This window comes from Drosophila ananassae, chromosome XL (genome assembly GCF_017639315.1).
Source record: "Drosophila ananassae strain 14024-0371.13 chromosome XL, ASM1763931v2, whole genome shotgun sequence".
Lineage (NCBI taxonomy): Eukaryota > Metazoa > Arthropoda > Insecta > Diptera > Drosophilidae > Drosophila > Drosophila ananassae.
In genome coordinates, this window is record NC_057931.1 from 10,788,593 (window position 1) to 11,341,186 (window position 552,594).

Consider the following 552,594-nt stretch of genomic DNA (forward strand, 5'->3'; position numbering starts at 1 on the left):
TGTTTGCATAATATTTGGCAATTATTGGAACACACTCACTGACAGCATCGGGCCATCTCCCCGCGACTGGGAGACGCCAGTGTGTCCTGCCAGGAGCTCCTAAGCCGGCTTACCAGCTTTTTTTTTTTTGATTCCCAACTACTATTTTTTATGATTTTTTGGGATGTGGGGAGATTTTGCAGCTTGCCTTTGCCAGGGAAGAAAGTTTCTTGCCCCGAGGGCAGTGCGAATTTCAAATTCCCTTAAATAGGGAAACTGCTCTCGATTCTGACTCCTTTCATTTTCCATATTTTTGGGCAGGGGCGGGTTAAGGTCCTTGGGCCTCAAACTCAAACTCAAACCATTTAGCCTGCGGCGGCGGCGGTGGCAGCTTCTTGTTTGTCAATCAACAATCCGCAAATCCAAAATAAATGAAAAAAGGGAAAACGAATGCGAATTCCATCACAAGGAACCACACTGACGAGGACTAAGGACCAAGGACCGAGGACTGAGGACCGAGCCCCGAGAACGAACAAGGACACAAGCAAAAAAAAAAAATCGCGAATGCATCTGGCAGAAAAATCTGGTCCTGCCCCCGAGCCAGAGACTTCTGGATCCTGAATTTCGAATCCTTTTCAGCCGCAGCACTTCCTTTTTTTTGCGGCCAGCTGTTGATTAACTAACTGCATAATGAAGGAGTGCAAAATAAGGATCGGCATTTGGCAGAAGGACATGCCAGAGGACTACGAATCGGGTTTTATTTTAACAAACAAACTCGTACTTGGAAATTGCAATTCGAAATTTATAAATGAAGGTTAATGAGTATGGAGGAAGGACTTGTTTTTAAAAAGGATTTAACATTAATTGAATATTTCTGATAGTTTTTTATTTTAAGGCTTAAGTCTAGAAAGAAAGCTCTGAGGACTAAGAGTCTTTGAACTGAAACTCACAAGAGTTTGGCTTCTTAAGAATAAAGACATGTATTTCATGATCTATATAAACTTTTTATTAAAAAGCTCACAGTTTTAAATATTTTCCCTAAAACCTAACCCATTTTTTATTCATTTTTTTTTAACCAACCATCTGTGACCATTCTCCACACCCTCTTCAAGAAACAGAAGTGCCCGCCCGCCTACCATTCTTCCTCCATTCATCAAGCATTTGTTGTTATATTTTATCACTTTTACAAGCAATTAATTAAATTTTTATCGATTAACCAAGTGACACGCAACTCAAGGAAGTTACTTATGAAGAAAAGAAAGGGAAGAGCCTCAAAGCCAAGACGGAAACGGGCCAAGAGCCCACAAAAGGGTTAGAAGAAAAAGGGGTGCGACCCGAAAACTGGCGACATTAGGAAATTGGTCTAACGATGCGGGTGAGCACAGCTGGCAGTGAAGCGGAGCGGATGGGGATCCCGGATAGAGAATAGAGAATACAGAATAGTGGGGGTCTAGATCCCGATCCCGATCCCGATCCCAGCAAGTGCAACCAGCAGGGGACACAAGTTATCGGGAAACCCACAACAGACCCTTTTGAATATGAACAATAATAAAAATAATTCAATTATCTATAACATCGCAGTCTAAATGGGCTACAAATTAGGGACAAGCCCACAGGAATGTGCGACCCGATGACAGGTTGGCTGGATCCGAAGGATCTACGAACGAAGGATAACCGGATTAAGCGGGTTCCTTCCGCAACGCACCGCATCGAAGGTCCTTTTGTGCCTTTTACCGCACTCAAATCGAGTTACAGTGCCAAAAGCCGTGTGCGAGGGCGTCAAAGTGTTAACAAGTGTCCTGGTCCTAGTCCTGGTCCTCCTGGTCCTGATCAGTGATGAGAATAAAACTAGCTAGAAGTTGGAGAGATATATGATAGCCGGTACTAAGGACGTTTTTATTGGAATATAAAGAGATATTTTTTGACAGAAATGGGTCTAAAACAGGGATGCCCAGTCCCATTGCTCTCGTTCCTCCTTTGTTGTTGGATTGCTCTGTCATATGGGTAGAGCAAAATCATATACGTGTGCTGCTCCCAGTATAGGCAAGGCAAATTACAATATCAATTTTTCGTAGTTTAATAACACTTAAACAGTTTCAACACTTTTCTGGCATTTTGTTGTTGGATTGCCGAAAACTTTTCACTGCAAAAAATCACTTCTTGTTGTGGTTTTGGACAGAATGGTTGACTGTGGAACGATGCATTTTTTCTTTGCCGAAAATTTTCTTTGCGAGCAGCAATGTATTATATGTAATATAATAATAAGCGGAAACAAAAAAATTAATTTGGAAAGGCATTTTATTAAATGCTATGCTAAAGTATCTGCGTCACAAGCCGATATGGAAGCGCAGTAAAAAAAATTCGAAAAATAATTGAGCATATTGAAAATAATTATAATCCTAAAATTAATTCTCAATTATCCGAAATAATTTTTTTTTTTTTTTCTGTTGAAAATGTTACAAAAATTTTTTTCAGTGATACGATAGAAAAAAAAAAAAAACTATCGCTCATATGTATTTGTGCTTTTGTGCATAGGTATTGGAATTTGCTCTGTCATAAGCAGTGCTTGGGCACCCCTGGTCTAAAAAGACAAGCTAGAAGGAAGCGATAGGATTGTCCGAGTAATGTATGATACCCGGTACTTTTAGGATCTTAAATATAAAAGTAATAAGTTTTATTTAAACTAGAAGAAGGGTAGATAAACCCATACAACTATACAATAGCCATTACTAAAGATCTATGAGTACAAGTACTGGTTTCCCAACTAATTTTATATTCATACTCCTAATTTTTCTCGCAGTGTCTGCTTGCAGTTATTGCCACCTAAAAGCTCATTTATTTCGCATTATTAAACAATTTTCAAAAGGGTGCAAAACGCATTGGTTGGATTACGCCGAGGATGAGGCTTTGCAGTTATGATACGAGTTTAAAATGCAAATGAGGGATGGTTTTAGGGCTTTGCTTCGCTTTGCTAAGGAATATGAATGGAGAGCTGCTAAGAGCTTCTGCATCTAAACATAAAATGTTATTATCCTGCAAACTAGCCGTTTTTCTAGCAGAAACCGAACAGCAGCACTAATAGCCTGGCTGAAAGGTCCTGTCTGGCCTGAGAGGCTGCCAGCTAGGATGGCCAGCTGTTGCCGTGACTCTGACTCCTTTTCCGGCTCATTCTTTCTTTCTGATCCTGGCCGAGGTCCTGTGGGCGTGTGTCTACCTGTCAGCCATTCAACCTGTGTGTCTGTGTTTGTTTTGGTCGCCTGGAAAAGCAAAGCAAATCGGTTGGTCAAGCAACTGTATAAATATCCTTGACTACAACAGGTCGACAGGATAATGGCACGAGCTGGACACTCTGTAAATTGCATGACACGGGACACTGCAGGTGGTACATATTTCATAATATTTCTTTTTCGTGGGAGGTTCTACTAAGAATTAGTTCGGTTTAGTATTGGGTTTTCTTTTTTTTTGTTGGTTTGAAAGTTATTTTTTTCAAATATGTCCTTTGGGCTTTCGGGTTGGAGTTTTATTTTGATTTGTAGAGCTATTTTTGAAGGCGTTAGTCAAGATATAGTATAAAATATGGTTTTTGATTTCTACAAAACTGAAAAAGAAGCTAGGGTTATAATAAAGTTACATAAACTGTAGTATATGATACCCGGTACTGGAATTTTTGACTAAATAACATTTCAAAGTAAGCTTATGGAAAGGAAATATCAATAGCTCTAGTTTTACTCTCAATAAGTATAAAAGACTCTTCTTCTAAGACTCTCAGTCTGTAAAATAACCATCGTTTTCTAAGTATTGTTCATTAAACTCTATAGAAACTATATATCTTTATAAGAAACACTCTACTAGCTCTAAATAGAAAGAGAATGAATTCAAAGTAAGCCATAAGCTTCTATAACTAAACCCTTTTTTGAACCTTTAAGTTTTTAAAACATTCTGAAACATATTATATATTACATCCCAAAAAGAACCTTTTCAAAAATACTTAATATTTGTTTTGTTTTTCAATTTATTTTTTGTTAAAAAAAATATGTTATACTCTTAAACTGATAATAAATATTTGTTTAAAATTAAATAATGGAAAAAAAAGTTGTGGATACAAAAACTACATAACAGCAGCGTCCAAAAAAAAATACAAATAAAAATAGTCTTAGGGCTAGGGTCTCTATGTACATCTAGTGGCTGGGACTTAGGAACTAGTTAAGCGTCATAGTTAAGCGTTTTCCCCCCGTTTGTCAGCGGCTCTTCTCTTCCTCCTCTCAAAGGATGTCCTTTTTCTCCAGGATTCTTTATCTGGTAGTCTTTAAACGTAGATTGAAGAGGGCAAGGCCAGGCCCACTTCGAAGTAGTTGCGCTCGTCGACCTTGTAGCGTTTCAGGGGCGACTCCTTGGCCAGGGTGTCCTTGGCGGCGAAGTGCTCCTCGGCCCGCCCCCTCTTCAGCTTCCTGACGGGCGTCTCCAGGCAGAAGGTGTTGTCCGAAGGACAGGCCGGTGCCGGCTTGGCCATCAAGGGAGTGGGCAGTTGGACCAGGATGTTGTGGGTGATCTTGGCCACTGGAGTGCCGGGCTCGGGAGTGGCGAAGCCGGTTGGGATGGGCACCAGGCCGAAGCTCAGATCGCTGGCAGGATCGTCGCCAGGGGCGTACGAGGGCGACAGGACCTCCACGCGGGCGCACTCGGCGTCTAGCTGCTGCTTCACCAGAGTCCTGCGCCGCAGATTGAAGGTGCTGCGGCGGGGCTTCTTCTTGGCGCTGGAGTCCTTGGACTTGCAGGCCGAGTCCAGGATGGCGTCGATGAGCCGATCCAGGGTCTGGTCGCCCATTTGCGAGGACGTGGTGGCAGGCTGTGGTGTGACAGGACGAGGCGGGGTGATGGTCTTCGGCGCCGGAGCTGGCGGCTCATCCATGGTGGCCACAAAGTCGGCGTCCAGCTTGCGCTTCTTCAGAGTGGCATTGACTCCCGCTGCCGCTCCCGATCCTGCTGCGTTAATGTACCGGGGCTGGCCCAGGAAAGGATCCAAGGGCGCCAGACCCCGCAGGGCCAGGTGCTGGCCGGTGGGCAGAAGGACTCCGTTGGGGGAGTAGTCCTCCGCGAACCGGGGCAAGGTGGTGGCATACCGCACACTCTGCACCCGCTGGACGGCCGGCGACCGGCTCCTGACGGCCAAGGACTCGGGCGTGATGTTGCGGATGTCGCTAAGGGGCGCCAGGACCAGGGGACTGTTGCGCAGCCGCGACACCGGCATGGGCGTGGAGGCGATGTAGTCCGGCACGTTCTCCTTGTTGGCGATGGTGGCACGGCGCTGTCGCCGCTGCCGGCGCTGTTGCCGCCGCTGGCTGGGGCATGCCGCATCCCCGCTCTCCGCCGGCATCTCGTTCAGTCTCTGGGCCGAGGCTGTCCACTTCAGCATGTTGGTTTCTGGTGTCTGTGTCGTTGGTTGGGTTGAACAAAAAAAAAGGATTCTGCAGGACTCTGCTCGGTGTCCGTTCGGAACGGCTCTCGCTGACAAACTGAAGCGGTACGGGGAGCGGGCAGCGTTTTATACCGCTCGCCGAGAGCGGTACGCCACTACGCCGGTACGGAGAGTGTTAGGGGTTGTTGCGCAAGCGCACCCCGGGTAGAAGGACATGCAGGAATAGTTCTCTTTCTAGAGAGGGAGAGAGAGTGAGGGAGAGTCTTCTGATTCTTAGCGAAAATCCTTCAAAGCTAGAGTGTTGTGGCTTCCCAAGGAAGGTGCTTTCTAAGCTTAAGATTTGGCTTTAAAAATTTATAAAAAATATTAAGGATTACTTTAAGCTATTAAGATTATGATATTCTAGAAAGAAAGTCTTTTTTCTTCCACAAGATAGGGTAAAATTTGCCCTATATATTTTTTAATTTTTTATAGAAAACCTACATTAGAATCTATAAAGATTACTTCCCAGTTTCCTGTGACTTGGTAAGCTACACCTCCTCATCCTTTCCCACAGGTTGAACCCCTCCTGGTCATATTATATTTTTCCTAAAAAGAAACACCAACACACCACAAAAAAATGACATCTAGATAGACATCGGCGGGTTATTAAATTTGCTTTCATTCCCCTCACGACTCTGTAGTCCCTACTCCCTAGTCCCTAGTCCCTAGTCCCTAGTCTCTAGTCCCTCGTCCTCAAGGAAATGATCGCAGACCGCTTCCTTTTTGACTCTCCCCCCTCATTTGAATGGCCAACAGCCGAAGAGAAAACAGCAAAAGCAACAGGCTCTACTGGCCACTTGCTGGCCAAAAAAGGCCAAAAAAAAAGGAAGTTAATTAGCCTGGTTGTGGCGTAGATTGAGCAACTTCCTGGCCTGACCTGGCCTGGCCTGGCATGCCTGGCATTTTAGCCACTTGTCGTATCAGTATTAATTGCCGGCTCTTTAGCGGCCACAAATGCACTTTATACTAAGAAGGAGTGAGGGTTATATTCATTTCTGTTAATTGAAAATGTTTGCCACATCCGGAAGGAGTCATTAGAAGAACGTTACAAACGCTGGGAAAGCGGACTTTTGTCCTGCAAGCCTCTAAGCGTCAGTTGGCCAAAAAGTTTGTCCCCCAAAGAGATAGGATCATTATATCACATTATCACTTGGCAGTTGAGCAGTTGATAGGAAGTGTCATTTAAAAAAATTCTATTACCAAAGTAGAGCTGAAAGAGTAATGGTTCCTGGTCTACTATATGATACCCAGTACTTCTATCCTTCCTAGCTCTAGTTCCTGAAGTACTGTCTCCTTCAAAAATTATGAAATGTGAAATATGGAACCAATAACTTGATCTATTTATTGATCTTCGATCCTTGATAACTGCCCACATGTGTCCTGATGACTCTTGACCAGCTGCCGAAGGATATTTATTTTCTTTTTCGGTTTTTTGGTTCACTTGAGTGATCCTCAAGTGAGTGGATCCGAAGGATCTGAGGATACTAAGTGATGTTCAAGTGATCGATCCCATCACTCTGATGCCACAACCGGGCTACCGATCACTCAAAGTGTCCGTGACCAATGTGGCTGATCTAGTTATCTAGTGGATGATCTTATTTCGGAGATATATCCTTTGTGCCGCCATACATCCTTTCCCTTTTTAATCTCTTCATTTGCGATCTTGGCGAAGGATCGCTAACGTGGATCCTATATTTCGCACGTTATCCTTTCTTAGATTGCGGTGAAAGTTGTTTGGTTTTCTGGGTTTTTCCTTTGACTATCTCCCGATCGCCTTTGTCCTGGCTGGCAGGACAATGGGTGCAAAGGGTTAGTTAATTTATTGCCTCGTTCCATCCACCGAAATGCGATCGAGAATGGCGAAAATTTCTCAACTTTTCAACTCTTTTTTTCCCCTTTTTTTTTTTTTGCGAAATGTGATTCGTTTTTTTTGCCATATTTTACTTTCGATTTCGGGACCCTATTCGGGAGATCCTTTTTGTGTCGTTGAGTTATCGCTGTTTACATAGCCGCACAAAAGGATTAAATGCGTTTTTGAGAGAGTTTCCAGAGCAAAAAAAAAGAAAAGTAAAGAAAAGAAAAAGGATTGCCGGGAAAGAGGGGATATTTGGTAGTTTGTTGATTAATTTGATTTAACGAGCAGCCATCTAAACAGGGCGTGCCTCGATTTGTCTTCGACAGCGCATCATATCCTTACCATTACAGAAATTACCATAATCCCACCATTTAGTGCGGTTTTGTCCTGATAAAGGACAACAATTGGAAAGTATAATAAAAAATACACACGAAAACCACTCAAATGCAATTTGTAGTTTTCAACATTTCGTGTGCGACGATTTTACGCTTAATTAACGAGCCCGAAACGAGACCAAGGACTCGACGACACGGCCTCAAGGATCAAGGACTGCCCCGATCCCCGATCCCCGATCCCCGATCGGCTATGCAAATTGCCCTTCGCATGCATTTTTTTTTTTACCACAATCCCCTGGCTATAAGGTCCTGTGTGTGTTTTTTTCCTCTTTTTTTATTGCCAACTCACTCGCTCACTGGCGTCGCCAAGGACCACTTGACTTTCACTCTCTTTTCTCAGCCGGAGAATCAGGAGCAGGAGCAGGATCAGGACCTGGCCGGACCGGACCGGACTGGAGAAAGGGGGAATTGCATTGCTCAATGGCCTGTGCCTCGATTCTCGCCACTTTGGCGTATAAACTTGCAAAAAGCTCTCAGAGGGAATGGCTTTTTGGCGGCATTATGGCCAGAAGTTGGCTGCTTTTTTTAAAGGGGTGTTGGCTTCTTTATTTTAAAAATAAGACAAGGTTTCTTAACCCTAAGATATTATTATTATTTTGATATTTCACATTTTTTCTACAAACTTTCTTAATGTTCTTTGTGGAAGACTTTTCAGAGAGGTTCTATAGCCTCCAGGTAGAAATATAAGGTTTTTAGAATAAAATACCTCTTGAAACCTTTAATTTGTAACTTTAAAAATTTCACTAAAATATTATAGATTGTTTTATTACAAAATTAAGAATTGTTTTTAAGGTTTTTCCTTAAAATATCCATCATTTCTTATGAGAGACTTGAGACTTATATTCTCATAGCTTGCAAGTTGTCGCATATTCTTTATATTATTTATTAAAGTAAAGTAGTAATAATTAAAGACTCTTCTCTCTTTTATTTTATTTTTTTTATACATTTTTTATTCAAAAAAAAAAAGAAAAAGAAATCACTTGAAAATTGTTTGCCGAGTGCCTGTGACACTATAAAGAATTTGTATAGCCACTTGATTCTCTCCGATTGAACCCTTTCGAGTGATCCTTTGCCGAAACGCTTATGGGTATTTTTCGAGGACCTTGTGGCTTAATGTCCTTGCAGGATATGTAGATAGGGCTGATGCTGCCTCTGCTGCTGGTTTATTGTTGTTGCCTGTGATTAATGCGCCCGTGTTGGCATTGTTTGCGGAATTTATCGATATTTGATTTGCTCTGCCGGGATGCAAAAATCCAAAAACTGTATCAAATGCTTGTCGCGCGGCTTTGTTTGCGTTTTGCATAAAATCGTAAAAAAAAAAAGCGGATAGAGAGTAGCGGGGAAAGTGTTTGCGAAAAGGGGAAAGCGGCCAGTGATTGGGAAAGTGGATTTTTTTGGCAAAGGAAATCGGTAAAGCGACTTCATTAACTCTTCAGTGGAGGGATTTGATTTTTTTAATATGTATGAGTTGGCGGGGAGGTTCTCTTTATGATTATTTGGCGAAACCCACAAATGAAACCATTAAATCATAAATGATGCTGCATCTCCGCAAAATGATTAATTGATTTCATACATTTTTTAAGGTTCTATGGTGTGCTTTTTTTTGAAACTAGAAACTGGAAAAAAACGAACCATGAGTTGGCAGAATTGCACAATGCACTTTATGAAATAAAAGGATAAATGGCAATAACGGGCCTCCGGTCTAAGGACCAAGGCCTGAGGCCTGAGGAGTCAGGAATCAGGAATCAGGACTCAGGGGCCCAAATATCATGATGTTTATGCTCATAACTTTCCAACTCAAAAGTCGACCAACTGTCAACTGTCAAATACGAGACAATTTCGAAAAACGAATTCCTGGCAAAAATTGCTAGCTAGGATGGGGAGTGTGTTTTGAGGACGGAAGGAAGGACGAACTGTCAGGGAGGTAGGGAGGTAACCAAAGGTGACCCTGAAAAAAAAAAAAAAACTGAAAACTGAAGGAAGGAGAGCAAACTGGAACACACGAGGCACGGCCAAAAAGGATGCCGTGCCAGGAGATGCCCCGACGTTGTCTCAGCCAGACAGCGAAGACAATGGATGCCATAATGAAGAGCGCACGGATACTACCGATACAGATACAGAGATACACGGACAGAAAGATACAAAGATACTGAAGATACAGATACGCGACGGGAGATGTCTGAAGCATCCAACAAGCAGGAGTAAATTACAACAAAGCCGAAAGGACGAAGACTCCGAAGGCGAAAGGATGCAAAAAGGGGGAAGTGGGCTGGGAGAGAGGGAGAAGGGAACACAACAATTTATTGAAGATTTCGCAATAAGGACAGGGGCAGGGGCTGAAATTATTGCAAATAATTTAGAGCAGAAATTGCAGGGACCAAAAAAAAAAAAAAAAAGATCCTACAGATCCTTCGATCCCTTTTCGGTTTGTTCGTTTGTCGTTTTCTGACCCACCGAAGACCAGACACCAGAGTGTTGCATCCTTCCTGGCATCTCAGCGAACTCCTTTCGCCATTGCCCGCCCTTCGAACATAAATTTGCGACAATTAAAAACAAAGTTAATTAAAATTTATGTGCGACAGTTCTGCACACTCGACCAAGGACGACACAAAAAAAACAGCCAGGACAGTCAGGATCCGGAGATCCCGAAAAAGAAATTAAAAAGAAAAAAAAGAAAGTAGGATCGGGCCCATCCCGTAACTCTAATTGCTGGGTGTGTCCTGCGAAATGGGGAGGCTGTCTCGGCTCTCAATGGCCCACTTAAAAAATTGGCAGTCGGAAAAAGGACGAGTGTCCTGTCCGAATCTGAAGATGAAGTTGTTAAAAATGGGAGGATGTGGTGATTGTTGGTCATCGTTAATGGTCAGCTTGGATGTTTAGGTCCTTGGGATTTGGTTTGTTTATGAATAGGAAGTCCTTCCTTAAAGGATATTGATCTTTTTAAAACATTTACATATTATATCCTTTAAAAAAAAACAATTAAAATGTAAGCTAAGGCGGCTCTTCTCTCCTGCAGAGACAGGTCCTTTGGCGGCGCTTAGCCCTTTGACTGTTCACCGCAACTTGGCGCCTCTGGTTTTACGATCCTGCGGGTGCCCGAATGTCCTTCCTATGCTTGAACAATATTTGCATTAGTGTCCTGCTCTAGTTCTACTTTACGAAGCGGTGTCCTTTGTCCTTGGCTCACGAGCTCTCGAGCCGAACAATGGAGGTCCTGTCAGTCGCTTGATGCCCTGCCGATGCGTGGCCGATCGTTGAGCAGATTTATTGGCCTTTTGGCTTTGTTTAGATCCTGTCGGCTCGGCTCGGGGGGGGGGGAAAAAAATGAAGGAGAACCCCCACTCCTCCACCTTATCCTTCGCATATACCAATGTCACGTTCCACACGCTGTGAGAAGGACTCACAGGACTAAGGAGCTAAAGAGCGTGAAAGTGCCGAACCCCGAAGTCCGTAGTCCGGCAGCCGGAATTCAAATACAACAAAAGGATCCTCTTCTCTGACCACTCACCGCTCCTAGCCGCTCCTCATGTCCTGTCGCAAGATGAGCCAATTTTCCTGCCCGATCCTTGCCCGATCCTTGTGCAAAATTTACCCAAAAAAAAAAAACCTATCCTGGTCACTAAATTAGAGCAACTGTCTTTGGCTTTGGTGGTTGCAGATTGTAGATTGCAGATTGCAGATTCCTTAGATCTTAGTCCTGCAGCTGCAGCAAGTCAACCGATTGGCTGCCAATTTGTTTTGGGTTTTTGGGTCCTAAGCCGCTCGGACGTTGCGCCTATTATCCTTTTACCTTCAGCCGCAGGATGCTCCTCTATCTTCACTTTATTTAAGAAATATTTCAAATATTCTGTGAAGTATTGCGCAACAGTAAGAGTTTCTCAAACTTTTCCCTTTTAGAATTTAGAGTCTGGTACTCTGGAGTGAAAAAGTTTCTTAAAGAAATTAAGGTAATGAGGGGAAAATAACAATTACGAATTAGCCAGCTATGACCCTGAGAACGAATGGAAGCCCAAACCGCAATCATTTCGATAACACGAGTAAGAACTCACCCACACGAAGAAGCAACCCCAGGAAGGATGTCCAGGCATGTCCTTACCCGGTAATTGTCGGAAGTGCAACTACTTAGAGGCTGACTTTAACTCTGCGCTTCAGTGACTCTGTCTTGATGGTCTGGAAGGTCTTCATAGTCTTGAGGTAGTCTTTAAGTTAATTGCTGGCATTTAGAAGGGACACTTCTGGCGATCTGGGACACCAGATAAGGACATCGTACTGACTATATTTCCAGCCTTCGAGCCAGATGTCTGATCCAGAAAAATAGATCCAGTAATAACTATTTATGATCCTCCATAAGCGACTTAGTTGGGATTTGTTTTGTGTTTTTTTTTATGTTCCCGAGGTGTTGGCTCGGGTTATGTAAGCTGGTCAAGCGCATCTTGCGACAAATCCTTTAAACTCCTTTCTCCCCGGGTCCCAACCCCTAACCCTTTTGTGCAATCATAATTGAACTGTCTGTTTTGTGATTTGTCCTGTTCCGGGACGCATCGACTGGGACGACTGGGTGTCAAAATATTTCCTTCCAAGTCGCCCTATAGAAGGTATTATTGGACGGTCTACCTATGCTAATTCCGGGACGGGGCAACACGGATTCTCATGTCCGTAAAATATGATTGCGCCTAATCCTTTTGTCAAGGCGATGACAAATAAATATTTCCACGATGTCATGTCAAAATATCATCATTCGAAGGATTCTGTTTATGTGTTTTTTTAGCTACGGTCATGGATTTTCATTTTTCATTTTTGATTTCCATTTTTTTTTTTTTTGCTTCAGGATTTCGGGAATTTTTTATGCAAATTTCTCTCCGTGGCATCCGAGGGGGTAGCTGCCAGTAGGATCCTGACGTTAAGTCCATTAAGGTGTTACATGGGCAACAATCCGTGTGTCGAGTAATTACGGGCTTGTTAGCTATGGTTGCAACAACATTACTTTCTTTTTTTTTTTTTTAGCTCCTTGCCCAGAGCCTGAGGGTGCGAGGTTTTTTTTTTTCTACTTTCGTCTTGGGTTACGTGGGAAATGTTTCCATTTTTTATGAATTTGGATTTTTTTGCTGGGATGTCGGAACATCAGAATATGACTGAAGGACAATGGATTTGTAGAGAGTGAGATCAGGGAGGGTGGCATGTCGATCGGAAGAAGATCAGTTGTCAATCAAGGTGCCAGGATATTTCCATATCGATGAACGACAGCAGGCTAATTATGCTGCCAGGATGCCCTCTGACTTTCTCCCGATTCGGCTGATTGCATAATTTGAATTTAATAAAGTTTGAATGGGCCTAGAACATGAGAGATCCGACTATCTGAGGAGTATCTATATCATGTTATATCTAAAACGGATGGCAGCCACTTAAAAGGACATCAAATAAATGGACAAATAAAAGCAGGCATCGCAACGCTTCAAATTAAGTCCAAAACATGTAGTGGGAGCTACAAGCACCCCCTCGAAATTAAGAAATTACTGTCCATAGAGCGGCAGAACAAAACTCTCGCATGGCCAATTAAAATGCATTCGTTTTAGGCCTATCAGAGTACTTGCACGCTCGACATTAAACAAATATCAATAAAAACAAAGAGGACTGCTAGGATGATACGCTATCAAGCCGAAAGGACACTGCAGGACTGGAGCGTCATCTGGCATTTTGGTCCGATCGGGATCCGTGTTGGACAATTTAATGCAATTAGTGTGATAGGCGATGGTCAGTGGATGGTATGGATGGTATGGCCTGTAAGTAGGATCTATTGGTATCGGTATTCCATATCGGTAATTACATAATTACAGATACTATACTGCCGAGGAAAGAGAGGGTGTAGTAAGCGTGTGTCCTGGGAGCGGAGGGATGGCAGGACGGCCGCGGCCGGCCACCCTCTCCGAAGGTGGCACATGTCATATGCCACGGTGTTCCGATTCCGATTTCGATTTCACTCGGCTGATTAATGATATTATGTAATCCCATTAGCGGCCTAGGTCTCTCAGCCTCAGCCTCAGCCTCGGCCTCGGGCAGTTGCCAGTTCTCTAATAGAAGAACAAAAAAAAAAAAAAATGTAAAATGCAATCAACCGCAATAATCGCGAAATGCGAAAATCGCAAAAATCGAAAAGCAAAACATTAGCGCCTAATGCGACTTAGCCGGGCCCGAGTCCGGGCCCGGGAACTGGGGTGACGGAATCTGGCAGATCGTCGGAACTGAGCTGGGAGCCCCCCTCCGGCTAATGGAATTCCCAAGAACACCGGAATGGCAATGGAAATGAAATAGAAAATCAAAATGAAAATGGAAAGACAACAACCTACTTCAATGACGATGATGTGTTAATTTCATTTGATTGACATCTGTCCGAGGAGCGGAGGATCCTCCAGCCAAACAGGCAGATTCTTCCTTAAAAAATATGGCAAGAAAGGAAGAAGGAAACTAGTATTATCCCATTTCTACCAGTCTCTTGACTTGTCATGTAAATCTCAAAACTCAAGGATGTTGTTGCGGCTGGCCAAGCATGACGCGACAGTTTCTCGTCTCTCCTTCAGGGGGTTTGTTTTTGGGAGGATCTAGGACATGTCCTGGCACAGGACAATGTCCCGATTGAGCTGTCAACGGGAGTGACGGGACCCAGAATCAAAAGACAACTTTTTTTCGGTCCGAACTTGAAACAGATACTTTTTGGACAAAAAGGAGAGTTCTTCCAATGTCAAAACTTTCTTCTAGAAATCAGAAATGACAGATGCAAAAGTTCGAAACAATCAACGGAGTTGGAATGAGACTATAAAAAAAAGAGCAGTCCAAAGGACAAAAGGGTTGTAATTTAAGACATTTGCCATTCATGACGTTTAAATTTCGCAAATTGCCAAAAATTACTGCATTCGATATGCAGCGAACAAAACGCTGCGAAATATAATTGTGCAATGAGCTGACAACATTTTGCATGCCCTCGGATTTTTCGATTTTTGATTTTGATGGGCTCGACCGACCGACCATCCTAACCCTTGAGAGTCCTTTTGGAGGGGTCCTGGTGCTCTGTCCTTTCCTCTAATCGGTCGGAAAATGCCAGTACTCGGCCTCCCCCTTACCCTTTCGCTCGTCCAATGTCTTGAGGAGTGTGTGAAAAATTGATAGACTTGTCATTCGGTTTCTTTTCAATATTTCCAATTTTTTTTTTGTTTTTTTCGCCAGCGGGGTGGAATCCTGATGTGTCCTGATGCGTCCTCCTCATAAAGTTGCATAAATGTCAGACGACTGTCATGACAACCTCTTGTAAACGCCCCATAATTTTTATTATTAATGGACTCGGCCTGCCATAATCGATCGAGCGGGTATCCCGCTCATGTAGGGGGGGAGGGGGGATAAAGGATATGTCTTCCATCAATCGATTGGCCATGCCAAGGGATACTTTTTGCCCGCAACAGCCTTTGCAGGAAATTGCAAGAGAAGCCATCCCCAAATCGATTTATTTCTTAAGTTATTATTTTATGAATCCTTCGAAAGGGTTGCGGGTTTTTAAGACATGTTGGAACTAATTTTTAGACTCGTGAGTTTTTTATATTAATTAATTTGAAAGGCATAAAATGTTTTCTTTTTTTAACTCGTAATAAATATTTAGATGCAAAAACTAATTTAAACTTTGTAACTATTTTAAAAGTCTGACATTTTCTTAAGTATTATTCAGCTAATATTTATTAAATTTAACTTGTATTTTGATATTAATATTTAATTATTCTTTACAGATAAATTCAAATTCAAACTTAAAGGCCCTTCCGTTAGAGGGCGCCATACAGCGCTCTCTGTTGGTAGAAAGCGGTACCAAGTAAAATACATGTAAAATGTATGTAAAATAAGGGTGGGAACAGATTGGTATGTAAATTTCAAAAAAACGCAACCAAAGTGGTGTTTTATACAAATTTAGTTATTTTTTTGAGGACTTTGAGGATTTCTTACGAAGATTGGGACCAAATTCCGCTACATCCAATGAAAAATTGGCCAATACCACATCAAATACAGTCCATAAAGCCAACAGAGGAGCTCAACTAACATTTAAACTGACTCCAAGGACAAACCAAAAGAGAAACAAGGATATGAGCTGCAGGATCAAGGACGAAGAGCTTTGAATAATTGAAAATCCCTAACAGTATGCAAGGTAAGCCCTACATTTGTCGATTTTGTCAGAATTTAAACTGCATAACTTTGCCAATTCTTGGCCAATCAGAAAACAAATTACATTCCCATTCATAGCTCTTTGAGTACTACTATTCCCTATTAAAACCTGACCAACTAAAATCTGACCCGATTTGCGTAAATTTTCATGATGGTACCCCTTTTAAAATTTTCGAAAATTGGGTCAAATTTCAGATGACCAGATTTTAATTGGGAATGATAGTACTCAAAAAATCCTGATCAAAAAGATATAACATTTATCGATCGGCGAAATATTTATGTTATTATGTTATCATAACCAAGTTATGATCTTTTCAAGTTGTCGCTTGGCCAAAATAGAGGCTTAAAACTGGGGTTTGGGGAGTTTCTTAATCACTACGAGATTTGTTATCCAAAGAATTTTTGTAATTTTAATTTCATCACACTAATCCTGTAATCTTACATTACCAGGGCTGTTTAGTCTGCTGTCCATGTTGAACATGCTGAACAACAGCAATAGGCAGGATCGGACAGCGGCAGCGGCAGATTGGAATACCCTGGCCTTCGAGGACTTCACATCCGAAGCCAGCAACCCAGCCAATGTCATTAACACAGTCGGTTCAGGAGGCCAGGACGCCAGGACGAGGTCCAGAACGAGCGCCTCGTGTTTATCTTTTAGTTTTTAAATGGGTTTGTTTCAGTCCATCCCGCAATTTCGATAAAATATTTCTAGAAATATCAGGAAACAATTTAATCCATATGTGTATATAAGCTAATACTATTCTTAGTCTTAAGAAACCAAATTTTTTAAATAAAGGAACAATGTTTTTTGTTTTTTTTTCTTATACAAGGAGGTATAGCCTTATGGGTCACATGCTCTTGAAGGCGCATTTCTGGTCCGATCTGGCAACGCTGGGCATTTTTGGAATCAACGTTCCAATGTCCATCGAACTGCATCATTAGTTTTTCGAAATCGAACAACTCATTTTCGACCCGATTTTCGAAAAAATGGAAAGGGGTTACATCACGTTTTTTCTCGATTTTGGCTGAAAAATTGATTGTCCGATTTCGGCGATCTTTGGATGCATTTCGACTAATTTTGGGGCGCTGATTCCGAAAATGTACAGCGTTGCCAGATCGGGCCACAAACGGCCGAGATGTGAGCTCACGAAGGCGCATTTCTGGTCCGATCTGGCAACGCTGGGCATTTTTGGAATCAGCGTTCCGATCTCCCTCGAACTGCACACTTAGTTTTTCGAAATCGAACAACTCATTTTCGACCCGATTTTCGAAAAAATGGAAAGGGGTTACATCACGTTTTTTCTCGATTTTGGCTGAAAAATTGATTGTCCGATTTCGGCGATCTTTGGATGCATTTCGACTAATTTTGGGGCGCTGATTCCGAAAATGTACAGCGTTGCCAGATCGGGCCACAAACGGCCGAGATATGAGCTCACGAAGGCGCATTTCTGCTCCGATCTGGCAACGCTGGGCATTTTTGGAATCAGCGTTCCGATCTCCCTCGAACTGCATCATTAGTTTTTCGAAATCGAACAACTCATTTTCGACCCGATTTTCGAAAAAATGGAAAGGGGTTACATCACGTTTTTTCTCGATTTTGGCTGAAAAATTGATTGTCCGATTTCGGCGATCTTTGGATGCATTTCGACTAATTTTGGGGCGCTGATTCCGAAAATGTACAGCGTTGCCAGATCGGGCCACAAACGGCCGAGATATGAGCTCACGAAGGCGCATTTCTGCTCCGATCTGGCAACGCTGGGCATTTTTGGAATCAGCGTTCCGATCTCCCTCGAACTGCATAATTAGTTTTTCGAAATCGAACAACTCATTTTCGACCCGATTTTCGAAAAAATGGAAAGGGGTTACATCACGTTTTTTCTCGATTTTGGCTGAAAAATTGATTGTCCGATTTCGGCGATCTTTGGATGCATTTCGACTAATTTTGGGGCGCTGATTCCGAAAATGTACAGCGTTGCCAGATCGGGCCACAAACGGCCGAGATATGAGCTCACGAAGGCGCATTTCTGGTCCGATCTGGCAACGCTGGGCATTTTTGGAATCAGCGTTCCGATCTCCCTCGAACTGCATAATTAGTTTTTCGAAATCGAACAACTCATTTTCGACCCGATTTTCGAAAAAATGGAAAGGGGTTACATCACGTTTTTTCTCGATTTTGGCTGAAAAATTGATTGTCCGATTTCGGCGATCTTTGGATGCATTTCGACTAATTTTGGGGCGCTGATTCCGAAAATGTACAGCGTTGCCAGATCGGGCCACAAACGGCCGAGATATGAGCTCACGAAGGCGCATTTCTGCTCCGATCTGGCAACGCTGGGCATTTTTGGAATCAGCGTTCCGATCTCCCTCGAACTGCATAATTAGTTTTTCGAAATCGAACAACTCATTTTCGACCCGATTTTCGAAAAAATGGAAAGGGGTTACATCACGTTTTTTCTCGATTTTGGCTGAAAAATTGATTGTCCGATTTCGGCGATCTTTGGATGCATTTCGACTAATTTTGGGGCGCTGATTCCGAAAATGTACAGCGTTGCCAGATCGGGCCACAAACGGCCGAGATATGAGCTCTCGAAGGCGCATTTCTGGCCCGATCTGGCAACGCCGTTTCGTACTTTTAATTTTGTCAAACAAAAAGGTTATTTTTCATTATTTATTTATTTCAATATTTTGTTTTCTTAGGTCTATGAAAAAAATTGGCTTATACATAAGGATTAAATGGTATCCTGGCCTTTCTATAAATACGTTAATAGAAGTAAATGCAGATAGATGGATGTGTAACTGGTGTGGTTGCGAGATGCACTTAAACTAGCACATTTTAAAAATATAACGTAAACACGAGGACTTAAAGTACTTACATGCGAAAGAGAAAAAAATTAGGAGACCCCCGAAAATATTCACAGATAAGCTGACCGAAAAAAAAAGGATATGGTATCATGGTATTCCTTAATAGCTAAGAGGTAGGATGTTTTGGCAAATGGCAGCCGAATCTTGAGACCAATCTTCGCGTTCAACGCAACAAGAGAAGCAGGACTTCGGAACAGGATCAGGATGAGAGTCCCTTCAAGCGGTGGCCACCTTGGCGGTAAAGGCGGCCAGCTGAGCCTTGAGAGCATCGATTTGGCACAGCAGCTCAATGTTCTGGCGCTCGAGGTAGGCAGCCCGGATGGCGATCTCGTCCTCCTTGATCCTGCGGCGATCGCGCGATTTCTTGGCAGCAGCATTGTTCTTGCGCCTCCGCTCGTAGTAGGCGGCGTCCTTAACCTGGCCTCCTGAGCCGGCAGTGTTGGCGGCATTGGCTGCGTTGCCGGCTGTGGCTGAGGTGTTGGCCAAGTTGCCATTGGATGTGGAGCCATTCGATTTGCCCTCAAAGTTTCCAGCCTGGGAATCGCAATCGCTGGACTCCTCGGCAGCTGCCCGATCCTCGCTCTCGCTGTTGTTGTTGGAGGAGCTGCCCTCGTTGACAGATCCGCTCCTGGAATTGGTGCGTCGCATCTTTGGGTTGGTCACGGTGCGCTGTCCTCCGTTGGAGCTGCGGATTTGTTCCAGGACTCGCTTCCTGTACTCGGTGTATCGTTCAACTCGCGGATTGTCGAGCAGCACATCGGTGGCAGCAAAGTTGGCGGCAATCACCAACGGATCCCGGGGGAAGGCCTTGAAGGGGCGGGTGTTCTTGCTCGATTCCCCGCTGCTGCTGGTGGGCGTGGTCGTCTGGCTCTGGGCTGGGATCTGGGCTGGTGGCGATTGAGGATTCTCGAGGACATCGATCTGCATGGTGCTGGCATTGCTGGCAGGACGAGGCGAGGCGTTCGAGGAGGCGGCAGCAGCAGCCGCAGCAGCTGCCGATGCAGCAGCGAAAGTCTGGAGCAAGCTGGCGGTGGCAGTGGCAGAGGCAGTGGGCGTGGCCTTGGCAGCGGTCAGTGGCTCCTGCTTGATGTTGTTGTAGTAGAATGCCGGGTACAGGGAGGCCAACTGCTGTTGCTGCTGCTGCTGTTGCTGTTGCTGCTGGACGTACAAGAGGTTGCTGGTGGGCGAGGCCGAGGGAGAGCCACTGCCGTAGCTGAAGCTGGTCTGGTACGGAGATGGGGTCTTCCTGGGCGTCTCCACGCTGTCACAGCGCCGGGAGAGATCCAAAACCTCGGCCGAGGGAGCAGCCTGTTGCTGCTGCTGCTGTTGCTGTTGCAGTTGCAGCAACTGTTGCTGGTAGGCGTAGGCGGCGTAGAGGTCCATTTTGGGCAGGGCCAGACTGGCGGGCTGCGGCTGCAATTGGCCGGGAGCCGGCAATTGGTGGTGGTGCAGCGGCTGTTGCTGCAACTGGTGGTGGTGTTGGTGGTGCTGCTGCTGCGGCTGGTATTGGTGGTGGTGCATCATTGGCTTGCGATCTGCACAGAGAGAAAAAGGATCAGTTAGCAAACCGAATCGAAAGTCGGAGCGAAGATAGAACTCACCAGTCTTGAGATCGAAGAACTGCCCGGCCATCAGTTTCTCGTGCATTAGCATGTTGAGATATTATTTGTTTTTATTTTGTGTTTTTCGTAAATCCAAACGTTTCTGAGATGTTTCAGAGCCAAAGAATCTTGTATCTGAGTGCGGTGTATCTGTATCTGTATCTGTACGCTGACGATGTCGAACGCAAACTGATTTCCTCTCCGGCGGACCAGCCGCTTTTATACTCTGTCGCGCCGACGCTCCATTCAAAAGAATGGCGGACACGAGCGGCCAGCCGAGCCTACCAGCAGGTAGCCCGAGGGCAAAGGGGTTGACACTAGCCCTGTCTCCCTCTATCCGTCCGACCTCTCGCTTCCGCCATCTTTCTGCCCTGCCCTCAAAGGGTTTTACGAGGGTGCGGTTCGGTTCGGTTCGGTTCGGTGCGATGCGGTCCGGGTTGCTCTTTAGTTTTCGCATTTTTCGCGAAAATCTTTATGCATTGTTCCATCGCCATTTAGCGTAATTTCAAAAACGAAACATAAAAAAGAGTTTTCGAACTTTTTTTTTTCCCATCTTCGTCCTGTTTGTGAGAGCGATTCTTCCGAAAGGATTGGTCTGGCCTGGAAAGGATTCCTGATTTCCGCGACGACCCTAATGAAATGGATGATGGCAGAGAATCATTAAAGAAGGTTGGGAAAATTCATAAAAAATATAACATGAGTTATTATTTTGTTAAAATAAAAGAGGGTTTCTAGAGTATGATATAGGGGTTACCAAAGGCAGAGTAATACTGGAGGACATAGGTTTAAAAAGATATAGTTTTTAAAATTTAAATCAAATGATAAAGGGGTTCTATAGTATTATTAGAAGACTAAGCTAGTAAGCTACATAAATAGTTATAGTCTTCTAACCATATTGTTTAAATCATATTGCTTCTAGAATTTCAAGTTAAAAACTGATTAAAGGATTTAATTTTTTTAGTTAAAACTGGAAGGACTATCATATCTATAAGGTGATTTAACTAGCAAGGATACTAAAGCTATAGATTATAAGATCATAAGACTAGTCTTGGAAAACAGAAACAGTTCTTTAAGAAGCAATAGTTCTTTTAGTTACTAAATAGTTCTATTGAATTTATAGTTTAGAGTATGTACTCTTTAAACCCCCTTTAATAATACATGTCCTGTCTATAATATTTCCATAAACTCCCCCCACTTCTCCTCCTCCTGGGGAATACCAAGAGTTCTAGAACATTTTGCAAGCAAGCTTCCCAGAGCATCAATTAGGCCAAATCATACTTCTGGCTATATCAGCGGGGGAGGATGAGATCCTTCCTAGTTTAGTATGCAATCGAGAGAGAGAGAGGGAGAGAGGGAGACCGTTTAGATAGAGACGGGACTAGGTTTGTTGATGATGGATGCACAATGCTCAAGGGTTGCGAATCCTAAATCCGTTTGTTTGCGCTTTTGTCCCTAAAATCCTTTCGGCTGACCAGCCCATCTTGCGGCCCGAAAACCAAATCCCATGGCTGGGCAGGACATGCAAGGATGTATCTGTTAGAGAACTTAGAGGCGAATCTTTGGCGGACATCGACTTGCACAAAATTAGTGTGCGTGACAAATTATGGAAATTAGGCCGAGTCGGTTAGGCCGGTTTTGGGCCAGCTTCTCAGCTTCTCAGCCCTTTTTCGCTGCCGTAATTCGCATTCCGCTAATGTAGAATGTTTCTTCCCAGAAGTCCTGCATGTCCTGGATAGCTAAGATGCCCTAAATGCCCTGGCAAGGACACTGGTCGTCGGCCATTTGATTCATGACGCCGCCAAGCATCATGGGAGAGAGGATCGTTGCGACAAGTGTCCGTGATGTTTGTTCTCATGTCCTGCACATCCTTTCGCCAAGCCTTCTTGAGTCCTTCCGCCGCTGTGGCGTGGGATCCTTGAGGACTTGTTTAATCTTTGGCCCTAACTGTTTGCCTAACTGTTTCTTGAAAGACGGCCAACGGAAGTGGCCTAGTGACTCTGGGAAGAGTACACTTGGAGTATCCTTTTGATAGTGACTGACATGTCCTTGCCATAAACAATTCATTCACTCACTTTTTACAGCCCACTCCCCATTGAGAGGGCAAATGCTTCGCTGGCAAATAAAAAGAGCTACCGATCCGAGTAATGAGTAAAAAAAACCGCGAACTTATCCGCTAATCCGTGCGCTAATCCAACCGTAAAAATGGTGGATTAAACTAAAATTCCGCCTGATCCTCCCGCACCCACAGAAACCAAGCAGCGTCTGTCCTGTCATTGAGCGGCTCTCGTACCTGAGCCGCAGATCCTTTCTCCTAGACAAGCCCAGATCCTCGATCCTCGATCCTCGATCCTCGCCAGATGCCATAAAAAGTGAGTCGCGAAGCCAAAGAGTTGCCGAATTCGTTGTAAAAACCAGATTCACCGAAAAAACTAGTTGCCAATAATAAAAAATAAATAAATAAAAAAGAGAGTCCTGCTTTGTAAAAAAACAACGTCATAAAGAAGGACTTCAACGGCTGTTGCTTTTTAATGAGCTCGCTCGCTCTCTCGCCGGTCCAAAGATGCAATATTTGTGCAATCCTTTCAGCCGTATGTCCTTGGGCGCGTTTTTTACGGACAGGGCAGGCAGCCAGGTAGTGGCAGGACGAACGGGTTGGCCATAAACCACTGGCCGCCACTCTCTCCCGCCAAACATACATATATGATGGCCATAACCGTGGTATTGCCTAAAAAACGGGGATACTATTTTTATTGCATAATGGACGTTGAAAAAGAGGACACTGGACGCAGGACACTTCGTGTGAAATGGTAGGTGAGCAAGCGCAGCAAGCAGGTCATAATAATGCTGCCGTTTTTTAAGAGGTTTTTAGGAGCGATCATAAAATATTCCAGCAAAAAAAAAACCAAAAAGGATAAGAAAAGAAAAGGGTTCTCCCGCGCCGCCCATTGTGGCCCAAAGAAAATCAGCGACTAATTGACTGAAAGGGGTTTTCGCGTTTATGGCCCAAATGAATAAAAAAAAAAAAAGGGTGAGGCTGTGTCCTGGCCATGTCCTGGCTTCTTGGAAGCACCGTTAACTCCTTTCGCGGTCCTTTGTCCTAATGGGTTACATCTAAGGATTACTTTTTACCAGCCAGCCAGCCAACCAGCCAGCCAGCCAACCAGCCAGCCATTTTGTTTCTTCATTTTTAACTCAAAATAGATTCTATAATCTTTATAGAATTATAGAAAATATGCCGGAAGCCTCTCTCATAACAATGATATTAGTCGATGGCCGCCTAAACCCATCAGATCCTTGGATATCCTGCGATGCTAATGAGGAAGTAAGTGGACGAAGTACAAGGAAGTGAAACGTACAACCGAAAGGGGGATTACACGTGCTCCTCGAACGCACAAAAGGGACGCTCTTCAGGACACTGCTTTTGCTTTTGCCAAGCAGGACGATGCTAAAAAGACTATCCTCATAGTTTAGCTCATAGATCACTTGTTTGTTTTCGTTGGCAAAATATGCAAAAACCATACAGAGAACAGGTATTCGCATTCGGATTCGGATTAGTTCTTAGCCACTTCCTGCAAAACGGAAGTGGCAAAGGACCAAATGGCAAAAGGACCAAATGGCATTCTCCAGACAACGGCCGAGACTAAAAAAGACACAAGTTAAGTACCAGCAATGAGGATGGAAATTGAAATGGAAATGGAAATGGTGCTTCCGTCGTCAAATCCTTTGGCTAATTGTTATCCTATGGCATGGCTCCTAATCCCAGATTCCAGATTTCAGATTCCAGATCCGGCTGCTCAATTATGGCATCTCATTAATTGAGAGACGGCCGAAGAAGGGGATCTCATTGGTCCTTCATTCATGGATAGCTGAGGGCATCTTGCCGAAAGATCTTGCCGAGATTTCCGTATTGCATTTCTTGGCCAAATTAGTGCGGTTTTTATTACCAGACAGGGTCTACGGTCTATGGTCTACGGTCTATGGTCTACGGTCTATGGTCTACGGTCTATGGTCTGTGGTCTGTGGGGATTATATTCCATTCCCCGAGACTCTTCTCCCACAAATCGAATCGAAACAAAGAAAGAAAACTACTCTTCTTTGGCGTCTCGATGTCTCAACTAGAATCGAAAACTTTCTAATCTCAAGTTTGTTTCCAACAAACAAAAGTAATAAATATTGATATTCTTGAAGAGTTGTGCGATAAGCTGGGAAAAGTTCAAGGCTCTGACACAAGATTGTGGACTGTGATGGATGGAGTAAGTAAGTACTGGAAGTGGAAGACCCCCCGGTAGATCCAACAATCGTATAATTCTCGTCAAATCGCCAAACAAAAGCCTCAATGGCCTGAGTGCTATTTAAATGGGCAGTTCTAACTTGCTACTTCCTTACGCCATGGCCATTATGGCTGTTGTCCTGCCAGTCCTTCCTCCTCCATCAGGAGGATCCTCGCTGCGGAAAAAGGGATGTGGATGTGTATGTGGTGTGGGGTGTGTCCGGTCCACGCCCATCTTGGGAAAATGCAAGAAAAACGGTATTTCATGGATGATTTTTGGGTTGTGAGAGAGTGTGTGAGTGTGTGTGGGAAGTACACTGAGAGAAAGTAAAGGAGAAAGAGTTGAAAGAGTAGTGCCTCTGGGTTTAAAGAGGAAAGATATACAACTTCTATGATCTTCTTAACTTTCTTTTCTAACTCCCCTTTTAAAATCCCCTTTTTCTCTCAGTGTCCTGCATCTCATAACTCTACTGTATTATTGAAATCTCTTACTTATTGAACTCCCATTTTGCATGCATCATTCGCTTTGATGAACTGTCAACGTTTAGGCCATTGTTCCCACAGATCACAGATCACAGATCACAGATCTCATGCCTCAGATCTCATAGCTCTGTGTGGCATAGCTGTCATATATTATGGATTCTTTCTGCACCACCGAGAGTACAGTTATGTGCGAGACAATTCTAATAACTCCTCACTGGATAACCCTCATTGCCATTGCCATTGCTTACTTGCCCCTTCATAGCTCACTTAATTTTATGCATTTTAACGTTGATTAGCTGCCACATATCTATTCTGTGGCATTGTCAGAGGAGACTGAGCTGTTGAGGAGAGGGGGATCTGGAGTTAATCAACAGAACCCACATAAAAAGAGTTATGAGCTACCGTTTTTATGGAATCCCAAAAAGGATTCTCTCTCTCAAGCCCACTCGATCGATCAAGCAACCAGGCTCTTCAAATTTTCACACCTTTTCCGATTCGGGAATGTCCTTTTTGGAAGACCGTTCTTTTTGTCCCATTGTCCCAATCGATTGTTCGATTTCGGGGCAAAGCCGCCTACGAAACCCCGTTAGAATGGCCCCTAAACACTCCCGTTACCCGTTATCCGTTATCCTTTAGCCGTTACCCGTTACCCATTCCCGCATTGTCCTGCGGCCGACAAACAATTGCTGTCAAAATGGCATTTCTGGCAGGATTTCAGCCAGTCCTGACGCTCGTCCTGCTCCTCCTCCTGCTCCTGCTCCTACTCCTGCTTCTGATAATTGTGACAATTGTCAGTTCGCACCATCAATGCTATCTGGGAGGATCCAGTCAGGACGAAGATACAATCGATAGATTCAAATCCGGAACTCACAAAAAAAAATAAAAGGTGCTAAGCCAACTCTTTCCTGGGAGCCAGGACACTTGGCAATGGCACTCCTGACTCCTGGCCACTCGTAATATGAGCAGTCCAACAACGAAAAGTCTTCGTCCTGGTTACGCCCATTGTATCCGGATACCGGAACAGGATTCTCTCATCCTGATCCAGAGCCACAATTTGCCTTTTGGCTTGCATGTCCCGTTTTTTTTCTTCGTCCTTTCCAGCTACTCTCCTTGCCATATTTTTTTTTTTTTCACATGAAACTAAAAACTCAATCCATGGGTCCTTGAAGCCATGAGATTAAACGGTCCTTAAGCGGTTTAAGCCTTTTGTGAGCCGAGTTTCGGAGGTGGCATTTGCCGAATGCCATCCCGAACACCATTGTCCTGGAATTCTGGTTACAAAAATTATGGTTTAGCATATCATTTCATAATTTTCATCTTTCATCTTTCATCCTCCATCTCTTTGCTTTTTTGCTTGTATTTTTACTTGCCAATCTCAGCAGTCCTGGAAGTCCTGTCAGTCCTGTCCACTCTTCCTCGAAAAGAAAACACAAACATTTGAAAGCGAAGCTCTCTCTCTCTGCCATCGTCCTGGTAACAGGTGACAGGTACTCGATGGCAGGACTAGCCTTAAGCCTGACTATCTGGCTGCCTCAAGTTAATCTCGCATAATATTGCGTACTCCGGCCGAGGGGATTACCAGCACAAGTGTCCCAATCCCCGAAGGATGCAACAGCAGCGAGAGATCTCCACTGGTAAGCCGGGATCGGAATTGGATTCCGATGACTGCCGGAGTTAAGCTCCCCCCCCCTAGACGGATTGCCACTGAGCCAAGGTCGTTGCGTCAGTTGGCCATAAATATTTAAGGTTTTAAGAGCCAATATTCGAGAGATGGTGTGTTTTAAGCCAGGTTTTAAAAGTGTTTGCCATTAAACAGGGTTTGAAGTGGAAACTGTGGGATAACGTTTGCAATCTTTTAACTTACTATTAATAGGAATATGATGTTCTAACTGCGATAGCTTCAAGGTTCTATCTTAAGGACTCTATAGCAGTATTATAACTCTATCTCTTTAATTAGAAACTCCTACCTAGAAGGTTCTGCTCTTGTGATTGTTATTGTATCTATATCATCATATAGTAGTTATCTTAAACCCTCTCTAGCTCCATAACTCTATAACTCTCTCTATAACTCATTCTAATTATCACATCCCCATATCTCTTACATATCTATCCATTACATGCTAAAATAGCTACTATTACTATGACTCTATATCACTATTATAACTCTATATAACTCCAAGTTTGGATCTCTAACTTCTATTCCTACTCCTCATTATTATTAACTAACTACTTCTAACTCCTATACTCTATAACTCTCTCTATAGCTACAACTATCATAGCCCTAACTATCATAGGAACTAATTTCTTGCTCATATATGCCTCTGTAACTATAACTATAAGCCTCAAACTATGATTACTCTGATGTTGTATCTCTAACTATAATAACTATAGGAGAGTATAGTTATCCTAGATCTATCCCTATTATTGATATTATATCTCCATAACCAACATTAAAAGCCTCAAACTACGATAACTCTAAGGTTTTCTCACCAAGACCATAATTTTATCTTATAATTAACTATTATATAATTATAGTAATAAACCTCCATCCATGATAGCCCTAAAGAAGCCTTTAAAACCCAATTGAAAACCTCGAAAAAATGTGAAAACCCTTCGCCATATTACGCCTCAGCCTCCATTGCCTTGGATTGCGCCATTTTGGTGCGACTACCACTCGTATAACCCTAGTCCTATGACGATTTCTGGGCCAACTATCCGAAACTCCCAAGACCGGCAATAAATTGAAGCGAGAAGCTGCCAGAGGGCAGAGGAGACAGAGGGCAGAGGATGCCCCTTCCCCCATGGAGAGAACCAATCAGAGTTTTGGGAAACCACCACCGTCTGGTGACTTCATTTTGTTGAGGGAAACGGGTTTTCGGTTTCGGGGCCAGAGACTTGATTAATTCCGGCAGATAGAAGATGAAAAAATATATATAATAAAATAAAATATAGCATGGAGTATGGAGTATGGAGTTGAGAGGAGATTGCAGATGAAGGGTTGACATGGGCGAGAGATGGGCTTAGGAAGGGAAAATGTGACAGCTGTTTGCCCGGCCAGATGACCCAGTCCATTGTCCAGTCTCGGGCTGTCTCTTCTTGCATTTAATAAATAAATAAAAGGACGGCCGGCCAGCAGAGGGGGGACTCTCATTATAGCGAAAATAAAAGGGTTTCACATGCGGTGACGGATATACAGATGCCCAGGCGGATGTGGATGTGGATGTGAATGTGGAGTTTTCCTGGCGGTTGCTTAATGATAACAGAGCCGGATGGATGGCGGTGGGTTGACGTTGATTACAAATGGTTGTGGGATTTGTGGGTCAACTGCTGTGGTCACTTTTGGCAATTTCCTTCAACTGCCTCCAACCCCATTCTCCTCCCAAACAGCAGGGTGGTTGGACAGTTGGTGGAGTTTCAAGTCATACCAAATACGAACACCAAGAAAAGAAATAAATCGATTTAAGGAGCAGTCCTTTCTGTCATTGATACTGAAAATATTTTGTCAAGGGAAACTCGAGTAGCTGGCAGTAATATTATAAGATTATCTGTCCATTGTGGCCCTCGGATCGGACCTCAGATCTGTGGCCAGACAAGTGGAAATCAGACAGAGGTCGGGATCAGGTCACTTCCTGTCTTACCCTTCGCCTTTGATTATCCTTTTGTCATGATCGGAAGGCTGTTTGCCAAATAGAGATCACTGGAGCGTGATCAGAAAAGAGTTCTACTCCTCCATCCTTTACATTTTAGATATCCTGGGAATAGCAACTCCTAATGCTGACCCTTTAGAATCAGATCCTTGGGCATCGCATATTGTTTCGCCTGTCAGCGGAGAGAGTAAGAGGACCATTAGTCCTGGGGGCCATTGAGACAATGAGGACAACACTCTCACATATGCCACGCCAACTTAATGATCTTCGGTTCCGGTTAGAGTCCTAGATCGTAGTCCTGGTCCAGGCATCCACAATTTGCCACAAATTTCCATGATTAATTGCCTCGGAATGGCATTTGCATTTCCATTTCCATTTCCATTTCTCCATTAGGTCCATGGCTCATGTTGCGTTTTTGTCCGGCGTGTAATTTGAGGCTCTCGATTCTTCAATGCATAATTAGTAGGCGATCGCCTGACCAGGACTCTGAAACTAAACAGGACTAGCTCTCGCCAGGACCTCTGACTGTGGAATTGTTTCTTGGTGCACGAGCCACACGACTTTCCTTCACTAATTGTCGGCCGAAGCGATTCTGAGGAAATGCCGGAGGAGGAGGAGGAAAGTACGCAGTGTCCTGCCAGGCTTTCTCATCTCTCTGATCCTTTTTGCTCGCAGAAGGAGTGTGCTCTAGGACATCCTCTGACTCATATCCTATAACCAAAGAAGACTAAACTTTAACCAAAAACATAGACACTCCATTACCACACGAGCCAAAAAGGACACTTCCCAGTTAATTGATCAGCGATTACCAAAAACCATCCAAAGAATCCAAAGAATAGTGCCAACTCATGGTTAAGTGGAAGGGCTGTCTAATGAGGTCCTGCTCCTGCTCCTGCTCCTGCCACTCTCCAGTGTCCAGCAGTAGTGTGGTCAGCAGCTGGAAATCGAAGCCACATGTGGCTAGCTCATGCCCATCTCCCAGGTCCCTACTAAAAGGATTCTAGATTCAAACGCTTCCCTATTCCCAGTGCCAGGAAACACAAACAAAAACGCCGAACATCCTTATTAATCTCAAGGGGGCGTCGCCGAACGCCTCACTGAATGGATCAAAGTTCGAAGTCGATACATGGCACTCGGATGTGGATCTAGAATGGGAATGGCGAGTGGCGAGTGGCGAATGGCTGTGGGATTACAGAGTTCCTCTGCTCTGACTCGGAAATGGACAACGCCTAATGCCCAACATATTGCAACTTTATGCCGGGGAATGGCGATCCCAGAGCCCAAATCCTTGCCTTGACTTGCGTTTTTGTTTTTCCACCGCAGAGGACCTCAATGGAACGGATTGCAAGAGGTCCTGTCCAGTCCCTAAAGAAAATATAATAAGTGGGCACGTGTTCCTGCCCGATGGGAGATTGTTATTCTACGACCGACTGGCCTCTGGGCCCCGACGGGCTCGTCTGCGGTTTGTTTTCTCAAATAAATATTTGTTTATGTTTGCCCAAGCGCCAAATTTGTCCTGCCGTCGTCCTCTTCCCGGGAATCTGCACCGCAGTGTGCTCACTCCACCAGAGGATCCTCGCCAGGCGCCAAGGACCTGGCCTGGCCTGGCCTGGCCTCTTAAGCCTTTACAGCTGCCCGGCGGAAGTCCAAATTACTTAAAACCAATACACTTTGGGCAGAAATAAAAAATGTAGACTCATACAGGATCCATTTAGGCTTTGTTTGAGGTATTCCACCCGAGAATCGTATGCAAATTGGTGGAGATGTGGCTGTGGGTAGGGGGCATGTAGGAGAAACCATCACTTTCGAGGGGGGCCTAGAGGAAAATTTCAAAAAATGGGATCGAAAATTTTATTCTGAGATTCTGATGCAGATTGGTGGAGAAGAGTTCTACGAGTCCTTTGGGGTATCCCGCTTTAAGATCCGATGGATATTGCAGAAGATAGAGCCTTCGGAGTGAGCCAAAAATGCTTTTTCAGGTCAACCCCATTTTTTAAGGGGGTCCATCAGAAAAATTTAGAAAAATGGGCTCAAAAATTGTATTTCTAGTTTTTGATGCAGAATTGGGAAGAATTGATCCCAGAAATCGTTTAAGGTATTCCTCTTGAAAATCGGATAAAAATCGGGGAAGTTATGGCCATCGCAGTGGGCCCTATGGGGAAAAATCGCACTTCCAAGAGATCCCATGGGAAAAAATGGGAAAAAATTGAAAATATATTTCGTGTCAGGATTTTGATGTAGAATAGTTGGGAATCAGCGTAGAAATCTTTTAGGACATTCCTCTTAAGGATCGAATCAGAATTGGAGGAGTTATGGCTTTCCCAAGGGGTGAAAAGTCACTCCCCATGCGATTCCCATTTTTTCAAGGGGGTCCATCAGAAAAATTTGAAAAAATGGTATCCAAAAAAATATGTTCAGACTTTAATGCAGATTTATGGAGAATAATTCTAGAAATCGTTTAAGGTATTCCGCTCAGCAATCAAATAAAAATTGACTAAGATACGGCCTTCCCAAGGGGTGAAAAGTCACTCCCCACGGGATCTGCAACTTTTCAAGGGGGTCCATCGGAAAAATTTGAAAAAATGGGATCAAAAATGTTGTTGCAGGATTTTGATGCAGATTGGAGGAAAATAGTTCTACAAGTCTTTAGAGGTATCCCGCTTCCGGATCGGATGGGAATTGAAGAAGATAGAGCCTTCGGAATGCGTCAAAAATGCATTTTCAGGAAGAGACCATTTTTTGAAGGGGTTCCATCAGAAAAATGTCAAAAATGGGATGGAAAAATAGTTTCTGAGATTTTAGAGCAGATTGGAGGAAAAAAGTTCTAAGAGTCCTGCGAAGTATTCCGTTTAAGGATCAGATGAATATTTTCAAAGTTATGGACATGGAACCTCAAAAGAAATCCTTCCCGACATCCTATTCAGGCCAATTTGGAAGCCCGTCTTTGGCAGATATCCTGTAACATCCTGGAAGAAACTCAATAAAGACTTCTCACATAATAGAGCTACCGAGAGCTGAGAGCGGAAAGCGGAAGGAATGATCCAATTCTGTGGGCAATTGCCGGGCTAATTGAGTGAGGTGCAGGGAGCGGTGTGCCTGGCGGGGATTAGACTAATTTTTAAATGGAATTGCAATCGGAGCAGTTCACACATAGAGGCTCTGGAGGGATAGAGGCTCTGGAGATTTGAGATTTGTTGGGAGTGTGGCGGAGGTGAGGATCTTAGTGAAGAAATCCTGGCTGATCGCAAGGATTCTCATTGCAGTTGCAGTTTCTGGCGGTCCTGGTACTGGTCCTGTTTCGCTACGCAGCATGACGAAAGGTAAATTTTGTAAACAATTGTGCTAATTAAGCCAGCCCAATAAAAATCGGCTCACGGAGGTCCTGCCCAAAAGGAGAGGGGAGAGGAGAGCGAGGCACTTGAACTAAATCCGGTAGCTTAAACGAGTTAAAGGAACTTGAACGGAACTTAATCCCATAAATTTGGGAAAAATACAATTTTAATCAGGTTAATTCGTGTGTAGAGCGTTGCATGCAACATGCCGTGCCATGCCGCGTATCCTTCAAGGATCAATGGCAGGTAAAAACAGATAGAGAGAGGCTCGAAGCGAAGCGAAGAAAGCGAAAGGATTAGGCCCGGCCTCTTGGCCATCCGAAGGGGATTTAGCTCAAAATATAGGTGAGCCTGACATGCCCACCGCTCCTGCCCCTGCGACACTTTAATTCTAATCTAGAAAGGACAACGCAGGACACACTGACACACACATACACCTATATGATCGGGGAGCGAGCCCCGGATCAGCGATCAGATTATATATTCTGCTCGTATATTGCCAAATATTCCTGAGACTTCTACTCAGTCTCTTCAAGAGTTCGGTAGAGATTGCAAAAGTTTCACGTAAATCCTCGAGATTAGATGGCTAGATCCTGAGATTTTCCAATTTCCCGGCGCACAGTCCGTCCGTGCGTCCATCCGTCCGTCTATCCGTCCGCTTAGATTAGCCCAATTGTTAGGTCAATTGAGAGATCACTTGAGTAGGCCCGGGGATTTTGATCGGAGGAATCGGGGATCAGTAGCGTCATTGGGCAAGTGGGCCACTAGGTAGCCGCTGGAAAGCCACTGGTCATGCCCACTTAAAGCTAGCCGTGCCTCCGGTGATCCTGCGAAGGTCCTTCAACTAAAATCCTAGTCTCTCAAGCCCTGCTCTCTTGACTTTCGACCCCAATTCGAGGACTAACAGTGAGATTTAAGTTAGTCCTTGATTTTTAAATTAAACAGTCTTCTAAGGACATCCCCCTTTTGATCCTGGCCATACAGGACACGTGCTATTCTCGCGCTTGGCAGGCGCGAAGAGCGTAAAGGATTGCCAATCGATCGTGACGCCCCAAAAGGCACCAGGCACCAGCGGGATTAAGGACATGAGCAAACACATTTCCCCGAAACTCTATCGGGAAATGTCAACAGAAAGAAGGACTGGCGAATCAGATCCTGGCGATCAGTCGCCGATCAGTGATCCTTTTGGGGTTGAAATCAGGATAAATATGAATAAAAACGGAGAATCATGATCGCAAGGGGGGGATCCTGATTGACATTTTGTGCCTTCTCACCTGGCCAGGACGATCGGGGATCGGGGATCGTGGGCCCGTGATTGGAGTGTGCTCTGCACGTGGCCAAGGATCCTGATCGGCGGGAAAGAGATGGCGCGACTGGCACTCGTCCTTTGTGTGGTTAGGCCCGCCCGTCGTTTCTTTTCTCCTCTCCTCTCCTCTCCACTCTGATCTCTTTTTTTTTCGAGGATATCTCGGCTTTGTGCCTTTTTTTCTTCCTTTTTGTTTTTTTGGGCAATCGATTACAAGAAAATTATGATGTTTTCAAAGGATAATCTCGGCTGGAAGATCTTCGGAGATGGTTGGAGATTGTTGTGAGTCCTGGGACACGGGGTTATGCATCATTATTTGGCTCACACTTGACATTTGGAATGTTTGCGAGAGAAAGGACATACAAGGACAACAAGATGCCAATTAGGCATTCGTTCTTTATACTTTTCGCACTGATCCTTGCGAGATTAGTGGGAGAAGAATCTCATCTCCCAGCGGAGCCCATTTTTATGGCGAATCGATTAAGGACTCTCCGCCATTTTGCCGAGAGAGTCGAGAGTTACGAGATATCCATCACGCAAGGGTTGCACAAGGGTTGGAAGGACGATTGTCCTGCCGTCTTAGGGGGTGGCCCAGCACTCACCCCTTTGCCAGCAAGGATATTCTGGACTGGGCGGAACACGTGTCCATGATTAAATAAAATGTTTGGCAATTCGTTTGATGGAAAGTGCAACCCTTCGAGCTGCTGCTCCCATAGTCCTGCCAGGACTAGAAACTAAATAGGAAAGTGACAGCATCGATTGGAGAAGGAGTGAGGGTCCTGGCTATTGACCACAGGACATGCTTAAGCCTTTGGCGGCCAAACTGACCAGCAATTATGAGTCGAAAGGGAGTCCTTCCTACGAGGGTTTGAACTTCCAATGGATACCCTTGATTATCCTTCCCCCAATTCGTTTGAAATTCAAAACTTTTCATCCCGCACTCTTCTTCAATATTTTGCCGATTCATTTTCTGGCCAAAAACCAACAAAAAAAAAAAAAAAGGACGAAAACGTGTGAAAACCTGAGTGATTGTCCAGTTATCTGGCCAGAAAGGACATTCCATTTTTCATTTGCCAAAAATTTTACAGTTAATGCGGAAAACAAAGACTGGCTAATATTCCACAAGAAGGACACGACTGGACGGAATTCAACGGAAGCAGGACGATTATGAGCAGGACTGATGTGTGCTCCCGGACAAAGGACATTATTATTGATAAAAATTATGCACGCTGCGAGCCAGAGGCGAGTCCTGTTGTTGGACAACTTGACTCAGCAGAAAAAAAAAGGAGTAAGATGGTTGCAGGACAAAGGTCCTGCCTGCTTTTCTGTCATAATGGCTCAATCAGGACGGCAGGACTTTTCTTGGCCAAAGGATTCTTGTCGTCTTTTTTTGTTGACACAATGTCTGGCCTGGCCAGAGTCCTTCTGCGGTCAACCGAGGATGTCATGCATCCTGGCGACAACTTTTCCAGCCTCGGCGGCTAACATTAAACAGATCCTGGATCCTGCGACTTGTTTGTCTAACTGTCCTTACAGTTAGAGGTCAAAGGATAACGGTTCGGATTTAACGGTGCTTCCTGCATGGGTCAGTTGTATAGTGGATGTCCTTTTGATTCCCACCGACAAAGGATTCACTTTTAATTATGATATTTCTTCAAAAACTACTAACTTTTAGATCCTTTACAAGGACATACAGTAACCAACTCTAGTAGCTTGTATTTTCTTTGAAAAATATCCTCAATTATCCTGCCAATCCTTGGCCAGAACTGTGAAGAATGGGCTGGGCCGGGGGGCCGCCTCCTTCGGCTAACGATTATTTGGCAGAAAATTGTTCAATTCCGATTTCAAGTTAAAAAGCAGTGTCCTCCAGGACAGGAGAGGATTCTGGCAAAAAGGATTTAGCTGCTAAAGCGTAAAAATGCCGTTAAATCCTTTTTGTGTGCAGGACCTTCTTAGGTAGGAAGTGACGTGACGCCCTGTTGACTTAAGATTACGGCAATCCGGGGGATGAGAGTATCCTTCGAGGATCGAATCCTTCCAGTTCACTTGTCCTTAAGCCGGCTGAGCTGCATAATTTTCCTTAAAAAACAAACAAAAACAAAAACGAGGCATTGTGGCTTTCACAAAAGGCAGTTTATTTCGAAAGGATTCAAAAGGATTCACAAACAGACAAAAAAAAAAGGATTCTTAAAAGTTAGTAAAGCTATTGACTCTTCTTGATGACGTGCGCCAGGTCGTAGACACCGCGCACCGCCTTCAGCTTCACGCCGGGCACGTCCTGGAGGCGACCCACTCGGCACAGGACGATGTTGTGCTCCTGCAGGTTATGCCCGATGCCGGGGACATAGGCCACCATCTCCTTGCCGGTGGAGAGGCGCACCAGGACGCACTTGCGGTTGGCCGAGTTCGGTTTCTTTGGCTTCTTGATGAAGGTCTTCAGGACAACGCCCTTGGCGAAGGGCTTCCCGTCCAGGGGCTGGCGTGGCGGACGAGTCTTGATGTGCGGTCCAGTGCGATGCATCTGCTGGAGCGATGCCATTCCCCTCATGGCGGTCTCATAGCTGTTGTGGATGGCTGGAAGATCGAAGAATACAGGAGCAAGTGCTCTACGGGATTAGAAGTTGTGTCTCTTCGAGGATGATGATGTTTTTTGTGGGATTATTCTGCTAGTCGTAGCTGCTTACTGATTGCACCTCAAACTTCACATAAACTCAATAATGCACGCTAGGATTTGACGAATCCTTGGCGCACATTGTCCTGCCAACTGCAAACGGCACAACTGTACCCCCAGGCCAGGATGGCCAGGAGACAAAGGGTCAAATGTCAGGGTGATCAGTTGGTGATCGACAATGCCCGCTGCTCTCTCCATTGTTGTGGCTAATCCCTGTGAAAATCGGGTGGATGTCCATAGTGTGGCATGCCGTGGCATGCCGTGGCGTGGCGACCAACAATAATTGCAACCAAATGACGCGCATGCGCAAATGTCCACCCAACCAAGCCTTTCTGGCGGACAATGGATGCCCAGTCGTTTTAATTATAGAGATGCCACCAACAGACCCCAGGTAATAATTTCCATATCCGGACGAACAAAGCCCGGCCCAGAAAAACAAAAAAAGAACAATAGCCGAGGCGATCGTCCCACACCTGCGACCCGCTCGCTGGGCGACCTTTTTTGCGGTTGCCAAAAATATTCCTGGCTGCATTTTTGACAGGTTTTCAATTATGTTTTTTCAATTAAAAGCCGAACCATTGGAATCTGTGTGTGTTTTGGCGGCCCTGAGAACGCGACTATGAAAATATTCTCAAGCGGCGGCGGCACCGGAGAGTGCGACGGACACGCGACGCCGACTGGCGAGTGCGTCGAGGATCGAGGGGAAAGGGTTCAGGCCCTTATATCCCTAAACTCATCCATCTCCAATCTCACTTAGAATAACAACTAACCTACCATTTGTTTTGTAAATTCAAAGGGAAAATATGGAAAACTCACTCACCCTGCGCCGTCAACTGTTTCGTAATTCCCAAAGTTTGTCGCAGAAAGTTCATGGTGTTTCCTCTCTTCCTTCTGTGTTTCTCCTAGCTCCAGCTGCTTACTGAGTCCTCTAGTTAGTGCAAATCACTAAATTGCCTCCTTTTAGTGTGTTTTTTTGTTTTAAATCACTGTTTAAATAATAAAACTTCAATTCCAATCGGCCAATGTGAGAAACAGCTGTTGGGCAGCTGTTGCCACCTGGTTCTCTGTTAACAGTTCACTTAACAGCACCGAGGGAGCTGTTGCGCGCTCTGTTAACAGTATGTTGTGCAGCCCTGGCGCGCTTTTTGAATTTGGTTCCATCTTTAAACATGATTTTCGCTTAAAACTTACTGAAAAAAACACTTAATACTAACCCACTCGTATTAATGACACATTTTACTTCTAGGTTTTTTAATCATTTTTAATCCAAAAAACTGGCTTACTTGCGTTTAAAACTGATGCTTAGGCTACTTTAGGATGCTTGCTTTGTGGGTGGTGTGAGAAATACGAGATGTGGGTGAATATTAGTCACAATTCGCGAGAGTTAAGTATGCTTATTAGCTAATATCTTAGCCACTAGTTGAACTAATCCATTCGAGTCGTCGACAATAAATAAATAACACTACAAGTCTAGTTTAGAGCTACGTACAGGACTTATTCGAGCTGCCCCTCCTCCAAGGAGTTGCAATTACAGAACATAATAGTAAATAGTTAATTAATTAATTAGTTAATTAATGTGATTAGTAAAAAAAAAGGATAATTAATAACTCTATTGACTATCAGGCCGGAACTTGCAAGAGTTAAACAGTTCCTCGTGAAATCATTCCTTAAAACTACTCCTAACAACTAGACCTTAAACTAAAGGATTCTAAGAAACTGGAACTGATTCTTAACTGAATAGTATTCGACAGCTCTGCCGGCCTGCTCTACGGATATCCATAATAATACACATCGCCTCCTGCTCTCCTAATCCTAATCTAGCAGGCTGATCCCACTCCTGGCGTCCTTCACACCTCAATGCTGTTGAGGCTGCCGGAGGAGATGTTGTCCGTGTGGCTGCCCAGTCGCGTCCTCTTGATCATCGCCCGGCTCGGCATGGGGGAGCGCTGCACCCGCGGACTGCCCGGCACAATGGGGATACCCACCAGTCCGCCAGGGTGGCCGGGGTGGTGGTGCAGGTGCTGGTGGTGCGGCGGCAGGTTGTTGTTGTTGTTGTGGTTCAGGTTGAGATTGGTGTGGCTGTTGTGCTGGCTGCCGGAGGTGCGACGCTGTCGCCTCAGCGATGGAATCCTCGAGGGCGTGGGAGTGCCCTCCTCCATGTGGTAGCCCCCACCCTGCTGCAGGTGATGCTGTTGCTGTTGCTGGTGGTGGTGCTGGAGCTGTTGGAGTCCTCGGACACTGCGCTCCATCATGGGCGAGGGCTGGTGGTGATGGGCGGGCGCCTGCTGGTAGTACGCGGAGTGTGGCGGCACCGGGGGCGGCTGCTGGTGGTAGTCCAGGCGCTTGTGGAGCAGCGTGGGCGTGCCGGGCGGATGGTAGGGCTGGGCGTGGTGCAGGCCGTTCTGGTGCAGGCCAGAGGTTGCCTAGGAGGAGCACAAATTACAAAATCATTAGCGTGGAATGGAGATCGGGGATGATCTGTGGATGAGTTCGGCATGAGTGACGGCATGTGGACAAAACAATCTAGGCTGGGGGTTGGCTTGGAGCTACTGGGCGCCACCGCCAAGTACTAGAACTTGCCTACAGGCTCTTTTCCGGCCAGCAAGTTCTACTACCCGGCTTCCCGGCTCGGCTTACTTGGCCAGCATTGGCGGCGGCTGGTTTCTTGGGCAGCGGCAGCGGCAGCGGCAGCGGCAGCGGTGGCAGCGGCTTGCTGGGCGCCTCCAGGAGAGACGCCTCCGGACGACCCAGCTCCGGCTTGGGGCTGAGACCCAGCTTGAGACCCTCGTCGCAGGCCTCGAGCGTTTCGCAGGAAGAGGAGGCAGCCGCCGGCCGTGGCGAGTCCTCCTCCCTGTCGTTCTCCTCCTCATCCTCGTCGGTCTGCTGCTCTCTTCGCTCCTCTCCGGACGCCATCTGGTCCTCCATATCAGCGGGAAGACTCCCATTTCCATTTCCATTTCCATTTCCATTCGAAAGTGGAGGCAGAAAGCGCAGCTCCATCACGTTGCGGTTCTGTGGAACGGTGGACGCTCAATTGGCGATTCTCGCAGAGGAGGAGGGCAAGCGAAAGTGACAGAGACAGCAACAGCGGGGGTGGGGGAAAAGAGCGAGAGCGATAGACGGGGTGGGTGGTCGGGTGTTCGGGTGTTCGAGTGGGTGTGGGTGTATCGAGTAATCGAGTAATTTTGACCAACCAACCAGCGAAAGATTTGTTTTCGAACGGGATGAAGCTTGTATGTGAAAGTGGAATATGGCTTCTGTGGAGCACAGATCCAAGGACTCACCTTGTCGGCGGCCGCCTCCTGGGCCAGGGGATTCGGAGTGATGTTCATCCGGGGAATCACGCCGTTCAGACGTCGCACATCTCCGCTCTTGTGGTGTCCTCCCACTCCCAGCACCGCCGAGGTCACAAAGTCGGCTTGAATGTGCTCCAAGTTGGGTTTGTTCTCCTCTGGAAAGGGATACACAGGATAAGTGGATGAGAGAGGAAGGGTATGCCTTGGACACCCACCTTCTGGCTGGGCATTCTTCCGCCTGAGACACAGACACACCACCACCGAGGCTATCAGGAGCAGGAGGCCTCCGCCGGCCGCTCCGGCGATCACCGGGAGAATGGAGTTCTGCTGCTGAACCGTCACCGGAGTGGTGGGCAGGGAGGCAGCTGCCGGATCGCTCAGTTCTGTAAGAGAAGTCCTCGATTATAACAGAGATTCCAGGTCCCGCCAGGACCTCCCTCTCTACTCACGCTTGGTCTTGGTCTGCCGGATGGCACTGAACTCGGAGGCAGCGTCCGCGTTGAAGGACTGCAGCTTGAACTCGTAGGTGGTCCCTGGCTGGAGTTGGTCGATCTTGAAGCTCCGGTTGTGGCCGCCATCCACGGTGGCCTTCAGGTACTCCCCCGCCGACTCCGCCGGCCGGTAGTAGGCGAAGTAGCCATCGATCTGGGAGGTGGCGCCGTCGGCCACCAGCGACCAGTGCAGGAGGACAGCCGACTCGGAGTACGCCTCTACGTCGTGGAGCTCCGGCACCGGCAGGTTGGACTTGGCGGAGCCTCGTTGCAGGAAGAACTTGACGGAGGTGTTGCCCTCCTTGTTGTCGTAGTTGGAGTAGACGGCCACGATCCGGAAGCGGTAGAACCTGTCCGGCAGCAGGCCCATCACCGAGAAGGTGAAGTTCTTGGGCGGATTAACAACCGCATCGTGCTGGTCGTGGCGGTCCCTGTCCCGGCCACGTGGGCGCTTCGTACTCGTCCCGTAGTTGTAGGGAATGTTCTCGCTGGTCGTCTGCCAGGTGTCCCTTGGGATAGTTCCGGTGGCGTCGCCCAGCATCCGGTACTGCACCTTGAAGTAGCCGATGGCCAGTCCGGCGTTTTGGGGAACGCTCCAGCGGAGCATTACGGCGTCGTCCGAGAGGCGGGTGACATTGGGGCGGGACGGTGGCACCATGTTGGCTAGAAAATATATTTTATTGTTTAATTATTTATTTTTAAATTAAAATTAATCCAATCTTTGATAAACTACGGGTTTGAAATTCTCTGAAAGCGGGAAAGTAAGGGACTTCCTATAATAATCACTTTAAAAAAAAACTATGAAGTTTTAAGCTTTTATATTATGATTTTGTGAAACTACATAAAAGTTTCTTTTAAACCACATATAATACTTTAAAATCAATTAAGTTATACTAGAGATATAAGAAGTTAAAAATCAAAACCCTTTCCTTAAAGTGGCAGAACTTTGAAAAGAAAATATAAGTATTTTCTAACGTCTCAAAATACTTCTAAAAACATTTTAAATAAAAAATAACTTATATAACCTTGTAGCAAACATTTTAAAGTTGTTAAATTTTAAAATAACAGTTTAAAAACAACTAAGAAACAAGTTAAATATTTAAAATCAAGTACTTTAACCGATAAAACAAAATACCTAAAAATACCAGCACTCCTAAGTGTGACCAAGCTGAAAATATCGATAAATAACGATAGTCTATCAAAAAATACCAATGAAACTCAGTATTTTTTTCTTGAAAACCTATCGATAGTTCGATAAGAATGCATATTTCGACATCCCTATTTTGAGCCAAAAAGTTGTATTTTTTTTGTGGACAACAAACGTCTCGCGTGTGACCGAATCGAGGAGATATTGTGTGCAACGATTAGCTAAACGGCGACCCCCGACCGCCATGCACACGGATTAATACAAGAGTTCGGCCAGTGAGGGCAGTATTGCGGAATACCAAGTGCAATAATACCCATTAGGTGGCACTCACTCGATGAGTGAGAGTGAGCGAGACCTAGAGCAAGAGCGAGAGGGCTGGGGGTAAAGGCAAGAAGAAGCAGTACCACAAAAACGACTCACACTGACGCCGCACACACACACGTGTGTGTGCGAGTGTGTGTGTGTGAGAGCTGCTGCTGCTGCTGGCTCCTCTGTGTGTGTGTGTGTGTGTGTGTGTATAAGTGATTTTGGGACTCTCTTGTGAGCTCCCAGCTCCACTCGGAGCACTTAGAGCACTCAGAGCTGAGACGGCCACCGGAACATAAACAGAATCGGAGAAAAGACTCAACCTGAACGTCGCCACTTTCCACTCACAACAAATAATAATGTCGGCGCAGGGCGAGGGTAGTGGCGGGGGCGGCAATAGTGCCGGAAGCGGTGGAGGCGGCGCCGGTGGTGGATCATCTGCCGGCGAGGGCGGTAATCCGGGAGGTGGGAGCTCCACCGGTGGCGGCACCACCACCGTGGTGGTCACCAACGGTGGCAGTGGCGGGAACAAGAGCCAACTGCCGCTGACCCCGCGCTTCACCGCCGAGGAGAAGGACGTCCTCTATGGACTGTTCCATCTGCACGAGGAGGTCATCGACATCAAGCACCGGAAGAAGCAGCGCAACAAGTACTCCGTCCGCGAGACCTGGGACAAGATAGTCCGCGACTTCAACTCCCACCCGCACGTCAGTGCCATGCGGAACATCAAGCAGATCCAGAAGTTCTGGCTGAACTCGAGGTGGGACTTCCAGGACCTCCTACTCCACCCATGACTAATCATTATCCTTTTCCCATTGCAGACTCCGGAAACAGTATCCCTATCGGGATGGCACCTCCTCCAATCTCAGCTCTGGCAGCGCCAAGATCAGCTCCGTGTCCGTCTCCGTCTCGGCGGCCGTCAGCCAGCAGCAGCAGCACCACGAGGGCGTCAAGGTGGAGCCGGAGTACCAGATCAGTCCCGACGCCTCCGAGCACAATCCCCAGGCCGATACCTTCGACGAGATCGAGATGGATGCCAACGATGTGAGTGAGATCGATGAGGATCCCATGGACGCCCAGCAGCAGCAGCAGGAGGCTCAGGCCCAGGCCCAGGCCCAAGTCCAAGCCCAGCAGCAGCAGCAACAACAACAGCAACAGCAGTCGGCGGCCGCCGAGATGCAGAAGATGCAGGTCTCGGCGGCGGCAGCGGCAGTGGCGGCGGCGGCCAATGCCACCATGCTGAACACCCACCAGATCAACGTGGACCAGATCAGTGCCGAGAAGCTAACTCTCAACGACCTGCTCCAATTCAAGACGGCGCGGCCGCGCGAGGAGATCATCCTGCAGATCAAGCACCCGGCGGAGGGGACAGGTAAGCTCGGGTCCCACTCGGGAGTGACAACAAAGGTGTCCTATTCATATCAGTCCTCCAACCGACAGCCACGCAGATCCACACGATACCCTCCCAGCCGCAGCAGCACACGATGGCCACCATCACCGCCGGCGGCTACAACCAGCAGATCATCAGCGAGATCAAGCCCCAGCAGATCACCCTGGCCCAGTACCAGGCCCAGCAGCAGCAGCAGGCCCAAGCCCAGGCGCAGGCTCAAGCCCAGGCTCAGGCCCAGGCCCAGGCACAGGCACAGGCCCAGCAACTGGCCCAGCAGCAGCTGGCGGCGCAGCAACAGCAACTGGCCGTCGCCGTCCACCACCAGCAGCAGCAGCAGCAGGTGGCCGTCGCCCAGCAGCAGGCGGTGCAGCAACAGGCGGCGGCCGCCGGCCTCAAGATGCAACTGACCGCCGCCACGCCCACCTTCACGTTCAGCGCCCTGCCCACGGTGACGGCGTCGGCGACAGTCCCTGTTCCGGTGGCCACTGCCACGGCGCCGGCTAATCCCGTGGCCGGGAATGGAGCGGCGGGTGGCGCCAACACCTCCGCGGTGAGCAACACCAGTCTCATCGGCGGAGGGGGCGGAGGTGGCGTGGTGGCCGGAGGATCGGTCACCTCGGCGCAGGACAACTACGAGGAGCGGATGAACTACTTCAAGGTGCGGGAGGCGGAGCTGCGGTGCAAGGAGCAGCAGCTGGCCACCGAGGCGAAGCGCATCGAGCTGAACAAGGCCCAGGACGAGCTGAAGTACATGCGGGAGGTGCATCGGCTGCGGGTCGAGGAGCTCAAGATGAAGATCCGGATACTGCAGAAGGAGGAGGAGCAGCTGCGCAAGTGCTCGGGGTCATGAGACCTGGAGGACATCAGCGATCCGGACGAGGGGGAGGAGGATGAGGAGGAGTCCGGATCCTCCTCTTATCTGGATCGTTTCGGGTCCTCGGGGGGCTTCTAGTTCTAAGTCTTAGAGCCACACATCCTAGATTATAGATTCCCCTCCCACACCCCCACTCCCCCTCTTGATTATCCAGAGATCCTGTGTTTTTTTTTTTTTGTAACTCTTTTTAGGGGCGGGGGCCCGCAGCTGGCGGGGATTAGCGGATAAGCCATCACTAATTGTAAATCACAGATCACACACCGAATTATACACAAATAGAGAGTGGGCGTGGCCACCTAATCCACGACGAGAACTTGGAAGAGGCAGTGTTTGTATTTGGGAGGGGGCTTCCAGGATCTGGGCCACCAGGAGGAGGAAGGAGTGAAATAGAAGCTGGTACTCACCACCCACTCGCATGTACTTCCGCTTGCCCTTGGCCTTGCCGCCGCCGGAGGGCGTGGAGGAGCCTCCTCCAATGGACTCGTGCATCGGTCGGACCGGAACTCCTCCGAGGGGCTTGTCGCCCTCGCCGGTGATCTGCAGGGGAGTGACCTTCAGCATGTTGCCCTCGCTGGTCTGTGGATTGGAGGGATTAGTCATAAGATGAGGAACCATGGATGGCCCACCCGGAACTCACCTCTCCGAGGATGTTCTTGGCGAAGCACTGCACCACTCCGGCGTGGCGCTTCTGGACCCTCTGCAGGTGCAGGCTCCGGTTGTCCACATGGGCCTCCGCATCGCTGGCCGCGTCCTCGCCGTTCAGCAGCCAGTAGATGTCCGGCTGGGGGTTGCCGGAGGCGGAGCACTCCAGCACCAGCCGATCGCCCTCGGTGGTGAGGGTGGAGGCCGGGCCGCGTAGGATCACCGGCCGCTGCAGGACACTCAGCTTGATGATGTGCATGAGGGCGTCGTGGCCGTTGTCCAGGAGGCAGACGTACGAGCCCTGGTCCTCCGGCCGGACGTCGGTGATCTGGAGGCCGTAGGGCAGGATCTTGGTGCGGTTCGGGTTGAGGACGACGTTGGGGCTGCTCCAGACGGCCGTGGGTCGGGGCGATCCGACGCCCGGGCACTCCAGGACGACGGTGTCGCCGGGCCGGGTGGACAGATCCGTTGGCGGGCGCTGGAGGAAGTACGGCGGAGTGCGGTCCGTGTAGTCCACCCGGAGCTCAATGGTCTGGGGCAGGTCCAGTTTCTGGCCGGTGATGGCATTGGTGGCCGCGCACGTGTAGTTGCCGGCGTCCTTGGCCGTCACCGAGTCGAGGATGAGGGCTCCGGCCGGAGCTCCGGAGAGCAGTTCCGTCTGCGGCACCTTCTCCCCGTTGCGGTAGAAGCTCCAGATGGCCGGCGGATTGGAGACGACACTCCCGCACCGTATCAGGATGCAGTTCTTCGGCGCCACACTCCATCGGATGGAGCCGCCCCTGCTCCCGACACTCGTGTCCAAAGCCAGGGTCACCAGGGAGAGGCGGGCCGGCGTGGAGGCCAGGGCTCCGGGTCCGTACCAGGCCACGCACTGGTAGTCGCCCACCGTCTGGGCTCCCACATAGATCCTCAGCCGCCAGACCCGATCCTCGTTGCTGCTGGTCACATTGTAGCCGGCGGCGGGGCGTAGGTAGCGGTAGGGCTCCGAGGAGCCACTCCGCCGGAAGCGCCACTCCAGGCTGTCCGGCTTGAGGTTCAGTTCGCACTCGAAGACCACCTCGTCGTCCTTGGGGGCCACCGCCGACTCGGGGGCGCGTTCAAAGTAGACGCCCAGGGGATCGGAGGAGGAGGCGGAGGAGGAGCTGCCGTCGCTGGCCCGGGTCAAGGTCACCGCCAGGGTCAAGGTCACGGCTAAAATGAGTCTTCTGGCTTCCATTTCTTCAAGGAGATCTGCAATTTCAAGAAGGATTTTGTAGTTTAGCTTACTTTTTACTTAATTATTTGTTAATTTATGAATTAATTAATTAATTTTTTAACTAATTAATTAATTTTAGTTTTAAATAGCTCCCCCTAAGTCGCTCCCCCTTCTCCACAAAGCACTCTGGAATGCGATCACTGCCACTGAGATGTTTTCTTCCCAACTGTACTTGCTGCAACCTGTTGCTGCTTCTTCTCCTTCTCCCTCTTCTTCTTCTCATCCTTCTCCATCTGTTGCCCCTTTTAAAAAGTGGGCGTGGCAACGGAAGCAGCAGCAGCAATGTGCCATTTAAACTGGAGCTGCGGCCGCCGCACGAGAGGAGCGAGCCAAGGACTCGTCGATTGTTAATGGCGTGTCATTATTATGAGCTGCCCGGCCCAGTCCAGGACCAAGGAGGAGGACCAAGAGGAGGACCAAGAGGAGGACCAAGAGGAGGACCAGGAGGAGGTGGGGCTGCCTGGCCAGAACGAGTCCAGTGTCTGGCCTGCGACAGTTTGGGGCTCTGGGGCTCTGGATCTCGGGCTCTGCAGATTTGAAATTTAAACGATGCCACAACACAAAAGCGCGCCCGGAATTCCAAGAAAACGGCCGCCCCAGTCGTTAGGTTCTCCTGCCACCGTCAGTCTCCTGTTATGACCCTGCCCCTGCTACCTGCCCCTGCCACCTGCCCCCCCACTGACGCACATAAATCGCAATGCGGCTCCCATTTGATAGTCATTATTGGGTCCGAGGCGCGTGCAGCTGCCGAGTGGCATGAGTGGCCAGAACTGCTCTTCTTTCCGGCCAAGATTCCTGGCCTTTTTTTAAGGACATCTCTAAGGACCTCTTAGTTAACTAACTTGACTAAAAACATGATTAATTTTTAATAAAAGCCTGGAGAAATTAATAAAAAATAGCTTCTAATCGGTGGCTACTGTCTCCGTTCGAAGAGAGGCAGCACTGTTGCATGTTGGTGTTGCCCCTGCCCCTGCCCCTTGCTATTGCTGCTGCTGCTGGTGGCCACTTGTTAACGCAAGGAGCAAACCGGACTGCCTACACACGACCAACAGGCAACTGGCAACTGGCAACAGGCAACTGGCAACATGGGGCAAGAACAGCAACCAAAACCAGCTCGACTCTGATTTAAAACATCTGACAACAAAAGTAAAGCGCGAAATTGACGCAGGTTTCTTGCCTCCTTGCCTTGCCTCCCCTCTTCGCGCCACTTGCCACTTGTTGCTGCCCCCAGCTCCTGCTTGCTTTCTCGTTGCGTGTCTTGAAAATTAATGCGCATTCCTGCAACAAGCAACAAAAAACTGAGGCAAGAGGCAATGAATGGGTTGCCGAGTTGCAAGAATCCCCATTCCAAGAACAAAAAAAAATAGAGGGCTCTGCAACAGATGCCACAAAATACATTAAAATGCAATGTCAGTCAAGATGCAACTGGCAACTGGCAACTTGCAACTTGTTGCCATTATTGATGAATAGTTTTGAGGAAATATTAACTTGTTTTTGGGGGTTAAGTAGCAAGTGGCAAGAAGGCCAAAGTGGCAGAGACTGTAGAGTGTCTTTGGAATCATCTGTTGTTGCATGTTGCAAGTTGCCAGTGTTGCAAGTTGCTAGTTGCTGATGTCACTGGTGGCACCACCCACTCTTAATGGCCAATAAACACTTCATTAACTGCTTGTGCCACATGTTGCACTTGTTCCTCAGACATCATAGACTCTTCAAGTGGCTACCAGAGGCTGTTTATCATCCCTGTTGCATGTGGCAAGTTGCTAGTTGCCTCCTCCATCACCTCTATCTGATAATGGAACCCCCCTTCCTGCCACTTCCCATCTTGCCACAACTAATTGCTTGTTTGTTTCTCCGAAAGCCCCTCTTGTTGACTCATTTTGGCCAGCTACTCTTGGCCAAAAGCGCCTTAATTAAATGGCAAATAAATATGCAAAGTCTTCCAGAGACAGTCTTCCAGAGACAGTCTTCCAGAGACAGTCTCCCAGAAGAGTCTCCTCCGTCTCTTCTCTGCCCCCATCCCCTAAATGTATTATTTATGAACTCCAATTGTTTTCTCTCAGTGGCTGTTTGTTTTTTTACCACAAAAAAAAAGAAAAAATTAACATAAAACTGTTAGAAGACACTGGGCGTGGCGCTAAGAATTCTTCTTCTCAAAAAAAGAATAGCGGAGGGGCGGAAGAAAACAGAGAATCGAGATCCGAGATCCATAATCTCTTGAAGAGTGTGAGTGGCGGAACGGAAGAGGGGAGTCTTGGTGGCAGTACTGTGGTACGGTGGTTGCTACTCATAGGAGAGTTACTGTAGAGTGTGTGTGTGTGTGTTCTTCCCCCCCCTTATACCCCTCTATACCCCTCTCTATTTTGGCCATTAGCAGAGGCAGTTAACAGCTTGTAAACAAGCAACACCTGCTACAAGCCATTGCCATTGCCATTCCCTGCCATCCAGAGTTCAATAAAACCTGCCACAGAGAGAGTCTAAGAGTCCAAGAGTCCAAGAGCCAGTTCATCATCACCGACTTGGCCATCATTCCGGGCCATCATTAGTTGTTGGCAGAAAAGGAGCAATAGCCATAGAAGAATCACGACACATCACAACAGTAATCCAACTTTTGGGGGGAATTTCAGTTTCCAATCTCCACCTTCTACAGCGATCTCTGGGATTCGACTTCTATTTTTAACCTTTTCTTAAGAATCTTAAGACTGTCCCCTTAGCCAGTCACCACTGTACTGTGGCTTGGCGAAAATTCTTTGGGAATGGAACCTGTTTGGCGGCCCAGTCGCCAGCTGAAATCTTCTTTTGAGCGCGACCGGAACCGGAGTCCAAAAACAAGATGCCACAAGAGGTTCGGCCAGGAGCTCATTCCGGGTAGAAACAAGCGCCCAAAAAGAAAAGGAGGGCCTAGCTATTGAAAGAGACTGTAAGAAAGAGAGTCTCTGGACTTGGTAGATTCTTCGGAAGACCTGGTTCGAAGACTGGCATCCCCCTATTTTCTTCCAGTGGCGCCAGGTGAAGAAACTCGCATGTAAACGAGTTCGAAATCTGCATTCCAGTGAGGCAGCAGGACTGTTGCAAGTCTCCTACCTCTCCACTCTCTCCTCCATGTGGATGCCCCACCTGTTTCTGTTTCTGTTTCTGTTGCAAGAATTGAAATGAAATGCTAGTGCGTGGGCCCTCCGAAAGCGATTTGTAGTAAGGTTCTTCCCGGCCACATGGGTGCGGAATCGAAACTAAACGCCCACTTTGCGACTGCGTGGGCAGAAGACTCGTCTTCTCTGGTAGAGTCAGGACCAAGATTAGCCTTTCAATTCACTTACCTTTCCAGCTCTTTGTGTTTCTCCTTTGGCGTGGGGCAGGGCAGTCCTCAAAGGGGCATCTCTGGGCCAAAAGTCTGAAACGAGAGGAGATTCGAAAGATTCAAAATAGACGACACTCTTAATGAATTTCAAAATAATTGAGGCCTAAAGTGGCACAAAAAAGCTATTCGGCGACAGGCCAAATAGATGTGAGGTCCAAAAATAGACCAGAAGACTGGGGCGGGAGAGAGTCTACAGGCAGGAAGAGGTGCCAGGGTGCCAGGGTGCCAGGGTGCCAGAGACTAAGACTTTAACTATAATCTCTTGTTATTATTTATTTTTTAAAGCCATTAAATTGAGAAGAATTAGGACCTCTCTTCTGTCCTGTCCATTTAAAAAGACATTAAGGCCTTGCTGGAAAGTGGAAATTCTTTGGGAGAAACACCAATTCTTCGTAGAATGGCTAAAAATTATCCGAAAAACCTCATAAATAATAATGATTCGGTTGTGATTCTTTTAATTAATTTACGATTCTTCGGTGGACTCTTCTTCCCGAAAAGAGACACCCACACAGTGATGCCTCCTCCCTCCCCTTCCCCAGTTGTTGGGCCATCATTTTTCAGAGAATTTCTGAAGTCTAGAAGCAGGGCCCCCCCCTCTAGAAGCAAAGCAACAATAAACGAGCGCCACCCCCAAAATAGCCACCGACAGTTGTCATTTTTCATTTTTATTTTTCAGTTTTTCACTTTTTCAGTTTTTCATTTTTCATAAATATTTTTCAATTTCCCAAAAACAGAAATTGGAAGGTCTAAGGTCTAAGAGACTCTACAGAGATGCAAGATTGTTCTGCTTGAGAGTGAGACCCCCCCTTTGAGACACTTGCCACTCGGCAGATCTACTTTCTGGCTTGATTTTTGAATTAAAATTAAAATTCGAATAATCCAAGCCAGAGCTATCATATTTCAGCAAACTGCTGTCGAAGCTGCCCCTGTTGCAGTTGCCTCTGCCACTGTTGCATATCTGGTGGCAATGACTCATTCCCTGGCTGGCAGCTTGCCGCTTTGTCGGTCACTGGTGTGTTGGAAAATAGCATTCGGCATTCGGCATTCGGCCCAAAATGACAGCGAAGCTTTTTTTTCGATACTAGTCTATAGGAGTGTGTGTGGGTGTGAGGGTGGGAGTGTGTGGGCGTGTGGGCGTGCGAAGCATGACAGGCGTTCTCAACTCGGCAGCGCATCGTTCTCACAGATGTGCAACTGCCACTGCCGCAGCTTGCCACTTCTTTTTTCCCTTCTTTTTTTGTCATAATTAATGCCTGAGCCGTGCAGTTTCTCCCTGGGAGCTTGGAGCTGCCTCCCAGGCTCCCTGGCTCCCTTTTCTTGCCACTTCTTGCTATTATTATTAGCAGCTGCCACCACTGCCACCATCGCCGCCGGCAAACGACATTTGAGCTAATTTTCCCGCTGCTCGCATTCCACGGGTGAAAGCCATCGACATCGCCATCGTCATCCAGTCCCAGGCAGTGCCGCATTTACATTTCATTTTACTGCCACACGCTCTCCACCCTGCCACCCTGCCACCCTGCCACCCAGCCACACTCTGCCTCACTACCTCCAAGCCAAATGCCACAAAAAAGGCAAAAAAAAACCAAGCACACATAAAAATATTCCAAACTGAGATCGCCCAACGGCCATCGAACAGGAAGAAAGCCAAGCCAAGGGCTCTCAAACCGAGGGATACCCTGGAATTCCATCAGAAGAGGCCTTACCGGAGGTGGCGCCCTCTATGGAGACTCTAGAAAGAGGTGGCGCCCTCTATAGAGACTTTGAAAAGATAATACCCCTCCCAGAACTCTGAAACAAAAGCAGAAACAGAGACTGTCTCAGACTGATAACTAAACAAATAACGCAACTCAAGCCCTGAAACCCAATCAGGCCAACAAACAGGCCCCATTTTCCTCAAAATCTACAAAAATAAATAAAGAAACCTAATCTTATTCAGAAACAAAACAGACACTTGTTCAGACTCCAGGGTTTCATAATATTTGTTGAGAAAATAAGGAAAATAACATAGATTTTAAAGGGGATTCCAATAGAATCAAAACAAGGCTGTATTACAGTGACGAGAGTACTTAAAAGCACTTATTATGGTGACGAAAGAGCTACTATTATTCCAATATTAACAAAGGATTCCAATATTAGAGTTCAGAAAGAATGAAATATTACAGATCAGAAAGGTATAAGTTTCACTATAGCCTTAGAAAAGTTGTACCAGTGACGAAGGCACTTAAAAAGAGCTGTTAAAATAACTTAAGATCTTCTTAATTAAGAAACTAAAATAATAAAGCAAATATTGAAGATAAGAAAGGAAGAAATTTCGCTTAAAACTTAAAAAAGAAAACAAAGCTAACTGCCAGTGACGAAGGCAGTTAAAACCGCATACTACAGTGACGAAAGAGCTGCTCGAAAGGCAAATAAAAGATAGAGTTCAATATTGAAGGTCTGAAAATCTTTAAAAATCTTCAAGAATCAAGGATATAGATCCTGTAGTTCCCATTCCAGGATATCCAACAAGTCGCAAGTCTCATGCCCCAGAAACCCTACCGATCTGCCTTCAAAAACTTATGCGTTGTCTGATTTGGGGGGGTGGGGGGGGGGGGGGGATAATGCATGGGGCATGTGGCATGTGGCATGTGGCAGGGAGGCGGGGGGGAGGAGTTGGGGGCAGAGTGGCTGGGTGGCTCGAGTCCAGTTTGGAATATCGTTCAATTGGCGCTCTCTCCTTGCTCTCTCCGCCTCCCTGCTCCCCTTTCTGTCTTGTTTTTTAGCCTTTTTTTTGGCTTTTTTTGGCTCTTGGCTTGGCTTATCCATTTTCGATTTCGCAGTCGCTCCCTGGCCCCCCTGGGCCCCCCCTGGGACCCCTGCCTGCCCTCATTTGCATGCCTATTATAAATTTTTCAAATACTTGTCTTGGGCTGCCCTGTTTGTTGTTTTTTGTTGCTTTTTTTAGCCATTTTTTAGTTGTTTTTTAGTTGTTTTTTAGTTGTTTTTTTCGCTTTTTTTTAACTTGGCCCACCATGTTCTGTGATGGCTATCGTTGTCATTGTTGTTTCTTGTTTCTTGTTGCCTTTTTCTTTGCAATTTATTTGATTTTCATTGCATTAAATTGAAGTTGTTGCTGTCTCTGTCTGACAGTCTTCCATCTCTCTCTAGGCTTTTGTTTCTTTTTTTTGTTTTTTTTATTTAGTTTTTTAGTTATTCCCCCCCTTACTAACCCTAACCCTTCTGGCACTTCTCCCTTTCCGATCTTGGAATTTCAATTTTTTGTCCCCCATTTGGGTCTCTTTTGCGCAATTCTTCTGCCTCCCCCAGAAGACTGTCTTCCCTCGGATTCTCCACCTAACAAGCCTGTCGAGCCATTTATCATAAACATTCGTCAGTGGACTCCATCATTAAGATATTTTCGGTTCTGGGGCTTTTCCATTTTCTTTTCTATTTCCATGTCAACCAGAAGACGCGTCTTCTTCTCCGGTCTCCGGAAGAATGCCGGTCTCTTAGGTCATAAGACTATGAGGGTCTTCTTACCTTTTCACTTCAAAATTTAACTAAAATTTAATCAAAAAATAATAAAAAAAAAAAAAGGGAACTAGTTGGTAACTTTCTGGCCAAGTCATGTGGGCGCCCTAATGGCCAGAGATTAGATTTTCCTTTCAGGTTTTTCCTCTAAGACCTCCACCCCTCTCCTCCCCCCTCTTCGGGCCTCTATTTTGGTAACTAATGAGCCTCTTTCGGCCCACAGTCGCCGGCAAATGGCGAAAAATTAATAAGAAATTCATCAGTGGGGAAAATATCAACTAATTTGGCAGCAAACAGGAAGTTCTTCTGCTCCTACACTTGCAAAAATAATATATATATATCTAATAGATATATATCTTGTGGATCTTGTGGATGTGAGCACTTGGTGGCCTGGCAGACAGCCACAAGAGACAGCCCCTGGGTGGCCCCACAATTGGCCCACATTTGGTCTGTCTTTTATAATTTTCTCCTCTTTTCTTTTTTTTTTTGGCATTTTTTGAGGTGTTTTCTTGAATTCTAGTATTAAATGGCCTATAAATAATCCCCCAGTCTTCTCTGGAAGACTGTTCTTTTAAGATATCTTGTTTTTCTGCCAAACAACCGGAAGCAGTTTGTAATTTTAACCTGTTTTTTGGGGTCGAACTTCCCCTTTTTTTAGACACTCTTAGTCACTCTTTTTTTTTTAGTTTTTAAAACATTTTAATTTGCGTCACTATTTAGTCTTGTTTTTGTCTGTTTTTTTGTGTTTTTTAGTGGTTTTGTAATTTAAGAAGCGCGCCAAGTTCTTCGATTACCTGCGGGCCAGACAATGCCCAGAACTCGGCCCGCCTCGGAATCCCCCCTAATATGTTCATTAATTTTAATTATTCATAAATAGTCGGGTGTGAGAAGAACATCGAAAATCGAAGAATAATATTACCAGAAAATAAAGAAATCTTCAAGAAATAAAATCTGAAGACAGAAGGGAGAGGGAGAGGGAGGCCCAGAATTCCAAGCCAAAGAAGCCTCTCAAGAGGTGGAGCTTCTAACGAATAGCTTATACCCTAGAAACCCCAACCAATATCTATCTTTTTTAAACTGTTTCGGATAGTTGGGCTACCCCTGAGATACCCTACCCTCTTTGAAACAAAAAACCCCAGACTACCCACTCATAAGCCCCAATCTCTGGGGGAATGGAACGTGCAGCGGTGTCTCCTTACAGGCCATGTCAGTATATATATCCACAGATACAGATATATATCTCAGATCTCAGTATATATGGTCTGTATATATGTTCTGTCTTTATGTATCTGCCACCAGCGAGTGCATAAATTTCGCCAGTTTCAAGTTCTCTTCTGAAATCCAAGATTCTTCGACGGAGAATGTCTCATTTCTCGATTCTCGATAGACTGGAAGGGTTCTGAGACTCTTTTCCCCTCGATTGGGGGTGTTGAGATCCAAAAATAAACAAAACGTGCACTTGGAACCAAAGCCCAGCACTGAGAGATGCAATTAATTATGCAATTAAGCACGCAACGCTGTTCCAACCATTGTTTTTTATATTTTTTATTATTTTTTATTATTTTGTTGGCTTTTTGTCGCCATAAACATCAGGTTGTACTTATATTTGGACAGTGGTCGGCTCTTGAGATAAAAAAATGGGGTACTTTCTTTAAAAATAGACATTCTGAAGGGGGTTGAACCCGGGTTCCATAAAAAGTAATAGTATTTTTAATAAATATAGTCTTTAAGGTGTTTTTTTTTACAGCAATGTCTACTGTTTTAAGCAAAAAAAACAAAGAAATATATAAAAAATAGGCTTTCTGGACGGGGGTTGAACCCGAGACTCTTAAAAGAGAACAAAAATTTTACGAATCTTCACTGTTCAACCAAAAATTAATAATATTTTAATAATAAATATGAGTTCAAAAGGGGTTTTAACCCGAAAGTTATGAAAAATAATAATAATTTAAATAAAACAAGCTTGTAAACAGTTCCTGTTATAATCTTAAAAAAATACTATTCAAAAAATACTTATTCCAGAAGGGAATAACTCGAAACCTATGAAAAATATTAATAAATATTATAAAAATTATTATTATTATTATTAATAAATATTATAACAGTTCTAGTTATCTAATCTCTACTGTTTCAAACCAAAAACATAGTATTTTATTAAAAAATATGTATTTATTTATTTATTTATTTATAAAGGAATTGCCAACAATTTTAAAGTGCGGGCAATTTTTGCTTTTGTATTAAGCAATAGCTACAATGGCCTTCTGCTTAAGATCTATTTTATAATATGTAACATGTGTGGTGTTCTTAAATTAAGTGTTAATGACTAAGTATTTTAATTAGATTCTATTTACATATTTATGTATATGGAAGTTTCAATTTATATTGTGTGGTACATTTTTATGTTTTTTAGGAATTGTACTGTTTGTTGTATATTATCAAATGAGGTGATTTCAGTTAATGTTTGTTTTAATTTTAGTTTTGATCTCTCTTGCTCGAGGGCAGGACAGTCGATTAATAAGTGTTGTAGGGTTAGTATTGTGTTGCAGTTTGGGCAGATTGGAGGTGGTGTTTTAGTAAGTAAGTGACTGTGGGTTAGGTTGGTGTGTCCTAGTCTAATTCTTAAGAATTTAATTGAGTCGGCTCGAGAGATGTTTTTGCTTGGTTCACTGTCGTGGTTGATGTTTTTGTAGTGTGATGAGGAGTGGTTGAGTATTTCGTATTTGAGGGATTGGGTGTTCCGTTTAATGTGTTTAAGGATGTCTATTTGGTTGAAGTTGTTTTGGATGATAAGAGGGAAATTATGGGCTTTTTTAGCAGTTTCGTCTGCGAATTCGTTACCTATGATCCCGCAGTGTCCTGGGACCCATAGTAGCAGAATTTTATTTTTATTGTCTTTATTTAATATATTCCTTATGGAGGAGGTGTAAAAGTTGTGGTTTTTGATGTTGTCGATTTCTTGTAAAGCTGAGAGGGAATCTGTGCAGATTACAAATTTCCCTCCATGTTTGCTGGCGTAATTGCATGCTTTAAGGATCGCTGATATTTCGGCTGTGTATATGGAGGAGTATTGAGGTAGAATGTGGTGTTCTATAATCTCGTTTTCTGTTGTTACGCTGAATGACACTCCGTCAGCTGATTTCGATCCGTCTGTATACAGGAAATGTCTGTTTGGTAGTGTGTTTTTCAGTTCGTTGAAACGTAGTTGGTAGGTTAAGGGTGGTGTATCTTCCTTGGGTAGAGTGTGAAGTGAAGTGTTTATATTTGTGATGTGGTGCAGCCAGTGAGGGGTCTTTTCCCTTTTGCATGTCAGCGGTGATATGTGTATATTAAGATTTTTTAAATGTTCTATTGTGTTGTGCAGTGAAGACGGGAATTTTGGGGTTTTTTTAGAGTTTATTATTTTGTTGTAAATTTTTTCTATTGGAGAGTTTTTGGAGTTGATTATAATTTTGATATTTTTTTGCGTTGCGTATGTTGTCCTATGTTCTATCGGTAGTATGTTGGCTTCGTATAATAGGTTATTGATTGGGGTTGTGCGGAAGGCGTTTAAGGCGATTCTTATTGCAGAGTGGTAAATCGTTTTAAGCTTGCTTAGTGTCGATTTTGGTGCATTTCCATATAGATGTATGCCGAAGTCAATTTTAGACATTAAAATGGAGTTTACCACGTATATGATTGTGTTTGTGTTGCTGCAGAATTTTTTGCTAGACAGGCATTTGATTACGTCTAGTCTTCTGGATAGTTCCAGAGCTAGGTTATCAATGTGTTTGTTCCATTTGTAATTTTTTGTTATTGTTATGCCAAGTATTTTAAGGGACGTGACATTCTGTAGGGGGGAGTTGTTGGATTGCAGAGTGAAATTGCAGTTTTTCTTTCTACAGATATGCAGGTGCTTGCACTTGCTGGTTGAGAGTGATGCACCAGAGTAGTTGCACCATTGATTGATGTCGTTTAGCAGTGGGTCTATGTTAAGGCTGTTTTGTATTTTACCTAGTTTGTACATTATAGTAAAGTCGTCGGCGTAGGCAGTGAATTCTGTTTTTTTGTGGGTAGCTAGTATTTTGTTGAGTTGGTTAAAGGCTATTGCAAAGAGTATCACTGACAATGGAGATCCTTGCGGTATTCCGTTGTATAGTGGCTGGGGGTTGGAGTAAGATTTGTTTACAAGAACTGTAATTTTTCTGTTGGTGAGGAAGTTTTTTGTATATCTTAGGATCTTTGGGCCAATTTTCCAAGCATTGAGCTCGTCAATGATGCTGTGGATGCCTATCCTGTCGAATGCTTTGGCGAAGTCTAGCGAGATAATCGATGTATGGTTTTTCCTTGAAAGAGATGTAGTTATCTGATAATCTAGAATGGCTAGAGAATCAGAAACCGATTTTCCCTTTCTAAATCCCATTTGACGGTTATCTAGAAGCTTGCCATTTGTGGCTAGCCACCATAGCCGTTTAGCTATTATTTTGTCAAGGACCTTTGATATGCATGGGTTGAGGGAGATGGGTCGGTATGAGTTGACGTCGGTTTTGTTCAGGTTTGCTTTAGGAATGGGTATTATACTGCTTGCCTTGTATTGCTGAGGGATGTGTGATTTGAGTATGTTGTTGAATAGATTCAGAAGTCTATATTGTAGTGTTTTGGATAGGTTTTTTAACATAGGATAGCTTATGCGGTCGCGACCCGGCGTTTTCCCCTTTAGTTGGTTGAGTGCTGCAAGGAGTTCTATGAAAGTTATATCCTTTTCTATTTTAAGAGCTGCAGGTGAGGGGATGTGTGTGTTAAGGATCGGGTTGGATTTCCTTTCTAAGAATATTGCATGGAAATGGCTGTCTCGTGAGGTATTGGACCAGTGGGTGCAGAGGGTGTTAGCTATTTCATTTCGATCTAGTATGCTTTGTGTTGGGTCGTTTGGATTGGTAAGACAGTGGATGTTGTGCCTAGCTTTAAGGCCGCAGAAACGGTTAATTTTAGTCCAAATTTCGCCGATGGGAGAATTTGGGTTAATTTCTGCTGTGAAGTTTTCCATTGACATTTTTTTTCTAATTTTTATTTCCCGCTTAAGTTTAGCGTTGGCTTTTTTGTATGTTAGTATGTTTGTAGTGTTGATGTTTCTCTTAAGTATATTCCAGGCAATTCGTTTTTCGTTTTTTAATTGTTGAAGTGTTTTATCCCACCATGGGACGTTCCTCTTTCTCTTAGAGTGGCGTGATTGGGGAATGGCTTCATTGGCGGCCAGAATTATTATTCTGGTTATATTGGCGGCTTCTTTATTAATATTTGAGCTAGGGGGTTTGTCAGTTGACAGCTTGTCTGCGATATCCTTGAATAGGGGCCAGTTTGCTTTGTTAAGGTTAAATCTTGGTCTTTCAGTGGGATTGTTCATGTTGTGTTCTTCGAATAGGTCGATGTGTATTGGGTAGTGGTCGCTACAGGCCAGGGAGCTATCTGTATGCCATTTGGAGTTCAGATTCAGAGGGGGAGAAGCAAATGCGAGATCTATGTGTGTGAAAGTGTGATGTGTGGTAAAGTGGGTTGCTGAGCCGTTGTTCATTGTTATGAGGGAAGATTGATTTATAAATTTAAATAGTGTGTTACCTCTTTTGTTGTTGTTTATTGAGCCCCAGCTTCTGTGCCAGCTATTGAAGTCTCCAGTTATTAGTAGGGGAGGTTGTAAATTGTCGTATATGTTTCTTAGGTTTTGGATTGTGAAGTTCTTGTTGGGTGGTATGTACGAAGATGTTATGGTGAATTTAATTTTTGAATATATTGTTACTGCTATTGTGTCAAAGTCAAAGGCGTTGATTGGTTCATTATGATGTTGCAATGAGTTGTGGATGAGGAGTGCAACTCCCCCAAATCTGTTTGTGGCAGAGTTTACTTGATAAAGTGTATAATTAATTGGGATAGGTATATTTTGATTACCATGTAGGTGTGTTTCTTGTATGGAGATTATCTTAGGGCTATGGTTTTTTATAATAATTTGTAATTGGTTGTAGTTGTTAATGTATCCGTTCATGTTCCACTGAATTATTTTGAGCATTGTTTAAGAGTTTTTTTTTTTTGGATTTGACTGATTGATAGAACTAATTTGCTGTTTTTTTTTTTTTTTAGAAACCGTCGCTGTCGCTATTAAGTTGGTTCTTGTTTTTATTGTTTTTTTTTTGTTTTTGTTCATTTTTCTCTTTAGATTTTAAGGATTTGGCGAGGGTGTTGTGTTTGTTTGTGTAGATTCTAAGTTTAAGTTCTTCCGATATGGAAGAGTTAAGTGATGAAATCGGGGGTTGAACCCGAGACTCTTAAAAGAGAACAAAAATTTTACGAATCTTCACTGTTCAACCAAAAATTAATAATATTTTAATAATAAATATGAGTTCAAAAGGGGTTTTAACCCGAAAGTTATGAAAAATAATAATAATTTAAATAAAACAAGCTTGTAAACAGTTCCTGTTATAATCTTAAAAAAATACTATTCAAAAAATACTTATTCCAGAAGGGAATAACTCGAAACCTATGAAAAATATTAATAAATATTATAAAAATTATTATTATTATTATTAATAAATATTATAACAGTTCTAGTTATCTAATCTCTACTGTTTCAAACCAAAAACATAGTATTTTATTAAAAAATATGTATTTCAAAAGGCGTTTAAACCCGAAATCTACAAAAATCCACAATAATTTTAATAAATTTCCCTTTCTTTTTCTTTAAACAGTTTCTCTTAAGCAGTCTCTACTGTCAAAAGCACTAGATGGCCAAGAGAGCTCTATTAGCATACTCCTGCCTCTGCCCCAAAGAAGGGGGTGGGGGATGGATGGATGGCGGAATGGCAGTGCCACCACTAGTGGCTTCCTCCTCGTCTCGAGTTGGGTTTCCCATGAAAACTGCAATTGATGCAGAGATTCAGACACGTAGGCGCAATGGGGCGTGGCAGCCAGAAATAAAAATCATACACACAGAGAAAAACAATCTCCCTCCCAGTCTGCCCCCTTTTCTTGGGGGGGAGGGGTTATCTTGTCGCTCCCCCTCCCTCCCTCCTCACCTGTAGCGGCCCGCCTTTTATTTTTTTATTGTCGTGCGACTGCTCTTTCGGGTTTATTGGATCATATTATCTATTTCGGTCTATTTGGGTCTGTTTTTGAGATCGGGGAGGGGCAGTGGCAGCTGAGTCGGTGGAAGGGGGGCTGACTACCGTTATGGGCTTTTAATTAATTGGCGATGGGCGATTTTGGCGATTAATTGAAAGAGAAAGAGAAAGAGAAACAGAGAGGCAATAGATCGGTTTAGTGGAGCGTATCAGTAACTGTACTGTACAGTCTACTCCCCACACTCCACACTCTCTATCCCCCAAGACTCTACACTCTAGACTCCATAGTCTACACTCTCCAGACCCTAGACTCTGTCTGATTGAAACTATTTGCTTGATTTGATGAATGATTGTGAGTTGGAATCGTTTGCTTTTCACATGAAATGCCATAAACCCCAATTTAATTTCTGTTTTTATTTGTTTCGCTTGTTTGTACACAGTGGAGAGTGGAGAGTAGTACTCCCCGACTTTAAGGGATCTGTTATCAGACCCCCCGAATCAACGCACAACAGACCTTGCCTCACGTTCCAAGCAAACAGAACAACAAGATATAGAAATTCCTATTTTTCGGGGTTCATTGGGGTTCATTCATTTCTGGAGAGGCTTAAGATCGTAATCATGGTGTGGAGACAGGAAACTTGTAGACTGGACTTGTAGACTTCCACCACAAAGAAATCCTTTTGCCAAAATCGAATATTTGTTCATCAAACACGGCTGGTAGCTAATATTTGGGGGGAAATAAGTGCTTTTCTAATTTAAATATCTGTAGAATATCATTATAAGTCTTATCTCTTGTTTGCAGAAACTCTACAACAAATATTTAAAGCCTTTTCCTTCCAGATATCAAATATTTCCAGAAAATATTCCATTTTTAATTGGCAGAGTTCCCCAGAGGGCAGAGGGGGGGATCGCTGGTCCGGAAATGTCCCCCCAGGCCTAGCTCCCTGGGAGAGAGAGAGAGCAGGAATCTCAGGATGCCTTGGAATGCAGTTACCATTTCCAGGGAAGAGAGAGAGACTACCTTTGGAGACCGAAGGTGGAGGAACAAAGAGAGAGCCACAAAAGGTCTCTCGGCCAGCATCTTTTTTTATTCCTCTTCTTCTATCTGTGCCTCTGTCTCTGTCTCTGGGTCTGGGTCTGGGACCTTTGGTATGCGCTTCAAGGTCTACTGGAGACAAGGGATAAAGAAAACCGAGAAATGACAAACGTGACTCCATCTCTCTCGCCCTGCCCCCCTGTCCACCGTTCTCCATCCTCCATCCTCCGTCCCTTATGCAAATGCGGATGCCACTGTTTGGCCTGCTCCCCACCTCCCCCCCACCACAGTCCTCTCTTCCCAAAGTGACCTTGCTCTTCTTAGTTCGAGCTCTCCTTCTCTTCCTCTCGGACAGTCTCCACTCGCTCTCTCTAAGTAAGCAGTTAAAAATGTAACTTTCGTCTCATTTTCACGTTACCAGGTAGCTATGACCCCACCTCTCCCCCCTCCACTGGCAGCCGCCTTGGGTCTCTGTGTAGGCGTCCCCCCCCGCCTCTCTTTTGTAGCAGTTGGCTTATGAATGAAATCCGTTTAAGCCCCAACCGCTATAGCGGCTTACCCCGAAACCTAACCTCTACCTAACCCCCTCCCCCCTAGCTATCTTGGCTAACCAATTTCCCGATTTTCCGATTTCCATGAATGAACGTGCACGAGCACGTTGAGAAACGAAGCATTCTTGCGGTGAGGCAGCTGGCTGGCAGACTGGCTTTGCGGTTCATTGATCACAGGCCACCTCCTCTCCTATGCCACCCACTCTCTCTCTCTCTCTCTCTCTCACCCCACTCTCTCTTGTGTTCCAATCGAGTGAGCAAATCGATCCACCAATTAAGGAAAGTCTCCACACAAAAAATTAGATCATTGAGCCTCTTAACCGAAAGTGTTTTTTTTCTCCACAATTACTCTTTGAGACTTTTATGCACTTTTTTGTAACTAGCTTACCCCCCTTTTTTGTAGAGTGTACTGGAAAGGGGGGGAAATACCATTAAGACGTTGATCGATGTCTCAGACTTCTGCTTTCAAATCGGGTGCAAAAGGTTAGGCCCCGACTGGAGTGTGTGCCGATACCGTTACCAGTTACAGTTACAGTTACAGATTTTTGCCAACATAGACTCTCCCCTTAACTCTCCTCCCCCTTTGGAGATTGCTCTTTTGCTAATCACTTCTCTAAACCGGTGCAAGACTTTCAAAAATCCAAACGAAAGAAAAGGAAAGAAAAGAAAAGAAAAGCGAGAGAAAGACAAGAAAATACCTTCCAGCTTCTACATTTCTACACTTTTTTTGATACCCTGGAATAGGTATTACTAGGTATTATATAGATTTTAGACAAAAAATAGGGGTTTCAATCAAAAATCAATCACTTTTTGGACTAAGTAGCTTGGCATCCTACTGTCCCTATCTACAAATTTGTTTCCTTAGGTATCCTACAGTCTCTAGCCCGCTCTACAGCATAGTATAATGTCTTGATACCCTGGAATGTCTATTGCAATCAATATTTTATAAAAAAAAATAAAGATTTCAATCAAAAATAGTCAAAAAAGTGACTTAGAAGTTTCAAATCCTACTGTCCCTATCCATAAAACTACTCTCTACTCTTCTTTAGTCCCTAGTCTTGATACCCTGGAATGTTTTTTAGAAAGTATGACTCAGTATCATCCATATTTTCTACAAAAACTAACATTTTCTATGAAAATTAGCTAAAAAAGTGACTTAGAAGCTTCAAATCCTACTGTCCCTAACTACAATTCTACTCTCTTAGCTCCTAATTGTCCTTTAGTCTTTCATCTTGATACCCTGTAATATCTCATAGAAGTTATGACTCAGTAATTAATTTAAAAAAATTAAATTTTCAATCAAAATTAGATAAAAAAGTGACTTTGCTCTCCAAATCCTACTGTCCCTATTTACAACTTGGCTCCCCGAGGTATCCCCTAGTCTCTAGTCCCCTTCCCCATTACAGTTTCAACTCTTTTTTTTCGAGATGTGGCTTATCATGAACGCTGATCTATGACTCGGAGCTGGCCCGCAAATGAAGCTTTGGATCTCGGAATGGAACGTTCGCATTCGCGTCTCAGTTAGCGTTTCAGTTTTGCGTTCACCTCGCCACCTCGCCTCGCCTCGCCTCGACTCGACTCGCCTCGGCTTCGAACTCATTTTCTAATTGCCCCACGGTGGCCGAGGAATGTCTGTCTATTCATTGGCGGTCTGTGCCACCACCACCACCACCACCACCACCTTCCCCGCCATAACTCTGCCATAGTCTGCTATGGTTTTCTGTTTCTCTATATATTTTTTTTATTTTTTTTTCTCCTGTTTCCACGCAGGTTTAATTACCAGACGACGATTGGAATCTCAGCTCTCACTTCAGTATTTTTGCATCAGCTATCCTAGAAAACATAATCTAACACTCGACTATTTTAATTGAGTTCACAAATGTTCTTCGAACTGAACCCCTGACTCCCAGCGGGCGATCTATAGACCTCTTCCCATTCGCTGACAGCTACGTGCTGAGCTTAGTTACTTCGATTATTCAATAATTTTGAGTGGAGCTTGTGTGGGAAATGAATACATCATCGGCGCCCCAGGCCAGGCCAGGCCAGGGCACTCCAAAAAAGAGAGTGCCTCTAATTAAAAAAAAAAACAGGTGTCTGTGTGGGAAAAAAAGATACATTTTAATCCATCAAGTTTTACTTTCTTGAAGAGCTTATCAATGGAGGATCGGAGAACGACTTGGTTTTCATTCAGATTTTTAGAGTTTTTAAGGGGAGAGATCTCTGACATCCGCAGGAGGATGACTGGATGACTTGGCCTACCTACCTGGCCCATTATTGTCTCTGTCGCTCCTCTACCTGTGTCAGTCTCAGTCTCCGTGTCAGTGTCAGACTCGAGCGCTAAATTGTCGCTTATTAAATGTCCCTCAGCCGGGCGACGAGCCACTTTATCAAAAGACCAGAGCGGACAGAGGGACGGACAGCGGGCGGAGATGAGGCGATAAAGCCGTAGAAGAGACAGCCAGACGAAGGAGGAGGGGGAGGAGGAGAAGTTAAGGAATTCCACGTAACCAACCGTGTCCGTCTGTTGTCGAAAATTATGACTTGTTTTGGGATTCGAGAGCAAATAGCCCACTTCCTGTCTGCCTTTGCTTGCTATCTCTTTTCCCCTTCGATAGCCCTGTCTCTCTCTATCTCTTTGTGGCACTGTCGCGCAGACGCAGAGCACTCTGATTGCTGTCGCCGTCGCCGTCGCCGTCGCCGTCGGCGTCGCTGCTGTTGTTGTCACTCTTGTCCGCTGCTGCTCCCGTTGCTGTCGTCATCGTCACGGCCCGCCGATGTCCCCGCCTGATAAGAGAAGAACAGAGCGGGTCCCAGCGGGGAACATTTATTTATGCACTACTGTCTCCCCCCCACCCCCTCCCCCTTCTGTCACTCCCCCGCCCACTAGTCCCCATCCCACTCACACGCCCACTCGGCGGCTTCTGTTTCCTCCGCAGTCTGCATCTGATTCTCCGAAGAATCTTGGAGATCCGAAGAGCTACAGTTCTGCCTCGGCAGCGGCGATGCCCCAAAAATATTAATTAGGATAGTGGAGACTGGAGAGTGGAGAATAAAGATTGGAGAGTTTCTATCTCCCCGGGATCTCCATATCTCTCCAAAAACCCATCCGATCTTCCAGCGGAGTACCTTTAAGAAATCCTACCTTTAAGAAATTCTTTCCTTCTGGAAGAATTCTCCGCAATTCTGCATCAAAATCTAGAAATACAATTTTTGATCCGATTTTTTTGATCTGATCCTGGAAAGGAATACCTTAAAAGAATTGTGGATGAATTCTCCATTATTGTGCATCAAAACCTAGGATTACATATTTTTTTTAACATTTTTTCAAAAATTTCAAAAAATTTATGGTGGACCCACTTCAAGAACTTCAAGGAGGCTATATCTCGGTCATTATCTAACCGATTCTTCCGAGGAATATCTTAAACGAATTGTAGATCAATTCTCTTCAATTCTGCATCAAAACTTGAAAGTATTTTTTTTGGTCCGATTTTTTCAAATTTTTCTGATGGACCCCCTTGAAAAAATGGGAATCCCATGGGGAGTGACTTTTCACCCCTTGGGAAAGCCATATCTCCTCCAATTCTGATCCGATCCTTAAGAGGAATACCTTAAACGATTTCTACGCTGATTCCCCATTATTCTACATTAAAATCCTGACACGAAATATTTTTTAAATTTTTTCTCATTTTTTCCCATGGGACCCCTTGGAAGTGCGATTTTTCCCCATAGGGCCCACTGCGATGGCCATAACTTCCCCGATTTTGATCCGATTTCCAACAGGAATACCTTAAACGATTTCTGGATCAATTCTCCGCTATTCTGCATCAAAATCTGGAAATACAATTTTTGATCCCATTTTTCTAAATTTTTCTGATGGACCCCCTTAAAAAAAATGGAGTTCTCCCAAAAAAGCACTTCTGACGCCTTCCGAAGGCTCTAATCTCGGTCAAAACCCTTCCGATCCTTAAAAGGAATACCTCTAAGGATTTGTGGATCGATTCTCTTCAATTCTGCATCCTAACCTGAAAATATTTTTTTGGATCCCATTTTTTCAAATTTTTCCAGGGGACCCCCTTCAAAAATGCTGAATGCGATATCTTCCCCAATTCTGATCCGATTTTTAAGCGGAATATCTCAAACGATAGAAGAATTCTCCGCAATTCTACATCAAAATCTAGAATTCTAATTTTCCATCCCATTTTTTCCAATTTTTGTGAAAAAAAGAAGTGGAGAGAGAGATCCTGAAGAGGAATACCCCGCCTTCCCTGGCACAATTTAATCCAAGTTAGAATCTCAATAAATCACAGAAGGTTTTCGGAAGAGACCTTTCTTTATAGACCCTCCCTTGCCCCCTTCCCCTTCTTAGCCATTAGACCCAACTCTCCGACTGGAATGTTCCGAAAAGATGTGGGCGTGGCTGTTCTCAAAAGGCTGAGAACCGAAGAACATACATATGTGATCACATTACGCGGGTACTTCTGGTAATGCGCTTCCGTTTTCATCGTCGGCTCCTCTTCAGAGGGGGATTCTCTTCAGTAAAGGCAGTAAAGGGGGGGGGCTAATATGCCTAGGCCTTGGAAAAGGCGCCGCTTGAAAAAGAGTCCCAATCCGAATCGGAATTCGGGCCAATTCAGTCAGCAATTAGACTTCCGCCGCGGGAAAGGGGCAAGATGCCACAAAAAAAAAAAGGGTTAAAAAATATATATCTTATAGATATGTCTTGTATCTTGTATCTTATAGATATTGTATCTGTTGTGGAGAGTCGGAGAGATCTTCTCCCATTCATGACAGTCTCTGGGCCGTCTCTGGGCCATTCACAAGACGAGTTTCATTCATTCACGCTGATTGCCACCTTTGGGGCTTCCCATCCTCCTGTCCCCCAGTCGCCCCCCCCTTCCTCTGGTGGCAGCCTCCGGTGCTCCAATGATTAGTCTCCGCTAATGAACAGGCGGCGGCAGCTACCAAGCAAAAAAAGCAAAAAAATCTGAAGAAACCCTAAAAAAAAAGGCAGAAAAAAAAATAAAAAGCGAAACAAAGCTGGCACGAAAGCGGCAAACAAACAGAAATCAAATCCAATTTATGTTTTCAACATTAATCATAATTTTTGGAGAGCAGTCCGGGCCGGGCCTGGCGTGAAATAATTTTTATGCGCCGTTTTTACGGAACTAAAATCGGAATTCAAAAAAATATAGAGAAAAAAAAAAATTAAGAGAGAAAAAAACAAGAGGGGTGTCGGTGTCAATGTCTAATTTTTGATGGAAAATGCACTGGCGGTATTTCTGTTTCTCTCATTATTGGATCGTGGAGACTGGAAGGGGGCATGGGAGATGAGATGAGGGGGGTCTGGAGATTGGAAGAACTAGATCAGTAGATCGGGTTTAATGGAGTGCGAGAATCGATTTGGAACGATTTTTGGCCATGAAATTATTGGAGGGAATTATGGAGAGAGATTAGAGATGATAGATCTTTGTAGAGTTCATAGATTAGAGATTTTTGTAGAGATTATAGAACTAACAATCTTTGTAGACATTATATATCTATAGATATTTGTAAAGAAAATAGATCCATAGATCTTTGTAGAGATTCTAGAGATACAAAGATTTAGTAGAGTTTATAGATTAGAGATTTTTGTAGAGATTTTATATCTGTAGATCTTTGTAGAGATTACTATATAGTAGATAGTACTACAAATCTTTGTTGAGTTTATAGAACTATAGATGTTTGTAGAGATATTAGATCTATAGGTCTTTGTAGAGTTTATATATCTGTATATATTTGTAGAGATAGATCTTTGTAGAGATTACTATATAGTAGATGTAGTAGAGATCTAACTGTAGTAGTTTGGAGACTTATTACCAAAACTTCCAAAACAAATAAAGGAAAATGAAAAGGAGCCGAAGAACCTGTTTCAGATCGGTAGCCCAAACAGATCAGATCATCTCGGAAATAGTCCCACAATAGGCCCAGGAGGTGGGGAGATATAGCCCATCATAGGTGGGGTCCTGACAAAAGAGACAGCAAGAGAGACAGACAGAGAGAGGTAGAGAGATGGACCACTTGAAGGGCAATTTTTTGAAATTTATTTTCCATTTATCGCTTTATTTATTCTGGACCTACGGAACCACCTAGGTAGACTCGGTCCGGTCCGGTCCGGTCAGGTCTATCTGCTTATGCGATTAGAGTGCAGGAAAGGAGCTCTCGGGCGAGATGACGCTGGCAAGAATGGCCATTGGGATGGGGATTGGGATTGGAACGATGATGATGATGATGATGATGATGATGATGATGCCTCTTCGGTGTGTTTATTTTTGTTTGGACCCAGAGACCCTTTTGTTCATCTGCCAGAGTGGATGAGAGGCGAAGGAACCGGGTCGGGTCTCAATGGGCCACAATCGAAAGTAATAATGAAATCCCATCAACAGCGGAGACAAAGGCTACGGCTCAAAGGCTCTGCCTCTTCCATTCTGATTCTCATTCTGAATCTTATTCCCATTCTCCCACTCTCTGGGCCCTTCTGGGCCTGCCAGACACTTGCCTTTATTTTTATTGTTGGGCTCTCTCTGGCTTTTCCCCTTCGGGCTCTGATTTATTGTTAGCGGGAAAATGGTCCTCTCTCTGGGATATCCTCTCAGGTAATCTTGTTCTGCTGCAGCTGCTGCAGTTCTCTCTCTCTTTCACCTTTTCGCCAAAAGTCTACAAGAATGTGCGTACAGGTGAGCCTCGCTGGGAGTGACAAGAGAGCACCTCCATGGCTCTCCCTCTCTCCCTCCCATTAAAGTGGAATCCAGGATAGCCTCCACAGTCTCCACTCTCTCTCTATCCACCTCTTGGTTGGTTTTTGTGCTCCCCTTTCCCCCAAAGCCTTGATCGACGGGTTTGTGTCTGTGCTAGATGTGCAACACTTGTTGTTTGTTGCACTGTCGCTGTTGCTGCTGCTGACACATAAAGTAACGGCAATTGGCAATTGGCAATTGGCCAGCGGCCAGTAGCCACTATCCACTAGCCAGTAGCCAGTGGTGGCCAAAAAAGGACATAACCACATCGGCCATCGGGCAAAACTTGTCAACTGGAATCGATCGATATGGCAGTCGGATGGACGGAGTGCTGGACATTTATGGCCAGCACTGACCAGATGAACTACTTTCGAGCCGCCACCGTTTACCGTTAACTAGACTCACCTGTGCAACAGATGCTGATGCGATTTAACAAAAAGGGCTCAGGATCTCCTCTCTCTCGTCTCCTTCTTGTTAGAGCTCTCTCTTCTAATCTCCAATCCTCTCTCTTGTGTTGGCTCGAACGGCTAAACGAACGGTAAACGGTATTTTGATTAGATTTTAATCTCCAAACGCGGCATTCTTGCGATTTTTTTCCCATCCGACGAATATCCAACGAATATCCGACAAATCCGAAACAAAACAAATTGAGTCCAAATAGTCACTGCAGGAAAGCCAAAAACCAAATAAAATAAACCTATTAAAATTTTTATAGCATTTTCAAAGCCTTTCAAACACACACTAACACTAACACTAATACACAGGGGGGGGAGGAGGGGGGATAGCTTTAGTTTTAAATTGAATTTCTGGCTCTTAGTCACATCCGCCTCATTGGCTGGCCGCCTTTTGCGATATTCGATATCCGATCTTTGATTTTTGGGGCTCTTTTTCTTGGGGGAGCAACTAAATATTCCCATTTCCTCGATTTTGGGTCAACTCGAAGATTATTGATGTGCCGCCGGCCATAATTTATTGTTATTAGGTGTTTGTATTTATTTTATTTTTATTTATGTACAATGTGTATTTTTTTTTGTATTTTTGGGAAACGCCGCTTGTCTCAGTTTCGCCGGTTGCCGTTTTAAAAATAAAAACAAACTTGGCACACGCACTTTTCTCGACGCGACCCGCCGAACTGGGGGGAATTTCGAGAATCTTTTCTCTTTAAATCAAACAGAAAACAAAAAAGATATTTGAAACTCACTCACTGGTTTTGAAAATAAATACTTTTTTCAGTCAAACAACACAAGAAAAAAAATAAATAAAGGTAGCAATTAACACGACGAGGGCGCCAAACACTCATTCAATTTCAACTGGCAGGTGAGAGAGAGCACACGACTTCCGCTCGCACGTCCGAATCGCTCGACGGTTCGCAATGAACTGAAATGAGCGCCAGACCACCGGGCTGCCACCGCTGCTGCTGCTGCTGTTGCAGTCCAGCCGGCCGAAGAGGGCCGAGCCCCAGCCGAAGTACACGATGGGCCAAGTACCGACACACCTGGGCCAAATAGTGTCAAGGGGGAGAGGCTGTGACATAATAAGGGTACTTACTCTGATGGGGCATTTATTAAATATTATTTAAATTCTAATTTTAAATACTATTTTTTAGTTTTTTTAATTTTTATATATATTCTCTCAATTTTAAGCTCCCCATTTCCCCCACACCCACTGTATATGGGATCCATCTCGGCTAAAGTGCATTGCCAGAGAGACCAGGAGAGAGCTTCGGAAGCTGAGCGCGCATAGTGCTCCCCATTTCCTTGGTCTCTCTCTCCACCCGGCAGCAGGCACTCTCTGCCCCGTGCCAAGGGCTTCCTTAACAGTTACCCTGTTTCTACAATAGTTCTTTGATAATTTGATAAATAATTCCCACGCTCTCAGCTCTCGCCCACCCCCCAACTCTCCAATATGAGAGCTCCCCATTATTACAGTATTACATCCGAAATGAAACACGTGCCGAAAAATTATTGTTGATTTCCATATATTTTCTGCTTGCTTTTTGTTTTTTTTGCGTTTTATCCACTCAACAGTTTTCGTTCGTTCACAATAGTTGCATTTTATTATTATTTTTTTATATCAATATCAATTTAATATTTAATCCATAACATATGTATGTGTGTGTGTGTTGTGTGTGTGTGAACCAATTTTTCAATTATTTTACACTGGGTTTTCACGAAAAAAAAATAATAATAGTCGTAGTAATAGTTAAAAGCTAGAAACTAAAATTATAATTAAAATGCCTTTACTATTGAGCATTGATTTCTTTTGTTGTTGTTTTTTGTTTGTTGTTCCTGTTTCTGTTGTTGTTGTTGTGTGGTTGCAGTTGTTGGCTAGTATGCGTTGTTGTTGTTGTTGTTGTTTTTTTGTTGTTTGTTTCGAGTTAGTTTAGTTAGTTCTTAAGGTTCTAGATATTGCATTATTGTTACTGTTTCATTTCACTTCTGCATGGCTTTTTTGTTTTTAAAAATTAAAAATAAATGTTTTGGGATATTTCTTGCTACAATCTTTAACTTGGCCTTAAGGATCGAAGAAGCAATTGCCATATAATATTCGATTTTTTGTAGTGGGCTTATCCGTATATTGTATATATAAAAATTCTTTCATTTTTTTGGGTTTTCTTGTGTTTTTTTTTTTAGTGTTATTGTTAATTAATTAAAAAGCTAATTTCGATTGCTGGTGTGTCCTTAGACGACTGGCGGTTCGGTTCCTTCCAGGGGTCCATCGTCACTAAATAAAAGTATTTATAAAAAAAAACATAAAATTAAAATCATAAAACATAAAAAATAAAAAGAAACTTTCCAACTGTCAGAAAGGGGAAATTCTGCTTGCCAGTGTTGGCTAAAACAAGGAGCTGCCAGTGTTGGCTAAAACAAGGATCTGCTAGTGTTGGTTAAAAGCCCTGCTAACTTGCTATTTCAGACTTTGTCTCAACTCGAAGAGCTTTGATTCTCCCACTGATCGGTTTTACGTAGTTTTTGTGTAAAAAAAAAGGATTTTAAATACATGTATTTATGTTTTTTTTGTATACACTTATGTAATATATAGGGATTTCGTATAAACTCTTATATAATTGTTTGTTTAGGGATATCTTCGAGTACTGTACGTTAAAGGACTTCTCTTTAAAGATTTACACGATACGGATTATATAGCTAAAATAATATTCGATTTAGGTGAGATCGGTCCACAAATCAATTACCATACAGTCCTGAAACGCACTGCACTTTCCGTTGATATAATTATCATATATTTTTTGTAATATTCATATACTATATACTTTTTTTTTTCGATAAAGCAGTTTGAGATTCGACTACAATGAGCTAGGGCTTCAGTATCGCAGGATATAGGTTGCACCAGTATTAGTGAGTGTGGGTATAAGGATATGTCCCAAAGGATATGCCTATCTATGCACGAGATATCTAACCGATATATATGTACATATATCGATAGTTATTGTGGCTGTCATCAGACGAATGTCATCGGTTAGCTGTAGAGAGTTGTGTGCCCTGAGCTTGACTTCGAAACGAGAACAATCCAACTAGAAGTGGCTAAGACTAGATATATATATAGATATATAGTTAGATCTGTAACAGTATGTTCGATTCGGTGCTATCTACTTGACTATGACGATGGAAAAAAAAACGCGCGCTCTTACTATCCTATCGTTAGGATCCTTTAGGATCAGGCTTAATGATTAATCCGATTATCTATGTCCTGCGACTCTAACTATACTTTGTATATTATATAACACTATATTCTGCAATGATATGGCACGATTATTCCAATTGTAACACTCCCAATGGCATATGACTAGGTATTCTCTTTGATTTCTGCAGATATGGGAGATATAGGAGAAGCTTATAGCTTTCAACCGATAACCGACAATCGACAATCGATAACTGATCACCGACAACCGATATCTGAGAGCTCTAAAAAGGGTTTCGATAACAGCTAAATAGCAGCTATGTTTATCGAATAGGATAACTGGTACAGTTGCTTCCGTTTAACAAAGCCTATCGATAAAAAAAACAAACAGCTTAGCTGGGAGCTGGGAGCAAACACAAAGAAATCGATAACCCTAGGGACAAGGATACAACAGATCGATAGGCGGGACTGGTGGAGAACTCTGAGAGTTTGGGACGCGGATAAAGGATATGCACGGGGGGCGGTTGATCCAGTTCGTCAAAAAAACTGAGATCAGATGCTTCTCCAAACTCCTGGTACACCAGACTAGAGGCGTCCCACATACTATTCATTCCAGATGGGCGGCATTGGATAGGAAATAGTTATAGAGAGGTAGATTATAGATCATCGGAGACTACTTACATGGGACAGGTGTTGACATTCACCCCATTGATGGCCGCAGGACCCAGGTTTATTTGTCCGGCGGCATCGCCCTCGACGACCACAATGCAACCGTTGAAGTTGTGCGTGTACCGGTTGCCCGTAAACTGTGCAATATCCGGAATGCCACCTAGGAATCCCACAGAGATTAGATCAGTAACTCTAAAAAGAGAGGCTAAGGACTCACCGATGAACACATGACCCGGCAGTTTCATCTCCTTCTTGGAAGTCGGTCGCGTTTCTCCCGAATGCAGGATGCGATCCACCTCCAGGATGGCCGTGTTGTCATTTCGCTTCACAATCACAATATGCCGATTTCCGTCATCCACCCGGGTGTCACTGTTGCGGATCACCGCCTCCTCGCCATCGAGCCGGAGGGAGTACTCCACGTAGCCATCGACCACCGCCAGGGCTATGAAGTCCTGGCCGACAAAGTCCTCGCCGGCCTTCTGGCCCCACCATAGGAGCAAGCCGTTCGGCTGAGTGGTGGAGAAGAGGACAACGGCGGAGGTGAACTGCTGCTCCACCTCGGCACTGAACTGGTTGCGATTGATTTCCAGGTAGCCATTCCCACGGAACGAGGCATTGAAGCCAATTTGGATGTCTGTCAAGGACACAAGTGGATGGATTAGATTCTATAGCTCATCAGGAACTCTAAAGTAAACCTACGTTCTTGGCAGTGCTTGCCACTGAAGCCCACCAGGCAGGAGCACACAGCCTCCTCGTCCTGTTCGCTGCAGGTGCCGCCATTCTCGCAAGGATCACTGGCACAGGGCGCCATGGCATAGGGCTCCAGTTCTCCGCCGCTTCCGCCTCCGGATGGAGTCTCGGCTGGCGATGGTGGCGGTGGCACGGGCAGGTCGTCCGCATCCTCGCTAATCTCGTTCAGCTCGCCACAGTTCTGGATGTTGGCCGCATCTGTGATGTCCGCCAGGAGCTTCACGGACCTCGTCGACTCGTACAGCCTCGAAATGCATCCATCGAAGCCGTCTGTGATGTTCACATCCCGGTTGATCTTCACCGTGGCCCGATCGTAGCCGCCCACGAACAGTGGCGTCTTCAGCGACAGAGTCCTGGCCGCTGCCGGTGCCTTGGCCTTGCGTTCTGGAGCATCACCGACTCGCAGGATGCTCTCGCCCTGGCGGCGCAGCACCTCGATGCGGGTCCAGCGGTGCAGGGGCAGCGGCTCCGACGAGCGCACCACCACCGGTTCCAAACGGGCAGCCGTGTTAATGAGAAGCTCCACATGGCCGCCACGGAGCACCAGGGCCAGGTAATCGCCGCTGGGCAGGCGCGACTCTGCGGCGTACAGGATGACAGAGTCGCGGAGGCTAGAGGGGCGCACGGAGAGGGTGACGTTCACCCGGGTGACACGAGGAGTGCTGTGGGGGGGGAGAGATCAGAAGGATTAATACTTTGCCCATAAAAGTATGCTATAGTTTCCACACTCACCCGTAGGCCGCATAGCTGTTCCTCTTGAAGTTCAGGCTCTGCTCGTTCAGGTGCTCAATGTACTGGCAACGGTCGCCCGTTCGGTTCAAAGGACACAGGCACTCCATGTCCAGTTCCGTGTTCTCGCAACGTCCCGTTCCACAGACTCCCGGCGTGCACTGAGTGCCCTCGACGGAGCAGTCTCGGCCCGTCCAGCCCGGCTGGCAGACACAGGTATAGGCCTGCTCCGATTGGCTCTCCAGGCAGACACCTCCGTTGGAGCAGGGCCTCTGGGCGCAGGGACGGCAGTCGGAGATGCCCTCCTTGAACTTGGCCTCGCGCATGAGCTCCACGGTGCGTCCCTGGAGCGTCAGCCGGCTGATGCAGCCGACGAATCCGGTCTGCTGGGTGACAGCATCGGCGGGCAGGAGCTCCCAGTTGGGCACTCCGCCCAGGTACAGGTCCTCGATCAGGTCCAGTTGCGGGGTCTGGGACAGTGTGGGGAAGGCCACCGGATGCTGTTCGTCCACCTGGATGTAACCATCCCGCCGGGAGCGATGCACACGAACCGTGTGCCACTCGTTGAGGGCCAGCGGCTCCTCCGCTCGCACCAGCAGCGGCTTGCCTCCGAAATCAAACCGGAACTCCGCGTAGCGATCCTTTAGGGACAGGGCTATGTAGTCGCCGCTGCCGCGAGTCTGGCCGTTGAAGAGAAGCAGCCCGTCGCCCGTCTCCGGCCGGAAGGTCAGCTCAAAGTTGAACTTGAAGGAGGAGTCGGGCAGCGTGGGGAAGCTCATGTAGCTGCGCGGCTCCTGGCGGAACTGTGGTATGGCGCCGGTCACCACCAGGATGCTGGGGAAGTCCACGGTCTCGCCATCCCGATAGGAAGCCGTACAGATATAGGTTCCGGCGTCATTGGCCTGAACACCATCCAGGGAGAGTTTGTTCTGGAAAGGATTGGGAGGATTAGAACGAATCTGAAACCAATCCAATACCGATGGCTACCTCAACGAGACTACGTCCGGCCTGAAGTTGTCCGTACTGGCGGGACCAGCGGTAGGTGGGCTGCCGGCTCTCGTCCGCTCCGCACTGGAGGTGCGCATCTCCTCCCACCGGGGCATGGACGATCTTGGAGCTCTTCAGCTCGTGGGGCTGGTCCTCCACGTTCAGCTCATAGCTGGTGGTGTAGAGCTCTCCCTCGTCCGTGCGGCACTTGCACACATACTTTCCAGCATCGGCGGGGGCGACGTCAGTTAGGATCAGGAGGTTGCCCGCTTGCTGCAAGGATCAGGGATCAAGGATCAGAAGGGATTTTAAGAGGGGGGATTCAGAGCCAAGACTTACCCTCACGTTGGGGCCAAGGGGAGCTCCATCGGCCCTCTCCCAGACAACATCCGTGTAGGTGTTCTCCGTGGAGGAGCACTCCACTTCGGTGGACTCGCCGGCCCGAAGGTTGGAGGACTGCTGGTCCACTTTCAGGCGGTATTCTCGAACAGGAGTCCGGGTCGTTGACGGCGGCAGGTAGGTGGGGATGTACGGGGATGGTGGTGGCTCCACAGGACTTCCGCCAGCTGCAATCACCACCGGGAATCACCAGGACAGAGACAGGACACAGGGCGACAAGGCGACAAGGCGACAAGGACGAAGGATCGGATGGTCGGCGGTAACGATCACAATTGAGCGACAAATCACAAGTGCAAGGTGCATGGTAATCCGTAGTGTGTGTGTGTGTGAGAGAGTGTTTCAGTGTGTGCATGTGTGTGTATATATATGTGTGTGTGTTTGTGTGTGAGAGTGTGTGGTGTGGGTGTGTGTGTGTGTGGAGGCATGGTAATGGAAATAAGATAGTAAAAAATACACAGAGAGAGAAAAACAGTTAGCAAAATTACAGTCAAAAATGGAGAATCAAACAGATAGATAGGCACTACTTATCGAACTTATCGATTATCGTTCGAATTTCGATAAATACTTTTAAGTGAGACATTAATTTTAATACAAAAATCAATCATAATTCGATTCGTATTGCCTTTGGTCTTGTTTTAGTTTGTTTTGTTTTAGAATGTCGGGTTCCTAGTTAGACAATACATATACGATATAAGATATACGATATACGATATACACAGAGAGAAACAGATAGAGACAGAGGGGAGATCTAAGTGTTTGGTTGTTTTTTATATCTTTTTTAAGGATGGTGGAGGTGGAACTCTACTTTATGAAGCTACTTTTACTCAAATACTGAAATACTACGGATCGAATCACACAGAATACGTATATATATAGAATGTGAGGTTACGAATGGGGTTTATATTTCTTTTCATATCATCTTTGGGGTTTGAATTCTACAAGTCTAGTTATTTTTGGGGTTTTTCTTTTGGGTTACCACTAAAATTTGGCATGTTTTTCGGTTGTTTTGAGCACAAATATGATCACAAAAAATACATACATACAAAGAGTATCGATAACTACGTTTTTATACAAAATGGCGGTTACTTAACTATCGTTTATCGAATGGTTATGTGAAGTGTGTGTGTGTTGGAGTGTCTGTGAAGCTGTGTGGTTGTGTTATTCACAATAATTTCGATTAACTAACTTGTTAGTGACTCGTTTTAAGCTAACCACATGCACCTTAAAACTATTTTCCACAATACCCGCTCTATTAAAGCTAGTTAGAGCTTTTGTTATCGGTTATCGGATGTCATTTTTACCGTTTCTTAGGTTATACATATTTCTAGAATCTAGAATATCTGTTGTGGTTGTGGTTTCTTTGGTGGAGGTTATATCATTGGCTACTTGGAATACTACTCAAAAAACCCCTTGGAGTGCGAATATCCATATATTTGATCGGCTTTTGTTCGTTGCTGGTTGTTGTTGTGCTGATTGATCGGTTATCGGTTATCGCTGGTCGGTTATCGATAATCGTTTGCGTTCGAGTGCCAATTACAATCGTTCTGGGTGCACCCACGAGCATTACATTAGCGAGGAGGATAGAAAGAGGTTGGTGGTGGAAGGACTCGAAGGAGGATAAGAGGGATACAAAGTGAAGGACTTGGGAATTATAGAACAGAAACCAGAGCGGGTGGGGAGGAGTTGTTTAGAGAAAAGTTGAAGGACCAACCGAAGCTCCTTCTGGCTAGATACGCTAGATGGCGCTTCCTCAGCTTCTTCTGATCCAGACTGCTCCTGACCTCCTGGCCGGTCTTCCGACTCTTCTTCCAGCGCTTGAAGTTTCCCGATCCCTTCTCCGTCCGGGATCCGCTGGCCTTCCCGCCAACGATGCAGTTGAACTCGTCCGAGTGGTCCGTACAGTCGTAGATCCCGTCACACACCATGCTGGCCTTGACGCAGGTGTGCGGATGGGAGACGCACTTGAAGTCCGAGGGCTGGCAGGCGTAGGACACGATCGAAGGACGTGGCGGGCTTCCGGAAGGTCCTTTTCCCGACGCCAGTTTGTTGCTACTACTGCTGCTCTTGAAGTCTGATTTATTTTTGTATTTTTGATGGTTTTTTTTTGTCCACATTATATTGTATTATTTTCATTATGGTTTGGTATATGCGGTATGTTTGTTTTTTGTTTTTTTTTTTCGATATATAGTATAGTAAAAAAAAAACGATTAGAAAAATCTGGCACGCCTTAATCAGCACTGAAGCCCTCTTTTTGGATTAATAATACTCAGTAGCCCCAAGAACCATACTATATTAAGGATCTTCTTAGACTAAAGGGTATTACGAAGCTGTTAACTAGTCGGTAGGGTATTAGAGAACCAGGCATGCTTATTACCAGGATATCGGGTGGAGTGCTCTACTAATCGGGGGTGGAGGACTTTTTACATTAAAGTATTCTTTTATTTGGGATTTCTGGTTGAAATTAACAAAGTTCTAGGACTCTAGGGTTAGGCAGTAAATAATACAGTTTCAAAGATCATTAGTTTTAGATTAAAAAACATTAAAAAAAAAACAAATTAAAAAAAAAAAAATAAGAACGAGGGGTTATATCTTTCAGGTCACATACATATAATATAACCCCATAAACCAAAAAAAAAATGTAAAAATAATAATAATGAAATAAAATGTTATTTAAAGTCAAGAACTAGAACTAGATCTAGACTAGACCTAGGACTAGACTTAGAACTAGATCTGATTGGGATGGGGCCTCGGTGGCCTTGGGGGCTGAAACGCACCACAGATATACAAAACCATGCAGGGCGTGTCTTTCGGGCTGAAGCCGTTCAACCGATTCAAATTAATTCCTAGATTGTAGTAGTATTCGTAGTTTCGTCGTTTTTTTTTCAGTGTATTTTGATATTTTTTTTTTTTTAGCACCATACAATATGTTTGTGTTTCGTGTTTTTTTGTTTTTCGTTTTCAATAAAAGCGCACATATTGCACCACCATATCACATAATACCATTTAAAAACAGTGTTCAAGTCATTTCAAAAATAAAGTTTTTTAAAAAACAATTTTTTCAATTCAACACAAGCGCACATGTAAAAAAGTGGGGGAGAGAGAGAGAGAGAGAAAAGCGTGAGAGAGAAAGAAATAAATATGAAATTAATTAATGTGTATTACTTTCTTTTTCGAAAAAAATATATAATCTAAACTCTTTAGTTTTCGATCCCTAACTGATTTTAACTAACTGATTTGATTCGATGTAAACGGAAACCTGAAAAACAATTATTTACAAATTAATTTGTGCTTGATTTTTGTCGGTGTAGGTGCTTTGTGACAGTCTCCACTGTCACAATACCAAATGGAAACCAGTCTTTTTTCTCAGTGGAGACTGGGACGGTGCAGTGCTTAGATTCTAAATAATAATGACTTGGTATAACACTCATTGAGACACAAAAACACAAACAATTGGTAACCAAAACCATTATGATGAATAATTAAAATATATTATGAGGCATACACCGGGAGAAAATGTCAATAGGAAGCTAAAAAGCCATCACCAATTAAGGGTTTAGGGTGTTAATTAAGAAAATAAAAAAAGGAAAGCCATCCTCGGGGATCCAAGGGTTTCTAAAAAGTTCTAGAAGAGTTTGAAGAGTAGGGTTTTCGATAATTAATAATCGAATTAATCGATTAGGGCTTTAAGCAGACAAGTTTAAAAATTAAATCATAACTCTCTAGAACTCTTGTGGATTTTTTGAAATAAAAAGAATATGTTACAATTGTTTGCTTTACACGTTTCGTAGTGCAAGTAGTTTTTAATGTTAATATTATATTTTATTTCTCACTTTTAGTGATATTACTTAAAGTTATCGTATTAGAAATGTTTTTTGGCAGCCATTTTGGTAAGCTTAAGATTTATCAAGTTTTAAAAAATGGTCGTATCTATACATATGTATATATAGAGTGTGCGTGGGCTTAGGTTTCTACAATTTCAATTTCAATTTCATATAAAAAAAAAAACAGTAGAAAAGAAGAATAATTTGGAATAATAATTAATTTTTAAAACAGATTCGGACTTTGTCGGCATGCAGTGACTGTACACATTTTTTTGGCGGCAACTTTACACAAGAGAGAGCGATCGCCATTTTGTTTTTTGTTTGTTGTTTCTTCTCTTTCCCGTTAATGGCTCCATCACCAAAAGTATGACCCTGCTTGTCTGTCTGCCATTTTGTTATATACAGTGAGTGTGACCGTTGTACCCTGCAACCGTTCTACCCTACAGTGCGTAACATACATATACGAACACTTGTTGGCCCGCTTTTTGTTTCGAGTGTAGAGTAATATGACATTTTTCCGTTTGCGTATTTACAGATTTTTTTCTTTTTTTTTCCTCACTGGGGGTGTGGAATGTATATCTTATGGCCGGTTTTTGTTTTTTTTTTTCGGTTTTTTGTTAACAGATACGAGTACATTGATGTAATTATATATATTTTGTTTTTATATATATATAAAGAGACGTATTCAGGGTGTAGATATATATATATATATATGTATTGAAAGTGGGGGGAATTAGTAAAATCAGCGAACGATCAAACCTGCTTCACAAAGCCTACTCCTCTTGACATTAAACTTTTAATTCTTCCTTCTTTAATCTTAAAAATATTATATTTTTTTTGTGATTTTTTTTTTCTTGGTAATTATTAATTTTTCTCGTAATTTTCTCGTAATTTATGCTCAGGGTTTGGCCTATCAAGGATATTGGTCGAAGAAGTAATGGGGGAGGGATATTTTTTGGAAAGGAAAGTGTTTCTTTTTGGGAATATATTGGAATTTTTTTGTTGGGAGATAGATAGATTACTGCTGCGGATCCGGATCCGGCTCCACCTCTGAGCTGGAGCTGATCGGCGGACCGGACGATTCGTTCGGCTAACCCGGGGGCGATTACTCACTTATGACTTGCAAGTCGACGTAGGTCGGTGGCAGGTGCTGCCTGCTGGCCAGGTCGTAGGTGTTGCAGATGTACCGGCCCTGGTCCTCCGGCCGGAGGGCGGTCAGTACCAGCACCTGGCTGTTGGGGTGGGCGCCACGGGGCAGTTCGCTTCCATCTTCACGGTACCATTGGAACTGCATTTGGTCAGAGGATGGAGGGAGTCAGGTTTCAGAGTCAGGCTTAGAGGGGTTTACTTATTTGTAGGATGTCCTTACTGTCCGTCTGTCTGTCAAAAGATGTCCTTCAAGTCCTCAAACTTAAACTCTAGCACATACTTGCCCCATAAAAGAATGAGAGATCTGAGAACTCACCTGGACATTGGTGCGAACATCGCCGTAGGCTGTGGTGGCGCTGCAGCTCAGCTTGATGCTGTCGCCCTCGCGGTGCTGGTGCACCTGGGAGTGAGGCGCCGGCTTGAAGACCGTCGGCTGGCTGACCACCACCTGGGCGGTCTTGGTGGTGTTGCCGTACTGGTTGGAGGCAGTGCATCGATAGCCGCCAGCATCCGCCGGGGCAATGGAATTGAACTGGAGGACAGTGCCGTCGATCTGAACGGTGTTCGAGAGTGGTCGATTGTTGTCGGTGGCCCAGTGGACGTCCTGCTCCCGGGCATTCTTCACCTGGCAGTCGATATACAGATGGCTACCGATCTCCACACTGCGCGGTATCGGCGGATAGAACACAATCTCGGGCAGGGGCAGGTACACCAGCTCCCGCACCACAAACGATTCAATCTGGCCATAGCCATTGAGTCCGTTGCAGCGGTACTGGCCCAGATTCTCCGGCTGGACGAAGTAGATAGTTAGCTGGTTTTGATCGTTGATGGCGTTGGGGGGCAGTGGTGTGCCGTCGACACGCTCCCAGTGGGGGGTCAGGTGCTGGGAGATGTTGCAGGTGAGGGTGACGTTGGCGCCGAGGCTGGTGGGGAAGCGGAGCTGGCTGCCCTCGTAGGCTCCATGCGGTTCGTAGGGATCCGGGTAGGGATGCGGTTCGTAGGGATCCGGGTTGGTTTCCGAGTCGGGATCGCCTACGAAGAAGGATACAGACTCTATACATATTCCGGATAAGTCGATGGGTGAACTCCCTACCTATTCCGATGTCTCCGCGCTTGGGACGGACATCCACACGAACGGTGGCCTGGTCGGAGCCGGCTTCGTTGGTTCCGGTGCAAGTGTAGAATCCGGCATCCGCCTGGGAGACCCGATAGATCCTCAGGTAGGCGGTGTTGCCGGTGGGACCCTGCTGGTTGCGATCCCTCAGTCCGGTGTGCTGGCTCCACTCGACCACGGGGCTGGGATAGCCGCTGCCCACACAGGTCAGCTGGAGTTCATCGCCCTCGGTGAGGCTGATGGCCTCGTTGCTGGGGGTGATCTGGACAATTGGCGGCTCGAGGACGCGGACGGTGGCAACGCCACTGGCTTCGCCCACCTCGTTCTTGGCCAGACACTGATAGTCACCGGCATCCGACACCAGAATGTCATTAATCCTGCAAGAGACCAAAAGGATAACCAATGGAATGTCATGGCAGCAGCAAGGATACACTTACAAAACGTAGCCAGGAGCCTCGACCTTGTGGCGCGGCGATAGCGGGGTACCATCAACTCGGACCCACTCCACTTGGGGCTCGGGTATGCCCACGGCGGTGCAGTAGAGCGCCAACTGGCCGCCCACCGTCTGGGTCTGCTGGGGCATATCTATCTTAACGCTCGGCGCCTCCCGAGCTGCAAGCAAGCAAACGATGGTGGTGGCACCGATTAGTATTAGGATGAGAGTGTGCGGACCTATCTTATTACCGACTCCACTCTTGTGCACTTGCATGGCAAACGTTAGTCATTAAATAGATTATGTTTTTTGAATTTTAAATTAAAATTAAGAGTAAGTGTGTGTCGGGGAGAGAGACGACAAGAGGAGAAGCAAGAAGTATTGTTAGCTAAAGGACCTCTACTTTAAGGAAGATCTCCAAACTGAAAGCCTAGCATCCTAGTCACATCCTGGACCTGTCAAGACTTACGTTCAATGTCGATATAGGTGCTGGACTGATCGGAGCCGTTGGGGTTCTCGGCTATGCAGGTGTAGAGACCCATGTTCTCCTGGCGAGCACCGTAGATGGTCAGGATGTTGCCGCTGATCCGGACGTTGTTCGCCAGCTGGGCATGCACCTTGGTCCACTTGATGGAGGGATAGGGTGTGCCGTTGGCCTCGCACGTGATGCTGTGGTCGCGTCCCTGGACAATGTGGATCTGTTGCTGCAGCGGCTCAATTACCGGACTAGCTCTGTGGAGGAGTTAAGGAATGAGTTTCAAACAGATACTGCAGGATCGTCCTTCGGACATACCCGTCAGTGATTGGCGGCTGGTCGCGGTTCTCGACATAGACGCGGGCATCCACCGTGAAGTTGCGACGAGTGCGCGGGTCATAGGCCAGGCAGGTGTACACGCCGGAGTCCCGGACAGTGGCCTCCCTCACCTCCAGGTAGTTCTCGTTGATGATGACGTTGCGGGAGCCGGACGAGCTGATCGGATAGCCGTCGTGGTTCCAGTCGTAGCGCAGGCGGGCGTCGCTCGTAGAGGAGCAGGTCAGCCGGATGGGATCGCCAGTGACGCCGTTGAACTCCTCCGGAGTGATGTACAGACGATCGGGAGCCGGTGGGGGATGCGGGGCATTGCTCTGGACATAGACATGGACGTACTTCTCGTCGCGGTTCAGTTCGTTGACGGCCTGGCAGCGATAACGGCCCTCGTCGGACTTCCTCGGGGCATCGAAGATCAGCCTGTTGCCCTGGGTACGGGTGCTGTAGGCATCGGCCTGGCCGTCCACTTGCGTCCAGGTGATGGTCGGAGTGGGATTGCCCTCCACCTCGCAGACGATCTGGTTGGGCTGGTACTCCTCGAAGGTCACCGTCTGGGGCAGGCTGACAATCGTGGCCGGAGAGCGCTGGGCATGAGCTGTGGGGGGAAGATTATTTTAAAATATTATTAACTGGAAAGCGGATATCCTGGAGCTTGAGGATCTATTCTGTACCGTATCTTGCCAGCATGGCCTTGGCATATCCTTTTTTTTTTTTTATAAAAGGCAGCATTTTAAAAAGGGTTTAAGAGTTCAGTTTTCTTTTCTATTTTAAAGAAGGAGATGATCTAGGATCTGAGGTAGTAGACTTACTGGAAATGGTGATGGAAACGGTGTCCTCGAAGACGTGGCTAGTCTCATTGTTGACGGCCTTGCAGATGTAGACACCGGAGTCGTGGATCTGCAGGTTGTGGAGGTAGAGGTCTCCGCCATTCACCTCGTATCCCACGGGCAGGCGGCTGTTCTGCTTGTACCAGTGGACGAACACAGGGGCCTGAAGGACATGCCAAAGGACATTTAGTTGAGGATGATAGAAGACTAGTCTTTCGGGGACAACTTACATTGCTCCAGCGCATGTGACCGCTGCAGGTGAGGGTCAGAGAGCCGCCGACCGGGATAATGGTGATCTGGGGCTTGGCAATCGAGACGATGATCTGGGTGTGGACTGGTTCGTCGACGTCCGGCGAGGGGATCGGACCCGGCTGGGGCTCAGAGGATTCTAGTGGTAGCAATGGGGCGAGATAGAGATTATTCAGCGGAGAGATCACAGTCCCCGCGGCACAGGTGCGTGAGTGAGTGTTGTGTTGTTTTGTGGGTTGTTAGTGACACTGGTTGCGGTTTAATGAAGGTCCTCCGGATCGGGGTGACTCGGAGGCGATTATCTATCCCAACTAAGTCATGGTTTAGGCAACGGACTACGGAGGCAGAGTCAGCTTCTGGATTCCAGAATGGGTTAGGCCACACGGTTGGAGGGTGAACAAATTATACAATTATTTCACAAGGGTCAGTGCGTTTCAGAACCTATCGAACTAATCGATATATATCGGTGGGATATTTTACAAAGAAATCACTGGAAAAGTGATTGATTTTTTATAGAATTTAAAGAACAAAACAATAAGCATGCAAGTGTTAATAAATGTTTCAAGAAAAGTATCAATCAGTATCAGTTTGATTTATCGAAACTATCGAATTATAGTTAGTGATGGCAATAGTTGTGAAACGCACTGCCCAGAGCTAAACAGAAAGACAAGTTTAAGACTTTTGGGAGACCTAAGACCGAAGGCACTATGGGGTTAGTATCTCTAAGTTTCTAATTTTAATTTCTGGTTCTACTTGGGCCAAGGCCACTTATCTTGTGGCTTTGTAGGCTCCGACTTAGGTTGTAATTGAAACAAATAATACCCAATAATACAAAAAAGAGAGCTGAACGCAGAAGGTCAGAGATCGAAGGACCAAAAGCACAAATTCGGCTTCTGTACACAGAAAACAAAAAAGAGTAACAACTACTAATATTTAATATTTTTTTGGGAGAAGTGAGACAAGTAACTAAGACACAGATTATCTAAGCGGAAGATCAGAGACACAGATTCTTAGAGAGTGTAGTGGTAGAGGTTGAGAGTTTTAGGATCTATCCCGGTGGTTAAAGGATTCTTGATCGATTCGACTACGTTTTTGGTTTTAGATCACACAGATACGAGTTAGGATCGCTCTACACACACAGAGACACACATCTTTATACACAGATCTATTTGAGAAAAAACTGGGGGAAATCTATTAGAGTTCTAGAGTTCTAGAGTTTAGGTAGTGCTGGTTTTTATATTTTTTTTTTTTTTTAACGAGTGTGTGTGTGAGACATAGAGATTCAAATAGAGTATTTGAGATTGTCAGAGATATAGAGAGATATAGAGAATAAAAAAAGGTATATCGTGGTGGATCAGATCAGTGGATCAGTTTCGGAGTGGATTGAAGTGGAGTGTCTGGAGCGAACCTCGCGAACGACAGCCGGAGCGCAGCTTGGTTATATTTCCTATGATTCTGTTGCCCTTAATTATCTGGAGGGTGTCATTATACGAGATTGTCTCATTGGGCGCGATATCGAACTGAAAGCCATTGCAACAGAATCCCCTGCTTATATCACATATCTTGGGCGGTTCTTCGTTAATGGGCGATGTGTCTAGAATGTGGATGGATGGAGGGATGTTTGTTGGTTGATTTCGTAATTCGTGATTTTTATCGAGGTTGGTTTTTGTAATTTCGCATTATTTTTTTCATATATGTAGTTATAGTTATAGTTATAGTTATAGGGAGTAACGAAAACAATGTCCGAGAGAGTAAGGAGAAAGTAAATAAAAATAGTTAGGAGCTGATCTAGTCGGTTAAATACCAGACCAAGTAATATCCGCTAAATAGATCAAGATTACAAATAGACTTTACGCTTCTTGGGAGCTTAAAATGGAGAAATTTTGAAGGAAAAACTGAGCGGATATCGGATATAGTCTATAAGGATAGAGGATAGAGGCTCCTGCCGCCTGTTACACACACACACATCTACACGAATACAGTATTCCCCTTGGAGGAGTCACACTTTCTGGGACAGTCGGTAGTATTCCATGTAGCTGGCAGGTATGCAGGATTGGGGCGAGTAATTGGACGAGCCAATGATATATACAGGGAATTGGGGAATCGGGTGGAGGAATAAAAAAAAACGATGGATGGGAGCATGGGAGGAGATTCCTAAGAGGAGAGCTGAACCGATCACTCACCGATCTCCCGGCACTGGTCGCCCTTCCAGCGCGGCCTGCACTGGCACTGGACGTAGTTGCCACTGGTCAGGACGCAGGACACACTGTTGGCAGCATCGCAGGGGCACTGGCGGCAGGCGCCGCTCTGGTCGCGGTAGTGGAGCGGGGCACAGGTCTCGCAGGAGTTGCCGGTGTAGCCGGAGGGGCAGTGGCAGATCTCGATATCGGAGGCGTACTGAGCTCCAGGACCGGCAGGGGTCTGGGAGGCAGTCTCCAGAATCACATTACCAATGGATGTCCTCACCGTGGGCACCATGGGTGTGGCGCGGATGAGAATGTGCTCGAGATTGGTCAGCACGGTCATGAAGTCCTCCCGGGTGGCGGGGCGGGCAGCGCCGCTATCCCGTCGGTGCCACTGCTCATCCTCATTGAGGCGCACAGAGTTCTCCACCTTGTCGGAGTCACCGTCGGGTCGCGACCAAATCAGTTCCAGACCATTGCCGATCAGGAGTACGTCCTGGCCGCGCTCGTACTTGCCGGTGGTGGTTGACTCCACCAGCAGGCTGTACTGCAGGAGACCGCCGTAGGAGAGCAACTGGTTGCCTAGGACACTGCCCTGCAGGCTCCAGTACTTGGGCAGGAAGGAGGTGTGCGAGTAGGTGTACATGTTCTGGGCCACGTCGTAGCTCAGGTTCTGGGTGTCCATGACATCGCCCTGGATGTCGGTGAGCAGGGGCAGGCTGCTGATGAAGTCCACGGGGATCTGTTGGCGGTAGAGCTCCACGGAGCGGCACTGGCTGGTCAGGCCGGAGCAGTAGCACTCCTTGCAGCCCTCCGGATGCTGTTGCGACAGTCCGTACGTGCCGGGACGGCACTGGTCGCACCGATCTCCGACCACATTCTGCTTGCACTGGCAGTAGTTGCCGCGACAGCCGACGGTTCCCTCCGGCTGGCAGTAGACGCTGCACTCGCCGAGGGTCTGGTTACCTGCATCCGGATCCGGTCGTGGTGGCTCATATCCGCCGGAGTCCGGCTGGCAGTCGTAGGGAGTTCCACGTGTGGGATTTCCCACGTAGCCGGGCAGGCAGCGGTCGCAGCTCGGTCCCTCCGTGTTGTGGCCGCAATCCTGGAGAGAAGAGAGAAAGGCTATACCCACGGATGAATGGAGGACTGGAAAGTACTTACCAGACACTCGCCCGTTTCACTGTGACACTGGTTGGAGTGTCCGTTGCACTCGCAGGGCACACAGTAGCCCAGGTAGATACCCTCCTCGGGATCGCGTCGGTAGCCGGGGGCGCAGGTCTCGCAGGAGATGCCCGTGTAGCCGGGCGGGCAGCGGCACTGCTCCACCTCGACGGCTCGCGGTGTGCCCAGGTTGGTGGCGGTGGCGGTGTCAAGGGTGACCTGTTGCAGGGAGCCCTCCTGGGTGCTGGTCGTGTACGTGGCCTTGATGTAGATCGCCTTGATGTCGCTGAGGGCCATCAGGACGTGGGGGCGTTCGGCAAAGTGGCCGTCCGTTCGCTGCCAGGCACTCTCCTTGATCTCCACGGCGTAGGTGTTGGAGACGCTGGGGCTAACCGGTGACTTGCGGTAGTGGATGAGGGTCATGTCCTCGCCACTCCTGATCACCACATCGGGTGCACTGTTGCGCGACATAATGCCGCCGGGCAGGGGGCTATAGCTCAGGGTGTAGCTCAGTTTTCCGCCGTAGGCGGTCAGTTTGTTGCCCAGGAAGCCGGCCGGCAGGCTCCAGTACAGGGTATCCCCACTGTTATCCGCCGATCCGCTGAATCTCAGGCCCTCGGTCGTAACTTGGTTCAGTCTCAGGGCCTGTACGTTCTCCCGACCCGTGTAGCCGCGCACCAACTGGAAGCCATGATCCACGCGGGCGTGTTCGAAGGTGCTGGTCACTTGGTCGCGGGACCAGGTGCTGCTGCTGCAGTCCACGTTCAGGCCGCTGCAGAAGCAATCGATGCAGCCGCCGTAGGTGAAGGAGTTCAGGTGGAAGCTGTTGGCCGCACAGGAGTCGCAGTGCTCGCCCACGACCTTGTCCTTGCACTGGCAGCCACCGTCGGGCAGGATCTTGTAGGTGCCGTCCATGTTGCACGACGACTCCGGGATCTTGCGGCAGGGATCGCCGATGAGGGGATTGCCTTGGTAGCCGGCGGCACAGCTCTCGCACCGACGACCCGTGTATCCTTCGTGGCAGTTGCAGACGACATCTCCGTCCGGCCTCTGCTGGCAGCCGCTGGCGTAGTTGTTGCTGCCGCTCTGGGGGCAGGGGCATTCGCGGCAGGCAACACCGCGTCGCGGATCACCGTACGTACCGGCCGGGCAGGGTTCGGGGGTGAAGGGGACACAGTGTCCCAGCCAGGAGCCACCGGGCTGGCGGGTATAGCCCGGAGCACAGGACTCGCACGAGTCGCCGACATAGCCCGGCGGGCAGGAGCACTTCTCCACGAGGGCGACACTGCCCAGACCCTTGTCAGCCGTTCCGGCGGAGTCCAGGACGATGTTGATCAGCTCCACCTCGCGGGCGGTGCTGTCCAGGTAGCCGAGTCGGATCAGGATGTTGTCCACATTGGCCAGCACCATCATGATCTCCTCGCGAGTGGCGCGGCGACCGTCCGGTTTCTGCCAGCCGCCGGGGACGAAGGGAATGCTGATCTTGTTGCTCTGGCCGGCACTGGTGTGGACGCGATGGGTGAGGGTGTATCGGTTTCCGGTGATGATCACATCCGGTCCATTAACAGGGTTGCCATGGCCCATGTAACTGACCTCGTAGCGCAGATTGCCGCCGTAGGACTTCAGCTGGTTGCCCATGTACTCGGTGGGCAGGGCCAGGTAGGGGGTTTCCCGACCGCCGAACTGGACATTCGAGGCACGGAACTGGACGCCATGGTGCAGGGTGAGCAGATCCTGTCCAGTCGCCTCGTTGATGACGATCTCGCGGTAGGGACTGAGCTCCACGCTGACCACCTGGTGGGAGAGGATCGGCGGCTGGATGGCGTAGGTGAAGAGGTTGGCACTGTTGCAGGACTCGGCCACGCCGAAGCAGAAGCACTTGACGCACTCATCGGCGCTCCGGGCCAGCATGTTGAAGAATCCGTTCTTGCAGACATCGTGGCGGACGGGATTGACGGTCACGATGGTGTCCGGGGTCACGAAGTGAGTGCCGCGGGTGTTGATGATCTCGCAGGAGTAGGCGCCGCTCTCGCTCGGACGCATATCGGGACAGTGGAGGGTGCCGGTGCCGCCCACGCTCTTCGACTCGCACTTCTCGGGCACATGGCCCCAGTTGAGGCGCCACACGATGGTCGGAGTGGGATTGCCGGTGGCCACGCAGGTCAGGTCCAGGGTCTCGCCCTCCAGCAGAGATTTCAGCGGTGGTGGCGGGCGGATGGGATTGGGAGCAGCTGCAAGGGGGTCAAGTATAGACATAGTAAGAGGGGATTCAAGGGGATCTCCTTAGGGTCGAGGGAAGTACTCACCGCAACCAATTTCATCGGTGCCATCCAAACAATCATTGACATCGTCGCACTGGAAGCTCTTGGGGATGCAGTGTCCGCTTCGGCAGCCAAACTCGTTGTAACGGCAGGGGGCGCCACTGGGCTCCGGGTCGCAGGAAGCCTCGTCAGAGTTGTCGCCGCAATCGTTCTCTCCGTCACAGCGCCAGGTGCGGTCCACGCACTTGGAGTTGGCGCACATGAACTGATTGGGCTGGCACTTGCGACCGTGACTGCAGCTCTGCTCGTCCGATCCGTCCGAGCAGTCGGGGGTTCCGTCACAGATTCCGGTCTTGTCGATGCACTCGCCGTTCATGCAGGTGGCCTGGTACTCGGAGCAGGCTGAAGAGGGCCGGAAGAGCAGATCGGTGTTGTCTGTGGCGGCAGGAGGGAGGAATATAACTATTAGTATCATGAATGGAAAGTAATCCCACTTTGCGACCATTCTTACCACGCCAGAGAGCCAAAGCGGCATGGATTTGGGGGCAAAATAGAGCAAAAGAATTATTTTAAAGGGAAACCCATGGTTAGGATCACAAGGCTATAGTCAAGTCCTACCTAGACCGAAGAACTCGAGATCGATGTGAGGCACTGTCCCGTACCGTATTCGATTCGAGCGAACCTCCTCGTACTTGTGTACGCCCCAGGCTGCTTGCAACGATTATTTTTAAACGGAGAACCCCTAATTTCGACCCATTTCGGGATTACGGCAGTACTTACATCGTTCCACGTTCAGGTCGACGGTGACGCGCTGGCCGGGAATGTAGCTGGCGTAGCCGACGGCTTCGCAGACATAGGTGCCGGAATCCTCCACCTGTGGATACAAAAACAGAGATTTAGTCTTCTGGGCAGTACGAAGTCGGAACAAAAAAGGGTTTTCGACCCATTGGCAAAGCTATAACCTAGTCAACTCTTATCCGATCCTTAAAAGGAATACCTTAATCGATTTCTGGATCGATTCCCCGTCATTCTTCATCAAAATCCTGATGCGAAATATTTTTTCAATTTTTTTCTAATTTTTCCCCATAGGACCCCTTAAAAAGTGGGCTTTCCCCCATAGGGCTCACGGAGATGGCTATATCTCCTCCAATTTTGATTTGATCCTTGAAAGGAACACCTTAATCGATTTCTAAATTAATTTTCCATGATTTTGTGCCCTTTTCTATACCCTACAACACCCTATTATAAGGTTTAAAGCTTTAAGACTTGTACTCACTCGAATATTGGGAATCTCGAGACGTCCGTTGCGATCGGTGAAGCCAGGAGGCAGGGGGCGTCCGCCAGGACGAGACCACTTGACCTTGGCGCGGGCAGGACCTTCATCTCGGCAGCGGAAGATGACCTCGCGACCTGTGCGATTCACACAAAGTTCCATTAAGAATGCGATTCAAAGAAGGAGTAAAGTTGGGCGAGCAAATAGGGATATCGGTACGGGTACGGGTTCTATAGGCTTTACAAGGATTCTAAATGCAATAAATATTTAATTAAATTATTGAGAAGGTGGAAAGGATTGCGTGATTCGAATTTCGACATAATGTACAACTCCACTCCGAGCCAATAGATCGTTGCTGTGGTTCGTGCAATTCGCAGTGCTGGGGACTTATCCAGGTGCTGGTCGAGGAGTACTCTCTACTACATTATGCATAAAGTGAGTGTTGTTAGGCCAACTTACCCTCCCTAATATATCCTGGGTTTATTTTTATTTATTTTGTTTTATATAATTGGGTTTGATTTTGAGTTTTTTTTTTTGGTTGGGTTAAGCATTAACGAGAACAGAGAACGGCAATTAGGATTGTCCAAAAAAGTATTTAAAAAGTAAATATATATAACAGAATAACAGAGTTATATTGCTTTGTTACTGAACAGATCGCGAACAGATTTCTTTGGAAGTTGAAAAGCATATTAAGGTGGATTAGTTTGGAATACTTACTCTCCTTGATGATCTGGCTGTCGGGATAGGTCTTCAGGTTCAATTTATTGGATCCACGTCCGGTACCGGGATCAGCAGCTGATGGAGGAATAATTATTAAATATTACTAATCTTTTAAAAAAGATATAGAATATATTAATAGGGTGATATCGACTTGTAAGAGATGTGTTTTGTCAGCCATAGCCCTTAGTCTCTCTGTTAGTTAGTAACTACTTTCTGGGGGGTTGGGGAAGAAAAGCCAAACGGTGTGGTAGACGGTTATTTTTTGTTCTTTTGATTGGTGGCTCGTTGGGTCTCTCTGGGCCACTTACGATCGATTTCGTTGCTGACCGACTGACCGCAGTCTGTTTCGTCACTGCTATCGTAAGGACAGTCGATTCGTCCATTACAGCGTAGCCCCAAGGATATGCAGGGCCCATTGTCGCACCTGAACGCAGTGGGCGGGCAGATGATCCGCAGCGGTGGTGCCGGCGGGGTCGTAATGGTCGTTCCCACAGTCGTTGTGGTTAGAGTGGTGATGATGGTGGGGCTACTCGTCGGCACTGGATGATAACCTTATATATGTGGCATATACATAAGCGAGCGAATGATGATATGATGATGGTTACATAGATCAAGGGGGTTTTGGGTTCAAAAGTCATAAGCAAATCAGCAAAGTGAACAATATCTTCCTTAAAAATGAATAACTTCGAAAAATGAACAGCTTTCAAATGAATAGTTTTGGAAAATGAACACTTTCCGAAAAAGATAAGATGAACTCTGTAAACTACAAAGCAAAATGGATTCTTTTTCGAAAATGAACAACCTTCAAATGATTACCAAAATGAATTCAAGTTTAAAGTGTTCACTTTTGAGTTCATTTATCAAAATGAATCCCTCTATTTTGTTCACTTTTTCGTCATAAATGAATAACTTTGGAAAATGAACAGCTCTTAAATGAATAGTTTCAAAATGAACACTTTCCGAAAATGAAAAGATGAACTCTGTAAGCTACCAAGTAAAATGAATCACTTTCGAAAATGAACAACCTTAAAATGAATACCGAAATGAACTCGAGTGTAAAGTGTTCACTTTTGAGTTCATTTATGAAAATGAATCCCTCTATTTTGTTCACTTTTTCCCTACAATTAAAAGCCCCTCCTCTCCGTGGTTACTTACCGCAGTTGTATTCATCGGAACTGTCCATGCAATCGGTGCGTCCATTGCAGCGGGCTGTCGAGCTTACGCACTGACCACTGTTGCAGCGGAACTGGCTGGGCAGGCATTCGTGGGAGCCACCGCAGTTGAGTTCATCGGTTCCGTCCCGGCACTGGGTGATGCCATCGCAGACGGAATGTTCGGGGACACAGTCACCGTTCTGGCAACGGAACTGATTGGAGGCGCAACCTAGGGTTAAAAGGGTGAAGCAAGCTTGTTAAAAAATGAACAAATAGGGTTTCTGGGAAACTGCTAAAATTTCTGAAATATAAAGGACTTCAATTTTGTTCTATAGGATAACCAAAAAACAGTGCTTTTTATATTTAAAGCATGCAGGTAATGTTATAGTAAAAAAAAAGTTATAGTATACCAATAAACTAGATCTATAGCTGCTATAAAAAAAAATAATAATAATAACAAAACCCAAATGTAAACTAAGCTGTTTATTAACCAATGCAGTTCTGCTCATCGGAAAAGTCACGACAGTCGTAGTATCCATCACAGTGCTGGGTGGTATTAATGCAGAACTGGAAATCAAAGCAGAGGAATTCGTGATCCTTGCACTGGATGCCAGTACCTATATATACCAGGTATATAGTGTTTATTACGATATTTTAGATGTGTGTTGGTGCACATAGAAAAAAGAAATGATACAAAACGGATTGCATAATGAAAGCAAAGTGAAAGGAGCGGTGAGAGAGAGAAGAGAGAAAGGTGAGAAGAGAAAGTATTAGAGCAAATGAAAAAGCATTACGAAATATATATACGATATTATATATACAACGACACTCAAGTGTGGCAAGTAGTGGCTGAAAAGTGCTTCAAAAATCAAGAGAGAGTGAAAAGTAATCCCCCAAAAAATAGATCCTTTCCTGGAACAATATCCTTCCCATGGAGTAATGAAGTTATGGTGACGAAAGACTTACAGTTGGCCTCATCGGAACCATCCTCGCAGTGATTCCGACGATCGCAGCGCTCACTCTCCGAGTAGCACCTGCCGCTGGGGCACTTGTGCTGCGGACAGGGCAGTCCAACCGGATACAGATGCGATGATCCCGATCCGGGATACGAATGGGAGGAACAGTCCATTTCGTCACTGTGATCCGAGCAGTCGATATGCCCATTGCATCTGACGGAGCGATTCAGGCACGAAGCATCGCAGAAGAACTGATCGGCCGTGCAATCGCCGGGGGTTAGTACGTTCGTGGCTATATATCCGATCCGGATACCGATTATGGCCATATCATGGCGTTATGCATTGATGGTATTTTGGTGTTTTGGTGGTGGCGTGTGGTATGTTTTGTGTTTGTAGCAAGGTTGTGGTGGCGAGAAAGAGAGACAAGAGAGCTGGATGAAAAGGCTGCTTGGCATTCTCGAGCTTAAGCATTATCTGATGGAACTTATGGATCATACAAACCTGCTTCCCGACGGAGAGTCTTACATGCTATGGCTTAGTTTATGATAGGAGGTATGGAGAATATGTTACAGTAACCATTACTAAATAAATTACCATTGCTGAGGCAGATCTCATCGGATCCATCAGCGCAATCTTCGATATCATTGCAGTATAACCTGGAATCGATGCACTCGAGATTATCGCACTGCCATTCGTTTGGCTGGCAACTTTTGGATGGCTTGAACGGTTTTGGATATGATGGTAGTGTTGGTAGTGGTGGTAGTGGTTGTGTTGTCGGTTGTGGGGCAGTGTTCACTGTATATCCATGTGATGGTGATGGTTCGTGTGTGTAATGGATGTTACAAACAATCAAAAATGGAACGACAAGACAAAACAAACGATCAACGAACGAATGCTGGTGGGAGTTAATAGCACAAGCGGTAGGAAGAGATAGAGATGGGAAAGCGAAGGATTCTAGATCTAGAGAAGATATCACACTATCGGCTATCGGAAGAGACAAGGACGCTTGTTTCGATTAATCGATTGTTTGGTTTACCCCGACAGTAGATCTCGTCGCTGCCATCGCGACAATCGCGCTTCCCGTCGCATCGAATCTTCCAGTCGACGCAACTGCCATCGCAGTATATCGTCCCAAACGGACAGTATCTTTTCTTTGCTTGAAATCACAATAAAAAAAAGGATATTTTTGCAATAAATATGAACAGGAACTAGATCGAATTCTACGCCAGCGGAAGTGAGATAACCCATTCTAGTTCTACTAGAAATATTTTCAAAATCAAGCGACCCATCAAGCAAAGCATCAAAACTACCAAATGGAATGGGGGTTTCGGGTGGGTTTCGGGAGGTATCCTTGGGGTGGTTTAGTGGTTGGATGGATCTTACCGCAGAGACGCTCGTCGCTGCCGTCGGCGCAGTCGGCATTGCCGTCGCAGCGCTGATTGGCTGTCACACACTCGCCCGTGTTGCAACTTGTCGATGAGTATCGGTTAGCGATGGGCGCGTGAAATGTTTTTAAAAGTTGGTGGTGTTGTTGTTGATTGTGGTGGTGGTGGTGGTGGTGTTGTTGGTGTTGGTGGTGATGTGGTGGATGTAGATGTATGTTTTTGTTTGTGGGGATCCAAAGACATGGAAGAGGAGAGAAGATGATTATGATACGAAAGGATTTAAGAGGGATTTTGGTGGGATTTTGGTGGGGTTATCGATTATATATCGATAATTTCGATAGGTCTTCGATAGGTTAGAATTTATGAAATATGGAATTAATGGTTAGGGTGGATAATGGATAATGGATAATGGCTTACAGATAGGCGTCGTCGCGGCAGAAGTGACAGTCGCGCTCGTCTCTGCCGTCGTGGCAATCGGTTATACCGTTACACAGCTGTTCGCGTGGCAGGCAGTACTCGTCGCACTCGAACTCGTTCTTTAGACAATGGTCTGTGGAATGGTGTTTTTTGGCGAGTAAATATGTGGGCGAGAGTAGGATATCGAGAGAGAGAGTTGGGTGAGCGAGTAGTAGTAGTGGTGATGGATGTTGGATGGACTGAGTTTTTGGGGATTGGGGATTAAGGTGTGTTTCCGATCGATTGTCATCGCGCGATTGATTTGATTGAGGTTAGCACCTGGATCCATGGGGGGGTTAGGCCCGTTCGATCGGGGTCTTTACCTGTATAGGCCGGGCAATCAAGCTCGTCCATTTCATCGTCACAGTCCAATTTGCCATCGCATTTCTTCTCAATTGGCAGGCATCGACCGTAGTCGCATTCAAACTGTAGGATATCGCATTCATTCAGCGGATTGTTGTCCGGGTCGGAGTCTGTGTGGGTGTGCATTTTGTGTATGTGTGTGTGTGTGTAGGTGTGTGGGTGTGTGGGTGTGTGAGTGTGTTTTTGGTGTATGAAATATTGGAAAAATATAAGATAAATGATCAGGAGATTGAGATAGTTCAGCGTATAGATGCCATGACGATAGGAATTATAGTGAAGCCTTTGAAGGATCTCTTTTGAAAAACTCCAAGTTCTATTCAACTGAAAAGTAAGATGATCTGGCAACTCTTCTCTCGTAAGTCAGTGTGGCCAAATCAATATATTTTCAGAAAATAAAATGTGGCTTTTAAAAAGAGTCCTTTTTAGGCTCGACTAGAACTCATAGATGGTCTAGATGGATAGAGGGAGCGGTACCATAATCTACGTAGTTGTCGGGGGGGCAGTTATCTTCGTCGGCGCCGTCGGCGCAGTCAACAATTCCATTGCAGTACTTGTAGCCCTCGATGCAGCTGCCATCGCCGCACTGGGTCTGATGTTTCATACACTCAACCCCCAGACGGCTCTTATTGAACCTGCCATGGCCAGCTGGGGTGGGTTCAGGATTGGGATCAGAATCGGAGGCGAGGGATTCAGATTCAGTGTCAGATTCAGGGATATGATGAAGATTTTCGGGATATAGATTGTATTGGTTTTTGTTTTTAAGCAGGATCGGGCGCAGAGAGAGAACAAAATAGAAAGTACAGTTAGCAACAAAAGTTGATAGAATTGGGTGGCGGGGGTCCTGGGAGCAGGATATATAGGAGTTTCGGGGGTAAGGCACTAGCTGTTAGCAGTTCAACCAATTAGCAAAGGCTACCTACGAATCTAGGTTAGATTTTGAACTCAAACTCAAAACTTAAAACTATGTCTATGACTAGGTTTAATAAATTTGACCAAATAGCTGGGTGTTATGGTGTATAGTATGTAGTAGCTTGATCGGGGGAGGAGTAGTCGTGTGTGATCGATAGATAGATAGAGATGGTACTTACGGCAAGCACTCTCGTCACTGCCGTCGAGGCAATGCGATTTGCCATCGCAAACTTTCTCCTTTTCAATGCAACGTCCCCCTCGCAGGCATTTGAACTGGGGAAAGCATGAAAATGGGTTTTGGGTCTGAGTGTAAATGGATGGTGAGGAAGGAGGTGGGAGGATCTTAAGTGCTTTTTAGGTATCAATGAACTAATCTCTGTACAATTATCAATCGATTATATCGATAAGTCTTTGAAAATCAATCTAAAAAGCACTTTTATCGAGGTGTGATTGGATGAGGTAGGAGTGTGGTGGTGCTGCCGGAGGTCTCACCATATCGCCACTGCAGTTGCAGAGCTCATAGTCCTCGTCTTCGTTGTGGTCGCAATCGAGGTGGCCATCGCAGACGCTCTCAATCGGAATGCAGTCGCGATTGTGGCACGCGAATTCAGTGTTTTCGAGGCAGATTCCTCCGCCCCCCACCGATGACGATGAGGATGAGGATGATGATGATGAGTTGTCTAAATGGGTGGTAGTTGTTGTTGTTGTTTTGGGTTGATAGGTGGGTACAACAATAACAACAATATATACATAATAAGTAAAAAACACAAGCCATAAAAATAGAACGAAAAAAAGAAATAGAAACGACAATATAAGCAATGTGTTTGTATATACAGGTGAGTCCTTTTGGGGGGTAATATCAATTAAAAATGAATATAAATTAAATTCTTAACTAGCTTGGGGTGGTCTATGGATGGTTATGACTAAAGTAGGTTTCTATGTTCCAAACATGGCATGCACTTCCGCTTTCTAAATACCCGTATCGTAACCTAAAACTATATATAGGGGGTTACCCAATTACCCGATTACCTGGTAATCATTTATGCTACCTGGTATTTTGTGGGGAAATGCAAATTCTCTCTTTCTTTAACCTCCAATTGTATTAGTTTTAGTTTTTATTTGCATTTCCCTCTGATACCAGCAAGCATTTAAGATTTTTCACCCTTTACCCTGAAATGTATGCTACACTTTTTGGCATTCGCTCAAAGGACACCTACTCAGTACGCCAACTGTGGTTATTGGGTTAGTCGTTGTGGTTTCAATGGGTGGATACGATGGTTGGGTCGCTGCTGGTCGCCTTGGTGGTGCTTCCGTGGTTGTCCTGCCGGTTGTCGTTGTGGGTGGGGCTCTAGTCGAGGTGGTTCGTCGATTCAACGCGTCGGGTATGTCCCAGGGGGAGAGGGTTGTGACCTTTGGCGGTCGCCGGGTGGACACCGGACGTACATACTGCTCACAGCCCATCTCGTCACTCAGATCGTTGCAGTGGTAGGAATTGTCGCACCGGAGATGCAGGGGAATGCATACGTTCGTGGTGGTGCAGCGGAACTGATCCGGCTGGCAGGGATTCTTGGCATTGGCCTTGTGGTATGTGTTTTGGGGAATGTAGTCGCCCTCGTCCTCCACGTGGATCCAGTTGGACGGCGGACGAGCGATCGGAATACCAACACGATCTACTTCACCAGATTGTGCTGTTCATCGTTTTCGGTTTTTTTTTAAGGACATTTACGCGGACAGGACGATATAATACGATAACAGGAGGTACCACATGCATACCACGGTCGGGGGGTTAAGAATAGTAGTAGTTTTTTTGTATAATACATGCAATTTGGGTTTAGTTTTTTTCAGCCGTCGTTCATCATCGTGGTTGTAGTTCGTGGTGGTTGGGTAGTTCCGGATATTCGATTCCAAGACGGGTTGACGTGCAGTTAATCGATTAATTTTGGTTTAAACATTCGATAACCACAACCAGGGGGATTTTTATTTTTGGTTTTTTGGGTTGGCGGGGAAAAAGAAAATAAAAATTCATCGAGTTAAAAATAAAGTTTGAATAAATCAATTTTTTACCAACACAAAATACACGTTTTTTTTTTCGATAGATGGCTATCGCACACAAAGCGATAACATGAAGTAACGGCACAGGAAGAGCAAGTAGAGAGAGAGAGAGAGAGGCAGGGAGATTATAAGAAAAGGACAAAAAATTAGCGACCAACACCAATTAATACATTTAATTACCCACGAGAAGCGAAAAAGCGAAAAAAAAGCACAAGAGAATAGAACACAGAAGAAGACAAAACCAATCGATATCTTTTGACAATCGAAATCGAACGAAGCGCGCTTACCGCAGGCCAATTCATCGCTGTTATCGTTGCAATCGTAAATGTTATCGCACACCTGACGCATCGGAATGCACTCGCCGGAGTTGCACTGAAAGTCATTGTTGCGACACTGCCCATCGTAGTTATCGCCACCTGACGACGACGATCGATCGATAGTTATCGATAGCACGCGTTTTGTTAGTCTTTCCATGATAATCGATATACGAGCATGATGTAATGATGAAGTGATCAAGTTTCTACTGACTTACCTTTGCTTTGGAGAAACCAGAGCAATAATAAGGGTCTATTTTTTTTTTGGGGGATAACTACTCACCATCGCAATAGCGTTCATCGGATATGTCCTCGGGACAATCGATGTTGCCGTTGCAGAGCAGTTCCTTGGCAATACAAGTGCCATCGTCGCATTGCCATTTGTCGTACAGACAGGCTGCATTCCCCAACAAGAGAAGCAATTAAATAAAGGAAAAGAAAATGTAAAGTTAGAGGTGGACGATTGCTGGTTATCGAACACCTACGACAGCCCTCCTCGTCGGAGCGATCGTGCGGACAATCGGCTCGACCGTCACACCGATGAACTATCGATATGCAGCTGAGGTCGCGGCAGGTGAACTTGCCCTTGGGGCACGAATAGCGTAGCTTGGGCACAACTGTACCCCAGAAGCAGCAATGTGATTGGAAGGGTTAAGAGAGAAAGAGAGTTACTTTCTAGCACAAAACTATCGATATTTTCGATTGTTTTTGTGCTCTAGAGATGGGCAGATGAGATGGGATGATGGGAACCGTTACTCACTTCCGTCGCAGTGCTCCTCGTCGTCGCCTCCGGTGCAGTCTATGCGACCGTCACAGGTCTGGCTAACACTAATACAGCGCGTACCGTCGCTGCACTGATACTCCATAGCACTGCATGCGGTGGCTGTTAGTATTTGGTTTTAGTTAGTTGTTGATTATTATTTAGTTGGTAGTTGGTAGTTGGTAGATGTTGAGATTGTTGTTGTTCGGGGTTAGCATGGTTTTGGGGGGGTTAAACAAGAGAAAAATGGGTTAGTCCATGGGATATAACTTTCGGTTTTGTTGCCCTGTTTCGGTTCTTAATTCTAAGTCTTATTCACTAAGTAAGCCACTTAAGAGTCTAGATTAAGCGTAGCATTTAAATATAGTTACTAGATACTGGGTATTAGCACTGTCTATGTTCTAGGTACTCTACTAGAATTCGGTTCAAGATGTCAAAGGATATAGTTGTTTTTATAAAAAAAAAAGTCGCCACTTACGGCAATCCTCGCTCTCGTCCTCGCCATCGGGACAGTCCACCTTGTAGTCGCAACGCCTCCTCTCGTCAATGCACTGTCCATTGTTGCATCTGAACTCGTTCGAGGCACATTCTGCAAATAAAAAATGAATGGAATACATTTTAGAGATCCACCTTCGTGTGACAGGACTATGGATGGGCCTGCAATTAGATGACAAGCACCGTACCGGATGCAGTTTAACAAGCACTTCCGTCAAGTCCGTCCCCCGTCAATCCCAACTTGAAAGCAAAAGTTTGTTAGGTGTTTGGTTGTATTTTGTGTGACAGAATATCCCGAAAAACCCATTCCTCATCCAACATCCCAACATCCCAGCATCATCGTTAGCCACAGTTTCCTGTGCATGTTTTGGATGATGGCCCTTTGAACCCTTTTTTTTTTTCGGACTCTCCGACTCTCTCCGCTTAATATTTCATACACAGCTTTGGCTGTGAAATTTTCTACAAAATATATATATTTGGATAATTTTAAAAGTGACACAAGAAGAGGGATTTGATTACAAGAAAGTACAGAGCAAGTACACACCGAGGGATAGATAACAAAGTGTTTTTATTTTCCGCTAAAGAGCCGCGAGCTCTGGGGGCTAATTAAAAGCAAAGAAAGTCAAGCAGGGCTGTAATCAGAGGAGCTTAAAGGAAAAGCCAATTCGGGAGCCAAACAATTAGCGGACTTTGTTCGCCCCACCAGTCTTTAAGACATCGAGAATTACATAATTGTTTACCCCCTTTTTTTTTGTGTCTCTCCCCCCCCAACAGTCAACAATTGGTCGCCGGCATTTGAAGAAAAAAAAAAAGTTAATGCCGTGAAACTGCAGTGAAATCGGTAAAGTTTTCGCCAATTTTTTGGGCAATTTTCAACACGAAGACCTGGCTAGGTTTCTTGGCTAAAATTTGACAATTTCATTGCGGACAGACGGACAGGAGGACAGGAGGACAGGCGGACACACGGACAGGCAGAGAGTCAGACTATGGCGCCTCAAGACGATTTGCAAATATGATTGTTGTTTCTACGGCAGCTCCTCGCTTATTGACATTAAAGATTCAAAATAATAGTGGCATAAGGATTTCGGGATGTTTCTCGGGATGTTACAAGACAGCCAAAACACACACAAAAGCTTTGGCTTCCAAATGCCAAAGGTTGTTGGTTCTCCAATTATTTGGCCAGACGTGTGATCCTAATCCTTTTGACGGCCCCAAAAAAAAAGGTGAAAAAAAAAATGATAATCCTCTAGATGGAAAACAAGTTTTTTGCCTCCTCAGTTCTATTTTTTTTTTTGATGAAGGTGGAAATTGAATTAGGCTAGCAGAAGCTTAAGTTTTCTCCACTTTCTACTCGGGGGGGAAATTAAATAATTTTTTTAAAGTTGCAATGTTCTTGCAACAGCTTGTTGCACTTTCTTGCCTCACTCGGGAGTGTCGGATTGTTTTTTGCAAACGCCTTGAAACTGGAACCAGAGTGACTTGCACTTGAACTTAAAGCAAAAAACTGAATGCAGGTATTCGGAAAACAAAAACCTGGGAAGACTCTCGGGGTCGGGTCGAGTCGAGTCGAATCGAATCGAGTCGAGTCGGGAAAGGAAAGTCAAAAAATTCGAGCCGATAATTGATACATTGGGGGCATGGGGCGTTGATGCCACAGCACATGGGGCATGGAAAATGCAAAAAGCCACAAACAAACAAGTTAAGCGATGGGAAAATGGGTTTGAGGTTTTTTTCGAGAGGGTAGTGGGTGGTAGTCTGATTCCACTGACAGCTTCAAACACCATCATCGCCCTCCTGAGTACCGTGTAATGTGTGGGGTTAAGATACAATTTTTCACTTTGCCGCTGCGAACAAGCTGCGAACACAAATTGTATAAAAAATTCAGATGAGTTGTTGTTCTCTGTTGTCGTTTAAGAGCAATTTTTAGCGACGATGAAGAATAAAAAGTGTTCTTTGATTTGATTATTGCTCGTTAGCGTTGAGCCAAGGGCGCTTCATCTTCGAGTTTATCTCATCAATGGGGGGTCCTTACATCGAATGGGCAGAGGGGAGGGTTGCCATCGAATCATTAACTCGCTTTATTCTCCAAGCAAAGTGCTTTCTAACTTAAAGTATATGAGATCCAAGCTTAAAGTATGATTTCTGGCCAAAAAACAAAAAAAATAAACAAGACTATTGCCATGCAAAAGTGTTATTACCTAAACCTTCCTTCCACTTAATTACGAAAACTATCAGCGATAAACATTCATTTGGCTTTTACTGTCAATGACAAATCGATTTCCGTCGGAAAAGGGTTCAGAACGGGTTCAGTCTGGAGGCGGAAATGTCCCTTTTCCTGATTCAGATCCCAGATCTAAGTCTGGCATAGCATACACGGCGTATGCGTGATATCCCATATGCCTAATTGCTTGTAAATGGGAAATTACATGTCGGAAATGAGCCAGACCAACTTTAGTTTGTACTTTTTTTGTCAAAATATTAAGCCACAAATACAAAACCACTTTCTAAATCAATCCCAATGCCATCAAATGTCTAACAACCATCATTCATGATCATATTCATCATCATATTCGTTTAGTTATTAGTCCCAGTTCCTAGTCCCCAAAACTAACTCATACCATCATTTTAGAGAATGCATGTCAAGTGGCAGAGACACAGAGTCTGGCTTGATTGATAGCTCGATTCATATTCAGATTCATATTCATATTCATGTGCTGTTCAGTGCTCCCAGTTCGGCTTTTTTTCGGCTAAGTAAACAGACTACCAAACTGGCAACTGGCAACTGGCAACTTGCAACAGACTCGACGTCAAAATGGCAGCTTAACACGAAGCTCATGAATATGCACACACTCTCAAACACACACACTCACTCATACTCATACTCGTACTCGTACTCGTTCTATATAGTATATATCTCCAATAGACCCATCCGATCGACCCTTAACCGCTTGCTGCAGCGCGTTATTTAATGAGTCATTAGCTCGGCTGGTTGCGGCGATATGTGCAAGGGGGTCGGAGGTCGGAGAGCTCATAAAGGTTGTGCCCCAGAGTGTTTAGTTTCGGTTGCAACTTTACTCCACGGGCGATGCGATGCAACGTCGAAGAAAGACAGGGGAAACCGTGTCAAAAACCAGTGACAGTTGTCAGTGAAGACACTGAGAGAAAAGTGGGGGGTAGATATTACTCTTTTATGAATTTAATTCAAAGGAGAGGTTCTGAAGAATAAAATTTAGTAAGGTCTTGCCTGGATAGAGACAGATTTATAATTTTTAGAATTTTTCATCAGAAATCTTATTTTTATTCAAGTTTTTGTCTCACAGAATTCTTAGTTGGGAATTATAGAGCACAAATTCATAAAATAATGAGTTTTTGGTAAAATATTGTTAATTATTTAATTATTTAAATGTTTATTATCCTTTTTTTATGATTTTCTAACCAAAAATCTTAAAATAACTCAAGATTGTCCCAATTTGTCCTAAAATCTTACTAGTTGAGAAATGTAAGCAAGTAATTAAGAAGATCTTTATTTTAGTTTAGTTTTTAAGTTTAATTTTCTGCTAAAATAATTATAAAAATCATTTTTTTAGTAAAAACAGACACTATAATTTGTTTTTTCTTTTTTTAAGAATATTTTCCAAGACCTACTCCTAGTTTTTCTCAGTGCTTAAGGCCTCTATGCTGCAAGGGGGCGACAATTATGTGGCGTCTGCAGTTTTAAGTGCGCCTTTGCATGTGACTTTGTTTGCTCAAGCTCAAGCAGCGCCCTTCTTTACCTACTAGAGTCCACCCCTCTTATTTTTTTTTTTTTTGAATTTTTCTGCTCGACGATGGCCCATTGGACCACCCCCTTTTTCGACGCTTCTCCAATCTATTCCACATTTCACTTATTCATTTCGAAACCGTAAACACACTATGAAAATGTCGCATAAATAATATCTCACAAAACAAAAGCCAAGAAGGCCAGAAAACTGAGCAAAACCGTCGACAACTTGTTGGCCAAAAAAAAAAAATACGAAAAAAAAACAAGTAACAACAAAGGGGGGGGCGGTTCTGGCGAAAAAAAAAATACCTGCGGAATCGATGAAATTGTTTGACGTTGGCATGTGTGCCTGCCACGCCTCCTTGTGTCCTGTCGGCCCGCCCCGCCCAGCCCCCATCCTGTCTGCGGGTTAAAGTTTTTCCACTGATTTGTCGCATTCCGGGCGCAATGTGACAAACGTTAATTTTTGTGGCTTGTTTTGCATAAACTTTTGCTGTAAGACATATCTTTCCTTGAAACCCTCTGAACCCTCTCCCCCCCCTTCAAGGAGGCGTGGCAGGACGAGGGCACACTGCGTTGTCATTGCGTGCGTCGTCTTAGTTACTTTGGCAATTTATGGCAAATTAAATAAATTTATCATTTGCCAGGCCAGGTCGGAGGGATACAGAATTGCTACAATATACAATATTTTTCCCCTTTCAGCCCGAAAGTATGCAAGGAAGAAAACACTGCATTTGTGGTTCTGGAAAATCTGGAAAATCTTCATAATAACAGCCCAGGTATGAGTGTCCAAAAAATCAAGGTAATGAAGAAATTAACTTTTCTAGAATATTCCTGGAGGAAAATCAAACCGAATACCAGATGACACCTAGTACTAGCTTCTCTCATTCGTCCTTCGTCCTTCTGCCTTCTGCTCATCCTTTTAATCTTCTTTTGTCGCATGTTGCAAGTTGGTAGTTGCTGGTTGCAAGTTGCCAGTTGCCAGTTACCAGTCACCAGTCACCAGTTGCCGCCTTCTTGGTCCTGCCACAAAGTAAAAGTGTCAGCGCGTGCCAGGCACCATCGACAAAGGACAAAGGATAAAAAGGACATAGCCAGAGAGAGAGAGAGGAAACCGAAAACCAAACGACTCAAAAAATAAAAATAACGAATCCAAAAAACGAATTGCAAGTTTTTCCAAACTCTCAACTCCCAACTCCGTTTCGTTTGCGTTTTCTGACTTGGTTTGGTTCTCTGTTGCAAGTTTCTTAAATACTTTTGTGTGGCAAGGAGTGTGGCAGGGTGCGATGGATGTTGAGGGGTGGTGGGGAGACAACCACAAACACCACCAATAGCTGAAACCACAACAACAAGCAACGACCGCAAAACCAAGCCGCAAAATGTCGGTGGCAAGAATAACAACCAAATCGGCGGGCAGCAATTAATGGCACTTTTGGTTGCTAAATTGGCTAAAAAGGCTTTAAAATAATTATGAAAAAAATAGAAATTGTGGTTGAGAATAAGGTTTTTAGAGAAAGAAATAGGATTTCCTTTAAATTTTCATTAAAAAAGTTCACTTACAGACTATATTATAGAAGGAGAGTCTTCCAAGTAGGTGACGAAAGGACACTACGAGTGTTTTAAATATAATTCCTATCCATTTTTGATTAAAAAAGCTCTCTCATCTTCTTTTTTGTTAAAAAATAGCACTTAGTTTATAATTATTCTTAAAATATAAAAGATATCTTAAAGACGCTGCCGTACAATGTACCGCTTATAAAAATATACATAGTTAAATAAGAATATTAAATTTTAAAACCATACTCTTCTAAAAATATCCCCTACATTGTAGAGAGGAAATGTCAACAAAGCACCCAGTGAGCACCTAGTTCCTACAACCCACTAGTAGCTGGTAGCTAGTAGCTAGTTTGTTTGCACAACATGTCGTATGCGTGATTTGAGTGACCTCCTCTCCCAGTCCGGACTGTCTTTTGGTTTATGAGTTGATTTTGCAGGTGAAACGATGGCATATAAAATGCAATGCAAATATATGTAAATACATTAAATTCTTGTGCTCTTTTTTTTTTCCAACAATTTATTTTTATTTAATTTTCAAGTCTTGAAGGGGCGACGGCAGGGAACAGAAACCGAAACAGAAACCCCCGACTGGGGCAGTTGCAATGTCGTCGCTATCTTGTGATATATCGCTGAGCAATTAAATGTTATCGGGCCAGCGAGACGTCAGGCACATGCCGCTCTGCCTGATATATACATACAAATATATATATATATATATGTATATCTCTGTACCATCCCATAGTGTATGTAGGGATGTAGGGAAAGGAGTCAGTCATAAGTAGGAAAATTGAAGCGACACGGTCAATCCAAAAATTGTCATTAATCATCGCGGTTCTGGACACGCAACCAGGCCAGACCAGATGGATGAATGGATTGGGTTGGGAGGGGGGAGGGAAAAAGTGTCGCGACATAACCATAATAACCATTTTGTGGCCAAATATTTGCTGGCTTCTATGATTGGAACAGGACACGCTTCTGTTTCAGTTGTCCAGCCCAGCAAACTCCATCCCATCCACAAATTGAAGTTCATTGCCAAATTTCAAATGCAATGGATGGTGGGTTGGGGATGGTATGCAAATGCCCCAAAAATGTTGCATGCCCCTGCGAACTTCCAGCTGCCACTGATCGATGGCCAAATGCTTGGATGAGATTTGTGGCCCCCAAAAATAATGATGATGTTGTTTTGCTTTTAAACTTGCAACGATTTCAATCAGAACCTAAATTGAAATACATGGGCTATGGGCTATGGGCTATGGGCTATAGGATATGGTCTATGGATGGGGTTTCCTTTTCTTTTTTTTTTTTTATCAAAAATAAACCCTAACTCGGAAATGACTAACTTTATAAAATTAATCTATAAAAGTGATTCAGGCAGAGTCGCGTAATCGTTTAAATAAATATTAATGAATGACCCACCGACTCGTGGCATATTCAAATTCCTTCGAACATCATTCGATTGGAATGCATCCATAAATTCAATTCTCCGGCTTCCATAAAAGAAGAATTGGCCGCCTCGGTCCATCTCAGATCTGTTCTGATTCTCCAGATTCTACACCCATTTTCTCCCATTCCTCTATAAGTCTATAAGGAATATTAATGGACCTACATTTTTGTAAGCAATTCATTCAGATTTCTTCTGTCGGCGGCACTTTTCATGTCACCTCTCTATCGCTCCCTCTATCTATCTTATCTGCTGTCTCTTTCTAACCGATTGATGTCGTCTCTTTCTAGAGCTATATATCGTTCTCGATCGTCATACTTATGGCATCAGCTGTCGGCCGATGATGTCAAGCTGCCTGTAATAGCAATTACAAATCGTTCAAATGCATTTATTTTCAGTCTACAGTTCGACACTTAAAGAAAAGATTCTTTATTTTTTAAGGTGTTAAAAAAATAATAAAAAAAAAGGTAAGAGTTTGAGATTAAAAGCTATTTTATTGAGAAAGTCTAAGATATTTTTTAAGAGAAATAAATAAATAAACTAAGCTTCTTCCTTAGAGTTTCAAACTCTTTCTTGAAAACCATAAAAATTGTCATTTTTTCCCCTCTAGCTATTATAATCTTGAAATTTTTTCCAGTGCATGAATCATTATAGCATCCAGCGCTATTTTTTCCATAAACGTTTATCGTTTTGGATGCTCGATTAAAATTCTTTACGTCATTTACGATAACGAAGTGCTCTAGGCCAGTACTTTTTGCCATTTCTGTTTGTTTTTTGTTTTTTTTTTTGTTTTTTTGCCGCAGATTTTTGCATTGCTGATAAAGTTTCATAAAAAAGCAAACAGCTCATGCCCAGTAACCCAGTGAATAGGAGTATCTTTGCATCTTGGCAGTCAAGTGGGTGCAGTCGATGCAATTTGTGGGCATTATCGACCCGGCTAATACCCTCCCTGATGCCTGATGCCTGATGGCTCAGAATCGTTCTGGGACTCATTAGGCAGGTGTGATCGCAAAATTGATCAATAATTTGAATGGGTTGGGTGGCTATGAATAATGAATAATGAATATTTAGGAATTCTTCACTCTTTAGAGAGCAGATAAGTGCTTTCATTTTTTTGCAAATTGATTTCCTTTTTCGAAATTCAAATGCCTGAAGCCGGATGGATGGATGGATGGATAGGCCCATCTATGTATCTGGCGGATACATTATGCGGTATCTAAGCCGCATCTGCAGTCTGCTCGTAAATTCACTTTTGCTGTCCGTTGTCGTGCGATTGTCGGTTGTTTGCTGTCCGTGTGTCCGCATGTCCCCGTGTCCGCTTGTCCCCGTGTCCGCTTGTCCCCGTGTCCGCTTGTCCGCCGTTGTCACTGTCGTTGTCATGCTAGTCTGTCACCGTCTCTGGCATTTGCATAGAGAGCCAGAAAATAAAACTATAATACATAAATAAATTTACAAGATACTGCTCGAGTGGGAACAAAATTTAATAAATAAGTTATATTTGTAGAGTGCACGTGCCAAACACTTCACTTAAGACAGTTACTAAAGTGCAGATGCAATTGCAATTAATAGCATGCATTAGATACACTGTCAGAAATATATATATATTTTTAAATATATAAATAATAGATATGTGATATCCGATATCCGATCAAGGCCAAGGCCTGTTTGTCACTCTCTCGTCACTCAAACACACAAATTATTTATTGTAATTGCAGTGGAGTGCATAAATTTGCCTAATGCCTTGCATGTATCTTTAAGATACAACACTCGTCGAGAGTCAGTCACCGCGGGCAGCTGTCAGCATAGGAATTAAGTCACGTATTTAATCAGCTAAACAGATTTTTTTTTTGCATTTTTTTTTTTTTTTTTGCGGAAAGAATGAAAAGATTGTTGCCTTCTCGGGCAACAAAGTCTTGACTTTTCTTAGCAGTCTGCCTGACTGCCTTGGCTGGCTGGCCATTTTCCATTTCCCATTTTCCGATCTACTTCTATGATTTTCTTTATTTTTTCAAATATCAAATCTCATTGCAACAAAAAAAAAAAAATAGGAAAATACAAAATAGAAGCAAAGTTCTTTCGTATAATCTGCAGTTTCGCTCTTGACATTTCGCACGCGCTCTCAACAAGCAAATTACGTGCCTTGGAAAATGGTGAAAAGTGGGTGGAAAAGCCTTTTATAAAAAATGGAGGGATGGAGGAGAAGGAGGAGGAGGGTGTCTATGGAGGCTGAAGGTGGGTTTTCTGCCCAATGGCATTTAGACGTTTTGACATTTTTGTTAATGGCATAAGCATCAAATTACATGCGAGTCAGAGAAGAATCTCTATGTGCCGTTGGCCAGTGAAGGGTTTTCCACAACAACAATAAGAATAAGAGTAACTGTAACAACAACAACATGAGTTACTGAAACAACAACAAAGGCTCAAAAGAAAAAAAACCCAAAGGCTAGAAAGAAAAACTTTAATCCGAGGCAAGCGGATGGCAAACAATTCGAGCAAACAAGTGTAGAAGTTAACCCTGAAAAAATACTGAAAAAATAATAAAAATAACTAGAACTTGAGAGCTTGTTGCACACACACACACACACACACACACACACATACACATTTTCAGATACTTAGATACAAAGCCCTCTCAGATACTATTTGCAGTTTGCAGTTTACAGTGCTGCTCAAACTGTAAATGGAAAACTCGGCTCTAATTGTTCTCCAAGACGCTTACATCAGCGCATGAGCATTCAGCTTGCAACACACCCTCTACCCCCCCCCCCCTGCCCCTTAACCATGCTACCCCCCTTTATCCCCTCTATCCCCTCTATCCCCCCCCAATAGCCTCAGTGAGCATTTATTTATTCAAGAACCTCTAGAGCTCCGCATCTTGGCAGATCTTGTTTCATTTTTGCTTTCTGGCTTTCAGGAAGCATTCGGGCCAGGCAACCAGAAAACTTGCTAAAAAGGGATGGTAGTCAAGGGGAGGAGTGGACAGCGGGGAGAGAGGGTGACAAAGGGGCAAGTGTGTGTGGCACATTGTACTAAAAATAAACATTTCTCAATTCATTCTTCAAGCAATTGCAGGAAGCAAACGGCGGCAATGCCGAGCAAATAACAAATCCCGAATTGAAAATGTTGATTTTTTTTTTTCGGGACAATGGCAGCGACACTTGAATGCCCTGCAGGTACACTGCGCGTCATGGCTTTAAGGATGGCTATAAATAAAGGGTTTTTGGGGGATAAAGTACGGCAAGTCGGGAATAAAGGTGGAAGAGCTTATAATTTGTAGGTCTTCTTAAATTTTATTATTTCTAGATTACAGATGTCTTCCTTATAGATAGTTCTTTTTAAACTATTCAGAGATCTATTCCTTATAGACAGTATTCCTTAAGAACCCTGTGGCTTAGTAAGGAATAAAGGAAGAAAAGCTTATACCTCAGACTATATCTTTTTAAAATATTTATGTACATTTTTCTTATAGATGGTATTCTTCAAGAACTTATATCTTAGTCTATAACTTGTAGTTCTTCTTAATAGTTCTTCTATTTATAGATAGTATTTTTTAAGAACCTGAGGCCTAGTTAGCTTTTCCAGCCGAATCCTACTGAATTATTTTTTAAAAAGGGTTTTGAGGAAAAAGTAAGGAATAAAAGAAGAAAAGCTCATACTTTAGACCACACTTTGTAGTTATAGATCCCTTCCTTTAAACTCTTCCGTTGCTAATGAATCATTTTTATAAATTACATCATATTGTAATCAAGTTTCCGCCTTAATTCAGGTCAAGCCATAAATTCCAGCCGCGGAATCTGCAGGCTGCACTTATCGCAAAAATAAATATTATTCATAGAAGAGTTCATAGTGGCGTTACTATATAGTAGCTATATAGCTCTATCTGTAACAGCATCAGTAGCTATGTATATCTGTAGCTATATCAGTACATGACGAAATACTTAAATCTGACTCAGTCTCAGGCTTGCTGATTAATTTCTTTACAAAAAAAAATATAAAATATTATCATGAAGCTATGACTTTGTCTGATGGTTTAATTGTTTGTTTGTTTGTTTAACTGTTTGTTTGTTGGATGTTGGCTGCTGATGTTGCAGCTTCACTGCCAATGGTCTCAGGTTGCAACAGTTAATGAAGTCAAGGATGACATTGCTGCAATTGTATGAAAAGTACTGTACAGTAGTCTTGGCCACGTTAACAGTTTTACAGTTTTCATTTCTCTCTCGGTCTTGGTTATTGTTCCAAACGTTGTGGAAGTGGAGAGTGGCATCATTCGGTTCCTGGTATATCAAATATCAAATATCAGAGGCTATTACAAGACACATCTTTCTCCCACTGACCGTGACCAGAGGCCTAGAAACCAGAAAAAACAGTTATGGGCCTGGCAGTTGCTTTTGATTTTGATTTTGAAATACATATAATGGAGCATTTTGAAGGCCTCTGTCCTTTAGGCCACATATATATGTAGATGTACTTCCTCAATATCAATCTCAATATCAAGTGTTTGCAAAATCATGTCAAGTGCTGGCTTTGAGAGTGAACATTGTTGTGTTCTCTTCGCGCGGCTGCCTAAATTAAGATGTTTGTGCAAATTAATTGGTCGCTGGCATCATTATTACAGCAGCGACAAACAATTAGCCTAGATTTCCTCAACTCAACTCGACTGAAATCAACTCGACTCAGTACAGAACTTGAGTCAACTGGCCACTTTGCCACCATCACCACCTCCATAACAACAACAATCTCTGCCTTCCCCCATCATCTATATATATTTTGTGGTGGCATGCAACATCATCAGCTGCATTCCATTCCATTTCATTTCTCTCTGTTATATATACTATGCCCACTATACACACCATATATTTCATTCCTCGATATCAAGAAGCTGGCAATTGTTGTCACTTGAGTGGCAATTAAATGAAAATGCTACTGGGTACTGGATACTGGTACTGGAGATGGGGTCTGCGATTCGGACTCATACTCATACTCATACTCAGTCCGATTGAAATAAATTGCCATCGAATCAAATCGAATCGATTAATATTGCTTGCAACATTGTGTTGCATATTCATTGAGGGGACTTGCTTTGGCTTTTGTTTGTCTTGTCTTGTCTCTTTTTTTATCGAGTTATTTAATGCATTTTTATTTAATGCTATTATTAATTCAATTTATTAAAAATATTATTTAATAGGAATGCTTTTTGGGTTCAGGGAGAGAGGGATAAACGGTTGAGATCTTTATAGATCTGTCTGAATAGTCTTGGATGGTAGTATTTTGAGTTAAAAGATCATTATTCTTCAAAATATTCATAGGTGGTACTTTTCAGGTTAATGAAGATAGGGATAAGAGGACTAGATCATTATAGATCTGTCTGAAACTTTATAGATAGTAGTATTTTGGGTTAAAAGATAGTAATGCGGAAGTATAGGACTCTGTATGAGATTATTCTCAAAAAACATTCATAGGTGGTACTTTTAGAGTAAAGAAAAGAAGGATAAATGGATAAGATCTTTATAGATCTGTCTGAAATTGTTCTAGATAGTAGTATTATGAGTTAAAAGACAAAAATACAGTCGAATAAGGCCTTAGCAGATCTTTTCTTCAAAATATTCATTGGTGGTACTTTTCAGGTTAGTAAAGATAGGGGTAAGATGACTAGATCTTTGTAGATCTGTCTGACAATTCATAGATAGTAGTATTATGAGTTAAAAGATAGAATTCGACTCTGTAGATCATTATTCTCCAAAATACTCATGGGTTTGGCCTTCCAGGACCTCCCACATCACAATCATCTAGTATTTTAGACCTAAAACCCCCTTTTTAGACCCTCCATAACCCCTTTAGATCCAAAACTTACCAATATAGTTGACATAGGTGCCTCGGGCTTCGAGTCTTTGTGGGGTTTGTAGGGCGATCAGGGCCGCCAGCAGCCAGAAGGCTGCCCTCAGGCGCCTTCCCATCGCGGATGCGAATACACGGATTCGAATGCGGATGCGAAATGCGGATGCGGATGCGGTATGCGGATGCGCGAGCTAAGATGAAAAGCTACGAAAAGAATGGAGAGGAAAATGCTCTATCTCAAGACTATATATTTTTTTCTATTTTTTTTATAATTTTTTTTCTATTTTTTTAAGCAGCTTTTGGAATTCACAAAAATATCTGTTTCTGTTTCTGTTTCTATTTTCACTTCACGAGGTGGCGCATAAAAATCTCAGCAGGACACACGCTGGCAAGGACACGCTGGGAGGGAGGCGTGTGGCGAGTGAAGAGTAAAGAGTAAAGAGTAAAGAGTGGCGAGTGGCGACACTTCCGCTGGCAAACTGAACGCATTAACAACAACAATAATAACAACAAGAGGCAACAAAAAGAAGGATACTTTAACAAACATTTCCGTTACAAATGAAAGCAATGAAGAGGCCACCCACACAGTACACAGTGTGACCCTGCCGTCATGACCCAAACATGACCCAACCGCCCATTGAAAAAAAGACACGCCCAGCCATCCCATCCCATCCCATCCCGTCCACTCCGGACTTCCGCCTTTGTCTATGCTAGCACAGATACACTTATAAAAAAGGATACTAGTTTAAGGTTTTCAATTAAATTTAAAAAAATATATTCTCAAAAAAAACTAAGAAAACCTAACCTCAAAAGTTAACCTAACCTAAAAAATACATTTTTAAAGAGAAAACTCTTCTCTCAGTGTCCTGCCTCCAAAAAATAGAGCAATTTTTGTTGCTAGTCCTGGTGGCATTAAGTGTTTGCTTAATTTTAAATAACGCAACCCACCACTCGAGTGGCATATCCTTGCTGGAGGACACCCGCCAGGAGCAGGCGTTCATCAGCATTCAATTGTTGGCATTTTGGTGTTTGGCTTTTCGTTCTTTGGCTACAAATGTGTTCTATTTCCATACAGATATCCCATAATTCCATGCCTTTTGTTAACCTTTTTTTTTATATTTTGTTTAAATTATTTATAAGACACGACTTGGCACCACCACCCTTGACTATATAGATTTCGATCTCACGAGTACAGTATCCCCCCAAAAATAAAAAAAAAACGTGACCAATTAATAAACATTTGGATTTTAATTAAGAATTATTTCAAAGAAAATAATTCTTATTTTTTTCACTTCGAGTAAGAGAAAACCTCGGAATAAATTACAACAAATTGGTTGGCTAAATTCTAAATAAATTTTTGTATCCAACAGCCGGACGACCGACTGCCGTGAGACCTAATGAACTTGAACTTGAGATACAAAAAAGTATATTATATATCAAAAGATACACAATATACATATTATATTTTTTTTTTTCTCTATAAGAAGTATAAGATCTACAAAAAGTGCCAAGTCGAGTGAAAGGTTTTTATTTCTGTTGAAGATTTATTTTATTTTTATTTTTTGTTGTATTTTAGTTTGCTACGATCGACTGGCTTTTATCCGTATCTTTGAGATACGCGCCTAAAAGCTTTGTTGTTTATGCGGTTTTGGCAAGATGCCTGCATTTTTCAATTATTATACAGGCTTTTTAGCTGGCTTTTGTTGGCAATTTAGTTGTTGCTTTTTCGTTGTTTGTTAAGTATGTTTCAATTAACCGAAGCATTAAAGGAATGCTTTTAGCCGCGGCATCTTGGCCAAGTTTCCGGTTACCCAACATGTTACGCATAATAATAATAATTGGCAACAAAATGCAGCGTCAGTGGTGGGCTGGCCAGGCCAGGCTAACAAAATATTTTAAACACTAATGAGATGCATCCCAGCAGCCTCCATTCAAAACTGAAATCTATAGAATATCCATAGCCTCCCCAGAGGCTCTGGTTCGGGCAAAGGAGTCGTCTCTCCTCCCTCTTAATGACGAGTTTTTAGAAACTCAAATTGCGGCCAAGTTATCTATTTAGTTGCGGCATATTAACAGTCATTAAAATTAATGATGCATGTTAGTCCTTTTCAGATAAGATCCTCGCCAAGTCTTTTAAAAAAAGTGGCCGAAATAGATAGCTAAGGTTTTAGGGCTTTTTAGTTGGTAATTGTTTGAGGATTTTATTTTGAAAAAATATTTAAGAAAAAGATTCTAACATTTTTACAAGGATAACTGCTGTCTTTGAAGTAAGTTACTGGAAGGACTTGGTTCTTAAATAAGATTTCTTTAAGAAATATAAAGAAAACAAAGAAAACTGCTGTCTGTGAAGATAGTTACTAAAAGGACTTTGGTTAAAAAAATTATAAGAAAAGAAAACTTAGCAAACTGCTGACTTTTAAGGAAGTAATTTATAGTACACCATATTTTTTTATAAAATATAATACAACTAGACCCCTTTTTCTACCAAAATATAGTCCGAAAATCCTCCATTACTCTCCTAAATATCATTTTCTATTTATTTCCTTGAAAACCCCTTTTATTTTCAAATATTTCATTCAACAAACCACCAAGTTATAGCAAGTAGTCTCAAATAATATCCTCACTCAATGAATTACACAAAAATAAGTATACAAAAAAGAAGTGCCTAGTTTGCAGAAAAAATCAATTGCAGTTGTGTGTTTCCCACAAAAGTCGAAAACACCATGGAAGACGATCTCCGCCGGGGGCGATCCTGACATTTTGGAAGAATCGAGCGGTGTGTTTTGGCCATATTTTGTCGAGGCAAGCAAATTGCATTTCACAGACAGCTGCAGGAATTTTAAATTCCACAAAAAAAAAAAAAAGAAAAGAAAAGAAAAGAAACTCTAAAGACAAAAATAGTCTTCTGCCATATTTGGTTTGTTATTTTTGTTTTTCCAGAGCCGGAACGGATGGATATTTGTCAGCGACACCTTGGAATAAATAGGCATATATATATATATATATATCTCCCTCTGATATACATCTATTTTTGAAACTAATCGAGAAAATATCAAGAGGGCGGCAAGTCGGAGATCAAGTGAGCAATCAGTGTCAGAAATTCCACTGTTTGTTTTGCCTCAACAAGATTTATTTGCTCTTGCCTTGGCTCTTGGCTCTTGGCTCTAACCAAGAAATGCGATGACTTTTTAGCAAAGTTTACCTTTAGCTTCTCGTCTAGTCGTCTTCTGATTGAGATTTACGACCTGGCAACAGGCAACCGGCAACCGGCAACAGGCGCACAATGAGTGCCACAATCGGTTGTTGCATTCTGTGGCAGCAACCTCAAACCCAAACCTCAAGCTGGCAAATGCGACCGCAACATGTCAGCCGGTCTAAATTAATAACCAATCGCAATGCAAACATTTGGCCTATAACCTAATACCTCCCCCAGCTATAATTCTTTAACAATAATGAGTGAGTGATTCGGGCAAACATATTCGAATGATTTAAGTGCTTTGTTTTCCTCTCCAGGCGGTTGCAATTTCCCAGCGATCGTGTGCTTCAAGAATTTTTCACTCGAATTCGATGGGAATTTGTTTTTTGAAAGAAAATCCAAAGCTATGGAAGGCCAAGGCTACTAATATGCCAAAAAAACGCCAGAAAAGCAAGTAGTTAAGTTACATTTTTTTTATATTTTTTATGGTTTTGGAGATCATTTTCTCTAGAAATTCCTAAACAAAAATGGTTCTACAAAGAAAAAAGATTATAGCCACTAGTTTTTCATGCTTTCAAGGCTTTAAAACTGTATAATATATTAAATATTTAAATAAAACCAAGGCTGGGGGATAAAATTTCTATAGAAACACTTTTTAAATAACACTTTTGAAGAAGCCACAAAAATTCAATACTTCACAAACCCTAATCCTTACAGACCTTAAATCGCACCAAGAACTTCAACATTTAAAAAAAAAAAGTCGCTAAAAACTAAAAGAAAATGAAACATAAAAATTATTTGAAAAAACACAAAACTGCTTATTCAAAAAAACACTTCAAAGATCACTTAGAGCGATTATTTATCGGAGAAAAGTAAAGATCTTTTACAGATCTATTAATCAAACCCTCAAAAAGCCAGCAAACCCTGCCAATTTCAAAGCAAAAACACTCTAATCTTTACGATTAAGAGACAGATACTAAACACTAAACATTGCATTTTTTAAGGCCACTTGAAAGATAAGTAATTGTTTAGTTTCTTTGTGAATTTTTTTATAAAAACGAGATCACAATGCGGATCCTGCTGCTGCACATTAAAAAACAGAAATTGCACAACCAAAAGCTGCTCAAGTTTCCAATATTTTTTAGACACAGTTTTTGGAATAAAAAAAATATTAAACAACAAAAAAAAAAAATATTACACAAAACACTTTTCACTTTATTTACTTTTAGGGATATATTTTTTAAGAGAATTTTTTTAAAAGAATTGTTGAGAGGAATAGGACTAAATGGTAAGTGACTTCGGTTGGGGCCTGTATGTTTCTGAATCTGAACACCCGCCAACGTATCGCACACGCAAACGCTTCACGTTGAACTGACGCAGCTCAATCCGGCAGATACAGATACCACTGTGGATACAGATACTTTTCTGGCAGCCTGGCAGCGAACTTCGACTCGCTTTTCCCCCAGCTGGGCACGCGCCAACGCTTCGGCTCCCCAGCCGACGACAGCCCCCGCCGACGGAATCACATTGGTGACGGCATCCGCCGGATTCGTATAAGCTCGGTTTTGTAACCCGAAAATACACACACACTCGGGGACGAGAGCTTCGATAGCCAACCAGACTTCATTGCTGGCCAAGAAGGCGCTGTGTTGCCGCAGGTTCGTCTTGTTGCCAACAACATGTTGCTGGCCAGCTCGGAAATAAGCCGAAAATCAATGCGCTTGCGTCAGAACCTCAAAGCTGGGGGGCTTTACTTTGTTTAGATACATTTTATAAGAAACTGTATAGGTTCCTCATGAAATAAATCTTAAAAAGGCTAAAAAATATCATGAAAAGAAGGCTTGCCCTTGAACTTGTCAAGGCTAGAACCTGTTGAGAATTATAGCTTGGGGAAAGTTAAATAAAATATTTCATTTCTAGCAAACCGTGTATAAAAATAGTAACTATTATTAAAAGATACTAAAAATATTAATTTTTGTATGGCTAAAAAATATTTAAAGCCTAATAACCATCATACCTTACAAGTACAGGGTATTAATATTTTAATAAGAAGCCCAAAAATATAATATTTCAAGAAATGAGATAAAATTTCAAGCAAGATAATGCCACAAAAAAATATTCAAATAAAGGGGAAACCCAAGAATTTAAACATTTCTTGAAAGAAAATAATTTATATATTTTTTAAACCCATAAAAACTAATAACCTAATTACATAATATGTAATTTAAATAATTTTCAAGTGCCATAAAAAACCCAAAACCAAAAACAACCCAAAAGGAAGTGCCCGGATTTTCACTTTTTTCCCCAAAAACAAAAAAAGCTCATCAGACATGCACAGTCCCCAGAAGGGGGTGGATAAACTAAGGAAAATAGGGGGTCCAAGTGGGCTAGGTTAGCATTGTTTACATTTATGATTTTTTATGATTTCCTTCCAAAAACCAATAGAGTCTATACGAATGGCCATTAAGTTGGCCAAGAAATGTTTAAATAAATCCTAAAAATTATTGCATGTTGGGGTTTTTTTTATTTAAAATTCTAAAACATAAAATTAACTAAGTTTTTAGTTAAACAATAGTTTAGAATTTATGTTGACTTCAGTGATGATTTATTAAAAAATGCCTAGAGACAGTAGCTAAAAATAATACCTTTTTTTTTAAACCTAAACTGAAGGCGAAAAAATTACTTAAATAATTAAATAGGTGATCGTAAATTAGAGAGGTTTAATGTGGAAGAGACACTGAGAAAAAAGAGGTCTAAGTTAAGGCAGTAAATTATATTTTTTATTAAAAGTGGGAATAAGTATTTTCTTTTTGAAATATGAATGTAAGTTTAAGAAGTATCTCTAGCTTCTTCTATTTAATTTTTTTCCTATAACCTTTATAGGGTATTATGTCATTCGTTACCCCTTATTTCCTCTAAATTTCTGCATATCCTATATAGCATCTTCCTCTGCCTTTGTTTGTTTGTTTATTTCGTATTTCTTGGCTTAATTTTCGCCCCTTTTTGGCGTTTGGCGATGGGAGCTGGTCGCTGGTCGCTGGGCGAGAAAAGAAAAGCGTTGGCTGGCAAATTCAATTTGCATATGTGTCTCTGGTTGTTGTTTTTTTACTTTTTCCACACTTTCCTTGTCTATGCAATTTTCTACATATATATTTTTCCAAGTGTATGTGTGTGCGGTTGGTGGGCGAACATTGAAATCCGCTGCCATTTAACACAGTTCAGGCAACTGAAGCTGCTAATTGACTCGAGCCACTTTTTATTTTTTTCCCATTTTTGTTTTTTTAACATTTTTTGCTTGTCGTCTTTTTGGCCAAAAAATTTAATCAAGCCAGCACACAACCAAAAGCCACAAAACAATTGTAAAATAGCGGAAAAAAAAAACACTGAGAAGCATGTCCATAAATTCGAAATGCAACTTTTGAATACCGAATTACAAATTACAGAAAATGAGGGCAAAAGGGTCTCGGCGGAGTAATTACATTTCCCAACAACCTCCTCCTCGTATTCTCAATAGAGTGTGTATCATAAATATATACACACTCCACTTGCATAATGATAAAAACAGAAAAAAAGCCTCACAATTTTAGTTCTCGGCTTCAAGTGCAAAAGCACACCCAGCTTCCGTTTTCCATTTCCATTGACGCACTTTCGAAACCCAGCGGCATATTGCCGGTTTCACATTTCAGAGCGACACAAAAAACAAAAAAGCACGAACTAAAGGGCATATATACTATACCCAGATCTTAAATGCATAGAATTAGAATAACAGTTAAAGAAAAGGGTATCATTTGAGCATGAATTTGAAAAGATTTGAGATCAAAAGCACAAGGAGATAGTATTTAAATGTTTTGAGGTCTGAGATCTAAGAGGTAAGAGTACTTATCATAGACTTTATAAAGTTAGTTATAGAACTTAAGTATTTATAATATATAAATATATAATTATAACTTTCTCTAAACTCTAGAGCTCTAAAAACACAACACATAAAATCAAACTTAACCTAAAAGTTTTTTTTTGGATAAATATCAAAACTAGAATATTAAAATAGAGGTTGTTATTTAAGAGCTCTATTTAAGCTATTTATTTTGTATTTCTTGAAAGTCTTTATCCATTCTTAGAAGAAGTTACAAGTACCTATGGGAATAACTAACTAATAAACTAACCTAAAAAATATTTATCGATAGAGTTTCCCCGTTAATCGATTTGTTTTAGATAAAGCTATATCACAGCTATAAAATAGAGTATGATATTTTAGAGTTATTATTTCTTAAAAATATTTATTTAAAAATCAAAAACTATATAATATAGTCCCTGCTAATTAATATCTATAAAGAAATACAACCCAGTCTCCATTCCAAACCATTCCAAATACACATTCTATATCATCATTCTATTTTAGCATCCCCCTCGCATTAGATGCCCAGGAGTCGAGTGTTGAAAATTCATTAAATTTCCAAGGACACAACTTTCGGGCCATGGTGGGTGGGTGGATGGGTGGATGGATGGGTGGTTGGGTGGTTTGGTGATTCCTTTCGGATTCATTTTTTTTTTCCCCCACCAGCCACACACACGCAGTGTGGGTGGTGTGAGGAGGTGGCAACCTCTGACATTGCATTTAATCTCGTTGACAGCACTTAACACGCCCCCAAGTAGTAAAACTGGCAACTCTCGACTGTGAACTGGATATAAGGAGTCAGGATTTTGGCTTTTTTTGTGGGGTTGCCCCAGCCTGGAATACTCTACTTTAGTGAGTTTTTTTTTTGTTTTTTTTTTTTTGTTTTTTTGGTGCAGCAAGTGGGAAGCGGATTATTTAAGTTTATAATACGCTTAGGGGTAATTTTAATCTGTTGCAAATTGTTTTTGCCGTTACACACGCTGTCAGACCCCAAATCACCATCTATATAGCATATTTTTTTGCTCTCCACAGCGTTGCATACTTTTGTGGCATATTTCATAGATATTGTAATCTGGTTTTTGTTTTTTTCCCCCTCTCTTCTCTTGTACAGAAGTGTGTGTGTGTGTCTTTGGGGGCAGGAACAGAGGACAGAGCCAGAAGGTTGTGGGTTTTTGGCTTTTTCGAAGGGAGGAATGGGTTTTGTAATTTCACTTTTTTTGTTCATCTCGCTTTTGGGTTTTTGTTGTCTCTGCTACTATTTGCATTTATGTTTTGTGTTTTTGGTGCAATTTGCCCAGCATGAGGTTGGGGTTGAATTGTGTGGGAAATTGTCAATTTCTTAAAGACGGAGGTTGTATGTCTTTTCAGATACTTTTTAGAGAAGTTTTGAGAGGAAATGAGCAAAAGAAGACATTATTAAACAAGATGGCGGATGGAGAGATAGCATGGTCACACTATTTGCCAAGTGTTTTCCAGCACTGAACCTCTTAAGAAGCTATTATTTCCAGCCATAGTCTAAAAGAGGATTATTCAAGGCTTGTATGTCCTTTCAGATACTTTGTAGAGAAGTTTTGGTTGGAAATGAGCAATAGCTCAAGGATATAGAGCATGGTCACACTATTTATTAAGTATTATCCAACACTGAACCTCTTAAGAAGCTATTATTCCCAGCAATAGCCTACAATTAGAATAATTTCACGTTTCATCAATTATTGAACGCTTCATTAATACAAATTGCTTCCTCGAATCGAAACGGAATGTACAATTTTGTGGCAAATGACGATTGTTGTTCGATTGTTGCATTCCAATTCCAATTCCAATTCCAATTCGAAATTATTTAACCCAATTGAATGCCCAAGCGAACTTAATTCAAGTTGAAAGAATACAACGAGAGCCGAAACGCATAAATAAAATTATGAAAAGATATTACAAAGAGCATTCTGGCGAAAGCTATAGCTATTATAGCTATGCCACTCAATGGAAATATTCTCGTTTATCGGGCCAATTAATATTGGGAATTTATATTCTGGCCATTACAGTGCCCCCAGACTACAAATACACTTCTAATGTTGGGGCATGAGATCAGCCGATCGCCAAATGTGGCGATGATTCCACTTCACCAACAACCCAAAACGAAAAGAAAATCAAAGACACTAGATATGTACATAAATATCAAAACAGAAAATTGAACTCAAATCACATAAAATATAATAACGCACTTAAAGCACTTTAAATAATAAAAATCAAATTAAAATAACTCACCCTGGGGAGGTTCTGGGTCTGGTTTTGTCTCCTGGTAGACGGATTGACATCCTGCCTCATCGGTCTGATCCTCGCAATCGTATCGATTATCGCATCGCAAGCTCAACGGCAGACACTTGTTATCGCACTTGAACTCAGAATCGTTGCAAACTAAGTGCCAAGTAATCGAGTTGATCGAAAAAAAGGAAAAAAAGCAAACCAGAAACGATATTTTAAACGAAAATTAAAGGAATATTGCAAGCCAAATGATATGAAAATGAAATGAAATAAATGCTTAATGGTTGTGGCTCTTCGGGCTTCGAAAATGTGACTAAATTACTGTCTATCGATAACTATCGATTGTCTAGATAACTAACACCGATTATAGCTCAGAGAGATGCTTGTTTTTTTGTTGATTCTTCAAGTTATTGAAAATGTTTATGTGCTATAGTATTACTATCGATTGTCTAGATAACTAACACCGATTATCGATAACTATCGATTTTTTAGATAACTAACACCAATCAGAAGCAGCCATGAGTTATGCATTTAATTGAAATGAAACGATCGCTTCAATCGCTGGTCTATGATCAGGAATATCCTGTTGTTTTTTTTTTTGTTTTTTGTTACCCTGACTTTCGGTGGGACAATTGTCTTCGTCCTCGCCATCGGGACAGTCCCTGGTGCCATCGCAGATCACTTCGTCGCAGACAATGCGGCCGCTTTGGTGGCAGGTGAAGGTGGCATCGCCTCGGCAATTGGAGAACTCCTCAGAGCCAGAGCCTTCGTATCCGATGCTTGGGCTTGTGGTCTCCTGGATCGACTTGTTGATGCCCAGACCGTCTTCCACTTCCGATTCAGCTGCATAACCACAAAGGCGAGGTATTAGGACGGTATAACACCAAAGGATCGCACGAAAACGCAGAGGACACAGAGACTTTACACAGACAGAGAGGATATAGAAGGACAATCACAGAGATGGAGACAGAGTGGTGAGGGTGAGGGGTTTAGAGGCTTTAGAACCATTCTTCCAAATTGATGATTGACACACACAAGTCGCACAAGTCACACAGCTGACAGTCAGTTGACATTTAAGATTCTAGCTCTGATCCCAACCAGATCAGAGATTAGAGATCAGCGATCAGAGATCAGAGCTTTATGGTCTTGTTACTTATCGGTGGCTTTTTATTTCATGATTTGTCGGTTTAGGAGTAAGTCTTTCGATTCCTGTTCCCGGGGGGACCAACCTTCGCAGAACCTCTCGTCCGAACCGTCGAGGCAATCCGCCACATTGTTGCACGTCTTGTAGCACATGATGTGCTGGCCGTTGTCGCAAATGAAGGAGTATCCTGTGCACGAAGGACGTCTATTCTGGACAGGGGACTGTGCCGTCGTCGTTGTCGTTGATGTTGTCTCCGGCTCGGAGACCTCGAAGACTCTGGAAGTTGTGGACACTTCCGCCTCCTCGCTGTCCTCGTGCAGATTCAGATTAATGATCGGACGCCCTCCGGAGAAGGAGGCACGCGACTCCACAACTCCATACGGAGGGGATGACTCGGAGGGGCACGAACTCTCATCGGAACCGTCCAGGCAATCACTGACTCCGTTGCAGATCCTGTCGCACATCACGTACTGGCCGTTGCTGCACATGAAGTAGTTGTTGGTGCACGAATGTCCTGTTTCCTGTCGCTGGGTTGTGGTCGTGGTTGTGGGCTCCGGCGGCGACACGTCCGGTTGCAGGTTCAGGTTGAAGATCCTAGTACCGCTGGTCAGGTCGACACGCGGCTGCACATCAAAGACACTGGGAGTGGAGGGAGGAGCTACCGGCACATCGGTGGCCAGATTCAGGTTCGGGATACGCTTCGCCCCGTCAAAGGACACGCGTGGTTCGGCCGCGGCAGCACTACCCTCCGGAGTTTGTGCTTTTTTTTGGGGGGTTTTCGGAAACAAAAAGTTTTGGAAATAGAGTATCTCAAGACTAGCAATCGATGGGATGTCCTTGGAGGTCTGGGATACCAATTCCAAGACCTTCAAGGGTATCCCGATCGCTGCTGCAATCCTGGAAATACTTTTTGGGGGGGGAATGGTGTTTGCGGGAATGGGTTGTCATGGGAATAGTTTCTACAAGCAGCGTCTCACACCAAAATGTGGCAATAGCAGTTATTGGAAAGAGAAAGGATCTACTGATTGGGACACCCATTTGGCCTTAACTTACCCTGGACATCTTCGAAGGCGAAGTTCTCATCGGCGAAGGCGCCCAGATTCTCGATTCGGTTGAAGTTGGTCAGCTGGTCGAGGAACTTGTTCCGGAAGTCGGTGATCCGCTCGGGAATCTGCAGCTTCAGCAGGACATTCACCTTAAAGGAGTCATCCGTGGGGCTGGAATGTAAAATATTGAAATATTATCCAAGAAATTTTACTGAGAATCAAGATATCTTACTCGGCTCGCACCAGGATACTGCGGATGTCCAGTTCGTCCACCAAGTTCGGGTAGGTGCGATCGAAGAAGGATCGAAGATCGTCCTCCAGGGACTTCTGGAGCTGAAGGTAAGCATCGCTTTCGGGATCGTTGAAGTCCACCTGATAGGGCTCGTTCAAGGTGAAGGATACACGGTCTAGGGATAAGAAATACGATAAAAAAAGACTAGATCTAGTGGTAGTATGGACTCACAGCTCAAATACTCCTGCTCCTGGTCCACCTCGGCGCCGGAGCCCTCGGTCTCGTCGAAGGAGTAGCGCTTGAAGGGTCCGTGGGCGAGCCTCTTGGCCTGCTGATCCTGACGCTGGCGCTGCTTGATCTCCTGGCGCTGGCGGGTCTCCAGCTGGCGCTGCTCCTTGGCCTGGCGACGGCGCTCCTTCTGCCGTTCTATGGACCCTCGGCGGCTGCGGGACTGCTCCTTCTGCTGCTCCTCGCCGCCAAAGAGACGGGACAGGGAGCGTCGGACACGATGGACGCTCTGGGAGAACCAGCTGCCGCTGGGTGACTCTTCCAAAGCTTGTTCGCCGTCCAAATCGAGTTCCGAGTCGAGATTGAAGTCGTCCTTGGTGACCAGGGGGGCAGTGTCGCTGTTCGACTGCAGGGAGGCCTCATCGGCCAGCATAAAGTCCATATCATCATCAATAACATTTGCAATTTGCTGTGAAAAATAAAAAAAATATTAATAATTAGAATAATTATAATTTAATTTAAAGAAAAAGCCTAAAAAGCTCTTTTTTTCTATTTTCCTGAACAAAAAATAAGCATTTTCGTGGTTGTGGTCTTGGCTAAGCAGAGTCACAGTTGTGCGGAAACTGTGAATAGGATAGCTTTTCACCACAGTGCTTCCAAAACTGTCACTGTTGGGGCACTGTTGGCTGGCATTTTAACGGAAAAGTGAGTTTCTTAAGAGACTTATGTCTTTTATTATTATTATTATTAATTATTCTTGTAAAAAATAGTATGAGTAAAGAATATAAGCCCAAACCCTTGCCTCTTCAGCTCCCTTTGTTTTATTTTTAGACACATTTTCCCATTGAGCTTTGATTTCAAGTGTCAGTTTCGAATTCTTCTGTAGATTTCTTCGGGGGAAGCGAGTACCGGAGTAGACGCACGTCATATATTTATTTATTGTTCCCTCTGGCTGATAAAAGGCATTTGTCCGCGTGTTGTCCCCCCCCCCCCCCCTGCCCCACGCTGCCCGCTGCCACCCGATCATATCTTGCCACAAAATTGATGTTCGATGTGCTCTCTTTCTTTCCAGCCCTCCGGGGAAGTCTTTCTTCGGAGGTGCTTTTCTCCCTCCCCCCACCATCACCTCCATCACTCCACGCCCAACAATTACAATTTCCATGTGTGCCTGTGTGGGAATATGGAATATATATATGTACATATATATATGGAATGTGGGCCAAATGTGCATGGCCCGAGCCACTCTTCCATCCTCTTATCGAAATACTTCGATAAACTAAAAAGATAGTGCCAGAGACACGGGAATGCAGCCACAAAATGCTTCTATCTTTACTTTATTAACTCGATTTTTACAATGAATTTCAATTAAATGAACACTGATTCAGATAAAGCTGGAAAAATGGGGTTTAAATCTAATTAGGAGCTTGTCAAGACAATAAATTTTGGGGGTTAGCTTTTAAATAATATTTTTCTCCTTAAACCATCATTCGAGAAGTTAATTCAAAGTTTTGGTGACGAATTCTCCTCAACTTTGTTATTTTAAAGATGTTGTTGCTAAAAAATATTAAATAATATACAGAAAAGATAATTAAAACACTCTTTTCCTTGAAAAACAAAAATCTAAAGTTTTTTTAAACTTTTTGTGACGAATTCCTTGACATTTTTTGCATGTTTTCTATCACTTTGTGTTTTGAAACTTATAAGATACATAAACATTTACTAAATAATACAAAATCTCTCTAACAAAAAAACTCTTTCCCATCAAAATCGAAAGATAAACAAACTTTTTGTGACGAATTCTCATCCTTAATGGCTTTAAAACATATTAGATGAATAAATATTACTAAATAATAATCGAAAAAGCCAAACTAAGTTTAAAAACCGTAAAAAATACTCTTTAAAAAACTCTTTCCCTACAAAATCGAAAAGTTGAGGAAACTTTTTTGTAACGAATCCATCTACATTGTTTTGATTTCCGGTATTTTGTTTCCAGTAACAATTTCTTGTTGACTTCGTGCTGTCTACAAAGTGTCTGTCGCTTTTATGGCCTTGTTGGGTCACGTAAATGGACTTTGAAATTGTTACCCTCCTGCTCCTACTCTCTATTTATTTTTTCTTTTTTTGGCAAGTTTTTTGGCAGACAGTTTGTGTTATACATAATAATAATATTTTCCTGCCATCGATAGGCCATCAATATTGATTTGTTTTTCATGATATTTCTGTGCTAATTGCTGATGATCCTTTTCAGTTAATTTCTTGCCAAAATGGGTGGGGAGAGAAGAAAAATAGAATCTGTTTTTGGAGGTTGCATGCTGGCATGCTTGACACAGATTCCGTGGCGTTTATTGTGATTACTCGGAGCTGTCCGCTAATGTATGCAAACAGCATGGCCGGACACTGCAGAGCTTCTAAAACTGTGCCACCGTACTGTGCAGCCGTAGCCGCCCACATCGATTTCTGTATGCAATTTAGTGGCGAAATGAATTATTACGCATACGCAACGTATTACAGACACACACACACAGGCCTAACATCGTGTTAAATAAATATTAGGATGAACGAGAAACAAACACGAAATGTTATTTATGTGCCCCACCAATTAGATGACAACGTCATGTCCTTGAACCCATTTTTTCCCCCGAGATGCAACTGCATCTGTCAGATTTATTCGTTTGCCAAAAAAAAAAAATATAAGAAAAAAAGAAAGAATTCCTACAATTGTCTCAACTTGTTGCTCATTTTGTGAAGCCCAAGTGGGTCATCCACCCTTAACCCTCCACAGCCAGAAAAAAATAAGGAAAAAAAATCAAAAACCACATGCGTGTATCGAAACCCCCTACTCCTTTTTCTGGCTCATTTCCTGAAAGACAAATTACAGACAGAAAGACACTCCCCGACCCCCTGTTTCTGAGGGGGGGGGCAGTCATAAATTTGGCGAACATATGTGTGCCGGCAATTTATTTTCATCTACGTTCAAAAATCGCAGACATCGAGCCAATTCTCGCTAAATCGATCCCGGCCGAAATTGGACTTGTGGCCGGGCCGGGCCGGGACGGGCCAGCCGAAGGGGGGGCGACAGTCTCACAAAGCGAAAGAAAAAGTTATTGACTGACTGACTGACTGAGAGACTGTCCGACTGTCCGACTGACAAACTGACTAACTGCAGACAATTTGTGGCCTCCAGGCACGGCAGACAGTGGGCGGCCAGCTGGCCCAGGGCGTGGCTTTCTAAAGACCATAAAAAAAAGGTAAAAATTTAAAAAGAAAAACAAAAGGCAGCGAAAATTATTAAAAAAAAATAGGCCACGGAAATTATGACTCTAGTTTTTTTAAGAACTTAAAAAATATATATATTTTAAGCTACAAGAGGGTATAAGAAGATGATCTATAAAATCTTAACTGATCTTAGTTCCAATGATCTCTAGTTTCCATTTCAAAGTAATAAAAATAAATAATATTTATCATAAAAACAATCAAATAATAAAAAAATCCTTAAAAGCCTACAAAAAAATCTAAAATTTAAGTTTCTTAAAAAATCACCCCCTTTAATAACCCCTCTAACAAAAATAATAATTTTCACAAAAATTAAATCACAACCCCCCCTAAAGAAAGTGCAGCCCAAACACATACCAAAAATCACATTTGGCCGAAAAGCCAAACTTTTGTCTGTTGGCCACAATTATCAACGGAAAAGCCCAAAAAAAAAGGCAAAAAAAATGCCAGAGAGTGAAAGAGACAGAGTAGAAGACAATGAAAGAGACAGGAGAAGGAAATTGGGGGTAGAAACATGTGGAAATTTGATTAAAAAGTAGCTTCAAGGTAATTGCCAGGCCAGAGCCGCCAGACGGGAGGTCTAAAAAGTTCTCGTTTTAAAACAAATGCCAGAAAAAAAAAACTGCATTTTTTTTTTGAAGGGAAGTGACATCTAGGCATATGGAATCTGGAAATCTGAAAATCAGAAAATCTGGAAATCTTCAGGGGCTATCTGGGTCTCTAGAGCAAGTGCAAAGCAATTGACGCCACACGACTGTAGAAACTATGAGAAGTAATCCTACGGCAAGAAGATTACACGATTGCCCGTCAATCATCATTGTGCCGAGGCTTGAGATATATATCTATATACTGTACTGGATATATATATATTATCATATATATCCAGGCAACTGTTGGGCGAACTGATCTGGGCAATGGAGGAACTCTCAGCAGGAAATATTTAGCGCGCATTTTGCATTTTTCACAATTTGTTTTCTTAATTAAACTGCAAGTCTTGGCTCTGCAATTTGCCTTTTGATTTAATTAGTTTCTCCAGACTATCCATCCATCTATCTATCTATCTATGTATCTATTTGGTGGTATGTATGCCTTCTATAATATTTATTCTAAAAGATCTAAACAAATAATTCAATTTAGCTTGGCTTTCCGGCTTGCCGCCCCTTTTTGTTTTCTGTTGAACTCTGGCACCTGTTTTTTATTCTCACAAGCCAATAAAATAAAAAAAAAAATAGACAAAAAAAAGTAAACCACATGTGGGTGGCACTAACAATGACAAGGAAATTAAATTTCCACAAAACAATAAACAGAAAGGGGGAATAAAAAAAGAAAATAAGAGAAAAGTTGAGAAGAAAATGATACTTCTTACTTGTTACTCGTTGCTAGTTACTAGTTATTAGCTACTAGTTTCTAGTTACTAGTCACGAGACACTTTGGGGTACTAGTTAGTAGATACTAGTTACTAGTTACTTGTTACTAGTCACTAGTTATTAGTTGTTAGTTTCTAGGAGACAAAGTCTACTCTTTCTTCAAACTTTCCATTTAATTTAAATAAAAAATAAATATTTATTCTCTTGCCCATCATACCCCTTGGTTGGATATCGAACTCCATACCTATTAGCCATCGAAACAAAGCCCCCACACTGACACCTGCTTGAGCTGTGATTTGTGGCCCGAATGACCACAAAAGAGGGCCCCAAACAGAAGTCAAAGTTCAGTCAGAGTTGACAATGTGCTGGATGGCTAATATTTATGTTTTGTTTTGTTGCACAAACTCATTTAAATGTGGAAGCCACTCCAAGGTTGGCACGTCCATCAGTGGCGAGAAGTGAGGCACGCCCGGCGACTGTTGATCCTGGGCGCTTTGATGTCCTTCTGCCACCGCTTCTGGATGCCGCTCACGTTTTGGCAATTTCTCATAAAACAAACGACCATTAACGCCTTTAAGTTGTCGGCGGCAGCATATCTGCCCCCTGCCCCATGCCCCTGCCTCTTGCCGCTCCACCCACCCACTTTATGATTCTCTGACATGGCTGCGACTTGAGACTTGAGGCTCTCGCTTCTGGCCTGGTTGACTCGGTTCGTGCCTCATATTAAGTTGTCAGCCAGCTCTTGTCCTTCTCCCAAAAAAATCAAGGAAAAGAAAGAAAAGAATATAAAAACCACAAGAAGAATGTATCTCCCAACATCTCCCAGGAAGTGCAGTTACTTTGTTGTTGCCATTCCTAAGCCCCGTTTAATGGCCACATTTTTTCGAGGCACTTGGAGAAAAGAATATATTATTCTTAAATACTATATATGTACACTTTATAACATCTTTAAGTTTCTCTCTCTGTATTATATATTTTATTCTATATCTATTACTATACCTCATCATAGTTCTAGATCTATAACATACTAATATTACTATTCATGTTTTCTGAAAAAGAGGCTGACCTTTTTCAAAAAGATTGAGAATTACTAAGAACTAGTTACTCAGATACTAGTTACTTGTTACTAGATACTTTTTACTAGTTACTAGTTACCAAGTTACTAGATACTAGTTATCAAGTTACTAGCTACTAGTTACCACGTTACTAGTTACTAGTTACCAAGTTACAAAGTACTAGTTACCAAGTTACTAGTTTCTAGTTCACAAGTTACTAGTTACTAGTTACCAAGTTACTAGCTACTAGTTACAAGTTACTAGTTACTAGTTATTAATTATTAAGTTACTAGCTACTAGTTACCAAGTTACTAGTTGCTAGTTACTAGTTACCAAGTTACTAGTTACTAGCAACTAGTTATCAAGTTACTAGCTACTAGTTACCAAATTATAAATTACTAATTTACCAGTTACTAGTTACTAGTTTCTTATTAAAATATTGTAATATAGTTTCTATAAAGCATATAGATCTATGATATATTATACCTATAACATCTTTATAACAGAAACCCATTACAAACTTCCTTAAAACTCTATTAATTTCTGTCTCTATAAGACTCTCTCTCTTGAAGATTATTCCCACAACATTTTTGTAATAAAATCTCCCAACTAAAAACCCTTCAAAATTTCTCTCTGTGTAACAAAAACGAGTGACGAGTGCCTGGGACAGATTGCAGGGAAACTATCGATGCAGCATCCTGTGGCAATAGCAGAGCCGCCACTCCTGCCACTGGCACTGCCACTGGCAGCAGGACTCCTGCCATCATCGCCAGACCACTGACACAACAAAGCCAATTTGCGTGCGTAATTTGTGGCACTTAGAAGCTACGTGACAATGATGAGGCAGGCGGGAGAGAGTCGAGCAAGGGCCACAGTGCCACTGCCACTTGCAGGGCAGGTGCCTCCGCCTGTCATTTGTCTGCATTAGTGGCCCAAAGTGGCCCCAAAAAAATAATAAAAGAATAATATTTGAAAAAAAAAATAGGAAAAAAGAAGAGCAAGCCCCTAACATGATACTTCATCAATTTGCATTAAAAACTAGGTGCTCTTCCCGCCCACCTGACCAACTGGCCCATAATTAATGTCTCTAATTAGCTAACAAATTTCTGAGGAAATTCGGAAAAACAAATATCCATATTTTTCGAAAATATTAATGGGCTAAACCATAAAAAATTATGGTAAAATGTTTAATATTTTTTTTTGTAATATAGTTTCTGGCACTCTATATAGTATGGCGAGGTTATTACGATGATTGTTGGCCACTTTTATGGGCCATGTTTTGTATGTTTTTATGATTCTCGGGCCTCTCGGGCTTTTCGGGCCAGCGTGCCTTCCTGCTCTTCTGTAATAATCTCAATTCTGAGCCATAATAACCCCTTTGGTATCAAATTTAATAGCCACGTGCTGGTATTATTCATATTTTTACAGAAGAACGTATTTATAGTGATGACTTCAAAGTCAGAGCACTGAAAGTGTCAGAAGATCCAACTCCCAACACCAAAAATCATATATTTTAAAGAAATATTTGTTGATTGTCAGTTGATTTGTTTTAATTGAAATAAATTGCTTTCCAGACTCTATATATATACTCTTTATATATAGTATAGTTCTAGTTCTAGTTCCAGTTCTGGCATATATACTTTTTGTTCTTGTTGCCCGATTATGAAAGAAATCGGCCCCAACACATGTATTTTTGTATTTTTGTATTTTTGTATGAAAATGCGTATCTGGTCTTTCGGTTTTTCTGCTCGAGGAAGTGAATTCCGATTTTCAATGACTTGAACTTCTATAAAAAGCATTTACGCAATTTCTTCATCGGCTTTCCGTTCTGCTCCCCCGCCCTATTTTGTTGCTATTATTTATAGTGGTTCCACCGCCCGATAACACTCGGCCCACAGCGATACTCCCTCCACGGCTCTACGACTCTACTGCCCCCTGGCCCTGCCCCTGCCCGAGGCGCCCCATTCAGCCCCCCGCCCACTGATAGCGCCCGATTATTGAATGAATATTAATTAATAGCCTCCGAGGCATTCGAATTAACTAACTGCTGGCAGTTCTTGCCACTTAAAGTCCAATAATGAGCAGGGTGGGGGCTACGGAGTGAGATTTCAGGGCTTCTCTGGGGGGAACATATAAAAAAAATCTAAAAAATATTTTGCTGCTAGATTTTAACTAAAATTTGAAGGAAATCGATGCAGAAAGCGAATAAGGTATTCCGCTTGTGATTCAGATAAAAACTATGGAAGATATAGCCATCTCCGTGGGCCCCATGGGGGAAAACCCACTTTCCAAGGGGATCCATGGGGAAAAATGTGAAAAAAATTAAAAAAATATTTTGTTTCAGGATTTTGATGCAGATCGATGGGGAATCGATCCCGAAATCGTTTAAGGTATTTCGCCTTAGGATCGGATCAGAATTGGGGAAGATATAGCCATCGCAGTGGGCCATATAGCGGAAAACCCACTTTTCAAGGGGATCCATGGGGAAAAATGAGAAAAAAATTGAAAAAATATTGGGTTCCGGGATTTTGACGCAGATCGATCCAGAAATCGTTTAAGGTATTCCCCTTAAGGATCGGATCATTTTTAGGAAAGATATAGCCATCTCTGTGTGCTATAAGGAGGTCAACCCCTTTCCGGATAACAACTGGGGGAGATGGAGATACCCCTTTCCTGAAAAGTCGAAAATTGGCCTTCTCTCCTAATTAAGAGATGGGTTTCGCGATGGCTATTCTGGGCTCCCTGGCGGGTTAATGAGGCCTCCGGCCGAGAGACTGGCCCGCTTAACCCTCCATGGCCGGCGAGGTAGCTCCTTGGGCGGATGAGGAGGAGCAGCTCCTGGTTTTTTGGCTCTCGCCTCCCGACTGAAACCTGAGCTCAATTAGAAGCGGCAAGTTCAGAGCCAGTTTGGCTTCCTGTTGCCAGTTGGAAAGGATGGTGGGATGGATGGTGGCCAGAAGGATGGTTGGAGAGCTTCGACAACAATTTCTATTTGACCAACAAAAACGAAAACAACAATATGTGGCAGGAACGGCAAGCAAGCCAGGCAGCCATCCAGCCATCTAGCCAGGCAGCCTTTTTGCAAAATATCAGTTAAAGTTTCTGTGTCGGCAGAACATTTTTGCGGCCACGTGTGTTTTCAGTTTTAATTTATCTAAACTTTTGCAAGTTTTGACTGTCTGCCTCGACCTCTCCCTCCCTTCCCTCCCTTCCTCGTCCCTGCCTCTTGCCACAATTTGCAATCTGACCTTTTAACCCTTTTCGTGAGACGATGTGCTGGCTGCGACCTTGTAACCACAGCAACACAGCACATCAGTCTGGAACAACTGACGGAAAGCCGTTCCGTGATGATGGAGGGGAGATATATTTTTTAGAGAAAATGCAGCCACTATCCATCATCATTTGCTGGCATTTAAATGCCACTATTCAACCGAATAACTATAATTATTCAGATGCTAAAGATTTATGGTCGAGAGATCGAGAGAGATGTTCATGCAACAGGTTTGCTTCTTGCCTACTTTGTAGGGCAAATATTTTTAAAATATTTCATAAATAGACTTAACCTGGATGACAGTTATCTTCTTTTGAGAATCAGGCTCTGCAAAGATTTATCTAACAGACAGTCTGGCGGACAGGCGGACAAGGCAAACCTACGCGTTAGTTTATGAATTTTAGCGAGTAGCGATAACAGTTATCTTCTGTTTCAGAATCAGACTCTTTAAACTCTATATTTTCAGGAATTTCAGGGTTCTGCAAAGATTTATCCAACGGACAGTGTGGCGGACAGGCGGACAAGGCACACTTACTCGTTAGATTATAAACCACAGCGAGTAGCGAGTAACCAACAAGTAGGACAGAGTTATCGTAAAGAAAACCCATCTGACAGCCATTTCCATACTCCCAGCCATCGGCAGCGATAAGTTATAGAAGATAACTGCTAGTCAGTCACTGATTTGGTGGAAATATTCATTATTCACTCGCCTGACTGCTCAAGGAGCCGAGCAGACAATTATTCTCGGTAGCTTATCGAACTGTCGTCTCCGAGAGTCAGAAAGGGGCATTTTTTCAGACATCAGTCACCGGACTCGAGGGGGCACTGTGTCATTTGCATTCGAGCTAAAAAAAAAAAGCAGCCAGGGAGCTGGAGTTGCAGCAAGATGATGTCATAGACCGCCTAGTCATGATATCACTATGCCATGGCCGTAAAAAAATAAATCATTTTCGCCACCGGCGCTAAGAGTGCAATCACCCAATCACTATCATCGCTTAGAAATCTTCAATCCCCAAATCCCATGGGCCATTTATCAAAGTTCGGCCATCAAGATGTTAACATCGAAATTACACAGTCATAAAAAATATAAAAAAAAAAATAAACTCAACTCAAGCCCAAGGAGCAGAAACCGGTGGACCAACTTTTGTGCAAGAGGCTTACTGTTTTGGGGGAAAAAATAAAATAAAAAGAAGAAAACCCCACCCACTAACTCAGTGCCCCTGGCGCTCTGTAGTGGCAGAGGCAGTCTTCCAGTCTCCCACTGCAGTGGTTGCAGCTCGGAGCGTGTTTAATTGCGTGCAATTTGTTTTAGCGACTCCGCGGCGGCTACTAAGAGCCAGACAGCTGACACAGTGAAGCCTGACAGGGAGGGAACTCAGGGGATTAATATTTATTAAGTTATATTGAAGATCTTGGCCTTAAACTTGTTATAAGAGGGGTCTACAAGGCTCTTACTAGACTTAACTAGATCTTTAAAAGATATATTTATAAAAAGTCTATAATATTTCTTATAGAACTGTTTCTTATAGAGTCATACCTTAATAATTATGTATAATAAGCTATATCTTTGTAATAGAACTATAGTAGAACTCTTATAGAACCTCTAAAACTTTATTTTTTTAAGAATACGGGGCCTATATGACTTATACCCTCTATGATAGATGATTTCTTCACTTAAGATCAGAGTTCCTATAGAGATGCTACCAATTTTTAATAGTTATAACTCTACAATTCTTTATAGAACTTCTAAAACTATTAAAATTATAGAGAAAAATAATAATAATTAGCCTCTTAAATCCCTTAAATACCACTCTTCACTGTACTTGTGAATCTGCAGTGTCTATGTGGGCCAGGCTATATGTTACAGCCACTCACAATGGCAGAGGGTCGCATGAACATTTTCGGTTTTGCATTTCAGTAACTCATTAGGCACGCACAGACGGGCGAGCGACGAGCGGCGAGAGGCGAGCGGCGAGCGGCGAGAGGCGAGTGACGAATGGCGTCTTGTAGGTCAGCTTTGGGCGAGACTGCTTCACAGTTCAGTCGCTTTTCATAGAGTTTAATGGCATTATTTCAATACCCTAACAGAAAGTTAGACTTATTAGCTCAAATGTGATTAGTTTACCAACTTTTAAGCCAAAAATTCCACTAATAGAGTGTTTGGAAGTCAGTTCTCGTTATACTTCCTGCTTGTTTCTGTTTCTGTTTCTGTTTCGCTACTTGGACTTTAAACTCAATTACCTGAGCAACCGAAGGGGGGAGTACGCACAAATCACTCTTTATTTAAGTTTATTTCTCTTTTTTTAATTTGGTGTGACCAGCTTCCTTATGGGACAGGGAGAGGGCATAGCATGCACGTGTGCCATTAATGCTTCGATGCTTCCATTTAGAAATAATATTTATGACGAAGGCGGCTCCCAGCAATTAACATTTAAGACGTATTTTTTTTCTATATATATTTTTTTTTTTAAATATTTAAATTGGCTTAAAGAGAGAGAGAGAGCTAGAGAGGTAGAGAGCTAGAGAGCTAGACCTGGGCCATATCTATAAATCAAATATTGACGCAGGCCGCCGGTTGAGTTATCATATCGTATCGTATCGTAGCCGGCACACCGACCTCCGATCGGGCTTATCGCCTTACCCAGATATGTATTACCTCATCGGCCACTAATCGGCCAAAAGCACCAAAAAGGTGCCTCGTCCCCAAGGCTCCAAGTATTCAGAAGGCGTCTTAGGCTGAGGAAGAAACATAAATTATCCGGTCTAGTCTTCTCTCCCCCCAGAAGACAGTCTCCAGTATTTTTTTTTTTTGTCTGAGCCCAGGCAGTTGGGACGTGTTTGGCGCACCAAGTGGGCGCGGTTCGATATGCAAAGCACGTTGGTTGGATTTCAGAGACGCCCCCGACTCCCCCAACTCCCAGGGAGGGATCATAATGACACTAATGTGGATCAGATAAGGTCTGATTTCCCCAGAAATCGAGGTGTCTTTTATGGCAGGCCATAGATCTCCGTTTTTGGATGGAAAGTTAGACCGAAAATGGGAGCATATATCTGGGTATTCCCAACCCATATCGGCTGCCACAAGAATCAGCTTCATTATGAGACTGAGACTGAGACTGAGGCTGAGACTGAGACTGGGACAAAGTGGATGGCCTCCTGGATGACCTCAAGTGCGGCATCCACAGCACAAAAACAGTAACAGTAACAGTAACAGAATGGCAACTTGCAACAAAGGCAACCTCTGACCCCCTCTCGCTCGCTCCCACTATCAACCGATGCAGTTGTCATCAAGTGCAACGTCATCCTGCTTATTAAAGGTATTACAACAAGGAGGGAGGGCGGTAGCAGAGCCCTGTTCTGTGCCACAGAGAATGCCACAGAGAGTGCCACACTAGACAACAAGTAAACGTAATTACAGCCCAGTCTCTGCCACAGTCTCTGCCACAGTCTCTGCCGGCGACTCTGCCTCAGTCTCTGCCGCAGTCTCTGTCAGCGTAAAAATCTCTTAAGATTTTCACTTAAAAAAATACAGTACAAGTAAAAAAAATTAACATTTTTTTAAGAGAGTTTTCAATTATTGTTTTTAATCCCTTTTTTTTATACCCTTGCAGAGGGTATTATAATTTTGGTCAAAAGTGTGCAACGCAGTGAAGGAGACATCTCCGACCCTATAAAGTATATATATTCTTGATCAGGATCACCTCCTGAGTCGATATGAGCATGTCCGTCTGTCCGTCTGTCCGTCTGTCCGTCTGTCCGTCGGTCCGTCTGTCCGTCTGTCCGTCTGTCCGTCTGTCTGTTTCTACGCAAACTAGTCTCTCAGTTTTAAAGCTATCGAGTTGAAACTTTGCACACACCCTTCTTTCCTTTGCAGGCAGTATATAAGTCGGAACGGCCGGGATCGGTCGACTATATCCTATAGCTGCCATATAACTGATTGATCGGAAATGCCATAACTTTGGTGTTTTTTAAGTTAGAGGGTTGGGAGTTTCTACACATGTTATATTTGACCAAAATATCTTATGTACAAAATTTCGTAAGGATCGGCCGACTATATCCTATAGCTGTCATAGAACGATCGAAATTGGCATAACTTTGGTGTTTTTTAAGTTAGAAAGATGGGATTTGGTACAGATTCTATTTTGGGGAAAACAATCTGATCTGCCAATTTTCATAAGGATCGGCCGACTATAAACGATCCGCTATATATCTAATAAAATAAGATGGGTGGCGCCACCTAGCGGACTGCGACTGAACTGCAAGGGTATATCAACTTCGGCTCCGCCCGAAGTTAGCTTTCCTTTCTTGTTTAGTATTAAAATATAAAATATTAAAAAAATAACAAGTTAAGTTACTAATTTTATAATTTAAAACCTTAAAAAGTATTTAGAAAAGTTTTTTAAGCAATTTATAATATTTTAAAAGATTAAAACAAATATTTTCATTCATTTTTGAAATTCTAGGAAACAATTTTTGAAAAAAAGGCCTTAATTCTTTTTCAAAATTTAACTTAAAAATGTGAAAAATATCCAAAACAAACTCCTAACATATATTTAAAATACTATACAAAAAAAAACTACTAAAATAAGTCTTCAATAATTTTCAAAAGTAAGTTTCCAAAAAGGGTTTTGAAAATTTTTGAAAATTAAACTTTTCCTAAAATGTCACCTAAAAGCCTATTTTTCTTAAAAAAAAATTATATAAAATTATAAAAAGTAAGCCAAAAAAGGTCTAATATGAAATCTCTTTAATATTTTATTCTCTTTGAAGTACAGCCCATTTTTCTCAGTGCCTTTCTATTTGTTGTGGCTGTAGGCCTTCTACGCTTTGTCACAAAAAACAAAAAATAAAGGCAGGAGGCAACTACTTGACAGTGCGGCTTGTTGATTCCTTCTCTTCTCGACTGGGGGCCAGGTATGTAGGGGGGGCTCAAGGGGCAAGCCAAAGGGGCATGCAATGGGGCAAGTAGATGGGCGGGGAGGCCCAGGCCCAAGACGACAGCGACAACAACAACCGACTCGACTCGCATTGCTGCACATTTTAGGCGGCAGTCGAACAAAAAGGTTACTTCTTCCATGATTCCAACACTTGAACTGCATTAGCGTAAGCTGCGACACACCTACAAAGGGTATTCTACAAAAATCTGGTCTCTATATGGTGGCATGTGGCATGTGGCATGTATGAGGGGGAGTGGGGAGTGGGGAGTGGTGTATGGGGCCATCCATCATATTTGGGTCTAGAAGTCAGAGACACCAGCTGACAATACATCAGTGGCTGTCAAACTGTCGATGAGACCCAAAAAAGATGCCTCAGTCACCTTGCCCCTCTTGCCACCTTGCCCCCCTTGCCACCCTTGCCACCATTGCCCCTCTTGCCCCCAACTTATCCATCTATATATCATATATACTATATAGTATCATAAACACCAGTTCTATGACCCAAAAGCAACAAGTTATAGGGAAAACATTTAAAAAAAAACGTAAATGTTCCTACTTGTTGTGTTTTTTATGCAAATTTCGGAGAAAAAATGGCTTGTTTTTTGTTCGTTTTTTACACTTAACTACTGCTTAAAGTAATGAGCTTTTTAACTAGACAGTTTCGAGGTTGAAAAGTCATCAAAAAAATGGAAATCATTAACAGGGAACTATACGAGTGGCAAATTATGCGAAAAAACAAGTATTTTTAGGTTTTAAATTCAGCTTTAAAGTTTAAATAAATAGCTAGAATAAAATAATAATTGAAAAATTTATCAATTTTTTGTTTTAATTTTTTCATAAAAAATTATGTTTAAAAAATAAAAAATGTAAAGTTTCAAAATACTTATAGGCTTTAAAGTAAGCTCTGTTTTCTCAAGAAATTTGTCTATTTTAAGTCTTAATTACTTAAAATTACTTAAAGAACTTACTATTTTTGTTGAAAAATTTGTCAAAAAAATAATAATTGAAACAGTTTCCAACTCTTTATTTTTAAAACCCTAAAAAAGCCCCAAAGTAAGCTCTGTTTTCTCAAGAAATGTGTCTATTTTGAGTCCAAATAATATCCAAATGTGTCTGTCTATTATTTTCTGTCATCCATGGGCCTATCTGCTCCTAACATCTTGTTGCCAACAAAAAAAAAGACAAAAAAAAAAAAGGTGGCCACTGGCCATGTCCCCTGTCTGAGAGTTTAAGAGCCAAGGTCAGGTTTCTTTACTCTTTTTTGGTAAAAAAAAAAATAAAAGAAAAATAAAAAAAATACTAAAAATAGATTTAAAAAAAATAGACAAAATCACAGGCTGTCTGAAAGTTTATTTTGTTTTGGGTTTTTTGTTTCTACTATTATTTTTTTAAATTTAATTTTATTTTTTTTTCCATTTTATTTTTATTGTTTTTTTTGGCGGCACGTTTCAACAGCAGAAGCTAAACAAAAATAACAACAAACACTCGAAACAAAAACAGGAAATAAATCAAGTTTGGTGAAGAAGCTTTTTTTTTTTGGCCAAAAGTCGAGTTGTTTCTGTTTCTGAGGCCGGACGGGCAGCGACAGCGACAAATATTTGTCTCTTGACAGCTAATGGGCTCATTTGGAGATCGCCAGAAATCGGTAGATATATATATACATATATATGCACAAGTCTGTATATATAGACAGCCGGTCGGTCTGATGGTCCAAGCGTCAAGCAGTCTGTTTACCTTTCAGCTCGCAGCTCTCGAATTTTGCATTTTTTTTTTAATTTTTTTCCATCACACATACCTGTAAAAAAAAGAGAAAAAAATATGTTTTTTTAATTGAATTATTAATTCATAAATCTACTAAAAAAAAGGGGTAAGGGGTAATTATAAGAGAACTTGTTTCTATTTCTTTAAAAAAATATATAATCTTAAATATCATAAAGAGAAACACTATCCTAGCAAAATATTTGTCATTATTTCAGTTTATTGGATCAGAAAACCGAAAAACGATCCAAGTAGCCAAGAAGCTAATGAACTTGGCCACAAAATGCTGATTCTAGATGAAAAATAAAACAGAAAACGGGCATAATAATGTGCATTGGATACCACACCAGAATCGTATTCCAAAAAAAGAGTCAAGTTTTTGATTTTTTTTTTATCAAGAAAATAAAATCAAGAAAAATTTCTAAGAGGCTTAGTCAGGTGGTCAGGTTATAGACATGACTTTAAGGCCAAAAAATAAGATACAATTGTATCTAGAAGTAACTAGAAGTATCTCACTTATAATATACCATATAATACTCTATAAATAGTTGCCCCGATTCAAAATCCCTCCATGGAACCTCCATGGAACCTCCATGGAACCTCACTCATATCAGTTAGTGGAGTATTGGCCTTATCGACTTGGCAACAACATCATGAGAGCATGAAACTGCAATAGAAACAACAATAACAATAAGAAGAAAAAACTATGCCACCTTGTAGGTGATTTCTATATCTTATCTGCCATTCTAGACTATTTCTTTTCTTTCTCCTTTCCAGTTTTGACTTGACTTTAGACATTTTTCTTTAATTGACTTTTCCACTCCACTGCCCCAAAGCCGAAAAGGCCGGTAATTAGCCGAAAATTGTTAACAAAAAATTAAAAAAAAAAAAAAAAACAAGAAAACGATAAAACAAATTCGATGAAATATCAATAAAGTAGCTGACACGAGGGAATAATAATAAAATAAAACAAAAAAGAGATAAAATACATTAATATTTTATGCCATTTTAGTAGGAAGTTTCGAACATCGAACCACGAACCTCCAAACACTCTTCAATTATGTCACATTATTGACTTTCCAGCTGCGATCGAGATTGGGTTATCGCCCGACTATGTTCTCAAGATCATAATTATACGACCTAATTGGGTTTATGGTTGTAATCTGAGGTGATTAGGACTAGGGCTAGGGCTTATAGAAGGGGTATAGCTTGAAAAGGTAGTAGTACCAGGTATTAGAATAATTTTTAAAAACGATTACAGAACCTAAACTCTTTTTTTTATAGGAGAATCTTTGCAGAAGGAGTAGCAGTACCGGGTATCATATACCTAAGAAGCTCTCTTGTCTCTCATAACTAATTACTATAAGAATTAGACAACCTTTTCTAAATTATTTTCACTAAAAATCAGCTACAACAGCTACTAGCAGTACCAGGTATCATATAGTACAGATATATGTATTATACAGAGTAGTACCGGGTATCATATACTCCTTTTTTAACTTCAAACAGACTGCACAAGATACTATAGATCTTAAACGATAAAAAGAGCTATAAGAGAGGGTAGTACCGGGTATCATATACCCAAAAATTAGCTATTAACAACTATTAGAAGTACCAGGTATCATATATTCCTCTCTATACCCCAAAAAAGAGTGTCTTGGAGGCAATAGATACCCCAGAAATTCCTCCACAAAGGCCATGACAAATGCCTCCAAAATTTTAGCTTCGATTTCAATAAAATAAGCATAGCGATCGCGATAGCTTGGCGTTGAAAATCAAAGTGTTTGCCATGCTTTTTGGTTTCTTTTTGGTTTTTTTTGTTGGGAATCGAAGCGTATTTAAGCATAAATATATGCAGGTCGCGTAAGGCAATGGCAAATTAAGGGAATTTGCATAATTATGCATCAATTTTTGAGTATTTCTGTTGGCTGGCTTGTTTGATTGCTGCTCTTATGCTTTGTTTACTAATTAATTGGCTCGACTTGATCGCCACTTTGCGACTTCCAAAAACAAAAAAACAATTTCAAGAAATGGAGAAAAGAAATGAATTCGAGAAGCACTGCCTCAAGTCTTGACTCCAAACAATTAATTTAAATTGAAATGATGTGAAATAAGCAATAAAAATTTAACTTTCTGGACTGCCTCCTTTTAATTTATTTTAATTCCCGAGAAGGCCTCTCCTCGTCATGCTCCAAATAATGATCATGATGATGATGCAACCAGGGGGAGGACCCCCATTCTGATGTCATCTATATAAGCCGCAGCCCATTTGGGGCTCTGCTTCTGATATTTATTAAAAGATTATTAAAGTCTCTTCCTCCCAAAAAAAAAACCTACTGATTGATCTGCAATAGAAAGTCAATTCCTTTAATTGGAAGCAAATATACCAGAATATCTGTTTTATAATTCCCATCCCAAAAACCAGTTTATTTCAATTTCTACAAGTTCTATAATGTGTCATGCCTGGAATACCCAATGAGTAGACCAATCCCTATAGATTCTAGCAGAATACTAAACTGTAGACAGCGCCCCCTATACTTTATGATCACTTTTTCGCATAAAATACTTAAAACTTAAGTGCAATTTTAAAGAAAAAATAAAAAAGAGACTTGTTTATGGCGTCATTTTGAGTTTATTTCAGACAGTTGGGATGATGACACAAGACCTATATATATAATATACTATATATATAGTATATCTTCTGTAATATCTGGCTCTCTGGTACATATTTGTAGACACCCACACACTGGCAGTGCATTTTGCAATAACTAGGAATGTTAATAGGTTCTATTTCTCTTTCTATTTTAAACACTTTACGCAATAAAGCCAAACAATAATTGCTCTAGATATATATGTATATACTCTCTATATACTATATACTATATACTATATAGGGCTGTACTACAGACTCTCGTCTAGTCATCCCACAGAGCCATGCCATGCAAATATTAAATTACAAAAAAAAAATATGACAGACTGTTGGAGTGAGAACTGAAAAGAACTCTACTTTAGCTCTGTTTAGTCTGCTAGTAATAATAATAAAAAATAAAAAATATATACCTATATTTTGAAATAGATATCTTGCCATTATTGCTCAGAAATAGCTTCCTTCTGCCACCTGCCTTCAAATCACCATCGAGGGTGGAATGAACTTTAATGAAAACCAATTTGAAAAACGAGAACTAAGGGGGGCAGCTCATCGTGCCTGCCGTTTTAAAGGGTTTCCATTTTCACATTCCTTCCTCAATTATCCAGTCACAAGTCTCACTAACTTGTTCATTTCATCAGCAATTATGGAATATTTTCGAGAATAGTCATTTTTTTCAAGGTTTTTAATTGCTTTTTTAATCCTTTTTTTAGGGGTTTTAGATTACTGTTTTAGGGGGTAATTAAGAGTCTGTTGTAAAGAGTGTACTTTGAGAGAGATTACTATAAATGTACTGTACTATATTCTATACTCGAGACTACTTTACGTTCTATAATTTCTGTTTAAAAAATATTTTAAAAAATAGTAACCTTTTTTTGAGGGTTTCTATAAGATATACTATACTAATACTAATAATATACTAACTAATACTAACTATTACTATACTAATATATAAAAAAACTAATAATAGAATACCTTCCTATAATGTTTCTAGAATTTTGGAGAAAAAAACACCAAAAAATATATATTTTTTTAGGGGATTCGAACTCTACACTATCAGAATTACTATTTCTATGGTAGTTTAGACTGTTTCTTTAAGAAAAGTTCATTGTAGACTCTATTATTTAATAATTATTAAAAAAATAACAATAATATTAAGAAATAATAGATCTCCACTAGAGGGTTTCGAACCTTAGACTCTTAGAGCCTTAAGACCTACTAACTATAATACCTAGAATACTACTAACAGATCTAATACGTAATGCTAGGTACTACATACATATAAATATAATATTACTAATTCTAGTACTAGTACTAAGAAAATCTTCAAACCTATAATTTAATAATTATTTTTAAAAAATTTATAGATCTGCTTTGGTGAGTTTCCAACCTAAGACTCCTAAGATCTACTACTAACAGACCTATTTGTACTAAAAAATACTTATATACTAATACTAATACTACTACTACTACTAATACTAATTCTAGTACTAGCACTAAAACTAAGAAAAACTTCAAGACTATAATTTAATTAAAAATAATTAAAAATAATTTAATAAACAAAAAAATAAAAAAAATGTTAATGAAACCCCTCTTAGAGTATCGAACCCTAGCCCACCAGACTCTCCACTCTCCACTTTCCACACTCCACTCCCCACTAGCTGCCCAGCTCCCATCTCCCATCTCCCACTGCCCTTCTCCCGAACTTCAAATTCAAATGGTCTCCGGTCTCTGGTCGCTGGTGTCTCTGGTGTCTTGTCGCCTTCTATTAATAGCCATTTGCCTCATCTCTGCCCCATGTCTCTGCCCCATCTCTCTGCCACATTCCCGATGCATGGCTGGTGACTACGTCACTGGTTGGACGCGGGCCAGGGTGGCATGGATCCCGGGATCCAAGATCGCTAAAGAAGAAGATACGCATCCTACTGGGTGATATGGCCTAATGACTAATGGCTGCCCGGAAGTTATGGGCCAGGCCAATTGACAAAGTCAAGGGGGGTGCAGAAGAGGGGGGGTAACCAGACACTTTAGAGTCGCACCTCGCACCTCGCGTATAAACAGTTTTAAGTGTGCCAGTTCGTCCCTGCCCCTGTCCCTGTCCCTGCCCCTGATGCAGTTTCCCCCCTTTTTTTTTTTCTCAAATACCAACCCCCCCCTTACTGTCTGAACTTGAGCTCAAGTGGGTCTAGAAGGGGGGGTGGTGGTGGGGGGTAGCAGTCAGCCTCAATGCAATATTTAAACAAATGCTCGCATGACTCTTCCACAGAAAATTGCATGTGATCGGTGGGTCGGTCGGTCGGCTGGCTACTCTACTCGTTGAAATGCGAATGTCTGAGATACAGATACATATCCCACAGATACACAGATACACTAAAGGGGGATAGAGAGAAGGAGACATCACATGTGTGATCGAGGGTCCAACATCTTGTGTCCATATGTTGCACAAACAAACAAAATCGAAACAGAAACAGAGACCGTCCAAGTTGAGAGAAAACAAGAAGGGGAATGTGCCAACGAATGTGTCTTCTTCTCCTTCTTCTTCTTAAATACAACAACAACAACATAAATCCCCCAAAAAAATAATCAAAAAATACAACAAAAGCTGTGTCGGATTTTCGGTTTTTTTCGGTTGTTTTAATTTTTTTTTTTTTCATTTTTTTTTATTGTTTGGTTTGCAGTTGCCGTTGATGATGCAAATATTTTGACAGTTTGTTTGACAGGCAGGGGGGAGGGGGAGGGGATATGGGGAAGGGGTAGGGAAGGGGCAGAGAGTACTTGGGGCATCAGGGGTACTTGAGGCTAGGAGCCAATCTCCGGGAGATATGAGACATACGTTCGAACCGGAAAAGAAAACTTCTTCCCACTCTCTACTACACTACTCCTCCCTTTTTGGAAAAAGAAAACTTTTAGGGGAAAGATACCATATTATAACATCTGGATAGGGTTTTTTGGGGAAATATTATCCAAAATATGGTGCTACTAGTACCACTACTATCCATAGTACGGAATAAATTAGTAAAGTATCCATAATAAAGTATAGAACAGTATTACTTTGATGAGGTTTCTAAGATATCATCATATTATCATATTATAACATCTGGATAGGGTTTTTTAGGGAAATAATATCCAAAACATAGCACTACTATCCATTAAATAGTACTACTACCCATAGTATAGGGATATAGTATAGGGACAAAGATATCATCACAATATTATAACATCTGGATAGAGTTTTTGAAGAAATTATAGTACTTCTATCCAAAATATATCCAAAAACATGGTCACACTAGTAATTACTACTATCCCTAGTACTATACTTAGTACAGTGTTAGTTTGATGAGGTTAGAAGGATATCATTATAGCAATATTATAACATCTGGATGGAGTTTTTTGGGGAAATAATATCCATAAGTACTACTAGTAAGTACTACAAGCCAGAGAATAGTATTATATTCATAATATAGTACAGTAATATAGTACAGAACAGTATAACTTTGATAGAGATCCTAAGATATCATCATATATCATCCTATTATAACATCTAGATAGAGTTTTTTGGATAAATAATATCCATAAGTACTCCATAGTGCGGAATAACATAGTATAGTATCCATATTATAGTATAGAACAGTATTTGTTAGATGAAGTTCCTAAGATATCATTATATTGTCATCATATTATAACACCTAGATAGAGTTTTTAGAGCAGTAGTATCCAAAAAAAAGTACTCCCAACCATAATACACCATAGTTCAGAATATTTATAGTAATAGTACAGTATGTTCTCAGTTAGATGGGGTTAGTGAGACTCCATCTATAAGAAAAACCATCCTGCACCTGAAAAGAGAGAGCGAAATAATACTCATACGCCGGATGGTACCAGGGATGGTATTATCGGCTCTGTCAGTGACCTCCTTAGGGAGTTACTTCTGGAAAGTGTATGTACTCCTCCTCCACCATACATATATAGTATAGTATGTATGTATGGTATAGTCCACCACCAGCCCAGATAAGGCCCGGCCAGGCGATATACGACCGGGCAGGCGACACAATTCCGAATCGACCTCATTTACGCAACTTCCGATGTGATAAAAAGTGTACCACATCCCCGGATCAGATCGGAATTGGTCGGAATAAACAACAGATCGGTCTATATAGAACCTCTAGAAGTTTTGATTTCAAAAATTTTTAAATTAAGAAATTATTTGATTGCAGTGACAGGGGCAGGGGCATCGTCTGTGTCATTAACACTCTGATAAGGAGGCGGCTATCTGGGAGCTCCATTATGATCCCCGATCATGGTCCGGCCCGGGACAATTAGAAACTGGAACTGGGACAATTGGCGAAACAACAATCGCCATCTAAAATATATATATTTTATTTTTTTGGGAAGAAAGGAAATTAATTCAACGACTTGAAGGCACTTTTTGAAGTGTGATGATAACCCCGGAGGATGACCTGCAGCTGGCCGAGATTTGGTTTATGGTCGGGCGGTGGCCCCAAATCCGGTCTTTGCAACAGATCTCCCCGAAAATAAAATACATTTTTTATGCTAATTCGGGTGCTGCTATGGTGTGTGTGTGTGTGTATGTGCCACATATGTGTGTCATGGAAGAAATAGTTCAAGTTCGTCGGGTTGTGTCATCCGAGGGGAGAGTGGGTCTCTTTTGATTGGAAGATTGAAGAGGGAAGAGGGAGTCTTCGGAAATAAATGGAAAATAAATGATTAGGTGATTAATGGGCCTATGGGGCTCTAGGTCTATGGGTTTAAGAGGTTTTTGGTTGAAAAGTTTTCCATTTTTTATTATTATTACTATTTTATTATTATTATTATGATAACTATTAAGAATATTATTATTTTCAGATGATTTCTTTAAAAAAGAGAGTCTTCTCTATAAGGAATAAGATTCTACAAAGGTTCTAGATCATCTTCCAGCTCTCTTCTATCTCTTTTTTAGTTCTAAACCTAATATTAATATTATTTAAATTTTATTTCTTAGTTTTTTAAACTAAAACCCTTTTAGAAACACCACAACTCTCATAAGAAAGAACTCCCAGAACTCTTCAAACTCACCTTGGCATCGGTCAGCGGGGCATGACACAAGTTCAGGACTAGGGCCACGGCCAGGACACGCAGCAGCAGTTGCAGCCATCCCGACTGACTCCTTCGGCCGGAGGAGATCGAGGACGAAATCGCGATCGCGGATGCCGGCGGCGTTTGGGATCCCGGCGATCCCATTTTCGTGACGAACGTTGCGGGATGCTGTGGTTTGGGGGGGTGGTGGTGGTGCTGGTTACTGGGGGGGTGGTGGTGGTGCAAGGTGGTAGGAAGGGGTATTCGGTTATCTTCTTCTTTTTATTTTATTTTTTTTTTTTTTGTATATTTTTTTTTTTTGGTATTTGGTTTCTTTTGGCAGCTTTTTTTTAGGTTAGGTACTTGGTGAAGGCAGTTTTCGGTTCGTATTTGAGTTTTGGGTTTTTTTTTTGAACGGCTGGCAGGTTGTGGTTACGGTTATGGCACTGCACAGAGAGAAAAGTGGAGCGAGTTGTGAAATAATTGCAAGGACAATGAGTCATATGATCTATTAACCACACTAAGGTCCACTCTAATGTCCTAACAACTTCTTCTCCGTGCAGGGACCAACAAAAAAAAAAAACAGAAGAAGGAAAGAAAAGAAAAGAGAAGAGAAGTGAAGATTTGGAAGAAACACAAAAAAGAGAAGCTTTTTTTTCAAACATCAGCGAAAAGTTTCCTGAATCAGAACTCTTCCTCTGATTCTCTATATTCTCTGTGAAACCCGAGGCTTGCAACTGAAGATGAGACGAGCGCAGATTCTTCTGCAGAAGAATTCCCTTCCCGACACTGTCTAACGGTAATCAGGGCACTTCTCGCTAATCCCCCATCCTTTTTGAATCCTCCATTTTATTTATTCTTCTTCTTCATCTTCTTTTCCTTTTCCTTTCCAGGCGACACTTCTCATCAAAATTATTCTTTTTTGAACACGCGCGCTTTTTTTTTTTTTTTCAAAAATCACTCATACGGATGATCGTAAAAAAAAAACAAAAAAAAAAGGATAAGAAAGTAGCGGTTTTTTTTTTAAATAATTATTATTTTTATTTCAGATCCGTTATGAACTTTGGGTTTATCCTTTGAGAAAGGAGTTTCCAGCACTTGGTGTGGGTGGAGAGAGAGAGAGAGCACTTAAAAAAAATATTCGAGCGGTATAGAGTCTGGTGTGGAGAGTCGGTGTCGGTGAATCGGTGGCCAGGAGAACGTACCGTGGACTGTGCGACCGCCTCGGACGATGGCGCGCAACCGAATAAAAAAGTCCAAGAACCGTGCTGCGGTGCCGCCTGGCTCTGTCGCTGCCGATGCCGATGCCGCTGCCTCGGTCGCTGCCTGATGCCCGATGCCCGATGCCTCTGCCCGACACACGAGGAAACCCGAATCCGATACGAAAAAGCACAAAACTTTTGCGTGCTCTTGTTGTTATTGTAATTTTTATTGTTATTGTTATTGCTGTTGCCGACCTAACGGCGCTTAAGTGACTCGCCACTGCACCCAAGCTCAAGCCTCTTGCGTCGATGCAGCTCCCACTCTCTCTCCCCATTACAGTTACTCTCTCCTGTGGTGGAGCTTCCCCTCCCATTGCGTAGGTGTTGACTTACGCAAAGTTAGGCGCGCCTGCTCTCTCGCGAGAAGGATGCCCAGCTTCGGTTCCCCCTCTGTAGGTCAAATGGCGAGTGCCATTTTCAGTCCATTGCTGTTGTTGTTGCTGCGTTAGCCGGTTCCAGACAGTTCCAGTCTGCTCCACTCACTCTCCCTAGAGCCATTAACCGTTTTTCTCTTTTTTTTATTTCGCACTTTTTCTTAAAAGTATTTTGCATTTAGACACTTGAAAAAAAAAAGGACACAACAAAAGGATTTTTTTAATATTTAAAAATGTTTTTATACAAATAATTATAAAATTAAAAGATAATAAATATATATTTTACTTAGATTAATATTTTTTTAATACAATTTTTATAATTTATAAATAAAAATATATTTCTTAAACTCTTTATATAAAAACCCCTCTGCATACCAAAAATCAAACCTCAAACTCCCTTAACTCCCGAGATCTGAAAGATTATATATATAGGTCCTTAGGAACCGAAAAGGCATCCCAAAGGAGATCCAAAAAATACTAAAGAATGTGCAGCTGTGACTTGCTTTTCACTTTCCTCCCCGATCTGATCCGATCCGATCTGAATCCAAGAATACTTGTATTTTCTTGGTATTTCTCGGTATGCCGAAACTTCATGCTCCGGGTGGGTAGTGGGCGGTATCCGGGACAGGTGTGAAGTGCCCAGGGCGGAGGCGCCCAGGTGAAGAAGCATGCTGGCGCTGCAAAAAGCATGCTTTTTGGCAAAGCATTCGCTTGCTTCGGTTTGCTTAAGTTTCTCATTTGATTTCTTGCTTCTTGCTATTACAAATAAACACTAAATACTACAAATATTTTTTCTAAATTCATATTTATTTAACATACTTTAGGTCTTGAGTCTTTTTCTTTGCTTTTTTTGAAATTTTGAAAAATATTAAGTATACGCAGTGTTGAATCTTTCTGATTTTAAAATTTTATATGCTTTTTTACCTTAAAAGATAAGATAAGCTTTAGTTTAATTCATAATTTAATTAATAATTTAAATTTTAAATGATTTTTTTTGATTATTTTGCTTGAAAATGGTGTGAAGAACAGGGCGTATACTTAATATTTTAAGAAAAGTGACTAAAAAAGAAAATATTTAAAAAAAAATCAAAATAAATAGCTAATTATGATATATTTTGAATATTAATCCCTTAAGACCCTTGGTCACCTATGACCTTCGGACCCCCCCCTGCTCCCCATCCCCCTCCCCTGGCCCTTCCTTCGCCAAGCAGGCTTCCCATTGGCGCCTGACCCAATGACATCCAAGTACGACGCATGCGTTGGCCTGGAATTCCGGACTTGGAGCGGTTCGGGGGCCAATTGTCGACCAATGGACACGTTGCGATTTTTTTTTGGACCACCCCTCTCCTCACCCTGTTCCCCCACCTTCACCGCCGTTGAGCTGCACTGATAGCTGCCCCCCTTTACCCTTCTGATGGGGCACAGCTTCCGTTTGCTGATAAGACGCTCCAAGATGCTAAAAATAAAGGAAAAAAAAAATCCCACACTCAAACAAAAACTGACTTAATTAGAGTCCATTAAGAAACGGACAAACATATGTCAAGGAAATGGGTCTAATACAGAGAAAGAAATTAAGAGGACTATAATTAAGACAGAAATTAATAAAATATATAAAAGATTTCCTAAGCAGACTTCCATAAAGTTATCTATAAAACTTCTATAATATTTTCTATTTAGTATATATTTTCTCTCAGTGCATATATTTAAATGGTGGATCTGTACCGTTCCTACCGCTAATAAACAAATTTTTTGGAGGGTCAAAGGTGAGGCAGCTTATCAGGCACTGCCCGGCTAGGAAATTGGAACAAATTCGGAAATAATTATCAATCGCAAGACGATTTCAGCCAGAAGACACTCGAAAAAAAAGGTTATCGATCGGTTATCTACCGAGAACGAGAAAAAAAACCCCAACAAAAAGAAACTATTTTTTCTTTTAAATGATCGAAACTCACCACAATCGTGGTGGTATGGTGAGTATGGACTGTTAGCCGCATTCTTGGAAAGCTGCTGCAAAAGTTTGAGAGTCACTTGACCGAAAGCGGTCGAAAGCTTTCAGCCAAGTCAACAAAAGCTGCTAGGAAAAGCTTCTCAGAAAGCTTAAAAAGGAAACATCTAATTGGATATTTAATATCTATGTTTATGTCGATGTGTCCAAGTTAATTGCTAGCCACGTAACACGATTAGTCTAATGGCATAATGGCGGCAGCACAGGACCTGGCCAAAAGCAGATTAATTTTTATGTAACCATTTGATGGAATCCGATTACTGATAATCATAAATTATTTATAAAATAATCTAAAGAGATCTATTATCTAGATTATATTTTATTTCAAATATTTTATTTTTATGTTTTAAAAGTTTTTAAAAGTCATTTGTCATTATCCTTTCTAGCTGCCGTTTCCCCCCTTCCGCCATTTTGTGTCGCCATTTATCTTGTTCTGTTTCCGGTACTAAATGTTTACCGTTATACACTCTCTTACACACCCCATCCAGTCACGTGTTTTTCATTGGCAACTTGTTGGCTTTCCATGAAAAAAAAATAAAAATAAAAAGTGAAAAAGGAAGGAAAAAAATTGTAAAATAATATCCATCCTGGTACGTGAGGCTTTTCTTTAATTTTCATATACAAACATATGTATATTTATAAACACACACACTTATACACGCTCTGTTGGGCGCCATTTTCGTAATTGAAAACTAATTGTTGTTGTGAATAATTTAGACTTCCATTGTTGTGCGGATTGTTTCTATTTTTATGGCACAGCCTTGCCAAGCAGGTCAACAACTGTTTTCTATTTTCGTTCCAATACAATTGACAAATTAGCAACCCGACCGAGTACCAGGTACTCCCCACTAATTACTGTTAAATCGGAGAATCCTTTGGCTTCAACACACCCATCACATTCGAATAATTAGTGGTTTGTCGGTTACATAATACTTTAGCAGGAATTTCTGAAAGAAGAATAAATAATTAGGTCCTTAAGGGGATTACTGGAGAGTAAATACGAGCTTGTCCGCGTGTCCGTCTGTCCGTTAGTTTACTTAGAAGCTTGTAAGTTTCTTCATTTCATAGATATCTTCTGGAAATTTGGCACATAGACTCCTCTTCTTGTAAGTCTTATTATATGTTAAAATGGTCCAGATCGACCAACTATATCCCTTCCGAAAAATAACTTGATCTTGTCCGCGTGTCCGTCTGTCCGTTAGTTTCTTTAAGAGCCTGCTAGTCCCTCAATTTTAAAGCTATCCTCTAAAGATTTCGGACATAGACTTCTCTCTCTGCCTCCAGATCATCCAACTATATCCCGTAGCTGCCATATAACTGAATACTCCAATTATATATGTCAATAGTTTCCCCCCTTTTCATTTAAGAAATTCCTGGAAATTCGGTTACGTGGAAACCCTTGAAAGAGTTCTACTTTCGCCCCCTCAATCTGAGAAAGCCGAACAAGTGGCAGGTAACAAGTTGCCATAAGTTGCAAGATGCAAGTAGCAAGTTGCAAATTGCCGCTTGCATAAGACATCGGGGATTGAAGCCTCGATATCACCTTCGAAGGAATCAAAAGAAAAGTTAAATCGTTCTTAAGATTCTATTTTATGTTTCAGCAATTGTCGTCATAACATGGTCTGTCCCTCGACTTCTTTTCGGAGCTAGGGACTAAGGACTTTTCGCTTTTTTTGCCAAAATGTTTGCTAATTGTTTGGCTTGGTTTTCTTTGGCTAAGATTTGGCTTTTAGCTTAATTAAGGTAGCTCCTACCTGGAGGCTTTTCATTCGAGGCTTGTGCCGCCAGTCCCCGTTGTCATCAATACGGACTCGAAATAAAATTTCCTTTAATTTCGTTTCAAATTAATTAAATTGACCTCCTTGGAGGCGGCTTCTTGGGCTTCTTGGAGGGGGGGATGCTGTATAAAAACGACAGTGTAAAGCCGCTAAAGGGTCAACGTTTAAGATTGGAATAGAAGGTTAAGGTGTTTTTGGTTAAAAATTTGTGGAATTGGAATTGAAAATTTTTGGGCAGAAGCTACTCTCTGTTTCAAGGCCTTCTACTAATCTAAATACTAATATTAGTACTAAATACTAATCCTTTATCTAAAAATAATCTACCTTTAGTTAGGGATTATGAGCTATTTTTCAATTAAAATATAATCCAAGAACTAATTCATATTCATATTCCTTCATTTGTTTATTTTTTTAACAATTTAAATTGCCGCTTAAAAACGTTTTAATTGAATTCAATTAATTAATTATAGCAATCTGATATAGATAGATTTTTTTTTTAAGATTTTTTTATTTCAAATAAAAAACAAAAAACAAAAAGAAATACAAACAAAAAGAGCTGGCCAACAAAAGAAGGCCGTTGCCCGGCTTAATCATGAATAATTTCTGTTCGTTTCATTATTTTTTTTATTATTATTTATTTTTGTTCTTTTTCGTGTTGCATATTTGTTCTGGCCCCCCTAAATAGAGATCACCCTCTATTGTTTATGTTTATTTGCTGCTCGGTAATTAAAAGGCAATCAAAAGTCAAATAGACTCTCGGACTCTTTGCCACCTGGACCACGCCCCCTTTGCCTCATAGCCCGCCTCTCTGGCCCTGTTTCGGCTTCGGCTTCGGCTTCTGGACTTGTCAACCACTGTTTTTAGCCCAAAAAATAAGAGAAACCGGCATCGGATAAAATAAAAACATTTTTTTTTTTCGCGCTGCCAGCTCATAAATGCTCGGGAAAAATCTAAACAAAGCTGAAAAAGCACCAACAGGGCAATAAAAAATTGATTTTCCCTCCCCCGGACCTCTTTTGGATTTTGTTTAAACAAATTTTGTTGCCAAACCCGGCACAACTGACAGTCGTAAAAGTTTTGGATACTGGGGGGTTATAGAGGCGGTACAGGCGGTAGAGGACCTAGAGGTTAGGGATCGAAACTCATATACCCTGGGAATAGTTTTTATTCAAAATAGATTTTAATCAAAAATAATTTTCAGAAAATATAGTTCTATTTAAAAAATTAGATAATTAACAGAGTATTTTTTATGGTTTTTTTTATAAAAAGTTTATTTTAGGATTAAAGAGCTTTTTTTAGAAGAGTTTCTACCATTATAATGACTAGAATTTTGCATTCTAAGGCTTTATCTTAAGATTTTTATTAAGGATCATTGAATTTTTGTTAAGAAATTTGATTTAAATATTTAAAATTTATTTTTTACAAAAGAGTTCAAACTATAAATCAAACTGAAACAAAAAAATTTAGAAAACTAACTAGATCTTTGAAATCTTTTAAAATTTCTTTATAGAGTTTCTAGATAAAATATTAATATTTCTTTGGCTTAACTTATAAAGTCTCTTTTAAACTTAATTAAAATAAAATATAAACATAAAAATTATATATTTTAAAGGCAAAAAACCTGCATTATACCTTCCTCTACCAAAATCCCAGGGAATCACAAAGAAGTGAACACACTTGAAGCATAAAACTTGCGCAAATTGCTCTGAACTGAGAAATGGTGCAATTTCGGGAGGGCCAAGGGTACCAAGGGGTGGCCCACTAAAAGGGGTTCTTAAATCTGCAATTTGGTCAAAAAAATAAAAAAAAAAAGCAACTCCTCCAGCTGACAAAACAAAATATGAAAGAATATAAAAGTTTTCAGCGAAAAAAAATTAAAAACCTTAAAGATAGAAAGATATTTTAACTAGAAATGACCTCTAAATCGTAATGACCTTGAAGATTTGCTTTTAATTTGGTCAGAACGCCCCCCCCCCCCCGCCCCTGCCGAGCAATTAAAGTCCTCAAGATGGCAACTTCAATACAAAAGTTGGTAAGTAGTTCTATATCTCTTTTGTTGTAGTTGCCAGAAGGAAGGAGGAGGAAATTCAGATGCAATTGTTGCAGATGAAGAAGCCGTGTGTCCCCGTTTCGTTTCCGTTTCCGTTCTGGTCCTGGTCCTGGTCTTGGTCCTTCGTCCTGAACTCCACTCCTGGACGGCACTCAGTCAATTTAACGCTTCATTTGCACAAGTTTTTTCCTTTATTTTGCTACTACAACTACTACTATTATTTTCTTTTTTATTTTCCTCCTTTTCGAAATGGACAAAAGGGAAAAGCATTCAAGGCAAACAAAATGTGGCACAAAATGTGGCAAGGTGGCAAGGTGGCAAGGTGGCAAGGTGGCAAGGTGGCAAGGATGGCGGGCTAGCGGGATGGCAGGATGCTGCGAAGAAAACTAAGGAAATTGCAGGAAAATCTTCTCAACCAGGTGCCGGTGAGTGGCACTTAAAAATTAAAATCAGCATAAAGCTCAGCGAGGGCAATCGAAATAAATCGTAATATACTTTCGTAATAAAATGGAAAAAAAGCACTTCTTTGCATTTTTACAAAATAACGGATTATTTCGGAGTTAGAGATGGAAGAGTATTAGTATTCCTTTATCGATAAGCGATAGTTTTCTCTTAGTGTTCGATGATAACTGCTCTGACAGGCCAAGACTACAGATTCTGATTATTATAATGCCATTCAAAATAACAACAAAAAGTTACTTTACTTATCCACCTGAAGGTGAATAGCTGTTACCAGCTGTGCTTAAGCCTTTTGTTTAAAGGACAATAAAGAAACAGATGTTCTTTATGTCCATCACTATTAGAGCCTGACAAGTCTAATAAGTTTATCGAAATTATCGAAAGATAAAGAGACTTCCCTCCCTTTTCATTTAATATTCGCCTAGAGCGTGTTTCTTTTCCTTTGACATTTTCACATAGTTATATATACATATATATGTTTATTTAATTTCTTACTTATTTGCTTTTTCCATTTGCTGTAATTTATGCCCCAGAAGAAAGCAGAAAACCAGAAAAGTGGGGGCGGACTGTCATAGTCATAGTCGAGGTTGTATCTTTATATATATTATTTTTTATTGCCCCACTCTACTATCATTATAAATGCTAATGCACTTGATGTTGCTTGTGGTTGCTGCTGTTGCATGTTTCTGTCGCCTGCGGCTTACCTTTGTTCCTGTCAAAAAATTTCCCAGAACTTTTACTGTCTCTGTTGCTGTCGTTGATGCAACATGTTGCTGTTTTGTGGCTCATGCCATTGTATTATCTCACCTTTGATAAACACGTGTATAATGTAATTCCTTTACGTTTTGTTTTTGTTTTCAAAGCTCATTATAACAGATTCTATATATATATATATAGACCGGATGTTGCTGCAGTACTTAAGTTGCAGTTTCGATTTCGCCTCCAGTTGCCGGTCGCCTATCAACGCCGCCTGATCGTCGATCGTCGCACGTTCTATATAATCGCCTCTCTCTATATATAATATAGTCCGGAAAAGTAGAAAACATAGTTTGCCAAACAAACGACGTGGACTTGAGCGATAAGCACTCTAATCTTTTATTATAGTATTGTTTCTTAATTGCTTTTTAAAGTCTGAAAATTCAGGGACGCACTAAAATTAATCGAAATTTTTAATTATTTTTTTAGACCTATACTTTATATTTGTGAATCGATTACAAACAAAAAACCGAAAGTGCTGCCTGAAAAATTGATTTATTTCCATAACAGATACTATTTAAGATCTCTCTAAAAAAATATCTCTGGAAAATGTCTGGTAAACATATCGCTTCGAGTCTGGGCCCTTCGAGGGCGCCTCTTCCTCCTTCTGATTTATGAATTTGGCCAATTTTTGTTTGGCCAAAACAAACATAAATGTCCGGGAAAGAGTGCTGCATTTGATTTATGAACGTGAGAGGCCCTACTTTCCGAGTAGGTCACTCAGCTGGTCAGTCATTCAATCCCTCATTCCGTAAATCACTCATTCCGTCCATCCTATCCCTTTAGTGACTATAATTAAACACTGGCCCGGGCCAATGTTGGCTTAGTTTTATTGCAAATTTTTTGTTACTTCTGTTTGTTTGTTCTCTAGAAATGGTAATGCAAGTGGAAGGGTTCTTATTCGAAGGATTCAATCTTAAAATACCATATATCTTACATTTAATACTAAATATTTGAGTTAGAGATGGCCTGAATGTGTATTATTAATCGATTTTTATCGATAAGTATTGCTTTTAAATGTTTTTCTTGGAAAATGATTTGAAAGTTGATTAAATCTTAGTTTTTATTTCAATAACTTCTCTTTAATTTATTTATTATTTATAATAATCCCTCATAATATCACTCATCCGCCTGGTATACCCCTCATTTTTAAAATACCCTCTATACTGGACTGGCAAATGAACAAAGGCAGCACTACGAACGCCGACAACAAGCCCAAATGATACGAGATGAAAGATTTGAGAACAAACGAACGAGACGAAACGTAACGGGACAGAGGAAGAGAAGGGGCGACGAGCGACTACAGACGAGAGACGAGAGACGAGAGGAGACGAAGCGAGACGAGACTAGATGAACGAATCAAAACGTGACTAGGCCAATGTTGACGACTGACGTTGGTTTGTTGCTGCTGCTACCGCTGCTGCTGATGCTGATGCTGCTGCTGATGCTGCTGCTGCTGATGCTGCTTCAGCTGCTGCCGTTTCTGCTACGTTGACGTTCGCGCAACTCCGTGCTTATGACAGCAAATTGAAGCGCCGTTTTAGAGTGTGTTGTAGGGGCCACACATATGCCTAAATATAGCGAGCCATCTTAGCCGTATTCATGATGCAGGCCAACGGTCACGTGCTCCGGCATCTTTTCACAGTAAACTGCGTTGCACCAGGGGCCAACCATAATTCACGGCCAAGGCTTAAAAGGATATATTAGGCTGATGATTACAAAAATTTTAATTTCAAAAAAATTAGTTGCCTATCTTTAAGGGCAAGATTAGGAAAAAGGATTAATTTTCTTAGAAACATAATTAATAATGGAAATTATAAAAAAAGTAGGATATAAAGTACTTAAAGATATAATTATTATAATATTTAAAACATTTAAGAATTTTTTTGAATTTTTTTTCAATAAATTACTATACTTCTTGGATGACATGGCGTATACATAATATATTTTTTAAAGAGGTTTTAGACTTTCTCCCAATTCTTACTAATATTACTCTAATTTACTATCAAATAAAACAAAAAACAAGAACACCCAGCATCCTAACCCTCCAACAGTGCGTATACGTAATATCAAGAACCATCATCTGCATCACGTATACGCACTGTTGTACCAATGAAAACAAACAAATATCAAGTATACGCCTGGGAAATCCTCCAACTAAACCCTTTTTTTTTGCAGTGCAAGTACACTACGCACTTCCACCTTTTATTGCATGTTTGTTTTCCTGTTTTTTACTGAAAAAGTTGTTTTTTTTTTTTTGGGTTGGAAAGAAATGCGTTTTAGGGAAGAAAGAAGAGCATCTTTGTTTAAGGTTTTTGTGACGATTGGAGAAGGACACATGTGCGTGTGTGTGTTTCGCCGGTAACGGGAATTTATTTTCACTTTTATTTTACTGCTGGCAAGAGTCGGCAGTAAACAGTAAACAAACAGGCAAACAAACAACGGTGAATGCACAAAACAACGGGAGTGTGAGAGAGCAAAGACAGGGTCTATGTTACCTCCCACCCAGAGAGCAGGAGCCCCATACAGAGAGAGTGAGAGAGAGAGGCGTGGGAGCATGCAGCTAAGCTGTCGCTTTTGACCGTTAAACGCCTGCAGTTGCACTCACACGCTAACATACACACACACACCACCCACATACATATGTACGTACATAGCTGGCCCACTCACCCACATTAGCCGAACACTCGTTCGTTTCGTTTACCGTTCGGGCGAGTCGTTGGGCAGGATAAGTTGCTCAGATGCTCGCAAGATTCTGTCATAACGGCTTCGGCTCTCGTGGCGCACGCCTCGCACGCTTTCCCAGCAGAGCAGCAGCAGCAGCAGCAGCAGTAGCATCAGCCGCCGCCGCCGCCGCAGCAGCAGCCCCCGCATTATTCGTGCCGTTTTTCAAAAACGTTTTTTTCAAAAAAAAAAATTGCAAAAAAAAAAAATAAAAACTAAACAACCTAATTTTGTTACTTTTTTTCTGTGTTTTGTACGCGAGTTCCGGGTCATGTTATGGCTTTTGTATATTAAAAAAATCTGCCTAAAAAATCAAAAATCTTATAAACCAAACCAAAAACATCCAAAGACCACAAAGTTTTGAAACAAAAAAAGAAAAAAGAGGAAAAACAGCAGGTGAAAAACGGAGGCAGGTGAGTGTCAATTAATCGAAAAAAGAACAAATAATTTTTTCAGTGTTTGAAAGATAAAGAATTCTCGTATTTGTTTAAATATTACGCGATAATTGTCTGGCTATCGTACACTTTTATCAACGCTGGGGTTTGTTTATATGGAAAGTTTTATAAATTTCATAAACAAGATGCATAAATATTGTTTATGGTGAGAATTATTCTTTTTAAGGTTATAACTTATAACCTCAAATATTATGAGATGTTTTATGAGAGATTTTGGTCTTTGGATTAGATATAAGTTTTCGTAATAAGTTATATATTATTTTATAAACAAAAACTGTAACATTTAAATACTAAATAAAATACTAAAAATACTAAGCCACTTATCTAAAAACTACTGTGTTTTCTTTTTTATCTTTTTTATTTGTCTTCCTAAAACTTTGTTTAACCCTTATCTTGATAACAGGGTCAAGTTTGACCCTGTTCTCATACCAAAGGTAACCTTTTTTAATTGAGTCTTAATTAAGAGACCTTATCCTTGGTATATTTGGTAGTTTAAAGTTTAAACCAACATTGATAATAGATAATTAAATCTGTCGGCTTAATTAAATCTTTGCTTAAATATTAAATTATTACTAATATTTTAAAGAATACTTGAAAAAAGTAACTTAAAAAACCATTTTTTGGAAAACATATTTCTTAAAAACAGTCTATTGTTGTCCTTTTCTGCCTAAAATTCTGTTCAAACATGTTGTTAAAGTTAAAAAATGTACGATTTTTAAACATTTTTTGAAAGATTTTAGAAAGTTATTATTTTTTTAAAGTATTCTTCATAAAAATGTCATAAAAGGTTAATTAAAAGGTGAATTAAAGTATGGAGACCATTATCCTTAAATAGACCTATAGTTGTCCCTTTCTTGCAAAAAATTATGTTCAAACTTGTTGTTAAAATTAAAAAAAAAGAAACTAAAAGTAAGATTTGGAAGTTTATTCAAGAAGGATGTCAGAAAACTAAAATTTTTTTTTTTTAAATTCCTTATTTTTATAAAATTCTTAAAAGCGTCCTAGGGTTGTCCTTTTCTAGCATTATTTATTTTCAAACTTGTTGCGCAGCCTGGATCCAAGTTGCGCAATCGAAGAGAGAAAAATAAAATACTACATCTGTTAGAAAATAAATATTTATGAAAAGAAAGAAAGAATAAATGATTTAAGTAGATTTAAGTAAGCAGTGTAGAATTCTTAATAATCTCAATTATAAATTCTGAAGCGTCAGCGGAATGTCTAGAATCTAGATCGAATCATTCGAGGTCCAAATATTTACTCACATGTCGTAGTTGGAATAACTTCTCTATTGTATGGTAAACACGCTGTCATCATATTCTTCCTGCTTACTTATTTTGATTTTTCTTTTATTTTTATCTTTTTTCTTTTTTTTTTTTGGCAAACAAAAATATTTTTCGGAAAAGAATTGCATTCTTTTGAAGAATAGAGGAAAAGTTCCAGTCGGGAAGGGGGCAAGGAAGCGACATTTTGTATTTATATTTCAAGAGCACTAGCCAGAACTAATCCCCTCGGAAAATAAAGGGGGAGGAAATCTGGTGGGTTCGTGAGCTCGTTAGCATTATCCAAAGTGTGCTGTGTGTCGTGAAGTGTTTTTCTACTATTTTGTGTCGTATGGGGTCGTGTCGTGTGACTTTAAACGGCCCTGACTCTCAGTTTCGCACTCTCTAATGAACTGTGCTGTTCTGCATGTCCTTTATGGCCAGGACCAGTCAGGACCAGTCAGGACCAGCCAGGACAACCACCAGATCAATGCCACCTGCCCGCCATCCGCCATCCGCCACCTTTCCATCTCATTATCGGCCAGTCCTGCGGCCAACTTAAACGTTCTTGTAATCAAATTGTGCCACTTGCGGCCCACAACTCTGACCTTTCCACCACCAGACTACTACTATTCCGGCCAAACTTTCAAGTTTTCACAATTCACTTGATCCTTTCGCATCAAGGACATACTTATTTGTTTATAAAATCAAGAGTTTTAAGTGCTTTTTGGTTGAATATTTTCCTAATAAAGGTAATTTATGGATAATATTTTATAGTTTTTGTTGAAAAATCGAAACTTTCAACCTTATAGTACCAGTGTAGATGTCCTGGCAGCCAAAAATCTTCTCCCTTTGGGATGTCAAATGTCCTGGCTTGGTGTCAAAGGAGGAATCAATTGAGGTTGTAGGATGCGGTTGCAATTGCACTTCCAGTGGCATTTGGTTCGACGCTCTGACACACACGGCGTATACGCAACTTTCCGCAAACAGCCAAGGTGCGCTGGCCCCAAAATAGGTTTATCAGCCAGTTTCTAAACAAAACACAACAGCGGAGCATAAACAAAACCCCCAACAATCTAAACAAAGGACAGTAGACACTCGGCTGGTGAACCGAGCCAAACAAGAGCCTCTTCAAATAAAAGCCTATTAGAGGCTTTTCGCATTACAGGGCAGGAGCTCTAAGGACACTTGTTTCTCGGCAATGATATATTTATTTTTGTATTCCGATGTCTTGTATTTCGAGTCCCGAACTAGATTTTGAAGACTTTGAAAAAAGAGTTCTAAGAGGGGAGATTGGAACTACTATGGTGATTCTGGGAGATTCACATTTTTTGGTGGCAAATCAAATCAAATTACACGGGGCTACCCCCTTGATATCCTTCTCAGCCTGTATCCTTGGAGGCTCATTTCTAAATCGATGAAACACATTACATTTTCGATTTTTTCCGGATTGGTCATAATTGTTTCCATCAGTTACTCAAATAACAATTGTTACATCAAAAACCCCCAAAAAAAACGACAGCCTCAACACGAGTCCTGTGATCCTGGGGGGGACAAGGAGTACTCCTATATCCGTTTCCAGCGCAACTAACTAATTACTCCTGGATTCGTTCAGCTTTTGCTCAGCTTTTGTAATGCTCCTCCTTGTGCCAGGAGTAGCATTTTTGTTTTTTTTTTTTGCTTTCTGCCAGCCTGCTTGCATGCCAGGACGAAAAGGATGAGTACAAACGCGTGACCAAAAAAGCCCTATTCGAGAGAGACTAAATTCCTCAAATTGTCGAGCCAAATTGCGATTGGAATGTATCCTGGGGCTACAGAACTCCAAACTTCAATTGATATTTTCATCCTTTTAATTATTTTTTTTTATTTTTCATCTTTAAAATATAATAATGCATTTCTCTTTTAATTTATTTGCACATTTTTGTAGTTGTTCTTTGTTGTTTTTAAAATTAAATTTGTGTGTATTTTTTTTATGCAAATTCAAACTTTGTTTACTTCGATGCGATTCGATTGGGGAGAAATTCAATTATGGTTTGAAAATATGCCCTGGAAAGGGGATTTTTTATAAAGCAACTGTTATTTTTACGCTGTATACATATTTTAGATTTATTTTTTAAGGTTTCTATATAAGTTTTATGTAATTTTAGTTTGTGTTTTATTTTTATTTTTTTTTAAAGGCAGAAAATGATTTTTTAAACCTTTTCTTAAGGTTCTAATTTAACTCTTCTACTCTTATATTTTTTTTAATACCCTAACTTTATCTTTTCATATATTTCTTATAAAATTGAATATTCATTTTTAGTAATAAGCTGTAATTCCTATTAATAACTCTTCTATTTATACACCCCATGGTTATATAATGGGTATCTGATACCCATCACACCTAATGACAATAGCCCGCAGCCCGCAATAGTCGAGTGGAAATTCTACGAATTTATTCTCGATATTGGTACTTTTGTTGGTGTGTGCATTTAGCGCCGAACTTGATACATATGGAACAAAAAAAATAACAATTTATTGGCATCAGCGAACAGCGGAAAAAATCGCATAAAACCATAGCCAGAGGGAGGCTATGAAAGTGAAATATTTATAAAAAAAATATACTGAGAGGGAGAAAGTGAGGGTGTATATATTGTTGAAACAATAAATCAATTATATAGTTTGTTTCTGGCATTTCTTTTTATAAATACATCCAATATGAATAACATGGGAAGTACAGACATGGAAAAACGGTACCCATTTCGGGCAGAGTTTATTTTTAATCAACAGGCAGGAGGCAGGATGCCATATGTCCGCAGGAGTGCGATAGGAATGGGGCGGGGAGACCTCAATTGACGTCAAATTGTTTCACAAAAAATGACGAATTCAAAAAAAGAAGACTCTGTTTTAAAACGTTTATATTTCTCTTGAGTCTAGAGTCTAGAGTCCAGAGATTTAATCGGAAATTGATTTTTTTTTATAATTTTTTGTCAAAAAAATAAATATGTAACTTCCGTTGTGGCAGTCATTAAATTTTAAAAATATATCTTAAATATTTACTGGAATGATAACAGATTTTTTAATAAAATTTAATCATAGATATTTGAATTTAAAGCCTCAAAATTTATTTTAAAAGTTTGTTTATAAAGCTTCACCCTGAAAAGTATGCTATCAAATTTTATCCTCTCGCTCCCTTAAAGAGAAACAGCTTAGCCAAGATCGGGAAATATTTCATTCGGCTAATACCCTGGAACTAAAAAAGCGCTCGATGGAATTTCCATTTCGGCCCACTCGTCGTCAACGGATTAAAGCCCATTTATGATGAATCGCAAATTAAAACGCGACTTGGCCCGTTAAAATCCTTTCGTTTGCGAGTTGTAAGAGTTAACTGTCAATGGGGCTCAGACACACACACTCATCCATACACCTATACAGATACACGTTCATAAAAGGATGTCAAACACCCAACGGTTCGTTTTAACCATTTCTCCCCCGTTTTTTTTTTTTTTTTGTCGAATATCCAAGTGTTAATGTGTGTTTGTCTGAGTGTGCTGGTATGTGTGTCAGGCTCTCGAAACATGTTCTAGTTGTTGTTCCCAATGTCTGGTTGTGTGTCTCATGTGTGTGTGGGTTTTTGTTGTGGCGAAATTCTCAACTAAATCGGCTTAGTGGCAATGCACAACACACATTCCGCCACGGAGGCTAGAGATGTCCCTTTAGGTCTATATCCTGTAAGGAATTATCTCAGAAGATATATATCTTAACTAAAAATAGGTAGTTTAGCTCCAAAAATCTTAAAAATCTATCAAAAATATCGATATTCTATCGATTTTATCAAATAATTACTTGATTTGGTACTGTTTTCTTATCCAAAACCATTGTTTAATGATCTTGGCATCACAAATGTCATAAAAACTATATTTTATTTTATATATTCTTAATTTATAGCTTTGAAGAATTATCGATAATTATCGATTTTGAAAAATATCTTGTATTTCAGTAGCCCTCTTGACATTTTTCAACGAAAAATTGACTTCCTAGCTGTATTATTTTTAAAAAATATATATTTCTGGAACCATCTCTATTAAGAATTATCGCCCAAGATGTCTTTTGCGCCAGCTGATGGGATAAAGTGGGCGTGGCAATGGAGCGTTGCCTCTTAAATTTATTTGCGCATTTGAGCGCATTTAAAACGGAATTCGACGCCAACGGCGATTGAGCGGTTCACTGAGTGTATAAATGTGTGAGGGAGTGAGTGTATGGGTGTATAGGTGTATAAGTGCATAAGTGTAGGTGTAATAGTGTGTGTGTGTAATGGCATCTGTGTGAGAAAGTGGGTGAGAAAGCCTTGCACCTCTGACTAGTCGACGTGACTTCCATAATCCTTGCACTTGCCATACACCGTTAAAAATTATTTAAAAATAACAAAAAATTAAGAAGAATATACAAAAATAGAATATACAAAATGTTATAATTTCTGGGCAATAATTTTCTAGGCATTTTCATTTGGAAACATGTGTTTTTATTCACCTGAAGGCATTAAATCATTTTAATTCATAAACAATTTTCGGCCATAAAACTTTTGTGTTTGAAATTAACACAAAAATACCTTGAATTTAATAGCTTTTAAATTCTAAATAAAAAGTAAGATATATCTATGATTTCCGGTTGTGCTATAATATTTATTTAGAGTTATTAGATATGAAATTTTCTGAGTGCATGTCAAATTGTGATAAACTTGGTGGCGTTATCCATTATGTTTTGCACTTTTTTATTTGATTTTTTTTTTTTTCATTTTTGAAGATTTTATTATTGATTTTTTTTTTCAGAAAATATATATACATATGTATAAAGACGGAGCGTAACACTCAGACGTGGCATGCCACATGACATGTAGCACATTATTATGGCATACTTTTTTATATTTTTTGGCCCAGAATTTTACTGCATCAGCCGTAGGCTAACAATGAGTGGTAAGAGGAAGAAAACGCAGCAGCAGCATCAGCAGCAGAAGAAGAAGATGAAACTGTCCTAGTCCTTTGGCTTCCCCCATATCCTTATTCTTCTTCTTCTTCTTGTGCTTCTTGTTCAACGCATCCTTATGTGACATTACATTGCTTGGCTTTGTGTACGCCAGCGGGCATATAAATACACTCATTCCTGCACTTGGACACTGAAAGAAAATCTAGTTTAGTTTATGGTTTTTAATAAAAAAAATTAAATAAACTTTAATCTTAAATTTTTTGGTTTTTAATTAAAATTGCTTAAGTTTTAGCCTTTAAAACTATTAAACTTCCATTTTTAACACTTTTTGCCTTATAATTCCCAAGTTGTTCTGTCTTAAAAGCCTATAAAATCTTAAAACCTTTAAATTTCTTACTTTAAAGATTAAGTACAGAGTCTAAAATGTTAAATCTTAAAAACTATTATCTTTTTCTTAAGAAAAAACAACTAAAACTCATACTAGTTTAAAAGTTTTATGCAAATTACCTTATAATTCCCAACTAGTTCAAGCATTTCAATTTATAACTAGGCAATTAGAGCTTCATAGCTTATATTTAATTTATTTTAAATAACCAACCTTAAACCAATTTCTCTCAGTGCTGTGCATTTGAAGTTGTAACCAACTTATGGTTCAGATTTTAAAGCCCACTCATCCAAAGTTGGCAACCAATCGAAAAGAAATTTAATCGAGTAACTAACCAATCCACTTGCTACTTCTGCCACTGCCATAGTGCCACACTGCCACAGTGCCTCAGAGCTCTGTCGAATAAAAACTTGCTCACTTTTCCAGCCATTGCTGGCCTGCGTTGTCAATTTCATTTGGCTGCCATGGCAATTATTTCTCGAGACTTTCTAATTGAATCGACGCCATTAGAGGAAGACCCCATGCCCCGGAAACCCCCATGCTCCTGAAACCCCATTAAGGGTTGCCCTCATTCGTCTTTATGATCCTTAATTTATGCACATCTCAGTTGTCCTTGCACATGGCATGCATAACATAATTGGCAAATTGCAATTGCCAGGACCACAAAGACAGCGACTACAAATGTCAAATGAAAGTTGCTGTCAGGACCACCATATCCTTAGACCCCTACACACACACTATATAGTATCTATGAAGTGTATATATAATTTACTGTGCGACTTCTGGCTGATTCTGCAAATGAGCTAAGAAGGCAATTAGACACTTTCGTTGCTTCATTGCCAGGACGAATTTAAAGAGTTTTCGTTTTCCAAAATCCTGGGAAAGCCATTTCCGACAACCGCAAAGCAGACTGAGAGCCATAAGTTTCAAATTGGTCGCATCCCTAGGGGGGGACTAAACTTTTTTCTAAGCTTCAGTGGTGGCGATGTGGGAGAGAGTCACTGTGGGAGTGATAGAGGTCCTCCAAAAATATGTGGTATATGCTGAAAAGTATGCTATAAGATTTTGTCAATTTTTTTAATGACAGAAATCTAATGTAATAACTTAAAAATGCAATATCCTTTATCCTGGAGGTTTAAAACACAACTCTTTCTGCTTAAGCGCCAAAAACTATGCTATGAATTTTTTAAAATTAGTTTCTTAACAAAATAAAAGCAATATTATTAAATTTAACCACTACAACTTAACCCCCCCTTAAGCACCACCACTATTTACAACGTTTTCCTTATTTTTGAATGAAAATTGAAGCGGTGCAGTGACACGGAAGGCAATGCGAATTTCAGTCAGAGGATAGGCAGAAGGACTCTCTCCAGTCTCTTGGGCAGCACAAGCCGCTAATTTCACTTAACTTGCTGCAAATTTGCATACGACAGGTGCCACAAGGCGCAAGGCGCAAGGCACAAGGCACAAGGCAGCACAAGCCAGTGCATCACTTTAGGCCACTCATAACCAATTCCCTTTGGGTCGCCAACTATAAACCAAGTTTTCAACTTAATTTGGCAACATATTTTTAAGGGCCCTAAGCCGGCTGAAGCCAAAAAAAAAAATTACCCAAAATGTTGGCAGACCTCAAATTTGTTCCCTCTTTTTTGGGGGGTGGCACTTGACTTTGCGACATAGTATCATGTTGTAAACAAGATATTAAAAGCAATTGAAACGAGCACACAATGTGTTTAATTTTTGATACCATTTGACTTGAAATAAAATGAAAACATTGACCTTTTTGTTTGACGGACAAAAGGTAGAAGGAATTTGTGTTGAAATAAACTGAAAAAGCAATAAATATTAGATAAACAGAAACAAGACGTTAGGAAAGGTTAAATACCGGAATTATAACATTTCGTAGCCTGCTTTTAGGCGATATGGCATGGAAATAAAGAGAATATAGAGTAGGACTTGGGACCCATTCAATTATGATTACTCGACTTCCATATATATTATTCTTCAATAAATAAAATATATATAGCTTGAAACACTCAAATTTTATAGCATACTATTGTGCGTTTATGGTCTGTAAGTCCTCAAACCACGAAATCATTACAAAATATCACTAATAACAAAGCTTGGACTCTGGGGGACTTTGAATAAATATCATTCCCGCCAAAAAGCATGCTGTAAAAATTTGATAGCACACTTTTCGCCGCTTTTATGAGTGAAAACTTTATGGTCGCGCAGAAGCCGCATACTTTATAGTTGTTAAACAAATCTAACGTTTAATTATCCTGTCTGCTAATAGAAAGGATGTTCCTTTGAATATTTAACAAGATGACAGTGGGAAAAAAATGGATGGGAGGCCGGGAAAAGAATGCCAAACAGCTGGATGTTGAGTAAACGTAGAAAGTTAATTAAATGCCAAAAGGCGAATGGGGCAAAAAGCTTTAAGAATGCCCCAGACACACACACACACACACTATTGCATAACGCGGTCAGCTATGAATCTGTGTGAGGTTTAAAGTTTTTTTTTTTTTTTTTTATAAAGCAAGGTCGTGAGTTTTGATGGCAGCAGGCCTAGTTGGTCGGCTTCTGTTGCCAAACCAGAAGAGAATATCAGCCATTTTTTTTTTCAGGATATGCTTGTGAAATAGAAAAGCAGAAGGCAGACCCAACAAGGACATAGGCAAGGCAGAAAAAAAAAAAGAAAGTCGGCCAACCGCCGTTGGTCATTTTGGCGGCCAGCGAAAATACAAATAATAATTAAAAACTTTACCCATGGTATCGGAGAAGGCGGTGGGCGGTGAATCACAAAAAAAAAAAATTAAAATAAAAATAAAAATAGTGGCCGAGTGAAAAGTGAAAAGAGTTGAGTTGGAAAACTTTCACCCAAAACCCCCGATGGTGAGTCGATGGTTCTCCGGTTCGGCCTGCCACTTCTGGCCACAAAACTTCTCAATAGCCAATTTCTGGCATCCAATTGCGATGGCCGAGATGGACTCTGGGCTTCCAAGTGGACTTGGCCACTAACCAGTAAGGTATCCGCCCAACTTGTATGCGTTGGGAAATAAATGGAAAAGTAATAGAATCCAATAAAGCCGATTCAATTTATAGCCGCGAACGGTTAAGGTAAGGAAAAGTAGAAAAGAAATCGTTACAAAATCACAACAACAAAAAAAAATAGAAAGCGAATAGAGAATGCAATGAGAAAAAAAGCCAAGAAAGAATGCAAATAAAACAGGAATCTAAGAAGGGGGATTGAGGAAAGGGAAGAAAATAAAAAATTGCCAAGCATTTCAAGTTACTTTCTGGGCCATTTTTATTAGCACATTTCTTTATCGAGTTAGGGCACTCTAAAAAATTAAAGGGAGATCTAGATCTAGAGATGCTTAACATTTTTATCGAAATATCGATAGTTATCTGAGATCATATTTCTTTAGAATTTATCAAAGAATATAAATAGATTAATAATTAATAATAGGGTCTTTTAAAATCACTTTTTCATATCATCCATCTCTAATTCCTTAAAATATTTACTCAAACATTTTTCTTCAATTTTATATTCATTTCACCTTCTGTAAGATGTAATGTAAGAGAAAAAAGCAATTGATTTATGCATTTTACATATATGGTATATTGCTTTTCCCTTTCCAGCCATCTCTTTCTCTGGCTATCTTCCTGTCTCTTTCTTGTATGCTAGAGAAGTACCGTTTCAAGATCAAGGTCATACTTTTTTTCTCTCCCCCCCTCCCCACTTACATGGCCACATATGCTACTGATTTTTGTATTTTCAACTACAGGCTCATTTATAAGTAGAACAAGTGATGCGTTCAGCCGCCGCCGCTTCATATGCAAATCTCAGTCTTTGCATACTTTATCCCTCTATCCCTTTCTCGGTCTACTGTCCCTTTTTAGAGCGTTGGCGAGAGCTGAATATTCTAAGCATATGCAAACACACACAAACACGGACACAAGAACAAACATGCATGGACATGATGGCGGAAGCGTCCTTGTCTTTCTTGAAGCTGCCCTGCTTCTTATCTCTTTTTGATAGTTTTTTGTCTCTTTTCTTCTTCTATCCTGATTAACATAAATGGCGGACAATACCAAAATCTCGATAGGTTTCGATAGGTTTTTAATAGGGATGGAAGTTATTCTAAAATGTCGTTTTATTCGATACATTTTTTAAGGATGAAAGTTATTAGGCTTTTTAGGATCTTTCTCTATATTGAATTTTATTATTTTGATTTTTTCTTGCTTTTTCTCGGTACTTGTCCCACTGTACCAGTTCAAGCAAAACTTAAGATATTGCGATTACAGTAGACTCCGGGTATAAGATTTCATTGCCGCATTGTCTTGTCTTGCTCTTCCCTGCCCCGGCCACGCCCCCTCTGGGCAACAGTGGGCAGTAAAAAAGCGTGGCAGCCCCACCTACCTCCTCCCCTTCTTTGTTTTGTTTTTTTGTTTGTTTTTTGTTTTTTTGTTGTGGATTGCGTAGCCGGAACAATGCAACAGTTTTGGCCTGGCCGAGACTGGCAAACAAAGCCAGCCATAATAATAACAACAATAATACACATAATAAGAAGAAAGCCTCCTCTTCCATCTCCCTTGCTCCCCCCTCCCCTGGTGGCGTCCCTTTCCCTCCCGGGCATTTAGAACAATGTGGGCGCCTGGGCACGCCTCTTAACGTTGTCTGATTTTTCCGAGGCCTTTGTCTTTTCTTTTTGAAAAAGCATCAGCAGCAGCAGAAAAAAAAAATATTAAAAAAGTGCAAGGCGCAGCAGAAACATTAGCCGTGTAATTTTTTTTTTTTTTAAGCCAGGCTATTGTTTATATTTTTTTAAGTGTAATGGAGATACTAAAGTCAATTGAGGTGTTTGTGGGAAATATTAAATTTAGGTATGATATTTAATATTTAATATTTAATATTTAAAATGGAAGAAATATGTATAAGAATGCATAGAATAAATGCACGCTTTTAAGAAATCTTTAATCTGGTTTTAATAAAATTTAATAGGATAAAAATATCCTTATAAGAAATATTTAACCTCATTTAAGAAAATCCCCCAAACATCCCCAACCATCCCCCAATTGAAATGGTTTTGTGGAATGTGGCAAGTGTAATGAATTAAATGAAATGCCATCAAAAACCCCTGAGAATGAGGCACAATTAAGGAAAATGCCAGATGGTAATTGAAATCATTTAGGGGAAATCTATTTTAATTAGAACACACAGATTTCCATAAATGGAGGCATAAAAAAAGAAGAGAGAAAGAAGGACGCGTAATTGATTATCTGATTGATGAAATCGATATGACATAAAAATCAAGCAATAATCTACCAATGATTTCATTTAATGTTTATATATATATTTATTTATTTATATTTGTTTTTATTGTGATTATGTCAGGAGAGAAAATCGATTGATTGCGACCCGTATTCGTATTCGCATTCGCATTCAGATTTAATTTGTTTTGCGGTCACCATTGCGTATGCGTAATATATTTTACGAGCCACATTAATCATACGCCATGTGGTGCGGGCTCTGATGCTACGATAACAACAACTATCAACTAACCACTGCAGTTAAATTAATTAGAATGCAAAGTTAATCGAAGGGCATAGAATTTACAGAATGGAATAAATTTTTAATTAATTCGGAAAAACAGATCCCGGCTATCCGGCGATCTTGAATTTAATTCATTTATACATAGCAAGTGCCTTTTATTCAGTTTAATTAAAGTATGGCTCGTTTAATATGCAAATAATTAGCGCCTGTCATGTCGGCAATAAGCCCTCGAGTTACCATGGCCTTGTGGGTTAATCCTGCAGATATTATTCTTGCCAGCGAGTTGAATGTTGGCCGCCAAAAAAAAAGGCGGTAAAAAAAGCAAAGGCCAAAGAACAGAAAACAAAGAGTTTCCATCTTGACTGCGGTCTGGTCCAAAAACCACGGCAAACCAAACGCAGGACCAAAAAGTTATGCTAATCCTGGAATACACTAAGAAAAATATTGTTTTCAAAAAAAAAAGTAATAATAAAAGAGTAAGACTAAGGAAAATAAATTATACTACCAATTGTCAGATATTTTTTTTTTATTTTCCAATAAAAATCTACAACCTTATCCTTGAAATTTCTCTCAGTGTAGTCAACACAATAGGCAGCAGACAGCGAAAAAGCGAGAATTCAACCGGAAAGCCGAAAAACCGGAGAACTGAAACCAAAAACCGGATAACACAACACACAGTTGTTGTTGTTTTTGTAGTAAAAGCAAATGGTGCAAAATGCAATTGCAACTGCAACTGCAACAGGAACAGCAACAGTAGAGCCAGAGAATCAACAACAGCCGCCACCAAACGCAGCAAAGTATGCTACAATTTCTCGTGAATAGTTGTGAAGGGATGCCCAGTAAGCTGCTTGGCCAAAAACTCAAAGGGAATGCAAAAAAAGGCCAAGAGGGGGCAGCCACTTAGTAGAGGTCACACACACACACACACACACACACTACTACTACACATGTGTGTAGTTACAGTTACAAAATGGCAGAAGGCGTAATGCAAAAATGCGAAATGTTATGCGAAAATTTATGTAAATGTGGGCGGGCGGCAGTGGCAATTAGCAAACCGTAAACGCAGTCAGCTGTTACTACAGATAAAAAAACAAGTAATTTAAATATTAGATAAAAGGAAGGACTAACCAGATTAGTAGCAAAACCTAAAGAAATAATAATAAATTATTTATAAAAAAATTATAATAAAAATCATGAATTATTCTTGGAATCCTTAACACTTGACCTTGACACTTAACCCATGGCAACCTGAGATTCTTAGAGGCTCATCAGTAGGCTCTCAATTAAGGCCCCCTCCCCCCACAACCACTGTCAGCCACTGGGCACTCCACTCAATTGGCTTAATCCCCACCTGACAGCGGGGTCAGCCAGCAGAAGTCACACCACCACGTCCGCTTCCCCTTTGATCTGTAATCCGGATTTCATTACACTTTCACCGTCCACTGGGTGGGTTTCACTTTGACAGCAGCTGTCAGTGGCTTAAGTCCGCCAAAAAAAAAAAAATCAGAATATAAAATAAAAGTTAAACAATATGCAACTGTCGACTTTCAATTCAATGCTAACTTCGAGTCCTGCCTGCAGCCTTCGTCCTGCCTTCATCCTGTTGCCTTCCTCCTATTTCCGGTTGCTGCTGACAGGCGCGGATATTGAAGTCGTAGAAGCTCAACTCCGACTCGACTTTTGGCCATTAACATTCAATTGCAATGGCAGTTGCAGTTGCCGGTAGCCTTCGAGGTCGCACTCTCCTTCTCCGCCATCGGTTCTGATTGAATTCGTATTTTTAAACTGTCGAAGGTAAACACAAGCAATGCAAGGTAAACAGCACAAAATTCTCAGGAAATTTAATGAGAATTCAACTACAAATCGTTAAAGGCATCCCCCGCAAGAATTGGATGGAAATTGGGGCAGATATAGCCATCTCCTTGGGCCCTATGGGGGAAACCCACTTTTCAAGGGGTTCCATGGGGAAAAATGAAGAAAAAATTGAAAAAATATTTTGTTCCGGGATTTTGACGCAGAATGTCGAGGAATCCATCAAGAATTCGCTTAAGGTATTCCGCTCGAGAATCGGATCAGAATTGGGGAAGATATAGCCATCTCTGTGGGCCATAGGGGGTAAAACCCACTTTTCAAGGGGATCCATGGGGAAAAATAAGGAAAAAATTTTAAAAATATTTTGTTCCGGGATTTTGATGCAGATCGATGGGGAATCGATCCAGAAATCGTTTAAGGTATTCCGCTTGAGAATCAAATAAAAAACCATGGAGATATGCATTTTTTCTCAGTGCAGGTAAGCCGAAGTGGGTTTTTATTTTCCAACCAAATCGTAGCATTTTGACAGGCTCTTACAGATGAAGTCGAGACAGCAGGCTTTAGTTTGAGATATAAGAAGTGAAAAGTTCATTGTTCTATGAAAGGGGTATCCCCTCCAAGGCTGAAATTGAAATTCTTAAAGCCCGAGCCCGACGCGTGGAAGGAAGCGGGAAACCCAAAGCCAAGAGCACATTAGTTGCAAAAAGTGGCGCCTGCTTTTTGTCGCAACCACTTAGGGACTTGCAACAGTTTTATGAATACTTCCGCTTGCCTCTTTGTGGCACGGGCAAAAAAAAAACGTAATAATCAAAAGATGGAAATGTGGCACGATGCATGAGTGGCAGCTGTGGCTGTGGCGGCCAAAAGGACCAAAAGGACCTCGCCAGACTCTCGTTGTATAACAAAAATAAAATCGAACTGAACCCGCCGCACATTCTGGCAATGAATTTTATTTATTGTGTTTGAGGAGATTATGCAATAAGAATCCCTTCGACATGGACACTGACAGCTAAATGCCAATGGAATGGAAAAAAACAACAATAGACCAGGTCGAGGGGGTAGCCTGAGGGGGTTGGGTTTTTCAAAATCAAAGGAATAATATATATACTTTCCATGGAGCATAATAACAATATAATTATACAAATTGTATGGCGAACAATTAGGAGCGAATCATTATTTTTATGTCATTCGAAACGCTAAACAAGCGACTGTTTACGACGACAACAGATACACAGATACAGATACATTCACAGTCTACAGATACAGATACTAATACCCAGATACCCAGATACTCAGATAGATGAGCTAGAAGGCGGGGAAGCTGAAAAACAGGCGACCACAACAATCAGCCAACGAACCAAAACAAGAGTTGCACGTCTTACGCTGGCAGTTCGCCAACTGTATAGAAATACACTGAAAGAAAAATTTAAATCTCTTTAACATCGATAATTTTTATTATAGTTCAAAATTCAGATCAAAAAATAATAATCCTTGATAGAATGAAGCCATCTAGTCCGTAATTAATAAATCTGCTCTTCGCCATCGCCCGATTCCTCCTCTTCACCGGATGCCTCTCCGGACTCCTCCTCGGATGCCTCCTCTTCCCTCTTGGGCCGGGACGGTAAAGGATACAAGTTATCCTCTTCCTTGCCCTCATCGTCCATGTCGAATCCTGGAACTTTGCTAGGGACTGGTTGGATCTTCTTGGGTTTTTTCGGCTTGGAGGGACTGGGAATCGAATAATATGGATCGTCCAGGAAGACGCTGTCATCATGGTCCTCCATGTACTTGGCTTCACATAGTTTCTGCATTTGGTCACTGGCTTTGTCTGATTTCTTACTGGATTTTAGCTTCTTGACTTTTTTATTGACAGGATTCATTGTAACTGATCGGATTGAACGTCTTTCTAGATTGGAACAGCGGTACGAAGTGAGACGGTTACGATTCAAACGATAGGAACCTAAAACTAAAGGGTTACTGGGTTGAAAATATGTTTAAAAATCATTTAAAAGCAAAAAACAGAAAAGTGTGACCTTGCTAGAGCAAGATTTTAGGCTTATAGTGTGCCCAAAGCCGATTAGGCTTTCACTTTGCTGATTAAAAAGAAAAGTAACCAATCCTGCCTTAAAAAACGCTTTAAAAATCACTTTAAAGTCAAAAACAGAAAAGTGTGACCTTGCTATAAGAACCTTTAAGCTCTCTAGTGTGCCCAAAGCCGCTTTATCTCACAAGTGTGACCATAATAATAAGGAAAATTAAAGAAAAACTCTCACATTTTCTTTCACTCTGCTGATTGAACAGAAAAAGAAGCAAAGCAGCGCACATCCTGTTGCCCTGTTGTCAAGGTCCTGCCTCTGACTTTTGCCGGGCTAACGAGTAAGGAATTTCCCAGAGACAGGAGCAGGGGCGCCGACAAATATGGGGGGGAAAAAAATGAGAAGGGATGTGGAAGAGTGGCTGGCTGGTGCAGCCAATTTGGGGCCAGGCCTGGGGCCAGTTGGGGTGAAACGAGAGCAAATAGCCCACGAACCTTGACTCCCACCAGTACAGTGCGTTTCACAACCATCTAAACAGGACTGCTGGGGGTTGGTTGGTTGGTCCGATCAACAGGTGCTTTTGCCAATTTGTTGTGGAACTTATATAAGTCATACAGTTGCCTGATTATTGAGTAATGGAATGGCGTTTATGCAAGCCACTTAGTTTGCATAACTGGCCAGGATAATGTATTCCACAAATCAATAGAAAATATTTTACATTAAAGGACATCCAAGTTAGTTTAGTTTATTTTTAGGGGAGAATGTAGAACCTTGACTTTGAATTGGCAGTGTGTTGGATGAAACCTGGTATGTCCTAGAACCAGGACGAACTGGCACGATGACTGTAACTGGCACTGCCCCCGAATTGGCCACCGAATTCCGACTACCAACTGACAGTGAGCCGGCCCAGGCACCGGCACCGGCACCGTTTCGATATTGATTTATGGAGTGTCAATCTGGCAAATTGCACAACAGCACCAGGAAAATCAGGAAAAGCTGTCGAAAAACTGTGAAAGCCAATGCAACAGGGCAGTTTCCGGATGAAATACTCCGGAGAAGAGAAGCCTCCCCCATTTCTCGGGGAAAAAACATTAAAACAATTCATTGACGAGCTGTCAAAATCTGTTTCGAGCTGTCAAATGGATTTCAATACAAAAAATATAAATATATACATAGTATATACATTATATAGTTCCTCTAAAGAAGGACATAATATTCAAGCAAAGAACCAAGAGTATTTATTCATTGGATTTCTACTGTTATTGTCCTTGAGGCTTGCGGTTATTCAGTTATTCAATTACAAGTGTCCCTGACCAAGACATTTTTGTCCCAAAAAAAAAGAGAAGAGAAAACAAAAGTCTAAAGGAAGCAGAGCAACATTCCAAGGGATTCCATGGAATCGAGCCCTGCAGTCGAGGATACGAGGAGAGCAAACGAGGTGGTCTCAATGCCAAATTGTATAAGCAGCTGCAGTGGCTCAGCCAAGCGGCAAATGTCCTGCGGTGACAAAAGCAAAGCACAACCCGGCACCTCAGCACCACCTCAGCAGTGCCACTACACACAAAGTGTATCCACCAGCAGCCACCACCCGTCCAGGTCCATCCAGGGCCACCCACCCAACTATAGAAACCACCAACCATCGACATCGCCCGCTGAGAGTTCTTAAAGTTTCCTTTTTATTATTTTTTTTGGGGGTCAGAAAAAAAGGTGAAAAGGTTATTCAAGTTGTTTCTGTTTTAAGGGGGGAATTCTCTTTTTATATATTTATTTTTTAAATTAATATTTAAGTTATTCATTTTAAAACTTATTCTTAAGAGAACTCCAAGTCTCCAAAAGGAAACTCTTTAAAGTTTTTATTTTAGTCTTTAATATTCTTATTTAATACCAAAGATTAAAGATAATTTAATAAGTCTATTATATATATTTTTAATATTATATTTATAGCTTTAATTATTAACTTTAAATTCCCTATTTTAGCGCTTTAATTTTAAATCTTTTCTTTCTTTTTGAAATATTTGCCAAACTTTGAATTGAAAAAGCCTTTGTTAAGTCCTTAATTGGTTTCAACTTTGAATGAAACAGTGTGTTTCATAACTATAAAATGAAAAAGAAATATTATAAAATTAAAAATATACATTTTAAGGAATTAAATTTCAATAAAAATTGTATAATATTAAAAATAAATAAGAAACAAAGCTATACTTCAAGCGAAAAAATATTTTTTAGAGAAACTATTCTTGGATTTAATATAAAATTCTCTTATTTATACCTTTTAATATTTAATATTTATTTTATTTTATATTTTTTATAATATATTAAACTATAAATGACTGTCATTTCACTGTTGTTGGGGCAATTCTTTGGCTGCACTTACAAAAGAAAGGAAAGCCGCAGTGAAAAGTCTCTTCTGGCTTGTCAAATAGCGCGAAAACTTTTCAAATGTCGGCAGTCGGCAGTCGGCAGTCGGCGGGTAGGCTCGCTCTCTAGCTACCCAATTTTCACCCCATTTTCTTACAATTTTCCACACATTTTCCCCACATTCTGTACTTTACTACCCCTCTAGACCCTTGGGCCTTTTGTTAGCATTTTGGTTTCTATGAATGGTGTGGAGAGAGAGCTCTTGAATTTCCTTCTTTTTTTCATAATTTTTTTCATTTTTTTGGTTATAATTACGCGGGCCAACGCCTTTCTATACAAAATTTACTCTATATATATTTAAGAAAATCTGGCAATCGATGTCAGTGATTTCGAAAGAGAATTAAGAATTTAAATCCATATAAATACTTTACAGAATATCGATGGCAATGACAACTTATTTGGGGCATTCCGAGGCGTGTTAATAATTGAATTTTCTTTGCCGGGCCGGGCCGGGCCGTCCATAGCCCTGGTGTTCGTAAGTAAGAAGGTTGATTAATTATTAAAGTGACCTCAGGGCTCGGAATTGTAAACAAACGGGTAAATATTAATTGGGAAAATATATGCCAAGGACATAAATATTAAGATTGATTTTTCAACTATTTTTTTGGGGTTTTAAAGGGGAATTTCTAGAGAGGTTTCTAGAGAGAGTCTTGTCCGATTTATATTTTATTTTAAACTTCTAATAATTCCATTTTAAATATTGAAAAAAAATATATCTTATAAATTAATATTTTTAGCTATAAACATAACTTTATTATTAAAATACTGCCTTTAAGAAACTAAAAATCAAAAGCTAGCTTTTACTTTTCCACTTTCTTTTAATTTCAAAATGTAATAAAAATCTTGTAATATTTTTTGTTAAATTCTTAATATTTTTAATTAATTTGTTAGCTATTCTGTAGGCCTTAAAGTCCAAAAGCCAACTGGCTGCTGACTGCCATCCTCTTGCCAACACATTTAAGCCGCCAAGTGACCCAAATCAGTGCCTGCCTTCTGGCTGGGAATCCTTTCGGATAAGGAAGACGCAGGGCCGGGATGGAGACAGCCGCGGCTAAAACCAGTTGGTTAGAATCCTGCCACGCCCTCCTTAACCCTTTCCCCCGCCCCCTTTTGGCCCGGTTTCGAGTGGCTTAGCGCTTAGTTGGCTTAATTACGAACGCGTCCTGGAACGGGCCGCTGCACCGATAAGTATCGATTTAAATCGGCAAAGCGAGAGCCTTGCCAAGGATATCCATACTAAATAAGCTGCATTATGCAGGCAATACACTGGCAAAAAATATATATTTTTTAGATATTTTTAAAGTAATTTTTTAAGAGACTTCCTAAGGCTTAAATAAGTATATAGTTTATGTTTGTTTTTATTGAAATCCAAGCCAAGATAAGGTATCTTTTGTCCGGTGTATACTTATCCTTATGCAACATAATTATGGAGTCCTGCGACCAGGACACTCGGCATGCCCTGGGCTAGAGCAGAAGGACCTGCCAGACTTGTATGCATTTGAAATTTAAATCCTTCGGAAATTATATAAAAAATGCACTCAAAGGCAACATTTCTGGCAAGTGGTCCTTTTCAACCTCTGGGCAACTTGTTTACGCAATATCCTTCGTCCTTCGCAGCAAGAACAACAAACAAAGAGAAAGTCTTTCACCTTTCAACCAAAAAAGAAGAAAATAATAATTTCTAATGTCAATATTATTGGTAGAACATGGAGAGAAGACTTGAAAAGGGATATTAAATCGAAATTGAAAGAAAGGACATGCCGGGAATAGAGTATCCTGTACATTATGGTTTTTAAATCAATCCCCCATTGGCAATAAAAAGCTTATGCCACTTACAGACCATTGATAGAATTCTCTCTCGAATCATCTCGGATATCTGTGGGAATAATCCCCAACCGATATACGTGGGAGGTTCGCTTCAAAAAGGCCAATAATGCGAAAAAACAGAGATATATTTCCATAAACAATGGGGAATCGTGTATGGCGATGTCTCTATTTCTGTTGCCATTGTTCGATAAGCTTTCAATTAAATCGTGACCCCGCCGGAGGACTGAGAAAGGATAACAAGGAGGGAGGTGCATCAGGAGCAGGAAACAGGAAATCAGTATCACCAGTATCAGTTTCAATTTCCCAGCAACCTCACAAGTGTTAGGCTAATATTGTGTGGTTTATAAATAGAGATTCCCTAGAGAGACCTTTTGAAGGGGCTTAGATAGTCCTTTGATAGTCGTCCTTTTCTTTTTTCAAAGGCTATTAGTTAGTAAGGGGGTTAGATTAAATTAAAAATAGTTCATAAAGTATATATATATTTTTAAAACAATTCTAACAATTTTATTCTAAAAAAAATATAGTAAAAAATTCTCTCCCACTCTTATATTATATTTCCCTTTGACTCTTATACTATTTTAGAATGCAGACATTGGCAATATGACGCTACTGTCGAGCATCCTCGATTCCGGCGGAAGTGTATCCGTTCAGCGTCTCACCCGCTTGCTGCGTCAGTCCAGCACATCCTCATCCGCCTCCGGCCCATCCCTGGCCTCAGACTCCATCAGCTCCATGGTGGAGGCGACATCCTTGCGAGTGCCCAGTCTGGGCCACGATCTGTCCACCACAACAGAGACGAATGTCATCATCGATCGGGTGACCAATGTGGCCAAAATGGCGCTGGAGGCCACGGTGATGGATGTCCTGCCCGATCCCGAGCCGGACCAGGTCCTTACCGGTGTGAATGCCAGTTCCCACTGGAATATGAATATGACCCTGTCCTCGGCATCGGCCACCAACTATGAGAACTGTTCCGCATTATTTGCAAACTACACCCTGCCACAGACAGGTAAGTGTCCTGAGATCTTTACGTCAAATTCGAATTAGTTTCAGAAACGGATCTGATAAGCGACAAAATCATACTGGGAATAGATTCCCATTTTCCGGACATTTTATTAATTTACAAAAATAGAAAAAAAAAACCAAAAATAAGGGCCAAATTTTAGAGTTTCTGATCCGGAAAAAAAGCGACACTGCGAGAATGGCAAATATGTTGCGATGGATTATGAGATTCTCGGTGAAGAATCCGTCTGGCGGCCGGCCAGAGATGTTGGTGCGTGCCCGGGTCTTCCAGCTTCCGGTTCAGAATCAAACTGTTGTTGCCAGCACGCTACTTGGTCCTGATCGGTCAACAGTGTCCAGGTCCTTGACAGAAGGGGAATTCTTTGAAGAGCCCAATGTCTACTCGGCGGTCGCCATCAATAGTTCACGGGATGTACTTTCCATCTCCAGTGTCACCGAGTGTTCCACGAAACCACCACCACCACCACCACCCGCCATAAAATGTTCAGGAATTGAATGAAATATAAATTATTTTTTTTTTGTTAAAATAAAAATATTTTTAAATAAAAAATGATTTTAAGAAATAATAAATAGGATAATATATCCTTTTAGGTCTCTATTGCAATTGGACCTGGGACACTCTACTCTGCTGGCCACCCACTCCGGCCGGTGTCCTCGCCCGGATGAACTGTCCTGGCGGCTATCATGGCGTTGATACCCGAAGTAAGTATCCTCAAATTATCCTTTCCGCCACACAACAACACCACTGATCTGTTAATAATCCATGTTAATATAACATATAACTGGCGGTTACAAATTATTACGGATCATTAGATACGAATCCCTTCAAGTGCTGACCTGGCAGGACAATTACTTGATTTCGTATTCATTGAAAGGACGTCAATATTTACATGCATGACGGCGTCACGTTCATTCAACCAAAGTCCTGCCACTTATAAGGGGGGAGGGAGGAGGGCAGCCAGTCAGGACGAAACTGGGCCAGGGAGGCGGTCGTGTCCTGGCATAGCCATGGATCCTCTGGCTCTGGCTCGGGAAAAAAGGCTTACAAATCGATTGCTTAATTACGTTTTGGAGCTGGGAGGTCGCGACTCGGGGGACCCATCAGGACCTCCCCATCAGGACCTCTCCCCCCCACAAAATGAGTTAACCCGCTAATAGTAGCGCTTTCCAAGGGAAATTCCTATTTAATAACCAATGCCCCAAACACTGAGAGAAATAAGTTAGAAGGATAAGTTAGTAGGTGTAGCTAAGAACCTCTCTTTACTTTATTTTATAATTAATATCATTTCTTCCAGTGCACAATTACCCTGACCTCATTTCAATTGTCAGTTTGCAGTCCGGCCCGGACGGGGTCGGATCGTCCTAGCCCCAAGCCCCTAGCCCCTAGGCCCTAGCCCCTAGCCCCTAGGCCCCACCCCCTCAATAGCCATAATTACACTTGTCCGCCCGGGTGATGGTCGTCCTTTTAATCCATTTTCGTGTCTTTTTTTTTAAGAGTTTGCAAATCGAAAATGCGAACTGGATGGCCGATGGGGCAGCCGGCCAAATGCCACCGAACCGAGTCCGGCGGGATGGACCGATTACGGGCCGTGCTACAAGCCGGAGGTGATTCGTCTCATGCAGTCCATGGGCAGCAAGGACATCGATGTAAGGACATCTATCTGACTCATCTAGAAACTCTTTAAATCTCCCAAGTTTTCCCCCCAAATAGATCTATATAGATATTGCCAGAAGAACTCGTACCCTGGAGATTGTGGGTCTGTGGGTCTCACTCTTCGCTCTGGTCATCTCGCTCCTAATCTTCTGCACCTTTCGATCCCTGAGGAACAACAGGACCAAGATCCACAAGAACCTCTTTGTGGCCATGGTGCTCCAGGTGATCGTACGGCTGACTCTCTATCTGGATCAGTATCGGAGGGGCAACAAGGAGGCGGCCACCAATACGAGTCTATCGGCTATAGAGAATACGGTGGGTCTCCAAGAACTAGATCCTTAAAACAGACAGATCCTTAATATATATCTCTCCCCCTGACAGCCCTATCTGTGTGAGGCCTCGTATGTCCTTTTGGAGTACGCCAGGACCGCCATGTTCATGTGGATGTTTATCGAAGGACTCTATCTCCACAATATGGTCACGGTAGCCGTTTTCCAGGGCAGCTTCCCCCTCAAGTTCTTCTCCCGCCTGGGCTGGTGTGTCCCCATCCTGATGACCTTTGTGTGGGCCAGGTGCACCGTCATGTACATGGACACCTCGATGGGCGAGTGTCTGTGGAACTATAATCTCACGCCCTATTACTGGATCCTCGAAGGACCAAGACTAGCCGTCATTTTGGTTAGTAAGACTATCCATTCTTAGGAGGATTATTTCAATTATTATTATCCTTTTTGGTAGCTGAATTTTTGTTTCCTGGTTAATATCATTCGAGTCCTGGTCGTCAAATTGAGGCAATCGCAGGCCAGTGACATTGAGCAGACCAGAAAGGCGGTTCGGGCCGCCATTGTCCTTCTGCCTCTGCTGGGAATCACCAATCTTCTCCACCAACTGGCTCCCCTCAAAACGGCCACCAACTTTGCAGTCTGGTCCTATGGAACTCACTTTCTCACCTCCTTCCAAGGATTCTTCATAGCGCTCATCTATTGTTTTCTCAACGGAGAGGTAAGTCAAGGATTCAAAACAGGATTATTTAATTTTATATAATTTTTTTAAAATCCTTTCCAGGTCCGTGCTGTTTTGCTGAAGAGTCTGGCCACTCAGATGTCCGTACGTGGCCATCCGGAATGGGTTCCCAAGCGAGCCTCCATGTATTCCGGTGCCTACAACACAGCCCCGGATACGGATGCGGTTATCCAACAGCCTGGCGAGAATCCTGCAACTGGAAAAAGGTAAACTTCCAAGGATATCAATCTCTTCAAAGGGATAACTAGTATTCTCTTCCCATAACTAGAATATCCCCTCCAAACAAAAGGCTAAATGGTAGAAAGGCCAGTGGTGCCAGTATAGTGATGATCCATGAACCCCAACAACGTAATCGACTCTTGCCACGCCTCCACAGTCAGCGGAAGGGCCGAGACAAGGCCAAGGATAGGGATTTCCACTTTCTTTTAATTTCAAAATGTAATAAAAATCTTGTAATATTTTTTGTTAAATTCTTAATATTTTTAATTAATTTGTTAGCTATTCTGTAGGCCTTAAAGTCCAAAAGCCAACTGGCTGCTGACTGCCATCCTCTTGCCAACACATTTAAGCCGCCAAGTGACCCAAATCAGTGCCTGCCTTCTGGCTGGGAATCCTTTCGGATAAGGAAGACGCAGGGCCGGGATGGAGACAGCCGCGGCTAAAACCAGTTGGTTAGAATCCTGCCACGCCCTCCTTAACCCTTTCCCCCGCCCCCTTTTGGCCCGGTTTCGAGTGGCTTAGCGCTTAGTTGGCTTAATTACGAACGCGTCCTGGAACGGGCCGCTGCACCGATAAGTATCGATTTAAATCGGCAAAGCGAGAGCCTTGCCAAGGATATCCATACTAAATAAGCTGCATTATGCAGGCAATACACTGGCAAAAAATATATATTTTTTAGATATTTTTAAAGTAATTTTTTAAGAGACTTCCTAAGGCTTAAATAAGTATATAGTTTATGTTTGTTTTTATTGAAATCCAAGCCAAGATAAGGTATCTTTTGTCCGGTGTATACTTATCCTTATGCAACATAATTATGGAGTCCTGCGACCAGGACACTCGGCATGCCCTGGGCTAGAGCAGAAGGACCTGCCAGACTTGTATGCATTTGAAATTTAAATCCTTCGGAAATTATATAAAAAATGCACTCAAAGGCAACATTTCTGGCAAGTGGTCCTTTTCAACCTCTGGGCAACTTGTTTACGCAATATCCTTCGTCCTTCGCAGCAAGAACAACAAACAAAGAGAAAGTCTTTCACCTTTCAACCAAAAAAGAAGAAAATAATAATTTCTAATGTCAATATTATTGGTAGAACATGGAGAGAAGACTTGAAAAGGGATATTAAATCGAAATTGAAAGAAAGGACATGCCGGGAATAGAGTATCCTGTACATTATGGTTTTTAAATCAATCCCCCATTGGCAATAAAAAGCTTATGCCACTTACAGACCATTGATAGAATTCTCTCTCGAATCATCTCGGATATCTGTGGGAATAATCCCCAACCGATATACGTGGGAGGTTCGCTTCAAAAAGGCCAATAATGCGAAAAAACAGAGATATATTTCCATAAACAATGGGGAATCGTGTATGGCGATGTCTCTATTTCTGTTGCCATTGTTCGATAAGCTTTCAATTAAATCGTGACCCCGCCGGAGGACTGAGAAAGGATAACAAGGAGGGAGGTGCATCAGGAGCAGGAAACAGGAAATCAGTATCACCAGTATCAGTTTCAATTTCCCAGCAACCTCACAAGTGTTAGGCTAATATTGTGTGGTTTATAAATAGAGATTCCCTAGAGAGACCTTTTGAAGGGGCTTAGATAGTCCTTTGATAGTCGTCCTTTTCTTTTTTCAAAGGCTATTAGTTAGTAAGGGGGTTAGATTAAATTAAAAATAGTTCATAAAGTATATATATATTTTTAAAACAATTCTAACAATTTTATTCTAAAAAAAATATAGTAAAAAATTCTCTCCCACTCTTATATTATATTTCCCTTTGACTCTTATACTATTTTAGAATGCAGACATTGGCAATATGACGCTACTGTCGAGCATCCTCGATTCCGGCGGAAGTGTATCCGTTCAGCGTCTCACCCGCTTGCTGCGTCAGTCCAGCACATCCTCATCCGCCTCCGGCCCATCCCTGGCCTCAGACTCCATCAGCTCCATGGTGGAGGCGACATCCTTGCGAGTGCCCAGTCTGGGCCACGATCTGTCCACCACAACAGAGACGAATGTCATCATCGATCGGGTGACCAATGTGGCCAAAATGGCGCTGGAGGCCACGGTGATGGATGTCCTGCCCGATCCCGAGCCGGACCAGGTCCTTACCGGTGTGAATGCCAGTTCCCACTGGAATATGAATATGACCCTGTCCTCGGCATCGGCCACCAACTATGAGAACTGTTCCGCATTATTTGCAAACTACACCCTGCCACAGACAGGTAAGTGTCCTGAGATCTTTACGTCAAATTCGAATTAGTTTCAGAAACGGATCTGATAAGCGACAAAATCATACTGGGAATAGATTCCCATTTTCCGGACATTTTATTAATTTACAAAAATAGAAAAAAAAAACCAAAAATAAGGGCCAAATTTTAGAGTTTCTGATCCGGAAAAAAAGCGACACTGCGAGAATGGCAAATATGTTGCGATGGATTATGAGATTCTCGGTGAAGAATCCGTCTGGCGGCCGGCCAGAGATGTTGGTGCGTGCCCGGGTCTTCCAGCTTCCGGTTCAGAATCAAACTGTTGTTGCCAGCACGCTACTTGGTCCTGATCGGTCAACAGTGTCCAGGTCCTTGACAGAAGGGGAATTCTTTGAAGAGCCCAATGTCTACTCGGCGGTCGCCATCAATAGTTCACGGGATGTACTTTCCATCTCCAGTGTCACCGAGTGTTCCACGAAACCACCACCACCACCACCACCCGCCATAAAATGTTCAGGAATTGAATGAAATATAAATTATTTTTTTTTTGTTAAAATAAAAATATTTTTAAATAAAAAATGATTTTAAGAAATAATAAATAGGATAATATATCCTTTTAGGTCTCTATTGCAATTGGACCTGGGACACTCTACTCTGCTGGCCACCCACTCCGGCCGGTGTCCTCGCCCGGATGAACTGTCCTGGCGGCTATCATGGCGTTGATACCCGAAGTAAGTATCCTCAAATTATCCTTTCCGCCACACAACAACACCACTGATCTGTTAATAATCCATGTTAATATAACATATAACTGGCGGTTACAAATTATTACGGATCATTAGATACGAATCCCTTCAAGTGCTGACCTGGCAGGACAATTACTTGATTTCGTATTCATTGAAAGGACGTCAATATTTACATGCATGACGGCGTCACGTTCATTCAACCAAAGTCCTGCCACTTATAAGGGGGGAGGGAGGAGGGCAGCCAGTCAGGACGAAACTGGGCCAGGGAGGCGGTCGTGTCCTGGCATAGCCATGGATCCTCTGGCTCTGGCTCGGGAAAAAAGGCTTACAAATCGATTGCTTAATTACGTTTTGGAGCTGGGAGGTCGCGACTCGGGGGACCCATCAGGACCTCCCCATCAGGACCTCTCCCCCCCACAAAATGAGTTAACCCGCTAATAGTAGCGCTTTCCAAGGGAAATTCCTATTTAATAACCAATGCCCCAAACACTGAGAGAAATAAGTTAGAAGGATAAGTTAGTAGGTGTAGCTAAGAACCTCTCTTTACTTTATTTTATAATTAATATCATTTCTTCCAGTGCACAATTACCCTGACCTCATTTCAATTGTCAGTTTGCAGTCCGGCCCGGACGGGGTCGGATCGTCCTAGCCCCAAGCCCCTAGCCCCTAGGCCCTAGCCCCTAGCCCCTAGGCCCCACCCCCTCAATAGCCATAATTACACTTGTCCGCCCGGGTGATGGTCGTCCTTTTAATCCATTTTCGTGTCTTTTTTTTTAAGAGTTTGCAAATCGAAAATGCGAACTGGATGGCCGATGGGGCAGCCGGCCAAATGCCACCGAACCGAGTCCGGCGGGATGGACCGATTACGGGCCGTGCTACAAGCCGGAGGTGATTCGTCTCATGCAGTCCATGGGCAGCAAGGACATCGATGTAAGGACATCTATCTGACTCATCTAGAAACTCTTTAAATCTCCCAAGTTTTCCCCCCAAATAGATCTATATAGATATTGCCAGAAGAACTCGTACCCTGGAGATTGTGGGTCTGTGGGTCTCACTCTTCGCTCTGGTCATCTCGCTCCTAATCTTCTGCACCTTTCGATCCCTGAGGAACAACAGGACCAAGATCCACAAGAACCTCTTTGTGGCCATGGTGCTCCAGGTGATCGTACGGCTGACTCTCTATCTGGATCAGTATCGGAGGGGCAACAAGGAGGCGGCCACCAATACGAGTCTATCGGCTATAGAGAATACGGTGGGTCTCCAAGAACTAGATCCTTAAAACAGACAGATCCTTAATATATATCTCTCCCCCTGACAGCCCTATCTGTGTGAGGCCTCGTATGTCCTTTTGGAGTACGCCAGGACCGCCATGTTCATGTGGATGTTTATCGAAGGACTCTATCTCCACAATATGGTCACGGTAGCCGTTTTCCAGGGCAGCTTCCCCCTCAAGTTCTTCTCCCGCCTGGGCTGGTGTGTCCCCATCCTGATGACCTTTGTGTGGGCCAGGTGCACCGTCATGTACATGGACACCTCGATGGGCGAGTGTCTGTGGAACTATAATCTCACGCCCTATTACTGGATCCTCGAAGGACCAAGACTAGCCGTCATTTTGGTTAGTAAGACTATCCATTCTTAGGAGGATTATTTCAATTATTATTATCCTTTTTGGTAGCTGAATTTTTGTTTCCTGGTTAATATCATTCGAGTCCTGGTCGTCAAATTGAGGCAATCGCAGGCCAGTGACATTGAGCAGACCAGAAAGGCGGTTCGGGCCGCCATTGTCCTTCTGCCTCTGCTGGGAATCACCAATCTTCTCCACCAACTGGCTCCCCTCAAAACGGCCACCAACTTTGCAGTCTGGTCCTATGGAACTCACTTTCTCACCTCCTTCCAAGGATTCTTCATAGCGCTCATCTATTGTTTTCTCAACGGAGAGGTAAGTCAAGGATTCAAAACAGGATTATTTAATTTTATATAATTTTTTTAAAATCCTTTCCAGGTCCGTGCTGTTTTGCTGAAGAGTCTGGCCACTCAGATGTCCGTACGTGGCCATCCGGAATGGGTTCCCAAGCGAGCCTCCATGTATTCCGGTGCCTACAACACAGCCCCGGATACGGATGCGGTTATCCAACAGCCTGGCGAGAATCCTGCAACTGGAAAAAGGTAAACTTCCAAGGATATCAATCTCTTCAAAGGGATAACTAGTATTCTCTTCCCATAACTAGAATATCCCCTCCAAACAAAAGGCTAAATGGTAGAAAGGCCAGTGGTGCCAGTATAGTGATGATCCATGAACCCCAACAACGTAATCGACTCTTGCCACGCCTCCACAGTCAGCGGAAGGGCCGAGACAAGGCCAAGGATAGGGATATGGAAAATGACAAGGATCGTAAGAGATCGGATGATAGGCAGCTGGAGGAGACGGAAGCTGATCCGGGAACGATACGGATACACAGCAAGGATACGGAGAGAGCTAGCCGGAATCGTGGCTCCAAGTGGATGATGGACATCATCTGCTTCCGGGGTCAAAAGGTACTTAGAGTACCGTCAGCGTCATCCGTGCCACCCGAGTCAGTTGTATTTGAGTTGTCAGAGCAGTAGCCCAAAAAAAAAACCAAAAAACCAAAAAAAAACTAGACGTAGACGTAGCTGTAGCCGTAGAAGTAGCTATCGCCAAAAAAAAGCCACCAAAACTCCACAGTAGCCAGCACTAGAAACCACCATAGCCTCCAATCCCTCCTCTTCAAAAAAAAAGGTCCTTAAACCCCCCAACATTCTCTCCCCCTCTGTATAAAGCTTTTGTGTACATATATCCCCAAAAAAAAAAATAAAAGATCATCTAGGACAGATCTGATTATATCCGGCTTAGTTTCCCCGCCAAAAAAAAAAAGAAAATTATTTGAAAAACCCCCAAAATTAATTACTTTTATTATCTGCTGACAATTAAATCTTTACTTAGCGCATCACTCTGTTCTGGACACACAAATACTTTCAGAAAAATCAAAAAAAAAAAAAACAAACATAAAATAATAATATTAAAACAATAATTTGAAAACACTAGCACACGGTTTACAAACTTGATAAAATTTTCCAGCAAAACTTGAGCGGCATGTTCTTCTTCTACTTTTAAACTTAGTACATTACTTTGTAGTGTGACCAAATCACACTGGATTATCCAGCCAGTGTGTCCCTTTTCGTTTTGTAAGCTCACCTGTTTTGCTGACTTATTTATTTAGTTTTTAATCATTAAACTTATTATTTAACTTATGTTTTTAGTTTATATTTTATTAAGAAGGCTTTAAAAAGTACATCTAATGTACACATTTATTTTTGTATTATAATTAAAAGAAAGAAATGAACATTGAAACTGTGTTAATTATTATTTTGTGTATGATTTTGGAGCCTGGTCACACTGCCAGTCACGTTCGATCACGTTCACAGTCACTGCATTGAATTTTTACTAGCTGCGCTTTGTTTTGCAACGAAAACTTTGCCACGATTGCTAAAATAACAAAAACTAATGGGGTGCACAGTGAGAGACATTAAGTAAATATATGTTTTCCGGTTTATCTTCCGACACCCCTTTCCAACACTGAAAATGCGGCCTCCCCTTGGATATCTTTTTCTCTTCTCTTTTCTCTTCTCCCCTTGTTCCGGTGTCCTCTTTTTTTTTGTTCGTGTCGATTGCAGGACAAATGTGTGATGCCAGGTCCTCAAAAGCCACAGCAGATATTTATGACGTCACAGCTGCCGCCGACGTCAAAGCTGGCAGCCATTACAACAACATCATTAAGCACAACAACAATAGCTGCAACAACGACAACTATCGCAACCATAGCAGCAGCAGCATCCGTTAAAACAACAACAACAATATCGACGATAACTAAATCGAAAGCTAAAGCCAAGGCGATCACTAAAAATCCTCGAACGCCCAAAGCTTAACCTAAAAAAAAAGATTAGAAGAAAAAGAGTGCTAGCTATCTGTCTCACTTCCGCTCCAACTAAACAGCAACCACAACTACAACAGCATCATTGCTATCCCTCTTGCTCATAGAGAGGGCACAACTGTACTAAAAATACTATAAATACTAAAAAAGCTGGAAGTGGGCACATTTTTTTTGCCTCTAGGAAAACATATACAATATATGAGTATTTTTTATATTTCAAAAACACTTCATAACTTTTTTTTCGGCATAATGAAATGTATAAAATGAATGTATTGCATCTAATGATGGAGTAAATGTTAAAAGTGTATTTTTTTTTGTATAAAATAAGCTCAATATTCATATATATATGTGAAAGTTATTTACATAAAAAAAAAAATATTTACAAACTTGGTATTTACACAAAAACAACAACAAAAAAAAGAGAAAAAGAAATGAAAAAGAATGAAAAGAAACCTGATAGAAAAGTTGGTATTAAGATCGTATATTGGATATACATGGGATATATATAGGGAATATATAGGGATATAATTGTATACACAGGCAAAGAGAGTACAAAGCACTTGGAATGGAACGATAAAAACAAATTAAAAGCTAAAAAAAAAATAAAGAACGTATCATAATCAACTGATTAGTGATCAATATTCACTTATCCTTTAAGCTTACTGTGCATTTTCAATGGAATGTATATGTATATGTACATATAATGTGTGTGTGAAACTCTATATATTATATATCTTAAGTTGTATTTATTATACCCTTGCAGAGGGTATTATAATTTTGGTCAAAAGTGTGCAACGCAGTGAAGGAGACATCTCCGACCCTATAAAGTATATATATTCTTGATCAGGATCACCTCCTGAGTCGATATGAGCATGTCCGTCTGTCCGTCTGTCCGTCTGTCCGTCTGTCCGTCGGTCCGTCTGTCCGTCTGTCCGTCTGTCCGTTTCTACGCAAACTAGTCTCTCAGTTTTAAAGCTATCGAGTTGAAACTTTGCACACACCCTTCTTTCCTTTGCAGGCAGTATATAAGTCGGAACGGCCGGGATCGGTCGACTATATCCTATAGCTGCCATATAACTGATTGATCGGAAATGCCATAACTTTGGTGTTTTTTAAGTTAGAGGGTTGGGACTTTCCACACATGTTATATTTGACCAAAATATCTTGTGTGCAAAATTTCATAAGGATCGGCCGACTATATCCTATAGCTGTCATAGAACGATCGAAATTGGCATAACTTTGGTGTTTTTTAAGTTAGAAAGATGGGATTTGGTACAGATTACTCTTTTGGCAAAATAATTCGATATGCCAAATTTCATAAGGATCGGCCAACTATATACGATCCGCTACATATCTAATAATATAAGATGCGTGGCGCCACCTAGCGGACTGCGAGTGAACTGCAAGGGTATATAAACTTCGGCTCCGCTCGAAGTTAGCTTTCCTTTCTTGTTTTTAATTAAATCGCTTCAAGCAATTTTTCTTCAACTAAGAATGCAAGCCGAATTTAATCAATGAAACTAAAAGTATCTACACACACACACACACAGAACACCTTGGTAAATGGCAAACTATTACGTGTATAAGGCTAAATGGAAATTGAATAAACATGATTTTGTATGCTAAACCACATCTATCTGTTATCTATCTTTTTTTCTCATCATCTGGATTAAGATCAGGTTCTGCGGTTCTGCAAAAATCACAATTAACATGCAAAAAAAGCGTTGTGGCTGCGAAACGGCACGTGCCAGTCGTGGAGGGTCTCGACTTTGGTATCGGGGAATTGGCAATTAAGGCCTTAAGCGGCTTAAACGGGCATTTTAATGGCCCATCAACAAAAGCCATAACAATTTGAGAGCCAAATATGGGGGGAAAGCTATCCAAAAAGGTGGGAGAATCATACGCTCTTATTGTTAAGTTATTAGCATTATGGAATAGCTATTCATCATGGCCACACTGCTCTTCCAGTGTGACCTTGGCTCTTATAAAATCAAATAATATGCATGCCACACTAACTTTTCTTGTTTCAATCAATCTACTTAAGTGATTTCAATTATCACCAAATTAAGTCACTTGATTGGTGATAAACAGAATTATATGAATATTGATGATCTATTTAAGATTCTTATGGAATTAAATAGATTAGAAGCCCTAAAATATTCATAAATTTCTCAGGGAATGTTTACAATAAATACTTTCAGCAAAGAAGAATTTCCTGACCTACGTATACTTAATATTAAGAACCTATTCTTTCTCCCAGTGTACAAAAATCACACATAGACATGCTAGACAATTGAAACCACAGATCTTAAAAAAAAATCAACAATATAATAAAAAAACACATTTGACGACACAAGACAGCGATCACATAAAGGTTATGGATTCTATTTCCAACATCCGGATCACAAATTGAAACCGAAACGACAAATACAACAACGACAGTGGATGGAAGAGTAGTGGGGTGTAATACAAAGGTCAAAGGTCAGAGGTAGCAGTGTTGGATAATGTATTGGTTTATGGGTATGTCTAAAAGAGCAGATCCTCATCACCGTCCTCGTCCAGGATGTTCTGCACTTCCTTGGTTTCCGTGATCTGTCCCAGACGTCTTTGTTCCTCGCGTTTCTTGTCGGCGAGCTTCCGGGCCTCTCGTTTCTTGTCCTGGATCTTCTTCAGCCTGTAGAACTCCTCCCGTTCCAGTTCATCCAGCTCACTGATGATGTATTCAATGGTCCGATTTATCCTTGGTATGATGACTATTTTAAAGAGATATTTATAATTAAAGAGTAGTATTTAATTATTAAAGAACTAACCATGCTCTATGGCATTGACTCTCCGATTGGTGACCTTGATCACGTCGTCCAGGGTCACAAAGGAGGTCTGGAGCGAGGCCAGCTCGACCAGAAGCCTCACGGCACTCTGGTAGTTCTTTTTCAACTTGGCCAGTTGCTGACCGCCACGGGCCAGGCCGGCCAGCTCGTAGGTGTCCACACCATCTGTATAGGGTTCGAAGACCGGCAACGTAACCCCAGCCACGTTATCCTTTTTGGTCCTTATCTTAATCTGGGCTTTGGTCACATTCTGCAGGACAATCTGATTGATGTCGCCGGTGGTGAACTTGACCTCGGCAAGGGAGAAGGCAGCCTCCTTCATGACCTGACCCATCAGGGTTTTGGTCTAAGAGAAGGGTTTTCTATTATATTTTATTTTTATTTTATTTATTTAAGAACTCACTTCAATTATTTTGCCCAAAATTAAACGAAAACGCATTTGTAGAGCATCGGCCTTTTTCTTGAGGAGGCCATGTCCCTTTGTGGCACCAGCCAGACGGGATTTCATCAATGTCTGAGCTCTAAATAGAACATAATTGGATCCTTTATAAAAGGATATACATAGATGGTACTACTCACCCCCGTGAGGGAAATATGGGCAGACGATCTTTAGCTGCCATTTTTTAATCAAAAAAACAAAATAAACAGCCACTAAACAATCAAAAAAAAATCAAAATAATTATAAATACAACCGAGTCCACGCCAACCGAGTTGAAACTATAAATAACAACAACAAAATATTTACTAAATCTATATAGATATATATCTTATAGATGCGACACTGGGGGAAATACAATTTTAGACAACGATTCCGAGGAAGACGACGCAAAATAAACGACGACCTGTCGCGGCGACAACACGACAACAAACTGGGCCAACGAATCTTCAAAACATATATATGCTATTGGAGGCAAGTTCTCCGATCGGATCGGATCGGATTGGATCGGGTTGGGGGGAGGGGGCGCCTCGGAGGCGCTATATTCGGGTGGTTTGGATGAAGAGCTGGCTGATTCGTTTCGACTCGTCTCTGGCCACTCAGCTGATCTGCTACAGCTGTGGAGGGTATATATATTTAATACAGGGTATTAATAATTTATAGAAGAGTATGATCTATCCAGGGGTTATCCAAAAATATATAAGGGTTAGGGGTATAGGTGGGTTATGGGGGGATATTATAAGAGTACTCTTTGAAGGTCTATATGATATAATAAAATATTTAAATGGGCCTTTAAACAAATAATTATTTAATAAATAGTATAAACTCTCTTTTAATCATAAATTTTAAATATGTATATAAAAAATTGTTTTATAAATTATTTAAGCAAAAACTAATAGGTATTTCAAAAGTCTTTATATTAAAAAAAAACAAGAAAACCTCTCAAAAATGATCTCAGAAAATGTTTTATCCAACAACCAATTGAAAACTGACTAAACACTCAAGTATTATCTTTTAATTGGATTAGAAAAACATAAATAAATTAAGCTCTTAACAAAAATAGGATAACAAAAACCAGAATAAATTAAGGCCAATTAGTTAAAAACCCTTTAGAGTTTCAGGGAAAAATGACATCATAATAAACTCTTTTTTTTAACAATATTTTCAATTGTTTTTGAAATAATAGACTCTTTTTTTTATCTTTATGGATCAGGGAATCTATAACATATCACTTGGAATATATACACTCTCATATCACTTGGAAAACTTTGTCAATAATTTATTATGTATTATTTTATTTAAAATTCCCCAATGTAATGACAAATTATTGGAACTATGTTAGTTTTAAAGACTTCTCTCTACACTTGAGAAAATATATAATATCTAAGATATTTCCAAGGATAACAGATCCTGAGCTTAGATCCTGTCCCAACCCATTCAAGGTCAGTTTAATCGAAAAGAAAAGATCGATAGTTTCGCGGTGCTGACAACTTGATCGTTTAGTTTTCGATAGCCCAGATTGAATTCAATTGATGGTGATTGCCAACAATAACGCACAACAATCTTTTTTTTCTATTTTATTATTTTTCGGACAATAGTTGCCACACGCGGCCAGCTCCGGCACTGACTTTGAAATACCTTTGTGAAGCCTCGAATTCGGGGCATATGGCGCCATTCCGCCCCACCAGGGCGGTGTCACGCAATTTGAATATGCCTCTTTTGTCGTCATGTGGCATGATTTGAAATTACGCATGTTATAGCTGAGAGAAAAATTTTGTATTTAGTTCTAAAATATGATAATATAACAAGTATTAAAACAACACCTCAATTTTCTATAATTTTTAAAGGAAAACCTATTTTTTTTTACAAATTAAAAGTCTGAAAATGTAAACACTTATATTTTCGTTGCCTACTTTTATGGGCTGCAAGGAGTAGGATGGTAATGGAGAGGCGAATTTTACCGTTCTTTTGCATATAATCATGTTGCAGAAGATTTCTTAATTTAGTCGCAATTTAAAAAAATAATTAAAATTATTAATTTAAAAAAACAGCGCCCTCCTCCTCGATTCTCATAGGTTGCACTTAAGCTGGCCTGAAAATTCGGAAAATAATTATTTTTTTTTTTAATTTTATTGTTGTTGTAAAATGTTTTTGTTGTAATATTTTTTATTTTAAAAACAGCGCCCTCCTCCTCGATTCTCATAGGTTGCACTTAAGCTGGCCCGAAAATTCGGAAAATAATTTTTTTTTTTTTTAATTTTATTGTTGTAATTTTTATTGTTTTAATATTTTGTTGTTGTAATATGTTTTTGTTGTAATTGTTTTTGTTGTAATTGTTTTTGTTGTATTTTTTTTGCAATTTAAAAAAAAAATTTTTTTTAATTTTTTTTTTGAATTTTTTTTTTTACAAATTTTTTTTTTTAATTTTTTTTTTGTTATGACTGCCATATAGCCAGCTTCTGTTCCACCCACAACTAACTTACCTTTCTTATTATTATTATTTATTTATTTTTTTTATTTTTAAACAAAGAAAAGAAACATTGCGTGGCCACTGGCCAGAGGCACGTGTCCACCCCATATGGCCACAGCCCACTGGCCACCAAGTACAGTTATTAATTAAAGTAATGAATATGCAAGCCAGTGGGTTAGACACCCGAGGTGGAAGGTCGGAATTTCAATAGACCTTTTAGTTTTTTTGTCAAACAGTTTATTTGTCTAGACACTAAAAAATTTATCAAGGCTATCGATCTATAAATTAATTGCAGGTCTTTATGAGTTATAAGTGCAGATAAAATTAAATTTTTATTTTTGTTTTTATTCCTCTTCCAAAAAGGAAGTCTTTATAGAGAAGACGTGACAAACTAGCTTATAAAATTCAATAAATACTAGACAAACAGTCTGTTAGAAGTCTGTTGCCCTTATATACTCATCGAAAGAGCTATCATCGGAATATATAATCAAGAGCATGTATGCTTTTATATTCATATTACATCTATATATTAATACAATTTGTCGGAGAATTCTCCCTTCTTTTTTGAATAGGACACGTCCTGGTCGTTGAGTAAGTTATGCCAAAAGTCAAAATCTATACAAGTGTGAGTGAACATGGCACTTGAAAAAATTTTATATAATTTAAAAATTAATTTTTTCTCTAAAAATATTTTTTCTATAAATTTAAAAACATATTTTAAAGTCAAAAATAAAGTTTAATTAATGAATTATAAATTAATTAATAATTATTAACAGTGTCCTGTTTATGTCAGTAAGGACATGCGCCGAATCTAACCTCACAATTATGGAATCAACAGTTGGTCTGCCAGGACAACAAAGGAAAGCCCACTGTGGGGGAGGAAAACCTCTTCATTTTACTCTGCCAGCAATTGTACGAACGTATTGGCATTTGGTATCTGGTATTTGGCATAAGTCACTGCCAGGCAATCGCTTAAAACACACACACATATACACTCTATACCTTGGTATTAGTATTAGTGTGTTCTAAGGATGTATGTGTGTATATTGCGTATACGCAGTGTGTTGATGGGGCGGCATTTTGCCACTCAACTTCCTTTCATTGTTGGCCCCAAACCAGAAACGGCAGAATTTTTCTCATGCTTCGGCTGGGAGGATACACGAGTCTATACACTGAAAAAAAAATCTAAAATATTTTATTAAAAAATATAGAAAAATTTAAAAATATTTTCAACAAAATGAATAGTTTTTTTTTTATAGAAATTTATTTTATTTCAGAAATTTTTATAAAAATAATAATTATTTTCTTGAGTGTAGAAACTGGGATGCTGGTCCTGTTGCTTGGTGCCTGGTGCCTGTGTCGCCTCCTTTTTGTTCTCCAGTCGCAGTTCGCATCTGGCAGCGCCCGCAAGTAGGTTACACATTTTTTCCCCAAGGTTTCCCCCGAAAAGCGAAGGAAAACAAACAATCCTAGTGCCTGTTGCCCTCAAAAAAAACAGGATTCCAGTAACTATTAGCCTGGCCAGAAGTTCATCCATTTGGCAATAATCTCCGGAGTAAGTGTTCCACGAAACTACAACCAGAAACGACATTGTAGTCGATATATGACGGGCGTTTTTATGTCCTTATAACCTTTGTCATTTCACGCGGATTAAGTGGTGGGTGGGGGGGGTTGCCTCCCGGGGTAGGTGTGTCAAGGGGGCGTGTCATTAGGCCATCATCACAAGAGGTAAGTGTGTGTGCGAGTGCAGTTAAAGTGAAAGTAAGTGAAAGGGAGCAGCGTAGCAGGTTGCTGCTTTCCCTAATTGAGTTACAGAAAAAAAATATATAAGGGTGTCCTTGTGATGCTCGTGCTTTGGAAATTTAATTTTTTATATGAAATTTATCATTTAATTATTATTTAGAATTTTAAATTAGTTTGTGCCTCCATAAAGTTCAACGAAATGACTTTAAAGTAACTTTTAATGAGTTTTTAAAGAAAGCAACAGGCGGTTGTGGATACAATTTTGAACTATTTCTTTGTTTTTTCAACAAATCATAATTTTTTTAAATTAAAAACATAAAAAATACATTAAAAACTAATATTTTTAACAGAATTCCTATCCTTTTTTCTCAAATAAGTGCCTTGAAGCTTTAAAAAGTACTATATCCTACTTCCAATCTTTGATAAAAAGTACTTATAAATATTTTTAAAAAATATATTTAAAGGAAACCCTTTATAAACATAATAATAAATAAATATCCTTTATTTATCTGTTCCAGATCTCATCCAAAACCCGCTCCAGCATCAGAAACGCCTCCGAAAATCGCAACGCCGCCATGGAGTACAAGCTGATCGGCCCGGAGCACTACAAACAGGTCCTGGAGCATCTCCGCAAGAGCTTCTTCGCCGACGAGCCGCTCAACAAGGCTGCTGGACTGTGCCAGAACGGATGCAGCAACCCCGAGCTGGAGGATCACTGCCTGGAGGCCCTGCAGGATCGGATGAGTCTAATGGCCGTGGACGAGAAGGCTAGCCAGGATGGAAAGTGCAAGATTGCCGGAGTGGTGCTTAATGGCATCCTGCGTGCTGGGGACACGTCCAAAGCTCTGGAGAAGCTCGAAGAGACCTGTGATGCGGACTTCCGGAAGATCTTTGAGCTGCTGCACCGTCACAACCTCAAGTACAATCTCTTCGAGCACTTCGACGTGGACGCCATGTTCGATGTCCGAATCCTGTCCGTGGACTCCGGCTACAGAGGCCAGGGCATAGCCAATGAACTGGTCCGTCAGTCGGTGGCGGTGGCCAAGAAAAACGGCTTCCGTCTCCTAAAGGCCGACGCCACTGGCATCTTCTCGCAGAAGATATTCCGCTCCCACGGATTCGAGGTCTTCGCAGAACAGCCCTACGACAAGTATACGGATGCGGATGGGAAGATCATTCTGCCAGTGGAGGCGCCGCACATCAAGCTACAGCTGCTCTACAAACGGATCTGTAACGAGGGTAAGGACAGGGAGCAGGCCCAGTAAAGAGACACACACTCTGCAGCGACTGGACTCTGGTTGGAACAATAATCTTTTGTATTTTCTACATACAGAACAGAATTGTATATTTTACGCATAATCTTATTGGAATGTAGTAGTCAAGGGTGGGTCGATTCGAAAACCAAACTCGAAACATAATTTCTAAAACGGCGGAAGGATCAAAAAACATTCAGCTTATAAGCTATGAACTAATGGAATTGATACAGGATTGTCCGTCCGTCTGTCCGTAATTATTTTCAGTCTATATAATATTATTACAAGCAGTAACATTGAACACATATTTTTGGAACGTTAAGGACAATAATTTTGAATATATAATAATACATTTTAAATTTGGCATTTTTATAAAAAAAAAAAAAAAGAAAACAAATATCCAGTCCTTCCACCAACCAGAAACCTAATGATAAAATCGATCGACCTACTCTCATTTGGACAGCTGCCTGGCTGCTTTATATAAGTCGTTTGTAATTGTCATTCTTTGTTTTTTTTTTCGTTATGGGGACCAACTGCTAGCAATACTCTAATAAAGTGCACTGTTGTGCCAAAGTTAACCAAGCAGCAAGAGCAGTTCTCATTCCACATTCCATCCCATCGACACCGCATCTCTGATACACACACACACCTCCATCTAACAAACTAATATCACAAAGCGCAGATTCCAATCCTCCTGGTATCCTTCTCTGGCAACCTGGCGACTGGCAGGTACTATATTTTGCTGGGAGGCCTGGGCTAGACGAGCTCTCTCCTGTTACAATTGCTTCTACAGCTTAATCCGTTGTGGGTGCTTTTTTCTCGTAGATGAAGATGATGTCCTCGTCGGTGCCGTAAGCACGCCTGGCCGTGTCCATCGAGTCCACCAGACAGCGACAAATGTCTGAGGAGAAAAAAAATATTAAAATCAATGAGAGAGGGTGGAGGAGAATGTGCTTTTCCAATACTCACGACCGTCGTGCACCTCGGGATTGTGGTAGAAGAGCTTCTTGGCGGCCATGTCGTAGCCACAAAGGACCACATAGTGACCAGCATAGCTTTTTTTGAGATCCGGCAAGCGTGTGTTTCGGGCAATACAATTTATATGAAAACAGCTTTTTTTTTGTTCGATGGAAGGATTAGGAGGCGTGGCATGCATAAGGATGGGAATGTTCGGATATAAAAAAAAAGGGTAGCTTACCCAAACTTTTCCAGGACATTACGCTTGCACACTTCACAGGTCAGCAAGGAGGCATTGGTCAGCAGGATAACCGGACCGTGACGTGCCAGATGACGCAGGATGACCTCCATACCGACTGTGCGCTGCTCTACCCGAAGGCCATGCGCCCGGGCGTCCTTGAACTTGCGCGTGACGCGACGCTCGTCCTTGTCGATGATCTTGGAGTAGTAGGTGTGCTGGGCGTAGTTCGGATCGATGCCCAGTGTTTGGGTGAAGTATTCGTGGCGCACCTGGTAGCGCAGCAGCAGGTAGCATAGGTCAATTGTCCAAGTACTTGATCCAAAGCCCTCATCATTGCACACGGCCTCGAAATTGTTCAGGAACTCCTCGCGCTGCTGCGTTCCCAGGACCATAATAATACAGGATAGGCCGCAGTCCCAGTTATAACGCTGCTGGTAGTGCGTCAGATTGTAGTGCTTGCTCGGCGGCAGACCGTTCATCCTTGCGGTTGTATCCTTGGGCCCGAGGTCCTGTACCAGCTGATGCTGTGTTAATTTTGACGTCCTGTTGGTGGAATGTTTTTATTTTTCCCTATGGCTGTTGTTTTGTGTAGAGCAGTGTGACCGTAGGCGAAGCAGCTGAGAAATCCTGAATGTATTGAAGCTTAGACACTTTATTTAAGTTTATAAACTAAGCTTTTTTTTAAAACATGATAAGAAAAGGTTTTAATTTTTAAGTTTCAAAATTTTAAACAACTTTGAAACCCATTTTATCGAAACTTCAAATCGATAGGACTATCAATTGCAGTTGGTAACATTCCATGGAAACTTTTAGCAAGAGTTTCTATCGATAGGCTGCATAAAACCTTTTAAAATTGCACAAAATTGTTCCTAAAACTATTTAATATTCAACAAAATTCGTTTTTTAAATGATTAAATGCATTACGCGCTTTGGTATTTTATAGCCACGTCAGTAACGGTCTCATTAGCGTGGACACGCGTGTCTGGATTTTAGCTACCGCGCCCAAACGGCCACACTTGCGCTGCAATTTATTTTATTTTCACGTGTGGCAGGAAACGCGAGCCCCCAAAAACCACCAAACCAAACAAACCGATCAGGTTAGGCGGTGCCAAACAAGACGACGGCATCACACTTAAAATAAATCGAGCCAATAATCAAAACTTTTGGGCCAGGATACCGCCATTAGCGTTCCTCCGGCCGGAAGAAGAAGAAGCACGTGTGCGGCGCGGCAAGGGTGAAATTTTGTGCAAGAAAAATCGCAACAAAATCCGGAGCCACCAGAAGTGCAATCTATAATCTATAGAAGTATAAAGGAAATAGAAGAAGATGGTGCCAATTGGAGCCGTGCATGGCGGCCATCCCGGCGTAGTGCATCCGCCGCCGCAGCCAATGCCAACGGCGCCCACCGGCCCCAACTCATTGCAGCCAAGTTCGGTGGCGGCCGGCGTCAATACTAGCGCCAACACCAGCGTCTCCTCCAACAAGGGATCTCTGTCGGTGAAGCCCAACTACACGCTCAAGTTCACGCTCGCCGGCCACACCAAGGCGGTGTCGGCTGTGAAGTTCAGTCCCAACGGCGAATGGCTCGCCAGTTCATGTAAGTATCCAGTGCATCTATTCCCACACATACACGACCATCTAATAATTTAAAACTACTTCTAGCCGCCGATAAACTGATTAAAATCTGGGGCGCCTACGATGGAAAGTTTGAGAAGACCATTTCGGGCCACAAGCTGGGCATCAGCGATGTGGCATGGAGCTCTGATTCCCGGCTGCTGGTCAGCGGCAGCGACGACAAAACCCTGAAGGTCTGGGAGCTCAGCACTGGCAAGAGCCTGAAAACCCTAAAGGGTCACAGCAACTACGTCTTCTGCTGTAATTTCAACCCGCAATCGAACCTGATCGTGTCGGGCAGCTTCGACGAGAGCGTTCGCATCTGGGATGTACGCACGGGCAAGTGCCTGAAGACCCTGCCCGCCCACTCTGATCCAGTGTCGGCGGTGCACTTCAACCGCGACGGCTCACTGATTGTGAGCAGCAGCTACGATGGATTGTGCCGCATCTGGGACACCGCCAGTGGACAGTGCCTGAAGACCCTCATCGACGACGACAACCCGCCAGTTAGCTTTGTAAAGTTTTCGCCAAATGGCAAGTACATTCTGGCGGCCACGCTGGACAACACCCTGAAGCTGTGGGACTACTCCAAGGGCAAGTGCCTGAAGACGTATACCGGACACAAGAACGAGAAGTACTGCATTTTCGCCAACTTTTCGGTTACGGGCGGCAAGGTAAGTTATCGGGGAACCCCCTATCTTTCCAAGTTTAAGCTTAATTGTGTGTAATGGCGATTGCAGTGGATTGTGAGTGGAAGCGAGGACAACATGGTGTATATTTGGAATCTGCAGAGCAAGGAGGTGGTGCAGAAGCTACAGGGACACACAGACACCGTTCTGTGCACCGCCTGCCATCCCACTGAGAACATAATTGCCTCGGCGGCGCTCGAGAACGACAAGACCATAAAGTTGTGGAAGTCGGACACATAGATGATCGCTGGTATCCAGCTGTATAGATGATGAAACGGAACAGGAGGAGAGTAATAAGCAGCCGTAGCAGCTAAAAACTAAAACTAAAAACACACATACATTTCTTGAATAATCTAATTTTAACGAAAAAAGTTCTAATTTAATTTAATCCTTTTTTTTTATATATTCATATTTAATCGTCACACTCTTTAAGTCAAAGTCTTATCCTTTAATCACAATTTAAAAACTCACATTCTAAGACAAACGTTGGGCATGCCTTGCCTTATATACATACACACTATAAATGGTAAAAAAAAACACACAAAAAAAACTTAAAAACAAAAAAAAAAGTAAAAAGTAAATAATGTATAAATAAATATATTTATTAGCCTAATACATTGGCCACAAAGTTAAGAAGAATTCCCCGAAAAACAAGAAAACAAATATTTCTTTTGTAACCTTTGCCACAAAACACCCCGCCCTCAAAATTGATGATCTTTTGGTGTCGTGAAAACTAAATTTAAGAAAACTCACACACAAAAAAAAATGTTTTTCTGGTTCGCAAGCCGGAGTACAAGAAAGAATATATATAAAATACGAAAAATGTAAATTTAAAATAAATGATATGTCCTTAATAACGCTTAGCTTGCCAGTGGTAAGTGAGCGTTTTGCGAGGGGAGTCACATATTTGTAACAATTTAAAGTGTTTTTATTTTCTTTATGGTAAATAATTTTTTGTGGAAAATATCTTAGATTTAAAATTTTAATGGTCTTCAGTGCTTATTTTCAAATCTCCCTCTTAATCGCAATTTTAAAAATACTTTTATCGAATGTTAATCAACACTAGTTATCGATAAATAACGCGCTAAGAACAAAATTGAGCGCCAACTGGGCACATTGCTGGGCAGCAGCGGTTAAAATATTAATCAGAAAAAAGTCGACTAAAACGCTGTGACGGTCAATCGCTTGGGGCTGAATCTGCATTCTAAGCCAAGATGTGCGCGCGTATCAACGACAACACAAACGCCCAGTCCTCATAGTGAATTGGCAATTGCATTTTTTGATTACCAACCGCCACACACTTACACCACACTCACCCACACATCGCCACTGTCACACGCGTAGTGAAAAATTGCAATAAAAAAAAAAAAAAAAGGCGTCTACAAGGAAATAGCCGTGTGGGAAAATCGATAGATTTTCAGCCGCCGTTTAAATTGTGTTGGTTCCCAGCATATTAATTCATTGTGCTTTCAAACGATCTGTCGGTTTAAGTTGATATATTCTCATAATATATATATAATTTTTTTTTTTTTTGCTGGTGCAAAGTACGCTCTCCGAAATTGGCAAGAGCGGTCGGTCAACCGGTGAAGAGAGGTGAAAAAAAAAAGAAAACGAAAAAAAAAGTGTAAAAACGGGGGGGAGCCGATATGAGGAAAAATTAGCAAAGCACTACATTTATATATGTATATTTGATACAAATATCGCAAATATTAATGAACCTGCTACTGCGGCGGCGGCTACGGCTACGGCGGCACCACAAACAACAAAAACAAAACAAACAGCATTGACAAAAATTTCTAATACGAAAAAATACAAAAATAAACCAAACAAATCGGCGCCGCTGGCAACAAGAAGAGTGAGTGAGTGAGCGAGTGGCCTGGCCTGGCCCAAAGGAACCCCCAGAAGAGAGAAGAGAGCGAGTCTTAACACGCGGGAGAGAGCGGCTAAGAGAGGAGCGGCAAGAGAGAAGAAGCGCATCTTGAGCGCGCGTCATCGATATATATCTTCTTCTATATCTTCAATTGTTTACGGCGGCAGCAGCGACAGAGGCAGAGGCAGCGCCAGCGGCACACCCAACACGCCCAAAAGGGAATAGGGAAAACAGAGAGAAGCCCCCAAAAAGGAAAAACAGGCAACTTCCTTCCTTCTCTAATCGTACTTCCCCACTCCGGCTGGCATGGAGAGCATGGTAAGTGGATCGAACAAATCCAGTTAACGGAACACGCCACACACCCCCCTACCACCCTACCACCCACCATCCACTACCCAAACCCCATTCCCCACCCCCTTTTGGCTTGTCTACGCCCTTGGACTGCCCATTAGCACATTTCGCCGATTGTTGTTCTTTTTGTTGTTGTCCTGGCTCGCATTGTCTGATCCGAACAGTGGAGGTCATCCCACTAAGGCCAGCCAAAAAATAAAAATTCAATGATCTTCTAATAGGCACTATACATTTTCAAGATTTTTCGAAAATTTAAACAAGAGAGAGATAAGTGAGAGATTTTGAATTATTTTAGAAGTTTATGAATAGTTTTATTTCTTAAAAGTATTTTTTTTAATTTAATAGTTTTTAAATTACTATTTTGCAGTTTTTACATAATATAAATTTCTCTTAAAAAAGAAAACTATTCAACAACGTGATTTTAACTATAACTTTTTCATTTTTACTATGACTTTTATACTTTTTTAACTTAAATTTTATAGTTTTGTATGCATTTAAATAAATTTTTCTTCATTTTTAAGTTTAACAATTGTTTTGTTTCTTTAAAATGTATATTTTTAGTTGAAAAAGGTATAGTTTTAGTTGAAAATTATTTAAAAAATTACATTTTTAGTTGAAAAGTGTATAGTTTTTGAAATAATATATATATTTTTTGTTTAGATACTTGTTTAATCATGTTAGTTATTATTAATTCATGTCTTATCTTGTCAAATCGTAAAAAAAACTTGAAAATAGTATAAAAATAAAAAAATAACTAGCTAATCTTACCAATAACCTCTCCCTTTAAGGACCTCTTTTAGATTTTAAATATATGTATATCCTCTAATTCTCCTAAAAAAATCCCATCTCCCTGCCCATTGCTGTATGTTTTTTGAGCGCAGATCGCGTGTTTGTTTTCCATTGTTGGTTTATTTTGCATCTCTTTTGCTCTTGCTGTGTGTGGGTCGGCGGCAATTGTGACCTGCTAACTGTTAACTTGGAAAGTTACTCGCAATCTCGTGACTTTCGACTGCATTTAACATTCCCAGCTAGAGCGGGCTAATGTCCTTGGGCAGGAGGGGGGTTTCCCCAAGTGACCCCTTTTTTTCGGCCCGGCACACCCCAGGCACTCTTCCGGCACTCCCTACTCCCTACTCCCAGTCCCAGTCCCAGTCCCAGTACAGTTTCAACAAAGAAGGGAAAACCAACATCTTGTCACAGGATGTTTGCATTTGTTCGAAAGGCATTTTATTTATTTTGTTATATTTTCGTTTGTAAACATGTTGTTACAAAGAAGAATTCTTTCTTTGTCAGATTGTGAAGAATTACATTCGCCTTAGTGAGTAATTAATATTTCTTAATAATTTTCTTGGATTTCTTAACTTTTCTTTTATTTCTTTAATCCCCCGGAGCAGTGTATATATAAAATATTTTATGATTTATTTTTCGTGGAGCTCTGGGCCGGCGGCGCTTATCTGCCAGAACAGAAAACAGAAACAGCGGATGCACAGATACAGATACAGATACAGATACAGATACAGTGGGTGTTTGCTCAACCCACTCTGATAAGGGTGTTAGTCCCCCCAATCAGTCTGGCCTGCTTGGCACCTCTAACTAATGTCCTTTTTTCGGGACAATTATTATTGATTATATAATCACGGAGTAGGACAGTGGTGGTGCTTCATAAAGATTCCTATCCTACCCCATGATCCATGACGACACTTCTTGGAAAGAGATATCAGGGTCTATGAGTACACATGCTCTGGAATTAGTCATCCTGCCAGGGCACTCTAATATAAAAATAAAAAATAAAAAATATTATATAATAATATGTATATATTAGAAGCTCAAGTATTGATAAAGAAAAGAGAGCTATTTATGAAAGAAACTTTTGATAAAAATGATTATTCTTTCGTCAGAATCAGAGTCATTGTGAGTACCTCTTTAAAGTTCATTACTGGGTTGGGTTAGAGTACTGGTTCTATTTAAAGGGTACTCGGAGTACTGGTAACTGGTAACTGGTGTACTTGCTCGGGTGCTGATTGCGTTCTACGCTTGATAACGTATTTAATTTATTATTACAAACACATATACAAACACACACTTCCAGATAGACAGGTACACAGGTACACATGAGTTGTATTATTATTATAGACCTGGTACTCTGGTAGTAGTGGTGGTGCCTTCGACCTGGACGACCACCAGTTTCTACGGAGCTTAGTGTACCGGCGACCGTCTTCGGAGTTCGAAGCACGAGAGGAAAATTACAAAAAAAAAAATAGATATATATATAAAAATAATAATAAAAGAATTACAAAAAAAAAAATCAAATCAAAATCAAAATAAACGTGCCGCGAATATCTAATCCCCGAAAACAAATCATCATGGACTGGTAATGATGAGAAGGAAAAGTCACCTTCCCAAGTGATTCATTAACCGGAATAATAATAATAATAATTATTATATCATTTGCATATAATAGATATAGTTTTTTTTTTTTGGAGTGTAGGGATTTCCCATTCATATTATGCCGCCGTGCTTTGCCCCGATGGACTTTGACATTGAGTGTCGAATGCCAGACTTGCCTTAATTGACTTCTAGGCCAGAGTACGTGCTAATTAATGGACAGTTGTGGAACTAAAAGGGTACGGATTATGAACCTACAGTCTAACCTATTCCCAGGGACTTTTAGTTCTCAAGTGGATGTGTTATGTGAGAGAGTCAGGTGAGTCAGTAAGTGCTCGCAACGATTAGATTTCACTCCAACTGGGACTGCACTTTAAAAGTTCCATCCAGTTTCCCCCCAGTAACAAATCATTATCGCTACGAAATAGTTTCTAAATCTGAGCTCTGGATAAGATTAATGGCTAGATGAGCTGACTGCCTGGCTTTCCCTTTAATTAAATGATCATGTATTGTTTACACTTTCGATCTTCAATGCGAATCCGAATCCAAAGCCAGAGTAGACTGCAATCGCTCGAGCGTTGCATTCATTTTCTCACAAAATAATAGCAAAAAAACAGCAAAAATTAAAACAAACAAAAGACTGACGAGGCAGTGGATCTGTCTATCCGATTTGTGTTGTTTATATAAGAGAGTTTTGGATTTGGACCGGTTATCGCCACCGATCCAAGTTCATTACGCCCCCAACAAAAAAAAAAAAAAAACGCCCGTCGAGAGCGAGTCACTTATCAGAGGCTTTAGTCGCTCTGCTTTTAAAACAAAAAATTAATAATATTATTTTGTTGGAATTGTCGTTGAACCTATACCAGGACTGTGATTCATTCAAAATTGAAATCTTGATCGGGAATACGGGAAGGGGAATGGGTAGCAGCTCCTCCTCCTCCTCTGCCACCTCCTCCTCCTCTTTGCACTTGGCAGCTGATAAGGCGACAGAGTCAATGGCATCTTATTAGTCATGCCATTCCGGTGATGGCCGGTCTGGGCTGGGATTAACATAAACTAAGAGGGAGGCGACTAGGGGGAGAAGATAAATCCAACCTGTCGTCTATATAAAGTCCCTGCCGGCGGTCTCTCTCTGGATATCTCTAGGATTTCGCATTTCTTGAAGGCCGTCGCTTATCGGCGGCCAGATTGTAAATACTGTACTCGTTCGAACCTACGCAAGTTGCCATAAAAATATTCGTCTCCACGTGAATGGCCTGGCCTGGCCTGGCCCGGGCCCTCTTATCGAAGACGGCAAGCGGATGGAGTACGGTGGAAACCCTCTATCAGACTCTTTAGAGAGCAGTTTCAACATTTTTTTGGGCTATAGCCTAGGGGATTATTTAAAAAACAAGCTAAAAAAGTGTTTCTTAAACAAATCTTGGACTTATAGGAAAGAGAACATCTGGTAGAAGACCTTAGAAGCTATAATTTAGTGCATAGAGTGTAATAAAAATTCGATTATTTCGATAACGAGGGTTTCATGGCATTAAATTTCAAGTTAAAAACTGTTTTTTAAACAAATCTTAACCTCAGAGGCCAAAAAACACTAAAATCACTATTATAAAAAGTATAATTTATACCATAAAGAGTATAAACCCATTCGATTACTTCGATAACCAGTGTTTAATGATATTAATTTACATATGGAAGCAGTTTCTTAAACAAATTTTAGACTCTGTGAAGAAAATGCATCTAAAACTGTCATAAAAGTTATAATTTATTAAACAAAAGCCATTAAAACACTTTATATAGTTTAAAACAATTCGATTATTTCGATAACCAGTGATTATTGGCATTAGTTTTTATCTAGAGACTGTCTTGTAAACAAATCTTAGACTCTGTGAAGAATATATATCAATATCTCTACTATAAAAGTTATAATTCTTACAGAAAACTATCAAGATGAGTATACAAAAGTTCGATTATTTCGATAACCAGTGATTTATGGCATTAGTCTTCGAGTTAAAAACTGTCTTGTAGAGAAATCTTAGACTTAGTTGAGAAAATACATTAAAAACTCTATCCTAAAAGGTATAACTCTTACAAAAACCCATTAAAACACTCTATAGAGTATACAATAGCTCGATTATTTCGATAACTATTGATTAACGGCATTAGTTTTCAACTAAAGGCTGTCTTTTAAAGAAATCTTAGACTCTTTGGAGAATATATATCAATATCTCTACTATAAAAGTTATAATTCTTACAGAAACCTATCAAAAAGAGTATACAAAAGTTCGATTATTTCGATAACCAGTGATTAGTGGCATTAGTGTGCTCGTTAAAAAGTGCAAGTAAACAACTGTTGGAGTCGTGTTTCTGTTTGTAGCTCGTTGTTGGGCAGAGCCCTTTGCTGTTTCTGTTCTGTTCTGTTTATCTGATATCGATAAACGATATCTTCGATATCAAGTTTGTTTCCTGCTTAATGGGCTAGAAGAACACCCCACCGCCTTCAGAGCGATAAGGTTCGCGGCAATAAACATTTTACTGTGCCACTCGAGAGGCACTTGGCACATGGGTTCAAAAGTGTTCTACAAACAGTTTCTAATAAAAATATAGTATTTATTCCAGAGCACAACTATTCAAGAGAAATAAAACATTCCATTGATTCCTAATACTCAATTGGTGCTATCGATGATGGCCAGTCCCAGTCCCAGTCCCAGTCCCCAGACCCAATCCCAATGGGGGTTGTGGACTAAATCGATATTATATGGGTGGTGTCGCCCTGGAAATGGGGCATGTATGAAGTAATCTTTATGCCAGCGATTGGAATACGCCCGTATTTTGAATCCCAACCCCCAAGACCAATAATTTCCCACTCCCCTGGCAGACTTTTTTTGATGGAAAATTTCTTGAATATTATAGGGGATTATTATGTGGTTAGTAAGACTATTAAATATGCCTCCTATTAGTAGCTAACTAATTCTTATATGTCTCATTTTTATTTCTAAATAATAATTCTAATCTAACTAGCTTAGTCATAAAAATAAATTCAGAGTGTCAGAGCTTGAATAAAAAAAATATTTAATTGCTAGAGAATCTATTCGAAAGATCAGTGGCCATTTCGGGGACAAAAAAAAGTGTAATAATATTAATAGAGAGGGAGACCTTTGAACTCTGGCAATTGGCGGAGCAATTATACGCTTCAGATGGGAGGGAGGGGGACTTATATGATCGATATTCCAAGCACGCGATGCTAATGATCCGACAAGTTCTAATTAAATCATGTAACTTAAAAAAAAAAGGTCATCAGTCAACTGATAAAAATATTAATTAATTTCCATTTCTCTTTCTGTTTTTTTTTTTTTTAGAAATGTCTGACCCGGAATCAGAGCTGAGAGTCTCAAATGCCAGCGAAGACCAGCGGGAGCAGCAGCCGTATCCTAGTCCAGCATCATCGAGGAGTAGGAGCCCAGGAAGATAGCTCTAAATTGTTTTTTTTTTATAGATAAAAAAAAAACCGAAATACCAGGGCCCAGTTATCAAGAAAGTGACTGGGTCAACTTCCGCTCAAAAAATAATAATAAAAAATAAATAAGAAACTGACTCACCAAAAACGAACGATCGAACGAACGAACAAAGATCCCGCACACTATCCAAGTTCTACTTAAGCGAGAAACTAAAATCTTAATTCTTACATCTTAAATCTTAATTAATTAAAATCGCAATCAGGATGAACTCCACCACAAAGCATCTGCTGCACTGCACACTGCTCATCACTGTGATAGTTACCTTCGAAGTATTCTCCGGCGGTATTAAGATCGACGAGAACTCGTTCACGATCGTCGATCCATGGACTGAATACGGCCAGGTGGCCACGGTTCTGCTGTACTTACTCCGCTTTCTCACCCTCCTCACCCTGCCCCAGGTTCTCTTTAATTTCTGCGGCCTGGTCTTCTACAATGCCTTCCCCGAGAAGGTCGTCCTCAAGGGTAGCCCTCTCCTAGCGCCCTTTATCTGCATCCGTGTCGTCACTCGGGGCGATTTTCCCGATCTGGTCAAGACGAATGTCCTGCGGAATATGAACACATGTCTGGACACCGGCTTGGAGAACTTTCTCATCGAAGTGGTGACCGATAAGGCGGTACACTTGGCCCAGCATCGTCGCATCCGAGAGATCGTTGTGCCCAAGGAGTACAAGACACGTACGGGCGCCCTCTTCAAGTCCCGGGCTTTGCAATACTGTCTCGAGGATAATGTGAATGTCCTGAACGACAACGATTGGATTGTTCATTTGGACGAGGAGACACTGCTCACCGAGAACTCTGTGAGGGGCATCATCAACTTTGTCCTGGACGGGAAGCATCCGTTCGGTCAGGGACTGATCACGTACGCCAACGAGAATGTGGTCAACTGGCTGACCACCCTGGCGGACAGCTTCCGGGTATCCGACGACATGGGCAAGCTCCGGCTGCAGTTCAAGCTCTTCCACAAGCCGCTCTTCAGCTGGAAGGGCAGCTACGTGGTCACCCAGGTGAGTTAAAATCAGGATTTTAGGATCAATAGTCTAATATCTCTCTTCATCCGACAGGTGGCAGCTGAACGTTCGGTGTCCTTTGACAATGGTATCGATGGATCTGTGGCCGAGGACTGCTTCTTTGCGATGCGCGCCTTCAGCCAGGGCTACACCTTCAACTTTATCGATGGGGAGATGTACGAGAAGTCGCCGTTCACCATGCTGGACTTCCTGCAGCAGAGAAAGCGCTGGCTCCAGGGCATCCTCCTGGTCGTCCACTCCAAGATGATACCCTTCAAGCACAAGCTACTGCTCGGCATCAGCGTCTACTCGTGGGTGACCATGCCCTTCTCCACATCGAACATTATATTCGCCGCCGTCTATCCCATACCGTGTCCCAATCTGGTTGATTTTGTGTGCGCCTTTATAGCGGCCATTAACATCTATATGTATGTGTTTGGGGTGATCAAGTCGTTTTCGTTATATCGATTTGGATTATTCCGATTCCTGGCCTGTGTGCTGGGGGCGGTGTGTACGATACCCGTGAACGTGGTGATCGAGAATGTGGCGGTGATTTGGGGTCTGGTGGGCAAGAAGCACAAGTTCTATGTCGTGCAGAAGGATGTGAGGGTCCTGGAGACGGTCTAGACTGTCTGGTCTACTGTCCAGGAGTGGAGAGCATCAAGTCATCAATAAAAAGCCATCGTAGCATCCTCAGCAAAACCAAAAAATCCAAAAACAAACAAACAAAAATGCAAATATCGCACAATTTCTGGCAAGGTTCAGTGTTGTCCTGTCACTATTCTGATTTATTTTATTTGTACATTTTTTTTCTAATAATAAGAGCCCACTCAAACACACCACAAATGCACACACACGCACCATACCACACACACCCATATCCCATATGATATTGTTGTTTCATCCATTTCATTCTAAAATAATTGCCAAAAAAAAAAAACGAAAAACTAAGAATTATAAATTAAATTCAAAAAATTAAGAACAAATATTTTAGACAAGATCTATGAAAGAAATGCACACACCACACACACACACACGCACATACACTCAAAAAAAAATACGAAAAAAACAACAACAATTAGGGAAATCACATACACAGAAAGAAAAATAAGAAAGAAAAAATATTAAAACGAGAAAAACGAAAAGTCTCCATTATGTGTAATTTTCATTAAATATATATATAATTTTTTTGTATAGTCTGTAGTGAAAGAATTGCGCTATATATTTATAAACAAACAAAAACAATTAAAAAATATAAATATTGTATGTATATTGAGTAGAACTATTATGTATTATTATTACGATTATTTAAACTTTGTACATTAATGTATTGTAAATTGATAATCTGTTAAAACAAAAAAAAACAAACAAACAAACAAAAACAAACATACACAAACAAAAAATGAAAAACTAAAAATTAAAATTTAAAAAATTAATTATCATTCACACCAAAATACACTGCAAGAAACACAAGATAAAAAGTTAAGCGGAACATAATGAGAAAATTAGAAGAAGAAAAAAAAAGAATTCTAGACTTTATGTACTTACAAGCGCAAAATATCGATGTACTTGTACAAAATATCATTCACACAGGTCCTTGAAAAAAAGACTATCCTTGGTCCTTGAGTCCTTGAGAGGATCGACTGCGTCCGGGTTGAAAATAATTTTTTTTTTGGCCACCGGCGGCTGTCTGGTCCGGCTCCTTCGTTCTTCGACAACTGTGGTGTGAATGATATGATCGTGATTAGCGGTAGGAGGTCCTGGCCTTTTTCCGGGCACCCATCGAATTTCTTTGTCCTTTTTTTTTTTTTAAAATATATATTTTTTTTTTAGTTCTGTTCTAAATGTATATTATTTTTTTGTTTGTTTCTCTTTGTCATTCTGTTTACTGTTATTGGTGCTTTAAGAACCTCGCCCATCCCACGCCCTCAAGAAATACAAAAAAAAATAATAATATCCTTCGGTAAAAAACGAAGAACGTGAGTCCTGAGACACCACACACCCCCCTCACCTACACACACAACACATTAAACTGTTATGAAAAAAGAACCAAATACAAAAACAATAAAAATAAAATGTCAAAAATATAATTTCCAGTGTAGTCTATAACTGGGGGTGGGGTCCAGGGAGTCCTTAACATCATCTTTTCCCACAGGACCTTCTTGAAAAGTGGGTTTTCCCCCATAGGGCCCACTGCGATGGCTATATCTTCCCCAATTCTGATCCGATCCTCAAGCGGGACACCTTCAACGATTTCTGGATCGATTCCCCACCGATCTGCATCAAAATCCTGACACAAAATATTTTTTCAATTTTTTCATTTTTCCCCTTGGATCCCCTTGAAAAGTGGATTTTCCCCCCTATGGCCCACTGCGATGGCTATATCTTCCCCAATTCTGATCCGATCCTCAAGCGGGACACCTTCAACGATTTCTGGATCGATTCCCCGTCGATCTGCATCAAAAAATCCTGAAGCGAAATATTTTTTACATTTTTATATAATTTTTCCCTTTGGAGCACCCGAATAAAAGAATTTATTTATATTTCTCTAATTCTCTACTTTATTACGGATTTAAACGTAAAAACAAAACTATTTTAGGGGAAATGGACGTGCACTTATTTCTATTTAATGTCAATAGCTGGTATAATAATATAGTTTTATTTATAAATTTAAAAAAACCTTAAGCTACGAGGGAACAGACCCATTAAAAAGATAAATCAACAATAAAAGGGGGACAGGCTTCTATGCCCATCTCGCTCGTTGCCGTGCCGATAGCTTCTCCGAGTCGGAGTCATCCTGAACCCTATTTGGAATGAAAGAACAGCTACCTGGAATGAACGTTTGTCGAAGGTTTATTGCTCATATCTGACCTAAAAAGGATCTAGGGACATAACGCAAAGCGAACCGGAACGCAAGAAACAAAACGGTGGGTGTGGATTTGGGTGAAGGATGTAGTGGGTGGTGGTGGATGGTGGGTGATGGGTGGTTGGGGCCGATTTGGGAAATGTAGGTTCGTCCAGCGTCATCCGGTCCATCAGAAGAACTTCCGCCTGGGCGTGGAGAAGGCCAATCCCGACATCCTGCAAATTGGAAACATAGACTTGACTTGATATCGAACAGTATTACTGACTCGTTCCCACCTGGCCAGTTTCGGACCGGTTGTATCATCCGTCGCTGGATTGGAGCTGCTCAAGGGCTGACCCGGACCACCATTGGCTGCCGCCGACTGCTCCATGCCTGCGCCCTTGTTGGCCTCATCCGATGGCAACGATGTGGATGACGACGTGGATGGTAGCGGCGGCGATGCAAAATTCTCCTTGCCCGACTGTTCGTCCGACTTGGGATCTTCGGAGGACTCCGCCACGATTGCATCCACCTCCGGCTCCTCACGGATTTCGCTCTTGAGCACCGGAGCATCGCCCTGGCCGTTCTCTCGCGGTGAATTATTGGGATTCATGCAATGGCCCTTGCAAACACAGCCCACATAGCAGCCCTTTTCGGCGCCATAGCATCCGCAGCGCTTGGAGTTGCACCTGGTGCGGCACTTGCAGTATAGAGTACGTCTACCCTCCTCGGCGGACGCCGCAGATGCTGGCGTTGTGGAGTTAATGGACTGCATGGAACCATTATTGCCATCCTGGGGCAGACCCGATCCCGAGGCATCCCGATCGACGGTGTTGTTGCGGTTCCTCGACTGCGATGATCTCTGAAGGAAGAGGGGTAAGAACAATTAGCTTAGGATTACAATAACTCCCATCCCTGACAGCCTGAAACCATACGTCACCTTGGCTTTGGTTGGCACCCAGTCCGGATCGCTGCTAACGTCGCTTAGCTCCAGGGTTTCCGACATTAGGACCACACTGTCGTCAAGAACATCGGTCAAAATCACTTCCGGCTCCTTTGGCTTCTTCTTGGCGGTCATTTTCGAGCGCAGGGCTTCCAGTTCCTGCTGCAATGCCTCCCGGCTGCTAATCAGCTCGTCCAAGAACTGTTGACGCTGCTGTTCCTGCTCCTGTGCCTGCTCCTCCGCCTGGCCAGCCGGCCGCTGGTTGGCTGCCCGCAACAGAACGGCCACCTTCTCCTCGTAGTTCCGTTGCTGATTGAGCATCTGCTCCTCGTGCTTGGCCTCGGCCAGTCGGAGGCGTTTGGTGGCTGCGTCCTGGTGCTGTTGCGCCTCCAGCAGCTGTGCCCGCTGCTCGTCCATCAGGGTGCGCTGCTCATTGATGCTGGCCGCCTGCTGGCGCCGCTGCTGCACCAGGGACTTCAGCAAGTGCTTGCTCACCGTCCGGGCCTCGCCAATGCTCTGGACGCCCTCGGCCAAGGCCTTGATGCGAGAATCGAGATCACTCTGGCAGACCTTCTGCTGCAGATCGGCTATCTGGGCGTTGCGCATCTCCAGCTCCTCCTCCAGGTTGGCCAGCAGGCGCGCCTGCTCGTCCAAGTCCGCCGGATTGATGCTGGTCTGTTTCTCGATTAGATGATAGTGATTGTTTATCACCGCCCGGTCCTCCATCAGTTGCTCCAAACTGTGCTCGGCATCCACCAGCGACAGTATGATCTCCAGTTCCCGATCCACCCAGGTGTCGGTCTTGGCATGGCCAGAGGAGCTGCCGTGCGAACTGGTGGACGGATGATCCTTCTGGTGCTTCTGTCGCTGAGCCTGGGCGGTGGCCTGACGCTCCAAAGCGTCCTTCAGCCGCTTGTTGGTGGCCAGCGCCTCCTCGCACTTGCGCTTTAGCACCTGGCGCTGCTTGGCGTGTAGCGTCTGCTGGCGCACCATCTCCGACTGCATCTTGCGATCCTTGCTCTTCAGCTGGGTGAGCTCCTTCTCGCGCACCAGCTTCCACTGGCGGAACTTCTCGGACTCGCCACGCATCGCCCGGATCAGCTTCACCTTGGACTCCTTCATGGCGCGTATCTCGCCGCTCAGGTTCGTGATCTTCTCACGCTCCTTCTCGCGCATCTTGAGCATGTTCGCCTGGGTAATCACACGACGCCGCAGATCAGCGATTTCCGTCTCCAGGGCCTGCAAGCGCTTGCGCCTATCTTCGGCGATCTTGGCCATGTTGTCCTTGCTCTTGGTGGTGCGCAGCTGATCCATCAGCTCCCGCCGCTCCACCTCCAGGTCCTCGATCTTCTGGTGGCACTGCCGCAGCTTGTCACCCTCATCGTCGGCCTCCAGCCGGCTAAAGTTGCGCATGATGCGCTCGTGCAGCTCCTTCTTCAGATCCAGCTGGCGATTGATGTTGCGCAGCTCCCCGGCGAGATTCAGTTGCTTGTTGGTGAACTCCTCGGACTGGGACTGCATCATTTCCTGGACCTCGTCCCCAGCATTCGAACTGTTCTCCTCGCGCTCGCTGGGCGACCGACCGGACAGCTGGCGGCGCGCCTCCTGGCCATGGCTCTCCAGTTCGTCCTGCGTGCGGTTCAGTTCGTTCTCCACCTGCTCCACCAGCTGGGTAATCTCCTTTAGCGGATCGCTCAACCCATCGTCGGCATCATCGCTATTCTCCGGCTTCTGTTGCTGCTGCTGCTCCAACTTGGCCTTTATCTGGAGGACATAGCTTCGAAGCTTCTCCTGCGCATGCTCGGCTATTTCCACGCGCATCTCCTTCTCGGTGAGATCAGCCCACGACTGGTGCAGCTCCTGCTCTAGCTTCCGGGCCCGTTCCGCCAGCACTCGCTTCTCTTCCTTCAGCCGCTTGATCTCCTCGGCCTGGGCAGCGGATCCTGAAAGGGAATCGGCCTCCGAACTCGGCACAGAACTCAACCCAGCAGAGCCCATGGCACTGGTGATCGAGCTGCTCATCTTTCCATTCGCCAGCAGTTCGACGCGCAGCTTCTGGATGATGTCCTTCAGCATGTTGACCTCCGCGGCGTGAGGATCGAGGTTGACGACCGGCTTGTTCTTGATCTGCAAGGCGCGATCGGCATATCGCAGGGTGCTCAGGGTCTCGGCCACGTTGTAGTCGGCCGGACTGACGCAGGCTATCATCAAGGTGATGGAGTTGCCGCCCAGCGAGTCCTGAAGGAGGCGGGTAAGTTTTGAATCTCGGTAGCGGACGAAGCCAGCAACCTGGCCAGCTAAATGGAAAGTCAAGAAGTGTTACAAAAATCTGTAATCTAATCCTGGAAAGCTAACTCACATCCCAGAGCGTTGATGACATTGCCAAGTGCCAGGAGGCCCTTGTTAATGTTGACACCCTCCTTGAAGCGATCGCCGCTGGCGAGGGTCTTGGAGCAGCGCTCGGATCCGGCCAGGTCCACCAGATTGAACCTCGAAGTAGTAACCGATTGTCTGAAAGACCAGGATTAGAAAAAAAATCGAAAGAACCAAAGCGGATAACTTACGTTCCGTGGATCTTGGTGGCCACCAAAGTGAGTGTAAAGATGGCATGCGATCGGGATGATGTCTCGTTCATGGCTGTGGCTGCCACAGCCCGGCCGGCAGAGCCGCGCATCAGATAATCGGTCACCTCCTGGGCGGACTTGACCTCCAGTTCGGTTAGTCCTGGCATCACGATTTTGTTCTTCACCTCTCTGATATCAACGGTGGCCTTGTCGCGAGTCTTTGTCGAGAAGAGATCGTAGAATTGCTCCTGGTATAGCTCCACAAAGGAGCAGGTTACATGGAAACGGTAATCTTTTGACATTACGGCTATTTCACGGAATATATCGTGAACGGCACGGGGTATTACGCCGGCATGGTCGTCCAGCGAGCCATTGAAGGCAGTGCCCATGGTGTATGTTTTGCCCGAACCAGTTTGACCGTATGCCAAGATGGTAAGATTATAACCATTTAGCAAACGCTTCAACTTCTCCTCGACACAGCTCTCGAACAAATCCTTTTGGGTGTCCTCGATGCCAAAAACATGATTGTATGTGTAGGATTCCGTCCGATTAACGGTCACCTGGGGTGATCCATCAGCGGCTCTCTCCACAGCGATGCGACATCCCCTGTCCAGTTCCGATTGCACCAGAGGGCGCACGCGTAGCGCCACATTAACCGAGCTAGGATCCTCGCCAGACATCTACAGGGGGAAGGGGATAGAAGGAAGAACTTACTTCTGCACTGCCGGAAGTATAAATATGCTTACCTCTTGGAACCTGACTGGCAAGGTATGTGTGTGTAGGTTGTGTGTGTTTGGGATTTGAGTAACAACGTCTGGAAAACCGGCGGTGGTGTCCACTGACAATTTAGCCTGCACTCGCGCGTTTTTAGTCGGAGGACGCGGATCCTATTCGCAACCGAACACGATTCGTAATTTTGTTAAACAGCAGCGGCTTATGTGTCGGTAATAAAAAGTTTTTGTTCGGGGCCCTATGCTAAAAAAAAAAACTTATTTATTAATGCCGAAAAATTACTGGTAGACGCTAAGCATTTTTTTTTGTAGAGAATTCGAAAATGGTGGGATCGGCCCTACGATAAGTTTGCTACTGGCGCCTCACAATCGATACATTTAGGGGCAGGAATGGGACTGCCTACTTAGTTTCAATATTTTCTAATTCCGTCTGGGATTAAACCAAAAAGGTATCAAAGATTACTCAGACGATTACTTATTTTTACCAAAATAATATTAATATCAGTTTGCCGCTTAAATATCAGAAATGTTTCGGGTCGATAACTGTTATCGATTAATTAATCAACACTTAATTGAGTTGTCAATTTTATAATATTTAACTATTCGTGGCTTGTTGTATAAATATAATTATTTATTAATAACTATGATCCAATAATCAAATCATTTTATATTAATATTTGATTTTGATTTTAAAATATCAACACGTCATAAAAACAGTTAACTATCGGTTTTTTGAATTGCCATCACTAGCAGTCCGCAATCAAAGCAGCAGAAGCCGAAAATTGCAGTATCAGTATTTGTTTTGATTGCCGCATTTTGCCAGAAAGGAAGCAGACCAATTAGAAACATAACGAGACCAGAGATCATGGCTGCAACGGCGCCGAAGAACCAGGCGATGGAGGAGGTCTTCCATGAGAATGGTGGCTTTGGCGACTGCGCCAGCGTGGAAGCCACCAAGACGGCGATTTTGAAGGTGATGACGCGAGCGGAGCGCTTCCAGGTGCGCGTCCGGACCTTCATCGAGGAGGACTACACGGACTTTATGCCGAATCACACCTCCCCGGACATCTACCTCGAGGAAGCCAGCTCCCTGGGACGCGAAATAATGGATCTGCTGGACACGGTGGGCAGCGAAGGCCTGGGCGCCCTGGACGATGCCAACTCAAAGCTGGCGGCCGGTGGACGGGAGCAGCGGGAGATCCTGCTGGGCCTGGCTGTTAGTGAGCACGTCCTCAAGATCGACGAGCTGTTCCAGTGCATCGAGGACGCCAAGGCCACGAAGGACTACTTGGTGGTGCTGGACCTGGTGGGCCGTCTACAGGCTCTCATCTACGGGGAGGAGGCACCGCCCGAGGTGCGTCGCGTCTTCCAGGCTCTGGACTGCCACGACACCATCAAAGTGAAGTACCATGTCCAGACCCATCTCCTCCAGCAGACGCTCCAGGAGCGCTTCGATCGCCTCGTCCAGCTGCAGTGCAAGTCCTTCCCCACCTCGCGCTGTGTCACCCTGCAGGTTAGCCGCGATGAGGCCCAACTACACGACGTTGTCCACGCCCTCTTCCAGGAGAGCTACAATCCAGTTAAGCTTTGTGAATTCCTTTGGGAGAACTGCATCGAGCCCCTGATCCGTCGCCCAGTCATGGCGGAGTTCAACGAGACCGCCGAGGGCGACACCTTCATCCACCTGTCGCTCTCGTACTCCACCAAAGAACCGAACTCCTCGCAACTGCGTCCCAGCTACAAGCAAGTCCTGGCCAACTTCCAGCTGCTGCTCCAGACGCTCGGCGGCATCAATTGCAGCGTCTCCAGCGACCAGCATGTGTTCACGATAATCGGGGAGCGTGTCAAGGACAAGATGCTCGAGCTGCTGGTCGAGGAGTGCTTGGTGCCGGCCGTTCCCGAGACCATGGAGGAGTACCAGTCGTCCACCCTGTGCGAGGATGTGGCCAATTTCGAGCAGCTGCTGGCCGATACCTTCCTGATCAATCCGGAAGTGGACCGGGCACTGGGAGAGTTTGTGAAGCAGTATGAGACCTACTTCCGCAACAAGCTGTTCAAGCGTGTCCTGGAAACGGCACGCGAGATCATACAGCGCGACTTGCAGGACATGGTCCTGGTGGCGCCCAACAATCTGGCTTCCGAGGTAGCCGGCGATCCGTTCCTCTTTCCCCGCTGCATGGTGTCCAAGAGTGCCCAGGTAAGTGTCCATGTGGAATCCTTGCGGAAATCCCTAATAATAACATATATTGTTTTCAGGACTTTGTGAAGCTAATGGATCGCATCTTGCGCCAGCCTGCCGATAAAATGGGCGACGTCGAGGCAGAGTCGGGACTATTTGGGCTATCCCTGACCGGAGTCATTGGCGTTATGCTGCAGACGTACATGTCGGAAGTGCCGATCGTGCACCGCAAGCTGCTGGACAGCGTGCCCCAGCAGTCGGTGCTGTTCTACAACAACTGCATGTTCTTCCAGCACTGGGTGACGCAGCACGCCAACAAGGACATCGATAGCCTGCCGGCCCTGGCCAAAGCGCTGCAGGTGTGCGGCCAAAAGCAGTTTCGGGTTCAGGTCCACTACCAGGCCTCCATCTTGATGGAAATCCTGCAGGGCTTCGAGTTCGAGAGTCCGCACACCCTGGGCACTGGTCCGCTAAAGCTGGTGCGCCAGTGCCTCCGCCAACTGGAGCTCCTGAAGAACGTGTGGTTCAATGTCCTGCCGGAGAAGACGTACATCAGCACCTTTTGCGAGCTCCTGAACACGTTCGCCGCGGAACTGATTCGTCGGGTCTTCACCCTGCGCGACATATCGGCCACGATGGCCTGCGAGCTGAGCGATCTCATCGATGTGGTGCTGCAGAAGGCGCCGCAATTGTTCGCCGAACCAAATCAGGTGGTGCAGGTGCACTCGTGGCTGAAGCTCCAGCAGCTCAAGGCCATGATGAATGCCTCGCTCAAGGAGATCACCGAACTGTGGTGCGATGGCGCCGGGCCGCTGACTGCCAGCTACAAGGCCGACGAGATTAAGCACCTGATCCGGGCCCTATTCCAAGACACAGATCGCAGGGCCAAGGCCATCACCCAGATCGTTTAAAGGACTGGCATAGAATGGGAACTAATTACATTATATTTTATACCTTAAGCTTTATTTTTTTACCAATAAACAAAAAATCAACGAGGCAACCCCACGGCTCATGGCTAGTTGGCCTCATGGCGCGCCTGGATGAGCAGCGGATACAGCTGCTCGGCCAGGAGTCTGTGATCGCGTCCATGGGTAACAGTTAGAATTCGCAAGGCATCTTCCAGATGAGGCAGTGCCTCCTTGGCCCGCTGCTCGTGCAGCTGGATTTTTCCCAATTTCATATGCAATAATCCCAGCAGCGGGTTCCAGGCACCATGGTACTTCCTATATCCCGGCAATAGCCTCTGGCCATAATCCAGGGCATCCGTCCACTTGCCCACATCGATGGCAGCTTCGAAGGCGGCATCCAAGGTCTTAACATGCCACACATTCAGAGGATGCAGCACCCCTGTCTGCTTATTAAGGCACACTTTGCACACATCCAGGTCTGGAAAGTAAGTGTTCCTGATTAAAAAAAAGACCTTGGTAGGTGAAGAATCATCCATAATCCTTACACGCCACATCCTTCATGGCCTCCAGATTGGTTCGGGTGAAGGCCATAACACTGTTGTAGGCATTCCTCAGCTTAGGGCTGATCCCGGTGTCGCATCGCTTGCAGTTTGTCCGCTCCGGGTTGATGCCGATGCCGCAGTTTCGATTCGGACAGAGAGCCGCCATCATCTCCTTCGTTTCCTGCGGATCGATGCACTTGCTGCAGCAGCAGAGGAAGTAGTAGTGCTCCTTAAGGTCCAGCCGTCTCTCTTCCGGCGTATTCAACAGATCGATGTAGCTGATGAAGATCTTCGACCAGTCCAGGCACTCCATATCCTCGATGGCGTGGATGTGGAGCTCGTTGCCCTCGAACGTGGCCACCGCATTCGGTTGGCAGCTGTGATCCGTGATCGAAACGCCCAAATAAATGGCCGTGGCAATGGAGTTCATCTCGGCGTCCAATACATTGAAGCCATTGGTAATAAGCTGCCGGGTGGAGTGAAGAGAAAACAACAAACAACCGTGAGAAGGTAGACAGACGGGGGAATGTGAAAGCAGCCACCCTTCCCGCAGAGATGATCAATTGTCTGGCAGGCGGCCAACCGAACAGCAGCGATTGTCACTTAAATTGGCGGCCAACCAGGCTACCAGGAGCGGCTCCAGGAGGAGAGGTAAGTCCATTAACTTAAAATACTAAAAATAAATAGGATTTTAAATCGAAAACTTAAGAATTAAAACTACTATTGAACTTGTAGTCTTATAATCTAGGTATGGCCCTGCTACCTTGGGGTAATCCGCTCCTGAAAAGCAGGTGGCACTGCCTGTCTTGCCCTACCCCACCCTGATCACTTACACGTCCGTAAATGCTCATCAGTTCCGTCTTGTTGGGCACCGTGCTGGGACTCTCGGCCATCATATCGGTGAGCACAGCATGCAGCGAGTCCAAGTGCTCCAGACGCATCGGGTCATTCTTGATCTCCGCATAGTCTAGAGGAAGTAACACATAAAATATATATGATTTTCCCGGAAGATATATCCGTAATACTAACGCGACATCAGATCCCGGAACTTGCGAGAGCCGTGCTCCGTGTAGTAGCCCCGAATTAGGTCCCCGCCGTGCTCCAGACGCAGGATAAGGCGGCACAGCATCCGGGCAGCATCTGGCACGATCCTGGGATGCACCTTCTTCAAGAAAGGACACTCGTGCTTGTGCTGGGCCCAGGCTTGCGATTGGCAGGCTCGATTGCAGTAAGATACATAGCGGCAGTTGGAGCATTTGAGGACTTTGGTACTAAAGGAACAACATAACATTACTAGCAAGCTGGCAAGGATCAGGATAATGGATAAACTCACGCCTCAAGGCAGTTATCACATCGTTCCAGGCGGTACTTGGATTTCAGGACGAAGGCAAATGGCTTTTCGGTGAGTATTCTTTGGCCCCGCTTGATCTGGGGATTGGGAATGTTGGATTTGGACTTGGAGGCGCCGTTGGCTTTGGCAATTGAGGATTTTCGCATTTCCATTTTTCCGGGGGCGACGAGAAAACACCTTCGATTCGTTCGATTCGATTCTAGGGGCCGGTCACGTCCGACTGAAAATGAGCGCACACCTGCAGCTCAAAAATATTGTTTCGTGTCGGTTGGCCGATTTTGAATATTTTGCGGCATCTATTAGGGCTATAATTAGATCCAAACGCAAACACAATTTACGCAAATCGCTGGCAAAACCAGAAAAACATCAAAAACAACACAAATAATAAAAACAATCAGTTTCAGTGTGACCAGAGTGTGTCCCAGACAGTGGGTACTCTATACAGTGGATGCAATTGATAATATAATTTAGAAAAATAATATTAATCGTTAATAAATATTAAAAATCTATAAATCCTTAGTAAACTATATTTTAGTTTAAAAAAAATATTTCATTATTGGTTGGATACTGTATATATTTTAGCCCGTAGATACAAAACAGAAAGAGATAGCACTAGGACTATATCTTACTATTTCAATTATTGGAATTATTAAATAATATACAGTATAATCTCTTGAAATAAATATTTTGATGGACACTTTCGGTGCCCCTTTCGGGGGCAGTTTGTTTTTCATTTATTTTTGTAGCAAACTTATAGATTAAGGACATAATATGTGATCGATCCTAAAACGCCTATAAGCAGTAGTGACAGGGCGGGGCGGGGGCGGGGGCTAAACAGGTTAAAGTAGATAGGAGACGGACAACGAAAACCTAATTATTCTGCGGCTTGGACCATTCGACACTGAGGATGAGATGATCGTAGCCGTGACCGTTGAGGATTTCGATGGCGGCAGCCGCATCCTTGCGCTGCTTAAAGTGCACGTAGGCGAAGCCCTTGCAGAGGCCGGTGTTTTTGTCGCGGGCCAGGTACATCTTGCTCTGCGGTCCAATCTTCTTCACCAGCTCCTCCAGATCGGCCTCGGTCATCGACTCGGATAGGTTAGAGATACGGATTGCAGCGGTGTCATCGCGTCCACGCATACCCATGCCGACCTTGCCAACGCTATCCTTGAGGAACGGCGGCACATATTTGCCCGACTTGGGCGCATCGACGGCGGCGGCAGCAGCAGCAGTGGCCTTCTTCTCCATCATATTCGTGTCCATGGCGGTGCCCTTGTAAGGACAGTTGACCGACCAATGCTCGCCGTTACAGATACGGCACTTGGCGATGTTCTTCGTGGGATCCAGCAGCGGATCGTTGGCCTTCTCGTCCTCCTTGGAGTTGAGGAACTGCATGATGATCTCTTCCGACACCATCGTCGTCTGGGAGTTCGGGCCGGGCTTGTCGTTTTTCGATTCACCGAACTTGGTCCAGGTGCGACGCTTGGCCACCGTTTTGGGCACCACCTGCTTGGATATCTTGTACGTTCGCACCACCTTGGTCTTCTTGTCGTCCTTGTTGTACTTGTACTCCGTCACATATTTGTGGCCATTCTCCACCGTCTCGGTTGTAGGCGGCAGTCCGCCGTAATCCAGCTCCACCTCATCAGCCCACGAGGATTTGATCGTTTCAATGCCCGGCATCTGGAAAGGATTGAATGTTATTCGAATCTGTCAGGGGTGAGTGTCCGGTTCGAGTGTACTAACTTTGTTTTGCTGTACAAATTGAGAGCGTACGGAAAATGCAAAATTTCGCCACGAGTAAGCGAACGGGGTTCAGCACAACGAAAAGAGTGTGGCCAGAAGCAAGGATTATTACGCTAATTAAGTGTGCCGTGTTTGGTCCCACTAGACAGAGTTATCAGGTTATGGGGATATAATTTAAAAATAAATATAAATAATCAAAATAAACAAGTAAAAGTATGATCAATAATAATAATAAAGTAACTAAAAATAATGCACTAATTATTTCAACACAAGAAAGTATATCCGGCGAGGGGAATTAGTGAAACTGGTATTAATCAGTATTTCCAATAGCAACCAATGTTGGTCTTAATCTTCTAGTTTATATTTATATTATTTTAATATGCAATATTTACATTTTAAAATAAGTTATTTATATGAAAATTATCACAAAAAGTAATCTTTTTCGTTAATTGCTTATTTTTCGCGTTGCCAACTATCCAAAATATATATACGGGATTTTTCTCTGGTAATTTTCTATTACCATGAGCTGCCACACTATTTTCTTCTTTTTAACCTCAAAACCTCAGCCATTTCTTTTCCTCGTGGTTATTGACTGAATAAGATGGCTCCTACCGTAAGTGCTCCCAAAAAGTGCCTTTTCCAAGCAATATTCTTAAAAAAGAATAGTTGAATAGTAAAAGTAATGTAAACTACAAGCCACAGAAACCGTGGGTTGGAGTTTTACGCAAGAAATTGAAGAAAAAACCAACCTAAAAGACAACCATGTAACACGCGTCACTTTTGTGTTCCTTTTTTTTTTTTCTGTGATTCAGGCCAAGACCAACAAGGGTGATACCAAGGCTGCTGCCAAGCCGGCCGAAAAGAAGGCCGCTCCTGCCGCCGCCGCCAAGGGCAAGGTGGAGAAGCCCAAGGCTGAGGCCGCCAAGCCCGCCGCCGCTGCCGCCAAGAACGTCAAGAAGGCGCCCGAGGCCGCCAAGGACGTGAAGGCTGCCGCCGCTGCCAAGCCCGCAGCTGCTAAGCCCGCTGCCGCCAAGCCAGCCCCCGCCAAGGATGCCGGCAAGAAGGCTCCCGCCGCCGCTGCTGCTCCCAAGAAGGACGCTAAGGCCGCTGCCCCCGCCAAGGCTGCTGCCCCAGCCAAGAAGGCCGCCTCCACCCCGGCTGCCGCTCCTCCGGCCAAAAAGGCTGCTCCCGCTGCCAAGGCCGCTGCTCCCGCCGCCGCCGCTGCCCCAGCTCCGGCTGCTGCTGCTGCCCCGGCCGCTGCCAAGCCGGCTGCTCCGAAGCCCAAGGCTAAGGCTGCCCCTGCTCCCAGCAAGGTGGTGAAGAAGAACGTGCTCCGCGGCAAGGGCCAGAAGAAGAAGAAGGTCTCCCTCCGCTTCACCATCGACTGCACCAACATTGCTGAGGACAGCATCATGGATGTGGCCGACTTTGTAAGTACCAGCATGGACTCTGGATGCCCACCGAAGCCTCCAGCATCCAGCCTGCTGCCTCATATCAGAATCAGAATCAGTTGCTACCGCACCAAGCTTTTCATTGCCCGCCAACTCATCCCAGGGGCTTTGGATAAAAAGTTGTGGTTATAGCGAAGCCTCTCCATTTGCGATTACTGCCAGCAGACCATCTGCCGTGCTGCTGGCGGTTAACAACTTCTGGAACAAGATTAACGCTTCAAAGTAGATCTTAGATGTAGTATTATTGTAGTAAGTAGTAGAATTGTTATCCGTAACTCCTCGAATCGATATCCATCCTTCGCTGTCACTCAGGTGGCACTCGCGTCTGTTGTACTTTCTTTGACAAGGGGCTCTGGGCGTTGCGCAACGGGGTAGCCACTGACCGCCAGTGACCTGGCACTGGCCAGTGGTGCAACCGTCTGTGAACAGCGTCAAGCCGTGCTATGTGTACCGCCACGTGGTGGGCCCTGGGTTGAGTGCGTCACAACCGTGTCGCCTCAGGCCAAAATTCATAGTGCGCCCTGCTTCAAGGTGTCTTCTTATATATACGTTTCAAGGCACTGCAGGTTTTCCCACTCACCTAAGTAGAAGAGGATTCTAGTATTTGTTTCTTATTGGAACACTTGAAAATCAATCTCCCAAAAAAAAAGCTCTAAAAAACACCCAAAAAAGTGGGCAAACCGAGTGCTCTAGACGAGCCACCAGAACACAGAGAGCAGGGCGCTGCGCCCATAATCCATTCCACGACAGGATCAGGTAACTACCAACTAATACTTAAGTCATAACCCATCCAGACAGTGGCCAGGAGGAGTGAATGACTTCCTCCGGCCACTGTTCCTGATAGCATCTTTTTTAGGCCACGCCGATTTGCCGTCAGAGAGTGAGCTCCATGGCGTCGCTCTGATGGCAGTGTACTCAGTGGCAGATTAAAAAATTGGACACTCTTCTTTATTTGGGCCTTTTGTTCTTCAATCCTTTGACTTTTGGCCTTAACAAAGAAAGAGATAATCTTCTTATACTTTTATCTCAAATTTGAAGAAGACTATTGGTATTTCGAAGAGAAACTAACTAAATCTTATCGTGAATCCTAATCCACAGGAAAAGTACGTCAAGGCCCGCCTTAAGGTCAACGGCAAGGTCAACAACTTGGGCAACAACGTCACCTTTGAGCGCTCCAAGCTGAAGCTGCACGTCAGCTCCGATGTCCACTTCTCCAAGGCCTACCTTAAGTACTTGACCAAGAAGTACCTGAAGAAGAACAGCCTTCGTGATTGGATCCGTGTGGTTGCCAACGAGAAGGACTCGTACGAGCTGCGTTACTTCAGGATCAGTTCCAATGACGACGAGGACGACGATGCCGAGTAAACAGGACGACAGTTCCAGCAACAACAACATAAAAATTAGGTTTACAATGATTCTTGTATGGCTGATGATTTGTTTTTTTATTACATCCACCCTTGATGGGTTTTTATAAGCAAACAAAATATTATTGTGAACTCTACAACCAACACCATGCTGGTTCACCGCAAAAATAAACCTTTGTGTGTAAATCTCAAATAATTTCTGTTTTTTTTAAATTATCGATTAATCGATAAACGATAGAAAAAAGAGGAATTAGAAACATGCCATGCCTGGTGACTAGTTTTTCTAGAAAACTTACTATAATTAACCTTTTAAACAAGAGCTTGATGGGGCTTTTGAGATAATTTATAATTGTAGTTGTGCTTTTTTTTATTTTTCATTTTTTAACTTGCTCTATTATCGCTATCTCGCTCTGGTTTGTGGCTGTAAAGTGAAAGTCCGGTTTCCCTTTTGCACTTTTTAGCTTTTTTTTATGAATCTACAATTATGGGAACTTTTTACACGCTTGGGAGGGCGTGGAATACTTGAGATACTGGAGATATGTTACTAAATCAAGGTCAGATATGGGTAGGGGTTTTTAGATCAATATTTCAGATAATATTCTAATATAAATATATATTTCTAAATCAAGGTCTGAGTTTGAGATAGAAATTCTAGAATCTAGTTATAGGATTTGAAATAGTAGTTGTATAAAATATATAAGTCCTTTTTGAAATATTGGAACTTGGAATATTGAAAATGTTTTTAAAAAAATTGACTTTCGAGTTAGTAAGATGTAAAATACTTTAAATATATATTTTTAAACCAAGATCCGAGTTTGAGATAGATTTTCTGGATATAGTAAGTTCAAAATACTGAGTTTTAGGTCTCTAAAGTAAAATATGGTATGTTTTTACGTAGTTTTTTGTAATATTCAATCCTGAATTGTTTTTTTAAATAAATAATATAAATTTTTCAGATACTTTGGATATAGAAAAGTGTAATATTTTGAAAGATCAGATATAATTCTAAAGTTTCCAGCTAAGGTTTATGATTTTTAAAACTAATTTCCTTCAAGTTTTGAATCTAAAAAGGTTTTTGAAAAGGAAATTTTAAGAAAAATAAGAAAAATTTAGAAGTAGGTATATGTTTTTGAGGTTTCTAGATAGGGTTTTGAAACTGAAATATTTAAAAAAATATAATTTCGTTTGGGAGAATTTTCGAATATAAACAAATACAGAAAAATCAGAGTTAAAAATGTGTTATTGGGTTTTCTATATAATTTTCTGGCCAGATTGGAACCAGAAATCCTTAAAAAACTAAAATAAATGTTTTTTCAAAACCCGTTTCTTGAGGTACCCTTATAGAAGATATTATTTTAGATATGATATCTTAAAATGCCCCTTTGAGAAGTGCTACCTTATCATAAACCATCAGAATATTTGCTTACCTTATCCAGGTATCTGATTTTTTTTAAAAGTTATATCAACATTTGGCGACCACCTGAGGTAGGTGGCTTCCTTAAAAGGAATACTATTATTAGCCCAACGGCTTGAATATTCAATTCCCTATTTAGTTATGTATGTACATGACTAATACAGAGTGGATTTTTTATTTTTTCTTGTTATTTGAAGCAACCCGAGGACCGGCAAAGAGAAAAAAAAAAATAAAACAACTACGTGTTGGTGCTATGGGTGTTTTAAGGCGAAAGCGTTTATTTATAACGATGTTGTTGAGTAGGAGTAGAGTGCAACAAATACAATTGCTTACAACAAATACAAACAAACAAATAAAATAGGCAACAGTTACGCTAACAATTCTATAGAAAAATATATATAATACACTTTTTAGTGAGAGCCCTCGCTGCTGGCACTCAATTATGTCATTCTTTAAAAGGGTTTTCTTTTTTGAGTAATTGTTACTAATAGTTAGTAATATATATATATTCGAATGATTAAACATTTCTATATTTTTTTTTTTTGGGATGGCTTGCCCATCGTAATCACATTTAAAGGCTGAGCGGAGGATATAGATTAATTAACGGGCAGAGGACGGATTAATTAACAGAATAATTAGTATTCTAATTACTGGGTACTATTAAAAGGGGAAATACTGGGTTATCGGAGATGGTACGGCGTAAATTAACGAAATGTTGTCCAATTAGCGCCTGCAGAACTGGCCACCGGACACTCCTCATATCCACATATCGATCTTGGACAGAAAAACAAATTGCGCCATTGGTGACAAAAAAAAACAAAATAACACAAATAACAAACACAAGACCTTGAAAGCTTGGAGGGCACAAAGAAATACAGCAAAAAAGTGGAATATTTAAAGGTCTTCGGGGGGGGAATGGGTAATGGGTAATGGGGGATGGGGGATGGGAGGATGAGAGAAGCAGCCAACTGCCAACAATGCAGCTTGGAACGTTCCAGAAGCGGATAACTTTCTAGTAGCCAGCGAATGCAAAGCGCCTGGCCACAAAACCAAATAGCAGCGATGTCACTCCAGCCATCAGACCCGAGTTCAAAGCGGGAGCTCCATTGGTATTCGACTTGACGGACGCCTGGACAGGGCTGGCCACATCTGGTGCCTGTTGCACCTGCTGGGAGCCGGGCTGGACGGGTGCCATGGGCGCCAGGGGTGCTGGGCCCTCGCCTGCAGGAGCTGCTGGTGGCGGCGGTGCCGGATAGCAGGCGATCTTCTCCACCTCGACCATCTTGGTGCTGTCGTTCGGATCCGTTTCGTTCACCTTGGTGGGCACACAAATGATACCGCCCGGTGGTGGCGGTGCTCCAGCATCCGTGGCATTCGGAGCCGTCATGTTGGAGGCCTCGGGATTGAAGGGAGCCATTGGAGCCATGGGTACAGCTGGCTGGGCATCTTGGGTGGCGTTCATTGCTGGTACTGCTCCGGCAGCAGCTGCTCCTGGTGCGGCTGCCACTCCACCAGCATTGATGACAGTTGTGCCATCAGTGGCATTCACCGGCACTCCATTGTTGATGATGATGATGCGATCCTGTCCAGCGGCAGGAGCTGCGGCAACCGGCTGCGAGGAGGAGCTGCCCCCGGAGGGTGTGAGAGCGTGACCCAACAGAGCGCCGCCCAAGCCGCCAGCCAAGAGACCAGTTCCTGCAAACAACATTCAATTATTAATCAAGGTTTTTTTCCACAGTGAGACGTCAACACTTCAAGACGTTGTGCCTCAGGTGAGTAATTGTTGACCGAAGTGGTAATGACTTGGGTTAATATTTGATGGACAACCAACTGGGTTGAAAAATACGAAACTGATTCTTTTTTTTTTTTTTTAGAGAAAACTTACCGAAACCCAGACCCGAGGAGGATTGCTGCGGCGGCGAGGAGTAGTAGGTGGCACCGGGTGGCAGAGCCGAACCAGCCTGATAGTAGGTGGCACCCGGAGGAGGAGCTGCAGCTGCAGGATGATAGCCACCAGCCATGGGAACATGACCACCCGAAGGATAGTAGGTGGCGCCGGCAGGCAGATTCGAAGGATACCCACCACCGGTATGGCCGGCAGGATAGTAAGTAGCACCGGCAGGCACACCCGAGTACTGGGTGCCATGGTTCTGGGTGGCGGTAATCGGTTGGTGGACATTCGATCCAGTGGCGGCCCCATAGCTGGGCGGAGCAGCACCATAGTTGGGAGCATGATATGCCGGCGGCTGTTCGTGCATGTTGGGACGAGCTCCTCCAACGGGATTGGAGGCAGAGTAGGCTGGAGGCGGGCCCTGGGGCACATTCCAGCCGGGCTGGGGAGCACTGCCGCTGCTGGGCGGTCGGTTGGGCTGGGAATTGTAGTTCGGATAGCTCAGCTTGGCGACATCGGCGTGCGAGTTGCCAGCTCCATGGCCATTGGTGTTGTAGCTTGGCTGGGTCACGTGACCGTAGCTGGAGCCAGAGGAGGAGGATGATGATGAGGAGGTCTTCCGCTGGTTGTTGCCTTGGTTACGGCGGGCATCCACAACATGACTGCCGTGCGTCAGCAGGAGGGCCAGAGCCGTCCAGATGGCAAGGACACGATGACTGTTCCTAATGGCCATCATCCGTTGCAATCCGATGTGGTTGAGCGACAAAAACCTATAAAAATACGTCAATGATGAGTTTCAGTCGTAAATCGGCCATTCGGAATCAAGTGATGAACGCTAATTACCTAAACCCGTTTGGATACTATGCGATGCGATGCGATGCGATGCGAAGCGATGCTGGTGTACTCGGTGCTCGTGCGTCGAAGTGTCGTTGTCTCTACGGCGGAGCACAAATTATAGCTTTCGATCCGGAGAAGTCGGTTAAAGCTTTGAACCGTTAGGAGGCGATTTCTCTAATGAGGCAGGTGTGAGAGTGGCGCCAAGCTGGAGAAATCCGGGGGAATACGGTTACACTAAAGGCGTTGCCAGATGCAGCTATAGGTACAGTTTAAAAGTGTACCTAACTTTATAAGCCATAACAATTGATTTTCAACCGCATAGGGATTTTATTGATTAAATTATTTTATAAAAATATTCCTCAATTTTAAAATTACAAGATAACCATTAAACATAAGATAAAAAAAAGTACCTATTGTGCACCACAGAGCTACCGTACCGCTGTATAGTATTCAATAGTGCTGCCAGACTGCTGTAAATATTAGAAGCAGCTCCTGATTTGTTTATTATTATAAAAATCAACGATTTCTGAGAAAAAAAGGAAAAGACAGTGCCAAAATCAAACTAACCACATTCCAGAAACACCTCCAACGCCCAAAAGCCCACATTCCGCCGGAGACAGACGGCGCCATTGTGCCGGGAGAGCTACGGAGTACGTGGCAATGAAACCGCTGACCGGAGCCGGTGCTGCATCCAATTGATTGTGCGACCTGATAGGAATTATCCACGATGTCGGCCACCTTGAGGTATCGTGGTGATAAGAGCCAGCTTCTGGAGTTCGCCAAGAACCTGGATGCGTTCAAAAAGGTCCCGGAAAAGTACACAGAGACCACGGAAATTGGAGGAACACGTAAGCGTTACCCTGCCCCACAATAAATGGGTGTTTACTCTACTAATTACTTAATTACTTCTATTTTCAGTCTCCCTGCTGAGCCGCTTGCTGATAGTGTATCTGGTGTACACGGAACTGCACTATTACTGGCACGAAACGGACATCGTTTATCAGTTTCAGCCGGATATGTCGCTGGATGATCAGGTCCAGATGCATGTGGACATCACGGTGGCCATGCCCTGCGCCTCGCTCTCCGGCGTCGATCTAATGGACGAGACGCAACAGGATGTGTTCGCCTACGGGACCCTGCAACGCGAAGGCGTCTGGTGGGAGATGAACGACCACGATCGGCTTCAGTTCCAGGCCATCCAGATCCAGAATCAATATCTGCGCGAGGAGTTCCATTCCCTGGCCGATGTTCTGTTCAAGGACATTATGCGCGACACCCATCCGCAGCGCGAGAGTCCGTCAACATTCCCGGCAGCTCCACCTCCACCGGGCGCCCTGCCCGTGGCCCTGGACTTCCATATGTCCCAACAGGCAGCTGCTGCGGCTGCTAATCCCGAGACGAAGTACGATGCCTGCCGGTTGCACGGCACTCTGGGGATTAACAAGGTGGCCGGCGTACTCCACCTGGTCGGTGGAGCTCAGCCGGTGGTGGGACTGTTCGAGGACCATTGGATGATCGAGCTGCGTCGCATGCCGGCCAACTTCACACATCGCATCAACCGGCTCAGCTTTGGACAGTACTCCAGGCGGATTGTACAGCCGCTGGAGGGCGATGAGACGATCATCCAGGAGGAGGCCACCACGGTGCAGTACTTCCTGAAGGTGGTGCCCACCGAGATCCGTCAGACGTTCAGCACAATCAATACGTTCCAGTATTCCGTCACCGAGAACGTCAGAAAACTGGGTGAGTCTTTACTGATCGACGGCAACTACAACTCCAATGACTTCCATTCTCTTTCAGATTCCGAGAGGAACTCGTACGGCTCGCCGGGAATTTATTTCAAGTACGACTGGTCGGCGCTGAAGATAGTCGTGGACAACGATCGGGATCACCTCGCCACCTTTGTCATCCGTCTGTGCTCCATCATTTCGGGGATTATTGTAATATCGGGTGCGATAAACTCCCTCCTGATTGCCATCCAGCGGCGACTGTTGCGTACGTTTGCTCCGCAGCTGTACCACCGGCTGGCAAACTCCCAGACAGCTCCCGCTTCCTCGGCTCCCTCGTCTATTCCCACTGCCCCTGCAACCGTGACAGCGCCGCCTGTCAATGAACTCCTCCAGACGGCCAACCTGATGGCGAGAGTGGACATTTCGGCGTATCTGCCGACGGCACAACCCAAGCTCAAGTCCGGATTATAATCGGATTCGAATCTCTCAGTCTGCAATACCTCGGCGTTTTTTTTGTTTTATTTTTTAAACTAATTTTTTATTCAACTGACAAACAAAAAAAAAAAAAAAAATTTATGAAAAGAAACACAAATATTGGAGAAATATTGTACATAAATATTGATAAGTTCCAAGGCGCTTTGGATTTGTTATTCCACCGTTTAATCGCTCCCCAGGATGCCAGTGTCGATGTTGCTCCAGTTTCCGGATCTCCGATAGCCAAACATGCTCTTAAGGATCTCCAAGCCGGACTCGACGGTGGTGCGAACATCTCGCTCGCTGCCCAGCTTTGGATTGATCTCCACGAGATCCACGCCCTGGACCCGCTTGGTGTCCCGCAGTGCCTCCACGATGCTGATGCCCTCGCGGAGGGTGAGACCGCCCCGGACGGCGGTACCGGTGCTAGGCGCCACATTGCTGTCCAGGGCGTCGATGTCGAAGCTAACGTGGATCTTGTTCTGGGGATTCAGCGCATCCAGAGTCATCTCAATGATCTTGGGCACTCCCACGCGATCGATTGTCTGAAGGAAGAGGATAGAGAGTGGGATTATTAAAGGATTTTATATTCCAGGACATAGACTATTAATTTTATTGAAAATTTCTCATCTGGGAGTTCAATTAGGAACCGATTACCATCGGAACTGTACCCAGGAATCCGAATTTCTGTTTCCCATCCCCTGATGGATTTTTTTCGCATATTCCAATTGCAGATTCCGATCGAACTAATGAGCTATAATAAATTTGCAGCTTTGCCTATAAGGATCAGGATCAGGATCAGGAGAGGGGAGTGGAGTGGAGGGAAGAGGGGGAGCAGGATCAGAATCAGAATCAGAATCAGAATCAGAAGCAGGAACCATTTTTCAACATACGTCGATTTTCCACGAGCCATAAATAATGGGCAATGAGCTGACAAGGATGCGAACCACGCCGGGCAGGATGTGGCCGGGCACGTAATTTACACACATGTATATGAGTGTGTGTGTGCTGTGTGAGTCACCACCTTTTGCAAGGATCGGAAGTCCCTGTAACAGAGGGGTGGCACCAAAAAGGATATATGTATGTATGGATGCCCTGTAGGCTCCTTCGGGCCAAGAGGCAACCCCTATAAATGCCAAGCTTACAACTTTACACACACACACACTCACACACTATCGGGTGCAAGGATGCAGGACTCTGTGTCACGCACGATCGTCATTCGATACGATCCTGTAGAGAGTGGTAAGGGGAAGGGGGGGAGGTGAGGCAGAAACCGGAATTTTACAATTTTTACAACTGCCAGGATAACCGAAAAAGGATCTGAGAACCCAACTGCAAGGCAGGGAAATTTTAAAACAAAAAAAAAGGACAAACTGTCTACCTAGGAGCGGCTGTTTTACTCTAGTTTCTACACTTGGAGAAAAAAGGGGATAAATATCAATTACAAAAAAAATAAATAAAAAATATTCAAAATAGATCTCTTTGATTTTAAACCTTTTTATTTTTTTTTTTTATATTAATTTTTAGTTAATAATATTTTGTCTCAGTGTACTTACATCCATGGCATAGTAGCGTATTCCAACTTTGTTCAGTATGAACGCCTCGTAGGGGTCAATGTCCCTCAGGCCGATGTAAACCAACTGATCCTTGGGCAAACTGAAATAGAAAAGGAGGATCAGTACCAGGAATAAGGGGGTATACTAATATTAAGGACACAGCTGACAGGATCGACCAGCGTGTAAACAAATAGTCGTGGGTTCCACTCCAAGGCACTCCCTGAGAAGTCCTTCAAGTGCTGCTGAACCCCTCGGTCAATGATCTTCACAAGAAAAAGGACATAAAAGAACTTGAAGTCTCTTTCGAAAAAAAAAGCTTCGTGCTAAAGTCCTTCCGGTTTCCTGATTGGGTTAGGTCGGGTATCTTAAAGATATCTCATAAGGATATATTATAGAATATATGTATATATTCCCCCACCCCCCTTTTTTTTGGCATTCTTTTGATCCTGATTAATAAGCCAGGTGGCAAGTCCTTGGCCTTAAATTGCAACCCCGATTGTACTGCAACCGAATCGGATTCGGGAGTGGGAATGGGAATGAGAGCAGGCTGCACTTTTGCAGACAAAAGGACACAGCAATGCCACATGCCACATGCCACGATTCCACACCGATCGTGCTCTATTATACATACAAGGACATACAAGGATACTATATATATACATATATTTTTATTCCTTCCCTATGTTTTCTATTCCTGCAATGATCGTAGTAGCCCCTGCCACTGGAGTCTTATGGTAATTTTTATGATTATTAACCATTAGTTTCGGGGTTAAACTGCATCTGTCGGGGCAGGAAGGAATCCGGATTCGGTTCCCAATATATCCACACCCTATGGTATATGGAATGTGCAGCCAGACGTGCAAAGTTAAAAGCGCCCTAAGGATCCTTTTTATGTAAATAGATTGTGACAGAAGGGGGGGGTGGAGTGCCACCAGGAAGGCAAGCAGGGAGGGATAGATCCTGACAGATGCAATCGGTAGGTTCCTTTCTCCAAGATCCTTTCTTACCCAGTTTTCAGGACTAGTATTTTTAAATTCCTGTTTCTGAAAACTTTCTTTTCCAAAAGGATCTCTGAATTTTTCTGTAACTTTTAGGGGTTGTCGGGTAAATATCCTCCCTTGCCCTCCAGAGGATATCCTTCAGACCCTCCAAACCCATCATTTGTTGTAATCCTGTGTTGGTCCTGCTTTTTTAATCCTGTTTTGTTGGTGTTTTGTTTTGCTTTTCGGCCGTGGCTAAAACGGATTAGACAACCCTTTCGAATTGGGAAAAGGGGAATCCTTTTTTTTTTGGTAATATTTTCAGAAACCCTATAGCCTACTATTTGGGGTTGGGGGGAATGAGGACACGTGACTAGGATCCAGAATATCTATAATTTCATTTTTTAGTCTCATGCTTAGAAACCAAAAATATCCTTAAGCTTTAAATATAATTAAAATTCAAACATTGTTAGGATTCTTATGGAAATCCTGTGATTAAAAAACCACCTTTCGCATTTGCATTTTACATGGCAGCCAGAGCAAGGACTTTTCGTCCTTTGTTTATACAAAATATACATATATGTATATATATATTTTAGAATACATATGGGTTTTGTATGCAAAACCAGACACTTGCGACGCCGATCTGTCTGAATCCGCATATCCGGCATGGACAGTGGCACCACCACCACTACTGCCACCACCTCCTCCTCCTCCTCCTCTTCAGCACCACCCTCCCGGCACAGTTAGTTGCCGGCAAAAACCACCCCCAGGGCAAAAGTTGCGGTACAATTTCGTTTGGACTTCATTTTGCAAGTATTTTGCACAGAGAGAAAAACTACTTGATTCTACCTAAATTTATCATCTTTTTCAATTAAAACTAAGAAATTAAATATTAAATTTCCACATTTTATAAAGTTTAATAAATAGATTGAAAAATTAAAAGCATTTTGAGTTTTTAAAAGTGCAGGACTGTTTTGTAAATTGGAACAGACCCTTGCCACACAGGGTAAAAATCAGCACATGGAACAGGAAGTTACAAGGGCTGGGGGTGTCGGAGGGTGGCTCTATATATATATATAAATATATATATATATGATATATGCCCTATAGCATGTCGAGTGCCGAATACAAGCGCAATTAAGCACACGCACGCAACACGCAACATGGAACTTGGAACAAACAGAAAAAAGCAAAAAAGCAAAAAAATAACGAAGGGAACCGACAGGATTGCTGTTGAAATTGAAACGCCTCTTGGAAATGGGTCCTTTTGGGTTTCAAAAAGAGGATAGAGGGTGGCGGTGATGGTGGTGGTGTAGCATGCTGCACGGAAACCACCCCAACCGTCGAGCGTTGGTGGTTGCTAGTGCAAAAATACAAAATCCAAGAACGAGAAAATACGAATAATAATAATAAAGAAGGACATAAAACCAGAACAGCCCTTAGAACTCAGATATTTGGCAAGGATAATGGTCGCGTGCATCATAAAACGGTTGACGACCTCTTTCTTTCCACGCAAATGGTCAGAGTCATGATTTCCAATAGCGCAACTAATTTCAAAAAGCGGATTTCCCTCTATTTGTAACGATCGATAGGCACTTCGATAGTCGATAGGCGCTCTTGGGTTGTTCTTTGTTCGTGGCATCTCTAGGTCTTTATTATTCAAATAAAACTCTCTGTTACTATTTATTTATTTGTTTTTTTATTTTTCATTGATATTTAAACTATTAATTATTTATTTAACAATAAGAATTGTGAATGGGTGCTCTCTCAGTTTAAAAGAGAGAGCGAACCGGTAACGCATTTACGAACCGGAATAAGCACGGTTTCAAACCATGTACCGATCACAACAAATAAGCCATAGCGGCAGGCGGCGGCCATTTTGGCTTCAATTCTAAACTGCGCTTACATTGCCCAATTAAATATTACTAACTAATCACTTAATCCTACAACGAATCCGACTGAAACAAGGCATCAATTGAAAACATTAACTAAATGGTGGATGCAACATAAAGTTGTGAGTGATCAACGGCATCCGTTGCAAAAATTGGAGCTATGTAAAGGCGACGCACAACAGTGAGCGGACAGGGGCAGAGACAGTGGCGTCCTGGATCGGTGAAAGGGGACTCGTATAACAACGCTTGTTCGTAAGTCATTCAAATGATAGAAACAGAGTAATAACTATTCATAATTATTAATAAAAATGATGAACATTTTTATAATAATTTTTGTCAAAAAAACCTTGTTAGAATTGTAAACTTGAGTACTACTTTCTTCGCCGCCCCATTCTACAAGCCAGCCTACACCCATGGCCAGCAATGCTCTCTCCAGTTCTCTCCACCACTCTCACCGTAATTTCTACGTTACAACGCAGGGAGAGCGGGAGAGAGCATGTGCCGCCACCGCCACCGCCGCCGCCACCGAAAAATCCAACAAAACATCCGTGCCACCAGAAATGGTTCGCATTCGTTTTTGAACTTTCTTTTGAACGCTACGCTCCGTGTGCGTTGCCACTGAAAATCTCGTGCTCCGTGTGCTCTTTCTGCAATTGATTTTTTTTTTTCGAAAGTAGTGCAAAACAATAACAGTTGAAACGACTAACTAACAAAAAAAAATAAAAAAAATATCTAAACCCAACAAACAACAACAAAACACGAAAGTCAAGCTCATCTCGAAGCAGCAGAAAAAAAATTTAAACAAAATGTAAGAATACCAAGAATCTCGGATATCCGGAAATATGTATACAACTTGTGCCACCAAAAACAACAACAACAACGATATATGCAACAAAACAATAACAATTTGAAATTGTTATTACATTTTTGCGAAATGATCGAGTCGCGCTGAATAATTGTGCAATTATATTACAAACTATATCTATTTTTTTTTTCTGTTGTCTAGTATGTGTGAGAGTGTGTGAGTGTGTGTGTGTTGGAAATATTATACATTCAAACAAATATTAATAGGACAAAAAAAAAAAAAACAATATGCAATTCGGCGCTAAGAGGAAGAGGGAGGGGGAGTTCAGAAGAAACAACAAATAATTGCTTAGTTGGGGGCGGGGAAGGGGGAGTGACTGGAAATAGTAGTAGTGTTTAAAATCTATCGCCCGACGCCGCTGTCGCTGCCACTGCCACTGCCGCTGCCGCTGCTGCTACCTCTGCCGCCGCCTCTGTGCTGTGTATCTGTAAGCGCTCTCCTCCTCCTTCTCCTTGTGCCTGTGTGTATGAGAGAGGGAGCTACAGCGGCGCAAAAAGGGCGCAGCTAGCATATCGATTTTATGTTCAAGGAGCATTGTACGCAGAACCAAACAACAACAACAACAACAACTAGAATAGTAATAGCAACAACAATAACCGTTAGAAGTTCGAAATTTTGGGTGGGTGGTGAGAGTGGGAGGTTGGGAGGGAGAAAGGAGTGCCGCAAACCCCCGAGAGAGATAAGAGAGAGAGGAGAGAAGAGAGCTAGCGCCATGGAGGGGGCGGATTTTTGCAGTAAACAAAACGCCGGTTGCCATAAAAAGCAAAAAAAAAAATCTTATGTAGTATTAGTAATTACAGGAAAGTTAGTAACGCGCGCGGAAATACAAAATTAGGGCAGTTCCAAGAACAAATACATCCACATACATATGTATGTGTATTTGTGGCGACCACTGTCCGTAGATCAGAAACATTTTTTCGAAAAAATTAAAAAAGAGCAGCGCGTGTTTAGTTCCAACAATAAAAACAAAAGCAAAAAAAAAACTTATAGATACTAAACGTTTGTATCTGTGAGAGCGTGTTGTTCTCGCTCGCTCATGTGTGTTTGTGTTTTTGTTTCGTTTTTCAACAAAAAACAAAAAGCAAAAAAAAAAAACATACGTACATAGGTAACGGCTTTACAAAAACAATAGCAGAGGCAGCCATACATTGTATTTAGAAAGGAGTGTGCGAGAGCCACCTCCTCTTTCTCGTCCTCCCCCTCATCTCATGTATCCCAGAGAGAGAGAGAGAGAGAGAGCGAGAGAGATACTGTTATAATGAGCATCACACAAAAATAGCCACTCACACAATAGAATTGTATAACAACAAATTGCTTTTTGATATAATATGTGTATATTTTTTAGCATTCCAATTATTTTCCATTTTTTTTGTCTATTTTTTTTTTGCCAGTGATATGTATGGAAATACAATAAATTGCCGAGATTGATTTGCGATTGGGGTTGGGGGGTGGTGGTGGTATAGGTAGGGAGGAAGGAGAAAGAAAATCGATATAATCGATTTCCCATAAAAGACACACAAAAAAAAAAACACCAAAATTTACCGCTTCTTTTTGTTTTGTTTTATTTTTTTTTGTTTTTGTTTAGCGTTTACATTACAACAAACGACAACAACAACAACAATAACAGCAGCCCCAGAAGCAGCAACAAAAAGGAAAGGAAAGAGTCCTGGACCAGCGACGAGTCTGACAGAGAGCCAGAGCGAGAGTGAGGAGGCAGCGCCGTGAGAGCGCGCGCACATACAAGGATTCAAAAGGATACACCGGAGGAGAGAGAGATATATATATATAGTATATATAGCGAAATCATAGAAATTAATTCAACAAACAACAAAAACCAACAACCTCCTTCCCAGCAGCTAAACTAAAATTATAACAAGTGAGTATATTTTAGTTATTATAAGACAAATAACGGTAACTGGGGAAAAGGACCTGGCAAGAAGGGTTGGGCACCATAACGGTGTTTGGCGGCTGTCATGGTGATAGTTGTTAGAGCGAGACGACTGTATGTTGTGGGTGGGGAAATGGGGGGGGGAGATGGATGGATGGATGATGTAGGTGCGTTTGACCTTTTGACTCTTTCTGGCGAGAAGCTGAAGCTGAATGTGCGAATTGGCAATTACAGTAGAGATTGGCTAAGATAAAAACAAGATGTAGCTAAAAGATACAACTTGAAATACAACCTAAAAGATACTTTAAGAAGAAGATAACTGTTTGGTTAATTATAGTACTCTCCCTTAGAGATCCTTCTTTTTCTATTTACCTAAAATATCAAAAAAATAAAACAAAAAAATCCCCCTAGTATCCTTTTTGGCGATCGTAGTTCATTGAACTGAGAGAGGATTGCAACATCCCACTGCCGCAGCCTCTGCCAGACAGCCCAGAGAGAGAACGAGAGTGTGAGAGAGAAAGCCCAAGAGAGAGCTCTCTCTTGAGACAGCCTTGTAAATTTTAGCCGGGCTCAGGGGGTGGCAACGCCTGGCATTTAACCCTTAAGCAGTGCAACCAAGCTTGTGTACATACATAGAAGACTAGGATGTTTCGCCAAAAAGGAAATATTACAACTTGTTTTGGGCTAAGGGTGGGTTTTTGGCCGCCGTCGCCGTCGCCGCCGTCGATGGTTGCTCATTTTTGCTTTCAGCAATTTTCGGTGTTTTTCTAAGGGGTGCTGTGAGCCTGTATCCTTCCCCCGCCCCTCTTAACCGGACGACTCCTGCTGTTTCTGCTCCTGCTGCTGTGTTACATAACTGGGCGGGGTACAAACACACACACACATGCAGAAAGGAGAGCTGTAACAGTTTTGAGGGGGTGGGGGTTGACCGGCTGGGCGAGTGCGAGAGCGGGAGCGGGAGCACGCGAGCCTGGCCAGAATGTCCTGCGCTCAGAAGCATCGTGTGCCTGGAACGTAGCGGATCTGTGCCTCTGTCTCGCCGCTCCATTGCCAATTCAGACTACGATAAATAGCCACAAAACATTTAATTTGAATAATAAATTTGATATTTCAAAATAAAATCAAGTATCCCAGAACCAAAAGCAAAAGCAAAACACACAAAGAAAACAAAAACAAATCAACGGCAGATTAAAGTCAATAAGCCAAAAGCAAAAAAAAAAAAAAAGCAAATCCAGTGGAAGTTCTGTGAGTAGTGTCTGTGAGTGCTTCCTATACTGTGTTTGTGTGTGTGTGTTAGTGTCTGAGAGTCTGAGAGCTTTGATTGCCGAGTGGGTGGTGTGGAGAGGAAGAAGCAGAATATAGTGGGAGAGAGCGAGAAGTCTGGGCGGAGAGAGAGAGAGAGATTGAGCGAGAGACAAGTAAGTGGGCCGCTGGGCGGCGCCAGTGAGCAAAGCTCCTTCAACTAACCGTTAACCGTTAACCGTTACCCATTTAACCGTTAATCAGCCGCCTAACCCACAAAAGAGAGCAACGAATCCATCCTAGGACTCTTCCGGAAAAAATGAGAGATCTGGATTCTTCAGTGGAATGTAATTTTCAAAAACAATCTTAGACTTTAACCCCCTCTTGTATATCCTCTTGTAAAAAAAAAAATTCCAAAGAAAAAACATAGTCTACAGTTAGGGGCACACTCAGAAAAGAGAGTCCTTTGAGTGCAATCGAAAAAGATATCCTTAGACTTGAAAATAATTAAAGTATACAGTTAGGGGCTCTTGAAGTTAGAACTCATTTAATAATCATCTTAACCCTCTAATCCTATTTAATGTTTAAGAACTAACCCACAACCTTAACCCACTTACTAACACATCATACAAATGGTTTAATCTTGACATTTAACTATTCTTTCCATGCGCCTACCCCTGCGTTGGTCCTTCAAACTCAAAAACCACTCTCATCCCATCCCAAAAGTGGACTTTATGATGGCAAATAACGGAGCCAACGGCGGAGTCGACACACAGGCGCAACTGATGCAAAATGCAGCAGCCGCTGCGGCGGTGGCAGCCACAAATGCGGCAGCAGCACCAGTACAGAATGCCGCTGCCGTGGCCGCGGCCGCTCAACTGCAACAGCAGCAGCAGGTGCAGCAGGCCATACTCCAGGTCCAACAACAGCAGACACAACAGGCCGTGGCCGCAGCAGCAGCAGCCGTTACGCAGCAGTTGCAGCAACAACAGCAGGCAGCCGCCGCCCAACAAACGGCAGTCCAACAACAGCAGCAACAACAACAGCAGCAGCAACAGCAGCAACAACAGCAGCAGCAGCAAGCCGTCGTACCCCAGCCGGCTGCAGTGCAGCAGGCGGTGGTGCAACAACAGCCACAGGCGAACACCAACGGTAGCGGTGGAGCATCCCAGAATGGCAGCAACGGCAGCTCGGAGACGCGCACAAATCTGATTGTGAACTATTTGCCGCAGACGATGACCGAGGACGAGATCCGGTCCCTGTTCTCCAGCGTCGGCGAGATCGAGTCGGTGAAACTGATACGGGACAAGTCGCAGGTCTACATCGATCCCCTGAATCCCCAGGCGCCCAGCAAGGGACAGTCTCTGGGCTATGGATTTGTGAACTATGTGCGACCCCAGGATGCCGAGCAGGCGGTGAATGTCCTGAATGGACTCCGGCTCCAGAATAAGACGATCAAGGTGTCGTTCGCCCGTCCCTCGTCGGATGCCATAAAGGGCGCCAATCTGTATGTCTCCGGTCTGCCCAAGACGATGACCCAGCAGGAGCTGGAGGCGATCTTTGCTCCGTTCGGTGCCATCATCACATCCCGGATCCTGCAGAACGCCGGCAACGATACCCAGACCAAGGGCGTGGGATTCATACGATTCGATAAGCGGGAAGAGGCCACCAGGGCCATCATAGCACTGAACGGCACCACACCCTCCAGCTGCACAGATCCGATTGTGGTGAAGTTCTCGAATACGCCCGGCAGCACCAGCAAGATCATCCAGCCGCAGCTGCCGGCCTTCCTCAATCCCCAGTTGGTCCGCCGGATCGGCGGAGCGATGCATACGCCGGTGAACAAGGGACTGGCCCGATTCTCACCGATGGCTGGGGATATGCTTGATGTGATGCTGCCGAATGGCTTGGGAGCTGCGGCGGCGGCAGCCACAACGCTGGCCAGCGGTCCGGGCGGTGCTTATCCCATTTTCATTTATAATCTGGCGCCGGAAACGGAAGAGGCAGCCCTGTGGCAGCTGTTCGGTCCATTCGGGGCTGTGCAATCGGTGAAGATCGTCAAGGATCCGACCACGAATCAGTGCAAGGGCTATGGCTTTGTCTCGATGACGAACTATGATGAGGCGGCGATGGCGATCCGGGCCCTCAATGGCTATACTATGGGAAATCGGGTGCTGCAGGTCAGCTTCAAGACCAACAAGCCCAAGTAAATCCATAGCCATCGTGGAGGAGGAGCAGCCATTGACCCTGAATCACACACACAACTTAACACACCACCCCAACACACACACCCGACACCCGACACACACACACACACACACATATATAAATATGCATGGTATAACGGTAACTAAGCGCAACAAAACAGTATGTGTAAAACACTTAAAAAAAAAAAACAAAAAACAAAACAAAACAAAGGACTTGAAAGAAAGGAAAGTCCTGGCCAGGCAGGAGGCGGAGTAGTACTCTCTCTCACGTGTCGAAACAACGAACAACGGCATCTTCCCTCCCTCTTAACCCCTTAAAATCCCTGCAATCCTTGAAGTCCTTGAAGCAAAGAACCAACCTAAAAAAAAAAAAACTCAAAATCCAATCGCCGGCCAAAAGCGTTGCAATAGAAAAATTCTTCTTGTTTAGCATTTAAGTAAAAAACCATTAACTAAACATTTAAAACAAGGAGAGATCTGTATTAGGATGAGATTTGTGACAGAGAGAGAGAGATAATGTTAGAGAAGGATAGGCAGACAAGTGAGATTATGAGGAAATTGCCTCAAAACTTTGGCAGCTAAAGCGAAAAAAGGTCAAAGGTTGCACTCGCAATCCAGTTAGTCGCAAAGCAAAACAAAGAAATCAACCATACACACAAAAAAATAAAAAACAAAAAAACAAAAAACACTTAAAGAAATTTAAAAAAAATATTACTAGCAAAAAACAAAAACATGAGAAATTTTAAAAATTTATTAAACTTAAGAAAAACGCAGCAATGAAATCTTCCAAAAACTAAACAAAAAAAAAAAAAAGAACAAGAAACTCTGTTAGTTACACTCCAAAAAAAAACTTTTCTACCATAAACAAAAAGAAAAAAAAAAGAATCTTAAATCTTGATACAAAAAACTAAAAAGAAAAAAAACGAAAAACCAGAATTAAGATTTGCAAAAAAAAAATAAGGAGATCAGTTTCTAGGATATACACACACATTGAGTGCTTACAGGACCTCAGTTTGGCTTTTTTTTTTTTTGTCATCCAAAGGGCTGGGCCGAAAACGAAAGGAAAAAAAAGTATTCGAAGGGCGATCGAGATCGCAATTATAATAAATATAAATAACATGGAGGCTGCTACAGTATTAAAAAAAAAAACTTAAAAAAAAAAACAAACAGCAAGTTTAATATTTCTAAAAAAAAAATATATATATATATAGATCTATATACACTTATATATAGAAGTTTAAAGAATTTTTTTTAAATGTTTTGTGTTTGTTTTTTTTTTTCCCCCCCACCCCTACACTTAGAGAAACGAAGTAAGCCCGAATTGTGGTGAGAAAGAGGCCGAACTGGTGTCCTTTAAGCCAAAAAAACAAGCAGTTTTAACTGTAAAGGAGACAGGAGGCAAAAGTAATACAATAATTTATGCGCAAATTTGAAACGTTTTACTAAAGTAAATAATTGTTAGTGAATATTTAAATACTGTAATACTTGTGCGTGTGTATATAGGTGGATATATATATATTAGTATTATCCTTGAATGCAGGCACAGAGACAGGCTTTTCGTAAGCGCATCTTATATATACTTTATATAATGTATAGTTCAAGGATATTTGCTAAAAAAAAAAAAAAATAACAAAAAAACAAAACAATTTAGTGTTTAAACAAAGCGTAGCACAAAAAAATGGGGAAAAAAATAAGAGAAAACAGGCAACAGCAACAATTTTTTTTACAAACAGTTTGAAACAAAAACTAAAAATTAATGAAAAAAAAAAGATCATTAGCAAAGCGTTTTCTTTAGCCAAGTAAGGAAAGGTTTGAAGGGAAGGATATAGTAAAGGATAAAGGATAACTTCAAGCACATCCCATATATAATCCAAATCCCCCATATATATATATAATATCCAAGAACTTTTGTGCAATTTTTTTTGCGTTAATTTATTAGTTGAAATTTTTTTGTAAAATCGACTTTTCGTTTGCTTTTTCGTTTTTTTTTTTTTTTATAGTATTTGGTTTTTTTTTTGTATAGAAGAGAGTGAGACAATACACTACAATTCAACCAACAAACAAAAACATATATATATAATCTATAAACTATATAATTTCGATTCTGGATTTGTATTTGAATTTGAGTTTAAGTTTGATTTCTTTGTTTGCTTTGTGTACGAATTGAATCTAGAGGCTCCTGCATCCAAAAACTCCAAAAAAGAAAAACTACAAAATCACCGACCCGACCATGCATATTTATACGAAACGATTTGTGTTCTTTAATATTATTTTGAGTTTATTTTCCAAAAACAACTAAAAAAAAAAAATAGTGAAATTTTCTCAAAACCAAAACCGATAACAGAAATCAGAAATCAGTATCCTTAGAAGCGAGGAGCCACGTAGAAATTGATTTAATTATGATTATTATTATTACGATACTTAGCTCTATGTGTAATCGGGTATATGTACTCTATATACCTTCTTAAATATAATCCATAATTTTTTTTTTTTGTATAATTATAGGCCAACAAGAAATCTTTTTTTTTGTGTTTGAACAAAATTTGCAACAAGAAATCTAGTCAGAAGAAGTAAGGATGAGAAGACGACGGAGGAGTTGAAGAGAATATAGAAGAGAATATATATTGTAGATGAAACCAAAAGAAAACTATGGCAATTTCTAGTAGCTACCAATAAGCATAGCAAAATGATTGATGAAATGATTAAAAAATAAATATTAAAAAAACAAAAAAAAGAAAGGAAAAATACAAGGCCTGCTCTCCCCTTTCCAAAGATTAGCCTCCCCAGTCTCCTGAGAAGAATAGATAGCTTTCTTCCGGGAGTAATTATGAATTATAAACAATCTGCTAGTTTATTTATATACTAAAAAAAAAATACACAAAAAACAATTATGTACTTGATTTTGTTTAATTTGTATTTCTGTCATCACCTTAACACTCTCACACTTACACAACACAACACACACACACACACACACACATACACAAATATATTAAATATATAATTTAATTAATCCTTTATATATACATTTAATAATTATATAATTATGCTTATATTTTTTGTCATCAATGATCTAATTAATTGTAGTAATTCTAATTAATTCTTGTGCAATAGTTTTAAAATGCAACTAACGGCAAAAAACGACAAAAACAGCAACAAATTTTCTAGCATCTCAAATTATAATTACAACAAACAAATTTATAAATTTTTGTTCAAGTGTATCGAGTCGAAATGACATCAATTATGTAACTCTTCTAAGCCATTACTATTCTATTCTATTACAACAGAAACAACAACAACCTAAGTACTACAAAAAATTTACAAAAAATATACAATTATTTTTTTGTCGTGTAATTTACAATTTAAGCGAATTTTGATATGCACCGAACTCTGATCGTGCATAGATCAGATATATATATTATTATATATATATATTTATTACATATTTATATCTCATCATTTTTTCTTTATCATATTTCGATTTAAGTAAGCAAAGAACCAAGAAAACAAACGGAAACAGAACACATTATTTATTGTACTTTATAATTACGTAATTTAATTTAATTCAATTTGAATTCAATATTCCTTTGATTTTGAGCAAAGCGAAGAAATTATGAATTACGATTATGATCGTATGAAGAATTAGCCTAATTATACAACAAAAAAATTAGAAAGAGAGAGACAGGAGGAGGGCGTTATATATATGATATATATCTTAAATATAATATCAGGATCCACTCTCTCCAAAACAAGCAAAACAAAACAAACAAAAAAAAAAAATAATAAAATTACGAAGAAAAACAAATAATTTATCCCTTTTCTCTCAAAACTCGAACTCTACTTATAATTTTAATTTTGTACTTTGTATTTTATTTTGTTTAATTGCCTTTTTTAGTTTTAATTTTATTTTTTGTTTAAAAAAAAAGCTACTCATTTGATCTGTACCACAGTAACAAGAAACAAAAACAAGAAAACTATGTTTTAGTTGATATATATATATATATCTAGATATATACGATATACGATCTGTGTGTACTTGAAGATCCTGTGAGATCGAATCGAAAACAATCGAATGATCATAAATTATGTTCATTATTATTATTATTATTATGATTTTGTATGGTATGGTTTATTTTCTTTATTTGATTTCGTGTATATTTTGGTTTTCTGATCGAATTACGCAACAAATTATGTTCGAAAATTACGATCCATTTATGTTTACTTTTATGATTTCACTTAATTTCCGCACCAACAAAAAAAAAAAACAAAAAAAAATATATAAAAAAAAGAAATGAAGAAAAAAATTTACTTTCAATAAAAAAAACACTTGATGAAAATTTGTTAGCATCATTTTTTAATTTTTTTTTTTCAACTTTTGGTTTTATTTGATTTTTATATTTATATGATTTTCCCATCCGGGCTTATTTTTTAGCCTGATTTTATATTTTCTCCCCCTCTATCTCTCTCTCTCTCTGTCTCTCTATCTGTATTTTTTACACTCAAAAAAAAAAAACAATGACGGACACTCGAAAGTTATAGGAAACGATCTAGTCAAGGCCTATCTATATCTTTAAGGAGATGCCATCGGAAAACATTGATCTCAGAAATGAAACAAAACGAAAGACATTCCCAAAATGGTTCAAATTTATTTTTTTTCTTTGAATCAGCATTATTATTACTAACACTATAATATTATTACCATAGAACCCAAGACATTCCCGGATTTAATTCCGATTGATTTCCGTTTTTGTTGCTCGGTTTTTTGGATAAATCTGCCAGTTGCAAACATTTTTAATTTATAAAAATTAAATAAAAAAAAAAACGACAAAACCAAAAATAATCCATTATGTTTAATGGTTATATAGAATCTCAGAATCTTATTTAGTTTTAGCGGTGAGATTATTGTGTATGATTTTTACCCAGTATCTTGTAATTTTTTGTGTAATATTTTAATATACCATCTGATTTTTTCTATCATTTTATTCATCGATCATCGATGATGATGGGCAGAGAGAGCGATCAGGAAAGATTGGATGCTTAAGAGTAGCGATAACGATTACACAATGATACCGTTAATAATCATAAAAAAACAACAAACCAGTAATAAAAAAAAAAAAAAAGAAAACAAAATATATATACATTTCTATATATATATTATATTATTATTATTATGATTAAAATGATGACGAGTTGGAAAGGAGACAACTATTTAATTTATTTTATTAACATATTTATATCGATTAATTAATTAATTAATTAATAATATTTATCACACATTTCAAATGATATTTCAAAATGGAAACAATACAAAACCAAAAAAAAACTAACAAAAAAATAGGATGAAAAAAAAAAAACAAAACAAGATATTAATATTATAAATGTATTTAAAAATATATAATTATGAGTTTTTCTTGCTTTTTGCATATATTGTATGTATATCTCTCTATATAGTATATATCAGAAGACACCAAACCTTTTGTTTCAACGCTTTCCGTTTCCCTTTTCCGTTCTCCGTTTTCGTTTCCGTTTCCGTTTCGATTTCCATTTCCGTTTCCGTTTCAGGTTGAGTTTTGGATTTCTGTTTCCGCTTGGGTTTCTCGCAATTTTTCTCCATTTCTCTCAGTTTCAGTTAACACTCTAATTTCCGAGTTTCTAATTTCTAGTTTGAGATACTAAACTTTTCCAATTAATTTCAAAAAAATTGATTTCTAGCTTGTTTCTACTGACGCCATTTGTTCATCTCCTTAGACTGTTTTGTGCTCTCCGTTGAATTTGATTTTTCTTTATTTTTATTTAATTTTCTACAGTGTATCTCACACACTAACACACAAATGACACAGACACACTCTCTCTCTATATAAAAAAAAAAACAAAAAAAGTGAAAAAGAAATTGCAGTTTACAGTTTTCAGTTTTCATTGTGAAACCCCGCCCACTGTCTTCCTTCTTTGGAATGGAGTATGAACTTTCGTTTGCTCTTATAATTTCGCTCAGTGTACTTTGAACATAATGCTTCTTTGGTCCCAGTGCAAAGGAACACACAAGAAGTGCCACATGAGGATGATCTTGATCTGATCCCGGCGTCTCATAAAGGACATGAATCCGATCCGATTTTCTGATATTTTTTTCTCTCAAAAATTTCTGTTTTTGAAACTTTCCTTTCGTCAAAAAAATAAATCCTTAAACCTATATCCCTATTCCCTCCACTCCACCCCCTTCCCCCTGCCACCAACTTCTGCGGCTGACTATATATAGTATATATATATATTTATTCCATCGATCCATCGTGTTTGTAGCTGAATTTTGGTTTTGTCTCTCGGGATATATATTTTTTGAGTTTTCAGTTTCAGTTTCAGTATCTCCGTTGTCGTTGTTGTATTGTTCTACCTCTCACTCACTTTTATTGTTTCGTGTGATTTTTTGGGTAAGTAAATCGGAGAAGATAATGCTGATAATGCCGATCCCTAGATCTATCCGATCCTGATTGACAAAAAAAAAAATATAAACAAAGAGAGAGAGAGGGAGCTGGAGCTCCGTACAATTTTTTGGCACACACATATATATTTTTATATTTCCCAAAATAAACATATATTTTATCAGCCAAAACTGATGATTTCTCCAAATGGTTTTCTTTCTCTTATTATATATATATTTGTAGCAAAAAAAAAAAATAAAAACAAAGCTGTAAACTTCACATCCTGCAGCATAAAAAAAAAGTATATTAATAATTTATAAAGCATTTTCTAATTTGTTTCTTTCTCTTGATTTATTTTCAGGCGTGTGTTCTTAATGTTCGTTCGATTTTATAATTGAATTTATGCAAAAAAAAAAAAACAAAAAAATTAAGAAACTGAAAAAAAAAAATGAGACACATATATATTTCAAAAACACATTTCTTCAAGTTGAATTTCGATTCGATTAGTTAATTGATTACTTGATTAAACCGATAATGATTGTGTAATTATATTGATTCATTGATACTTTAATCTTTAATATTGATTGTAATTATTTAACGCATAAACCACAAATGTCCAACAATTTATCCAAAAAACATTCCAGTTCCAGTATTCCAGAAACCCATATATCCTTTATCCCTCGATCCCTAATTCCTTCCATATACATAATATATATTTTGAATACATAATCTTGTACATACACAAACACACACACACACACACATACGCAGACACACTGACAGAAATACTTTTGCATTATGTATTGTAATTTCAGAAAATATCCAACAAAAAATAACCTTAGTGAGCCACAGATAATTTTTAATTCCAACGAAATTCTAACGCTTTTTCTAGTTTCTAGTCGAGTTTAATTTTGGATTTTTTTTTTTTTCGATCAATGCAATGCACTTACCCAGCCACCCACCAAAAAAACAGAAACTCCCACCCACCCTGTGACCTTGAAGACTAACCGCAAAAAAAAAAAAAAAACGGCAGGCAGTATTACATAAAATTGAAATATTTCTTTGGTTCTCAAATGTCATTGTCTGATTCTGTGATGTACAATGTATATATATATTAAAAATATATATAATTTTATTCCGTTTCCCGTCATTTTGTCCGTTGTGTGCCACACATATTTTGTTCAGTGTACATAAATCTTTTTTGAGTTTAAGATTAAAAGTTAAATTTGATAGACAGAAGAAGTTTTGTTTGTAAAACTTGAATTTCAATTTTTTCAAATATTTCTTTTTTTCAAAAAAAAAAGCGTAGAATCACCATTTAAAAAAAAAATAAAACCAAATAGCACCATCCACTGCCCTTGAAGATATTTTATTAAAAATACTTGTAAACATAATTAATTAATAATTAATGTTGGTTGTGCCTAGAATAGAGTGCTATATTTTTAAAAAAGAATTACTAGAAGTCGGTTAGAAGTCGAATTATGGTTTGATTTTCGTGCACTTTGGGTTTTCTGATCGCTGATTTAATTTCCAGATTTTCCAGTTTAATTAATTCTATTTTTTTTTTTTTTTTTTTGTGTAATGTCATTTGTTCTAGATTTCGATTAAGCCAAGCTTATGGAAAAAAAATAGAATTATTTAAAAAAAATAAATAAAAAATGGACTGCCGAAAGAAAAACAAAAGCAATGTATAAAATAATGCTATAAATTAGCAGATTCTAAGGTTGATAGCAACTAAACTAAAGACTGAAATATATTTAAAAAAAAAATATATATATAATAGGAAAAAAATCGAAAAAAAAAATGAAACTTAATCAAAAATAACGAAAAAGTCTCTTAGTTTTTTAAGGCAACTGTGATAAGGCGAACATCCCCGCCAATAACCCCCACCCAGCAACCCCATATTCCAATGAGAAATACATGAAAATAAAATACTATAATGGTATATGTGTTTAAAAATAAATAAGCCCCCCTCGCAGTTAGATAGATAAGTCGAATTTGTGTATTTAAGTCATAAGCGATTTGACGCTAAAAAATAATAAAGAAATCAATTCCACAAGAGACATAATCTGTTACGTTTATAGGCTTGCTTTTCAAAAACAAAAAAAAACAAGTTTTTCAAATATTTTTGAAAAATTTTTACATCTCTCACAAGCTTATAACATTTATAGTCTTGATTTAAAAAAAAAAAAACTATTTCAAAATATTGAAAATTTTCGAAAAAAAACTTGGCAAGCCTATAAACGTATCAGTTCGACACTCACCAGTTGGGAGCTATGTCCTGGAGGCCGGCATGCTGCCAGGTGGTGCGCAGCTGCTCCAATAGAAAGGACACGGGCATGCCATGGATGTTGCCCGACTGCGAGGTGCTATGCAGATTGATGTCCGCATGTGCATCGATCCACACCAGCGATAAATCCGGCGTATGCTGTAAATGTCCAGCCACCGAACCTGCCCATTCCCATTAAATAATATAATAATTCTATATAATTTTTTCCATATCCAGGAGGAGGAGGCTAGAGACTCACCAAAACCGATGGCATGATCACCGCCAATGGCCAGGAACTGGGAGTTCTCCTTGAGCATCTCCTTCACCTGCTCGATCAGCGCCCGGTTGCAGGCCATGAAGTCGGCATAGTTCCGGATGTGGTGGTAGTGGACGCGCTGTTGCTGCAGCAAGGACTCGTCCACGGAGTACTGCAGGTTACCATAGTCCCTTATAACCAAGCCATCTTATAAAAAATCAATAAAGAAAACAATTTCACTTTTCAAGTAAAGATTTCAACTTTGTTTTTAATGGGAAATGGTGACTTTTCACCTTCAAGATAGTAGGATTCTCTAGGTTCTAGCTTACCATGACTACTTTGTAGGACCTGCCGCAGACTGCTCTGCCGGAGGAGATCCGGTGCCAGTTCCACGCCCTGCTTGCCCTGACCCTTGGCGAAGGGCACTCCGATGATGCCCAGCGTCTGCTCCGGCTCTGAGGCGGTGCTCTTGGCCCTGTGGAGGCGGAGACATCTCGAGGCTAACTTACGGCTCCACCACATATTTTTGTACGATTTGTACGCAACGCTGGAAGCTACTGAGCTACTGAGCAGCCACATCGAAGAGACAACGCAATGACAACGAACGACGACGACGACAACTATCTCTTGGGTGGTGGACCCTGATAAAGTCCGGCGACAGTTCAGCGGAGATCGCTTTGCCAATGGACATTGTAGTGGCTGGGATGGAATGGGATGGGATGGGGGGCTGGAGCGATAAGGTCCGGCTATCGCCAGATAACCTTGATCCTGGCTCTGACGACAACAATGCTTCAAAGCCACCACAAATCGGGGATTACAAATATATACAATATATATCAGGAAATAATTTGGGAAACTGAAACAAGACTCTCAGGAGCCATCACTTTTCAAAATTCTAAATTTTAAATTAAAAATTACCTGGTTTATATATTCATTTATTCAAATAATTGCTTAAGTAGCTATATAGCTATATAATTGCCAGATTTGTGGATATGTATACAGTATATCAATATATATTATAGCATAGATATATAAATATATATTTATTTACATATATTCTGTATGTATGCTGCACCTTTATATTTTCGTATTTATTTTTTAGGTAAGTGCTCTCTAAATATAATAATAAATTTTAAAATCGTGCAGTACATATATAAATATTTTCTTTATGGATTTTCAAGTTTCGGCATATCAAAGTTTACAAATCATTACAAAAGCTGTTAACTGTTTAATATATAATATAATATTTTATTTTTTAATTTATGGAAGCCAATCAGCCCTAAATTAAGTTTGCATACAGTGGGTTTTCTTTTGATTTTAAAGTTTAAAAATAAGTTTTGAGTTAAGATTCGTTTAAAGAACATTTTAAAGGAAATAAAGCTTCAGAGTTTAGACTTATGATAAGACCGTTCTACAGTCAAGAACCGCACTGTATGCCCCTGGCTAGATTTTGATTTTTTTGAAAAGTACAGCTTGGAATGTCCGAAATATTATTTCTTTGTACAATTTAACTATTTTTCTATATTCGTTTCTAATATTTTTTATGTTTTGTTTTTTTTTTTTCGTTATACCCTTCTGCTTTCTTCTCTCAGTCTTAAGTTAAGTTTTTACGGATTATGGTGATTAATGCCTATAGAGTTCTCTTGGCTGGACGAGATTCGCCGAGGTTTCTGGGTAGGGGTATCTGTGGAGTTAGGGTCTGGGTTCTGGGGCACAACATGATCTATTTAAAGCTGACGATTGTGATGCATTTCTTTTTTTTTTCCAGCTTTCCAGCTGGCTTTCCAATAATTCTACTAACATTAAGCGCCGGTTCTAAGTCGAATTAAGTTACAAATGCATTTAAATTAAAACAAAAATTATATAAGGAGTTAAAAAAAATAAAAAAAAATTGTAGAAGAGCAGGACGCTGGTTGCTTCTCTTGAAAACGTTTCGAATCACAGTTATGTTGTGTTGCAGTGGTTTTTTGGGAGCAGGATCCTCTAGTGACGACGCCTGTTGCCATGATTGTGCAACATCACGATCTCATCACCACTCTCATCATCGACCACATCATCCTCCAGTTCCGGCTCCATTCTCGGCCCGTCCTCGTCCTCCTCGTCGTCCGTATGCAAGATCCGCTCCAGTTGCTCCTCATCGAAGTACGGCTGAATGGTCATGCCACCTTTTAAAAGTACATCAATTTATTAACCAATCATATCTGTTGATAATTTCAGAAAAACTCACGCTTAATTGGCGACCGGAAGAGCTCCGTTTCCCCATCATCGCCCGCCTCATCGTCCAGATCGAACTGCTCCCGACCCTTCTGCGGCAACAGCGAGAAGTTGTAGTACGGCTTGTTGCCACGATGGCGACGATAGAACCAGAACTGGGCACACAGCACGCACACCACCACACCGATGATGATCAGGATGCTGGCGATCAGGATGAACAGGAAGCGGGGCAGCCCAAAGATGTGCTCGTTAACCTTCAGATGGAACACCACGTGCTCGGCAGTCGAACTGCCGGCGTACAAATGCATCTGCCGAGTGGCCTCCAGGTGACGGGGTGCCTCCACCTTGAGGGTAATGGTGCCCAGGGGCACTGCCGTCAGCCGGTACTCGCCCATGCGGTTGGTGAAGTTGCGCAACTGGGCCTGTCCCACCACCGACACCTTGGCATTGCGCACCGGATGATTGCTCTCGTCCAGGACCACACCCTCGACACTGGTCGTCCCAGTAGTGGACTTGTTCGGCAGCTCCAGTACCTCCCCGCGGATCACATTGAAGGTATGTAGGTGGATGGTGCCCAGGTCAGTGATCTGGCCATCTTGTATGTCCACTTTCAGCATTTGAGACTCATAGTTGGGGGCGGAGACCTCTACGCCGTAGATTCCGTGCGGCAGCATCAGCTGGAAGCGGGCCTCGTTCCGGGTGACGTTGTAGAACCGCTGATGCTCCAGCAGCCGGACGGAGGCCTCTCGCAGCGGCTGTCCCTTGTCGTTCTGGACCAGACCACTGACTCCCGTTCGGACCAGAGCCATAAAGTTCTTGATTTTGTCGATATTCTTGCGCCAGACGGAGGCGATTTGTTTGTGGGCCGGCATCCGGCAGCAGGATATGCCCAGGGTGTAGACCGGCAGGTTGTACATCCGGTACATGAAGTTAGTCAGTCGCTCCGTGGTATCCCGGTGCTGCTGCCTCGTGGCGGAGGGGGCACAGTGCAGGGGCGAGTAGCTGAACTCCGTCTTCTGCATTCCATGGGCGAACTTCTCCAATATGGAGTCACCTTTGGGGTAAACCAGTTCCGAGCTACCAGCTCCGAAGGTGAGCATCAGATCGAAGCGTTCGGTGCGCAGAAACTGCAGGAACATGTCCTTGCTCTGCTCGGTCTCGGGACTCAGGATGCGTTCGGCCAGCTCGTCTCCTATCACAGGATCACAAATGGAGGAGCTGAAAAAAGGGAATCATAAGATCAGATTGGAGTTATGGAGACTGTATGGAGTATAGGAGACCCACTTGTAGTTGTACATGTCGAAGACAGCCGGGAACTTTTGGGTTTGCGGCAAGAAGTAGATGACACTGCGCTTCAGGAGCTGCACCACGGAGTGATCCTGCACCTTGTAGCCCTCGAGCAGGTGGCGGACCAGGTTAAGTAGCACCTCCCTGCCCAGGGGTGCCAAGGTATCGAAGAGTGAGCTCACCACCAGCAGCTTGTACTTCTGTTCCTCAGGTTCCCCGATCTGTGAAGGAAAATAAACAATATCCGGGATTAGTACTTTCCAGAAAAAGGATTACGGCAAGTGGCCCACTGCGATGGCTATATCTTCCTCGATTCTGATCAGATCCTCAAGCGGGATACCTTAAACGATTTCCGGATCGATTCCCCGTCGATCTGCATCAAAATCCTGATGCGAAATATTTTTTCAATTTTTTTCCAATTTTTCCTGATGGGACCCCTTCAAAAGTGGGTTTTTCCCCATAGGGCCCACTGCGATGGCTATATCTTCTCCAATTCTTATCCGATTCCTAAGCGGGATACCTTAAACGATTTCTGGATCGATTCCCCGTCGATCTGCATCAAAATCCTGATGCGAAATATTTTTTCAATTTTTTTCCAATTTTTCCCCATGGGACCCTTCCAAAAGTGGGTTTTCCCCCATTGGACCCACTGCGATGGCTATATCTTCCCCAATTCTGATCCGATTCTTAAGCGGGATACTTTAAACGATTTCTGGATCGATTCCCCGTCGATCTGCATCAAAATCCTGATGCGAAATATTTTTTCAATTTTTTGTCAATTTTTCCTGATGGGACCCCTTGAAAAGTGGGTTTTCCCCCATTGGACCCACTGCGATGGCTATATCTTCCCCAATTTCCAGCCGATTCTTGATCGGAATACCTTAAAAGATTGGGAACTCACATCGGAAGTTATCTTGAGGTAGTTGAAGAACCGACTGAACTCGTTGTCCGCGTAACCGAAGCTCGCTATCTGGCCATTTTGGTTCTCCAGCTCCGCCAGGCGGGCGCGGAGCTCCGGATTGGTGTGGTAGCGCGTGTTGACCACGTTCTCGATGATACGGAAGTCATTGGCCGAGGCCCAGTGCTGGGGATCGTCAGCCATGAGGGTTACGTCCAGACGCATCTCGAAAGGCTCCTCCTGCGGCACCTCCACCTCCACCCGGATCGGCGCGTAGTTGTCGCCCAGGACAGTGATGTTGTGCTGGCCCGGCAGAGCCAGTTTCCAGTAGTCGCCGAAGGTGTGGCTGTACGTCGAGTGATTGCCACCGTCCAGCCGGACCACAGCGCCGGCTATCGGCGTGCCAATGGAGCTGTGGACGAAGCCCCGGATACCGTGATGGACCTGTTCGATGAACTGCAGCATGGGCTCTCGATTATCGGACCAGTACTTGGGCAGCTCACTGGCCATCGGGAACTTGTCGCAGCCCATTTCGATGGTCAGTTCCATGCATCCGGCCCGAACGTAGTTCCAGTCCTGCATTCCGCCGGTGACACTGTACCACTGAGCTCCGTTCGTGATGCCCTCGGCGAAGAACTCGTTCTTGAAGAGCTCACACGGCTGGCCCAGTGACATGGTCGGATGGGCCTTGGCATAGATGGTGGCCAGGTGCCGGAACAGGGCATTGTCCTCCGTGGGATTGGCTTTGCGGCCGTTGATGCTGGAGTTTCGGAGCCGCATGAAGGGATCGTTGAAATCGTTCTCGTTATCGTCATACGGATAGTTGGCCACCAGGGAGCCCCCATGGAGATTGGCGGAGAGGACGAACGGCAGCGACAGGGTCCAGTTCATGACGGCCTTCACCTCGGGCTCTGTCACCTTGTTGAATCGATCCGTGCCATATTGATCCGGAAAATTGCGATTTAAGTCGACGCCATTGGCATTGGAGCGACCTATACCGCTGGTGCGATCGCCCTCCTTGGAGATTTCATAGCCGTCCGGATTCATGCTGTAGAGGAAGTGCATCCTGGTGCTGTTCACCATCCGGGTGATCCGATCATCGTTGCCGTAGCGCTCCACGAGGTACTTGGTAAGCAGGAGAAGCATCTCCTTGCCGACCACCTCGTTGCCGTGCATATTCGCCACGTACTTGAACTCCGGAATTCCGGGGACATGGCCTCCTGGCGTGGCGAAGATCTCCATGACCCACAGATCCCGATTCTGGACACTCTTGCCGATGCTGTAGAGACGGGTGAGTGTCGGATAGCTGGCGGCGATGTCCTTCAGGAAGCTGAAAAAGTTAATATTTTTAATAATTTTTTTCTTTCGAGGGATAATCCTGGGATGATCGAACCTCTCCATGGCCGTGAAGTTGTGGTGTTCGAAGGCTGTTTTGGTGAGGAATCCATGGAACTGCTCCTTGCGCTTCTCCGGTGGCTCTGAGCGCTCCACCTTCACCTTCCGGAAGTTGCCTGCGAGGAAATGGAATGGAGAGCGGAAACGGAAATGGTTGAGCAAAATGTCAGAGTGTGAGTATGAGTGTTAGTGTTAGGTGGTAGTGTTAGTATTAGTGTACATGCGAGTGGTGCCAGAAGGGTAACAGGATAATGCCAAGGACTAGAGCTAGATCGGAAGCGGAATGTAAAAAGAGCAGCCGAGCCACAAGCGCAAGCAATTTTGATTTCATTTATTTTTGCCATAATATTTCTCATCATAAGTATATATATTTTACGTAATTGGTAATGACACATTTATTTTCGAGATAAAATCCAAGTAGAGTCCAAAGGAAATGCCAGATCCTTGCAACCATAAGTGCCAGGACATACATATTACAATATAAATCTTAAATTTTTTTTGTTTTTTTTTTTTTTTTGGCACACACGCTCTTTGTTGGTTTTTTGTTGTTTTTTTTTTTTAGGTACTCAGTTGTAAAATATTTTTTGTGATAGGACTCAGACACGCCCCCAAATCTCACAGGTTCGTAAGGCAAAGGATATATACAGATAGATGAGGTCGGCAAAGGAAACTAAGAAGGAAACAAGGACTATTAAAAAAATAACAAAAAAATATAAATAAATAAAAAATTTTATAATTAATGCCAATGACTAGTTACCAGGATGAAAATAAAACGCACCAAGCGAAATCATAAATTTTATTCCCCTCACTCGACTTGGCTCAGATACAGATACAGATCTGACCCGATATAAGATATATAATATATATTATTCTTAAAAAAAAAAAGGCAAAATGCATGTGTGCTAATATAATCGGATCATAATTCATAATAAATATTGTTTTTCGGGCAATGGAATCTCCTCCGATACGACTATCTATATATTTTGCATACAATCCACTCTATATATCTGGTACTGATAAGGATAGCATTATATATACTATATATATTACTATATTTATGTGTTTATAGTTTGCCAATGATAAGAAGCTAAAACCATTCGATTTTTGTCATTCGATTGTATATTGTATATATTTTTGTTGTTTTCTGGGGGATTCATTTCGGAGGTCATTGGATGACCCGTGAGTGGGCTGATTTTGTTCTTTACTAAGTAAGTTCCTAAGTACAATTCGCTTATTCGATTATTGTTTGTTCTGGTTTTGTTCATCATTATTTTTATCTCTTTTTTATGTACAAATCAGAGTGAGATATACTTTAAATATATATATATAGAGATGCTAGGGTTTATGTATGAGGGAGAGAGCTAAACTAAAAAAAAAAATTAGCTGGCAGTGGAGCGTAAAAAAAATAACAAAAAAAAAAATATATTATGGAGATTGCAGAGTGTGACTGGCACCAAATGGAAATGAAACACAAAAGAAACCTCAACATGCTGCTTGGGACAAGGATACAAGGATAGAGATACAGATACAGATACAGATAATGATACAGATACAGATACAGATATAGATATAGATGTAAAATATATAGTACAGAGGAGGTGCGGTGTGAACAGGAGCAGTAGCAGTAGCAGTAGCAGGCTAACTAAAGTGCAGTTCATGACATGGCTATGTGGCTATGTGGATTCTCTAGCTGGATTAGCTTCAGCATAGCATATACATATACATATATATATAATGTGGTATGTTTTTTCCTAATTTCTGTTCATTTTTTGTTCGTTATTTTTGGTGTCGCGGCCATCCGGCAGCCTCAATCCTCTTTAGAAATAATAGGGATTGTGAAAACTGGAAATACCATCAAAGTTCGCCTCGACGGGCGCCAGCTTGAAGTCCAGGCGCAGTGCCTCCTGGTTCTCGTTGGTGACTCGTATCTCCTGGGCGGCACTAATCTGGTAACTGCAACAAAAAAATTTGAAATCAAGTATACTTTATGGTGAAAAATACAATCGAGAAACCCACCCAAAAGCAGCGGCATGAACCTTGTAGAAGCCAGGTGTCAGGAGGCGCCAGTACTCTCCCCGCTTGGTGGTCCTTATCGGCTTATCCTCCAGCCCGGCCACATAGACCTCGGCCCCGGCAATAGGCAGGCCACTAACGTCCAACACCAGACCCTTGATGCCGATGTGCGACTGCCGGAGCAGCTGCAGCAGCGATGCCTTGTTGGTGCGCCACTCCTGGGGCAAAGTACTGGCCGCCGGGAACTTGCAGCACGAGAGCTCGATGGTCAGTTCGAAGCAGTTGCTGAAGGCGTAGTTGAAGTCCTGCATGCCGCCGGATAGCTCGTACCAGTTGGCGCCATTGGTGATGCCCCTCGAGAAGCTGTCGTTGCAGCTCTTGCCGCGTCGCATGATCGGATGATTGTCGGAGTAGGTGAGGGCCAGTTGCTTGAACACCTTGTCGTCCGGAGTAAGGCTCTCCACACAGCACTCGTTGTGGGATCTAAAAAAATATGTAAGTCAAGAATGGAAGGATAGATTTCTAGGAGAAGAATGAAACCTACACAGAATTATCATAAGGATAACTGGCCACGACTGCTCCTCCATGGAAATTGGCTGAGAGGACGAAGGGCTTGCTGAGAATCCAATTGGCCAGGGCGGCAGTTTCCGGTTGGCGGGACTGGGCCCGATAGTGCTGGACATAGGCCTGTTCGAGACGATCCGGGAAGTCGCGATTCAAATCCACGCCATTGGCATTACCACGACCGACATAATTCGGCAGAGATTCGCAGCTGCCCTCCTGGAATGGAAAGAAAAAAAGAAAACAAGTTTTTCAGATAAAAAGTTTCTCTTTAATTTCATGGACTGTCGTCATGGGCTGATTGGCATGCAGGTCACTCCTGACCGGAATTGGCCATTTAGCATGGCAGTCAGGTGTCACCTGTAATGCTTTAATGATTACACCATAACGAAATGGCCAGAGAAAGGCCTATTGGCTCCCTCCTCAATGGCTATTGTGCAATCGAGTGGAGAAGCAAGCCTGGCTTCTGGGTAATAGAACCATTGCATAACCCCTGAATAATGGATCATGTCATCGGTTGGTAATTATGGCCATGCTACTGGATCGAGATCGGGATAGGGGAGATTTCGGGCCATGTATTGAAATAAAATAAATATTTTAAAAGTCCAGTCATTCTTAAAAGTGATTCATTTTTAAAATAAAGAACAGGGAACTTGCAGGGAAAGTACCTTCCGAAAGAAACTCAAAGAATTATTGGATGAATCAAAAATAAGAGTCTGTGAGATATATATAGTCTGTGAGAATATATAGACAAGTTCTCGGAACTGCCAGTGATTTCCCTCTCCGAACAAAGCCACTTAAAATGTAAATAATCATATTTTTAATCTAAAAAAATTACACTTAATTGCATTTTAATAAGTGTTTTGAGAGGAAAATGATATTTTTGAGTGTTATGATTGGAAAAAAGTGTCTGATGGGAGGGGAGAACGAGAGATAAGAGTGTCAACTGCCACTTTTTAAGAAAAAAACAACAAATACCAACCCCCCCTTCAACCTACCGCCCACTTCCACCCACCGCCTACGTCAACAATTATTGATTTTTCCCCAAAAAAAGAAAAAAAACACCCATAACACCCAACAGGTGATAACTTTACCTGCGAGAGGGCATAGCCATCTGGATTCATGGTCGGCATCAGATAGATATCCGTGCTGTTCACCAGCCGACCCACATCCGTCACCCGGTCGAAGTTGAGGAGCAGATACTGGGCCAAGTAGACCAACAGCTGCCTGCCCACCGTCTCATCGCCATGCATATTGGCGATGTACTTCACCGGAGGCGTTAGTAGATTCCTTTCCCGCGTATTCCTTGAGATCTGGAGGGCCAACAGACTCCTGCCCTCCAGTGATCGTCCCAGATAGTGGACCTTGGCCTGGTCGGGATAGGCCTTCTCCAAACCGGCAAACAGATCCTCCAGCTGCTCCTGGCTGGTGTAGTGAGGATTCTGGAGGAAGCCCTCCTCCTCCTTGATGGTATAGCCCTGGGCCATTGTGGCGAAGAGGAATATGTACCAAAGTCCCCTCATCTTGGCGGATGGATGTCTCCCAGTCGATTCGGAGCTCTAAATTGGAGGAGCTATGTCGTTTATCACACTGTTGTGCAAATTGAACGGCGGCGTGACGGCGTCTACACAGATACAGTTATGTTTGGAGGTGCCACTGATTCCCTCTCTCCTCCTCCAGCTGCTCCTCGGGTGGTGGTGGTGGGAGGCGGCGGCTGCTGCTGCTGTTGCCCTCTGATGTCTCTGTACCGTCCTACCGTCTAGGGACGTTCGTCGTCGTTGCAGCTCAGCCTCGAAAAATCAACTGTTTGAAAATTTTCTGCGTTGATTGGCCTTAAGCGAGCTCAGTCGACGTCGTGCGGCTGCCCGCGCGCGCTCTGCTCAGAGAGTCGCAGACTTTTGCCGGAGAGTCGCACTCAACAACAACAATAACAACAACAACAACAAATAGGCGCTAATTGTAGGGAAATTACTGGCGGTACACTACACTAGTTTTACATAAAAAAAAAAAAATCACACTCTATTGCTCAGCGAAAGCTTTGTTTTGCCTCCAAAAAAAAATACTCAGTCGCCTATTAATGGGCTATTTAAGCGCTTTTAATGACACTATTAGATGGTACTCGGAGTTGCCAGACCCAAAAAGTGGGGCGCCTGCGCATGGGGGAGAGTGTGGGAGAAATTATTCCCACCACAAAGAGAGAGAGAGAGACGCACGTCAACAGGATATTTTTAGCGAAACAAAATCGATAACTCCTCCTCCACCTCCTTCACTCCCACGCACTCGTTGTGACGTCACAGTGTGTCTGCCTGCGTGGGTAACCCTACCCAGCCATAAACACTACCCACCACCCACCACCCACAATGATAAAGACAGACCCAAAGAGAGAAAGAGAGAGAGAGAGAGGGGTTAGCGTTATCGATAAGCAACTGCCACGAAATTAGCAACAAGGCCTTGCCTGCCTTATCAGAATAAGAGCATATGGGCATTTCCAAACTCTCTCACTCCACTCCAGTCGCTCTCATTCCCGTTACAATTGATAGTCAGATTGGAAAGCTGATCTGCAAATGAGTGCGTAAACAGAGAGAGAGATAGAGGAAGAAGAGCGACCCCCCAAAAGAGAGGTGGGGGCCAGGAAAGAGAGTGCCAAGGAGTAATGCACTTCCTTGAGAAATTGCGGTTTATTTGAAGTTGAGAGACTTTAACGAATCATGGATACCCTACCTTTTGTTTAATAAACATTTTCAAAATATTAAAATTGCCATTAAATGACTTTTTATTAAGCAATTAAGATTAGATTCATGGAATTAATTATTAAATATTTTTAATGCATTGCTTTTGTGAACTTAACACGTCTCGCATTGATACCCGAATGATTTGTATTATCATCTTAACCGCACAGCTGCCGCACGGGGCAATAAAAATGAAAAATACAAAATAAAAACTGTCAACTCGCGCAAATGCAGCGGAAATTGGCAAACTTTTTGCACTAAATTACAACAACAAATGCAAACCGGTTGCAAATAAAGTGTCTCAATTGCGGGAAAATAAAATCAAACCAAGAAACATCAAAATGTTAAAAAAAAACATAAGACAAGTTGGGCGTCATCGGTGGTTTATTTCTGTTACTTGTTGTTGCTGTTGTTGTTGTTGTGACATCTAACCAGTTTCTTGCAAGGTAATTGCCATTTTTCGCTTCAAACCACCAACTACAAAGTAGTGGCTGCAACAACACCCCCACCCCCCACTCCCACCACCAATGCCCTCCCTGTTGCAATTGCGAAATGATGACGTCAGCCGTCAAGCTTAGCGGAGCGACTAACAGTGTTTACTTTATCACCCGATTATTGAGGAGGAAGGGTGGGGGGAGGAGGAGGCCATAAAACTGTCACCACTAATCATTACACTTCAAAAATTAACTATATACTATATAAAAACTATAAAAATTATTAAAATTCCAAAGAAAGATTAAGAATCTTTGTTTTTGAATATTTTGAAAGTAATATTTTATTTTGTATATTATTTTTTATATATTAATTATTTTTCTCACTGCATCACCATGGCTTGCAAAATTGTTTACTAATACTCTTAATCTAATCTACTTTTAATCTAAGCCAGGAATTGCCCACTGGAGTGTCGAAAAGAGTGAAGGTAATATATCAAAGTGGAAAAAATAAATATAATTATTTAAGAAGCAAGTCTGAAATTAAAATCTCCAAGTCCCAAGCCCACTTTTAGTAAATTATTTTTATTTAATTGTTATTATTTTGAAAAGTTGTTGAACCTTGACGGCCTGTAGAGATGTTTGCATTTAATTGTGAGTTCTAAAAAACACGTTACTCATAAGAATAAATGAATATTATTAAATTAATGAATATTACAAGACATAATATTAAAATCTATAGAGTTTCATTTGTATCTCAAGAGTTATCATAGTTTTTAAAGTGTCTCTTCTTTAATATCTTAATATCTCTTCTTATAATATCTTTTTTTTTATCATAATCCACTCCTCCACTTGAACATCTTGAAACTCAAGTGCTACTCGAAAAGCACTCCTCCAAGACATTGAATGGCCATTAAAGCAAAGACACAAGATACAAGATACAATATACAAGATACAAGATATAAAAGATGAATGCACCAGAGCCCGGCTCGAACTATATCCAAAGTGCTAATTGAGCGATCATACCACGTTTGCTAGAGCTGTTAAGTGGGTCAGCATTCCGATCTGTGGGTAGTAGTTCGGAGTTCGAGATCTGGTTTCCAGGAGAATGTAGATTGTAGAGAGTCTCAGACCAAAGCCCCCCCATCAATTCCCATTCTTCTCTTCCATACTTTTTTTTTCATTCTGCGGTAAACAAAAGCCCAGCGTACACGATTCAAAACAAAAGCTCAGCAGATCGAATGGGAAAAAGTATATATATAGTATGTATATATATATTTTTTATTTTTATGGTATATAGTATATGAGAATACAGAGCCAGAGCGATGAAATGGGGAAAAAAAAAAGAGAGAGATGTGGGCGATAGATTCTGAATCATGGCAGTAACTTTTTGACTAAAATTGGTTGAAAGTTAAGACTAAACTTGATACTCTACTATATATTCTAGTTATAGTATGAGATAAGAATACTCCTTATAGATTACCCCTTAAAATACATCACTTTTCTCTCTCTTTAATGAAAAGTTAATCTTTCTTTAATTTTTAAAGTTAATTATGAAAGGCATTTACATTCACTTTTTTTTTTTTTCTTTTCAGGTAGCCCCTCCCCAACTCCCCAACAGCTGTTCTGACTCACCTTGGCTTTGGCGAAGCCATCCGGATTACAGGTGGGCAGGAAATGAATATCCGTGGTGTTGAGCAGCCGCTGGACCTCCTTGTCGGTGTCGTAGTGGGCGGCCAGGTACTGGGCCAAGTAGAGAACGATCTGTCGGCCCACAGCCTCGTCGCCCTGGATGTTGGCCACCAACTTGACCATCGGACGGAGCAGATCCCCATTGACGCTGTCCTCCGGAATGCGAGAGCTCAAAGCCAGGACGTTGAGAGGACGACCTTTGAGGGATGTCCCTATGCTGTAGGTCTGAGCGATTTCCGGATAATCCTTGGCTATCTTATCGAAGAGTTCGCCAATCTCCTGGTTGTTCAAGTAGCGGGGATTGTCCAGGAAGTCCTCCGTCTCCTGAACCACCTGAACTTCGGCATTTTCGGTGTAATCCCCGGCGGAAGAGAGCGATGCATTGGCCAGAACTACTAGAGCTCCTAAAGTCAGCAAATAGCCATACATTTTGCGGATTTTTTACGGATTTGCGGACACGTAAGCACTAGCAACACCAACAAAAACAACAACGAGAACAAGGCGCAGGCGCGCGCTCTCTCTCTGCGACAGAGAGCGTGTGAGAGTGAGAGGGAAGGGAAATGGAGAAAGGTGTTTTTAAGAGGGGGTAAGGGGTGTCCGTTGCAGACCCACTTGTTGCTCCGCTTTCTTTCAGCGATTCGGTTTGAATTTAATTCGAATTTGCCACAAATGTTGACACGCACACACACACACACACACACACGAACGCCGCGGCGGCGTCACAAATAAACAAATTTTGACACACAGACGGGTGGGGGGCCGAAATTATTCTGTTTCTCTATCATTCACCGCTAGTGCATGTCGTTTGCCCCGTTGGCAGCTTCGCGCACCATCTGCTGGCAAAACATATTTGATTACTATTATTGAATGCAGGTGCAAAATGCAAATAAAGAAACAATCCAATAATACAAATTTCGTGACGAACTACGCGAACGCAACGGTCTAGTGTTGGCTAACGTCTAAATAAGAACCGATCGCGAATGATCAGAGCTGTAACGGTAATTAGTGTTAAAAATACTTATCGATAGTTGGCCGCTAAAAAGTAGATTAATTTATAAGCAACCTACTTTAAATGTACTTAAGATACATATAAAAGAAACTAATAAACTCTATGACATAATCTATAGCAATCTGCCATTTGCTAAGACAAGTTTTAAGAACTATCGATAACTTTCACTTAAAGTGGCGCCAAAGTCAAATTCAAACTCCCCTCCCGTTTAGGACTTTGTTAACTTATACTTTTTATTCAGTTTTCGTTCAACAAACAAATTTCCAAAAAGTGAAACAAACACAAGAATAACCAAAAATAGGTTGCCATTGTGTGTGTAGCTTAATATGTATGTTTTGTTAATCATATTTGTTTGTATTATGGGTATCAGTTATATTTTCAAAACGTGTCGTATCAAAAACTAGCTCAAATACGATTATGTTAAGGCAAATTTTGGAAAAGTGCATCAGACATTATTCGGTTCATCGTAAAGTACGCTATTCCTAAGACTAGAAGTGTGTGCGTGTTGTGTGCTTAAATCGGTCGGGTGTTATTTGGTTTATAGTTCACTAAGTATATCGTATAAAGTAGAGGATCTGATTTCGAGTCTAAATGCTTGGTGTGGTGTGTATTAGCGATATAGTTACACAGTTGATTGCTTCAGATTGGTGTCCCCAGACCTCTTAACCCTCATTTTATCCCTCCCCGATTCCCATTACCTATCCCCCACGTCCTCGCTCCTCCTCTTTGACCCAGCGCCCAGGCCAATCAATAAAGTTCATGGATTATTCATAAATGGCCTGGGCGGGGCAATGGGGTAGGTCCTTACTGATATCCCCATCCCCACCTATTATAGCCCCACTATCCCCACTCTGATTTAGGGTTTTTGCTGACTTTGCTGCTTCTGTTGTTGTTGCTGCTGCTGCTGGTGCTTCTGGGAGGTGGCTATCCTTTGCTTAAGGGTATGGAATGTCTGCTGCATGCTGCGCATCTGGTAGCGTATGGAGCTGCTGACGTCACGCTGCAATTGCTGCACCTCCCGGATGTCCTTGCGCAGATTCTGGTACTCATTGGTCACCTCGCTCATCGACTCAAGCAGCTCCAGCACCTCCATTTCGTCCATCTGTTCCATGGTTGTCTGTTCCAGGCTCCGTTCCACGGCATGCAGCTTGTGGGCCATCGTATAGAGCTGCGAACCGGCATTTGCCACCTTTGGGAAAAGGATATAAAATGGCGAGGGGTCAGTAAAGGTCAGTTAACCAGAAACTAAAACCAGCATTATCTATTCATATCCATTCACTGGAAAAGATTCTTAGAGAGTTTTGAGACTAAAGTCTTACATTTTTAAAGTATTTTAAATTAAAAACCTTTCTTTACAATTTAAAATTTGTTTAGCTTAGAATTCCTATTACTATGCTTCTTAAATTTTATATTAAAATATAATTTAAAGCTTTGTAGTTGTAGTTTCTATCTACCACCAACTTAAAGCCTTTTATCTTCTTTCATAAAATAGTCTTTCTTCGAAAGGAAACCCTAAAATTTTGTAGCCCATTCTCAGGACCTTAAAATATAGCTTTCGCTCCTAAATTGCCCCAGGATTTATGGCTATACTATGGCTTATTACTTGCACGTAATTGACCCCCTGAATAGGGAAAGAAAAACAAAAACACAAACACAATAAAAACATCAATTTTCTCGCACTGCACAGATGAAAATAGGAGGAGCCTATCTCCTAGATACTGATAAGGGACTTTTGGTCAATTAACTTACCGATTTCTCCAGCGCACTAATGTCCTGATAGCCTGTAGTCTCCATTTCCATCAATGATTGCCTCAATTCCGGCTTCCTGACGCCCAAGGACTTGGTCTAAAGAAAGACAAACCAAACTGCGCAAAAAGTCAAAAAACAAAAACCCAAAGTGGTTGTGTCTATATTTCAGGCTCCTTGGCGGGAGCGCTGGCACTCGGCTCTCCAAGCAACGCTGGCAGAGTGAGCGAGTCCTGCGGGTCCTTCGCTATTTATATGTCCTGGCTCCATGCTCCTTTGCACGCACACATGCTGGCTTCCGCTTCCGTGAGAGAACGAGAGAGGTGGAGCCCATTGAAAGTCAAAACAAACACGCTCCCCCAAAGAGAGAGCGCCATGTGTGTGGATGCCGGGATTTTTTCTAATGGGGGTTGGGTTTATTATTTCTAAAAAATATATCTAAAAAAATACTTTTAAAATATAAACGAAATCTTAATGAAACATCAAAGATTATAATACTGATAGATTTAAGGTATTATAATATAATTTAATATATTATATCCCCACGATTATAATTTTAGTATTTCATCTAATCCCTATACGGGGAATCCCCTGACCTAAGGCACTGCTTTCTCTGCTAATCCTGCATATGGTAGCCGCGCACCAGGGAAAGTACTTTTAATTATGTTGACCAGGAAGCGGAAGTCCAAGCGAAACTTTGTTTATCCCGGCAAAAAGCGAAATTTAAAAAGCGAAATTCTGCTGAATAGCACAATCCCCTAAATGTGGGAACTACAATCAGATTCGCTTGTAAGCGTTTTTGTCGTTTATAGAACATTTAAGGAGGAACTTATTGTACCTGAGTAAACATTTAAAAACGACCCACTTCCTATTTTGTTGAATTTTTAAGACCATACCAGTTTTGTTTGCTGATTTAAGGATTTACAGGACTCAGGATACAAATAAAATAGCTTTTACAAGAATAAGTTTTGAAAGTGGCGTTTTTCAACATAATTCGATAAAGTTTATGTCCCAATAGCAAAAAATACTACAATTGTTTTTGATTTAGTGGTTTAATAATAAAATCCTGCATTTAATTATAAATTTATAGCTATTTTTAAATATTTATTTAAAATAAAATCGATATTTTTAATATGCCCGCCTTGCCCTCAAATCGATAGACAGCCTACTTCGATAGAAGCAAAAGTGTCATCTTTTGATAGTTTGGTCACACTGTACAAGCCGTCGCTCAAGAATTGACGAAAATAGACAAACAAAATTGCAAAAATAAGGTCTTCGCAAGGAGAACTCTTTGACGTGGACACCGGAAACGAATGGCCAGTCGTGGGGCCGCTGCCGCTGTCGTCCACGCCGCCCAGGTGACAACAGCCACATCCCTATCCGGAGGTGGAGTAGTAGAGACCATCGCCAGCGTGCTGACAGTTTCTTCACTTCACGGAAACAGCATCAACAGCAACACCACGGTGGTGGCATCGGGGACAACTGCTCCCGCCGGTGGCGGGGCAGAAACAACTGTAGGCGATGGAGGCGTGGTCGTGGCGGAGACGGACGTCAACAAGCCGATCTATCCGCGCCTGTTCAACAAGATTGTGCTGACGCTGGAGAACAGCCTGATACCCGAGTCCAAGATCGATGTGACACCCTCGAGCCAGGATGGCCTGGATCACGAAACGGAGAAGGACCTGCGCATTCTCGGCTGTGAGCTAATACAAACGGCGGGAATTCTGCTGCGCTTGCCACAGGTGGCCATGGCCACCGGCCAGGTGCTCTTCCAGCGCTTCTTCTACTCCAAGAGCTTTGTGCGTCACAACATGGAGACCGTGGCCATGAGCTGTGTCTGCCTGGCCTCCAAGATCGAAGAAGCCCCCAGGCGTATCAGGGATGTGATAAATGTTTTCCACCACATCAAGCAAGTGCGAGCGCAAAAGTGAGTCCTCTCTCATTAACAATCTTTTAAAATAATTAATTTGATTCTATATTTCACAGAGAAATATCACCCATGGTGCTGGACCCGTACTACACAAGCCTCAAGATGCAAGTGATCAAGGCGGAGCGGAGAGTACTTAAGGAATTGGGCTTCTGTGTGCATGTGAAGCATCCGCACAAGCTGATCGTGATGTACCTGCAAGTGCTTCAGTATGAAAAGCACGAGAAGCTGATGCAGCTCTCATGGAATTTCATGAACGACTCGCTGCGGACGGATGTCTTTATGCGCTACACTCCTGAGGCAATAGCCTGTGCCTGCATCTATTTAAGTGCCCGTAAGCTCAACATCCCGCTACCCAGCACGCCGCCATGGTTCGGCATCTTCCGAGTACCAATGGCGGACATTACGGATATATGCTATCGGGTGATGGAGCTGTACACCAGGCCCAAGCCGGTCGTGGAGAAGCTGGAGGCCGCTGTGGATGAGCTGAAGAAACGCTACATGGATGCCAGGAATAAGACCAAGGAGGCGAACACATCGCCGGCCGTAATCACGGTGGATCGGAACAATGGCTCGCACAACGCTTGGGGCGGCTTCATCCAGAGGGCCGTGCCGCTGCCGCTGCCATCGGAGAAGTCGCCGGAGAAGGATTCTCGCTCTAGGTCTCGCTCCCGAACGCGCACTCAGTCAAGAACGCCGCGATCCCGTTCGCCACGATCCCGGTCGCCGAGTCGAGAGCGCACGAAGAAGTCCCACCGTAGCCACCGATCTTCGCGCTCCCGTTCCCGCACGCCGGCCAAGCACAAAAAGAAGTCGTCGCGCCACTACTCGCGGTCACCCTCGCGCTCTGCCTCGCCGCACAGCAAGCACCGCAAAAGGTAAGTCCCCAATCCTACCGTATTTATCCCGACTGAAGATAGATATTTTGAAAAATAAGTGAAAATCCTTTCAGAAAATCCTCCCGAGACCGTTCCGATTACTATTCGAAGAAGGATCGCTCCGGAAACGCAGGCAGCAGCAGCAACAATGTGGGCAGTGACGGCGACAAGTATCGCAACTCGGGAAAGCACAGTCGTTACTCCTCATCGTCGCACCGCAGCAGCGGCGGAGGTGGAGGCGGAGGCAGTGGCAGCCATGGCAGCCGAGGCGGCCATAAGCATAGAGACGGCGAACGTTCCAGGGACCGAAAACGCTAGCAACAAACACACACACACACAGACACTCCTTGATTTGTAATTGAACTTTATTTTACAGATTTTTGCTCAGGATATTTATTTTATCATTGAACCGATTGCTATCCTGGGCGCTAGTTCGATTTAATAATTTTAATTGTAATGAACTCTCTCGGGTAAACAATAAATGGAACTCCTCAATCAAGCAGAGCTGGCTAATTTCCATTCACTTTACATATATCACAGCAATCCGACAGAGAAAGAAGTAGCGGGTGACAGAGAGTAGAGTGAGAGAGAGAGAAGCGCGACGGAGTACTCCGTCATCTAATTACAAAAAATCTCCTACAGGGGGCCGGCAAATGCAACTTCCATCGGACTAACTAAATTCGTCGGCAAATCATACGCTCAGACAGCCTGGCTTAAGGCCTAGATTGTGGTGGAATGGGAGGTCAGTGCGATCTGGGGATGCGATACCGACACACTGCGGAATTCGTCCGTAAAGGACAGGATGTAGAAACTGAAAATGGTGGCCATAATCCACTCCGAAATGCTACTAATCACGTGGAAATACCAGCCCCCATCGGAGGGATACCATTTACGTGGATTCTGGCCCTTGAAGAGGATGTGTGACATGACGCCTGTGACGGCCAGCAGGATAAAGAGGATCGTACAGAACACCGACATGCCCAGGCGGATGTGGGCGTAGAGACGGGTGCCCGACATGGGGAAGATGATGTACGAGATGAGAGCCTGCATCCAGAAGTACAAGGTGCCGCATCCGAAGCAGCAGAAGGCGCCAATGAAATGGACAATCCTGACGTTCGTCTCCTGGAAATTGCCAACGAAACTGATGCCCAGGCATGAGATGAGTCCACACCACAAGGCCAGGCGATTGTGTCGCAGCACAGCCTGGTCCAGCTCCGGGTGATGTTCGTAGAGCTGTAGCACCTGCCGATAGCGCACATATATTGTGATTCCCACTGCAAACCAGAATACAATACAATTAGCGAATGAGTCACCCAGCCGGAGATCGGAGTGAGGAAGCTGGAAACTCACACAGCACGCTCCCGATATTTATCAGCTGGCCGAAAACACAGCTTTCCGGTGAGTAAGTAGCCGCATCGGATATGTAGGGGACGGTGGGCACCACGTGCCCCTCCAGCACTGCAAAAATGTATCTAAACGACAAAGAAAAAGGGTAACCATGGTCCTGTTTCCGCAGAATCCTTCCTCCGCCACTTACGTCCCAATGAAGGTGACCTGAAATATCAGGAACGTGACCACTGGCAGCAGGTATACCTGGAACATCTTTCTTTGTTAATCTAACGAGGATCGGTAGTACTGGGGGCTTATTGGCGAATGGACTGGAGCACTGGCTCCGCAGATAAACAATTTTCAGCTGTTTGCAATTGCGCTGCAGGCAATCGGAATGGCGTTGCCAGATGGCGGAAGTTCTTGACTGCACTTCCCGCTAGAATCGGCGGGAAAAAGGCTAAAATTTGCACTTCCATAAAAACAATTAATTCAATCCATAAATAAATATTTTATAGTGTTAAATACTAGTGCTCACAATAGTGAAATAAAACATAAAAGCCTTTGAAACACAAAATAAAATGCAGTCTAGTGAAGACATGATGCTTTGCCTGAAAACAACAAGAAACAAATCACAAAGTAGGCCGTATTTTCGCAACGGACGGAAATAATTTCAACCGGCATGATATTCATTTCCTTATTGAATGAAACTCCTTACTTTTTGGTGACAGTTCGCCGAGGCACTACCTGGTATCCCAGTATAAGCTAAAAAAAAAAATCATAAAAAACCTTTTACTTTTTGCTTTTGGAAAATCTTAAATGGACGACATGGATGCCAATGATTTCATTGAGATTGATGGCTCGTATCTGGAGGGAGGTGGACAGGCGCTCCGCAACGCTCTTAGCCTTAGCTGCATCCTGGGTAAGCCAGTGCGTGTCATCAAGATCCGTGCCAATCGCCCCAAGCCTGGGCTATCGCACCAGCATCTCCACGGCGTGAATCTGCTGAGGGACATCGCCAATGCGGATGTGGTGGGCAACTCGCTGTTCTCCACCCATTTGGAGTTCTCGCCGCGCACCATACGCGGCGATACCTATCGCGTGGAGACCAGAACTGCGGCCAGCATAACTCTCATCTATCAAATGGCCTTGCCGGTTCTCCTTTACGCCGCACGTTCATCTCGTTTGGACGCCACCGGGGGCACCAATGTCTCGTTCGCCCCCCAGGTGGAGTATATGCAGCAAGTGCTGCTGCCCAATCTAAAGCGCTTTGGCATTCATTTTGAGATGAAGATCCTACACTACGGATTCTATCCTCGCGGCAATGGACGCTGCCTGTTGGAAGTCTTGCCGATGCGCCGCCTGGATCCCGGACAGTTCCTGGACTTTGGCGAGCTGCAGATGGTGGAGGGATTTGCTTTTTGCGCCGGAAGGCTGCCAAAGAGCATTGCCCTGGACATGCAGCAGACGGCTCAGCGCGAAATACATCGCTTGTGGCCGCATCAGGACTGCAGCATCGAGGTGGTGAAGCATACTCCGGATAAGGCACGCGACAATGGTGCCGGGATCATCATGACTGCTCGCACCTCAACCGGATGCATTCTGGGTGCCGCTACTCTCGGAGAGAAGAAGATCGATGGCCATGTTCTGGGCTCGGACGCTTCGTGCCAGTTGGCCGAATATGTGCGCAAGGAGATCTGCGTGGATGCGCACTTGCAGGATCAGCTAATCATCTACATGTGCCTGGCCAACGGCTATTCCCGTATGCGTACTGGCCCTCTGACCAAGCATACTCGCACCGCCATCCATGTGGCTGAGAAGATGACCGGAGTGAAGTTCGAGGTGGAGGTGGAGCCTTCTGGCCAGACGCTGGTGCGTTGCAACGGCCTGGGCTATCCCAACGGATATCTACTATAAGATATTGTACGCTACTATTAATGTTTACATTTATTTATAAAGAATAAACCGCAGAGAGATGCAAGCCTAGAGTCTAGAGCCTAGAGCCGACGGAAAATGGCCAGGAAGTGATCACCTTTGTTGCGCACCACCTTGGCGCCCTCCTCACTGCTCTGGTAGAGTTTCGGGGTGATAGGGTCTGATTGCTGTGGGTTAGAACAACGATATATAGTTATTCATAGATAGTTTATTATTTTTGGCGCTCCAACCTCTTCCTCCTCTTTCAGGCGTTCGTACAGGGGATGCTCCTCCATGTGCTGGACTATCCACTGGTGCAGATCCTCAACATCCGTCATAGTGTACACCAGACCCTGCAATAATGATTCAATTAGTCTTTCTAGTGCCTGTCTAAGCAGTGTTCTGGTGAGAACTCACTCCCTTTTTGAGGACGTAGGCGTATTCCGAGAGCAGGGCCTGGTTGATGATGCGCCACTTGTGCTTGGCGCGCTTAAAATGCGGATCGGGGTACAGAAAGAACATCTTCTCCAGCTGGCCCTTGGCAAAGTAGTTTGGCAGATACTTCATGGCGTTGGTTCGGAGACAGGCAATGTTCTTATACGCGCCGGCCTCTCCGCTCTTGTGCCGCAGCGCCGTAATCCTATCCATCACGTAGTCGGACACTTTCACCCGGATTTCCATGCCAATGGAGAACTTTTCGGGGAACATTTCGCCCAAGGTGACCAGGAATCCTCCATAGCCGCATCCAATATCTGCGAAGGTGACTTTCTGGTCTGGCTGGATGCTGGGGTAGAGGGCACGCCAGTTTACATCCTCCGGACGAGCAGGGCTAGGTGGAAATGTATAAATTAGAGGAATTTCATCAGAATTCCGACAACTCACTAGTCGAAACTGTGATCCGCAATGGGATTCGAGTGGGCGCGTTGTCGGTAGAAGCGTTTCTGTGGCAGGCCTGTGACTGCCGACGTGGGGTCCAGCCCCTCGGCAGCTCCATTGGTCTCCGTCTCCATGTCCTGATCCTCACTGTCTCTGGCCATTGAAACTAAACTTTAAAAACAACCAAAAATGATAAAAGGGAGCAAAAGGGGTCGGTTCAAGAGAGAGAAACTTGGCACGTTTTTAGAGATGGACTAAGACAACTATCGTACACTCACCTTTTTTTAAACGTGTTTTTTTTGAAAATATAAATATTTCTTTAACTTTTAGGGTGATTTTTAAGAACTATACATAACTATATAGTTATACATAACTATAACTACAGATGTCATTATAAATTTATTAATAAACTAATTTTGGTGTTAAAAAGTATCGCGAAAAGTATCGCATCGCCAATGTCCGTTAAAGTTCAATTGGTCCTAGTCTGGCAACGCTGCGAGCTTGTAAACAAACTATTTTACTATAAAAGATAGTAAAAGTTAAGTGAAAGTAAAATCGTTTTTGGCCGCCGACATCAATGCATAAAATGAAAGGGCATGTGCCGAGCTGATGTAAGCACTGCCATTGTACTAAAAGTGCACTAAGGCTAGCTAATATATGCATGTGTGCGGCTAATAGACAAGGTACTTGTGTCAACGCAAGTACGTGCCGCCTTTAAGAGATTAATTTATCTGTAACGTGCCATCGGTTTGGGCCAATTATCTAGTCCAGTCGGCGTCCGACAGTCATTAGGCGTTAATACTTTCGAAAGGAAGTGAAATAAACGCCAGGCCATTGAGCAATATCAAGTGCTACCATGTAAGTTTTCGGGAGCTCCGTTCCATTGAATGCCGGCTGGAAGGAGAGAGCATTTCTGTTCTCTCTCTCTCTCTCTTGCCATCCTTGTTGCACACTACAGTTAGGATCAAAAGATAAAATATCTGATGGATTGTTTTTGGAGAGTTTATTAAATTAGCTCCTAATACTTAATTATTTTTGTAGCCTTCAGTACAACACACATATTTTTATCAGGAACGTTTTATTGCGTGCTAACAGAACAGGCCTTTAGTAATTAATTACGATAGAGGTGGCTGCTAAATTGGGAACACCGCTTAGATGGGAAAAACCGCCAAGAAGCGATCTAGTTCCAGGTCGCAGTGCCCGCAACAGGTGCAGAGTGCATTGGTCTGTAACTCGATGAAGGTTATAACATAACCAGATAGTTACTTTTTTATTAGATCTTCATATCTTTTGTTTGTATCTTATAGTTGGCTATTTACAATTAAAACCGGTAAGAGGACGGGGCGTGTCCGAGGCATGGAAGTGAAGTGCGACGGTGGCAAGGTCGCCACAATTTGGCCCGATGATAGACACTTGTGGTCAAGATAATAAGGGCTCTAAAGGGCTCTATTTTTTAACTTTAATCTTATTTAAAACCATAATATAATAGTACATTATTTTTTATTATTATTAATTTTTTTTTTTCTATAAAGAAATAAGTATATTCCCACGTCCCAGAGATAAAGCCACAAGTTGGAGTCCTACTATCGAGTCCTATTATCGTGACCGGCACTATAGTCGGCCGATTCGAGTGGAGCGCTTGGAGCTTCGTGCGGTTGAGGTTGCGGGCCATACGCGGTTTGCAGTTCACGCGCGATAGACGTGCCCGCTCTCTCACTCCCCCCACCTCGCCGCCTCGCCGCCTTGCCGCCCCACCTGCAGCGCCAGCGCCACTCTCGCTCTCTCGCAGCATCACAGACCTGTTGCACGCTCTCTCTCTCTCTCTCTCTCTCGCATCCCTTCCACTGCATTTCCAGTGTTTTCTTCTTCTACTCTTCTTTTTTTTTTTTTTTGTTATTGTTCTTGTTTGTTTTTGTTGGTGAGTGAAAGGAGAGGAGAAAGGAATTTGGAAAAAAAAATTCCAAAATATTCATTTTGGACGTTTAGGAATTCGGAAATTCCACAACCATCGAGTGACTCAATCCCTTGCAGCGATAATTCATAAAAAATATATAAAAAATCGTTATTTAAGAACGGGAAATTAAATAAAACCCAGTGATAACGAGTTGTGTTTAATTGATTGATTATTATTAGCGACTATTCTCACTCTTCCAGGTATCGCGGAGCTCTAAACTTGGCCAAGAGGCTCGAGCTCAAGTCCAGGTAAGTGATTTTTTAAGAAAATCCTTCCCAAAAACTAAATGTTTCAAAAACTCTTTTTCGAAATATCAGCCAAATCTCAAAAATACTCAACCCACCATCCCTCCAATCGCTCAGCCGTTGGATCAACATGGGTTCTATCAACTGCAAGGAATACAAAACCACGGGCAGTACGCCCAAAAAAACACAATCTCAAGGTAAAGTTTTGGTTCGAAAATAATCCAGAGGGCTAGAGAGCCCCCAATCCCAGCCAGACTGGGTAATTGGACTGGCCAATGTTGTTGATTTCTGATAGCGGAGATCGAACAAGGCCGTTTCGATGTCTAGCCTGAGATTAGGGGAGTGGAAATGGGAATGACCTGCTTGGGGCTTTAATCTCAGCCGGAATGGGATATGGAGATACCCCCCATATGGAGATACCCAAAGAGAATGTGAGAAGTGGCTGGAGAGCGTAACAAGTTGCTGAGTCATTGTTACTACTGTGGAGATTGGATAAGAACAAGATATATTATTAATAGATATAGATATAGACCCTAAAAAGATGTACTTATAGCTAGTATTCACTGTTCAAGTTCACCTAATATTATATAGAAACTTAGTAGATACTAGTTACTAGTATCTACTATAGCTAGTCTCCACTGTACCTTCGTTAGTCACCGCTATCGGCTTTGCCTTTTTTTTTTTTTCGCATGACCCCCCTAGGTAGTTTAGTTCGCAGAAATCGGTTGGCTTCATTCGCTGACCAGCTGCCGGCCTTAAAACGTCACAAACTCATAATAGTTCCATCCAAGTTCCAGCGAAAGCAATAATCCTCTACAGAGTCCACCCTTTACCCCAATAATTAGTACTCTTTGAAGCCAAATTTTGTGAAACTTGTTTCGTTCGAGGTATGTACATATGTGTTCTCATGCAATTGTTTAGTATTATTATTATTATTTTGTTTTTTTGAGTCATTTCTGACTCGAGCAAGGTTAACCGGTTTTGTTTTTATTTCTCAAACGTGTGTGTGGTTGTGTGTCTAAGAAATCCAAATCGAAATCCGAAAAATAACATGACGAATCATTGTTAATTAAACGAGAAATTCTCTGTAAATTTATTTAGAAATCAAAGAACACCTATCCAGAGAGGAAGTGATTGTCCGTAAATGAGATCTTTTATTTTAAAAACTATAGTCATTCAGTCAGTCTATAATATTTGGGTCTGAGGTCCTCCTTATCAGGAAAATAATAAAAAAAAAACAGGGGAAAAGCAAGTCACCTACGATAGTGTTTCCATATCTTCTAATCATATCAGAGACCGGGCTGGTCTCCAGAACACTGGTTAATAGCTGTGTTTCCACTTGTCTGAATTGTTCTCAACTTTTCCGAGTTATTCCCAAAGACAATTAGTATTGATTTTTATTGATGGATGGATGAGTCAAGATCCGCTTTGTTGTGGTCAGGTTGCCCAGGTGCTGTGGCTAACACGACAGGTGCCTCCATTCTCTTTCCTGTAATGGATAGCTTCCACAGCTATTATACTTCTTCAATCCAGTTCTTTGATTATTCAGGCTATTATTTATTCGAAAGTAGGAATTCCTTAACTTAATTATAAAAAAAAAATAAGAGAAAAACTTATCTAGGCTTTCTTAAATTTATTTTTTGCCGCCAGTAGCTCCAAGCGGGTAATGGCATCGTCCAGGAACCTTCGCTGCTCCTGTAGTTGTGGCAGCAACTCCTCGGCACTAAGAGGTTGCCTGACACTCGGGGGCGATGAGGCAGTCTTTCCCAAAGTTCCTACAGATCCTACCGACTTGTCCGACTCGGCCCAGCGACTTCGCAACCCAGCCACGCCCACCGATGGCCTCAGCATGTCGAGAACTCGCTTGATTATCGAAGGATTCCCAGTTTCCGGTTGCTGGGGCTGGTCCTGCTGATGATGAGTGTTGATTGGATGCTGATGCTGATGATCCCCGGCCACGTTCCCCTGCGGGAACTCCGGCATGGTGAGCAGTGGCCCCCAAAGAAAGGAGCCCAGTCCCGGAGAGGGAGCAGCCGGAGCAGGAGCCGGCGTGTGCTCTGCCTCCAGCTGCTTGGTCTGGGAGGCGAAGCGTCCGTCCAGCCGCTCCAGCTGGTGCTTCAGATCGTCCAACTTGTGCTGCAGATTCTCAAAATCGGCCGTCAGATTAATGGCCAGCCTGGGAACACTTCCAGTCCGTTGTAGGTTATCGATTAGCAGCACCAGCTGATGCTCCCTGGACTGGAGGTCCTCCAGAACGAGTTGGGTTTCCGGCCGAGGCGGTTGCTCCACATACAGACGCTCCATTTCCGCTTGCAACAGTTGCAACTCCAACCGCAACTCGGCCAGCTTCTCGCTGGCCTCGCCAGCTGCCAGGATGAGAAGCAATCCCAGCAAGACTTCCGACCACGAACGCAACATATTTAGAACTAATTTGGGTGTCTAGCTGGCTACCTGAGCAGGCCGATGACTTTCCCTTTGAAATGGAAAAGAAAACCAAAAACACAAAATATAACAAAAGTAGGAGAAAAACTGGAAATTGAAAATTTTTATGTGCTACACATTTACATTTTACATTTTGAGTCTAATTTTTTGTATCTCTCGCTCTTTTTTGGTCATCACTTTCCCCAAAAACGGAACACAACCAGGTGGTACCGTCGGTTCTTACCAGTCCAAGTGCAACAACAATCCCACAATGGCCGCCACCATGTCCATGTCCACCACCACCAGCGATGCCGTCGAGTACACGGAAGCCATTGCGGTGGAATGCAAGATCACCGACCTGAAGGACAACGAGATGCGGCAGGTGGACTTCGACGAGGACAACCGCGTCCTCCTCGTCAAGCAGAACGGTCGCCTGCAGGCTGTGGGCGCCAAGTGCACCCACTATGGTGCTCCCCTCAACACCGGAGCCCTGGGATTGGGTCGTGTTCGCTGTCCGTGGCATGGTGCCTGCTTCAATCTGGAGACGGGGGATATTGAGGACTTCCCTGGACTGGACTCGCTGCCCTGCTACCGTGTGGAACTGGGCGACGAGGGTCAGGTGATGTTGCGCGCCAAGAAATCCGACCTGGCCAAGAGCAAGCGCCTCAAGAACATGGTACGCCGCAGGCCGGAGGACGAACGGGTTTTCATCGTTGTTGGCGGCGGTCCGTCCGGAGCTGTGGCCGTGGAAACCATCCGTCAGGAGGGCTTCACCGGACGACTGGTGTTCATCTGCAAGGAGGACTATCTGCCCTACGATCGGGTCAAGATCTCCAAGGCCATGATGCTGGACATCGATCAGCTGCGCTTCAGGGACGAGCAGTTCTACAAGGATCACGACATCGAAGTGTGGCTGGGAGTGGCTGCCGAAAAACTGGATACGGCCCAAAAGGAGCTGCACTGCAGCAACGGCTATGTGGTGAAGTACGACAAGATCTACCTGGCCACCGGATGCACGCCCTACCGCCCGCCCATCCCCGGCGTGGAACTGGAGAACGTGTGCACCGTTCGCGAACTGGCCGACACCAAGGCCATCTACGAGTTGATCACTCCCGAGACCCGGGTGGTCTGCCTCGGCTCGAGCTTCATAGCGATGGAGGCGGCCGCCGGTCTGGTCTCCAAGGCCGGCAGCGTCATGTTGGTGGCGAAGGACACTGTGCCGTTCAAGACGTCCTTCGGCCCGGAGATCGGCGAGCGAGTTCTGAGGCTCTACCAGGACAGCAATGTGGATATGCGCATGGAGAGCGGCATCACCGAGATCATTGGCAACGAAGCTGGCAAGGTGGTTGAGGTGGAGCTGTTGGACGGCACTCGGGTGCCCTGCGACCTGCTCATCCTGGGCACAGGCTCCAAGCTCAACACCCAGTACCTGGCCAGGTCTGGCGTGAAAGTCAACAAGAACGGTTCGGTGGACGTCACCGACTTCCTCGAGTCCAACGTTCCGGATGTCTATGTGGGCGGCGACATCGCTAAAGCCCATATCCTGGGCCTGGCCCACGATCGCGTCAATATCGGGCATTACCAGCTGGCCCAGTATCACGGCCGGGTGGCGGCCATCAATATGTGCGGCGGCGTCAAGAAACTGGAGGCCGTGCCCTTCTTCTTCACGATGATCTTCGGCAAGGGCATCCGGTATGCCGGCCACGGCACCTACAGCCAGGTCATCATCGACGGCGACTTGGAGGACTTCAAGTTTGTGGCCTATTTCGTTAATGATGCGGCCACCGTAACGGCTGTGGCCTCCTGTGGACGGGATCCGGTTGTAGCCCAGTTCGCGGAGCTTATCTCGCAGGGCAAGTGCCTGGGACTTGATCAGATCAGCGATCCTGCCACCCGTCAGGATTGGACCAAGAAGCTTGCCGAGCCACTGCCCCCAGTCCTCTAGAGAACTCCTGAGATTAAGCCCTAAGATCTGTTGTTATTACATACCATACATACATACATATATATTTTCATGCAATCGTTGAGTATTCCGTATACATATATACGTCTATATATAGATATATTTATGCAAATGTGTGACATTATCGGTGTATATTAAATTTGAATTGTAATTGGTGGGTTTATTTTTTTCCTGCCAGGCAATCCTGCCAGGTATTCTATGTATTTTTTCAATTAAATTGAATTTCTAATTTTTATTTCATTGTTTGTTGATATTATTTTGTGGGAAGTTACTTCATATATTGTGGCATTCCACTAGCCATCCTTGAGTCACCTGTCAACCTGACAGATCCCCCCTTTTTCGGGAATCCAGTTCTCCGAAAGCCCCCCCCAAACGCAACTGATGTTTTACTCGCCCGATCCGTCCAAATCGAAATTCCAAATTGAACGTATTGCACCAGCGGCGAAGGCAAGAGTCCAGATAGAACCGACATGGCCAACCCGGGTCGTGATCCCCAACGATCGCTTCAAGCCTGGCGCCTGCTAAACGAAAGCTTCCGCATGTTCACCACGAAGCTAGGCAGGAACCAGCATTTGGTAAGGATATAAGTAACCGAACAGGATAACTAACAGAATGACTCGCCTCTATGACAGACTCCTGTTACCGGACGGCAGTGCCTTAGCCTGCAGGAGCGACGGGATCTGAACGACGCCATGGGTCAGTGCGTAACCAATGTGTCAGGTGTCTTGCACAGTTTGCGCGCCAGTCACCTGCGCCTGGACGTTAACAGGCTGCTCCTCATCGTGGAGCAGTCGCAGCTGGACGGTGAGCTAAAAAGTCGGCAGGCCCAGCTCTGGAGGACGCAGTGCGAGCTGCGCAACAAACGATTCGAACTAATCCATCAGATGCATGCCTCGGCCCAGATGACCGAACGCCTGGAGGAAGCCAGGCACACCACCAAGTTGCTGGAGGAGCGCCATCGGAAGCTGGATGTCCTGGTGGGTAATGGGGTGGAAAAGTTTTCAGTTTCTATAGCCTTATATTGTCAATTTTCCTACCTCTCCCTTACAGGCTGTGGACAAGGGCGAGCTTTATAAATCGCGGTCTTCGATGCTCTGCTCGCGGATGTTTGATCTCACCCAGGAGCTGATCAACACCAAGATGCGCATCAATAGTTTTGAGCACGCCAAAGCTCAATTGAAAAGGTAAGTCCGTAGATAGCATTGTATTGCCTCCACTAATCTAATCTCTACAGGCGCATCTTGGAATTGCAGCTTCGTCGTATCCGGCGGCGCCGGCAGCTGTGCGACCAGGTGCAGCTCCTGCGGCTGGCCCAGGATCAATGGCAGCTTTTAATGCCACCGACGCTGATGCGCGTGTGGCATATCATTCGCGGTTTGTGGGACTGTGTGGACAGCCTCGGCCTGGCCTACCACTCACCCTACAAGGTGCAGAGTTCAGCAAGCGCCCTTAATCTGTTTGTGGCGTGTGTTTAGAGTTTGTTCATATAAGTTCATTTAAATCTTTTTCTTGTTTTAATTTTTTAGCGGTCTTTCAGTGTGTCCATAATGTACCAAAATAAACATATTTGGTATTAATTTTGGTTTTTGGTATTTTCGATAACTATCGATAGATAAGTTACGCCCATCACTAGGTGGCAACACCGGCCGCAAATTTCAACTAGGTGGCATCTGTGCTGCTGAAAAATTGCAATTTTTTTCCGATTTCTCACACACACACGACATAAAACACACACGCCAGCACATAACGCCGCAAAAACGCCCATCAAATTTTCAGTTAACAAAGGCTCCAAGGCGTTAATTTTGGGCTAATTACACCGCTGAGCCTAACGGGTGAGAGGAGACGACATTCCAGCCTAGCGGAGTAGCATCAGAGCCAGCGGGAGTAAGAAGAAGCACCAGCAGCAACGGACAGCGCAGGCAGAAGAAGCAGAGGCAGAGGCAGTGGAAGAGGAAGCAGGGGAGGAAGCCGATTCCGAGTTTATCAATTATGAATTTCCTGGGCTTTGGCCAGTCAGCGGACATTGAGATCGTGTTCGATGGCGCCGAGCACAAGACAGCCGAGGTCAAAGGGGAGGACGGAAAGGTGGAGAAGATGCTGCTCTTCTACGACGGAGAAACGGTTTCGGGCAAGGTTCGTTTTGTTGTTAAATTTATTTATTAATTGTTTCCAAACAAGGGGAGTTGCCCGCATCCCAACTTAAGCTTTATCAGTAAACTGGAACTGGAACCAAACTCTTTAATCATCGGCCTTTTCCTCTCGTTATTATCTAGGTGAATGTCACGCTGAAAAAACCGGGCAGTAAGCTGGAACATCAGGGCATCAAGATCGAGTTCATTGGACAAATAGAGCTATTCTACGATCGAGGCAACCACCATGAGTTCAAGTGCTTGGCCAAGGCCCTGGCCCGACCCGGAGATCTCATCCAGAACAACAGCTATCCGTTCGATTTCCCCAACGTGGAGAAGCAGTTCGAGGTGTATGCTGGCAGTAATGTTAGGCTGCGCTACTTCCTGCGTGCCACGATTGTGCGGCGTATCAGCGACATCACCCGGGAGGTGGACATCGCCGTGCATACCCTGTGTAGCTATCCGGAGATGAACAATCCCATTAAAATGGAAGTGGGCATCGAGGACTGCCTGCACATCGAATTCGAGTACAACAAGAGCAAGTATCACTTAAGGGACACGATCATCGGCAAGATCTACTTCCTCCTGGTACGCATCAAGATCAAGCACATGGAGATAGCAATCATTAAGCGGGAAAGCACCGGAACAGGTCCCACGATGTTCAATGAGAGTGAAACGATTGCCAAGTACGAGATTATGGATGGTGCCCCCGTTAAGGGCGAGAGCATACCCATTAGGGTGTTCCTTGCCGGTTATAATCTCACGCCCACCATGAGGGATATTAACAAGAAGTTCTCGGTCAAGTATTTCCTCAATTTGGTCCTGATGGACACCGAGGACAGGCGCTACTTCAAGCAGCAGGAGATTACGTTGTGGCGGAAGGCGGATATACCGCGCTACCATGTCGCCCAGCAGCAACAGAACCAACAGCAACATCAGCAGCACCAGCACGTCCCGCTGCACGCACCGCCCCATTTGGTAAGCGGCCCGGCAGCGCCAACGGTGGCTCACTCGCTGATTAGCACCAGTACGGATAGTGGAGAGGGTGGAGCGAGTGGAGCCGTTCCGGCAGCGGGAACTGCCGGATCCGAGTCCAAAATGGGCCTCTTCACCCGGGAAAGCCCGAATCAGGAGTTTAGCCAACAGCAGCTGGACTCACCGCCGCTGACGCCCAGCGAAGAGCCAACGTCAACGGTGGGAACAGCACCAGAATCATCATCGGCGACATCTGGCCCAGAGCCGCCCGCACCCGAGCGTGGCATGGGCGATGGTGCCGCAGCGGCCACCACAAGTGCCTCGCCAGTTGCCATGCTATCCAGTTCGCCGCCGCCCTTGCTGCCCGCATCGCCGCTCACTCGATCCCAGGGCGGCGATTCCAATGAACCGCAGGACGATGAATCCGAAGAGTTGGCCACGAAAAAGACCAATAGCCCCACGCCGCTGGCCACTGATTGAGTGACGGGATGGCTGGGATGTATTGCCGCAATAGCAGTAGCAGGGGCGGGCAGGTGGAACTATTACGCATATATATTCGTATACAGCAGGAGCAGCAGCAGCAACAACAAAATATGCATATATCTATTTTTTTAAAGTTAATTTAAAATTGTTACAAAATCTTTTATTGAGGTTATGCGCATCATTTACCAAAAGCAAAAGCAAAAGCAAACAAAAAACAAACAAAAACAAAAAACAAAAAAACAAAAAACAAAAACGCAAATGATAGTAACGAAAACGAAACGAAACCTAGGACAAATGTGACAGGAGGCGATGTCGTCGTAGCTATATATATATATATATATGAGATAAATTTCCATTGGTATTATTGCAAACAATTGAAAACAAAACTCACTTTACCTTAGCCCATCCTACTATCCTTTATCCTTTATCACCAATCCCCACTCCACCCCCCAAAAGAAAAACAAAAAAACTAGTTAACTCCCTTAGTATTTCGATGATCATTCCCTAATCCTTGCGGGGCGTTTGGAAAATCAGATTTTTCAATTTAAAAAGTGTTGAAATTGCTTTCTAAAAGTAAGAGAACAGTATCCCTAAAATCAAAGTTTTCATTAAAAAAAAAAAAAAACAAAACAAAAAAACTAAAGAAACAGAACTCCAATACAGAGATAACAACAACAGCAATAACAAACAAACAAAAACCACATTAAATAATAAAGTTTTTAGTCTATAAAGTTCTAACGAATCGATGATGCTGGGAGAGGTCTGGAGGAGGTACGGCGGAACGGATATAGAAGCGACAAAACATGTTACATGCCTTGCATATGTACATAACACAGTTCATATACATAATATACACGAAATATATAAATATATATATACACTTAGAACCGCAATTAAACGAATAAAGCGATGCGAGCAAGCGCTAAAACACCCAAAACCGACAGAGACAAAACTACCAGTGGTGGGAACAGTTTTTCCAAAGTACAGTGCGTTTCAGTGGCATAATGCCGGCTCGACTTGGGCGATACATGGTGCCTTATTATAGCAGTTGATGTTATGCAAGGCTGAGCTACATAAATTAAGATCTTCCAAACAAAAACTCCCACAAGAGCGATATCTAGTCTTGTCCAGGGAGTAGTCATTACATAATTTCCATAAAATCTAAATTTATTTTAAATTGAATGCGGGTTAACAGGGATGATTGTGTGGAAGAGCAGTTAATCCCAGGCCTCCTTAATCTTAAGCTGGTTCAGACGCTCCTCGATGGTCACATGGGGCTTCATCTTGCGCAGTGTTTGCTCCGCCGTCCACTTGGCCACCAGTTTGTCGCGTTTCTGCAGTTCCTTGGCATGGCCCGATGATTGTTCCTTAAAGTTTGATGTAGTAATTATTATATGATAATCTTTTCAATAGTTTAAATACATACCAGTGTCAGGTAGGGGTTTCGGAGCAGCAGCATCACCTGCTCCTGGCGCTCGTACTCGCGGGTCAGTGTATCCATGGCTTTTTTGCTCACGGGCTTCACCAGTCGCCGCTTTCCGCGGAAAATGTGACCCGGCACGGTCTTCTTGAAGAAGTTTATCAGCGTCAGTTGCATTTTTCTATATTTAATTTATAAAAACCACAATTACGTTCGCCGCACAACTATTTTGGTTGCACAAGTCTGACCAGCTGATTTTTTGTTTATCGATTGTATTAGTTTTGAAACTATCGTTAGGAATTATTGAAAATAGTTGGAGTATTACATATTTTACTTAATTAAAATGTTAACTAAATATTTATTTAACTAATTTAGTCTTTATTCTTTTCTAGTTTAGCCACAAACGTTAAATATTCTTATTCTTATTAGAATATATCGAAAAATAGTCATCCCTAACGTTTTCGATAATCACAACAAAGGACAATCGGCTAAAACTAACCGGCTAGTTACAGCATTATAGAAAAGACCAATTAAATCATATCTTTGTAATATCTTGCTGCCAGATATGGATAACTAGTCGTTCCTGGACAAAGTCTGATAACAAAAAGATGAACTTTGCACGCCTGCGCTTTGAGCACATGCTCCTAAGAGGCCTTCGGGCCCCGTCGAAACAGACGCAGTGGTGGAGCCAACGCAGACGATGGATGGCCACCACAGCTCCTTCCCCAGCAGCGTCGGAGAGTCGGGCGTCCTCTGCTATGCCAGCAGTTAAGAAAGCAATGCCTCGGGTGAAACCGCTGGCTGAAGAGCGCTTGGAAACGGTCCTGTCACCCATCCGCACCCGCATCATCAGGAAGAAACGTCTGGCCATTGACGAACTGTCCGCCCTGGGCTTCCTCAACACTCGGGGATACACCACCGCTGAGGAGTACAACCTGGAGGACCTGCAAATAGCTCTCCGCCAACAGAACCTCTACGAGACAAAGCGATTCTTCTCCACCGACAACCAGGACGTGGAGCAGAATGTTCTATACGTATCCGCCAAGTATCCCACCGGTCAGCAGCCCCGGGAGATCTTCTTTTTCCGCGAGGGTTCTGTCGTCTTTTGGAATTGCAGCGACATCGAAACGAATAACGTGCTCAGCTTCCTGAGGTCCTTCGAGCGCGAATCCTACGTGAGTGCCTTGGTCCACGGCGAGAGCGAGGTGATGCCATACACCTACATTCCATCCACGGCAGTGGATGTGGAGGGCGACCTGGTGGCGGAAAGCAGCGACTTCAACGTCACATCGAGGGCCTTCTTCCAGAATGGAAAGTTCTTTGTGACCGCAGACACGGATAGTTTCCTGTACAAGTACACCTTCTCCAACGCCATCGCTCAGTCCATCAAGCTGGGCATATGGGAGGCCACCTTGGATCGTTACATCGGCTCCATAGAACATCTTACAGAGGACTTGAAACGCGGCCGTCGCCTCAAGATATCCCGGGCAGCCATGCTCCGGAAAACCGGCGAACTTTTCGCTCTGCGCCACGTCATCAACCTGTCCTCGGATCTGCTGGATGCTCCGGACTTCTATTGGGATCGTGAGGAGCTGGAGGCCTTGTATCTGCAGGTGTGCTCCTACTTCAGCATCACGCGTCGCACCAAGGTGATGAACGAGAAGATCAACCATTGCGTGGAACTGGCCGAGCTGGTGTCCCACAATCTGAACGACGCCCATCACATACGGCTGGAGTGGATGATTATTATCCTGATCATGGTGGAGGTGGGCTTCGAGGTGCTACACTTTGCCAAAGACGGAGCCGACACGCATGCGCTGGAGGTGCTGCCCCTGTCGAGTCAAGCGACTCTGAAAAAATAGCTTAGGGCTAGAGTTTTTGTACGATATATACCAAAATATAGATTCGTTAAACCTAATCAGTAGCTGGTAACAAGGATTAATGTAAAAATGAATAATCTTAGGTGTTGAAAAGGCTGATTTCCCACGAAAAGTTTTCACCGTGCGTTGCCCCTGAGTGTCAGCACCTTTTTTTTTCACGGCTACAGTGGCCCGACCGGCGGCATTGTTTACCTTTTTGTGTGTCGCTTTCGGTGTGTGTCGCTTAAAAACAATTTTTAATTGCTTTGCTGGTTAGTCTGCCTGCCCCACTGTCACTTTTCATTCGGCTGGCATTGTAAAAGTTGTTTGGCTGGGCTTTGTTTTCACCTGGCCCGGCGACAACAATTGATGGACCGACCAACCGACCAGCGAACCGATCGCGCCAATGGGAAGCCACGCAGCCGAAGATCAGCCACCGTTTTGATTTGGCAATGCAGGCTCGAGTGCAGAGCCAGCCGCCAAGTTGCTCTAAAATGGGTCACGGCACAACGACAACAACAGATGGACGGCAGCAACAGCAACATAAGCAGCAACAGCAGATGCAGCAGCAACATAAGCAGCAATACCAACAGCAGCAACATCTTTCGGACCTCCCACTCATGAAAATACAAAGAAAAATCATATTTTTAATGAAGAACGACATATTTTTATATTCTATGATTTCAATCAATTCTTTTCTCAGTGTATTTTATTCCTAAAACCATTTTAAAAACTTCAAACTGCCATATGTTGCAGGTTACTGTTTTTTTTTACCAATTAAATACAATAAACTAAAGGCCTTAATTATTAAAAAAACAAAATATAAACACATATATTATATAAACTTAAAAAAAAAAACTGTAAATTAAATTTAAAAGCTGTTGCATTTTGTGCAAGCCTTTTGTTAACAAGTTTTTTTTATCATTCTCATTAAGTAAATTGTTTTCAAACAAAAAAAATAGGTTTGTAGAATGATAAAGTAACAAAAACTCTAAAAAAAAGGCAAAAAAATCTCCTACAAAATATATTAGTTTAAAAAATAATCCATTTAAGTATTGTTATGTGAATATAAATAGCATTTTAATGAGCTTCTTAATTGTTAATGCGATAATCTGTAATAATTAAGAACAAACTCAATGGGTTTCCTTAATGCTGGCTGGCAAGCTCTTAATTACCAGAAAAGTGATATTCAGACTTTAGTCATTGCTGTCATTAGTGTAGGGTATCAACAGGTGTCTACCTGTTCTCGCCTGTCCGCGGAGTAATTGTTGTTTTTGTAGCGCTGCTTTTGCTTTTGCTTTTGACACATTTTCATCGCTGCCTCGTTGCCGCCAACGCGGGTCTTTGTTTTTATACACTGAAAGAAAATAAGACAGTTCAGGGACAGTATTATATAAATTATATATCAACTCATCAAGGTTTTTGAGTTGAAAACTGTTTTTGAAAGATTGATTTTTGGAAAGAACTTTGGAATGATTATTGAAGATTTTTTGTATGATTTAAGTTAAAAAAAATGTTATTTGAAAGTTTAGATACTTAAAAAATAGATTATAAAACTCTAGATTTTTATATTTGCTTTTATTTTCAAAGATTTTTTAAGTCAAAATTGTGTAAAATCATAAAATATGTGAGAACAAAGTTTAAGATCTTCGAAAATATTTAAAAAAGGGTTTTTGTTTTGTTTTCATTTTAAAAAATATTCCTTAAAAGTGTATAGAGACAGGAAATGGTATAAAAAGCCTTAGATTTCAAATATTTTCTATTAAATATTATATAATATTAAATATTTATCATAAACTATGTTTAAAAATATATGTTTCTAAGTAATCACTTTGAAACCAATTTCTTTTGAAAGAATACTTCTTTCCAGCCTTTCTATAGTTGTTTAAAATTTTTTATATTTTAAGGATAGTCTGTTTTATTTCTCTCAGTGCCTGCGGAGCTTCAGCTGAGTAGCGGAGTAGCCGCGACGCTGGAGTCTCTCTTGGCTTGGCGGCGTTTTGGGCCCGGCTTGGATTTTTGATCGATCAGTTGCTGACTTTGCGCGGCAGCGAGCGGTTTGCACATTGCGATTGTTGATTTTCTATTTAGTTTCTAGTTAGTTTCAGTCTTATTTTTTGTTGTTTTTTGTCCGGTTCGAGTTTTTCTGTTTTCTGTATTTTTAAAGCTGCGCATGCGCCTCTTTTGAATCGCGGTTTTTTCAGTTTTTGGCCAAGACCAGCGCATATAATTTTTTGTTGTCGTGAGTGAGTGATGGTGTTTTGAAAGTGAAACTGACCAAGCGTAGTCCCTCAGACTTCTTCTGGCTGCATTATTTATAATTAAAATGAAACAGATCTATTGTTGTGACTTCTGGCATTGTACCGCTGTGATTTTGTTTTTTTTTTAATGGGCCATAAAAAGTGGCGCGCAAGTTCAAAAGTGCCCCCGAGATCTGTGGCAAATTCCCAGAGATCCCAGAGACCTGTTGTGTGGCACTCGGCCTTTTTATGGAGGAACTTGATCAAAGAGACAATGCACTTAAAAAAAAAATACATATTACTTGATAACCTCGATGCTATAGTACTCGTATTGCATGACAATTTTGCAAAAAAATCTAATTAATTTTTATAGTTTTCGAGCCAAAACAGATAAACCCTAAGAGGCTAATGGATATTTTCATTAACTTTATAATAAGTCCATAAAATTTTATTAAAACTATAACTATTATAGGCCCTAAAAAGTAGCTTTTTCAAGGCATGAGATTTATTAACAGACTTCTGTGAAGTGTGACTTGGCCCATAGAGTTGCATAATGTGGGTGGGGGGGATCTGTAGAGAGACCCTATGGTAGACCCTATCCTCTAAGCCAGATCCACTGGAATCTAGAGGCATCTTCATGATCGTTTCATCATCATCGCGTGTGCCACAAACGGGCGATAAAAACTGGAGCAAATTAACCGAGATTAAGCCCACAATTAGGTGCCCAATGTGAAAGTTAAGGCAGATCCAAGAGCCAGCACTGAAAACCAGTTGCTTCTTTAGTTTGTTTTTTTTTTTTTTGTATTTATTTTTTTTTGTCTTCAACGTGCTCGTGTTGTGGTTTTATTTTTGCTTTTTTTTTTTTTTCATGGCTCATCTGTAGTCTTGGCCACTTTTACTGCACTCCCTCGAAGAAGTACTTCGTTTTCAATAAAAACTAACTAGAAATATACACTATAAGATAGATAAAATATAGAAAAAATATATTCTAAAAATTGTAAATAATATTAGAGCGAAGAATATAAAGATTCAGTTTAAAAAAAACCCAAAGAAAAGAGTATCTAATAGGCCATATATAGAGCCTTAATGCCCCCTAGGAGATATCTACTTCAAAGTGGGAGTGTTTTAAGACGAGGATTGCTGGCCAGGTTTTTTGGCCAGGCCATAATAATACGCTTCACTGACCTATGCCAAGGCCCCCGGCCAGCTGTTTTGGCCAACAATTTGCGGCTCTGAAGCCATGGCTTTTTTTTATTTCTCTTTTAAACTCTTGAACTCGGCCAACTCTCGCCACAAAACCAGACTTTTAACAAACAAAAATAAAAAAAGGGTTTCGAACCAAGTTCAAGTTGGCTTATAGCCAAGTATCGTTATATTTTTGCCTGTTTTTTTGAGGGTTCAGCGGAAGAAACACTTAAGAGATGATCTCTAGAGCTAGACTTCACCAAAAGCTTTCATTATAATCATCATTTTGAATCTCGAGCCCATTAGTTTCCCATATCAGCGATGAAAACTTGTCTTCGAAAGACATTTCATTTGAATTTATCATTTAATTTGATTGCTTTCTTCTGTCAGTTTATTTCCGTGTTAGATCTTGAGAATTGGGTCCTCATATATCTCTATATATCTCTCCAGTTTCAGTTTAGTTTTCATTCAAAAAGCGAAAGGTTTAGACCTTAAAGTCACCCATAAACGTGTTCCAATTATAACCTATCCTAACCCGTTTGGAATTAGGAAGTATTTTAGCTTTTATGATGATTCATTTAATGTTAAATTTTAACTAAAATTTTTTAGATATTTTATAATAAAGAGTTCTAGAGCTCTAGACCTGCAGATTCGTTTTGGTTGTGACTCCACTGGCTATTTGCATTTTCGTTTAGCATTGAATTAAGTGCTCCACTTGACACACATATTGGCCAGGTTAGAGCTGTATCTCACTGGCTGTATCTTGTATCTTGTATCTTGTATCTCTTGCCCAAGTCATGTCTCAAGAGAGAGAGAGAGAGAGAGAGGTGCAGGAGTGGGTGGAGCCGAAGGTCTCTATTGCCAAAGATATGTATTTTTTGGCCAGTTCGTCATCCCATTTATTGGCCATATCGTCGTGATGGAATCACTTTCACTTTGCTACCCCCACCCCCCCGCCTATTTTTTTTTCGGCTTGCGTAAACTTAAGCAAATAAAAAATATATGTTTATGCGTTGACAAAATAAAGAGGAAAAAAAAAATATACACCATAATGGTAATAACAATAAAGGCCAGGCCAGGCCAGGCCAGGTAGTGTCCGGTAGGAGTGTGAATCAGGTGTTATGGCGGACATTTTGGCAGCTTTATTAGCAGGTTGCTGGTGCGTGTGTTTTGGCCATTCGACCGGGCCAGCTCTGGGCTTTCTTTTTAAGGTAATAGAGTTGCTGGGACAAGGAACAGCCCAGGCACGAAGGAGACCACGCTAAGGTCAAGGGACAACTGGCCTCTGACCTTCCAACATGATGTCAGTTCAGGTCGAGATTGCAAAAAAAAACAAACTATAAAGAGTCTAAATTAGCTTCTTTCGTCACTAAAATAGTTATCAGATAGTATGTTTTTTCGTCACTGGAGTTACAGAACTCTTGAAAATTTTGAAACAAACATCCACCATAGAATTTCCTAATCCAACCTGTCGGCAATTATTCCACAATGTATTGTAACCTTTTGTCTGCCTTTTGGGCCCATTGTCTTCCACTAGCCATACTAGCAATACTAGCCATACCCGGCGTATACGTAATATGTTGCATGTATCCGCCCAGTTGCTTTTCAAACTAATGAAAGGGCGTGGCCCGACCGATTCTCGACCTGGGCTTGGCCTGATGCAATAGATGACATATGTATGTGGCCCGACTGGCCTGAGCACGTGTGTATCCATTGTCCAGGCCTCTGGGAACGATGTCATCTGAATCGCAGTTTTTTTGGCACCTGTTCTCCCATTTTGACTCCAATCAGGGGCTTACAACTGCGACTATCATGGGAAACCATCCACCTGAGGGACGAGCCTCTCTAGTTTTCAAACTTCTACACTGAAAAGAATAGAAATTAGTCTCTTACCAGCTCAACTGTATGAGAAGCGTGTAGAAGGGCTCTGTTTTTCGCTCTGTATCGTAAATGGTTGTCTAAATTATTCAGAACCGCTTGGCGACGCCTTCAACGTTCTGACACGCAGCCCTCACAATTGCTCCATTGCTAAACCCTATCCTAGGGCCATCTAGGGGCTATATAGTAGCCAGATAGTAGAGCTATATACATAGGTCTGCCTAGTCCGCGAACTTATCCACCTGATTAATTAAAGAATAACAATATTCGTGGCTGTCTCTGTTTTATTTCCAATAGGAGGGAGGATATTTCTATTGCTGAAGGACTATTTGGGTAGCGGCTCAGTCCAGCCGGCGATGCCATAGTGGCAGCTCCACCCGATCCTGCAGAGTCCTCCTAAACTCCCGCCAAAATAAGAAACAAAAATAAATAATAACTATGCCCTACAATCTGTGGCTGAGGAGGCGCCTCCAATTGCTGGCCTCGGTGCTCTTCTGCTGCCTGCTCGGCTATCTGACCTCGGCGGCGGTGGCCAAGCCCACATTATCCTTCAGCCTGCCACAGGGACTACAGGGTTTCCCCTCGTTCCAGTCCTTCACCCAGCAGATCATCGAACAGCGCAGTGTCCGGCAGATGAAGACCTACAGGTGAGTTTGACTTTTTAAAGGTGCTTCAATGCGATTGTCAGTCTAGTGGCGATTCGAGGCTTTTCACTCCAATCCAGTAGACCATTGCCATGGATGTCACGTAGCAGTGGGCTGGCCATGTGCCCATAAGTGTTCCCTCGCAGCTCTCACTCATATCATTTTGCGCTTCTGCCATTCCAGCGGGAAGCGGGTGAGCAACGACTCGCTCATTATGATATACTATCACGATCTGACCATAGCCGTTACGGAGCTGGGACCCCAGAAGCTGTTGCTCGGCTGTGAGCTGATCGAAATCTAGTGAGTATATAGGATGGAATCAAAGTTATGCGGAAGTATAGGCACTTCCCAGCTTATAACTTTGAGAAGCGTATAGAAAGGCCCTCTAACTAATTCTATCTTCCCTTCCACCCCCCAGCAACGACAAGGAGGGAAAGATGCTCTTGGAAGGACTCTCGCACTACAATCGCCCCCTGGAGATCAAGTTCGATGAGATGCTGAAGCTGATGGACCAGTGCGAGCACGTGGACAAGATCAGTTACGCCTCCAGGCACAAGGCCAAAGTGGAGAACGGAGAACGGAGCAGTGGTGGAGGTGATCCCGCCTCTGCTGGAGCAACCAACGATGGAGTGGCCCTGAAACTAGCCACCAATATCTTTCCAAGGAGTCCCTTCTCCCTGCTGAGTGGCATTATACCAGGTGAGATATGATTGGATATGGTTATGAGATGTGATTATGGGATGATGTCCCCTCTTAGGAACCAAGTGGTGTGGAACTGGCGACATAGCCGAGACCTACAGCGATCTGGGCAGTGAAATGGCCATGGATCGGTGCTGTCGTCAGCACGATCTCTGTCCGGTGAAGATCCGGGCCTACCAGCACAAATACGAACTGAACAACGACTCCCTCTACACAAAGTGAGTCAAATATTGGGCCATCTGTAGGGATAGTCTGGTAATAACTCCTCTGAAACCCCCATAGATCCCATTGCATTTGCGATGACCTGCTCTTCTCCTGCCTGAAGATGACCAATACCTCGGCCTCGCAGTTGATGGGCTCCATTTACTTCAATTTGGTGCAAGTACCGTGTCTGGATGGACGCAGCAATCATTACAAGTTCCGGGCGGCCAAGGAGGGTTTCTAGGAGTTCCGATTCAAGGACCACGGAATGGGGGAATATAATTTGGGGATGGGGACAAAGAACTATACTCAATGTACAGGAGGCCAAATGATAAGGATAACAAGGATATAATGATGAGACAATGAATCGCCAAAGGCGATGTACTTTTTTTTAATTTATTTCATTTTTTATTTTTATTTTTTAACCAACAATTAGGCCCGCTTTGTTAGCGTTATCTAGATAAGATATATAAAGTAGTGTTTCAATCTTTGTTATACAAAATACAAAATACAAAATAAAAGTATAAATATATAGTATTATTTATATATATATTGATTAGTTCGTTTGTCTTTATTCGTTAATCCAAACTACACAAAAAAAAAAAAAATATAGTAATGGTATTGGTATAATTTTTTGACTTTCAATTTTGGATTATTAAATATAACAACGCTCACAATTCAAATAATTATACAATTTCGATTTAGGTTCGAAGGGCTGACTAGGGGACTAGGTCTTGTCTTCAATATGTATCTTGTTCTGTTTTTTATTCCAGATACAGATTCGGATACAGATCCGAGGTGTTTAGGTACTTGGGAAGGGAGTGTCATCGTAGAACCCCACGGAGAATAGGAGTGACAGGAGAGTGGTTATCATAGAAGTAGTAGTAGTAGTGGTGACCTAGAAAATGCTAGCCACATTCGGTCCCGGCTGGGAGTTGGTGGGTGTGGGCTGGGTGGGTCGGTCGATGTCCTGGTAGCTGCGCTGCTGGCTGGTGGGGAAGACCGAGCCCGTTTGGAGGCTGCCGCCTCGCGTATTGAACTCCCTGTAGAGCAGAGCCACGCTCACCGGTCTCAGGATCAGGTTAATAATGCTAAACGCCACAGCCCAGCCATCTGAAATTGTTATATTTTTATTAATATTATAAATTAATGGAGGATATTCTAAGGATTAGAATGAAAGGATGATCTGTACTACTTACTCATGAGTTTAAAATAAATAACAATGCTGACTATGTCAAAGAATATACTAGAAGCGTTGATGACGAGCGCCTGGAAAGATATTATAGATGGAGAATGAGTGGCCGGGGGAATGTGGGAGGTATTATAATATATACTATACATATTTTAACTAAATTATATTTAAACTTAAGATCTAGAGAGTCTAGATCAAGAAATCATAGTCTACTTTTGGGCTAGAGTCTCAAAGACACAAAATTGCATTTTATTTTCTACAATTTGGACTTAAATAAATGACAAACAATTAAATGAGTCACTAATGGCATGTGTTCTATTAATAATTATCTGGAAATTAATTCTCTGAGACTCTGATACCTTTTTTTTTTTAGAATAATTTCAAATAAAACACACTCTTTCGAAGATAAACCAACAACTGGCCTGCAATTATTTGTTTTTTTTATTCCCATTTCTGTTTAACCAGCTGAATAGTATTGCAAAAATAATAATAATAATAAGAGTAGCCACTTGTTTGGCTTGCTAGCTCTTAATAATTAATAAAATAAACTCGAACGAAGGCCCAAGACATATTTGTAAGTTCCCAGGAAAGTTTTGTGGGTCAGACCCGCAGTTATTCAAGTTTTTTTTTTGAAAAATTCTTGGTGGAACTTTAAGTGATTACCAAGAACTATGTACACTTTTTTTTTTGAAATTAAATAAATTATGTTTATTGATTTTTTTTTTTTGTACAGGATTTGGCTCGTCGAGTTGATTAAGAGGCGTTGCTAATGGCTTTCGAAGGAAGCTCTAACAAAAAAAAAAGCGAAATAAAATAAAAGTGAAGCCCACCCGGTCGGACCAGGCCAGAACTTATCGTGTGAGTGACCGGCGAGGCTGCCTCGTAAATGGAATTGTAATGCCCGATTTATACTGCTCCCGGGGCCTCTGACCCAAAATGGCAATCGCGTGCTACTTTTTGTAGGAAAAAAAACAGCCTTTTGGGGGCTTCAGAAAGGTGTAAAATGGGTATAGTTTGGGGGGTTGAGTGTGTTGAAGTGTTGCCTTCCTCCTGGTCCTCCCGGGTGGGGTAGGGGCGTGGTCAGTATTTTTTTTGGACAGGTCTAAGGTCAAAGTTGAGGGAGCTACAGTATTGTTTCACTTTTTTTTTTTTCGAACCAACCAAGTAAATCATCTATTAATACACGCATACCCCCCCAAAAAAACGGAACACGCAATCATACCGATATGGCCAAGTATGTGAAAATATTTATACAAATATTAATACAGAGCACTGAGAGAAATATATACTTGATTTTTATGTAATAAAAAATATATAATTTGGGTGAGTTTCTCTCAGTGTATCACCAAAAAGCAACCACTTTCATTAGCATACCACACCACGCGGTGTTCGAATTTGGTTTCCGCTTTTTTATTATTATTTTCTTTTATTTTTATTTATTATTATTTTTTTTGGCCAAGCCACTTGACGGGTTAAGACGGCTAACGGTCTATAGGTGTAGGAGGTGTGGGAGGGCTGGAAGATGGGGGCGTGGAACCTGTTATGGTTTAGTGGACAAATTGATTGGCCATAAGCCCGGGAGTCTCTGGAGTAGGAGACTCTTTCTTTCTTTCTACTCTGAAATCCCCAAAAGAAACCCTTATATTATAAAATAAATCTTAGCCCCTGCGACTAAGGGTTAAGCTTTATCTTATCGGTTAAGAAATTAAGTAGCTAGATACATTTAAAACAAAGATACTGTCAGATACTGATATTGTCTCATTTATTCTTCTCTTTTTAGAGAAAAAACTTGCATTGTTTTTAAATAAAAAATGTATTTATTTTTAATCATTCAATCTCAATCTGAATCCCAATCCCAATCAATCAAATGCATTCATCAAAGTTTCAATTTCAAGGAACTATTTTTTTGTGAGAACATTTGTTATTTTTATTTTTGCATTTGTATGCTAATTACAACCGGTTTTTAGTTTTATTTTTTATACAAATTTTCGTTGTGAGGCGATATCAGGGTGACTGTGTCTGGAATTTGATTAAGAAATCGCTTAACAAAACAGAAGGAAGTGCTATTCAAAATAATATGTATGCTTAAATTAGTTGGATAGACTCTATATATATATACATTCACGTTCTTATCAGGTTGAGAGAAAGAGCGACTGAGAATGAGTGGCAGAGAAATAAAAAAAGGGTCTGACTTCACAATAAAATGTGTGAATAATAGGGCTCTGATTACAATTCCACTGAAATAATTCATACAAATTTCATAATACACTCTCCAACGGAATTTGTTAGCCAATTAAGATTGATTCAATTGATTGTTTAATTGATTGACTCACCGATTGAACCGCCTCGATGGAGTCCTTGCTGTGCATCGTCCAGAACATGGCGATTATGAAGAGGAAGTTGTAGAACTCGTACGCCCCATGGCCCCAGCTTCCAATCATGGCATTCGATATGAAAAAGAAGTGCACAAAGGCCACCAGCTAGTAGGGAGTGGAGGGAAAAAAGTGGGCATTTGGTTAGCACATGTGTTGTAAGTCCAGAGTAGAAACCGATCGGTATAAGCGGTTTAGTGCCAAATGAAGCCCCACGAAACGGGGGCTCCTAAGCCATCCATGCCATCCAAGCCATCCAAGCCAGAGAAGTTGTAAATTGCTGGCCCTCGTCACATATCGGTTGTCGTTTTTGCGGTTAACTTGGTACGCTAATCAGGCAACCACCCAGCCATCCATCCACTTCGGTGGCCATTAACCCACCAAGGAGGCCCAACAAGTGAGAGTGAGTGGCTTAGAGGCTTAAACCTATTCACATTTCATATTTTATAGCTCCAAGCCCTTGCTTTCAGTGCTATTTGATTAAGTTATCATATTTTAATATTTAATTTAATAAAAATAGTAAAAAGAACGGACAGCGGACATCCCAACTGCTTTATCGAAAAAGAAACTGCTTTATCGAATTATCTTATCTTTCCGAATAAAATATTTAAAATAATACAATTTCTAAACAAAAACCAAGACTCTTTTTATATTAATTTATTTATTATTATATTCTCTATCCTCTAAAACTTGAAATTAATGAAATTATTGAAATTAAAGTTGAAATTCATTTAATAGCGGTATTAAAGCTAGAACCACACAATGATTGACAATCATGACTGGCTATATATGGAATTGTAGGCCCCCAGGGGATCTCAAATACATACGCCCATATTTTTGGATATTTTACCAAATTTTGGATAGAAGATCGTCTAAAATTTTGGGGATGCAGTAGCTCCTTACCTTCACCCGCACAAATGGGGATCCCATTAGCTCGTTGAGGTCGGTCATGATGCTCCTGGTTTGTCGGCTGGTGGTCGGCAGTTTTCGGCTCTCCCACACAGAAATTAACAAACAGACACAGAAAATTTACAGAAACTGAAAATTTGTGTCGAATCTATTTTCACAATGCACTTTTCAATTGCTCCCAGCCAGCCCGCGCACTCTGTATTGGTGTGTGTGTGTGTGTGGAGAGCGCACTTGTTGGTCTTCCCCCACGATTTGTTCCTTGCGGGGGGGCGGCTTCGGGTTTTGAATCCAAAAACAACAGCAACAAATTAAACAGCCACAGCACAACAACAAAATTACACTACAGCACACCCGTATTGCACTTGTTATGTGATAATGCGTGTTCTTTTTTAACAAGTGTATGTGTATGAGTGTGTGTGTGTAATTGTTGAATAAAAAAAATATATGTGTAAAAATTGTTTGTATTATTTTTTGTCACCAGCACAGCAGCTCGACCGATTCTAAATTAAATCAAAACCGGAATAAGTAAGTTACTAAGGTGAACTGAAGCAGTGTTGTCGGAGGCCCCCCAAAAACTGTCAACGAATGACATTAAAGGCTCCCCATTTGGGGATTTCAAGCCCCAACGCCACACGGTCACACTACGAAAGGCACCCCCCACCGAATAGTGTGAACTTAAAATGTACCAGCTATTTGAAAATATCGTTTTTCAACTGCAGTTCTATGAACGAATTTCAACTTCCATTTTATGTTTTACAGTATTTTGAAAGCCTTAATAATATAAAAAGATTACTTATATTTCATTTTATTCAATTTAAAACGTAAAAAACTAAAAAATGTTATCGATTATTAGTCCAATTCTTCGTGAATTCCAATTAGACTATTATTCGATATGTTTTAGTACTGTTATCGATCGCGATAACACTCAGCTGTTGTGGTCCATCACTAATATAGCAACAGATTAAGCAGCTGTAGCGGTTGGAGGGAGAATTGATATTTATTTTTGTTCTTCCCCCGCAATTAACGAGATGGCCGGATCGAAACTTCTGAACCAAATAGACAGCATCGACACCAACGATCTTCTCTTTGTGGAAAGGGATCTCAACTTTCCCCAAAAGGTTGTACTCAAAACTCTTCCAAGAATCATGATTCATTTATTTCTATATTCCAGATCAGTCTTTGTTTCCTCCTGTATGGCGATGACCACTCGAGTGCCACGTACATTCTCCAGAAGCTGCTGGCTTTGGCTCCGGTAGCTTGGCAGCCGAGTGATCTTCTGCTGCAATATTCAAAGTCCGGTCCAGACACCTGGCGGAGGCATCTCGTGGAGGCGCTTTGCATTATCGGTGCCCGGCAAGTGATCCGCCGTTTGGGCCTCCGCTGGTCGGAGCTCCGTCTGCACTATCTGCCCCACATCGGTGGCCTGACCCTGCACATACACCCGCTGCTGAAGAGTCTCTACACGATTTGCGAGCAAATGACGGTGGCCCAGAGCGGTCGGCTAGTCCTGGACGTCGGCGAGAAGGTGGCGCGACAGCAGGAGGGCGCTGGCGATCCTATGCACTTCAATGATCCCGCCTACCTGGAAATATATCTGTTGGACTGGCTGACGCGGAAAGCGATCAAGCTGGGCGACATCAATACCAACGGCAGCGATGTCCAGCTGCTGATCGAGCACCTGAAGTTCAATGATCTGCAGGAGCAGGCCAAACTCCTGATCGACACGATCAACAGCAATGCCCGGGATGAGCCGGCAACCTCAAGGACCGCCAGCCCACCACGGACGACCGTGAAGCAGGAAACCCTGACGGACAGTCAGCGGAATTCCGCATCCGCATCCACCTTCGTGCCACGAAATGGCGTTCAGCTGAGTCGGGACAACGCCGGCATCTGTCTAATCATTAATCAAAGGAAATTCCACCGTAATGTTGACGATAATCTTAAGGTAAGTGAACCACAAGCTAAAGAATCTATCTTACATTTCATTCCCCGCAGAAATACCTATCTCCCAAGCCACTAGCCCAACGCCTGGGCACGGATGTGGACGAGCAGTCGCTGAGAAAGGTCTTCTCCGCGATGGGCTATAAGGTGGAGTCGCACCACAACATCGATCACATGGAAATGGTCCATCTAATGCGCAGTGCCACCGAGCGATCCCTGCTCAACGATTCGATTGTGGTGTGTATCCTAAGTCACGGCTTCGAGGGAGCTGTCTACGGAGCGAATAGCATCGCCCTGAGTATCCCAGAGATCGAGAATGTCCTGTGCAGCGAAGCGAACGTGTACGACAAGCACAAGCTGCTGATCATACAGGCGTGCCAGGACAACAACCGGAGGCAGCAAGGAATGCCGGTAAGTTGGACATGGTGTTCTGTTTCTAGTTTTAGGAAACTAATCTTGATCCACTTTCCAGTTCAAGTTAGATGCCACCACGAGTGAGCCGGGCCAGCATATGCATATGGTGCGAGTGATGCCAGTATCCGGATTCCCAGCCCTGCGACACACCCATACGGGCAGCTGGTTCATCCAGTGCCTGTGCGAGGCTCTAGTTCAACATTCCGACAGGTAAGTCTCCACTTTATATTAAAATTGTACACAAATTAATGTAATTATTATTAATCCTATGTCCAGCAAACACTTTGTTGACATTCTGACCATCGTCACCCATGAAGTGGCGAAGAAACGTGGCGACAACAACGAATCCATGCTCCTTAGCTCCAACATATGCTTGGTGCAGAACTTCTACCTGCCGCCAAGGATCTCACCATCGTAGTGCAATTACCAATTCTGTGAATTTGACCCTTAAAGTGCTTTCTATACAAAATTTATTCTCTAAACCTTAAATTCTTGTTTGGTTAATGATCTTGTGACCATTTGGCGTAAAACAGATTTATTTTCGATTACTTCGCAGTAGATTATCTAAGAACAACTTATAATATACTTTTAAAATTAATTAAAGGATCTGGTTATTTTTTCGATTTTTTGATGGCCTTTTTGGACGTCTCCTTGGGCTTCTTCGCCGACTTCTCTTCCGGCTTGGCTTCTCCTGCTCCCTTCTTGGTCTTCTTCAAAGTATCCTTTTTCTCTGTCTCTTTCGCAACCTTCTTGGCCTTCTTGGTGGAATCCTTTGGCTTCTTCAGGGTCTTCCCTTCCTGCTCCTCTTCGACCTCCATTTCCTCAACTTCGTTCTCTTTCTTTGTCTTCTTGCCCTTTTTGGCGGAATCCTTTCCTCCTTGCTTCTTCGCTGGCTTCTTTTTCTGCTTAGCTTCCTCCTCCTCTTCTTCGTCCACCTCCATCTCTTGCTCCTCTTCGTCGGCTTCTTCCTCCTTTCCATTCACCTTCTTCTGAGGCTTCTTGGCCAGCACCTTGACCTTTTCCAGGAGCTGGGCCCGCTTGGCGCCGCCCTGGGCCAGAATCTTCTGGAGCAACTGCAGCTCCTTGGGACTGCTCTTGTCCGACTCCTCCAGTTGTGCGACATACCGGGCCAGCTGCTTTTCGAACTCCTTGGCATCGGAGGAGCCCTTCACCTGGAGAGCCGCCTCCAGACGGCGGAACTGTTCGCTGAGGAGTTTGAGAATCTGAGCGCGTCGCAGACTTCGGGTTTTGGCCACATCCAAGTGGGAAACCAGCAGCACAGCCAGCGGGGCTACTCCGGCCCACTGGCCCGCTTGGAACAGAGCCTCGAAACTGGCCAGGGACAAGCGGCTCCTGCGGTTGGCCACCCACAGCTCCAAGAACTCGACGAGCAGCGGCCAGACAGCGCTCTTCTTCGGCTCCTCGTTCACCGATCCCTGGCTGACCAAATAGGCGAAGCACTTATCCCGCCAGACGGTTATCTCCGCCTTGGATTGGCGGCTGGACTGTTGTTGCTTCTTCTTGTCTTGCTTCTCCTCATCCACTTGCTCCTCGCCGGTGCTCATAAGCTCCTCAATGGCCTCCAGAATGGGTGCCTTGTCCGGTTTCGATTCAAAGTCAATGTTCTTGGTGAGTAGCTTCTTTAAAAGTTTCAGGCTAGCCTCTCGGAGAGACTGCAGCTTGGTGTCGGTGATGCTGTGACTGAATACCTGGAAGACGCAAAGAAGTACATCCAGGATCACGGCCTGGGTCGGCTTTTGGGTGGAGAACAGATCGAGCAAGTCCAGGGCACGGATGCGGAAGTGCAGCAAACTGGTGTTGTCGATGCGCTCCGACTTGGTGGGTCGCTGCTTGGCCAGGGACTTTCCAGACTTCGGTTTGAACAGCTGGAAGGATCGCTCCAGGGCGGCGTTCAAGCGCTGACCCTGCTCCTCGTCGACATCGTTCCAATCCACGCTGCTGGCATCGTCTTCGGCTTCGCCCTCAGCCACTAGAGCTTGACGAACGCTCTCCCGGATTTGGGCCAACTGGGACTCCTCCTCGTCCTCCCCGCCATCCTCATCGTCGTCTTCCTCCTCATCCCCATCGTCTTCGGAATCCTCTTCGTCCGAATCATCGCTAGAGTCCTTCTCTTCCTCCTCCTCCTCTTCGCCCTCCTCATCGCTTTCCTCCTCGTCGGCGTTTTTCTTGCTCAAGGGATTCTTGTTCATGTTCAGCACCTCCAAGATCTGCTCCAAGTTGCTTGTCCTCAGATGGGGAATCAGGGCGGAGGCCACCAGGTTGACAAACTCGCGCCAGAAGTGACCAGTTTGCAGGAGCAACTGCAGAAGGGCATCTGTGAGGACGTCCTGCCAGTCGGGCTCTTCCCCACCAGCCTTTAAAGAGAAACAAGGTATAAGATTAGCTAGAGACTGGAGAGATAGCTTCAATACCAACCTTCTTCTTTTTCTTGTCCACGGCGTTCTTGCGACAGATGATCAGATCATCCAGCACGGCAACTGGGAGGTTACTCTTCGTGCACAGCGCCAAGGCAACGAAAAGGATTAACGCCTCGAAGCTCTGGGCCACCACGTCCGACTCCTCGCTGGGCTTGGTCAGCAGCTTCTCCACATGCGGCCAGAGCTTCTGGAGAGCCTCATCCCGCTGGTTGAGCAACTTGGTCTCGGCATCTGCCTTCGACAACTGCTTGTTGAGGAAGCCAAGGTTTTTCTGAAGCAACTGGCACAGGGCGGGCAGACCTGGGCACTTGTGCAGCAAGCTGCCGAGGAAGATCTCCTCGCAGCGCGCCGAGCACTGACGACTGAAGGCGCTGGCCTCGCTGGCCGCGCACGGCTCCAGGCTGCCATCCAAGTGGAAAAGCCCGGCGAGCATCAACTGGCGCAGCTGCTTGTTGCGCCATTTGCTCTCCTTCTCGGCCAGCTGGGCATTCTGGAGGATGAAGTGCATCTGGTTGAGGCAGTAGGACCGGTTCAGCTTCTCCTCGTCGCCCAAAGTGGTCAGCTTCGTCTGATAGAACTCGTACAGGGTCTTGAGACTCTCAACGCCAAGGAAACCGATGACCTGTTGACTGAAACGGGGCAAGTTAATCACCAGATCTACTTGGAGCCTCTCCTCCAGGAATTTCTGGAACAACTGCAGCTTGGTCTCCTCCTTCTTCAGCTGCTTCTCAAAGGCCAGCAGCAGGGAGCCTTCGAACTTGTAGACGATTTCGCGAAGCTCCTTTTGGGACGGCTTCTTGGCTTCGCTCTTGTCCCCCTTGACACTGGACAGCTCCTGGAGCAGGAACTTTATTGTGGTCGGGGCGAAGAGATCCAAAATAGGTTGCTCGTCCTCTTCGGCAAAGTTAAGGATGATGTGGCCGAGAACCTGGATCACACAAGCCTTCGCCGAGTTGAATTTGATCGGCTGCTTGGCGTCTACAAACTGCTGCCAAGCGGAGAGCAGCTCCTGCCCGCCGGAGGCTATGAATCTGGCGAGTCGCGAGTAGACACCGTCACTGTGGATCGTCGAGCCGGCGATGTAGAGCTCGAAGAGCTGTTCATATTGAGGCTTTTTGGTCCATAGACTGGACAAGAGCTGCTTGCGTCCTAGAATGGCTGGATAGGCCAGGTGTATGGACAACAGGACATCGCAGGTGTTCACCTTGAGAGCACTAAGGGACTTATTCAAGTGCGACTGCAACAGGGGCCAGACTTGTTCCTCGAAAATCTCGGCAGGAAGCTGAAAAACAGAGTTTTCAATCCAGATTTTGTTTTCAAAAGATATATGAGGCTCTACCCACCTTCTTGAAAGAACCCGCCAGTATATCGGAGCACATGGACACCAAATACTCTCGCCCCTTCAGCTGGGACACTAGGATCTCATAAACGGAAGCCACCAGCTTCGGGTTTGGCTCCTCCATGAACTGTGGCGTTTGCACGATGCAAAAAGCGGTAACCAGCTGGCCTACGGCCGCCAGTGTGTCTTCCTTGCCCTTCTGCTGACTTCCCACGGCCAGGTCCTTCTTTAGGGTGGCCAGGACTTCGAGGGCATCTATTCCGGGCACGGAACTCAGGATGCAGTGAATGTAGCTGGCGGCCTGTGCCACTGATTTGATGTCATCGGCACCCGTGGAACGGATCAGGCGCTTAAGCACATAGGAACAAGTAGCTGTACGCTGGGGAATGTTGGTATCATCCCGGAGCAACACGATCAGGGAATTGATTATCTTCTGGGACAATGGACTGGTCTGGAGCTTCTTGAAGACTACGAACACAGCTTTGTTGATGTCCGAGAGCTTCAGGGCATTGTTGGGGGTGTTCTCCTTCTCCTCAGTCGGCTGATACTCGGCAGAAACCTTTACAATCTTGGCTGGCTTCACTGCTTCGTCCTCGGACTTCACGGATTTTGAACGTTTGCGATCTGCTTTGTCCTTTATTTTGGGTTTTCCGCCATTGGCAATGTTTTTTCCTGTCTTGACTTTCATTTTAATAATGCTGTTAAGTTATTTTATTTAATTTATTTGCTGGGAATGTATTCCCAATTCAAACGACGAGCACGTTGTTCAAGCGACGTTCCGATTAGAGATGACAAGTTGACGGTTAATTTTTGGCAGAAGTATTCGATATTTATCGATAGTTATCTCTTTTTTTAAATTTGAAATTTGAATTTATTTTATTTTCAGTTAATTTAATATAAAACTATATATATAAAATAGTATAAAATAAATACACATTCACCCTTTTTTTTAAAACACACCTTGTATGCCTTTTTTTTATTACAAAATCTAAATATTTTGGGTTCTCAAGATACATTCATTAATATTCAAAATTTGTGGTTATTCATTTTCTTATATTTCTACATTCTTCACTAGAAATACCTAAAATAAATGCGTCAAAGCCGCTAAACGGATTTTGAAATCTGGTTCTTGGACCAGGACTTGGACCATTGGACTGAAGGCAGTCACATTTTTGATATACCGTCTGAGTGTATGCCGTATTTGATATTTTTTGTATACAATATGTAAAGAGTCTATAACATTTAGAGGTTTATGAGATATTTGCAGCTAGCCAAATATATTTGTTTGGCAGTTGGATGAGCATGTTTATGTATGAGCCTACATATGTGCGTAAAAATATTCGTAATCTTAAAACAAAAATATCAACATAATTAGGAATTAAAAAATAACAAAACACTTTGAATCTGTTAAACTAGTTTCAGAAATCAGTTAAGAGCGCTCACTTTCTTAAAAAGAACAAAGAAAAGCTTTATAAAAGTGGAAGTAAATCAAGACAGTCTTCTGGCAAGTGAGCATCTAGAGATTCTCGCTGGAAACCTATCAGGTTCGATCGTATGGCCCATAGAACTCGGCCTGGCTCGGATCTCACGCCGACCACCGCAGCTTTTGGAGCTCAATCTGACCCTCCAGAGTTTTGGCCAAGTAGATGACCAGCAACTGGACGAGGGCGATGCCCAGAGCGACAGCGGCAATCAAGTACAGATTTCTTTCAGCCCAGACGCGAACAATCTCGATGCAGCCACTGGTCCAGATGCGTTTCCTTGCCTCCGGCACGGGTGCCTCCTGGACACCATATCCGCACATGATGTTCACCAGGCCGGACGAGATGTCGGTGGCATTGATGCAGCAACTGTAGGGCACACCACACTTCTCCACCGACGGCGACGAGCAGTTGAAATACTCATTCTTGCTCCAGTCCTGGTAGCCGGCATTGCTCAGCCCACAGCACTTGAACTCCTGCTGGGCAAAGTCGATGAAGTTCTGCAAGTCTGGATCATCGCGGTACGAGTGGATGATCTTGTCAGCAAACTGTTTCTCTAGGAAGGTGTTCATGTACTGCGGAAACACGAAGCAGACGATGGCTGGACAGATGCGAGATGAAGGAAAGAGAAAGTTGAAGAGTGAAAAAGGTATGAAGACGAATAACGACTGTGACTCACCGATGGCCATTTCCATGAGGAAGAAGAGCAGCAAACAGAACGAGTAAAACTTTAATAGTCAGGTGTTCTCCCTAAGTGCCCCCAAGCAGCCGGAGAGGCTCACCACGAAGATGACGATTCCGGTGATGATCATCACCAGGGAGATGTTGAAGATGACATCGTAGATGGTTTCCAGTCGTACCCAGCCGTTGCCTTCCTCCCACTTGTCCTTGAACGCGTACACGCCGATCCCGAGAAGCAATCCGCCGAACAGCCAGAATATGAAGTTCAGCAGGAAGATCATGTACTTGACGCAGACGCTCACGTATGTGAAGTTATGGAGGGGATGCATCTCATGCAGCTCTATTCCGCTGTAGCCCCGACTTCCAATCACGACACCCACTCCGCCACTGCCGCCTCCTTGATACCTGTAGTTACTCATCTCCGGCCGGAATCCTTTTCACAGTTTCAGGATCTGTTAGATATCGGTTGTCTCTATTATAGGTTTCCCACGCTTTGATATAAATAATTATCCTTTTTTAGACTGTTACTTTTAATTAAGAACACCGCCTTGGTAAACAACTTTTAAATTTCACGAAACAAAGATAAAATGTGTAAATATTTACGGTATAGTGTTGGAAAATGGAAGTCACAGTGTGACCAGTCGATTAGTTTTTTGGGGTTTCCTTAGACCATCTGATTTGGGGAGGACTCAACACTGAACTACAAGCTTTTTAAAAATAAGCTTCAAACAGCGACAAAATTATTATTTATGTTCTATTCTGAATGTATGTATTTATTATAAAAGTGTTTGAATTAAAAATTATAGGGATAGTTCTTTAATCTACCCTTTTTGAATTTTTTTCAGAATTATTACTATTACTGATCCCCCTTCAATGATCCCCACTTTTACCCACTGGATGATCCCCATTAGTTTGTTGGCAAGTGCCCAATTCTTCCGCTATCATCCAGAAGCGACAAGCTCTAAACAAGTCGATTAAACTGCCCGGCAATATCATTTCGGCGATGACCTTTGAGCCGGTACAACGTCTGGACGGATCTGCTCTATATAACGCTAATGAATCAGCCTTCAGTCGATAGGGAGCATGCAAATAGCCGGCAAGGAGAGCAGTGCGGATAGCGGTGCGGTAGTTGGAGTCCAACTGTCGGATAAGGAATCGATAAGCAATCAGTTGATACCGGCATTGGCAATCTCACCAAAAAACCTACAGCAACAAGCGTATTTAATTGCTATTAGCGATTTCAGTTGCATTTCGACGCCATGAACTTTCTGCTGCGCTTCATGATCTTCTGCCTGGATCCCCTGGGCCTGGGCAGGCGGTTCTTCGTCCGGCCCGCCCTCAATCTGGCGTGGAACGTGTACGATCGAGTGCGTAGCAAGGCGGACGAGAAGGTGGGCACTGTGCGGGAATTGGTCCTCCGGCTGGGTCTCATCGCCTTCGCCGTGGTCCTCATCATCTGGCTGGCGGTGTTCATGTACGCCGCCTTCTACTACGTCTACATGCCGGCTATTTCCCACACACGTCCGGTTCACATGCAGTTCAAGTGAGTATCCGAATGGGAGTCCCCATAAGCCCCTAATAATCTTGATAATCTCTTGCAGAACCTGCCTGGAAACGAGCACACCCTGCACCTTCCCCCACGCCCATGTTTCGCTGACCAAGAAGCAACAGCTGCTGATGGTGGGTCAGGCCTACAAGGTTATCGTCAACATAGATATGCCGGAATCGCCCCAGAACCTGGAGCTGGGCATGTTCATGGTCTGTGCCGAGATGCGTGACTATGACTCCATGCTGCGTGGTCACTCCTGCCGCTCGGCCATGATGCGCTACCGTTCGCCCCTGATCAGGATGATCTCGACGTGGGCCTTGAGTCCACTCTATGTGCTTGGATGGAAGGAGGAGTTCCAGCAGGTGCCGGTGGAGATATTCTCGAGATACCTGGAGGAACGCCAGCACCCAATTACGGATGTCTATGTGGAGATCCAGTCGCAGAAGATCCAGTTCTATACCGTGACCCTGCACATAGTGGCCGATTTTACCGGTTTGCGATACATCATGTTCAACTGGCCCGTCCTGTCGGCCATAGTGGGTATGTTGGTGAAGAGAGAGACCCCCCCCCGGGATGACCGCTAATCCTTTTTCCATTTTCCAGCCATTAGCACCAATCTGTTCTTTATACTGGTCATCTTTCTGCTCAGCTGGTACCACTGGTCCGACGCCAGCTGGCTGCACAGCCTGCAAATCAAGTACGCCCGGCTCACGGACACGCTGCACTCCTCCGCCACCGCTGCAGCCGGCAGCGTGATCCTCACCGGCCGTAGCAGGAAGATCAAGAGCAGCAGCAGCAGCAGCAGCCTGCACGACGACCTGGACGATCTGGGTGTGGTGTCGGCCTATGCCTCGGACGCTGACAAGTCCGATATCGTTGACGTGAGCGGTGGCCATGGCGATCCTCTGGCCGATTCCGATGCCGATGATCTGCTGGTGGCCAAGTCGGATGCTGAAAAGTCCAAGGATCAGGATTCTCTGCGACGGCGTCACCCCAAAAAGAAGACAACTGCGGACCATTGATGAGTAGAATCTAGTTGAGAGGAATCTTGGTCAGGATCAGGATTATCAATTACCACCGAAGACAGCCGATTCAGTCCACCGCCCATGTGACGCTTGAGCCAAAGACTAAATAGGTTATATTCCAGACATAATCGTAGGAGGCGTAGTAGGTTAGTTATTCCGGCTGCCATCTGAAGTATTCCGGCAATATATTCCGTATATCGCCATAGTCCCATACTTTAAGCAGCTTTTTTAAAAAAAGGATAGGAGATTATGCATTTTTTCTTAAAAAACAAGAGTGTAAAGAAAGCAGGACTTCTTTAAGGACATGCCTTCTATAAGGATTTGAATGTTTCCCAAGGCATTCCGACATTGTTTTATATTTTAAGCACAAATACTTATTTTATCAACTATCAAGTTTTAAGATTAGATAATCCCAAGACATAAATGGAACTTTGAAGTAATGAGAACCCCCTTAGGATTAGGATTTATTGAACATTATTCAATTTTATTGAACAGATACGATTAAAAGTAAGATTTTTGAATGAAAACTAAACTTAGACGTCGACTTCGTCCTTTTCCTTCTGTCGCCTCCGCCAGTTGAAGATATTCCGGCGCTTTCGAATATCCTGTTCCTGGGGCAGATTATCGTCTGGCGGAGGATCCTTCTTCGCATTATACTGATCCCTCTCCCTCCCTCTCTTCTCCGCATTGTACTTATCCCCCTTGGAACTCCGTTCGAAGAGCAACAGGGCCAGCAGCTCCAGCTGGGTGTTCAGGATCTTGCCCATTTTGATCATCTTCTCGCCCCTGTCCAGGTACTTGGTCTTCTGTATATAGGCCGATTCCTTCTCCACAATTCTGAATCCCGTCCGCTGCCTCTCATCCATGTTACGTTTCCGGTCCATTTCGTCCAGCCGACGCCGGATATTCTCGGCCACGGTGCGATTATTGCGGACGTAGTGCTTCCGGAAAAAGGGCAGGTTCTGGAGGACGGTGAACATGCGCGGGAACTCCACATGCAGGAACTGAACGAAGTTGATGCACTGCTCCTGTTCACCCGAATCCCGCATCGCCTTGGCGGTGCTGAAGTAGTCATTGATGAGGGACACGAAGACGTTGATCAGGAGGACGGCTATGACGAAGCCCAGGATGCCGTACAGGACGATGCCGAGGAATTCGCCGCCGTGGAAGAGCTCCGATGGCTTCACCTGGTTACTGAATCCGAACGTGAAGCACATGCACATCACCATGCTCTTGATGAAGTTGTTGAAGTTCCCGCTATTGTTCCCATTGATGGTGACCACCGCGAAGCAGAATCCGGTTAGGAAGACCACTATCACCATGGCGGTGCTGGCCACGGCGGCCCAGGCCAGGGACAGGGTCTGGGTAAAGAGCTGGAATACACTGGAGAACTGCAGCACCCGCCACAGTCGCAGGGTCGTGATACAGATCAGGAATCCCACCGTTATCGTGGTCAACTGATGCATCCGCGAGGGCCGCCGGAAGTCGATGAACTCCATCTTACTGGCCCCGGCCACCTGCTGCATCATGCCCTTGACGAGACCCTCACGGAGCACCACCAACACCACCACCAGGAGATTCAACAGGAATATCCCCAGATCCAGTTTGTTCCAGATGATCTTCAGCAGATACGGCTCGTACCACAGCTTGATGCACAGCGTCTGGGAGAACTGGATCAGCACCACGATATAGACCAGCAAGGCAAAGAGTCCAGTGTAGGGCATCTGATCCACCTCCTCCACCAGCTTCGTGCTCACCACATCCACGTGGGGCAGGGTGCCACCGAAGGGGGTCTTCTCGACGCGCAGAGTACAGATGCTGAAGAGATTCGCGTCCACGTTGTACAGGGTGAAGTCTATGAAGACGGCCGTGGTGTTCAAGGTAAGCCAGTTGTACTCCGTAAGGTAATCGAGGACCTAGAAAAGGAAGTAGTTAGTCCTTCATAGTTTTTTTTAGATTTTTTCCACCGCGTGATACCTTCATGCTATTCGCCTGACTCCGGGCCAGTAAACTAACGTATCCAATGAGTTCCGGATAGTTATTGAGATAGCCATGGTGCATGAAGTTCATAAGGAGTCCATCAATAAACTCAAAACTGACGGTAACCGGGATCCAGGGCTCATAGATCCTCCAGTACTTCTCGGCATAGTGGAGTTTCCGGTACGGTAGCTGCCAGTCCGGCATGTAGTACATCTCCGAGTACTGGGGCGCATCCCAGCCATGACGTGGATCCAGCACTCTCACCTGCCGCAGCCGGATCACACCCATGAGTACCGTTTGCTCGGCATGGACCCAACCCATGCCCATGCTGGAGTTCGTATTGAAGGCCGCCACCAAGGTGGACTCGATAAAGTCGAACAGCTGGTTCATGTGATAGATCTCCTTGAGGCCATAGTAGTCGGTGTGATTGTTCAGGAAGAGATCATAGATGATCCGGGTATTGTGGTAGAGGGTCTCATCCCTAGTGACCATCACCAGGGCCATCAGGCAGAGGAAGTACTGTCCGTAGATGAGCAAGTCGGCGGCAATCAGCTTGTAGCGCTCGTTGAGGGCCCAGTTCCGGTACTGTGAGGATATCACCAGATTCCCCCTCTCCATGTTGAGGCGCATCTTCAGGTACTCCCGCCTGTTATAGTCCTCGTGGTCGGCCTTCTCCAGGGGACGCGGCAAGTATATCTTTGGCGGCCAGAAGGCCCTGTCCATCGAGAGGATCACGAACTTCAACGGATCCCCGATCAGGTACTGGAAGATCAGGACCACCACCATGCTGGCCAGCATCGTCTTGAACTTGACCACCTCGTGCTTGTAGCCGGAATATACCCCGATCAGGGCCATGCAGCCCAGCATTATCCCCACCGTGGTTACGAACAGAACAATGTACGCGTTTTTCAACTTTTTTCGGGCCATGTTGTCGGGATTTTCTCTAAATATTTGGACAGTTTATGGAAGCTATGTAATAGATCTCGCACAGAAGAGTAAGGCAAGGGTGGCTATATTCAGAATCTATTTAAACATGGGATCAGTTTAAGGCATTCCTTTTGAAAATCGAGTTAGAATTGGAGAAGATATAGACATCCCACTGGGCCCTATAGGGGCACAACCCCATTTTCAAGGGGTCCCATCAGGAAAAAGGGACAAAAAATTGGAAAAATATTTCCCATCAGGATTTTGATGCAGATGGACGAGGAATCGATCCAGAAATCGTTTAAAACATTCCGCTTGAGGATCGGATCGGAATTGGGGAAGATATAGCTATTTCCGTGGGCCCTATGGGGGAAAACCCACTTTTCAAGGGGTCCCATGGGGAAAAATTGGAAAAAAATTGAAAAAATATTTCGCATCGGGATTTTGATGCAGATCGACGGGGAATCGATCCAGAAATCGTTTAAAACATTCCGCTTAAGGATCAGATCGGAATTGGGGAAGATATAGCTATTTCCGTGGGCCCTATGGGGGAAAACCCACTTTTCAAGGGGTCCCATGGGGAAAAATTGGAAAAAAATTGAAAAAATATTTCGCATCGGGATTTTGATGCAGATCGACGGGGAATCGATCCAGAAATCGTTTAAAACATTTCGCTTAAGGATCAGATCGGAATTGGGGAAGATATAGCTATTTCCGTGGGCCCTATGGGGGAAAACCCACTTTTCTAGGGGTCCCATGGGGAAAAATTGGGAAAAAATTGAAAAAATATTTCGCATCGGGATTTTGATGCAGATCGACGGGGAATCGATCCAGAAATCGTTTAAGGTATTCCGCTTGGGAATCGGATCAAAATTGGAGAAGATATAGACATCCCAGTAGCCGATGAAATCGAGGAGGCCTCGAAGTAGGATCTTTCAAGCGAGTACGATTGGGAAACTTCGATAGGCTTCAGTACGAATAACTTCATTCAGTAGACAACTACATAAGTAAGATCAAAATTACAAAATTTCAAAAAAGTGTTTTTTCTTTTATTATTATATATATTTTAATTTATTTTTGTAAAATTTCAGGAATCATTGCAAAGGTGGAACAGTAAAGGGGTCTCTATACAACCTATTATATTTGCTGTGGGTCTGAGTCGGTAACTTATCTTTTACTTAGTTAATAGCTCTTATTATTATCTATTATCTATGTTATCCAGCTATTGCTTATCGAAGGATAATGGAGAAAAAGAATAATGGGAAAAAGAATGTATGCTTCGGCTTCCGAAGCATACATTCACCGGAAATTCAGCGCCGGTTCGAACACGTACCCAGTAAGGTGGGATTGTATATCGCGAATTTGCCGGCACCACGTGTCCTTTCCAACTCTAACCGATCCTGGCGCCAGGGAGTCGTTGAGAAGATGCCCAAGATAGAGGAATCACCTGTTGAAACTAGTGGCTCCTCCACTGATGCTGCTGCTCCTGCTGCTCCTGCTGATGTGGCCGTCGCCCCCGTCGTCGCCACTGCCGAGCCCAAGATTGAGCCTTTAAAGATAAAAGTGCAGGTAGGTCTGCTCTAAGAGCAGACTCTAGAGACTCTACTAGAACCACTAAGCTAGGATGACATTGTGACCGCAAATCCAAATCCACCTGACCAATCCTTTATCTCTTAGAAAGCAACTCAAACAATTATATCGGTATCCTCCAATGGAGAGATCATAATTTTAGGAGACGACATGGAAACACAGGCTCCACAAGCACAAAAAGCAGAACCAGCCCCCAATCCCGTCCAGCCACCACAGGCGGAACCCTACACTGACTCCGAGGACGGTGATGACTATGAGAGTGATAGTACAGAAGATTATTACAATTTAGACACATCCTCCGAAGGTTCCGATGACGATGACGATGTCCCCAACAACTTGTATGGCTTGCTGCTGGTGACCATGGAGGTTCTATTTAATTAAAATTAGTTACAGAATTTTGGGCCCAAAAGAGCTTCGTTGAGCTTTTAAATTTAAAAATTAACAAAAAAAAAATTATATAAAGTTTCATAAAACGTAATCAAGATGGCGTTTTTATTTCGTTCTAGATCTGTTTCATATGATTTTTCATAGAGAATATATTTAATTTATTAAATTTAAAGTGAAATTTAGGTTTTTTTTTTAAATTTAAAACGAAAAGTAACAGAAATATTTGGTATTTGGCGGAGAAACCAGCCACGGTAACACTGCAGTTGACCCCTGTTTCGTGCAGTACGGTCCCACTGGCCGACAACAAAATAAAAAAATCCAATTTGCGAAACGATTTTTATTTCGAATATCCCGACTATGACGACACCTAGCTAAAATCAAGTGGTATTATAATTAGTTAAACGCATCGGCGACGCAAAGCGAAACGAACGAACGAGCTTGGGGGAGCGGAGAACGGACAAGAGCCCTGGAGAGGTGGAGTGGAGGAGGAAGAGCTATGACGATGACCGCCTCGGACAAGTACACGTACCAGCGGACGGTGCTCTGTTTGGCCCGCGTTCTGGCCGGGATCCAGCCGACGCCATGGGAGAAGGTACATAGCACATGTGACATCCCGGATATCCGGGTGGGAAATTGCCATGGAAATCGACTTTTCACTTCCCACACTGACCTTGAAAGGCGACCACAAAACAGACATGCGTGGGCATGGGCCCCCCTCCAAGGGGCGGTGGGGCGGTGAAAAGGGAATTGCGAATAGCGACACAGATGAACCAATAACGATGTGTCATCCGTGGACTACCTAACTGACATCATTTTCCGTTTCTTTGTCCTCCAGGTGCAGACCCTATTCCGCTACTGCCCGCAGGAGAATGCGGCCGGAGTGTTCTGCCTGGACACTAGGGCCCAGGATGCAGTGATAGCCCTGGGCATTTACTTCCTCGAGGGCGGCTGCCAGCACGAGGGACAGATCGTGCCCTATCTGCTCCGCCTGGCCAAGTGTCTGCCCAAGGCGGTCTGGATCGACGATGCCCGGAGCAGCAAGATCGAACGTAAGTTACCCAAAAAGGATACTACAGACACAACTAATTCCTTTCTTTATTCTTCCAGGAGTTCGCATTCCCTCGGCGGAGAAGTTCAGCTTCTGCCTGAACACACTGCTCTCGGACATTGCAGCCAAATGCCCGGAATCCCGCGAGGAGATCATCCTGAACCAGGTGGAGACCCTGGGTGCTCTGGCCAATATTGTGAAGTCCAGTCGGGACAGCAGCTCGGCCCCACCGCCGATCATCCTGTGCAAGGCGACAGTGCCGCTGCTCTTCGGCTTGGCCCGATCCATGGGCCGGTATGCCGGCAACGATCCGCCGCTGCTGTGTCGCATCTTTCCACCGGAACTGCTGCCCATACAGCGCGGCAACAGCAGAGATGGCTCTGGCTCGAGCAGTAGTGCCAGCGGCACCTGCGGCGGATCCTTCAGCAGCAGCGAGAGACTGGCCACGCACCAGTTCCGACCGATCATACCGCGATCCATGTCCGGCAGCCTGGCCCAGGCCCAGAATATCGACGATCCACGCTTGCGGTATCCCAGCAAGCACAAGCCCTCGCTGCACAGCTACTTCTCCGTGCCGTACGATCCCCGGACCCACTTCTTCACCCGCTACGGCTCCAGCTTCAACCAGTTCCCGAACATGCGGGTCTGCGAGTCGCCGACGAAGGGCGGCCCACGTCCCCTGTACCGAGTGCCGCCGTTTCCCATCCAGCACCTGCAGACAATATTTGCCGTATCGAAGAAGCTCCTCACCAAGGACACGCTGGAGCACCTGGACGAGCAGGCCAGCGACATATTCTCGCTGCACCAGATCAAGGGCTACTGCTACAAGAGTTTCTCGGAGACCCTGAACCTCGTGCTGGTCACCCTGCTGCGGGAGCTATTGCAGCACCAGGTGGACCTGCCCACACCCTTCACCAAGGATGTGCAGGAGTTCGTGAAGCGTCTGTTCCTCAACGGGCAGACGGAGCTGCAGAACAAGCAGCAGGATCAGGAGCGCGAACGGCGGGAGGAGAACGGCATCGCTGTGGTGAACAAGTACAAGGTCAACGTGATGGCGAATGCGGCCTGTGTGGACCTCCTCGTTTGGGCCATACGGGATGAGACGGGTAAGCGTTGATCCGGATGCTTCAATCCTCTCCGGATCTCTCTCAAAAGCTACTACGGCAAAAGCAAAAAAGCAAAAATGCAAAAAAGCAAAAGCAAAATGGCATAACGGCTATCTGATTAAGAAAGAGTGAGAAAGATGTATGGTTTGCAATTGAAAAGAGAGGGATATAGTCGAGTCCTTCTTTAAGAACCATATCCTAACTATAATATGGATTATAATTCATGTTTTTTGAGATAATGGATCGTCCAATGAGAACCCTATAGTTCCTATTCCCTCTTTCTTGATCTTCACTTTATTTCCTTAATTTTATAATTTAGTTTCTTATAGTTTTTTTTTATTATTTGGTAACTTTGTTTCATTTTTTTTGGTGGCCGGAACCCGGAACATTGTTCGTTCAGTTGACGTCGACTATAATGTGCCATCCCTGCAGAATGGCTTGCAATTTTTATTGAAGAAAGGTCAAGAGCAGAGTTGTATTTTTAATCCGTCCCACCCCCACTTTAATTGGTCTCTACGCCCCCTCTCTAGGGGTTAACCACATTTCACATTTCCACAAAAATATGTATAGTCTCCAGATCCAGATAATCGAATGTGGTTGCTCCTCCTCCTTCTCCTCCTCCTCCTGAAAACTCAAAAAATTTCTCTCTATTTTATAATATTTTTTGATTTTTGTGGTTATTATTATTATTATTATTATAATTATTACTTGGATTGTTATATATGCCTGGCCTAAGTTCGCTGCATGCTGCAACAGATCCACCTGCTCCTGCTCCTGCTCCCTCTTATGACTTCCCAGTTCGCTGAATGATACACCCACCCACCCCTAATCCTTGATAGATTTTTCTAATAAATTTTAATCCCCACTACAGAGGCCGACAAGCTGTGCGGACGACTGTCCCAGAAGCTCAACCTGGTCCTGAGCCACAAGATCGTGATGGACCACATGCCGCTGCTGATGGTCTGCCTGGAGGGATTAGGCAAGCTGGCCCAGAAGTTCCCCAACATTGCCGGCACCTCCATCTCCTACCTGCGCGACTTCCTCGTGGATCCTAGTCCCATTCTTGGCAAGCTCCATGCCCATGCCATGCAGACCCTCGCCCAGCAGAAGAAGGAGAAGGAGCTGACCCCCTTTAAGATCGTCGTCCAGCACTCGGACTCGCGGGCCGTGGTGGACATCTTCGGGGAGAACCAAAAGCTGCCGTCGACGGGCCGGAGTGGCCAGGCGGCCTTCGAGGCTCTTCGGGATGCCGCCATCGAGAATCTATCGATCGCTTTGAGGGCCGCCCACACCCTGGATCAGTTCTGTGTCCCAGCCCTGGTGGCCAATGTCTCCAATCGCCTGTTCACCGCCGAGAAGTCCGAGAGGTAGGTCTACTTATCCAATCTACAAGAGATTCCACCGCTAATCTCGTATAATCCAACAGCGAATCGAACCTGGTCAGCCTCAACATCATCGTGATGCTGGGCCATGTGGCTGTCGCTCTGAAGGACACCTCCAAGACCACCCAGAACATCCTGCAGTTCTTCATTCAGCGCTTCTGCAAAGTCCCCTCGGAGCAGAACGCCCTGATCGTCGACCAGCTCGGCTGCATGATCATCTCGCAGTGCGAGACCCATGTCTTTGACGAGATCATGAAGATGTTCTCGCGAGTGACCGTGCAGTCGGCCTCCCTGGCATACACCTCGGATCCGGAGCACCGAAAGCAATTCCATCATGTCTCGGATGCGGTGGTGAATGCCCTCGGCAATATCGCTGCCAACATTCAGGGGGATTCGGAGATGCTGGAATTGCTGGGGAAGCTGCTGGAGCTGTTCGTGCAGATCGGATTGGATGGCGAGCGCAGCTACGACAATACTCCGGGCGCCCAGAAGGCCAGCTCCCGGGCTGGTAATCTGGGCATGCTAATACCGGTGATTGCGGTACTGGTGCGCCGCCTCCCACCGATCAAGAATCCCCGCCAGCGGCTGCACAAGCTCTTCAAGGTACAGACTCCCCCTCTCTCTCTTTAGTTCAAGATTAATATTGATGCTATTGATTGCAGGACTTTTGGGCCTATTGCGTGGTGATGGGCTTCACAAATGCCCGACTGTGGCCCGCGGACTGGTACCAGGGAGTCCAGCAGATCGCGGCCAAGTCCCCGCTGCTAATCTCCCAGACGGCCCACAAATCGGACATGCGGGAGCTCAACTATACGCTGGCCATTAAAAGTGACTCGGTGAACGAGCTGCGCAGCCAGATCCTTGTGCTTCTGGAGCACTCCACGGACAACGTGGCCACCTCCATCAACAAGCTGACATTCGCCCAGTGCACCTACCTTCTCAGCGTCTACTGGCTGGAGATGTTGCGGGTGGAGAACGCGGACGAGCCCAGTCTGGAGCCCATTATGAGCTATCTGTGCGACACGGCGCTCCAAAGGGACAAGACCGGCATCTGGCAGTGTGTCAAGTGGTAAGATATCTTCTCCCTTGAGGTCCTTGCTCTTCCTTACAGTCCATATCCCTTTCTAGTGTTGCCGACCAGGTCTTTGAGAAGTTCCGGAACGTTCTGTACGCCCATGACGAGATCCGGGAGAAGGTGCTGGAGTCGCAGGCCACGCTCCTGCTGGTCTACTTCAACCACATCCACAAGCCCATCCAGGTGGTGGCCGATCAGTATTTGTCCTTCCTGGTGGACCGGTTCCCGCATCTGTTGTGGAATCGCCGGGTGCTCTGGTGCATGCTGGACATCCTCCAGCTGCTGGCGTACTCCCTCAGCTTGGATCCCAACGAGGAGACGCCCACCTTGCGGGTGGTGTCCACGCCGTACACCCTGCAGCTGATGGACTCGCTGCCGGCGCGAGAGTTGCGCCTGAAGGACTTCGCCGACCGCTGCCAGGGCATTGTGAACGAGGCGATGAAGTGGGCGCCGCGCTCCACCCGGTCGCACCTGCAGGAGTACCCCAACCAGATCCCCACCCCGGTGCTGGCGCATCACAGCGGCCTGGCGCTGGCCTTCGATTCGGTGGTCAGTAGTAGTGCCCTGCACCCGGGCACGCTGAGCAAGCGGCCCAGCTGCGTCAACTCGGACACTCCCCGATTTGTGTCGGTGCTGTGCCTGCGGAGCAAGTACGCCGGCGAGATCAGCGGCCTGCTGTCGGTGCTGAGCGAGAAGGACAAGGCGGGGCTGGCGGAGCGACTGGTGAGCGATGTGTGGGAGGCCTGTGCCGAGAAGAGCGACGCCCGGCATCGCGGTGCACTGTGGCGGGCCACCGCCTACCTCATCATCTGCTCGGAGATCGACCGGAAACTGCTCCATGCGGTGGCCAGCTCACAGCTGGAGCTCTTCACTGAATCGGCAATGGAAACGGCCGTGGAGTGCTGGCAGTGGGTGCTGACGGCGCGCCAGGATCTGGAGCTGTGCTTCATCCAGGAGATGGTCAGCGCCTGGCAGACGACGTTCGAGAAGCGGATGGGCCTGTTCGCCTGGGAGACGGAGGTCACCAATCCCCTGGCCGCCTACGAGGGCTGCAAGCTGGTCAGCAAGCCGATCCTGATCACACCGCACCTCATCTGGCTGCAGCTCCTCTCCGAGATGGTGGACACGGCCAAGTACTGCAACCGGGACAAGGTGGAGATGTTCTGCCTGCTCCTCCACCGCTGCCTGCCCATCCTGAAGAGCAGCAAGCAGAACCGCCAGGTCTCCACCGTCGGCTGCCGCTTCAAGCTCCTCCAGTGCGGCCTGTCCCTGCTCCAGGGCAACACCATACCCAAGTCCCTGGCCAGAAACATCCTGCGCGAACGCATCTACTCCAATGCCCTGGATTACTTCTGCGGCCCGCCAACCTGCCCCAACCAGAGCCGGGAGCAGCTGCTCGAGGACATCCTTATCCTGCTCAAGTTCTGGCAGACGATGCGCAGCGAAAAGAAGCACCTGGTGACCTCCGAGGTGGGTGACTACGATCTGACCAACGCCTCGGTGAGCTCCACCCAAATGCTGGCCGTGAAGACGAACCCGGAGACGGCCTCCCTCATCAGCGGCGGAGGCATCATTACGGACTACACCCGCTCCATGAGCGCCAGCGGCAACGTGGTGGGCGTGGGCATGGCTGGCGGCGGGAGCAGCAGCGGCTGGTACAACACCATTCCACACTCCACATCCACCCTCTCGAAGCGATCGAATCGCTCCAAGCGGCTGCAGTACCAGAAGGACTCCTACGACAAGGACTACATGAAGAAGCGCAACCTGATCCTGGAGCTGCTGGCCGTGGAGCTGGAGTTCCTCATCACCTGGTATAATCCCAACTGTCTGCCAGATCTGGTAGTGCCAGGTTAGTTCTAATTCCTTCCTTGTCTTGACCCCTTCTCACCCCAATCCCTTCCAGGCGAGGAGCAGATCACGGAGTGGCGCAACCGGCCGTACAAGCCCAACGTGTGGCGGGATTACGCCCGCCTGGCCTGGTGCTACAATCCATCGCTGGCCGTTTTCCTGCCGCAACGCATCAAGAACGCCGAGATCATCGACGAGGAGGTGTCCCGTCTGGTCTGCTCCGATCCCATTGCCGTCTGCCACATTCCCGAAGCGCTGAAGTACCTGTGCACCACCAAGAACCTGCTCCAGGAGAGCCCCGACCTGGTCTACATCCTCTCCTGGTCGCCGGTGACGCCCATCCAGGCCCTGGCCTACTTTTCGCGTCAGTATCCATCGCATCCGCTAACAGCGCAGTATGCGGTGAAGACCCTGTCCTCGTATCCGGCGGAATCAGTGCTGCCGTACATCCCGCAACTGGTGCAGGCCCTGCGCCACGACACCATGGGCTATGTGGTGGAGTTCATCAAGAATATATCGCGTCGATCGCAGATCGTGGCCCACCAACTGATCTGGAACATGCAGACGAACATGTACATGGACGAGGACCAGCAGCATCGCGATCCCAACCTGTACGAGGCACTGGACCAGCTGTCCCAAAGTATTATCGCCTCCTTTTCGGGGGCGGCCAAGAGATTCTACGAGCGGGAGTTCGACTTCTTTGGCAAGATTACGGCGGTGTCTGGCGAGATTCGATCCTTCCCCAAGGGCATTGAACGGAAGAACGCCTGCCTGGCGGCCCTGAGCCGGATCAAGGTGCAGGGCGGCTGTTATCTTCCCTCGAATCCGGAGGCCATGGTCCTGGACATCGACTACAGCAGTGGCACGCCCATGCAGAGCGCGGCCAAGGCGCCGTATTTGGCACGTTTCCGGGTCTACAGATGCGGCATCAATGAGCTAGAGACCAGGGCCATGGAGGTTTCCAATAATCCGGTAAGGATTTGGATTATTTCTTTCTGAATCCTAAAAACTATCTATTATTCATTTGTAGAACTCCCAGGAGGATGCCAAGATGACGCTGGGCGTGGAGTCGTGGCAGGCGGCCATCTTCAAGGTGGGCGACGATGTGCGCCAGGATATGCTGGCCCTCCAGGTCATCACCATTTTCAAAAACATCTTCCAGCAAGTGGGACTGGATCTGTTCCTGTTCCCCTACCGCGTGGTGGCCACCGCTCCCGGGGTGAGTATTCCACCCATCCTCATAAACAGAATTCTATAATCCTTTCTCCTGTTATCCTTGATTCCAGTGCGGCGTCATCGAGTGTGTGCCAAATGCCAAGTCACGCGACCAGCTGGGACGGCAAACGGACAGCGGCCTGTCCGAGTATTTCCAGCATCAGTATGGCGACGAGAGCTCCAAGGAATTCCAGGCGGCCCGGGCGAACTTTGTCAAGTCGATGGCCGCCTACTCGCTGATAGGATATCTCCTCCAGATCAAGGATCGTCACAACGGCAACATCATGATCGACAAGGACGGCCACATCATACACATAGGTGAGTTGGATTGCAGCTCCTTGGTATCATGTAGTATCTGACCTAATCTCCCATAGATTTCGGCTTCATGTTCGAGTCGTCGCCGGGCGGCAATATCGGCTTCGAGCCAGATATGAAGCTCACCGACGAAATGGTGATGATCATGGGCGGCAAAATGGACTCGCCGGCCTTCAAATGGTTCTGCGAACTGTGCGTCCAGGCCTTCCTGGCTGTGCGACCCTACCAGGATGCTATTGTCTCACTGGTGTCCTTGATGCTGGACACAGGACTGCCCTGTTTCCGGGGGCAGACGATTAATTTGCTGAAGCAGCGATTTGTGGCAACCAAAAACAATAAGGAAGCGGCCGCCCACATGCTGGCTGTTATCCGGAACTCGTATCAGAACTTCCGCACTCGTACCTACGATATGATCCAGTACTACCAGAATCAGATACCCTACTAAACTTCCTACTAAAAAAAAATCCCCCAGAAAATCCCCCCCAGACACAGAAACAGATAACAGGCGCCTCTTGTTCGTTGTTGTTGGCCAAAAAAAAAAAAAACATAAAAAAACACCAAGATCCAGAACTCCAGACATTATATATATATATATCCTTCCCGCTACCCTTATCGTATTATTGTTTTCTAATGTCCTTTTTTTCGGTATTTATCAGTGTGTGTTTTTCATCGTTTGTTTTTTCGTACTTATAAGATGTTGAACTTTTTCCAAGATTTTACGACGCATACATACGTTATAAAATATTTATAAATATTAAATGAATTATAGGGCAATATGTTATACCAAGGTAAAAAAAAAAACAAAGCTTGTTTTATTTATAAAAGTGGAAAATACTTGTCTCTTCGAATTTGAAAACAATTGGGATATTAGTTTGGCGGGAATAGCCTTTCACTTTGCAACACTATTCAAAAGTTATCGAAAATAACATTCTGGCAACGCTGGCGGGGAAATTTTCTGGTATTTTTAGCAGTATTTTCATCGGCTTCCTTAGAGATGTGCCAAATATATCGATAGTCGAAAAATGCACAGTTAAAAACACGAAGATGGGATATTTGAGATGATAGCTGTTGAGTCTGCATGCGAAGTACAATCGGTACCATTTCAAAAATCGATTAGTAGTACTCTAAATCTAGAGTGGGACCATAGTGTGGCCATATCTATGCGATACTTAACAAGAATAGGTAAATCTATCGATAGTTCGATATGAATAAATATTTTCGACATCCCTAGCCTCCATTTTGGCGTCGATTTTCTTCAGTTTCGTGGTTTGTGTTTCTTCTTTCCTCAATTCCAAAACACCAAAGTGAAAAAATATTCAAGTGTGCCGAATACTTTTCGAACAAAGTGCCAACGAAAATTGTCGACAAAAGGCCGCAACATACGGGAGTTTTTCCTCATCTCGTGCTGGTGCTGAGTGAGTGTGAGTGTGAAAGGTATATGCGGAAGCAAGGTGTAGCAAAAGACGAAAAAAAGAGCGTGTGGATGCGTATGTGTGTATGTGTGTGAGTGTGTGCGTAAGTAAGTGAAGGAAAGCAGTCGAAAAAAAATGGAATAAAACGCAAGAAATGTCGGGCAAAGCGGCGCAAAAAACGCAATATAGGATAGAAAATCGTATGTAGTATATGAAAAGCGAATTTAACATTAATATATCGAATAAATAACGCCGCTCTCCCGACCGATTTCGTGCCTGCGTGTATGTTCGCTTTTTTTTTTCACCCCATTTTTTTCTCCTTTTTTTTTTTTTGCTTGAACGGGAGAATTTCCCAAAGACTGATGGAAATTCTTGAAAATTAATACAATTTTTGATAAAAAAATTTTTTTTTTTAACAATTGCAAAAAAAAAAACGCACCCACACACAGAAAGGCTAGGAAATTGCGTTACACAAGCAAGTGAACAAGTGTACGAGTGTGTGTGTGTGTGTGAGTGTGTCCGTGAGTGTCGCGTGTCTCTCTCTGGCTCGAAGTGTGCGTGCGTGTGTGCGGCTTCAATAATCTAATAATTTTTTTTTTCGAGTGTTGCAACCAAGCAAGAAATTAAATATATATGTATATATATATGTATATAAAAAAAAAAAGAAAGAAAGATAAAGAAAAGAAAGCAAATCGGAAGAAATTGTTGCAAACAGCAAACAAACACACAGAGACACACACAAACACACACACGCGCGAAATCGAATGCACAGAAACGAACGAACTGCAGTCCACGCCTACGCCTACGCTACGCCTGCGTCTGCGTCGACGTCAGCCGCGCTGCCAGCTGCGCACAGTGGAGTGTCCAAAAAGACCCCAGTGAGTACCCTCTAAATATCTAGAATCTAAAATTATTTCCTTCAAAGGCTGTTTTTTTTTCTAACCTAGTTTTTAGTTTGAAAGGCAAATAGGAACGAAATTCTATATTCTTTTTTTTTTTTTTTTTTTTTTTTTTTTGGAATGTCTGTTGAGGTTTTCCTTTCAAAAGATCGGTCAGCTGTGTGGGTCACACTCATACACTCTCACACACACACACATACATACAGTCTTGCACCTGCCTGTCGCTGTCAGAGAAAGAGTGTAAAAAGAAGAAGAGACAGGAATTATTAATTAATTCGATTTAGATTTTCAATTAAATTTTTCAATATTTTGGTTTTGTTTTTTCCATCCCACTGTAAGAAAGAAAGAAATTTAAATTGAATAAAAGTGATATTCGTGCGAAAATAATTTATTTCTCTTCTTCTCGTTATTGTTATTGTTGTTGTTGTTGTTGTTGTTAATATCCATTATTATTCTGAGCTGGAAAGTGCAACGTTTGCACGGCTTGTGACATTGAAATCGACGCCAGTGTGTACACACTGACAAACAAATAAACACAAACATATAGGCCAGGAATCGATGTTGGACGCGTGTTCGATTCCCTACCCGATTATTTTCCTTATTTATTTTCTTTAAGACATCATTCTGAAACTCGATTCGACGACAAAATCACATTTATTCCCACGGTCCTTGTTTTTTTTTTTCTTAAACTCTTCTGCTTTTTCTTCTTTTTGCAATTTATCCTGTCAAGTAATTTTTTTTTTCGTGCAAGTTTATTCTTGTATAGGAATCAGCTTAACAGTAAATATCATTCTTAGCAGGGGGTAGGCCAGGACAGGTAGCTTAAGAGAGAGAGAGAGAGAGCTAGGCAGTGGTGGGGTGGGAAAAGAGCGTGGAGTGGAAGGCGGAAGAGAGAGGTTGGCTGGCAGTGCACGCTATGCGACGGCACGACATCACACCTATTCTATATACACTCTCGCCCCACCACCCACACATATGGCCCACCAACGCCCACGAAACTTTTGCAGGGGCACGAACGAACACGCATACACACGTCCCCAGTTGAGCCAGAGTTGTCAACTGTCCTGTGCACGTGTGTGCATGTGTTTTCGCGTGGCAACGCCGTTCAAATTGTCAAAAAAGATTAAATATACTATATATACATATATGTATATATATAGAATCCTAAAAGGATTTGTGAGAGAAATAATAAGCTTTTTTTCTCCAGCACAGCTGTTTCCCATCCTCATTTTCCTCTCTGTTAGTGTGTGTGTGTGTGTGTGTGTGCTCCGGTTTTCCGAGTCTCGTTGGCAACACTTTCCCACTTACGAGTGTATCTGTGTGAGTGTGTTTGTGTGATGCCCTGTCCTTCGCCTGCGCATGAAGGATATACATTCATTCCGATACTTTGTACACAATTTGCACGCCGCCAACGTTTTTATCGATTATTCCCTTCGTCATCGCCCCTTGTATGTCAAATATTTACAAAAAAAAAAAAAAGAAAAACTAAACTTTCGTCGACCCATTTTATGTTTAATAATTTAATGTTGTTTGTCTTAGCCTTCAAGGCTTTGGAGACCCTGTTTAGAATTTCAGAGTAATTGTTAGCTTAGAACTTTCGAAAAATAGAAAAAAAAAAACCTTCAAAAAGTTAAGAATTTGGACATGTAGGGACATGTTTTTGGCGGGAAAGCTGCCTGACTGACATCATTTGGCAATTGGGGCCAGTGTTGTAAAGCGTCGGACAGCACTAGTTGCGTCGCAGTCGCGTCTCAGTTAGCAGCGTCCTGTACACCTCCTGTTCGCTCTCTCGCTCTCAGCTCTCTTTCTCTTAACGGTTTTCGTTTTAACTTTTCGCATTCCGTCGTCAGTCGAATTTGGCCAGCAGCAGCAGCAGCAGCAGACTCAACTCAAAATCAATGCGAACTTTTCACCCGCAGCCGCTGCCGTTGTCGTTTTCCACGTTTTTCTCTCTCCACCCCATCCCCCGCTGCTGCCGCCGCCGCCGCCGCCCCACTCTCTCTCATATACAGTTATTCGCATTTCTTTTTTTTTTTTTTTTTGTCGCATTTCTTCTCAATAGCGGTTCGCTTTTATGGAATTTATGTGTGTTTATAGACCAAAAAATCAGCTGCTTCAAAATTACATAATTGTGTGTGTCACGTGCGTCTGACATTTTGTGTGTGTGTGTGTGTCAAAAAAAAAATAGAGTGCAAAAATTTGCATCCTTCCTGCCGGTTGACTTTTTCTCTTTTTTTTCACTTTTTGTCTTTTGTGTAAAAGTTTGAGAAACTCTCTTCTTCTAACTCTATGTAAGTTTTATAAAAAACAAAATATTATTATTAAAAAATATTATTAAAAAAAAAATAAAGAATAATAAGCCTTAGAAAGACCCGCAAATAGAAATCCCCCCCATAATCTAACGAATACCTATTTCCTATCTACAAACTGATACAATCAGACTTCTTTTTTTCCAAAAAAAAAATAAAAAACAAAACACAATTTCAAAACGTAGTGGAATATAACGCAAAATAATGCCAAAGATTTCAAATTTTCCCTCACTTTGAACACCAAATCTGAGATAAGATTATGATTTTTGTTCTTCGGTGGCTCTTTGTTGCTTAATTTCTTCTATATATTGGTATTTTGTGTGTTTTCTGATATTACTTTTTCACCGTTTAGGGCTCTTTCATAGATAATATATAGAAATGACTAAGCGATAATGGTTCTGGTGGGTTGGTGGGTTGGTTTCTGGATCGGTAGCCCCCAAATAGGCTCTTAACAGTTCTTTGTTTGATCGGGAGAGGGAAAAAGGGGTTCAATGGAAATTATATGCGAGAGTTACTATATCTGTAGCTTATATCTGTAGGTACTATATCTGTAGGTATCTTTTTTAGGTTCTGTTGGAGGTTCGATGCTATAGATATAAGGGTTTTGTGGGAAAAAGAGCTACTTATCCTATATATATATACTATGGTTTATGGGTTATGGATAGTATCTTATAGATACTGAGACTTTTGGATAAGAGTTACTAGAAGATAGTCTTTTTTCTGTTTTTTAATCTTAAGGTTTTAGGGAAAGGAGCTACTTATCTTTTATCTACTTATATAGATACTATAGATCTTATAGATCCTATAGATCCCAAGGTCTTGGGTTAATAAAGTTTCTAAAGTATATGCTTTTTTCTCATAGATACTATGGTTTATGGATATCTTATAGATACTGGGACTTACTTGTCCATTTTCACTTTTTCAATCGGTGATTTTTAGAGATCTATCTTATAGATACTTTAGTTTTGGATAGTAGATACTAAAATATACAATATTTTTTTCTTTTTTAGTAGGTTCTGTGGAAGATTTTTAAATTTTTGGATAAAAGTAACTAAAATATACGAAATCTAAGTCGGATTTTTTTAAAAATTGCATAGTTATATGTTACAACTTGTAGATGCATCTCATAGATACTTCTTGAAGGACTCATAGGATGAAAAAAAAATGAAAAAAAATGTACTTTTTGGTGTGTGGTGGGGCGCGTGTGTCAATAAAATAAAGAGGAGGCGACTAAAAATACGTGTGAAAGGCACGCGAAAATAGCCGGCAAAGAGCACAGAACCAACAACAACAACAATAATAATAAATTTAAATAAAGAAGAGAGAGAGAGAGAGAGAGAAAGTAAAAAATTATGACGCGCAAAGGCGGAGGCGGCTCGATGTGCCCCGCCTCCTTTTGCCAAAAATAATCCCCATTGGCGACATTTTTTTTTTTTTTTTGTTTTTTAGGGGAATGGGAGAAGAGAAGAAGACCAGTCGGGTAGGGGAGAGGTGGGTGGTAAAGACGGGAAAAAGAGGTCAAAGGGGCAGTAGCGACAGCTCCATTTTAAATTCAATTAAAAGAACTCAAGGGAATCGAAATGCCAATATAGTTCTAAGGGAGAAAATTGGAATGAAATAAAAAAGACACTGAGAGAAAAAGGTAAAACAATTAAATATTAATTTATATTATAAAGAGATAAAAAAAATTTACAGAAATCAAGAGGCAGGGGAGAAGAGAGCGCCACCTAAAGAGAGTGGGAGCTGTCGTCACCCGTTAGCTGCCTCTCTGGTAGTCCCCCTCCCTCTTGGAGCTACCCCCCTGGCCTGTTTGTTCTGCCAAAATGTTTGCCTTGACGCTTTTAACCTTGATGGATTCGCATTTGTGGGCGTTTTTTGTTGGGTGGTTTGCAAAAAAAATAAAATAAAATAAAAATAATAGCATGGAAGGATAAAGAGGAGGAGGAGGAGGTGGAGGGAGGCAATGTTTGCTGCTGAACTTTCATAGCATACTTTCTGGAGTGTGGTCACAAGCACTAACACCCAAACACTAACACACATACACTCTCAAACACAACACCCTTTGCCTCCTCATTGATTTTCTTTTACTTTTTTCTTTGATTTTCCTTCCTTTGTGTATTTAGTTTTATATTTTCTTTTTATTTATTTATGTTTTTTTTTTTAGGGTTGCCAAGCAGCCACAATATTAGCCACTTAGATCGATAATTTATATAGCCAGGAGAGGGTCTTGCTTCTTAAATTCTATTATTATTTAAATTCCTTGTTAAAATTGAATTATTTGCGGAATTCCCCCTTGTCGCTCTAATTATGGCCAAGTTAATTTCAATTTGGCTAAAATTCCACGTTAATTACCGAATTGGGGCTTGTTCCAAACACGCAATTTCACTTAGTTAGTCCCGGCGAGGCGGCGACCTTCGACCTCTCTACCTCTCTCCCTCTCTCTCTCTCTATTGCTATTTCTATTTTGCACAGTTTTTTGGTCAAAAAGTTTGAATGAGCTAATTGAATGAATGGAAATTAGCTTAGTGGGTAATATTAGGGCGTTAAGGGGAGGGGAGGGGGGTAGGTAGTGGGGTGTGGGGTGTGGGGTTTTGGGGGAACCTTTTTCGACGCTGCGGCATTTTGGTCTTTGTGGGTCAAATAACGGCAGTCGCATGACGACAGCAACGAAGCGTCCTCGTTGTCATCGTCGGTGTGTCGCCACAGAGCCATCCCCCCACTCTCTCTCACTCTCTCTCTCCCTCTTCTAAGCTGGCTTCAAGAGAGTGTGTCTAACGGTGACTTTTCTCTTGCTAGGCTCTCTCTTGTCTGAGAAGACAAAATAGACTAGAGTTCGACTCCTTCTTGAATTTTGTATTAGTTTTTAATTTATTTTTCAAAATTAATATGTTTTTAAGTTAAAAAAAAGAACAATTTTACTTTACTTTTTATATCCTTTTTAAAGACTTCTGGCCATGTCCTTAGAGCCCTTTTTATTGTCCTTAAATTTATTGCCTGCAGTTTGTTCGACTTGCGTGGTGGAAAGTCATAAATTCTTGGATCCTGAAAGGACGAGGCTTTCACAGTCAGCAGAGAGAGAGAGAGAGAGGGCGAGAGAGATGGCCTTTACGTTGATCTATTTAAAATTAAATGGTGTCATTGTCAGGCGGTCTAGCCCTGTCTCTTTCTCTTGCAGTTTACCGTTTTCTTTCCTCCCGCCTCCCCCCTCCCCCCATTTTTATTGGAAGGACACTTAATCAAAGGATGTCAGGAAAGGACTTGTTGTGTGGCAGACTAATTGAATTGTTTTTTTTAAGGCCAATTAAAGTTTTAAAGTCCAAAGGAGGTTAGGAATTTAATTAAGGGGGGCTGTAGTGGGGGTCCTAGTATTAATTTCCAAATAGGTCAATCCGAGTTTCGGGCCACGCCCTAGCCTTAGCCCCTGAATTTCTGACTAATGCATTCGCAATTACTTCTTGCTCTCTCTCTCTCTCTCTCTCGAACTGACCTAAGCTTTTTTTTATCTTGTTTTTGTTTTTGTGGCTTTCCCCCAGCTGACCCGCTGTTCTAACTGTTTCGCTCTCAGACGCCCTGTCTCTGTCTCTGTCTTTGATTAACATCTGTTTGTGAATTACGAGGCAATTTATTTTGTTGACACAGCGAAGGTGAAAGGAGAGGGGGGAGGGGGCGAAGAAAGGAGCGAGAGGCGGATGAGAGAAGTGCATTAGTCAACTCTGTCCCTCCTTCTCTGCCTCTCTGTCTCCCTTGCCATTTAGCTCCAATTTACTTTGCAATTTACAGTTATCAGGTAAATCGAGTTAACTCTTGTTAGGAGTTTGAGTTTCTCTTACAAAGAGAGAGATAGAGAGAATTTAAAATTGAAAATAGATCTAATTAAGAGTGCACTCTAATAACTAATTTGTTTACTTTTCCTTCCTATTTCTTTGCAGACGCCTGTCCTTTTCTGGCATTTTGAAGCACTGCCAATAAGAGAGAGAGAGAGAGAGAGAGAACTTCCGCTTTGTGTAAAAAACAGAAAAAAAAAACAATAAAAATCAGCATACTAATGTTGTGCAATTAGGAACAAAAATCTAAAAAAAAAAATCTTTATTTGTGTGTATGTGTGTGAATGAGTCAGCAATAACAACAGCAAAAAAAAATTAAATAAGAAATTAAAAACTTAAAAAAAAAAACCACGGGACGTGCAAATAAAAAATAATAATATAATTCTAATAATATATAATTTTTTTTAAACAATTTTTTCAGCTAATTGACAATTTTTGATCCATTGACGAGTTTGTGTGGTGTGTGTTAAAAAAAAAATAAATAAAAAGTTTATTAAAAGAAAGAGAAATATATAAAAAAAAAAAAAAAACTTAAGTCAGAGAGAATAAAAAAAGAAAATCAAAAGAAAAACACGAAAAAAAAAACAGGGAGAAAAAGGGAGGAGGAGAAAAAGTATAGCATACATTGAGGCGTGCATGCCAATGGCCGTGCTTTGCAGCGGAAAAGAGGAGCACCTGGAGCAGCCACGACAGCAGCCACCCACGCAGAAGTCAAAAACTACAAAATCAACAGGATCAAAATAAAAACAGGATCCCAAGGATACCGAATAGAATACACTTGAAAAAATTACTACTATAAAAATAGCAACAGAACGTGTTGTTTCGTTTTTTTTTTTTCAACTAAACACTACTCTGTCCCCCCTTCTTCTCTTTGTCCGCCACGTTTGGTGAGAAAATTATAAAAAAAAAATCAAATTAAAATTAAAATTAAAAAATAAATCAGCAATATCAAGAACAATAATTAATTAAAGTACCAATTACACCGACCAAAAAATAAAAAAAAAACAAAAAGAGCCAAAATAAAATAGAAAAAAGAATAAAGGATAAAGCGGAAGAAGAAGCGAAGCAGCGAGGAAGCGGAAGGAAGTAGAAGAGCAGCGTCACCATGAGCGGTCGTCCGAGAACTTCCTCCTTCGCTGAGGGCAACAAACAGTCGCCGAGCCTGGTCCTGGGAGGCGTCAAAACATGCAGTAAGTACATATTAATTTTAATTTTAATTTAAGTTTATATTTTAAGTTTTAGGGAAAAAAAATTAAGTTAAGAAAGGCCACAAACGGAGTTGAACTCTTGACCTCAAAGTGCTTCAACTTGAAAGGCTATATCTCTGGGATTATTAATCCGATTCTTGAGGGGGTTATATTTAAGGATTTGTGGGTTGATTCCCCGTCGTTCTGCATCAAAATCTGGGAAGAAAATTTTTTTCGATATTTTTTTAAATTTTAATGGGTAGACCCCTTCAAAAAGTGGGTTTTTTGGCCAAAGGGTCCTTGGGAAGGTCATATCTTGGCCAATTTTGATCCGATTTTCGATCGGGATACCTTAATCGATTTCTACATAGATTCCTCGTGATTCTGCATCAAAATCTGGACGAAAAAATAGTTTTCAGATTTTGTCTTCTTTTTTATGGGTAGACCCTTTCAAAAAGTGGGTTTTTTGGCCAAAGGGTCCTTGGAAAGGTCATATCTTGGCCAATTTTGATCCGATTCTAAAGCGGAACACCTTAAACGCTTTCTGGATCTATTCCCCGTTATTCTGCTTCAAAATCTGAAAAAAAAATATTTTTAATATTTTTCTTCAAGTTTAGTGAGTTCAATTTTTTTTCACCCCTTTAGGGGAAAAATGGAGATACGACCCATAAGGATCCCCCACAAAAGCCCCCATAACTCTGCCAATTTCCAGCCTATTCTCGAGGGGAGCTCCTCAAATGACTTGTACGTCAGTGTTGCCAGGAATGTGCAAGAAATCTGAATGAAATCTGGCCCCACCACCCCCCGACATTGGCCAAAAAGGAGCTCCAAATCGATTTGAGAATCCGAGGTCAGCCCGAAAGTGTGCTACTGCATGCGGGTAGAGCGAGAGAGAGAGAGAGACTAAGAGAGATGCAGTCCGAGGCAGGGAAGTTCAAGGTCAGCGCAAGAAATGCAAAAGTCGTTTCCGCTTAACGGTATCTCTCTTAACTGATAAGATGTCTTGGCCTTCTTTTTGAAGATTCTGAAATTAATAATGAAAATAATTATTAGTAATTATTAATTGCAATTAAAAATTATCAAAATAAAAGGTGTTAGAACTATTACATTGCTTTATTTTTTTTTGTGTTTTGAATACCGTTTGCGAAATTCCCTTGTATTATCAGTGCTTATTGCTTTCCTCTCTCCTTCTTCGCCTTACTTTCTTCATCCCCTCGGCCTAGTGCCTGTCCACCTGTGCGCTGCTGCCCCCCCCCCACACACACACACACACACTTAAACCCCCTCCCCATTTTTCTCGCTCGCTCTCCCAAGTCAATCGATTAGTGAGCACACACACACATGCTCGCTCTCTCACCCACCAGTGGGGCCTGTATTTTCACCACAGTCGTATGTTCTGACCGCTCTCTTTTTGGGGGTTTCGCCGCACACGCTCTCTCCTTTCGCTCTCAGTGCTTTTCGCCGCATTTTGCCGCTGCATACAGCTTGCGGCTGGCTGGCTGGCTGCGCGCGTGTATGGGTGCGGGAGAGTGCCTGCCGTTTTTTGTTTTATTCATTTGTGATTTTTTTTGTTGGCTTTACTTTGCGTTTTTTTTTTATTCGTGAATTCCGCAGCGAAAAAGGCAAATTTTTAAGTAGTAGCACACGAAATTCGTGGCGAGAAGAACTCCGAGCTAAAAAAAAATACAAAGAAAAACACGCGGCAAAAATAAAAGAAATAGTGTTTTAAAACTTGCAAAAAAAAAAAAAAAAAAAAAAGGAAAAACTTTCAATTTGCCGCTTGTGAGAAGTAGTGCTGCTTCTGCTACTGCTGCTCCCGCTGCGCTGTTGCTGCTGCCGCCTCAGTCACAGTCTCAGTCTCAGCCTCGGCCAGCGCCTCTGCCCCCTGCCGTTCAGTTCAATTTGAGATTTGTTCGCTTCGAGTTGAGTTCTCTTCGCCGCTCTTCGCTTTTCGCTTCAAAATATTTCATTTTCCCAAGAAAGTAATTTTTTAATTTAAAAAATTCAAAAATAAAAAATATAACAAGAAACTGTAAAAAATTCAACCAAAAAAGGATATTTTTTGTTCGAGTGTTTTTTTTAAGAGTGTGTGTGTGTGTGTGTGTACTGCTGCAATTGACAGCGCAGCAACTGCTACGCGGGCAGCGCTGCAGTCAAGAAGTATTCTTGGATTTTTTTTGTTTTTTACGATTTTTTTTATTTAGACCAAAAAATTTATACTTCTCTGCTGCTGCTTCTACTACTGCCGTCGACGCTGACGGCAACAGCGACTGCGACAGTGACGTCGGCGTTCACTGCTGGCTTCTCACAGGGATGAGCATGTGGATTAACCGCGGTTCCTTAATGGAAGGTAAAAAAATTAATTTAATTTAAAAAAAAAATAATAAAAATTAATTTAAAGTAACTAACTAAACTAATTACTTAAATTAAATTGTAAGCAATTCACTCTTTCTTGACAAGAATAGACTTGCTCTTTTGCATTCTCATCACTCCTTGGCCACTCTGTCCTCTCTTCCCCTCTCTTTACTTTTCTTTTCAATTTTTTTGAAGAAGATGCTCCTCTCTTTCCCCACCTTCTCTCAACTATCTCTCTCCAAACTCTAAGAGAATATTATTATTCATGAAAAAAAAGTGTGAAAAGGAAAGTCCACTCTTCTTTAGAAGTTTCTCTGATTTCTTCGAGTGTATAGCGTAGAATCCATTATGATTCATTGATCAAGGTGGTTGCAATCATTAAATCGCAATAATTAATTGTTTAATTGGATTGCAACTGCCCCTCGTCATAGCCACCTCTTTCATGGCCTTTCCCCGAAATTCACGAACTAACTTGTTTATGCGGGCCAGAGTTTGTGTATTTTGGTTGCTCTTCACTTAATTGGTCTTTTTGGTTTATTTGTTTTGTTTTTTTTTTTTCGCAAATCATAAATGGCACAAAGAGAAGCCGGGATCAGTCACTATACAGAGAGAGAAAAAATAGTAGTTAGTTTATAAAGATAAAATTCTATTTGAAAATATTTAAAATTAACTTTTCTTGTATCATTAAATCTTAATATTTTTTAAAAATAAATTTTTTCAAGTTTAAGGGGGCAGGATGGTTTGAGACTTCAAAAAAAAATTTTTTTCAGAAATTTTTTATATAATAGAACATTATCTTAGAAATATCCTGTGAAAGTTTCATGTCGATCGGACTAAAACTTGCTGAGATACCGATTTTCTAGTTTTTTTCTCTCCATATACTTTCCATTGCTTTTAAAACTTTAGACGCGTTTTGCTCAAAACAACTTTTTCAAGTCGGTGCGTAACGTAACTCAAAAAGTAATGCTCGGATCTTAATAAAATTTTGTACACATCTTTAATACAATAAATACTTGCGGATGAACGAACGCTTTTTTTTTTTAAATTTTTTTTACTTTTTTTTAGGGGCAAAAATGGGCGGATTTTTATGTAAAAATGGCACTTTTGACTTTGAAACCGCGCCAAAAATTCAAAATTGCATATTTTTCAAAATGGTTTCGTTCATCCGCACAAGAAACAAATATTTTAAGTAAATCAATTCAATTTTTTGATTTTAGATAACACTGTAAGGCCAGACTTTACGCACCGCAAGAGACCAATTTTTTGAAGCGACTCCGGCCGACTGCCGTCACGGAATAAATAATAATTATTTCTTAATAAAAAATATTCTTAAATACTCTACAAATATAGCCATTTATCGTGTAAAAAAATTGGATCATTTCGTTCACTCAGAAATGAGAAAAAAAATCGCAAAAATGTGTTTTTTTTTCAGCCCCTGAAACCATCCTGCCCCCTTAATATTTTTGGCTCAGTGCATGATCGTGCGTTCCCAGCTTGGGTGACTGCGCTGCTCGCCTTGGCAGCGCTGCGTCATCGGCGTCCGGCGTAAACAAGATAATGACCCACATAGAAAGAGCGGGGGGGTGGTGGGTGGTGTGGTGGCGAGGTGGGGTGGGCTCAGGAGAGAGAAGAAAAGGGGTGGTGTGCATTCCAAGCGGTAAAGCAAGCAAAGCACATGCACCAATGTTTTTTTTTCTCTCTCTCTATGTTTTTTCAGGTTGCATGACTTTTCTTTCTCTGTGTTCTGTTCTCCTCCTCGCGTCATCTCATAAATATTTATGTAATTCGTATTAAATTTGTTCTGTTCTCTGGCATTTTTGCTATTTTTATTTATAATTTATAATTTTTCTTATAAATATTGTGTGTATTTGAACGATCGACCCCCAAATGCGTTTTTATTCAAAAAACAAAAAAAACATGTGTGCATTTGTGCGTGCACTTGGCTCTGTTCCAAATCCACAATCCATAATTTATCAATGCAATTACAAATACAGCTACATACCAGGGGGGGGGGTTAAGAAATTAAATATATACACTCTATATACCCTATATACTCTATAAAGACAAAAATAATATCGAGCAAGGGCAGAGACCTCCAACAAATGTTGATTTTGAAGCAAACACACATGTGTTTTTTTCGATAAAAATGCCCCATATTTGTTTTTCTACAATTTTCGATGAATAGAAAACCACCTGAATGGTTTTCTAGATTACTTACCACCTTTCTGACGAATTTTCTGCAAATTTCTTAGTCTAGTTTATGATTTAAGTTGATTTTAAGCTTAAATGCAATTTTCATACTCTTACCATTTAAAGTCATCATTAAAATTTGATTTTATGACTATCTGGAAAGGGTTTAGGAATTGGGAATGGAAAGCCTATCGTAAAATGGAAAATTTGTATAACAAAGTAATCGTTTTATTTCCGCCTAGGCTGTCAAAATTCTGTTCAAAATCCTTCGTTTAATATTCCGTTGCCATACGCCTGCCTGACAAATCGGCACCGCTTTTAATTCCATCGAATCGCGACAAATAATCGAGATTAATTTGCAATATACTCGAAAAAAAAAAACCTGCCGTGTCTGCCGAATCTTAAGACTCTCTAGTAGCTACTTAATAACCGTTAAATCGAGTTAACGCGATCGTTAGTCGCGTGAATTTGTAAAAATATCGACTAACAAGAAAGTTGTTAAGCCATCCAATCAGCGGGATGTGAAACTCAAGGGAGTCGCCCAAGAGGGCGCACCGAAGCCGGTGGCGGCGGAGAAGCAGCAGCATCTGGACAGGCAGTTTGTTCAATCCGTGAATAGTTAGTGTCCGATCCTATATATTTATAATATTTTAAGTTATTTTACAAGATTAACTAATCAATATTCTTCTTTTTTCTTCTCTTTTTAGGTAAGTTGAGATGGTTTTTTTTAAGCAAATGTATATTATTTAAATAATATAATGTATTACATAGATAATTCTGGTAAGCAAAAGTGTATGAATTAATTATTATGATAACTAAGTGAGACCAGGCGAGTGGAAAAGCTTTTCTGAAACAAGTTACTGTTATTAATTAACTAATTATTGGGTAAATTAAGTTGTTCTATATAATTATGCATCTAAAGGGGAGTTTCTTACGATTCAAGCTTAAAAAATAAGGTAATGGCTTCAAATATTATATACTTCAAGAAAAAGAAATCAGAAACTATAGAGATTCATCAAAAATTATATTTAATTAATCTGTTTAAAACCCTAGTATTCAGATGTCTCCTCCATTTTAATTATTAAACTTAAGTCAATTCTGTTTAACAAATTTTTTGCCAAATTTGGCGAATTTTTGAATTTGGGTCACACTGAAAAGTGCTGATTCTGTCTGATTTGTCTTCTTCTTTGCGCGAGAGACCTTGGATTGCATACTTTCGGGCTGTCAGCTTTAAAACGAACGGTACCTTGTTTATTTTCGGGGGTGCCGTCGCCGTCGCCGCTGCTTAACGGTTAACCACTCCTCTCCCCATTGGCATTTCTCCCGCCCACTCCCACTCCCACCAGCCACCCAAGCTTGTTTGAATTTATGCTGCCCGCATGCGTGTGTGTGTGTGTTGAGTCATCGGCGCGGACTCCTCTCTCGTTCGCGTCTCTCAGTCTGTCAGCGTCGCGTCGCTCTTTGTCGGTGTTACCTAATTTTTTTTTTGCATAAGCCAACACGCGAGATTCCGATGCAGACACACACACACTTATAAGCTCACCTGTGAGCTAAACACACACACACACACACACACACACTTGCATGCAAATGAGCTTTCTGCCGACTAGAAATTCTTTTGCGCCCGCGCTCTCCTCTCTCCGGCCCCCACTATCTCTCTCTCTCTCCTTCTCTCTCTTTCACTCCATGTGGGGATCCATTTTGCGGTTCTTCGCCCCGTTCAATGCTCCGATACTAGCACAGTGTTGGTCAAGACAATAGGATCTTCATTCCTATAAAGTAATTAGTGTTGAAAAACTATAAATTTTCATAGTTTCGATAGTCGATTACAGAAAGTCAAGCTAATTGATGAATATTAATTATAATCCAGTTTAAAATAAAAAAAAAAAATGCAATATTTATGCAGAGGTCACCTAGATAGGTGTCCGTTTGTGTGGCCCAAGCATTTGGGGCGCCAGCGTCGCAGTCGCTGCTCTGCCGGCGGATTTTGATGCGATGGCGATGCTTCGACTCGCTCACTCGCGTTGAATCCATCGAGCAGGCGCGTCGTACTCTCCTCTCGTTCCGTTCCGTTCCGATTCGCCTCGTTCCCCCCGGCGGTCGATCTATTTACTTTTTTATCAGTAAAAAATAAATATAAAAAAAAAGCTGTGCAAGCGAAACAAAAGTGAAAAAAAAATCGTGACGCGTTTGATTATTTCTTCTATTTTTTTTTTGTGTCAACAGTGCAGTGTAATGTGTCGAATTCCCTTCTCCCCCCCAACCCCCAACGAAAATCGAAATCAATATGCATTGAAATCAAAATCAGTTGTCATTGCCCAACAACAACAACAACAACAAAGACGACACCATTAAAAAAATAGACCTTAAAATTCCTATACAAATCACGCTTAATTGAAGTTTCATGGAATTGTGAAATGTTTTTCGGTTTTTTTTCGGTACTTTTGCAACTTGAAGTGAAGTTGGAGAGTTAATGAGTGACCCACGCACTCACACACACCACCACACCACACACACACTTGGCAGGGAAATCTATTAATACTAGAAGAATGTTCTAGAAAGCTACGCTCCTCTCTTTCTTTAATATTCTTAACATTTCTTAAGTTATTTTTTAGTTTATTATTTTAACAATGAGCTGCAGCTTCACTATAATTTGAAAGATAAAAAAAAAAAAAAATTCATCAATGGAAAAGTTTTTGCAATATCCCCATCTCTCTCTCTCTCTCTTTTGCCCCTCTCGCTCTGTCTTTCACTCCAAAGCGGGCACAACAAGTGGCGAAGCAAAGCGGCGTCGTCTTCAAACCAGTTTTCCCTCTTGTTGTTGCTGTTGTTGCTTTTTTGTCTTTTACTGTACACTCGAAATAAAACAAATTAGTATTATTAGTGGGCTAATTAAGTTTATGGAGGCTATTTTTATCTTTATTTTATGGACTTTTTAACATTTAGAATTGAGTTTCTGGGCTTGCCTTTTCAAAAAGCATGCTTTTTCGAAGCAAGAGTGCTTTTTTGCAGCAACTGTTGTGGTTTTTAGCAGTTTTTTTTGTTTTCTGTAACAAATTTCTTGCTTTTTCAATGAAAGTCTTGTTTTTTCAAAGAATGTTGCTTTTTGAAACAAATTTCTTGCTTTTTAAAGAAAACCTTTTAAGAAAACATTTATGGTTTTTCAAAGAGTCTTGCTTTTTGCAAAAGAATCTTGCTTTTTGGAACAATTTTCTTGCTTTTTTCAAAGAATGTTGCTTTTGGAACCAACATTTATGCTTTTTTTTTTTAAGAAAGTGTTGCTTTTTGCAGCAAAATCTCGTTTTTTGCAAAAATTTGTTGTTTTTTAAAGAAAGTCTTGCTTTTTGCAGAAATAAATTGTTTTTTTGCAACAAATTTCTTGCTTTTTACGAAGAAGACCTTGATTTTTGAAACAAATTTCTTGCTTTTTTCGCCGAAAACCCTGCTTTTTGTAAGAAAAGTCTTGCTTTTTCTAGTTTCTAAGCCGATATGTCTTATTTTAAAGTGAAATATGTTATTATGTAGTATTTTTTCGCAGTGTATCTGTTACTGTTGCTGCTGCGTCTGCGCGCTAATTGGTGTTGGTGGCTCTTTCTCCCTGCCGGCCCCCTGGAGCCCCTCCTCCCGTCGTCCGATCCGCATTTGCTTTTATGGGCAAAAGTTCTTCAATGAGCAGCAAGGGGAGGGTAGTGGGGCGGAGCAGGGGCAGGGGCAGGGGCAGGGGTACAGGGGCGGTGGCAGGGGCACTGCAGTACGTGCATCCAATTCCTTATTGGCGACAATGTTGAAATATGTGGTCTGCTCCAAAGAGACACTACCAGTCAAGTTGTTAGTTACGATTTTGTGGGAAATTGTTTTAAAAAATATTAACAAAAATGTTATATTTTCTTTCTTTTATAAAATATTTTACGATTGTATTTTTTTTTTTAATTAATTTAAGTTTCCTAAGTAAGTGAGTGTATTTTTGTGAACACAATTGTCTTTGGTGATGGCTTGCTTGGGCCAAAAGTGAATTATTCATGTTTTTGCTGCTCTGTCGCTCTCTGCCAGTGGAAAATTCCCAAAAAAAATTCGCATGAACTGTGCCGACTGCTCCTCCGACTCCTCCTCCTCCTCCCAGACCACCAGACCGCCAGACCGTGCTCCTTCACCTCCTCCTTCGTGTTCCTCTTCGCCGGTTTCTTCGGCGAGTGGTGCTGGTGGCCCCAAAGGCAAAATGTCGGAGTCGAAGAGTCACAGAGTCAGTTGCTTTGGGTTGTTTGATGTTTTAGATACCCTACAGTAGGGTATGCATGTTTTTTTTTTTTTAAATTAAATTTTATTTTATAATTTTATTATTTATAATCAAATAATTGTTTTTAGGAGATTTATATTCTTTATATTTTTTTTTTTTTATTAAGTTAAAAAAGTGAAGTGTCTACAAAGTTCGTCTTGCTTATCTTATTTTTCTTTTATGTTTTTTCTTTATTTTTTTACATTTTTTAAAAATAGCACAGACGCAGAAATATTTGCACACGCACACATACACATATTTAAGTGTATGTGAGTGTGTGTGTGTCTGAAGCATTTGCTAATTTTCTTCGTTTGTTTCGTTATATTTTTTTTTTTTTTTTTTTTTTTTTTTTTTTTTTTTTTTTTAAGAGCTTGCCATTTTTGTGGCCCTTGTCGGTTTAATTAATTTTTCTTCTTTTTTTCTTGCAATTTCTTGAGGCAAGATCACTTTTCTTTCTCTAGTAAGCCGCCTTTCTCCCTCTTTCTTCTCCTTTACTCTATTCTTTCTCTTCGTCTCTCCCACGCCTTAAATGTGTCAATGGTTCAAGGCAGGCGTCCGAGAATAATAAATAAAAAAAAAAAAATAAAAAAAATTTAGACACTGAGAGCTTTTCTCGCCGAAAGCTTTCCATCTTCAAGGAGCTTTTCCTTCGTCAAGCCTTTTTTTTTGGGGGGAGGCTTAACTTCATGCAAAAAAAAAAGAGAAACATAAACAAAAATAATATAAACAATTCTTAAAAAAGAATAGGTCTCATAGAGAGTCTCTATAGTATTTAATTTGTAATCAGCACTGGAATAAAAATCCATATATTATGAGCCATCCATTAGAATTGAAAGATTTGTGAAAGAAAACTGAATCAATCTCGTTTCATGCAGTTTTTTGCAGATTCTTTTTTTTAATAATCTTTATAGTGCCATCTCCCTCTGACAGGCCATCACCTGTCTCTCTCTCTAGTCAGCTGACTTGTGTTTTTGCTTTGTGACACGCGTTCCGGCTTTGTTTTTGTTTTAAAAATATAAAATAAAATATGGAATATTGAATATTTATTATAAAAATCATTTCGAGTTTCAGAATCGTTTAAATTTCAACAAAATCAACTTCATGACGCGCGTTTCGAACGCCAAAAGTCGGAATTAAAGTGCTCCCGTTGATTTCTCACGCCCATTTTTGGCATTTTAGCATTTTTTTTAAAAAAACAAAACAAAAAAAATGAAGGCAATGGCACAAAAACCAGTGCAACCTCATAATAATACCTGTCTGATTGGCCCGTACAGTGCGTTTCATAACTGCAATGATAGTACAGGTTTTTTTTTTGAGACTTCCGGTTGTGGGAATAAATTGAATCGATCCTCAGGGGGGATCAATTATCGATTGTAGTAATTAATCAAAAACTACACACCCATTCAAAATAGATAAGATATTCGACCCAGTTCTCCAATTATTGAATGAGGTCAGTGATTCTACACAAAAAGAGTGTAAATAAATAAAAAATAAATAGAAAGATAGTTTTAAACTATCTATTGTTTAACATTAAAATAATAAGTACTGTCAGGAACTCGACTGGAATTGAAAGAGAAGGGAAACAAAAGTGATATTAACACAAAAAAATTAAAAAAAAAAAGAGCCACCATGAAGCCACACGACGTCGATTCCGAGGAGGGTAATGATAATAAAAGTGTCACAACAGCACGCGCTGTTCCATTCCCATTCGTTCCTGCATACGAGAGTCTTTGAAATTGCCTTTTCGTTCAAATTAATTAAGTTTATTTCGTTTTTTTTTTATTGGCCAACATTTCTATTGAGTGAGTTGGCCAGCTCAGTTGATTGGATTGCTGGGATTGTGTGCTCAAATGGCATACAAATCGATATAGTTATTTTTTAATGATATTTTTTAAATGAAAGAGTTTTTTTTATTCATTCTCTTCCTTGTTTCAGTTATTATTTAGCTTATGGAGCTATTCACTGATTGATCCAAAAGACTGTCATCGTGTGTCAAGTGCTGACAAGTTGAAACTAATCTATTAATTGAGTTCTACAGGGAAATGTCAATTAAGGGGTGTTTGGGTGTACAGAGAGGGGTTATTTGCTCCAATATTCCGATAACAAATGCTGTTTTTATTGTTGTTCCGCCCCGATTTCACGGAAATTCCAAACGCAACACAAAAAAAAAAAAAAATGCACTTAATTTATGCGAGAATGTGGAAATGGCGGAAAAGCATTCGCATTTTGTAGCTACCAGTAGCTGGTAGCCTTACCTCCTGGATTGGAGAAACATCTATAGACTTTTATTCGATATTTGTAGCCTCAAGTGCTTTTAACCTTTGCGGTTTTTTTTTTTCTTTACAACAAACATCATTGGCTTGGCTTTGGTTTGTGTTCTTTTGTTGGCGTTTCGAGGCGTGCGAGGCCAGTAAACCACATCGCGAAACCTGTTGTTTGGTGGTCGGCTAAAAGCCAAAAAGCTAAAACTCCAACACCGCCAACACCTAGCTACCTACCTACCACCCGATACCGCCCCCCGTATTCCGGCAAGGCCGATTATCGACCGCTGCTGCTGGCCTGCGAAGGCTGCGAAGAAAAGGCCGCAAAAAAAAAAAAACCGTTTAGAAAGTTACCAACTCTGCAATAGTAGTTGCCTTGATTGATTTGTTTTCTTGTATTTGATTGGCTTCCCCCTCCTCCAGGTTAATGGCCAGATTGGCCTTGAGGCGATTTTCTAAAAAGTTTTTTAAGAAATCTTCAAGAAAAAAAAAAAAAGGGGAGCAAATATTTGTACCATCCCTAATTTAAACTTCCTTAAGGGCAAGTACCATCCCTAATTTGAACTTCCAAGTCACTTGAGGGCAATTACCATCCCTAATTTGAACTCTGTGTTTAGTTCCATTCCATATCGTACCACGTCACTTAGCAGCATTTAGTTGGGCGCCAATTATTCGATCAACAATCGAATAGAATCTAAAAATAGACTGAAAGTTGATTTTGTAGCCCCTGCGAGGAGAGTGCCTCCTCAAATATTTATCACTCGGGCTATGGCTATTTTTAATGCAAATTTGGATTAGGAGAAGTGGGATGTTGATGATGCGCGATGGGCAGGTAGGCAGGTAGGAGAAGGCGTTTAATCAGCGGCGCGTGGCGCGTCTAACGAAATTATCGCATGACCAAACTAAATCGCAAATCGCGAATCCGCTCTTGCGACTTTTCACCATTCGCCAAAACTTTCCAGTCTACTGCACAACAATGTGAATCGGAACACGAATCGTTCCTCTTTTACTTTATTTTTCCTATATTATTTTTTTTTCTTGATTCCTATACTTGATATGTGTTTTTTTTTGCGTTTCATTGCGAATCTTTTGGCGCAATTAGCGAGCGGAGGAGATGCGCAATTAGCACATCTCTAGCACTCTACTACTACTACTACCACCGTCTCTTTTCATCATATTTGCATGCAAATTTAATTAGCAGGAGCCGGAAAGAGACAACCTGTGAGTTGGTGGAGCCAAAAAGGGGGAAGTACTAGATAATGACTCTTCTTCTTTGAGCTCTTTTGTGCATTCCATCAATTATTGGTTAAGAGAGATAACTTTTCCACTGTTGATCGGCAATTAGCACTCGCTTATTTTCATATTTATATGTCAAATTGATTTTCCGCCTTTGCCGTCGGACATTGTACTGCAGTTTATCGAACGAGAGTAAATATTATATATTTATTCGATCACTTAGCGGGCGATAATCGATAATCATCGATAATCCGCTCATCACGTGCGGATAGCCCCAATAACGCCCCCGACTTTCGTAATCCCCTATTTAAAATTTTAGGGTCTGGTTTCAACCGACTCTGAACTGGCCTGGGATGTGCTGTGCGAGTGAGCGGGCAAGTGCAGGCGTACTTTAAGTGGGTCTGGGGTTTGTCTGGAAAACTCTTATCGCCACTATAACACAAAATAGTTGTCCACGTTTCGACTGTCTGTGCCAGATACCAAAGTGGCGAAAAGCGAAAATCACCACCAAAGAGGTTAGTTGAGAATTATAAGAAAGAAAAAAAAGGTGTCAAGAATCATGTTACTTCTTGCTCATCTAGGGTTGCCACCTTAATCCACTGACCTTTGTAATAAGTTCTGTTGCCTTTTCGCTTTCTTATAGTGGGGAGAGGGGGAGGGGGCTTAGAAAACAAAGGCAAGAAACTGAAACTCTTTGAAGAAACAGAGCGAGGGAGAGAGAGAGAGAGAGAAGAAAAGAAACGCAAACTTCAGCATCGCCTGACGTAAAAGCAGTCACGCATTGCGTCATTGTAGGGAGAGAGGGAGAATAAGTGTGTGAGAGCTTTTTCTCTCTTCGTGAGAGAGAGAGAGAGCGGCTTTTTCTTCCGATTAATGTTTCGATTTTTGTTGTTGTGATGACACATGCTTTAATAATTTAGTGAGGAGTGGAGGTGTGTGGTGGGGAGACAGACCCCTAAAAAAAAGTCTGAAAGAGAGAGAGAGTGGGGGTTCTATAAATAAATCCCAAAAAAATTGTTAAAGTTTTGTGGTACAAGCGACCTCCTTCTATGACGAAAAAAATCTCATTTTTTTCCCTTTCAAATTATAGATTTTAAATGCTTCCGTTTATAATAATCATTGACCAAAATGGCTGATGCAATTCATTGATGGTTTTGCGTACAAATTCATCAAAGAAGGGGCTTTTTTGGCCAACAGGTTGAAGGGAGTTCGCCGTCTTACTTTTAATTTTTTTTTTTTTTTTTTTGCGCTTTTGTTTTGTTTCGAGCTTCGTGGCTTACTGAGCCCTGGGCTCCGATTTATATGGTATATATATATATATAATATATATTTTGTTTTTGGGGGACAACCCAAGTACTTGGAACTCTGCATTTAGTCAGCGATGTTATTATTTTTTTTTTTTTTAATTTATTAATGGGGGAAACTCAGACTCAGACACATAAAAAAAAGAGACTAACGAAACCCCGGTGACTAAGTCACTGCCAATGTTAACCCATGAAAGACAAAGACTCTGGCACCTCTTAAGAGACTAATGAGTAATCCGAGGGGGTTTTTCGACTTAAACCTTTTAGACACGAAAGGATGTTAAGACTTTGAAACTAAGGCTCTTAATACATAAAAAACATGTCTAAAAATATATATTTTTTATAAACTTAATAGTTATAATCAGCTTCGTGACTTTCCCATGAATTCCACTGGAATCCAACTGGAATAAATAAACAAATGTGGTGTATATTTTGTAATTGTTATCAATGTAAAGTTCTCCTTCCTCTTTTTTTCTGTTTATTTGTTTACATCGAGGCTTGTTGTTGTTTGTCTTTGGCGGGCGAGCCAGCGAACGAGCAAAATATGTAATTATGATAATCAGGTGCAGTTTCAAAAACAAAGAAACAAAGGACGCCTGCCTGCCTGCCATCTGCTCCTTCACTTGGCAACTGAACAAAAAATAAAATGGCAATAATTTAGAGATGGTTCTTATCAACGTGAGTTTATAGTGGCTGGGCCCATATAGATAGGCCGATATATATAACGGATGTGTGAGTCCATCACTAATCGTTAATGGTGGCCTGTTCTATACCATCCGTTTCATGTTTCCTTCTATTCCGTTTCCTGTCTCGCCCTCAAGTCCATACATGTACAAAGTTCAAATCCCGTTAAGAGTCCGCCGTTTCATATTATTATTTTTGATTAATTAGGCAATTTGCTTGATTTTTTTGCTTTGAAATGATAAGATTATGGAGGTTGGCGTGAGTTGTGGTTTTTGTTTTTGTATTTTTATTGTTGTTGGGACGTGGCACGTGTGGTTGGCTCGTCACTTGCACTCTTTTGTCATATTTTAGTAGAATTACACTTTCAAGACCCTTTTAATTGCGTTTTTAATCGAAAATCACAGAATTCGATTATAGAAGATGATGCAAATTGATTTGAAAAGTCAAAGTCCCAACTGCCAACCGAATAATCTCGCAGTTTCTTTGTTTCCCAAACACTCCTGCCGTCTGTCACGTTGCCCACTGTCATATAAGTGGGTTAAATAATTATCATATAATTGCCGCTCTAATGATAGGAGCAAACCCACACCCATCCCCCATCCTCCCATCCTCCCATCCCTACTCATTGTTTTCATAATTCCCATATTAGTGATGTGTCATTATTATTATATACTTTCTTTATTATGCGATATTTACTATTTGACTATCGCTAGTTATCGCATTTTGGCATAAGACGCAATTTTTCCTGACTTTTTGACTGTTTTTCTCTTTCTGTTTCCTTTGTTTTCAATTATTTGTTTTTGTTTTTTTGTGTTCTGCCATTTGGAACATGAAACCGTTGGTTCTGCCACCTTCCTTACATTCTTTTTTTTTTTTTGGTTTTCTGCAATTTTCCACTGCTGGCGCCTCTATTTTTTTCTTTTTGGCTTTTTGCCATTCCTTGTGTTGTGTTTCATTATGCCCTTTTGTTGTGGCTCTTTCCATTGTCTCTGCCCCTCTCTGTTTATCGATTGGCTAGCAAAAAAGTGCATACAAACAGATATGGCAACACTGGCAAAAAATATGTATTACAAACAGAGGTGGTAACACTGGCAGAATTATATTTGGCTTTTAATTATATTTCTTGTGAAATTAAGTGATTAAAATCGTTTTTGTTTTTTTGGCAACCACTTTAGATTATCGTTATCGTAATCGTTATCTCCAAAATCGAAGCTTGTTTTCGATTAGTGCGTTGGTGTGGTGTGGTGTGGTGGTCGGCCTGTCATGGGTTAATTGCCTTGGTCAGCTCTAATTATTGATTGAGTCGAGTCGGTCATTAGCAGCTGGGCGAGTGAAGAGCCCCCGATAACAGTATACAAGCTGTGGCACTTAATGGACTGTGCATACACAGTATATAGAAGATAATACCCCCCGGAGCGGACAACAGAGGCAGGCGCCTTAGCTCTCCTTTGTCTTTCGAGTCCTTGGCAAATATAGTTGCAGAAATGTCCTGCGGCTGCTCCAAGTCCCAAATGAAATACAAATAGAGCAAGATTCTAGCAGTACTTTCGCTTTCTTTGCACTAAATAATCACCCATAGATGGCGCTGTAGATGCTAGTGCAGCAGGAACAGCAACAGGCGGCGGAACAGTGAAATCCAATGGGAATGGAACACCTACAAGTGGGCTTTCTTCAAATTATATTTAGCCATTATCTCTCTCTGTTCTAAATTTTTGCATTTCACTTTCTATGGGGCACGGCGCATTTGTTATTTTTAGTTTTTATTTATTTTTTCAAATCAGTTCGATCTCAGCATTAGCCTAGACCCAAAAAATACAAAGAAACATAAGAAATTCTCTTCTGAATGCGACATTTCTCGAAAGGCCTATAACAAGAATCAATAATTCCTAGCCGGGATGGTAAAAATAGCCCGAAAAAGAAAACACATGCCTTGGGGCAATTACAACGTTAATGCCACACGGAAAAATAAGGAAAAATACGGAAAATGTCAGGCCGCATTATTGACGACATGCACAAGTTCAAGTCCAAGAACCAAGAAAACCCAGCCCAGTCTTGGGTAGTGAGTTCTTCAAGCCCCCCCAACTCATTTGCTATTCAAATTGAAGTTGACTCGAACCTAGAAGCCCCCACCGGCACGTGGAAGAAATCAGTGCAAGTCTCCGACCTGGCGCCAAATGAAAATTTCACTTGATAAATAATAGCAATAGACTTTGGGATCTATATTCTATATGGTGTTGAAAAGTCCGGGGAATACCATTCCCCAAAGAGATATATACCAGTATTACAGGTTGGCAACTGGCATTATGTAACTACTGCAGTATGCAAATCAAAACCTGATTAATGGAATGGCTGGTCAGATTCTGGTTGGGAACAAACCACCCCTTTGGAGCGTATAGAACAAGTAATAACTTACAGATATTAGATATATTCGAGAGGATGGATGGAAGGTGGTGGGGTCGTGTGTCGCGTCTAAGCTCAATGTCAAGTCGATAAAAATAAAAACAAATGACGCAGTGTGGCAAAAAAGGGGGTATAGACATCCATATAATCCAGGTGAATGTCGACAGAAAGAAAGTTTATGAAGGAAAATTGCTTAGCGAAGTGATTTAAAATTCTTTGGGAGGAGAACAGACCGCCAGTTTGTCATATTTTAGAACTAAGCAAGCGGACAGGTGTTCTATTGAGCGAACATGATTGCTTTTTAGGTATTTCAAGTGGAAATTTCATAGATATTGTATCTTAAACCTTAAGAGTGGCTCTTAGAGACTCTCTAGCTGGTATAGTGATGCTCTACTGTATCTGGCTTTGTTTATTCATCCCCTCCACTAACTGGGTTTCGTTTTTCCTTCTTTATTATTATTATTTTCTTTTCTCTTTGGCTTTTTTTTGTTTTTTGTGCCATTGCATGACCTAACCAACTAAGCCAACAAACTGACCTAAGCACCCTCCGTAATTTCAACCTGAAACCGTATACGTACTGGCGGACAGACGGACAAGTGGCGGACAGACGGACAGGCGGACAGAGTGGTGGAGACTCATGCAATAATTGTGTTGTTGTTTTAACAGGGCTTGCCTTTGGTCTATTGCGCATTGTCTGCTTCTGACCACTGTTTAATGGAGTACACTGAGCGAAAAAGTTGATATTTCTTTTACGAGAGACATTTCAGTGGAAATAAATACTGCCATTTGACTTTCAGTGCATAGTTAATATTGCAATTGTGTGGTGTAGAGGGCGCTGTTTATTTACCGTTGTTCTTCGGGCTTCTGCTGCCTCCTGGCTTTCTTGTTGGCTCTCGGATTCCATTTCATTTCAATTCATTTGGCCAAAGGACACTCCTCTAATTTGCGGTAGTGTGTCGCTTTGCTTGCTTTTTCTTCTTCTATATAGCTATTGAGGAATCCTGCCATTATCCTTTTTCGATGTTATTTAGTTGGTAAACAGTATTAGCTTCAAATACAATCCAATTTGCATCAATTTTCTTTAATTATTAGCAGTTTTTGGGGAGAAAAGCATGCTTTTTTCCACTTCAAGAGCTGTTTTTTTCCGTTTGCTTTAGTTTTATTTATATGATTATTTATTTGTGGGTTAATTTCGGTGTCTGACTTTTATATTTAGCCGCTGATCCTCCAGCTGGCCTTTTGTTTCAGCTTGTGTTTGATTTAACGCCCGCCTCCGGCCAGGCACTCTCCACTCTGCCTGATAAATTGTGAATTATGGCCCGAAACAATAGCAACAATGCCATATATGCACATTGAGAAATAAAAATTCCTCCCTCTTTATTATTGTTTTAATCATTTTATTTTGTTGTTTTTTCTTTTTGGGTTCTCTACTCTGATAAAAAGCCATTTTAAAGTTCCCTGATAAGGAGCTCTCTGATAAGCTTATATGGCCTGAAGAGGAAGAGAGAGTCGGAGCTACTGCCGAAAACTTATCAGTTGCACCCTCTCCCTCTCTCTCTGTCTCTCTTTCCCAAAAAGGGGGAGGAAGAAAATGCAGCTGTTTCATTCCCAAGAGTTCCACAGCACAACAACACCACAAAGCGTCGACGCACTCTTCTCAAGAAGGCGCACTTGCCTTCGTTTCATTCCACACGTTCCACCGCAAGCTTTGCGGAGAAGAGCGGGTGCGCGCGTGTGTCTGTGTGCATGTGTGTGCGTGCGTCAGCGATAATTATTTGGAATTGCCTCTGACGTCTCTGCTTCTCTCCCGTTTCCCAACGTTTCAGTGTTTCTCTCGTTGTGCCGTGCCATGCCATGCCAGTTTCGGTTTCGTTTCCCAGTTTGTCGGCGGCTTCTCAGTTCATTCGCGACTTCGAACTCGAACCCAAGCGAACACTCGCGCGAACACTTCAAAGGCGGCCGCCGCACATGTTGCACGGCTAAAAAGAAACGACGATATCAAAGAGCCTAAGAAGAAAGAGCCAGAAAAGCGCAGTAGCAGCAGCAGCAGAAGTAGCAACAAAAATAGCCAAAAGCACGCAACACGAAAATATTTTCCATTTCTTTTATTTTGTTTTTTTTTTCTCGAGATTTTCAAAAAAAATTCACAAATCGCCAGGAAAAACTCTCTCTTTTGTCTCTTGTTTTTTGTTTTTTTTTTTTCTGCGTGTGTGTGAGTAACAGTGTGTGAGTGTAGGTTTAAAATTAAATTAATTTTGGTTGCTTTTTTTTTTGTTTTTTTAAATATAATAATGAATATCTAAAATTAGCAACAAAAAGTGTGTGTTTAAAAAAAAACAAAAACAACAATGATTTTGATTTGAATGCTAAACAAAAAAAAGAAGAAAAAAAAGAGAATTGGAATGAAAATTAAAAAAGAAAAACCGGTATATAATTAATGTTTTTATTTTTTATGAGCAGGCAATGTGACTGAAAAGTTAAATTCCAAAAAAAAAGAAAGAAAAGTGAAGTGAAGGAAGAAAAAATAATATATTTAAAAAAAAAAAAAACAATTTTTGTGCCTTTGAGACACTCTTAAAAAAAAAAACAATTTCCCTAAAGGCAAATAATTAAAAACAAAAAAATACTCTTAAAAAATTGAATCCAAAACCTGATGGCAACAACAACAACACAATCGGCAGCTGTTGCTGCTCCTCCGGCACTCAGTATCCTGCCCACCAGCCGCACCACCCATCGCTCCCACTCCCACTCCTCCGAGTCTCAGTCCTCGAGCAGCAGGAGCAGCACATCATCGAGTACCACTACCACTAACAAAAACAATAACAATACAACAAATACCGTTATTAGCCAACCGATCAAGATACCGTTAAGCGAAAGATTCTCATCACAGACATCAACGGGATCAGCGGATAGCGGAGTAATTGTTTCCAGTGCATCGCAGCAGCAGTTGCAGCAACTGCAGCTCCCGCCCCCGCGCAGCAGCAGCGGCTCACTGAGTCTGCCGCAGGCGCCACCTGGCGGCAAGTGGCGTCAGAAGCAGCTCCTCCTCAGCCAGGACAGTGGCATCGAGAATGGAGTGGCCACCAGCAAGTCCGGTCAGGCCAATACCTCGGGAGGATCCTCGAAGGCGGAGAAGGGCGGCGGCTGCAGCAGCGAGAGTTTAGAGAGCGGCGGAGCAGTTGCGGAGAATCCTCCCAGGATTCGTGCTGCCTCAGCTCTGGAGCTCTCCACATCCGCCTCTGCATCCAGTTCCACTTCCAGTGGCACCAACATCCTGCGCAGTCGAATCAAGTACAAGAGCACCAACAGCACTGGGACCCAGGGATTCGATGTCGAGGATCGCATCGATGAGGTAGATATCTGTGATGATGATGAGGATGACGTGGTGGATGTGGATGTGGATGACGAGGAGGACGATGGCGTCAATGTGGACGATGTGGAGGAGGCGGACAATCAGTCCGACAGCCAGTCAGGTATTATCATCAACCTCAAGAGCCAGGAGCAGCAGGAGTCGGAGGATCAGAGCCAGCCGGAGGGAGCTGGAGACAAGTCAGTTGGAGGACTACCCCCGCCGGATCAGGCTGAACTGACGGTGGCCGCTGCTCTGGCCCGGCGGAGAGATGCCAAGTCGCTGGCCACCGACGGACACATCTACTTCCCGCTGCTGAAGATCAGCGAGGATCCGCACATCGATGCCAAGCTGATCAACCGGAAGGACGGCCTCCAGGACACCATGTACTATCTGGATGAGTTCGGTAGTCCGAAGCTGAGGGAGAAGTTTGCCAGGAAGCAGAAACAGCTGCTGGCGAAGCAACAGAAGCAGCTCCTCAAGCGGGAGAGGAGGAGCGAGGAGCAGCGCAAGAAGCGCAACACCACGGTGGCCTCCAATCTGGCCGCCAGTGGTGGCGTGGACACCAAAGATGAACACCAATCCCCCCACTGTGATAGCTCCATTGCGAGGAGCAAGCATAACTCAGTACCGCCCATCCGGATTCAGGAGGATCCTCTGGTAGTGGATGCTGATCTGGCCGAGGACGAGGATGAGATGGCCGATGGTCGTGTGAAGATGCGTCGCCACAGCCACGACAATCACTACGACAGCCAGCAGAGCAGCCGGAGAACCATAGCTCAAGTTAACACCACCACCACCCGCCCAGCAAATCCCGACCAGGATCAGGATCCGGATCAGGATCAGGACATAGAACAGGGAGCTGAGCCGGCTCTCCTGGAGGACAGCGAGTCACCCGATCACTCCAAGACCAGCCAGAACAAGCTGGCCCGCACCCAGTCCTGCGTCAGTTGGACCAAAGTGGTGCAGAAGTTCAAGAACATTTTAGGTAAACCCCTGAACCAGATTACCCCCTTAAAGTTCATCCAAAAATCAAGTTTAAGTCTAAAATTATTTTAAAATAATTGTAATTAAAGGCTTTTTTTGTTTTGTGATTCATTTGAGTGTAAGAACCCCTTAAGTGGTAGTACCAGGTGGCCTATAAGGGTTCTAGTCTTATAATAGATCTATTAAATAATTTATAGACCCAGTACTAGTACTAGACCTTCAATAACTCTAATACTAATGACTAATATTTCGATATATTTAAGTGTAAGAACCCCTTAACTAGAAGTACCAGGTGGCCTATTAGGGTTCTAGTGTTATAATAGATCTAATTTATAATTTATAAACCCACTACTAGACTTAGACCTTCAATAACTCTCACACAACTCGAATAATTCTAATATTTGTCTTTCCTCTTCTCTTCTAGGTAAGTGTTAATGGAAAAAATTCCCCAAAAAATCCATCCATCCCTATATAGAGGTAGAGGGTCTATCGGGTACACACACACACACATCCGTACTTCTGTAGATAAGTATTATTTTCAATAAGACGATGGAAATTTTTCACAGCCCATTGATAAAGTTGAGAAATATTTCGCTGATCTCTAGAGACTTATATTTTCTATAGAGAAAGAGTGATCATATATGGTATATATGATACATGGGGGGAACTGAAGAAAAGGTCATTGATCGCTTGGAAATACCATTTTTCCTGTTAGCTTTCTCAGTCTTTTGTCTCTGCGATTAAAAACAAAAGACAAAAGAAAATGCATTCCAGAGCGGAAATGTTCAGGGATATATCCAGATATCCATATATACTCCATATAGCAAGTCTGATATTATTTTTCTCCCATTTTTTATTGTTTTTCGTCACTTAATGGCCTTATAATAATAAAGTGCCACTCTTGTCAGATAACAGAAAGCGGAATTTTCTCGTCCATAAAGTCTATATACTCTTCTTATATATAGTATAGTATATTATAGTACATAGTATATAGTATGTACATAAATCCCTGTCTCTGATAAGGAAGAAAGTCACCCATGGGGGGCAGAATCAGAGGATGGGCTCGTGATTCAATTACATTTTATGACTTGGGGATTTTTAAATGTTTTGTTTCTAGAAAATAATACTCAGATAGAGCAGTGACTTGTGGATTAAGAAAGAGGAGTAAGATTAAGGGGCGTATGTTTGTCCTTTAAAGCCAGAACTAGTTGGGAATTGTAAGCTAAATATGTATAAGGATAAATATTAGATGTAAGATCTTCTCCCTTAAACCCAGTACTAAGAAACAGTCCTACTAGTTAGGGGGAGTAGTTTTATCCTTTAAAGCCAGAACTAGTTGGGAATTCTAAGCTAAAAATGAGATATAAGATACAAGATCATGGTTCTATGGATGTTACTTGATACTTGTGGATCAAGAAATAGGCCTTAAAGTTCAAGGATATATGTTTCTTCAAACTTTAAAGCCAAAACTAGTTGAGAATTATAAGCTAAAAATGAGATATATTAGATTTTAGATCACGGTTGGCTTTAAAATGTTCCATGTTAGTAATACACTTCTCTATTAAACCCAGTACTAGTACCAGTACTAAGATATAGCCTAAGAATAAGAGGATATATGTTTCTGCAAACTTTAAAGGCAGAACTGGTTAGGAATTATAAGCTAAAGATGAAAAAAGACACTTGTTAGATATTAAATCAAGCTTGGCTTTAAAATCTTCCATGTTAGTAATACTCTTCTCTATGAAAACCAGTAGTACTTGATAAGAAATGTTACTTGATACTCTATTTTTTTTTTTTTTGGATTAAGTAACTCCCACCTACATGACACCTAGTAGTCTATAGTAGTTTCTCGTTATTCAAGAACTGGAAAATGATTTATTTTTAGAAGAGTTGTCAACAAGCTGGTTACAGCCTCTGGCTCTCTAGGGGGTTATGTCACTTAGAATCTTGGTATTAAAGAACTAACATAACTGTGTGAAATATAACAATACCGTTATAATACTCTATATAGCTATATATATTTTTTTTTTCACTTTGAGATTTAGAAGCCAGCTAGTTCCCATCCGGCCGAGTCATATATAAAGTGATTTGCGACTTTGCCAGATGCTGACTGATAAGGCTTAGTCAGTGATAAGGGATACACTGAGAGAAATTGAACTTGAAAAGTGATTTTAACTCAAAATATTCTTAAATAATGAGGTAGAAGATTTTAAAAAGTGACATATATATATTTTTTATGTAAGTTTTAATATTTTTTAATAAAATTTTTAAAGTTTATATATATGTATATTTTTTCTGTGTATTATGGAAAGCTAATGCCGCCTGCATGATCAGAGATCAAGAAGCACGCGGCTCTCCATGCCATTATACTATAAGCTCTACTATATACATATATACCCGATGGTGGGATCGAACCCGGGGTCTCGAGAGGACTCCGGATGGAGAGACAGAGACAGAGACAGAGAGAGAAAGAGAGAGGACCAGAGATTACCTTTTTGTTTTTGTTTTTGTTTTGGCGCTTCGAGAATCACGCGCTCGTCTCATAAAACGAATGACAGAGCAAAAAAACAAAAGTTTTTTCCAAAAATATCATCCATATATATATATATATATATGTATTTTTTTTTTTTGTATATATGCTCAAGTGTATATAATTATATATATTTGGGATTTAAAACGTATTCGCACACATCGTTGGAACTAAATTTGCGACCAAATGGAGGCTTGTCTCTTCACCTTTTTTTTTTGTTATTTTGTTATTTTTTGTTATTTTGTTTTTTAAAAAATTATTTTTGTTTGTGCTGCCTGCCTGCCCCTCCCCCTTTTCCCTGCCCTGCCTTACGCTTTTTGTATTTTATTTTCTTATTTTTTATGTTGTTTTTTATTTAGCTATTGATTTGAATATTCAAAAGGCAAAAAAATATGTTTTTTTTTTTTAATGCCAGAGTTTGCTGGGGGGAGGTTATAAGAAGATAACAGTACTACACAGAAAGAAATTTTTAGACTTTCAAGAGTTTATAAAATATAATTATTTTATTTAAAGTTTATAAAGTATAAGTAAGAAAAAAAAAGTAATATTATTTATATTTTTTTTTATAGTCTAATTAGTTTATTTATTTTTTCTCTGTGTAGCAATTTTTTTTATTCATGGTTGGGTTGACAACAGCAGCTGTTCTGCCCCCCCACTCCCCCCTCTAGCGTTCTATATATTTTTCACAACCTCAGCTGTTGTCTTTATATTTTCATTATTTTTGTATGATTTTTTTTTTTTTAAATTAATTTGTGCCAATGGCAAGTTTAGTTTGTTTTTAGTTATTATTAGAGTGAACTTTATTCGTCTAAGACGCATTAAAGATTATTGATTATAGATTCTCCATAAAGATTAGTTAATTTTAATCTCTCCGCCTGATTAGCTTATTTTTAGTCCGATCGTATGATTAATTTTAAATATTTTCCACTCTACTCTGATTGCAATTGTTTTTCTGCCACCCTCATATGACTTTGTTCAACTGTTTTTAATTTATTTATTTTTATTTATAATTATTTTTGTTATTCGCACTTCTCCTCCATATATAATCCTATATATAATATATAGTCTCCTCCGATTTGTATTTGATCAGCTGCTGCTAAAGCCCACCCCCTCCCTTTTTAAGAGAAACATGAACTAGTTTCTGCTCTCTCTTTGTCTTCTCTCTCTCTTAGAGTTTATCGATTTCTCTTTCGGCTATCAGTTAGTTGGCTTCTTGACAGCGCCCGCCCGAAAGTATGCCACGAAATATTCAGCGCCTGCAAGTTAATTGGCCTGCCACTCTCCTGGCCGGCCTGCCTGCCAAAAATGCCTCAGGTGCACTTTGTGGGGCATCTCGTGATCTCCGCCCGCGTGGTGTCGTCATCTCTCCATCTCTTTCACCCCGCCCCTTTACTGGGTCTAGCTCTCCCCCTCACTCCCCCACTCTATTCTTTTTTTTTTACGATTTCTGATCGACAGTTTGTGCTGCAAGCCAAAAAAAAAAAAAAAAAAATACAAAATAAGATTGAAAAAAAAACTATTAAAAAAATGGCATTGAAAATAGTTTTTTTTTTTTATTTTTATTTCTATGAATTTGATACAATTTAAAGTGGTTTCTATTTATTTATTTATTTGTTGTTGGCTGAAGAGTTACGGAAGAGTTATGTAAGTTTTTTTTAGAAACTTTTGAAATATATATATATTTTTTTTAAGTTTTTAATTAAAATAGTTTAGGTGGTCTTTTGAGATATTTTTTATATTTTAAGATAAAGTACGTACCCCCTTTTTCGAATCTCTTTCAACTCTCTATAAAAGGAGTTTTTCAAAAACTATACTTCGATATTTTGAAAAGTTATGCTTTTTATTCAAGATATTTGTTCAAAAAGCATCCTTTTTATTAACAAATTATTATTATTAATATTATTGTTTATAATTATATACAGTTGCGAAAAAAAAAATAGCACCACTACATCACACTTCGATTGGGCTTTAAAAAAAATAGTAATAATGTTACCAATTTATTCAAATAAAATTTTTTTATGTAGAATGATATTCTTACTAAACAAAAAAAGAGTTATAGTTACTCAAATTCTTGTTTTAATATTTTTTTTTAATATTTTACTAAAAAAGATCGCAAAAGAAACGAAAATAAAAATAGCACCACTTTCCATCTCTAAAGAATTCACAAAGAAATGGACACATTTCAGCGACTTAAAGCACGTGTTTTACAAATTTGTCTTCAATTTAATTATTTCAATTAAAAAAAAAAATTCAAATGGGTCGTGAAAAACACTGCACGGATGAAAAGCGTGACCTGATCAAAAAGTTGATCAAGGATGGAAAATCCTTTCGAGAAGTGGGTCGACTTGTTGGATGTTCAAATAAAATGATAAGGAACGCCATAACCTATAAGAAAAACCAATAAACACGCGGTAGGAAGCCTTCTATGACCCCTCTAGAGGTCAAAAGGTTGGTTCGCCATAGCAAAAGGGAACCTTTCAAGCCTGCTACAGATCTAAAAAAGGACCTGAATATTGCTGCAACGGATCAAACAGTGCGCACATATCTCAGGCAACATAATCTGAAAGCCTGCAGCCCAAGAAAAGTCCCACTTTTAAATGCCAGGCATATTGCTAACCGTATTAAGTTTGCTAAGGAGCATAAAAATTGGACCCCCCAGCAATGGAGGAATATTTTATGGTCCGATGAGAGCAAGGTGGTCATGTATGGTGGTAAAGGATCCCGATCGTATGTCAGACGTCCGAAGAATTCAGAATACAAGCCCCAGTACACCACAAAGACTATAAAGCATGGAGGATGCAGCGTCATGGTATGGGCGTGCTTTTCATATAATGGAGTAGGTCCTATACACTGGATAAAATCTATAATGGATCTACACGTCTATGTGGATATTTTGCAATCTGTAATGTTACCCTTCGCAGAAGATGATATGCCTCTTATTTGGGTCTTCCAGCAGGATAATGACCCAAAACACACAAGCAAAAAGGCAAAGGAGTGGTTCCTCAACAATGCTGTACAAGTTTTGGAGTGGCCTGCGCAGTCGCCGGATCTAAATCCAATTGAAAATCTGTGGTCCGACGTTAAGAAGGCAGTTGCTGATAGCAAACCAACGACTATCGATTGCCTTTGGGGTGTTATTAAGGAGTCCTGGACTAATATACCCAAAAAACGCTGCCAGGACTTAGTAGATTCAATGCCAAGACGTTGTGCAGCTGTTTTAGCCAACAAAGGATGCGCTACCAAATACTAATCAACGCATATAGATATATTTTTAATATATCAATATTGTTTACTAATGAATCTCTAACGAATTAGTCATTATTAGCATTTAAAATCCATTTTTGAAAAGTGGTGCTATTATTTTTTTCGTTTAATTTTATAGACTTTAATAAATTTTGTTAAATAACTTAAGAACATCTAAAAAACTTATGTTTTTTCGTTAATTTCTATTATCTTGAGGGTCTTCGATTTTGAAAAAAGTATAAATCGATTTCCTAAAGTTAAAAATATGATTATGATGGCAATTGAAAAATTTTGTCTGGTGGTGGTGCTATTTTTTTTTTCACAGCTGTATAATATATCTCTTTAAATTTTAATTAAAAACCCTTTAAAAAAAATCCTTCTGAAACCCTTTCTTTTAAACTTTCTCCCAAAATAACCTGTGAGTTTCTTTAAAATCTTAATCTCAGTATTGATTTTCTTTTGAATTTCATGTCTAAAATAGTAGTTTTTCTTTCAAATCTTATGCAAATTTTTATCGAAAAGGGTTTTGTTTTTTGTGGGCGTGGGAGTGGGAGTCTGGGGCGTGGTCTTGTTTAATTTTAGCCCCCCAGGACTTTGTTAATTTGCTTTTGACACGAGTCCTGTGGGTGAAATAGAGCGATGACTCGCTGTCTATTGGAGGTACAGCAGGGGGGTGGTGCTAGTAAGTGGTGCTAGTGGTTGGTTCTAGGGGTGGTTCTAGGGTGGTGCCTGTCTGATAGTTTTTGGCTCACTTTTTATTGCTCTAACCGTCTGCGGTTTCTACTCCTCCTTCTTAATTTTTTGCTGCGTCATTCCATTTTGCATGTCAGCCACCACCCACCACCCACCACTCACCACCCAACCCTTGAACCACCCACCACCCAACCACCCACCGCTAAGTGGTGCCAACTGCTTGTATATCGATTAGTTTCCGTCCGACTTTGGCGGCCAAACAAATTGCTTTCCCATTTCGGACAGCTCCAACTTGCCCCTCCCTTCCACCTTCCACCACCCACCTCCCACCTCCCATCACGCTCTTTCTTCTCTAGAAGACTGAAGAATTGTATTTTAGAACTAACTTGTAATAGTTTTTGGTTCAAGAATTATGATTCCAATGTCAATGCCTTAAAATATAGTGCTTTTAATTGATTCATTAAAATAAAATAAATATAATTGCGCCTTCTGGCTACAGTCTGCAGTCTTCAGTCTACAGTCTACAGTCTACAGTCTTCTGGCTGCGTATATCCTTTGATTCTTGGATCTCTTCTTCATTGAACTGTCAGTTGTCTGTCCGTCTGTCTTCTGTATGGCGTTTGAAAAGGGGGCGTGGCTGTCGCATGCTTCACCACGCCCGACTGCAGCCGCTGTCTTCAGTCTTCAGTCTTCTGGCCCCCGAATTCTTCGGCTGGCCTCGTCTTATCGTTTTTGGCCCGCTCTTTCGATCGACAATTTTCCTCCAATTAAAAATTAAAAATAAAATTGCAAAAAAAATTTCATTTATTAAATAATAGTTTTTATTTTAATATTTTAAATCATTAATTTGTGAGGATAAAAAAATGAAAAAAGAAAAATAGGATCTAGGATCCGTATCTGTTAGATACTTTCTTGCTCGCAGTCTCTGTGTGGATCTTATGTGGCTCCCATGTGGATCGTGTGCTTCGAGAAGACTCGTGTCTGATTCTTCGGGGAATTGGCTTGGTGGATTCTTCAAAATTTGGCCAATTGTGCAACGGAAGCTCGAGCGATCGGTTCGCCAGGCGGAGAGCTCCTCTATTTTTTACTCTCTTCTTGTTTTTTTAATTAAAAAAAAAAAAAAAAAAAAAAAAACTAGAAACTACAATTTAAAAAAAAAAATACAAAAAGTCTAAAATAGTCTCTAAACGTTGAGAAAACTCGTGCTATTTTTTATTCGCGCTGTTCTGTGATATTTTATTTTTTATTTTTATTTTTTTCCGAGTGTCTTTTTTTTTTCGATTTTTTTTTTGTTTTTTTTTTTGTTTTTATTTTCTTTTTTTTGGCTATTTGAAGATCGATCGATCGATTGATCTGAACGAGACGTCAAGTGCCCGAAAATAAAACTAGGCCAAAGCCTGCAAGGCACCACCCAACCACCCAACCACCCAACCACCCCACCACCCCAACCAGATAGCCACCCCCAGAGAGGACCTAGCCTGGGGACAAGTCAAGGTGGATAAGTCACAGGTGGTGCCCCGTGGTGGGGTGCGGAAGGTGGTGAGGGTGGTGAGGAAAAAGAAGAGACCCGGCGCCTCCATAAACGATGCCAGCGAATCGGACACCACCACCACCACCACAACCACCACAACCACGAATTCCGGAAGGCAGAACTCCATAGATTCCATACCAGGTGGTAGTGGAACAACAAAGCCACCGCTTAAGACCAAGAAGGGGGGAGTGGTGGCGGAGGCGGTGGCACCACCCCCGCCCATACCCCTGGCCCTGCTGGGCAAGAAGAAGAAGGCGGCCAAGCGGCGATCCTCCAGCGAGGAGAGCGAGGATAGCAGCTCGGAGAGCGAATCCCGATCCAGTGACTCGGAAACGGAGAGCAGCGACTCCAACGAGAGTAGCAGTAGTGAGAGTAGCAGTGGTAGCTCCAGTAGTGCCTCCTCCACTGGCTCCTCTCCGGACCAGCGCAGGGCCAATGGGCGGCAGCACCAAAAGGGTCATCACAAGCCACTGTCGGCGGCGGCCAAGGCGGCCCAGTCCACCTGCTCCTCCTCGCTGGCGGCCCTCAAGAAGACAACGAAGCCAGCGGTGGTGGCGGCGGCGGGAAGTCACAGGACCTCCACTAGTGGGAGTGCCGCCAATCTGGCCGCCTCCTCCTCCAGCACCGGCAAGCAGTACAAGGATCCAAGTACTGTCCACCTGCTCCTCCACCTCCAACCTCCTACCTCCCATTCCACCTCCTCCTGTGCTCGTCTTCAGAGTGATCCCATCAGACAGATGCAAGCAGATGCAGTGCCTCTCATGTCTTTCGATTCTGGCGCCCAATGCCAAAATTAATTAGCAAGAATGCCAGAATCTCAAAGAATGAGATCGGAAAAGGGCTGGGAAGGTCTTTTTTTATGTAATCCAAAAAGGTCAGAAGAGGGCCTGGACTGTAGCTGTTTCTGTTTGGATCTTAAGAGTCCTTTCCTCCTTGTCCTCCTCTGTCCCCTTGATCCAGCTATCTATATAGCCTTTGTATCCTTTATATCCTGGCAGGCATGAAGCAACTGATCGGCAAACTGAATGACCTTTGGCCCGAGCACAGTGTTGCTTTATCCATTCCAAAGGAGGTCGACAGGAGCAAAGAGAAACTGGAGGGAGCCTGGGAGACGACAGGTTGTGGGATTATAGCTTATAAGAGGGTGTATACTATTAAGGACTAAGGACTAAACACTTGAGACTTCTTCACAAACTAATTATTAATCTGTAATCCCTCTCGAATCCCTTTTAGGCCGCGATGGTTCCAAAATTACAACAGTTGTTGCAACACCCGGCCAAGGCACCGATCGTGTACAAGAGGTCTCCTACACAGACACAAAGGTCATCGGCAATGGCAGCTTCGGAGTGGTGTTCCAGGCGAAGCTCTGCGACACCGGCGAACTGGTGGCAATCAAAAAAGTTCTACAAGACAGACGATTTAAGGTAAATAATACTTCTTAAGATATATCTCTTAAAAGATATAACTAATCCAGATCCTTTACAGAATCGTGAATTGCAAATTATGCGCAAATTGGAGCATTGTAACATTGTAAAGCTTTTGTACTTTTTCTATTCGAGTGGTGAAAAGGTAAGGACTAGATAAGATACTATCTAGATTCTAGAAGATACTTAGTAACAGGGCGGAGGAGGAGGAGGAGGAGGAGGGATCAACTGATGAAGTTGCCAACAAAACTAATCCTATGACTTTTTCACTTTCATATTGAAACTGATCATAAGATGGCCGAGTTCCCCATCGATTTGGGTATTTTTGCCAGTGTACTAAAGCCTCAGGTATCTCTCAGATTCTTCCAGATTCAGATTCAGTATCAGATTCATAATCAGATGCAGATACAAATATCTATCTTCGATCGATTATCTCTCATTTGAATCCTTAAGCTAAATAAAAAAGTACAGAGAAACAGTACAGACGAGTGCCTGCATGGTATATCCTGTGATCCTGTGATCCTGCGATCATCCTTCGATAGTTTGCTAGAATCTATCCTGAATTGCTGTTAGCATGTTTGAGAATCAATAAGCTCGCAACTTCATCGGTCGATGATACCTACCTACCTGCCCTTCTCACTTACATTTCTTCATTTTGTAATTTCATTTAATTGGTTAAATTTTCTATATTATATAAGCTAATAAAATCCATTATCCTTCTCCCTAACAGCGTGATGAAGTATTTTTGAATTTAGTCCTCGAATATATACCAGAAACCGTATACAAAGTGGCTCGCCAATATGCCAAAACCAAGCAAACGATACCAATCAACTTTATTCGGGTGAGAGTCTCTTAAACATAATTTAACAATTAATATATTTTATTAATAATTTATTAAATTATTTTGTAGCTCTACATGTACCAACTGTTTAGAAGTTTGGCCTACATCCACTCGCTGGGCATCTGCCACCGTGATATCAAGCCGCAGAATCTTCTGCTCGATCCGGAGACCGCCGTACTGAAGCTCTGTGACTTTGGCAGCGCCAAGCAGCTACTCCACGGCGAGCCGAATGTCTCGTACATCTGCTCCCGCTACTACCGCGCCCCAGAGCTCATTTTCGGGGCCATTAATTATACCACAAAAATTGGTATATAACTTATAACTCTATATATTATAAAAACTCTATTAAAAAAACTATATCTTTTTAGATGTGTGGAGTGCCGGTTGCGTTTTGGCCGAGCTACTGCTGGGCCAGCCCATCTTCCCCGGCGATTCGGGTGTCGATCAGCTCGTCGAGGTCATCAAGGTCCTGGGCACACCGACAAGAGAACAGATACGCGAAATGAATCCAAACTATACGGAATTCAAGTTTCCACAAATTAAGAGTCATCCGTGGCAGAAAGTAAGCGACTCCCTTTCATCTACGAGTTGTTCTAGATCCTTGCTCGTTCTTCGTTCTAACTATTTTTCGTCATGAGATGTCATCTTTGGTCACTTATGTATATCTCACCCATGTCCCATGGACTTCTGTTTTGTTTTGTTTTTTTAACCGAAACTGTGTGTACATAAAAACTCGTTGCAGTCACTACTCGAACGCACCCAATTTCCAAACGCCCTAAACCAGAAACAACGATTGCGAGTAAGCCAAGAAAAGAATCGAAAACACCAGAGTCACGAAATTGTTTCAAGAAATTAGAGAACTGCTTCCTAATGCCTTCAAATGCGGTCATAATTAATCAATCATGGCATGAATAGAGCATATTTCATCAAAAGATCTCTATCGATAAGTATAGGGATGTCTGTAATCATCGATATTTATCGATAGTCGTGAAGAAAGTGTATAATATTGAAGAATAGGAGAGACTAAAGCAGAAGTGGAAGTAAATCCTAGCTTATCTCATTTGACAGCTCTTCTATAGTATACGATAGTCTATAGTATACGATCTAAAGTCATCGATATCTATCGATAGTTAAGAAGAAAGTATTAAGAACTTAAGAATAGGAGAGACTTAACTAGAAGCAACTCATATCCTTGCCTTTCTCATGCTCTGCTTTTATTTGTCGGCACTTTCTAGCAGTACAGGATGTGCTTTTTGACAACTATCGATCTATAATCATCGATAACTATCGATGGTCATAAAGAAAGTGTTAAATATTCCAAAATAGGAAGGATTAAAGAAGAACTAACGGAAATCCTTGCTTTCTCATGCTCAGAATCCTTTTGCCAGCACTTTCCAGCAGTACAGGATGTGCTTTTTGACAACTATCGATCTATAATCGATCTAATAACTATCGATAGTCATGAAAAAAGAAGTAAAAACTCAAGGATAGGAAAGACTTTAAAGTAGAATCCTTGCTTATCTCATGCTTAGCTTCCCAGCTGTACAGGATGTTCCTATTGATTATTTTGATTGAAAGATTAATTGATTAATTGATTGATTGATTGATTGGTTTATTAAAGTTGAATTTGATTTTGATTGTTTTGGTTTCTTGCCCCGCCTACTGCTAACGTTTGTTTCCAACTATGGAAGGACTAAGAGTCCTCAAGCCATATAAGAAATGTCCTTGTAAATATGAAAGCTTCCTCTGTGTTCTGTTGTCACTTGTGTCCTGTCCTTTGTCCCGTTGCTCCTTCTCCCCCTAAATCCCCCCCCGGAAGAGACTGCTTACTAATCTATTTGGATGTCCTTTGAACAGGTTTTCCGTATACGCACTCCGACAGAAGCTATCAACTTGGTGTCCCTGCTGCTCGAGTACACGCCCAGCGCCCGGATCACACCCCTCAAGGCCTGTGCACATCCGTTCTTTGACGAGCTCCGCATGGAGGGCAATCACACCTTGCCGAACGGACGCGAGATGCCGCCGCTCTTCAACTTCACAGAGCATGGTGAGTCTTCTTATCCTTTAGACTCTCTCCAGGATCATGCAACTCTAATTTGATTCACAATCTCTCTCCCACACACACAGAACTCTCGATACAGCCCAGCCTAGTGCCACAGTTGTTGCCCAAACATCTGCAGAACGCGGCCGGCGGTGCTGCCGCCAATCGATCATCGGCTGGAGCCTCGGCTGGAGCGGCCAGTGGCTCGACCAGTGTCTCCTCGACGGGCAGCGGCGCCTCCGCGGAAGGATCGGCCCAGCCACAGCAGGCAGCATCGGCCACAGCAGCAGCAGCAGCATCGGCATCTGGGGCAGCAGCCGGCACCGGTTCGGGATCGTCGGGAGCTGGAACAGCAGCTGGGGTGGCATCGGGTGGAGCAGCTGGCACTAGCGGATCGGGATCAGGGGGCAACAACAGCAGCAGCGGCGGCGGTGGCGGTGGTGGCGGCGTTGGAGCGCCGTCTGCCGGTAATGCGCAGCAGTCCGCCGGTTCGGGCGGCGGCGGTGGTGGGGGCGGTGCGGCGGCAGCTGCTGCCACTGGAGCCACTGCATCCGGGGCCATAGCCGCGACCAATGCTGGCGGCGCCAACGTAACAGGTGAGTGAGCGGTTGGCCGGCCATCATCATCACTTCCTCCTCCTTCTCCTCTTTCTCCTTTCTGCTTTTTCATCGAAAGTGTATCGATATATATATCGATATCTATCGACCGTCATATCGATGGGCGTTACTGTCCAATTGTAGTTTTGAAAAGTTTCTAAAAGCCAATAGACCTGTTTCGATATGACTTCCATGTAGATGCTTTTCTTTTTTCCGCTTTTTCTTCTATTATTATTATTGATCCTGCATCCTTGCATCCTTGCATATCCTGCACACATCCTTAGTTGACGTTAATCTCATGCTGAAGCCACCGCGCAAATTGCCGCAGCCGGGGAAGCCCTTCCTGCGAAGCAACCAGCTCCAAAACTGAGGCCCACCACCCCATCCATTGATCATCAATCCAATCCAATCCAATCCAATCCAATCAGTCAATCCAATCCAATCCAATCAATCAATCAATCAAACCACTCAAGCAATATACCACTCAAGAAAGCCTAGTACTAGGGGAGCCGAAAACAAAATCCAAAAAACAAAAAAACAGAAGAAAATAAATCCAAAATGAAAACAAAAATGGCAAAAAATGATAATGTTGATGAGAGAGTGTGCCCAGAGCTATCGATAAAGGGAAGTTAGAAGAGGTGGGAAGTTTCTCTTCCTCTTTCGCCTCCTTCATAACATCCTATATATATCCTATTACAACCTATATATATTATCTCTATATGTATATATAAAAAGTATCTATGAAGCATGATATGATGAGAGATGTATACCAAGCATATAGAATTTAGATAAAAAGTTCGCAGTGCAGTAATAATAATAATAATATCTGAAGAGTATCTCCAAATCGATGAATAATATTTAGGATATGCCACAACAACAACAACAACAACAACAGCAACAGCAAGAAAAAAAAAATAATGGTTATTTTTTCTACAGATTTATGAAGTTAATATAACCATTTAAGCCAGTTATTTCGCTCAATTTCTTTCCGACTGACTGTCAAGTTTAAAATGCAATAAAATCAATATGAAAAATGATTTAGGGATTTTTGTTTGTTTTCTGCTTCAAAGTGAGGTCTGGTCACACACTGCAATTAGCGAGGCTTTCTCAGCGAGTTGGTTGGTCACACTATTTGCTGTCTAATTGGGATGCCAGAGATGCCACGCCCACACATTTCATCACCTTGTTTCCAATTTAATTTAATTTGATTAATTAGTGATGCTAATTATTTTCGATTTTAATTTGATTTTTTTGTTTGTTTTTTTTTTCTTTTTCATTGTTTTTATTTACAGATTCATAGGGGCAATAGTAACATATATATATATATAACTTACAAACACACATATATATATATAATATATACTATATACTATATATATAGTAATAAATATATATAAACACACAACAACAGCAACAAGAGCAACAACAACAAGCATGTAATAATACAACAACAATAACGGAAATCAAGCAACAAAAAGAGAAAGGAAGTGCAGCAAAAGCAACAACAATAGCCGATATTCTATATGAGTATATAGAAGACACACACACACACACACACACACACATCCACACACACCCACATACCCGCAACAACAACAACAACAACAAAATAAGCAAAAGCAGCAACAAAAACAAAGATGCAAAGAAACGGAAGCGCAGCAGCAGCACAGAAAGAGAGAGTTAGTTTTAGAAAAAAAAAATAAAGAAAGAAAGCAAGAAGAAGAAACAGATGATGATTAAATGTTGAGAGAAGAAGAAGAAGAAAGCTAAACGCAAAAGCAAAATTATAACTAAAAACAAAAACAAAAAACAAAAACATTTTACTTAGGTAAAATTAAATTTATTTTAAATCTAAAATAAAACTAATAAGCATATAATAATAAATATAATAATAATAATAATAATAATAATATTAATATTGATAATAAATAATAATGGTAAATAAAAAACAAAAAACAAAAACACATTAATTATAATAGTAAAGCGCTGATTGATTGTCATTTTTTTTAGTTCTATATTATTATTATATATTATTCTCCTGACTTCCTCTCCATCTTCGCCCTCCTCCCCGCCCCCTACGCCCCACTACTCTCTCTAATTTTTTTTTTTATTTGCTATATTTAATTTTCACACAAAAAACACACCAACACACACACCTTAATAATAAAATAAACATAATAATTAATTGTATGTATATTGAACAAGAGTCATTGCATATTTTTTTGTACTTTCTGTTTAGTATGTTTTTAACGTATAAGGTGAGAAGAGGAGAAGCAAAAAAATCTAAAATATAAAATAAAAAAAGATTGTGTAGTAAAAGAAAAAACAAAAAATTTAAGAAATAAAATCACATTTTAATTAATAAAATTCAATAGCCACCAATTATACACACCATATACTTATATGCAAAGAAAAGGAAATAAAATAAAAAAAACAAAAAATTATAAATTAAATTAAATTAAAAACTCATACAGACACGCACTTACACACTCACACAGAGACACTTGCTTGGGCAGAAGCAGAGAAGGAGAAGAACCAGAGGAGACAGAAAGATAAATTAAATTAAATTAAATTAAAACAAAATAGAAAAAAAAAAAAACGAAAATACACGCAAAAAAAAACCCAAAAAATTCAAGCAGACGCAGAAGCCGAAGCCGAACATAATGTTAATGTTATGCTAAATTTAAAAAAAAAAAAACAAAAACAAAAACAAGCAACAAAACAAAAACAAAAAGCAAAAACCTGTTTAAACTATACATATATAATATAAATATATATATATAAATATATATATATATATATAAACCTATAAAAAAAAACAAACCAATTTTTTTTGCAATTATGTATACATACATATTAAATAAATAAATTATTTTTATTTTTATTAAATAATTATTATTATTTTGTAATAAATAAAAGCAAATAATTCAATGATTCAACAACAACAACAACAAAAATTAAGAAAAAACAAGTCAGAGTGCGGAGAAATCTAATTTAAACTTAATAATACTACATGTACGCAAAATATATATATATTTATATATTTTTTTTTCGTTGGTTAAGTCCAGGTAAAAAATATACATTTTATCCTTTTTTTTATTCTTTGCTTAAAAAATATACATGTACAGAGATATATGGAGAGAAATCGAGAGAAACTTATGTATGAGATGTATTATTACTTAGCAAGTAGAAGTCGCGCGACAGTTGTATGTTGATTTAAAAGTGAAATATGAAAGCGGAAGCGGAAACGGAAATGGAAGTTATTTAGTCGCGAAAAGCGGATAACGTATATCGCAACTCGTATATCGATAATTGATTATGTGTATGTAGGAAAAAGAGAAAAGAAACAGTTAGAGAACAGCTAGAACAGGGAAGAAGATGAGTAAAGAGTAAAGAATACAAAGAAGAAGATGAAGATGTGCTGGCATCGGAGAACCAACGGTTTAGTTGCAATATGTAGATAAGGTCCAAGAGTCGGTTCAATCGATAACTATCGATAGTGATCGATAGAGCCGATTAATTACTGTGTAACTGTAGCTGCATTAGTAGTGCATAGTCAGTGTCGCCTTGCCTCGCCCGCCCAACAGTCCTGTCCCTCTTATCCTGTATCCTGTATCCTGTATCCTTCGCCCCTCGCCCCCCTCCCTGGATTCAGAGCTGCTGAATATTAATGATTTTTTTTTTTTTATGGTTGTCGTCGGTTAATGGTTAGAAATGCAAGCAGAACTGTATAAAAATAAAAAAAAATATACAAAAAAGCAAACAAAAAAAAAATATTAAGAAATGATTAAAACAAAAAAAACAACTTATATTTATTTCTATAGTTTATTATAATCCAAGCTAAACTAATTATTATGCTAATTATAAAAGATTAATGGATACACACGCAGAATAAAATACATTTTCCTAGTAATTTAGGCACACACACACACACACACACACAAACACAAAAACATTGACAAAAAAACAATGAATAAAAATAAAAAATATAAAAAACCAGAAAAAAGAACAAAAAATTCAACAACATTTTATCTAATTTTTAAATTTTTTGCTAATTACTTTTGGAAAATAAGCGAGAACGATGAAGAGAAAGCAAAGGGAATACTAAGAAGAACACACACATACAGACCAGAGACACACACACACACCCACACACACACACATACATACGCATACTCTGACAATTGTATATGTAATGCTGTAATAATCATGATAATATATAGAATCGTTGATGATAATGAGCCAAGAAGCCGTAATATAATAATTGCTAATAATTAAATGAATGAATGAATACAACAACAAAAATCCAACAAATAAAAAGAAACAAATACAATATTTAAACAAAAAGTAAAAGAAAAAAAAAACAAAACCGTTTTGTTGCCTTTCCTTTTTAAACTTTCGATCATTTTTCGTTCATTTTTCCGTTCAGATTCTCGCTCTCTTTAGAGCTTTTGGTGGGCGGGGCATCGTCATCATCATCACCATCACCATCCACTCTCTCTCTCTCTCTCTCAGCATCCGTCATGGAGGATATGCCACCTCTTCTACTTCTTCTTCGTTACTGTAACTGTAAATGTATCTCTAACCGTAAATGTATCTGTGTGTGCATGCTAGAAGAGTTCCCATTCGAATCCTTGCTCTTGGACTTGTATTTTCTGCATTTTTTTAGACTAGAGTGGACTTCTAAAAAATAGTTCAGTACCACGTTGCGTATGAGTAATATACATATGTTCGACTTGGGCCCACAGGTCGTATGAGTGATATTTTTTCTTGCCTTTAATGGAGTTTGGAGGTCCACTCTTGAGTTACTTTTATTTCAAATCGGTTTCTAAGGATTCTATTATTGATGGAAATTTGATGGAAAAAATCGAAATTTGTTTAAAAAAACATTCGCAGGTTCGCAATCGAACAGCGCCCTCAACAATAGCACTGGCAATGGCAATGGCAATGGCAGCGGAAACGGAAACGGAAATGGCGGCGGCAGCACCGGAAGCGGAAATGGCGAGGCGGCAGACGAGTCAGCAGGTGCAGCAGCAGAGACGCCAGCAGCAGCAGCAGAAAACGAGGCAGCAGCGTCGGGTTAGCGCGATTGGAAGGATAATAGCGCTCTGTTAATCTAATCTTATTCACAGGATATTCGTCACATGAATCCCATTCAAAAAAACAAAGAAACTCTTAAAAAAATTAATGAAAAAAATCCATAAAAAAGGGTTGATTACACTCGAAACTAAAAAAAAAAGAAGAAAAATTAACACAATTCTCTATCACTCGCACACTCACACACTTACTAATGCCTACAACAACACCAACACACCAACACACCAACACACACACACACACACACATGTATGTATGTATATCCTTGCTAAGTGCATTGGGCGCAGGAAAAAAATATTTAGCATAAAACTTGAAATAAAATAAAAAATAAATCCAAAAAACCACAAAAAAAAAATCAACTTTAAAACTTTGCATAAATAATAATTAAAATAATACATATGTATTATTAAAAAAAAAATAAAATCTCAGACAAAAAAAAGAAATGTTGAAAAATATTGGAAATCGAAAGTCCTTCCCTCCCCCCCTCAAAAATAAAATAAAAACCAAAAAATAGCTCGCGAAACGTAATAAATATTAAGAAAAAAATAAATAAATACTTAGTGAAATAAATCAAAATTTTTTGTCCCATTTAACGTTTATATATATAAATATAAATATATATATGCGGTTATACATAAAGTATATGAAAGATCACAAGTTATCAAAGCCATAGATGAAATATTTCGGGGGAAAGTGGATGAAAAAAAAAATCAACCAAAAAAAACCCAAAAACTAGAAGAAAAAAAAAAACCATTTACTAAACTCGCGCAAGTGCATCTATATACATACGATATAGATATTATATAAACATAGTTATATACTGACATATATATATGTAACGGAGATATTAAACCAAACAAAAAAAACCAAAAACAAAAACATTCGTAATCCTAGTAGAGCAAAAACCCAGATTAAAGCAAAGTAATAGTGACATTTTTGGTGGTGGCCTGTTCTTAAGTCAAGTTTAGATTTAGAAAGAAAGGGGAAACGGAAGCGGAAACGGAAACGGAAACGGAAGAAGCGAAAGCGGAAGCTGAAGCAGATCGATTGTCAAATGCAATATACACTATATACATATATACATAATGAAAATCGAAAAGAATTCAAAACGTTCTTAAAGTTAAAAATAAAAATAAAAATAAACAATGAAGTGCAATGGAAATGAATGAGGAAACGCTTTTAGCGCGCGACGCCACCCATAAACTTAAAATAAATAATGAAAAATGTCAAAGGATAATGGATAATGGATAGTGGAAGTGTATCTGGAAGGAATATATAAAACTAATCAACAAAAACCATTTAGCTGCAATTGAAAACTTAAAATAATTTAAAAGAAATCGAGGCATAGGTATTTAAGGCATTATTAGAACAACAGGACTCACCTCTTCGATTGCATTCTGCTCTTAGTCCTTAGTCCTTAGTCCTTAGCCCATGATCCTTGGAGCCCAGTTAAACTGCTTGATACTTGTTTCAAATCCGTAAGCTCTTTAGTCATTTCTCAGCACTACTAAGTAAAAGAAAAAAACAAAAAAAATAAAACAAAAATGTACGGAAAAGCAAGCCTAATTGTATGTATTTCCATAGAAACTCCTTGCAAAGCATATATATTAAATGTAACTATATTTTTTTTTTTTAACTAACTATAAACGTTGAGTTTTTCGCCATTAAAAATAAATAAATAAAATTAAATTTAAAAAAATACACACACATACACACTCACACTAATACTCACGCACATACGATTTATAATTTCCAAAAAAACAAAAAAAAAATGATCTAAAAAACTGTATAATCCAAGCAAAGTACAGTTTATTTTCCACACCACAACACAAAAACACACTGAAAGAAATTATTGAAATGCTAAATCAATATATATATATAAACACACACATATATATGCATAGAAAAAGGAAAAAACCAACATACTTATATGGAGAACAATTTCAGCGTTTCGCTTAAAATATGAGGCAAAAAAATAAACGTAAAAAATTAAAATAAAACAAAACTTAAACTTAAACTTAATTAATAACAAATAAAAGACAGTAAAGAAAAGCAAAAACAAAAATAAAATAAAGAGAAACCTAAAACTAAAACCGAAATTGACAAAAAAAATGGAAATGATAATGAAACTTGAACAACTCAAGAGGCAAATGCGTAAAGAAAACATTAATTTAAAAACAATAAAAATTACAAACAAAAATATACATTTCAAGTGTTTTTCATTCTTTAAAGCCCTGGGATTTTCAGAGTCTCAGGAAAATCGGAAATCAGGAAAAATTGGAAGCTTCTGATAACCATAACTCGGCTAATATTTGGCGCATCCTGGAGTGTTATACCTTCCCGATCTTAGAACTCCGAGTACTAACGTTCTGTATCAAAATCTGGCAAGAAAATTTTGGACCCATTTTTTGTAAATTTTCCAAAAATTTTGTTCCGAGAAGATTTTAGAACTTTTAATGCAGATCGATGGGGATTGGTTTTCTGATTCTTAAATGGTATTCTGTTTTCAGATCGGATGGAAAATAGTTAAAATATTTGCTAAAAAGTGGCTCAAAAATTTTGAGCAAAAAATATATTTAAAAAAAAGTTGATCCAATTTTTTTTGATTTTTGAAAGGAAAAAGGTGTATAACTCGGCTAATATGGGTCAGATCTTAAAATGGTCTACCTTCCTGGTCTTAGAACTTTGAGTAGCATCATTTTTCATCAAAATCTGGAAATTAAATTTTTTTCCCATTTTTTGTAATTTTTCCAAGGGTCCAAGGGTTTTTCCATCATGATTTTTGACAAAAAATTGGGCCAATTTTTTTGTATGATACTTAAATTATTTTGATGAAGATCGAAGCGGATTGGAACCCTGATTCTTAAATGGTATTCCGGTTTTGAATGGGTTTTGAAATACTTAAAATATCCACTAAAAAGTGCATTGAAAATTCGTGTTCTCAATATTTTGATTTTTTGAAAGGGAAAACGCCATTCGGCCGCCACGGCTCAACTTTCGAAGCGCATATCTTAGCCATTTCCCTAAGGATTTTGGAAAGGGATGTCATTTCGCAATCAGGACTCCGATATCCTTCGAACTGCATCCCAAGATTGTGAAAATCGGGCAAAAAACTTCGACCCGATTTTCGCGATTTTGGCAAGGGGTACCATCAGAATTTTTTGCAAAAATCGGCGAAAATTTTATTGTCGGATTTTGAAAAACTTATGATGCAGATCGAAGGATAATAATCTCCTGGTTACGAAATGACATCCCTTTCCAAAATCCGTTGAGTAATAGCCGATATATGAGCTTGGAAAGAAGCGCCTTGGCGGCCGCAAATTTCTTAAAATTCGTATGGGACAAAATCTGAAGTACTAGGCCAACAGAAAGCAGCAGAAGGTGGACGAAATCAAGCAGTGCAAGCAGTGCAGTGACGTCAGAGCAATAATTATTTTCTGGTCATAAGGGGGAAGCGGGACAAACAGATCTGATATTGATAACGGCCTAGCCTTGCCTCCCTTTCCACCTAATGCAATGGAGATCCGACTTAAGCTTCATGGGGGGGAATGGGACAATGCACTAAGAGGGAGACAGGTAGACAAATTAGGCTCTCTTGGGGATGGCAGTACTGAGTGTCTTGGAGCCATGGTTGTCACGACTTCTCGGCACGCAGTAACCAGCCCCCATACAAAACAAGGCATTTTCGCTCACGCTGGCCCCAAATCGTGACACGCGCAGAAAAACAACGCGTGTCGTTGTAACTTTGCCATCATTAAGTGAAAATTACCGTTATGGACTGGAAATTGCGATGCAGGGATTGGGGAAGTGTCGGCCATCATGGATTCAGTACCGTTTTTTCTCAATTTATGAGAGAATACTTAGATTAACCCGTCACCTGTCTTTAACATTGTTCAATTTTTATTTTAAGTAATGTATATGTAACTAGAAAAAAAAGCAACCCATAAATGAAACAGAACGAGTTAAAAATGCTGGAATTATAAAAAGGAAGCAGTATTGTGCTTTTTTATTGCGGTATTAATAAGGCTTTGCTTGCGAAAATTGTCTTAGAATGTTAAACCCATGGGGCCAGTGAAGGGATAATCGAGACATTTTTCTGGCGAAGTGAGGGTGAGGGGATGGTGGAAATCCACCTTCTGCTGATTTCTGTTCGCCTGGTACTTCAGATTTTCTGCCATACGAATTTCGAGGAATTGGCGCAACATTTTGGGCGGCGCAATATCGCCACTTTTCAAATCCATATTTTGGCCATTTAGAAATTGATATAAATGATTTAAAAAATACAATTAATTAGTATAGTATTTATATTTAACAAAAATATATAATTTCATAATTAAAACCTTCCCAATAAACCTTTTTTAAGCCGTTTTTTAAACGCCTCTTCATCAAAATCTGGCCAGCGGCGCCAAAATTTGTCCTCGATTTCAGTGCATTTTGCCCGTGGCCAGAGTTGAAGTATTTCTAAGAAATTTGCGGCCGCCAAGGCGCTTCTTTCCTAGCTCATATCTCGGCTATTACTCAACGGATCCCTTTCCAAAATCCTTAGGGAAATGGCCAAGATATGCGCTTCGAAAATTGAGTCTTGGCGGCTAAAATCGCGAAAATCGGGTCGAAATTTGTTTCGCCCTATCTTTAAAATCCTGGGATGCAGTTCGTAGGATATCGGAGTCCTGATTGCGAAATGACATCCCTTTTCAAAATCCCTTAAGAAATGGCCAATGACAAATGGTCAGGATTTTTTGCAAAAATCGGCGAAAATTTTATTGTCCGAATTTAAAGAACTTTTGATGCAGATCGAAGGATAATGATGTCCTGGTTACAAAATGACATCCCTTTTCAAAATCCGTTAAGAAATGGCCGAGATATGAGCTTGGAAAAAAGCGCCTTGGCGGCCGCAAATTTCTTAAAATTCGTATGGGACAAAATCTGAAGCACCAGGCCAACAGAAACCAGCAGAAGGTGGACGAGTGACGTCAAAGCAAGCAGTGCACCGATTTTTCTGCACTGTGAGAGGGAGATAAAGCTAGTTTATGGCGGTATTTTGCGTCCCTTTTCCCCTAATGCGATAAATGTGCAAACTTACAGTTTCTTAAAATTAAATAAAACGGTACTAAAATCCATGATGGCCGACATTTGGCCAATCTCTGCATTCAAATTTCCAGTCTAGAACGGGAAACTTATCCTAATGATGGCAAAATCCAAATGGCACACGTTGTTTTTCTGCGCGTGTCACGAATTGGGGCTCGCGTGAGTGAAAATGCATTGGATCGTATGGGGAATAGCTCATCGTGCCGAGGTGGCGTGCCAAATGTCGTGCCAAATCACACCTGCTTCCCCATCACTACATAAGCCTAATTTATCTACCTGTCCCGCTCGGTTGCCCTATCTCGTTCCCCCCAATGGAGTAAGATTCAGTAATCCCCATTCCATAAGGGATCATAGGAGGGTAGAGTGCCACCCTAAGCGGCCTTCTTCCCTTTCCCACACATGGCGAAATGAGAAAAAATTGCTGAGAACTGCTTGAACTGCTTTCGCTTGGCAACCTTCTGCTGGCTTCTGTTCGCCTGGTACTTCAAATCTGTGCACGGGCAAAATGCACTGAAATCGAGAACAAATTTTGGCGCCGCTGGCCAGATTTTGATGAAGAGGCGTTTAAAAAACGGCTTAAAAAAGGTTTATTGGGAAGGTTTTAATTATGAAATTATATATTTTTGTTAAATATAAATACTATACTAATTAATTGTATTTTTTAAATCATTTATATCAATTTCTAAATGGCCAAAATATGGATTTGAAAAGTGGCGATATTGCGCCGCCCAAAATGTTGCGCCAATTCCTCGAAATTCGTATGGCAGAAAATCTGAAGTACCAGGCGAACAGAAATCAGCAGAAGGTGGATTTCCACCATCCCCTCACCCTCACTTCGCCAGAAAAATGTCTCGATTATCCCTTCACTGGCCCCATGGGTTTAACATTCTAAGACAATTTTCGCAAGCAAAGCCTTATTAATACCGCAATAAAAAAGCACAATACTGCTTCCTTTTTATAATTCCAGCATTTTTAACTCGTTCAGTTTCATTTATGGGTTGCTTTTTTTTCTAGTTACATATACATTACTTAAAATAAAGATTGAACAATGTTAAAGACAGGTGAAGGGTTAATCTAAGTATTCTCTCATAAATTGAAAAAAAACGGTACTGAAATCCATGATGGCCGACAATTCCCCAATCCCTGCATCCCAATTTCCAGTCCAGAACGGTAATATTCACTTAATGATGGCAAAGTTAAAACGACACACGCTGTTTTTCTGCGCGTGTCACGATTTGGGGCCAGCGTGAGCGAAAATGCCTTGTTTTGTATGGGGGATTTTACTGCGTGCCGAGAAGTCGTGAGTACCATGGCTCCAAGACTCTCAGTACTGCCATCCCCAAGAGAGCCTCCTTTGTCTACTTGTCTCCCTCTTAGTGCATTGTCCCATTCCCCCCCATGAAGCCTAGGTTGGAGCCTCCATTGCATCAGGTGGAAAGGGAGGCAAGGCTAGGCCGTTATCAATATCAGATCTGTTTGTCCCGCTCCCCCCTTATGACCAGAAAATAATAATTGCTCTGACGTCATTGCACTGCTTGCACTGCTTGATTTCGGTCACCTTCTGCTGGTTTCTGTTCGCCTAGTACTTCAGATTTTCTGCCATACGATTTCTAAGAAATTTGCGCCGCGTTTTGGCCGCCAAGGCGCTTCTTTCCAAGCTCATATATCGGCTATTACTCAACGGATTTTGGAAAGGGATGTCATTTCGTAACCAGGAGATTATTATCCTTCGATCTGCATCATAAGTTTTTCAAAATCCGACAATAAAATTTTCGCCGATTTTTGCAAAAAATTCTGATGGTACCCCTTGCCAAAATCGCGAAAATCGGGTCGAAGTTTTTTTGCCCGATTTTCACAATCTTGGGATGCAGTTCGAAGGATATCGGAGTCCTGATTGCGAAATGATATCCCTTATCATCCCTTTCCAAAATCCTTATGGAAATGGCCAAGATATGCGCTTCGAAAGTTTAGCCTTGGCGGCCAAAATCGGTTTCGTATTTACGGAGATATTGATGATTGTTTTTAAAATTGTCATAGATTCAAGAAATTGAGTTGAAATTAATTTTAACGATTTTTAAGAAACTTATAATGCCGATCGAGGAACATTGAAGTCCTTGAACCAAAATTATACAGCATTGCCAGATCCGACGAGAAATCACATTTTGACGGCCCGAATATCGTAGGTGGCGAAACTCCCCTACCAATATCGTATTCTATTCCAATTGGTAACCAATCTTCCAAGCCAATTGTTAAAATATTTTAGAAACGGATTTCTCTAGCATCTTGTGGGAAAAGTTATAAACAATATTAAGTCAAAGGTACGACATTCCAGGATCTGACCAGAGTTAGTGGAGTTATAGCCTTTTTATCTAAATATTTTGACAGAAAACCTGACTGTCCAGGAAATCTTGGCATACTTTCAGGCAGCTGCACTAAAAAAACTCAAAAGCTTTTGAATTTTTTATACATATTTAGGCTTTTTAAAAATTAGCATTTGAATTAAAAAAAAAAATAGGTGGGAAATAATTGAAAATCCAGAAGCTATTCGGGCTTTCTGAGCACCTGGACATTCGGATAAAAGTGTTACATTATCGGAATAATAAATTACATTATTTGATTTGCTTTTTTTTGTGTTTCTATAATTTATTTAATCGTCTTTGCATATTGGTTTCATACATTTTGTATTTTGTTTGTATATATATATAGTATTATTAATAATATTTATGTAGGGGTATACATAACATATATAAAGTTGATTTTTTTGTTTTTTTAATAAATTATAAGCAAGTCGTCTGTGTGCTCGCATCGAAAATACGAAGAATTATATACAAAAGAGTTGTTTTTTTTTACGTAAACATTATAAATTATACAATTAAGTACAGGCATTTCAAATCAGTTTCATTTTTAGTTTAGGATTACTTGAAAATTACTCGTTTTTTTTAAGATTAATTCGTTGATTTTTCTTGTTTTTTTTTTGGGAGGAATGGGAAGGATATAAGGAAGGATATCATGCGTACTACATATATTTAGTTATAATTTGGTCTGCTCTGCACCCGATCGCTTGGTGGCCACGGATTATACTGATCCCGATTCCTATTCCGATCCAGATACTGTTATTGATCTTGATAATCTAAATGACCGCTTCGACGGCCGCTCCGCCCTCGGCGTTCTTCTTGATCAGGTTCTCCCACTGGGCGATCAGTCCCCGGGAGGATGGCGCCTCCTCGGGCGTCAGGTCGCACAGCTGCGCCAAGGACATCGCCGGACGCATGCCGTTGCCATTCGAGGAGCCATTGCCGTTGGCCAGGTACGCAGTGGCATTCAGGCTGCGATTACCCGATGGCTTGTGGATGATCTCTGGCTCGTTTCTGTTGAAAGGACACAAAGGATTAAAGGGATTTCAAGGATTAACTAGACCCAACCCCCCAACCAAGTACTAACCCATTCCTGTCCAGCTCCTGAGTGGACTGGGCATTGCGCAGCTTCCCAGGACCATAGCAGTGCTCCACCTCCGAGTCCTCGTCGTCGTCGTCGTCCACATCGGCCTCGTCGTCTGTGCTGAGTTGCCTGGAACGTATCAGAGTATGTCTCTATAAGTACCATCTATTACAACTAATCCATCTTCCACTTACAGCTTGTCCAGTGAGGCCTTCAGGGTGTTCTGCCTGTTGATCTTGCGCTGCCGCTTCAGCTCCGATTCGCGCGACTTGAGGTCCTGCAGCTCCCGCTGGATCTTCTGCTCCACGGGGACATAGCCCCGTCGCAGTGGCCTTCCCTCGGAGTCCCGTTCAATGGCCGCCGGCGACAGGGTGACGGTCGGCATGGCGCCCGGCGTCTGGTTGCCGTTCTCCAGGAAGGCCAGCGCCGTGCGAGTGTTCAGCTTGAGGCCGGAGGAGTTCTGGTTGATGGGACTGACCTTTCCGTTGGAGATCAGCGGCGAGGCGAGGGGCAGGCTGCCGGGACTGCCCGGAGAGCCCAGCTTGCCGTGCGAGGCGATGAACCGCTGCATCACCCCCTTGGTGGAGCCACCGAACGAGAACTGCCGCTTCTGGGGCAGCCCACTCAGCTGGGGCGTCGAAATCGTCCGGGTGATGAGCTTCTGCTGCGGCGGCTCCGGCGTCATGTTGTAGCAGTTGGGACCAATGTAGCGCTGCTCCTGGCGGGTCACCAGGGTTAGCTTAACGGGCTGCTTTCCCCCTGCACTGTTGCTGTTGTTGTTGTTGTTGTTGTTCTGCGAGGAGGCGGAGATCCCCGAATCATCCGAGTGCTGGCCGTCCAGGCTCTCCTCCTTGTGGCTGTTGACGCTGGAGGCCAGGGATGGGGTGTTGGAGAGCTCATCGATGGGCAGCAGCAGGGCGGTGGTCTGGACAGCAGCCGGCTGTGCTGTCACCAGGACACCCTGATCATGATCCTGATCCTGATCCTGCTCCTGCTCCGGATCCTGTTGCTCGTCAAATCCTGATCCGCTGACCGTGTAGGTCTCGAATTCGACGGCCAGGGTAGTGGTGGGTGTGCCGCCGGAGGAAAGGGTGGCCAGCTGGCGGTACTCTTGTTCGCGACGGACCACCTCCTTGATCTCCTCCTGGATGCGTGTCAGGGGATCGATTTTCTGCAACAAAAAAAGGTAAGAAAGGGGGTTTAAAATAAGGGCTTTAAAAAATAGTTTCAAGAAAGGAGTTTCTCTCAGTGCCCTTGGAGTGGCAACCCGATCCTCGGAAGTGATCTCCGATTACTCATCGATCTTCTAAGCTGCCTGTAATCGAATCTGCCACACACTCTGCCATATCGCCTTCACTTTTAATTCATTTTCAATCACAAGCGATGTGTGGCAAGCCGCAAGAGAGACAACAAACAGATACACCCGCATCCGCATCTGCATCTGCATCTGCATCCGCAGGCCTTGTATCTGTCAGATGCAGATGCAAAAGTTTGCATAATCCAATAGCCGAGGGGGTCTAGGGTGGTCTAGGGTGGACCACCAAGCGTAACCCAAGCCGATTATTGTGCGTGACATCGAAGTTGGGTTTCGTTTCGCTGACTCACATATTTGCTCGCAAAATCGTTTTTTTCCCCTCTTTTTTTTTGTTAAATTTTAAACCAAAACAAAAAGCCCACATCGAGAGTGAGAGTGTTTTTGTTTTTAATTCACTTTCAGCCCGGTTCTGCGTGCCACACAATGTTGCATACATTTTTTACATTTTTCCTCCAACAAATTAGCAAGTATTTTTTCTGTTTTCCGTTTTTATTTTGTCACTTTTTTTTTTTTAACTAATTTATGCATTGTTTATAGGGGTGCATAAATTTTATATGGGCTTCGGCTTCTTTAATAGGGCACTACGGGCTTTATAAGACTGGAAAGTTTTGATCTACTTTTTAGAGGTCATATTATGCCTTTTAGACAAGGTTGGATCATAACTTGCACTTTTTAAAAGGCATTTTTGCTTAAAAACGTTTAGTTTTAAGATTAAAAGTTTTTTTTGAGGAAAATTAAATAATTATTTGTTTTTGGGGGTTTGTTTTATCATTCTATGGTGTTTTTTAAGGTTTTCATGGAATAAACTCTATAGTCTCTCTTTATTTTATCCTTTAGCCTTGAGCCGTACATTATGTGGCAGCTTCTTTTGTTTTTCTTGGACTTGGAAGCTTAAATTTTAGGTGTTTCTTGAAATACTTTAGCATATTTATGAAAAAGGTTTAAGAAACTCATTAGAACATTTTTAGACTTTTATTTTGCCTGTAATCCTCTTAGTTTCAGCACATTGTGTGGCAGCGTCCTTTATTTTTCTTAGACTTGGAAGCTTAAAACTTTGGCTTTATTAATAAAAACTTAAAAGTAACTCCCTAGAACGGTCTTAGACTTTTATTTTTCATAAAAATACCATTAGGTCCATCCTTGTCCGTACATTATGTGACAGCGCCCTTAGATTCCTTGCTAGTCTCAAGTCTCAAGCCTCAAACCATTCTTTTAGCTTCAAATAGTTATTAAATACTTTAAAATACTTCTATACACCTCACCCTTTTATTTTCTCTCCCTTTTTTCAACAGCCATCATTATACACACATTTGATGACTAAATACTTCCTATTCGAGCCATAATTCCGGCCTTAAATTCCTCTTTTGTTTGGGTTTCTGTTTGCTTTGGAGGGGAGTGCGAGTGCAGGCTTTGGGGGTTAGATAGGTCAGCTATTTGGGGTCACCCGGCTGGGAGCTTCGGGGAGCAGTTGGGCGGTCGAAAGGTCTCTGACTCTTCCACGTGGGTGCTCGCTTGCTTGTGCCTCCGAGTGTTGCAGGTATTCATGTGAGCTGATGTGTTGGCTTCCGCATTTTGTCGCATTAGAAAGTGCCATTCAAGAGACCATAGCCCCAACTGTTTATGTTTTTTGTTTTTTGTGTTTAAGAAATAGTGTTTATGGCGGTTTTGAGTCACTGTTTTGTAGTCACTGTGACTGCATCGATTCGTTGCAGATTTTCACTCAATTGTTTGGGGCTTTGTCGTCGTTTTCACTTGCTTTTTCAAAAATTCATAAAAATGTATTAAAAAAGCGGGGAAGAGAAAGAAAACTGGCCAAAAAAAGTGCGCAAAAATTACTCTAATAATTTAAGCTAAAAAGTAACTCTCCATTACCGCATTGTTTATTTTTTGTACAATTTTTTTAGTGAGTAATTTAATATTTTAATTGCTTGTAAGACAAACCCTTTTGTTGCCTCTTTTTTTTTGTCCCAAGTAACCTGATCCTGAGGGCTTAATTAATAAAAAAAAAATGGAGAAAATAAAGAGAAGAGAGACCCTCTTGAATCGGAAATGTTTCCTGTCCAGCATTTAGTGATCAGGTTCGCAAAAAAAAAACACAAAAAACACACACAACTTGCTACAAACTTCCGTTTTTGTTGCAACACGGCTACTTGTTGCAATGTTGCTGCTGCTGCTGCTGCTGTTCAAGTGCAATGACAGCAGCGGCAGCAACATTCGGCGGCAGCTGCCCAAAGTCGGCCTGACAGCTGCTCCTCCGCCGGCTGTCACTTTTGACATTTTGGCGCGCGATTCAACCGCAGGGGGGAAACTCCACAACTCCACAACTCCACAACTCCAACTGCAACTCGAACTCTGTCCCCATCTCCGAGTGCAACTCAGAGGCAAATGGCATGCGGCTCTTGTCCAGGCTTGAACCCATTTGCATGCCACAGTCGCGGGGTCAAGCGCCCAATGGGTCGCGTGAACATGCAGCCAGCAACTAATACCAAAAAGTAACAAAAAAGCAACAAAAAAGCACAAAAAAAGCAAGAAAGAAAACCAAAAATTTAGATTAAAAAAAATTAAATTAAAAAATTCTAACACTAATCAACCAAAAATTCCATTTCTTTCATTTGAATCTCTAGTTTTCTTTTTATTTTTTTTAAAAACCAATTATTTTACTTTAAAAAGCATGCTTTTTTTGAGTGTAAAAAAGCAGACTTGCGACTGGGTATGCAATTTGTTGCTTCTCTTGCTGTTGCTGTTGCTTGTGATGTTGCTGTTGCTGCTGATGTTGTTGATGTTGCAGTTGCTGTTGCTTTTCCCGACAAGATCAGCAACCAGAGCAACAAGAACTACAAAAAGCACAAAAAACAAAGCACAAAACTCAAAGCAAATTGGCAAGCACATAAAAAAAAAGCATAAAAAATAAACATCAAGGGTGGATTGGAGGTTTCGAATTCAAAATACCCAGTAGGGAACAAAAAAACCAAATAACTTAAGACTTCAACATTTTTTAAGAATAATATAGATTATAGATAGAATAGATCTATATTCTATCTAGATTTCTATAGAAAGATATTATATAATAAATAGATTAGAATAGATCTTATTAATACAAATATTATATAATAGGAAGATATAGCAATATTTATCTTTGAAAATAACTAACAAATAGGATTACTCCATCTATTTGATAGTATCGATTGTATTCGTTGATATTCTATCCACGAGTCGATATATTCTACGATATATTCTCGATATATTCTACGAATTATTCTCGATATATTCTACGATATATTCTCGATATATTCTACTCGTAGATAGAATATCTACAAATAAATCGTAGATAGAATAATCCTATTTTCCAGTTTTTGACAAATGGCAAAACTTTATAGAAAACTTAAAAAAAATGTATGAAAATTTTATAATTATTATAAAAAAAGGATATTTTAAAGTAAAAACTATAATTTAATACATGTATGTATGATATAGAATGTATTATAATTTTAAAGACTTTCGAAGAATACTAAAAGACTTAAGAAACTAATTAGAGCCAAGAAACTGAAGAAAGTACTCCTTAAAATAATATAAAATATTAAAGTAAAGAAACTAAATAAAACTAAAATACTAAAGTAAAGAGAAAAAAAAACATTTGAAAACTTCAAAAAATCCTTTTAAAACTCCCAAAATGTCCCCAAAACAGTAACTGACAACAAAGTATGCTTCAAAAAACTATTCTTCTTCAAAAACTATTATTTTTGAAAAAACTATTTAAGACCCTGTCAGCAAAAGACCTTAAAATATCTCCCCTATATATTCTCGATCTTGAAGAATCAATTAGCTTGGGGTTAGTAAAAAATAGTGTATATTCCCGCTTTCAAAAAAAATTAGCGGGTAAAAAAAATTAAAAAAAAAGAAGGTAAGAAAAAAAAACAAGAAAAAGAAAGAAAGACTTGGAGAAGAAACGAACAACAGCGGGAGAACGTGACAAGAAACGTGACCGTGACTAGGGCTCTTTCTTCCCCCCCTCCCCGCTGTCTTTCTTCTGCCACGAGCTCTCTCTCGGTCTCGGTCTCGGTCGCGTCTTCTCTTCTCGTCTCTTTCTACCAACTGATCCATTGCGGGCCCAAACAGAGCCACACTGGGAGAAATCTTCAAGTTTTTGGGGTTTATTTTTAAGATTAAAAAGTAATATATTTTTTAAATATAATTTTCTTGAGGTTTTAATAAAAATTGTTGATTATATTTTTAAATTTTTATAGAGATAAATATTTAAGATTATAAAATCAGTGGAAAATGATGTAATATATAAAGTATAATGTAATAAAAATTAATTATCAATGGAAATATTAATTTAAAAATTATTTTAAATTTAAAAAATTAAATTATTAATCAAGTTTTTTAGACTATTTTAACTTTTTTTTAAATTATTATTGATTTATTTATTTTTTTCCCTCTTGTTTCTCTCAGTGCTGGTTGATCTGGTTGGGCTGCTGCCGCTGCCTCTGCTGGCGTCGCTGGCGTTTCCAGGCGAGCGCCCATCATTAGCATAACGATCATCACCATCATCATCATTATCGTCATCATCACCTTCGTGATGAGCACTCGTATTTGGGCCAATTCATTTAGCGTTTTCCCCGCCATGCCGCTGCCACTGCCGCTCCGAGGTGACCGCCGCTGCCAGCTGCAGCTGGAGCGTGCAAAAAAAAATAGTTATAGTACTAGATAGTACTACCATAGTATCAGTACCAGTACTAGCACTAGTACTACAACTATAACTAAACAGAAACAAAACCACAACAATGAAAAATGAAAACAATAAAAGAAACACTCAATAATTAAAATATTTTAAGCACAAAACAATATATTTATTAACAAAAGATTGGTATTTTTTGTATTTTTCGGTTCTCTTTTTAAAGAAAAGGGTTGTTATTAACATTTTTGCAAACATTACAGTGTTACCATGCTCATATAGCATACGCATAAGTATCTACATAAACAGTGTTGCCATATTTCTAAAATATTTCGGCTTTTCTGTTGGATTTTATGTTTTTAAGTAAAGAGATGGGTTTCTATTTAAATATAAATATTACAGGGTTGCCATGCTCATATATACATCATATTCATAAGTATCTATGGTACATAAACAGTGTGGCCATTTTTCAAAAATATTTAAATTATAAGTTTTTTTTTTGCTTGTTTACTGTTTTTAAAGAAAAAGTTTGTCAGGAATCCATTTAAACATTATAGTGTTACCATGCTCATATATCACACATGAACAGTGCTACCATATTTTTAAAAAATTTTTAATATTTCTTGAAATCTAGTTTTGAAGAAACTTTTATTGTATTTTTATGTAATTCCTACTAATTCATTCGAACAGAAAATCATACTTTAAAAAACTGTTAAACAAAATAAATAGAAATAGTTAATGAAATTAATTACTATTAAAAAATATCTATATATGTTTAAATTCTCCAAAAATATATAAAATTGCCTTGCCTTTCATAAACCACAACCATCACTTATTATAATAAATATTATATTTCAACCTTGGCCTCCCATTTAGACTCTTAAAAATATTTAAGAAAAAGTGTTCCAGAAGAACCACTCTATAGAAGAATTCCCCACCAATGCCATTATCTTTCTTCTCCCCAAATGCCGTATATAACCCGTAGCTGTGAGCTGTTTTAGCCACGATCCGATCGACCCAGTTCTGGTGTGCCATATAACCGAAGCAGATCGTGATCTCTTCCACAAATCTTCCGTCAATCTTCCGCAATTCTTCAGCAATTCTTCGGCAATTCTTCCACACTTATTTGGAATAGGAAAAGACGCCAAAAAGCGGAGAGATAATCTTTGGGGGAAATCTGAGGCGGATGCACTGGGAGCATGTGTCGATTATGACGCCATCTCGGGGCACTTCCAACTTCCAACTCCCAACCATCGGAGGCCATGATGGCCATTAGGGGGTCCGTTACTGTCATTAGATTTGAACAAAACTTGGCCAAAAAGGCACTGAGAAAAAGTATTATATCTTCTATAATATCTATTAGTTAAGAATTTTAAGAAATACTATAAAGTATCTCTAAGATTCTTGCTGGTTTCTTGCAGTGCCTCCATCTCCATTAGCCAAGTTAGCAAATTGGTCAGCAAACATGGCCAAGAAATGGGACAGCCTGGGCCCAAGGGTCTACTCCAATAGTGGGTGGCTGGGAATTCCGGAGGAAATGGAGGTCATAACAAAAAAAAAACGTAAAATTTTTGCGCAATTCGATTTTCGGCCTTATCTCTTCTAGCTCTCGAATAGGTGCCATGATGTGTTTACCAAAAAAGCCAAAAAACCAAACAGCCGATAAGGCCGAGAGCCAGCCAGAAGAGGGCCAAGAGAGGGCCCGATAAAGTGGCCAACAGTGACTGAGACTTTTGGCAACAATGCGTGACCTGGCCAAATCAGTGGCCCGAACTGGAGTTTGCTTTTCCAATTTCCCGGCTGGCCTCCATCTCGGCCCGATTGCCAATTGTTTGGCCATTAATTCGGCTTCGACTGGCTCCCTCTTCTGTCTTCTGGCCAGTTCGTATCCGTATCCGGACAGTTAGTTAGTTAGTCGGTCATTAAATTAAGTGCTTAAGTGACGGGACGGGACGGGACTCAATGGGCCAAAGATAGTCCGATGATTCAGTTCCTAACTTGGCTAAAAGCAAAAGAATCCCCTTGTAATCAGAAGCGGAACAAGTTTATTGATTTGGAATTACTTCTCTGGAAATTCTAGGTCCATAAAATAGGTCTCGTAACTCTGCGGCAGAACTTTAATTAGAGGATTAGGGGATAATGGATAATGGCTAAGGGAGAGGTGTTAAAAGTAGGTTGAGTATTTTAGGAAGAGTTATTGAAGAACTAAAAGAGAGCTACTGAAAAGCTTTATAACAAAAAGCTAGGAGTTTAAATGGAGTTTCATCATATAGAGTATCTACCACAATACAATGAGTTATTATCATACCATAGTCTTTATAGAAATCCTCATAAGAACTCTTTATAATAAGTCTCTTTATAAGACTCTTTCCACTGTTGGTCTTTATTCAAAAATACAATATTACTCTTTGATATCATTGGGTTCTTTATAGAGATATATATCTTAAAAAACAAGTATGTTAAGTTAAAAATAGTACCTAAATAATTCTTCTTAATAAGAAATCTTTAATCTTTAAGTATTCTTATAGTTCTTAAATAAGAATATTCTCAAGTTCTTAAGCTATTATCTTTTCACATAAATTTATTTCTTTATAAAGAGTATTTTATGTAGATATTACATATCTATATAGATATTATTATATATCTTTTATATTATAAAGATACTTATAGTATTACTTATACTTTTCTATAGTAGATACTTATACTTTGTACCTTATAGTATTTATTTACCTTTTCCCTACTACCTTATAGACATTATCTTTAAATAGATTATCTCTGTAAGGTCAAGAATTGAGTTTAAATACTACAAAATAAATAATAGAGAATATAATTTTAATATAGAATATATCTTTTATTTATGATCTATAGAAGATATATTCAACCTAACCTATGTTAAGTGATTTAAGAGACTATCTAAAGTAGAAATCACTATTTGTTAAGCCTCTTAATGATAATATTAATTACAAAAATCTCTCTTAATGATAAAATTTAATTAAAATTGTTTAAAATATATAGAATATAAGGAAGTATAGTAGTATCTTTTAAAGAAAAACTCCAAAATACAATAGAGTATTTCTGGTTCTTTGGGTTCTAGGCCATTTTATGAGATATTTAAATGATCCTAAGATGATCTATACTTTCTCTAAGAAGTCTGTCCCTTAAATTCTTCCTTATAATATCTTTTTTTTGACTCTTTTACCTTTTTTTTAAGCCCTCTTAATGATTATATAACCCTTTTTAAATGAAAGTAATTCCCATGCAAAAAATTCGCCATGTCACTAAAGTAGAGCAGCTCGCGGGCAGATCTATGTGACTTGCGTGGCAAACAAATAAACAAAAAAATAAATAAATAAAAATAAAAAATAAAAAATAAAAAACAAGAAACAAAATTATGTCACAGAGAGCCTGCAATTGTGAATTCCGAAGACCAGGCCCACAAAACGTGAACAGAAATCTAAAAAAAAATAAGTGAAAAAAAACTGGAAGTGGAAATGGTCATGGCGGACTAGGGACTTGGGACTAGGGGGTCTGGAGGCCCAAGACTGCCAAGAGGTGTCCACCATTATGTCATCTCGGCCACAATTACAGAGAAAAAACAGAGCATGGCCCAGTGGCAGCTGCTGGTAGCTGCTGGTGCTTCTGGGCCATTGACACTCTTGCGTTGCAAAAGATACTAGTACTAGTGTACCCGAGAGATACAGATACATCTGGCAGTTGGTTGCACGCAAGAGGTTGAACTTGGCGGCGCGGCGGCGCTTCACGAAGCACGTAAAAGATACAGATACCAATGTATCTGGATCTGATGGGCACATATCTGAGCAAGTATCTTTCTATCTTTGTATATTTGTATCTTTGTGTGGCTTTATTGAAGAACTAACCACATATTTGTGGGCCTTTTTGTAATTGCCGTTGTGTTTTTGTCTGTCTTCTGTTGTGTCTTCTGTTGTGTCTTCTGGTATGTCTTCTACTCAGTCTTCTGGCCCCTCTTCTGGCCCGTCTTCTGGCCCCTCTTCTGGCCCCTCTTCTGGCTGTAATTGAAAACTGTGCCTCGGCTTGAGGAGCACCTCGCCGCTTGATTGAAATATGTTCCGCCCAAAACAATGGCAAATATTTGCGAGACAAAAACCAACAAAAACTCAAACCTAAAAGCAGAAAACAAAAAAACGAGAACCTACTACAGATATTTCTGCCACAAAATGGAACAAATAGACTCTTCAGATACTTCAGATACAAGATACACGAAGCGAGTTAATTGAGTTGCTTCGCTAGCTGGCCCCCTAAAGTGGAGACTCCATAAACGGAATTTATTAAATGCTTTTCATAAAATGTGGCTAACTAACAAAGTATATATTTCTACGCTAAAAATATACTTCTTTTAAATAAATAATCACTAAAAGTTAGCCATTTATCGAAACTTATCGATAGATGAGGTTGGAAAGCATTCTTTGGCAGAAGTATCAATAGATGTTCTAACTAGTTTTGATATAATCCTTTGTTTTCCCCCAAAACTCTATGAAATAAATAGAAAATAATGAGTATTTCTCTGTTTTAAATAAAAAGTAATAAAAACTAAGTAGTTTGTCAAAAACTATCGATAGATTTCTTACTAGAAAAGTTAATGAGAAGAATGAGAAACTTCCATCTAAAAACAACTCTTAAAAATAAATCATAAGTCTCAAATATTCCATTACAACTTGATTATAATGGTTTTATTTTAATTCCTCCATTAAAATATATCGATAATTAGGACTAAACAGGCATTCTTTGACTAAACTAGCGATAGATGGCTCTAATAAGACTCTTTAAGGCCTCTAATAGGATTTAAAGTTACATCTAAGAAGTATTCTATCGAAAATAAATCGTAAACCTTTAATATTCGTTTACTTCAAAGAAAGAATAATGCAAACTAAGTAGAAAAATGAAAATTATCCATAGATTTCTTACCAGAATAGTTAATAAGAAAGTTTAAATAACTGCTCTCATAAAAGTTGAATAATTGCAATCTATTAAAAAAATTAAATATCTTAAAAATTGCATTGCTGATATCTTTTAATCGTTTTCTATTAATTATTCCAACAAAAAGTATCGATAACTAGAGCTAAGAGGGTTTCTTTGCCAAGAATACTTAGAAACCTTTATGAGTTTCAGAAATACATCTACCTCTTAGCTCTATTTTATCAATAGCTGTTTGTTTCGAAAGAATATCTACAATATATTCATTTTTATCGAAAAATATCGATAGATACTTAGATAGATACTTAACAGGGATTCCCCGACAAAAGTATATCGATAGTTGTATCTCCAATTGCAATAAATTAAAAATAAAAACAAAGAGTTTAGAAAGAAGTAAGAACTACTCCTAAAACTCCTTTAAATAAATAAGAAAAGTGAAATATTTCACTGGCATTACTCCCCGTTTCGATTAAGTAGACTCTGAAGTTATAGCCCCCTGATTTTGGCCACTTCCTGAGTGGTAACTAGCGCCTGTCCGAGTGCCAAGATCCGCTGACAACTTGCCATTACTTTTCGGGTTGATTAAAAGCGAAACCATTTCACTGACGACTGAGTCTGAGTCGAAGACTGTCTTGAGGAAAGTGCCGGGCGGGAGAAACTTACGGTGTTTTGGTCATTTTCCAGTGCCAAAAACAGTTAGCCGCTCTACTGAAACTATACCGACAATAAACCCCCAACCACCCACTAAACTATCACTATCTGGGAGACACACCCACCGAAGCTGAACTTGAATGAACTGATGGGTCGAGTCGGTTTTCTCTCTTTTACTATTATTTCTTTTTCTTTTTCTATCTTGTATCTTTTATATTGTATCTTTTTTTGTGAATGAAATACAGCTGCAAGTGGCATTGTCCGCTGTCCGCTGTCCGCCGTCTAGTGTCCGCTGTCCGCTTTTATGACATTTAGCGACCGCTTAGCCACCAACGAACGGCTAACTGTTTAGACGTCTTTAAGACATGCTAACTGCACTTTATAAGCGTCATATTTTCCACTGTCCGCTCCCTGTCCGCACTCTGTCCGCCTGTCCGCCAGTCGCAAAAATTATCATTATGGTCGCTGGGTCTGCACCTCGGCCATGCATATATGTATATGATTTTTTGTTGTATTTTTGTGAAAGGTTTTTTGTTATTTTGCATAATTGTTAAGACCGAGAGCGAGTGGCATGGAAATTCGTTGCCTTTCACCCACCACCTAGTCACCTAGTCTGGTGGTGCTACTCTTGAGATGTATGCACTTCTTGAGAAGTAACCCCTTAAAAGACAAGTCTATTGGACGTTGGTCAACAGAAATCAATGTCACAAAGGCCATAAATATTTGTCTTTTCACGATTATAGATTATAGATTACAGTAGTTTAGTTGCCAACTGACTGAACTGACTTTTCAGTGTATCAGGGGTGGCTTGGGAAACTAGATCACCAGTCACTCCGCCAACACCTTCGTCTGCCCAGCGACTCTAATTCAAGCCAAAGCCAAAGCCAAAGTGTACTTATAACAGGCATAACGAATGTGGGAATGTCTTTCCCACGCTTTTGGGAACAAACCGGAGATCTAGACTAACTAAAAACCAACAAAACCGAGCCACTCCACTCCACTCCACCGATAAAACAGACAAAAGAAGACACCTGAAGATAAATTACGCGAAAGGCAGCGAAAGATTTAAATGCAAATCTCAAACTATACTTCCCCCCAACTCGATTCGTGTTTCTGTGTTTGTGTGACGAGATGTCGCGGCTACTTAGTGGTAATAATGCCACTGCGACCACCGTTAACCACTCGACCATTGTTATACAAATACAAATAAAAATAAAAATAAAACTGAGAAAATACCGGACAGTAGTAGTGTCCCCCCCAGTGCACCACCAGCAGCAGCAGCAGGTGGCAGCGGAAATGGCTTCATTGCGGGGAACTGGAATGGGGATTGGAGACATCAATTGGAGGCACGAGTCTAGATGCACCAACAAAAAATACACAAATACCTGAAAGTATAGTTTCTACACATTTTTATTGAAGTTGCAACACTTTCTGTCAGGGGTTTTGGATATAAAATATATCAGAAACCAATAATCTGTGAAGATATAGCCATAAAACTAACAGAATCACTATTAATCAAATATTTGTGGGTAACCCTCTATTCCCATTCTATCGAACTGATTGCCATCCCAAAATCATCAAAAATATCGATTAATATCGGGTTTTTAAATTTTATTAATATAAAATTAGCATTTTCCTCTCCATTATCCAGTTTCTGATAGTATATTTTCCTAGAATACATTGATTATTAAAATTTTGATCAAAAAACCTTTAAATTTTCATTTATTTTCAATGAAATACAAGTCTATCGATATATTCTTTCTCTTTAGAACCATTTTCCACCGATTGTTTTTAAAGCCAACTAACATGACCATTTATAAACAGCTCGTAGATATTATATTTTTTAGTTTTCATAAAAATAGCCATTTTAAAAGCCCAAAGTCATAATGAAATGTCCATCATTATCGAATTTATGATACAAAGATCCTAAGTATAAATCCTAAAACAATAAAATGTAGATAAAAAAACAACTCTCATTTATTTTCAATGCGATTTTATAAGCCATTCGATAGAACCTTTATCCTAAAAACTAGATTAAATCGATAGTCTTGAAAAACTAACCAGCATATCGATTTACATCGATATATACAAGGATTATGGATACTATCAATTGCTATTAAGTATTTTGAAGCCCTTAAGCCCCAAAAAGGCAGTTTCAGATACAAGATTCATGAAATTTAGACCAAGAAAGCCTTCTATTCTCCTCCATGTTCAAGACGCTACAAGCCTATCGATATAATTCTTATCTTTTAAACCCCTTTCAATCGATAGTTTTGAAAGACAACTATCAGTTAGTAACTAACAACTAAAATATCGATTTATATCGAGTGTAAAGATAGTATCAACAGCTATTTGGCATTTAGAAACCCCTAAGTCACCGTGAAAGCCCCTGCTTCCTCAATCACACAATTTCCGATCTATATAGCCAAAGTATAGATCATATAGATATAGGTTTTTAGGTAAAGCACCCGGCAGAGCTCAGACTGCAATGCAGCATATAGGAATGAATCAGAGTGCCAGTTATAATTAGCACCGGCATTTTCAATTACTTTCCAGCCCAAAGGCATGAGGAGGAGGTATCTTATCTGGCTGGTGGTTTCCTTTTCGGCCCGACATTCCCCCCCGAGGTATTCCGTAGTGCTTGGCACTACCACTCCAGTAAACAGAACCCGGAATATTGTTTCTTTTTCGTTACACGGTCTGGGTGCAATATTATCATTTTATTTGGCAGCTTTGCAGTCGAGACCCTGGCAGGCGGCTGGCGCCCCCAGGCAGGTGTACCATCCACCACACCACTCTCCTCCACCCTTTCGGAATACCTATAAGTGTTCAGGGAAAATTACGACTGATACCGGCTATCAGCTATCATAGCCTTATCGAAAAAAAAGTGCTATATGGAGGAGGGAAAAAAAAGAACCAATGTTCAAGTTCACTTGACAAAGGTGAGTCATGGAGGGCATGATTGGAATTCTTCGAAATAGTTCTGGCTGTAGGGTTGCCAGGTTCGCAAGAGACTCAACGATATCATCACTATAATTACAAAGTTATCGCTAATTATCACATCACTAATTTTAAATCGAAGCTCCCAATCTCAGCTCCGTGTCTGGGGGCATTATTTTGGTCTAAATATTGCTCTCCTCAAGGCTTTGGCGAATGGAGCTTTTTTTTTTTTGGTTAGATTAGATAGAGTCCATGATTTCATGAATATTGTATTGTTTTTGGTCACTGGCGGTGGGGTTTGGTGGGTCTGGAGGCTCTATATGGGGGCTGGTGGGTGTGGGGCTTTTCAATATTTTATGATCTTGTTATGGAAATTTATTCAAAAGGGCTTGACAAGAGGGGCAATAAGTCATAGTTCTACGGTGAAAAACTACTTTAATCGATAAATATCGATAAACAACATATAGGGAGCTCAATAAAAATGGTTCTATTTCAATATTTTATGATCTTGTTATGGAAATCAAGGAAATTTTGGTAAGGGGCTTGGGAGAAGGCGGTGTAAAGCATAGAAACACTACGGAAAACTACTTTATTCGATGACTATCGATAACCCACATATAGGGGTCTCTATATAGTGCTTCTATTTCAATATTTTATGATATTGTTATGGAAATGTATTCAAAAAACTTCACATAAGTCGCTATAAAGCAAAGTTCCATCGGGAAAATCTACCCAAATCGATAACTATCGATAATCAAGATATTGGGAGCTCTATACAATAAGTTATAGGTGTGGAGCTTGCTTATTTCAATATTTGATGATCTTTTCATAACAATGTATTCAAGAATCTTGGCACAAGCCGCTTTAAAGCACAATTGCACAGTAGAAAAGCCACTTTTATCGATAACTATCGATAATCAAGATAGAGAGAGAGTTTTATATAGGAAGTTATAAGTATCAAGCTTGAATATTTGCCATATTTGATGACCTTTTTATGAAAATTTATTCAAGAATCTAGACACAAGTCGCTAAAAAGCACAGTTGCACCGCGAAAAACTGCTACAATCGATAACTATCGATAGCCCAGATGTCATATTCGGTGCAAAATGATTTAACGAAACATTTCCGGCTAATGGGCCTTATCGAGCGACATTAAATGCCTTTGAAATCAGCCATATGGTAATTAGCGGCCCGGCAGCCCCGCCCACCACCTTGACATTGATGAATTGCCAGAGTTGGGAATGGAATCAGCACTAAACTTTATATATATATATTTATATATACATATATATATATATATATATAAGAGACCATAATACACCTGTTATGGGTTGAAAGAATGGAATGGAATCGTTATCGGGGCAGATATTCGAAACTGATAAAGGGGCAGAGCTTATCATTCCAATTCCAATAAGCCGCAAGTCAATAGAACCTTGACTTATATAGGAGGAACTTATATAGGCAGTTGCAGTGCTATTCCATGACTATATATGATACTACACCTACTTGTACATAACTTGGTTGAAAATTCAATTGAAATTGGAGAGAAAGTGCCGAGAGACACGGCCCATTGTCTAGTTAATTTTTAGATTTGGATTTTGTTTTGGATTTTTGATGGAAAATAATAATGATGACACGCTTTTTCCATTGACACTTTCATTCAAATAGCAAGGTGGATAGTCGGAGTTGCCAAGCCAACTATGCAACTAAAAAGTTAGATGCCACACTGACACATTGTGTGGAGAAATGTAAAGTAGCACAAAATGGTGGCAAGTCGAGCAAACAAAATGCCTCAGCCCGACATGCAATCGAAAGCGGCAATCCATTCAATTGATATTTACATTTTGGTGTTTTGTTTTTGGAATTCAAGTTAGTTGCAAGTTATAATCGTGTGGCATGTGAAGGAGAGAGTGCCACACAATGGTGGCAATGGGTTAAGGTTGCCATGCCACCAAAATAATTGTGGCAGGTCGACTGTCACTTCTCCTTTTATTTTTATTCAAATATTTTATCGATAAAGAAGTGTCTTCCGAAGAAACTAATTACTCATGTTCCTTGTTCTCACACTCTGCATTCTGCGGAAGAATTCTTCTGCTGGTTCTCCTCCTTATCTCTCCACCTCGACATCTTCACATTTCAATCAAATGGTAATTGAAAAAAAGAAAAACTCATCATCATCAGAGATGACATCTGATGATGGCTAGATGATATGGCTTATTGGAGTTTCCCAAGAGCGGCTTCCCAAGTTCCTCGTTTTCCGAAGACTGAAGAAAAGCATATGCCTTCCAGAAGAAATCCCATTAGATCTCTTGCACGTTCTTCTTCTCGGCCAGAAGAAAACAACTTTCGAAGCGAACGATTTCCGCTCTTTACTCACAACTTGCAACACTCGGGGGCACTCCGGCCACTCTTCCAAATCAATTTCGGAAAACTATACACACTATATACTGTACCCCAGCTGGGATAATCAGCGATCGTGGATCTGTTACTGGCTGCGAAATTACAGCAATGACATCGAATCGATTCGACGGAGGTTCACAATCAATTGGTCACTAATTGCAGGCACTGCGAGAAAATGCTATAGGTTTTTAAGGGATTATTCTAAGGGGTATACTAGATACTACTACTACTATATGAGATACTAACTAGACTAGCACTACTACTATATTATATCATATTATTGTAACTATAACTAGAACTCTTTGCAAATATTCTTTATAATAGATGGTATAGTTGGATTACAGGAACTTATGATATGGAACTATAGGTTATGTCTATCTATGGAGTCCTCCTTCCTCTTAATTCCAAAGAGTCCATAATCCTTTAATCTTTAACCTTTATACAGAACCTTATACTCTATACTCTGTTATAAAGAAATATTTGTGCTTACTTGGAAGTTCTTCTATTATATCTTTTTTAAAGAGAAGTTATTCGAGATCTTCCATCTATTCTGTAGAATCTGTTCGAGGGGTTCTATAAAAAAGATTGTATATAGTATATATTGTGTATATTATACCTCTCTCTTCCTGAATCCTGACTATAATATTCATAAATAAATGTATCTTTTCTTTTATAAGAAACTCGAATATTTTTATCTTTCTCTTTAACTCTCCCCCTAACTCTATTATATTTAGGATCTAAATTAAAATATTAAAAAATAAGCATGTAGTTCTTGAGGAATATCTTTTAAAGAATTTCTTACATCATGATATCATATCTAGTTATACATAAATAGATCTTTTTAATTACCTAAGTAATATTATATGATATTTCTTGAGTCTATAGAGACTCAAAGAACTCTGGTGATTTTAAACTTCATAAGAAATAGAATAATATTATGTAAAATTTGTAGTAGTTCTTGCTATTATTATAATAATTACTTTTAAGATAGATTAAGACTCTCCCTTAGACTCTCTTGGTTCTATAACTTTTATCAATTGCCAGAAATAACTCCCTATTTAAGAAACGATTATAACTTATTAATTAAATATCTAAAAAAACTATACTATACTATACTATATTTTTTACCATATTCTACTATATATATATTTCTTCTATACTTTTTCCACAAATTTTATTATATAATAATATTATACAATAATATTAATAACTCTATTATTCAAAAGTTTTTTCTCTCCGTGCCATTATGTGTTATGATCCACTGCAGTCGAGGTGAACCTCAATTTGTACCTCAATCTGTATCTGTATCTGAATCTGTATCTGTGAGATAATAGCCGGCGATCGGGGACTTGCGATGACTTCTTTCACTTTGATTGACACGCTTTTTGGGTTATGGATTATGGGTTATTGGTTGTGGGGTATTGGTTATGGCACAAAATTATAAAATCGAGTAATAATTATATCAGCCAGCGAACGGTAAACTATAAACTATAAACTACAAACTACAAACTACAAACTATAAGATATAAGATCAATTAAGAAACCCGACGACTGCAGCGTCCATATACGATAATGGGAATAGTCCGGGGATTCCGCATAAAATATAGTTCAAATAACTTTCAATAAAATAGAAGCAAGGGGGGGAAGCGCAATATAATGAAATAAAAGATATATCCACGCAGTGCATTGTGTTGGAAGCTAACGGTCGCCCCGCCATTCACATTCACTTTCCGATCCTCATTTAAATTTCTAATCAAAAGACTTATTACTATTATCATTCAGATACATATGTGGGCCTCTGAGCCGATTTCGTAATCCCCATTTTCGCTTTTTTTCTTCACTCTCTGGGTCTGGGACTGCCACTGGGTCTGGGTCTTTGCCTTTTGAGTTCATTGTCAGAACTCGAAAAATAATGATTCAAAAAATAAAAAATCAGAAAAAAAACGAAATATAAACTCAAACTGACTGATGAGGACCGGTTTCTTCGCTGTTTCGGTGTTTCGTTGTCGGTGAAATTTATGATGCATAATATTTGTTTTATTCACCATTGTTTGCGGTCATAGTTGCACTCCAGATGTCGAAACACCTTCCACACGCCTCTCTGGCACGAGATGCAATTGAAAGTTCCCAGAAAGCCAGAAAAGCGAAAAGGGAAAAGGCCTCGGGGCCCCTGGGCCTTTTTCCCAGAAGGAAAGTTTAAGAGTTTTCGAAGAAAACGCAATATCATTTATGAACTATCGCTTTGAAAAGATATAGATTTTCATTTTTCTTACTGACAGACTCATAGAGAGGGCCTAGGGTCTATCTTTTAAAACTAGAGCACCCTGGCAGCCCTAAAAAATATCATTTATATACTAGAGTTTTGGAGATATATTTTTTTAAGCGATTTGATAGATTTCCCTTTTTCTTATAGATAGACTCTTGGAAGACCCTCTCGAAGAGTACTAAAGCAAGTTGGCAGCTCTATATAGCAACATATAGTAAGCTGGCAACCCTAAAACGCACCATTCATCAACTACATCTGTGTAGATTTATCTTTTCTTAAGCTTTTGATTCTTTTAAATTCTTAATAAAAAAAAACATAAATTAGTATTATTTATTATAAATAAATACTTAAACAAGCCAAACAATACTTAAAGTTTTAGGGTAGACCCTCTCAAGAGGCAGAAAACAAGTTGGCAGCCCTAAAAATTGAAGAGATTATTGTAAATAAATGTTCCAAAATTTTTAAAAACTCTCTATAGATTCAAAACACTTTCTAGATAAAGTCTAGATGAAGTTGGCAGCTCTGAATAAAACCTAAAGAGAGTAGGCAACCCTAGAATATACCATTAATCAACCCTACTTTCAAGAAACTATCTTCTTTTTAGCAATAAAGTGACTATTTAAATTTGATTTATCATTTTACTTTCAGACTTGCTTTGACATTTTTTGGAGAACTCTTTTGAGGTATTCCCTGCCAGAAATTAATCTTTTCTCTAAAAAGCTTAAACATCATTAATTACTGGCTATTTTTATTGGTTCTACGAGGATCTAACTGCTGGATTCTAGCATGATGGATTTATTATAATTCTTAGAGCACATTTTTGCAAATTTTTAATAAAAAAAAAGCAAAAAAAAAGGTTATAGGGTTGCCTACTCTCTCTTATATGTTATATTTAGGGCTGCCAACTTGTGTTCTTTTTCATCTAGAAAGTGTCTAGAGTCCAGAGAGAAGAGTTCTTAACCTTTTTTTAATATTTATTTAAAAGAATATTTTAAATTCTCTTAAAAACGATATTTACTTGTGAAGCATCTCTTTTTATCGCCAACTGCTCTAGTTTTCTGGGATAAGATCTCTCGAGTGCCTCGATAATAACTGTTGTTTTTCGGCTTTTCTCCGTTCGTATATCCATTTTTTGTCCATTTCATTTCATTTTTTATTTTTGTTTTTCACCTCATGAGAGGTCAGGGTTTGTTGAACCCAGACATTGACCCCCACCTTCTCCGCCCCTTTGGCGATCGACGCACGACAAGTCGCGGGTTTTTTCTTCCATTTTTTTTCTCATTATTTTGGTTGTTTGCGTTTTCCATTAGAGGCTTTTTTTCTTTCATTTTTTGTGGGCTCTCCTCCCACTCTTACTATTTCTTTTTTTTGGAATTTTTTATCCCAAGTATTCAACTTTTTTTGGGCAATTATATCCAGAGTTCTTCTTGGATAGTTCTTCTGGTAATTATATCTCAGGTTGGTCTCTTTTTCTTTCTTTTTTTTACGATTATTATTATTATTTTTACCTTTTTTATTCAAGTAGCTCTCCCCCCCTAACTACCCATTATCTTCCTGATTTTTTAACGATTTAGTAATTTCCATTTTCCCAAAAAAATACATCAATTAAGGGGGGGGTGTCAGTGTCAGTGTCAGTTGCAGTGCCAGGATAGCATCTTTTTCTTCGCAGGTTTTGACCATTTTTTCCGCTCTTCCCTGACCGGTTTGGGCCATTTTTACTTTCAATTGCCAAACGAGTAAAATCGATGTGAAAATTTTACTACCGACGTCTGCCTCCGCACAAAAAATCAACCAACCAACGAAAAAAAAAGCGAAATTTTAATAGACCATCCCCAATGATGCATCAAATTCTAACCGGTTTTTGGCTGGAAAAATTGGGAAAGAGCTAAGTGACTTTACGAGAGGACTATACGACTATATTGCCTTTTATACCACTAGGCCTCACTCATCTCTAGACTTCTGTCTCTCGAGTTTCTAATCGAATCAAAGTGAAGATCTTCGGATCTTCAGATCTCCGGCCTGGCCTGGCCTGAATCTGAATCTGAGCGACCTGGCCGAGCTGCAGATCCTCAAGCCATGGCCAATCATCCAGTCTCCGTCACTTGACCACGAGTGCACTTCAACAAAAAATGTCTATCGGGTGGTTTTTCAAATTATTTTTAGAGATAGGGGAGTTTCCGAGGAATTTATTTGTAAAATATTGGATTTATAAAATGACTAGTAGTAGTAGTAGTAGGTTTTAATTTAATTGCTAGTATTATATCTCAAATACCCAAGGAACTTATAAGTTTTGCTTTAAAATTAAGATACTTTTTATACTTTGTTGTTTATTATTGAGAAAGGCATTTGAAAGCTTACATCTTAAATATTTCAGGAAATTGAAGAAGGATGGTAGCCCTAAAAGGAAACCAAATATAGCTGGCAACCCTAAAACGAAAGACATTCTTCAATTCCTGGATAATAATCTCATTTCTAAGCTTTGTTCCTAAAACTTAAGCTCCTAAGTCTATAAAGTTTGAAATAATGGCTCTAAAAGTTAAATAACTCTTTTATTATTAATCTAACTTTATTTTAGGCTTACTTTTGTATTATTTTATTAAAAATATACAACAAAATGTTAAAAAAGAAGGCAAATCTCTTAAGAACGCCCTTGAAAGCCACTTCCTCCCAAAGTTTGGTTTCTTTTTAGTCCAGACACCCACTGCCCCTCAAATATGGTATATATTTTCTCGCAGTGCCGATCATTTGTCGTCTTAGCCTGGCTCTCAACTCTAAGCTCTTGGCTCTTAGCATGTCCATGGCGATTGCGATTCTTGGGGCACTTTTCGTTCGCTGCCATTTATTTGGGTCACGGACAGTCGTCTCGCTCGCCGCCGCGGCTATCCTTGTCTCGGACTACAGGTTTTTCGACTTTTACTTGCAACTGGCATTGGACATTCCGTTTATATTATTTATTTCATTTTCTTCTTGTCTCTTTTTTGGTTCCGTGTTGCATCTTTATTGTTTTTTCTTATTTTTTTTTTTTAGAAATTATACCATTTTTTTGGGGACTCTGGAGGATGGGGATCTGTTGAGTAAGCTGAGAAAATAGCTGTTTCTTTTTTATTATTCTTGGTTCTTAATAGCCCGGGGGACTGTCACTCTAAATGACTCCCACGCAGACAGTGGGGGAGGGAGAAGAGAGGCAGTATCTCAAGGATAAACATTAAGAAATAGCAGTATTTAAAAGATTGAAGATCTCTTTGCGATATATTTTCTCGATTGTTTATGGATCTTGACATTTGTGGCACACTTTTCGATTTAATGCCTGATTCTCCATGATTCTCCTTGATTCTCCATGATTCTCCAAGATTCTACATGATCTCTTTATCTCTCTTTTTTTGTTGTAATCTTTTTTAGAGAAGGAGGAGGACCAAGAGGAGGAGAGATCAAGAATGGCAGGGGAACAAAAGCCCAACAATGGCCAAGAAAATTTCACAGCTCTTACCATGACTTTGGGTTTCGAGCCCCAAGCCCAAAAAAAAAAAAAAAAAAAAAAAATAGTACTATATTTTGTACAAAAATAAAAAGAAGTTACCAACTGTGCAAATAAAATAAAAATAAAAATAAAAAAAAATCAACCACCTGTGGGAGAAAGAGAACAAAACAAAAAAACCACAAAAAAAAAGAAAAGAAAGAAAAAAAAGAAGTACAAGAAGAAGCACATGTAAAATGAAAAACAAAACAAAACCATTTTACAATTGTGGCGCGATCTCATTGTTGTTGTTGTTAGTGGTTAGTGGTGGTACTAGTGGTGGGGCTGCTGCGGAAAGTCGGAAAAATCAGTCAATGGAACGTCACGGCAGAGGCGCAAGAACAGCAGCAGCGACGCCAACCGCAGCAGCGCAGCTTTTGGGGGCGGGCTTGAGAGTTCAATGAAATGCTAGTAAAAATAAGGGGGGCGGGGGCGGGGGCGTAGCGAAAATAAAAAAAAAAACAGGAATAGAAAACAAAGTAATAAGATCTATTTTCCAAAAAAAAATTACTAATATTTGGTTTTAAAAATTTAGATTCTAGAATCTAAAATATCTGTTTTTCTCAAAAATTATATTTGTTTTTTAAAAAAATACCCTTTCCCCACTCACCTCTTCAACTTTCTGCTGCATTTTTGTTTATAGTTTTTGAATTAGTGCTTCTGCTTAGTTAATTTTTAAAATAAAACACTGAACAAAACAAAATTTGCAAAAAAAATGAATATTACTTCCACTTGGACAGTAAAGTTTTTTGTTTTTTGGTTACTTGTTTTCAATAAAAAACACTTGCACTTTTTTTGGACAAACAGAACGTTCTACTGCAATTGCAGCCTTTCTCCTCCTTTGGGTGTCTTCTGCTTCCTTTTCTCAGTCAGTTGGAAGAAGATTGCCGTTGCGCGCGCGCAAAAGGTGGGAGCCAAAAAAAAAAAACAGCGTAGTGACAGCAGACGGTTAACGGGACACGAGCAAGCGTGGTGGAACGACCAGCGCGCAGAGACAGCCAAAACTCGAATGTAGAATGCATCGGCTCCACTTCAAGTTGTAGTCTCGCGGGAGCCCAGAGGAGCTTGCCAGAGCCAGGGCTGCCAGATGGTCAAATCGAGAGCAGTGGTTCTTCGGGAGAGTGAGTTCACTTGGCACAAAACATAACTGCAAAGTGGAAAAGCAGAGGTTTTATTAAGCAAACAACTGCTTAAAACACAAATAAAATGAAATATTTAATTACCTTTTATCTTAAATTTACAATCAAAAATCTAAAAGACTAAACTTAAACCACTGGCGCCACATGAGAAGAGTTGCCATATTTGATAAAAGCTCTGATAACAATCGATATAAAATATCGAAAGGTTATACTAGTGCTTCCCAGGGCTGAAAGACTCTTACAACCACCACTAGTTTGGCGTTGCCATGGTAACGGCTTTTCAAAAAACGAAACAAAACAAGCTAAATATAATAAACAAAAACAAAGAAATGCGTTTTGAAATCTAGCAGGCCTTGAAAAAGAAATAGTCAACAAGAAAGTATAAAATATGATGCACAAGGGCAAGGACATGAAGCGCACTGGAGTTTATCGTGTGAGTGGCAACATCGGAGACTTTCAACTGCTGCTGAAGCTGCGCCACATCAGCGAGTGGCTGCCGGTGCCGAAGTTCGAGTACAACGGCGCCCCCAATACGGCCGTACATGGCGAGCAGTATCCGGAGACGGAGGAGGACCGCTGGTCGGACTGCTTCATCCATGTGCCGCAGGACGACGAAGTGTATGGCAGCGGGAAGAATCGCATTGGCTATTATGGCAGCTACTACAGCGTGCCCAGTGGAACTGGCAGTGCCGGCAATCCCGTCACCTCCATAGTACGACGGCGCAAGAGTCCCAGACCCCCAAAAGCTATAGAGGCTCCTCCCGAAGAGCAGGCGCAAGAGAATCCTCAGGAGGAGGCTCACACGGAAGAAGAGGACGACGAGGAGGAGGAGGAGGAAGTGAAGAAGGAGCTTCCAGCCATCAAAGCAGCAGTGCCTCAGCAGGAAGCATCCCATGATTCGCAAGAGGCCATCTACCAGGATCCCCAGCGGAGTACATTCTCCGAAACTGGCGGCGATTTGTTCTACGAAAGGAACAGAGAGCTCTGCAATGGAGCCATGGCCTCCATTCGCATATCCTGGCAGCAGAAGTACTTCAGTCACACGGAACTCCAGCGCCATCTCACAGATCCGGGCGCCTGTGCCTCCAAAACCCAGAAACGCTACCACAACTGGGCGGTGGAGACGCTGGAATTGCAGCAGCTGCATCTCCAGAAACTGGAGGCGCAACGAGAGCGTAACCACGAGAAGGAACAGGATCTGGAGCGGGTGCGAGTGCGCCGCAAGCCGCGGAAAACCCGAACGCTGAGACCTCGTCCCGGCGTCACCGCTCTCTCCACGATGCTCGTCAGCAATGGGCTGTCGTCGGCCAATATGTCGGAGGTATCGCTGGTGGATGACCCTCTTTTTGCGGCCCGGACCTGCCTGATTCACACCGTGGTGGATGGCGACTCGGAGGAACTGCTGCCCCGGGAAGCCCACGATCTGAAGGCCCAGGGCTATCAGCTGATGTATGTGTACGCCGATCTGCAGCAGGACACCCTCCTAGTTAGTATACGCTACGATCCTGCCCAGGGTCTGCTGTATGTCTACCCGGACTTCAGTTCGAGTGCCCTGGATCTGGACTATGTGGTGCACATCGAGAAGGACAACGATTGCCGGCAGTTGTATGCCTATGGGTTTGAGAACGCCACGCCCTTGGAGCCGGTGGCTGCGGCAGAGGACGCTGAGGAGGATGAGGAGGAGTCGGAGACGGATTCCGAGGCGGAGGACCTTCCCGCCGATGCCACAGCCTTGGAACTATTGGACTTCTATCAGCGCCAGAGGTCGGCCGCCACGGAGTTGCGTTCCCTGCTCCATTTCGATATGCCGCCCAAGCGGATGCGCCGGATCTGCCTGCTCCTGGAACTGCAGGAGGCCCAGTTCTTCGAGCATCCCAACATCCATGTACGGTACTATGTCCAGCCGCCGCACCACACCCTCTGGGAGTCGTCCCTGGGCTCCGCTATGGAGGATCCCCTGAGAGGTTCGACTGCCACTTGCCGGAACGCGGGTGACTTCCGGCTGGCCAACCTGGGTCACTGCTGGGAGCTGACCCTTCTCTGCGAGGAGAACCACCAACCGAACGAACTGATGCACATCTACTTCGAGGTCATCTCCATTGATTTCTGGCAACGTGAACGCTGCGAGGGCTACGCCCATTATTCCTGCTCCCTGATCTCGCCTCTGACCACGGAGACAGTCACGATGCAGTGCATCCGGCCACTGGGCAGCTGGTTGGACTCCCTGAATCGTTACTTCATTGGCGGCCGGCAGCTCTTCGACTTTGTCTCGTACTTCGATGCCCAGAATGTCCAGAAGGAGCTGCACAATCGCTTGAATCTGGACACCGGCAAGGCCATGAGGAGCACTGGCTACTTGGTGCTCCATGTCCGGAAGCTGCAGCAGCGCCACATCGAAGCCTCTGTCGGGCAGCTGCAGCTGGACCTGAGCGACAGTACCAGCGAGTCCAGTGGCTCCGACGAAGATGCCAGGTCCACCTCGGTGGCGGACACCGCCAGGGCCACCACTCTGGACGAGGTGATGACCGCCTACGTGGAGGCCAGGGAGAGAATAGAGTCCCTCCTGGTGAAAGCCATCGAGGCTTAGGGGCAGGGGACTCTAGAAACCTGCAACGACTTACCAAAGCATACTTCCAGGCTTGAAATTTAAATAAAATGGAAATAATTTTATAAAAAATGTAAACTAAATAATATTTAAAAAGTTGTTATGCCGTTTATTGGGGAATTGATTTATACATCCTTTAAGGCATTCCGCTTGAAGATCTGATGAGAATCAGAAAATATATAGACATTTTAATGGGGCATTTACGAAAATCAAGGATTTTTAAGGGACACCAATGGGAAAATTTTTGAAAAAATTTAAAAGGATTTACGCTCCCAGTTTTTAATGCAGAATGATGCTTACTCGGTCCAGAAATCGTTTAAGGTATGCCTCTTGAAGATCGGATAAGAATTGGCGGAGATATAGCCATTAACCCGAGCTATATGCGGAAATCCAGGATTTTGAAGGGGAACCCCCACAAAAATTTCAAAAATGGCGAAAAAATATTTTGTTATGGTATTTTTATGCGGAATGATAGGGAATCGATCCAGAAATCGTTTAAGGTATGCTTTTTGAAGATCGGATAAGAATTGGCGGAGATATAGCCAGAAATCTGGGCTATATGCGGAAAACCAGGATTTTGAAGGGGATTCCCCACAAAAATTTGAAAAATGCCGAAAAAAATGTTTTGTTGCAGAATTTTGATGCAGAATGTTGGGGAATCGATCCAGAAATCATTAAAGGTATGCCTCTTGAAGATCGGATAAGAATTGGAGGAGATATAGCCAGAAATCTAGGCTATATGCGGAAATCCAGGATTTTGAAGGGGATCCCCCACAAAAATTTTAAAAATGGCGAAAAAATATTTTGTTATGGTATTTTTATGCGGAATGATAGGGAATCGATCCAGAAATCGTTTAAGGTATGCTTTTTGAAGATCGGATAAGAATTGGCGGAGATATAGCCAGAAATCTGGGCTATATGCGGAAAACCAGGATTTTGAAGGGGATTCCCCACAAAAATTTGAAAAATGCCGAAAAAAATGTTTTGTTGCAGAATTTTGATGCAGAATGTTGGGGAATCGATCCAGAAATCATTAAAGGTATGCCTCTTGAAGATCGGATAAGAATTGAAGGAGATATAGCCAGAAATCTAGGCTATATGCGGAAATCCAGGATTTTAAAGGGGATCCCCCACAAAAATTTTAAAAATGCCGAAAAAATATTTAGTTGTGAATTTGTGATGCAAACTAAATGGGAATAGATCCAGAAATCGTTTAAGGTATTTCGCTCAAGAATCGGATAAGAATTCGCAAAGATATAGACATACATATGTATCTCCTCGAAGTGGTTTGCTTTTTCCATAATGCATACTTTTAGGCATAAAAGGCTCTAGGCAAGCTTGGAGGAAATTCGAAATATCTCAACTATATACTAAATATTTAATAATATTCAATAAACAGTCAAGTATGACCCACTACAGTATCGCCCATGAAAATAAGTACTGCCCGTGTCTGATCGTTAGTTTAGCCATTTTATTTACTACTAATATCACTCAGTGTATATACATAGATTCGTTTGTGTCTTTTGTCGGGTTGTGTGTGTGTGTTTGTGTTTTTGTTTTTGTTTTTGTGCGTGGGTGTGTGTGTAGATACATAACATATATGCGTGTATATAAGGTATAATATCATATATAAAATTGTGCTCCGTGTATAACACTAAAAAATGATAAAAAAAAAATTTCGCTAGCTCTGTGATTTTTCTTTTTTTCTGTGTGTACCTTATTGGTTTCTTTTTTTTTTTTCATCTTCCATTTTTTTTTGCCTGTTGTAGTTGCACTTAAAAAAAAAAAACTAAATACTTGCAGCTGGGAAATCGGGAAGGTTTTTTTTGGGGAGGACGGGTAGGGAGTAGGGTAGTTATATAGGGAGGGGGGATCTCAGGTCACAAACTTATGCCACGGGCAGATATTGGCGGGAAGGCGTCACCAGAGGCGTCTTGGGGGCCTGGTAGTTGTAGCCATTTCCGCTTCCGTAGTAATCATTACCAGCTCCAGATCCGGCTCCAACTCCGCCGTAGGGAGCACCGAACAGCTGGCCGTTGACGCCTCCCTGCTGGGGCTGATAGCTGTAGTCGTCACCGCTCTGGCCGCTGCCCCTCAGGGGTCCCTGGTCGGAGTCGAGGGTCTGCTGCAGGAACTGGAAGCGGTTCTTGTTGCCCAGGAGGCTGCTTGGGTCCACAGTCTGGCGCTGTCCAGCAGAGGCCAAAGGCTGGGGCCTACAAATTATAAGAAATATAAGTTTTATTAGTTTAGTTTAGGATAATTATTTAAGGGACACTCACTCGGGGATGTCCAGATCCAGTTCGGTGATGGGATGGTAGCCGAACTCGTCGGCGGTGTAGCGGGTCTTGTAGCGCTTGCCATCGGCGCCGGTGAAGGAGTAGGAGCCGCTCACCACGAACGTCTTGTCGTCCTTGAGCTTGCCCACGCTGCTGACCTCGATGCCGTTCTGGGTCTTCAGTCTGTTGAGAAAAAAAGAGATAGTATTTAAGCACATGGTTTAGGGTTTAAAATATAATATAAAATAAAATATGGTAGTAGTTTAAAATATAATAATAAAATAATATAAAATAGAAGGCCATGTTTCGTAAAGAATTAAAAGGCCAAAACTGTAGGGATCTATTTAATATTTAATATTTTGAAAGATGATATTCAAGTTTCTAAGAATTCATTTTAAAATGTCTTAACTTTTTAAAAATTTGGTATTTTTCCAACATTTTTTGAGGTTTTCCAACACTCTTCTTAAAGAACTCCTTCAGATAAGGATAAGGTTAGAGAACCTTAGATCTAAAGATTATAAAGTATCTGTTGATAAGCTATTTAATATTTCATATTTTGAAATAAGAATCTTAAGAATTCATTTCATAAAGTCTTAACGTGTTAAAAATGTTGTTTTTTTTATTTAAATATATTAAATTTTTTATGTTTTCCAATACTTTTTTTGAAGAACTCATTCACAATGATATGGAACCTAACATTACAGAAGATTATCTAAATATTAGAAAATAACTGTTGGAAAAAGCAATTTTTAAATAAAACTTATGATTTTCAGTACAATTAAAATATGATATAAAAAATATAAATAAAATTCATTTGAACTTTATATTTATTCTTAAGTGGAGAAGTCTAGAATCTAGAATCCAAATACTGTTTCTCAAATTTAAAAATGTTTTTAAAAACCCTTTTCAGAGTAATTTTAAAGCCAAAACTATACTAGTATGTTATAGTCCTTTTTTCTATATTCTTTATAGGTATTCTATATGTCTATATCTATGTCCTTTATATCCTTCAACTAGGTATCCAATTTCTTAAAAATAAATACTCACTGCAACTTGAACTTCTTGCCGGAGTTGTAGTTGGTGAGCTCCTCGGTCTTGGCCTTCATGACATCGCCGCTGAAGTGGACGGCCGGCTTGTCGTCGTCGATGTCCTCGGGCAGGGTATAGATGTCGCTAGGATTGTACTTGAACAGGTCCAGATTGCGATCTGTCAGATGCTTGACGTCGGCGGCCGCCAGAGCCACGAAACCCAAAAGAATCAGCTGGGGGATTATAAAGGAGTTTCAATTAGAAATCGAAGAAAAATTCATTCAAAAGATACAAGATATTAAAGAGAGGAAAAAAAAAAGACAAGCCATTAATAGATGCTCCACTTGTATCTCGTTTCAAAAAAAATGTTTTTCAAATAAATCACTGACAACTAGCTGGGGATGGGTGCTTTAAATGTTCAACGTTTCAATTTCGATTGGGTTCAAATTTTAAATATATGTATGCAATTTTTTTAGATTCATATATTTTTTTTTGCTGATTAATATGCTGATAAAAAATGTGTGCATTAGCGGGCAATTAATCAAAGTCGCGCGCGATTCGCTGGCGTTTCTGGTCGTCGCTCTGTCTCGCGACGCGTTTCAGCCGTGGTTTCTGATTTATTTGATTTGGTTTCGGGCCGAGGCACTAATCATAATGGTCTCCAACCGATTCGATATTTGTCATTCGTCTCTTTTGACGTCTGATCTTCATTCTGTCAAGGTGACTGTTTTTTTTTTTTTCGACATATATTTATTTTTTTTTTTAATATAAACATTTTTTTAGAGACACTTTTTTGAAGTTTAAGTTCAACAACAACGAGGATAGACACTTTCACTTTTGATCCTTTCACGAAAAAAAATTTTATTTATTTTCCAGCCACTTACAAAACTCTTCATTTTTGTTATTTTGTGTGTGTTTTTTGCGTTTTTTGGGTGGGGTGGTGCCGATAAAAAAATTCGATTGACGAGGATATTGGTGTCTGCTGAGTGGGACTACTACTGCTCCTCGATCGGCCTGTTCCGATGCTCTAAGATTCTAGCAAATAAATACAAACGGTGCCACTTCTTGTTTCCTTATATATGATCTTAGTCAAGCGGCTCTGCTGCTGCGCCGCCGGCAGAACTAGGAACCGGACAACGAACTGAGTCTCTGCCAGCGTCTCAGTCGGCGTTGCACAGTGGTTCCGAATCACTCAGGTGCTATATGGTTTTTTATTAGTTTCTGGCTTAGACTTGGACTTCAGAAAGAGAAAGGTTTTGATCATTATTACAGACTTTACCATCTTTCTAAGGAAATATCATTTAACAAATAAAATATTTAATAGTTTTAATATGTTATTAAAAAAACAAATAAACACAATTTAATAGTGTTCTTCTCGTTTGACTTTTTTAAGAAAGTACATATGAAACTAACATTCAAACATTTTTAATTTAAAAAACATAATTTTTAATAACAAGTGTGAAAATAATTATATATTTCAAGATTATTATTAACAATTTCTTCAATAAATAATAAAAATAAATAGTTATTTAATAATTTGTATTAAAATTTATGTTTTTTTTTAGGTTAATTAAACCAGACTTTTACTTAAAAACTAAACATATTATTGCTTTACACAACAAACTCCCCTGAAAAGCTTTAACTCCAGTGACGAATAAAATTAATATAATAATAATAATATAGTAATAATAATAAATAAATAATAATTCTTATTAAAATGTATGTTATTTTAGGTCAAATTAACAAGAGTTTTACTAAAGAACTTTAAATATTATTACTTTTTACATAAAAACTCCCCTAAAAAGCTTAAACTCCAGTGACGAATGTGCCTTTGTTCCTTTTTTCAACACTTATCCTAACTATAGCCAATGAAAAATTAGCTTAACATTTCTCAAAAAAATATGTATTATATTATATATTTATTATTTTTCAAAAAACTATCTATCCTTCTATAACCCCCCCAAGTTTCTAACAAAATAAACCCATGGTAACCCCACGGTGCGACACAGCCACTTAACAAAGAATGAGAATAAAAAGCCAAAGTTTGTCAACTGTCCGACCGAAAATCGGAAAAAAAAATTGGAAAGACTAGTGGGATTAGTCCAATAGGGGGGAGGCTCAGATAGGGGGGGCTATCATCAATCTGTAGATCGGAATGAGCGCTGAACCATCGCAGTTGTAACAGTTTAGGGCCTTTGGATATCTGTAGACTGGGTGGTTCGGTGGATTCAGATACTTTTTTTTTCTCGAAATCGGCTTTTTGGACTTTTGTTGCTGACGGAGACTGATCGCAGCATAGAAATCTGGTTTCTGGGCAACAAAATTAGAAAACCGCCATCATCAAATTAGCATACACGTTTAATGATGATTTTTTTTTGTCATTTTTTTCTCAAGTCTTTTTTTTTTCCTGTATGTGTGCATGTGCGTAAATTTAAATCGGTGTTAATTTTTTATAAAGCATAGAATATATATATATAAGTATATATTGAGAAAAAATATATATACTAACTAGCGGTTGATAAAATATGCGTTAGATTTGACGATTAACGTTTTTTTGGTCGACCAGTTTGTGGATTGAATCCGTAAGATACATTCTGCTGAATGAAACCAATCTTGTGGATGGCAAAGACATTGATGGCGATACTTTTGATAAGCACTCAAGATAGATTTCTCATACAGCATACGGCATATCGGTATAACATATAGCATAATACCCATAGCATATGTTAATGCATCAGGTCTCGTTCAGCCTTCGTTTAATTAGTCGTTCCGTTTCGATTTGGTCTTATCGAATTTATCAATTCTTCTTCGATTCGGTTCTTCTCAGTTCTTCAATTCTTTATTTTTCATCTACATATATTTTTTCCAAACTGGCGGATCAGTGTCTGTTGGGGATTTGAAGATCGTACAGGGTCATCGGAGTTGATGGGTTTTTATTTTGATTTTTCGGTAGCTTTTCATCGTTTTGTATTTTCCTCATTAGCATACTTATTAGGGGTCACCCTAATGGCTCTATTTACGAAAATGATTTATTTGTGAATTGTTTTTTAGGGTTTTTCGATTTTCTCAGGCTTCAAAGGCCTTCAAAAATGTTTACTATTTATTATTAATTATTTAATTTAATTTAAATATTATTTAAAATTAAAAAAACATACTTTCTACAACCTTTTTCAAAACAAAAACACATTTTATGCAAATACGATTTATTTTAATCAACAAATGCTAAAAAACAAACCTATTTTTAGTAACTTCCTTATCAAAACTTTATGGCTTTCTCAAGGAAAAAATCAAAAATTATGATACTAGATACTGGATTTTTTTAATATATCCAGACCAGAGTCGAGTAAAAGTACGACCAACAATCAAGAAATCCTACTTTCCCAATCCAATAAAAAGGTAAATAAATGTGGAATAAAAATGGGGGGAAAAAAAAGATAAGATTGAAATGAAACCGGACCGGACACGGAGCTCTAATGATAATCGCTAATGGTGCCTCTAATTTAAGTTTTATGCTTAATAACTTAAACGAATGCCGCACGGCATTCATTTTTCATCGCCGCAGATGATGATTCTTCTTCTGGTCTCGTCTGGTCTGGTCTGGTCTAGTCTTCTGAAGACTCTCTGAAGACTCGACCTAATGGAAACGCTTCAACGGCTTGTCCAAGACAGCCTTGGAAAAATAACTGAAATCCGATTTTGATTCGGATTCAGATTCAGATTCAGATTTCATTTTTTATTGCAGACTTGATGCACACACGCCCTGACTTTGATGTCTCACTTTATCGAGGGAGTGGCTCTCAACTGAGTCATCTCTTTTTGTCTTTTTTTTTTTTAATAGAATTAAAGAAAATCGAATTAAATTAATTATCATCGATGTGATTCCAGGTAAAAGCCTTTTCAACAGCCGCATTAATATTCATTCTCTTAGCTTGAATTTTTGTTTTACATTTGAAATTTGCATAGCGAAAAGAAAGTGTTTCATTTGCCCGTGTCTTGTCTCCCAATTTTATTGCTGTCTATATCTATATCTATATATCTTCATATATATATATATCTTTATATATATATATATCTTTATATATATCTTTGATTTCTTTGGCAAATTAACAGATGGAACAACTTGTTACGCAGGCCGCTTTGAAATTTTGCCGAATTTAAGATGCGAATTGGATTTATTTAATGGGTATTTTAACTATTAAAAAGGGTTTAATAAAATATCATATAAAATATATAATAAAAATAGTTTATAATTCAGATTTTAATGGATTTTTTTAAGAGTTTTTAAACGAGTTAGAAACTAAAGTTGAAACTAAGAGGGAGCTTAAGAAACTTTTTATACTTCATCTTGAATACTTTAGGGCCACATTTCTTACGAATTAGACAAGAACTCCTTTAAGTACATTTTAATATTTAGTAAAACTAGCTTTAAAAAAAGGAAATAAATTGTTTATTATTTTTTTAGAGCATTCAAAAGCCTAAAATCTGTTATTAATTCGCTTCTCTGTTTATTTTTCCCCGTCAACGCTTAACCAAAACAATAAAGAAAGAGCTGAACAAAAAAATAAAACAGAGTATAAAATAAATAAATAAATTAGCAATTATAAGGAGACAGAAACGAGATTTCCAAGAAACCAAAACATTCAGTTCTGTTCTATTCCCCTTCTTTTATTTTTTTTCTATTTTTTCCCCAAATACTCATCTGCCCTTGAGTTTCGGGCCGGGATTAATGATGTAAAAATTATGTAAAATGTGAGATTGATCAGGAAAACGTATAGATATCATGAAATCAGGCCCTAAATTTGACCAGCATGACGGTGAACGAATCATTAAATGGGACTTTGATTAAAGATGATGATTAAAGGCAATGGGGGGTCTTCGGTAGCACCCAGACTTCCTCTAAAAAAATGATTCTTTTGAACTAAAAGGGGGTTTCAGAAACAAGTCCTTGATGGATATTAGCGGAAGTTTTTCAGTTTTCAGTTTTGAGGTCAATTTTATTAGATGTTCTCAACTAAAATATAATTTTTAAATAAACTGTTAAATAAACGTTAATTTTTTTAATTCAAAAGTATAAATTATAGGTATACTTTCACTATTACATCATATACTTCAGATAATCTTTCCAAAAATCGAATCTAATTTCTGATTAATTCATATAAATATTATGAACTGGCTGTATCATAATTTTCAAGTCTTTATGCTTAATTTGTGCCGGTTATTAGCTAAATTAAGACAATATCTTTCAGTGCATCTATTAGTCCATTCATATGGAGATCGCTTTATGGGCCCATCCTTATACATACATCTGAGCCATAAATCTGGATCACCCATTCACACTTTGGTCCCGATCTATATGTGGACATGAAAAGCATATGCATATATTCTTATTTTTAAATACAAAACTGGTCCGTTAATCCACAAAAACTGATTTGCATCGGGGCACATGCCACCCACTGGCCCCCTCCCGGAATTATATCATATCATATATCGATATCATTATTTAAATGTATTCTTGTAGGTGGAGATGACAACGCCCCTCGTGATTCGATTTCTTGATTTCGATTATGGTAGATCGGGTTCTCCGATAGGTGTCCCTCCCATCCCCATCCCCATTCCATCCCCTCCACAACGCTAGTGTTCGTGATTGAATCTGAATGGAATATTAAAAATCAGTTATGGCTGCACGTTCTGAATCAGTTAAGATCCAGTTACTGGCCATAAATAATATCTGGCTAAATCATATTTTATGGCCAACTTAAGGAAATACTCGACTCGTCGTACGCTGGTCCAGCCCGGCCCGGCCCGGCCTGGCTACAGTGACCAAATATTGATTCTAAAATTCTAGCTCTCTAGAGTCTAGAACCTAAAGAATATAAAAATTTAACAAATAAAAAAAAAAACAGCCCATCCAAAACCAACTAAATCGAGTTGCGATCAGGTTCTCTGTGGTCTTTGACCGGTTATGCATATTCCTAAAAAAAAAAATAAATATAAAAAAATAAGAAACGCTCCTTTTTATGGCTGTTTTCTACAGTTTATTTTATTTTTTTCACCTGTTTTTTTTCTATCATTTTTTTTTTTTGTTTTAGGTAAGGATGGTAGGGGTAGGGGGATTTTATTTTTTTTTTTTGTTAGCCATAGAAATAAATAATCAATGCGAATTTGCATAGTTTAAATAGAAAGCTAAACACGTTTTGCTTTTACCCCAAAACGTAAAGTTATCTGTCCGTCTGCCTGACTTTTTGTAGTTTCTGGCGAATTTGTATAATTAAGACCAGTTTTTTTTTCCATCTTCGATTTAGGGGAGTATTAAGTTCCTTTCAATGCCCACAGAATCAGAGAGACAGTGCGGTACGGTTCAAATATATAAATTATATTGAAACAGAGATTATAAAAGTACGTCAGAAGTGCGTTGGAAAGTGGATTCTGAAATAATTTATGAAATTTATGGATCGCTGGGATGGGAATACTAATTTAGATTTAATTTAATTTAATAATATATTTAAATCGTGTTCGAAAACTCTTAGTGATACCCGTTCTTGAAACTTGTTTAACCATAAACTTAAATAGGTGTTTTGTTCGAAATTTAATTTGACATCATTTTTTTATTCTCTTTTTATTTTTGGCTTAAAAGCCTCATTGTTTGCTTTTTATACGTATACTGTTTCAAGTGATATTTAAGATATATTTTATTGTAAGCCTTACAGTCACGAAACTGTGTGTAGCCCGTTAATTTATACTAGATCGCAGATGAAAGATCTAGACAGGGCGTGACAACAAGTGCAGAACCGATATCCAGAATCGAGAATCGAGAATCCAGAAACCGATATAATCGAGAATTGAAAAAATCGCATAAAAGTGTCACCATTTGAGGCCATCGCCATTCAATTAACTCTGCCTCACTAATTCCATTAGAATTTTATAGGGATCATAAATCTTCGGATCGAATCGAATCGAATCGATATCCGATAACTCCAATAAAACACTGAAAGCCGAAAACCGAAAAGAAACTTCATTCTTTGTTGGGCCATCCAATTAATAGTTCGTAATCGTAGTACGACTTTATGACTTGTTTATTTAATAATTTATTTGAGTTTTCCGCAACGCACGGATCCGGTCAACGAAGCGAAACCAAAAAATCCAGTTTTCTAAGACGATTTTTCAACTTTGTTGGCTTGTTAGCATTTTGTGCGCACACTTGTCTAAAAATAGCATAGAAAAAACCCCAAAAAAATAGGAATAATTAATTTTGAAGTTGGAAAACAGTTTGGGGTGGCACTGGTTTACTCTAAACCCAACATCAAGGGCACGAATTTTGATTGGGAACTATGTCAATCATCATGTCAGGAGGTCACTATGATATTTTGAATAAATACTGAACTCTTTAAATAAGAAAACCTGTTTTTATGTAGTACCCACTACACTAATAGAACCATAAACTTTTATAACAAAATACTATTGTCCATTCTAAGCTCATCCTGTTTCGATTGCAACGCTTCGATTGTATTGTTTATTTTTCAAATCAATCATTTATTGCCTTAAACACAAAATCAACAAGTTCTTAAATTGCTTAATGATCCACCGACTGCCCAAGCTTTCAATTAACTTGAAAGACAAATCAATCATTCGACTTCCCAGATTCGCATAAATCAGCTCTAGAGAGAGTGGCGGGTTCTATCCCCCCTCCCAAAAAACAAATAATTTACATATTTTTTATTGGCAGAAATGATCGGATCTTTATATTGTTGGCATCATGCCGTTATATGAGTTATATCTTTTTTCCGCCCCAATAGACGCCCCGTGGAGTGAGGAAATTCGATTCAAAACACTTGCTCTACTTCCAAATGCTTACAGCGCAGACAGCGCGACTCCAAAGAACACACACAGGTGGGGATACGGTCACACATACCGATACATAACGATATATCAGTGATGGCAAAAGTTTGGAGCAAAAAAAAGATTTGCTTTCAGGTTACAAAATTTTCCAATAAAAGGTAATATATTCCAGAATCCTTTTTTAAATAAATACAAGAACTTTGTAAATTTCAATAAAATCAAAACTTTTTTAAAAACAATAAAATATATTATTTATTTTTATTTAACAATTAAAGAAAAGCTAAAACCATCCCAGCATCACAACTTAAATCAAAAAATTGAATGAGCGAGATCGAAATGTAATCAAGCTGGGCAACTGATAGCAGGTGCGAGTGGGATGCGGCGAGACGTGAGAGCTGAAGCGCGTGCGCGTCTGTCATGACAGCTAATTATAAACGATGCCGCTCTCTGTGGTACAGTTAGACACACATGCGCCAATATTACGTATACGTACGAGTGTACGATACGATCGCTGGCAGTATAGTTGTGTGTGTGACGCGTGCGGCGCATGCGCAGCTTTTAAGTCGATTGTTGTTTATTGTTGTTATTGCTTAATCAACCGATTTTTATCAACAGCATCGCGACTTTTTGTCTCTTATTTATTATTTTTGTATTTCTGTTTTTGCCTTACACATGTCTCATTTAATATTTAATGGCCCACGGTAACAGTCCCTGCGGCTGCTGCTGCTTCTTGAATCTTTATCCCCCTTCTTCTCGTTCTTCCCTCTACATCGTCCCCAAATCTTCTGCTTATTTAGCTTAGTCGCCTCTTTATTTTTTTGTCCATAAATTATTATTGTTTTTGTTGCCTTTATTGGTTGTTTTTGGGTCTCATCATAATTTGCACCTGCACGAGAATCGCACTCGCAAATTAGGTGCGTTTCCAGGGGCTCCCTGGAGGGGAGGGATGCTGTTCGAGGGGGGCGATTCTTCCGAGAAGAGGAGGTTAGATCACAGTGAATGCAAAAAGTTAGCATTTGTGATTAACACAACAATAAATATTATGTTTCTATAAGTTTAGAACAGGATTTTTGATCGCTTCACCCAACCTATTGTAACGATAGTTATCGATAATTTCCAGGAGGAATTAGTGAAGGACCTTAGGAGAATAAAGTTATATTTCTCAAATAACATTAAATCCATAGATAATCCTCCATAGACTTTCCGTTATCAGTGTTCTTTAGGTGTCAGGCCATAATATACACAAGCCCATAGAGAAGAAAACACGTTTGACCATTAACGACCACTGACTTTCATTAGATAGATGGCCAAAATCCAGTTCCCCTTCTCCATTTCTGAGTGGGTGCCTGTGCCTTTGTTGGGTAGCATCACCCATCGCCATAGCCACAGACAGAGTGGTGGGCATCATTCGAAACCCAAGTCATGGATCTATTTCCATAGACATTTCCGCTTACTTAGGCGCAACAATTTAAAAATTGACAGCTCCGCGGTTGCCAATTAATCTTCTATTGGAATCGGAATGGCCGAAAGCCATAAACCAAATCCAGATAAATTGCTATAAATGTCTTTCCTAGTCGAGTTCATAAATTAAATCAACTCTAAATTGATAAAAATAAAAACAAAAACTAGTGAGAAGAACCAAAACCTAATACTGGTTCCTTCAAAAATAATTTAAAAAAAAAAACTAAAACCGTGTGACGTGGGAGAATTGTGGGTTGATTATTGGTTTTTTTGAAAAATCGTTGACCCTACAAGAATTATCTATAAAATATTGTTTCCTTATATTTTCAAGTATTTTTATCCATGAAAGCTAACTCAAGCTGTGCATATTTTTTTTTTACTATTCTTTATAGAGTATCATAAGTTTCAAAATGCTAATCATGGCAAATTGTTAATTTTATTATGCAGTTGCGTCATGGGATTAATTAACTAGCAACGATTTCGATTTCTACGGATTTGTTTTGCCTAATTGAATAGATCATCGCCAACGGTGGGGTGAAAGGTTCTTCAACAGTTCCTCGTTTTTGCCTTGTTTTGGCTGAATATTGATTCGATTTTGTCGAATGCGGAAGCATTAAGCAATTTGTTTGCCTTAAACAATTGCAATCAATTATCCATCGATCGGATGGACTAAAAGCATTCATCAATCAGATAGTTTTTGCTTGCTGCCCACACACTATACATTTATTTATATATATTTGCGAATCATTTTGTTCAGCCTAGAAGTCGAACTATACTTTCTTGCCCTAAAAAATATGCTACAGAAAAGTTTTTTGTTTCTTGCGCTGTATTTTAGAATTGTTTCACAATAGAATAATTTCATTTTGTTATTTTAACTAACTCAATTCAGTTATTAAATCAAAACTTGTATTCTTTGCATTTATTTTTAGTTTAAAATCTAATATTAACTTGGAAAAGAAAAAAGTGTGGAAGCTGTTTTCTTGTACATGTAATTACTCATGAAGTGGATAATACGAGTTAGATTCAAATAAAATAGAAACAAATATCTTCAAATATTTTTAAAAGTCGTGAACATTTAAAAAGAAACTTCAACAATTTAAATTATAATTTTAAAAACACGTTACAGTCTAGGGAGGAACCATATTTTGGGATCTCTCGATAAATCTATCGATTGTTCTGATACTCTGCCATCACTCTCAGTTAACTACCATCCCTAAAGGAAATTAAAGTTTTTGTTTACCCGGATTACCCGGAATGCAATAGAAGCCAAGATACAATGGCCAACGCAGTGGTGGTGCTTGACAACGGGGCGCACACGGCCAAAGTGGGTCTGGCCAACCAGGATGAGCCTCAGGTGGTGCCAAACTGTATAATGAAGGCTAAGAGCGAGCGACGGCGGGCGTTTGTTGGAAACCAAATTGACGAATGTCGGGACACATCTGCGCTGTTTTATATCCTGGCCTTCCAGCGCGGATACCTTCTCAACTGGGACACGCAGAAGACCGTTTGGGATTACATATTCAGCAAGGAAGGCATCGGTTGTACTCTGGAAAACCGGCAAATCGTGATCACGGAGCCGCAGATGAACTTCCACAGCGTCCAGGAGGCGATGCTAGAGATGCTATTTGAGGAATACCGTGTCTCCGGAATGTACAAAACCACAGCCGCCGATCTAGCCGCTTTCAACTACGTGGCAGACAGCGAGGAGCGCACTACGATGCAGTCCCTCAACTGCATCATCATAGACGTCGGCTACAGTTTCACACACATCGTTCCCTTCGTCCTTGGCAGGCGTGTCCTCGAAGGCATACGACGCATCGATATGGGCGGCAAGGCTCTGACAAATCACCTCAAGGTATGTACCTAAAATGTTAGTCTTTTTGCCTAATTGTTGCCTCTTTCCAGGAGCTGATTTCCTACCGCCATATAAACGTTATGGACGAAAGCCACGTTGTGAACCAAATCAAGGAGGATGTGTGCTTTGTGGCCGAGGACTTTAAGGAGGCAATGCGTGTGCACTCGAGTGAAGAGAAGAGGCGCGAATTGTCCCTCGATTATGTGCTGCCGGACTTCACCACCGTTAAGAGAGGATATGTGCGGATACCAGGAAAGCCGCGCGAGGACGAGGACCAGCAGCAGATGGTGCCTCTGTGCAACGAACGCTTCACTGTACCAGAACTCCTCTTCAATCCCTCGGACATAGGCGTCCCCCAGGTGGGCATACCCGAGGCGGTGGCCGATTGTTTAAAGGCATGTCCCTGGCAGGCGCACCGCGATCTGTTGCTCAATATTCTGATTGTGGGCGGCAGTGCCCAGTTTCCTGGCTTTCTGCCGCGCTTGAAACGTGATTTGAGGGCGTTAGTTCCCGACGATCTGGAGGTTTCTCTGATTTGCCCCGAGGATCCTGTGCGGTATGCCTGGTATGGCGGCAAGGAGATCGCCACGAGTCCCAATTTCGATGACTTTGTTTACACGCGGGAAGACTACGACGAGTACGGTGTGCACGGCATCAATCAGCGGTAATCCTAAGTATCCTTAACTATTAAAACAGTATCTCGTGTCTAGAACATTTCTTGTCTATTTATATTCTCGGCTAGGTTGCTGGTTACAGGTTGATGGGGGCCTAGCACTAAGCTTTGTACAACTAAAATTTAACTACAGAACACAACTTAAACATTTAGAATTCGCTTTTGGAGTAAAATTTACACGGTTCTTGCCAACAGAAATGAGACTCTAAGCTGCTATCTCCATTTATGTATATATAACTGGGTTTTGGTTAACGTTAGGTGTCTGCGAGGCGGGTGCCGGCGGGCCGGGGCGGATCTGCTCCGCCTCCGTCACCGTCGTCGGTGCTTACATGCTGAACGATTCGCCGCATCCGCAGGTGCCCTTGATGTTCGGATTGTTGAAGACGAACTCGCTGGACAGCTTCGATTCCACAAAGTCCATCTCGGTGCCTGGAACATTCTTGTTACATAATGGCAATGGCTTTGAAAGATTACTTTAGTCTCACCTAGAAGCGACAGTTGAGCCTTCTTGTCGATGAACACCTTAACACCGTCCTGGACCACCTCCTCGTCCAGCTTATCTGCTGGCGGATGTAAATGAAATAAAGGGAAACCTAAGTACTCGAATACCTGGCCTCCATAACCGTTTGGCTTACCTTTCTGGCTGGCATAGTCCAGTGTGTAGGAGAGTCCATTGCATCCCCGTTGCCGCACACCCACTTTGAGGCCAACCTGCCGGAGAGAGAGGAACTTGGATTAGATGGAAGAGACAGGGTATCCCTAGGCCGGGGGCCACCGTACCATGTCGGGCTTGTCCTGGAGCAGGGTCTTGATGCGCTGCACCGCCGCGGGTGTCTGGAAAGCGGTGGAAACACAAACGTAAACAACAAGGGGTAAATATCAATAGTAACATCTGATCGGGGCTGAAGGGACTGTTACTTCATCGACACGCGCCGATTTCACCACGAACTATATCCCTTTGCGATTCTTACCAGGGTCAGAGCTGCACGTGTTGGGATCAGTTTGCGCCCCTTGACAGCGCGCACCGTCGCCGTTGCCACCACTCGAGTCGCCATCGCCCCTTTCGATCGCTTTATGTAATTTGTTTTGCTCAACAATTTCCCACAACTCGCGATTCGAAAATATGAACCTGCAATGGAGCTGACACCTCTGCCGATAGATCACGTGCACCGTGAACTTTTAACTATCGGTTAGTCACCGTGGATAGCTACTCATGAATATCCCAAATTTCAGTTTATTTTCGCTCTTTAAATTTATTCAAAATATAAGGCAAGACACAAGTTTCCTTTTGACACTATAATTTTATGGTTCTGTGGCAAAACATCCAAAGCAAACTGTGAAAAAATACTTAACTAGTTAGCTGTGACTTTTAACGATTGTCAGTCACAGGTTCTCGCTAGAGAGAGAAGTTACATCACTAATCAAAATCGAATTTCACACAGATGACCGGAATTCCGTAATATTTTAGAAACTTAACAAAATGAGCAATCTGAAGCAATTTTACAAAATCCTCCCTGGCCTGGGCAGACGGGCACTAAGCACAGGGACGTTAAGAACACAAATCCAGCAACTGAAGCTGCCGCAACTGCAGCGCCAAGTGTATCATTCGGCCACAACCAAAACAAACTCAGCTGTTTCTGCGTGCATGTGCAGAAGTATCCACAATACCCCGAAAGTAGTAAGTATTGAAAGGCCCTATTTGAATGGATTAATGAAAGCGGCAATCATTTAGGATACTGCAGAGAACACGGCCACGACCAGCATACCGCTCGGGGAGCTGCAGACCAAGCTGACGTTGATCTACACCTGCAAGGTGTGCGAGACGAGAAACTTGAAGACCATTTCCAAGGTGGCGTACCAGAAAGGCGTCGTTATTGTGACCTGTGAGGGCTGCTCCAACCACCATCTGATAGCCGACAACCTCAAGTGGTTCACGGATCTCGATGGGAAGCGCAACATCGAGGAGATTCTGGCGGAGAAGGGCGAGAAGGTGGTCCGCATAAGCGACGATAACTGCGAGTTCCTTCCCAAAGCAGAGTCATAAAATATAGTACAAACTAGTTTTAACTGTAAACAAATGCGGCTTTACTGAGCAACTGCTTCATTTGGCGGGTGGTGGCTGGCGGCAGGGTAGTAACAAGCTGCTGGTGGAACTTGTAGCGGCATGGAGACCGGTTTCCCAGCATCAGATGCGTCACAAACGTAGCATCGTCAATGGGAAATTTTGTGTCGATGGCAGGACCGTTGGGTGCCATTTCCATTTCTTCCAGATCTAAATGAGGCAAATACAGCTTCCAATAGCTAGTGAGGAATGTAATCAGGCACCCGGCCAGTCGAACATGGTCCAGACAGGCAAAGAATCGTATCTCGTTGGCGGGCTTAGCTACAAAATCGAAGATGTGGTGCAGGAAACTGGAACAAACGGGGGATTTACCCTCCACCAGGATGTCAGAGATCATGTGGCTTAACAGAAGACAATCTGAATGAAGGCTATTCTCCCGAGGCTCTTGGTAAAGGTGCAGCCATACCTAGAATTGTCACAAAGATATAATTATGTATACTTTTTCATAAAACCCTTTTAAACTCAACCAACCGGAAATCCAATGAGCTCCATGGACCGATGGAGAGCTGTTTGGATACTCTCCAGACTAGGTAGCCGGCAAATTCGCTTCACCAGGCAGCGCATCTGCTGCAGATCGGGATGAACAATATCGGCCAGGGACACAGGTTCTGTTTGCCGAATCTCGGACCAATCCAGCTCTCGAATGACTCCCCAATCGGGCTGAACCTCTGACAGGGGTTTCTGTATGAAATGAAGTAGCGGAGCCAGAAGTTCTCCCTTTCGGGTGTTCACTATTCCCTTGCAGAGATCTCGAATATACTGTCTCCGTCCATCCGAAGTAGAGCATTGTTCAAAAAACAAGTGGGAATCGACACGATCCGCCAACGGCACTCCAAAGCGCGCATAACACTCGAACAGGTACACCAACGCCTTCAGCATAGTCTCGATCAGTGATTGGGTGAGCCGGAGGCGTCGGTTCTGTGACCTCATCTCCTCCTGACACGATCGTAGCCAGACCAGAAGCTTAAGGCAGTTCGGAGCCACATCCTCCAAGTCCGTGGAGCTGTTCAACGTCAGCTCCTTTCGGATAAACAAATCCATCTTGACTCAAAAAAAAAAAAAAAAAACCAAAACAAACATAAGTAGGCTGCCAAATGGTTTTTACAAAAAACAATATAGGTACTGCCACTTTTCGAAATAAAAATCGATCACAGATCGAATAATAATCTTTTGAATTAGGAGTATTTTTGAAATATAAATACTCCTTTATATCTGTCAACATTGCTAGATTTATATTCAAGAATAAATATTAAAATAATCCATAAAATAAACAGTTTTTTAGTCTCTGTTATTTAAAACTTAAAAAATATCGATATAAAGTCACGGTTTAAGTGCAGGTCGATGTAGAATTCAAAATCATGGATTAAAAGGCATTCCGATCAAGAATCGGATGGAAAATGGCAAAGATATGAACATAGGAGTGGTCCAGATACGAATATCCATCATTTTGCAAGGGGATCCATCAGAAAAAAACGAAAACTATCGAAATTCAGAAACGGATTAGGGGTTTGATGCAGATCGATGTAGAATTCAAAATCATGGATTAAAAGGCATTCCGATCAAGAATCGGATGAAAAATGGCAAAGATATGGTCATAGGAGTTGTCCAGATAGGAATATAGATCATTTTGCAAGGGGATCCATCAGAAAAAAATCTAAAAATATCGATATTCAGTCACGGTTTAGGGTTTTGATGCAGATCGATGTAGAATTCAAAATCATGGATTAAAAGGCATTCCGATCAAGAATCGGATGAAAAATGGCAAAGATATGGTCATAGGAGTTGTCCAGATAGGAATATCCATCATTTTGCAAGGGGATCCATCAGAAAAAAACGGAAAATATCGAAATTCAGAAACGGTTTGGGGTTTTGATGCAGATCGATGTAGAATTCAAAAACATGAATTAAAAGGCATTCCGATCAAGAATCGGATGAAAAATGGCAAAGATATGAACATAAGAGTTGTCCAGATACGAATATCCATCATTTTGCAAGGGGATCCATCAGAAAAAAACGAAAAATATCGAAATTCAGAAACGGTTTGGGGTTTTGATGCAGATCGATGTAGAATTCAAAAACCTGGATTAAAAGGCATTCCGATCAAGAATCGGATGGAAAATGGCAAAGATATGAACATAGGAGTGGTCCAGATAGGAATATCCATCATTTTGCAAGGGGATCCATCAGAAAAAAACGAAAAATATCGAAATTCAGAAACGGATTAGGGGTTTGATGCAGATCGATGTAGAATTCAAAATCATGGATTAAAAGGCATTCCGATCAAGAATCGGATGGAAAATGGCAAAGATATGAACATAGGAGTGGTCCAGATAGGAATATCCATCATTTTGCAAGGGGATCCATCAGAAAAAAACGAAAAATATCGAAATTCAGAAACGGATTAGGGGTTTGATGCAGATCGATGTAGAATTCAAAATCATGGATTAAAAGGCATTCCGATCAAGAATCGGATGGAAAATGGCAAAGATATGAACATAGGAGTGGTCCAGATACGAATATCCATCATTTTGCAAGGGGATCCATCAGAAAAAAACGAAAAATATCGAAATTCAGAAACGGTTTGGGGTTTTGATGCAGATCGATGTAGAATGCAAAATCATGAATTAAAAGGCATTCCGATCAAGAATCGGATGGAAAATTTCAAAGATATGAACATAGGAGGGGTCCAGATACGAATATCCATCATTTTGAAATCAGAATAAGGGGATCCATCAGAAAAAAACGAAAACTATCGAAATTCAGAAACGGATTAGGGGTTTGATGCAGATCGATGTAGAATTCAAAATCATGGATTAAAAGGCATTCCGATCAAAAATCGGATGAAAAATGGCAAAGATATGGTCATAGGAGTTGTCCAGATACGAATATCCATCATTTTGCAAGGGGATCCATCAGAAAAAAACGGAAAATATCGAAATTCAGAAACGGTTTGGGGTTTTGATGCAGATCGATGTAGAATACAAAATCATAGATTAAAAGGCATTCCGATCAAAAATCGGATGAAAAATGACAAAGATATAGTCTTAGGAGCGGTCCAGATACGAATATCTATCATTTTGCAAGGGGATCCATCAGAAAAAATCTAAAAATATCGATATTCAGTCACGGTTTAGGGTTTTGATGCAGATCGATGTAGAATGCAAAAACCTGGATTAAAAGGCATTCGGAGCAAGAAATATATCGATATAAAGTTACTGTTAAGTTTTTTGTGTATATCGATCTGCCTAAATTATATCGATAGATATAAAAACGTATTTCCTAGAAAGTGCTGCCAATTTTTAGGAATATTTAAATTTAAACCTTAAACTCTTTCTAAAGATGGGATTTAAGAAAATTTCTCACTTTACAAAAGTTTTATCTTCCAAAATACGAATAATTTAAGAATTTCATAGGATTTCTAGATAAACACTTTCTATATTGGTCAATGTTGGCCTTAGAAATCTTCAAACAATCCCTACAAATCCAGTAAACCATGAAAAAGAATAAAAACGATTTTTCGAAAATTTTATTGTGATAAATGAGCTTACTCTTACTTTATTCCACACATACACTCTCTTTAAGCTACATCCGCGGCTCATTAGTCAAAAAGGTAAACATAAAATGAATAACATAGGGACTTATATTCTCGCTTACATCGAAATACTATAATCCGCTTGGATCAGCTCAGCTCCATTCTATCCGAGCCCCCTATCGTCCTTTTACGCCGATCGATAATCGATATCCGATCGATCTGCCCGGCCGTACAATCTTCGGTTCCGTTCGGTTCGGTTAATTTACTTAAGTAAACAAGAAACCAAAGCTTAAATCTGTGTGCTTATATGCATTGCCTTATACAATCTATATTTAATCCTTTTGCTATGCTTTTTGCAGTTTCCTTTTTTTTTTATAATATATCGTATGTTTTCTTTACTTTTCTTTATTTTCTTATATATTTTTTTTGTTTTTTTTTTTTGTAAATAAAAGTAGGTCGAATCGTGTTTTTATTTATTTATAAATCCTTTTTCTTTGTTTAAATGGAAAATGTGCAAATCGACAGTGGTAGGTAGGCATTCCGAAAAGAAATCAATACAATAGGATGAGTTTCTTTTACGCCGATAATAATTTTTTTAAATATAATATGCATTTTTCGCGTTTATCGATTTCTGGTTTTTTTTTTTTGCAATTTCTTTTTGTATTTTGTTTTTTGTTTTGTATTTTAATTTTAGTTATCATTTCTGTTGAAAGTTTTTATAAGTTTTTGTGTTTTGAAAATTTAAGAAAATATATATTGTATATATATAGGCGCGAAAATTAGGAATTAATTCAACATTTTTATATATACTATGTAACTAATGTATGTTTTTGTTGATGGATGCTATTATATCATCGCTCATTTGCAGTGGCTGTTCTATTCTTCTGTTCAAATCAATCGAATATCCCATAAGGATTTGTTTTTTTTGCATTTTTGCTTTTTAGGAATTGTGATTTTTTTTTTTTTTTTTTATATTTGTTGTTGTCAGGAACACGTATCCTAGGTTCCTGATCCCCATCCCCTGCTGATCAAAGTGCTGCTTTAGGCAAAGCCGAAGCCCTCGGAGCACTCGTGTATGGCCTTGAGGAGGCAACTGCGCAGCTTGTCGTACGACTTGTACATGGGCAGATCCAGTTGATTAAAGCTGCAAGAGATTATAGGTTATAGTTATGGGAATAAGTCATAAAAAACATTATAGTAGTAGGTACCAGGTGTGGGCACAGGGCAGGCGATCCGTGGACCGATCGTCTCTATGTATTTGGAACTTTTGGATTCCGTTCATGCCCTCCAGAGAGCCGAAGCCCTGCAGCGGCACCTTCGAGGTGCCAGTCACGAACTGCAGGAACTTGGCCCGGTCCGCCTGGTCGAAGCTGCGCAGAGCTCGCCAGAACCATTGTATCTGAAAGAGGTCAAAGTCATGGATTAGAAAGAGAGCGAGTCATGGAAGGAGGAGGGAACCCTACCTGTGCCGATTTGGACGTGTACTTGTGGTACTCAGTGTTCGCCTTCAGATCTTCTATGTCGATATCCGGCAGACCGGATATGAGAAGCTCCAGTTCCTGTTCGTTGAATATCGAGATTAAATGCTTTGGAATAATGTCGTAGAAGCCCTCAAGGAAAGCGTCCAACCTGCGGGAAGGGAATTCAATTAGAAACTAATGGATAGAATGGGGAATATCATGTGTCCTTACTGCTGACGGATGGAGCCGCTCATCTTCAGCTGACAGACCAGCTGGACATATTCGAACTTGTTCTCCTCGGTGACGGCGATGTCGCGTCCGTTTGGCTTGAGATCACGGATCTGGGTGACGCCGAACTCCTGCACCTCGGTGGAGAAGGTCAGTTCGTAGCCCAGCGTGGAGATGTCGTTCTTCATGAGGTAGTCGAGGCCCTTGTAGAACTCGTAGTCCTGCGACTCCATGTCCGTGTGCTTCACCTGCTTGCCCAGGATGTGCTTGTAGAAGGAGCGGGTGAAGTAGCACTCCAATAGCTTGTTATCATGCACGGCCTTGGCTGTAATCGAAGGATACAGAGATTAGTATCTTACGTGTCCTTTATGTCCTTTATATCCTTACCAATTACACGGCCGACAAACTTGAAGTAGCTCAGGTGATTGGGATTGGCATGGCTGGAGGGGTTTATCATGTAGGTGACCCGATCCCCCGGCGACACGCAGAACAGGGCGTACATGGGATTGAAGATCTCCCGCGAGATGATCACATACCACTCGCGGAGCAGTCCGCCAGCGTCCTGGCCCTCCTCATCTGCAAAAGGCAACGGGGTTTAGTACGATTCCTGGCCAGAAACCATTCAGAACTCACCCTCGAAGACGATGTAGAAGCGATTCTTCCACTCCTCCGGGCCCAGGCGGTAGAGGACGCGGAACGAGTCCTCGAAGACCGTGACACGACGCACACTGACCGTGTGCTCCTCGCGCCGGATGCCCTCGTCCAGGCGCTCCAGCTCCGTCTGGAAGTACTTGCGCTTGACGTCAAAGTCCAGGATGCGCGTGTGGTCCACCAGGACGGCGAAGGGCCCGTCGGAGAGGTGGGTGAGGGACTGGCGCAGGATCTGGTTGAGGACGGTGCGGTGCTTCTCGGCGAACTGCAGGAACTTCTGCCGATCCTGACGTAACTGGGCCTCGTGGGCACTGACGGTGGCGCCGCCGCCGGAGCTGTTCGGCGTGTTGGTGGCCGCGTCCTGCATCTTTGGCTCGTCTGGAGGAGGATTAGAGAAATTATTGGGATTAGATGGCAGAGGGAGATCTCTGGGGAAGCTCATACCTTCAAAGCTGGCCGAGCTGAGGGTGTTGCCGCTACTGGATTCGTCGATCAGGGGACTGTGCTGCTGGACGGAGGACGGGGGGTTGACCATGCCGGCCAGCCCGCCGCCCAGGGCCCGCAGGGTGGCAGCCGCCACACCGGATATGCCACTGCGTCCCGACTTCTTGGCGGCGACGCGGTGGGAGGCGTGGATGAGGAAGAAGGCCTCCACGGTGGGCTGCAGCACCAAGACGGCGAACTCGTCCTTGGACTCCTCCAGCGCCACCAGGCACTCGCTCAGCGTGTGCCACAGGACGTCCAGGCAGAGGATTTGGCTCAGAGTCGGTTTCGATGGGTTTCCGGCCGCGAACGACACTGCGCCCGCTCCGGCTCCAGCCGCCGCGGCAGCTGCTCTTCTCCTGGCCCGCAGACTCCTCGGGTCGTCCGGAACGAGAATGTCGATCTCATCCTCGTCATCGTCGTCGTCATCGTCGTCTTCGTCGTCGTCCAGGGTGTCGTGGCTGCTCTGATTCGTCTCCATGGACGTGGGAGCCGGAGTGGCTGTGGCGTCCGAGCTACTGCCTCCGGACGCACCGCCATCGCCCTCGATGTCGATGATGTCGTCGTCCATGTCGCCGCTCGCCAGTCCCCCGGGAATACCACCGCCTCCGCTGCCGGCGCCACTGCTACTACTACTGCCCGGTCCGGCGCCCGCGCCCGCTCCCGCTCCGGCGAGTCCCGCGTTCTGGGCCTCGTACATGTCCCGGACCTGCATGAAGATCTTGAGGGTGCGCAGGAAGTAGGGCTGGGCGGAGGAGTTGGACATGAGCTTCTTCATCGACGGCAGCTGCAGCTCGCAGGTGGGCTTGGCGTTCTTCGGCGCCGAGATCACCACGTGCTCGGCGGTGAACCGATCCTGCATGATGCCCTCGTGGACGGTTAGGTTGGTGAGGAGCGAGGCTCCAGTTGATGCGCCGGAGGAGCTTCCGCTGGGAGCACTCGAAGCAGAGCCCGAGACCGCCGACGCTGCGGCTGCCGCCTTCGACGTGGACGCCGCTCCGCCCTGGACGTTGCTGTTGTACGCCCGAATCTCCTCGAGGAGCGTCTGGATGGCCTGGCGCACCTCCTCGGCCAGGCCCAGGATGGCGGCGGTCAGATACTGGATGAATATCGCGTTGGAGGCCTGCGAGCACTGGGTGAGGTTCACGATCAGCTTGGCCACGTTGTCCAGGCCCTCGGTGGTGCCGCACTGGTGGGTCAGCACCTCGATCACCAGCTGCAGCTGCGAGAAGTTCTTGGCGTAGATCTTCCGGCGCGACTTCATCGGTGCCACCGGCAGCGCCACGCTCAGCGTGGGCAGCTGTGGCGGCTTCGTCGGCGGCGCCGTCGCACTGACACTGTCTCCGGAGCCGGGATTACCGCCAGCCGGGCCGTTTGGTCCTCCACTTGCCGCCGTCGGGCTGTCGCCGCTCTCCGAACCGGAGGCGGCATTGGCCGCCGCCACCGCTGCTGCCGCGGCACTGAGTGCCCCGACTGCCCCTCCTGATGGCGGTGCTCCGGTGGCCTGGCCAATGGGGATCAGGGTGGGCATTTGGTCCATGAAGGGCAGCTGCTCCTCCTCCTTGGGCAGCTCGGTGCTGAGCGAGGCCAGCAGCTTGACCAGCATGTCGGTGAGGTGGGGCGACCGGCAGATCACCTTGTAGGGCAGCATCTCGAGGAGCTGGCCGAACGGCGAGTCGCTGAAGGATAGGAACTCGGTGTTGTTCGGCTGCCACTCCCACGCCGGCTGCGAGGTCAGCGGGAAGTCCGTCACATGCGCCAGCCGCACCTCCGTCTGCCGGTCGATGTTCATCACCACGTCCCAGAAGTTCTTGGCGTTCGTCTGGTACGGAATCGAGCCACTGCCTCCGGCACTCGAGGTGTGGCTGGGCGGCACCTTGCTGCTGCTGCTGCCCGCCGTGGCAGCCGCCTTGGCCGCCGCCGCCTTCGATGTGGACGGGGATTCGTCCAATGGCGTCGTCTTCACCGGCGGCGGATCATCCAGCATGCCGCGCAACCGATTCGCCACCTGGTAGCGGCAGAACCGAGAGCGGAAGTCCAGGGTGCCGCCCGGAGGCACTGGATCACTGTTGGAGTACAGGGAGCTCATGAAGCGGCGCGCCTTCACCGTCTCCCGGTTGAAGGGCACGAAGCTGCCCGGATAGTGCTTGGCCAGGACGAAGAGCATGTCTAGGCAGTTGCGGACGATCATCTGGGCGGCCTGGGGGTTGATGCTGATGCTGCTGCTGGAGCTGCTGGTGCTGCCCTCGTGGTGCTGCCTGTTGATCAGGAAGATGTTGCTCTTGTAGCCGAAGGCGGCGTCCACCCTCAGCTTGAGCCACTCGGGCTTGCTGCCGGCCTTGCCGGCTCCAAAGTGGCCGTTCTCCTCGTTGGTCTTCTGGACGATACTGATCAGGGCGCTGATCACCCAGTCGCGGGTGGGCTCGTGGTGGCACAGGTTCCGGATGACGCGGTGCAGCCGCATGCTGTTCATCTTCTGGTCCTCGACGAACAGGAAGAGCAGCAGGGTGGCCAGCGAGTCGGGATCCAGCAGGATGTTCTCGTCCTCCATCATCAGCAGGGCCAGGGGCTTGCCCACGTTGGGGGCGTGGTGGGAGTGCGCCTGGTGGTGGACGATGGTCGTGTGCTGGTGGTGCTGCGGCTGGGGATTCCCGGTGGCGTCATACCAGATGGCGCTGTGCCAGCGGGCCTCGTCCAGGCCCTGCAGCGTCGACTGGAAGCGGGCTGGAAGAGAGGAGAGAGCTGAGATTGCTTTGAGAACGGGAGGAGGAGACCGGAGCACCGGAGGATGCGACACTTACAGAGGGCGTTGCTGGGCGGGTGGGCGTCCATGCGGGCGCCGTTGCGCGACTCCCAGTCGCGGCGCAGGAACTGTGCCTCGGCGGCCAGCTCCGGCGGCAGGCTGGCGATCTGTGACTCCTCCATGTCGGTGAGAATCTGCAAAAGGATTGGGTTTAGTATGACTTCATGGGATTACTCCTTCCTGGTGCACCCACCGCTTGTCGCAGATTCTCGGGCAGGTTCTGGAAGAAGGCTGCCGTGTCCACGGGATCCTCCGGATTGGCACTCTGCGCCGCCTGGCGCTGCTGCTCGATCCTCTGCTGCATCAGCACCTCCGACTGGATGTTCAGGGGCAGGGCCGCCAGGAACTCCGGGTTCACCTCCACCAGCGAGTCGTGGGCGATCTGGATGGCGTTCTGCTGCGCCCGCTGCCGGATGCGCTGCATCCGCAGGTGCTCCTGGATCACCTCCTCGCGCATCTCGCTCGGCAGTGCCGCCAGGAAGGAGGGATCCACCCCCTCCGGCACTTCCAGATCCCCGAGAGCGGCCCGCACTTCGGGACTCATGTCGGCAATGGTGCTGGCCGCGGCCGAGCCACCACTAGCACCTCCGGCTGCTGCTGCCGCCGAAGCTTCGCCGCCAGCCTGGCCAGCTTCTCCACTAGGTGGTGCTCCGCCCTCGGCTCCTCCGCTGGCCGCCGCCGCCTCCGTGTCAGTAGTCGTGGTGGCTGCCGCTGCACCCGCTGATCCCGGCGAGGATTCTGCTGGGGCTGGTGTGTCTCCAGTGGCGGCCGGGGATGATCGTCCAGATCGCGGGAGCTGAGACAGTATCAACTCCACTTCCTCGGGCGTTCGAGCAGGAATGAATGGGGCTCTGGGTGTGCTGCTGGGACTCTCCTCCCCTGTTCCGTCCGGCTCGGGGGTGGTCGCCTCGGCGTCGGCCGGGCCGGACAGGGGATCCGTGGCGTTCTCACTGACGGGCGGCGGGGTCACCTGCTGCTGCTGCTCGTGCTCCTCGTGCATGTCCAGAATGCTGGTCAGTGCGTCCGCGTCCAGCTCCAGGGACGGGGGCAGGGTGAACGGGGGAGTCCTCTCCGCCGCATGGACATGCAGCTCGTGCAGTGTGGGCGCTGGAGTGGATGGTGGGTTGGCAGAGCCAGATCCTGATCCTGTTCCGGAGGAGAGGGCTGCCAGGCCGGAGCGGGAAGAACCGGATCCAGAGCTGTGGGCCTGGACGAGGCGCTGCAGGCGGGCGGGCAGATCCCGCATAGGACGGGCGTTGATCAGGGGGGAGCCGCCGGAGCGCGAGTTGGGCGCCGGGCGGCTGCGGGCGGAGGTCTGGCGGTCGGCCAGCTGCATCAGGAGCAGCTCCGCGTCGTCCAGGCGGGAGTGGGGCCGTGAGGGCCTGCCGTTGCTGGGCAGATGCGGCACTGGCGGATGCCGGCTCTGGCTTTGGGAGTTCTGCGAGTTCTGGGAGTTTTGGGAGTTCTGCTGCTCGGTGGCGTCGCCAGTGGCGCCTCCAGAGGTGGAGCCCTGGCTGTCCTGCTCGTTGGTGAGGTCAATCTCCGCGTAGATGTTGAAGTTCACCTGGCTCTGCTGGCGCAGCCCTCGGAGCTGCCGCTGGCTGCGCAGCCCTCCTGGCTGTTGCTCCAGGGAGCCACTGCCTCCGGCGGTGGACGCAGCTGTAACACAAAGATCTAGAGTCGGAAAAGGATCTCTTCCTGGAGGCTACTTACAGGTCAGGGGTATGTAGGGGGTCGACCCTCCATCGCCCGAGGTGGTGCTGGCCCCAGTTCCGGTTCCGGTGGCGCCGGCTCCCAAGCTCGAGGGGATCAGTACGGGTATCGAGCTGCGGCGAGTGCCGCCAGTGGCGGAGGCGGCCACCGGAGGGATCACCAGGATGCTGCTAGCGTTGGCCGCGTTGCTGCTGGCCGGCTGTGAATACGTGACCGTGGATGAGGCGCTGCCCGCCGCGGCAGTTGTACTGCCACCTGCGGCACCTCCTCCCCCAGCTCCCGATCCGGCTGATCCCGAACCCGATCCAGCTCCCGTAGTGGTTGCGGCAGCGGCAGTGGCTGCTGCGGATGCGGATGCGGCGGATGTGCGTGCCGCCTCCTCCTGCTTGCGCTGGTGGTGGGAGCTCTTGATGCCCTTGATGAGGTGCGGGACGAGGAAGTGGGCAGCGTACAGGCAGGCGTCCGTCTGGCTCTCCATGTCCAGGGCCTTGGCCTCCTCCAGCCACCAGTGCAGAGCTGCAAAAGATTAGGTGAGAAAGGTCTTCCCAAGAGAGAATCTCCACCCCACTCACCGTCCTGGGTAAAGGTCTCCATCTGGGTCTCCTCCGTGGGGTTCTGGTGCGTGGGCATGCAGACGCAGTACTGCTGGTCCAGGTAGAGCAGTCGCCGGCGCACCCCGGTGGTGCAGAGCGTCGAGTTCGGGTGCTGGGTGGCCGTGCTCCCGGCCGCCCCGCCTCCACCGACACTGTTCGAGCCACCGGCTCCTCCCGACGCCGAGCCTCCGCCCGGATTGCCGCTCGGGTGCTCGTCCAGCAGGTTGCTCATGCCGCTGCCCGAGTGCCCGCCGTTGCGTTCCAGCTGCGAGAGGGTGGCCGAGTGGAAGGCGTTGGCATCGCCTCCGTTCGAGGCTCCTCCGGCGCCGGATCCCGATCCCGATCCACCTCCGGGTCCGCCGATGAAGCTAAAGTCCGGCATCATCCAGGAGCCGGACGAGGTGCGCAGGGCGGACGATGCCGAGGCAGTGGGTCCGATTGTGGCGGCATTCGAGGTGGAGCCGCCCGCCTGGGAGCCGCCGGCACTCTGTCCCGCCCCAGATCCGCCACCGGAGCCGCTTCCGCCACCGCCCGCTCCACCGTTCACATCGATGTCCAGGGGCTGGGCAATGGAGCTGTTCATCCGCACCCGGAAGCTGGCCGGGGGCGTGGGCATCAGGCGGGGACTGTCGCCGCCCAGCCGCTCGTACAGATAGGCCTCGGCCCGGTCGGCCGCCGCGTCCAGATCCACGTCGGCGTCATCGTCGTCCTCCTCCTCCTCCTCCTCGGCGGTGGGCCGGTTGGCCGACGAGTTGGCGCCGGTGCCGGAGGCGTTGACGGCAGCACTGCGTCGGGGCCGGTTGTTGGACGAGGCGATGGCCAGGGCGATGTCGATCTGGTTCTCCAGCTCCTGGTCGATGTTGCCGCGACTCTCGTTGCGATCCTCGTCATCGGGATCATCCTCATCGTCGTCCTCGTCCTCGTCCACGTCGTCCTCATCCTCGTCCTCATCGTCGTCGGCATCCACATCCGCGTCGTTGGAGGCCGTCTCCGAGGATTCGGGCTCGTAGATGTGATCGAAGACCTCGATGAACTGGCGGGCCGGCTGCTCCTCGTCCACGTCCGTCTCGCTGTGCTCGTCCACGTCCTCGTCGGGGGCGTCCTCGTCCTCCTCATCCTCCTCGTCCTCGTTGCGCTCGTCGTTCTCCGTTGAGCCGTCCGAGTCCGAGTCCGAGGTGCTCACGTCGCCCAGTATCGAGGCGTTGATCTCGCGGGCGCCGCCCGGCGCTCCGGTGTCCGAGGACGTGGAGGCGCCATCACTGCCACCTCCGCCGCCGATTCCATTGTCGTTCACCACGCTGGGATTGTGGCTGCTGTTGCTGCCGCCGCCGCCGCCTCCCGCACTGCCGCCATCCGCGTCCGGGTTGGAGCGCAGGCGGGGATCTCCGGTGGCGGCTGTGCCGGCCGCACTCCCTGACGTAGTGCCTCCGCCCGAGCTGCCGCCGTTCTGCTGACCAGTCTGGCCCGCGGATCCCGGCCCGGTGGCCGTGCCAGCGCCGCCGCTGCTCCGGGACGCCAGGCGCAGGCCCTCACTCTGGAGGAAGTCGTCCCACAGCTGGTCAAAGTTAAGTACTGGACGCACCGGTCCGCTGCCGTTGCCCGAGGATCCGGAGGCGTTGTTCGCCGACCCGGAGCCGGGGGGCAGGCCGACCGGGTCGTTGGTGTCGCCGCCGTTGCTGCGCTCCTCAACCACATCGATGACCGCAGCCGTGCCGCCGCCGCCGATGCCCGAGGATCCGCCACCCAGTCCTGAGCCTGAGCCGGAGCCACCGCCGCCTCCGCCTCCTCCCGAGGCGGGCGCGTCCTCCGAGTCGACGGCCATCTCGTGCGAGTCGAAGATGAATTCGAAGGCGTGCCGTCGGTCGGACAGCACATTCCGGATGATGTCGCGGAGCACGTGCTCGCCCCCGATCGCATTGGAGCGCTCCACCGCAGCCGAGACGGCCGTGCGCGCCGCCAGCCGCGGATAGAGCCGTCTATTGATGATCGTGCCGTAGGTGTTGCCCGGCCCGGAGACCGAGTTGATGCCTCCAGAGAGCCCGGATCCGTTGCCGGAGCCGTTCGCCCCGCCACCGGTGCCGAAGAGGATCCTCTTGGAGCCGAGGGTGGTGGTGGAGACACTGAAGCGCAGCAGGATCTCCATGGGCCGCAGGATGGCGGCCAGAGTGCTGAGGGTGTTGTGGTTGGAGAGGTCCTTGTACTGGGCGATCTTGGTCAGGTACGTCATCACGCCCTGGCGCAGGAGGACGCGGTACATGTTGTTGCGGTGCATGTGCACCTTGTCGTATAGCATCGGGGACTCGATCAGGTTGGGGAACAGGCTCATCAGCACCTGGAGCCGGGTGTGCTTCTCCGCCGAGTCCGGCTGGGCCAGGGCCCGGGCGACGGCGGCGTGCAGCTCCTCGGCGACCTGCACCTGGACGCCCGGCTGCTGGTAGCAGTCCGAGAGGGAGCAGATCAGTACCCGGGACATGGTGCTGACCTCGGGCACGTGGTGGCGCTGGGTGAGCGGCAGGAACCGATCGAGCAGGACGCCCAGGAAGGTCTGTTGCGGCGCCTGGATCAGGGGGCTGTCCGCCGGATGGTAGATGTGCGAGAGCAGGACCCGCGGCACCAGCGACTGGTAGGCCCGGGTGGCGTCCGCCAGCAGCTTGAGGAGCGTGGCCCGCGACAGCGTTGGCTTGGCGTGGCTGTGTGCGCTGGTGGGGATGTGCCAGGTGCAGCAGCACGGCTCGAACTTGTCCGACGCCTGCTGTCCGGCGGAGCCGGAGCTCTGTTTCTTGCTGGGAGCGGGAGCGGGCGTAGGTGTGTCCTGGGAAGAGGATGACATAAGCGTGTGATTTTTAGGACGAGCCGATGAGCTCCCTACCTCGTCCGGATCCATTCCCGGGGGCTGGTCCGGCTGGAAGAGCTCCGCCGCTGCCAGTGGTCCCCGATCCGTGGACGCAATGCCTCCGTAGTGGCAGCAGGGCTGCACCAAGGCCAGCAGCAGTTCCTTCAGCACCTCCACCGACGACTGCACCAGGACGTCGTCCTTCAGGTCCACCTTGGAGCCGCTGGTCGGCGAGGTGGCGTCCTGGCTGGCGTTCTGCGACTGGTTGGGATTGCCGGCGGCGGCCGTCGGCTGCTGGCCGAACTTTGACTTGACCATGATGCGGGCGTCGTCCGTCAGGGGCGAGGAGGAGGAGCCGGTGTTCATCAGGTAGTCGCCCTTGAGCATCTCCTTGGCGGCGGCCACAAAGATCTTCGGATTGCGGGACACCGCCGTCGACACCTGGGTGAGGACGTAGATGAGATCCCGGTGGCCGATGGGCACGATGCCGGCCGCCCGCATGCCCAGCACCCGCTCCATGGCCTCCTGGAGGACGGGCGGCGCCTCGAGGACGTGCCGCAGGATGATGATCGCGTAGGTGGGGAAGCCCATGAAGCTGCACGACTGCTGCAGCTGGAGGAGCATCCGCACTCCGCCCCGCCGGATGAAGACCTGGGCGTTCTCGTAGTTGCGGGTCAGCCGGGCGCACAGCCGGAGCAGCGAGAGTTTCGTCTCGTGGTGGAGGAGGTGGGCCGGCTGGAGCAGCGCCACAATGCTGCCGATGATCCGGCCACAGTCGAACTTGCTCAGGCCCACGTGCTCCTCGTTCAGGATGATCTTCTGCGTCCGTTTGGGTAGCGGCGGTGATCCCGATCCTCCAGATCCACCCGATCCTCCCGACTTTCCACTCGAATGGGATGACTTCCCCTTGGCCGCGGCTGCGGCGGCGGCGTTCTTCTGCCGGGACTTGCTTCGGGTCGTCATGGCGGCCGCTGCTGCTCCTCCTCCTCCCCCGGCCGTAGCTGGCTGGGATGTGGCGCCCTCCTCGCCGGCCGCCTCCTCGCTGGCCTTGGCCGAGGGCTCCTCGTTAAGGTTCACCAGCTGCCGGACGGAGATGAGGTCGTCCGTGTTGACCGTTCCAGAGCCATCGGGAGCCGTGCTGACCACCCGGTTGAGGATGTTCTCCACCTTGTGGAGGGTGACCGGGCTGTTCAGGTTGACGATGGCCTCGCTGAGCTTCAGTGCCGGGAAGACGGGCCGGTGGGTGCCGGAGGCCTCGCTCACCTGGGTCATGCAGTTGAGGCTGACGGTGCACCGCTGCCGGCCGATGTTGATGTGGAGCCACCGCTCGCCGGCGGCGTACGCGTTCCGGATCAGCTCGTTGTTGGCGTCCGAGTAGGCGTTCCACTTGCCCGTGGAGGCGTCGTACCACCGCCACACGTCGCTGCTCACCGCCCGCATGTTGCTCTTCCGCTGCAGGATGTGGCTGATGCTGTCGATGGCGTCGATCAGGTCCACCAGGTTCTGCACCCACCGCGGCACTGCCGTCCTCGGCTGCTGCCCGCTCTCGCCGCCGGTCACCGCCTGCTCCAGTATCCAGGTGCTCATGCAGTCCAGCAGCTTAACCAGCGACACCATCGCGTCCTGGGCGGTGATCGCCTCCACCAGGGGCCGGTGCAGGTCGCTGTAGTTCTCCTCCAGCAGCAGGGTGGAGGTCTTCAGGCGGACGAACAGCCGGGTGGCCGTCATACCGGTGAGGCACTCCTCCAGCCGGGTGGCCTTCGACCCGCCCGACTTGGTCGGCTCGAACAGCTGCAGGGTGAAGTCCACCCACTGGATGATGTTGCGCACAAAGTTGGTGACGAAGACCTGCTTATTGAGGTGGTTGTGGCGCCGGTAGAGCACCGCGATCAGGTCGGCGGCGCTGTTCACCGTGTCCGGGATGGCCTCCATGAACTCGAAGGCCCGGGAGATCGCCTCGTCGCAGAATCTGTCGAAGATCAGCTGCGGCATCAGCTTCAGGTGCTTGTAATCGTAGGTCGATGTGGCCGAGGACGAGCCGGAGGACGAGGAGGAGGAGCCTCCTGGCTTGGCACTACCGTCCGATGGCGACTCCATGTCCACGTCCATGTGGCCACCGGCCGCCGAAGACGAGGACGGCGGTGGTGGCGGCGGCGGAGGCGGGGGCGGAGCAGTTCCGCCCGCCTGACTGGACAGGGCACTGGCCTCGGGATTGTTAAGCAGATAGTCGGTGGCCTCCTCCAGGGAGGCGTTGCTGCGCAGGGCCTCGATCACGTGGTAGTGCATGAAGCCCATGTCGGTCAGGGTCTTGATGTGGTCGGCGTTGAGGCCGTCGTCGGTGCTCCGGATGTAGAGGTTCTCGAACTTGATCTCCTTCATGCGGGTGTGGTAGCGGTCGAGGAGCGTCTGGTGGGACTTGATCAGATGCTTCAGGATGAGGATCATCGTCTCGAACATGCTCGGCCCGTAGTTGGGGATGGGGCGGCGGGACCAGATCCGGCGCAGCGCCTGCATGGCCAGCTGGTGGATGTGGATCAGGTAGAAGACCGGCTCGAACGGCACAGAGTCCGGCAGGTAGTTGAGCCGCGGGCTCATCGTGTAGGGGGAGTCGAGCATGGCCCGGGGATTCACCATCTTCTCGAGGAGCTGCAGCCAGGCGTCGAGGAACTCGCCGGTGCCCTCCGGACAGTCGCGCTTGTCGTCCTCGTGCGCCTGCATCAGGTCCTCCATGGAGGCCCACTGGTCGAACCGGAACTTGTGCGAAACGTTGTCCAGCGAGAGGGCCCAGTAGAACATCTCGAAGAAGGCCTTCAGGCCGTTCTCGGCGCAGAACTGTGAGATCATCAGGTGGAAGGCGCTCCGCTTGTCGTCGAACAGCATCGGCCCGGTGAAGCCCACCGAGCAGATGAGGAACGTCAGCTTCAGCTTGGGCACCGGCTTGGGCAGGATGCTCTCGTGACTGAATCCGTTCACCAGGATCGAGCTGAGGATGCGGGCTATCTCGCGCGCCTCCGGCGTAGGAACTTTGTTGATGTTGCTGATCAGATCGTTGATGCGACGCTGCCGGGTCTGGGGCGAGCCCACCGATAGCTTCACCAGCGTGCCCAGCAGCTCGGCCAGCGCCCGTCCCAGCCGCGAACTTGCCGCCAGCAGGGACTTGATGTACCGGAACTGCTCCTCCGGGGTGTACTTCGTTCGGAATTCGGCGGCACGCTCCAGTTTCCGGGAGAGCTCCGCTTCGGTGAGGGGATCAGCGGTGCCGGCCGCGGCCGACATCTGGGCGGCGATTTCGTCCCAAATGAGATCCGGATGCTGGGTGGGCTCGTCGGAGCAGAGATTCAGCAGGATGGTGCTCTCCCACACCAGCGAGATGTAGAGCTGAACGAGCTGCTGGAGCAGCTGGACACCCGTCTCCCGGTTGACGCCCCAGCGCTTGAGGAGAATGGCGCGCATGTCGGTGGAGGCGTTGCGACACAGATGCACCAGCATCACCACATACCCGTGCACGAAGCTCATGTTGTGCAGGATGGGCGTGTACTCGGCGTTGGCGAACCCATCCTCCAGCTTCTGGCAGCAGACTAGCTCCGCGAGCAGGACACTGCCACCGGGGAAGGTGAAGTGCTTGATGAGCGGCTTCAGCTGGGCGACAATGTCCGCCAGCTGCTTCAGCGCCACGTCCAGCACCTTCGTCTCCTGCGCCTGGCTGAGGATCGCCTTGCAGACGTTGGCCACCGCCTGCGAGGTGGTGGAGACGGGCGAGTCCACCGGCAGGTTGGGCAGCGACAGCAGCTGCAGGATCGGCTTGAGGCCGCCGTGGAGCACGAACTCCCGGCAGTGGTCGCCGTTCGGGCTGTTGCTAAATATGGCCTCGATGAACTTCATCACGTTCAGGATGTAGTCGATCAGCGGTATGGCCTCCCGCTCCGGCGGCACTGAGGGGGCAGAGACCACCTTCACCGCCTGTGACGGGGTGTTTGACGAGGATGTTCCTCCAGTTCCTCCACCTCCTCCTCCGCCCGATGACTGGGGAATCCGGGGCGTGCCCGCCACTCCCTGCTGTTGCTGTTGCTGCTGCTGCTGCTGGGAGGCGGAGCTCATCTCGTCATCATCGTCGTCGTCATCGCCGCTGCTGTCGTTGGTGTCGGCGGCGCTCTGGAGGACGGATGCGGCGCCGCCCGGCCCGCTGACCGGCGAGGGCGCCGAGGCGGCATGATGATGGCTGCCGCCGTGTCCGCCCGACCCTGAACCGGAGCCACTGCTCTCCTTGTTGGCGCGCCAGCAGATGAAGCTGGGATCGGAGCCGAGGCGCACCAGCTCGTTCAGCAGCCGGACAATGGCCTCGGTGGCGTCGGCCCTCAAGTACGGATGATGCTTGATGAGATCGTCCATGGCGTTGCCGAGATTGGTGGCCGTGTCGCCCAGGGGATCGGAGGAGCGGCGGCGGCGCATCGCCACCAGATAGTCCGGCGACAGGAGTACTTTCAGCACCTTGTCGAAGGGATCGTAGGAGAGGAACTCGAACAGGCCGCGCTCGTTCAGGCAGAGGGCGGAGAAGACGTTGGGTAGCGATCCGAGCACCTCCCTGGTGGCCGGCACGTCCTTCTGGAGCAGGGCCTTCAGCATGACACTGGTGATGCCCAGGTCCTGGAGCGACGAGAGCAGCGATGGCTCGTTGAATACGTAGACGGTGACCACGTCGGTGGCCAGGAGGAAGAGCGAGGGCCCGTAGTACTCCGCATTGGCGATGATGTGGCGCAGCGACTGGGTGAGACTGGTCTCCATGATGTTGCGCATGTTGCTGAAGTGGGCGTGGTCCTGGATGCTCTTCTTCAGGAAGTTCAGCATCGACTTGAGCAGCGCCGCCCGCTGGGTGACGCAAGATGGCTTCTTCGGCTGCAGACTGCTCGGCAGCTGCGCCGAAAGCTCCGCCTTGCGCTCCGACAGTGGCCGGGCATAGTAGCTGTTCGCCGGATACATGACGGTGGCCGGCCTGGCGGCGGCTCCATCCCTCTGAATGCCACCGCCACCGCCGGCCTGATCCTGCCCGGACGCTCCTCCTCCTCCTCGAATGTCCAGAAGTCCCGCTCCTGAAGCAGCCGCTCCCGATGATCCGCCGCCCTGCTCCTGGTAGGCTCTGTAAGCCCGGCTGGTATTAGTGTCGCTGGAGTTGTCGCGACGGGGAGATCCACTCCCGCTGGCCACCGAGGCGTTCTCAGTGGCGGCATCTGGAAAGGGGGATTAGGGATTAGAAGGTCATACTATCCAGGAGATGGATCCAGACTCACCCTCCACATCCTCGTCGACCTGGTCCAGCGAGGTGTCCAGCTTGTGGTCATCCCGCAAGGTGGACTCCTTCAGGGTTATCCCGATATCGGCCAGGGCCTTGCAGCAGCTCTTGATCTCCTTCTCCAGCCGGTCGATGAAGACGTTGAGGCCGTTGTTCTGATGGAATCGGGCGATGTCTATGTTGGTGATCAGGTCGATCACCCGCACCGCCCGCGTCACAAAGGTGATGTGCTCCAGATCGACGCCCGGCCAGCTGATGACGCACAACAGCGACTGCATCATGCCGCTCTTGACCAGCGCCGAGCCGCCCATCTCGTAGCTGGCCAGATGGTACAGCAGCGAGAACAGGGACGTGGCCAGGATGAGGGGATATCGTTCGGTCAGTCCATGTGTCGTCAGATTATCGATGCAGTCGCGCACCAGAAGCGGCAGTGTCCCGCCCTGCCGTTCGGCTCCCGTATAATGGACGATCTTCATCAGACGCGATCCGGCTCTGCTGCACGATTACGAAATGAAATTCATGAGAATCCTCTAGAGAAATAGTCGAAGGAGTATCTCAACTCACCTTGGCACATTCGGATTGCGATCAAAGTGGAGCATCGAGGTGAGTGTGCGCAGCACAGCGGCCCGAATCTCCACCAGATGGACGTCCTCCTTGTCGATCAGTTCGCACAGCTCCTCGCCAAAGCCGGCGTACAGGACCTTGTCCGTGTTGTCCTGCAGGGCGTTGGAGTAAATCAGTATGGAGACGGCTTGCAGGCGTGCCTGGACGAACTGCAGCCGCAGCTTGTAGTTGTTGAAGCCTGAGATGAGGCGCACTCGATGAGCGATGCGCATCTGGAGGACAAAGAAGAGAGAAGAAGGATTAGGAAACACTTAAAAGGATAGCTGGGAATGAATGGTCCACCTTGATTGCCTCACTGGGCTTTGAGATCTGGCCGGCAATCGTCTTGATCACCTCGGGAGCCGCTGCCGTGTGACAGAGGTCCATCATGTCCGGGATTTCCAGCTGGGCGGCATGACCGTGCTCGTCCACATAGTCGATGCACAGCTGGTAGAGGAACTCCAGCTTTGGCTCGCCGATGCAGCAGTCCTTGAGCGACAGACCATAGTTGGGATCACCCCAGCGCTGCAAAGGATTCAGGATTAGTTTTGGAAAGAGTTGGAGGAGAAATGCAAATCCTGGACCCACCTCAGCTATGTTGAAGAGCTTGACGATCAGGAGCTCCTTCTTCTCGAAGGGCAGGCGGGGTATGAAGTTGCTGCGCTTCGAGAACATGTAGAGCAGATTGAGGACGGCCAGGACGATGTCCATGTTCTGGGAGGAGAGCAGCTGCGTCAGGTGCTCGATCGAGTTGTACAGGTGCCGGGAGAACGAGTGCTCTATCAGCAGGGTGGTGAAGTTCAGCACGTGCAGCAGCAGAGTGACGTCCTGGGGAAGGATAATGGGCGGTTAGTATTGGATATAGTAAAGAAAACAAGTCTAGACATGATCCGGCAAGTCCTTTCTTATCAGAAACCAATAATAACAAGAGGAAACATGTCTAGACATGATCCTGCCAGTCCATTCATGTCAGAATGGTATAATAACAAGAGGAAGCAAGTCTAGACATGATCGTGCGAGTCCTTTCGTGTCTAAAACCAATAATAACAAGAGAAAACAGGCATAGACATGTCCTTGCAAGTCCTTGCTTGTCAGAAACCAATAAAAACTAAAGAAATCAAGTAGAAACATGTCCCTGCAAGTCCTTTCTTGTCCAAAACCCCCTCTTAAGCACAAAAATCTCCACTTTTCAGCAATCTTTCCTTGTTTACTTGACTTTGACCTTCAGAACCACTAACTATATGGAAGGGGAAATCCAATTGTGGATCGAGTTTCCCCGCTTATATTGGGTTTCTGGTATCCTAACCAGCAATTGGACCTGCGAGTGGCAGTTCCGAGGAAAGGTTTGTTTTTTGAGGCAAGACTTCAAGGTGACAGGCACCAACATGTCCACACTTGTTCGCCATAACCTAAAATACTAATTTCTCACTATTTCCGACTAATTATTTGTGGTTTTTTAAGTTTTTAGACAAATCTTAAATTAAGAAATCGAATTACTCACCTGATCCTGGAAATTGGTGTCACACTGCAGGACAAACTCATTGGCGTTGACGTGACGGGCCGCCTCCTCGAGTATCTTATCGAACCGATCGAGGATCTCGATCCAATGATAGAGCTCACACTTGCCATATATCCAGACGTGGACCGTGTCGAGGAACTCTAACAGCTCCGGACGGCTGCGCCGTTTGGTCAGCTCATCGATCAGCTCCCGGCACTCGGCCGTTAGCTCCGAGGAGCCCTTCTTCAGCTTCACCGTGTCCACCTTCATTGCGATCGGATTGCGAGCCGGAGGGATGGCAGCCGGTGCAGTGCGTCTGCGTCCGCGTCCGGGTCCGGTTCCGACTCCGGCTCCGATGCTGGTGGCGTCGTCAGCGGAGGCAGCAGCAGCAGCAGCAGCAGCAGCGGCTCTGGCGGCGCTTCAGTTGGCAGCCACTGCCGGCTGCGTTATTATTAATGGTATCCTAGGGGGAAGTGGGTGGTTCTATCTTCCTGGGGGGAGGGGAGAGGGAGGTAGATGGTGTATGGTACGCTCCTCCGTCGTCGGGCGTTCCACCAGTAGTTGGGGGGGGGTAGGGGGTTGGGAGGAAGGGCTGGCTGTGGAGATGCAACAGCAGCAGCGGCGGCGGCGGCAGTCGGTCAGGCGTCGGACGTCGGTCGTCGGATTTGTTTACTGGTTAAGCATCGAATTGCGGTTTAGATGTATACGTCGGCGTGTTCAATAAACTGCAGGATCGGAATAAACAAGTGTAAGTAAGTAGTATACGATGTGCTAGAGTTATAAAGGTATCAAAAAATCTGCCAACTGCCATTAACAAAAAAGAAAAGCACACAATTACAAATAATAAAAAATATACGTATATTTATGCATTTTATTTCGAAAAATGTGTCGAGAGAGTGTGTGTGTGTGTGGGGTGGTCGAGTGGGAAGCCTGTACGGTCTATTCATGATCTGACAGGAATATCCCAGATAACGGCACTTGTCAGCTGAGATTACCTGAGAGGGGGGCAGGGCAAGCCAATTGGAGAAGATACTATTTTTCATTAGAGATGGAAACAAAAAAAAAAAAAAAATCCGAATATCCGAATAGTTCGAGTCAAAAGGGAATAAGCAAAAAAAAAAAAAAGAAAAGTAACAGTAAAAGCAAAACAGAGAGCGCGCGCGCATCAACAAGAAGTGAGTTTTCGGGGAATATACTCGATACTTGGATAGTCGGTAAGGAAAATGAGGTGTACGACTTGGATTTCCGATTCAATTTTTTATTTTTTTTTTGTACTTTATTTTTTGTCTTCCTCTTCTTCTTACACACACTTACAGACAAACTGGGGAAGCAGAAAGTATCAGCAGCGTTCACCAATACAAACACAAATCAAACGCAACATGTTTGAGGCAAAATGTCAAATGAGCGCCAAGCGGGGAGGGCGGGGAGGGAAGCAAGAGTGGGATAGGGCGATATACAGTGCGGAATAGTGCGTAAGTCAAGGTTGACTCGAAACCCAATTTTTTTTTTTTGCAAAAAATAATAAAACAACAATATCTGGAAACATTTTTCCCCCCTCACACATACACACACACACACTCACGCTAACACCAAACAATATGCAACACCGCATGTGTATGTGCAATGTCTCAGGTTGCAGAAGAAAAAAAAAAACGATACACTTTTCCTTCCTCAAAAACTTTTGTCCGCGTTTTCTTCAAGGGAACTTAATTCTTTTTTTTTTTTTTTTACAATTCACAATAACAATTGAAAATGGCCACACTCACACCAACAAACGCACACACAGACACACATCGTGTGCATGTCTGGGCCTGTTTCACCGAATTTTCATTATTGCAGCCACAGCAACAGCAACAGCAGCAGCAACAACAACAACACACAACTCTCACCTCCCCACTGCATTTCACGAGACATTTTCTTTTCAACTCCACCAGAGAACAAATGCCAATGAAATCCGCACACTTTACATTTTCGCACGCGTCCAAAATACAGAGAGAGGGACAAAAAACACACAAAAAAAAAAAAACCAACTCTGATGAAGAAAAAGTACCGTAGAAATGTGTAAAAAAAAAAAAGCGAAAAAAAGAACAGAAACAATGCAATAGAATCGCAGTTGTGGTTGTGCCGTTTTATTGGTGTGCGTGCGTCTTCTCGGGGTTTTTTTTTAGCCTAGGTAGGCTCATCGCAAAAAAATTGGATGATTAAACGGTACTCACTAGTATATTTAATATCAGCATATTGCTGCTATAAAGTTAGCTGTTTGATCAAAAAATTCTAATTTGGTGTTGGCTTAACAATCTCCGTTCGGTTTAGTGAAAAGGCAAACAATAGAGGTGGGACAATAGGGACGTCAAAAATATTTATTTTTATCGAAATATCGATATTTGTTTCCAACATTTTTAATTCCGATGTCTGGCAACTACGTCCTAGTACTCCCCGGGACAGCGCTGCCAGAAAACAAACATCGATATTTTTTTTTATCGAAATAAGGGGAAAAAATTTTAAATTTAAATAAAACTTGGCATGAAAATATTAAAAACGTTTTAATATTTAATACAAAACTTAAAAAATAAATACAGGACAATGAAATCATTATAAAAAATAATAAAATAAAATAAATTCATTAAAATAATAACTTAAATTGTATTTTCTGGCTGGGAACAATTCAAATAAAGATTTAACAAAACTTTTTATCAGGTCTAAAATTATGTATTTTATTATTAATACATATTTACACATTTAATAAATTAAACTTAAGCTGGGAATAAAATTACTGCACATTTATTTTGCGTTTTAGAGCAAACTAAATGCATTTAAAAAAAAAACTTAAGGAAAAGAGTCCACTATCCTTTTCCAGTTCGGATTTCCGAACTACGGTCTATAGACTATATGGATTCATTTAAACTCTATGGATTAGAAGGTATGCTGCAGCTGCGGGGGACTGGTGGCGTCGACGTTCTGAAAGTGACCCGTCTCCGCCTCGAAGAGCACCTGCTGGATGCGCAGCTTGGCCACGGACCTCGAGTAGGAGTCGGTGATGTTGCGCAGCTGGGAGGCTATGCTCTGGCCGAAGATCATCAGCTCATCGTCGCTGGCCGCCTCGCATCCGGCTGGGTTGTACTTCATTTTTCTTTGTGCTGGCGGGCCGGGTTGATGGTGGGAGGGATGTTGCGCAAACGAGGGGGGATTCAGGTGCTGCGGCTGCCGTTGCTGGTGCTGGTGCTGGTGCTGGGGCTCCTCCACCATGCACAGAGAAGAGTCGTCAATGATAGGCTCCGCTTTGCCCCGGGCGCTCTCACTGGCTACGTTTATGAGGCAGTTGCTCTCGGCTGCCTTCTCCTGAGTGTCCTGTTCATGGTGCTCTGGTTCTTCGGTTGCAGCTGTCGCTGCATCCTCCTCTTCCTCCTCCTCCAGGGCATCTTCGCTCATGCTGATGTCGGCAGAGGGGTTGAAAAGCATCTTCACTGACGGCACCATGGATTCTGACTTAATGGGAGTCTGATGAGCACTTCCATTCTTGTTCTTGGACTGAAAAAGAACATTTTAAAAACGAAGAAGAGCAAGGAATATCCTTTATATAACCCACCTTTTTGCCGTGGGAAAGAGATACGGATCGCAGGAAGGAATCCGCCAGCTTGAACCAAAACAACTTGGGCTCGTAGCTCCGGCCCAGCTCCTTCTCCCGCATCCATATGCGCAGCTCCTTCGAGTAGACGGTGCGGACGCTCTTTATCTTCAGCTTAATGTCCACCACGGTTAGTTGGGGAATCTTCAAGGCACGGATTATCGCTCCGTAGGCCTCCTCCCGGGACTCTCGGTTCTTGTACGTGTCCATCAGCGAGTTGTAGAGGCACGGCTGGCGGCGGTAGGCCTCCAGAAAGTCCGTGATCGGAATCTTGGTGTCGTTTAGCTTCGACATGGCCAAGTCCGGTCTGGTATCCAAATCCACTTTGATAAACAACACAATTTTTGTTTACCCTGGATTAGTGAGGCAGTTCGTTGGTACAGTTTTCAAAACATCATAACGCCTTTTGCCGATATTTTTTTATAGAAAAATATTGTCTTGTTTTATAAAATATGCTCTTAATAAACGATATTGTTTCAATAATTAATTTTATTTATTCTAAATTAAAATAAAAATTATAATTTTCCAAAAAAAATCCGAAATGAAACATGTATAGACGGTCACATTATTATCAAAGCGATCATTTATTTAAGTTTTGTTAAATTATTTAAATTAAACTTTAAATTTATATTAAAACTAAAAAGAATTTAACTTTTATGAAAAGAAAAACAATTAAGTATAGATTTTAAGTTAAAAAGTGTAATTAAATCAAGGATTTATTAACCCTGGTCACATTTATAAATTCAAATTCGAATTTTTTCTGAATTTGCGTATGCAAAGTGTTTAGAGTTTTTGCAAAAAGCTATTTAGTTACAATATGCTGTATTTTAAAACCCGAGTAGAACCATAAATTATTAAAATGTATTATTTAAAATGTGCGGCGAGACCGGCGCCAGAGGCCAGTGTGACCGTTTTTGATTGCAAAAAAATGCTAGATTTGACGGGAAATAGCTAAGCTGGCAACACTAGCAACAGCAGCAGGCACTTTTCAGCAGCTACTCCGTGCACGTGTGAGATCCGAGATCCGATCCGATTCCGTTCCGTTCCCCTCCGAGCCGTTGGTTGCACTTATATCCGCGATTGCGATTCCTGAGCGCAACACCTTTTTATTTATTTATTATTAACACCCAAATTGCAGGTGAGTTTTCGTTCTTCGCCCACACCGTGGAAAATTCAATAATGTGCGCAGCACAATACACATGCAGTTTCGCGTTTCTCCGACACAGTGTCTGTGTGTAGGTGTTTGTGTGTGTGTGTGTTCTGTAACGTGGAGACGCGTGCGAGAGACCGAAAGAGAGGCAAGATCTCTTCGATCGGCACTTTTGTCTATCACTTTTTTTAAATTTTTTTTTTGCAATTTCACCGCATTTCTTCTGGCTACTTCTGCCAACCCCCCGCGGCAATGCAGCTCCTCCTCCGAGAGGGTATCCAAGAGTGAATCATCCATTCATGCATCCCGAACTAGTCCGCACGGCAACAGTGCGTGAAACAGGAGAGTGGAAGAGAGAAAGAGAAAGAGAGAGAGAGGGCGGAAGGGTGATGGCGGGGGCGCCTGAAAGGGGGCTGGCACAGTGGAGAGCGCAGGCAGCACAGTGGAAATTTTTAGTTTTTGCTGACGCTATCTAATTTTAAAATTGAGTTCAAAAACTTTTGTTGAAACAGTTGTGTGTGCAGCAGTAGCAGCAGATGTGTGTGTGTGCGTGTGTGTGTGTGAGAGAGAACATCTGGTCTGGGGCGGAGAGAGGGCCGCCTAAAAGCATGCATTGTCTGGGCAGTCAGGTGGTGGCCTTGATCCTCGACCAGTGCTGCCCATCACATGTTTTACCGCCAAAAAGGGTTCTTCAAAAGGCATATAATCTATTTAATGATTAAAATCTTAAAAGAATCTATAAAATAAAAGTTATTTCTCTGATTTAATCTTGGAGATAAATAATAATTTATAGTTAACCCTATAAATATTTAATTTTATAGTTTGTTCCATTAATTTTAGTTATAACTAAAATTTTTTTGAAAAAAGGTTCTTAAAATAGGTCTTTTATTCTTTAAAAGGATTCAGATTTCAATCCAAAAAAGTGTCTTAAAAAGAAATTTTTTGCAATATTCTATTCTATTCTATAAAGATTGAAATCTATAAAAATCTGTTAAAAAGAATATATTTTTTTGTTTTAATTTAAAAAATAAGTAATATTTAATGACTTAACCAAGAAAAATTTTTTTTGTCAAAAAAGGGTATTAAAAAGTCGTATACATATATGGCGATAAAGAAAGGATCTGTAGGGGGTTTAGATATTTGAAATTATTAATAAATTATATGATTTAAAAACGGTCTTAAAAAGTCTCATATTCTTTATAAGAAAGGGATCTTTTAGGATTAAAATATATAGAAAAAAGTATAGATCTTTGTTTTAATCTTAAAGATACACCACAATTAATGGTTCACCCTAGAAATATAATTTAAAAACAAAAAAAAGGGTCTTGAAAAGTCTCATATTCCATAAAATGATAGGATCTGTGAGGAATTAAAATCTAAAAAAGAAAAAAAGATTAATTCTTTGTTATAATCTTAAAGATAAGCATGGTTCACCCTAGAAACACAATTTTTTTCTTTAAAAAGATAAGAAACCCCTTCCGGAATGGAATTTCAGGCCCACCTTTTCTCGTTCCTGGCGATTTCAGTTAAAAATAAATCAAAATAAAAGCAAAAATCATAGATATTACAAAAAAATAGACAAAATTTGAATGAAAAATTGGAAGCCCTGTATAGTTGGCGGTTGAAATGTCCCCGAGACGGGCGCCGATCGGTGTCAGTTTGTGGGAGAGGCAGGGCCCAGTACATCGGAAACCTTTGGCACAGCAGTATTGAAACAAAAAATAGTCCAAAATATAGTATAGTAGTAGTATTACCCCAAAAAAAAAACCCAGTGTGAAGTCGGGAGGATAGATAGATCTCATCCTGGTCCGTATTTCCATTCGCAGCCGCCGGAATCATGCCATCCGATGCCAAGAAGCGCGATGCTCAGCGCAAGAAGGATGCCCGCAACAAGAAGATCCAACAGATACCCTCTACGAAGAAGGCCACCAACGGCACCACCAACGGCCAGCCACTGGACCGCGAAATGACCGAAGAGGAGAAGCTGTGCGCCAAGCTGGAGGAGGAGGCCAGGATCAGTGCCGAGGCAAGATCCTGTACCGGTTCGTTGGCAGTACATCCCCGGTCCCGTGACGTTAAGATAGCAAACTTTTCGATCACGTTCTTTGGATCGGAACTGCTGCAGGATACCATGCTGGAGCTGAACTGTGGCCGGCGTTACGGTCTGATCGGACTCAACGGATGCGGAAAATCATCGCTGCTGGCGGTGCTAGGTGGACGGGAGGTGCCCATTCCGCCGCACATCGATATCTTCCATTTGACGCGCGAAATTCCAGCCAGCTCGAAGAGCGCCCTCCAGTGCGTCATGGAGGTGGACGAGGAGCGTATCAAGCTGGAGAAACTGGCCGAGGAGCTGGCGATGAGCGACGAGGATGATGCCCAGGAGCAGCTAATCGATATCTATGAGCGATTGGATGACATGTCCGCCGATCAGGCCGAGGCCAAGGCGGCCCGCATCCTCCACGGTCTCGGATTCGACAAGGCCATGCAACAGAAACAGGCCAAGGACTTTTCTGGTGAGTACTTGGTGCTAACTCCTCAGGATTCTAATCTCTAACGGGGAATCTCTGTCCCTTAGGTGGTTGGCGAATGAGAATCGCTCTCGCCCGTGCCCTTTTCGTGAAGCCGCACCTTCTGCTCCTCGACGAACCGACCAACCACTTGGATCTGGACGCCTGCGTCTGGCTGGAGGAGGAGCTGAAGACATACAAGCGCATCCTAGTGCTCATCTCGCACTCGCAGGACTTTCTCAACGGCGTCTGCACGAACATCATCCACCTGACGGGCAAACGACTCAAGTACTACACCGGCAACTACGAGGCGTTCGTCCGCACCCGCATGGAGCTGCTGGAGAACCAGATGAAGCAGTACAACTGGGAGCAGGATCAGATCGCTCACATGAAGAATTACATTGCCCGGTTCGGTCACGGTTCGGCTAAGCTGGCGCGGCAGGCGCAGTCCAAGGAGAAGACGCTGGCCAAAATGGTGGCCCAGGGACTCACCGAGAAGGTCACCGACGACAAGGTCCTCAACTTCTACTTCCCCTCCTGCGGCAAAGTGCCGCCGCCAGTTATCATGGTGCAGGTAGGATAGACCTCTTTCTCTAGAGATAGTCCCCTCCACTCTACTCCACTTGCTAATCCTCTTGTGGCAATTGCAGAACGTTAACTTTCGATACAACGATGAAACGCCTTGGATCTACAAGAATCTGGAGTTCGGTATCGATCTGGATACACGTCTGGCCCTGGTGGGGCCGAACGGTGCCGGCAAGTCGACGCTGCTGAAGCTCCTGTACGGTGATCTGGTGCCCACGTCCGGAATGATACGCAAGAACTCGCATCTGCGCATCGCCCGCTACCATCAGCACTTGCACGAGCTGCTCGATCTGGACGCCAGTCCGCTGGAGTACATGATGCGCGCCTTCCCCGACGTCAAGGAGAAGGAGGAGATGCGCAAGATCATCGGCCGGTATGGCCTAACGGGTCGGCAGCAGGTCTGCCCCATTCGCCAGCTCTCCGACGGCCAGCGTTGTCGTGTCGTGTTCGCCTGGCTGGCCTGGCAGGTGCCACATCTCCTCCTGCTGGACGAACCTACCAATCACTTGGACATGGAGACTATCGATGCCCTGGCCGATGCGATCAACGATTTTGATGGCGGCATGGTTCTAGTTAGTCACGATTTCCGTTTAATTAATCAGGTAAGAGATGGGATTTCTTGAGAGGATTGGCTTCTAAATAATTCACTTTTCTGCTAACAGGTGGCTGAGGAGATCTGGGTGTGTGAGAAGGAGACTGTCACCAAGTGGAAGGGCGGCATTCTCACCTACAAGGATCATCTGAAGAGCAAGATCGTGTCCGAGAACGAGAAGAAGGCCAAGGCGGCAAAGTAGAGTAGAAGAGAGGCTTGGAATGTTTAGTTACGTCGTAGATACATGTGAATCCCAAACACTATACACACACACACGCACCATACACACAACAAGGAACACCCATTCAGGCATTCTAGACTTTTTCTCTTCAATAATGGAGGTCCTGGTCCCCCCGGGGCGGGGCTACAATATTGTGCGAAATTAGAGTTGAGTTAACAATCCTATGGAGTCCTGTTGTAGGACAGGACTTAAGGACACACACTCCTCTCCAACACCATCCATCAACAACAACAACAACAGCAACAACTCCAACAACAAACACACTTAGTTGACAAGAACAACAAACACAAGAATACACAAATTTTAGCTGAATTTTTTTCTTTTATGTGTCGAATTAAAAAATAAAATAAAAATTATAAATATATATAAATAGTTATCAAAATGAAATATAAAAAAAAAATATCAATATAAAACAACAACAACAAACAAACAAACCAACAACAAACAACTACAAACTGCTTGTGATCTTGCGCTTATGTAATTTTGTTTAATTCTTCGCTAGGTTTCATAAAAAAACAAAAACAAACAAAAACATATATATACGATATAAAAAAATATATTATTTTTTTTGTAATTTATTTACGCCTTAACTATACACTATAATTAATGAAAAATATACATATTAAACGATTTAAACAACAAGTATGTAATTTAAAACCAAAATCGATTATATTTCATAAAAAAAAAAATATATAGATCCGATCCGTGATTATTATTTTATTTTATTAAATTTTTTATACAAATTAATTGATTTTTTTTTTTAACAAAAACACGGATTAGAAAGAGAGAAAGGGATATAGAGGCCAAGAATAAATGGGTATTACGATAAAAAAAATTTACAAATTACAAGGAACGGATATTATAGGTTATTAATTAATTAATTAATTAATTAAATAATTAATTGTGACGGAAACTAAACAAAAATAAAGACACAGAACAAGATATATACAAGTACGATGTTAAATTAGGCGATTTTAAGCTGATTACCCCCTTAAAGCAGCGATCCCCCCACTAACTTAATTGAGACAAATTGCTAAAAAAATAAATCAAGTTGCTTGAAAAAGTAAATAAACGAATTAACAGACCAACTTGGTATTTTCAATTCTTGACACAAAAATTTCCAGAATTATTATTTTTTTATTTATTGTACATTTTTTCAAATCTGTGTGTGCTTATTAGATGCGTTTTTTTATTCTTTTTTTTTTATTTTTAAATATTTTTAGTAGACTTCCCCCCCCCTTTCGACTTGTTAATTTTTTTCCGTGTAGGCACGTTCAAAGGTTAGTGGTAGACTTGGTTGCTCTTAGGCGATAGTTACATGTCCTACACCACGAGGAGTACCACGAGCTAGTAGCTCCTGGATAGATCCGAGTGCATCACCTTCAGCAGCTGCCGCTCCGCCGGGCTCAGGGCCCCGAACTCCGCCCCAAAGTCGCGCAGGAGTTGCTTCAGATCGTACATCTTGCGCTCCACCCAGGCGCAGGCGATCTCCGCCAGGGCGTACTGCTGCTGCTCGGGCACAAAGGCGCCCGGCCGCTGGCCCGATCCCTCGTCCGCCAGGGACGAACTGGGACGCGCCTTCAACTCGAACACGGCCAGGCCGTAGTAGTGCTCGATCAGTTTGATGTGGGCGGGCGACTGGCGGGCGGGCGGCAGATTCAGATGCACCAGCAGCAGCAGCCGGAGCACCTCGACGCGACGCAACAGATCCCCATACATCCGGGCACCCCGCCGCTCGTAAATATTGTCCACAATGTCGTCGTAGTGCTGCAGGGCGCTGCGGAAGTCGCCACGTTGGCTGCTCGTCTCGGCGCTCGTCTCCAGGTCGTGGATCTGGTGGGCCGGCGAGGCGAGACTGCTGTTGGCCTCCACCTGCGGCTCCAGTTGGCGCAGCTCCCGCAGAATGGCCGCCTTGAAGACGCCGCCGTCGAGAGCCTTTTCGGTGGCACGCTGGTAGCAGTGCAGGGCACCCTCACGGAAGCCCGAGTGCCAGGTGCGCAGGTTCAGACGTCCGCTCTCGTTGTGCGCCCGCTGGAAGGAGCGTGCTGCCCGCAGGAATGCCTCAGCCTCCCGTTGCGAGGAGCCGCCGTAGGATTCGCACTTGGCGTAGCCGATGTGACACATGGCGGCGTACTGATGGATGCCCGACTCCTCGAAGCTGTAGGCCAGCCGCTGGAAGTCCGCCTGCACATCCCCGGCACTGGGTGCGAAGCGTCTGCAATAAGATTCCAATGATATCCGGTTCTAGCTCTCTCCCTCTCTCTATGATTCATTCGATACTCACTTGAAGAAGCCGGCACGTTCGAATTTCTTGATTTTACTGGAGGCCCTTAGATACTGCTCTATCAGGTTCTTGGGATACTGTTCGAGCTGCTGGCTGGCGGCTGTCGGGTGCGGATGGGGCGACTCCTTGCCAGTCGATGACGAGGCCGTGGAGGCGGTGAAGGAGCCGATACCAGCCAGACTGCTGCTGCTGCGGAGCTTGTCCATCCCATCCGGCTATAGCATTAGCAGCTATATCTTTGTTGCAATCGCTCTAGGTATGCATATTTAATCGCTTTTGTTGTGGAACTCGTCATGGGGCAAAAACAAAAACAGATTTTCTATCTGCACTAGGGCTGGAAAATACTACAGTGTTGGAAAGTGAGGAAAAAGTTGTTTTTTTTCTTAAATATAAATATGTTATTAGAAACTTCTTAGACTTGATTAAATAATATCTAAAAAGCATCTAACAAATATTTAATAAAATATTTATTTTAGTACCAAATTAAGTGTTGATTAACACCAAATAATCAGTTTAATAATCTTTTTCAGTTTTCTCACGGAAATCCCGACTGGCCACACTAAACAGCACAGATACAGCGCAAAAACATCGCAAAATTCGGACGCAGCGCATTTAAGTCACAAATCGCCGCTAAAAGCCCGGAAAAACCAGGAATAAAACGCCGATACCTAGCTGAGACATTAGCCAGCGCTACCAAAATGGCAATTGCCGAGCATGACAACGTCTTTATCTTTGTGCCCAATTTAATTGGTGAGTATTTTGCGTGTTTTTGTGTTTTTTCTGCTATATTATTGTTTTTATCACGTAAACAAATCGAATATGGTGCCGTTTATGAAACACACAATAGAAGCTATGTGGGCTAATTGGATTAGCGGCGATGGCAACCTGTGAAATGCGAAGGTGCAACGTAGAAGTTCAGGGGCACGGCACCTTGCCACCTTGTTCCCTTCAATGTCAGCCGCCCCTCTTTCCCACACTTCTGGGAAGGGGCAGTGGCGGATCGAAGGGGGATTTAAGAGGATTAAAATAAAATATAATTTATTTAAATATATTTTAAACTTCATGTTCTAGTTAAAAAAAACTAATCCTTATTATTTTATATATTAAAACAAAATTAATTTAAAGTTAAAATAGTTCCAAACTATATACTAATATATATATAGTATATCATTCTGTAAGAGTCCCTATTGATCTTAGTTCAAATCCCTTACAATCTCCGTCTATAAACCCCCTTTGAAAACCTTTTCCCACTACGCCCCTGCTGCCACCGTATTGGTAGTCATGTTGATGTCTAATTTCCATCGTTTTTCCAGGCTATGCACGCATCGTTCTGGCCCTGATCGCCTTCTGGTTCATGTCCACCAACTATGTGATCTCCGGCTGGTGTTACGTAACCTCTGCATTGCTGGACGCCGTCGATGGACACGCTGCCCGGGCCTTCAACCAAAGTGAGTGCTGCTCCACCACCCCGAAACCGGAAACCCCTCCAAGAACCGAAAAACAAAACAAACAACCCACCCGAGAACGATGAGCCGGCCAATCCAATCAAATCAGTGCGATTGTCATTGAATTAGGGGTCGAACTTTGCCCACTTCGCCGTTGAGAAGCACCTGGCGCTCGTTATCGGCCCGATATTTGCTCAATGACACGCCCAGAGACCCCAATACGGTCATGGCTGGATAGCCTCACCCATAATGATATTCAAATTCTAAAAATAGAATAACCAAACTGGAATTAACTTTAAATTTCAATTCTTTTCCTTCCAGGCACTCGCTTTGGGGCCATGCTGGATCAGTTGACCGATCGCTGCGGCACCACCGGCCTCCTGGTGACGCTGGCCTACTTCTACCCCAAGTACATGTTCTGGTTCCAGCTCTCCATCGCCATTGATGTCGCCTGTCACTGGCTCTTCATGCAGACGCAAGTTTAAGCCACAAACTTTTAAGATTAATAACTCATATGATAACTATTACCCTTGCAGGAGTGTGGTGGTGGGACGCAGCTCGCACAAGGTGAACGAGAACTTCATAATGCGCCTGTACTATCAGAAGGACATACTCACATTCATGTGCTGCGTCAACGAGTTGTTCTACGTCTGCTTGTACCTTTTGCATTTCACTTACGGACCACTGAGTGAGTAATCTTTAAGATTTTGATGGAAATTCCAGTTAACTGACTGCATCTTCTTGTAGTATTCGGGGCCTCGCTGTTCAAGATTCTCGCCTTCCTCACGGGCCCCTTCGCCGTGCTGAAGGCTCTGATCTCGGTGATGCACGCCTATGTGGCGGGCATCGATCTGGCTGCCGTGGATGTGCGCGAGCGCCAGGAGAAGCGCCAGAAATCGGAGAACCCGGTGGCTGGCAAGAAATTGGAGTAAACTCAGATCTTCCAGCACACCAGCTCCATTAGCTTACTGAAGCGAAACAACTCTTGATTCCAACAAAAAAAAGAAAACTATAAAAAAAAAACTAAGAAACCAAACACGAAAACGAGAAGCGATCAGAACAGATGAGGATATACAGATATCTCGGTCAAGCAACTAATCCGTAGTAGAATTTTAATTAATTTTATGCGCTATTGCAACATTGTTGACTTTATTTTGTATTTTTAGTTAGACGGGGCTGAGAAGCCCCACAAATTGTATTTAATAATCTTTTTTTGAATTTGAAAAATTGAAATTCAAGCGTAGTCATAGCTGTTGCATATTTATTTGCCTTTAGTTAAACGTAATTTACAAACATTTGTGACGCTTACACCAATTTATACATACATGCGTGACTGTATATGTTTTAGTTATATATACAGGCCGATTTTCCAGGAGTTATCTCATTTTGTATGTGTCTTTGGTTCGATTAAATATTAAAGATTAACGACCTCACCCCCAGCACTTTTCTCAGTGTAACTAATGTATTTTTAATCGTAAGTCTAAAAATGTAATTGGAGACCTGCAAGAAATATACGAACATGGATGTTAGATGATTTAAGGAAAACACTAAAAGAAATATATGTATATTATTATATTCTAATCAAGTCAGAGTAGAGCTGGCGATCGTAGTCAAAATTACCGATGAAAAGTTGGAATAAATAAACGTGGTTTTATGTGCTAAATTTATAGTTTTTCATTCATTTCTTTTCAGAGTTTCGCGGTTTTTTCCTTCAAATATTCGATTACAAGGCCTTCTATTATAGATTGCACTTTATTTTCCATTCAAATTTCCCGCTTAATGGTATTTTCCGATTCTTTGGTATATTTTTGGTTTGGTAGCCCTCGTTTACGATCAGCTGACGCTGTCCGGCAACCCTGAACTTTTACACAACATAAACATTCGCCAAAAAATAAGAAAGAAATCAGAAGCGAGCGGCTGGAGATGATCTGACCGAGGCCGGATGTGGACCAGACATAGCCATCGAAGCCACCAACACCACGATGAAGGTCCTTAGGCGCCTGGGCAGCCTTATGCGCTACACCGTCGCCTATGCGGCAATAACCCACTGCACATTCGAGTACATAGGCGATTTTGTCCTGGTGAGCCGTTTCCAGGCGCTACTGATAGTACTTTTATGATTATAACCTTCCGTTTCAGTGCAAGGGACCCTCAATGGAGCCCACACTCTTCTCCGACAATGTTCTGGTCACCGAGCGGCTGTCGAAGTTCTGGCGCGGCTACCAGCCCGGCGATATTGTGATCGCCATTTCGCCCATCAACGCCAGCCAGTACATCTGCAAGCGCATCGTGGCCGTGGCCGGCGACCAGGTGCTCACCCAGAAGCCAAATCCCATTGAGACCGAGTACAGTGTGGATAAGAACAAACCGAAGCCGATCATGATAAAGGACTATGTGCCGCGTGGCTGCGTCTGGATCGAAGGCGACAACAAGGCGAACAGCTCGGACTCGCGTTACTACGGACCCATTCCGGTTGGCCTCATCCGGAGCCGGGTTGTTTGCCGCATATGGCCGCTAAATGAACTTTCTAACCTCTAGCGGCGCTCATCGTTCGGAAAACATAAACTGCCTTGAGGGGATTCACAAAAGTGTGTCCTGGTCATCTATTTTTTTTTTTGTTTGGCAACTGTGTACGTCTGCTTTTTTATAGAATTATTTGATCTGATTTCGATGTTTATCTTTCGGCTGGAACTGCATTAAGAAAATTAAAATATAGTGTCAGCTGCGTTATTCCCAATAAATATTTATTTTTATCGTGAATAAAGTCTGTTTTAGGTTTAAAATATTTGTATTTTTTATGATTTTCCTCTTAAAAACAAAAATTTGTAAACAATATGGAAGAAATCTGATCTGTTTTGAAGTGCGTCCAGAACCAGCACTTTAATGCTGTGTCAGCTTAAATTACTCCACTGTGAAGAGTACAATGGATAAGAAAAATATAGTTTTAATTCAAAATATTATAAAAATGCACTTTCTTAGAAGAAAAGGCTGCACAGTTGTGCATGAAATGACATGTCGTCCTTTTTTCCAACACTTTTTTTTTGCAGCCCTGAAATAATATAAAAATACAATCAAATGAAATTTTTGAAGTCAAATATTCAGTAAATATGATTTAATTTATTAAATAAAAATGTAAATATTAAGTTTTAATTAAAATATATCTTTCTATCTACCTTTTATGAGTAAAAATAGTGCCTCATCACAAAGCTAATGTAATTTCTAGCTGTTATACAACACTGTTCTTTAGGACAGCGCGCTTGCAGCCCTGTTTTTGAAATTTTTGAAGGGAAGCCATTTCTGGGCCATCTTCCTAAGCACAATGAGCTACAATCTGCCACTTCTGGGATGGGAGACCACCATGGTTTACCGGGCGTGCTTCGATTGGATGCGTCAGCACAAGGCCTGGACCGTTTTCGGCGCGGGCACTGCCCTAGTTCTCGGCTCGGAGGTAGTTTGGTGGCTCTGGAAGCAGCTCCGGTACCTTATGAGGCCCAAACCGCCACGGTTCGATGTCGCCTTCTTCAACGAGCTGGGCGAGGAGTGCTCGGTGGAACACTATCACTTCATACGCCTGAAAGTGCCGAAGGACAAGCGGGATTGCGGCAATCCCCACTGCAGCGAGCGCAACGTCCAAAAGCTGGTGAATCAGATCGATACAGCGGTGTACTCCGTGGATGCAGCCATCTTTTCGTTCAGTTCCGTGGTCATGACGGAGGCCTTTGTACGGGCTCTGAGCCGAAACGTACGAGTGCGTATAATTACCGACCATCAGTCGGCCGGCAACTCTGTCTTCCAAAAGTTGCGCCGCCTTGGGGTGATTGTGCGCGGCCCCAAGCACATGGGTGCCCGCAATGCCCTCATGCACCACAAGTTCTTTGTCGTGGACACCGAATCCCGGGTGTTGGACATCCAAAAGAGCCGGGGACTTCGCTACCATCGTCCCATAGTCACTAGGTTCGCTACCGGCTCTGTTAACTGGACGATGCAGGGCTTCGGGGGAAACTGGGAGAACTGCATCATCAGCCACGATGCCAGCCTGGCCGAGGTCCTGCAGGAGGAGTTCAATCGCCTGTGGAAAGTCTCCGTAAACACTGCTCCGCCCAAGCGCAAAAAGGAAGAGTACGAGGAGTTATGGTAGAGGACTTCCTGCCTCGAAAAGGTTAATAATATTCTATCCTGATACCTCAGGGATTCCTACAACTCGAATAACAAAAATCTCTCTCAAAAATGGAATATATCTTTAAAAAAATAAAATAAAACATAAATTTATGACCAATCTTTTGTAAAGATTTTAGATTTTAGGTTTTCTTTACTTTTTTGAAAGTCTGGTGGCCAATTTCAAAAAAACACTTTATACAAAATATATTTTTGATAAAAAATAAACAATTTTATGTAAAATGTTTTATTTATGTACAAATCATTAATTCCTTATGGACTTCTGAGCAATCTCCTGAGCAATAGTTGCGGCAATCATGGCTTATTTTATTTTCTTCTAAGGCAAGCAAATTCTTTTGGAATCTCATCGCAGATGCTTCTCGACCGACATACAAAAGTACATTTTATTTGACAGAATTGTGCAGTTGCAGATGATCCTGCAGGATGTTGGGTTAAAAAAAAAAATTAACAGACTATTATAGAAATTGCACTAAGAATTTGGCGACGGATCCCGTCGGAAACACCACTCAAGAGCTCTTCGACTGCTCCCGCTCCACGAAGTACAGGTTGTACTTCTTCTTCAGCACCTGATGCACTTCATCGCGAACGGTTATGGTCAGGTCGCGCTTCTTGTAGTCCAGATATGTGCAGAGAAACTGACGATTCGTCTCGTGCACCTGCGGATGATTCAGGTACTCCTCAATGGGCATCCATTGGACCCGGGCGATCTCACGCTCGCACCGCTTAAAGTCCAGATTGAGGGGCTTCAGGGCCACCACGATGTACACATCGGAGCAGCCGAAGTTGCCGTAGTGCGAGTGCCGCAGGGAGACCAACGATTTGAACTCTGATTGAATGCCCGTTTCCTCGGCCACCTCTCGGATAGCCGCGTCTACAAAGTTCTCACGCGGCTCAACATAACCTCCGGGCAGTTTCCAGCTATTCGGGATCATGGCGAATCTGTCGGTCACCACCAGGACCTCGTCCTTATCGTTGATCACCAATCCCCCCACGCCCATCAGCGTGTGTGCGTAGTTGGGCAGGTTGCTGCTCTCGTCCTTGGGCAGCCACTGGAACATGACCACCACTCCGGTTCGGGCGTGATGGAAATCGAAACCGTTCTCGGCCAGTATCGGCACCCAATCTGCCTGCTCCTTGTACACGCGGAACCATATCGCTCGGTTCTTGTTTGTCCTCCAAAAGTCAAGTGATTCTGAAAGATTTTACATGAGATTTTAAATAAAATTATATAGATTTTTAGGACTTCTTACTGTTTAGTTTCTCCCGAAAGCCAGAGCTTTCCACATGCTCCTCACGTCCGTCCACTGTGACGCCGGCAAAGCGGTCGACTATTCCACGAAAGACACCCGGTGGCGACTCCATGTTATTAGTTCTGCCCCAGGATATAGAAACATTAAAATCTTTATTATTTTATCCATTACAAAAAAATGAGAAAACTTACTTTGAGTAGTTGCGTACGATGGGCTCTTGGAGTTGGGGAGCTGGATACGGATGGTTGGCTGGGATTCTCAGTGCCGCTGTCGGGGAGCGGGGTCTAGTGGTCCGGGTAAGCGTCCTCCATAAAGTGAGCGTCGACAGGTTTAGACAGTTTCTGCGACCCAGGAAACTCGTAGCCAACATTAAATAATTGCGCAATATAACGACTACGGCCAATCACGTTGACAGATCGGATTCCAGCGGAACGGAGGACAGGGGGGACGACGTGGTGTACGGCGGATGCAGCTCAGTGTTTCCAGAGTTCGAGGCGTAACCAATCCCCCAGCATGCTGTTTACGGAAAAGACAGAATATGCTATTATATGCTTGAATTATTATAAAAAGCCTTCTTTTTATTAAAAACTTAAATAGCATAGTCCCAAAAATTCCACTGGATTCCGTAGATGACCAGATACTATGGGTAGAAGCTCTATCTTTCAGCGGCTAAAGATAAGGGATATAAACGAAACTGTTTTTGACATTTCGAACTTGGCGCTCAGACCCATTGTAATAAACGTGACATAGAGATGAGCAAGTGAAGGGAGTCTTCGAGCTAAAAATATTATATATTCTAAATTGAATTTCCAAAAATAATTGCTTTAATTAAGACTTTAAATAAAAAACTGTAAAACTTCTCGTTTAAAGTTATTTTTATTTTTTATTCTAAATTTATATTAATTTCTATATTCTACCATCACTAATCTGTATATATATATTTAATTATTTTTTAAATAATATTATTTTATTAATAACTTATTTTTTTTTATACAATTTGAAGCTTATTGTTTTTTCTGTCACCGTTTCTGATAAACCGTGACTGAATATGGGCCATCTCTAGCGCGCAACCTTGAATGACAATCCAAGGTGCGTGTGGGCGGGTGGCAGTGTTGTTGTTTGTGCACCTGCGACTGTGTGAGTCGTTTGAATTGTTTCCGCATGAGATGCGGTTTGTGTATGTTTATCAGCTGGCTACCTGCCTGTTGTTATCAATTTGGACAATTGGCGAAATTTATATAACAAACAATGCCAAACACTGGCTAATCTGTTAGAACAAACTTGACGATTTGTTTGACGTGGAGCCACCATTAAACTCACTAGGTTAATGCTTTGAGTGATGAACCGGACCGATCAGTTTAATAGTGGACCACTAAATAGAACACCGACCATGGACTTTGGCATATACGAGTGGAAGTAAACAGCGCGCGCTTTCAATTTGTCGTTTGACAAGCATGTTAAGTTCTAGGGATGGCAGGCCAACAGCTGATTCCTAGTGATGGCATTTTTACTTTATTTTTAAAATTTTTTTTCCATCTCTACATTTTTCGATAAATTTCGATTAAGTTCGATCTTTTTTTTTGATCGTTATTCAAGATGGCGAGCGCCAAGCTTTTTGGCAACCAGTGTAGGTATTATTTTCCCATTGTAACACAATTATAAATACTGCAGGCGCACTTTATTTGAATTTGAAATGTCAACCTACATCGGCCTGCTTAATTACATTTACAGATGGACACTTATATGGAGGTGATGCGATCTTTAAATAATAAAGTATATTTCCCGTGGATTTTTCCCCGTGGAGGGGGGAGGGCGACGCCAAGACTGTCTTTCGTAAAAAATTACGACTCTTGCGCACCCATGTCGCCGTTGAATGTTCCCGGATCTGATTTAGAGTATCGTGGAGTTCCTCCACCCCCGCCGCCACCACCAATGCTTTTTGTCCCGCCAGCTGCCGTAAGTTCGTTATGATTGTGATTGTGATTATGATCATTACCCCGATCCAGTTCGCGCTCTCGATCCCTATCCCTATCCCGCTCGCGCTCCCGATCCCGATCACGATCCCGCTGCTCCCTGTCCCTATCCCCATCCCTGTCACCGTCCCGATCCTCACGCTCATCCCCGTCTACGCGCAACCAACTATGGAGCATGGCGTCCAAGGCGGAGACCCTGCGACTCGGATCGGTCTGAAGCATCGGCTCCAAAAAGGCCACAAACTCCACGGCGTCCTTGCGCGCCCAGCGATAGTGATTCATCAGGACATTGGCCAGAGGACGCGACTGAAGGTTGTTGATGTTCCTCAGCTGGCCGTTCGGCTTGAAGATGTCCGACGAGTAGTCCCCATGATCGATCAGCTCCCGGGGTATCGGACCACAAGTCTCGATGATGTTGGCGATGTGCGCCTCGTCCTGGCTGGCCTTGCCGCGGTCCACCTGCGGATCGAACAGATAGTCGCCCGTGGCCAGTTCCCAGAACAGACAGGCTGCGCTCCAGATGTCGGCCGTTTCGTTGTAGCCCGCTCCCAGGATCACCTCCACGGCCCGGTACTCTCGCGTCTGGATGTCGTCGGTGAAGTGATGATGGAACCAACACCCATTCCCCATGTCGGCTATCTTTACGCTCACCTTGCACTGTTGCGTCGCCGGATCGTTGCGGGAGTTGATGTCCAGGTTGGGCAAGGGTCTAAACTGCTCCTTGGCCTGGAGAAGACTTTGAGTGAGGGCCTGTGGCAAGTGAAAAAGAGCAACATACCTGAACACATCCACCGGACACGTTGGCACTGCAGCAGGATCCTCCCGTTGCACAGGGGCTCTTCTTCTTGGAGCCTTGTTTGGTCTTCTTGACGGTACCGCTCCGCTGTTTCCTGGCCACCGGCTGGCGCGCCTGGGCCGCCCTATCCGACTCGGCCACCTTCTTCTGGACGTAGCGCATAAACTTTTCCGGGCTGTTGATGAGCAGTTTCAGAGCAGTGGAGCTCCTGTCCAGATGCTTGCAGATGTGCTGTTTCTGGGCGAGATTCAGCTTTGCGTTTCCGTTGCCACTCCTGGGCGAGTTCTCCGCTTGCCGGCGACGTTTGGATAGCTTCGGAGAGCCCGGATTGGTGCCCTTGATGGGCGAGTCGAGTGTTCGCTTGTGCGAGGCGGTGGGCATATCGCCCACCCGTTCGATCAGGGCCACCCGCTCCAGCTGGACGATGTCCGACTCGTCGAGGATCACCAGGCCGTCAAAGGTGAAGGGCATAAACGGCAGTTTCCCGGTCACACCCATGGCGGCAGTGGTCGAGGTAAGCAAACCCCGTTCCGCCAGTCCCAGGAGATCCTCTACGGCGCGCTGGCGCAGCCACTGACGGTGCTGCTGGAAGAAGGTGACACTGCGCTTGGCGCGCGCCCTCATTCGCCGCTTGGCCGTCTTGGTCAGCTTGGCGTCATTGGACGACTGGTTTTGGTTGGAGCCATGGACTGGTGGTATGGGACTTGGACCGGATGTACATGGAATCTTGCCCTGGGAGAGGGGCGACTGGTCTGGATGGGGGACTGGAGTGTGGGCCGCCTGACCGCAGCGATCACCGCCCACCTCCTCCTGCGATGGGGGGCAGGTGGACCGGAGCGCTGTAGACAAGCCGCTACTGATGCTACTGTTTGCGCCACTCCTGGAACAAAAATATTAATGTCATTACCTTTCAGATATCCGTCGATAGCGTCTACCTGGAGAGATGGGAATGAGCCTGCAGAAAGGCACTAGCCGCTTGATTGGCCTGAGCCCGGATCGCCACGTCGTCCGCCACCAGCAGGACATTCTCCGGCTTCAGATCGGTGTGTATGATCCGGCACTGGGTGTGCAGGAAGCAGAGACCCTCGAGCACCTGCAGCGCTATCTGCTTGACGTTGCACAGTGGCAGTCCCTGGTAGCGGGATCGCTGGATCAGTGTGAGCAGATTATCGCCCAGCACCTCGAACACCAGACACAGATGGGTGCCGTTCAGGCCGCTCATGTAGAAGTAGTCCCGGAAGTCGACCAATCGATTGCGCAACGGATGCCACTCGGACTCCGCCACTGTGCGGAGCAGCCGGATCTCGTCGCGTGCCGTATCCGTGTAGTGCTCCGCCGACTTGACGACCTTGATGGCGCAGTACTGCTCCGTCCGGCTGTCGTAGCAGAGCCACACCGTCGAGAAGTGGCCCCAGCCGAGCTTGTGGATGGCATAGTAACGATTCTGAAAGATATCGCCGACGGCCACTGGATGATAGCCCCCCACCCGATACTCCGCCAGGCTCTCCTCCATCCCGTTGTTCTGTCCGTATTCAGGATCGATGTGATCGGACCCGGAGCCGGAGCCAGAATCAGAGCTACTTGACTCATCGTCGTCGTCGTCGTCGTCGTCATCGTCCTCGTCCTCATCTTCCTCATCGTCCTCATCCTCCTCGTCCTCGTCGTCAGGGAGTCGTGGCGATATCGAAGCGTTCTCCACCGAGTCCTTGGGCAGTGGCTTCCTCATCTTCCGGGTGGTCTCCAGTTTTTGATTGGAGCTCATCGGCTCCTCGGCGTTCTCCACGCCGTACTTCTTGTTGCCGTTGAGATTGTAGACGCTCTGGAACTTCTGCTGAAGCTCGACCAGGTGCTGGTCCACCGATTGGCAGAGCTGCTTCATTTCGGAGACACTCGCCGATGTCTCCACATACGGAACGGATTCCGAATCGAGCGATGGACCGCAAACCGACTTAATCTCTGGAGATGATGGGGCATCCCTATACCCAGCGGTATCCCTAACACTATTCAGATCCTGGTCATCTATACGCTTGATGGTGGGATACTTGCGATACTTTTTATCCTCATCCGCGTCCTCCAGCTCGTCGTCCACATATTCTACTTCATCCGACATTGAACTACCTCGGATGGTATCGTCCTGGAGTTGTTAGACCTTTCTATGGATAATGTGGCCGCCACCGGGATCCAAAGTGGCAATGAACGGAATCGTATGTGATGATGGAGGAGCTTTATGTGGACCACTGTCCGGTTCGAAGTGGAGCGAAGCAAATAAAGGAAGGAGGTACTGCGGAAAGAAGGGCAAGTCTTGGAATGACAGTTCAGTATTTGGGACTAGGGATGCGGACTAGTAACGGGTAAGGTCTAGGGTTGGTTAAGTCTAATATTTCAACTAACTGTAAAAGTTAATCGTTTTCCAAAACTCTTCAGAACTTATTTAAATTAAGGAGTTTTAAAAACTTGCCAGAACTTGGAGAATTCTTATTAGAATTAGAGATTGGAATTTGGATGAAAATTGTATATATAAAATATATTATTATTATTATTATATTATTATTATTAACTCTTGAAAGTTTAGTCCTTTTTTTCAAATATACTTACGCTGTTTTGTTCATCGGTTTCATTCAATTATTATTACGAATTATTATTATTTTGTTTACAAAATATATATACATCTATACATATATGCACCATCCAAACGTCTCGACGGAAGTGGCAAATGTCTTTGTCCTTCTTTTGTAAATATATAATATATAATATATATTTTTCTATTTTTTGTTTTGGGAATTTTTGGGAGCTGTTCGAATGTTGCCGTCAAAATATTTTCTGGCCAAATGTTTCAACGAAAACGAGAGCCCCCCTAAAAAGTATTTCTCCAGGCCATCTATGTTTTTTTTTTCTTTAATTATTTTTATCTGAAATAACAGTCTATAATATACAAGAACTTATACAAAAGTGGACTTATACAAAAATATAAGTTTGTTGAAAAACATGGCATACTTTCAGGCTTTTCAAGGATCTCTTTAGTTTCTTACCTTAATAGCTCTTAAAAATGTATTTAAAATATAAAAAAATATATATCTTAGTTTCAATTTATATCTGAAATTAAACAGACTGTCCTTTTTTAGTTTTATTTTTTTTTTTAATTCTGAAATTGCGCAATTGAGGGCGAATCCTTTGTGCGGGATCAGTGATTTGGAAAATACTATTTAGGACAACAAAGGACAATAACCAGTTGAAGGTTTATAAAAAGGGATTATAAAGGATCCGTAATTTGTTGCCAAAATGCACACTGCCCAAAGTCAGCATGGCAATACATTTTTTTAATTTTCTGCTTAGGGGGGTGAGTACTATAATTTCCTATAAATGTCCTTGTTCCAGATACTCAGGTGCTTCAGTTGGACAACAATGGCTTCTCTCTATCCGTATATTATTTGTATTTTGATTGCCAGCTTAACAATTTTTTAGAATCAATTTTTTTTGGGGGAGAAATACACCAGATTTTAGGGGAAATAAAAAAAAGTATAAAGAAGTTACCCCCTTCAGAAATATAACTCAGTATATATTTGCTCAGTTGTTTAAACAAATTTTCCGCTTAGGGTTGCATTTCCACCGCCTGTTTGCACACAATGGATTTTCCGTGGAGGCTTAAGTGAAAATTCCATGTCAAATATTTATTAAAAAATCGAATTTCGAATATTTCGAGGGGGAGACGTGGGACATTTTCTAAGCTGCAACTTGATCGCAAATAGAATATAAAAAAAAAATAAAACTTTGGATCAAAATTGTAATTCCCAGGCGCTTCTTCAACCCCTTGAATTAGATTTCCGTGGAAAATCTTGTTTGTAATTAGGGAGTTTTCCTTATCATTTTCCCCCGAATGCCGAGTACCGAATGCCTTACGGCATTGTTTCCTTCACCAATTAAGCGTAATTTCAAGTGTCCCGTTCCTCTATTTATTTACTCAAAATACAACAAAATATATGTATATTTGTGACTTGGAGTTTTGAGTTTCATAATTCATAACTGGTTGGGTCTTCTAATGAACTGTTTATACGGACACAATAGCGGGAAAATTGAATTAAATTAAGGTTTCCGGGTAATTGGAAAAGTTGGAAAAGCCAATCCAGCTTGGGTGGGTGTTGGGCGAGGTATTTAAATAAGGGATTTATGTATTTTTTGTTCATTTTTTAAAAATATGTTTTATTATAATAATTTTAAAGGGAAAATGGTAATTTCTAAACAGCTGCCTATGATAATTGAATATTTTTAGAAATTAAAGAGATTATAGATAGAGAGTTTGACTTAAAAAATATTATTATAAGAGAAAATATTTAATAAAAATAAAAATTTATATTTTTCAAAGTTTTTGAGTATCTAATAACAAGATAAAACTTATACAAACTAGAAAAAACTTTTACAAAAAAAGCATCTAAGGTATATGTTTAAGAATTATTTTAAAAACTAATAATATTAAGAAAATAAGCAAGTTTTCTTACCCTCTTAACTTTATTATTAACCTTTAAAACCCCCTAAAAAATAAGAAAACAATAATACCAATTATTTCCTTTAAAAAAATCTCTAAAAATTAGTTTCATTCAAAAACCCCCCAATAAAAGACCCATTTTTTGGCCAATCCTTGAAGAAAATGGCAAAATTAACCCATGATTTCCCCTAAATCTAATTGAAGCTCTCCACTTTGGCAGCTGAAGTCCTTTTTTCCTTATCCTTTTTCATGTTAGATAATGAGCAGCGTAATTGGCGCAGTTTTCTGGATTTTTTTGGAAGCTGGAAGATATATATAGTTTTTGGAACAAAAGAACTTGGCAGCTGGCTTCGAAATTGGCACACAATGGAGCGGCACATGCCACACACTGCCAAAAAAGAGGGAGTCCTGAATAGAAGAAGTTGACAAAAAAAAAAGAAGAAGGAGAAAAAAACCAGGACACGACTTCAAGGAGCTGGCGCAATAACTGTGCACATTGACAAAAAGGAAGCGGCAGGATCTCAACAATGGAAAAGTGAAAAATCGACGAAGGAGGCAACACCCAAAGGACAGCTGTCTCCGTTTGTTCAAGTTCCTGGCAAGGATCTGCCAAGGACTCGCTTAGAATGAAGGTGAGTGAGTGGAAGTGCGAGAATATTTAAAAATCATTAATATTTTATAGGAATTATGGATGTATTACCTGGATTTTTGGATTTAAAAATGAAAGCATATTCCTTCTGAAAAGTAGGTATATGTTTTTTGAAGTTCCTAAATAAAAAATGTTTTTAATTAAAATATTTTTTTTTAAACACTAGCAGTTGGAAGGGAAACATTACGCGCGACTACGCGGTCAATTGGTAATTGGATTATGGCATTTATTTATTCAACCCTTTTTTTGTTTCTCAACCCGGGCATCCCGGGCATCCCAGGCAACCCAGCATCCAGGGCGATCAACTGTTGACCCTTTGACCCGACGGCGACCCCTGCCAACTTTTCAATCGAAAGATGTGCCTTTGGCTGCTGATGATCCGGCTTTTTAGGGACCACGAGTTCCGAGACATCCCATCCGACATCCCGAGACCAAGAAAAACACGGAAAATTAATTAAGAAAACAGAAAACCCGCCCCGCGGACTTCCACTGTCCCATGGCGGATTTTTATTACTTGTAAGTCATTTATGCACACATCAGTGAACAGGACACGGACTATATATCTGTTATATATGGCTGGAGATTATGTGTAATAAGTATCATATTTTATTGGACGGGTTTCGGGCTTTACAAGCCAGCTAACAGATGTTTTTGAGGTGTTTCCGTGGGACTCTAGCTTTGATTTTGAAAGGAATGTGAAGAGATTTTCAGCTTTAAGGTCATAGAGAACTTTAAAGATAGTCTACCTTACTTACTAAATTTAAATACAATTTTTCTTAAATATTCAGACCATAAAAAAGTAATCACCTCAGTAAGTATTACAAATATTTTTAAGAAAAGAAACCATTTCTAATAACAGATGTTTTTTTAATAACAGGAGTTTCTTATAGACTATGGCTCTTCAAGAAAGTCGAACTTTGAGAAAATATATAATTTTGAAAGGATTATGAAGAGATTTTCAGGTTTAAGGACTTAGAGACCCAAAAAAAACCTTCTTTTTTAAAAAACAAACTTTAAAGATAGTCTACCTTACTTGCTAAATTTAAATAAAATTTTTCTTAAATATTTTAACCATAAAAAACCATTAAAAACAAAAAAGAACAATCCCCTTACACAAACGTAAGTATTAAAAATATTTATAAAAAAAGAAACCATTTCTAATAATATATGTATGTCCTTTAGGATCTCCATGGCTCTTCAATACTTGCATCATTAGACCTCCGGTGGGAAAACTGGTGGGATGATTGTCCTTGGGAATCATTTACTTTCATTTATCACGCCATGCAGTGACAGGATATGCGACAGGATATGACATTGCATAAACCAGTGCGGCGATCAAAAATCAAAAACCAAAAACCGCATCCTGCCGCAGATCCTGGGCGGCAAACAAAGTGCTTTTGTCTGCGACAAGGCTGCTCCAAAAAAAAAAAAAATAAAGAGAAGAATGTAACAAACGTGTCTAATGCAGGGCAAGATCATCAATGCCCCGGAGGTCCTGTCTGTTCAACAAGAAGAGAAGTAATCCCATGTGCAGCTGTCCTGCAGCAAGTCAGCAGGACTTCTGATGACCGCAAAGTTCGCGCCCATGTCGCGGCCACTGTAATCCTTTAACTGTAATCACGAAACCAAAACAAACAACACCCCGGATACGGGTTCACGGGGCCAGGACATCGACCAGAACGGCCAGGACAACAGCCAGGCGGCCAGGCGATCGACGAGTGACCTCTTTATTACACGGCGACGCGACAATCTTGGCGGGGTCGCAAAAGGACATTCTACCTTCCGGGTGGTTCAGTGGCTTGGAAAATTCATGCAACGTTTTTCGATTTGTTTTAAAATCCTGATCCTGATTCTCAAGTTTCCGAGGGCCGAGTGACCTTCTCTTGCTCCTGCTCCTGTTTTCATTATTTTTATTGCCCTGTGTGTCGGACAATTGATTTTGTGACATAAATTTGGTGTAAACAGCTTTGGTCAGTCGTGTCCTGTCGCTTCCTTTTCGGTGTCCTGCAATCGCCACCACCACCACTACCACCACCGCCATGAATCCTACCTGGGAACAGACTCGGAATGAAGTCGTCAATGGACGGAGGACGAAGGACGTTAATAAATCAGTTCCACGTCGCCCAATGTCCTGCTTGATATATATCCTGCCCGTAAATAATCCTAATCCATAATAATTACATTCATCTATGTGTTTATGGAGCGTTTAAGTGCTTGCGATGCCATTTCCCAAAAGCATTTATTTGTTTTGCTTTAAAACTCAACTAAATGGGAGTGAGTTTTTGAACTAAATGGGGTTTGGTTCGAAAGGTTTTATGGTTTCAAGTAGTTTAGGAGATTTATTTCGATATTCTAGACTTTCTATAGAATCGAGAAAGTATTCTATACATAGTTTCCTATATGTATAGAATAGATAAACTTCCATAGAAACTTTTGAAGAAATAAGTTTTATTTTCTAGATTTTTTATATAAACTATAGAAAGGCTAGGTTCCAAAGGCTTAGTTTTCAAACAACAGACAGAAACAACAGACAATTGTTTTTCAAAACTTTATTTTTGAAATTTTAGTGTTTTCTTATAGAACTTATATAAAAATAACATGGTATTATGGAATAAGAAACATTTGGAGAAAGAAATATGTCTATTTATGTTACAAAAGTTCATAAAAAGTACCTTTAAAAAACAGTTTTTTGAAAGTAAAGTTTTTGAGTTTCGAGTTTTGACTTAAAATTATTACATAATAGAGTTTTTATCTTTTTAATTAAATAGAGTTATTAAAAAAGAAAAAAATATAATAGTAGTAATTTTATAATATAAATAAATAAAGTAAAGCAAGCTAAAGTTTGTTAGAGTTTCTCTAAAAAAAGTATATATTTTTTATGTTTAATTGTTATAAAATACATACAGACCTACAAACTCTATTTTTTAATTAAAAAACACTACTAATGAATCACTACTTTGGACAAGTCCCTAAAAGTCCTTCAAAAGCCATGGCAACTGGGCAGGAAAAGAGTGTTTAGTAATTATGCAAGGACCTGACTTCCTCTCCAACGGAAACATGCCACAAACACATTAGAACCGACTCGATATGCAAAACATATAATTGAAAACTGTCAGCGTCTGACAAATTTCCCGTCGTAAACCCCACGAGTAACCCTAAATTAACCCCAAAAATAGTCAAGGACATTACATCAGAAGAGGGAGTTTCGAGGGCGGTGGAAACGCATTTCCAAAAGTCATAAAGTTCTCGATCGACAGTCGGTCGGTCGGTCGGTCAGCAGGTCCTTGTTGTCCTTCGTCCTTGTGGTCCTGAGGTCCTGTGGTCCGCGTTAATGTGTTAGGCGCGTGGGTTTCGTAATGGGGTGGTTGGTTGTTTGGTTTTGCCACCGAATTGCAATTTTCTGATATGGATCTAGCGGTGAGTAGTTTTGACAGTTTATCATTATGCCAGCCCCGATCCTTGACCCTTCCAGGACACCTCCTGCCTCCTACCTCCTACCTCCTGCCCGGTGGTTGGTCATTGCTCATTATATTTCGAGTATTTTTTGTCCGTTTTGTATTTAATTGATTTTACGCACTGCCCTGGGCTGGTGACTCAAGTTTTAGGCTCTTTAATGATTAATGTTGCCTTCTTTTCAGTTGGAGTTTTGGGTATTTTTTTGGAGTTCTTGGGAGGTATTAGATTTGGGAGTTCTTGGAGTATTTTATGGAGTTACTTTAAAGAGAAGTTCCTTTTAGGGAAGTAAGTAGTAGGGGAAGTAGATGGATCGACCTAGTGACGATTATAATTCGTCTAAATATTTAATTTTTAGAGCTCTTTTGTGTATTTCTATTCTATTTTTAATTTTATAATTCTTCTAATTCTAGTTTTATTTTGTTTATGAAATGCGTTTTTAGAGGTTTAATTTTTATATTCCTATCTAAAAGGGCTCTACCAGAAAATTCCCATCTAAAGGACACGTTATTCAATCTTTTGCATTTAAATTTTCAATCTAAAAATGTCTTATTTTCTAAGTAAAGTCGATCAATATTTCCTATATATTATATAAACATTCAAATGAAAATATATACCCAAATCTTAAACCTTTCTCACATCTTCCAGGACCTCCAGGACCGTTTCCTTTGTGTTTCCTTGTGGCTGAGCACATCGCGCCAAAATTTACAAAAATCTACGAATATAGTTCGCACACTCGCCGGGGAGATTTATTATTTTTGGCAAACACATAAATCTCAATCTGTCGAAAAATGTGAAATCGAAAATGAAATCATTGTGCCAAAATCAAAATTTAACCGCAAATTAGGCAATAAACAATGGCTAAAGCGGTCATGGGTTAATACGTTTAGCATCACGAGACAACCGCCGGGGTCACAACCACCGCCGCCACCGGGTTAAAAGGGTTAGTCCGGCCCCGGCCCCGGCCCCGGCCCTGCTAAAGGGGTTAAGGGTTGATCCACAAACCAATTTTAAACGTGCGAAAAAATATTCGTACTCGCGATGAGCTCTCATTGCTCCAGTTTACAATTTTTTCTGCCTGCCGATTTTGCGAAAAAATACCTTAAGCCTCCTGTGAATAAAAAAAAACAATAAACTTCAATGGGATTTATTCGATTTGAATTTATTTTGAAACAGCTTCTGTCCCTAGAGGTCCATGAATTATACTATTTAAGGAACTATGTTTAAAAATTGGTATACAATTTTTCAAATCAAGAATCTTAAGGACTTTAAGTACTATTCTGGTTAATACTGAATATCAATTCTTAATATAAGTTTTGAAAGAAAATCCTCAAGGAGGTTGAGAATTATTACAATATTTTATAAACTATGCTTAAAATTGTGTATAAGATTTGTCCATTTTTGTAGGCCATTTTGTAATGAATCCTGAGACAGTATCCTGAGATCTATAGTTTATAGCCTGAGATCTGATACATTAAAATGTCAGTTTCTGAAAAAAGCCTACCTGTGTCTTACAATTTTAATTATATTATAATGTGACTTAAGGTCACGTGGCCAGTTTTTAGTTAAACAAATAAGAAACAGAAAATGAGCCCGCCCTCGACGACATATGGAGGCATTTAGAGGGCCAAGGGTCAATAATTTAACAACAATTAGCGACGCCCAGAAAGAGGACATCCGCGGGTCACAGGTCACTGATGACCAAGTGATCCCAAAAATACAATTTAAATAAATGTGAAGGACCTAGCATAATAGGGGTTTTATACTTTAAAGGATATATATTTTAGCTCCACTTTTTATAAGTTTAAAATAATAAAATATATAATGTTTAAAAACTTTGTTGTAAACTTTAGTTACTAATCTTAAAGTCTCCTTTTTCAACTAACATTTAAGACAATTGTGGTTAAAGTCATATGGAAAAAAAATAGTTTCTGAAACCCATTTATTAAAAAAGAAATCCCAAAACAATTCGAAATATTGCCGCTGGCTAATCAATTACGAAAAAGGGGTTTCGAACGATAACTTTAACATTTTATTCAAATTTAATTGCAAGCATGCATTAATTTCCAGACGCTGTCCCAAGGACCCATGGAGGAACCTGATCCGCGTCCTGTCAAACGTTTGACAATCCTTCCCGGGGATGGGATGACATGTGATGGGATGGGATGTGATGTGAGGAACAGTCACAGGATCGTGGTTCTATTCCAACACCCCAACCCCTCCGATTCCTTAACGATCCTTTCACGTTTTCCTTATATACATATATATTTTTCTCCTGGGACCTTTGGTCTTTCTTCATTTGCATTTTAACCCTTTGGCTCTGTTGCTTTTCCTTTTTCTTCGCGACTTTTCTTGCGGTCTCTTCTCATTCCGGGTCGCGGGATCAACCGCGCTTTTCCGCCACTTTTTGGGCTGTTTTCCGCCGGAATTGGGAGTTCTGGACTCGGTAGTGCCCGCCGGATTATATTTGGGTAATTTTCTCAACAATTAAATATGCTAATGGGCGAGCTAAACGATTATTTGTGAGGCGTTTGTGTTGTCATTTCGGGACGATGGCCTTCTCTCTTTGTTTGTGGGGGCAACAATAGAGGGCGTGGCAAAGGGCGGCAGCTTAACCTCCGCTTGAAAAGCTAAAAAAAAGGGTTAACCTTCAGTGACGAAATCAGTCGAACTTTCTGACCTATTTCTTATCTGTTTTTATCGCAAAAATTATATTTTTGCCGCTTTGTTTGGTAGAATTTTCTTTTTAATTTCTGGTTCTTGGAAATACATTCAAGAAGAAGAATGATGCAAATTAAAGTGTCTTAATCTTAGTGTGGCCAAACTTGTAAGCTTTTTCGATTGCTTTCCGGCTTGTTATTATGCCTATCGAACTTTTGAATTTTTAATTTATAAACAAAACTTAGTTGAATAATGGTTATTTGTTTGTATTTATATCTTTATAAGTTTAAACAGAAGTTTGAGACATTTAAGGTAAGTTTGTTTAAAAATGAATTAAAAAATCTCATAGGGGAAAATGATAAGTGTTTTTATATTGTTAATATTGTTAAGTAACATTGTTAAGAAGTCATTTTTGTTTAATTTAAAGATATTTAAATAGAAAATTAATGAATTGAAGCCTTTTCGTTTTAATATCTAAGTAGTATTAGTGATACAATCTAAAACTATTGTTAAAACAAACAAAAAACTTACTGCATTCGTCACTAAAACTAAATATTCCACCTTAACTTTAAAGTCGGACTAGAAATATCAAAAAAAATATCACTTTCCATCCTAATTTCATGTCTTAAAGCTTATTTTACCCTAAAAAAATAATGAATAAAATGAAAATTTAACATTTTAGATGAATTTCGATAACCAGTGTGACCCCCCCCGCCCACATAAATCAAAAGTTTTCAATTATGGCGGCAAAGCTGTTTGCGTCCCTGCGCAATCGAGACACCATTGACGAATTCCCCGAACCACAGGGCGTCTCATGGACCTGTCGCCAGGCTGTCTGGTAACAACGGGATCCCCATGTGTCACCAAACGTCATCTAGAGTTCCATTTCCATTTCCACTTCCGTTTCCCTTTCCGATTTTCGCCACGAGCCGAGTCAGTTGATAGTTCGTCTGAAAAACGTGTCCCAGCCGAGAAAAGTTTTGAGTTTCCAATGGAATTCCCCCACCGATTTGCGAATGTAAGTAGAGAATGAAATATACCCTTGAGATTTAAGTGATTTTGGAATACAGAAACCCAATTATCAGTCGCGTAGCGGCAATTCGCAAGACGGTGCATTTCCAGGAAGTGGTAGTGGTAGTGGTGGTGCAAGTGGTGCTAGTGGTGGCTTGAATACCGGTGGCGGTCTACGCTTTCAGGGCGGCGGTCGCGGTGGACGCCATCATCATAACCAGTCATCGTGCCCCGGACCGAGGAATCAGAATTTTTCCCATCCCCGTAACTCGCCACGTGCTCCAAGGAACCATAATGGTACCTTCAATAATAATAGTAGTGTGATTCTTGATACTGTTCAGGAGGATTCGGTAGATCCAACACCTCCTGTACCGACTGCTCCACCTCCATCAGATCCACCACCACCGCCGCCGCCGCCGCCGCCGGACGATGCCAGTCCGGAGCAGTCCGAGTCGAACCGATCGCCTCCTCCGGCGGATGCTACTTTTGAAGGCACTATTGGCTTCTACAATAATGGTTGCTGGTACAACTCGGAGGTGGGTCAGCTGTCTGCCGAGAATGACCAAGTGGAGGATGAAAAGGAGGAGCTGGATCAGATGGAGGAAGAGTTTCTGGAGGAAGAGGAGCAGACGGAGAGTGATCTGGAGACTGAGAACGGGCAGGTTGAAAATCCCGATCAGGAACAGCAGCAGATTATCGAAAATTATGAGATGGAGCCTCAGGAGGAGGTTCCATACTATGATATGGAGGAGCCTCAGGAGGAGGTTCCATACTATGATATGGAGGAGCAAGAGGAGGAATCGGTCGCTTTGCCGCTTTCCCCGCCGCCATCGCCACCGATTTTTCCGCCAGAGCAGTATAATGTGATGGTGCCAGTAGTGGAGGCCCCACCGCCTCCTACACCACCGCCGCCGCCACCACCAGTCCGCCCGGAGCCGCCGCCACGCCCTCCACAGTCACCACCACCGCCGGCACACCACGAACCGGCCGCACGTCCCGTCCAAATGGTAATCCCACCTCCGATCCAGGCTGTGCCCCAGCCAATACATCATCCCACCTATGTGGCCGTCGCATCAGGACACCACATAATCGCCATGCCACCGCAGATCCAGGGCCAGATCATGATGCCACCGATGCAGGGGCACTACGCCGTCCAGATGCCGGCCCAGATTCCCATGCAGGCTCCGATGCAGCCACAGATGCCGGGCCACTACCAGGGCCACTTCCAGATGCCTGCCCAAATGCCAGCCCAGATGACCGCACACATGCCACATCATGCCCAGCCGGCGATCATGCATGCCGTCCACCATGCTCGCCAGATTCCGCCGGCGATCTCGGGTCCGATCTATGCCAGTCCTCCTCGCCCGGAGCCGCAAGTGCCACAAGTGGCGCCGTCGCCGTCGCCGCCGCCACCGCCGGTTGTGGAGGTGAAGGTGGCCCCCGGAGTCAGCGTTACCAAGTCCTCCGACAAGCTCACCATCGACATCGAGTTCTCCGCCCTGAAGGAAGAGGCCCCGCCACCGCCGCCGCTTCCTCCTCCGCCCGCACGTAACGTCGTGGAGGAGTCCTACTCCAATATGTTCAAAATCATCGGCCGTGTAAGTGACCTTTAATCCGATTCCCTCCCAGATTTCTTTACAATCTTCCTTCCTCAGCACGTGATCGTGCGCCGTAAGTCGGTGCTTTCCAGGAACCGCCTGGTCAGGGGCTCCTTGAAGGACAGACATGACAAGCTGGAGGCCTTCCAGAAGATGGTGACGCCGCCGTCGCCTGAGGAGGAGTGTAAGGACATGGAAGCGGATACTCCACCGATGGAGGACGACCAAGACCCCTCGAACGAGACGGATCTAGAGCAGCCTCCATTGCCGGCTGAGGAGCAGATCCAGCCACCAGTTGCTTCTCCTGATGTGGAACCAGTTCCACCGCCCATTCCGGCTCCTGTGCCGGACGAAGTCCCTCCACCGAAACAAGTTGAAGTCAAAGAGACCCTCAAGGTGGTCCAGATTCCGCATTCCGAGGTGAAGATCCTTCAGAGGGTGGTCAAGCCGCAGGAAGTGAAGCCCACTCCCCTGGAGCTGGACCATAAGAGTATCCAGACCGATGTTATAGCCATTCCGAAGTCGATTCCGGCTAAGCCTCCGGCTCCTCCCAGAGGCAAGGCCACTGTCCAGCAGGATTGCAAGGCCCTGCAGACTGATCCTCCGGTGGTGAAGATTCTGACCCGGAAGCATCTGGCGGAGGACAAGCAGGTTACGGCGCACATTAAGCCGGAGATGCGGCAGGTCACGGCCATCCTGAAGGCGGAAGTGCGGCAGGTCACGGCCATCCTGAAGCCGGAAGAGCGGCAGGTCACGGCCATCCTAAAGCCGGAAACGAAAGCGCCGACGAACATGAAGCCCGAACCAAAGCCGGAGGTCAAGCCGGTTGCTCCTCCAAAGTATAAGGAAGCAAAACCCACCCATCTAGAGCAGAAAAAAGACGTATCCACTGGGACTCCCCCATCCAAAGCTTCGTCTAATCCTCCGAAAAGCGTAAGGTCTGGAACGATTAGAGTAGAACCCCTTTGATGATCTCTCTTCTATTTCAGAGCAAGACGCCGGAGAGCCCAGTGGTGAACATCAGCTACTGGCCGCCTCTGGGAACTCGCCAGTCCGCCAAGTCCCTGCCGAAGCCACCGAACTCGTCGGGACGCAACGGACCCCGGCAGTACTACGGCGATCGCAGTCCTATGAAGAGCCGTCGTCGCTCCACCGACTCCTACTTCCTGGAAACCATCATCAACGAAAACCTGGTGACTTCCAAGCGGGTTGTCCTCCGCGAAGCCAACTCCAACCTGGTCCAGTCCACGCGCATCTTCCGGAATCAGGGTCCACCCGAAAGGGAACTTAAGGTGACGCCTCCTGCCGGCAGGAACGGCCGTGAATCCCCCCAGAAGCCCGTGGAGAAGTCACCAGTGCCTCCGTCACAGAACAATGTGCTGCCCAAGATGCAGGGACAACCGAAAGCCCAGACCAACGCATCACCTCAGAGCAGTCTTCCGCCGAAGGCCCAGAACAGTGGCCAGCACTCAAGCGCTGCCAGGAATCATCCCACATCGCATCATCATCCTCCAGGCCAGGGCCACCACCACAATCATAATGCCCAAGGTAGGGCTCCTACTGGCTCGCATCTTCTGCCCAAACCCCATGGCAGATCCCCTCCATCCCAGGCCCAGACTGTGGTCTCCAACATGTTCGATTTGCTCGAGGAATCCGATACCCTGTCCTCCGAGCTGGAGGAGGTGAGTGCCCCGGACGAGGCCAACAAGGAGAACAATCCGGGCGGTCCTAAGGGCCCTGCCAAGTCCAAGAAGCAGAAGAGACGCCTCAAGAAGGAGCAGCGGGCCCAAAAGAAGTCCACCATGAAGGCCAAGAAGCGGGCCGCCAAGGAGGCCAAGCAACTAAGGGAGGCTCAAGAAGCTATCGAGGCCATGGAGGCTCTAGAGGCGATTGAAGCCATGGAGGCTTTGGAGGCGATGGAGGCCCTCAAGGCGATGAGGGCCATGAACGCCCGGGAGGCGGATGAGGAGAGGGAGGAGCGAGAGGAGAGGGAGGGGCGAGAGGAGAGGGAGCGAGATGTGGCTCTGGTGGAGGCGGCCCGGGTGGAAAGAGAGGCCCAGATGGCCAGGGATGCCCAGCAGGCCATTGATGTCGCCGAAGAGGCCGATGCTGCTATACGGGCCTTGGAGGCATTCGACATCGACGATGAAGGTGGGTACGACGACCGAGTTGAGGGCGCCCATGGAGGCCAGGATTACCCAGTCCAGGGACAGAACTACGGACCAATTCCACCACCTCCGCCTCCGCCACCACCGCTATCGCTGCCCCACGATGATCCTCCTCGGGCGAACTATACCTCGGGCATTGTTCCGAACCAACTGGTTCCGGAGAACTGGCTCTTCAACGACCTTATCGAGAACGTTAGCGCCCCCGGCCGGGTCATCGTCATCGAGGAGATCCCGCCCGAACAGCGAGCACTCCAGTCGACCGAACCTGAAGAGGGGGCATCCGAGCCGATCGGGCTGCCGATTCCGGTCGAGTTCCAGGTGCCAGTGCCGGGTAACGTGCCGGTGTCTGTGTCCGTGTCGGTTCCTATGGACTTTGGCCACTTGAACCACCCACAGGGCGGGGTGCCTCTGGGAGCTTACGACATTGACGAGCGGGATCCGGCCTTCCAGGAGCAGGTGCAGCAGCAGCGAGCGCAGGCGTGGCTTGAGCCGGACCATGAGCCGGAGTGGATTGTGCCGGACGAGGTGCCTGATCGCGACCCGGATCTGATTCTGCCGCATCACGTGCCGCACTACGAGCCGGAGATGATTGTGCCGGACCGGGATCCGGATCCGTATGAGTACGTGCCGCAGCGGCTGGAGCAAGGAAGTGATGGAGAGGAAGCTGGAGACGACATCGTTGAACTCCCATTGCCCAGATTCCCATCGGAGGGCGATGTGGCAGCCGGAGGCTCGGCCGAAGATCCAGTAGGAAGTTCCATCGAAGACGGTGAAGAGGTCGGCGACGAAGTGGCCTCTGGGATGGATGGCGGGAACGGGGCAGCTGGCGGCGGTCCCGGGTGGAGCCGATTCCTCTCCGCGGTGACGGTGGCCGTGCGGGACACTCCGTCGCGCCACGGCCGACCGGGCCTGAAGCAGGCCATGGCATCCTCGAAGCGGGAGCTCTGGGAGAAGCGCAAGGCCCGCGCCAATCTCCGCTCCAAGTCCGACAAGGACAAGGGAGGAGGACCCCAGCCCAAAAAATAATTCAAATCATTTACTAATCTTCACTAATTTCATGCTCGCATTTTATACTTACAACTTTATTAAATACTAATCTTAACCCATTATTTTAACAAATGTTTTTATTTTATTTTTACTTTTAATGTTTATTATTTTTTAATTTATTTTCAGGTTAAATTAGTCGTGAACTTTTAACTTTAATTTTAAAACAAACAATTATCTCATAAAAAGCATGATTTTACGTTTGATTTTAAACATTTTCCATAAATATTTTATAATTATATATTTTAATTAAATTTTTTAAATTAATAATTGGTGTATTTATGATATTTATTAATTAAATGATATATATTTAATACTTAAATCATACATTTTTATGATTTAATTGGAAGATTTGTAATTTAAGTTGCGGGTTTGAAACCTTTCAGAAACGCTTTCAGAATATTTAAATTTTATTTTTTATTTCTTATAAATTATATAAAAAAATTTAAGAGAGTTTAGGTAGATCAGATAATATATAAATCTATAAGATTTATCTGTATTTTAACCAAATTTATAAACCATAAGTACTCCCATTCCTATATATTATTTTTAATAAAAAAGGTTACAAAGGAGACTAAGTACTTTTAATCTATCTAGTCCCATAGAACCTTTATTATGGTTCTGTATATGGTCTATAGATCAGATCTATTAGATCGAATTATTTTTAACTAAAACTATAGACTATATGTATCGTAAGAACCTCTATGCCTATGTATCATTATTATTAAAAAAAAAAAGATCCATGTAATCTAACTCCTATTAACCTTTTCTATAAATCAGATCCATTAAATCTTACTATTTTTTAACCAAAACATGAACTATTTCTATAAAAAACTCTTATTTGTTTTTAAAAACTTTCACAAGACTTATGTCCCTCCCCTGAAGGGATTAAAATTAAAGTATTTCAGCCGGAACCTGTGAATTTCCACAACTGAGATCGGGTGAGATAAAGGAAAACGTACTTTATGATCTCATTCCGGATCTTTCAGATCTGGACGACCTGTAACTATGTGAGGACCGATCATCCAGGACGAATGGCGATTTGTATGGTGTCGGAGTGCCGGACTAATTAAGTGTCGAAAGGATTAACAACGCCTACCCGTGGTCCTGTGATTTAGGGTCCTTGTTTAAGGATACAGGTAGCTAACCTGTCCTGATCCTCATTAGCATCAGCAGACGCACCACCCGAGGTGGAGGAGGTGTCCCTGCCGGGAGGAGCGTGTGCCATTCATCGAGTCCTTTCCATTCATCGCCTCATTCACATATGCGTACATCCTGATCCTGTTGTGATCCTGATCCTGGTCCTTCCTTGTTCCTAATTCCTTATCTCTGCTGATCTCCTTCCATTCCAATTTCCGAATCTCGGCTTAGTCCTGCGGCAATTGCTTTCCTATTGCGGGCGAATCCTGTAACAGATCGGAATCGGAATGGAAATCCTTTTCTCGGTTGCACAATGCCTTCCTGGATTTGGATCTTTGGACAGCTGCTCTGGCACAACAACGCCGGGAAGGACGACGGCAAGGACAATGTGGTGTGGGTGCCCTGCATTTGCATCTGGCTTATGGCGACACTTCTTAAGACTCTCCGCCTTAAGCCAAACGGATGGGATGGGTCCTTTGTCCTCTCTGGTTTTTTGTTCGCTGCTTTTTTGTCCCACCAGCCAGCTGCCAGGACATTCCGTTGATTGACAACCCATGCACCGGGAGAAACGTCCATTTTTTCACAAAATGGGGCAACTTTTAAAATCTGACCACTACGCGAAAAGTGAAGAGCACGAAACTGACTCCAAAGACTTTTTGTCTCTCTTTTTTTTCGAAAAACTTTGATGCAAATTAGTTAAACATTGTCTAAAGAATATTTAATAGAAATCCGCTTACGGATCGGATTAAAATTGACAAAGATATAGCTTCCGCAAGTACCGCATTTTGCCGCCCACTGGCATTTCATGGTTAATGAAAGGGGATCCATGGGAAAATTTTGAAAAAATTGAAAATTAGCTTTTGGTTCAATGTTTTGATGCAAATTCACCAAGAATCGGTCCAGAAATCGATTAAGGTATCCCGCTTAAGGGTCGGATTAAAATTGTAAAAGATATAGCTTCCACAAGTACCGTATTTTCCGCCCCCTGGCATTTCATGGTTATTGAAAGGGGATCCATGGGAAAATTTTGAAAAAATTGAAAATTAGCTTTTGGTTCAAAGTTTTGATGCAGATTCACCAAGAATCGGTCCAGAAGCAAAGATATGTCTTTTAAATTATATGGAAGTACGTTATTTTCAATGCTTCGAAGATATAGTAGTTCTAATTTCTTTTCCCTTCTAGATTAAAGGAAAAGAATATTATTTAAAAAACTGGACCCTGCTGGCTAACATCTTCATTCAAATTGCTGATATTTTCGGATGCACTTGGCCCGGAAAGGAGGCAGGCGGAGGAGGAGGACTTGTCAGCTGCAGTACGTGGTCACGTGGCCTCGCGGTCACCTCAATTTGGACCCATCAGACGGATGAGTGACCCTTCTAATTGGCCGGCTCCTTGGCTGCTCCTCGCTCCTTGGCTGCTCCTCGGACGACGGAGAAGGACATAGAATGGCTATCGTAATTGGATCTGGATCTGGTCCCTGGACTCTTTCTTTTCCATTTTCGACTGCGTCATGTCACATGTTATCGAGCGGGGAGGAAAAATGCTCAATGCAAGTAAGAGAAGCCGAAAAAAAAGGACTCACGCGTATCGATGTCCTCGAGTCCTGCATGTGACTGTTGCTGCTGTTGGGTAGCAATTTATTGCTCAATTTATATTTGCTTAGACTGCTTGACTGCCAATAGTTCAATAATTCATAAATGCCCCAGCCCGAGCCTGAGCCTGAGAGGCATAGCTATCATGTGTCCTGGGAATTTGCATAAATGTGATTTGCATAAGGCAGCTGCCTTTAAGGACGAGGCGGCCTAGGATGCAAAAGGTGTGATTGCATGTAATGGAAGTGAGTCCTTGTGACTCCTACCTGGACCTTCTTGATTTCCATTCAGTCTTGACTCGATCCATCTCTGGAATCCTTTTCTGTTGTTGTTTGTTCGCCGTTGTTTTGATATGTAAGTTGATATATGATATTTGATTTCTAGGACTCTTTTTTTTTTTTTTTGGGTGTCGCCTGGGTTCTCAACTTCAATTACGGTTAGCTAGTTAGGGGCGTAGTTATGGGTTCTTTTGGGGTTAAAGGTTATGGCGGCCACATCTGCCAAAGGATCAAGTCTAAACTAAGACTATAATTAGGTTTTCCTTCAGGAAATAATATCCACTATTTAAAAGGAATAATATTAGGAACAATATAAATAATAAATATGTATTAGCACTAGTATATATTATATTATTTTTAATTTTTTAACCTAATAACTAATATATTCCCTTTTATTTTCGCACACAGCTGCCGGTTTTCTATGCAAAATAGCCAAGACTTTAAGTGACTTTTCTGTTTCCATATGGCCTCTAGAACAGGGCCTGGGCACTGCCAGGATCAGTGTAGCGTAACACACACGCCATCTACCTACCGTACCTACCGAATGCGACCTGTACAGGACGCACCCCCAAAAGGGAAAAGGAGACCCCGACGACCCCGAACTGAAGTGCAACTTTGTTTGGCAAATCAATTCAGTTTTCGAGGATCATGGAAGGGGTTTTCTTTGAATGCCGCGAAAAACTAGGATGCAGGATGGAAGGATGCATCATCATTTGGCATTTGTCACCCTCGGGACACCCTTACCTCCTTATCCTTTCTTGATTTTTTTGCATTTCTTCTCATTATTGCGGAGGGAATGCGGAAAATTGCAAATGATTCGATTCTAATCCGTTTTTTTCAGTTCATTTAAATTTTTCTTTTCTGTCGAGGCTGCTACTTCAAGTGAATCTCACGGCTTTCCAAAAAGGATAAAGGATGGAGGATAAAGGATAATGATTTTGTCACATCGGAAGCGTTGTCTGCTGTCAAGTGAGCCGCACTTAATGAAGGGTTGGGAGGGTCTCTAAGGACGCAAGGACCAAAGATTGCAACAGGGATTGCCGATTGCAGATAGAATATTGGCGATTGCCGATTGCGGATCCTTTAAGGATATTCGCACACGCAACTGTTATAATAATATTTTCAATGACATGACAGTCCTGGCATGCCAGCATGCTCGTCCTGGGGTGTCCTGGCCCATTGATTTGCATTAATGATATGCGTCCGGGGGAATGATGTGCAACATTTGTTCGTCCTTGCCCCTCGAAAGGGTTGCTCCTTGTTCCTTGTCTTTTGCTCCGTTTTTTTTTTTTTTTTGGTCCTTGGAAGGAATATTGGCAATTATATATCAGTCAGTAGACCGACCTGGCGATGATGCATGACGATATTATGCAAAAAGATTGATCATCTCGAGGGCCTGTTTTTATGCATTTTTATGGAAATATTTCCCTGGAATGCATATATGTAGATATATCCTATCCGGGCCAGGACTAAAAATTGATTGATTATAGAAACTGATCATCTTCCTTTTTATTCAAATTTTTATTTCCTGGAAATAGTTGGAACGGAAAAAAATTAAGATTAATTATTTTTAGGGGCTTTAAGATTCTGAATTAATTTTAAGGATATTTCTAAGATTACTAACAAGAGTTTTAAATTAAATTAGGTAAGTATTCGAAATATTTAATGCGAGAAAAATATATTGGAACCCCTGATGGTCAAGATTTTCAGCTGTGACCGCACCAGGACCTTGGACTGATGACTCCTTTGGGATCTAAGTAACCTGAAGGACCTCGCCTGGATCCTGCCACTTGCCGTGACCTTTCCACCTGCCTGATGAGCGGTTTGTCAGTCCAAATAACATGTTTTCTTCTCATAATTGGTCCGAAAAACCCAAAAGAAACACACAAGGATGTCCTGGAAGAAAGTCAAGGACAATGCAGCAGCAAACTGTGGCAGCCAAGTCAAAAGAGCAGGACATTGAACTGCCCAACAGGTGAAATTGTATTTCTTTTTTGTGTTTTTTTTTGTTTTTTTTTGGAAGGATACGGCTCGTTAGAACTTGGCTAGAAATTAGAGTCCTTTCGATAAATATATTTTTTATTTAAGAGCACATTTAGCACCTTTCTTGGGGGTGCAGGATACTATTTTCAAGGAAACTAATTTTTAGGATACAAGAAATAGTTCTATCTTGGAAAATAATTGGAAAAATTAGTTAACTTCCAAGCCACCTCTTAAAATCCTTCATATTATAATATAAGAAAATATATACTATTTTTGTAGATGGTGGTATGGCCCGCAGAATTCAGGAATATAACTGTTAAATGTCCTTTATCCTGTCAGTCTCCTGGGCATTGCAGTGTGTGCGTGTGTGTGTCTGGGCCTGGTGTGTGTCCTGTTTTTGCACATGTTGACACATTTGCACACACGTCGACGGCGAGTGACGTTGACTTCCTGACAGGACATGCAGGATATGCAGGATATCCCCCTTCCCCTTCCCCGTCCCCTTCCCCATCCCCTGTATGTCCTGTTTTTGCAACTGTTTCTGCCGATCGATCAGATCGCCAGCCGATAATAAAGTAGAAAAGGCGCGTGCGTGGCTTTCGACTTTCTCACTCTCTCTCACTTACACTTATTCTGTGTCTATAGCTCTGGCTCTCTCTAACAAGCGGGCAGAAGGATAATGACAGCAGGATAACAACAAAAGTGCGGGTCGAAAGGTGCATGGTGGACTCTCGAACACGACCTCGAATCCCGGCTATCCCGGCATTGGATTTTTCCAACTTTTGTCATTTTGTGTCCAAAAATAAGCGGGTGCATCGTCCTTTCGTCCTTTTTGCCGCTCGTTTCAATTTTCGCCACTCGAGAAACGTTTAAATCGCAATTAGAGTAGATATTGAAGTGTGCCCACACCCGCCTGGCCATCGCCCGCTTCTCATTTCATTTCCCCGATTTTTCACAATTTTCCCCACATTTTCCACAAGCCGAACAAAAGTGTGCCATTAAATGGTTTTTCAATCGATTTCAGATCGACAGATCCTTTAATTGTTACACATTCATAAACTACAAAGGGTCTTCTTCAATATCAAAACATTTCAATTATGATGTGGAAAGGGGTTTTTAAAACAAGATCAGATATTTTAACCTTTTAGAAAATAATTTTTAGTAGTTCTTGGTATTATTACTAGAAGTATTATTAGAAATGATCTGAAAATGTAGGATAATTATGCATATGATTATAATATATTTACCTTTATTTATACCATTATTTATAATGAAAACCTAACTAAATGTTTAAAAATACAAAATAAATCTATATCTGATCCTTTTTGTACTGTATGATACCTGGTACTACTTTCTTAAGACACTTTCCTGTTTATCCTAATCATAGGCATGTCTTCCTCTTTTATTGCTTTTTCTTGATTTTGAACTTGTATAAAATAATTTTTTATAAGCGAGTAGAGGAATAATGCTAAAAAATGAATCATAATGTGATACATGGTACTATTTTCACTAGAGACTTCTACTTATTTTCCATTTGCTGCAATTAAAGATTTTTATAGATTTTAGACTTCTTTAGATATTTTTTTTAGATGAAAACTCAGGTATAGTTTATAGTCAGGCTGTTTATTATCTTTTACTATATGATACCTGGTACTTCTTATGTAAAATGCTTCCTCATTTATGTTTAATTTTACTATTATAACTTTTATTTAATTTTTTTATAACAAAAATAAAGCTTAAGCACATTTGTTATAATGTACCTGGTACTGTTACACCTTAATTATATTCAACATTAAAGTTCTTTATTTATTTGAAACATTTTGATTAAGAAAACCAAGAAAAAGGTTAAGACTGAACTATACAGTAAATACTGTCTACCATGTATATACGTAGATGTATGATAACCGGTACTCCTACTGTTTTAAATTTATATTTTAAACATAGAACCTCTTCTAATAAAACTCTTATACTTTACAGAAATGATTTAACCATATCTACCATCAGTTATGCAACTCTGACTCTGAAAAAAAAAATAAAACCCAAGTACGATCATTATCCGAAAGTTATTACTCGTCAACGATCCATGACATTTTGCAGACAAAGATCCGAAAAAAGAGAGCACTTCCTGGGATTTGGGTCGGGTGAAGTATCCGTTTCACTTTCAATCAAAACGAAATTACAGAAATGCATGTTAAATGAGACGACAAGTTCAGAGCTGGACGGAGTCCGGTCATTAGATGGCTCAGGCCCTCCTAGACCCTGTGATAATAATAATAATGGGAATAATATGCTGCCCCTTGAGGAAAACTGAAGAAAGGCGACAATGCAACATCAGTGTTTAAGTTCCGGACGAGGGTATGACAGCAAGGACCTGTCTATCCATATTCGAATCCTTTTTTTGGCGGGGTTATCTGGAAAAATAGAAAACTGCTTGACCGCTCGAACCCGGAAGGACACAAACCTCTGCCTCTGCCGTTCTGCCATTCCGCCGTAATAATAATGTTTTTTACATTGTTCGGCCTGACAAGTCTCACAATGGTCAGTATCGAGCCGAAGGAACCAGGAACCAGGCCTTCCCAGCCCCTTTTTCACGCTCCGGTGATCAGCGCAGCTTGGAAGGAGAAGGAGTTACCAGAGTCTTCTGGTGCTCCTTTGGGAAAATATTCTGTCCATTCTGGCCCTACTTGTCTGTCTGTGAGAAGGAGAGTGTTAACCCATTCCCCCATAAGACATTCCTCTGGCATTTGCATACATATGTGGACTGGATGAGTCGGGGGTTGATGCCAAATGTTATGACAGCTCATTTAACGCGGATTAGGCCATCGATAGGTTGTCATCCGTCTGGTCAACTGCCCGTCTTGGCTAATTGCTCTTGACCAGACTGGTCTTTCTAAAAATCTACATATCTAATTGGACGCCTTGGGGAGAAGGATTTGTGGGAATAAGTGTCCTGGGTCTTCTCTTTTTTTGTCAAAACAGCGGGAGCGCAAGTTTTCATCTTTATTATAATAACTATCCCATAGCTATAGTTATAGGATAGAACCGGTTAGTAAGAAGGCTATTTGGTCCTAACCAAACTTCTTCTTCAAACTTAAAAATAGAATTACAAATTGTTAAAACACAAAGGACTAATTCTAATAATAACTATTACTATTAGTTATTTAATAACTATGACTATTTCTCATAATAATCTTATATATATTTGTCTCTCAGTTATCACTAGTTATTTCTTTTAAATTTCAAAAGATATAGGATTTAAAAATAATATTCTTCAAACTCTCTGTTTAAACCTCACAATATAAGCTGTACAAGTTCTAAAAAATACTTTAAAAAAAATAATAATAAAAATATTTCTAGCTATAATACTATACAAAATACTAATCCTTCTATATCTGTAATAATCATTTCATATCTGTATCTAATTCATTAACAAATGTACCTCATGGATCTGTAACATATCCTTGCATATCTGTTCTTTATAGATCATATTCCTATTATTAAAAAACACCATAAAAAATAATACTATGCACCCATTTATTTAAAAATAATATTAAAAATATTAAGAAAACCAATTTGAATATTATTTTTAAGCAATCTTCTTCCCAAGAAACCCCTGGGAAAATGTGTTATTAAAAGAAGCTTAGGAATCTTGAAGGTTTCTTAAAACGCGGTAATTATTTCCCTTCCCCTGCCCTTGCCGTTCAAATGGTAATTTTCCAACTCGAGTAGCTCTTCTTCGGAGGGGGGGGTTACCTGTAATTTTTTCCAGGTAACTAGTTTCTAACAAAATAACCAAAAATAAGTGAAGAATATTTGATGTTTACCCACTGGAATCAAGTGCATTTGAAGCGTGAATGTCTGCGGGTCTGGGATCGGGATCGGGATCGGGGTCTGGGTGGCAATTTTTGTGGTCTAAGCCCCCTGCCCTTCGGCCCTCATTACTTGGACTTGGTCTGGGACTGGAGACCCCTTTCCCCTTTCCACCTTACTGGCCGAGCATTAAAACGCTCATTAAGCCTCGAAAGAAAATAAAACACTTGGTCTTGGGCCTGGGCCTGGGACTGGGCTCTCCACTTTCGTGTCAAGGAATCCCTTTTCGGACACGCTCCAGCGATCCTCGCGAGGTGTTTTGCATAAACTGCCGGCCACTGCGGTGCTCTCCTTGTGGTTTCCATCCAAACTATCCCAGCCGAGCCAGAAGAAACATAAAAACGCGCAACTCCTCTTGCTTAATTTTGCATAAAAATGATTTATTCCACGACAAAAAAATATTCTTAAGGCTAGTAAAAAAAATGCAAAAAAAAATAGTAATAGTCCAGAAGGATCAGCTGTGATCTGCCAGCGAAAAGCTGAGCCTTCTCTTGGTGGCATCCCTAGCCGGGTGGGAGGGCAGCCACATGCCCTCCAAGTGGCAGGCTGCTTCCAACTCCTCGCCACCCAGTCCGGCCTGCTCCTCCTCCTCCAGGTCGGTGGTGGAGTTGTGCCCGCTGTCCGGGCTGATGTGGCGCCTCTTGGTCCCAGGACCTCCTCCCCCTCCCGACTTGGCGGCGGCCAGGAGCTTCTGGGCCGACTGCCGGACGCTGGAGGAGATCTTGGTGGTGATCTTCCGCTTGCGCCGCACCACCCGCTGCCTCCGCAGCACCTGCAGGGAGTGCCGCTTGCGGCTCTGGCCGGGATTGCGTGCGGGGGAGCACACCTCCCGTTCCTCGAACCTCGTCAGGGAGGCCTCCCGCTGCGAGGGCGACTTCCAGTACTCCCGCAGGTCGCTGGCGGGGTCGAAGGCGGGGCGGTAGGTGGGCGAGTGGGTGGCGGCGGAGGAGGTGGTGCCCCTCAGGTGGTGCAGGGGGTGTCGGTGCCTGTGCTGCCTGGGCGGTCGGATGTTGGTGGTCTTCCGGTTGCTCTCCAGGATGGCGTCGATCATCCTCTCCAGGGTCACGTCTCCCATCTGGCTGGAGGACAGGGTCTGGTTGGTCCTGGGCTGGCTGGGGGCGGGGAGGGGCTTCTGCTCCAGGTAGCGCGGCTTCTCGAAGTAGCTGTCCGGGATTCCCACTCCGCGCAGGGCGATCAGAGGCCCCGGGATGACGGAGCTCGGGGAGTACTCCGCCTCGAAGGTGGGCAGCGTGCAGGCGTACTTGGGCGCTCCTTGGGTTGCAGATGCTGCTCCTAGCTCCACCTGAGGCGTGGGAGTGGCCAGGATGTTGCTGAGGTCCTTGAGCAGCGGAGTCCGCGGCAGCAGCGAGCTGGCCGGCAGCGGAGTGGAGGTCATCTGGTTCTCCTTGCCCTGGCCCGGCACTATGGCGCTCAAGGACTTCCTCTTCAGCTTGCCCCGGAGGGCGTGGAACTCGCTGTAGCTGGTAACTCCCTTGGACTCAGTGGCCCCGGCCAGGAGCAGCTCATCCCTGGCCAAGTAGGAAGGTCTCGGCTGGTTGACGGCCCACTTGAGCATCTTTTCTCGGTTGGAGCTCCTTTTTGTTAAATTTTTTTTGGAGTAGTGGGTGCTGGAAAGGAAGAGAAGAGAGGAGGCGGGGTTAGAGTGGGTTCGATTCTGGTTCTGTCTGCGAATTCCTGACTTTTTGGCTTTTAAGCGAAAAACAATAAAAACAAAAATGTTCCAACAAAGTTGCCGGGTGAGTTTTCGGCAAAATTGGCGCGCTTTTTCCGCGACGTACTCTGATATATATATATATATATATATATAGATATATATGTATATATATTCGGATATCCAACTATATACATATGTATGTGCATATATTTATTGATCAGCCAAGCAGCAAAAGTGAAATCTCAAAGGAGGAGAGGGAGACTGCCAACCACTTCTTCACGAGCAATTAATTTCTGGACTCTGGCCAGTTTCGATTTAATTGAACTTTCAACTCGACATGACCAATTATTTTGTGTTTTGTATTTTTTCAAAAATCATAATTGCCAAAAAATTATGGTTTTGTATTCCATCACTTGAACATTTACCTTTTCAATAGGTTTCAATATTTCTTTGATTTCTCTTCTCACTGATTTTGTTGCTCAACCGAAAAAAAAAAGAATAGTTTACGGATATTTTGGAACTACGGATATTCTCGCCCGTTGCACGTTTCTCTGGAGGATGTATCCGTTCTCCTTGAGGTTGAAACGCCGAATGATTCTCCTTTCAACCCGCCGGCCTCAGCTAGCCAAGTTGAGAACGAGGAGAGCGAGAGGCGCCGGGGAGCGACAAGAGAGAGAGCCAAGCGAGAGAGAGAGAGGGTAAACGTGTTGCGCCTGCGCAGAGTCTTTCAACCACCACCGACGCAGTTGAAAGTGGAAAGTTGAAAAGGTTTCTTCAATCAGTTTTAAGGAAAGTGGGTGGAGGAGACAAGAGGTTAGGGTTTTTGGGGGTTTTGGGTGTAAATTAGTTTGATATTTATGGATGTTCTTTTAAATACTATATTTTAATAAGTTTTAGGGACTAACTAGTCGTTTGTAATAGGTTTTGTTTAATTTGTTGTTTTAAAAAATATAATATTGTATTGTTTACTAAAGGCATTAAATTCAAAACTATTCCAAGACCTCTAGAACCTAATCCTTATAGATTAACCCCAAAACTTTCTTCTATAAATACGTAACTAATTTCTTATCAATTAATAACTAATAATCCAACTTCTGTAGGCTTTTTCCCTTTGATCTACATAGTATATGATATACAGTATGTGATCTATATATTATCTCCATTTTTACGATCATTTTGATAGGCATTATGGCCATTAACTGATCGAATTTACGATCCTGCCAACAGCTGTGCGAATCTAGGATGGTCGTGAGATTTTCGATGGCCCATTCCCCAGTTGGCCAAGATCCTGCCAGAGCCAGGGAGCGAGAGAGAGAAGGGTGGCATACGACAAACAGAGACAAAGGATAGCTGGCCAGCTGTTCTTATTCGCTTCTTACGCCACAAAACATAATTTTCAATTACCTTTCTCGCAGCGTGTGGCTCATTTCACCTTCGTTTTGCTCCCAGTGTACCCTGGAATTTTTTTGCGGGAAAATTACCTGAAGGGTAGTGTGGCACTCGATTAAATTTAATTTTTATATATATTGTTTTAAAATTTATTTAATAAAAGGAAAGAGAATAATTTTGATGATAAATGTATTGATTTTGAAATTTTCTTAAATCTTTGTCTAAACTTTGTTTTTAAAATTATTAATATTTTCTATTTTTTTATTATCTTAATTTGATGTAATATTTACTTATGTTTTTGGCAAAAATATTAATTAAATAGGGATACTTGAAAGTATTTCCTCCAAAAAACATAAAATAAAAGATAAGGCAGTGAAGTTTTTATTATTTTTTTTTATTTTGAATGAAATAGTTTTTAGTTATTTCAGTTCATAAGACACAGTCTTTTTTCTTATTTTTATGAAATGTTTTAAATATTCTTCTAAAAAAACAGGGTATTAAAAATGTTTCAATATTTTCATATCCCCCCATTCCTTTACTTTTTTCCAGATCCTTCGTCCTTGGCCTTTCTCTCATTTTTTCGCCAAGAAAAGGACAACACAAACACTGTGGCCAGGACCGGAGCCTGGGCATTGTGTCCTTTGCTGTTTTTGTAATTTCTGGCCATTGTTTATGGGACAGGCAGAGGAGCGCCGCTGCCTGGAGGAATATCTTGTGGAAAATTGTGCAATTGTTTCGCAATTTATTGGTTAAAGGCTTCCTCTTCCCATATCCTGTTCTTCCATATCACTCTCTCTCTTTCAAACTTTCTCCTCACCTTTCTCTGATCGTGCAAATTTATGATATTTTCGCAGCCGTCCTTAGAACATCTGGCAAATCTTTATTATTTGTTTTCCTTTTTCTTGCCTAATTTATTTGGCACTTTTTGTGCAAAAAAAAAGGATATATATGGAGCAGTTTGAAATTTATGAATCGGAAGTTAATGGCAGCAGGTCCTTTTGATTTTTGCAAGGACATCCCATTGAGAAATCAAAACACTTCCGGGCCACCGACTTGGTTTTTATTTATTCCTGGCACTTGTTGGCATTTTTGGACAGTTTTATTTTTAGGTTTTCAAGTGATACAAGTTCATTAGACCACCCCCAGAGGATCTTGGATCCCATGGGAACTCTCATAAAATTTAAGAACTAATGGCTTTCAATAAGATGGGAAATATAGGGTTCCAGAAAATGTTAAGTCATTGAGGGACTTTGTTTAGACATTGATGTGTTTATTAATTTATATATTAGTATATTTATTATATATACACATATAGATTTGTGTTATTAATTATAAATTTTATAATATAGTTTATAAAATATTTTTTATAATTTTTAAAAAGCTTATATCCTCTTACAAAAAGAATCCATTGTAAGTTGGATTGGAAAATTGGCTTCTAAAAATAACTTTAAAAACTTGTAATATTTTATTTAATGATATATTTTAGTATAATATTTTTTGAAGGTTTTCCTAGATCCTCTAGAACCTAATCTTGAGTTTTCTCATAAATTCCCATACACTTCATAAGACACTTTTCCCACAACCTTTGATGGAAAAATAAATCTCAAACCTTCGTTACGCCAAATTGACATTCGAGAGGCTTTTCGCCCCGGCACCCAAGAATCCAACTAATTTGTTTTTCCCATTTTCCATTCAGGAAAAAGTGTGTGGAGGAAAATTAGGAATAAAAATGGAAATTACATTGGGAAAGTGATCCTCAGCTGCTGCTGGCCAGCTCAGAAGAGGGGGCTGGGCTGGCGAAGTGACCAAAAGTGAACAATAAATCTCTGGAAAAAAAATCAAGGCAAATTGAAATAAATCAATAATATTGGGGGAAGCAGAGGCAGGGCACCTTCAAAGGATATATGTCCAAGGACACGTAACAGCTGCTTCCACATTTTCTTCGCAATAATCCGTGCCAGTCCTTCTTTCTTCCTATTTTTTTTTTTTTTGAATCGAAGCCAATTTTACGGATTGGTCATTGAAGGAGGGGGAGATCCTTTTTCCTAGGATGGGACGAGACGAGACGAGAGAGGGTGACAAGGAAGATAAATTAGGGCAGGGATCCTGCTTACAGGACTCTCGGCTCTGGCTTCTTGGGCTTAGTCCCGATCCGCTAATAAATTGCCCAACAATTGTGCAATTTTTCAAACAAAATGAGAATTGCGAGGCGATATTCACGCTTCGATTTGCTACCGTTTCTCTCCAAGTCTCTGTCTCTGTCCCTGTCCCTTTCTCTAATTCTCTAATCAATGTGATATATTTCTACAGAGAAAAAAATTTAACAAAAATTTAAGAGGAAAATTTGAGTAGAAAATATAACATTTTGTGGAATATACTTTTCTACAAGTCTGTTTTTGATTATTTTAAAGGCTCTTTTGACATTAATTTTTAGCTATTATTTAAAGATTATTTTTTATATTATTACTTGTTATCCTAAATGTTATCCTTTTTTATCTAAATTTTCCATTAAAAAACCTCCTATTTTCTTGTTTGATTTGAACTTTAAATTTTAAGAAATCTACTTAAGAAAAATAATTAAATTGCAATTATTTCTTACTTTAAAAAAATAAAAATAAAGAAACCAAATAAAAATAATAAACCTTAAAATATTTATATACATTTTAAAATACTAAAAACACGACCTTTTATATCCTTTTCTAACACTTTTAATAATTTTTTGTTTCCCGTGCAGAATCATTGATATTTTATCCCCCCTTTCCTGGCAAAGGACGAGCCTTTCGATTCGTTATCCTTCAGCCTTGAGGAGAACAAACGTGCGGCGGCAAGGACATCTAGAATCTAGATAAAGTGAAAAGTAGGTACACGGGGGAAAGGACATAGCGGGATCGGCGAAAGGTAATCTTAAATCACAACTGATAGCGCCAGGAAATGCAGAAGGAGAAGGAGTCGAGAGGGACTCCATATATCCGCAGGACCCACACACGATCCTTGGACTGGACAGCTGTTCGGGGATTAGCACACTCTCTCTTTCTCGCTTTCTTTCTCCGATTCGCCGACTTTCTCCCTCACATGTCCCGGCCTCTGGCTTCGGGGCTTCGGGGCGCGCAAAATTATTAAAAACCTGGCCCTGAATTATGGCCCATAATTTAGAATTTCAACGAGGATCGAGGATTGAGGATCGAGGAGGCTCTCCTATTTATATTTGCTCAGGATTTCCCTCTGGCTCCTCTCCTGCAAAAGGACTTCTTATCAAAGCAGCCAGGACTGACAGGATCAGGGGCACAAATAGTCGGAGGGACAACCGGAAAAAAGCAAAAATTTTTTAAGGAAGCCCAGTTGCAGTTGCCAGGATCCGTTGATTTTTTTGTTTGATTGATTTGTGAAAATGGAATTGAAGAAAAAAAAACTATGTATCTCAAGGACCTGGGGCGCAAGGATTCGGTTTATTTGTCCAGGATGCAGTTGAGTTTTGGGAGAAGGAAAAAAATGAAGTCCCAGATCAAAAGGTCCTGCACGACATGGCGAATAATTGGATGGGTCTGAGGGATAGATTTTTTGGAAAAAGGGGTTTTTGATTTAAGGTTAAGGATATAGGTTTTTTTTAAAAATAGAATAGAAAAATAGAATAAATTAATAAATTTAATAATAAATAAGAATATTTTTAGATTCTCAATTTATATTTTAAAAAGCTTTTAAAACTAGAATTTGAAACAGAATTATTAAGTAAAAATTTTAAGTAGAGTATTATGGATAAAATTATTAAAAAACTTATCAAAATTCACAAAAAAATGCTTTTAAAGGCAACAGGCCCCTGATAACCCTCTTTAATAAATGAAATATAATTCCCCTGAAATCTTGAAAGAAAACTCCCCGAAGACCCATTTGGATAATGTATGCTGATCGTAAGCGGAGCATTTGTCACTTTTGTGAATTATTCCGGGGAATATCCTGGAACTTGACAAATGCCAAGTGAACTGAAACAGTGACAGAAGATGGAATTTAATTTCAATATCAAAATCGGATCGCTTCGGAGGGCGGGTTGGAGGACTAAGGGAATGTCCTGTTTTCACACTAGAATTCCTTTAGACTCTCTCCCTAAGTCGCCGTCTCTCTCTGTCAACTTCTCACCTTCAATATTGAAAGGTGTTTTGGTGGAAATGGTGGTGGTGGTGGTAGTGGTGGTTCTCTGTAGATTCTCTGGAGAATCTCTGGCGAGGTGAGCACGCAACCTTCCGTGCCAGGGGAGAATCAGTCACTCCTCGTCTCTGAAAACGACAAGACGTGTTCGAAACCTCTCCTTCAACTTCGAAACGCGCTTGCTAAAAATTTTTAAACAAAAATTATTTCTAATTTGATTTAGTATTTGTACGTTCTTTTTTTTTAAAGTGAACCAGAGAACCCGAAAAAATATTAAAACTGTGCCAACCCAAAAAACCAAAATTATAAATACAATTAAAAGGTAAAGATTGAGAATAAAGATAAAAACTAAAGTGAAGTGAATGAATTAAACCAAAAAACTGGACTATTGCATGTCTATTAAAAATGCATTAAAAGCAAAAGTGGCTGGACCTTAATTAATATTAAAATATGAAACAGAAATATGAGAAACAGAACACACACCCCTTATAAAAATCGCATTAAATTGCATAAATTGTACGCGTGCGATTTTTTGGGTTATTTTTTTTCGTTTTTTTATTGCCAGGCCAGGCTGGTATGGTTTTCTGTTTTTTTATGGTTTATGGGTTTTATTTCGAATGAGGTCTCAAGTGCTCTTGAGACTAAAACGAGAGCAGCGGCTGCAAAATGCGCAAAAATGTTAGCACGCATCAGAAAAAGTTCCTTTTTCTTTTTTTAATAAAACTAAAAACTTCTGCCCTTCACCTCCTCTTCGGCGATCCCACTCTGTGGACTCAAGTGGCCGGAGATCGACACAACTGGAGGACGGGAGGGTGAGGTTCAGTAATCAGGAGCAGGAGCAGGAGGAGCAGGCAGCAGGATAGGGAAACAGGAGCAGGAGGTGGTCTAGGAAGGGAGTGTGGCAGCACCACCATTGCTATTCACTTTACACAGAAAGAAAAATAGGTCTACTAGCAGGTTGGCTAGTTCAAAAATTTTATAAAATATATATAGTATCAGTTATTTTATTTAAAAATTTAAAACCCACAAATTCTAACTAAACATTACAACTTTTATTTTAAAAAATGGAATATATAAGATATATTTTCTATAAGATATATATTTATGGACTTACTTTACAGGGTTTTTTGTTTTGGGAAGATCTAGGATGATATAAATGTATATAATATTAAAACGAAAACAATGTTTTATGATTCAAAAACTATTTTAAACTATTTAACATTTTTGTGAGCAAAAAAATTCAACTATATTGCCTACTTTTTTGCGCAAGAATATTTGATTATTTTAAAATTGCTTTTCTATTCTTTGTTTTTTTCTATTAAAAGTACATTTCTTTTATATGAAACAAAACTTTAATAAAGTATAAAGGTTGAATTAAAATATAGTACTACGTTTTCTATAAAAGATGAAAAAAATAAAGTAAAATTTGGAATTTTGAAATTGTTACTAAGAAGTTAAGCATATAAAATTTTAATCCGAGTTAAGTTTTTGTTCCCAAGAATGCCAAACCCTTCATACTACCTTAGAGAACCTTTTCTCTCAGTGTAGTCGCACCACCCGAGAGAACACGAGACCAAGAAGGTTTCGGGCGAAATCCGCAGCTGGAGGGCCAGTGCAGAAATTCGCGAATCAGAGAAGCTTTAGCGGGCTTTTCCTTTGTTTGGATGGAGGCTTTGTGCCTGTTCAATTGTTCGCAAGGATACGGGGAACCAGAATCACAACCAGAACCAGAACCAGAAACAGAAACCAGCACCAGCCAGTCCTTGCTCCTTCAGTCCTTGCCGAAAGCCCAAGACGAAACCCGTTCTGTTCCTTCTTTTTGTCCTCGCTCTCTGCCAAAGTTTCCTATCTATTTTTTTTGCAAATACAAAAAAAAGCTAAATAGCCTGATCCTTCATCCTTTATCTAATTATTTATTTTTTGTTGCTACTTTCAGATATATCTGGAAACTCACACGGCAGCTGGCAAGATGCTCAAGTGGGCTGTCAACCAGCCGCGAAACTCGTACTTGGCCAAGGAGCTGGCCCTGGGAATGGAAACTGGATTGGCGGAGCCGAAGGGATCCAGCTACAGCGAGTTCCACGCCCTCCGGGGCAAGCTGAAGAGGAAGTCCTTGAGCGCCATAGTGCCGGGCCAGGGCAAGGAGAACCAGATGACCTCCACTCCGCTGCCGGCCAGCTCGCTGCTGCCGCGGACTCCGCTGCTCAAGGACCTCAGCAACATCCTGGCCACTCCCACGCCTCAGGTGGAGCTAGGAGCAGCATCTGCAACCCAAGGAGCGCCCAAGTACGCCTGCACGCTGCCCACCTTCGAGGCGGAGTACTCCCCGAGCTCCGTCATCCCGGGGCCTCTGATCGCCCTGCGCGGAGTGGGAATCCCGGACAGCTACTTCGAGAAGCCGCGCTACCTGGAGCAGAAGCCCCTCCCCGCCCCCAGCCAGCCCAGGACCAACCAGACCATGTCCTCCAGCCAGATGGGAGACGTGACCCTGGAGAGGATGATCGACGCCATCCTGGAGAGCAACCGGAAGACCACCAACATCCGACCGTCCAGGCAGCACAGGCACCGACACCCCCTGCACCACCTGAGGGGCACCACCTCCTCCGCCGCCACCCACTCGCCCACCTACCGCCCCGCCTTCGACCCCGCCAGCGACTTGCGGGAGTACTGGAAGTCGCCCTCGCAGCGGGAGGCCTCCCTGACGAGGTTCGAGGAGCGGGAGGTGTGCTCCCCCGCCCGCAATCCCGGCCAGAGCCGCAAGCGGCACTCCCTGCAGGTGCTGCGGAGGCAGCGGGTGGTGCGGCGCAAGCGGAAGATCACCACCAAGATCTCCTCCAGCGTCCGGCAGTCGGCACAGAAGCTTCTGGCCGCCGCCAAGTCGGGAGGGGGAGGAGGTCCTTCTGCCAAGAGGCGCCACATCAGTCCGGACAGCGGGCACAACTCCACCAGCGACTTCGAGGAGTTGGACGCGGAGGAGGATCTGAGTCCTTTCGGCCACTTCTCCGCCGAGGCCACCACAAAGCGGCGCCTCAGTTTCTCCTTCTCCGAGGACGTCTTCGTGGAGAAGTGAGAAGTCCTTCCTTTATGTTTACATTTTTTTTTGGAAAAATCTGTTTGGTTGTAAATTTTTAGAGTATCCTTTTTTTTCCGAGTGGCTCAAAGCGCAACTATCCTTGCCTTCAAATGAAATCTAAATGTTAAAACCCATCCTATAACAAGCTAAGAACATATTTTTTTTTTCGATAAATAAAGAATGAATTTTTAAAATAAATATAAAAGGAGTAATTATTTTTATTATTGCCTTTCAGTTTTTATTTATTTTTATTTCTGGAAAGGAATTATTCTATAATAGAAATTATAGAATCTATAAATTTTAATAAGGACCTGCCTATAGTTTTCCACAGGACTTGCATAGGAATATATAATTTTCAATTCAGTTTCTTACTATTTTGATTTTAAGGATTAGGAAATTGAGTTTATTGAATTGAGCTCCTAAACCTAATCTTAAAAATCTTAAAAATAAATTCAAAAATTAATGAAGAAAATAGGCTGTGATTTTCGTGCCTCAAAAATGAAATAATTATGAATTACCAATTACAATGCATTAATTTTCCAAAATTTTAAATTTAAAAACTAAAATTAATAGCCAGGAAGACTTCAATGAGATCTTGATTGCTTATAGCCTTGAGAATAAAATATAAGACTTTATTTTGTGGGTTAATTTTCATAAAAATGTTAATTGAATACTATATTTTGAATTAAAAATGTTACAATAATTAAAAAACAATTTGTTGTTGGCCTGAAACTATATAATTTTATTTTCTGTAAGTATAACAACATATATGTGTGATATTCTTAAGCATCTTGAGTTTTCGTTCAGGCGTTTTCTCATTTTCATTTTAACAATCTGGGCATCACCTCATCGGTTGCCGACTTGCCATAGCAGTCCCCTAAAAAATAAATTAAAAAATGATTAAATATTAACTATAAAATATTAAAAAATGAGCCACTAACCGGTGGTTTGTTGTTCTTCAAAAAAAGATGATGCCCAATCCGGACCATCTCCGGTTTGGTTAAAAAGTTGCGTCGCTAAGTTGCGAATCGCGATCCTTGGGCGGATCGTACGGCGGGAAAGCCTGCCTGTGTCCTGGGCGTCTGGGACGCGGACTCAACTCCAATGATGAGTTGCTGATCAGTGCCCGGTTGATGCCGAGGCGCCGGTTCTCCTCGAGCCGGGCCTTGGCCATCTCCAGCTGGCGGATCCTCATCTTGTCGGCCTGGATCTGTCGCAGTCGGCTGAGGAACGCCTCCGGCGGAGCCGTGTCCACCTTCTTTACCACATACTCGTACTTGTTATGAAAGTTGGCGTAGCGTCTCTCCTTGCGCGGCTTCTTCGCCGGCTTCGCTGGCTTCGCTGGCTCCTCCGGCTCCGGTTCTGTTTCCGGTTCTGGCTCCGGATCGGTGCGGAGCAAGTCATCATCCTCATCCCCAGCATCGGGTGGCTGGTCGGTATCGGTCGGATTGTCCATGAAGGATGATTGATCGAAGCGCGGTGTCTCCAAAATGGACTCGTTGTAGCGCAGTCGGCGCCACATCAGCACCAAGATGAACTCCTCGTGGAACTGGTGGACGAGGGAGCGGATCTCCGCCAGCAACTGCCCAGCAGTGTGTGCTCTGTTATCAACGTTTGAATGCGTGGTGTCGGGGGGCGTGACTTCTGGTTCGGACTGGACTGCCACATTGATGGCCAAGTAAGGACGATGGATGATGACCCGGTCCACGATGATGGCATCGGGCTGGCAACGAATCTTGCCGACGTGGGGCAGCTCGCGGCGGAGCAGGCGGCGAAGCTCCAGGACGAGGGCGCCTGGTTGGTAGGATGGATCGTCATCAAAGTCGTAGTCGATGTTGCCACATTCCGACACTTCCATGTCGAGCAGGAGGTCTGGCACCTCTGACTGATTCGTTTCATCCTGGATGGACTGCGACTCTGCGTCCTTGCAGTCTTCATCTTTGGAGTTTTCCTCCTTAGAGCCTTCCTCCTTGGTCTCTTCAGCCTTGGAATCTTCCTCCTGGGACTCTTCATCCTTGGCCTCATCCTGCTTGGCCTCTTCTTCCTTGGACTCTTCATCCTTGCCCTCATCGTCCTTGTTCTCATCATCCTTGTTCTCATCATCCTCACTGGCAACTGGCTTCACTTTATTAATGTCCTGCTCAATGTCCAGATTCTCCTTCTCCTCTGCGTTCAGTGGTACTATGTCTTCGTGTTCTGAATGTGGCGGTGTGGAATTCCCTTCTCCTTCCATCTCCTGGAGTTCTACTTTCTGCTCTACTCCGTCCGCCCCTACATCTTCATCTGGCTCCTGCACATCCTCTTCCTTCTTTGGCTGCCCTGTCTCGGCCTGCCCGATGATTTCTAGCTTGCAGCAATAACGTAAATCGACAAGGATCACTTGGGGAGCCTCGTCTCCTGCCTCCTGGTTGGCTTCTGCGCCACCACCTTCCAGTTGAGTGATCGAACGAGCACTAGCACCTAGCATCTCCGGCTTGACATCTAGAACATCTTGATTGGCGAGGCCATCGCCCTTCGCCTGAGCATCTTCGCTAATATCCAGCAGTTCCTGCTTCGCTTCTAGCTCCTGCTTCTCATCTAGCCCTTGCTTAGCTTCTATTCCTTGCCTGGCTTCCAGTTCCTGTCCCTGCTTTGCTACGAGTTGAGCTTCCGCATCCTGGAGAGATTCGAGTTGCGGTGTCTCCTCATTATTCGCCACCAACTCGGCGGTCTTCGGCATCACAGTCTTGAGTCGCAGCAACTGTCGGCAATAATCGTACTTCACAACCCGATAGATGGAATCCGCCTCATTCGTATCCGGCGGCGGTGAGTCGAGGAGCGATATGCGTACCATTGTTCCCGGCGGCAGGCATTCCTTGGCCACGTCCATGGCGCTGGTATTCGGCTCGGGAATGATAATCTGGGGTTGGTGTAGATCGAAAAGTAGAACCCTATCCATGTTTGTGAGTGGGAGTAAGGGGAGTGCTAGTAAAACCCTGACCGTATAAAAATAACATAATGAGAATGGGCCGGGGGCACATACCCTAGGTGCCCCGAATCGGCTCGGAAGTTCGATCCACAGCCTACTTGTGACACATTTTTACAAAAAATCTTGCACAGTCTTACATTTAATTTTATTGTTAAAATTTTACAATTAGCGCTTAATTTTAAATGGTTTTTGTTCCTAGTTTGTTGCTTTACTTTATTGGCCTTTGGGAGAAAGTTCTTGAAGAGGATTTTTCCTAGTTTTTCAGGAAATAGAAGACTTTTTGTGGTTTTAGGGTATTCTTTAGTGGGTTTAATGGTTAAATAGCTAAGAAATTAGCTTATTTGCAATTTTTTATTTAAATTAAAGTCAGGATTCATCTAGAAAACCTATAACTTTTTAACTATAATCAAGACTATGGACTTGATTTTCTTTTTAAGATACAAGTCCTGCCCCTTCGAGAAAACCAATAAATTGCAAGAATATTTTTGTGTTAAGTATCTCTGAATAATAATCAAGTTCTTGTTTAATTTTGGTTTTAATAATTTTTATAAATATTATAGCCAACACTTAGTATTTTTAATATTAACTACCAACTTCATTATAAACTTTTTTTAAAGAAAGGAAGTACAAATAATGGGCTCAAAAATAAAATACATAGAATTTTTAGAGATATTAATGTATTTTCTTAATTTTAAAATATATTTTAGCCTAAGCTTATATTTAAAAGAATTTTTATAAATATATAAAAACAATATTTAGGGCTTAAATATTTTATTAAAGTTTATTATTTTTTTAAAAACAAAAACACAGGCCTTTAATTAAAAGTACTTTCTTCCCCAAAGTCTGTTCTTTCGAAGGTCTCTAAAAAATAACCTCTAACCTTGTTAAACATTTTAAATTAAAACTATTAATTAAGAACAAAGACAAGGATAAGGTTACCGTTTCCAAGGATTACTCAGCATTTAATAGAAGAAAACTACTTCCTTGTTCCGCCCATGAACTCCATCATCATGACTTTGAAATCGAAAATTTCTCAACTTGGAATAAAAAATAGGGTAAAAAAAACAGAAAAAAGAAATACAAAAATATATACAAAAAGTAGCGGGGGAGAAGGTGGTTTCTTTTTTACTCAAGACCCTAGTAAAAATGTTGCGGCATATCCTGTGTGTGTGAGTCCAGTGCTGGTCCTTTACACGGCACTTATCACGCACCTGTGCGCCACCAAATGGAACCACCAACGACCCACGACCAGCAGGACCAAAAGGACCAAGGACATGGGCTACAAAACGTTTCGACATTTGCATAAATTTGCATAGAATCGTATTCGTATCGACAAAAATTATATGGCCATGGGTTTTGTATTTTTGTGTTGAATTCTTTTTTGGTGTTTCCCGGCCAGGATTCGTGGTCCTTGTTAGCTATACACCGGCTTAGTAAGGACCAAAGGACCAACCAGCCATAACAGCACTTGAAGAAAGTAAGTGTTCTTTCTTATATATTTTTTTGTATTTTTTTCCAAGTCCATTTTCTAAGTTCTGAAGTGAAATTTTTTGTTACGAAAGTAGGCCTTGGACAATATTTGTTCTTTATTGGAGAATTGTGTCTGGAAATGGAGTCAGTTCAAATCCAAGTGTCGTACTGTTTAGACCTCGTCCCAAATTATATTTTATTTTAAAATGTTTGTGAAAAAGTAACAAAATTTTGTACAATTTTTAAAATGTAGTGTGTGTTTTCGGAATCAAAATTAAACCTTTTTAAGTGTAATTTTTGGTTATAAAAAATGTGAAAGTTTAGTTTTCGAAAAACTTAAATGTCTGTTTAAAGGTGACGAAAGACAAGCCTAATACCTAACAAGGTGACGAAGAACACATAGCTTCTAAAACACTAGAAGCTTATATATATAGATAATAGTAATATAGATAATAGTGCAATGAACCATTCTATTTTGTTCCTTAATAGGTGACGAAGAAAAAACCATAATACGCAACAAGGTGACGAAGAACAATGTATATGTTTTGTAAAAATATCATACTATTCCTTCTAGAACCTTTTATTTTGTGTAAGAAATTCTTTAAATTAAGTCATTGTGGAAATATGGTAAACACTACAAGGTACTATTAACTTTTGTCACAAAGACTGAGCCCCAATATCTTACAGTGCAGTCTGAGAAATGGAAAAAATCGGCGAGCCATATCTAAGTTATGCCAGTTACGAATATAACGCAATATGCAAGGATATGAAGTGAAGGAGGGCGGTGTCATGTGGAAAATTGTACGGTAGCCAGATGGCCAGGATACAGGATCCAGGAACCAGATCCAGATACTGTATCCAGGATCTGCAGGACTAGGCTGTTGCATTTAATGTATATTAAATGCCTTTTTCGAGTCATTGTTGAGGAATTTTTGAATTGAAATCTCATTGTTTGCCATACAGATTTCGTTTCTCGTTTCGTCCTGCTCTCGACTCAATTGAATGCAGGACCAGCTGGCAGGATCTGAGGATCCTTGACGTCGGGACAAAGTGGCGGGGGAGTTGGCACACTCGCCGCTCTGATTTAACGCTCTCTTGCCGAATGTCGCATAAGAGCCGAGAAAAACACCTTTTCCGAAAAGTGCGCCAAAAAGGGATCCTGATCCCTGGTCACGAGCCAAGCAAACACAAAGGACTACTACTGCCGGGACTACCGACGTCTGCCAGGTCTCCGAAGGACTCGCCAAACAACAAGAACAAGGAGCCAAAGAAAAGAAAAGGAAACAAAATCGCATCGTGGCATGCGTCGGCGGTTGAAGAAAAAAAACAATACAAGAGCCCTCGGGACATCTGTCGACGCTCTCCTTCGGCAAACACTAACGCAGATACACTTGAAAAAAATGAAACTAAATGAAACGGGGGGAAATAAAATATTAAAAGGTCTAAGGAGGGAAATTATCTGAAAATGGTAAGTTTTCAAAGGATCAAACTGAACAAAAATAATCATTTTTTCTCACTGCACCTCAGTCTAGGATCTAAACCAACCAGGAGTAACAAGCTAAAGGACCCAAAAAGGAGCAAAAGGAGTAGGAGGTATTGCTCAAGTGCTTGCCACATGTTGCCTTCGTAAATTGGGAAACAATCGACGAGCTAATAGGGTTAAGTGCCGGAAATGGCTCCAGCCCAGGGAGGGGAACTGCTAAACGTTGCAATTTTATGTCATTATCTGGAAAGGCAATATGTGGTGGAAATAAAGAGGTGCTTCGCTTCCAGATCGGGTTAGAAATGGGCCGGATATTAAAGGCCGGAGGGGGTCATAGTTTGGTGGAAATTGGATTTTTGGAGGGGATCCATGTGGGGAAAAATTGGGGAAAATTTCTATATCGCGGGAAATCGATCTAGAAATCATTTCTAGAAGAGATTTCTTTTGAGGATTGGATAATAACTTTAAAAGATATGGGGACTGGTGTGAATTTCTCGCGAACAAAGCCCCTTAGAAGGACTTGAAGATTTGCGAGATTGGCGCAAGGTCCTGGCCATCCTTTGTTAATGAGACGAAATAAAGGAAATTAATGGCTGGGAACAGGGTCTGAGAGGAAGGATTCCAAAGCGATGGCTATCATTAATGACAAAGTGGAAGACGCCGCCGAATGGCAACTCAATCAACGTCGGGCGGGAAACTGGGAAAGGAGTCTCTGCCAACAAGGACGAAAATGAATCGCAACTGTCAATAAATGGAGCAGAGCAGAGAGGGAAGGCCGAGCGAGTCCTGCCAAAGGACAAGGCTCTAATCCCAAGTGACAGGAGTAGTGGTTCGAAACCAGATCAGATTTTGTCCAAGAAGGAAGAAGGAGAATATAATAAAAAGGACACTCTGGAGAAGGGAGGCTCTGAACTAAATCGGAAGGAATGTCGAAGGAGATTGCTATTTGTATTTGTCAAAAAGGCTCTGATTTCACGGCAGCACAGCGACCGAAATGTCCTGATCCTGATCCTTGACAATTAATCAAAGTGACGGGCTCACTCTACCCGGCTCTTTCTAGCACCAGTATGCCCTTCTCTTTCTCTCCGAACATCTTGAATTATTTTTCGCGCCAAACACTCTCTCTTTGTTTTGTTTTTTTAGTTTTTTGGTTTAATCTTTTAAGTTTAATTCATATCCTGTGGCTTTGTTTTAAGGTTTAAGGGTTAAAAACTAAAAGTGAAAAAAAATTTGAGAGCTAGAGGTCAGGAGTTCGGGCCAAACCGCAGGATCAAGGAATCGATTCGATGGGAAGGGGTTGCTGGTGCTCCTTTTCGAGGTCCTGCGAGATGCTGATCTCAGATACAGTCTTATGTAAATGTTGTTTGCCCGACAAACAAATCCAAACTAATAGATACATTTATCGTCCTCTCCAGACTCGCACATCCATACAAAAAAAAAGGGTAATTAAAAATCTTTACGGTCAGCCAAAGCAAATAAAAGGATCAGAGGAGGTCGGGCCGGGAGGCTGCACATCCTCCGGGAAGTGAAAGGACCGAGAGTCCTTAAGCACTTAAGCCAATTTGAAGTGAACTTTCGTTGTGCCGATTTGTTTATCTTGTGACTTTGGATTTGGCCTCTCAGTTGGAAAGTTTAAGAGTTTATTTAATTTCAATTTAATTGGAAAAAGTTGAGAATGTGAAATTATTACTTTAATTTTAATTTTATTATAATAAAGCTTTAAATAGCTTTAAAGATCAAGCTATTGGTTCTATTTTGTATTAAAAGTTGTATTTTATAGTTTATTTATTATTTTATATCTTAGAATTGATTATACATTTTTATTAATTATGTCCTAAGTATCTTAAAATTTAATAAAAACTTTTGTGAAATAGGATACCATATCTATATCTTAGAATGGAAAAGAAAATAAGTTTTTGAAGCTCAAGGAAAATATTCATAAAAATATTTCGGCTCTTTAGGCATTTAAAATATATTATTTTTAGTTATAAAATACTCTTATAAAAACTTATGTTAATAATAAAAAATACATAGGTAACTATATATGCTATTAAAAATTAGAATATCTTAAGATATGAATATTTAAAAATGTCTGTTAAACTTAAAACCAAAACCAAATGAAACCCTATTTATTACTCGACAATAGCCCTCAAACTTGGCAATAAACTCACCTTAAAAAGCCTCCCTTAAATACATTCCAATAAAATAAAAAAATCCAACAATAAAATTAGATATTTTCCCCAATTCTTGAACAAAAACCAAACTAAAAACTCTTATCCCGCAATACGCAATGTTTGCCCACAAAGATGGATCGTAAAAAAGTATAAAAAGTCTCTCAGAATCCTTAATGCTTAATGAATTGTTTGTCCCCTTAAGTAATAAAACTTAAGAATTAAAAAAACAATTGTCTTTGCTGCAAGGACTTGAGGATTCTAACACTTTTTTTACGATCGAGAGAAAAATATTTTACGATCGAAGGCGACTTTATCAAATTGCCATTAAAATCGGATGCCCGAGGGGCGTGTGTCACAGAAAATGGGAAGAGATCTGGGGTATTGTGATTAGCTATTAGATCGGATACGGGATCTACACACATGTACATATGTTTTTTATACACTCCGTACTCCGTACTTGTGGATGAAAGGAGTCATAAAAATTTGCACCTTGGTTGGCAATATCCTGGAAGCAGCTGAAGATGCGGGCCAAATTATGGTTCTCTCTCCTCCCCCTCTCTCTCTCTAGCCAGCCAGGACATCCCTTTTCCGATTTACGATTTCCCATATCATTGTCATTGTGCAGTCACCGGGACATGTGCGAAATATCCTCCATCCTCCATCCTCCATCCTCCATCCTCCATCCTGCGAACTGCGTATGTCCTTAAATATTGTTCTCTCTTCCGCAAAATTAGCGTATTCGGTGATGAAATTAGTTGTGTTACACAGGCACTTGGCTGATTATGCTGGTTGTCCTGTATTATCCTAGAGTTTGGACTAGCAACCTGCCTCTATAATGTATTCAATATTATGTGGGTTTTAATGGGCATTGTTTCTACACTGAAATGTTTTTCTAGGGGGATTCAAAAAATAGAAAAGAAATAAAAAGAAAAGAGGGTGTTTTATGGCAGCTTCTTTAGCATTTTACTTGTTATTAATTTTTAAAATTTTTAATTTGAATGCAAGACTAAAAACCACACTCTTCAGACTCTCTTTTAATTTTCTCTAATTTTTTGGCCTTAGTTTTTCTTCAGTGTAACCCAAAAAGCCTTTTCTCTTATACAATTTGTGCCTTTCTTTGCATATTTTTTGTTTTTGGTGTTTGGTGTGTGCCATCCTGGTAGCTATCCTGTTGTCCTGTGGCACCTGTCTTTATTAGCCGACTGCCATCGATGCTCTTCTCTCGATAAGGAATCAATAGAAAGAGACGGCAGCCAAAGACAAGAAAGAGATGGCTCCTACAGGTGCAAATTGTTGCTCCAATTTGTTGGGTCGGCTTCCTGTTCGTTCGATTTCTGTTCAAAATACTATTTGGAGAAACAGACTCCTATATCCTTTTGCATATTGATGAGATGGAATTTATGGGTTCTTGGTTCAGCTGCTGTAGGATAACCAAGAAGAAAGGATAAAGGATTATGGCCACATGCCGGGCAGGTCTAATTGGTAGGAAAAGTTGGGAATAAAATTTCAAAAAAAGTGTGTCTAAGAAATGGTATTGATAAAATATATATTTTATCTTTAACTTTCAGATTATTAATTACATTTTTTAGATGATATTTTACCTTGCTAATAAATGCAAAATAAAATAAAAATTTAAGCAAGAAAGTGTTTTAAAAAATATATATAAATATGATTTAAAAATTCAAAATGGGGCAACCCTAAAGTTAACATATCACCTTGATCCCATTTTTGGACTAAAATATTATTTGGAAAAACCTTGTTTCAAATAATTAATATATTTTATAATATTTATCTTTAATATTAATCCCCACTGCAAGAAAAAGGTGGCAAGAATATATATTTGAAACAATTTAGGAAAACACCTATCCCGTCCTGTGTATTCCCACTTGGACTTCCTAATGAGGTTCCATCAGTTGGCCATTTGTTATCCTTAAAGGAAGAAGGATCGAGGCACAGGATCTGCAGCTCTCTCTCACCTTACCTGACTGGACTGTTAATCCTGGCGCAGGATTCCTTCGCAAGTCCTGTGTCGAATGCGAACCAGTTTTCCGCTTCGCTGCAACTGACGCATAAATTGCGGCACTTTCCCGTCCCATTTGCTCCTTAAGCGAAACAGGACGAAACAGGACGAAACAGGACTCTCTTCTACACAGTAAATAAAAGTGGTATTTATTTATTTTTAATTATTTTCGGTTAATTTTTGCAAAGAAACATTATTATTTATTTAATTTTTGTAAATAATTTCTCAAATATGTGTAGAAATATTTCTAATAAGTATAGTTTTGTTAGTAATTTTTTCCAGTGTACTCCTAGCTACCAGTTGGTTTTCCTTTGACTAACATTTGTTTTTTTCCTCCAAGGAGCGCCCGAAACGCTCTTCTATTTAAATTATTTGAACTGGCAATGTGGCACGGTGATTTTTCATATTTTTTTCCTTCCACCAGCAGGATCAGGATCCGGAATTGGAATTTTAGGCATAAGGATACAACGATAGGGTTCTCTACGATCCCCAGCCTTTGATCAGTTTATGGGGTTTTTGTGTTTAAGATGTCCAGCACCTGTCGTGAAAAGTCTCGATTTTCCCGGGCTCCCGGGCAGGTGCCAGAAGTGGAAACTCTTCGATGACATTTACATATTATTTTAAGGATAGAAAAAAAAAACAAAACAACCTGCTCAGTCTGGTAAGATCAGGATGATAGCCATGCTAAGTGGAGATCCTCCTGGTCCTCCTCTATCTTTTATGGATACGGTCCTGCAGGACCTGCAGCCTGCTGCTGCATGTCGTCATCTCGTCGACCCTCGTCAAATTTTTGTCGATTTTAATGTGTGTTTCCTTAACAATTTTTCACGCTGCACTTTCCACTGACCACTGGCCTCTGTTTTTCCATTTTCCCTCCAAGAAAGGGTTGTAAACGGGGTTGTCCTTTTGCTTCTGGGTTTCCCTCCATTTCCCTGCCGAGGAAAAGGACACGCGCCCTTCTTGGTCAGTTGGTCAGTTTTTCCTTTTTGTTTTTTCGGAATTTTTTGTTTTCGGTTTTTGGTTTTTGACAAGCGTGTTGTTGTGACAGCGGAAAATGGAAAAATGCTAAACGGACAATGGAGAATCGGGCAAGGACAATGGTCAGTAGCCTTTGGGAAACGCAATTCAATCCGATTTAAAAAAAAATAAAACAATTGAAGCATCAATCATGCCACTAACCGCGATATGACAGGACGCGAAAGGCCGCGAAGGCCGCAACTTGTTGATGGGATAATAAAAAGGATAATTAGGCTTTGAGAAGGATTTATTTTATTATTAATTAATCATTTTTAACAAGATAAATATTTTAAATATTTCATTGAAATAGATATTTTGTAGGCTTTTATTATAAATTAATAAAAACTTTGTATTTATGATCTATTCTATTGCTTTTTCATTTCAAAACAGACTATTTAAAAAATAAACGTTTGCTTAACTGGAAAATAAAATAAATTTGTTAATAAAATATACAGATTTTTTGGTTCCTCTAAATAGATTTTTATATAATATTTATATTTGAAAACGAAGTCTGAAATCAAGCATAACTTTGAACTATTTTTTTAAAATTTGGTATATAAATGCCTAGCAAGTATATAATTATGATTTTTTATTAAGATTTATTAAATATAAATAATAAAGTATTCAAATTATATTTTTAAATATTTATTTGTAAAAGTTTTTCACCAAAACTACCTGATGCTTATATTTTAAAATTTAATCAAGCCTAGTTGTCTTCAAAGTTTTTCTTGTCATAACCAGATCTTAATTTAAGAAAATATTTACAAATTCTAGCTCCCATATTCAACAAAAAAAACCTTAATGAGTATCCTGTAAGTAAGAAAGTGTCCTTTTCGGAACAACCCAACAGAAAAATCAAGTTAAAGGGAAATTAATTTGTTGCACCACCGTCCCATTTGAGGAGACCCCTACACCCCTACCCCTACTCCTTAGTTAAAATATTCACTTTAAAATTATTTTGAAAATATCAATCCAGTTTCGAGACCATTTCCCAGAGAGAGACGCCGAGAGAGATCTGTCAAAGGAGGTTGACAACTTGAATTCCAGAATTCGGGGGTTGGATCCGATTTTTTGGGCTTGAGATTCGGCAGAATTCAGGATTTGGGATAGTGATCGAGTCCAAGGTCCAAGGTGTGTCCTGTTCCCGGATAGCCCAGTTCTTTCTGCTCGAAGGATTCGTGTTCATTTGCATTTAACCCTTTTCGTCCTTAAAGGAAGCCGCGGGGTTTCCACTCGCTCGTCACCAGCCAACAGACTTCAACCTCCTCTTGGACTTTAATTTGATTTTTTTCTCCTTCGTCCTCTCGTCGTTCCTCACTTTTCGTTTTCTTCACAATTCCGCTTGACATTTTCTTAGTTTTTATATAGAAAACCGAAAAAAAAATAGAGGATCCTTGCCTGGGACCTTGGGACGTTCTTCAATTAAATATGCAAATTGTCCCGATGATGCTGCAGAAATGTCAACAAGAAGCGGTTCTCGGGTGATATATATTTCCAAGTGGGACACTTGAAGTTTCGCTTAATTAACTAATTGCCCGTGCAGCGGAAATTCGGGGGAAAATTTAGGGAAATCGAAGGAATCCAGGGAAATCAAGGACATCAAGGAAATCAAGAAGAAACTGTAAATGAGTCTCCAGTTTTTAAAGGCAGCTGCTGGGTTATATTCTTCTTTTAAAAGTTTGTTAAAAAATTCAAATAAATATTGAATAATATTCAGGGTTTTTGAGGAATATATGTATATTTAAACATACTCTTTATTGTTTTAATAATTAAATAAGTATCTTAAATATTCTTATTAAGTTTGAGTCTATTATCTATATGATTACTATATGATTTTGGAATCTAATATTTGGTATCAGCTTTAATATCTTGGAAAAAAATGGTTAAAAAAAGCAGTCAGGTAAAAATATCAACCCAATATTTACAAAATTATATGAGAAATCAAAAAATAGATGTATCTTTTAAAAGTAAATAAGTATTTAAATGGAAGAATATGTATTTATATGAAGAATATATAATTGAAAGTTTAAAGGTTTGGTTTTTTAAATATCAAATATTCAAAGATTTTAATACAAAACCACTATCCATTTTAACCTCTATCCTTAAATTTCAAAAAAAGTATAATCTAGTTAATACAACTAATTGATTAAAAAAAATAAAACTCTAAGCCCTTTGGGTGTGTGAAAAAATCTGGGTATTGTTTTGTTGAAATTCTTTAAAATGGGAAAAAATGTTAAGCATGAAATTGAAAGTTTCCGAGCCAGTGAGCCGATTTTCCAATGCCAATCAAGGACGAGGAAGGCGCGGAAGGAAGGCAGGACGAAGAAAAAATAATAGTAAGGATGTTGGAAAAGGTCTGGCGAGTAAACTAAATAATTACAAGGCCCGTCAGGCTGCTAACAACAACAAAAATAATGGACCAAAGGACTAATCTTGACACCCATGGCAGAAAAGGGGGTGTCCTTTTTTTCTCCTGCCTTTGCCACATTTTTTTGGTGGCGTGAGTCCTTGGCCGTGTCCTTGCAGATCGCACAAAACGAAAAAAAAACGAAACGAAATTGAAAATGAAATGTAATTGCAGTGAAGGATGAAAAAAAAAAGAAAACTAGACCAGGACTTTGGTTTTTTTCCGGCTTCCTTTGGCGGCGAGGGGTGAGCCTTTTCTCCAGCTACCCCTTCGCCGCCTTTGTCCTTTTGGGAAAGTCCTGCCAGAGTGCGTGTGTGAGAGCGCCCTCCTGCTTTCGTCGCTTTCGCCGCTTTCTTCTGCTTTCTTTTCTTGATTAGATTTGATTTGTGTGTTTGCGGCATTTCGTGTTTTTTTCTCTCCACCGATCCCATATATAGTTTATTTTTTACCCTACATTTAATTTCTAAATTATCGACACGGCGCCGGAATGGGCGTTTCAATCAGGAGCAGGAGCAGAAGCAGGATCCTTTCCAGGCTCAGTAGTCACAGGCGCCCCCTTGCGCGTTGCTGTTTTTGTTTTGATTAACAAAATTATAGAGCTTCTGGGCTAGTCAGGCTCCGAGAAAAGGATCAAAGATGAAAAGGACTTCTTTGGAATTTATTTTATAATTTTTAGAGAAAGTAGAAACTCTAGATATCCTTTTTAAGGATGAATATTTAATAGATTTCCTTGAAAAATATCAAATATCTCTTCCAATATTTATAATAAAAATTTATTAAATCATAATTTCAATATTTCTTAAATAAAATATTAAATTACACTCACTTAGAGCCCCAATCGATGGACTTTCCCGAAGGTAATGAGGCAATTTAAATGCTAATACTTTCGCCCAACAAAATATCGAATTATAATCCGGCACTCGTACTCTCGAGGGTTGGATTTAAAAATATGGAATATCACATTCTAGAATTTACAATTTACAATCTGAAATATGGAATATGAATAATGAATAGGGAATAGAGAATGGGCTTGGCTGACAGCTTTTATCATTCAAATCGAAATCAAAATCGAAAGAGTAGCCTAATAAGATTTTGGACTAATGAGTTTTTCGAAAAATATAATTACTGGCTTAGGAATTATTTTCCTAAAAAGCCTTGACTGAAATTTGTAACCCCAAAGTTTAATATGATTCTAGTAATTGTTTGTTTTGATTAAAATCGAGTCACACCTAAGCAAACAAAGGAGGAGCCGGAAACCACCACCAGGATCGCCGCCACCTACCACCGCTAAGCTGCTGGACCTGCTGGCCGCAGGATGACCGCGTGCCGGGGTCAAAGGACATCCGCATCTGCATCCACAGCCGCATCCGCAGCTGACTTTTCCAAAAACAAGACAAACAAAAGCCCAAAGCCCTGACCATTTCATTTTCTATTTTTTTAATAAATTAAACAAATAAGCCAAATGGAAAAAGGAAAATGAGCGCGCGCGCGCTTTTCATATTTTCTATTTGCTTTTCCATAATTTTGTTTTTTAAATGTGAGCACGCTCCCTGGAAAATGAAAAACCAAAAGTATAAATAAATAAAAATGACAAATGGCATCGCTAAGCCGCGACAATACGAGGCTATTAGGGTAATAATTTGTGGGATTAAAAAGCAAGTTTAGTTCAGTTCAGTTCTGAGACTTCCACCCCTTCAGTCCATTTTGCATTTTTTGGATTTTTAATATTAAGGATCTTCCTTTTATAAACTACAGTTTTATTAGTTTTAGTCTAAAAACTGATCTTCAGTATATTACTATATTTTTAGTCATTCTTGCACTTAAAATTTTGTAGCAGGTTTTAAAAAAGGACCTACTAAGTACTGCTTAATTTAAATAAAAAGGACTTATCTTCCTCTGATAATAATAGTGTCTCCTGAAGTGTCTCATCCTTTCTTCCTGACGTTTTCTTAACAAGGATCAGAAGCTTCTTTCCTGAAACTTCTTCTTTCTATCCTCCTGCAGGACAATGGCAATAGATGCCTCCAGATTCTGGCTACTCTGGCTCAGCTTCGGCAGCGTATACCGGTTGTCGACCTTCTGGATCCACGACCAGTGGACGCCCACTCGAAGTGCCACCTGGACACTGGTGTGCACCCGGGACTGGGAGACGTTGAAACAGGCCGATACTTGCTCCAATATCTGGTCGAAGGTCATGGGCTCGGCGTCGCGCAGAATAGCCCTCAAAATAGCGCCCATGGAATTGCAGACAGCCATAATTTTAAATCTAATAATTTACTTACAAATTATATAATAAAAAAATGTAGTTTTGGAATTTGTTGGGTTTTTTTTTATATTTTTTTTATATGACTTGTTCAAAAGGATTTCTCTTATGTAATGATTTCAGGTATCAGGTTTAAAAAGCTAGAAAAGATTGAAATATCTTCAATCACTAGATTCTAGTTTTTAAAATTATTTAAATCTTATTCTCATGACCCCAATTTCTCTCCGTGCAAAGGTCACTCTAAGCTGACGTTGACCTTTCTTTAATTTTTGCATTTCCTTTGGCCCAGCGGGTCTTTCATAAATTTTATTTATTTTTCTTCCCTCAGGTCCTTTTTGATCCTTTTGGACCAAGGACCAAGGGCCCCTTGGTGCGAACTACTTGCCTCTGCGGTTTCGGGAAATTATTTCGAATTATGACATATTAAGATTTATGCATCTTGGGGGCACGGCGGGAGAGAGAGAGGGTGAAAACCGTTTTTGGCAAAAATCCTGCGACCACAGGATGCCGATGTTACTGCTGCTGCGACTGCCTCCTCCTTCTGCCGCCGAAGGTCCTTGGACTGCTCGGATTTCAAGCGATCGCACAATGGGCGCTCAGTGACTTACAGCTGTTCTTCGTCCCGAAGTCCTGGCAGAAAAAAAAAAAGGAATTAAATTCGAGCCGTGTATCATCCTGGGCCGCGGGCAATGCCACGAACACGGTATTATTATTTCATATTTTGATTTATTGTTTTGCTTATTGTTTTGCAATACATTCAGTTTTCAGTTTTCAGTTTTCCGTTTTCAGTTTGCAGTTCTCGGTTTTTGGCGATGGCGCCATAATTTTTGGCAAATGCCCTTCCATCCCATCTTGCCGTCTTGCCTTCCGATCCTGCCTTATCCTTCCCTGTCCTTCCTTTTGTTTATTCTGTGCGGTTTTTGCCTGCGGCTTTTTGGCAAGCGAATTATGGTAATTTCCTCAACCGCAAAATCATGTTTTATTTTTGTATTCTTGGCGGCTAACAAAAGGATGGCAAAGGAATCAATTAACATAACCAGAGGGGCTACAAAGTCAAGAAGCATTTATGATTATAGTTTTAATTTTAAAATATTTACTCTGCTAATATATTAAAATATGTGTTTTATGAAGGATAAAAAAATGAAAATACTTAGTTGAGTTTTTAAAGATTTAGAAAAAATACTTAAGACCTTTAAACAAACATTTCTGGATTTAAAAATTAAGTACAACCGTAATACTACATTAATTACTGTAAAATATTCTAAAATATTAACATTTAAAACAATAATAAATAATAAACAATAATACATATTTAAATATTTTTAGTAACAAGCTAAAAGAGCGCCATTCAGTTCTTTGTTGGCCGAAAGCGCCATCTAGAGGTCGTGTTAATTTTAATTTCGTAAAATCAAACAATTATTTGTAAGAAATATTCTTATCAGTTTAAAAATAAGTAAAATTAACTATTTATTAAAGAAAATGTTCTAAAATCTAATCCAACCAACAAATGGGCTGCTTCTACCTTTCCAATCAGAAAAACGCCACCTATTGCTCAAGAGAATGCATCGGAAGTTCCCAAGGGCAACCATAGATGGCTCTTTAGAATGTAGAAAACTTCAAAACGCATATTAAACTCATAAAAGATAGATCAGCAAATAAAAAATAAATGTTTTCAACAAAAATTATAACATTTTTCATATTAGAGATTAAATGTTCTATTTATTTTCAATCCTTGACTCATAATCCAATAAACTGACTAGCAGTTCTAGGAAAAAACTGAAACATTCGTAGATTTATGATCGAAATTAAACAACAATATTATACGATTGAGGATCGATACTTTGGGGCCATTAATTTCAATTGGAAATGGTCGTTTTGGACGAATGTTTGGATTTGAAATTGATTGATTTTTGTGGAGGCGCCGCCACCGATGAGGTCTTCACTCTGAGTGGGCTCTTTCCACCCACTATTTTCCGGTGTGGAAATTCTCAGCGGGATTCTCGGTGGCGGAGACCTCGTCCAGAAATCGGGCGCCGAAACATGACATCATCGCCATCGGCAATCGCGGGGCATTGTGAATGAAATCGATCGCATGAATGACCTAATAAAAAACTCAGCAGTTGCCATTTAGCAATTGTACTCTGTGAATCAATGGGAAAATGCACATCACATGGCCTGGACTTGTGTAAAAGGGAGTGCATTTCACCAGAAACAGACGCGGTGTCGCCAGTTGGCAGTCGCCACCCACCCAAGCACCCCAAGCACCCCAAGCTCCCCAATCACCCAATCAGCCCATCAAGCCACCCACTTTCTTCGCCCTGCAACCTGCAACCTCATCCCAGTCGCAGAAAAGACACTAAAAACCTCAATTAACCGCCTCGGTATCATAGCATCGAGTGACGTTGCTGTGTGCGGTTATTGTTGTTGGGCCTCTCTGTTGTTAATTAATCAATGGAAAATGCCGTTTCACTCTTAATCACTCTTAAATGATCCCACTGACTACCGAGCCCACCCACTGCCACCCACCGAGCCACTCAAGCCACTCACCCATTCATCCGCCGAGCTGAAAATGATTACGCATTCGCGGCAATTTTTGTTTCGATTTCATTGAAATTGAACATTATTTTAGTTCCCTCAGAGGCAGATCAAAAAATAAGACGGTTTATGACAGGATTTCTTAAATATTGGATGCTCTTTAATCTTGACTATTATTTTAAGGGTATTTGATGATATTTTAAGCCTAAAATAGAACTTAATCACTTGATAGTCTCATTAGTCTCTAAGCTTTATCTCTTGATAAATTTTTAGCCGTACGATATGCGGCAGCACATCACGATCAGAACCATTTTCAAGCTTTAATATTTTTAAATCCATAACTTATGTATCTTAGACTATTGAGAATTGACTATCCCCATTAAGAAAAGTTCCCCCTAAAATCTGAATAAATTAGTTTATAAATCTAGTAACCCCACATGCTCTATTTTTTCGCCACAAATCTATTAAATGGTAATTTCCATTTCCAACACCTAATTACACACTCGTTCCTGTTTTTATTTTGGTTAATTAGCCCGTTGTGGGTTTATTTATTTGTTTAATGGCATCGGGGCGACCTACGCATGACGGTTCGCTGTCGATTCAATTTCGGAAGATATATTTATGGATTACTGAGGCAGATTACTCATACGCCCGGTTGGCTGTTACAAGCTTGCTACAAATGAAAAAAAAAGCAAAGCAGCCGATGGCAAAACGAGTTTCCCCCCTCAAGCAACACAAAAATAAACAAACTACTCTCCCCCTGATTTTTTTTATGCTTTTTTGATGATGTGTGATATATGGACACGCAATGAAATGGCAACAATTATTATGCAAATGCGACGTTTTGTTTTATGAGCCATAAAAAAAGTAGAGGCAGGCCGGCAGTGTGTGTGTCTAAGTGTGTTTAGTAAATAGAAATGGCAGGCAAATTAATTGAAGCTAATTGCAGGCCAGTGGAGGGTAGGGGGTGCCAGATTACCCAAGACTCTGCCCAAGGGACCACACGTGCTGCCCTTTTTTTGTTGCACCCGGAAGATGATGCAGCAACTGAGGCAGATTTCAGCCTTCAGCCCTCGCTGGGGAGATCTCTTCTCTGTATCCCCTTGGAGCTGCCCCCTAGCCACGCCTCTGCTTTGATTAAAGCAAGTTCCAACAATAAATGCAGTTTCATTGAAGTTAATCAGCCAAGACAGTCGCTGAACTCCTCTGCAAAATACAGGCCTACTTCTGTGGCTTCAACCAGGAAATTAGTTTTTAAAAGGGAATTTTTAGGGGTTTTCAAAAAAAGTTACAAAAATAGTATTTTTTTAAATAATAGTTCAAGTTTTATTTTTTTTAATAAAAGGATACACATTTATTGTCAAGAAACTAGCCAGAAATCTCTGTTTTAAGATCATATATTTTCGCTAAATGAGAAAAACATTAAAATCAGCTAGTTATATCTTCAAAAAATCAATTTCTTAAAGAAAGACTGTAGAAAAGCAATTACTAGAGCCAGAGTGAGGGGGCAGTGCACTTGTTGCAGGGTCAGGCTGTGGCACATGTCGGTTGTGTTCTCTGATGGGCATTTGATTGGAATTTATAGCAAAAGCCAAACCACAGTGCCACCCCCATCCGAGCCACTTGAAGCCACTCTTCAGAAATCACTTAAAAAAGATTTGAAATATTTTCAACAACTTGTAAGATTTTTAAGATTTTTTTTACTACAAAATTAAAGAGTTTTAGGCTGTTTAAAAAAATGGATTCCCAGGCTTAGTAGGCTTTTTCTTCAAGTGTAGTTGCACTGCATTGACTGCTGCTTGAATGAAAATTGAAATGACTTTGTTGCAATGTCGTTCTCAACAATCAATTTGCTTAACAAAAAAGAAGGAATTTCTTAGCTAATTATTTTTCCCTTCAAACTTCAAGTATTTGTGTATTTAGTAGAAAAATTCTAAAAGCATGTTTCTCTTGTAAATTGTATATTTTGTAAACAATTCCGTACTGTTTGATTGACTTTTCGAAATGGTATAGTTTTCGGTTGTGTTTCGGTTTCGTGAATGAAAATTCCAATTGGCCTCAGAGTGCCAATAATAAATTCTATAAATATTCCCAGAAACAAAGTGGGCCAAGTGGTGCCAATGGCCTTAGTGCCAAGTGGTGTAATATAACTACGCACCCACACCCCACACCCATCCAACGCCCACTCACCCACCCACTTGTTGTCGAAGAATGATCTTCCAGCTTTTCCGCTTTTCCTTGATTGGCAGCGTACGTGCGCTCGTGTTGCCTGAACTTTGATTGCCAATTTAAACAAAAAATATATACACTTATACTGTAAAGAAAATAAGACTAGAAATGAATTGGATAGGCATTTGGCCAAGTGTCCGATTGGTCATAATTTATGCATCAATGCAAATATGCGCGCCCGGCGACGATCAATCCAATCATCGATCAGGAGCCAAACTATCGATCACCGAGCTGCAGTCGACCAACCCAGAGAAATGTCAAATAAATAACGCCGCCAACAGGCAATAAAAATAATGGCCAACTCGAAGAAGAGAGACGCAGTCCCAGTCCCACTACCATCTACAGCCAAATCGAGCGGAGGTGCAAATGTTTCCACTTAAATGAAAACAATAAATCTTCATCACATCGAATCGAATCGAAATACAAAGCAATCGAGTGAAAATGTCAGTGCAAACTGACAGAGACGGCTCTTTTTATACTTTTTTAAAATATTTTTTAAAGGATTTTACAGGAGGATTAAATAGTTTTTAAAATGACAAGAAAATAAGACTTCATTGTAGTTCTAATATATTTTATTAAATCATACATCCAATATATATTTTTCCCTCAAATGTAGAACCTTTTAAATATTAAACTAAATTATAAAAACCTTAATATTACCACCCCTTTGTCTTTTTTTCCAACACTACGCCCTTGACTTTGTTGATAATTTATTGAGATAGAAATGCACTCGTAAATTTTTACACAAAACAGTGCTCCGCAGCTCCCGCCCTTTCCTTCCACAATTTATTGTGAACATTTTTTCGAAATTGAAACGGAAGCGCAAATTTTGATTAATTGAAAAGCAAATGAGTAGAAAAAAACGTAAAAACAATAGCGAAATTTGAGAGGTGAAAAGTGTAGAGGATGGAGGGTCTGGCACTCGCGTAATTGGCCCCGGGTGGGTGTGTCCATGTCCATGTGTATCCAACACCGATCCACCGAGAGCCAGTGAGCCACTGAACCACCCAAAAACATCATCCAAAACATCGATCCACTGAACCACAATTGGCGTCATCGCCACGCCACTGACGCATACAAAATAGCGCAAAAAAATAAATAAAATACAAATTCAAATGAGAAAAACTGATGGCACTCTTCTGTTTGATTCTTGAGTTGTCAGCCACAACGATTATGCAATTTATTTTTCATAAGTGCGCACCATCCACCCAGCCACCACCCACCACCCACCAAGGTCATCACCCGCCGTCGAATGCAAATTTATCGATACCCATTCGGTCGTTTGTCAATCAAGATTGAAAGTCAAGGAACCAATTAAAAGACCTGAGTTATGCACCGATCGCCGCTGACTTTTATCGATGAGATCACTGGGCCAAGACATTCTCGAAACGCTTTCCTTCCGGCACTCTTATTCAATTTATGCCACCTTTCGAATTCTATCTAATAAAAACTATCAGTGAAATATTTCCAAATTACTTTAGAAAGGAATTTCAAAGGAATAAATCACACAAAAAATGAAACAATAAGAAAATGCAGTCTTGTCACTACCACCTTCATATCTTTTACTTTAAAACAAAGATCCCGCTGCACCTTAAAGGGATCCGCATCTCCACCCTTGACTTCCGTTTCCTGCCTAATGGCGTTCCAAAATGGCTGATTGCGACCAATTGGTTTTGAATGAGGAAAGGAGGTACTTGGTTCCCTGATCACAAAATGGTACACTATTTCGAGATCGGATACAAATTGGCAGAGATATGGCCATCGGAAGGGGGCCAAAATGGGGATACTGTGAAAAACCCAGCATTCGATAGGGGAACCCCTTGGGAAAATATCGAACAATTTAAAAACGGTATTAAGGCAATGTTTTGAATGAGGAAAGGAGGTAATTTGTTCCCTGATCACAAAATGGTACACTATTTCAAGATCGGATATAAATTGGCAGAGATATGGCTATCGGAAGGGGGCCAAAATGGGGATACTGTGAAAAACCCAGCATTCGATAGGGGAACCCCTTGGGAAAAGATCGAAAAATTGAAAAACGGAATTAAGGCAATGTTTTGAATGAGGAAAGGAGGTAATTTGTTCCCTGATCACAAAATGGTAAACTATTTCAAGATCGGATACAAATTGGCAGAGATATGCCCATCGGAAGGGGGCCAAAATGGGGATACTGTGAAAAACCCAGCATTCGATAGGGGAACCCCTTGGGAAAATATCGAAAAATTGAAAAACGGTATTAAGGCAATGTTTTGAATAAGGAAAGGAGGTACTTAGTTCCCTGATCGCAAAATGGTACACTATTTCAAGATCGGATATAAATTGGCAGAGGTATGCCCATCGGAAGGGGGCCAAAATAGGGATACTGTGAAAAACCCATCATTCGATAGGGGAACCCCTTGGGAAAATATCGAAAAATTGAAAAACGGAATAAAGGCAATGTTTTGAATGAGGAAAGGAGGTAATTTGTTCCCTGATCACAAAATGGCACACTATTTTATGATCGGATACGAATTGGCAGAGATATGGCCATCGGAAGGGGGCCAAAATGGGGATACTGTGAAAAACCCAGCATTCGGTAGGGGAACCCCTTGGGAAAATATCGAAAAATTGAAAAACGGTATTAAGGCAATGTTTTGAATAAGGAAAGGAGGTACTTAGTTCCCTGATCGCAAAATGGTACACTATTTCAAGATCGGATATAAATTGGCAGAGGTATGCCCATCGGAAGGGGGCCAAAATGGGGATACTGTGAAAAACCCAGCATTCGATAGGGGAACCCCTTGGGAAAATATCGAAAAATTGAAAAACGGTATTAAGGCAATGTTTTGAATGAGGAAAGGAGGTAATTTGTTCCCTGATCACAAAATGGTACACTATTTCAAGATCGGATATAAATTGGCAGAGATATGCCCATCGGAAGGGGGCCAAAATGGGGATACTGTGAAAAACCCAGCATTCGATAGGGGAACCCCTTGGGAAAATATCGAAAAATTGAAAAACGGTATTAAGGCAATGTTTTGAATGAGGAAAGGAGGTTTTTTGTTCCCTGATCACAAAATGGTACACTATTTCAAGATCGGATATAAATTGGCAGAGATATGGCTATCGGAAGGGGGCCAAAATGGGGATACTGTGAAAAACCCAGCATTCGATAGGGGAACCCCTTGGGAAAATATCGAAAAATTGAAAAACGGTATTAAGGCAATGTTTTGAATAAGGAAAGGAGGTACTTAGTTCCCTGATCGCAAAATGGTACACTATTTCAAGATCGGATATAAATTGGCAGAGGTATGCCCATCGGAAGGGGGCCAAAATGGGGATACTGTGAAAAACCCAGCATTCGATAGGGGAACCCCTTGGGAAAATATCGAACAATTTAAAAACGGTATTAAGGCAATGTTTTGAATGAGGAAAGGAGGTAATTTGTTCCCTGATCACAAAATGGTACACTATTTCAAGATCGGATATAAATTGGCAGAGATATGCCCATCGGAAGGGGGCCAAAATGGGGATACTGTGAAAAACCCAGCATTCGATAGGGGAACCCTTTGGGAAAATATCGAAAAATTGAAAAACGGAATAAAGGCAATGTTTTGAATAAGGAAAGGAGGTAATTTGTTCCGTGATCACAAAATGGTACACTATTTCAAGATCGGATATAAATTGGCAGAGGTATGCCCATCGGAAGGGGGCCAAAATGGGGATACTGTGAAAAACCCAGCATTCGATAGGGGAACCCCTTGGGAAAATATCGAAAAATTGAAAAACGGTATTAAGGCAATGTTTTGAATGAGGAAAGGAGGTAATTTGTTCCCTGATCACAAAATGGTACACTATTTCAAGATCGGATATAAATTGGCAGAGATATGCCCATCGGAAGGGGGCCAAAATGGGGATACTGTGAAAAACCCAGCATTCGGTAGGGGAACCCCTTGGGAAAATATCGAAAAATTGAAAAACGGTATTAAGGCAATGTTTTGAATAAGGAAAGGAGGTACTTAGTTCCCTGATCGCAAAATGGTACACTATTTCAAGATCGGATATAAATTGGCAGAGGTATGCCCATCGGAAGGGGGCCAAAATGGGGATACTGTGAAAAACCCAGCATTCGATAGGGGAACCCCTTGGGAAAATATCGAAAAATTGAAAAACGGTATTAAGGCAATGTTTTGAATGAGGAAAGGAGGTAATTTGTTCCCTGATCACAAAATGGTACACTATTTTAAGATCGGATATAAATTGGCAGAGATATGGCCATCGGAAGGGGGCCAATATGGGGATACTGTGAAAAACCCAGCATTCGATAGGGGAACCCCTTGGGAAAATATCGAAAAATTGAAAAACGGTATTAAGGCAATGTTTTGAATAAGGAAAGGAGGTACGTAGTTCCCTGATCGCAAAATGGTACACTATTTCAAGATCGGATATAAATTGGCAGAGGTATGCCCATCGGAAGGGGGCCAAAATAGGGATACTGTGAAAAACCCATCATTCGATAGGGGAACCCCTTGGGAAAATATCGAAAAATTGAAAAACGGAATAAAGGCAATGTTTTGAATGAGGAAAGGAGGTAATTTGTTCCCTGATCACAAAATGGCACACTATTTTATGATCGGATACGAATTGGCAGAGATATGGCCATCGGAAGGGGGCCAAAATGGGGATACTGTGAAAAACCCATCATTCGATAGGGGAACCCCTTGGGAAAATATCGAAAAATTGAAAAACGGTATTCAGGCAATGTTTTGAATGAGGAAAGGAGGTAATTTGTTCCCTGATCACAAAACGGTACACTATTTCAAGATCGGATACGAATTGGCAGAGATATGGCCATCGGAAGGGGGCCAAAATGGGGATACTGTGAAAAACCCAGCATTCGGTAGGGGAACCCCTTGGGAAAATATCGAAAAATTGAAAAACGGTATTAAGGCAATGTTTTGAATAAGGAAAGGAGGTACTTAGTTCCCTGATCGCAAAATGGTACACTATTTCAAGATCGGATATAAATTGGCAGAGGTATGCCCATCGGAAGGGGGCCAAAATGGGGATACTGTGAAAAACCCAGCATTCGATAGGGGAACCCCTTGGGAAAATATCGAAAAATTGAAAAACGGTATTAAGGCAATGTTTTGAATGAGGAAAGGAGGTAATTTGTTCCCTGATCACAAAATGGTACACTATTTCAAGATCGGATATAAATTGGCAGAGATATGGCCATCGGAAGGGGGCCAATATGGGGATACTGTGAAAAACCCAGCATTCGATAGGGGAACCCCTTGGGAAAATATCGAAAAATTGAAAAACGGTATTAAGGCAATGTTTTGAATAAGGAAAGGAGGTACGTAGTTCCCTGATCGCAAAATGGTACACTATTTCAAGATCGGATATAAATTGGCAGAGGTATGCCCATCGGAAGGGGGCCAAAATAGGGATACTGTGAAAAACCCATCATTCGATAGGGGAACCCCTTGGGAAAATATCGAAAAATTGAAAAACGGAATAAAGGCAATGTTTTGAATGAGGAAAGGAGGTAATTTGTTCCCTGATCACAAAATGGCACACTATTTTATGATCGGATACGAATTGGCAGAGATATGGCCATCGGAAGGGGGCCAAAATGGGGATACTGTGAAAAACCCATCATTCGATAGGGGAACCCCTTGGGAAAATATCGAAAAATTGAAAAACGGTATTCAGGCAATGTTTTGAATGAGGAAAGGAGGTAATTTGTTCCCTGATCACAAAACGGTACACTATTTCAAGATCGGATATAAATTGGCAGAGATATGGCCATCGGAAGGGGGCCAAAATGGGGATACTGTGAAAAACCCAGCATTCGGTAGGGGAACCTCTTGGGAAAATATCGAAAAATTGAAAAACGGAATAAAGGCAATGTTTTGAATAAGGAAAGGAGGTAATTTGTTCCCTGATCACAAAATGGTACACTACTTCAAGATCGGATATAAATTGGCAGAGATATGCCCATCGGAAGGGGGCCAAAATGGGGATACTGTGAAAAACCCAGCATTCGATAGGGGAACCCCTTGGGAAAATATCGAAAAATTGAAAAACGGTATTAAGGCAATGTTTTGAATGAGGAAAGGAGGTAATTTGTTCCCTGATCACAAAATGGTACACTATTTCAAGATCGGATATAAATTGGCAGAGATATGCCCATCGGAAGGGGGCCATAATGGGGATACTGTGAAAAACCCAGCATTCGATAGGGGAACCCCTTGGGAAAATATCGAAAAATTGAAAAACGGTATTAAGGCAATGTTTTGAATGAGGAAAGGAGGTAATTTGTTCCCTGATCACAAAATGGTACACTATTTTATGATCGGATACGAATTGGCAGAGATATGGCCATCGGAAGGGGGCCAAAATGGGGATACTGTGAAAAACCCAGCATTCGATAGGGGAACCCTTTGGGAAAATATCGAAAAATTGAAAAACGGTATTAAGGCAATGTTTTGAATGAGGAAAGGAGGTAATTTGTTCCCTGATCACAAAATGGTACACTATTTTATGATCGGATACGAATTGGCAGAGATATGGCCATCAGAAGGGGGCCAAAATGGGGATACTGTGAAAAATCCAGCATTCGATAGGGGAACCCCTTGGGAAAATATCGAAAAATTGAAAAACGGAATTAAGGCAATGTTTTGAATGAGGAAAGGAGGTTATTTGTTCCCTGATCACAAAATGGTACACTATTTCAAGATCGGATATAAATTGGCAGAGATATGGCCATCGGAAGGGGGCCAAAATGGGGATACTGTGAAAAACCCAGCATTCGATAGGGGAACCCCTTGGGAAAATATCGAAAAATTGAAAAACGGAATTAAGGCAATGTTTTGAATGAAGAAAGGAGGTAATTTGTTCCCTGATCACAAAATGGTACACTATTTCAAGATCGGATATAAATTGGCAGAGATATGCCCATCGGAAGGGGGCCAAAATGGGGATACTGTGAAAAACCCAGCATTCGATAGGGGAACCCCTTGGGAAAATATCGAAAAATTGAAAAACGGAATAAAGGCAATGTTTTGAATGAGGAAAGGAGGTAATTTGTTCCCTGATCACAAAATGGCACACTATTTTATGATCGGATACGAATTGGCAGAGATATGGCCATCGGAAGGGGGCCAAAATGGGGATACTGTGAAAAACCCAGCATTCGATAGGGGAACCCCTTGGGAAAATATCGAAAAATTGAAAAACGGTATTAAGGCAATGTTTTGAATGAGGAAAGGAGGTAATTTGTTCCCTGATCACAAAATGGTACACTATTTCAAGATCGGATATAAATTGGCAGAGATATGGCCATCGGAAGGGGGCCAAAATGGGGATACTGTGAAAAACCCAGCATTCGGTAGGGGAACCTCTTGGGAAAATATCGAAAAATTGAAAAACGGTATTAAGGCAATGTTTTGAATGAGGAAAGGAGGTAATTTGTTCCCTGATCACAAAATGGTACACTATTTCAAGATCGGATATAAATTGGCAGAGATATGGCCATCAGAAGGGGGCCAAAATGGGGATACTGTGAAAAACCCATCATTCGATAGGGGAACCCCTTGGGAAAATATCGAAAAATTAAAAAAACGGTATTAAGGCAATGTTTTGAATGAGGAAAGGAGGTAATTTGTTCCCTGATCACAAAATGGTACACTATTTCAAGATCGGATATAAATTGGCAGAGATATGCCCATCGGAAGGGGGCCAAAATGGGGATACTGTGAAAAACCCAGCATTCGATAGGGGAACCCCTTGGGAAAATATCGAAAAATTGAAAAACGGAATAAAGGCAATGTTTTGAATGAGGAAAGGAGGTAATTTGTTCCCTGATCACAAAATGGCACACTATTTTATGATCGGATACGAATTGGCAGAGATATGGCCATCGGAAGGGGGCCAAAATGGGGATACTGTGAAAAACCCAGCATTCGATAGGGGAACCCCTTGGGAAAATATCGAACAATTTAAAAACCGTATTAAGGGAATGTTTTGAATAAGGAAAGGAGGTACTTAGTTCCCTGGTCGGAAAATGGTACACTTTTTCAAGATCGGATACAAATTGGCAGAGATATGCCCATCGGAAGGGGGCCAAAATGGGGATACTGTGAAAAACCCATCATTCGATAGGGGAACCCCTTGGGAAAATATCGAAAAATTGAAAAACGGTATTAAGGCAATGTTTTGAATGAGGAAAGGAGGGACTTAGTTCCCTGATCGCAAAATGGTACACTATTTCAAGATCGGATATAAATTGGCAGAGATATGGCCATCAGAAGGGGGCCAAAATGGGGATACTGTGAAAAACCCATCAATCGATAGGGGAACCCCTTGGGAAAATATCGAAAAATTGAAAAACGGAATTAAGGCAATGTTTTGAATGAGGAAAGGAGGTAATTTGTTCCCTGATCACAAAATGGTACACTATTTCAAGATCGGATATAAATTGGCAGAGATATGGCTATCGGAAGGGGGCCAAAATGGGGATACTGTGAAAAACCCAGCATTCGATAGGGGAACCCCTTGGGAAAAGATCGAAAAATTGAAAAACGGAATTAAGGCAATGTTTTGAATGAGGAAAGGAGGTAATTTGTTCCCTGATCACAAAATGGCACACTATTTCAAGATCGGATACGAATTGGCAGAGATATGCACATCGGAAGGGGGCCAAAATGGGGATACCGTGAAAAACCCAGCATTCGATAGGGGAACCCCTTGGGAAAATATCGAAAAATTGAAAAACCGTATTAAGGGAATGTTTTGAATAAGGAAAGGAGGTACTTAGTTCCCTGGTCGGAAAATGGTACACTTTTTCAAGATCGGATACAAATTGGCAGAGATATGCCCATCGGAAGGGGGCCAAAATGGGGATACTGTGAAAAACCCATCATTCGATAGGGGAACCCCTTGGGAAAATATCGAAAAATTGAAAAACGGTATTAAGGCAATGTTTTGAATGAGGAAAGGAGGGACTTAGTTCCCTGATCGCAAAATGGTACACTATTTCAAGATCGGATATAAATTGGCAGAGATATGGCCATCAGAAGGGGGCCAAAATGGGGATACTGTGAAAAACCCATCAATCGATAGGGGAACCCCTTGGGAAAATATCGAAATATTGTAAAAACGGAATAAAGGCAATGTTTTGAATAAGGAAAGGAGGTACGTAGTTCCCTGATCGCAAAATGGTACACTATTTCAAGATCGGATATAAATTGGCAGAGGTATGCCCATCGGAAGGGGGCCAAAATAGGGATACTGTGAAAAACCCATCATTCGATAGGGGAACCCCTTGGGAAAATATCGAAAAATTGAAAAACGGTATTCAGGCAATGTTTTGAATGAGGAAAGGAGGTAATTTGTTCCCTGATCACAAAACGGTACACTATTTCAAGATCGGATATAAATTGGCAGAGATGTGGCCATCGGAAGGGGGCCAAAATGGGGATACTGTGAAAAACCCAGCATTCGGTAGGGGAACCTCTTGGGAAAATATCGAAAAATTGAAAAACGGAATAAAGGCAATGTTTTGAATAAGGAAAGGAGGTAATTTGTTCCCTGATCACAAAATGGTACACTACTTCAAGATCGGATATAAATTGGCAGAGATATGCCCATCGGAAGGGGGCCAAAATGGGGATACTGTGAAAAACCCAGCATTCGATAGGGGAACCCCTTGGGAAAATATCGAAAAATTGAAAAACGGTATTAAGGCAATGTTTTGAATGAGGAAAGGAGGTAATTTGTTCCCTGATCACAAAATGGTACACTATTTCAAGATCGGATATAAATTGGCAGAGATATGCCCATCGGAAGGGGGCCAAAATGGGGATACTGTGAAAAACCCAGCATTCGATAGGGGAACCCTTTGGGAAAATATCGAAAAATTGAAAAACGGAATAAAGGCAATGTTTTGAATAAGGAAAGGAGGTAATTTGTTCCCAGATCACAAAATGGTACACTATTTCAAGATCGGATATAAATTGGCAGAGATATGCCCATCGGAAGGGGGCCAAAATGGGGATACTGTGAAAAACCCAGCTTTCGATAGGGGAACCCCTTGGGAAAATATCGAAAAATTGAAAAACGGTATTAAGGCAATGTTTTGAATGAGGAAAGGAGGTAATTTTTTCCCTGATCACAAAATGGTACACTATTTCAAGATCGGATATTAATTGGCAGAGATATGGCCATCAGAAGGGGGCCAAAATGGGGATACTGTGAAAAATCCAGCATTCGATAGGGGAACCCCTTGGGAAAATATCGAAAAATTGAAAAACGGAATTAAGGCAATGTTTTGAATGAGGAAAGGAGGTAATTTGTTCCCTGATCACAAAATGGTACACTATTTCAAGATCGGATATAAATTGGCAGAGATATGCCCATCGGAAGGGGGCCAAAATGGGGATACTGTGAAAAACCCAGCATTCGATAGGGGAACCCCTTGGGAAAATATCGAAAAATTGAAAAACGGAATTAAGGCAATGTTTTGAATGAGGAAAGGAGGTAATTTGTTCCCTGATCACAAAATGGTACACTATTTCAAAATCGGATATAAATTGGCAGAGATATGCCCATCGGAAGGGGGCCAAAATGGGGATACTGTGAAAAACCCAGCATTCGATAGGGGAACCCCTTGGGAAAATATCGAAAAATTGAAAAACGGAATAAAGGCAATGTTTTGAATGAGGAAAGGAGGTAATTTGTTCCCTGATCACAAAATGGCACACTATTTTATGATCGGATACGAATTGGCAGAGATATGGCCATCGGAAGGGGGCCAAAATGGGGATACTGTGAAAAACCCAGCATTCGATAGGGGAACCCCTTGGGAAAATATCGAAAAATTGAAAAACGGAATAAAGGCAATGTTTTGAATGAGGAAAGGAGGTAATTTGTTCCCTGATCACAAAATGGCACACTATTTTATGATCGGATACGAATTGGCAGAGATATGGCCATCGGAAGGGGGCCAAAATGGGGATACTGTGAAAAACCCAGCATTCGATAGGGGAACCCCTTGGGAAAATATCGAACAATTTAAAAACGGTATTAAGGCAATGTTTTGAATGAGGAAAGGAGGTAATTTGTTCCCTGATCACAAAATGGTACACTATTTCAAGATCGGATATAAATTGGCAGAGATATGCCCATCGGAAGGGGGCCAAAATGGGGATACTGTGAAAAACCCAGCATTCGATAGGGGAACCCCTTGGGAAAATATCGAAAAATTGAAAAACGGAATAAAGGCAATGTTTTGAATGAGGAAAGGAGGTAATTTGTTCCCTGATCACAAAATGGCACACTATTTCAAGATCGGATACGAATTGGCAGAGATATGCACATCGGAAGGGGGCCAAAATGGGGATACTGTGAAAAACCCAGCATTCGATAGGGGAACCCCTTGGGAAAATATAGAACAATTTAAAAACGGTATTAAGGCAATGTTTTGAATGAGGAAAGGAGGTAATTTGTTCCCTGATCACAAAATGGCACACTATTTCAAGATCGGATACGAATTGGCAGAGATATGCACATCGGAAGGGGGCCAAAATGGGGATACCGTGAAAAACCCAGCATTCGATAGGGGAACCCCTTGGGAAAATATCGAAAAATTGAAAAACCGTATTAAGGGAATGTTTTGAATAAGGAAAGGAGGTACTTTGTTCCCTGGTCGCAAAATGGTACACTTTTTCAAGATCGGATACAAATTGGCAGAGATATGCCCATCGGAAGGGGGCCAAAATGGGGATACTGTGAAAAACCCATCATTCGATAGGGGAACCCCTTGGGAAAATATCGAAAAATTGAAAAACGGTATTAAGGCAATGTTTTGAATGAGGAAAGGAGGGACTTAGTTCCCTGATCGCAAAATGGTACACTATTTCAAGATCGGATATAAATTGGCAGAGATATGGCCATCAGAAGGGGGCCAAAATGGGGATACTGTGAAAAACCCATCATTCGATAGGGATATTTTCCCCTTGGGAAAATATCGAAATATTGTAAAAACGGAATAAAGGCAATGTTTTGAATGAGGAAAGGAGGCAATTTGTTCCCTGATCACAAAATGGTACACTATTTCAAGATCGGATATAAATTGGCAGAGATATGCCCATCGGAAGGGGGCCAAAATGGGGATACTGTGAAAAACCCAGCATTCGATAGGGGAACCCCTTGGGAAAATATCGAAAAATTGAAAAAAGGAATAAAGGCAATGTTTTGAATAAGGAAAGGAGGTAATTTGTTCCCTGATCACAAAATGGTACACTATTTCAAGATCGGATATAAATTGGCAGAGATATGGCCATCGGAAGGGGGCCAAAATGGGGATACTGTGAAAAACCCAGCATTCGATAGGGGAACCCCTTGGGAAAATATCGAACAATTTAAAAACGGTATTAAGGCAATGTTTTGAATGAGGAAAGGAGGTAATTTGTTCCCTGATCACAAAATGGCACACTATTTCAAGATCGGATACGAATTGGCAGAGATATGCACATCGGAAGGGGGCCAAAATGGGGATACCGTGAAAAACCCAGCATTCGATAGGGGAACCCCTTGGGAAAATATCGAAAAATTGAAAAACCGTATTAAGGGAATGTTTTGAATAAGGAAAGGAGGTACTTAGTTCCCTGGTCGCAAAATGGTACACTTTTTCAAGATCGGATACAAATTGGCAGAGATATGCCCATCGGAAGGGGGCCAAAATGGGGATACTGTGAAAAACCCATCATTCGATAGGGGAACCCCTTGGGAAAATATCGAAAAATTGAAAAACGGTATTAAGGCAATGTTTTGAATGAGGAAAGGAGGGACTTAGTTCCCTGATCGCAAAATGGTACACTATTTCAAGATCGGATATAAATTGGCAGAGATATGGCCATCAGAAGGGGGCCAAAATGGGGATACTGTGAAAAACCCATCATTCGATAGGGGAACCCCTTGGGAAAATATCGAAATATTGTAAAAACGGAATAAAGGCAATGTTTTGAATGAGGAAAGGAGGTAATTTGTTCTCTGATCACAAAATGGTACACTATTTCAAGATCGGATATAAATTGGCAGAGATATGCCCATCGGAAGGGGGCCAAAATGGGGATACTGTGAAAAACCCAGCATTCGATAGGGGAACCCCTTGGGAAAATATCGAAAAATTGAAAAAAGGAATAAAGGCAATGTTTTGAATGAGGAAAGGAGGTAATTTGTTCCCTGATCACAAAATGGTACACTATTTCAAGATCGGATATAAATTGGCAGAGATATGGCCATCAGAAGGGGGCCAAAATGGGGATACTGTGAAAAACCCATCATTCGATAGGGGAACCCCTTGGGAAAATATCGAAAAATTAAAAAAACGGTATTAAGGCAATGTTTTGAATAAGGAAAGGAGGTAATTTGTTCCCTGATCACAAAATGGTACACTATTTCAAGATCGGATATAAATTGGCAGAGATATGGCCATCGGAAGGGGGCCAAAATGCGGATACTGTGAAAAACCCAGCATTCGATAGGGGAACCCCTTGGGAAAATATCGAAAAATTAAAAAAACGGTATTAAGGCAATGTTTTGAATGAGGAAAGGAGGTAATTTGTTCCCTGATCACAAAATGGTACACTATTTCAAGATCGGATATAAATTGGCAGAGATATGGCCATCGGAAGGGGGCCAAAATGGGGATACTGTGAAAAACCCATCATTCGATAGGGGAACCCCTTGGGAAAATATCGAAAAATTAAAAAAACGGTATTAAGGCAATGTTTTGAATGAGGAAAGGAGGTAATTTGTTCCCTGATCACAAAATGGTACACTATTTCAAGATCGGATATAAATTGGCAGAGATATGCCCATCGGAAGGGGGCCAAAATGGGGATACTGTGAAAAACCCAGCATTCGATAGGGGAACCCCTTGGGAAAATATCGAAAAATTGAAAAAACGGTATTAAGGCAATGTTTTGAATGAGGAAAGGAGGTAATTTGTTCCCTGATCACAAAATGGTACACTATTTCAAGATCGGATATAAATTGGCAGAGATATGGCCATCGGAAGGGGGCCAAAATGGGGATACTGTGAAAAACCCAGCATTCGATAGGGGAACCCCTTGGGAAAATATCGAAAAATTGAAAAACGGAATAAAGGCAATGTTTTGAATGACGAAAGGAGGAAATTTGTTCCCAGATCACAAAATGGTACACTATTTCAAGATCGGATATAAATTGGCAGAGATATGGCCATCGGAAGGGGGCCAAAATGGGGATACTGTGAAAAACCCAGCATTCGATAGGGGAACCCCTTGGGAAAATATCGAAAAATTGAAAAACGGAATAAAGGCAATGTTTTGAATGAGGAAAGGAGGTAATTTGTTCCCTGATCACAAAATGGCACACTATTTTATGATCGGATACGAATTGGCAGAGATATGCCCATCGGAAGGGGGCCAAAATGGGGATACTGTGAAAAACCCAGCATTCGATAGGGGAACCCCTTGGGAAAATATCGAAAAATTGAAAAACGGAATAAAGGCAATGTTTTGAATGAGGAAAGGAGGTAATTTGTTCCCTGATCACAAAATGGCACACTATTTTATGATCGGATACGAATTGGCAGAGATATGGCCATCGGAAGGGGGCCAAAATGGGGATACTGTGAAAAACCCAGCATTCGATAGGGGAACCCCTTGGGAAAATATCGAAAAATTGAAAAACGGTATTAAGGCAATGTTTTTAATAAGGAAAGGAGGTACTTAGTTCCCTGATCGCAAAATGGTACACTATTTCGAGATCGGATACAAATTGGCAGAGATATGCCCATCGGAAGGGGGCCAAAATGGGGATACTGTGAAAAACCCAGCATTCGATAGGGGAACCCCTCGGGAAAATATCGAAAAATTGAAAAACGGTATTAAGGGAATGTTTTGAATAAGGAAAGGAGGTACTTAGTTTCCTGATCGCAAAATGGTACACAATTTCGAGATCGGATACAAATTGGCAGAGATATGCCCATCGGAAGGGGGCCAAAATGGGGATACTGTGAAAAACCCAGCATTCGATAGGGGAACCCCTTGGGAAAATATCGAAAAATTGAAAAACGGTATTAAGGCAATGTTTTGAATGAGGAAAGGAGGTAATTTGTTCCCTGATCGCAAAATGGTACACTATTTCGAGATCGGATACAAATTGGCAGAGATATGCCCATCGGAAGGGGGCCAAAATGGGGATACTGTGAAAAACCCAGCATTCGATAGGGAAACCCCTTGGGAAAATATCGAAAAATTGAAAAACGGTATTAAGGCAATGTTTTTAATAAGGAAAGGAGGTACTTAGTTCCCTGATCGCAAAATGGTACACTATTTCGAGATCGGATACAAATTGGCAGAGATATGCCCATCGGAAGGGGGCCAAAATGGGGATACTGTGAAAAACCCATCATTCGATAGGGGAACCCCTTGGGAAAATATCGAAAAATTGAAAAACGGTATTAAGGGAATGTTTTGAATAAGGAAAGGAGGTACTTAGTTTCCTGATCGCAAAATGGTACACTATTTCGAGATCGGATACAAATTGGCAGAGATATGCCCATCTGAAGGGGGCCAAAATGGGGATACTGTGAAAAACCCAGCATTCGATAGGGAAACCCCTTGGAAAAATATCGAAAAATTGAAAAACGGTAGTAAGGCAATGTTTTGAATGAGGAAAGGAGGTAATTTGTTCCCTGATCACAAAATGGTACACTATTTCAAGATCGGATACGAATTGGCAGAGATATGCACATCGGAAGGGGGCCAAAATGGGGATACCGTGAAAAACCCAGCATTCGATAGGGGAACCCCTTGGGAAAATATCGAAAAATTGAAAAACGGTATTAAGGGAATGTTTTGAATGAGGAAAGGAGGTAATTTGTTCCCTGATCGCAAAATGGTACACTATTTCGAGATCGGATACAAATTGGCAGAGATATGCCCATCGGAAGGGGGCCAAAATGGGGATACCGTGAAAAACCCAGCATTCGATAGGGGAACCCCTTGGGAAAATATCGAAAAATTGAAAAACGGTATTAAGGCAATGTTTTGAATGAGGAAAGGAGGTACTTAGTTCCCTGGTCGCAAAATGGGACACTTTTTCGAGATCGGATACAAATTGGCAGAGATATGGCCATCGGAAGGGGGCCAAAATGGGGATACTGTGAAAAACCCAGCATTCGATAGGGGAACCCCTTGGGAAAATATCGGAAAATTGAAAAACGGTATTAAGGGAATGTTTTGAATAAGGAAAGGAGGTACTTAGTTCCCTGATCGCAAAATGGTACACAATTTCGAGATCGGATACAAATTGGCAGAGATATGCCCATCGGAAGGGGGCCAAAATGGGGATACTGTGAAAAACCCATCATTCGATAGGGAAACCCCTTGGGAAAATATCGAAAAATTGAAAAACGGTATTAAGGCAATGTTTTGAATGAGGAAAGGAGGTAATTTGTTCCCTGATCGCAAAATGGTACACTATTTCGAGATCGGATACAAATTGGCAGAGATATGCCCATCGGAAGGGGGCCAAAATGGGGATACTGTGAAAAACCCAGCATTCGATAGGGAAACCCCTTGGGAAAATATCGAAAAATTGAAAAACGGTATTAAGGCAATGTTTTTAATAAGGAAAGGAGGTACTTAGTTCCCTGATCGCAAAATGGTACACTATTTCGAGATCGGATACAAATTGGCAGAGATATGCCCATCGGAAGGGGGCCAAAATGGGGATACTGTGAAAAACCCATCATTCGATAGGGGAACCCCTTGGGAAAATATCGAAAAATTGAAAAACGGTATTAAGGGAATGTTTTGAATGAGGAAAGGAGGTACTTAGTTCCCTGATCGCAAAATGGTACACTATTTCGAGATCGGATACAAATTGGCAGAGATATGCCCATCGGAAGGGGGCCAAAATGGGGATACTGTGAAAAACCCAGCATTCGATAGGGAAACCCCTTGGGAAAATATCGAAAAATTGAAAAACGGTATTAAGGCAATGTTTTGAATGAGGAAAGGAGGTAATTTGTTCCCTGATCGCAAAATGGTACACTATTTCGAGATCGGATACAAATTGGCAGAGATATGCCCATCGGAAGGGGGCCAAAATGGGGATACCGTGAAAAACCCAGCATTCGATAGGGGAACCCCTTGGGAAAATATCGAAAAATTGAAAAACGGTATTAAGGCAATGTTTTGAATGAGGAAAGGAGGTAATTTGTTCCCTGATCACAAAATGGTACACTATTTCAAGATCGGATACGAATTGGCAGAGATATGCACATCGGAAGGGGGCCAAAATGGGGATACTGTGAAAAACCCATCATTCGATAGGGGAACCCCTTGGGAAAATATCGAAAAATTGAAAAACGGTATTAAGGGAATGTTTTGAATAAGGAAAGGAGGTACTTAGTTCCCTGATCGCAAAATGGTACACTATTTCGAGATCGGATACAAATTAGCAGAGATATGGCCATCGGAAGGGGGCCAAAATGGGGATACCGTGAAAAACCCAGCATTCGATAGGGGAACCCCTTGGGAAAATATCGAAAAATTGAAAAACGGTATTAAGGCAATGTTTTGAATGAGGAAAGGAGGTACTTAGTTCCCTGGTCGCAAAATGGTACACTTTTTCGAGATCGGATACAAATTGGCAGAGATATGGCCATCGGAAGGGGGCCAAAATGGGGATACTGTGAAAAACCCAGCATTCGATAGGGGAACCCCTTGGGAAAATATCGGAAAATTGAAAAACGGTATTAAGGGAATGTTTTGAATAAGGAAAGGAGGTACTTAGTTCCCTGATCGCAAAATGGTACACTATTTCGAGATCGGATACAAATTAGCAGAGATATGGCCATCGGAAGGGGGCCAAAATGGGGATACTGTGAAAAACCCAGCATTCGATAGGGGAACCCCTTGGGAAAATATCGAAAAATTGAAAAACGGTATTAAGGCAATGTTTTGAATGAGGAAAGGAGGTACTTAGTTCCCTGGTCGCAAAATGGTACACTTTTTCGAGATCGGATACAAATTGGCAGAGATATGGCCATCGGAAGGGGGCCAAAATGGGGATACTGTGAAAAACCCAGCATTCGATAGGGGAACCCCTTGGGAAAATATCGGAAAATTGAAAAACGGTATTAAGGGAATGTTTTGAATAAGGAAAGGAGGTACTTAGTTCCCTGATCGCAAAATGGTACACTATTTCGAGATCGGATACAAATTGGCAGAGATATGCCCATCGGAAGGGGGCCAAAATGGGGATACTGTGAAAAACCCAGCATTCGATAGGGGAACCCCTTGGGAAAATATCGAAAAATTGAAAAACGGTATTAAGGCAATGTTTTGAATGAGGAAAGGAGGTACTTAGTTCCCTGGTCGCAAAATGGTACACTTTTTCGAGATCGGATACAAATTGGCAGAGATATGGCCATCGGAAGGGGGCCAAAATGGGGATACTGTGAAAAACCCAGCATTCGATAGGGGAACCCCTTGGGAAAATATCGAAAAATTGAAAAACGGTATTCAGGCAATGTTTTGAATGAGGAAAGGAGGTAATTTGTTCCCTGATCACAAAACGGTACACTATTTCAAGATCGGATATAAATTGGCAGAGATATGCACATCGGAATGGGGCCAAAATGGGGATACCGTTGAAAACCCAGCATTCGATAGGGGAACCCCTTGGGAAAATGTCGAAAAATTGAAAAACGGTAGTAAGGCAATGTTTTGAATGAGGAAAGGAGGTAATTTGTTCCCTGATCACAAAATGGTACACTATTTCGAGATCGGATACAAATTGGCAGAGATATGCACATCGGAAAGGGGCCAAAATGGGGATACTGTGAAAAATCCAGCATTCGATAGAGGTACCTTGGATATAAATCGAAATATCGAATAATGTGATATTGAAAAAATAAGTTTGGTACTTATAATGAGGATCATAGATGGGTGTCTTTATGCCCAATCAAACATACTTTGAGAGAACTATAATGATTATTTTAGTAAGATGTCTACGTTTGGAGTGGCCTTAAAGGAAAAAATGTAAATATCTATTAACCGCAAAATGCCGAGTAATAACCATTTTGTATTTATCATTATTTTTGCCATTAAAGTCAGACATGCAAATGGAGGCAATATATTATGCAGATTTTTAGTAATTTCCCACCGCCGTTCCCGCCAGGCTGGTGATTTGTGATTTCTGATTGAACTGCAGATCGGAACGGTTTTGATCCACATTCCAGGCCACGAAAGAATTTTAAATATTTGCCAAGAGTAGTGGGTGTGGTAGGGGGTAGGGGCAGGGGGCAGATGCATGGGGGCGTGGGGCGTGGCCACACGTGATATACATGTATTACTTGGCTAATTTGTTGATGCAAATGCGGGTGTGGCCTATACTCGCTGTGGGACAGAGGCTATGGGGGTGGCTGTAGACAGAGGAGTAGGGTTGTGCGGGTCTGGGGGGGTGGAATATGTCTGGAAGTCACCGCCCTCACCCCAGCACGCCAGCAAAGCCAGAGTCTCTGTTTTTTTTTTTTTAGGTGGAGGCGACAATTGGCATTCACAGTCGCAATTAATCATCATCGCCGTCCGATTGACAAACGGACCACAAATAAATCAAAATCAAAGCCATAAACAGCGAATGAAAGCCGTAACCGATGCAAAGTGCACTTCAAAAAAATGCTTAACCTTTTATTTTAATTTAAAAGATATTTTCATAAAAATATTTGTTTTTCATAGAGGATAGATGGTGGTCTCTTGTCTCTGGGTTCAATAATTATTTTAAATCTGATTAAAAATATAAATAAATTATAATTTGCTATTTTTAATATTATTCTTACATCTTTAATATAGTGTTTATATTTTTAATATAATATATTTATATTTAATATAATTGCTGAATTTGAAAACCCAGCCTATTGAGTCCCATGAGATATGCATCGTCCTCCCTAGGAACTCCGTGCCCGACAGGTAGTCTAAGGATGTGGGAATTCCCAGCATATATCTGCCATATCTAATATATGACACGCGGAAAGTGTGAAAACAGATGCCTTGTCCTTGTATGAGGCGATCGGGCCGCCTCATAAAAGGGGCGGCAGGATAAGCGCAGGACGAGGCGAGGTGCGTGGGAAAAGCCCAGGGTAGCGAGGCGAGGACGAACCTGTGCGGTTGGCGCATCATTGCCGCCATATTCCTGGCCGCACATCCTTGTGCAAGGACTCTGGTGCGATGAGGCAAAAAAGAAGGTAGAAAAGAGGATCATAAAACGGTGTCGCTTTGTTTATGCTGCTTATTTAAATTGGCTTCTTGGCGGGCGTTGTTGCGACCTGGTTTCTGGGATATACCCATAGACATGAGCACTCAACTACCTGTACCTGTGACCTGACCTGCCCTGGGCCTGGGAATTTCCGGACAGTCCCATATAACCCATATGTGCAACTCCATGGACCTGTGGACCTGTGGACCGTTTTCTAGATCATCGTGGGTCTGTTGTGCACAACAATCGGGTTATTGTCCCGGCCACACATTTCAAATATTTTCGGGAACCGTTTTCTGGGTTTTCTCTGTCCTCTGCCCTCTTGGGCTTGGGTTTTTCGGGTTGGCATAACGTCATCTGGTCCAGGACTCGGCAGGACTGGTGGCACTTGCCCCTTGCTCTGCTGCGTCCAGGATTACGGCAGCACCTTCTGTGGAAGTGGCCTCACTGAGCCACTGGCCCAGCTTCTGACCAATACCATTGATTGATTTTCTGCTTCAAATCTAATTTATGATTGATGTAAAATTTTTATTCATCTAAAAGTAAACTTTTTATTATATTTTATTACCTTAACTCTTTGGTGTTGGCTTGAAAAGAGCCGCGACTCTGATCCCCAAGATCTGATGGCTTATCCACAAACATTGCTGATCTCCGGAGGCCAATAATAACATTTTATTGCCTCCTTTGAACTGAATCGCTGATCCGATCTGGGTCCGATCGCCCAATGTTTTCCCAATTTTATGATGGATACAAAGTCCTCATGTCCATGTCCCAGTCACTGTCCATTTCGATGTCAGTCGTCCATTTGCTAATGCCATCCATTTCCATTTCGGCACTTTGACCGTATAATCCTATAGTAAACATACATACCAAATGGCACTTGAAAGCCCCCTCTTTGGGGGAAACCCCCTTAAAATTGTTGTGGTATAAGCCCCAGGGCACCCCCGCTTGGAATTTCCACCACCCACCACCACCTGCGCCCCGACGTGAAAGCACTTTGGGGATCGCACTTGTCGCTGGCACTGGCGCCGGCGCCGGGCGCCTTCAGGGTCGTCAATTTTCAGCGACATTTTGTACTCGTATTGTAGCTAAATACACAAAAACCAAAAATTAAAAAATAAAGAAAAGAACATCCGAAAAACAAGCAACCAATTTTTGAAGAGAGACACGAAACACAGAAACCGAAAAACAAATAAGCAAATTGTTTGGGGAAAATGATCGGCGCCAGACGGGCATAAAAACGAAACAGAATCGAAAGCCAGCCAAAGTTAAGAAGTCTGCACTAAGCAAAATAATTTTTAAAATAAAGATTTAACATTTAATATTTTAGATATTAAGATTTTAGAAATTAAGAGTCAGTGGACATTTTTTAAGAGCCTGAAATAGAAGCAAGGCTTTAAATACTGGGATGTTTTCATTTAAGGTTTCATTTTTAAACTACTTTATGTTTAAAATAAAAAATAAAACTTCAAAAAAACTTTTAAAATAACAAAAAAATTATTCATAAAATTATCCCTCAACTACCCTTTGAAGACTATTAGTTATTTAGCAAAAATAAAACTCATGAGCTAGCTAAATAAAATCTTAATCTTTATTTTTTTCTCTGTAACAAAGACTTATTTTATCATTAATTTATTTTGGATTTTTAAGCTCTTTTTAATGATATTTTTTAGCTGAAACAAATGCGATTTACTTGATCCGCTTAAGAACATGTTCTTTTTTCGTTGCATTTACGATGTTGGACGGATATTAATTAATTTGTCTACCTCCATATCCACCTCTCCAGCCCCCAAAAACACCCATTCTTATTCCCATTTCCAATTCTAAATCCAATCCAAGTCAATGCCATTAATGTGGCCATAAACCGAACGTATTAACGTCTATAATTTGTCTGGTCAAGAAATCGGCCCACGCTCTATATTCCCATTTCCATTTCCATTCCGATTCCCATTTTAATTTCAATTTGCATTGGAATAGCCATAGTATATCCCATCCCATAATACATATCCCATCTCATCCACTCCCACTCCGGTTATCCCTCCCACCGATCCCACCGTATGATTCATTAAAGTCTAAAGAGCTAACTAATAGTCGAAAATTTCATTAAATTTACGCTTCTCGTTTTATTTATGAATGTTTATAAAAACCGAAAATTTCTTCTTTGTGTTATCTGCTTTTCAAGGCGAACAAAGGATATGTCTGGGGTGTATTTTGTTCAGCTTTGGATTTGGGTTTGCTTATACCCTATAGTTTCTATAATAATTAGAAAAATATTTATATTTATTATTATTTTAGTTAATTAAAATTTATATATATTTTAAAATGATTTTACTGAAAAGGACTAGTTTTATTTAGTATTTCTTAGAGACTTGAAAATGAAACTTTATTTATTCTAATTTTTGATATATTTTATTTATGTTTTTATCCCTAAATTTATTTTTATTTTTCTACATCCATAAATATAATTATTTTCATGTTTAGTTTTTATTTTTTACATTTCAAAACTCTTACAATATATTTTTTAAAAAGTTTCTTTCAAAAGTAGACCTTAAGTCAAACCTTTATAACTTAATATATAAATTTCATTTATTTTTTTATCTATAATATATTTTTAAATATTTTATTCTTAGCAATTATATTTTATACTCTATGGTATAATCTTCTCTAATGGCTTAAACCCCAAATAAATAAAAAAAAAGTAAAACACTGAAAGGAAAACTGAACAGAAATTAACATGAATGTTCCTCCTCTTGGCTAAAATACAGATGTGATGTGTGTGTATTTTTTTTGGTGTGTATTTTTTTTGTTGTGTACTGTATAGTGTGCTTTTTGTATTTGTCGTTTCGCTTTCTTTGTGGGCTGATGCCTTTTGATTTCGCTAATCGTCTACAACAACCAGGCCCAGGGAGATGATCTAATTATTGACGCACGAATCCGCAATGGCCAACACAAACCACCAACAACAATAACAATAAAAAAAAAATAAAGAAAATTGAAAATTGAAATATTGAAAAGGCAAACAAATCATTGTTGTTTTTTTTTTTTTTGAGATTTTTTTTGTCGGTCTAAACGAGCGATATCGAAATCATTATCCAAGTCATTAGCTCTTTAGCAACTAGTTGTTGTTTTTATTTGATTCGTTGTCATTTAGTAGTTCTTTCTATTGTTGTTGTTCGGTATAAAAAAAAAAAATAAATAGTCTAATATATAATATATACATCTATGTACTCCGAGCGACTCACAACCTTCAACTTTTGAACTTGACGACCTCAGAGCCAAAGTAAACAGATCGAGAAACGATATAACGCATTTGTCTATCAATGATTGGAAATTGGTTCATGGCTGGATTTTGGCCTTGGCAGACACTCTTTGTTATACCGCCACAAACATTTAACTTTATCTATATATTTTGGCTAAATTTATAATTATTTGTTTGCGGTAAACAAGTCCAAGAACAAAGGGAGAAGTTTTTAACTCTGAAAGGTTGTAACAGAAAGGGAAATGAGGTTCAAAAGATGAGATGTTTTGGAGAAAAATATAGTACTATTTTATTATGATTAAAATTCTTCTTAAGTTATACATTAAATCCTTATATTTCCTTTTGATTTAATAGCTTTAAAAATGCTGAACAGTGTAATAGAAATTCCAATAAATTCTCTACTTCTCTAGGCGGCGAAAAAAGGCCATGATTACAGACTTGAATTCTCAGTTTAAAGCTCAATAAAAATTCAATTTGATATCGCACCATGACTAACTATATAATTCCATATAATGCCACTATAACCAGCGATCTGCAACTCACTAATTTACATCCAACGAGTGGATGGATGGAATTTTTGCGAAATGATTGAAACCCAATTGCCATTTGGAGGCGATGGATGGATTGGATGGATGGCTGGATGATTGGTTGGTTGGGTGGACGTTTCCCAGCCATTGAATGCAGTTACATTTGCTGCCTGTTTGTCTCCCATTCCCGCCCCCTATGCCACACCACCCCCCAGCCCACTGGAGGCCCCTCTGTGGCCTTCTTTCACCTTGGATACGTGATGCCATGGCGTGATCGTGTAACAATGCGAGTGATTAGTACGCGCCGGCGTTCAAAATGCGCAATCCGCCGATGGCAGCGAACTTTACCTCTTTTTTTTTTGCCTTTTTTCTTTACATTTTTTAAGCTTTTTTATCTCAAGTTTTTTAATACTCTATAAAAAACATCTTTAGGGTTTTTTTTAGCAGAATATTACTAAAAAAGACTAGACTTTTTATACATTTTAATCAAGACATCATATCATATATCTTTTTATTTAAAATTTTTTACATTATTTAAGACATTTTTTTTTCATTTTCAAATTTATAAAATAAGAAACTATAAATATTGTTACAGATTTATATTTTAAGTTGTATTTTACAATGAGTTTTATTTAATTAATGTTTAATAATGTTTAATCTTATAGTCCCACATTTTTTGAGAAATCTATCAGATAGCTCTGCTTCAGCTTCAGGTCTCAGAATTGTAATACATTTTCTATTTAATTAATTTATCATTAAATGTTACTTTAAAAAAATCTTGTTACTTTTGGTATGGTTTGAAAATTATTTTAAACAAAGTTAAATACTTCAACTTAACAGTATCATATTTAATAGCTTCTAGAATATTTATTTTGACTGAGCATTCAAAATTCGTTTAACCCAAAAGTTTCCAATTTTTTGTTGTTTAATTTTAATTTTTTTTTAACTTTTTTATAGCTGTTGCAGTGGCCTTTGTTAATGCTGTCTGACTGACTGTTTGTGGCTTCGGCTTTGCGGGTTGCAAGTTGCTGGTTGCTTGTTGCCTGTTGCTGGTTGCATTGCAGCATGCGCCGGGCGAGCAGTGGAGTGAAATGATTTAGTGTGATTTATCTGCGAATTCCTTCTTTCAATCTCTTCTCACGCCACAAAAAACCTCGGAAAGGGCCGAACTCTGTGCCTCTGGGCCTTTTGCGCCTTTTTTTTGGTTATTTTTTTTTTCCGTCTGTAGAGAGATCTCGAAAAGATCTGAAAGGAGCTGGCAGGAAACAGGGGATATAACTGGGGTTAAGCCCTGCTAAATGCGGCAGTGCCACGCCCCAAAGTGTCGACTCTTTGTTGGTGAAGGTGTTATAAGAGCGATAATAAAAAATTATAAGCTATGCCCCATAAATTGGCATTTAATAGTTGAAATTTACACTGAATTTGACAGTGTCTGGCAAGAGTCTGCGGCCACATGCACGCAAAATTATAAATTATTGCCACCTGGTCAGGTAGGTCCTCCTGAGCTGAAATCTTGAGATCCACCCGCCACCAAGATCGGTTCAAGAAAATATGCAAGTATCTTTATTTAAATCTGAAGTATCTTGGCTTGAAGCCAAGTATATTTTTTCCGATTTATGAGCCTTCATTATAAATAATTTTATTTAATGTTTTATTTCAAGTATAATTATGCAATATCTATCAAGTATTTATTAGTTTCAAATCTATTTACTTTTCATTCTATTTATAAATATTTTATTAAAGCCTACCCCACTTGTTAAATGCCTGTAATTATCTTATCTTGTTAAGTAATCAATAAAAACTAAGACCTCACGCCCTCAATTTATAACAAATATATTTTTGTTTGATTAACAATTATATTTTATTTATAGTTTTTATGTTTTTAAATAAATGACAATCACATGAGCTTAAAGAATTAAATAAATTGGTTATTCTAAATTAATGCGTAAATGCCTTTAAGTAATGATTAACAAAATAATTAAAATGACTTAAGAAATTAAATAACTAATTGTCTGAATTATATGACATATTATTAACCATATAAAATTAAAAATAAAAATGAATATTTCTCCGCCTTATATTAAAGAAACGCATAGTACCTTGGTATCGCCTGACTTTTATGGCAGATCTTATCAGTTCCCCCGACTTTTGGCAATTTTATCTGAATTATTATCATCTTGAATCACTCTCATTATAAACCAGGAAAAAATGATTATCTGATACTGCAATTCTGGTGCACTTTCTGCTGATTTTTTTTATCATTATTTTTTTGCTCCACTTTTAAAAAGGCGGTTTCATTTATTTTCCCCGAAATTATATTATGTATATAACATTTTTAAAGGGGGGTTTTCTTCTCTGTTATCGGAAGATTTTTTGATGTTTATCTTGTTTATGACTGACCATCAAAGTTTTAACACATTTTTCGGCCCTGTTTGTTCTTGATTTGGTTTATTTGACTTCGCGGGTCGGGTTTTTCGTTTTTCGTTATTTGGTTTTTGGTTTCTTTTTCTTTC

The 552,594-nt window shown here is 42.4% G+C and overlaps 64 protein-coding genes and 6 long non-coding RNA genes across 147 annotated transcripts; 35 read left to right on the forward strand and 35 right to left on the reverse strand.

The window, feature by feature from the left end:
* Positions 1-4,005: 4,005 nt before the first annotated feature.
* Positions 4,006-5,594, reverse strand: LOC6504623. Its single transcript, XM_001966476.3, has one exon. It carries the CDS (start codon positions 5,390-5,392, stop codon positions 4,286-4,288), a length of 1,107 nt encoding a protein of 368 aa, XP_001966512.1. The 5' UTR covers positions 5,393-5,594; the 3' UTR covers positions 4,006-4,285.
* Positions 5,595-18,547: 12,953 nt separating this feature from the next.
* LOC6504622 (protein giant) lies at positions 18,548-20,846 on the reverse strand. Its single transcript, XM_001966477.4, has 2 exons — positions 20,347-20,846; positions 18,548-20,280 (listed from the first exon to the last, which is right to left on the reverse strand). Exons 1-2 carry the CDS (start codon positions 20,396-20,398, stop codon positions 18,962-18,964), a joined length of 1,371 nt encoding a protein of 456 aa, XP_001966513.1. The 5' UTR covers positions 20,399-20,846; the 3' UTR covers positions 18,548-18,961.
* A 14,649-nt stretch (positions 20,847-35,495) lies between these two features.
* On the reverse strand, positions 35,496-37,015 carry LOC6504620 (40S ribosomal protein S12, mitochondrial). The gene is made up of 2 exons (XM_001966478.4): positions 36,876-37,015; positions 35,496-35,958 (listed from the first exon to the last, which is right to left on the reverse strand). The coding sequence occupies exons 1-2, from the start codon at positions 36,925-36,927 to the stop codon at positions 35,588-35,590; spliced, it is 423 nt and encodes a 140-aa protein (XP_001966514.1). The 5' UTR covers positions 36,928-37,015; the 3' UTR covers positions 35,496-35,587.
* LOC6504619 (interference hedgehog) lies at positions 36,930-69,185 on the reverse strand. Of its 4 annotated transcripts, none has more exons than XM_032453353.2 (10): positions 68,971-69,185; positions 68,175-68,296; positions 48,771-48,844; positions 44,197-45,431; positions 43,964-44,135; positions 39,801-40,505; positions 39,567-39,734; positions 39,340-39,506; positions 38,693-39,067; positions 36,930-38,478 (listed from the first exon to the last, which is right to left on the reverse strand). In XM_032453353.2, exons 4-10 carry the CDS (start codon positions 45,415-45,417, stop codon positions 37,903-37,905), a joined length of 3,384 nt encoding a protein of 1,127 aa, XP_032309244.1. In that variant the 5' UTR covers positions 45,418-45,431; positions 48,771-48,844; positions 68,175-68,296; positions 68,971-69,185; the 3' UTR covers positions 36,930-37,902. The 4 variants fall into 4 exon arrangements, with proteins under 4 accessions (XP_032309244.1, XP_014759757.1, XP_032309245.1 ...); XM_014904271.3 differs by having other exon boundaries at positions 68,975-69,184; XM_032453354.2 differs by lacking the exon at positions 68,971-69,185 and adding an exon at positions 68,879-68,897.
* On the forward strand, positions 41,086-43,879 carry LOC6504878 (regulatory protein zeste). Of its 2 annotated transcripts, none has more exons than XM_032453355.2 (3): positions 41,086-42,055; positions 42,117-42,667; positions 42,721-43,879. In XM_032453355.2, exons 1-3 carry the CDS (start codon positions 41,655-41,657, stop codon positions 43,533-43,535), a joined length of 1,767 nt encoding a protein of 588 aa, XP_032309246.1. In that variant the 5' UTR covers positions 41,086-41,654; the 3' UTR covers positions 43,536-43,879. The 2 variants fall into 2 exon arrangements, with proteins under 2 accessions (XP_032309246.1, XP_001966516.3); XM_001966480.4 differs by having other exon boundaries at positions 41,087-42,055; positions 42,736-43,879.
* A 545-nt stretch (positions 69,186-69,730) lies between the features above and the next one.
* LOC6504618 (basement membrane-specific heparan sulfate proteoglycan core protein) lies at positions 69,731-149,102 on the reverse strand. Of its 29 annotated transcripts, none has more exons than XM_044716943.1 (47): positions 148,968-149,102; positions 147,763-148,180; positions 124,385-124,850; positions 124,154-124,328; positions 123,929-124,092; positions 122,961-123,635; positions 122,344-122,574; positions 121,735-121,884; positions 99,772-99,882; positions 99,294-99,416; positions 98,507-98,635; positions 97,385-97,855; positions 96,660-96,847; positions 96,347-96,440; positions 95,733-95,903; positions 95,219-95,368; positions 94,857-94,989; positions 94,438-94,523; positions 93,649-93,849; positions 93,065-93,346; positions 92,100-92,327; positions 91,253-91,495; positions 90,942-91,019; positions 90,684-90,698; positions 90,228-90,361; positions 89,732-89,825; positions 88,997-89,386; positions 86,691-88,921; positions 85,527-86,631; positions 84,752-84,937; positions 83,325-83,482; positions 83,077-83,257; positions 82,253-82,862; positions 81,929-82,191; positions 81,464-81,638; positions 81,006-81,403; positions 80,229-80,944; positions 79,877-80,051; positions 77,717-77,785; positions 76,654-77,013; positions 74,883-75,109; positions 74,544-74,816; positions 73,560-74,485; positions 72,777-73,489; positions 72,295-72,711; positions 72,090-72,237; positions 69,731-70,493 (listed from the first exon to the last, which is right to left on the reverse strand). In XM_044716943.1, exons 2-47 carry the CDS (start codon positions 147,925-147,927, stop codon positions 70,451-70,453), a joined length of 14,721 nt encoding a protein of 4,906 aa, XP_044572878.1. In that variant the 5' UTR covers positions 147,928-148,180; positions 148,968-149,102; the 3' UTR covers positions 69,731-70,450. The 29 variants fall into 29 exon arrangements, with proteins under 29 accessions (XP_044572878.1, XP_044572877.1, XP_044572882.1 ...); XM_044716942.1 differs by having other exon boundaries at positions 147,763-148,208; positions 148,968-149,101; XM_044716947.1 differs by lacking the exon at positions 91,253-91,495 and having other exon boundaries at positions 147,763-148,208; positions 148,968-149,101.
* Positions 149,103-156,629: 7,527 nt separating this feature from the next.
* Positions 156,630-191,043, forward strand: LOC6504879 (PDF receptor). Of its 11 annotated transcripts, none has more exons than XM_044717225.1 (12): positions 156,630-156,725; positions 159,433-159,583; positions 180,467-180,893; positions 181,499-181,609; positions 182,403-182,554; positions 182,619-182,876; positions 182,943-183,239; positions 183,300-183,563; positions 183,627-183,790; positions 183,853-183,988; positions 189,123-189,293; positions 190,452-191,042. In XM_044717225.1, exons 3-12 carry the CDS (start codon positions 180,485-180,487, stop codon positions 190,701-190,703), a joined length of 2,214 nt encoding a protein of 737 aa, XP_044573160.1. In that variant the 5' UTR covers positions 156,630-156,725; positions 159,433-159,583; positions 180,467-180,484; the 3' UTR covers positions 190,704-191,042. The 11 variants fall into 11 exon arrangements, with proteins under 11 accessions (XP_044573160.1, XP_014759839.1, XP_044573159.1 ...); XM_014904353.3 differs by having other exon boundaries at positions 156,639-156,793; XM_044717224.1 differs by lacking the exon at positions 156,630-156,725 and having other exon boundaries at positions 158,673-159,583; positions 183,853-183,982; positions 189,117-189,293.
* Positions 191,044-193,077: 2,034 nt separating this feature from the next.
* LOC6504616 (probable V-type proton ATPase subunit D 2) lies at positions 193,078-194,418 on the reverse strand. The gene is made up of 4 exons (XM_001966484.4): positions 194,116-194,418; positions 193,940-194,057; positions 193,519-193,882; positions 193,078-193,461 (listed from the first exon to the last, which is right to left on the reverse strand). The coding sequence occupies exons 1-4, from the start codon at positions 194,154-194,156 to the stop codon at positions 193,235-193,237; spliced, it is 750 nt and encodes a 249-aa protein (XP_001966520.1). The 5' UTR covers positions 194,157-194,418; the 3' UTR covers positions 193,078-193,234.
* Positions 194,419-197,838: 3,420 nt separating this feature from the next.
* On the forward strand, positions 197,839-199,838 carry LOC6504880 (arylalkylamine N-acetyltransferase 1). Its single transcript, XM_001966485.4, has 2 exons — positions 197,839-197,997; positions 198,704-199,838. The coding sequence occupies exon 2, from the start codon at positions 198,761-198,763 to the stop codon at positions 199,448-199,450; it is 690 nt and encodes a 229-aa protein (XP_001966521.1). The 5' UTR covers positions 197,839-197,997; positions 198,704-198,760; the 3' UTR covers positions 199,451-199,838.
* Positions 199,479-201,263, reverse strand: LOC6504615 (protein GUCD1). Of its 2 annotated transcripts, none has more exons than XM_001966486.4 (3): positions 200,637-201,263; positions 200,408-200,493; positions 199,479-200,339 (listed from the first exon to the last, which is right to left on the reverse strand). In XM_001966486.4, exons 1-3 carry the CDS (start codon positions 201,113-201,115, stop codon positions 200,233-200,235), a joined length of 672 nt encoding a protein of 223 aa, XP_001966522.1. In that variant the 5' UTR covers positions 201,116-201,263; the 3' UTR covers positions 199,479-200,232. The 2 variants fall into 2 exon arrangements, with proteins under 2 accessions (XP_001966522.1, XP_014759746.1); XM_014904260.3 differs by having other exon boundaries at positions 200,408-200,550.
* Positions 201,264-201,591: 328 nt separating this feature from the next.
* Positions 201,592-204,580, forward strand: LOC6504881 (protein will die slowly). Its single transcript, XM_001966487.4, has 3 exons — positions 201,592-202,233; positions 202,299-202,924; positions 202,991-204,580. The coding sequence occupies exons 1-3, from the start codon at positions 201,963-201,965 to the stop codon at positions 203,177-203,179; spliced, it is 1,086 nt and encodes a 361-aa protein (XP_001966523.1). The 5' UTR covers positions 201,592-201,962; the 3' UTR covers positions 203,180-204,580.
* LOC6504882 (beta-1,4-mannosyltransferase egh) lies at positions 204,017-214,154 on the forward strand. Of its 4 annotated transcripts, none has more exons than XM_044717199.1 (4): positions 207,361-207,531; positions 207,649-207,864; positions 210,899-212,061; positions 212,119-214,154. In XM_044717199.1, the coding sequence occupies exons 3-4, from the start codon at positions 211,261-211,263 to the stop codon at positions 212,689-212,691; spliced, it is 1,374 nt and encodes a 457-aa protein (XP_044573134.1). In that variant the 5' UTR covers positions 207,361-207,531; positions 207,649-207,864; positions 210,899-211,260; the 3' UTR covers positions 212,692-214,154. The 4 variants fall into 4 exon arrangements, with proteins under 4 accessions (XP_014759841.1, XP_001966524.1, XP_044573134.1 ...); XM_044717200.1 differs by having other exon boundaries at positions 207,649-207,784; XM_014904355.3 differs by lacking the exons at positions 207,361-207,531; positions 207,649-207,864 and adding an exon at positions 204,017-205,127.
* LOC116655461 lies at positions 206,365-207,174 on the reverse strand. The gene is made up of 2 exons (XR_004310529.2): positions 207,080-207,174; positions 206,365-206,929 (listed from the first exon to the last, which is right to left on the reverse strand). It is a non-coding gene; the product is annotated as an uncharacterized LOC116655461 (long non-coding RNA).
* Positions 214,155-214,894: 740 nt separating the features above from the next.
* LOC6504614 (chromosome-associated kinesin KIF4) lies at positions 214,895-219,680 on the reverse strand. The gene is made up of 6 exons (XM_001966489.4): positions 219,163-219,680; positions 218,417-219,096; positions 218,212-218,363; positions 215,850-218,149; positions 215,206-215,771; positions 214,895-215,145 (listed from the first exon to the last, which is right to left on the reverse strand). The coding sequence occupies exons 2-6, from the start codon at positions 219,094-219,096 to the stop codon at positions 215,100-215,102; spliced, it is 3,744 nt and encodes a 1,247-aa protein (XP_001966525.1). The 5' UTR covers positions 219,163-219,680; the 3' UTR covers positions 214,895-215,099.
* Positions 219,681-219,868: 188 nt separating this feature from the next.
* LOC6504883 (centromere/kinetochore protein zw10) lies at positions 219,869-222,326 on the forward strand. Its single transcript, XM_001966490.3, has 2 exons — positions 219,869-221,344; positions 221,404-222,326. Exons 1-2 carry the CDS (start codon positions 220,013-220,015, stop codon positions 222,235-222,237), a joined length of 2,166 nt encoding a protein of 721 aa, XP_001966526.1. The 5' UTR covers positions 219,869-220,012; the 3' UTR covers positions 222,238-222,326.
* On the reverse strand, positions 222,268-224,569 carry LOC6504613 (histone-lysine N-methyltransferase SMYD3). Its single transcript, XM_001966491.4, has 5 exons — positions 224,110-224,569; positions 223,806-224,047; positions 223,610-223,743; positions 222,780-223,242; positions 222,268-222,712 (listed from the first exon to the last, which is right to left on the reverse strand). The coding sequence occupies exons 1-5, from the start codon at positions 224,277-224,279 to the stop codon at positions 222,342-222,344; spliced, it is 1,380 nt and encodes a 459-aa protein (XP_001966527.1). The 5' UTR covers positions 224,280-224,569; the 3' UTR covers positions 222,268-222,341.
* Positions 224,570-224,825: 256 nt separating this feature from the next.
* LOC6504612 (eukaryotic translation initiation factor 3 subunit G-1) lies at positions 224,826-226,025 on the reverse strand. Its single transcript, XM_001966492.4, has 2 exons — positions 225,874-226,025; positions 224,826-225,810 (listed from the first exon to the last, which is right to left on the reverse strand). Exon 2 carries the CDS (start codon positions 225,808-225,810, stop codon positions 224,998-225,000), a length of 813 nt encoding a protein of 270 aa, XP_001966528.1. The 5' UTR covers positions 225,874-226,025; the 3' UTR covers positions 224,826-224,997.
* Positions 226,026-226,380: 355 nt separating this feature from the next.
* On the forward strand, positions 226,381-228,881 carry LOC6504884 (60S ribosomal protein L22). The gene is made up of 3 exons (XM_001966493.3): positions 226,381-226,486; positions 226,686-227,303; positions 228,423-228,881. The coding sequence occupies exons 1-3, from the start codon at positions 226,475-226,477 to the stop codon at positions 228,687-228,689; spliced, it is 897 nt and encodes a 298-aa protein (XP_001966529.1). The 5' UTR covers positions 226,381-226,474; the 3' UTR covers positions 228,690-228,881.
* Positions 228,882-230,347: 1,466 nt separating this feature from the next.
* Positions 230,348-233,019, reverse strand: LOC6504611 (protein transport protein sec31). The gene is made up of 3 exons (XM_001966494.4): positions 232,837-233,019; positions 231,988-232,763; positions 230,348-231,797 (listed from the first exon to the last, which is right to left on the reverse strand). The coding sequence occupies exons 2-3, from the start codon at positions 232,727-232,729 to the stop codon at positions 231,115-231,117; spliced, it is 1,425 nt and encodes a 474-aa protein (XP_001966530.2). The 5' UTR covers positions 232,730-232,763; positions 232,837-233,019; the 3' UTR covers positions 230,348-231,114.
* A 256-nt stretch (positions 233,020-233,275) lies between these two features.
* On the forward strand, positions 233,276-235,193 carry LOC6504887 (endoplasmic reticulum-Golgi intermediate compartment protein 2). Its single transcript, XM_001966496.4, has 3 exons — positions 233,276-233,678; positions 233,749-234,573; positions 234,631-235,193. Exons 1-3 carry the CDS (start codon positions 233,558-233,560, stop codon positions 235,029-235,031), a joined length of 1,347 nt encoding a protein of 448 aa, XP_001966532.1. The 5' UTR covers positions 233,276-233,557; the 3' UTR covers positions 235,032-235,193.
* LOC6504609 (arginase-1) lies at positions 235,062-255,196 on the reverse strand. Its single transcript, XM_001966497.4, has 5 exons — positions 254,935-255,196; positions 254,609-254,812; positions 254,345-254,531; positions 236,591-236,690; positions 235,062-235,579 (listed from the first exon to the last, which is right to left on the reverse strand). The coding sequence occupies exons 1-5, from the start codon at positions 255,182-255,184 to the stop codon at positions 235,220-235,222; spliced, it is 1,101 nt and encodes a 366-aa protein (XP_001966533.2). The 5' UTR covers positions 255,185-255,196; the 3' UTR covers positions 235,062-235,219.
* Positions 239,390-248,649, forward strand: LOC6504888 (protein elav). 6 transcript variants are annotated; one of them, XM_014904356.3, is made up of 3 exons: positions 239,390-239,717; positions 241,916-242,206; positions 244,187-248,649. In XM_014904356.3, coding segments are annotated over exons 2-3 (1,485 nt in total). In that variant the 5' UTR covers positions 239,390-239,717; positions 241,916-242,205; the 3' UTR covers positions 245,671-248,649. The 6 variants fall into 6 exon arrangements, with proteins under 6 accessions (XP_014759842.1, XP_032309315.1, XP_014759843.1 ...); XM_032453424.2 differs by lacking the exon at positions 239,390-239,717 and adding an exon at positions 240,000-240,273 and having other exon boundaries at positions 244,146-248,649; XM_014904357.3 differs by lacking the exon at positions 239,390-239,717 and adding an exon at positions 240,000-240,273.
* A 1,190-nt stretch (positions 255,197-256,386) lies between the features above and the next one.
* On the reverse strand, positions 256,387-268,819 carry LOC6504608 (carboxypeptidase D). Of its 2 annotated transcripts, none has more exons than XM_001966499.4 (9): positions 267,769-268,819; positions 262,957-263,192; positions 262,416-262,895; positions 262,252-262,352; positions 260,398-260,515; positions 259,008-260,334; positions 258,104-258,327; positions 256,833-258,037; positions 256,387-256,770 (listed from the first exon to the last, which is right to left on the reverse strand). In XM_001966499.4, exons 1-9 carry the CDS (start codon positions 268,252-268,254, stop codon positions 256,589-256,591), a joined length of 4,359 nt encoding a protein of 1,452 aa, XP_001966535.2. In that variant the 5' UTR covers positions 268,255-268,819; the 3' UTR covers positions 256,387-256,588. The 2 variants fall into 2 exon arrangements, with proteins under 2 accessions (XP_001966535.2, XP_014759745.1); XM_014904259.3 differs by lacking the exon at positions 267,769-268,819 and adding an exon at positions 264,068-264,793.
* Positions 268,820-269,046: 227 nt separating this feature from the next.
* On the reverse strand, positions 269,047-270,809 carry LOC6504607 (probable basic-leucine zipper transcription factor K). The gene is made up of 2 exons (XM_001966500.4): positions 270,584-270,809; positions 269,047-270,023 (listed from the first exon to the last, which is right to left on the reverse strand). The coding sequence occupies exons 1-2, from the start codon at positions 270,632-270,634 to the stop codon at positions 269,691-269,693; spliced, it is 384 nt and encodes a 127-aa protein (XP_001966536.2). The 5' UTR covers positions 270,635-270,809; the 3' UTR covers positions 269,047-269,690.
* A 951-nt stretch (positions 270,810-271,760) lies between these two features.
* LOC6504889 (cyclin-L1) lies at positions 271,761-273,889 on the forward strand. Of its 2 annotated transcripts, none has more exons than XM_014904360.2 (3): positions 271,761-272,507; positions 272,567-273,385; positions 273,445-273,889. In XM_014904360.2, exons 1-3 carry the CDS (start codon positions 271,894-271,896, stop codon positions 273,701-273,703), a joined length of 1,692 nt encoding a protein of 563 aa, XP_014759846.1. In that variant the 5' UTR covers positions 271,761-271,893; the 3' UTR covers positions 273,704-273,889. The 2 variants fall into 2 exon arrangements, with proteins under 2 accessions (XP_014759846.1, XP_001966537.1); XM_001966501.4 differs by having other exon boundaries at positions 271,762-272,507; positions 273,460-273,889.
* On the reverse strand, positions 273,733-275,102 carry LOC6504606 (DNA damage-regulated autophagy modulator protein 1). The gene is made up of 3 exons (XM_001966502.4): positions 274,923-275,102; positions 274,736-274,857; positions 273,733-274,659 (listed from the first exon to the last, which is right to left on the reverse strand). The coding sequence occupies exons 1-3, from the start codon at positions 274,985-274,987 to the stop codon at positions 274,106-274,108; spliced, it is 741 nt and encodes a 246-aa protein (XP_001966538.1). The 5' UTR covers positions 274,988-275,102; the 3' UTR covers positions 273,733-274,105.
* Positions 275,103-275,530: 428 nt separating this feature from the next.
* LOC6504890 (RNA 3'-terminal phosphate cyclase) lies at positions 275,531-276,692 on the forward strand. Its single transcript, XM_001966503.4, has one exon. The coding sequence runs from the start codon at positions 275,531-275,533 to the stop codon at positions 276,626-276,628; it is 1,098 nt and encodes a 365-aa protein (XP_001966539.2). The 3' UTR covers positions 276,629-276,692.
* On the reverse strand, positions 276,636-277,768 carry LOC6504605 (tRNA (guanine-N(7)-)-methyltransferase). The gene is made up of 4 exons (XM_001966504.4): positions 277,508-277,768; positions 277,043-277,454; positions 276,877-276,978; positions 276,636-276,813 (listed from the first exon to the last, which is right to left on the reverse strand). The coding sequence occupies exons 1-4, from the start codon at positions 277,660-277,662 to the stop codon at positions 276,709-276,711; spliced, it is 774 nt and encodes a 257-aa protein (XP_001966540.1). The 5' UTR covers positions 277,663-277,768; the 3' UTR covers positions 276,636-276,708.
* A 328-nt stretch (positions 277,769-278,096) lies between these two features.
* Positions 278,097-284,319, forward strand: LOC6504891 (apoptosis-inducing factor 3). Of its 3 annotated transcripts, none has more exons than XM_014904363.3 (4): positions 278,097-278,112; positions 279,656-279,703; positions 279,773-279,897; positions 282,346-284,319. In XM_014904363.3, coding segments are annotated over exons 1-4 (1,896 nt in total). In that variant the 5' UTR covers positions 278,097-278,110; the 3' UTR covers positions 284,067-284,319. The 3 variants fall into 3 exon arrangements, with proteins under 3 accessions (XP_014759849.1, XP_014759848.1, XP_014759847.1); XM_014904362.3 differs by lacking the exon at positions 278,097-278,112 and adding an exon at positions 278,343-278,359; XM_014904361.3 differs by lacking the exons at positions 278,097-278,112; positions 279,656-279,703; positions 279,773-279,897 and adding an exon at positions 280,429-280,587.
* Positions 281,249-282,176, reverse strand: LOC6504604. Its single transcript, XM_001966506.4, has one exon. It carries the CDS (start codon positions 282,116-282,118, stop codon positions 281,318-281,320), a length of 801 nt encoding a protein of 266 aa, XP_001966542.1. The 5' UTR covers positions 282,119-282,176; the 3' UTR covers positions 281,249-281,317.
* Positions 284,320-284,418: 99 nt separating the features above from the next.
* Positions 284,419-286,030, forward strand: LOC6504892. Its single transcript, XM_001966507.4, has 4 exons — positions 284,419-284,659; positions 284,717-285,061; positions 285,135-285,268; positions 285,319-286,030. Exons 1-4 carry the CDS (start codon positions 284,555-284,557, stop codon positions 285,557-285,559), a joined length of 825 nt encoding a protein of 274 aa, XP_001966543.1. The 5' UTR covers positions 284,419-284,554; the 3' UTR covers positions 285,560-286,030.
* Positions 286,031-286,072: 42 nt separating this feature from the next.
* Positions 286,073-288,608, forward strand: LOC6504893 (vacuolar protein sorting-associated protein 26). Its single transcript, XM_001966508.4, has 2 exons — positions 286,073-286,217; positions 286,358-288,608. Exons 1-2 carry the CDS (start codon positions 286,074-286,076, stop codon positions 287,666-287,668), a joined length of 1,455 nt encoding a protein of 484 aa, XP_001966544.1. The 5' UTR covers position 286,073; the 3' UTR covers positions 287,669-288,608.
* Positions 288,609-288,820: 212 nt separating this feature from the next.
* LOC6504603 (ribosomal protein 63, mitochondrial) lies at positions 288,821-289,360 on the reverse strand. The gene is made up of 2 exons (XM_001966509.4): positions 289,098-289,360; positions 288,821-289,038 (listed from the first exon to the last, which is right to left on the reverse strand). Exons 1-2 carry the CDS (start codon positions 289,266-289,268, stop codon positions 288,889-288,891), a joined length of 321 nt encoding a protein of 106 aa, XP_001966545.1. The 5' UTR covers positions 289,269-289,360; the 3' UTR covers positions 288,821-288,888.
* An 80-nt stretch (positions 289,361-289,440) lies between these two features.
* Positions 289,441-291,009, forward strand: LOC6504894 (required for meiotic nuclear division protein 1 homolog). Its single transcript, XM_001966510.4, has one exon. It carries the CDS (start codon positions 289,700-289,702, stop codon positions 290,951-290,953), a length of 1,254 nt encoding a protein of 417 aa, XP_001966546.1. The 5' UTR covers positions 289,441-289,699; the 3' UTR covers positions 290,954-291,009.
* A 1,962-nt stretch (positions 291,010-292,971) lies between these two features.
* On the forward strand, positions 292,972-298,381 carry LOC6504895. Of its 3 annotated transcripts, none has more exons than XM_014904364.3 (6): positions 292,972-293,047; positions 296,551-296,900; positions 297,081-297,197; positions 297,316-297,596; positions 297,655-297,814; positions 297,879-298,381. In XM_014904364.3, exons 2-6 carry the CDS (start codon positions 296,692-296,694, stop codon positions 298,039-298,041), a joined length of 930 nt encoding a protein of 309 aa, XP_014759850.1. In that variant the 5' UTR covers positions 292,972-293,047; positions 296,551-296,691; the 3' UTR covers positions 298,042-298,381. The 3 variants fall into 3 exon arrangements, with proteins under 3 accessions (XP_014759850.1, XP_014759851.1, XP_001966547.1); XM_014904365.3 differs by having other exon boundaries at positions 292,976-293,196; XM_001966511.4 differs by having other exon boundaries at positions 292,976-293,192.
* A 24-nt stretch (positions 298,382-298,405) lies between these two features.
* On the reverse strand, positions 298,406-302,870 carry LOC6504602 (type-1 angiotensin II receptor-associated protein). The gene is made up of 4 exons (XM_001966512.4): positions 302,265-302,870; positions 301,323-301,469; positions 298,997-299,066; positions 298,406-298,910 (listed from the first exon to the last, which is right to left on the reverse strand). The coding sequence occupies exons 1-4, from the start codon at positions 302,310-302,312 to the stop codon at positions 298,696-298,698; spliced, it is 480 nt and encodes a 159-aa protein (XP_001966548.1). The 5' UTR covers positions 302,313-302,870; the 3' UTR covers positions 298,406-298,695.
* A 327-nt stretch (positions 302,871-303,197) lies between these two features.
* Positions 303,198-305,248, forward strand: LOC6504896 (caspase-8). Its single transcript, XM_032453372.2, has 5 exons — positions 303,198-303,388; positions 303,442-304,215; positions 304,266-304,622; positions 304,684-304,835; positions 304,902-305,248. Exons 1-5 carry the CDS (start codon positions 303,299-303,301, stop codon positions 305,041-305,043), a joined length of 1,515 nt encoding a protein of 504 aa, XP_032309263.1. The 5' UTR covers positions 303,198-303,298; the 3' UTR covers positions 305,044-305,248.
* On the reverse strand, positions 305,115-309,215 carry LOC6504601 (myb-binding protein 1A). The gene is made up of 3 exons (XM_001966514.3): positions 308,407-309,215; positions 307,062-308,345; positions 305,115-307,000 (listed from the first exon to the last, which is right to left on the reverse strand). The coding sequence occupies exons 1-3, from the start codon at positions 309,088-309,090 to the stop codon at positions 305,237-305,239; spliced, it is 3,732 nt and encodes a 1,243-aa protein (XP_001966550.3). The 5' UTR covers positions 309,091-309,215; the 3' UTR covers positions 305,115-305,236.
* Positions 309,216-309,651: 436 nt separating this feature from the next.
* Positions 309,652-311,208, reverse strand: LOC6504600 (tetraspanin-33). The gene is given in 2 exon segments (XM_001966515.4): positions 309,652-310,484; positions 310,563-311,208. Coding segments are annotated over 2 exon segments (918 nt in total). The 5' UTR covers positions 310,984-311,208; the 3' UTR covers positions 309,652-309,987.
* A 70-nt stretch (positions 311,209-311,278) lies between these two features.
* LOC6504898 (seipin) lies at positions 311,279-313,670 on the forward strand. Its single transcript, XM_001966516.4, has 4 exons — positions 311,279-311,329; positions 311,410-312,107; positions 312,166-312,653; positions 312,717-313,670. The coding sequence occupies exons 2-4, from the start codon at positions 311,824-311,826 to the stop codon at positions 313,133-313,135; spliced, it is 1,191 nt and encodes a 396-aa protein (XP_001966552.1). The 5' UTR covers positions 311,279-311,329; positions 311,410-311,823; the 3' UTR covers positions 313,136-313,670.
* LOC6504598 (polycystic kidney disease 2-like 1 protein) lies at positions 313,569-316,128 on the reverse strand. Its single transcript, XM_001966517.4, has 2 exons — positions 315,116-316,128; positions 313,569-315,054 (listed from the first exon to the last, which is right to left on the reverse strand). Exons 1-2 carry the CDS (start codon positions 316,043-316,045, stop codon positions 313,672-313,674), a joined length of 2,313 nt encoding a protein of 770 aa, XP_001966553.1. The 5' UTR covers positions 316,046-316,128; the 3' UTR covers positions 313,569-313,671.
* Positions 316,129-316,953: 825 nt separating this feature from the next.
* Positions 316,954-318,082, forward strand: LOC6504899. The gene is made up of 4 exons (XM_001966518.4): positions 316,954-317,049; positions 317,134-317,204; positions 317,265-317,611; positions 317,720-318,082. Exons 3-4 carry the CDS (start codon positions 317,285-317,287, stop codon positions 318,011-318,013), a joined length of 621 nt encoding a protein of 206 aa, XP_001966554.1. The 5' UTR covers positions 316,954-317,049; positions 317,134-317,204; positions 317,265-317,284; the 3' UTR covers positions 318,014-318,082.
* A 166-nt stretch (positions 318,083-318,248) lies between these two features.
* LOC6504900 (phosphatidylinositol 4-kinase alpha) lies at positions 318,249-326,464 on the forward strand. 2 transcript variants are annotated; one of them, XM_014904366.3, is made up of 12 exons: positions 318,249-318,611; positions 318,855-319,068; positions 319,127-320,173; positions 320,574-320,633; positions 321,045-321,540; positions 321,600-322,158; positions 322,218-322,624; positions 322,684-324,482; positions 324,537-325,453; positions 325,512-325,700; positions 325,768-326,014; positions 326,071-326,464. In XM_014904366.3, the coding sequence occupies exons 1-12, from the start codon at positions 318,516-318,518 to the stop codon at positions 326,454-326,456; spliced, it is 6,417 nt and encodes a 2,138-aa protein (XP_014759852.1). In that variant the 5' UTR covers positions 318,249-318,515; the 3' UTR covers positions 326,457-326,464. The 2 variants fall into 2 exon arrangements, with proteins under 2 accessions (XP_014759852.1, XP_001966555.2); XM_001966519.4 differs by lacking the exon at positions 320,574-320,633.
* Positions 326,465-327,191: 727 nt separating this feature from the next.
* Positions 327,192-376,881, forward strand: LOC6504901 (protein kinase shaggy). 11 transcript variants are annotated; one of them, XM_044717208.1, is made up of 10 exons: positions 327,192-327,277; positions 334,877-335,645; positions 365,912-366,102; positions 366,164-366,247; positions 366,833-366,943; positions 367,013-367,250; positions 367,312-367,505; positions 368,801-368,990; positions 369,071-369,580; positions 374,477-376,881. In XM_044717208.1, the coding sequence occupies exons 2-10, from the start codon at positions 335,561-335,563 to the stop codon at positions 374,662-374,664; spliced, it is 1,791 nt and encodes a 596-aa protein (XP_044573143.1). In that variant the 5' UTR covers positions 327,192-327,277; positions 334,877-335,560; the 3' UTR covers positions 374,665-376,881. The 11 variants fall into 11 exon arrangements, with proteins under 11 accessions (XP_044573143.1, XP_044573139.1, XP_032309325.1 ...); XM_044717204.1 differs by having other exon boundaries at positions 327,207-327,530; XM_032453434.2 differs by having other exon boundaries at positions 327,207-327,445.
* Positions 376,882-382,813: 5,932 nt separating this feature from the next.
* LOC6504597 (rho GTPase-activating protein gacZ) lies at positions 382,814-406,952 on the reverse strand. The gene is made up of 4 exons (XM_001966521.4): positions 406,528-406,952; positions 383,398-384,374; positions 383,207-383,332; positions 382,814-383,133 (listed from the first exon to the last, which is right to left on the reverse strand). The coding sequence occupies exons 1-4, from the start codon at positions 406,546-406,548 to the stop codon at positions 382,896-382,898; spliced, it is 1,362 nt and encodes a 453-aa protein (XP_001966557.1). The 5' UTR covers positions 406,549-406,952; the 3' UTR covers positions 382,814-382,895.
* A 356-nt stretch (positions 406,953-407,308) lies between these two features.
* On the forward strand, positions 407,309-409,733 carry LOC6504902 (Meckel syndrome type 1 protein homolog). Its single transcript, XM_001966522.3, has one exon. The coding sequence runs from the start codon at positions 407,445-407,447 to the stop codon at positions 409,641-409,643; it is 2,199 nt and encodes a 732-aa protein (XP_001966558.1). The 5' UTR covers positions 407,309-407,444; the 3' UTR covers positions 409,644-409,733.
* Positions 409,734-411,112: 1,379 nt separating this feature from the next.
* On the reverse strand, positions 411,113-414,048 carry LOC6504596. The gene is made up of 4 exons (XM_001966523.4): positions 413,851-414,048; positions 412,985-413,199; positions 411,941-412,120; positions 411,113-411,874 (listed from the first exon to the last, which is right to left on the reverse strand). Exons 1-4 carry the CDS (start codon positions 413,860-413,862, stop codon positions 411,550-411,552), a joined length of 732 nt encoding a protein of 243 aa, XP_001966559.1. The 5' UTR covers positions 413,863-414,048; the 3' UTR covers positions 411,113-411,549.
* A 9,405-nt stretch (positions 414,049-423,453) lies between these two features.
* Positions 423,454-424,830, forward strand: LOC6504903 (actin-related protein 6). The gene is made up of 2 exons (XM_001966524.4): positions 423,454-424,118; positions 424,169-424,830. Exons 1-2 carry the CDS (start codon positions 423,540-423,542, stop codon positions 424,784-424,786), a joined length of 1,197 nt encoding a protein of 398 aa, XP_001966560.1. The 5' UTR covers positions 423,454-423,539; the 3' UTR covers positions 424,787-424,830.
* Positions 424,822-425,899, reverse strand: LOC6504595 (iron-sulfur cluster assembly 1 homolog, mitochondrial). Of its 2 annotated transcripts, none has more exons than XM_001966525.4 (5): positions 425,763-425,899; positions 425,572-425,625; positions 425,427-425,502; positions 425,277-425,351; positions 424,822-425,220 (listed from the first exon to the last, which is right to left on the reverse strand). In XM_001966525.4, exons 1-5 carry the CDS (start codon positions 425,844-425,846, stop codon positions 425,117-425,119), a joined length of 393 nt encoding a protein of 130 aa, XP_001966561.1. In that variant the 5' UTR covers positions 425,847-425,899; the 3' UTR covers positions 424,822-425,116. The 2 variants fall into 2 exon arrangements, with proteins under 2 accessions (XP_001966561.1, XP_014759744.1); XM_014904258.3 differs by having other exon boundaries at positions 425,277-425,354.
* A 258-nt stretch (positions 425,900-426,157) lies between these two features.
* On the forward strand, positions 426,158-426,865 carry LOC6504904 (DNL-type zinc finger protein). The gene is made up of 2 exons (XM_001966526.4): positions 426,158-426,469; positions 426,524-426,865. The coding sequence occupies exons 1-2, from the start codon at positions 426,272-426,274 to the stop codon at positions 426,833-426,835; spliced, it is 510 nt and encodes a 169-aa protein (XP_001966562.1). The 5' UTR covers positions 426,158-426,271; the 3' UTR covers positions 426,836-426,865.
* LOC6504594 lies at positions 426,853-427,979 on the reverse strand. The gene is made up of 2 exons (XM_001966527.4): positions 427,385-427,979; positions 426,853-427,319 (listed from the first exon to the last, which is right to left on the reverse strand). The coding sequence occupies exons 1-2, from the start codon at positions 427,952-427,954 to the stop codon at positions 426,855-426,857; spliced, it is 1,035 nt and encodes a 344-aa protein (XP_001966563.1). The 5' UTR covers positions 427,955-427,979; the 3' UTR covers positions 426,853-426,854.
* A 2,445-nt stretch (positions 427,980-430,424) lies between these two features.
* LOC6504593 (E3 ubiquitin-protein ligase HUWE1) lies at positions 430,425-450,972 on the reverse strand. Of its 5 annotated transcripts, none has more exons than XM_044717211.1 (18): positions 450,814-450,972; positions 448,601-449,322; positions 447,688-447,927; positions 447,403-447,624; positions 447,061-447,332; positions 446,495-446,991; positions 441,246-446,434; positions 438,356-441,188; positions 437,784-438,299; positions 436,264-437,729; positions 436,069-436,204; positions 433,229-435,991; positions 432,767-433,162; positions 432,521-432,709; positions 432,137-432,458; positions 431,909-432,074; positions 431,654-431,844; positions 430,425-431,589 (listed from the first exon to the last, which is right to left on the reverse strand). In XM_044717211.1, the coding sequence occupies exons 2-18, from the start codon at positions 448,865-448,867 to the stop codon at positions 431,487-431,489; spliced, it is 15,768 nt and encodes a 5,255-aa protein (XP_044573146.1). In that variant the 5' UTR covers positions 448,868-449,322; positions 450,814-450,972; the 3' UTR covers positions 430,425-431,486. The 5 variants fall into 5 exon arrangements, with proteins under 5 accessions (XP_044573146.1, XP_032309298.1, XP_032309296.1 ...); XM_032453407.2 differs by having other exon boundaries at positions 433,229-436,009; XM_032453405.2 differs by having other exon boundaries at positions 433,229-436,009; positions 438,356-446,434; positions 446,495-446,988.
* Positions 450,973-451,276: 304 nt separating this feature from the next.
* On the reverse strand, positions 451,277-452,609 carry LOC6504592. Its single transcript, XM_001966529.4, has 2 exons — positions 452,184-452,609; positions 451,277-452,125 (listed from the first exon to the last, which is right to left on the reverse strand). The coding sequence occupies exons 1-2, from the start codon at positions 452,514-452,516 to the stop codon at positions 451,511-451,513; spliced, it is 948 nt and encodes a 315-aa protein (XP_001966565.1). The 5' UTR covers positions 452,517-452,609; the 3' UTR covers positions 451,277-451,510.
* Positions 452,610-453,183: 574 nt separating this feature from the next.
* LOC6504905 (ATP-binding cassette sub-family F member 2) lies at positions 453,184-458,009 on the forward strand. 2 transcript variants are annotated; one of them, XM_014904368.3, is made up of 5 exons: positions 453,184-453,360; positions 455,199-455,888; positions 455,951-456,456; positions 456,533-457,069; positions 457,130-458,009. In XM_014904368.3, exons 2-5 carry the CDS (start codon positions 455,210-455,212, stop codon positions 457,259-457,261), a joined length of 1,854 nt encoding a protein of 617 aa, XP_014759854.1. In that variant the 5' UTR covers positions 453,184-453,360; positions 455,199-455,209; the 3' UTR covers positions 457,262-458,009. The 2 variants fall into 2 exon arrangements, with proteins under 2 accessions (XP_014759854.1, XP_001966566.1); XM_001966530.4 differs by lacking the exon at positions 453,184-453,360 and having other exon boundaries at positions 455,036-455,888.
* A 393-nt stretch (positions 458,010-458,402) lies between these two features.
* LOC6504591 lies at positions 458,403-459,927 on the reverse strand. Its single transcript, XM_001966531.4, has 2 exons — positions 459,585-459,927; positions 458,403-459,515 (listed from the first exon to the last, which is right to left on the reverse strand). Exons 1-2 carry the CDS (start codon positions 459,788-459,790, stop codon positions 458,648-458,650), a joined length of 1,074 nt encoding a protein of 357 aa, XP_001966567.1. The 5' UTR covers positions 459,791-459,927; the 3' UTR covers positions 458,403-458,647.
* A 180-nt stretch (positions 459,928-460,107) lies between these two features.
* LOC6504906 (CDP-diacylglycerol--inositol 3-phosphatidyltransferase) lies at positions 460,108-462,692 on the forward strand. Its single transcript, XM_001966532.4, has 5 exons — positions 460,108-460,334; positions 460,898-461,032; positions 461,351-461,504; positions 461,566-461,717; positions 461,777-462,692. Exons 1-5 carry the CDS (start codon positions 460,283-460,285, stop codon positions 461,959-461,961), a joined length of 678 nt encoding a protein of 225 aa, XP_001966568.1. The 5' UTR covers positions 460,108-460,282; the 3' UTR covers positions 461,962-462,692.
* Positions 462,693-462,805: 113 nt separating this feature from the next.
* LOC6504907 (mitochondrial inner membrane protease subunit 1) lies at positions 462,806-463,789 on the forward strand. Its single transcript, XM_001966533.4, has 2 exons — positions 462,806-463,110; positions 463,169-463,789. The coding sequence occupies exons 1-2, from the start codon at positions 463,012-463,014 to the stop codon at positions 463,565-463,567; spliced, it is 498 nt and encodes a 165-aa protein (XP_001966569.2). The 5' UTR covers positions 462,806-463,011; the 3' UTR covers positions 463,568-463,789.
* A 559-nt stretch (positions 463,790-464,348) lies between these two features.
* LOC6502745 (mitochondrial cardiolipin hydrolase) lies at positions 464,349-465,167 on the forward strand. The gene has a single exon (XM_001966534.3). It carries the CDS (start codon positions 464,349-464,351, stop codon positions 465,165-465,167), a length of 819 nt encoding a protein of 272 aa, XP_001966570.2.
* Positions 465,168-465,556: 389 nt separating this feature from the next.
* Positions 465,557-467,943, reverse strand: LOC6504590 (nudix hydrolase 8). 2 transcript variants are annotated; one of them, XM_001966535.4, is made up of 4 exons: positions 467,776-467,943; positions 466,647-466,971; positions 466,456-466,577; positions 465,557-466,397 (listed from the first exon to the last, which is right to left on the reverse strand). In XM_001966535.4, exons 2-4 carry the CDS (start codon positions 466,823-466,825, stop codon positions 465,712-465,714), a joined length of 987 nt encoding a protein of 328 aa, XP_001966571.1. In that variant the 5' UTR covers positions 466,826-466,971; positions 467,776-467,943; the 3' UTR covers positions 465,557-465,711. The 2 variants fall into 2 exon arrangements, with proteins under 2 accessions (XP_001966571.1, XP_044573147.1); XM_044717212.1 differs by lacking the exon at positions 467,776-467,943 and adding an exon at positions 467,045-467,112.
* A 175-nt stretch (positions 467,944-468,118) lies between these two features.
* LOC6504589 (serine/threonine-protein kinase spk-1) lies at positions 468,119-472,075 on the reverse strand. The gene is made up of 4 exons (XM_001966536.4): positions 471,820-472,075; positions 470,160-471,505; positions 469,207-470,104; positions 468,119-469,154 (listed from the first exon to the last, which is right to left on the reverse strand). Exons 2-4 carry the CDS (start codon positions 471,332-471,334, stop codon positions 468,297-468,299), a joined length of 2,931 nt encoding a protein of 976 aa, XP_001966572.2. The 5' UTR covers positions 471,335-471,505; positions 471,820-472,075; the 3' UTR covers positions 468,119-468,296.
* Positions 471,434-471,979, forward strand: LOC116655462. Its single transcript, XR_004310530.2, has 2 exons — positions 471,434-471,575; positions 471,649-471,979. It is a non-coding gene; the product is annotated as an uncharacterized LOC116655462 (long non-coding RNA).
* A 1,926-nt stretch (positions 472,076-474,001) lies between the features above and the next one.
* On the forward strand, positions 474,002-475,429 carry LOC116655464. Of its 2 annotated transcripts, XR_006507662.1 has the most exons (4): positions 474,002-474,336; positions 474,387-474,448; positions 474,520-474,561; positions 474,634-475,429. It is a non-coding gene; the product is annotated as an uncharacterized LOC116655464 (long non-coding RNA). The 2 variants fall into 2 exon arrangements; XR_006507661.1 differs by having other exon boundaries at positions 474,520-475,429.
* Positions 475,430-475,440: 11 nt separating this feature from the next.
* LOC123257561 lies at positions 475,441-476,319 on the forward strand. Its single transcript, XR_006507663.1, has 2 exons — positions 475,441-475,472; positions 475,536-476,319. It is a non-coding gene; the product is annotated as an uncharacterized LOC123257561 (long non-coding RNA).
* A 1,384-nt stretch (positions 476,320-477,703) lies between these two features.
* On the forward strand, positions 477,704-479,589 carry LOC123257562. The gene is made up of 2 exons (XM_044717213.1): positions 477,704-477,770; positions 478,455-479,589. Exons 1-2 carry the CDS (start codon positions 477,759-477,761, stop codon positions 478,743-478,745), a joined length of 303 nt encoding a protein of 100 aa, XP_044573148.1. The 5' UTR covers positions 477,704-477,758; the 3' UTR covers positions 478,746-479,589.
* Positions 479,590-480,082: 493 nt separating this feature from the next.
* LOC116655463 lies at positions 480,083-480,619 on the reverse strand. Its single transcript, XR_004310535.1, has 2 exons — positions 480,487-480,619; positions 480,083-480,436 (listed from the first exon to the last, which is right to left on the reverse strand). It is a non-coding gene; the product is annotated as an uncharacterized LOC116655463 (long non-coding RNA).
* A 650-nt stretch (positions 480,620-481,269) lies between these two features.
* Positions 481,270-486,381, forward strand: LOC6504909 (titin). 2 transcript variants are annotated; one of them, XM_032453410.2, is made up of 4 exons: positions 481,270-481,485; positions 481,538-483,076; positions 483,134-484,009; positions 484,066-486,381. In XM_032453410.2, the coding sequence occupies exons 1-4, from the start codon at positions 481,282-481,284 to the stop codon at positions 486,268-486,270; spliced, it is 4,824 nt and encodes a 1,607-aa protein (XP_032309301.1). In that variant the 5' UTR covers positions 481,270-481,281; the 3' UTR covers positions 486,271-486,381. The 2 variants fall into 2 exon arrangements, with proteins under 2 accessions (XP_032309301.1, XP_001966573.3); XM_001966537.4 differs by having other exon boundaries at positions 481,553-483,076.
* A 9,133-nt stretch (positions 486,382-495,514) lies between these two features.
* On the reverse strand, positions 495,515-497,441 carry LOC6504587. The gene is made up of 2 exons (XM_001966538.3): positions 497,252-497,441; positions 495,515-496,779 (listed from the first exon to the last, which is right to left on the reverse strand). Exon 2 carries the CDS (start codon positions 496,725-496,727, stop codon positions 495,606-495,608), a length of 1,122 nt encoding a protein of 373 aa, XP_001966574.1. The 5' UTR covers positions 496,728-496,779; positions 497,252-497,441; the 3' UTR covers positions 495,515-495,605.
* Positions 497,442-502,463: 5,022 nt separating this feature from the next.
* On the forward strand, positions 502,464-506,121 carry LOC6504910. Its single transcript, XM_001966539.3, has 2 exons — positions 502,464-502,677; positions 504,292-506,121. The coding sequence occupies exon 2, from the start codon at positions 504,325-504,327 to the stop codon at positions 505,423-505,425; it is 1,101 nt and encodes a 366-aa protein (XP_001966575.1). The 5' UTR covers positions 502,464-502,677; positions 504,292-504,324; the 3' UTR covers positions 505,426-506,121.
* A 28-nt stretch (positions 506,122-506,149) lies between these two features.
* On the reverse strand, positions 506,150-508,434 carry LOC6504586 (eukaryotic translation initiation factor 5B). Its single transcript, XM_001966540.4, has 2 exons — positions 506,370-508,434; positions 506,150-506,305 (listed from the first exon to the last, which is right to left on the reverse strand). The coding sequence occupies exon 1, from the start codon at positions 508,364-508,366 to the stop codon at positions 506,429-506,431; it is 1,938 nt and encodes a 645-aa protein (XP_001966576.1). The 5' UTR covers positions 508,367-508,434; the 3' UTR covers positions 506,150-506,305; positions 506,370-506,428.
* Positions 508,435-517,323: 8,889 nt separating this feature from the next.
* Positions 517,324-518,272, forward strand: LOC123257563. Its single transcript, XR_006507664.1, has 2 exons — positions 517,324-517,372; positions 517,918-518,272. It is a non-coding gene; the product is annotated as an uncharacterized LOC123257563 (long non-coding RNA).
* Positions 518,273-552,594: the final 34,322 nt, after the last annotated feature.

Excerpts from the sequence above, each read along its gene's own strand:
- LOC6504611 (XM_001966494.4), bottom strand. The coding sequence starts at position 232,729 with ATGATGGCCATTAGGAACAGTCATCGTGTCCTTGCCATCTGGACGGCT. Across the intron at positions 231,798-231,987 it reads CTCCTCGGGTCTGGGTTTCG|GAACTGGTCTCTTGGCTGGC; the intron begins GTAAGTTTTCTC and ends TGTTGTTTGCAG.
- LOC6504590 (XM_001966535.4), bottom strand. The coding sequence starts at position 466,825 with ATGTTGGCTACGAGTTTCCTGGGTCGCAGAAACTGTCTAAACCTGTCG. Across the intron at positions 466,578-466,646 it reads ATCGTACGCAACTACTCAAA|AACTAATAACATGGAGTCGC; the intron begins GTAAGTTTTCTC and ends ATCCTGGGGCAG. Across the intron at positions 466,398-466,455 it reads CTTTCGGGAGAAACTAAACA|AATCACTTGACTTTTGGAGG; the intron begins GTAAGAAGTCCT and ends AAAATCTTTCAG.
- LOC6504890 (XM_001966503.4), top strand. The coding sequence starts at position 275,531 with ATGGACGACATGGATGCCAATGATTTCATTGAGATTGATGGCTCGTAT.
- LOC6504613 (XM_001966491.4), bottom strand. The coding sequence starts at position 224,279 with ATGGAAATGCGAAAATCCTCAATTGCCAAAGCCAACGGCGCCTCCAAG. Across the intron at positions 224,048-224,109 it reads TGTGATAACTGCCTTGAGGC|TACCAAAGTCCTCAAATGCT; the intron begins GTGAGTTTATCC and ends TTGTTCCTTTAG. Across the intron at positions 223,744-223,805 it reads GTTCCGGGATCTGATGTCGC|ACTATGCGGAGATCAAGAAT; the intron begins GTTAGTATTACG and ends TACTTCCTCTAG.
- LOC6504887 (XM_001966496.4), top strand. The coding sequence starts at position 233,558 with ATGTCGGCCACCTTGAGGTATCGTGGTGATAAGAGCCAGCTTCTGGAG. Across the intron at positions 233,679-233,748 it reads CACGGAAATTGGAGGAACAC|TCTCCCTGCTGAGCCGCTTG; the intron begins GTAAGCGTTACC and ends TTCTATTTTCAG. Across the intron at positions 234,574-234,630 it reads CGAGAACGTCAGAAAACTGG|ATTCCGAGAGGAACTCGTAC; the intron begins GTGAGTCTTTAC and ends ATTCTCTTTCAG.
- LOC6504899 (XM_001966518.4), top strand. The coding sequence starts at position 317,285 with ATGGAGAAAAAGAATAATGGGAAAAAGAATGTATGCTTCGGCTTCCGA. Across the intron at positions 317,612-317,719 it reads CTTTAAAGATAAAAGTGCAG|AAAGCAACTCAAACAATTAT; the intron begins GTAGGTCTGCTC and ends TTTATCTCTTAG.
- LOC6504882 (XM_014904355.3), top strand. The coding sequence starts at position 211,261 with ATGAACTCCACCACAAAGCATCTGCTGCACTGCACACTGCTCATCACT. Across the intron at positions 212,062-212,118 it reads GCAGCTACGTGGTCACCCAG|GTGGCAGCTGAACGTTCGGT; the intron begins GTGAGTTAAAAT and ends TTCATCCGACAG.
- LOC6504620 (XM_001966478.4), bottom strand. The coding sequence starts at position 36,927 with ATGAACTTTCTGCGACAAACTTTGGGAATTACGAAACAGTTGACGGCG. Across the intron at positions 35,959-36,875 it reads GAAACAGTTGACGGCGCAGG|CCATCCACAACAGCTATGAG; the intron begins GTGAGTGAGTTT and ends TCGATCTTCCAG.
- LOC6504594 (XM_001966527.4), bottom strand. The coding sequence starts at position 427,954 with ATGGATTTGTTTATCCGAAAGGAGCTGACGTTGAACAGCTCCACGGAC. Across the intron at positions 427,320-427,384 it reads TGGAGCTCATTGGATTTCCG|GTATGGCTGCACCTTTACCA; the intron begins GTTGGTTGAGTT and ends TGACAATTCTAG.
- LOC6504603 (XM_001966509.4), bottom strand. The coding sequence starts at position 289,268 with ATGCAACTGACGCTGATAAACTTCTTCAAGAAGACCGTGCCGGGTCAC. Across the intron at positions 289,039-289,097 it reads GAAACCCCTACCTGACACTG|GAACAATCATCGGGCCATGC; the intron begins GTATGTATTTAA and ends TCAAACTTTAAG.
- LOC6504595 (XM_014904258.3), bottom strand. The coding sequence starts at position 425,846 with ATGGCGACTCGAGTGGTGGCAACGGCGACGGTGCGCGCTGTCAAGGGG. Across the intron at positions 425,355-425,426 it reads GGACTATGCCAGCCAGAAAG|CAGATAAGCTGGACGAGGAG; the intron begins GTAAGCCAAACG and ends TACATCCGCCAG. Across the intron at positions 425,221-425,276 it reads GGCTCAACTGTCGCTTCTAG|GCACCGAGATGGACTTTGTG; the intron begins GTGAGACTAAAG and ends AGAATGTTCCAG.
- LOC6504622 (XM_001966477.4), bottom strand. The coding sequence starts at position 20,398 with ATGCTAATGCACGAGAAACTGATGGCCGGGCAGTTCTTCGATCTCAAG. Across the intron at positions 20,281-20,346 it reads GTTCTTCGATCTCAAGACTG|ATCGCAAGCCAATGATGCAC; the intron begins GTGAGTTCTATC and ends CTCTCTGTGCAG.
- LOC6504884 (XM_001966493.3), top strand. Across the intron at positions 227,304-228,422 it reads TCATGGATGTGGCCGACTTT|GAAAAGTACGTCAAGGCCCG; the intron begins GTAAGTACCAGC and ends CCTAATCCACAG.
- LOC6504612 (XM_001966492.4), bottom strand. The coding sequence starts at position 225,810 with ATGCCGGGCATTGAAACGATCAAATCCTCGTGGGCTGATGAGGTGGAG.
- LOC6504586 (XM_001966540.4), bottom strand. The coding sequence starts at position 508,366 with ATGGATAGGGTTCTACTTTTCGATCTACACCAACCCCAGATTATCATT.
- LOC6504602 (XM_001966512.4), bottom strand. The coding sequence starts at position 302,312 with ATGACCGACCTCAACGAGCTAATGGGATCCCCATTTGTGCGGGTGAAG. Across the intron at positions 301,470-302,264 it reads CCCCATTTGTGCGGGTGAAG|CTGGTGGCCTTTGTGCACTT; the intron begins GTAAGGAGCTAC and ends ACTCCCTACTAG. Across the intron at positions 298,911-298,996 it reads TATTTATTTTAAACTCATGA|ATGGCTGGGCTGTGGCGTTT; the intron begins GTAAGTAGTACA and ends TAACAATTTCAG.
- LOC6504619 (XM_032453353.2), bottom strand. The coding sequence starts at position 45,417 with ATGGAAGCCAGAAGACTCATTTTAGCCGTGACCTTGACCCTGGCGGTG. Across the intron at positions 44,136-44,196 it reads CCAAGAACATCCTCGGAGAG|ACCAGCGAGGGCAACATGCT; the intron begins GTGAGTTCCGGG and ends TCCAATCCACAG. Across the intron at positions 39,735-39,800 it reads CCGGCAGACCAAGACCAAGC|AACTGAGCGATCCGGCAGCT; the intron begins GTGAGTAGAGAG and ends CTTCTCTTACAG.
- LOC6504615 (XM_014904260.3), bottom strand. The coding sequence starts at position 201,115 with ATGAACGGTCTGCCGCCGAGCAAGCACTACAATCTGACGCACTACCAG. Across the intron at positions 200,551-200,636 it reads AATGTCCTGGAAAAGTTTGG|CTGTTTTCATATAAATTGTA; the intron begins GTAAGCTACCCT and ends ACAAAAAAAAAG. Across the intron at positions 200,340-200,407 it reads TCCCGAGGTGCACGACGGTC|ACATTTGTCGCTGTCTGGTG; the intron begins GTGAGTATTGGA and ends TTTTCTCCTCAG.
- LOC6504891 (XM_014904363.3), top strand. Across the intron at positions 279,704-279,772 it reads AGGCTCGAGCTCAAGTCCAG|CCAAATCTCAAAAATACTCA; the intron begins GTAAGTGATTTT and ends TCGAAATATCAG. Across the intron at positions 279,898-282,345 it reads CAAAAAAACACAATCTCAAG|GTGGTACCGTCGGTTCTTAC; the intron begins GTAAAGTTTTGG and ends GAACACAACCAG.
- LOC6504618 (XM_044716943.1), bottom strand. The coding sequence starts at position 147,927 with ATGGGATCGCCGGGATCCCAAACGCCGCCGGCATCCGCGATCGCGATT. Across the intron at positions 80,945-81,005 it reads GCGCGGAGACATCGGAATAG|GCGATCCCGACTCGGAAACC; the intron begins GTAGGGAGTTCA and ends CCTTCTTCGTAG. Across the intron at positions 74,486-74,543 it reads CCGGACGTAGTCTCGTTGAG|AACAAACTCTCCCTGGATGG; the intron begins GTAGCCATCGGT and ends AATCCTTTCCAG.
- LOC6504906 (XM_001966532.4), top strand. The coding sequence starts at position 460,283 with ATGGCAATTGCCGAGCATGACAACGTCTTTATCTTTGTGCCCAATTTA. Across the intron at positions 461,033-461,350 it reads TGCCCGGGCCTTCAACCAAA|GCACTCGCTTTGGGGCCATG; the intron begins GTGAGTGCTGCT and ends TTTTCCTTCCAG. Across the intron at positions 461,505-461,565 it reads CACTGGCTCTTCATGCAGAC|GAGTGTGGTGGTGGGACGCA; the intron begins GCAAGTTTAAGC and ends TTACCCTTGCAG.
- LOC6504587 (XM_001966538.3), bottom strand. The coding sequence starts at position 496,727 with ATGCTCAAGTGGGCCGTCAACCAGCCGAGACCTTCCTACTTGGCCAGG.
- LOC6504900 (XM_014904366.3), top strand. The coding sequence starts at position 318,516 with ATGACGATGACCGCCTCGGACAAGTACACGTACCAGCGGACGGTGCTC. Across the intron at positions 319,069-319,126 it reads CCGGAGCAGCAAGATCGAAC|GAGTTCGCATTCCCTCGGCG; the intron begins GTAAGTTACCCA and ends TTATTCTTCCAG. Across the intron at positions 322,159-322,217 it reads GGCTGCACAAGCTCTTCAAG|GACTTTTGGGCCTATTGCGT; the intron begins GTACAGACTCCC and ends TATTGATTGCAG.
- LOC6504898 (XM_001966516.4), top strand. The coding sequence starts at position 311,824 with ATGAACTTTCTGCTGCGCTTCATGATCTTCTGCCTGGATCCCCTGGGC. Across the intron at positions 312,108-312,165 it reads CCGGTTCACATGCAGTTCAA|AACCTGCCTGGAAACGAGCA; the intron begins GTGAGTATCCGA and ends AATCTCTTGCAG. Across the intron at positions 312,654-312,716 it reads CGTCCTGTCGGCCATAGTGG|CCATTAGCACCAATCTGTTC; the intron begins GTATGTTGGTGA and ends TCCATTTTCCAG.
- LOC6504597 (XM_001966521.4), bottom strand. The coding sequence starts at position 406,548 with ATGCAGCAGAAAGTTGAAGAG. Across the intron at positions 384,375-406,527 it reads TGCAGCAGAAAGTTGAAGAG|AAAATCGATCCCCTGACACG; the intron begins GTGAGTGGGGAA and ends TTTTTGTTGCAG. Across the intron at positions 383,333-383,397 it reads AAGGCCTCACTGGACAAGCT|GCAACTCAGCACAGACGACG; the intron begins GTAAGTGGAAGA and ends GATACGTTCCAG.
- LOC6504592 (XM_001966529.4), bottom strand. The coding sequence starts at position 452,516 with ATGTCGAAGCTAAACGACACCAAGATTCCGATCACGGACTTTCTGGAG. Across the intron at positions 452,126-452,183 it reads CTCTTTCCCACGGCAAAAAG|TCCAAGAACAAGAATGGAAG; the intron begins GTGGGTTATATA and ends GTTCTTTTTCAG.
- LOC6504591 (XM_001966531.4), bottom strand. The coding sequence starts at position 459,790 with ATGGACAAGCTCCGCAGCAGCAGCAGTCTGGCTGGTATCGGCTCCTTC. Across the intron at positions 459,516-459,584 it reads GAACGTGCCGGCTTCTTCAA|ACGCTTCGCACCCAGTGCCG; the intron begins GTGAGTATCGAA and ends ATCTTATTGCAG.
- LOC6504901 (XM_032453433.2), top strand. The coding sequence starts at position 354,999 with ATGGCAACAACAACAACACAATCGGCAGCTGTTGCTGCTCCTCCGGCA. Across the intron at positions 367,506-368,800 it reads AGAGTCATCCGTGGCAGAAA|GTTTTCCGTATACGCACTCC; the intron begins GTAAGCGACTCC and ends TCCTTTGAACAG. Across the intron at positions 369,581-374,476 it reads TGGCGGCGCCAACGTAACAG|GTTCGCAATCGAACAGCGCC; the intron begins GTGAGTGAGCGG and ends AAACATTCGCAG.
- LOC6504889 (XM_014904360.2), top strand. The coding sequence starts at position 271,894 with ATGGCCAGTCGTGGGGCCGCTGCCGCTGTCGTCCACGCCGCCCAGGTG. Across the intron at positions 272,508-272,566 it reads AAGCAAGTGCGAGCGCAAAA|AGAAATATCACCCATGGTGC; the intron begins GTGAGTCCTCTC and ends TATATTTCACAG. Across the intron at positions 273,386-273,444 it reads CACAGCAAGCACCGCAAAAG|TGAAAATCCTTTCAGAAAAT; the intron begins GTAAGTCCCCAA and ends TTGAAAAATAAG.
- LOC6504888 (XM_014904358.3), top strand. The coding sequence starts at position 243,780 with ATGAGAGATCTGGATTCTTCAGTGGAAT. Across the intron at positions 243,808-244,186 it reads TCTGGATTCTTCAGTGGAAT|TGGACTTTATGATGGCAAAT; the intron begins GTAATTTTCAAA and ends CCATCCCAAAAG.
- LOC6504893 (XM_001966508.4), top strand. The coding sequence starts at position 286,074 with ATGAATTTCCTGGGCTTTGGCCAGTCAGCGGACATTGAGATCGTGTTC. Across the intron at positions 286,218-286,357 it reads GAGAAACGGTTTCGGGCAAG|GTGAATGTCACGCTGAAAAA; the intron begins GTTCGTTTTGTT and ends GTTATTATCTAG.
- LOC6504878 (XM_032453355.2), top strand. The coding sequence starts at position 41,655 with ATGTCGGCGCAGGGCGAGGGTAGTGGCGGGGGCGGCAATAGTGCCGGA. Across the intron at positions 42,056-42,116 it reads AAGTTCTGGCTGAACTCGAG|ACTCCGGAAACAGTATCCCT; the intron begins GTGGGACTTCCA and ends TTCCCATTGCAG. Across the intron at positions 42,668-42,720 it reads GCACCCGGCGGAGGGGACAG|TCCTCCAACCGACAGCCACG; the intron begins GTAAGCTCGGGT and ends TATTCATATCAG.
- LOC6504601 (XM_001966514.3), bottom strand. The coding sequence starts at position 309,090 with ATGAAAGTCAAGACAGGAAAAAACATTGCCAATGGCGGAAAACCCAAA. Across the intron at positions 308,346-308,406 it reads TGGCGGGTTCTTTCAAGAAG|CTTCCTGCCGAGATTTTCGA; the intron begins GTGGGTAGAGCC and ends TCTGTTTTTCAG. Across the intron at positions 307,001-307,061 it reads TGGACAAGAAAAAGAAGAAG|GCTGGTGGGGAAGAGCCCGA; the intron begins GTTGGTATTGAA and ends TTCTCTTTAAAG.
- LOC6504910 (XM_001966539.3), top strand. The coding sequence starts at position 504,325 with ATGCTCAAGTGGGCTGTCAACCAGCCGCGAAACTCGTACTTGGCCAAG.
- LOC6504905 (XM_014904368.3), top strand. The coding sequence starts at position 455,210 with ATGCCATCCGATGCCAAGAAGCGCGATGCTCAGCGCAAGAAGGATGCC. Across the intron at positions 455,889-455,950 it reads ACAGGCCAAGGACTTTTCTG|GTGGTTGGCGAATGAGAATC; the intron begins GTGAGTACTTGG and ends TCTGTCCCTTAG. Across the intron at positions 457,070-457,129 it reads ATTTCCGTTTAATTAATCAG|GTGGCTGAGGAGATCTGGGT; the intron begins GTAAGAGATGGG and ends TTCTGCTAACAG.
- LOC6504903 (XM_001966524.4), top strand. The coding sequence starts at position 423,540 with ATGGCCAACGCAGTGGTGGTGCTTGACAACGGGGCGCACACGGCCAAA. Across the intron at positions 424,119-424,168 it reads CTCTGACAAATCACCTCAAG|GAGCTGATTTCCTACCGCCA; the intron begins GTATGTACCTAA and ends GCCTCTTTCCAG.
- LOC6504606 (XM_001966502.4), bottom strand. The coding sequence starts at position 274,987 with ATGTTCCAGGTATACCTGCTGCCAGTGGTCACGTTCCTGATATTTCAG. Across the intron at positions 274,858-274,922 it reads CAGGTCACCTTCATTGGGAC|ATACATTTTTGCAGTGCTGG; the intron begins GTAAGTGGCGGA and ends TTTGTCGTTTAG. Across the intron at positions 274,660-274,735 it reads AAATATCGGGAGCGTGCTGT|TGGGAATCACAATATATGTG; the intron begins GTGAGTTTCCAG and ends TCTGGTTTGCAG.
- LOC6504909 (XM_032453410.2), top strand. The coding sequence starts at position 481,282 with ATGGACCTGTCGCCAGGCTGTCTGGTAACAACGGGATCCCCATGTGTC. Across the intron at positions 483,077-483,133 it reads TGTTCAAAATCATCGGCCGT|CACGTGATCGTGCGCCGTAA; the intron begins GTAAGTGACCTT and ends TTCCTTCCTCAG. Across the intron at positions 484,010-484,065 it reads CGTCTAATCCTCCGAAAAGC|AGCAAGACGCCGGAGAGCCC; the intron begins GTAAGGTCTGGA and ends CTTCTATTTCAG.
- LOC6504589 (XM_001966536.4), bottom strand. The coding sequence starts at position 471,334 with ATGTCGGATGAAGTAGAATATGTGGACGACGAGCTGGAGGACGCGGAT. Across the intron at positions 470,105-470,159 it reads GCTCATTCCCATCTCTCCAG|GAGTGGCGCAAACAGTAGCA; the intron begins GTAGACGCTATC and ends TTTTTGTTCCAG. Across the intron at positions 469,155-469,206 it reads TGTCCGGTGGATGTGTTCAG|GCCAAGGAGCAGTTTAGACC; the intron begins GTATGTTGCTCT and ends AGTCTTCTCCAG.
- LOC6504623 (XM_001966476.3), bottom strand. The coding sequence starts at position 5,392 with ATGCTGAAGTGGACAGCCTCGGCCCAGAGACTGAACGAGATGCCGGCG.
- LOC6504907 (XM_001966533.4), top strand. The coding sequence starts at position 463,012 with ATGAAGGTCCTTAGGCGCCTGGGCAGCCTTATGCGCTACACCGTCGCC. Across the intron at positions 463,111-463,168 it reads ACATAGGCGATTTTGTCCTG|TGCAAGGGACCCTCAATGGA; the intron begins GTGAGCCGTTTC and ends CTTCCGTTTCAG.
- LOC6504605 (XM_001966504.4), bottom strand. The coding sequence starts at position 277,662 with ATGGCCAGAGACAGTGAGGATCAGGACATGGAGACGGAGACCAATGGA. Across the intron at positions 276,979-277,042 it reads CCTACGTCCTCAAAAAGGGA|GGTCTGGTGTACACTATGAC; the intron begins GTGAGTTCTCAC and ends TCATTATTGCAG. Across the intron at positions 276,814-276,876 it reads GCCTGAAAGAGGAGGAAGAG|CAATCAGACCCTATCACCCC; the intron begins GTTGGAGCGCCA and ends TCTAACCCACAG.
- LOC6504902 (XM_001966522.3), top strand. The coding sequence starts at position 407,445 with ATGATGCACAAGGGCAAGGACATGAAGCGCACTGGAGTTTATCGTGTG.
- LOC6504598 (XM_001966517.4), bottom strand. The coding sequence starts at position 316,045 with ATGGCCCGAAAAAAGTTGAAAAACGCGTACATTGTTCTGTTCGTAACC. Across the intron at positions 315,055-315,115 it reads GTCAGGCGAATAGCATGAAG|GTCCTCGATTACCTTACGGA; the intron begins GTATCACGCGGT and ends TTCCTTTTCTAG.
- LOC6504892 (XM_001966507.4), top strand. The coding sequence starts at position 284,555 with ATGGCCAACCCGGGTCGTGATCCCCAACGATCGCTTCAAGCCTGGCGC. Across the intron at positions 284,660-284,716 it reads TAGGCAGGAACCAGCATTTG|ACTCCTGTTACCGGACGGCA; the intron begins GTAAGGATATAA and ends CCTCTATGACAG. Across the intron at positions 285,269-285,318 it reads GCCAAAGCTCAATTGAAAAG|GCGCATCTTGGAATTGCAGC; the intron begins GTAAGTCCGTAG and ends TAATCTCTACAG.
- LOC6504614 (XM_001966489.4), bottom strand. The coding sequence starts at position 219,096 with ATGTCTGGCGAGGATCCTAGCTCGGTTAATGTGGCGCTACGCGTGCGC. Across the intron at positions 218,364-218,416 it reads GCCACCAAGATCCACGGAAC|ACAATCGGTTACTACTTCGA; the intron begins GTAAGTTATCCG and ends CTGGTCTTTCAG. Across the intron at positions 215,146-215,205 it reads ACCGGTCCGAAACTGGCCAG|GATGTCGGGATTGGCCTTCT; the intron begins GTGGGAACGAGT and ends TCCAATTTGCAG.
- LOC6504894 (XM_001966510.4), top strand. The coding sequence starts at position 289,700 with ATGAACTTTGCACGCCTGCGCTTTGAGCACATGCTCCTAAGAGGCCTT.
- LOC6504604 (XM_001966506.4), bottom strand. The coding sequence starts at position 282,118 with ATGTTGCGTTCGTGGTCGGAAGTCTTGCTGGGATTGCTTCTCATCCTG.
- LOC6504593 (XM_032453404.2), bottom strand. The coding sequence starts at position 448,867 with ATGAAGGTGGACACGGTGAAGCTGAAGAAGGGCTCCTCGGAGCTAACG. Across the intron at positions 446,992-447,060 it reads CGCAATCCGAATGTGCCAAG|CAGAGCCGGATCGCGTCTGA; the intron begins GTGAGTTGAGAT and ends GTAATCGTGCAG. Across the intron at positions 432,710-432,766 it reads CTTCTACATCGTCTTCGAGG|ATGAGGAGGGCCAGGACGCT; the intron begins GTGAGTTCTGAA and ends TGCCTTTTGCAG.
- LOC6504607 (XM_001966500.4), bottom strand. The coding sequence starts at position 270,634 with ATGGAAATGGAGACTACAGGCTATCAGGACATTAGTGCGCTGGAGAAA. Across the intron at positions 270,024-270,583 it reads TTAGTGCGCTGGAGAAATCG|GTGGCAAATGCCGGTTCGCA; the intron begins GTAAGTTAATTG and ends CTTTTCCCAAAG.
- LOC6504904 (XM_001966526.4), top strand. The coding sequence starts at position 426,272 with ATGAGCAATCTGAAGCAATTTTACAAAATCCTCCCTGGCCTGGGCAGA. Across the intron at positions 426,470-426,523 it reads TCCACAATACCCCGAAAGTA|GATACTGCAGAGAACACGGC; the intron begins GTAAGTATTGAA and ends GCAATCATTTAG.
- LOC6504608 (XM_001966499.4), bottom strand. The coding sequence starts at position 268,254 with ATGTATGGCTATTTGCTGACTTTAGGAGCTCTAGTAGTTCTGGCCAAT. Across the intron at positions 262,896-262,956 it reads TATCCTTATGATAATTCTGT|ATCCCACAACGAGTGCTGTG; the intron begins GTAGGTTTCATT and ends ATATTTTTTTAG. Across the intron at positions 260,516-262,251 it reads CGTCGAGGCGAACTTTGATG|GCAACTTCCGGAAGGTGAAG; the intron begins GTATTTCCAGTT and ends ATTTCCTCGCAG.
- LOC6504880 (XM_001966485.4), top strand. The coding sequence starts at position 198,761 with ATGGAGTACAAGCTGATCGGCCCGGAGCACTACAAACAGGTCCTGGAG.
- LOC6504596 (XM_001966523.4), bottom strand. Across the intron at positions 412,121-412,984 it reads GGCAAGAAGTTCAAGTTGCA|ACTGAAGACCCAGAACGGCA; the intron begins GTGAGTATTTAT and ends TTTTCTCAACAG. Across the intron at positions 411,875-411,940 it reads CTGGATCTGGACATCCCCGA|GCCCCAGCCTTTGGCCTCTG; the intron begins GTGAGTGTCCCT and ends TATAATTTGTAG.
- LOC6504616 (XM_001966484.4), bottom strand. The coding sequence starts at position 194,156 with ATGGCAGCTAAAGATCGTCTGCCCATATTTCCCTCACGGGG. Across the intron at positions 194,058-194,115 it reads CCCATATTTCCCTCACGGGG|AGCTCAGACATTGATGAAAT; the intron begins GTGAGTAGTACC and ends TGTTCTATTTAG. Across the intron at positions 193,462-193,518 it reads AGTCAATGCCATAGAGCATG|TCATCATACCAAGGATAAAT; the intron begins GTTAGTTCTTTA and ends TCTTTAAAATAG.
- LOC6504609 (XM_001966497.4), bottom strand. The coding sequence starts at position 255,184 with ATGTGGCTGCTCAGTAGCTCAGTAGCTTCCAGCGTTGCGTACAAATCG. Across the intron at positions 254,813-254,934 it reads GGTCCTACAAAGTAGTCATG|ATGGCTTGGTTATAAGGGAC; the intron begins GTAAGCTAGAAC and ends ATTTTTTATAAG. Across the intron at positions 254,532-254,608 it reads TGATCATGCCATCGGTTTTG|GTTCGGTGGCTGGACATTTA; the intron begins GTGAGTCTCTAG and ends GGGAATGGGCAG.
- LOC6502745 (XM_001966534.3), top strand. The coding sequence starts at position 464,349 with ATGAGCTACAATCTGCCACTTCTGGGATGGGAGACCACCATGGTTTAC.
- LOC6504896 (XM_032453372.2), top strand. The coding sequence starts at position 303,299 with ATGGCCGGATCGAAACTTCTGAACCAAATAGACAGCATCGACACCAAC. Across the intron at positions 304,216-304,265 it reads ATGTTGACGATAATCTTAAG|AAATACCTATCTCCCAAGCC; the intron begins GTAAGTGAACCA and ends CATTCCCCGCAG. Across the intron at positions 304,836-304,901 it reads CTAGTTCAACATTCCGACAG|CAAACACTTTGTTGACATTC; the intron begins GTAAGTCTCCAC and ends TCCTATGTCCAG.
- LOC6504881 (XM_001966487.4), top strand. The coding sequence starts at position 201,963 with ATGGTGCCAATTGGAGCCGTGCATGGCGGCCATCCCGGCGTAGTGCAT. Across the intron at positions 202,234-202,298 it reads CGAATGGCTCGCCAGTTCAT|CCGCCGATAAACTGATTAAA; the intron begins GTAAGTATCCAG and ends AACTACTTCTAG. Across the intron at positions 202,925-202,990 it reads TTTCGGTTACGGGCGGCAAG|TGGATTGTGAGTGGAAGCGA; the intron begins GTAAGTTATCGG and ends TGGCGATTGCAG.
- LOC6504883 (XM_001966490.3), top strand. The coding sequence starts at position 220,013 with ATGGCTGCAACGGCGCCGAAGAACCAGGCGATGGAGGAGGTCTTCCAT. Across the intron at positions 221,345-221,403 it reads TGGTGTCCAAGAGTGCCCAG|GACTTTGTGAAGCTAATGGA; the intron begins GTAAGTGTCCAT and ends TATTGTTTTCAG.
- LOC6504879 (XM_044717225.1), top strand. The coding sequence starts at position 180,485 with ATGACGCTACTGTCGAGCATCCTCGATTCCGGCGGAAGTGTATCCGTT. Across the intron at positions 182,877-182,942 it reads TATCGGCTATAGAGAATACG|CCCTATCTGTGTGAGGCCTC; the intron begins GTGGGTCTCCAA and ends TCCCCCTGACAG. Across the intron at positions 183,240-183,299 it reads CAAGACTAGCCGTCATTTTG|CTGAATTTTTGTTTCCTGGT; the intron begins GTTAGTAAGACT and ends CCTTTTTGGTAG.
- LOC6504895 (XM_014904364.3), top strand. The coding sequence starts at position 296,692 with ATGCCCTACAATCTGTGGCTGAGGAGGCGCCTCCAATTGCTGGCCTCG. Across the intron at positions 297,198-297,315 it reads TGTGAGCTGATCGAAATCTA|CAACGACAAGGAGGGAAAGA; the intron begins GTGAGTATATAG and ends TCCACCCCCCAG. Across the intron at positions 297,815-297,878 it reads AACGACTCCCTCTACACAAA|ATCCCATTGCATTTGCGATG; the intron begins GTGAGTCAAATA and ends AAACCCCCATAG.